Raw genomic sequence first — 576,716 nt, 5'->3', positions numbered from 1 at the left:
AATAATAAAATGTATTTTATTCGAAAAAATATCAACCAAAAACATCAATATAATAAGCTATTGGTACCAGAATGTTGTGCCATTATTGTTTCTTATTCAGGTACAATCAATAAATTTGATTTATGTGTATATCCAAAGTATTCACCAGAAAACGGTCCGTCATACACATATTTAAACAAACTTTCTCATTTTATAGATCCTATGGTATTTTCCCTAATGTTTTCTTTAGAAGACTAAGGCTGAAGTACTAATTATAGAAAAAATTCAAGAAACAAATCTGAAACGCTTTCAATTTAACAATATTATTTGTATAGATTGTCAAATAGACCAGAATAACAAAGCTTCAATCATTTCAATATCGAATTATGTGTCTGAAATTTTCATCGTTAACCAGAAGATTTTTTAATTTTTTGTTGTGATGACTTAATGGAGATAAACTAATTTTTCCGTTCTTACAACAATTTAATTTATTTCGTTCTTTTTTTTATAATACAGCTAAACAATGTGGATACTCTTATTTCATTTCTCCAAATTCAGATGAATCAATTATTGAAGATGATTCGTTAAAATTGTTGTCGAAAACTGGTAGTAATTTTGATTTTTTGCGAGAAATGCCTTTTAAATTATTATCAACAAGTTTTTTTTTTTTAGATCATGCATTGCGACAATACAAATTTTTAACATATTTTCTTATATTATCATTATTAAAATCAAAAAAATTAAACAATCCGTCGTCATAATTTCCTTAAAAAAAAAAGTTGAATATAATGTACTTAAATAAATAGATAACAATGAATAAGAATAATAAGAGATTTCAAACAAGATTTTGATGCGAATATTATAAATTTAAACAAAACTTTGTATTTCTACTCCACTACCTTAAACACCAAATTGACTTATGTACTTTTCGTATTTTTTTTTGGTTTTAATGTCAGAAAAATATGGATGACCAATAATAAAATCTTTATAATATTTCCATCCATCAATAATGTTTTTGACAATCATATGTCAAACTTTAAGGTGAAAAGTATCAGAATAATGTAAGAAAAACGAGAAACATCGAAATAACCCATTGCCATCTCTTGTTATTTTTAATTTTTTTGTTAATCTTTCTTCTGATACAATTTGAGTATTTAAATTTTCGATTTCTATTTGATTTCAGTTTGAATTTGAATCATTGTTTTCATCCTTTTTGATAAAGTAACCGTTATTAACGAATTTATAAATTATGAAATGTCCAGAATCATAATTTCCATTGAAAATCAAAATTAGTCGTAAATCGTTATGAGGGTCTCCTAAAGAATAAGCTCTATCAGAATTACCAATCCTAACTTCAACAAATACCTTAAAATAATCAACAAAACTTAGTATTTCTATGTCACTTCCGTAAACACCTGACTTTGACATATGTTGAGCGTAATTTTCTTTACTTTCAATGTAAGGGTAATAATCATTTCCTTTTATCAAATATTCATAATTATTTCATTTGTCAATTACATTATTTACTATAACATCGCGTAGTTGCATGTAAAAATTTTGTGAACCATGTAAAAAAAAAGAGAAACATTTAAATAAGCAATTTCTATCACCATCTATTTAAATAATTAAATTGAACATTTTTTATTCCATACTTATACTTGCAAATTTAGAGATAAAATTTCTAATCGTGTAAATTCACGTTCTGAAAATGAGTAATTTCATCTTGATGTTTTGGCTTTCATCAGCAGACAATCCCCTTAACGAAAAACCACGACGACTGAGAAAACTCTGCGTACAATCAAAACGTATATTATATAAAATTATAAAAAAAATAAGTTATAAGAGAAAATTATTTAAAATAATAAAAAAATTGTTTTTTTTTTTTCTATTATGTTTTATCAACTTGTATTTTAAAAATGGTAAATAGATATTTTAAAAATCATAAATAACGATAATTTTTAGATAAAGAGCTTGAATCTCTAATATTTTTGCTGAGAGATCACTTAATTTGCTTATTTTGGCTAAAAATAATCTTTACAACATAATAATTTATGGAAACATATTAAAATTGTATTTGTGTATTGCATTTATATGTGTGTTTTAAAATATCAATACTTTAACATATCTTGGAATTTTACCTTGTATACCATCGACGATAGATAAAAAAATGTAGACGCAAGTGCCATACTCGAGTACTTAAAATTGCTTTAACACCTGAATCTCATTCAAAGATCTGAAAAAAAATGTAGGTGACAACCCATGAATAAAAAATATTATATATTCCTCTAATAACTTGAAACTACCTAAAAAAATTCATGAAAAAAAAAAAAATTGAATGAGATCGAGAGTTGTATGTTATTTACACAGGAAATTGATTTTAATGGTCATAGGGTAACCTTAAAAGGCAGTACCAACTGACATGTATGGTTTGTTTACTTTTAAAAAATAGGAAAACTAAAATCTTTTTCATTTATAAAGTGTTAAACTACGATAATTGTCGGCACATATGAAATTTTAATTTGTATTTGGCTGATGTTTGCCGACGTTGTAAACCTGCTCTTGCTTGCGTGAACCATGCCAATCGTCATTAAACAATTTTTTTCACGATATACTGGTTATAGCTGTGTACCTGCAGATAGTAGCCTTTGAAAGCAATTGTGACACAACAGTGCTTGCGATCTTTTTCGGAGAAATTGTCAATAATCATATTCATTTATTAGTTTAGTTTTTTTTATTTTGATTTTTTTTAGTTACAAACAACCGTTCATGTTGAATCAGTAAATTAATCTCAGATTGATATTTAACTTATAGAGGTACAGAATTGTAGCGCATTTCTTTATTAAATATTATTATCATAACTTTGATCCTGAAAATTAAAAAAAAAAAAATTAGTATAGAAAAAAAATTATAGATAACTTAATAAAAGTTTTTTACATGTAATAAAAAAATTTCACAGCTACACAAAGCTTCTTCGATATTTAAAGGACTCTTGTCCAAAACTTTGATTTGATTAACACCTCGTATTTTTAATAAATTACTATTTCCGAAAAATCGTAGGCATTATTTTGATTTTATCTTTACATTTTGTAAATAAAACGTTTACTTACATATAATATAAAAAATATGTAGATTTTCTTACCATTTTCTTGTAAATCGCCTATGATTTCTACTTTCCATCCAAATCCGAAATTAACATTTTCATCAATTGTTATTAATAATTATACTTCTAATTTGTGTTCTGTATCAGTTATCGATCCAAAATATTTGTTGGCGTTAGTTAAGTTGTGTACAATAAATTCGCTGTGTACATATCCCATATTTTCTAAAAGAAAGTTTTCTCTTTGTACATAAATTAAGTAGAAAATAATATTTTAGCAATAATAACTCTTAATAACAACTTACTGATAGGTCCACTCTTATTTGGAATTTCGTTGAAATCAATTTTAGAAATTTTTGTTTTTTTCAAATCAAATTTTCCGAGGCTCATAATTTTAAAATATGCCTGTAAATTAATTTTGAAAGGCATATTACCCTTAGTATATATTTTTGCCTGAACAACTGTTGCATCGTTATTAAGAACTTTCTGTGGAAAAGTAATGATATATTTTATTATTCATTTTAAATTAAAATAAAAATTGTTTTACAACTAGAGATAATTATACTTACTTCATTTAATATTATTGTTTTTGTAAATACTTGAATATTTTCATTATACATGTTGCACGGAATTCTGCATCTTTCGTTATTATTTAAATTTTTTTTTTTTATTTCAAAATCATTATTTTTTTCTCTGTTGACAAATGTTTGAGCCTCAAAGTTGTAAATAAATCAGTAGTAGTAGTAGTAGTAGTAAAAGTAGTAGAAGTAGTAGTAGTAGTAGTAGTAGTAGTAGTAGTAGTAGTAGTAGTAGTAGTAGTAGTAGTAGTAGTAGTAGTAGTAGTATTAGTAGTAGTAGTAGTAGTAGTAGTAGTAGTTGTAACTTAATATTTAAATGAATTAATTAAATAAACTTCTCTTGCACTTGAAATTAAGATTCTGATTTACAGAAATTTTAATTTCTTTTTTAATAAAAATCTTTTGTTTTTGATTTCGTTTTTTTTTTTAATAGTCTTAGATTTTAAATCAAGTGTTCGTAAATTTTTTGTGATTGAATCTACTTCGTCATTTTTTGTCTCGAGACTTATCAAGCACTCTAAAAATCTATCTAAGAATTTAAATAGTAACAGCGCGAGTGGAAACAAGTTTAAATCACCGTCATTTGGTGGAGTTACTAAAATCTTTGAATTTACAAGACTGTTGTAAGTAAAATTTCTTGTTCCATTAAACAAGTAATTAATATATAAGGTTGATGCTAATACGATAGTGATGAAGATAATGATGATGATGATAATGATGATGATTATGATGATGATAAATATGAAAATTAACCTATTACTGAATACATAACATTATATATTTTTTAAGTTCAATCTAAGAAGATAGTTCAAAACCGTTATAAATTAGTCAAAGTTTACGAATGTGCATCATGTGACAAGACTTTTCCTAAAAGAAGTCTTTTAAACAAACATTATTTTGTTCACAATAAAGTGAAAAATTTTAAATTCGAACTTTGTGCCCAAAGATTTAATCAAAGAAAAAACGTGAATGTTTACATAAAGATCCATAAAAATGAGAAAGAATATATTTGCACTGTTTGTCAGCAAGGATCCATTACAAACTATCAACTTCAATTCCTTTTAAAGGTGCAAATAGAGGAGAGACACAATATATGTGGAATATGTGACAGAGTCTTTACTAGAAAAAGTCATGTAGACGATCATGAATTAACTCATTTTGATAAATTCAAACTTGTATGTAATCTATGTCAAAAATCATTCAAAAGGAAAGATTATTTAAAAAATCATTCCTACTTTTATGATCATTTAAAAGTGTACGTATGTTTTACGTGTAATAAGAGTTATTCAAACAAGAGCAATTATAATCGTCATATACATAAATGCAATGCGATTAAAAAACTGTAATAAAATGTAATTTCATTACAAAATAAATATTATTTACTTTCTTAATTGTTTTTTTGATGTTTTTAAGTTTGGATAAAGATATAAATATATTTTATGAACTAATAAAATAAGTAATAAAAAAAATAACATTTATAAAAAAATAATGATGATAAAAGCAGGATAGTAGTAGTAATAATGGTATTAATAGTAGTAATAATAGTAATAATAGTAGAAAGTAGTAGTAGTAGTAATTTGTAATTTTCTTCCACAGATCTATCTCCAACTTTAAATTTAGACTTCAAGATCTCTGTCGATGTAAAAGTAAAAATTTTTTTTTTCGTTGCAATTTGAGAGTCTAATTCGCTGTCAAATTGTTGTTTAGACATTTTTCAACTTTTAAAAACGAATTCACGAAGTAAAAGTAAACGAAAAAAGAAATACCAATGTGCCAAAATATTGGGTGTAAAAATTTACCAATAGGCAAAAATTTTTTGTCGTTTTAAATATATAAAAATTAGGCATAAGTCAGGGAAAATTGAAAGTGATTGTTAAAAATTTATGTAATTAATTATGATTAATATACATTAATTACATATATAAATATTTAGTAACAATTAATATAATTCAGGTTTTCTTCCACACTTCGTAAATCTAATTTGCATTATGGGGGTTGGTGCACAGAGCGCGCAGAGGGCATATATAGTTATAAAAGCTTAGAAATATCTATTGACACATACAGGACAGACAGCCCATTCGAAAAAGGGAGCCACTAGAAGAAATAATAAAGCTCACCAACAAAAAGTCACGGGTACATTTTTTTGTCTATATAAACTTCACCACTTTTTTTTGAAATTAGCAGCTTGTATTTCATAAAAAAAGCAGACCAGTAATTATTCCCCAGAGTAGAAAATTTATTCCCGAGTATTTTCGAAAATGCCATAGTCTTTCAAATTGTGTGAAATATACTTTAACATATTATTTTCATACTAACAATTAATTTCATCATTTCTTAAGGCTTTAAAAAATATTAATACAAACCTTTTTTTTAAAAAATTACACTTATAACACAATAAAAGGGGGGGTTGGCGCGCGAAGCGCGCAGGGGGGCGGAGCCCCACTAGAATTTATATATATATATATATATATATTTGTTTTAACAAACATGTCAGTGCGCATTGATTGTATAACAACGAGCTGCTCGTCAAATATGTCACAACTAGGAAAATTTGTACATGCAATATATGCTTCTGCCTCAAATCTTCTTGCTTACTTGTTGTCAAGCTTAAGGTCAATTCGCTTTCTCTTTTTTTTTATTGCAATCCATGAACAGCATTATTTAATAGTTGGTACAACATCTACTTGAAGTCATTTTCTTGCATTTCAAGGTTTTTGACTGTTTAGTTCCATGCATGTTTTTAACCAGGAACTTTGATTAAACTGTAGGGCTTTATAGAGTTTTGCTTAACAGGGACTATGAATCACAGCTTGCGTAAGCGCTCAATAGTGGGATACTTGTCGTTTTTATCGTACAGAGTAGGCAATTATTTTTTTTGTTTTGATCTTGGAGGTTATAGGTGCTTAGCACAGAATAACAAAATCAAGTGTGCGTTATGTAGAGTTTTGGTATCAGCAAGATCCCCTTTAAGTATATACCCGGTATTAAAAAGATTGATTTGACAACAACAGAGGTCATGTATGATCAAGCTTCTTCATGTCATATGTGTAACCATCTCTTCTGTGTAATGAATAATAAAGTAACAGATCATTGTAACAAATTATTGTCATCTGACTGGAAAGTAAGCATGTTTCTTTTACTGCTATAATTATTGTACCATAAGCCAAACGAAAATAATTTTCTTTTATTACAGGTTTAGAGGTCCCATGCATAGCAAGAGTAATATAAATAATCATGATTCATAAATGATACATATAATTTTTCATAACTTAAGTAGTTATACTTCTTACTTGTTTATGAAAAAACTTGCTATAAACTTCTTGAGAAGAGTTCGACTTTTATCTTATCACAGACAAAAGAAAAGTACACTACCTTTACTAAATATGCTAAAGGAACTGATATTAATCTAGGATTCATATATAGCTTCAAATTTATGCCTTCATCAATCAACAAACCATCGCCGTATTCAGATGAAATGAGAATTATCGAAAGTCCATGCTCAATTAATGAAAACTGTGGTATAAATCAAATAAGCTTATTAAAAAGAAAAGGCATATTTCTGTATGATTGTATACCCAACAAAAGTTATTCACAGTAACAAACAAAACGAAATGCTCATAGTAGCTTATTCAAAGCTCATATTACTGATGAAGAGTATGAGCATGATAAAAGTATCTGGAATACTTTTAACATTTAAAGACTTGGGTAGTATTCAGGTTTATACATAAGGATGGATGCTACTACTTTCCAAAGTTTTTGAAAAATTTTTAAACAATTGTTTAGAAGCATATGAGTTAGACCCAGCTCATTATTATATAATACCTAATTTAACGAAGGTATCTATGTTGAAATATAAAAAGGTTTAAAAACATTTCATCAATAATAATACATTATGGAATAATAATAAGAATAATAATAATAATAATATAAATAATAATAATTTTAATAATAATCATAACACAATAAGAATAATTTATTTAAAGTGGAACTTAAACTGTTAACTAGAGTTGACATGTTTATTTATTAAGATGTATTGAGCGTGGCATATGAAGTGGCATTAGTCAATGTTGTAATTGCTTTGCTAAAGCAAATAATGCTTACGTATAGAAAGGTAAACACTATAATATGGATAAAAGATGTCTTATGTATTATGATGTCAGTGATTTGTATGCTGGGGCCATGACCCAACCACTGCCTTATGCTGGTTCAAAATTGATTGAAAACACTAACCCAACCAGTATACTGAATGTAAAAGATGATACAAAAATCGAGTATATACTTAAAGGGGATCTTGCTCATACCAAAACTCTACATAACGCACACTAGATTTTGCCATTCTGTGCTAAGCACCTATTACCTCCAAGATCAAAACAAAAAAAATAATTGCCTACTCTGTACGATAAAAACGACAAGTATTACACTATCGAGCGCTTACGCAAGCTGTGATTTATGGTATCTGTTAAGCAAAACTCTATAAAGCCGTACAGTTGAATAAAATTTCCTGGTTGAAAACATGCATGGAACTAAACAGTCAAAAACCTTAAAATGCAAGAAAATGACTTTAAGTAGATGTTGCACCAACTATTGAATAATGCTGTATATGGATTAATAAAAAATAAGAGGAAGCGGATTGACCTTAAGCTTAACAACAAGTAAGCAGAAAGATTTGAGGCAGAAGCATATATTGCATGTACAAATTTTCCTAGTTGTCACATATTTAACGAGCAGCTCGTTGTTATACAATTAATGCGCACTGACATGTTTGTTAAAACATATATATATGTATATATGTACTAGTGGGGCTCTGCCCCCTGCGCGCTCCGCGCGCAAACCCCCCTTTTATTGTGTTATAAGTGTAATTTTTCAAAAATAGTGTTTGTATTAATATTTTTTAAAGCCTTAAAAAATAATGGAATTAATTGTTAGTATGAAAATAATACGTTGAAGTATATTTTACACAATTTGGAAGACTATGGCATTTTTCGAAAATACTCGGGAATAAATTTTTTACTCTAGGAAATGATTACTGGTCTGCTTTTTTTATGAAATACAAGCTGCTAATTTCAAATAAAAGTAGTGAAGTTTATATAGACAGAGAGATGCACCCGTGACTTTTTGTTGGTGAGCTTTAGTATTTTTTCTAGTGGCTCCCTTTTTTGAATGGGCTGTCTGTCCTGTATGTGTCAATAGATATTTTTAGGCTTTTATAACTATATATGCCCTCTGAGCGCTCTGTGCACCAACCCCCATAATGCAAATTAGATTTACGAAGTGTGGAAGAAAACCTGAATTATATAAATTGTTACTAAAAATTTATAAATGTAATTAATGTATATCGATCATAATATAATACATAAATATTTAACAATCACTTTCAATTTTTCCTGACTTATGCCTAATTTTAATATATTTAAAACGACAAAAAATTTTTGCCCATTGGTAAATTTTTACACCCAAAATTTTAGCACATTGGTATTTTTTTCTTCGATTACTTTTACTTAGTGAATTCGTTTGAAAAAGCTATAAAATGTCTGAACAACAACTTGACAGCGAATTAGACTCTCAAATTGCAACGAAAAAAAAATTCTTACTTTTACATCGACAGAGATCTTGAAGTCTAAATTTAAAGTTGGAGATAGATCTGTGGAAGAAAATTACAAATTACTACTACTACTACTTTCTACTATTATCACTATTATTACTACTATTAATACCATTACTACTACTACTATCCTGCTTTTATCATTATTATTTTTTTTTAAATGTTATTTTTTTTTTTACTTATTTCATTAGTTCATAAAATATATTTATATCTTTATCTAAACTTAAAAACATCAAAAAAACAATTAAGAAAGTAGATTATTATATTTATTTTGTAATGAAATTACATTTTATCACAGTTTTTTATTCGCATTGCATTTATGTATATGACGATTATAATTGCTCTTGTTTGAAAAACTCTTATTACACGTAAAACATACGTACACTTTTAAATTATCATAAGAGTAGGAATGATTTTTTAAATAATCTTTCCTTTTAAATGATTTTTGACATACATTACATACAAGTTTGAATTTATCAAAATGAGTGAATTTATGATCGTCTAAATGACTTTTTCTAGTGAAGACTATGTCACATATTCCACATATATTGTGCCTCTCCTCTATATGCACCTTTAAATGAAATTCAGGTTGATAGTTTGTAATGAATCCTTGCTGACAAACAGTGCAAATATATTCTTTCTCATTTTTATGGATCTTCATGTGAACATTCACATTACTTCTTTGATTAAATCTTTGGGCACAAAGTTTACATTTAAAATTTTTCACTTTATTGTGAACAAAATAATGTTTGATTAAAAGACTCCTTTTAGGAAAAGTCTTGTCACATGATGCACATTCGTAAACTTTGACTAATTTATCACGGTTTTGATCCATCTTCTTAAAATGAACTGTAAAAAATATATAACATTACGTATTTAGTAATAGGGTAATTTTCATAATTATCATCATCATAATCATCATCATTATCATCATCATCATTATCTTTATCACTATCGTATTAGCATCAACCTTATATATTAATTACTTGTTTAATGGAACAAGGAATTTTACTTACAACAGTCTTGAAAATTCAAAGCTTTAAGTTACTTCGCCAAATGACGGTGATTTAAACTTGTTTCCACTCGCGCTGTTACGATTTTAATTCTTAGATAGATTCTTAGAGTGCTTGATAAGTCTCGAGACAAAAGATGACGAAGTAGATTTAATCACAAAAAATTTACGAACACTTGATTCAAAATCTAAGACTATTTAAAAAAAGAACGAAATCAAAAACAAAAGATTTTTATTAAAAAAATAATTAAAATTTCTGCAAATCAGAATCTAAATTTCATGTGCAAGACAAGTTTATTTAATTGAATCATTTAAATGTTTAGTTACAACTACTACTACTTCTACTACTACTACTACTACTACTACTACTACTACTACTACTACTACTACTACTACTACTACTACTCCTTTTTCTACTACTACTACTACTACTACTGATTTATTTACAACTTTTTATATATTAACAGAATTTTAGTTCTTTTTATAGAAGAAATCTTTGAGGCTCAAACATTTGTCAACAGAGAAAAAAATAATGATTTTAATATTAAAAAAAAAATTTTAAATAATAACGAAAAATGCAGAATTCAGTGCAACATGTTTAATGAAAATATTGAAGTATTTACCAAAACAATAATATTAAATAAAGTAAGTATAATTAATTCTAGTTGTAAAACAATTTTTATTTTAATTTAAAATGAAAATAAAATATATCATTACTTTTCCACAGAAAGTTCTTATTCACGATGCAACAGTTGTTCAGGCCAAAAAAATATACTAAGGGTAATATGCCTTTTGAAATTAATTTACAGGCATATTTAAAAATTATGAGCCTCGGAAAATTTGATTTAAAAAAAACAAAAATCTCTAAAATTGATTTCAACGAAATTTCAAATAAGAGTGGACCTATCAGTAAGTTGTTATTAGGAGTTATTATTGCAAAAATATTATTTTCTACATAATTTATGTACAAAGAAAAAACTTTCTTTCAGAAATTATGGGATATGTACACAGCAAATTTATTGTACGCAACTTGACTAACGCCAACGAATATTTTGGATCGATAACTGATACAGAACACAAATTAGAAGTATAATTATAAATAACAATTAATAAAAATGTTAATTTCGGATTTTGATGGAAAGTAGAAATTATAGGCGATTTACAAGAAAATAGTAAGAAAATCTACATATTTTTATAATTATATGTAGGTAAAGATTTCATGTACAAAATGTTAAGATAAAATCAAAATACTGCCTACGATTTTCCGGAAATAGTTATTTATTAAAAGTACGAGGTGTTAATCAAATCAAAGTTTTGAACAAGAGTCCTTTGAATATCGAAGAAGTTTTGTGTGGCTGTGAAATTTTTTTATTACATGTGAAAAACTTTTATTAAGTTATCTATAATTTTTTTTCTATACTAATTTTTTTTTTTCAATTTTCAGGATCAAAGTTATGATAATAATATTTTATAAAGAAATGCGCTAAAATTCTGTACCTATATAAGTTAAATATTGATCTGAGATTAATTTACTGATTCAACATGAATAGTTGTTCGTAACTGAAAAAAATAAAAATAAAAAAAACTAAACTAATAAATAAATATGATTATTGACAATTTCTCCGAAAAAGATCGCAAGCACTGTTGTGTCACAATTGCTTTCAAAGGCTACTATCTGCAGGTACACATCTATAACCAGTATATCGTGAAAAAAATTGTTTAATGACGATTGGCATGGTTCATGCAAGCAAGAGCAGGTTTACAACGTCGGCAAACATCAGCCTAATACAAATTAAAATTTCATATGTGCCGACAATCATCGTAGTTTAACACTTTACAAATGAAAAAGTTCATAGTTTTTCTATTTTTAAAAAGTAAGCAAACCATACATGCCAGTTGGTACTGCCTTTTAAGGTTACCCTATGACCATGAGAATTAATTTCCTGTGTAAATAACATACAACTCTCGATCTCATTTAATTTTTTTTTTTTTCATGAATTTTGTTAGATAGTTTAAAGTTATTAGACGAATTTATAATATTTTTTTTTCATGGGTTGTCACCCACATTTTTTTTCAGATCTTTAAATGAGATTTAGGTGTTAAAGCAATTTTAAGTACTCGAGTATGGCACTTGCGGCTACATTTTTTTATCTATTGTCTATGGTATACAAGGTAAATTTCCAAGATATGTTAATGTATTGATATTTTAAAACACACATATAAATGCAATACACAAATACAATTTTAATATGTTTCCATAAATTATTATGTTGTAAAGATTATTTTTAGCCAAAATAAGCAAATTAAGTGATCTCTTAGCAAAAATATTTGAGATTCAAGCTCTTTATTTAGAAATTATCGTTACTTATGATTTTTGAAATATCTATTTATAATTTTCAAAATACAAGTTGATAAAACTTAATAGAAAAAAAAGATTAATTCTTTTATTATTTTAAATAATTTTCTTTTATAACTTATTTTTTTCATAATTTTCATATAATATACGTTTTGATTATACGCAGAGTTTTCTCAGTCGTCGTGGTTTTTCGTTAAGGGGATTCTCTGCTGATGAAAACCAAAACATCAAAATGAAATTACTCATTTTCAGAACGTGAATTTACAAGATGAGAAATTTTATCTTCAAATTTGCAAGTATAAGTATGGAATAAAGAATGTTCAATTCAATTATTCAAATAGATGGTAATGGAAATTGCTTATTTAGATGTTTCTCTTTCATTTTACATGGTTCACAAAATTTTAACATGCAACTACGCGATGTTATAGTAAATAATGTAATTGACAAATGGAATAATTATGAATATTTGATAAAGGGAAATGATTATTACCCTTACATTGAAAGTAAAGAAAATTACGCTCAACATATGTCAAAGTCCGGTGTTTACGGAAGTGACATAGAAATACTGAATTTTGTTGATTATTTTAAGGTATTTGTTGAAGTTAAGATTGGAAATTCTGATAGAGCTTATTTTTTTGGAGACCCTCTAAGCGACTTACGACTTATTTTGATTTTCAATGGAAATTATGATTCTGGACATTTCATAATTTATGAATTCGTTAATAACGGTAACTTTAACAAAAAGGATAAAAACAATAATTTAACTTTAAATAAAAATCAAATATAAATTGAAAATTTAAACCCTCAATTTGTATCAGAAAAAAGATTAACAAAAAAATTTAAAATAACAAGAGATGGCAATGGGTTATTTCGATGTTTCTCGTTTTTCTTACATCATTCTGATACTTTTCACCTTAAAGTTTGACATATGATCGTCAAAAACATGATTGATGAAAGGGAATATTATAAAGATTTTATTATTGGTTATCCATATTTTTTTGACATTAAAACCAAAAAAGATTACAAAAAGTACATGAGTCACTTTGGTGTTTAAGGTAGTGAAGTAGAAATACAAAGTTTTGTTTAAATTTATAATATTCGCTTTAAAATTTTGTTTGAAAACTCTTATTATTCTTATTTATTGTCATCTGTTCATTTAAGTACATTATATACAACTTTTTTTTTAAAGGAAATTTAGACGACGGATTGTTTTATTTTTTTGATTTCAATAATAATAATATAAGAAAATATGTTAAAAATTAGTATAGTCGCAATGCATAATCTAAAAAAAAAAAACTTGTTGATAATAATTTAGAAGGCATTTTTTGAAAAAAATCAAAATTACTACCAGTTTTCGACAACAATTTTAACGAATCATCTTCAATAATTGATTCATCTGGATTGGGAGAAATGAAATTTGAGTATCTACATTGTTTAGCTGTATTTTAGAAAGAAGAACGAAAAAAATTAAATTGTTGTAAGAACGGAAAAATTAGTTTATCTCCATTATGTCATAACAACAAAAAATTAAAAAATCTTCTGGTTAACGATGAAAATTTTAGACACTTGATTCGATATTCAAATGATTGAAGCTTTGTTATTTTGGTCTATACGACAATCTATACAAATAATATTGTAAAATTGAAAGCGTTTCAGTTTCGTTTCTTGGATTTTTTCTATAATTAGTACTCCAGCCTAAGTCTCCTAAAGAAAACATTAAGGAAAATACCATAGGATCTATAAAATGAGAAAGTTTGTTTAAATATGTGTATGATGGACCGTTTTCTGGTGAATACTTTGGATATACACATAAATCAAATTTATCGATTGTACCCAAATTAGAAACAATAATGGCACAACATTCAGGTACCAATGGCTCATTATGTTGATGTTTTTGGTTGATATTTTTTCGAATAAAATACATTTTATAATTTGGTAAATTTTGAATGCTTGCAATTTGGTGTAAATGTTTGTAAGTTTTTGAAAAAGGATTTTTATTCATAATATTAGTTATAATTTTTACATGTTCTTTAACTAAATTTGTATTTGTATTTTTTTTTTTTTTGATAGCTGTTAAATCGTCGTAAATATAAAATTAACTACACGATAGATCTTGATTTTCAGCTGAAAATAGAGAATTGGAAAAAATATGACAAACTTGACCCTGGATTTTCAAATAATAAATTGCTTTCTTGTTTTCATGAACAAAGTTTGCGTTAACGGTAGCAAAACAAAACAAATTATTATAATATCGAATCAAGTGTCTGAAATTTTCATCGTTAACCAAAAGATTTTTTAATTTTTTGTCGTAATGACTTAATGGAGATAAACTAATTTTTCTGTTCCTACAACAATTTAATTTTTTTTGTTCTTCTTTTCAAAATACAGCTAAACAATGTGGATACTCAAATTTCATTTCTCCAAATTCAGATGAATCAAGTTTTGAAGATGATTCGTTAAAATTGTTGTCGAAAACTGGTAGTGATTTTGATTTTTTGCTAGAAATGCCTTCTAAATTATTATCAACAAGTTGTCTTTTTTTAGATCATGCATTGCGACAATACAAATTTTTAACGTATTTTCTTATATTATCATTATTAAAATCAAAAAAATCAAACAATCCATCGTCTAAATTTCCTTTAAAAAAAAAGTTGAATATAATGTTCTTAAATAAACAGATTACGATAAATAAGAATAATAAGAGTTTTCAAACAAGATTTTGATGCGAATATTATAAATTTGAACAAAACTTTGTATTTCTACTTCACTACCTTAAACACTCAATTGACTCATGTACTTTTCGTAATCTTTTTTGGTTTTAATGTCAAAAAAATATGGATGACCAATAATAAAATCTTTATAATATTCCTATCCATCAATAATGTTTTTGACAATCATATGTCGAACTTTAAGGTAAAAAGTATCAGAATGATGTAAGAAAAACGAGAAACATCGAAATAACCCATTGCCATCTCTTGTTATTTTAAATTTTTTTGTTAATCTTTCTTCTGATACAATTTGAGTGTTTTAATTTTTGATTCCTATTTGATTTCTGTTTGAAGTTGAATCATTGTTTTCATCCTTTTTGTTAAAGTTTTTGTTTTTAACGAATTCATAAATTATGAAATGTCCAGAATCATAATTTCCATTAAAAATCAAAATTAGTCGTAAGTCTTTTAGAGGGTCTTCAAAAGAATCAGCTCTATCAGAATTTCCAATCTTAACTTTAACAAATACCTTAAAATAATCAACAAAACTCAGTATTTCTATGTAACTTCCGTAAACACCGGACTTTGACATATGTTGAGCGTAATTTTCTTTACTTTCAATGTAAGGGTAATAATCATTTCCCTTTATCAAATATTCATAATTATTTTATTTGTCAATTACATTATTTACTATAACATCGCGTAGTTGCATGTAAAAATTTTGTGAACTATGTAAAAAAAAAGAGAAACATCTAAATAAGCAATTTATATCACCATCTATTTGAATAATTGAATTGAACATTTTTTATTCCACACTTATACTTGCAAATTCAGAGATAAAATTCCTTATTTTGTAAATTCACGTTCTGAAAATGAGTAATTTCATCTTGATGTTTTGGTTTTCATCAGCAGACAATCCCCTTAACGAAAAACCACGACGACTGAGAAAACTCCGCGTATAATCAAAACGTATATTATATGAAAATTATAAAAAAAATAAATTATGAAAGAAAATTATTCGAAATAATAAAATAATTAATCTTTATTTTCTAAGATGTTTTATCTATTTGTATTTTAAAAATCATAAATAGATATTTTAAAAATCATAAGTAACGATCATTTTTAGATAAAGAGCTTGAATTACAAATATTTTTGCGAGAGATCACCTCATTTGCTTAATTTGGCTCAAAATAATATTGACAACATAATAATTTATGGAAACATATTAAAATTGTAGTTGTGTATTTCATTTATACACTTACATCAGCTGTTTCACGAGATCCAGCTGTAACCTCACACATTATTGGCATGCGTGATACGATATTTAGTAATTGTTGTGAAATAAATAGTGGTGTGTGACATACCCGACAATGAGTATGCCGAGGAGCCACAAGGTCCCGATCGAGTCAAGCAGAATTAAGAAACTGTCCACTGACCTCACCTCTCGGATGTCATGGTATGCGGTATGCCCCATCCTCAGGCTACCTTGACGATCGATCGGACATCCCTTGTATGTTTTACCGCTCTCGTTTTGTATCTTGTTTGCACGTGGTTATATTTCACTTGTGATTTTTTTTGCATTTTTTCTTCTCATTTAATGTTTTTTTTTTTTTGTGGAAAAATGAATGGAAAAGCTGGATGCTAATAATCTGTTTGTTGCTTCCTTGATCTGGACTTATGAAGATCAAATAAATTAAAAAAAAGTTTAAACTCAGTTTTAGCGCTTAATCTTCATAGTGATAAAATTATCCGTAGGTACAAGTCAAGTGATATGTAAAGTAACTGCACCTGTATAACATTTCTGCTAGAAATAAAGAATATAAAAAACACATATAAGAGATAATTACCAAGACTTATTTAATTTCAAATTAGCTTTAACAAGGCAGCAAATAATAAGCGTATGTATTCATGAAACATTAAAATAAACGTAATTGTGGTTACAGCAAAACATGTGCCGCACCTGAGCGGCACTTGCTTGGGACTTGAGCGGAACTTGATCGACATTTAGGCTACACGAAGACAGAACTTGAGGAGCACTTGTGCAGTACTTTAGTTGCAGTTTAGCGGCATTGAGTGATACTTAGGAAGAACTTGAGCAGTACTTCCACGTGATGAGCTACAAATTTGTAACGAAAATAATACTTTATTCCGACGAATTTAAAACGAAATTATAACCTTATTAAGACTTTTTGCGACTAAATTGCTACTTTTTTAGACTTTTTTGCGAAAAATTGAGACTTTTTAAGACAAACTTGACACTAAATTGATAATGGTTTGTTAGTATATATCCATGCCCTCCGGTGAATTTGGAAATTCAAAGTGATCAGTGATCCGTTGCGGGCAAAATGTGAAAAAATGAACAAATACAAGTAAAGTGTATTTAAATTTTCTTGCCTTGATTTATTAATGTGCAACTTTTAAGTCAACCAAACTTACGAATTCTCGCGTACCTGCGCCTGATGAGGCTGACACATATTGTCAGCGAAACGTTGCGCATTAATAAATCAACGCAAGAAAATTTAAATACACTTTACTTGTATTTATTTATTTTCTCACATTTGCCCCTAACGGATCACTGATCACTTTGAATTTCCAAATTACTAAATGATACTTTTTTCAGACAAATTTGAGACTAAAATGATACTTTTTAAATACTGTTTTGAGACTGGTTAAAGACTTAATTGATACTTTTTTAAAACGAAATTAATACTTTTTTAAAGGCTTTTTTAAAACTTAATTAATACTTTTTTTTCGACGAATTTGAGACTTTTTTGAGACAACATTGATACTTTTTTGAGATGAATCTGAGACTAAAATAATACTTTTTTGAGACTTTTTTGCGACGAATTTGAGACTTTTTTTGAGACCTTTTTGAGACGAATTTAAGACAAATTTGATACTTTTTTGCGACGGGTATGAGACTAAATTTATACTTTTTTAAGACTAAATTGATACTTTTTTTAGACTTTTTTGAGACGAACTTTTTTGAGAATTTTTTGCGACGAATTAAGGACTACATTGATACTTTTTTGCAACGAGTATAAGACTTTTTTGAAACAAAATTGGTACTTTTTTGAGACAAATTTGAGAGTAAAATGATACTTTTTGCGACGAATTTAAGACTTTTTTGAGACAAAATTGATACTTTTTTGAAGCAAATACAAGACTTGAATGATACTTTTTTGAGACTTTTTTGTGACTAATTTGAGACTTTTTTAAGACTTATTCGAGACATTTTTGAGACTAAATTAATACTTTTTTAAGACTAAATTGATACTTTTTTGAGACTTTTCAGATAAATTTGATTCTTTAAGACAAAATTAAAACTTTTTTGAGACAAATTTGCGACTAAATTGATACTTTTTAAAGACTTTTTTGAGACAAAATTGATATTTTTTTGAGACAAATTTAAGACTATAATGATACTTTTTTAAGATTTTTTCGTTTTTTTTAAGACTTTTGTGACGAATTTAAGACTTTTTTGAGACCTTATTGATACTTTCTTGAGACTGAATTGTTACTACTTTAAGTATTTTTTTAGACTAAATTGATACTTTTTTAAGACTTTTCGAGACTAAATCGATACTTACTTAAGACTTTTTTGAGACTAAATTGATACTTTATGTGGACAATTTTAAGACTAGAATAACTTTGTTGCGACGAATGGAAATTTTGCGATAAAAAAGAAATTACTTTTATTTTAAACAACAAACATTTTTTATTTGAGTTATATGAAAATTTAATTAAAAAAATTATTTTTACTGTAAATTAATAATTTTTACATATATCAAACATAATTATTTATTTTTCAAAGAGTTGTACAGCAGAGTAATAGCTTGTTGGTAATCTTTCTCCAAAACCTGACAACCTTCATCCACTTGTTGGTTAACGAATTCTAAAAAATTTTTATAGATATCATAAAAATTATATATAATAATGTTGTTAAAAATAAACAGAAAATAATTGTTTTATAAATTAATAAATGTTTTTTTTCGCTGCACGTACATGACTTTGAGCATATGAGTTATTTGATAGCAAATGAAGAAGTGATGTTAGTAGTAAGCCTCATACAGGTGGTGAAGGGTGCAGGTGTGCAAAATGAAAAAGGAGTTAGGGGAAATGTAGATAAGTGTAGTTTATTTAATTAGTCATAATGCCGTCAGAATTATAGATCAGCTCTCCGTGTAACAATCAAATCTTGAAATGTATTCTTACTAATTACGAATGCAAGGCGGTATACTTAATTACAATAAATAATAGCAATCTTACCTAGTACATCATCATAGATATCTTTAGGAATTTTGTTTGTTTTCATTTTTCCGGTAGGTGTCATGGTTTTTAGAGTTTCTTTTCCAACAATTTCCACCATAAGACGCCAAGCCATTAACGTCCCTTTATTTTGTTTTTTTGAACAATCGATGTCAACTTAGTCCTTGACACAAGGGATTTGATTCTAGAGTTATTAAATGGTGCTACGAAATGATGGTCTTGATTTGAATTTTGAGCCTGAATATTTGTATGGTCTTCCTGTATGTCGCGATCCTGAGGTAAACTCGATGCCGCATCATCATTTTCATTAGCTATACAATATTTAATTTATTTTATTCTCATATTCTATAGGGTTAACAAAATTTTTTGAGTGCCGAAGCCCATATATTTAGATAATGATACTACCGCAGCCAGTCTTACGTAAAACAACAAAAAAAAAGTTTTTTTCCGCCCTCGGGTAGTTTTGGGAGGCTGGTACTTCCTTGGGCAAAAAAGCAGTTTTCCGGAACTCGTTCGAAAAGTCTCCTTTATAAACCTCGTTACGTCCCTCGCCTTCGGCTTGGGCCACAAACTTCTCGGTTCACAAACAGAGACTTTTCAAACTCGTAGGATAACTACTATTTTCTACCTTTGGCGTTTTTGTCCTTGTGCTGGGCACAGCACACAGTCTACTATTTACCACTTTAGGCGTTATTGACCTTGTACTGTACCCTTGGTAGAAAAAAAAGGATCCATCACATAAGCGCAATGTAACTGGGGCTACCCTATTTCTACCTCTCGGGCGCAAAGTGAGTGCCCAAAGTAATAAAGTAATCGTTATTGTATTAACTAACCTCTTTATCCTTTCTTTTCTTTTTTCTTGAATTTATCACTGAAAGCCAGACGTGGTTTACCACAAGGCTTAAACTAATAAAGTTAATTCTTATTCTAATTATATTTGTGCACTTTGTATTCCTCTCCCCTTCGGGGAACCCGTTAAAATTATTATGTTTGACCCATCACGCTTTCCTTTCAAAATATAGCCGTTTTTTAAATTTTTTTGAGGCTATGTTGTAAAAGAATCTTTTGAAATAATAACTTTGTTCCGCTCTATCTGAACACGGCCTCAGTCACTGCAAACATGCGGATGGTGAATGTTAAACTCACTTTGCACCCTTAGGTGGTAGAAAATAGTAGTTTTCGTTGGGTACGTGCCATCCCACCAGGGCTATTTAGCAGCTGTTTTCCTTTGGGTAGCCCCGCTTGGATCACGCTTATGTGACGGATCCTATTTTTCTTACTGAGGGCACAGCACAAGGACAAAAACGCCCGAGGAAGGAAAAATAATATACGCAACTCAAGCGTAAGCCTTTGCGCCATTGTGCACACTTTCCGCCCTTCGACCACTTTGGGCCCTAGGGCGCAAAATTACACTTTGCGCTCTAGTGGCGTCATTTACTATTACTTAAGAGATAGCGTTAATAGTAGTTTTCGTCGGATGAGTGCCATCCCACCAAGGTTATTTTGCGGCCCAATGGACCTGCGAAGCAGGGGCCGAGGGTCTGTATGGTAGCCGCGGTTGGATCGCACTTATGTGACGAATCCTATTTTTCCTACAGAGGACACAGCACAAGGTCAAAAAGGCCCAAGTAGGAAAAAAAATCTGGACACAAATTACACGTGATAGAATAAATAAACCTCATTTAAGCTTATGAAAAATCGTAAGAGGACGTCGGAGTTACTTGAGACACTAAGCGTGCAGTATTGTCAACCTTAGATTGTGATGAAGTCACTAAAGAACAAAAAGGGTGAACCACTTACAAGAAACAAAAGAATATCTTCTAAACTCTTCTTTATTGCGGTATAATTACTTCAAAACCCTTTAACTGTTACATACAAGATTAAAGAGTAACTTTTTGTATACATTATTTAAACGCAATTAATATAATAATAAGAAAGTTGTTTTTTTTACCATATACTAAATGAGTATGTAATGTTATTTCAGTGTGTTAAAGGGAAAGACATATTTATTGCGTTACTGAATAAATTGATTTTTTTCATGCTCTCGTGAAATTAAAATTGTAAAATTTATAACATTCATAGTCAAGGATGATTTTAGTCCCAAGATTTCACTCTTACTTCAGGCTCAAGTACGGACTAGGTAGTGAAATTTTTTCCTTCCGATAATCAATTATTATCATCAATTGAATCCCAGTTGTTAACTTTGAGATTAAAACCAGCCAATTTGAAGTGATTCATTTGATCTTTATGAGTTCATTTATATGGAACAACAATTTTTTTTTATACAGTCCTCTACGATTGCTCTGGTTGTTATGTATAAATATATTTTACGCGAAAACCTGCTTGGTGCTGATCAAAGAGCTCATTGGTCTCCATAAAGCTTATAAACTGCCGATGCACCAACCGCTCCACTATCTTCGAGACTTCACACAGCTTAGAGATCGGTCTAGTGTCCGAAAGAGACGCCGGGGTCCTAATTTTGGGCAGTGGCGTGATTAACGCACGTTTCCAGAGCGCTGGGTATGTAGCCTCGCTGAGAGATTTATTAAAATTTACTAGCTCAGTTGATATGTCAAAGAATAGCCCAATGCAGTACTCTAGATAGGGAAAAATTAATGCTTTGACAAGAAGCAATCGAGTATCGCACGAGATGGAGTCTCCGCACCTTTGCAGGCTCGACAATGCAGTTTTACACTTGCGAGAGACCGATACACACTGCGCACCCCAAGACAGCGTCCCGTCAAGTTCAACGCTCAGTATCCTCACAGAGCCACAATACATCAGGGGCTGGTCTCCCAAAAAGACGCAAGGGGGGGGGGGGAGGGCTATCACGCAAATGGCTCGTAAAATTACGCACTCCGAACCAGATCGCGTGGGTTTTGTCCACATTAACATACAGGCCGTTTGCTCCCGCCCAAGCGACAAGACGTGCAAGATCTTCGTTTACACGGTCAACAGTAAGGTGGGCACCATCGAAGGGGCTGGAGCAGTACATGGTCAGGTCATCGGCATAAAACACGACCTTACAGTGCCGCAGCACATCTGGCACGTTGTTGATATACAGCAAGAAGAGCAACGGACCGAGGATACTGCCCTGCGGGACACCGGACGCTCTAGGGAGCGAGGATGATCGCTCGCCCATTGGCGTGACGACCGTTTGCGATCTCTCGGACAAAAACGAGCCAATCCAACGGCAGCATGGCTGGGAGAAGCCCATGCGTCCCAGCTTGCGGCAAAGGTAGCCAATATCGATCGTGTCGAATGCTCGCGAGAAGTCGACCGCCACAAGCGTGACGCAGCCCATGTCCGCAGCCTGCCGCACATCCTCCATTATCTTCACGAGAGCAGTGTGTGCACTGTGCCGCTTATGAAAGCCCGACTACAACTCATGCAAAATATGATTCCACTCGACGAACCCGGGAATCTGCTACCATGCCACAGACTCATGCAATTTCGATGCCACGCAGAGTATGATCGACCTGTAGTCGCTGTGGGTGCCAGGGCTCGAGCATTTTGGTATTGGACGGACGATTGCCTGCTTCCATAGCGATAAAAAGACCCTGGACTGCAGGGAACAGTCGAAAATGTTGAGCAAAAATGGCTGGCAGGCAACAGCGAAGAACCGCGAGCGGAATATTATCAACTCCGCGGGCATTAAAATGCGCTGCACAGATCGCGTTAATCAGGTCTGAAAAAACAGTAGTATGTTGGAAAAAGAACCACTCACCGAAGCAAATCCGGACAGTAAGAAGCACGTCAGACAAGGGGAGTGTGGCAGTCATGCCCACGAAAAATTTATTGAGTTCATTAGGGTTGACAGACAGTGGCCCCTCACGACTCGTGACGTCGCGTTTAAACTCCTTACTATTAAAGCTGCGATAAGAGCGAGAAGTTACCGTACCGCTGCCACCGAAAACCGCAAAAGTGAGAGTTGCAAACAAGGCGTCGTACCTAAAGATGCTTGGGTAGTGTACTTGTTCGAAGGATAGCACTTGAGAGGAGTCGCTGACGCATAAGTAGTCGATCGTAGAGCGCAACAACAAGGAACGATGTGTAGGGCCGAAGGGCAGCGGCTCCAGCGAATACTCTGACAAAAAGTTCGTGAGTATAATACGCGGTGTAGACGGCGCAGAGCATGTCCAGTCAATATTTAAATCACGCAGCAGGTAAAGTCGCGCGGTTCATCGCAGCCGCGAAAAACTTCATGGCACCAACGCGCATCGAAACAAAGAGGAACTCGGGTCTCTTACGATAGACGTTCGGCTAAAGCGACCGCGCCACGATTCGGCATTGAATAGACTCGTGCACATACACAGCGACTCCGCCACCCCCCTTACCGATCCGATGAACACGCAGAAAATTATAACCTAGAATTCCAAATCGCTGGGAGCTCCTAGATGGCTTGAGACAAGACTCACTAATACATAGTATGTGCACGCCTTGGTTGATAATCAACGAGCGCAAGTCGCAAAAAAGAGAGAGAGAGAGAGAGAGGCTTACACCACACCCTATTGAGCGGTGTACACATTATGGGCATGCTGCAGCATTATGAGCATGTAAATAAATTTTAATTTTAATTTTAATGAATTTTAATTGGAAGAAACACACGACACTCTTGGCTTTGGGAGAAAAAAAAAAAACCGCGAAGTGACTTTAACCTCTTTAATTTTTTACTGCGAAGTCCTCTTAAACTCTTACATTCATATTATTAAAACATAATTTATTAAATTTATTGTTATTTACCTTTATTAGTTTGAGTATCAATAATACACTGGTCTTTCGTAACTTCCAGGCCATCAAGATACTTTTCATCTTCTGCGATAATATTTTATGTTTAATTTGATTTATAAAGACTATTGATTTATAAAAACTAAGAATCCCTTACTGCTCCGCATCAATATTTTCATCGGAAAATATTTTTCTCCCCATTTTCCAAACCGTTTGTTATTTACAAATTACGCATGATCACTGCGTAAGACGCTATATTCTCCTGATTGCCCGTCCCAAATCACCAAACAAAAATCCATCTTCACAAATATTAATCACGAATAAAATATTGTATTTAAGCTTGTAATGTTGGACTTCAAACTTGTAATGATGGAATGAGTTAAATTTTTTGACAATTTATGACAGTTTAGTGAATGCAGACTAACGTTAGTTTGAATGTACTGAAATTGCAGCGCTCAAATTTGTGTATTATCATGTATAAATAAAGAGCATCATTTAAAAAAAGGAAAAAAAAACAACAGAACATGATACTGCTGAAAATTGTAACTGTTCAACATTCATAAATTTTTCTGAGCATGCAACTAACAAGGGACCAAGTTTCTCTTCAAAGATTCGAAGACAGCAGTAGAAAAACAATTAGTTTTTTGTAAGAACAACGAGGTTAGTGCATGCGGCTGGCTGCATTGCAACAGCCGTCAAGCGCAGCAGACATGCAGACGGTGACAATATTTAAAACACTTAGGTCGCGCCACCACTAAGCCTATACCTATGTAGCAGTTGCCGCCTTGTCGCCACAACAATCAGATTGAGTGTTCTTTATGGGACAAAATAGTCCATTTTCGATCTCGTCCAGTTTTAAAACGAATTGACTTAAGAAGATTCTACGAACGGCATCAAATTTGTAATTTTTTAATCAACAAAACCCTGCCAGCTCCTAAAGTCCTTATGAATGTCCCTGTATATTTTTTAGTCCGTGCGCTGAATGTGCACAATGCGTTTATCGCACCACTCATGGCACTGAATACGGCAATAGAATTTTTCCAGTGATAGCGATAACGAACGAGTCAGACATCTACACGGTAGTGTATACCGTAAACTTAACCAAACGCTGAGATATTACAAAGGTATCAAATGCTCATTACTTTATTTCTAAACGTCTACTCATAATAAAAACTGTTGAATATCAATAGTCGTGTTCAGGGCTTTCATTAAAACTACGGATAACCTCACTATCTCGTAATTCAGAAAATAAAAAATTTATTTTTTCCGTTTACACATTAAATTGAACTTTATTGGTACCAATCGATTTTCAAGGCATAGTTAGCCATAGAAACCTAATTGAGGCTCAATCCAATAACCCTGTCCAGAGATATTACCTTTCAAGGTTGTTTCGCTCCAAACTGGTTGGTTGCTCGGTATATTGTAATACATTTTGACCCACGGATAGCACTTTAGCCACGGTATATAAAAAACGAGGAGTTCTTGATTAACAAATAAATTTTAGAAGTGTCTACAGACATATACAGAATAGACTGCTCATGTCAAGAAGGGGACCTCTGGAAGGAATACTAGAGCTTTGCGGCCGTTTTTCTTGAAATTTCACGCTGATCAAGATAGAACTGAGACTACTATCTTAAGGAGGTTCGGGAGTAATATTTAAATGCAGAGATCACAATGATATAAAGTTTTTTCGATAGTCTAAAATACGTAGAACTTTTTTTTCTAAATATTTGTTATAGGTATTTTTTTAAAGAATTAAACAAAAGAAAATCATGTGATTAACATGGGCTCTTACGGGATCTTACCTCTTTGTTTCGGTGAAATGGACAAAACTTTTAAAAAAATGCAAAGATATTGCGAAAAACCTACCTACGAGTTAATTATTGTTTAATGATTCAGTGAGAAAAATTTCGAGGCATGTTATAGTGCATTTTCAATAATGCCAACGTCAAATGTAAGGAAAATATTGAGTTTGTTGGTTGCAAGAGGAGGTGCGTGGTGAAAGGGGCCAAGCTGCACGGGCAGAGGGGACTTCCCCTTCTTTGCGCCTTTGAATAATACTCCCGAACCTTCGTAAGTATTTTTTTACGCTCTTTCGATTGCTGCGAATCGTTTTTCTATATGTGTTGGCATGTACGACTTTTCAATAGGCAGTATATATAGTGTGTAAGACAGCGCCACAGGCAAGGTGATACTTGCGGGCCCTATAGTCAGTATAGTGTAAGCCACCGTACCTTCTACACCTCTCGTCGGCTCTAGCTTTATTGTCTTTGTTCGTTTTGTCAATAGTAGGTCTGTAAAGTCTGTAAACTGTATCAAGTCAGTTGTGTTTTATGTCGGTCGGCAGTCTAATTAAATAAACTTTTTGTCTTACTTGAAAATACTCGTTTTTATTTCGCGCACCCCCTTTACTCACACCTCTTCAGGTTACGGGCCCCAGACTCGCATCACCACGCGTGATCTCTTCATTTTTTTTTTGTGTGGGTGAGTGTGACAAAAGGGAGGATGGCGGAAAGGGCTGAGACAGCAAAGGATGGACAAGAGAGTCCGATCGAGGAAGCGGCCGAGAGCGTGACCCCTGGTGACCAGGCCGAGTCCGTTGTCGACCAGGCGTTATCGACGCCGGTCGAGGATAGGGGGGCAACTCTGGACGCCAGAACCGAGATCAGCGGTAGGTCAACACTTTGTTTTTTTTTTTTCGAGTGATGCCTGGTTGGACGCTACGATGTCAGGTAAAAAAAAAAAAAAAAAAAAAAAAGGGGGATTTCTTGTGCATTTTGAGAAATGCGCGGGATTCCAAGAAACACGTGGCGTCGGTAGCGCGACACGCACATGTAAGAGCGGGGTGAATCGAGAGGGGGACAACAGATTGCGGCTAAGGAGAGAGTTCGGTCTCTCTCTCTCCCTCTCGTGATGACGCGAAGCTTTTTGACTGAAAATATATTACGAGGCAGTTTATGTTTTGATTTCGTGTTTTCTCGCATCTCTTGTTCTTGTCGCCTCGACTGTTGCGTGCGCGTTGCAATATAAATGTCTGAACTGGGAAAGTTTGAACGTGTGTCGGCAGAAAATTATATATGTCCTTTTCCGGTGCTTTTAATTAATTGAACTCTAGGCAATAAATATTCAAGATGGTTTTCAGATTTAGTCAGAAAAGGCTAATATTTCAAAAGTTTACATTTTTTTTTAGACGAGCAAACTATCGATGCTCTGTCGAGAATATGTCGGGGAATTTCATCCCAAGTGAAGTCAGAGGGGTGACAACAAGCTGCCATTTTGTTGCTTGATAAAAGGGGAATAATGGCATGTGTCGGGCAAAGGAATATTCCCGCAAAAGGTGTGTAGACGAAATTACTTTCCGTGTGACTCGCACAGTCACGTTAGACTTGTGTTCGGTCGCGCGCGGCTCTGTGAGTGCCCAGCGTGCAATCGTGCTTTGTGTTCGAGCACGAGAACACGCTTCGGGCCACTTTGACTAGATTCGGCTTGCGTTCGGTCGATTTCTGGTTGACTCCCTGAAAACAATGTCCTTCTTTTGTTTTAGATTACCTGATCGGTGACAATTACAAATACATCGTTGAATTTCTTTGTAAAAAGGGAGGCAAAGTGACGTTGCCAGAAAATCTATTCAGGGAAGACGAGGAAAGCGAGGAACCTGCTCGTGATAAACCCGGGTTATTTGAAAAGTCGGTCGATGTGTTTAAAATGTCAGATGAGAAAAAGTTCGAAATGTCAGAAGTCTGAAACTTTGATGAGATAAATGTAGACAGTGAAAATCTTTGGCAGAAATTAGGCGGAAATGAGTCTGTACACGAAGCAGCCCCCTCTTCCCCGTCGCGCACACCGGAAAATACCCAACTTAAAGTAAAGAAAGTGCAAACCATTGAAAACAAATATAAATGGATAAACGTTAGCAAAACAAAGTTGCATATGGCAGATAAACAGAAAAATGAAAATTTTTCAGAAAACATCATGCTGGCCAGGTTCAACTCGATGACGGCCGTGATTAGTCAGATGATCGAAAGGCAGGAGAAAGCAAACGAGGAGGCAAGGAAGGCAGAGGAAGAACGGGCAAAGAAGGCAGAGGAAGAAGGGCAGGAGGCTGAGAAAACAAGGGAGGAGATAATTCTGGTCATGCACAATTTTGACCAGAGGTTGTCCCAGTTGGGCGAGCGGGTGAACAGGGTCGAGTCATCCGAGGCCCAATAGTCAACCGAGGCACCCCTGCAGTCATCAACTTCTCGCAACGACAGAACACGGGTGAGTCTGCAATACAAATTGAAAACGTTCTTGAATGACACAAAAAATAAAAATTTGTCTAAAGGCAGCGCAGAACTTCCCGCGACAACCATCAGTCAAATACATAAATTCGGCCGTGATACTCAACACATATACAATTATCATTTGTCTAAAGATATGAAGTTCGAAGTTTTCCTCGATAAATTTAAGTCTGAAGAGGGAGACGCTTCTTACAACGGCCGCGATTCGTAAAAAATTTCATGAAATTAAATTTTACAAAGGGAAAAAAACGGTTGCCAAATTCATAGAAAAATTTGAAGAAATGGTAAAAAATTATGAGACTATAAGTACGTCTGGTCCCTTTTCTGAAGAAGAAAAGCGAGATGCCTTTTATACTGCCGGAATCGGAGCGGTACCTAGCGTGCAGGTGACAGACTTCACGCTTAAAATGCAAAGCAGAGATGGAAAGGGTATGACATATGAAAACCTCATGTCATATATGTTAAAGGTCGAGTCAGAAGGCCTAGCAGAAGCCACTGGAGGTCGCCCCACGAGGGCAGCTTTGACTGCCTCTTGGCCCCAGGACCGCCTCCACTGCTTCAACTGTGATGACTGGGACCATATGGCTGACAAGTGTCTGAAGGCAGGTACCGGACTCAGGAAGTGCTACACGTGTGGCACGTTCGTGCATGACATCCCAGCTCACAAGAGATGCAGCCCAAGATGTGGTGAGCAAAATAAGTCTGATTTATGGGATTTTAAAAGGCAGGGCCATGAAAGTCGAGGGAATCAAGGTGGCCGCGGCGGTGGCCGTGGCAGTGGCCGAGGCCGCTCCAATTCCCGAAACTTTGGGCACAAAAGGGACTCTAGCAACGTCAGGGACGAAAAAGATCCCAAAAGGCAGAAAGTTTCTGATCAGGGCCGGGAGACAAAGGAAAAACGAGATGCTTCAGGGTCAAATAAAGGTGGGTCTCTGACGTTGATCGAGCCCCCCAATACTCTGTTTTTAAACTCTGCGGGTTGGGTAAATAATTCAGAATCGGATGGAGAAAATAAAATTAAATTTGTCGCTGATTCGGGAGCGACTGATCACTTTGCAAAGTCATAAAAATTCTTTACAAATATTGACAGAAACGAAATTTGTAATATAAAATATGCAAACTCAGACTCATCCGCAGACTTGAAAATGGAGGGAGTGGGAAATTTGCTGCTTAAAAATTGCAATAACGACGTTGAGTTGAAGGGAGTGGTGTGTGCTCGCGACTTGATCGGGAATTTATTGTCGCTTTGGAAATTTGCTGATATGGGCTTGTCGATCTATTTAGATGACAAGGAGATTAGTATTTTTGATCCTAATACTGAAAATGTATGGATATCGGGAATATATGAAAAACCCTATTGGATGGTTGAATTTGTTAAGTCGGAAAACAAAAGAATGAAAGTCTTGACAGCTGAGTCAAAAGCACACACTATTTCTGAAAATTCAACTGCAGATAGAGCATTAAATAATAAGTCGGAAAATTCAGAGAGCTCGGTCGGTAAGTAAAATAATGACAGTTTTAAAGATGTATTTTTCATAAATGACAGAAAATTTCATGAAGTCGGAAAAGTCCTGACCAAAGAAATAAAAGACATTCTAAGTCCGTTTAGCAAAAATTATAAAAAATTTAAAGATAATAACGAGGCCATGCTGTGGCATGTTAGACTGGGCCATGCTTCATTGGGGTATCTAAGGGAACTGCAGAAAAACTATCCGGAAGTAAAAAGTCTGAAAGAAGCCGTATTTGATGATGTGATTAAAACTTTTTATGTGTGTTTAAGAACAAAATCCCAAAAACTGCCTTTCCTTTTGGTACGCAAACGAGCATCCCAACCCCTGCAATAATTCATTCAGATACAATGAAAATTATTAGTCCGCCCTCTTACCCAAAAAGATACAGATTTATCTAGGTATTTATTGATGATTATTCCAAGTTTGCGATCGCTTACCCGATGAAAAACAAAAGTGATACAGGTGAATGTTTAGATAATTTTGTAAAAGGCTGTAGAAATCTTCTCGGGTTTGAAGCTAAAGTGTGTTATCTAAGGTCTGATCAGGGTACCAAGTACATGGGAGGCTCCGTGCGAAAAATATTAAATGACTTTGGAGCTCAACTCCAACTGAGTTGTCCAGATACCCCTGAACATAATGGTACGTCAGAAAGGCTGAACAAAACAATTAAAATGAAAGTCCGAGCTCTGATATGTTATTCGGGACTCCCGAAAAACACGTGGGACTTGGCACTTAACGCGTACAATCGTACTCCGCATCGCTCAAATAACATGGAAATCCCTTTAATGAAGCTGGCTCCGAATAAAAGGACAGACCTAAGTCAGATTAAAAGATTCGGCTGCATCGCGTATTTGAGAGTTCAGAGAAACACTGAAACTAAATTCCATGCAAAAAAAAAACGAGTAGTTATGGTAGGATACACGCCGACAGGGTATCGTCTGCTTTGTCCGGACGAAGGAAAGTCTTATGAAAGTCGGGACGTCAGATTTAACGAGCGTTTTGTGTATGGAGACGTTTTTGGTAAAAATTCAATTAAAAACTGGAAAAATGTGACTTTAGATATTAAATTAGACGAGTGGTTTTTAAAATTCGGAAATGAAAGAGAAGAGACAGTGTCATCGGAGGAAGTGCCCCCGGTGATACAACGGAAAAGAGGAAGGCCGAAAAGACTGATAGAAACAACGGAGGCTAACTTGGTCCAAGAAAGTCATGTAAAGGACGTCAGCTTTGCGGGCTTAGCTCTCGGGGAAGAAGTAACAAAAGACCCAATTTTTAAGAACGGTGATACTGAAACGTCAGGAAATAATGCCATTTATGCGAAAGATCTAGTTTACCACTTTTTGCTGGCAGAAATAAATAAAGATCCAGCTTCATATAAAGAAGCAATGAAGGCTGTGGATAAAAAAGGCTGGAATCAAGCCATCCAAGAAGAACTTGACTCAATGGCAAAGAATCAAGTCTGGAAGTTGGTAAACAGACCTGCAGGACTGGTAAATGGTAAACGTCCGAATATCATCGATTCCCGATGGGTTCTTAAGAAAAAGGTTGATGCTCAAGGATGTGAGAAACACAAAGCACGGCTGGTATAACGGGGTTTTAAAGATAAAAATGAGTATGATCTTACGGAGACTTACGCCCTGGTGTCAAGACTGACTTTAATAAGAACTGCTTTGGCTGTAATCAATAAATTAAATTTAGATACATGTCAGCTTGATTTTAAAACGGCATTTTTAAATGGTACTCTTGACGACGAGATATATATATGGAGTTACCAGAAGTTTTGGTCTGTTCCGATCTGGAAAAACAGAGCAAGGTATGCAAGCTTCAGAGAGCCCTCTACGGCCTTAAAGTCAGTCCAAAAAAATTGCATAAAAGATTCTCGGAGGCAGCAACGAAAATAGGTCTAAGATCTCACATCTTGGAACCTTGCCTGTTTACTTGGTATGAGGCAGATAAAATTCTGATATTGGCTCTCTATGTTGATGACATGCTTATAGCAAATAATGATACTGGCAAATTGAAGTCTGTGAAGGAAAGACTGCAAAGTGAGTTTGAAATGACTGACCTAGGAGAAGTTAAATCGTTTTTAGGCATTGAAGTCAGAAAAGACAGAGAAAACCAAGTTCTAACTTTAACTCAGACCAATTACATAAATAAGATACTTAAAAAGTTTGGGTTTGATGATTCTAAGCCAGTGAAAACTCCTATGGTCACAGGTCACGTGTTAAATTAACAAAGAAAACAAAGAGAGAAATCAGAAAGGCAGATGGACTTGAATGAGTCCAGATCGACTGAAAGCATTCCCTACCGGGAGGCTGTTGGGAGCTTATTATATGCTGCCAATACTGTACGTCCGGATATAAGCTATGCAGTGAATGTGCTGAGCAGGCATCAAATAAGTCCGACTAACGAAGACTGGAATATGGTTAAAAGAGTGTTTCGGTATCTGGCAGGGACCAAATCTTATGGTCTAAGATATTGTGGAAGGCAGCTAGGGCTGGAAGCATTCTCCGATGCCAGTTTTGGCGACTGTAAAGGGTCTCCAACCACAAGTGGTTACGTGATTAAAATCTTTGGAGACTCAGTGGCATGGAGAACTTACAAACAAACGTATGTGTCTTTGTCAACATGTCAGGCAGAGTATGTGTCACTGAGTGAAGCATGTAGAGAACTAATGGCAGTTGATAATTCGATTAAAATCATACTGAATAATACTTTGTGTCCAGCAGATCTATGGTGTGACAATAAGGCAGCTGAGCAAAATGCTAAAATTATAGGCAGTGGTAAATTAAGACATATGACAGAAATTTATGAGCATTATATTAAAGAATGTGTAAATTATGGTAGAGTAAACGTCAGATGGCTGAATACTAAAGAACAGATGGCCGATATATTCACAAAACCTCTACCGATCGAGCTTCATGAAAAATTTGCTAGCAGAATTGTGAGCTGCTAGTAAGTCTGTAAAGTCTGTAAAATGTATCAAGTCAGTTGTGTTTAATGCCGGTCGGCAGTCTAATTGAATAAACTTTTTGTCTTACTTGAAAATATTCGTTTTTACTTCACGCACCCCCTTTACTCACACCTCTTTAATATGTATTACCGTTTTTAAGATATCAGCCATTTTTAAGAAAAGCTGCAAAAAAACGTCCTTTTGGCATTGAAGCCAAGCACCCAGACGGTTTTTAATATTTTTTTCGTGATCTGCAAGGTCGATAACATAAAGTATCACATATTCAGCCAAAATGATTTTGGGAGACCTTCGGCCTTTGTTTACGGGTGTAAAGTGGCCTAGCCACCACCAACGGGCTGGCCCCCTTCCTCTACTATTGACGGGCATGGTACGGAAAAATACTTTACTTAACTTTATTGTAACAACAAAATAAAAAAAACCGTAACTCTGTTCCTATTGGTCGTAGGGCACTTTTTGTTTTAAATTTCTGAATAAATTCTAGCAATACAATTCAATTGGAATCACTATTCAGTTTTGAAAAATAAAAAAGTTATTTATGATTTCTTAAGGTTTAGTGCATAAGCACACGATCAGTAAGAGCTAATTTAGGAAAGAGAATAAAAACTCCAAAGTCAGGTGTTAGTTTGAGCAACGTTTCGTTGGTCTTAATGCCAACCTCATCAGGCTCACTTTATTAACAAAAAAAACACATTAAATTTTATAAATTACACTGCAGGGCCAATGTTTACAAATATCTACATTAATGCAAAATTAATTATAAGTAAGTAGTCACGAATAAAATAGTAATATAAATAATTTTAAAATTGAACAATTACTTACGTCTATATCGTTAAGACGATCGTTACAGACTGTTGGGCGCCTCGAACGAGTAACGTGAGTGTCAAACATGTATGTATTTACGCATATACATATAAACAGTAAATGTACGCTTCTTACGAATATGGATAACAGCAGTACATAACTACATTGTATTATTTCAAAAGATTACTTATAAAATATTTATATATGTTATTGAGAAGTGAGGTATCTTCTTTCTTATTAATTGTGTGTTTAGTAAAGTGTATGTATAGCATTTCAGATATTAATATTTTTTGTCTATTAGGTTTACGGTCTAGAATCTTTGTTTGAGAAAAATTAAAATTATGGTTGAATTTTTTCATGTGTGAAGCGACAAAAAGTTCATCTTTCTTGGTACTTTTATGTTCATTCAGGCGTTTTTTCAATGCTCTCTTTGTTTCACCTTTATAAATGATGCTGAGCAAGAATCACATGCAAAATGATACACAACATTGGTTTGATCGAGCTTATCAATCTTGTCTTCCCCAAGAATGATAAAACTGTCCAATTTATTTTGAATAATAAGGTAAATTTGTATACTTGATTTTTTTAAAATTTTTGAACCAAATTTAAAGAATAATGGGTTATATGGAATAGAAATTTTTATTTTATCACGTAGATTGTCATTTAGTAGGTTGTTATTTTCATTATTAGTATTTTTTATTTGGTGAAGTCTTTTCTTGATATATTTTTCTATGAAAAGTTCAGTATAATCATTATCACGTAAAATTTTTTTTGCCATGAGAATATTCTTCCTGTGGTATAATTTATCAGACAAAAGAATAGCTCGATCAACAAACTGTATACTGCATTGACTTTTAAAGATCGGGGGTGGTTAGAATTAAAATTAATTAATCTATTCGATGAAGTTGGCTTGACGTACCAATTTGTGATTATTCTTAAGTTTTTATGTGTAATTGTTATGTCTAAGAGATTTATACAATTATTTTTCTCTACTTTGCAGGTGAATTTTAAGTGATTGTCCTGTTTGTTAAAAATCTGTAGAAATAATTGTGCCTGATCTTTATGTACACATATGAGTGTCGTCGACGTATCTTTTATACATAAAGGGAATGCAATTATGATTTTCTTTTAGACAAATAATAAATAATCTGCATCCTAACAATTTATTAGTACAAAGTTTCATAAGTAGTATATATTTTAACAAGAGACATAAAAGGCAGAAACTCAATCGTACATAAAATAAAAAATTTTCATCTATACAAAAGTCATGTAACCAGAACCCCTACAATAATAACAACAAAAAAGAAAAAATGTTCCGAAATCTAACAGATCTTGATGTACCGGAAAACGTAAAAAATTGCGTAGTTTTAGGACCAAAATTTGCGTGAACAACACAATCTTTGTCAAATAGTGAAATTATTCAAACAATTAAGAATGTAGAATATAGCTTGTGGAAAATCAACGATCTTAATAGTGATTAAAAAAGTAAAATAAGAACAAAAATCACACAAGCCATGAAAATGTGTAATAACAAAAAATTAAAACTTGACAACGTTGAATATGCAAATACTTTTAACTTGAAAAGTACAAAAGCGTTCCTTAAAGAGAACAAAAATATCATGTTTACTCGTTCAGATAAAGGAAATGTGACTGTTTGCCTTGACAGAAACGTATATGTGCAGAACATGGAGTTGATGTTAAATGACAACACTACTTACATAATGATAAATGAGAATCCATTACACAATTTACAATCACATGTCCACAAACCTCCACCTGACTTTGGAGTTTTTTATTCTCACTCCTAAATTAGCTCTTACTGATCGTGTGCTTATGCACTAAACCTTAAGAAATCATGGAAACAATTGGGAGCAGAACTGCACGTTTAACAAACACTGTAATAAAAAAGTTTTTTAATTATTAATTACGCTTGAATCCATATTCATGACAAAATAGCTACTTACTTCTAAAAAATCGTAATTTTTTCATTTCAATATTAAAATATACGATCATCTAAGTGTGTTAAATTAAGAATGGTAATTGGAGATCTTCAATAAATTTTTACAAACAATTGAACTTTTCGACTTTTTTTGATTGTAAATTAAATTGTTCATAACCTATTTGGCCGATAAATTTGATTTTTGTAGTACTATTTCTACATATTTCGAGCAACATGTTTGTAAAGTGTGGTCATCCAAACTTCCGACAATAGTTATTTAATTACAAAGATTTTGCAGATTTGAGTGGTATTTTTCAATTTGCAACTTAATTATTAGTCGCAGCGTTTCCTTTTTTGTAATTGTAGACAGTTAAGTAGGCTACAACTTTTGGAGAAAGCATTTTTCTGTACGACCCATATTTTATCACATATTTGATGAAAACTGAAAAAAACGTCTGATTTCGGGTGCTAAATTGTTTATAACTTGTGAAACTTCCAGCTAATTTTATCTTAAATGATATGTTACTTAAAATAGTATTAAGAAGAGATATAAAAAAAAAATTTTTAGACTTTTTGATCAAAATGAACATCCCAACGTCTAATTCTACTGGTCTAGTTGGCGAGCATAGCAAGCCAAGAAAACGAAGCCCCCTTTTATATATGTATATGTATATATATACATATTTCTATGTAAGTATCTATATATAATAGTATAGCAGTCCTTAGCTGTGAGGCGCACATTCTTACGAGTGTGCACTATAGCAGTTCAGTTTTGTTCGTACCTGCGATGCTTGTAGACGTGTCTTGGTTGTGTATATATGTATATGAAAAAGCCTATTTGTTTTATCTATCAACGCAATAATTCGCATTCGTATTTACATTTAAGTATAAGTAAACTATTAATAATAAACTCATTACATTAAATTATGTCTCTTTATTTCCTTTACAACTTTATCAAAATACCTCTATTTAGAAACATTTTCAAGTTTTAAATCATATGTTTTAGAATAGATTAGAGAACAGTGTTGTGTATATAAATGTGAGTATTTAAAAATATTCTTTGAAATTTATAATGCCATTTTTATTGAAATAGAATATAATCTTTGAAAGTTTAAAATTCTGCTTCAAAAACTAATAATGGAAATAAAACATTTGTATTGTTTGGCAATAACTATCACTCATTGTATGGTATAATTAGCCAAAAATTATATCGATATCCCGAAACTTCTAACTAGCTCGAAAAATAAGAGTAGTAGTTTTAATGAATGGTAACAAATTGACATGAATTTAATAACTAGAAATGTTAGCAGAAGCCCCCCAAAAATGGCAAAAATGGCCAAAACATGTTTTTGGCTTCTAAGAGAAAACTGAAAGATAGCACATAAAAAAAATTACTATAAAAAAGATGCGCGATTTTAATACGAACAAAATGCGCCATGTTCAATTCATATCAGTTCAGCCGCTTTCTCGCGAATCGCAAAAAACTGCCATTTTGAGCCGTTTATTCGAAACTCAATAACTCGCGTTCTATACAATATTAAGGGCTAAAAGTTTAACACAAGGCATATATCATAGCCGTCAACATACACACAAAATGTCAACTTGATCGATTTAAAATTTTTCACAGACCGCAGCAAAAATCGAAAAAAGATCCTCTCCAAAAATGGCCATGAAAAAGTTGTTAGCCAACATAGGTACATTTTTCAAATGTATTTCTCTTTATATAAGTACCGAAAACGCCGTTTGTTTTTATCAATTAGAAGTATCTTAAATATCAATTGCGAAAAATGGCTTTTGGCTCTCCGGTCAGTGGAATCGGTGGCTCAGTGAGCTGCCGCACAGTGTCACATTTCGGTTTTTTTTCCTTTAAAATAAATAACTTTCAAAGGAAATAACATATCGCAATAATTTATTCTTTAATCAAAGATAATTGTACGTACAATAGTAGAAAAATATAGAACATCTGATTAAAAAATTTTTCAGGCAGGAAAATTTGTAGAAACTCGGATTTTTTGAAAATCTAGAGTTTGAGCGGTGCAGTTTTGTAATCTAACAAGATTTTTGTTTGGAAAAAACGTCTACTGCCCATTTACATACACGTTCATCAAAAGCAACATTAAAACCGTCCGTTAGCATTCTAATAAACACGATTATTTTAACATAACCTCAAAAAATATTCCAAAATCAAGTACTTTCTCGAAGCATTTAAGAAATTTAGTTGTTTAAATGACAAAAAAACATTATTTGATACTTTTTTTTTCTTTATACTATATTATATTTGTTCCCAACTATTAACAAAAATGCATTTATAACCTCAGAATCGCTACATTTCAGTGTGCAGTAGACATTTTTTTTCAAACAAAAATCGTGTTAGATTACAAAACTGCACTGCTAAAACTCTAGATTTTTAAAAAATCCAAGATTCTCAAAATTTTGCAGCCTGGAAAATTTTTTAATAAGATTTTCTCTATTTTCTACTACTGTACGTACAATTACTTCTTAACTAAAAAAAGAAAAATGATTGCAATATGTTATTTCCTTCGAAAGTTATTGATTTTTGAAGGAAGAAAACCAGAATGCGACACTGTGCGCCGCTGGGGGCCACGCCCACTTCCCGCACGTATGTTCCGCAAGTTTTGAGCGAGCGCTATTATGCAACACTTTTTATGTGCGATTCTTTGGTATTCTTCTAGCCGCGAAAAACATGATTTGGCCATTTTTGCCATTTTGTTTGGGCTTTTGCTGACACATCTACTAGTTAAATTTTGTGTCAATTAGTTACCATTCAATAAACTACTACCCAATTTTTTTTCGAGCTATTTAGAGCTTACAGGGTCGAAAAACTATTTCTACTGCACTATAAGTTAAAAACGTATTCTGGTTTACATAATATCTGTTTCGGATCAACCAAACATGTGTTTGAGTGTGAAATCTGTGGAAGTTTTCTATCTTGTATATATAGTAAAATAAGAGAAATGTGTTCGAACGTAAAAGACAAGTGTTGTCAAGTTGTAGCAAATTTTGTGGATTTTGGTTACGTAAACGTTCAGTCTGCGATAACCCACTATGACTAAGAGTCATACTTTTTTGTCAATTATAAATTGCATCTTTTAAGTAATAATTGTTGGTGACTTTTTTCTGCACAAAGCTGATTTTGTCAGCTACAATATCATTTCATGGATTACTAATTATCAATTTGTGTAAAGAAAGCACATTACAGAAGTAGGCTTTTTAGAAAAAAATTACGAGTAAATGTACAAGAATTTACGTAAATAAAGAGTTATCTTAGCATTTGATGTAATATGAAATGCATAGCTTATTGAGCTTGCAATTAGTAATATAATATAAGCTTGGGTGCAGAAAGAAGAATTAGTTTTATCAGAATTTATAGAAGTATTATGTGGTTAAAGTGATAAAAATCTAGATATAATATGCATGTAGTTAAGTCGTTTTTGTTGTTAAGTTGAGAACGTTTATCACGCATAGATTTTTCTGATGGATATTGTTGAAAATTTAAACATAAATTTGATTTAACATAAAGAGATCCCACAAAATCTTGGATTATTTTACTATATCGTTTTTTATACATTTAATTTTTTAAAAATCTTTATCAAACATGTCACTTCACAAAAGAACCACGTAAAATTTCATTTGTAAGGAAATTATTAGTATAAATAAATCTCCAATTTTTTTTGCACGATAGAATACTATTAGATAAAGACTATATTGAATTTTAAAAAGGATCTACAAGTTGGTTGTTCAATAAAATTTGAAAAAAGGGGTCTAGTATGCGTAACCACACATGTATAGGTATATGTGTACGTGCAAAATAATTGCCCATTGCGTAACTGCATGTTTGCGCTCTCCTCACCTATCTGAAGTCCCATCTCCTGCTAACAGTGATAAACGTCCTCAAGAGAACGTCAGACAAAGAGGTTATGTTCAAAATGAAACTTTTCTATTGGATATTTTTAGGTTAATCCAAGAGTTGATAGGTCTTCCTCGAATATTAAAAATAGCTGGTGTTAAGATGAGATTAAAATAGTACAAGTTATGTCTAGGCCAGAAAGTAAACTAAGTAACAGATAAAATATTGACACGACATATCAGCTGACATGTCTGTTTTGAAAAAATCATGTCAAAGAACCACATACTATAACCACATAAAAACATATTGTTTACCTTTTCCTTTTTACTTGGTTTTTGTCTCAAATCACACATGGTTTTCCAATAAAACCATATGCTTTATACAAGCTTTTCTTTGAATGAAAAAATAACTATTTCTAGTTAAGTTTAATTATTTTAAAATCTTGTAAATGCATCAACAATGATTATACAAATAAAGCATAAGAAAGAAAAATTGCCTCTAAGGTAGCTTGAACCTTGGCTAACAGATTGCTCTTTAAGTATGTTATCCATTGGGCCAAAGTGGACTTAATTCTGGTTTACATTTTTTCATCCTTATAAAGTACGGAAGGCATAGTATTCTGTTGTTTGTTTTTCTACATTACTGGTTCTTCATATATAAACTACAGTACAATTGTGTGTATTATTAATATTTATGTGCAATTAATTTAGCATTGTTATTAATAATATGTGTTACGATGTTCGTTCCCAAGATAAAGTTCGTACATAAATTGGAACTTGAATTTCATCCGCTGATTGTATGTACTAGAATGACACACATTAGAGTCATATATGATCCAATAATTATATCATTATTTAATGATAAGCTAGTAAAAATTGTTATTACTTTTTGCTATTTATTTGTAAATACAAAAAAATTCACTTAAATATAAATATTCTAATAGATTCTAATAGATATAAATAATACAGACGATTGTATCGTATGGATTATAGATTAAGTATAAAAACAAGTTCTGTACAAATACCTATTAGCTGTGTGCAAGTGTATTGGCGCCATCTGATGACAGAATAGTGCGGACTTGCCGGAAGATTTGGGGCTTAATGCATTCAGCCACAACCCTAGTGATAAATGTCAGCTGATATGTCCTGTGAGATGTCATCTGACATGTCGGCTGATGTGTCATTTAAAAATGTAATGTATTATTTAACTAAAAACATAAAAATTAATAAAAAACTGTTAAATTATTTAATTAACAGCCGTCTAGCGTGCCAGTTTGATTGTACCATCCGCATGATATATCGAAAAAATACCTATTGGAGCTTTAAAGCGTTAATTTTTATTATTTAATGTTCAGAAAAAATTTCAAATGACACAGCACCTGACATATTAGCTGACATATCAGCTAACATATCACCTGACGTGTCATCTGAAATTTTTTTCATAATATTAAATAATAAAAATCAATGCTTCAAAGCTTCAATAGGTATGTTTTTCGATGGTAGAATCAAACTGGCATGCTAAAGAGCTGTAAATTGCATAATTTAACAGTTTTTCATGAATTATTATGTTTTTAAGTTAAGTTATACATGACATTTTTAAATGACATATCAGCTGACATGTCAGATGACATCTCACATGACATATCAGCTGACATTTATCACTAGGGAAATAACCTAAGATTTCTGACTTAATAATGTAATAGGTGTAAAAACTATGAAAATCTCAATAACTAAGGTTAGTCTAGTTACACATAGCGTAAACTGCAGAAGCAAAGAATAATGCCAACATCCATGTTAACGACGTAAAGACGACACCAAATCTGGTAACATATTAAATATAGTCTTCTCTGGCTTTGTTTCATTAACTCTTACTAAAATATACAATTATCAACTTTAATTTTTTTTCCATAAAACAGTGAAGCTTATTACGTTCATGATGATAGTTATCGTTATCACTATGTCTGACAACTCAAAATGGTTGAAAAACTCAATAATGTATGATCAATAGTGCATTGAGTCCGCAAATGTCTGGCAGGTCTGCAACTTTCTCTCACCATGGGCCCTGCTATCGTTCTTTGGAATCCCCTCTAACGACTTGCACACAGCGAATAATATAATAGTATACGCTAGGTGTATGATGGTGTAGGGGAAGGCTGGTGCTACTAGTCACTTCAACATTGGGGCTTATGGGCTTTTAGGGGAACTTTGCCAATGACGGCCACTTGAAATATTTTCTTCCATTAGATTTAACATGGGTTTTATGGCAAAATATGGGCAGCACTGGTCATGCACCTGGCCTATACGTTCTGTAGCTTATAAAAACGAAAAAGTATAAGCCACCATATCAAGTCCCCTCTAGTCATGTTAATGAGATACTTAAGTACAGAACTTGTTTTTTATATGTGATCTACAGTAATATCATGTGTATTATTTATATCTATACAGAGTGGCGTTGGCTCAGTGGTTAGCGTGCTAGTCACTGATACAACGCTGTTCTAGGGGTCATGGGTTCGATTCCCGGTTGGGTCACTTGGATTTTTTCTGATGATCTTTGCCGGGGATTAAATGCATGACAGCGTCTTACATGTAAGTTACCTTTTCCATCCCTTTCTTTTTCCCAATAGCTACAAACAACTTTTTCGAGAATTTTTATTGACAATGTCTATTGTTAGGATATTTACCTTTCAGTAAATGTTGCAAAAATTACGACATGTTATCATTTACTAATATTATTTTTTATGTATTCTCAAATTAATAGAAAAAATACTACCCTCTGGTACCACATCGGAAGTTTTAAGAAGCAGACCCATGCACTTCTTACGCAATTATTACGCAATTACGTGAAAATTGCGTAAGAAGTGCATAGGTCTGCTTCTGAAAACTTACGATGTGCTACTAGATAATTATTGTTTTGATTATTTATTCATTAAATGTGAATTTAATTATTGAATATTGTATATAACTGAAAAGTGTCATATCAGCTGACGCTTATTAAGAGAGTTACTTTATGGCTGAGATACAAACGCTCTTTTTCACATACACATGCTTAACAGTTTGTGTTTTACTGAAGTTAAAAATTGTAAGGTTATGTTATACTATCAGAGAAAACAAAAACTTTTTGTGGGGGTGGACAAAAAAACAATCCAATACAATAATTTTACTCAAATGACAAATACTGATGAACTTCTCGCAAAGTTCTTGGACTGATAGTGATAAGATGGTAGTAAAATGCGTATAATGTTGTTAAAATATTGTAAGGGCTGCTTTTTTCCATAAAAAATTAACAACGATATGACTATTATAATAATTCAAAATCATTCTTACCATCGATAAATTTATTTAATATTCAAGCATTTAGATAAGATATGCACATGCGTATTGTAAATTACTTGTTGTGAATTAGTAATTTTTAGTCATCTTGTGGGTCACTTATTCAATTAAGCAGATAATAAAGAGATAGAAAAATTTGCTTGAAAAATGAATGACATCAATAAAAAAAGTAAATGAAATCAATTTTTATACATGTATAATTTTGAAAATTATATAAAACACAATAATATATGTAATATACCTAATCAATCAAAGTACTGATTTTTAATGATTTCTTGACAACATTGTCTGTAATATAATATAAAATGTTGATAATAACATGTTATTTAACGCATATATTAACTCAAAAATATAAACACACCTGTGCTTGCTTAATTTTCTATTACAATAAAATTTTCGTATCATTTTACATCCTTGAGACATAGCTGCCTCAACATTATAATTTTTTTCATTAGCAGCTTTGTAAATCCATTCCAATCTATCTTTTTTTTTGACATCATTGTAGAACGTTAAGGTAATTTTTCCAATGAATTATGGTCTACTGTATGTGTGTGTCTGTCAATAAGTATTTTTAACAATTGTAAACACACAGGATTTTGTAAGATTATTTTTATAAGTCCTTCAGGATGTATAGTGTGCTCAATTAATAAACAAATATCACTTTATAATTATTGTAACTGACATTATTATTCTAAACATTATGGGACATGGTGTTAATGGAATTCCTGCAGAACATAGCAAAAGCATTGATACGTGTAACGACATATAAAAACTATTGAGCATAAAATATAAACATATGTTAACAGAGACAATTTTTATGTCTAAAAAAGAGAGGAAAACTGTGAATAGTAAACGAGTGTTAAAAAGTAAGGTGGTTCAAATAAACAAATGACGAAAAGTCATCATCGCTAATAAAAATAAACAATATATACAATATGACTATAATTATTTCTTTAGAAAAATAATTGTTGATAGAGTGTTCCTGTGAATAAATTGCATCTCATAAAAGGAATACACTGCACACTGCTTATATGGAATCAATATTATATGACATGAACTTTAGATACTTAATTTATTCAGTTCCTCTGTTAATGGCTAATAAAAAAAAAAAATTTGTTAGTAAAATTTTGTTGATACAAGCTCCAAGTCCAATAGTATCATCCAACGCAGGGCAGTAAGAGAATCTGGGCGAGGACACCACCACCATGCAATGGCGATACGCATTAATCCGGCCGTTTCTGGAGAGCAACTGGATAAGACAGTAATTCACCTCTCCGTGTCCTTTCTCCACCCATGGCTGCAGGTGTGGCATCAACCAGTACGTCCACCTACCCACACCAGACTGACTCCACTTCTGTTGGCATGTCGTCCATGTTTTCTTCTGCCTGTCACTATTGCTTTCGTCGCTAGATCCCAGGAACTTTTTTCGCCACTCCAACGCAAGCAACACAACGGGAATGGTTTGTGCTATCACCATAGTGGCAGTAAAGGATACTGTGTAATAGACGCACGCGATCTTTAGAGACCGGATGAGCAGCACCGAAGAGAGGCACTCCTGGATATCCCTTATTGCGAGCACGTCCGCCCACACCTCCACGCCGTATAGCAGGATCGAGTTTGAAACTGTCGCAAGAAGTTGTCTTTTGGCTTTTCGCGGACCCCCCATGTTCGGCATCAACTGTGAAAGAGCCCCAGAAGCCCTTGCAGCTTTGTCGGCTGCTCACCTGACGTGCTTCCAGAATGTGAGCCGTGAATTGATCTATACTTCTAGGTAGCGTCCCACTGGACTGGCGCAGATTACCTCACCTGCAACGTACTATCGCGACCGCCATATTTTGCACTCGGCCTCCTCTGAAGATCTCAATGTGATGTGCAGTGCCGTAAGCTCGATCCCCGGAGGTATTTCAAGGCGCAAAAGTTCATCATACACCAGATTTCAGACGACGGGTCCCAAGGCAGATCCCTATGCGACCCCCAACGTTAGATGCGTCTCTCTTGGTCCGTCTTTAGTATCATACTGAAGTGCTTAATCCTAAAGATAACTGTCCAGGATCTTTCTCAAATAGTCTGGTACATTCTGGCGCCTCAAAGCCCTTATTGTGTCGGACCATTTGACCGAATGAGAGGCATTCTTCACGTCGAAAGTTCCCAGGACGCAGGTGCTCCTCGTCTTATGAGAGGGTTTCCATGCATCCTTAACTGACTCAATAACCTCAACCACAGCCACAACCGTTGAACGCTCATTTCAAACCCATACTGATTGTCTGAGAGGCTGACTTCTCCTCTTAAGCAAGATCTTCTCAGCCTCGCGAGCATTTTCCCACAATTGTCCAACACACAAAATGGTCGGAATGACGATGGGAACAGGAGAGGGGGGGGGGGTTGTTTGCCCTTGTCCAAAAAAACAAGCTTTTACATCTTCCAACGTTCACTAAACAGTTCAACGCGCGGGAATACATTGAACATGTCCAGCAGAACATATGGCCTCTCCACAGCTATGATCTTAAGGACTTTGGACAGCACCCCGTCTGGTTTCGCCCCGGTGCCTCTAATGCCACTGATCTCAATTCATCAAGGGTAAAGAGAAGCACTTGGTCGGCTCTTATAACCTTTTGTTTATATCGGGATGCTCCGGAGAGAGGCAAGAAATCACTCTCTTCAAGACGGAAGGTTCAATCAGTGGTGCTAGATTCTAGCCACGCACTCTTTTTAACGCGATCTGGTAGCCCAAACCACACATGTCCTTATCCACTTCAGCGATAAGTTCACGCCAGCATCGGTTCTTGCTCATCTTCATCGCCCTGACCAAGGCTTTTTTTGCTTTCCTGTACGTGGCAACAGCTACCTCGGCATCCTCACGAGTTCTGTGTCACTGTACGAGACACCGTAGGTGCAGCGCCCTTTTACGCAGGTCAGCTGTTTCTTCGGTCCACCAGTAGTACGAACGTCAAACTTTCCTAGCAGATCTTTTGGGCATACACGCATCGTACCATTTCTTGACACGTCTTATACTGTCACTCACGAGATCCTTGACCTTCGCTAGATTTGTGATCTTGCTCAAATCAAAAGGAGGGGGCGCACTGACAATGGCTTCCTTCAGCAAATTTTGATCAAGTTCTGCCACATTCCACCCAGTAACAATCCTTCGGATTACTTTACGTGAGCTCTCATAGCAATCCTCGTTAATTACGAAGCTGATGTACTGATGATAACTGGCCGTGTAGTTTTCCAGGACTTGCCAGTTGGACACCTGTGCCGCCATTTGTAACGGCATCAGTGTAGAATCAATGATCGTGCCATGATTTCAAGGCTGCCTAAACGTTGCTGAATCACCAGAGTTCACGACGATGAGATCCAGCCTTGCAGCCATCTCCAACACCACCCACCCTCTAGAGTCAGTTCTCGGCTCCCCCCGAGCGATGGCCTTTGAGTTTAAGTTGCCAGCCAGAACTTTGTTGCTATTTTCCCCACACACGCAAACAGCATCCTTGAGTTTGGCAAGCTGCTCTGTAAAAACAGCCATCCGAATTTTAGGGCAAATAAAGCAACTCACATAGTATACACTTCCACACCTTATTCACATGAAACCATCTCCGCCTCCGGTGTCAGATACAGTGAGCCTGTCACTGCGGATCAAGAGGGTTCAGTTCTGTCATAGTACCAGCTCCTAATAAAGAGGCTAAATAATTAATAAAGAGTCCAGTAAGCACCCAAGGTTGCCTGGTGATTGGTGCTTGTATTTATTCACCAATTGTATTATTCACCAAAGCGGACAGTAAGTGCCCCGAGGTACCTGGTAATCAGTGCATGTGGTATTTAAAAAAAAAATTTATTAACAAAGCTACCAGTAAGCGTTCTAGGTTGCCTTGTAATTGGCGCTTATGTTATTCATTTTATTAACAACCAAAGCGTTCAATAAACGCCATGGTTTTTGTGGTGACAGGTGCTTGTGGTATTTTATTCTTTTCAATTATGAAAAAAGGGGCCAGTAAGCGCACTGAGTTGTCTAGAAAACGATGCTTGTGTTATTTCATATATGTTATTTTGATTAGTGATTGGCGCTTGTGTTATTTAATTTATCGTTAATAGTAATTTTGTGACAGTGTACTTGACTTTCTACATACTAGTAGCAACATTTAACCATACTAGTAAAATTTTACATTCTAATAAAGATAGTTCTTAGCTGTTTCTTATAGTATATAACGACGGTCTGGAAGAAGAAAAGCTTAGCTCAGATTTTGCCGTTGAAAATAACATGAAAAAATCCAAGCTAAGCCTTTCTTCGTCCGGGCTGTCGATAAATAAGTAGTAGCAAAGGTTAAGTTTATTCACAATCTTTTAAAATTCATACAAATAAAAGATTACATAATATGCAATTGCAAGTTATAATGAATAAATTTTACCTGATTCGATAGAAGCACAATTTTTTACTTTTAAGCTTTTTATCTTTCTTTTCATTTACCTGCTTGGTTTACCTTACTAGAGTATTTGACTCTTGAAGTGGCTGTGACAGATGAGCACTCATAAAAATATAATAATATAGTGTGCCATCCTTACATTACCCTGTACCCTTGTACAGTCATAAGTGCAAAAGAGGCCGCTGACGAAAGACCCCAATTAATACATGTTAACTGGGGGGCTCTTGGGCAGTTTTCTCTCTTGCATGTGGCATCGTCGCACAGTACACAGTTAGATGGGGATAACTCACTCTATTGTGGTATCTCTACGCAAACACGACTCGTAATGTTTGATGAGCTTCATCTATAACTGACAAACTTTATAGTGTAGTTTTTAACGTCAGTATCGATATAAAGATCCTCTTGTTGAAAACTCTTTAGCCAACAGACTTATTCTTATCAGCATCCTGTGGCTATGAGTTTGCAGACTTATTTTCATAATCGTTTAGGTCTACATTCTCAGAGTACAAACTGTTAGCTTCTTTAAGTGAATGCCCATAGTATTTTTTATCTATAATCATTTTTGTATAAAATTTCATTAAAGAAGAAAGTGTGAATAAGCACTTTAAAATAGCTTCTAAAGTATATAATGTTGTATTAGGACTTAAAGCTTGAATCAAGCTATTAGTGAGTAACAGTAAGTAGGTGGTGAGTTCCATTGCTATCCCTGAGTTAAAAGTCCATATCAGTACTGATAACTGAACATAAATAAAAAAAATCAAGAAATGATTTCTCAATACTTATAACCTACAGTATAAGTTGCTACTACAATTTTTTAACTAATGGAAAACTAAGTATATGTCTGTTTAGTCTGTTTGCTAACACTATTGAGATTTGAGTAATGATGAAACTATGGAGCCCCCTTTTTAATGTGAACTTTAAGAATGCAACTGACATATAAATGTTAGTGTAAATAGCTCTATAATACTTTGTATTACAAAAACTTGTGTAAAATTTCAGTTCTTATCATATCCATGCCCTGAAAGTCCTAAATACTAAGATAACCTCGTATCTCCTATCCACAAATTCACTTGAAAGTAAGTAGACTTTCCACAAGAGAAATGTACTTACCCCCGACTTTTTACAAGCGCTTCTAAAGATAATTTCTATTTAGAAGCTCAGAATTTGGAAAAAATTTGTCTTCATAAATAGAATGAGAGTATACCTATACACTCAGAGTACGTAGAGCTTATTTAAGGAAAAGTTGGTTTTCGGTTAATTAATAAGTTCTAATTTTGCCAGAGACTTTTTATTCTCTACATGGCTTCAAATATTAATCAAAAAAATCTATACCACGAGAAAGAGCTTATGAAGAGCTCTCGAAAGGCTCTTTGAAAAATTTAGATTTGATGTATGATCACCGAAATTATGTTAGTTTCAACATCGATGAATTCATCCAATCGAAGAGCACTTAGACCTAGAAGGTGGGTACTAAGAATCATAGAGGGGTAAATCCTTAGCAGATTTCTTTTAAGAAGAGGGGTAATAGGTATGTAAGAGTGCAGTGTTGCCAACTGTAAAGATCTTATCAGTTATCATAACAGTGCAGAAATTAGGAAGAGAGGCCAAAGTATTTTAACTCAAGAGCTGTAGATAGAGTCATGAAGGTGAAACCGTTAAAAAAGTTAAAAATACATGTAATGTAACAACATGTAAGTGTAATGTTAGATTTTTTTTAAAGCTATATCACCTATTAAGAAAATGATAATAGTGAAAAAATTCTGCACGTAAAATGCATGTACGTAAGTAACAAATTTTGTTAAAATTATAAAAGAACCTTCAACCAAACAAAAATTTTTTTAAATTCTTTTATTTATTTGAACTATAAGTTGAGTAGGTATATCTACACTTTTTATGTAAGCTCATTGGTTCGCCACAAAATCTTACCAAATTTTGAAAAGTCCGTTTTGCGGATTTTCGTTGCATATCGAACAACTAGTATTTAACAGAACCAACCACTGCTTAAAATATGCATTGAACCTTGTTGTTTTATTATACATTAATAATAACCTGCTGAAAATATCTTATTTTTATCCAGTAAGCCTTAAACGTACGAGGTCTTATATGTAATTAACACGTACATACCCAGGCGCTTCGATTTATTATATATAAAGGTATAGATTATACGTATTGTACGCACACAAGAACTCCAAACGTTCAAAGTTTACTGGTTACAAATGAAATATGTTCAGCAGGTTATATTTTACCTAATGTTAAATAACAAAGTTTGATAATAGGGATTGTACATGAAAAAAAAATTTGGTTTTATTCGGTCCGTCTCGTACAGCTTTGAAAAATAGCAAACACGTACTTTTTTTTTTTCTACAAAATAAAACCTGTAAAAGATACAGTTCCTTGAAGTTATGGTTTTTCAATAGTTACAAAAAATGCCATTTATATACATCGTTGTAAGACATACATTACACATTTGTATTTTACCATTAATTACGAGAAAGATAAGATGCCTAACATCAAATGGTATAAAAACTTTCTAAAATACAGCGATTTAAAAACTTAACGAACGTTTACCGAACTTTACGTAACACCGATACTGTTGAATAAGATTCGTTAAAAATTAAACTATATCAACATAGTATTAAATCTAAGTATTCTTGAAAGATATGATTGAAAAATATAACTATTCTCACTCAAGTTATCTTGTATGAACGAAAAAGCATGCAATTTAGAGTGTAATTGTAATGTCATGTAAATAGAGAGTTTATCCATAGCTAAAAACAATAGAGGAACTTCAAGGTGCTATATTTTTTAAGGTTTTCATTTCTTAGAGAAAAAAGAGTACGTGTCGATTATGTTTTCAAACTCACCAAAACGGACAAAATAGAACTTTTTATGCAAAATGCTAATTATTTTAACATAAGTACCAGTTTACTGTCAAAACGTTAAAGTAACAATTGTCGTGTATGCAGCTAAAATTCTTACTATACAAATTTCTTGTTAACCCGACCTACTGTTTGCGGAAAACCAATAGTTCTTGAAGTTATTAACGCTCTGAACCACTGCTCCTATCTTTTTAGGGTTAACTCCTGCGTTTATCGACTTAAGTACCAGGACTTTCGTCATTATGTCAGGGATGTTTTTTGGGCACTTCTGTGACTAGGAGGGACCTTTTCTCATCGCTAGTTCCCTTCTTTTTGAATGTCACTACTTAAAATGTTTGATGGAATGTACTTAAAAGAATCGACAGAACTACAGATAGTATGTCGAAACAAATTTAAAAGAATCAGATTAAAAGATTACCAGGAGTCATTAGTCCTTATAAGTGAATTTGGAAAAGCAGTAAACAAGTTGAAAGTTATAGGCTCTGCAGTATCAAAAAAAAAAAAATGAATTATTTATTAAGGTCATTACCAAAATTGCACAGTTACATTGGTGATTTATTAGGCACTTTAAAAAAAAAAATTCAGACTGTTAGTTATGTGATCGATAAAATAAAAATGTTAAAGATAAAATACAAAAGTACAAGTGCTAGTACAAGTGTGGAATTAAATACTTTTGTGTTTCGTGAAAACGACGGGCATCAAGAAGCTCCGAGAAGCAGAGGCTTGAGCGGACAACAAGGCAGAGGCCACTTGTCACAACAGGATACTTAGCAACTGTTGTGTAGTTCATTCTTTTACAAAATATGAATCCCGGTGATCGATAAAAGTCGTAAGATTCGTGCGCGCAAATTGACAAAAGAACATAAAGAAAAGACGATCAGAATGTATGAAAAAATCTCCGGCTTTTTGTGCATACAACTTTACTTCTCACGAAAATCTCTTTCTGATTGCACGTCGCTTTAACCTTCGTGTTTAACCCTAAAAAAGAAAATTGAGATCGACAACAAGCTTGCGTCAATTGTGACCAAACATCGTCTCCCAGCGAGGCATTAACGATATTCCGTGGCAACGAAAAAAGCGGTCCTGCTTGGCCAGCAGACCCGAAAAAGCCGAGCTCCTTGCTCGCAATCTTGTTTACGTTAAATGAATCTAAGCGACAGATTCATCGCAACCATAGTTTCTGACAAGGTAAAATTATTATTTCCAACACTACAAACTCACACAAATATTAATTTACTCGAGTATATTTTGTTATTCTCATCCATGATTTACTAATGTACAACTCTTTGACATAATAAATCAGGTTTTTTGCCGAAAGGCTTTTTCCTGCAATAAGCTTTTTTCATTTTATACTACCATGTTTGAAACACTCAAAAATCATCCTTCAATTAAATTTAGAGAGCGACTCTTAACCCCTGGGGTCTTACTCTCTACATGGCATTTCATTTTTAATTTGAAAATAGCTGTGCATTCTTCATTACATGGTGCCTCCTGTGAGGTACGAACCTGTGTCATAAGCTGAGGAAATCGGTACTGCCATCGCACCGTATTATACGTCGCTTCGTTTCAACATCATCACCTGCATATCATACGGACGCAAGATTTTTTACCACCACCGTCCATCACCATCCCTCGCCAGAAATATGCACCACGCCACTCCTTTCCTCCAGCAGTGAATCTCCTCGACCTCCCTTAGCGAAGCCTTCTTAACGGCATTATTGGAATAAGATAAGTTGTTTGAATTTAACCTCTCCTTCCTCCGACCGCCACTATTTTTATTAACACGCACTTTTCATAGCCGTTTGAAAAATTAGTCGTTTGTATAAACTCTTGCTTTAAATCGTTGTTCGTACATAAAGCTCAGCGCGTCATTGAAATTTTTCGCGTTGTTTATAACCCCAAATTAAATATTTTTCTTTATTGTAAAAATGACTCAAGCCAGACGCATCGCCTTTATTGTGCAAAAGGGAACCTCTTTTAATGAGCAATTAATTGAAACTAAAAAAGCTCTCAATGACGATCTCGTTCTCGCGAATGATGCTCCCCTTCGTTTAGAGCTTTTAAAAGACGCTTTGAAAAAATACGAGGAACTTCATGATGAGTTGGCTTCTCTTGAACCAGAGCATAAGCAGCTTAATGAATTAGCTGACTGGCGTAAGAAGTTTTTTCATATCGCTGGTAAGCTTCAAGCGTTACGACCTTTGCCCGCAATCGACACTAATGCTACCGCGTTAGCCAATTCAACCTTTTTAGAAAGGCCAAAGCTTCCGAAGCTTCCGATAACTAAAATTCCTTTATTTAATAGAAATATTGATGCTTGGCTCTCTTTTAAAAATGCTTTCAAATTAATTATACGCTCTCGCTCAGACATTGACGATGTTACTAAACTAACTTATTTAAAAAGTGCAATGCGCGGTGAAGCTTTCACTAAAATCGGACCTATGTCTTTATCCGCTGAAAATTACCCGAAAGCTTGGAAGCTTCTTACCGATTCATACGAGAGAAAACGTATATTGGTTACGAAACATTTGGACGCACTTATTGATCGGTCGAAATTAAATAAGGCCACTTCTTCCGGTTTATCAGCTCTAGCGGATACGGTAGAGCAGCATCTTACCGCATTGGACACATTGAAAATAGATGGCCGTACGCGTCAACTCATTCGCACCATTGAAAGAGCTCTTCCCGCGTCAACGCGGAATAGATGGGAAGAATCGCTAACTCTTGATGAACTCCCTGATTTAAAGAAACTGATTGAGTTCATTCGCGAATCAGCTTTTCGGGTTAGCGTATTAGAATCCTCGTCGAAAAATTTTGATCAAGGACAAAAGCGAACTGCTGACCAAGCGAACTTTCAGCCAAAAAAGTTCCAGCGTAAAGAGTTGGATGCTCGCATCTTAGCTACTGGTATGAAGGGCATTTGCGTTTGTTGCGGTTCCGAACATTTACTCTTTAAATGCCCTTCGTTCAACAAACTGAACGTTAATCAGCAATGGACCCTTGCAAAAGATAAGAGGTTATGCTTTAATTGTTTACGTTCTCATGCAGGTGCCTGCTCCTCTGGCTCATGTAAAAAGTGCAATAAAAAACATCACACTTTGTTGCACAAGGATTTTAAAATTAATGTCGGGTCGAACACGTCTGCTGCTTTAATTACTACCCCAAACGAAAAAATTACCCCAAAACGTGATGATTGACTAGTGGGCAAAGTATTTAGTGTTGAAGCTAATGATGCACGCAATCACCTTATGGCAACTGCCAAGGTTTTCGTTTTAAATGCTCGAAACGAATATACATTTGCTTGCGTTTTACTCGACACTTGTGCAACCGTGAATTTAATAACTATTCGATTGGCCCAATTGTTAAATTTACCCTTTAAAACTTGTTCGATTACAGTGGGAGCAATAAATGAGTTAAATACCGAGTGCCATCAATGCGTAAATATTAAATTTAAATCAATTTACAGTAATTTTTCTAAAAGTCTTACTTGTTTAATTATTCCACAGATATCAGGTTTAACTCCATCGGAAAAATTTCCTCACAATTTTATTGATTTACCAAGTGGTATAAAACTCGTGGACCAACAATTCCATATGCCCTATGGTGTTGATTTATTAATCGGTTCGGGCACTACCTTATCTCTCTTTTCCATCGGATAAATAAAGATTACCTCAGGTCCCTGTGATCTTTATGCGCAAAAAACTTTATTGGATTGGATTGTTGCAGGTGTAATTCATCACAAATATTTTAAGGGAATTGCCACTTGTAATTATACCGTTTTAAAAACTGGTTTTGCGCAGAAAGAACGGATTGAGGAATTATCACGGATAATACATAAATTTTGGGAGGTAGAAGATATCCCAGTAAGAAAAATCAAAGACAAACAGAAGATTCTTCAATTGAAGCCCATTATTTACAAAACACGATTCGAGATGCTAGTGGACGATATGTAGTACGCTTACCTTTTTGCGAGGGGGTGGAAAATCTAGGTGATTCAAAATCCACGGCTTTGAGGCAGTTTTATTCACTCGAGCGGCGACTAAATGCAAATCCCGAACTAAAAATCGAATATTTTAGAGTGATGCAAGATTATATCGATCAGGGTCATATGTCTCTCGTCAAAGACGAAAGCAAGGATGGTTATTTTATGCCACAGCATCCAGTGTTGAAACCATCTAGCACCACCACCAAAGTACGAGCCGTTTTTAATGCATCGAGCAAAACTAACAAAGGCATTTCATTGAATAATATGCTTATGGTGGGTCCCACTATACAAGACAAGCTTTTCCAACATTTACTTAGATTTCGATCCTATGCTTACGTCATGACAGCAGATATAGCGCAAATGTATCGTCAGATATTAGTAGACCCTCGCGATCGAAAATATCAGTATATATTTTGGTACGACAAGGATGGACAAATTAAACCTTTTGAAATGAATACAGTAACTTTTGGTAACTCATCCGCGGCTTTTTTATGTATTCGTACTATTCAAAAATTAGCTGACGATGAAGGCGCGAAATTTCCTTTGGCTCAGTGTGTTTCAAAAAATCATTTTTACGTCGACGATCTGATTAGGGGTGCGAATTCTCTCGAAGAAATGCACACGATACGCGAACAAGTAACTAGTTTACTGGCTCACGCTGGTTTTGATATCAGAAAATGGTTGTCTAATAATATTCATAATTCTTACGACATGGACGAAAAAACTTTTTACACGGATCAAAATCAAAATTCTGTATCAGATTCAAAGACTCTCGGAATCGTATGGAGTTCTAAATATAATGTGTTTGTATTTTCTACCAAACCTTTAAATTCTCATTAAAAAATCACGAAACGGCATATACTTTCAGAAATAGCTAAAATTTTCGATCCATTGAGTTTGCTTGGCCCTGTAGTTTTCGGTGCAAAAGTCATGATGCAAAAGTGTTGGCGTACAGATATTGGATGGTACGAGTCAGTTCCGAATGAAATACATACTTCATGGATTACTTTTATTAATCAAATCGGATTAATAAATAATTTTAGAGTTGAAAGAAAAATAGTAATCGATAAATTCGTTCATGTCGATATCGTTGGTTTCTGTGACGCTAGTAGATAAGGTTATGGTGCATGCCTGTACATAAGATCGGTTGATGCATCGGGTAAAATTCTAGTTCGATTGGCATGCGCCAGATCGCGTGTAGCACCTGTAAAAGGTTTATTTACTATTCCCCGTTTAGAATTATGTGGCGCTTCACATCTTGTAAAGCTTTACAAAGAAAATTTTAAAGCTTTTGAATTTCCTATCCGTAACGTTATTTTTTGGTGCGATTCTACGATCGTGTTACACAAGATTAAAAAATCAATCCGTGATTTAGATACTTTTGACGCAAACAGAGTAGGAGAAATTAAGACTCTTGACGACGTAGTCGAGTGGAAGCACGTAAGATCGGCTGATAACCCTGCAGACGCTTTATCTCGCAGTCAGACACCGTCTGAATTTTTGGTTAATTCATCGTGGTTAACTGGTCCTAAATGGTTATCTCAGCACGAATCACTATGGCCACAAGACATCTTCATCACCGCACCTTCAGTAAAACAAAATAATAATTGTTTAGCGGTTACCGTACACTGTGATTTTTTCTCCAGATTTTTTGATTTCTTACGTTTAATCAAGTTTGTAGCTCGATGCTTGCGTTTTAAAGTTTCAAATCAACTATACCGCGGTAAAGTTATTTGTGTAGAAGAAAAATTAACAGCAGAAAAATTAATCGCCCGAATTTCACAAGCTGAATGTTTCTCAGTAGAAATAAATTTAATAAAACATGGTAAAATAACGCGTTTAAAAGATTTGAATCCATTTATTGATTCAGAAGGTATTTTGCGAGTTGGTGGTCGTTTGCGAAATTCTTCTGTCTCAGATGATTATAAATGCCTAATCCTTTTACCATCAAAACACCCGGTTGTTAATTTAATTATTCGCAGAATACACGCGGTAAATGGACATGCAGGAATTCAATCTACTTTAAGTTTTATTCGGCACGATTATTGGATTGTAGACGGGAAAAATCAGGTACGCAGAGTGGTTCGACGTTGCGTTACATGCCTACGTTATAAACCAATTATTGTTCATGCCAAAATGGGCGATTTACCTGAGTCACGAGTAAATGCAGCGCTGGCATTTAGTAAAGTTGGTATCGATTTTTTGCGTCCGATATTTCTAAAAGAGAAAAAGCTTCGGAACCGGAACAGGGTTAAAGCATACGGCTTTGTATTTATATGTATGAGTTCTAAAGCCGTGCATATCGAAATCATCAGTGATTATACCACTGAAGCTTTCCTTGGTGGTTTTAGACGTTTTATTGCTCGTCGAGGAATACCGCAGCATATTTTTTCAGATAATGAAACAAATTTTGTCGGGGCTAATAATCAACTTAAGGAGCTTTATCAATTTTTAAGATCAAACCAATTTAATCGCGAAATACATGAATATGCTATTCAAAAAAATATCATTTGGCATTTCACCCCCCTCTTTATCCCCACACTTTGGCGGTATTTGGGAATCAACAGTCAAATTATTTAAACACCATTTAAAACGAGTTGTTGGCGCTCAATTGCTTACGTTTGAAGAATATGACACTTTAGCCGTTAAAGTCAAAGGAATTTTTAATTCAAGACCTATATGTACTCTATCTTCGGATCCTAACGATCCGCAAGCTCTCACACCAGCACATTTACTCATAGGAAGACCAATCACTTTATTGCCCACTCATGACTTCCATGGAATTTCAGAAAACAGTTTGCGATCATGGAATCTCATATCAAAGGCGAGAGATGATTTTTGGAGAAGGTGGTACATCGAGTATTTGAACGAGCTTCAAAAAAATCAAAAATGGCAGGAAGGAAAGAGAGAAATTAAGGTAAACTCAGTCGTACTTTTAATGGATAAAAAAATCCCTTGCGCTATTGGGAGGCTAGGAGTGGTCGTTGAGGTTCACCCCGGAGACGATGGAGTGGTGCGAGTGGTGACTGTAAAAACAACTAATAATACTTATAAACGAAATATTACCGATCTATGTCCTTTACCTATAGAAGAAACTAAAATTTAACAAAATTATAATTTTGCGAACATCTTACCTAAAGAAAGATCTGTTTGTTTAAACGTTAGTGATTGTTCATATTTCAGACTTATTTATTATCGAAATGTTTATTAATCTTTTTGAAAAATCAGGTTCTAAGATTGTAATTAGATTTGTACATATCCCATGTTTAATTTAAATACATGTAAATTTAATCATGAGCTCACATTATCAACATATACATTAGTCAAATAATTTTCATTATAAAAATATTTTGCTCATCTTTACGTTTCGCAAACGCGGGGGAGTATGTTGTGTAGTTCATTCTTTTAAAAAATATGAATCCCGGTGTTCGATAAAAGTCGTAAGATTCGTGCGCGCAAATTGACAAAAGAATATGAAGAAAAGACGATCGGAATGTATGAAAAAATCTCCGGATTTTCGCGCATACAACTTCACTTCTCACGAAAATCTCTTTCTGATTGCACGTCGCTTTAACCTTCGTGTTTAACCCTAAAAAAGAAAATTGAAATCGACAACAAGCTTGCGTCAATTGTGACCAAACATCGTCTCCCAGCGAGGCATTAACGATATTTCGTGGCAACGAAAAAAGCGGTCCTGCCTGGCCAGCAAACCCGAAAAAGCCGATCTCCTTGCTCGCAATCTTGTTTACGTTAAATGAATCTAAGCGACAGATTCATCGCAACCATAGTTTCTGACAAGGTAAAATTATTATTTTCAACACCACAAACTTACACAAATATTAATTTACTCGAGTATGTTTTGTTATTCTCATCCATGATTTACTAATGTACAACTCTTTGACATAATAAATCAGGTTTTTTGCCGAAAGGCTTTTTCCTGCAATAAGCTTTTTTCATTTTATACTACCATGTTTTAAATACTCAAAAATCATCCTTTAATTAAATTAAGAGAGCTACTCTTAACCCCTGGGGTCTTACTCTCTACATGGCATTTCATTTTTAATTTGAAAATAGCTGTGCATTCTTTGTTACAGCAACAAGGCAAGGGCTCACTTGAAGCATTTTTAGCAAAGGTAGTCAAGTCTGCTGCAATGCATAGTGAAACGAAAGGAAAACGTGCTTTCAGATAGTGGTTGTATGGATCATGTAGTAAGTTGTGATGATATTTAAATTAAATTTAATAGTTAAAGAAATCAAGTAAATGTAGGTGATAGTAGATGTTTAAAAGTGACAAAAATAGGACAAGTTTCCAGTTATTTTAAAGTTTATAATAGATTTGTTAGAATGGATAAGTCAGATGTATTTTACGTAAAAAGTGTGACAGCAAATTTAATTAGTCTTGCTAAAGTTATGGATGAAAATAGAGTTGCTGCCCAAAATAACACAGTGAAAGTTAAAGATAATAAGGATGCTCTTTTAGATAGAACGTATAAAAAAAAGTCATATAAATGGAAAGAGAAAATCACAATGGCAAAAAAAATACCATTTATTCTATGAGTACCAGAAAAAGTGATAAATTATTTTGAAAAGAAAAATGGCATTGCATTTTGGAACTTGTTAATTAGTTTGTTACATATTTTTTACGAAAATATTAATTTAAAGTATATTAATTCATTGGCTTTCATTACAAAAAAAAAGATAAATAATTTACTCAATAGAATAATTTTTTTCAAATAGTTTTTTTTAGAAAACTTGGAAATTAGTACATTTTAGCAGAGCACTCTTCCAATGTATTAATAAATATCTATTAATGTTTTTCAAATTTTTTACTTTTACAGTCAATAAATAATTGTTTATACAACTTTTTACTTTGCTTCAAAATTTTAAAAAATAAAAAAAAATTTTTCGTACCTTACAAATACAATATTTCATTTCTGTTGTGTTTTATTTTCTCACAATTTTTTCATTCGTAATTGAATATATTTTTTGTTTTAAGGATATTCTCCACATAGTTAGTGGCTGAAAATTTCAGAGAAACAATAGGAATGATAATGTGTCTAGTAAAGCTAGCAATATTTTTTTTCATGTAGATGTTTGGGGAACTTGTGACATTAAGAGCTTACCCCGGGCTCAAGGATAACAGAGGTGCGAAGCAGGTGAACACAATTACGAGACAGTGAATAAAAAAAGACTTTAGATTTATTTGAATACCAATGTTTACTTTTACAAAGAAAAAGAACTTTCGAGAAACGGTCGTGGCTTGGAACGCAGCAGACTGGCGCGTGCCGTGGTCAATGCTGGTCGGGGCGAGATCCGCGAGTGAGGGAAGCGGGCCGCACTCGCCACCTAAAGGTGGGCACTCTATACAGCTTTTCTTCCTGCAGATGGCGCGCTCTACCATTGTGCTCGCGGGATGAGCTGTTGTTTCCTGCGCGTTTTTTGTTTTGCGCTTTGGCTAGCGGAAACCGCCACAGGGGCTCCCCGCTTAGTGCAGTCGGCCGTAGGCAGGCTGAACGATACCCGTTTGTTGGCCTTGGCCGCCTTGGGTGGCTCAGGTGTTGGCTGCGGCATAGACGTGGGGGCTGGTGGTGGCGTTGGCGGGCCTGGATTTGGTCCGGAGGTAGGCGAGGGTGACGCGGTCTCAGCTTGGCCGGAGACTGGCATGTCCAAGCGCTCCAGATATGCTGGCTTCAGGGTGTCTGTAGAGCAGGTGCGGGGGCGTCCGTTGACTTCAATGGTGAAAGTCCGGTTGTCGATTCGTCGGATCACCTTGTGTGGTCCTGTGTAAGGTGGGTCCAACGGCCTTCTAATTGCGTCGACGCGCTTGAAAACGTGCGTGCACGTCTGCAAGTCGCGGAAAATGAAAGGCTTGTGTGGGGAGTCGTGCCTGGAAGCTTGGACTGGTTTGATGGATTGCTGTAGCTGGCGAAGGCCTTGAATAAAAGACGGCGGATCAGCATCCGGGTGGCTGGTGGTTGTGAAAAACTCTCCAGGCACTCGGAGAGTTGTCCCGTAGAGCATCTCGGCTGGGGAGGCTTGTAGGTCCTCTTTAAAAGACGTGCGCAGTCCTAGAAAAACCATTGGCAGGGCGTCAGGCCAGGGAATGTCCTCGTTGCACATTAAACCGGCCTTGAGCGTTCGGTGCACTCGCTCCACCATTCCGTTCAACTGCGGGTGGTACGGTGTGGTTCGGATGCGATTAGTACCGAGCATCTTATTGAGCTCTGTGAAGAGCGCCGATTCAAACTGTGCGCCCTGATCGGAGGTGAGCGTCAGTGGCGTTCCGAAATTCGTGATCCAATTGCCGACTAGGGCCTTTGCGACAGTAGAGGCTTGTTGATCCGGAATCGGAACTGCGACAGGCCATCTGCTGAAGCGATCGATGATCGTTAAACAATATTGTTGTCCCGCTGTCAGTGGCAGCTTGAGGAGATCGACGTGGATGTGGTCAAAACGTCCTTCGGGGGTGTCAAAATCACCGAGGGCCGACCGGTTGTGTCGATGGACCTTGGACTTTTGGCATGGCTCACACTGTTGCGCCTAGCGCATTGCGTCTTTCCGCATCTTGGGCCACATGAATTTTTGCGCCACCAGGCGTGCAGTGGCTCTGATGCTGGGGTGCGCAAGGTTATGGAGTACCTCAAAAGCCGTCCTGCGAAGCGTCTCAGGCAGGTAGGGGCGTACCACTCCCGTGGAGGTGTCGCAGTAGATGAGGTGACCATCGATGGTGAGAGGCTGAAGATCGAGGCGCGGGTCCGAGAGGAGGTGCTCGAGCTCTTGGTCTTCGGCTTGGGCCTTGGAGACGGTCTCTGGGTCGATGACTGAAGGCATAGCTATCGTGTTTACGCGTGAGAGTGCGTCAGCTACCACGTTGTCTTCGCCTTTGACATGGCAGAGGGTAACCTGGTGTTGAAGAATATAGTCGAAATGTCGGACCTGCCTGGGCGAAACCTTGTTTGAGGGCTGTCGGGCGGCGTAGACAAACGGCTTATGGTCTGTGAAAACCGTGAAAGGGCGTCCTTCTAAGATCCGCTCGAAAGCTTTGATGGCTGCATATATCCCCAGGAGCTCCTTGTCGTATGCGGCGTAATTTTGTTCGGCCTTGGTAAGTTTCCTTGAAAAAAAACCAAGTGGCCTCCAGACACCTTTTGGATGCTCCTGCTCTAAGGCTGCGCCGATCGCCGTGTCCGAGGCATCAGTTCTTAGGGCGATGGCAGTGTCCGGTCTGAGGAAAGTCGTCGTGGCTGCCTTGGCCAATGCTTGTTTGCTAAGCCGGAAAGCTGTGTCAGCTTCAGGAGTCCAAGACAGTGGGGCCTTTTTTTTCTTAGGCGGAAGGTCCTTTAGTAGATCGTTGAGAGGTGCCAGTATGTTGGCCGCCCCAGGGATGCATCGCCTATAGAAGTTGAACATTCCCAGGAAACGGCGGAGCTCGGATGAGTCGTTAGGCTTCGGAAAATCCTCTACGGCCTTGACTTTGTGTTCTGGGGGGCGGACGCCGTCTGCTGAGACGACGAATCCCAGATAATCCACTTCGTCTTGACCAAGGACGCTCTTCGATGGGTTGATTCGTAGCCTCCTCTGACGTAGGACGTCGAAGAGTTGGCGCAGGTGCTCCAGGTGTTTCTCATGACTCTCGGAGGAAACCAAAATATCATCCAAGTAACACCAAGCGAACGGAAGTTCGCGCAGGACGTGATCCATGGTGCGCTGCAGAGACTGTGCGGAGTTGCGCAAACCCATAGATGTCCGTGTGAACTCGTACAGGCCAAATGGCGTGGTGATCGCAGTCTTCGGGACGTCTTCCTCGGTGATCTCCACTTGATAGAACGCTTTCCTCAGGTCAATGACAGAAAAAACCTTTCCTGTCACCTCCTGTAGGAGGTCCTCGATGACTGGAAGTGGGTACCGATCCGGTTTGGTACAGGCATTCAGGCGCCTGTAGTCGCCGGTTACTCTCCAGCCTCCTTGGGCCTTCTCGACTAGGTGTAGCGGGCTTGCCCAGGGGCTAGATGATGGTCGCATGACGCCCTGTTCCATCAGACGGCGAACTTCTTCCTTGGCGGGGAGTAGGCGCGGCCCAACCAGACGACGGGGGCGCTCGAAAACGGGAGGGCTCGTCGTGTGGATGGTGTGGAAGGCTGGTAGATCGGGAAGAGCGGCTGTGGTGGACTCCGGTGAGCAGATGTCTGCGAATTCTGCTATTAAGGTTTGGTAGCGCTGACCCATGGTGCCAACCGGCTTGCGTGCCGGAGTAGTGACTACTGACACTGAGTGTATCGCTGCAGGCGTCAGAAGTCCGTGCGTGGAAAAATTCGTGACAGGATCCACGAGTTTCTGTTTCTTGACGTCCACAAGGTAGCCATGGTGGGACAAGAAATCAGCCCCCATGATGGCGACGTCCGTGTCAGCGACGATGAAAGTCCACGTGGCCGGCCGACGGATGCCCAGGTTGAGCGTCAGCGTGTGAGTCCCGTAGGTGGCAATCGGCGAGGCGTTGGCTGCCGTCAAAGTTAGTGGCTGGCGCAGAAACTCTCGGCCTTTTACCAGGGCCTTCGGTAAAAGGGAGACGATGGATCCGGAGTCGATGAGAAAACGTGTGCGGGTCTGGCGGTCGTACACATGCAGGCGGTTTTCCGAGGGACCTAGATTGCCCACCTCCAGCGTTTGAGGCGGAGGGGGCTTTACCGGTTTCCCGACGTCGAAACGAAAGAGCAGGGAGAGCGACATGCTCGTGCGTCGGTCCCGAACCTCTGATGGTACCAGCACCAATCAGGGTGATCTGCTGGCGTCTGAGACCGACTGCGTTGGCCCGTGCCACGAGACCTGGAACGACCTCTCTGCTGTAGTTGGGGTTGCTGCTTGTCGCTCACCAACTGGTTGAGCAGCTTCCTCAACTCGGCCATGTCCTGCGCCAGGCTACTCCCTGCGGCCGACACCGAACTGTGGCCGTAGTCCAAGGGGGACGGGGACGGCGTCGATGGAGGGCGGCTGGTGACCGCGTGCACCTGGGGCAGGTTTTCGGTCAACTCGTCGGCCATGGCGCTCAAGTCATCGAGCGCAGCTGTCTTTATTATCCGGAGCATGCAAATTATCTGTTGGGGCAAAAGATCGAACCACCTAATTTTCAATATTTCTTCGGTAACCTTATTTCCAGCGAGGGTTTTCATTTGGCGCAGCAATTGTGAGGGTTTCAAATCAGCGAGCTGCAGACCCCCGCAAAGTTTACGAAGCTGAGCGTCAGCCGAGTCGGCAAAACGGGTAAGGATGACCGTTTTCAAACCAGTGTACTGGTTTTCTGCCGGCGGATTCGTGAGCACGTCGCTCAGTTCGGACACGGCTGGGCCCTCCAAAGCCGTGACGACTGCGAGGTACTTGGCTCGGTCGGAGGATATGTCGTTGGCCTCAAAAACTGCCTCGATTTGTACAAACCATACGGCCGGCGACTTGGCCCAAAAACGAGGGAGCTGGGGCCTGGGAGTCGTCATGGTGCGTGCTTGTTGTTGACCAGCGACTATCGGTGACGACGTGTCCTGGGTTGACGGCGGCTGCACACTGTTTGCGGGCGTGGGCGCAGTTTGCTGTAGTTGTGCAGCACGTAGGTCTTGCTGAAGCTGCGCCTCCTCCTTCTGTTGGAGTCGGCGCGCGTGACGTTCTTCGCGCGTTGACGACGTTTCCTCGCCGGCGTCGGCTAGGGTGGAAAAAGCCGATCCACCTACTCCAGCAACGTGCGCTTCTACAGAGCGGTGCGGATGCAAATTAGTCGCACTTGTTGGAAAGCGTGGCGAAAATTTGTGTCGCTGCAGCGTGAGGTGTACAGCGTACGCAAACGGGCGAAGAAAAATCTCAAATTCGCGCCCGCGCACATACACAAAGCACTCGCGCTACACTGTCGCACACAGAGAGCATGAGAGAGAGAGAGGAAGAGAGTCGTTAAGATGCACTTGCGAGGTTATGTTGCCAGCCTCGTGGTGCACCGTAGAGTCTGCCGTGGAGACGCTCCACGTCGTGCGACCAGGAATAACCCGCACTCACTCGCGGGAGGGGGGTATGCAGGTGCGGGCACGTCACCTAATGCGATCGAGGCTCTCGAGCAAATCGCCGACCCGGGAGGGCAGCGTGCTCAAGCGCGAACTCGACGGCCGAGGGCAATTTGACCTGGACGGCAGGTCGTGGGTAGCGCGAGAGAATGAAGATTGAACACAAGGAGCCGGCGAGCTAACTCGGTGCCACTTGCCTTTTTTTTTTATGTTTTTATTTTCACTGAACAAAAAGCACTGCACTGTTTACCTCGTGATGAGTATCCTGGCAGGCTCGCCACTTTGGGGAACTTGTGACGTTAAGAGCTTACCCCGGGCTCAAGGATGACAGAGGTGCGAAGCAGGTAAACACAATTACGAGACAGTGAATAAAAAAAGACTTTAGATTTATTTGAATACCAATGTTTACTTTTACAAAGAAAAAGAACTTTCGAGAAACGGTCGTGGCTTGGAACGCAGCAGACTGGCGCGTGCCGTGGTCAATGCTGGTCGGGGCGAGATCCGCGAGTGAGGGAAGCGGGCCGCACTCGCCACCTAAAGGTGGGCGCTCCATAGAGCTTTTCTTCCTGCAGATGGCGCGCTCTACCATTGTGCTCGCGGGATGAGCTGTTGTTTCCTGCGCGTTTTTTGTTTTGCGCTTTGGCTAGCGGAAACCGCCACAGATGTACTCACATACATGCTGTTATACACACTTTATTCCCTTTTTTCAAATTCATTTTAAATCCAACTTGTTTGTATATTTAGAGCTTTGATAGGTTTATCTTCAAGTAATCTTTTGTACCCAAAAAATTGGGAGATCTCTACAAATCATATAGATGTCATTTGAAGTGATTTTTTCTGAATGTTACATGTTAAATATCGATTCATTTTTTTATGTAAAACATTTAAAATAATGCAACAGTCAAACAAGCTATAATTTTTGTAACTATTTTTTTTGCTATTTGAATATACGTTTGATGTTTGATTAATATCTCTTAAAAAACAATATATGAGCGACGAACGTCCTGAAGGGAAATTCACTGACATGTTATACTGCCTTATTAAAGAAAGTGATACAACCGAATGGTTCTGAAATTTTTTATGTATAGTTATATTTTGGGTGTTATATATGGACTAGAAATAAGTGTGGGATTGTATGTGATAGATGAAAGCATGATGTTACAGATGGAATTGGCGTCGGCAGTAGGAAGTTATTCTGAAATCATCAGAAGATTTGATGAAAAAACACACTCTTGTACCGACCAGCCTATATACCATTTTTGTTGTACTGTGCTAAAATGTATTGCTTATAACCGTTAACTCATTCAATATTAATTAAAATCACACTCAATCAATGTAGGTATATTTATTCATATAATGGCTGCACCACCTTCGTACACAATATTGTATCATAGAAGGTATTTTTATACTCAAAGTTATATTGTTTGCCAAATAATTTTATTAAAGTATAACTTTATACTCAGATACCTAAGCACCCACTCTCCACTTTTTTACTATTAGACCTGTAGACTATAAATACGATGAATTGCTTTTCTAGAGCTTAGTCATGACCCAACCTCCGAGAGTGATAATCATACATGATAAGATAAAATGTGGTCTCCTAAATTAGATTATGAAAACTTTACCTTCTGAACTTCAGATACCAGGCTATCAGTACTGCAATCCAGGTACGACACTTGTAAAACGTCTTGCCAGAGGTGATTCAAGTATAAGCTCACCAGACGAAGCATGTAAGGAGCACAATATAGCTTATTCTGAGAGTCAAAAAAACATTGAAGCTAAAAACTCAGCAGATAAAGTCCAAGCCGAGAAAGTTTGGCAGAGAGTGAAAGCGTGAGATTTAAGTATTGGGAAGAAAGCAGCCACCTTAGCTATTTTGAGTGCTATAAGGCCTAACAGTAAACTGAATATTGGTATAAATAATAAGAAGACATGCACTGCCTTGCATACAGTCACTACAGCAGCATCACAGAAAGTTAATACTAAAAGCAAAGATGTACATAAGGTTATCTTTTCCCCTTCAAAGAAGGCTTATGTTGCAGTTAAGAGAGCAAAGGGTAAGAAAAGTGTGAAAATACCACGTATCTTACCTTTCTCTGCTTAACATGGCGGTATAGTATCTATTATACGCTTATTTGCTGGTTTGAGTAGAATCAGTGTACTAGCTAATGGTGTAGCTGAAATATAAATAAGTGTAAGCGCTAGTAAGGCTGCTTTGATACAGCCAAAGAATCAATAAAACTATGGAGGCTGTTGCAATCGAAAAATGTTTCAAACTTCAACAATGTTAAACTGGATGAGGTGTGTACTCGAAGCCATGTGCAAAAAGTGAAAAAAAAAAATTAATAAAATAAATATTTGTGATCGAGCTTTAACCAAAATACTTTGACTTAAATAGGCTTAAAAACCTTAAAATAAAATATTCTAATTAAAAACTTGTATTTATGCAAAACAACTTACCTCAGATGGGCCACGATATGGTGAAACTGCTATAGTAAATCTTGACAATAAGAATGAATTTAGAACTTGTTGGAAAGTGTATCGAACATGTGGTGATAATGTTAATTACTATTACAGCTTTTGTAATCTATGGCCACCTTCAGATCTTATGCTGTACTTGGAAGTTGATAATGTAAAGCATAACCATAAAAAATATCAAGACTTTAATTCCTTTGATAGTAGTTATTGGTGCTTGCTATTCTTATCAAGGAGATTGCAAAAAATATGTAAGGGAGTGTTACAGTTAAAAATTATTCATTTGCTTTTCAGTAGTCATGGAAATAACATTGAGACTTAGTCTTTGTGGTACTTCTTTTGTATAAAAAACTGAGTATTTTTCACCTATCGAATGATCTGTAGAAAGCAGCCTATTAGGGTGGGCGGCTTCTAATAGTAAATAGGAGTTAAGGTGGGTGAGAATCATTTCCAAGGATGTCAAATTAGATATAGAGATCAATCAATGGTAAGAACGTTGGATAGAAGGCTGTATAGACGTAGTGAGGCAGTGTTTCTACTGGATTTTGATGCTACCGCTAAAGCTGGGGCTGCTAGTACGTGGTTAAACTGTAACTAGCAGCAGTCGAAGGAAATTTGTTGCCAGGGTAGTTGTCTGTTTTTCTTGATTGTTAGACAATAATTAAGCAATTACATCAAGGGGTGTAGACAATGGTTGTAAAGAGTAGGAAAAAGAGAGAGTTAATCCACGGAGCTTCTGTGTGGTCTTATACATTAGTATTTATTGCAATTAACTATCACTCTAGTCACTGCCAGTGTGCAGGTTTTGTCAAGCAGGAACCTAACATAGACGTAGATCAGGTGATCTGGGAGGACAATTTCGAGAAGTCAGACAGCCTTTCTTATACAGGCTAACATGCAACGGTGGCATTTTCCGAGAACAGCGTGTAAAGCGATTTTTTCTAAAGCGAACCCCGTTGGAATCATATTTTTAGGGCTATCAGCTTTTAAATGGCAGGCGATTGAAAATACGTTTCAAACTACCCCTATAAAAGATTGGAAAGCTATGGCGCAGCTGTATGAACGCGCAGCGTTGCCACATTGTCATTGTGCTGAGTCGGTAAGCAGTGAGGTACCGTCAGTATAGCTGTATACATGGGTACATCCACGCGTGCGCAAGAGCGTCTGCTATTGTACTGCTGTGTGTTATACAAGAGTTGGATGTTAATGCTGGTAGGTCAATATTGACTGTTTCTTATGCTGCCGTACATCAAAGCCAGCTGATCATCCAACCATCGTATTCCAATATAATTCCATGGATATTATAATTAGCTACCAAATTATGCAACAACAAAAATGTTATTAGAAAAACTTATCACCTATCAAAAAAATTATTATAATAGTAATACTAATTTCTTTAATGTGGTAGGTAATTGCAAAGTAGTATCCCAATTAAGATAAGAATAATTACAAATTATTTATACGTTTTTTTTCTTACATTATCAAGTTTTACGAGCATATCTCATCAAGACTAGCACAAATTTTTCAGATACAAATTAATAATGATACTACTTACATCGATAAGTAAATCTATACCTGTACATAATGCCAGCTGACGATACCGTTAACAGCATACTTCTACTAGCATACACAACTGCTTGTCGACGCGCTCTCTGTCTCACTCATTTACAAGTCTGGCAAAACCTTCTTTATTCAATTTTTATCCAAAAATTTAGTTTTAGTGCAAATAATAGTAGAGTATTAAATCAGGTGGAAATTTTCCGCTCTACACTATGGTATTTTTATTTTCATGCGGGCCTCTTACCGTATACAAGATATTTGCAAAACAAGTCTTATGCGCTACTTTGTCGGTGTTCAAGTTTTCAATTTTTCAACTGCTTTTCTTGCAACCTACGAGTTGGATTATAGGTAGCATCAGAAACAACCATTGGGATATCAGTGTTAAGGTTCAAAGGATCTTTTTATTGATGTAATATCATTAAAATACTAGAGTAAATAAATTTTTAGATAATAGTGAAGTATTAAGTATAAGGACTAATAAAATAAATAGTGTAATTAAAACTTTATTTGTCATTGCTCTAAAGTGATTTTATCTCTACTTTTCTTGGCAAACGATACCTTCAAAGGTTACTATGTAAAGTTAGGCTGAGGACTTATTTTATGTTAGAAACACACTCTGCATGCTAACTAACATAGTATGAAGTAGAGATAGCTCATAAAAAAATGTACACAGGAGCCATTGTTAAATATTAAGTTTTTTAAATTTATTTTAAATTTAATGAAATCTTGGACTTACAGGTTTTAAAAAATATTAATTAAAGTTTAATAGTTAAACTTATACTTTAGAATTTCTATTATTTAAATATTATTATCCATACTAATCCTTATAAAATCTGAAGCTAGGAGATTTTTTAGTTTTAGCGATAGGCTGAAAGAAAGCACGTTTGACGAAGAGCTAAGGCTGTAGTGTGTTTAAAAAAAAACTACTGCTGCAAATCTCACGAAGTTAAAAACCATTGAGATTCCTTAAGATCCACGTGTTTTTTTTTTCTTTTTTCTTTTTTTTCTTTATCACGAGTATTTGGCGGGCACTAGGCAGGCACTTGATGGTCACTTGGCGGATACTTGCTGGGCACTTAGCGGTACTTGGTGGGTACGTGATGGGTGCTTGGGAAGTATTTAACGGGCACTTGGAGGATACTTTCCAGGCACTGAGCGGGTAATTGCTAGGCACTTGGTAAGTACTTGGTGGGCACTTGGCTGGTCCGTGCCTGGCACTTGGCATGTACTTTCCAGGCTCTCGACGGGCACTAGGCGGGTACTCAACGAGCACTTGGTGGGTACTTGCGGGAAACTTGGCGAATACTTGATGGGCACTTGGTGGATACTTGACAGGCACTTGGTAGGTACTTGCCGGGTACTTGGCATCGTATACACTGTAAGATATTTTATTACTGGCGGTGTTTACCAAAAACTTGTAGCTGCTACCTAGTGAGCGATAGGTGGTACTATCAAGCACAAAGATTGAAATTGGAAATGCGTATGAAGTTTTAAAAACCAAATTTATGATGATCAGATTCAGAAGACTTTCACAGAAAAAATCTAGAGACAAATCTTACAATTAAACGAAAAATTGAAGTAGTTCTTTAAAAGCTGTCTCTGTATCGCACAAGCTGACTATAAGCAAATTTTCAGACTTACGTGTAGTATCAAAGACTTTTAAGTAAGGCTGATGCATAACTCTGCTAACATCATTTATCTATCAACGGTGATAGGACGAGGTCAGAGTGCAACTTGGTTGGAAAGTGGACTAAACAGAAGAAGAAAAATAAATTAAAAAATAGTAATGAAAAATAGAGATTCATTCGGGAGAAAAACATCAAGTATCAAAAAAAAAAGAAAAAAGAAAATTAAGAAGGAGTCATCTGATGGTCCTAAGTACTTAAGACTAATGGATTACATAAATAATATGCAAAACGTTTAACAGTCTGTCAATGGTTAAGTTTCCAAGCAGTTAGAAATTTTTTGCACAATACTATACGAACAGTTCTTTTAGAACACCTACACAATGCTAAAAAATTTCATGTATTTGGCTTATTGAAGAACCAATGATTGGAGCAATGAAAATTAATTGTTCATGATATAAGTAATTTAGGCTATCCTTGAACTGATGAAATAAAGCAAGGCACTGCTTGCCTGCGTCACTGTTAGGAGTGTAAGGCTGACTATGCAAATCAAAACGTTAAATTGTACAAAAAACTTTGTTTGACATTCCTGAGTCCATTAAAAAGATATACAGAATATTTATGAAACGAAAACAATTTCTTTTTATTTTTTAAAACATTATGTTCAATCCATAACTTTCAATAAAGATTTAATTTTTTTATAAAATTTTTCCCCAATTATTTATACGAATAAATTAATTTTTTTCCAACCTCGACACCAAGAGCCGCAAGGGCAGCAGCGAATTTGCTGTGCAATAACAGCACCTACATGCTGTTTGCTGCTACTGCGCAGAAAAGATTAGAAGAGATAGTAGGGACTTCCACCGTGCAGTAAGATACGCAGTGAGAAGTGGAAGTAGTAGTAGAGTAATGAAACTCAACGCAGTAGCATTTACGGCCGCCAGGCTGAAAAACCCCTATAAGAATTGTAATCGTGTAATATGTTACACAGTAATGTGCGCAGAAAAAAGTGGAGGTATTAGAGTGCCTTGTTGAGAGGTACTAGTAACCCCCCACTGCGCAGTAGTGTGCGTAGTAAAGAGTGGAAATAGTAGGGTAATGAGACTCAACATAGTAGAATTTGTGTTCTATATATATATATATATATATATATATATATATATATATATATATATATATATATTTACAAGTGCATGTGTGTGTGGGCTAGGCAGTAAATCACGGTGCTTTTCCAGTGATGTGAACCTTAGCTCTTAATTTGCTCTTAATGTGCAATAACAAATTACTCTATGTTTGCTAACTACTTCTTGAAAGCCTGACACTTGAGAATTTAGACTATACAAATTACGAATAATGAACAAAAAAATTTAACTAGGTAATCTTTTTCACGTTCTGTCTCTCTTTTAAAATTAAGCCGTAGGCTACAAAGTAATCTGAAAATCTGTAAGCCACTTTCTTTCTCTCTCTCCTTCTCTCTGGTGATGCGTAGCAGAACATTTACCTATTGGTACTCTTGGTTATTTTCTGTTTTGCGTGATTACTTATACCTAGGTTAAAATTTTGTCTTTTAGACGCACCTATCTCTTGGGGCCCGGGTTGGCTCTCACCAAGCGTGTCGGTGTTCTTAGCCTGCTGGAGTCTCAGGGCAAAGTTGAACGATCCATGGGTTGCTCCTAACCTCAAAGTGCTGCAAAAGTTATACTTATCATTAATTCCACTGTCTTGTCCACAGCCTGCAAACTGTCCTGGCGGTGAATTTTGCTAGTTGGTGTATGGTCAGGTACGCATTTTTATAGTTTGGGAATTCTCCTGTGGTGTGTTGTCCCTGAAAGGTGGCACCTCCCGGCATTAGTGATTGCATAAGTCGTTGTAGACGAGAGCCATCTCGTGATTATCTTCTCGGAGACCATTAGCCAAGTAATAGGCCCAGCTATTACCATCTGTTGGGCACTCCAGCCTAAAAAAGTACTAGTTAAACTTTTACTTGTTTTTCTGCTCCCCAGTGTTTTTATCTTCACCAGCTGTTATATTCACATTTACTTTATATACAGCACTGCGTGGAGATATTATACACACGATATTACTAAGAGACTATTTAACTTTATTTTTTGTATTCTTATATATTAGTTTTATTTATATCGTTTTATTTATTTCAAGAGACGCAACTCTTAATAGGCATTTCACGTCAACTGTCCTAGCGCAATCCGCAAGCATCAAAATATGTACTTTTAAACTCGCGATTGCAGTATTATAAATAACTGAGAAAAAATAATTAAAACATAGGATCGACGTTTTTTTCTCTCAGCTTTTTGGTAATGTAATCGGTTTTTTTAAGAAATGACGATTTAACCTAAAAAAAAGCACAAAATGTGTTATATCTCAAAAACAACATTTTTAAATTTTTTTTTAACCACCGCCAATCGAAAAAGCAGAATTTTTTTCGTCGGTGTAGCAATTTCCACAGGGTACTTTTTTTATTTCAGCGAGATACTAAATGACAAAGTTGGGCACAACGACACAGCAGCAGCGGCTGCTTGACTCGCACGATGGTATGATATATATGTATCTTTCTATATTATGTTGTTAACTCAGTGGAACATTCCACACAAACCCCCCCACAGCCCCCCCCTTTCCCCCCCACCAACCCCCCACAAAATACGGTAAAAATCCGTTATTTTCTTGCTGATTTTGACATATTGTAGTTTTTCTCAAAACTCCCCACAGCCCCCGACCGACCCCCCACAGCCCCCCTGCCTTCCCCCCACAAAATATTATATGAATAGTATAGAAGTATGGTATAAGTCTTTATTCAAGCCAGGCGGTTTAACCACGTATGGCTTCATGGGATAATAACAATGTATGTTTTAATATTTAATCAAATAGTTACAGATTACTGCACAATACTACAATCAGCTAAACTTAAATACAATGAATTGTATCTCGATTTACTGGATCCCTTGGTTTCTTTGTGAGCATAAAGTTTTTGGTGGGCTGACTTTGTTTGTTAGCATTGTGTAACGTTGCATTTTGCCAGCCCTGTCAATGTGTTAAAGTCTATTACCACATTCCTACCAAATTACATAAAAATACTGTATAGTATTTTTTCTCAAAACATCCCACATTCCCCCACCTACCCCCTATGGCCCTCCCACTGACCCCCACGAATTTTTTTATAGCCCCCACCACCTTCCCACACCACTTTTTTTGGAACCTGACCGTGATCATACCGTCTTTACCTATCTTTAGACAAAACTGTCTTATTGCCATGATTTATTTCATCGTTAAAAAGAAATTTAAAGTCATAAACATAAAACATAGAAGGGGGTTGTTGTGCAAAACATCATTATTTATACAACTAAGTACGTTTAAAAACCAATTTATATGGAGTTAACGATATTTTGAAACCAAATAATATATACACATATATTAGTGCGCATGATTATTATATCATCATCACTTATATAGTCCTTTATTACACAATTTTTCTTTTTACGTACATAAACTTGAGTTAAATTTAGAGTATAATTAATATAAACAACGGAAGTTTCACATCACTTTATGATGAGTCATTTTATTAAGCCTGATAAAACCACGAAGACTTACGTCCATTTCTATTTTGTTTTAAATTAATGCTGAAATTGGTACAATAGATGAACACGATAAACATTTATGACATGTATTATTAATAAATAAATTTTACCTATACATAAAAAAATTAATACTAAATTATGTTATGAATATTAGATACATTATTATATTAAAAAATTTCTTCCCAAACTATATTTTAATCTTTAAACTGTTTTTTCTATCGACTTAAACAAAAATTTCATTTTTATTTTTGCATCATGATAAAGCCACGTATAATTGACCATGAGAAAATAAAGGTTTTTTTAAGTATAATTCCACATTATCAAAACTTTGACTTCGAGACTTATTTATAGTCATAGCAAATGCTACAACTCATGGGAATTGTTTTCTATATTAAATAAAAGGTATTAATGAAGAATTTCCAGTATTTAATGTTATTCTTGTAATGAAAACTTTATTACCAATTTTTTCTCCCGTTACTATTTCGCCTTCTACGTTATACTCCAGTAATTTAGTAATTTGTCTGATATACTCAAATTTCCAATTAAAATTACTATTTCACCTATTTTTAATTTAAGTTTATAAGGTGGCAAGCCTTTACGAATGTTGTTTAACATTTCTACGGAAAAATTTATATAAATATTATCATCTGATTTATCAACACCTTTATAAGTTGCAGTACCTATGCTGTAATAAGTTTTAGTTTCTCCATGTAATTTACTTAAAATCTTATTGTTTATAAAAAAAGTATATTCATTATGTGAAGTTAGTATCACGTTATTGTCAAAACAGTTGCTGTAATTACCAAATATTTTGGTACAGACATCATCTGTTATCCAGGATTTAGGAATGTTCAATGTTTTTATGTCCCCTTCTCCAATTTTTAACAACAATTTTGAAAATTCGTTATTACTAAAATAAATCTTATTTTGTAATCTTAAAATTTTAAAGAAGTTCCATAAAAATAATGAATTAATAATTTCTTCTATTATTATAGTTTTATTACCGTTTTTTTTACTGGAAGGATGTGTCGAAAATCTCTTTCTAATACTATCAATTCATCACCAAAGTAAAAGTTTGTATTACACAAGTCTCTCAACGTTCTATCAACGATTACTAGAGCTTTTTTCGGAATCATAAAAGCCTCGTTCCATTTTATTAAATCAACTTCCCTTGATTTTTTTTTTTTCAGTTTCAAATTTTGAAAATAATTTTTCAATATTATGTAAGTCTAGAGGTAAACGAAAAGTTCTATGACTGGTCATACCTTTTGGCAGTAATACAGATGCAATTTCTGTCGAAGCCATTGACAAAATATTTTTACCTCTAGAAATAAAGTAATAGATAAGTGTCTTATATGAGTAGATTTTTCCGGATTCACCAGGACCATCTATGAAATATACTTTTTCATCTTGTTCACAAATAGTTTTAAAAATTTTTCTTTGATCTTCATTTAAATTTGTGTACATTATATCGAACATTTTTTTACTGAAAAATATTTTCTTAATATTGCAAATATGTATATAGTTGCTAATAGTTGGTGTCGGTAAACTAAAAGACTTACATGATTTACCTTCCGATACCAAAATGTGATTAATATGTAAAAGAGCACAATTATTATTATCATAATCGAAGTCTTCCGTAAAATAATTTTATATTCATTCCATATTTTATCTCCTTGAATGTTTTCTGAGATCAAAAACAAGCAAAAAATTGTCTTAACTGGTATGGAAACATAATTGTAATGGTTTTTTTAAAACTATTGTCGATTTCAGAATCATGTTCTATTAAACCCATTTCAATTGCAGTATCCCTGAAATTTTTAAATGTTATTCCATTGTGTCTTTTAACGTCTTCAAATGATGTAACCCTACAAAATTTATTTAAAATAAGTTTAAAAAAAAAGCGTTCATGATTTCTTGGAGATACTATGTTTTATCTACTTATAGCAATATTTTTTAGTGTAACTTTCCTTTTACTCCAAATTTTAAGTTTACTGTCAAAAATGTAATATTGTGGAATGTTAACATATTTTAGTGATTTTGCAAAATCTCCTACTTTTTTTAATTCAAACAAAGCTGTAAGAGGTGTTTGATAATTTTTTATTACATTTTTGATATTCTTTTCTTTACGTATGAGTTTTTGTTTATTTTTAAGATGAACAGCTAGAGTTACAACTGTATGACTTCTACCACAAATTGGATATTCTTGAAGTCTCCAAGCTGCTTCCATTGGACTAACATATCTAGCATCTACGTAACTATTCATTTCATTAAATATTTCTTTATCTTGGTGGACGATAATTGTGAGGCTGCTGACGACAGGCTGATCACTTTGCTGGTGGCACTTAATTTCTCCTAGGCATTTCATCATATTATTTTGGTCTTATGTCTGATAAGCTTTCAAGGATGGGATTTTCTGATTCGTCGTGTGACTGGGTCCAGCCGTATTTGTCCAGTTGGCAACAGGTGGTGGTAAACGACCAGGGAAATAAATCTGTGCCTCTGGACAGAAGATCCGGAGTGCTTTAAGGGAGTATCTTGGGCCCACTTTTGTTCTCGCTTTATGTGAATGACTCGCCGTCAGTCCTTCAGCACTGCAAACACTTTATGTATACCGATTACTTTACTACATGTATATATATATATATATATTAGTAAGGCTCACGCCCCCCTGCGCGCACTGCGCACCAACCACCCAACTTCCGAATATTGTGCATCAATACAAAGCAGTATCAATACAAAGTACAATTAGAAGTTACGTAGATGCTAGATATTCAAGTGCAATATAAGCAGCTTGGAGACTTCAAGAATATCCAATTTGTGGTAGAAGTCATACAGTTGCAAATCTAGCTGTTCATCTTGAAAATGAAGAAAAACTCATATTTGAAGAAAATAATATCAAAAATGACATAAAAAATTATCATAGACCACTTACAGCTTGGTTTGAATTAAATAAAGTAGATGATTTTGCAAAATCACTAAAATATGTTAATATTCCAGAACATTACATTTTTGACAATAAACTTCAAATTTGGAAAGAAAGGAAAGTTACACTAAAAAATATTGCTATAGGTAGATTAAACATAGTATCTCCAAAAGATCATGAACGCTTTTTTTAAAAACTTATTTTAAATAAATAACATGGGGCTAGGTTTCAAGACGTTAAAAAACATAATGGAATAACATATAAGAATTTCAGGGATACTGCAATTGAAATGGGTTTAATAGAACATGATTCTGAAATTGACAATATTTTTAAATAAGCCATAACAATTATGTTTTTATACCAGTTAAGACAGTTTTGTGCTTGATTTTTAATTTTAGAAAACATTTAAGGAGATAAAGTATGGAATGAATATAATAAATATTTTATGGAAGACTTCAATTATGATGATGAAAAGTTTGCTCTTCTACATATTAATCAAATTTTGGTATCGAAAGGTAAATCATGTGAGTCTTTTACTTTACCCACACCAACCATTAGCAACTATATAGATAATTGCAATATTAAGGAAATATCTTTCAGTAAAAAATGTTCGATATAATGTACACAAATTTAAATGAAGATCAAAGAAAAATTTTTAAAACTATTTGTGAGCAAGATAAAAAAGTATATTTCATAGATGGTCCTGGTGGATCCGGAGAAACCTACTTATATAAGACGCTTATTTATTACTTTATTTCTAGAGGTAAAAATATTTTGTCAATGGCTTGGACAGGAATTGCATATGTACAACTACCAAAAGGTATGACCGATCATAGAAGTTTTCGTTTATCTCTAGACTTAGATAATATTGAAGGTATATTTCTAGAATTTGAAGCTAAAAAAAAAATCAAGGAAAAGTGATTTAATAATATGGGACGAGGCTTCTATGATTCCGAAAAAAACTCTAAAAATCATTGATAGAACGTTGAGACACTTGTGTAGTACAAAACTTTGCTTTGGTGATAAATTAATAGTATTAGGAAGAGGTTTTCGACACATTCTTCCAGTTATAAAAAACAGTAATAAAACTATAATAATAGAAGAAATTATTAAATCATTATTTTTATGGAACTTCTTTAAAATTTTAAGGTTACAAAATAAGATTCGTTTTAGTTATAACGAATTTTCAAAATTGTTGTTAAAAATTGAAGAAGGGGACATAGAAACACTTATCATTCCTAAATCCTGGTTAACAGATGATGTCTGTACTAAAATATTTGGTAATTACAGCATTTGTATTGACGATAACGTGATACAAACTTCACTTAATAAATATACTTTTTTTTTAAACAATAAGATTTTAAGTAAATTACATGGAGAAACTAAAACTTATTACAGCATCGATACTGCAACATACAAATGTGTTGATAAATCAGATGATAATATTTATATAAATTTTCCCGTAGAAGTGTTAAACAACATTTGTGAAGGCTTGCCACCTCATAAACTTAAATTAAAAATAGGAACAATAGTAATGTTAATTCAAAATTTGAGTATATCAGACGGATTATGTAACGGTACACGATTGCGAATTACTAAATTACTGAAGTATAACGTAGAAGGCGAAGTAGTAACGGAAGAAAAAATTTGTAATAAAGTTTTCATTCCAAAAATTACATCAAATACTAGAAAAACTCTCTCATTACCTTTCATTTTACATAGAAAACAATTCCCATTTGTTGTAGCATTTGTTATAACTATAAATAAGTCTCCAGGTCAAAGTTTTGATAATATGGGATTATACTTAAAAGAACCTTTATTCTCTCATGATCAATTATACGTGGCTTTATTAAAATGCAAAAATAAAAATAAAATTTTTGTACAAGTCGACAGAGAGAACAGTTTAGAGATTAAAAATATAGTTTGAAAAGAAATTTTTGAATATAATAATGTATCTAATATTCATAACATGATTTAATTATTATTTTTTAATGTATAGGTAAAATTAATAACTTAATAATACATATTATTAATGTACATTGTGTTCATTATTTGTGCCAATTTTAGCAATAAATTAAAACAAAATAGAAATGGGCGTCAGTCTTCGTTGTTTTATCAGACTTAACAAGATGACTCATCATAAAGTGATGCGAAACTTTCATTGTTTATATTAATGATACTCTAAATTTAACTGAAGTTTATGTACGTAAAAAAAAGAATTGTGTAACAAAGGACTGTACGAGTAATTATGATATAATAATTATGCGCGCCAATATATGTGTATGTATTATTTGGTTTCAAAATATTGTTAACTCTATATAAATTGGTGTGTAAACGAACTTGGATGTGTAAATAATAATGTTTTGCGCAACAACCCCCTATAAATCAATTTTTGACTTTTAATTTCTTCTTGACGGTAATTTAAATCATGGCAATAAGACAGTTTTGTCCAAAGATAGGTAAAGACGGTATGATCACGGTCAGGTTCCAAAAAAGTGGTGTGGGGAGGCGGTGGGGGCCATGAAAAAGTTCGTGGGGGTTAGTGGGAGGGCCATAGGGGGTAGGTGGGGGAATGTGGGATGTTTTGAAAAAGAATACTACACAATATTTCCACGTGATTTGGTGGGAATGTGGTAATAGACTTTAACACATTTCACAGGGCTGGCAAAATGCAACGTTACAAAATGCTAACAAAAAAAGTCAGCCCACCAAAAGCTTTATGCTTACAAAGAAACCAAGGGATGCAGTTAATTGAAATACAATTAATTGTATTGAGGTTTAGCTAATAATAGTATTGTGCAGTAGTCTGTAACTATTTCATTAAATATTCAAACATACATTGTTATTATCCCATGAAGCCATACGTGGTTAAACCCCCTGGCTTAAATAAAGACTTATACCATACTTCTATACTATTCATATAATATTTTGTAGGGGGTCGGTGGGGGGGCTGTGGGGGTCAGTGGCGGGCTGTGGGGAGTTTTAAGAAAAACTACAATATGTCAAAATAAGCATAGCTGTGGAAATTGCTACACCGACGAAAAAAATTCTGCTCTTTCGATTGGCGGTGGTTAAAAAAAATATTAAAAATGTTGTTTTTGAGATATAACACATTTTGTGCTTTTTTTAGGTTAAATCGTCATTTCTTAAAAAAAACCGATTACATTACCAAAAATCTGAGAGAAAAAAACGTCGATCCTATGTTTTAATTATTTTTTCTAAGTTATTTATAATACCGCAATCACGAGTTTAAAAGTACATATTTTGATGCTTGTGGATCGCGCTAGGACATTTGACGTGAAATGCCTACTAAGAGTTGCGTCTCTTGAAATAAATAAAACGATATAAATAAAACTAATATAGAAGAATACAAAAAATGAAGTTAAATAGTCTCTCATTAATATCGTATGTATAATATCTCTACGCAGTGCTGTATATGAAGTAAATGTGAATATAACAGCTGGTGAAGATAAAAACACTGGGGAGTAGTAAAACAAGTGAAAGTTTAACTAGTACTTCTTTAGGCTGGAGTGCCCAACAGATGGTAATAGCTGGGCCCATCACTTGGCGAATGGTCTCCGAGAAGACAATCACGAGATGGCTCTCGTCTACAACGACTTATGCAATCACTAATGCCGGGAGGTGCCACCTTCCAGGGACAACACACCACAGGAGAATTTCCAAACTATAAAAATGCGTACCTGACCATACACCAACTAGCAAAATTCACCGTCAGGACAGTTTGCAGTTTGTGGACAAGACAGTGGAACCAATGATAAGTATAACTTTTGCAGCACTTTGAGGTTAGGAGCAACCCATGGATCGTTCAACTTTGCCCTGAGACTCCAGCAGGCCAAAAACACCGACATGTTTGGTGAGAGCCAACCCAGGCCCCAAGAGATAGGTGCGTCTAATATATATATATATTAATTTATATATCACCGAGCAAACATGGTTGCGTTGTTTTAATTCGACTTTTAATACACAGCAAAATAAGTAATAAAATAAATAGTTATGCTATTTTAATGAGTTGCCATTAAAAAAGAATAAACCAAAATCGAATTTAACAAAACAAAAGTATTTATCAATTCAAAACTGAGACAGAGATAAAATAAACTATTTACATCGTTCATAATTACATTGCAATAAATTATTCACACCGTTTGATAACTCTGTAATCATATTACTCACACAATGTTTACAACAGTCACTTAGCTTTTTTCTTCGGTAACATACATTTTTTCTACTAAATAATCGTCGCTTTAAGTTTTTTTTACTTCACTTTAAGAAAATTTTTGTGTTTTGTGGCTAAAGATGTAGTTTTAAGCATAAAATATGTATTATTAACGGGGAAGATTGCGTGATATTTTAATGTCCCTTGGATAACTTTGCATTTTTCAAACCTCCTTTTTAAAAATAATAAAGTTGCTTCATAATCTGATTTAGCACTAAAAAAAATTTCAGTTTTTTTGCAGTGACTTTTTGCCCAATCGTATAAAGCTTCAGCAGAGGTCATGTTCTTTTCCGACGTTAATTGCAAACTTGCTTTTCTTGCGCCTCGTTTTAAGTTTGCTCCAATGCCATTACAAGCACCTTTGCCATGTGCAATGGCAAAGAAATGCCATTCAGCTGCTCTACCACAATCTGTTTTGTGGTATAAAAGATTTTAGAAATTACTTTTGTTTTCAAAATGTTGGCCAGCTCCATCAGTGAAGTAAAAAATTTTTTTTGGATTAAAGTTTTTTTTTAAATAATTGAAAATTATTTTTTGATACTTATACACGGCTATGGTATCATGTGCTAAATTATCGGAAATAATGGCAATACTACTATATTTTACTTCATTTCCTTCTTTGTGATAAATAACTAACGTAAATACAGTTGCCTGATTATTGTCCAATGAAATGATTGGGCCGAGTTTTGCACAACGAACGCGTAGTTCTCCGCGAAATTAAAACACACGTTAAATTGGACATTTTCCAAGTTACTTATGAGATTTTAAAAATGCTGTGATTGTTTTTTTGATAAATGATCATGGGTTTTCAACTTCATTTACTTTTCACAGAGTGAAGCAGTGTATTCGTGAGCATTTAGCGTTTGTGATGCTGTATTACACCGATCTGTTTGAAACCAGTTATCTAATTTTACTTTACGAATATCGTTGTCATTAAATACTTGAATTAAATGATTTTTCAATCGAGCTGTATTCAGGCAATCAAGACAGCCTCCCGTGTAGCATTCATCTGATGGATTATCGCATACTAGGGCTGCTATACAATCATGGTAGTTATTCAATTGTAATTTGCTAAGTTTTGTTAATTCAGATACGTCAGCCCCTTCCGACATCAATTCAACATTTTCGTGGTGTTCGTAAACACAAACCGTATGCGTTTCATTGCTTCCAGCTGAAATGAAGTGGACGGGTCCATGCAAAGTAAGTTTAGTTAAACCAATCTCGATATTTTTGTGTATACAAATGTTTTGTTGATACAAATTCTACATTTCTTTGTATTCAGCGCTGTGTAGTAATATTATACATGTGTTATTACCGAGAGACTGTTTAACTTCATCTTTGGTGTTTGTATATTTTACTCTTATTTTATATCGTTTTTATTTACATTAAGAGACGCAACACCATTAATTTTATATATGCTATTGTTTTAATGTTATATGTGCTTCAGGATAAAAATTAATACTTTGTTACTTTAATTTTGCGACAGTTATTTTGTAATACAGTGAAGGCGAGCTTACATTTATCAAATTTACCAGTTTTATTTTGTATCGTGTGTTATTGTAGTGTTATCGACATTTGGATTATTGTGTCCACATGCATCGTTGCGACAAAAAGAGGGGCGATGAGACCGTTGATCTGATTACTTTGCGAGCCGAGTGGCATGATATAAGTCGTGGCCTCGTCGGCGTTGCTGATTTTGACGTTTTGTCACCTGGCACATCAAGCCTGGAGCGGGCCACCAAATCGTCTACTGAATTTGATCATAGCGTGTCGGTTGCTTTGGCCGACCAGGCGGATTCGATGCTGCTTAGCTGGGAAAGTTTCGATGAGAACCGTCGTTTTTTAAAACTAATGACGTTTGTAAATGGCATAATATGGTGTCGGTCACTTTGACGCTATTGATGAGCGACTGAACTCTGTGACCAGCCGGGTGTCAGAGCATGATGGGCGCATCAAGGAGCTTGTATCCGAGAATACTGCTCTGTGGCCGTAAGTCGGTGAGATTATGACATCTTTGTTGGTTCTTCTTGGTCTACAACACTTAGAGAGTGATATATTAAATATAAATCCCATGCAACCAGAATGTGCTAAGACCTCGGCGGGGGCGGCTGGACCTGTAACGGCTTCTGCGTATAATTCGTTCATTGTATCATTTAAATCGACCGCTACACGTGATTTTGTATTATCTAAGAAAAAGTCTTTCAGTGAAATAAAGTACTCTAGTTTATTTTCAGATTTTAACACTAGTGCTGTTATAAAATTATGTGAGATGCTTTCCCACCCGGCACACAAGCTCTACATGCGGACTAAGGATGTGGCAAAAAGTCGGGGTAATAAGTATATTTGGCCACGTGGGGTCGAGATTTTCGTGCGTAGGGACGATAAGTCGGATATTATTGCTGTTGCCTCGGATTCGGACCAAAAATGGCTAAGTTGACCACATGGCGGACTTTCCTCAGCACCCCGTGTTGCGTGCGCCACTACCTTGCGTATTGCACATGTAAATGTGAACTCCCTGGGGTCACATATGGATGAGATTAGATGGCTGCTTAATAAGTTAGATCTTGATGTATTGGCTACATCTGAGTCGCGGCTTACCCTGGCACGCGACACGTCATTATACTTAATTTCATCGTATCGCCTATTGCGTAATGATCGCTCTCTAAAATCAAATACTGGTAAGAGAGAGTATGTTCAGGGTGGTGGTGTGGCTTGCTATGTCAGAGATACAATTCGTTGCGAAGTATTGGACTTCTCAGTTTTATCATCGGTAAATGAAAATGAATTTATGTTTGTCGAGTCGTCTTCACTATTTTCACCGAAGCTCTTGTTGGCAGTGATATATAGGTGCCCTATAGGGGAAGTACTCACAAAATTTTTTGAAGCTTTCGAAAGACGTTCTACATGTTATGACGGAGTCATTTTTCTCTGACCTATAGCATTAAGCGCCGAAACGCGTCATCAAGGTGAAATCTATTTTAATTTATAAGAAGCTAATAAAAGTCCGGGTCTGTATGTTTCATGTTCTACATGAGAGTAATCGGATACAAGGAGTAGCGCCAAGGAGAGAAGAGAAGATATAGCACCGAAGAAAAGCCCAAGAATGTGTGGTTCAAGCACATAAGGGTCTATCTGTGGGATTGCGTATTATAGAATATTTGTAATTACCGCGCCATTGTACTAATCCAGTACTGTTTTATCGACGAAGATTGTATGTATACCTATGTATCCGTATTAAGAGTATGTACTGTAAATTGCGTCGCATTTGAGTGCGTGTGAATAATGTCCTGGCGGTAAGATTCCAAAGTATGTATGTAGATATAGTGCGGTAATGCGTGAGGCTGCACTAATTGGTGGGCCTAACGCGATACTCTTGTAGTAGCATCCAAGTGAACCAGAGCTTCCAGGTTTTTCGCGTTTTTTGGGAGGAATCGAAAGAATCGAGAGAGAATCGAGAGAGAGAGAGAAAGAGACGAGCGGAATCAGCTTTCCAAGCCAACCGGGAATGACCTTGCGACCGACGACTGGGGAGATGAGAACTACTGCCACCCCCAGCTGGCATCTGCGAGACCAGGTCATCGGTGGGCCCGATAGTTGATTTGACCCGGAACATGGTGAACCCGGAGGTAAGGGTAAAGTAGAGTGTGCGAGCGTGTGTGTATTCACGTGTGTGTCGGGGGATCGGGTAGTGCGGGACGCTCCCAGGAAGCGTGGAGTGCGAGAACGGGAGAGTCCGGGGGAAAGCGTGATTGTCACGGATTATTGCGATAGCGCCGAATTACGCCAAGATTTGGGCCTAAAAGCCCACGTGTAAAAGCTCGCCAAAAATAAAGTGAAGTGTTCTTAAAATCATAACTCGTCTATTGTCATGCGTGTGTTTTTCCTTCCTTCCAAATTTACAGGTTGCGCCTCGTTTCTCCTTGGGAGAGTAGTCTGATCCTGACCGACTACCGCCAGCAGGACCTCCTCAGAGACGAGTCTCCTAGGCCAAGCAGCAGACATTGTGGGCGTGGGGACAGGGGTTGTTTTTCGCGTTTCAGGATACGGCGGACTTTGGCGAGAGGATCTGCGATAGTGTCTTTGGACGTTGTCTCGGGACCGCCCTGGCTGCGACACCCTATAGTGTCTCAAGGCGCGAAAGTGTAACGTCACAATGTTATTCAAATGTGGTCATTACGGGTAATTTGGACACCGATTTGTTGAGTACAGATTTTTATTCGTCTCATCTTCGTGTGCTCCTTACGGATCGTTCATTGGTTTTGGTGGAGTTTGCAGCTACGCATCATCGGAGGGTCGTGAACACTTGGATAGACCATATCGTTGTTGATTACCAGGATAAGATAGTGTCTGTTGGGCAGTCGAAGGCACCGTTTATATATGAGTACGATTTTATCTATGTAGACTACAGAATTGAGGTGGCGCGCGAGATCAGGGCGGTTAAAAGGCTGCGCGATTTCCGAAATTTTTTGCCTGAACGGTTCTCGACTCAGCTCTCCGTGGCTATGGACCGGGCGTCAGACGTTTTGTACAGTGGCTATGTAAACAGCGCTCTTGTAGGATTTCGGAAAATCGCAGTGGGTCTTTTAGACTCTATGGCTCCTCTTCGTGATTGGCATTACTACAGGCCTCCTGCGCTCTGGTTTACGTATGACTTGAGAAATCGTTGTAGGACTCGTGATCGCATGTATAGGAGAGCAAGGTGCACTGGCGATACTAATTTGCTGCGGGAATATAGAGCACTTTGCAGGCTTGCGAAGGCCGAAATTCGGTGCGCTAGAGAGACATATCTTCGCCAAGCACTGTCAGGGGCTGCTTCTCCGCAATCATCGTGGCATATTCTGCGCCGCTTTGGTCTTGTTGCTGGGGAGCCCTCCTCGCAGGCGGGCAATTTTTTGCTCGAGTTATTGACGAGATTTTATTCTTCTGTCACGCGTGCTCATGCCCCATGCTCTATGGAAGATCTCGATTGTATTGTGGATGATGCTTCATGTGATAGTTTCGGGTTTCGCCAATTTACCGAGATTGAGGTCCGGCAGGCGATGTTGCATTATCTCTCAAAGGCAAAGAGTCAGAGTAATGATGGCCTATCGCTGTGTTATTTTAAAGATGTACTTTCCATTATACCACCTTTTCTTGTTTATATATTTAATACCTCATTGATCACCCATACATACCCAGATCTATGGAAGATTTCCAGTATTGTGCCATTATCGAAGGTTAAAAATTCCTCTAGTCCCTCGGAAACTCGCTTGGTGGCCAACCTGCTTCATTTTGGTAGAGTGCTGGACCACTTGATCGCCAAGCAAATTTATAAGTACTTGGAAACTGCTTCACTTCTGTCACCTTTTCAATCGGGTTTTTGGCGTGGGTTCAGCACCCAGACGGCTCTGCTGCGGGTGTCGGATGACATCCATTGGGGTATGGATGGGGAGATGATAACCTTTTCTGTATACTTTGATTTCAGAAAGGCCTTCGATACCTTGGTCCATCGAAGACTCTTATTAGCGCTTAAACAGTTAAATCTTACCACTGACTTAATTTGCTTGGTACATTTTTTTATATCGGGACGTTCTCTATCGGTAATGAGTGGTGGCAGGGGCATGGCTGGGCCCTGTGGCGTTACCTCAGAAATCCCTTAGGGGTCATCGCCTGGTCCAGTACTGTTTCTCGTTTACATTAATTTAATCATTTCGTACCTTAAATACAGTAAAGCAATGTTCTTTGCAGATGACCTGCAGTTATACATTCATTGCCTGCCTGGAGATATCCCAGAAACTATTAGGAAATTGAATTAAGATATTAATGCCGTCGATTGTTGGGCTGTAAATCACGGACTGTCGTTTAATTTTTCTAAGATTAAGGTGCAATTGTTGGCAACGCCTCAGTTGCTGAGGACGATCGATCGCTTAGTTATACCACCAATAGTTGTCCATAATACCGTGGTGCCTTTCGTTAAGTCGGTTAAGAATTTGGGCCTCATTTTTGCAGACGATTTGACTTGAAACGCTCTGGTTTCTTGGGTCCGTTTAGTTGTCCATGGTGCATTGCATTGGCTCCGGCTTAGGGCGGGCTTGTTGTCGTGGTCGATAAAGAAAATACTGGTGGCCGCGCTTGTGTTGCCTCATTTCGATTACGCGTCGTTGGCTTATCTCAATCATTCAAAGTATTTATAACTTAAGTTACACCGACTGTTAAATACAGTGGTAAGATTTATTTTCGGGGTAGGCCACGACGCTGAAATGAGGCCGTTTTATCGGCAGCTAGGTTGGCTGACTGTTGGGGCCCGTGGAAGGTACTTTTTGGGTTGTATGGCTTATCGGTTGCTTACCTCAGGGAAATGAGAATATTTGGCGGACCTTTTTGCGCAGACTGAGGGCTTGAAGTGATCTGCCAGGCGTGACACTGCGGGCCTGTTTATCCCTTTTGCACGGGCGTTCACGTATGAGCGATCTTTTGTCATAAGGGCTTTGAAATTCTGGGAAAAGATTCCTGGGTCTGTGAGACAGAGGGTCACCAACGAATCTTTTAAGGTTGCGCTTTTCGATTATTTGTTTGAGACTGAATACTACTTGAATTGGAGAGTCAATTATGAATGTTGAGATAAGTTTTGAGGCACCTATACATATTTATTAATAGATCCATACACAGGCATACTTAGGAGACACAATAAATTTATATTATATTGATTATAACCGAAATTGCGTCAATTAGATTATTAAAATAGCGGATAAATATTTAAGGAACAGTTATTGTGTATACTCGTGATAGAATTTATATAATATTGATATTTGTAGATTTATGTATTTTTTTTTTTTCATTGCCATACGGTTTATTAAACCTTTAAATTAATAAAATTGTTTTCATTATCATTTCTCTGTCTTTCTCTTTTTCTCTCTCTCTCTTTTTAAATTTCTGCACTTGGACCCACAAATAAAACAATAATACCAATAAATAAAATATAAGTAACAAATATTTGAATGAATATGTGAATTTTATATATATTAAAATTATAATATGTGTAATTTTTAATTTTTTACTTTTTATTTCAAGAAATCTTCAGTTAGGCATAAAAGAATCAGTGAGAAACTACATCAATACTACTTTATTATATAGACATAAAATTAAAATTTTTTACAAAGTTATCCTAATATCATGCATTCTTGCAGATTCCAGTTCGACCACTAGAAAATACAAGTTAACGAGAATCCAAGGCTTTTTATCTAAAAGGCAGACATCATCATGTTTATTAGTAGATTGCTCGAAAAAAGTATAACGGAAATCAGTTTTTAACACGCAAAAAATGTAGAAAAATAGTGGTAAAACGGATAGTAGGTTTATGTCCCATAAAAAAGCATGGTTAGAGGTATCTGTTTTTTCCAGTGATAAAAATAAAGATATTACGAATATTACAATTGAAAAACGTGGCAGACCGCAGTCAGATCCTCACACTTTTTTTAAAAGACGTAAGCGCCAAAAACAGAGCAATTACACGCAGAAGCTTTCACAGATAAACTGCCATGTGCAGCACAGATCAAATTGAGATCTGACGGCAGAATCGATGCAGCAAAAGTTGCTCAAGATGTTGAACTTAGATCTCCAACTAGCTCAGGTCAAAAGATGCTATCAACGGTTCTTCTGCTGAAGAAGTTTCATCTCTTTTTGTTAAATTAGGTTTCTAAAAAACAAGAACCAAAATTTACGTAATGCTTGCATAAAAAAAAATTTAAGACTTTCTTCTTCTTATAAAGAGTAATTAAAGAATAAAGACGATTCTTTTCCATTAATAATGAATATTCCAGATGAAGTACTGAAGTTAAATTGCAGTTTCTACTAAATCAAGTCACGCGAGGAGTTACGAGGCAAGTTTTCACACTATAAATTTAAAGTGTGTCATATCAACAGCTTACTAGTAGATCGGTTAAAAAGTTTAATTTTGATTTGAAAGTGGAGTTGTCACGAAGGTTCTGGTCAAAGCGAGTATAAGCAAATATTTACCGGTAAAGATGTTTCAGACAAGAAAAATTTTTTCACATAGTAAGTGCCAATACGGTTTGTTTACATTGATCCTTTCACGAAAAAAACAACTATTGTTTAAAAAAGTCTAAGACCATTATCAAAGTGACTTTGCCAATAAATCAAAATTGAATTAGCAGCTCAGACTACAGTAAAAACAATAGCCCAAATAGATTGTATCGAAAATTAAAAATAATTGAACTTTTACCTTTCAAACAAATAATCAATGCAAAAATAGTGTATGGGCAATATTAATTAAGTTTACCAATAATTAATGGTAAGATTTGAAATGTTATCACAGAGACTAAATCTGCCATGCGTTATTTTATATGTAAAGCATTTTTATCACAAATAGTAAGATTGTCAATATCTTAAGTCTTTCAGTAAACAAAAAGAATTATTAATTTGATTCATTATGTCAGCATTTTTAGACTCGCTAGATTAACTGTTTCTTGCATATTTTATATAAGTTGCATAATAAAAAATGACAGGCCCGTAAAGAGCAGAATAAAAATTCAGCGACTACTAGAAAAATACTTATTCAGAAAGGTTCAAAAAATAACTTAGGTCTGGTTGTTGATAAGTTAAAACCTAGCTACAGTAGCTCCCATGACAGTAACACCACTCGACGCTTTTTTAAAATATCTAATAAATGTTGTGAATTAACAGAACTTGATAAGAAATTAGCTAATTGTTTTAATATAAGACTGAAAACTATTTTTTGTGGACACAAACTAAGTTATATGTACAGAAGTATGAGTGGTACCATATGCCAACTTGTATTCATAAACTGTTAGTTTATGGGCCATGAATAGTAAAACACGCATTGCGATCTATGCGGCAGATGTCAAAAGAATCCCAAGAGTTGTGCAATAAATGTTTTAGAGTACATTGTTGACTTTTGATTGCATCAGACCCTGTAAAATTAAGCTGTCAAGATCTGCCCGTAAATAGTTAAAATTATTACAGCTAAAATAGCTTATATATTGTTGTCTACATCTATTAAAATTTATAAGAGTATCATTCAAGAAGAAAATGCACAGTCTCCAAGCGATGTCAGTTTAAGTAATTCTTCAGAATGTAATACTATACTTATTAAGACTTATTAGAGATACAAGAACTTTTATTACTACAAATGTTCGAATGAATATTTTTTTATTAAAATAAAGAACATTAACAAAATGACAAGTGTGTCTTATGACAAATCATTTAAACTAACTATTGTCTAAAAATAAGTGTGAATTTTTTTAAAATAAACTGGTTATCTCAACCTACTAAGACCATAAATTATTTAATTTTGTACTTTTCTTATTATTACAGAAGATTTTCTATTAGCAGCCCTGAAACATCGGACATTACATTCGTAATCAGTGATCCTAAAAATCTTGAAAATCATAAGTGACTTAAGTACGACATAAAATATCGGATATTTCTATCCAGGAGGTGGTAAATCGGAAGTAAAGAGGGTGAAATACAGGAAGCTCGCCATACATTCGTTATCAGCAACTTAAAGAACCTCTGACCTATAAATTTCAGATCAATTACTTGATTCTTTTCTACTGTGCGCTGATCCGACCAATGTCAAAGAGCGATGGTCCCATGTAAGCTCATATGTGCTGCACAGAGTAGTGCCACTGAACGTCAACGATAAATACATACAAATTACCGTTTCTCTTTTTCTGTGCAAGTCTCCACTGTTTTATTGCCTTATTTATTCCAAATTTTAATAATTAAGAAGAACGTTGATTTCTTAAATAGGACGGCTAATTTGCTTAAATGAATGAAGTATTTCATAAATTTTAAAAATATGCAATCTACTGCTTTACTCCATGCTTACCAAATTTCACAAGGATTCATTTAACTCATCAGTAAAAACCACGTTTTCTAAACAATTGCATTAAAAACAATATTACTAATAAATTACAAGTCAGTAAAAATTTTAAAAATAGGAGAAGTACGGGTCTTTTATTTTTAAAAAAGTATATAACAAAATGAATTATTGTATATTTTCTGAATTTTGGATTGTTCGATGCTCCACTTGAAGAATTCGGACTCATATTAAATCAGAAATGATATTCAACACAAAGGCGTATAGAGGTAGAATTAAATGTTTTAAAGATGGAATAACAAAAATATGTTTGAACTTTTTATAAAAGTACATGTAAGATCAGTAGAAAAACTTCTTGCGTCTATTGAAACGATTGCCATTTATTGAATCATAGAACAAGATGTAAATGTATACGATTATCTTAATAAGCAAATTTCTTTCTTACTTTTTCTGCAAAAAACGATTTTTACTAAAAATAAATTAATGTAGGGGTAAACGGTACAGTTATTGACACCTTAAGGTAGTGATTGACCCCTGTATAATTTGTATATCTATATATAAAGGCTCCATTTAAGAATGCATATGGCGGTCAATCACTATCGAGGGGTCAACAACTGTACCGTTTACCCCTATTTCTTTAATATTTAAGCAAAATGTTTATCACTTACCATGTCCTTATGTGTTCTTATATGATATATTAGTTGGTTAAGAGAAAATGAAAGGATCAATCAAAAAGCTCATTTTGGTGAAAAAGTTATCATTTTTCGGAACACTAAGACCTCAATTTTATAAATAATGACCTGTTTCACCAATATCTTGAGACTTAGTACTATTTTGACCAGTTTTCTGCTTAAAGCTGTAAATTAGAGAATTGAGAATACATGTAACTCTAATTAATAAACATTTTACAATTATAATGTTATAAATAATTTTAATATAGGGGAAAAAATGAATAAACACGTTGTCTTCTCTTTGTCATTGGCTTAGAAAGTTCCGTTAGTGTCAGTTTTAAGTCCTGCAAGCATTTTCGTGACTTTATAAATTATTACATATGAATTTACAATTCAACTGCATCTTAAGTAACGTATTAGGACTTTTGACTCATTGTTTTACAATTAATAATTTTAATTCTCCAAATCAATGAAAAAAAAACTACTTTAAACTTTTCTGCCAGGGCTAATATTATTTAAGAAAGATTCTTCTACCTCGTTTTACTGTATGCCATCCTTTGGTATAGTCAAAAATACTTACTCTTTTTTGTTAATGCTAAAAACGTATTTTCATCATACTGCGCCGAAAGTAGGAACTTTCATCCCACTTCGCAGAACGAAAATCCCTTTTCTCAGCGCAGGATTAATGAAAAATTGTATACAACCCAGGGGAGGAAACAAAGAATCCCTCAGATCGCATGCTTATCGTGAGTCAATTGCCTGCAATCTGAGACATTCCTTGTTTTTCCTCCCTAGGTGAGTAATATACTATCATACCTTAAAAATTACTGAGAAAAAAAGTTTTTTGTAGTCATCATGCGCTGATCCTTTCACTCTCGCCTAAAATATTTTTAAGTAATTACTAAAATCGTTCTTTTTGCAATGAATTGAGCAAAATAGTAATATTGAAGTTTTGTCTTCAAATTCATTATGTTCTTAAAGAATTTTTCTATTTCATCTCGTTGTGTACCAGTCCTCACTATTGCCTACGATATAATATTAAATATTCATTAAAAAGTGAGCATCTTTTTGAAAGTTGCCATTGTAAGTTTGAAAATAGGGAATTAAAAATCGTATAAAGTAATATAATAATAGATAACCTGCTGAACACGCTGAATTTGAATGTTAAATACTTACTTTTTTTTTTATGTTATGTTTAATAAGAATAACAGAATACTTTTCAAAATAAGAACAAACACATAGTTTTATTATTTATTATGTCTTGCAGTCCGATACTTCCATTTATATGGCCTTAACATTGATGTGATTTAAATTTGTACATTTGTCTGAATTTTTTTTTCTTGTCACCGAATTAATGTGCTTGAAATAAATTCTTAAAAATAAATTCGCATAAAAATACAGACACAAACAAACATATATATATATGTATTTATATACATATATATATATATGTTTATAAGCTTATTTCAATCCTCATAGACATAGAATTTTTGATTTAAGCATTCTGGAATACCTCTAGACCACATTGCGTAACGTGAAAACAATACACTGATTCTTCTGTATTATCTAGTACTTTATTTTGTCATTGCTTCTAAAAACTCTAAAAAAAAAAAAGAAATCTTGTTAGTAAAAAGAAGATTGTAGAAAACAATTAATTATACATATTAAAAACTTTTTTAATATTTTAATTTTTAAAATATAAAAACTTACATTTTTTATATAGTATTGAATTATTGTTAAGTACGCTACCTGAAAAGCATTATCGCACTTTTTAGGCTACATATTCAAAAAAAGTGAAAATTTAACCTTACTACGTAGAAAGCAATTGTTATTTCCAACTGTCTACTGCAAACAAAGAGTTTTGTGATAAACACTGAAAATACGTATAGACAAACATTTTGTTACAAATGCTTGGCTACGTTTTTACTTTTCTTGCTACTCTCTAGCATTTAACATGTATTTGTTACATCTATATTATCATTTATAGAGTGCCTTCATATCTTTTTGCTGTTAGTGTTCCCACAGTATATTGCCCAAAGATAACATAATATATTATTGTTTGAAAAATTTGCATGCATTTTTATATTTTTTTTCTTTTTTTTCTAACTAAAGTTTGTTTCTTAAATTATTTAATTATTTATTAAAATATAGTTTATTTAAGAGACACAATTTTTTTTTTAAATTGTATATACTTTAAACCTACACATCCATATGATTATTACTGTTGTGTTTTGTGACAGGCACACTGGAATCTAGTTTTATATTCTAGTTTTATCTATTAGTAAGTTTATAATTGTGAACTTTGTACGTCTAAGTCTATGTTGTGTGAAAATGTCAGTATCAATATTATTAAAAAATTTATGTTGATATTCTTAATACTTACATTAGGACTCGTTTACCTTGCGTATCATTGCTGCGTTTACGCAGAACTTTCAGTCCTCTATTCGTGTCAAATGTGAAAAGTGCACAAAGGAAATTGTGAACGGTACGTGGAATTGTATAGCATGCAATAATAAATTTTACCTTGGTTGTATTAAAAACTGTATATGATTGAGACCTGAGAGTGACTTTTATGATTGCATTCATCGTCGTAATATAAAGGAGGTGATGAGGTCGTTAAAGCTATTGTCCCATGGACTAAGTAGCATTTGTTAAACCGTAGCCTTGCTAATCTTGTAAATATGAACGTTTTCTCATAAGGCGCATCAAGCTCAGGGTGGCCCACCAACTTTTCAATCAAAAGTAACGACAACATGTTGATTATTACGATGAGTCATGTACCTACGATACTGTTAAGATAGAAAAGTTTCGAAGAAAATCGACGTCAGAGCATGACAAGTGTATTCATAAGCTTGTATCGTAAAGCGGTGTCTTTAGAGCCTAGTTCAGTAATGTTACACTACAGATGAATAAATTAAACATAGATATGTGTGTGCATAAGGTTATAGAGAGGGATAGGCCAACGGTCGATCTAAAGGTCATTGGTGTGTCTTGTGAGTTTCTATGTCGATAACTGAGATTATGAACTCTGTTCTAAATATCCTTGGTCAGCAATATTTACAAAAAAATATCTTAACAATAAAGTCCATACAACTAAAAAGTGCTAAGAACTCAACACAGATGACTGAACCTTTAGTCGTGTTTACGTGTTAATTTTATTATATAGTTAAAGTCAGGTGGTGCACGTGATTTTGTAATGTCAAAGAAAAAATCCTTCGGTGAAGTGAAATGCGTAAGTTTGTTCTCGCAACTTAATGAGGTCTCTACAGTCAGCAAACTCACCATAGATGGTGTACTGCAGCTAAGAGAGAAATGGCGTCACTGACATACTTTTACTGTAAGTGACGACAATGTACGGTAATGTGAACTTTCTTTAGTGAGAATATCTCCATGACGCTGACGTTAGAAAATCGTAAATAGTACATTTCTGTCAATGTGACGCCATTTTTCTCTCAGTTACAGTATGCCATGTCTGCTGAGTTTGCGGACTATACAGATCTCATACTAACGTCATTACTACATTTTACGAGATTGCTCCTCCACCTCCTATATAAGCTTTACATGTGGACCAAGAATATGGTGAGAAAGCGTGGTGATAAATATGATTAGGCACAGAAAGGTGATATTATTGTGCACAGAGATGGTAAGTCAGATATAATTAAAATTGTTGTTACAAATTTATACCTAAAATTCTTGAATTAACTTTTTTGTAGATCTTCATCAGCATCTTTTGGTGCTTGCAGTAGTTATTTGTTTACATACTGCGCATACCAGTGCAAACCGCTTGGGTATATATATGAATATGTATAAAATTAGATGGCAGCTCAAATAAGTGAATCTTCATATGAGATACATCTGAAGCGTGGCCTACTCTGGCACGATACTCGTTATTGTCTTAAATAACATAGTATCGCTTTCTACGTAATGGTAGGTCCTTAAAATCTAGCACCTGTGAGAGAGAAAGTATGTTTAGAGCTATGGTGGGGCCTGGAATGTAAGGGATACAGTTTATTACAAGGTGTAAGACGTTCCTTGATTATACTATTGAATTTATTACTTGTTACACGACACTTTGTCCTGTACAGAACAAGTTTAAGAATCTTGTAAGATTGAATCTGAATAATTATAATACAATATTAAAAAACAAAAAATAGATCTACTCACGTGTCCCGTTCAAGTTTAAAAAATAGAAGAGATTATATGCAAGCGATCACAAATAAAAAAAAGTGTCAATCCAACACTAAGAAGTTTAAGAAAATTTTTGGTAAATGTGATCAAACACATACTGGTGTTAAGAGAGTATGTTTTCAAGAAAAAAGAAGATTTGAAAAATCTAGAAGTTTCAAGAGAGGAAACGACCAATTCAAAAATGGTAGAAATTCTAGTACCTGTGTTTGATGGCCAAGATTATGCACACTGGAAAAAAAGAATAACGGTTTTTTGAAGATTGAAGGAATGTGCAACGGTGATAGAAAGATAAAGAGTATCGACAAACAAAGAAGATTTGAATGGGCCGAGAACGACTTGAAGGCCATGAATTACATTTACAGTGCTATTTTAAATAAGCAGCTGCAATTTGTTGGTGATTTGGACACGGAATTCTAAATTATGAAAAAATTTGCTACTATAAATTTAAAGGAGTCAACGGCTTTGCAGATAATAGATGCCAGAATGAGCTGGAGATAATGTTAAAGGATTTGAAAAAATCATCAGTTTTTATTAGTGAATTTAAAAAATCAGTGAACGAGTTTGAAACAGCTGATGCTATAGTGAATGAAAAAAAAAAGTTAAATTATTTATTGACAAAATTATCAAAATTTTATAGTAATATTGAAGATTTAATAGACACGTTAAAATCAGAAAATCAAACAGATAGGTATGTGATTGATAAAATAAAAATGTTTGAAATTAAAAATTAAAGTAATAGCGCTACTGTACGAGTCAAATCAAATGCATTCGTGTCAAAATCAAAAAATCACGAGAATAAATAAAGAAAATGAGAAAGAGCCTGTTACGGCTGTGGTTAAGTTGAAAATTTTAAGAAAGATTTGCTGGATGCAAGCACTGCTGGCTATAACGGCTGAGCACAGAGGGGTGGACACCAACAATTTCGTGGAAACAACACGCAACAATGAGCATTAAGATGTAGAGGCAGAGGTAGAGGCTCAAGCGGACAACGAGGTAGAGGCTACAAGTCGCAATAAGAAATGTGGCAGTAAGGCAACAGCTCGCTCAGCACCTTTTCTGTGAAAGTCGTCGAGTCTCCTGCGATGCATAGCAAAACGGAAGGTAAACGTATTGACTGGCTTCTAAATAGCGGTTGCGCTGATTATGTGGTAAATCGAGATGACGTTTTTGTAAATTTTATTGAGTTACAAAATCCAGTAAACGTAAATATAGCAGACGGTAGAAGTTTGAAAGTGACTAAAATAGAAAAAATTTCGAGTTGCTTTAAAGTGTACGATAAATCAGTAAGAATTAAAATGTCTAATGTATACTATATTGAAGAAATAAAAAAAAAATTTTAAAGATTATCAAAAACTACAGATAAAAATAAAGTTGTTGCTTAAAATAATACGGAAAAAATTTATTAGTGAGGGTGAGCTTTTAGCTATCGTGTATAAAACAGATTAATTATACAGAATGCAAAGTGAAATTCGAAATAACTATAAAATTACCATCATTACTATGAGTACTAAAAATAATGATAACAGTATTTCAGAGGAAGACTGGCATTGTATTTTGGGACGTGTAAATTGAAAATACTTAAATGTTTCATGTAAAAATGAACTGGCGGAATATCTGCCAAAAGAAATTAAGAGTGACTACCTGAAATGCGCTTTTTGTATGAAAATAGAATGCACAATTTGCCATTCAAAAATAATAGACAAAAGGCCAAGAACATCTTAGAAATAGTACATACTGATCTCAAAGGGCCTTATTATACTATAAAATTAAATGGGAAAAAGTATTCTTTTATTTCTATTGACGACCACAATAGAATAGCTTTAGTTTACCTAATTCAACGAAAAGATCAAGTCTACGATTGTTTCATATCATATGTAAGCGAAGTAAAAAATATTACAGGAAAAAAAATTAAAAAATATAGGTGAGATAACGGAAAGGAATTTATGAATAGAGAAATTTTTGAATCATTAGAAGAAAAAAAGTCATTTTAGATTTATGTCCACTGTATGAACATGAGTTAAGCGGAATAGCTGAGAGATACAATAGAAAATTACAAAAGTTGCTAGATGTTTGCTATCTAAATCTTGAATGAGTAAAAGGTTTTTGCTGAATGTTGTATGCACAGCAGCATATTTAAAGAATAGGACACTTGCGAATACGGCTGATTTCGAAATTCCTTTTGAGTTCTTCTTCGGTAGAAAACCTAATGTTAAACGTATAAAAATGTATGTAAGAGGAGTGTTTGTACGTGTGCCTAAACACAGAAGGCGGTCAAAATAGGATAAAAAAGCAAATTTAGGAATGCTTGTAGGTAATGAAAATGTAGGACATCGAATTCGAATTAATAATAAAGTTATTTTAGCAAGACATGTAGATGTCATTAAAAAAGATGAATATTGTATTGGATTAAGGGATAATGATAATGATAAATTAAAAAGTGAAAATGAAATTGTAGATGACGAATCTGAGTCAAGCGACGGATTTGAAAGTGCGAGGTATGAAAACTACAATGGTTTTACTGAGAGAGAAAATGAATGTGAAAATCATAAAAAAAACAATGTTAATAGTAGACCTAAAAAAAATTTCAAGCTTCCAGAAATATATTTTGATAACTATGTATATATTACGATTTATGTCAATTATTGTAGTGCAGAAAATCTGAAAAGATTTTATGAAGCGATGGAAAATTTTAAATCTGATGATTAAAAAAATGCAATGAAAAAAGAAATTGATTGTTTAAATAAAAATAAGACTTGAATGCATTTTAATAAGGTAAAATATAAGAGAATTCTAAAAGCAAAATGGGGTCATTAAAAAAAAGATGAAAACAAATTCAAAGCTAGGTTCGTAGTAAGAGGGTTTTAACAAAAGGAAATTATTTAAGATATTTATTTTCCTGTCCCTGAGATGCAAGCTATGAAAATTCTTTTATCGTATTGTTGCCAAGAAGAATTAATTATACATCATTATATTAATATATAATTATATACTGTGGACTTTTTTTTGTTCAGGACGTAAGCCGCGTATTGAGTGGTATAATTGACCTTGAATTTTTAAAGTTGGCATAAAGTCTTCTTCTCTGATCTTTTCACCTTAAAATTATATCATTTGTAATAAAGTATTGTAACGTCTGCCATTATCATGAAAATGATTTGATAGGAGGTGTTCATCCATGAATAGACACCTTACCAATTCAGGAGATTTTTTCAATGAATCAAGAAAATCTTACCACTAGAACAACAAAGCCCTGCAGCCTTATGTCTCTATTTTTTAGCGCCACAATGAGTGAAAATACAAGCCATTCCACCAATTTGAATTGCTCGAAAGTTGAAGTAATTTATGTCAGGGTTGTAATAGAAAGTGGATCTGTCCCTAAAATGTTTATTCATTCGTTGATTTCGCCACTGCTGTTGTAATGATAAATGTTCTGCGTCAATTTCTCAAAACCTGAAATTGTAAACGCTTGAAGCATTTGAAGTTCTCCTTCTGACTCCCCCTCTTGTAATCCTAGGCATTGTTAAAAAATTATATCGTTACATGGTTCTTAAAGGGACCGGTCAGCAAGACTCAGTAAGTTGAGCACAGACTAGAGGATCATTAAATCTTGGTTAAATGCTTATAGTCGAGAGGACGATGCAACGTTGTTGGTGGCCAGAATTCCCAGCCTTACAATAAACAGCTCCACTTTCGACGCCTATCAGAGAATGATTGACTCGATTTAGCGTCATCTGGCTTTATATAGCCCTACTATGCCCTACTATTAGCGAACAAATCGTTTTAAGAAATTTATATAAAATAGTTATTTTTTAATGTTGGCAAAGTAGTTAAACGTTAGATGGTACTTAAAAGGACCAGTCAGTAAGACTTAGTATGCTGGGTGCAGACTGGAAGACCAGTAATTCCTGGTTGAATGCTTAAAGTCGAGAAAATGATGCAGGGTTGTCGGTGGCCGGATTTTTCAGCCTCATAACGAACAGCTTCGCTCTCAAAGTTTGTCAGTGAATGACTGCCTTGATTTGATGTCAGCTGACATTATATAGCCCTACTATTAGTGGACAAATCATTATCTTACGTCGCTTCAAGGTTTTCATCTAAAATAGTTCTTAAAAATATTGTTGGCATAGTAGTTAAATGTTAGATTGCTCTAAAATGGACCAATTAGATAAATAATTGTATAGTTAACGTTAATATTACTGATGGCCCTGAAAAAAGCCAGTATTTATGTTTCCAGTTATTTGAAATTCTTAAAAATATTATTGAAAAAGTAGTTAAACGTTGGAATGCCCTAAAAGGACCAATGAAATTGATAACTATGTAGTAAATGTAAATATTACTAATGGCATTAGGAAAATTTAGAGCAAATTGTGCTCTGATTGGACGTCTCCTGGTATTACGCCAGAGAAGTTTCCTTTCAGAACGCCTGTTTTTTCGAAGCACTTGGTGACCTTGCTGGTTTAGGGTGAAGTTAGTCTTAGATCGCTTCCCCATTAGAGGAGAGTTGTCGTTAGTAGTCAGGATACCCAGCTGCACGACTAACAACCGTATTCTTAATTTACTGTCTGCAAAATTTCAGAAAAATCGGTATAGTAGCTTTTGCGGTTAGCGATTACCACGATTTTAGGGACATTGCTTTATATATTAGTAATATTATTATTTAGTTGCGTCTAATAGATTTCGAAATGATTCATTGTGATATTTATCTAAAAATTTGTTATTGCATGCATTTTGTTACTTATACATCATTACATACATCACATACATTACCTGTAAATGTAATGTATTTTCTTTTGTGGCCATTTCGTTCGGTAAACCTTGTCATTAATAAATCTGTTTTCACCTTCATCTTTCTCGTTCTCTATGCTTCTCTTTTATATTTTTACCCACTTTCTCTCCCTAAACTTTTTTTTTGTTTTAAATTGATAGATAACGGTGAAATTCCGAAAAAAACGCGTGTAAAGTAATTTTTTTTTAATTAAACCACTTTGAAAATAAAAATTTTAAGCAAATAGCTTTCAAATGCTAAGGGATTCCAATTACATTCTAAATTTCTCATAAAAATGGTTGTAGTGTACTAAAATAGCTATTGAATTGCACGTCATTATCACCTTATAGTTAAATTGAAGAAATAAGTTACAAGATATCGTGAAATAACGTCTGCTATACTAGGTTACTACCACTGACAAATGCCTTAATATAGAGGTACAAGAAGCTGAACAGGTATGTAACAACTCTTGAAAAAAAGCTATTTTATTGTTAATTTTTACGTTGTTGTGAGATGTTAAAAGGGCTCTGAATGTCTGTAATCATTGAAATATGTTTCTAAGTAGTAAAAGGAAGTGTGTTTTTACAATACAAGTAATATTTAAAGCTTAAATAACATGAAATAAACTGACTTCGTGGAATCAATTTAAGCATGTTAGAGCAAAAGAGAGGTAAGCTATGATTGTCTGTCTCTCTTGCTCTGATGCACTCAAAGAATTATTACAGTTTACACGATAATGACTTTGCAGGAACAACTGTCTTTCTAAAGTACTTTTGTTTTAAATTTGTTGATGTCTGATTCTAATGACACAAACATTTCTACATCTCACAGTTTTTTATAACTACGTAAAACTTTATAACAAAACTGCTTTTTATATTGTTATAACATACCTTCTCAGCTTCTCTCACCTCTCAATTGAAAGATACATCTAGTAGATGGCACAGCCGTTTCGCACCATAAGTAGTTACGAACGTCTAACTGCTGTAAGGTTCAATGATGCAAAGGTTATACAAATTTTATTGTCTGCTTTACATTCTGTCATCCGATAAAAAGCCTTTGTTCATTATTAATTTCAGGTAATGTTAATAAGTTATGATAATTCAAGTTTATCTAAGAATGACATGTAGACTTTAACAAGAAATATCGCAGTCCAGAGTTAACTAACAACTTATAAGTCAATAACGTCTTACTGTAGATTAGCTATAAGTCTTTTAAAAAAACTTGCTTATCGGATTTACTTTTTATAAAGGATTTTCTTCTCGTTCAAGCCACGGCTGGCCTAACGTATTGTTTTTCAGTAACAATTTTCAGAGGCAAAAATTGGAGTATTGAATAATGAGAAAGCTATAACAGGACATATGTCTATGATAAAGGCATTTGGGACGTAGTAAGAATACATTTGAAATTAAGAAGAGAGGCATTAATACTTAAAACAAATTAACATGATCTAAAATTTCTTTTAATAAATATAGGTATGTATATTTTTTTTGTAATAATAAAGTTGTTTGCATTTGTTATAGTATGTTGCTTTAATTAAATTCTGTGAAAGAGAGAAACAATTATTAAGATATTTAAAAAGAAAGACTAAGGACTTGAGCTAAATATGATTGTTAATTTATTCATATACAGATGAAGTAAAAAGAAAAAAAAAACACAAAAATTATCCAGTATTTAAAGCATCATCACTTAAGGTATTGTCGTGTAAGTACTGATAACTTAAATAAGTGTCCTTCATTTCTTTTTGCATGGGATTATGCAAAGAGAATAGTCAGCACGAAAAGATGAAGTTGACGAGAAGGCATCTGTTTTTAAATGTATACAGATTTAAGTATTGCAGCAATCAAATAAAATTATGATCACATAGTAACAAAATATTTAAAACGACTAATTATCAATTAATATAGTTTGAGTAGCTTATTTGTGCTGTAATACTACTTTTAACATGTAAGTTTGACAAAAATTGTGATGTATAAGAACACTACTTGTAAGATGCCTGTGTATATGACAAGAAGTGTGATGCAAGAAACCAAGTAAGGTTGTGTGGCAAGCCCTAGGCTACCGTCATTGTGCAAGACGACGAGAGTATTGATTCTTGTCAGCTTAAGGTAGTTTGCGAGTAAACCTGAGTGTCTCATGAAGAAGATAAAATTTTGAGAATTTATTATAAAAGTTCCAATATACTTACACTCAAAATCTCAGACCTGCTTAGCGTGGAGAATTTGGAGTGAAAGCTCTACGAAAACTGTACTTGCTAGCTGGTTGACATACGAATAGTAATCGATTTTTGCCAAACCAGATAAATAAGACTATAAAATCGCTCATGACAGTAAAATAAACAAGACAGATTCATAGCTAAGGTCATAGCTTTCTCCTCGTACTTAAAAAGTTGGGGTTAGTGTGGCGTTTACTAAGAAAGTTAACAAAGAAGTTGATTATTTGTTAATTTTGTCGTCTTTTTACCTAATTTTGGTTCTATAGCACTTCATACGTTATTAACGTGACATTTCTTGCGCATGCGCACAACGAGAGAGCAAGACCTCGATGTATGAGCATGTATCGAGTGAACAAACATGAACAAACCCACTGGTGAACCACCCAAAGAATAGGGCTTGATTATATAATAAAGTACAAGATAATTTTTATTAAATCTTATTTTTTATCTTTTTAGTATTCAAGATAAAAATTAACTTTTGGTTAGGATTCGGGATAAATCTCGGTCCTAATGTGTTGATACAACTGATAATTATTGATCAAATGTGACTCTGCATGGTACATATGCAATATTAATATACTAAATATCGTATTATTTGGTACTTATATAGATTTTTTTTTTTATTTACTGTTCATTATCGCCCGTAGGCTTGGATATGGCTCTTTTTTATACAAGAATTGTGTATTTCAGCCATCGGTGCACTTAAGTATTGACCAGATGTTCATACGCATATAAGCATCTGGACCAACTTATAGTCATTCCTATAATCACGATCACAAAGCAAAAGAGAAACAGTTAATCGACCTCTGAGAATCAGGAGCACGGGCGAAACGGCGAGACTTGGTAAGGTAGTTTGACGTACGATGTCGTTACAGTTAGTTGTAGTGCTCTTACCTAACGTCTCCTGCTGTAATATTGGTGGAGACGTTGGTGTCTAAAGCCCTTTTTTTGCAGAGCTCAGTTTTTTTGATGGTCTTAGACAAAAAAATTAGTTTGCCTGTTAGATACTGTCTCGTTTAAACAGTTTGTTTTTCTTTTATAGCTGTTAGGCTCGCCCAGCACAGACCTTAAAGAGGATTAGTAATTCCTAGCTGATAGTGAATGACTAACTTGATTTAGTTGTGGCAGGCTTTATGCAGTCTTTTAGTAAGAGAGTCGTTGCCAGAAACAGTTTTGTTAAAATGTCATACAACTGTACAAATATAATCATTTAATAAATTAATAATAAACAAATTATGTAAGATCGTAATATATGTATATATCAAGTAACATATCGTTTTAATAGTTTTTAAGGGCGCTTCTTGTGAATTATATAAACAAATCATGGGAAAATGTTAAATAATATGATTAATTTATTGAATTAATAAATACGGAACAAAGGATAAATATATGTATCAAGTAACACATGATTTTAATGGTTTTTGAGGGTGCTTATTTTAAATTTGATAAGCAAATAATAGCAAAATGTCATTCAATAATTATATAAATGATTTTTTTATCCATACATATATACAGAATTACATATCATTTTAATGGTTTTTGAGAGGGCTTATTTCAAATTCGATAAGCAATTTAAGGTAAAATGCCGATAAATTAATAAATGAAATAAAAAAATTAAATAAAATTTAAGAAGACATTAAAAAATGAAATGAAATCAAAAAAAAAAAAAAAAAAAATTGAAAAGGAAATAAAAGAAGAATAAAGGAAATAAAATATAATAAAAAAGTAAAATAAAATAAAAAAAAAGAAATGAATTAGAAAAAGAACTAAGACAAAAAATAATAAAATGAAAAATGAAGAAAATAAAACGAAACGAAATAAAAAAAGATATGAAAAAGTAAAATAAAATAAAAAAATAAGATAAAAAAGGATTTGAATAAAAATGAACTAAAATAAAGAGGACTACATGAAAAAATGAAAAAAAAATGAAATAAAGGAAGTTTTAAAACAATAAAAAAACTGAAAAAAAGCAAACCAGCCGGTATAAATGAAACATGGGACACACGGTAAGAACTAAGTTTTTTAATCATAAGATAAGTGCTAAAAATCTTTAAACATAAGATAAGTATCGAATAGCATCATTAAATAAGGAAACACAATTTATACCCCCTGGCTTGCTTCTTTTAGTTTTTTACATTTATAAAACTTATTACTTGTAAAGTTCGGTAGATAAATGAAGGTCCCTTCTACTGCCATTATTTTCTCTCTTGCTATAATATTCCGTTTTATTTGTAAACATCATGACCATCCAGTACACTGCAGATTTGCTGCAAAAAGCATTAAGGTAGATTACTGGAACTTACGATGACAACCTACAAAGATTATTGGAGTTGACCATTCAAGCACTGAAAGCGTTAGATATGTACGTTTCGACGTCACTATCCAGAGAAAAAATGCAATCTTACTAACCCATTTGGGCTTGTTTGCTCTGCGTTCAAGATAAATTAAGCAGCTTACTGAGGAAGACCAAAGGAGAATCACAGCGGCACCTCCCATAGTAGTAGGGTAGTGAGTCAAAAACTGTGCAGATCATTCTAGTGAGAAAAACAGTGAGAGTGTATACACTCTGATCAGCAGATGTGAATGATGATTGGTTTGATTTATGCTTGAAACAGCCCATAATATATCAGATGAAAGAGATCAAAGTGAGAGATGCTTGTGGAACACGTTAACAATCAACGAGTTTGGCAGTAAATATAAATAAATCAAATCTAGTGTGTGCAAGCTCATATATTTTATTACCACATAATAAAAGAAAGGAAGAAACTTGTAATAACGGGCAAAATAATAATGATTGTCTTTTTAAGTTAGCAGTTTTATGTACTCTGCACCATATTGACAGAAATGCTCGAAGGGTAAATCATTACAACCTATATCAAAGTTAACTTAGTTTTGATAATACAACATTCCTTATTTCTTTAAAGCAAACAGATAAATTTAAGACACAGAATCATGTTTTTATTGACGTATATATATTCAATAGAATATGGTAAAAAGCATACAGGCGTATCCTGTCATACAACCTTTTTTAAGAAAGGAAGTCACGTTAATTTACTTTTGCTGCAAAATTTTTACTTTGAGGAAGATGACAAAAAATACGTTAAAAATAAAAATGTTGCAGAATTAAAAACCACTGCGTATGGGCTAAAAATTTGTCAATGATGGTGGCAAATTAGATACCTAAGACAAAGTGAAAATGTTAGGTTTTGTGACGGATGGTTACATTTCTTTTTATTGCGAAGATCAGCTTAAGGCGCATGAACTTGATTCTGGTAATGTAAACAAGTATTGGATGAAGTAATAAAGTAAAGAAAATATTATTCTTAAATTTAAAAACTTTTACTCTGCTGAACAAGCCCCTTACATCATTGATGCGGACTTTGAGTGTTTACTTGAGCTTGTAGAAAATTACGTAGGTCTATTCTAAAAGCATCAAGCCTTAAGTATAGGCTATTACATGAAATGCAGCTTTGACAATAGCTAAAAATTCTACAAGAGTTATTTAGGAGAAGATAATTCTATGGAGACTCCAGCAGAGTGGCTTACTTGGTAACTGAAAGCTATCGCAGCATATTTTCATTAGTCATAATTATATCTAAAGCTAATGTATTGAACTAATGCAGAGGAGGATGAATTTAAGAAAGTTCAGACTTGCCACATTTGCAGTGACTTACTAGAAAAAATCAGAAGAAAGTACCAGATCATTATCATCTGACTGAAAAATTTAGAGGTGTTGCTCACAAAAGTTGCAACATCAACTATCAGAATTTAAAATTCATTAAAGTGATATTTTATAATCTAACACACTACGACTTATACTTTAATATTAAAGAGTTTACCACAAGTGAAGCTTTCAAGAAAAAAGTCAGCCTTATAGCTAAAAACAAGGAGACGTATATTTCATTCACGAAGCACATCAAGGGCAGTAACATCAATAGTCGATTTGGTGATTCGTTTTGATTCATGCTCTCCTCCTTGGAAAAATTAGCGTCATACCTGGATGAGAGTGATATTACTAGCAGGTGTGAGCCAGAGTTGCAATTGCTATGCTAAGGTGAACAACGAGTAAATTACGATGTGTGTTCAAAAAGTAACGAGAATTTCTAAATTTCGCGGATTTGGAGAGTCCACCTGTATAAAATTTTTTTTTATTATCTTGGTGTACATGCTTCCGAACTACGATAAAATTTTTAGCAATATTCATTGCTTACTTCTTAAGTAGCAGCCGATAACGTTAGACGTGTTTTCTGAGCTCGGCAATTTTCGTTTGTGAAAAAAAATGGATCAAAGTATTTGTATTTAATTTTGCGTGAAAAATGAAATAAAGTGTATTAAAGTTTGTCAAATGTTAACAAAGGCATATAGTAAGTCTGCTATGAATAAAGCAAGGATTTACGAGTGGTATAAGCGTTTCCAAGATGACCACGAAAACGTTGAAGATGACGAACGACCCGGACGCTCAAGCACATCAACAACCGATGAATACGTGAAAAAAGTGGCATAGTGGATAAATAAGGAGTACTACCTACAAGTTCGATGCCGTTTGCGTGAAACGATTCGAAAAAAACGCCCAGATTTGTGGCAAAACAATTCATGGCTTTTGCACCACGATAATGCACCTGCTCACCCTACATTACTTGTTCATGAATTTCTGGCAAAAAACAAAACTGTAACGATGCCTCAGCCTCCATATTCACCAGACATAGCTCCATGTGATTTTTTTCTATTTTTAAAAATAAAGAGAACATTAAAAGGCCATCATTTTACAAGTATAAATGACATTAAAAGCAAATCGCTGAAAGAGCTAAAAGCTATTACAAAGATCGAGTTTCAAAAGTGTTTCGAAGATTGGAAAAAGCGTTGACACAAGAGTATTATATCAAAGGAGAATTATTTTGAAGGGAGCAAAATAGATATTGATTGATAAATGAATATTTTTTTCGTAAAACGATAATTCTCGTAACTTTTTGAGCACACCTCGTATGGAAGAAGATTATAATTCAGAGATTGAAGGTAAATATCTGATGTACTTTGACGCAAGCAACTTGTATGGATGAGAGATGACACATGCATTACTAAGATGTGACCTTTACTTGGTCGACCACAAGACAGAATTAAACTTCTCTGATGTATCAGATGATGGTTATGTTTCCATTATAGCTACATGTTAAAAATAGATCTAAGGTACCCAGTAGCTATTCATGATAAACAAAAAGATTTGCCTCTCCACCCACGGCATATGTCTCCACCTTGCTCCAAGCAGCAGAGCTCATGACTACTTTGTATGATAAAGAGCACTACGTCCATATTACAAGACATTGAAGCAGGATTGAAAACATGGACAAGTGCTTAAGAAAGTTTATAGAGTCTTACGCTTTAGAGAAAGTTGATGGCTCAAACCATACGTTGATCTTAATACGAAGAAGAGAAAGCAGAGTAAAAATGAGTTTGAAAAGCTTTCCTTACAACTCGTGGTCAACGCCATGTATGGTAACACCATGGAAAATGAGCAAAAGCAAGTAGAGGTTAAACTCGTGAAGTGAAAAGGACGCTACAGCGTGAAAACCCTCACAGCCTTACCAAGCTTTCACAGTTGCTTTATTTTTTCTGAAAATGTTGTGGCTTTTTAGCTTGAATGTACAAAAATCAGCATTAGAAAGCTAATACATGTCGGTTTTAGTATTCTCAACATATTAAAAATTTTTATGTATAATTTCTATTACACGTACATGAAGCACCGTTTCAAAAAAATTAAAGCTTGATATATGAAATTCCTGGTCAAAATAGTTATGAAGTTGTAAATCAAGATGTCGATGGACTTGATGCGTTTTATTATCTATTGAATAATAAATTTGATCTTCTTCTCGTAAATAGAAAAGTCATATAGACTGGTAGCACGGCGCAGATCGCTCCAAACAATTAGTTCACGTCTGGTAAACATGTAGAATTTAGCTTATGTAAATAAAATCTGAAAAATACATTTTTTGGTATAAACACGTTTTTCTTACTCTTTGCAATGTCCCCAGACATCTGCTGATCATCTAACTAAGAGGAAAAATTGTTCCATCATAGGTATACTGCATTTATTTTCAAAAATTTATTGCTTTTGCGTAGTGAGAATACTGTAACTAAGATTTAATAATATAAAACTAAGATTGAAGACCTTAAACACCTAGAATATTGTAAATAAAGAATTACAAGGTGTTGTTATAATACTTAAAAAGTACTATTAGAAAGAATTTTCTTTAATTTGCAATTTAAATGTTTTTTCTGTTTTTAGTTACTCTCGCCAGATAACGGTCATTTTAGAGACTATTGTAACTATTATATATGCTATATAGTTACAATTGCTTTTGGGCCCAGAAGCGGATCGTTGTAGCACTCTCAACTAAGCGGCTACGTTACGGTCCTCGATAACCGATGAAAGGCATTATTACTACGGCACTGATACTTCTCCCTGTTGCTTCCCGTCCGTCACTTGTTTTCCTAGTATACAAATTTAGTTTCTAATTTCGTTATTTTCTCGCTGCTTCTAGTGTATCATGTGTGGCAGTAATAATAGCGAGTAAGTCAGATCCTTCTTTAACGTGTTTTTTGTGTGCTGAAACAGGAAGCGTAAGGAAGTATTCGACAGCAACCTAAAAAAAACATACCGACTTGCTTAAAATCTGCATGGAGCACCATTTAAAGCTTGCCAACGTATATATCTCCACAGAACCAAATAACAGCGTGGGTTACGATTCAAGGCCATGTTATACTTCTCTTACTGCTCTGCGATTAGAAGACAGACGCCAAGAAAGTCCGTAAGTATATACTATTAAACATTTTATCGATACAACATTATTTTTAATTACCTTAGATGATAATTACCAAAGTGGAATTAGTTTTTATTATTTCACAAATAAGTCAATGAACAAGTATTTTACTACTGATAGTTTGATTATAGCATACAATACAATTGTTTATATAAAAAAAATAAAATGTACTTGACGTAAGAGAACGCTTACACTACTATTTCAGTAATTTTAATAAAACAGGAATCGTTCTATAGCTCATAGCTTTTTTTCTAACCAAACCATTCATATACAACTTATAGATCTTATAAAAAAAGACTTATTTGTGCTCGGCATTCATGTCTTCAGTAGCATCATTAACACAAATTACAATAAGAAACGTCTTTAAAGGGTGAAGAAATTAATTTGTAATACGTACTATTATGTTCGCAACAGTGTGCGGAAAATAGGTATTTTCCACACTAATATTAGTGTGGATAATTGATTTTTCTTACTAGTGTCAGTGCGGAAAACACCTATTTTCCGGACACGTGTGATAGACTCGCACTCATGGCTGATGATGGTAACTCGTACCGTGCGATCACACTCGTGCGGAAAATCATCTTTTCCGCACATGTTACGTAAATAACTGCTTATTATTTATCATTTAGTAAGAAAACATGATCTCCAACTTTAACCTTACAGACAAAATGGCTCTTTTTGCTGTAGAAAACTGTAGATTTGTCGTGCTTTAAATGCAAGACCTAAAATTTTCCATAAATTTATCTGATTTTTTCTTTTGTTCTATTCGTTTGGATTTTTATTTAATTTTTTTCCCTTTACAGGTCCAGATGAAGTTCGACCTACAGACTTCCATGATAAAATGCAAAATGTTAAATTTAAGGAAGCACTAGTGGATTTTTTCATTGATTATAGGGGTCAACCAGATGCTGCGATTATTTCAAAGAGCAAGAAGCTGTATATTTCTTTTGATAAGAGCTACAAATATTTGGTCACCAATGATAATGTCAGTATCCAACACATACTCTAGTACAAGTGTGATGGTCACTAAGAAGCTGACTTGAAAGATTTCTTTTTTGTGGCCCAAATCAGTAGTGCCACTAATGTTGTTGTCCGTTGCAATGATGCATATGTCCTCATAACAGACCTAGGAAGCATGCAACATTTTGATAACTCAATTAATGTGTGGCTATAGTTTGGTTCTAGAAACAACGAACGTTATATCAACGTGTCTGCCATTTACGAAAAACTAGGCTCGCATCTGTTCTCGGCTCTCCCAGCATTTTACGCCTTTACTGGCTGTGATTATAATCCGTCTATGTATGAAAAGGCGAAAAATTAGTCTTTTACCATTTAAAAAAGCAGCTCAGAATTCTATCGAGCATTCAGCAATATCAGAGATGAGCGATTATTCACAGCAATCTGCGCCATGGGACTGGTCCAAGAGGGTAATATTAGCGTTGATAAAGAATAAGTATTGTGGCAACATAACGATGGTAGTCATTGGACTACGAAGTGAGATGCATTCTGTTCGTGTACAAAACTAGAAACTGGTGAAAAAAGCTAATGGTGTCAAAACAGTAGTAATAAAGACAAAAATCAGCTATAAAGACTACTGAAACTATCTTTAACAAGTCCACACTTATGTATCAGCAAAATAATAAAGGCTTTGTTCCACACATTGTTCGTACAGAGCCACTAAGAAAAATAGCTCTCAGTCATTAAAATAATAAATGTCAGTTACTCCAAGATAACATAGATATGCTACCACAGGAATATTTTACACTAAATGATGAAGATCTCTAGTTCATAAATATGCTTTTCCTTCTACACGGAGGATTATTGTCCTAAATAATCACTGTTCTCACATGCAAGCACTAAAAACTTGTATGAAAATAAAAGAGCATCGTCAATAAGCATGGATGAACAGTAAAGTATAATGTAGGACACGTTATTTTTAACGTACACTGATGATAAAAAATTAAGGTGTGTGTGCACGGTTACTTTGCGTGAAAATATGTCGTACATCGAAATTCTCGATTCTATTAAAAAGTCAAACCCTTTCTAAAAACTTACCGTGTATTAATAACTTTATGAACACATCATTGTATCATGGTATATGGATATAAAATCTCAACTTGGGTGAGCGCTTCAACGTACACTGGAAATTTCAGTGAATGCAAGAGCGTTTACTGAAAACTTTGGTGTATGTATTGTGACATCGAGATTAGCAATGTATGCACGCAATATAACCGTTTACATACACCTTAATTTTATGATGTCTGCATGCACTTTAAATGTTTGTGCCATGCATCGTACTTTTTGATTACAACACATTAATTAACGAGGGCGCTATTTTAAGAATTGACTTGTATTTAGACAATAATCCTCCGTGTAGATGATGAGGTGGGAGGAGACATGCAAGAAGGAGGAGATAAAAGAGAAGAGAAGGAAAAAGATCGACGAATAGAGCTACATCCTCCAGAAGGATTAATTCTCTTGTATGATGGGCTAGAGACCTTCCACACTTCCTGCGAGTATAAACCTGAAAGCAAGAGAGCAAAAATTTTCTTAGGTAAATTACAATTTATTCAATCTTATACATTGTATACTAATATTTTCTTATTTCTGTTCCAGTAAAATGGGCTTAGCTGCATTGAATTGTATCACCAAAAATAAATACCTCCTTATAAAGGGATTGCCGCAGCTGGAGAAGGAGTGAAAAATTATGGTTACCAAGCTTAAGAATGTCAATATCTACTTTGGGTGCAGGTTATTCATTACCATCAATAATAAATTTTAACTTTCCCTTTTATATCGGGTTTCAAAAGTAAGAGAAAGTTGACCATAACTTATACAATCAGTTGAGAGATAAAAATCTAAGAATTTGCTTTATTCCTTTAATATTTTTATAATAACAAGCTTGAATTTGAAAACTTATGAAAAAGTAAAAGAAATTTTAGAAAAGTTTAAGGTAGATTAAAACTCATAAAAGGTGATTGATCACAAGATGAGGCGCTGGACAGAGCACCCTCCTTTTTACATTTTTTTTCTAAATATCTGACTCGTTAATTCAACGGTTATGTAAATCATCAAATTTCAACTACTTACCATAAATCATATAACCACATTTTTTATAATTTTTTTCACTAGATATATGTCTGGATATTTTTATTTACAAGCTCTTGTTAGTAAAAGCTGCCACAGATCAAATGACACTTATAATCTTTCAAATGATAAGCAACTGCATTGGTGTTCAATACTTTATACATGGTAAATATTTGAGTTGACCAGTTTGGCATGTAGCCTATTTAAAGACTATTTTTACCTTTACTCACACGTATTTTATTTTTAACTTCCAACTCTAGCCTTTTTATAATTTCAGCATTATACGTAATTTTTGTAAAACTTGAGATTGTTGGCCAGCTGTGATATTGGCAGGCTTCATACTAATTACTTAATGCTTGTGAGCATCGTAAGCTGCAAATACACCAGATGAAATATCACCATTTGTAATTTCCACGAAGACTAAACTTTGTCCCCATATTATTCCTCCAAGTAAGATTTAATTAATTACATATCGATGCTGTGAGATTACAATATGTTGATTAGACATTCATGTTATATTGTCACATGAAGACTGAAAAACTTCCGTTATAGAAGGCTTTTCCTCTATCAGTATGCAAATTTCTCTGTACTCGACCATCTCATAATACATACTTCATAGCCGCTGTATCTTCTATAGCTTTTTTCTTTACAGGTATGTCCCATACTTACTTTAAAAATACAATTCTGACAATTGGTGTGTCCGTATAACCTTTGTTTTTACAAGCATAAAGTACTAAAGATCAGCCTGCAATGTCTCATCTGAACTTCGAATATCATACTTTCGACGTGGATTGTTATGACGAGCTGGTTTACCAAGCTCTTATACACACTCACTTCCTTTTTACGATCCATCCTAATTGACAGCTTATAATTAAATGAGACTCTTATTTTTAAATCGTTGGTTTTATATATACAGTAAATTATTTTCTAGAGTCATATGAAAGATCTAAGACAATACTTTTTTTATTGTATTTACTTCCTAATTTAAGTTTGTAATCTTTTTTAGCACACACTTCATTGGAATCGCTTAGCTATATACATTGCTCATCCCTCATCATTTTTATTTATTTTCAAAAAGTATTGAGAATCACCACATTGTTTTAGTCGATAGCTGCTGCAAATATTAAACATTATCTTAAGCATAATATCGTATTATGCATCTAAGTAAGTTTATCATTAACACCTGAAGGACCAGGAGGACCTCAGATGCTTCTTTTACTCTTACAACCAAACACGTTGATGATCATGTAGCTAATAACGTAAATCCTTAATTTAGTTCATATATCCAGCTTTCCCCAACTTTGTAATAATCAATACTATTTGAAGCTATAATTATATTAAACTTATTACTATTGTGTGTCCTCATAGCTCTATTATTATTGAAGTCCCCTCTGTAAAGGAATTTAAAAGTAAGCAGCATTTTTAAAAATCATTTTTAGTCATGCAAGATCTATCAGGACGTTTTTTTATTTTTAACCAGTAACTCCATTAACCTATTCGTTGCAAAGTCCTACTCACCTACCTTACATTTAGTTTTTATGACTATATTTATGTAAGTTTAACTTTTTTTAAAATTTATCAATGGATCGCAAAGCTTGTATGATTCACATTTTCTTCGTTCTCCATAAAGTAAGTCTAATGAATCTCTTCGATCCTTACTAGTCATATAGCGATTCTTATTGGCATAAGGTTCAATGGTTGAGTTTATTTCATCACCATTACTTGAACTAACACCAGACTTAAACATTATACCATGATCACAGTATTTCTCTTTTTCTATTCGTTTGATGGGTAGTGGCTCATGATGAATTATGAAATTATTTTATCACGTCGTCGTTTTAGTAATTACTTTTTGAAGAGGATCAGTAATACATTTAAGAGTCTCATTCAGGACTTTTTACAACCTTGTCTTTTCCAAATTTTAACAATTGATTTTCCTATTTGATGGTTTCTCTAGCTTTCACTAATAAAATAAAAACATCTTTTGAAGCTTCAACGTCTCAGAGTATACGAAACAGTATAATAGTCACAACCTTTATCCATAGCAAAATCCTCAAATCCTTAATAATATAGACAACTGCTCATTTCTTATCCTCATTGATAACAATGGACCTATATTATACATCATAATTCCAACAGATTGTGCAGAGATATCAGAACTAGGTAATGACATGTCAGAGTTCACACGATTATCATACACATTCTTTAAATGCAGCTCATCTTGACGAAACAGAACTAAAAGGTTGACATTGTCTTTTACAAGGTATTATGGTAATTGTGCGTATAACTGCCAAAAATAGAAGCAATCCACATTTTCATGTCTTTTCATACAGCAAAAAGCTTCTACATCGTTCTGCTTTTTGCAAGCTATGGTGGTAAAACTAAACATGATACTGTAATGTAATACAACATGCATTGCAGTGTTGAAGCCTTGAGGTTTTTATTTATTTTTTTTTTATTTTTTTTTTTCTGATTTCTGCGTCTACCAATACAGTTTGTATACATGGCGGTAATAATTATCTGAATGTTTCTTCGTTTACTAGTTTGATAAAGCTTAAAGTTAAAATTATAGAACTAAGTAATGTGTTTCTCGATGTATGAAGGAGATAGTTAAGCGGTGGGGTTCAGTGATATAAATTTCTATAATACATATATTGCGTTTAGTTTCTGCTCCTTTTAAATTTTTCTCGTAAATCGATGATTATGGCGAAGCTTGACATTGTTTTTAAACCTTGTGTGCATCAATGTCTTTTACATGTAATAACATGTCTTTGATATGCCATTAATACAACTTGTTGTTGACATAAAGATGGAGTCAACTTCTTGTTCAACTTGTGTTTTGCACTACTTTTAATTGGTTCCGCATATTTCGTACAGTTCTTGGATTTATCATTCTCCAACGATAAAATAGCGCTTTCAGGATTCATGTATTTTACGTATCCTTACGATAATCTTCTTTGCCAATATCTAACGGCATAACAATATTTCAGAATACCAAATTGAAAGAAATGGTTAAAGAAATCTCTTTCCTTTTTTATTCTTTCTATATTTTACGACAGGAGACACATACGTCTTTTTGGATTAACGTTCGGTGTATCATTGTTAATTTTGAATGTGTTGGTGAAGAAATCTTTTTTGAGTTGTCAAATAATGGATCTTATCTTAGAAGGAGAAGGTGTCTGAATTTTTTTTCCCATATTTAGTGTTTTATCAGTTCTTTCAGTAAATAAATTACTATTGTATTAGGCGGTTATAACTTGGTGCGTATAACTACGTAAATTCAGAAGAATGTGCATTTACTTGATGTTTCCTTTATTTTTGATTGTTTAATAACCTAATGTAAAGGTTTGTTTACGTTGACTCTAGTCTTTATCGTTTTTTGGTTGTCAGAGTTCATCGTGCAGTCAGGAAGAAAAATAGTATTAAATTACTTTTGATTTATGCATCTTTTTCCAACTTTTAGGGTGTATGGCGTGAGCGTATCAAACTTTATGTCCTCATTGTGGGTCTAGTTTTAGATGACTTAGGTATTTTTTTTTTTTTTTTCTTAAATTTCGACATAAAGTTCAGTTGGTTTGTGTTCTTCTGGTTCTTGTTTTATGGTTACTTAGGATATGCATTCAGTAGATTGATGGTGCGTTTTATAAATTTTTTCAAGACACAACGTTTCATAGTCTTCTTAAAACAGCTTCTTGCTTTGCTGATGAGAATTGCTATTATAATGATAAAAATAGTAGCTTCAATGACATTACGAATTTATACAAAAAAAAAAGTTTATTTTCCCTCCAACTTTTGGGAATGTATTTTTTCCATTTGATTTATTACATTTTGTACATTTAATTCTTCATCTGTCTATGCTTGTCCCTTAAAGTTCCATTCTGAAATCAATTTTATAGCGTCATGGAAGTCATCAATGTCTTTTAAGGGTTCATGTTGTACAGTTTAGTTAAGGTTCACTTCTACCGAATAGGTATATTGTATTCAAGTGATAATTTTATGTACACTGGTTCAGATCAATTTGTAAGTTTTTTCCGTACTTGTATTATTAATTCGTAAAAGACCTATCTCTTTACTCTTCCTTATCTATCCATGTTATTGGGACAGACGATGTTTAATTGTTTTTTTTTAATGTGTTGAGAATAACCATAAACTATTAGCTGGTAAATAAATCTATTAAATATGGGTTTTTAGTGTTAATATAATTTCGCAATATTTGAATACTTATGTTATAGGTCGTAATAACATAAGAATTTTAGATTCGTCCATAGAATAGAGTTCCTTCAACGGATCTATAGCTGAGCACATATATTATAACCATGTACCATTTTATCACATTCGTTAAATGTATCTTTGATTAGTCATAAATACAAACTATGGTCTGCTACTACTGCTAAGTAAGGGTACGATAGTTTTATGTAGGCAGATCCATTTTATCCAGATTTGAAGTATCATGACCAGATGTGGTCTGTAAAGATTATAAGGGGTTTGATCTACGAGTAGCAAATAAAATATAATTGTGGTTTTATTTTCTTGATGCACAATTTTTAATTTGCTTAGAGTGCTTATTTCACCTGCATAAAGATTCTTTTCTGGTGCTACAAAGTCCAGATTTCCTGTCAGATTTTTTACGTTCCGGGCTACGGTTCTACATAGATTTGGAGAAAATAGCTTTGGATGTGCTTGATTTCTCTGTAAATTACTCAAGGTGTCAATGAGATCTTCATGGGCAAAAAATAATGTAATCTTAGGTACCCTTAGCTCTTCTGAAATAAACTGATGAATGAATCAGATATTTGTTGAGAGTAAGATCTTGTTCTAAAATTAATACATCAGCAACTTATTTGAGAATATGCTCATAGCGTTTTGTAGTGCTAAAAAGTTCTTTAAATGCAGCTGCAAATATTTGGCTATTCTGTTCATACAATTTAATATATTATTTCTGGTCAGTATGCAAATTATTAATGTAAGTGTTTAAAACGTTCATATTGTCTTTTGTGAGTTAGCTAAAAAGTCCTTTAGCAATGCTTCCAAAAATTCCAAAAGGTATTTTTTTTTGTTCGTATGCTGGATCGTGAAACAATGTTATGTCCCACATGGGTTTACACACTATTTATTGTGTTCAATAGTGTTGCTTCAAGGTTTGTCAATAGCTTTATCTTAAAATTCAAGAAGTTTATTTCCATACAGTGAGGGCAATAAGGATAACCAAACTGTACAATACAATATTAAAAAGTTTTATTTAATCCTTCAGTAGGTGTTTGTTCTAATAAGAACTTACTAACATCCAGCCATATCACAATCTTCCATTCAGCTCTCTTAATTTTTGTAATATTCATTTGTTTGTAGTGAATTTCACGGTTCGTTTTGAGTGGTTCTATGCTATAGTTTTCATGATAAGTATGGTTAAAATCTGCGCAACCCTCAAGCACTATTGTCATTAAGATGGCCAATGCAATCCGCATCGTTGTGTTTATTTTTTTCTCCTTTTTAGAAGAAATGTAGAATTTATTTCTTACAAGGATATTATAATTAAGAAGCTGGTTTTAATTCATCCGTATGTTTCCCACATTATATCCCTCGAAAACTATTTTAACCTTTCGGGGTTCGTTATAAAATCATTCAAATTGATGGGAACGCACTTTTTTTTTCACCGAAACGCAATTTTTGAATTGAACAGTTAGAAGCTACAATTTTTCATCATATCTTGTTTTTAAATATACTTTCAACTTTATTTGTTGACTGCCTGCCAAAGCTTACATTTTTTACAGTTACGTAATAAGATCCTGTAAATACAACGGATAGGTTCGTAACTTTTTATCCTTAGGTATCTTTAAGTGTAATCTCGCTACCCTCCTAAATACTAGCGTATAGGGCGTCAAATTTGTTGCTGCATGTTCGTGTTATACGTGAAAGCTAAAAATTTTGCTAAGTTGTCCCAGTTATTATAAGTTTCAGAGTAAGATCTTATAAAGTCAGCTAGAGCAGCATGACTTCGCTTTAGTGATCCGTTCGTTTGCTGATGATATGCTGATGTAGTTAGATGATTGGTTTTTATGGTTCTCATGAGTTGTTCTAATAAATAAGACATAAATGTAGCCTGTTTGTTTGACAGACTTGCTCTAGGTTCACCATCAACTAATATTAGATTATGTACAAGTGCATCAGCAAGCATTCTTGATCATAGGGCAGATACAGGTACTACTATAATGTACTTAGTCAGATTACACTGTACGGTTAGCAAATGGCAGTTACCATTTGGTGTGATTCTTAATTTACTGACGGTATCAATGAAAACTTTATCAAAAGCTTAAATAAGTGTATCTGTAAGCAACAAGGATTCTTTTGTTTATATTGGTTCAATTTTTTTCTCTTGACATTTGCTGCATTCAAAAAAATAATTAAGAATATTATTTCTCATTTCAGGCCGATACAATCGTTCTCTTATTTTCTGATAAGTTTGTTTTATTCCCTTATGTCCTCTAACAGAGCTGTCATGTAGAATTTGTATCATTCTTTATTGTATTGTTACGTTCTTAAATTTTTGAAAAATTAACCTTTCCGTAACAGACAGTGATTTGTATAGGTATTTTATCAAAAAATTTTAATAAAGTTTCTGTCATTATTCTAGGCTTTAATTTGTCTGTAAGATTCAAAAAGTTTTAAAATTTCGTTTCAACAATATTTTTTTTAATGATTTGAAAGCCTTTCTTAGACTTTCTGAAGTTACCTTATTGGTAGATGTTTCATTAATAACAATTAACAGTATATTATGTCCTCCATAAGGTGTTATTAATATTTGGCCAACTTCTGGTTTCTTCGATTACAACTAAATTAAGTCCAGTGCTCCTCTCAATCTCAACAGTCTTGAGACAGATGTGACTGGTTGACAATCTTTGCTGATAAAATAAGTTATATCATCCCTATTGTACGTAAGACAATATCTAGTGGTGATAACATTGTTTATTAGCTTAGCTCTATTTACGTTCTTATAGTTGTCAGTACTACTGCAACTATTACTAAAACTTACATACACCTTTGCGTACTGTTGTTTGTATTGATTAATCGGTAAGAAAGGGTACAAGTTTGATAGTAGCATGAATTCAGGTACAATTATGCCATTGATTGGTTTGTTTGCATTGCAGTTTATTTGTTTGATGTTTTGACACCAGTTAATCAGTGTTTTTTCTGTTATTGTTTCCAAGCTCGGTGCTTTAGACCGTCTATTTTTTGCAACACTAGAAGTACTCGTGTGCATCAGTGTACTAGAACTTAATGGTGTAATTTCTTGAATATGAGTGGTCATTGATAATTTTTCACTCGTTATATATTTTCTGAAGATTTCATCTTTATTAAATAGGGCTTTAACGTCCGTTGTACGTCTTGATAAATCTGAAATTTTTTCATCCAATACACAATCATACAAATTATTGGGATCATAGGTGTCCATTTCGCATAATATGTCTTGAATTTTAAGATCCGGCTTACCTCTATCAGAAAATCTAGTTACTCATGAAAAATCCGTATTAGCTTGCTCAGGTTTATTATCGTTGTTAGACTTGTCTAAATAGTCTTAAAGACTTTTGTTATATTTTTTTTGTTAGCTTTGTATTTCTCGATAAGTAATCTTCTCAGTAGTACTGGTTGTAATTTGAGGTTGGTCTTCAAAAACGTCATCGTTTTAACCTTCACTTAGTGAAATGGATATTACGAAGATTTTAGTATTTGTTACGTCTATGTCCTAGTCAGTATCTTTATTTGAATCTACTTCTGTTTCAGTCAGCTGTTGTCATAATCCATTTTGTCTTGAATCATATACTGATGGTTGTGTATCTTTTACTAACGATTATTTAGTATCACTTGGGTCATTTCCAGAGAACATATTTATCCTAGACGATGATCCTTGAAGTTAATTATATCTGTGACTGGTCATTGTGGCAAGTGCGCTGGCAAATGAAGATATATTTGTTTCTAACCTGGTCATGCTTCTAGGTTTTATTACTTTTACGGTCTCTTTCAAGGTTGTTGACAATGCTTTAAGTTTGACCGTCGTTAAATTGGAGGTTCTTACTATTCCTTTTTAGTAATTTTGTAATTCTGTTTTCTTCTTTTCCTTTATTTTTTTCGACGCATCATAATTACTCTTAGTAATTGTAATCTATTATTTGTATTGTCTTCCGCATGAAAATGGTCCTACTGGGTTTTTAGATAGAGCCTTAGCGTTGGTTTTAAGTTTTTCTGGCTTGTATTTGAAATTGTATTTATGATCAGTGAACTTAAACATCCAGTGCATTAAACGCTGACCCAGATCTTTGATTGTATGCATTCAATTCAATGGCTTATGATTAACAACGAGAAAGAATTTATTTCCTTATAAATACAAACGAAAATGATGCACTGCATATAGTGCAGCTAAGCATTTCTTTTCAGTCGTAAAATTATTTGATTCAACTTTATTTAGAATTCTTGACAGTTAGGTGACAGGATGGTTAAACCCATCTCTTTCTTGACTTAATATAGCTCCAATAGCGTAGTCAGATGTATTTGTTGTCAACTGAAATGATTTACAAAAGTCAGGAAATTATAACATAGGCTCTTAACATAAATGATCTTTTAATATTTCAAAACACTTTTCTTGCACTTTAGTCCATTCAAACTTTTCTCTCTTTTTTAATAAATCTGATAATGGCTTAGCTATTTTTTTTAAATCCTTAATAAGGCGTCTATAGTATCCTGCTAATCCCAAGAACTGTCATATATATTTCACAGTTTTTGGTTGCAGAAATTCTCTGATAGCATGTATCTTTAAAGGGTCTGATTTAATTTCTTGTTGACTTACTGTATGTCCAAAAAACATTACTTCTTTCTGAAAAAATTTAACTTTATCTGGGTGGAATATTATTTTTAGTGATCGTCATTGGTTAAAAAGAAATCTAACTTTATTATCATGTTCTACTATATCTTTTGCGTGAATAATAATATTATCTAAATACACTAACATTTTAACATTCAACAAACCTCTTAATATAAGATCAATTAGTCGTTGGAACGTGGCAGGTGCATTTTTTAAACCATTGGGAATCTTTCTGTATTGGTAATGTCCACGTGGTATCTTAAATGCTGTGTTGGACTTGTTATGTTCATCCATGGGAGTTTGTTAAAATCTACTTGCTAAATCGAAAACTAAATAATGTACAAATCCCCCCAACAAGTCCATAATATCTACGATATTGAGCAATAGATATTCATCACTAATGATCTTTTTATTAAGTTTTTTGGAGCCAATCACTACCCTTCATCTTGGATTTCCATGGCTATCAGGTTTTTTAGGAACGATCTAGAGGGGTGAATTATACGCTAATGATGAAGGCTCAATTACTTCATCGTTAAGGTTTTTTGCTACGTGTTCTCCTAAAACTTATAACGTATATTTTTCATTCCCCAAGGTGACTTACCATTAGAGATAAAATATCGAAATTATTCTCTCTCGTACGTCTCTGCTCGACAACGCTCTCCCTACTCGCCCCTTCACTGGACCTGTCTCAAAAGGGGATTCGCGTCTGGGCAAATGAACAACAAAAGGCTAGTTGGCTTTATTTTATAGATTTATTGAGATAAACATAACCACTATCTACAATCGCTTCACGTACACTCCTCTCGGTCTCGAGGCTACGGTGCAAGCCCTCGATCGCCACCACAACGCCAGTGGTGCGCTCGGAGAGCCACGTTAGTCCACTCACATGCAAACACACTCGCGCGCCTTTACACCCACTTCCCCTCTCATGCTACTCTCAGTCTGGAACCAGGTCCCCTCGGTGTGGTTGCCTGTCCGTACCTACACACCCCCACACTCACGCTCAGCGCAACCTATTGGTCCTGGGCGTGGATTGCCGTCGTGACCGGAGACGGTCACAAACACGCTTTACAACTTACAGCGTCCCGACGCCGGCTCTTGATCCATCCCGCCCTTACACCCCGGCTATGTGACTACTCACTCGCTCTCGGTCTCACGCGCCCTTTTCTTCCTCTCTCTCTCTCTCTCTCTCTCTCTCTCTTACCCACTGGCACGGCGCGTCCATCTCCGCGTCTCGGTGGAGGCCCGACCGGGGCGCACTTGACGGGCTCCCTATCCCAGTCTCGTGGCTATCGCCCTCGCTATAGGCTCTCGATGTTTTTCCCCCCTGTTGTGTCCCCACTAGTCTATTTACGGTACCTTGGTGATGTTACTCATCCCTCGCAGGCGAGCGAGCCGGCTGTGTCGTCGCGGATGGTGGTCCGGGAAGTTGACGCTCCGGAGTCCCTTGATCCTGCTCCCCGGCTACGTAAGGCCCCCTCCTTCTCGACTTGACTAGGGTTGTCAGAGGAGGACGTCTCGTCGGTGGGGCGACCAGCGCTCAGGGCCAATGGATCAGCCCTATTTCTCCTCTCTTCTCGCTCGCTCTCACGGTACCTCGGGTGCCGTCACTCTCTCTCCTGCACACACTCGTCGCGTTTTCCCGTCGCACAGCTCGACCCCTTTCCCGATCTCCACGTACGCCCTAGGAAAAAGGAATCGCCAACGAGATGCTCGTCTAAAGTACCAGCCACGAAAACGAGACAGCAAAATGGCGCAGACACTTTCTTCGCGCTTGACAGCTCCCTCTCTCGATGGTCGAAACTCTACTGCCTTTTCCCTCCACCCTTTCCGTCTCACGCTCTGCTCCCTGACCCTTGGGTCAGTATCCCCTTGTCCCTCGTCCGACCACCTACTTGTGCGCAAACGGTTTATCTGGCGCCTACCTTACTTTCCGGATCATTCTTACGAGCCGACGCTTCAACACTTACATCATCACATTCACTCGTACGCACGCTACATTTCTGGTCTAGGTGTGTGTCTCCTTCTCGGGCTTACCGTTGGTCGTTTCTAAAACACACGAAGATTTCGATTATGTGAGGATCCCTTTAGGAACACTAATTAGTTTTCGAATAGGGGCGTCGACAGTGACGTGCAAAAATTGTGAAACAAATTTTTCCATGTCACAAACTTTTGTATGTACCGGTAGGTGACGATATTTCTTAGTGTTAATAGGGATTTCTATCGGGATTTAATGTGTTACAATGTTGGTACAGTGTAAAGGGTCTCCCAGCAGCAAAAAAGTTTCTGGAAATTCGGAAAGCAATCAATAATCTTGGTCACATTTTTCCAGGTTTAAGTGACTGGTACGCACAAGTCCTTTTAGGTCTCTTATTCCATCTTGTATATTTTTGATAACGGGTCTCTCGTTATCGCTACAAGTTTTGGGGTCAAATTTAGGTGCAATACATTTAACGGGTATAATTTCTCTTGGATTTATTTTGATCGTAATATCCTTTTCATTAGTGTTCATTGCAATATTACAACATTAGATTGACCGTTCTTATTTTTTACTATTCCTTCACCTAAATATTCGTCATCACGCTCTACGTTGACTCGTTGTAAGTATACTGCCATTAAATTAGGATTAGTTAAATCAATTCTTACTACTTGACGTGTTTGAGCCTTGATTGTATAGTTAGTTGATTTATTAGTATTTTTTAGTTTCTGATTAAGGCAAAGGTGTTCTGTACTAGGAGTATTCTTACTCTGTTCAATGCCATGGAGTTGGAGTGTATCGTGGTTGTTTAGTTTATCATTTATACTGTATATCTTACTTTTATAGGTTTTATTATTAGTGGGCTGTCTAAAATTATCACTCATTCTGATAAAGTCAATTTATGAAATTCATTTAAAAATAAATTGAAAATCAGCATGTTTTATAGTTTTTCTTTTTCAGGTATACGTATTTCTTAGGCTAGCCTACGATGTATTCGTCACACAATTTTTGTTGATAAATTTTATCTCTAAGGCACTCTGTGTTTTCGTTAGTATTAAGGGTTGTATTTAAAATTTTACTTTTCTGTGCTTGTTTCTTGAGTTTAATTGCTTTTTGTTCTCTTCAATTCCTTTGCAATCACTCTATTTCTCCAAGAGTTTAAAAACAAAAAAATGGGATATATTCCGTCATCATCAAATACTATAACATCGTGACAATACAATAATGTGGCTCATTTTTCTTTACAAAGGTTTTTTCGCATCTACCTGCTGGCTTATTATACGTACTAGTCCTTTAATGAACATGTCTACTGCCAGGTTTTTTTATAGGAGTTATTGTTATTATATGCGTGTTGTATGTATTGCCTTTATCCTCCATCAAGGCTTTTTCAGCACCACTCAGCAGTAGGTTTACATAATCATAATATTTACTAACCAATTGACCTTGTCCTTGGCGCACTGTCTGCAGCTGAGTTTCATAATAAGCAACAATTTTTCCTGTTGCATATCTTTTTTTTAAATAGGTTATAAATGCTTCAAGGTTTCTGAAATCTTGGCCACTGACGCTTATGCGTATGGCACCTCGTGGATTCTGCAATACTGCTCTTTTATATAAACCTTTTTGACCATCTCTGACTTAGCTTTCGCCGTTTCTAACATCTTGTTTAAAATTCTTTAGTGGAATATTTTCCCACCAAAAATAGAGATGGATCTAATCGCATGCTTAAATGAGAAATTGGCATTGAGCGACTTCATCAGCGGTTCGGCTACTGTCAAATCGGCATCATGAATATCATGCACCATTTTTTTAAGTTATGTAATTGGCTTCACGTGCGTTTTTTCTTTTTTTAAATGTATTTTCATCCTATATTCTACAAGTATGTGTAATAAGAAAAACAATACTATTATTTTGTTCTGTTCATTTGTTTCTGAAAAAGATTCTATTAAATCCTTGACACTTATCGCAAAAGACATAAGTAATAATAAAATAATTAAACATGTATTTGTTTACGTGTCTGTATGTATATGTCGCTTATATAAGCGCTTATTTAGCACATGCATCTGCAATGAGTTTGCTTTAATTTTTATAGGTATACGTCTGCCAACTAAACGATAAGTGTGCTATGTGTATGCCCAGAAACTAAAGTGAGGGAGTGTAATCAAGCGCGCTTGTATGACATCATCTGCCTTAACCAAGGAAGTATATGGCACAGGGATTTTTTGTTCAGCATGTGCAGCTATATATCGTAATTGCTACGCCACCGTAATGTAGGGCATGATTTGAAATTCTTTTTCTGCGTTGAATAAAAGTGTCCGCCTTGTAGGGCGCTTAACTGTTCTATCACTATATCTACTCTTGGCTACTAACTAGCAGAAGTATTATTAACAGTGTATGGATCTGTGTTTGTAATTGTACGCATTTATGCAAGTATGTAACAATGCAGGCGCTGACGCCTTAATGCCAATTATACTGTATGTGTGTGCTTAAATACCGGGCAGAATACGAATGTTGCGCACTAGAACTATATTTACTGCTACGTGCAGTCTGTCGCATACTACAACTCCAATACTATAGCAAGAGTCTGTTTGACTTACTGTAAGAGTAAGAGTTTTCTTCTCATACAGTGTACTGACGCACGCCTATATTTCTAGGCCTCTGGAAGTAATCCAACGGATCTAAGTTTGGTCTTCCTGAAGTATAGTTGTCCGTACCTAACTTTTTTCTACTTACTATGGTTATACATCCCTAATAATACATGCACTACAACCTAGTACGGTGGATAATATCGATACACCTATACGAGTGTCCTGCATGTGCAACGCGCAATGTATGTATCAATGAATCATGAAGAATGCCAGGGAAGATTATACTTATAAATTTACTAATAATAATTTAATTTAATAATTATGTACTAGGACTTTCTTCTTTCTTATATAATAAGTTTTAAATTATAAGTCAATTAATGAGTGAATTATAAGGAAATTTCCAGATTTTTTGTTTAATTTTTTTTCTTTTACTTTTGAAAGTTCTTCTTCAACGAAGATGACTCGATTGTTGAATTTTTTGTGGATTTCTGTTTCAAAACTACTGATATCACTTTCTGATAGCTCAGTATTTAAATCGTGTAAATTATGGTCATTTTGTATTTAATCATTAAATAATTTTAATCTTTTTTCTAAGACGTATTTTTCTATTTCTGAGACATAATTTCAATTTTTTTTCTCTCATAAGCATCTTCACGAACAATTTATTACCATTTCCCTGACTTTTCTTCATACTCGCAAAATTGTGTGTTGGGTTTCTCATTAAATATTATTTTGTGAACAATTGTGTGTCTATAAGTGAAATTGTTAGATGATATTAAATCCTTACTCCATTTTCATGAATTCTTCTTTTACAACTAACAATATTAAGTGCAAATACGTTGGTGTATATGAATTTCTAATTTTGATAAATCGCTTTTACTAACAGGTCTAAGGTAGAGAGTGTCCACTATTTTAGCAGGACTAACGTAAATGAACCACTCTAGTTAGCAGATTCAGGGTTGAAATAAAAAAACCACTCTGGTTAGCAGATCTTGGGTACAGAATGTCCACTTCTCAAGCAGGACTAAGGAGATGACCTGCTTTGGTTAACAGGTTCAGGATAGGAATAGTGTGTTTGTTTTGTCTCATAAGTATGTTATATAAGAGATCACCTTGTTTTTATTTTTATTCTGTTAATAAAACACAATATTTTATTTTTTATTTTTTATTTTTTAACAGTTAACTTTTTCTGTTTATTTTAATGTTAATTCATTAATGTTTTATAATTATTATTATTATTATTATAACTTTTTTATTAACTTCTGTTTTTTAAATTACAATAAAGTATTGCATATACCAAGCGCTTTGCAAAGGCACAGCATATACGCGTCCGCTCACACTGCACTATATGAGGTATTAGGTATCATTTATACTCATGCTTCTTTAAATGGTGTTTCGTGTTTTTTAAAAATAGCACAAAGAGAGCATGCAGTAAATGAAGTAATAGCTAGAGATCATAAGCCATGCTCTGCTACCAATTTTTAAAAAATGATAACTAATATCATTCAATTTTGCTTTCAGTTTAAAACTGAAGATTGTGGACTACAGTCTCAGGTCCTTCACAGGCTGTGAGACAGCAGATAGTCTAACTATTTGTTCATTTGTTTATTGGAAAAAAAAAAACAAAGAAAAAGTGTTAGACTTTTTGAAATATAATTGTTCTTAAACTTTTTCTTTCTTTTTTATTTAATTTTATATGATTCTTTAGTGCTACTTTTTTTGAAAATGTCAATTTTATTGAATTTTAACACTAAAATATTCTGCTTAATGTTTTTTTTTTGTTTACTTAGTTTTACAATAAATTACAATTATAACTATGAATTTGTCAAGCATTTATAACTATGAACTTATCGAGTAAATATAACAAATTAGATTAAGGTATTGAACTAATAGTTAGGAACCACACTCGATGAGTGGTGTAAGGCTATTAACTAAAACGCCGCGCAAAGAAATGTACCTTGCACAGAGTCTTAGTAAAACTTCTTTGTCTTACTTGCTATGAGGCCAGTACTTACTAACTCCATGTGTTTAAGGTTTGTGACTCACCTTAGTTGTCACTTGACACTCTCGAGAGCCTTGAAGTACACAGTCAGTTTCGTTGGGTGATGTCTTTTCTTAAGTATGACTCTTTTCAAAGACTTAAAATTCTGTCATGGAGGGAATATATATAATATAAAATAGAATAAAAATAGAAAGTTTATTCATTTACGTAAGTCATCACTTAACAGGCTGATTAAGGGACTTCGAGTACAAATAGACAATTCCAAACATTAGTTCATTGGGGTCTTTAATAAGTGCTAGAAGACTGTTTGTTTTCCCACAGTTGGATGGGCCATATTATTTGGCTTCATTACTATCTATAAGTTATTTACTACGTTAATTTGGACGCTTTTTCTGTTTTACAACAGCTTTAAAGTTTGAAACTTGCAAATTTATAGTTTGCTTTTTAAGCTGCAACCAGTAAAAAGTGATAATCAATGATCGCGCTAAAGGACGTGGTTTTTATAATATGGTTATGAATACTTTATCCGTACAATCACACATACCAGGCTATCAGTATGGCAATTCTAGAACTAAACTTGTCAAACGTTTGGCCAGAGGTGATATAAGAATAAATATACTAGATGCAAAGTGCAAGTAACTTAAAATAGCCTGTTCTTAGAGTCCAAAAATCGTCAAGGCAAGAAACGTTACTAACAGATTCTTAGCCAAGACAGCTTGACAAAGAGTCAAAGCCACAGATTGAAGTATTTGAAAAGAAACAGCTGCTCTAGCTATTTGGAGTAGCATAAAGCTTAAAAGTTAATTGGATATTGGTGTGAAAAGTCAGAAAAGACCGAGCACTACTTCAAGTATCGTCATTATAGCTGAATCACGGGAAACAAGTAGTAAATATGCACACAAACTCTTTATTCTGGCTTTGAAGAGGGCATGTTGTGCAGTTAAAAAAGCAGGTAGTAAAACAAGTGTGAAAATACCACGTATCTTAGATCTCCCTGCTCAAACTATTAGTGCTGTACCTTTAATACCCTTATTTTGTATCTTAAGTTCAACCAGTGTTCTAACCAGTTTTTTACTGTAATACCTAGGAAAGTGCCAACCTCATCAAGATCTGACATCTCAAACTCAGACAACAGACCAATCTTAATTTTCTTCAGCTTACTAACACAACCATTGGCTATCATAATATCATCTTCATATATCATCTTTAAGATCAAAACGTTATGTTTTTCTCTTCGTGCAAAAAAGCAAGGCATACTAGTGCGTGACAGTAGTCTTAGTTTTAGTGTAGCCATGCAAAAACACTCGTTACATCTTTTCGAGCTAATCTTGAGTCCATAGAAAAATTTTTCTAAATAACATACTTTTTTTTCTTAAGCTTATCTTCGTCAAGCAGACCTTTAGGAATCTCCATATATATGTCTTCCTTAATTGATCCATTCAAGAAGTTAACATCCAGTTTACCAGTTTCCAAACCAAATTTATTAATTAAAAAACAACGTCCAATGGTGGTACTGTCAAATTTTGAATTTATTAAAAAACAAAACGACGTTTCGGCCGTTTGGACAACGTCCCGGCCCTCATCAGGTACAAAAATCTCTGACTCTTACGAAAGGGATGTAAAATCGTAATGTCGATCACATAGGAAGAATTGCCAGACTAACTGGTCCCATTGTATTGGCGTAAACTGTTTCAAGTAGTTTCGATGCCCTTTTTCTTCTAGTGTTTAAAGGCAATCTTTAAATTTTAGCCATTCGGCCAACCTCGCATGTTGCAATGAAGTTATTGAACACACACTTTTACAAATACTTAGTGTCCAGAAACTTTTTTTACAATACTTCAAGATATTTCGCCGACAAATGCCTGAATCTTGTATGTCAGAGCATGACTCTGTTATTTCTTTTAAATATTTTATACCTTTATATGAAGGTCCTTTGAGCCTCTAAGATCTCACCAATCAATTAATCTTCACTATCAATTATTTTTCTATCTTGAATGGTTTTCTTGAACTCATTTTGCTGAGTAGTATCGAAACAATCGCTTTTAGATCCATTGTTTGGGATTATAGGGCAGCTCTTATGATAATTGGTGCTGACTTGCTGAACCTCTTCGGGCTTTGCTGCAGAGGCACTTTCTGTCACTAAGCAACTTTTAATTTTTTTACATTTTTTGTCGTTGCTTGTGCTCTCACTATTCTGCACAAATTCCACTATCTAATAAAAACTCTATAGGCATCGGGAATTAACGTCTCGTTAGAGCGTAAGTCAAATGTATCTATTTTAATGATGTCTTAATAGACACACATACCTCTATCAGCAAGCCAACGAAATGACAGCAAGTTATTAGCAAGCACCATGGCGCATATCACTCTATGTAAAATCAGTTTGTTTTTGTTTTTACTACCCTAAACTCACCTTTCTCCCCCCACTCTGAAGTCCACAGAGAAATTTTTATTTGTAAATTCAATCAATTTTCTTCTACACATTTTCAGATCTTTGAAGTATAATTTCGATTAAGCAAAATGCTCTATAGCACCTGAGTCTGCTACAAACTCAATTTTATTATTTCTACAATCGGTTTCTACAAAATTTCTAAAAAAATTTTACAAAAAATTAATTAACACTTAGTCAAGATTCAGACGTATCAAGTCAGCATGCAGGTTGGAAGAGAACTCATGCCTAAAGTGTAATGAAGAGTAGCTGCTTTGACGTTTTTATTCTTCTCAGCATAATTTAAGGCTTTGCTTGAGATAATCATAAGGTAGTTGTCAATGTAAAACAAGAACGCATAGTTACACTATTCAGAAATGGTTAAAATGCAATTGTTTAAGGTAATATTACTGCTACGAATGCTAATAAACTACCAACTTGAAAATAGTATTAAAATGGTAATACTAAAGCTCAAATAGATTATGCCCTATGTAGTTATGCCAGATTCTTTTACAACTCGCCTGCTTAATTATTTGCAGAAAGACAAATTGATATCTATTAGTTTCCGTACTTGTCAAATTAGTTAGAAAAGCCTCGTTACGTTATACTGGCTTTCCAAACAAGCCAAAAGAATCAGAGAGCTGCTGCTACTAGTGAGTAAGATCACTGTAATATAAAAGAAGTCAGACTATTAAAATTAACAATACTATCCCCGTGGTTATCTCAACTTCGATATGACAAACAACCAGAATGCACTGTAGCATATATGTATGCTTATTTCTAGAAATTCATATTATAGTGAATACCCCGCCACTTTGTTACACAGATCAAATTCTCTGAACGTCACGCCTTCAATTGTGATTGATTGCTTGAAGCAAAACGAGTTAATTAAAAAATGCTCTAGTAGACATACGTTTAAAATTTAGACCCTATGCTGATTTCTTCGCAAAGACATTAGCCTGTTGTTGAATTCTACACCATCGAATTGTTGAGTACAGTCTAGTAAGTGGGGATGTTAATAAACTTTTGTAAAGATATAGGAGCAATACGCATGGCTCTGCTTACATTATTCACATTCTAACTATTAAGTAAGGTCATAACCACAGTTAGAGTAAAAAAAAGAGCAAACAAGCGAAGACAAGAAGAGTGGGATACAAAATTTGGGAGAAAATCCAAGTGGGTAAAAAAAGCACTCTGAAAAAAGGTCAATTAAAGAAGATTAAAAAGTTGTTGCTTCTTTTAATCATTATGTCGCATGAATCAACTGAAAGAAAATTTATTAATAACGTAAAGTATCCAAAACTATCTACTAAGGACGATAATGATTAGGAAAAATCTTGGCTTCAGAATTTCACAGAAAAGTTTTCAACTAAAGAATCATCGTTTACTCTACGTAAAAGTTATAAGTGATTGTAATAAACAGATAACATAGTTAATACCATGATAGTGGGGTGTAAAGCTATCAAGGCTGATGCTTAACTCTGCTAACATCATTCATCTATTAACAGTCATGGGACATGGTCAGAGTGCAGAGAAAAAAGAGAACGACATAAAGTACTAAGAATGTTAAAATTTTATTAACAGATATATTAAGAGGACTGCACAGAAGAAAAAAAAATCAGAAGAAAATTAATAAATAGAAGTGAATTATTATGGAAGGAGAAAATAAAAAAATATAATTGTGGAATGGTAATAGGAAACTAGTAGCTTAAATTGTTAATATAAAAGGCTTTAACCGATTAAGTTCGTAAGAAATTTGGTATACAACCACTTTATTCTAATAAAAACCTAGTCAGAGAGAAAAACTCATGATTGGAATGCTGTTTTCACGCTTTACCGTGATTTAAAAATTTTTAAAAATTTTTTCATACGATACTTTAAGAACAATTCCTTGAGAACACCTATACATTGCAAAAAAAGTACATGTGGTTGGCTTATTAGGAAATCAATGGTTGGAGTGATTAAAATTTAAAGCTCACAATATTACAGTTGTGGACTATCCTCTAACTAATAAAATAAAACTGGCGACTGTTTGTCTCCATTATAATGGGGCATTGAAAGCTAACAGTGCACATCATAACGATAGACTGTATGAAACGTTTGTTCTAGATTTTCTTGACTTGATGGAATAAATGTCACCATTTTTTTCAGGTTAGAAGCATTCTATTTAGTATTTATAACGTAATTTTTTCAATTTATAAACAATATATAGCAGTTGATAGGCTAACTAAAATGTTTTTATGCTTCGCTTATTTTAGAGAGGTAGATTTCAATGGTTGTACCTCACAGATCAGAGCATTTGGTTAAGACTTTTATCAAGCATGCTGCTAAATAACAGTAAAAAATTTTATGAGATTACGTTACAGGTATAAGCCCTTCCTAGACGTCTTTAAGTTATTTTCTAGTTATTTCTTAGACATCTTTAATTTCAGCTAGTCATTGTGTTTACGGCTGCCCCTACTAATTGACGAGCTACTCCATGGCCCATAATGATAATCGTATACCAACACCGTCGATAATTTGCTCGATGCAGGACTGAAAGACGCAGTTGGACGAGCCATAGATTTTGGTTATCTACTTTTTTGAATTTCTATTTGTTTCAAAAAACTAAAAAAAAAATAATAAAATAAGTCTTGCGTGAGAAAAATTGGCGAGAAAGTATAGTCTTCCTTTTACGCGTGGTTGAGCTAAGTACCATCAAGAGTCCTTCTATTCCCTTATTCCTCACACTTAATGTGTCATGTATGTAGTCGTCGTTAAAGGTTTCCAATGATTCCTATTGTAATTAAATTATGTCATGTATTAACACAACGTAAATAAAGATTTAACCTTATACTACGGGCAATTCCTATACAGCTTTTAATTAGTTCACAGTTTGCTGTTATATTTCCAGTCAAATTTTCGTATTTTTGTTTCTTCTATCCCCTTTTGCTTGTAATGGTTAGAAGCAACCAGACTCTGATGTTTGTTTAACTTGCAGTATTGCGAGATTACATGGTTTTTTTCATCGACGAAGGAGTCACTTCCTCGTAACTGTATAAGTACTCATTTACGCGTGTTCTTGCAAGAGGGTAAAAACATTACTCACACGAGTTGCGTTCGTTGCACCGTAATTTGGAATCGAGCGCTAAATTTTAGCTAAACTTTACTCACTTACATGCACGAGTCTATTGTGCACATAAATTTATAAGTACAGTGGATGTTAATTCGTGATTCCCAGTCAACGATTTACGGCATAATTTATCTATGAATTCTTAAAATACCCCGTTGCATTAACCTTGGGTTTAAGATTAGATAATGTACTATTAATGGATGGTGTGATAAAATAAGACGTAAAATATAAAAAATCTTTTGTACAATTACGTATATAACAGAAGAGCAGCTTGCCACGAAATAAAGATTATTATAACGTAAAAAAATTTCTTTTTTATATCTTATGGGTACAAACAGTGTACAAGTATTATTGAAGTTTTTTTTTTACTTATCTTGAAAAAACGTTTTCACTAACTGCCAATAAGACGTCTTCTTTATATATAAGTACGGGTATATACCAACTCTTCGATAGCACAGTTCGTAGCATAGATTCATAAAAGTTTTTGTATCTCTATGGCCAGTAGCGTACCTTATTGACACCCTGGAGTTTAAGACTTCAAATCCGAATTAAGGCAAGTGCAAATGAATATTATTTTAATGGACTAAAAAATCGTCAAAATGCGTGCTTACTAAAATCTAAAAAATAGAATATTACGTACGAGTTTGCAAAGGCTTTGATTTACAAACCAATAGGATTACGGTACGAGCCGAAGGCGAGGACCGTAACGAGGGTTGTAAAGAAGCCTTTTCAAACGAGTTTCGTACACTATTTTTCACCTGGAAACCCAAAATCAACCAGCAAAGGTGCTATTTCGAGGTAAGAAGGTGACAAAAAACTTACGTTTCAAAAGGCTCCCAAAATTATTTAAATGTGCAACCATCTTGCAGACATATTTGTATTAGTACAGGTATCATCTATATCTCCGATTGGATGGACAGCAGCGTACCTGACTATCATTCTGAATAACATGGTTCAAGTTCGACCAAGGGCAAAAAATTTATATTATAGAACCTATTTGTCTAAATGTCTTAATAAAACAAAAACAATTTTAAACCACCTATTGAAATGTGGGCTTATTTTTATATGATTACAATAAAATGAATTTTAAAAAAATGTATTTTAAAATGCACGCTTACTTAAATCTAAAGAAATTAACTGTTAAAGACGCATTTTAACATGCATGCTTATTCTGTTGATTTTAATTAAGGTTGAAATACTGGACACTAATTTAACAACCATAAGCTCAAAAGGGGGACGAGCACACAGGCAGCCACGGCAACCACGGGTGCTATGGGCGCAGCCTGTATTTATAGCCACGAAGAAGCGAGCATAGGCAAGGGAGGGGGAAGGATTTGCCTAGTACATGTACCGATATGGTCACGGGCGTGAAAAGACGGTTGTGCTACTAAATGTATGGTTTACGTACTCATTTATTTTTAGGACATAATCAAGAAATTGTGAGAATGTAATTATTCAAGTATGTAGAGCAATACGTTTTGTGTTTGTAATAATACTTTTTGTATCATCAACCTGCCTTTAACAACATCGTTGAGAGAAAATTGAAGTTACCTACCTTATTGCTAAAGTTATGTAATTTTTTAGCCTTGTCATAGTAGTGAGAATCTATAAGCCTTTAACATTGCAAACAGTTTGTGGTATTTTCCATTGCTAAAAAATTGGCTCTAAAATGAGGAGAAAAAAAGTACTATTACGTACAAAACTTTTGGCAATAAGATTAGTTGGCAATATGATTTATTATTACCAACATAACTTTTTTCCAAAATTTTTTTCTGATAAGATTATTGATCGTAAAAAATAAAAAAGTTTCTTATGGAAGTTGTTTGGACGGGGATTTTACATATAAATTGAGTGTTCCAAAAATTCAGTAAGCTTTTTATTAACTCTGACAGATAAAAAAGACAAAAAAAGTCTATAAAGTGAAAGTAGTGAAAAACCATTTTTGAAATGCTTAAAATGAAATGCAAGTTATTGATATTTCATCTGAATAAGATAAATAGGTATGGGCAATACTTCTTTCTTTTATAGTTAAAATTTTTAACTTTATAAACAAAAAACTTATTGCAATAAAAAGCGCTGCTTAATTCCGTATTTTCATTAGTTGTGATTATAAAGTTTTGCAACCAGATAAATAAAGGAAAAATAAAAAAATGCACTCTATTCCTCTAATTTCTCTAAAGAATTAAAGAAAAAAGACCTGAAGGATCAATACGAGCAAAAATACGGTATTTTCACCTTTCAAGTCATAGCTATCATCCTACTTATTATTCAGATCTTATGCCCAGCACATTTCCTTCTTAACTGATAACTCCATAAAAAGAAAATTTTTCTCGATTGATTTCATCAATCTCTTTACTAGAAACAAAAGATAAAGTAGATGGAAATACACGCAGAAATTTTCACCACCATCTTCTGCGAGTCAAGTGCAATCATAGTGACCGAGCAGACAAAAAGTGGCGACTCCACGACATCAACGTTGCTGCACGATATTCTTAGTAACGTAAATAATAATCCATTAACAAACCTACCAGAAAATATCTTGAGATATAAATTTTTATGCAGTTTTCCTCAGCTTTATGATGGTGATTTTTATTTCGATCATCATTTTTTCTTAGATGCCCAAAAACTCATTTTGTTAATGTCACTTAACAAAAATAATGCATCTTAAAGCTTTCATCGATACTTGATTTATTTTTTGCTTTGCTGCATTGTTTTTAGCTGTTCTCGTAAGGAACCATTTTTTTTAAAGTCAACTTCTAGCCAATGGTGACGATTGCTTTCATTTTTTGAATTCTTACAATAACGTTGTATATCATTTGATGATAATTTTTATGGCACTGTTTTTAAATCTATATCTCACGCAAAACTTGATATTTTTAATTAAATTTAATAAATCACACAAAATTGATATTTCAAAGTGTCTCATACTATGTATACTGTGAAGCTGAATGCAGTGCCATCTTTAGGGGGGGCTAGGTAGGCTGTAGCCCCAGGCCTCTAAGATGAGTGGGGCCTTATTATTAATAAAACAATTTTCTTTAATAACCAAATACTCTTATGAAGAAAGTGAAAAAAAGAAAAAAAAAAAATAACATGAATAATCATATTGAAACTAAAAAAATCAATTGATAGAGGTAATGCAAGGTCACGAAAACAGCCAATACAGTTTTAAAGTTGCAATTATGATAACATATTTAAGTTTTAGCTCCCTAGAATTACTAGAATATAAGTCACTAATTAAACTAATTTAAAAAAAAAAAGTTTTTTCTTTGAATTTTCTTGTGACCTACTAAACTGTATTTTTTGCTGTTGACCCAAAAACTAATTTTTGTGACTTCAGCTAATAAATATTATCGAGCTTTTAGAAGTTAACATTTTTTCGTGCTAATAGAAATTAAAAAAACCAAAAATCATCATTCAACCCATCTATGAATAACTTTTGCATTACCATATCAATGTGGATAGTCTGATATCTTACAGAGAACAAGGTATTATCGTCATCGTACATCTTTTAGTAGTATGAATGTGTACATATATATGCATGTATTTTTGTATCATACAAGCTCTATTGTTGTTATGTACTTGTGTTATTCCTTTGTTATATTATATTGTCATTTGACTCTTAGTACTAGTCTTATTTATAATTGCTTTATTATTATTATTATTATTATTATTATTATTATTATTAACATTACGATTAGTACTATTATTATTATCATTATTATCATTATTAATATTTTTATCACTATTAGTATTATTATTATTATCATTCTTATTATAATTATTATTAATATCACTATTAATAAGTTTTTTGTCTTTTAATCAGTATTGTTATTTAATCTTTTTATGTAACGCTTGCATCTGACGCCCACATTAACCTTTAAAATCATGGTGCAAGATATCTTGTTTTACTTACACTTTTAAATTATTCATTAATTTATTGAGTATCACCAAGATTTTTTTATTTTTCTCTGGCACCTTATTACTAGCCCTCATTTGCTTGTATGTATGGTAGTGAGCTGTTATTTTCCATCACTCTTTTTCTTACTAAGCTCACTCTGCACCCTTCTATTCAGCGTTGGATGACTTTATTTGACCGTCCTAGGAATAGTTCATTGCTGCTTGTTATTTTCTTGGATATTATTCTGCACCTGAACCTCTTGGTTACAATCTCTCTTCCTCGTTTTATCGTTTTTGCTCCTCTCGTAGTTACGAGAAGTTTCTGCTGCCAAGCTTGAGAATGCTATCTGGTGACGATCTGGTAATAGTGCATTTCTTCATATAAATTTATTTCTGTTTAACATTTGCTTGTTGCTTTGTTAGTCACACTTGGTTTGACTAGTTCGAATATTTGATGTTTCTCTGGCTTTGATATCCCATACGTAGCCATTGGTATGTCACAACTCGCTATTATGATTTTTTTATCACATACTTTTTGTTTGTGTCCTTACTTAACATTTTGTTAGATATCTATGCAACGTATCAAGTTTTCTCTTAGAGTTTTGTGACATGATTGTTATAATGTTTCTTGCTTTATATCTAGCGTTCTTATTATTACCACCTCTTTTTTTCTTCTTTTTTCTTTGTGTATGTATCCTTATCTGTCATTGGTTGGTTCTTGCGCTATGACTTCGTATTTTACTCACCTGCTCTGGATATCTTCTTTAGGTGGTTTCCAATAATATTTCTTTATGATTGACCTCTGTTTTCTGCAATCTTCTATTATTTTGTAGCTGCTAATTTTGGTCACAACTTCTGTTTAAACTCAGAGTCAGTTCCACCATCAGACTGTCCATTCATTCTTATATCCAGCTTTTTGTTATCTTTGATTAAGGATTTTTATTATTATTCTTAGTTTTATTATTAATTGTAAATTATGAAATAAAGATGTACATTAAAGTGGCTTAAATACATTCCACATAGCTGTCAACGTCGTTATAAGCTTCATTTGGATTATATTCTAAAAGTTACATGATTGGCATCTGATAACTGAAGTAAAAAGAAGTAACGTTTTGCCCTTATATAAAATAGCTAATTTTTGTTAGTACCTGTATAGTTTTATAGATTACATGCCAGTAAATGTAACTTGAAAATTACTTTTTCTAAGAATAAATCATTTCTGAAGAAATATGATACAATTAAACCGCAGTAATATTGACAAAGTCTTCTATAAATAAACCAACCATTATACAAGATGAGAACTTTTTAAAATATTCTGAAAAAACTGAATTAATGACTCTTAAGTTAGAAATGCCCAATTCGGAATCATTAAATCATCATTTATTATCAGATAGAATAGTTTAAATTAATAATTCAGTCAGAAACATAATTGACAATCAACTATTTTAACTACTTAGCAGTAAATGAGTAGTAACATGAAAAGTGAGTTACAAACCACAGTACCGTCATAATTCATACATTCACAGAAATGTTAGAATTATTACCATTACACATAAGATTAGTGCTTTTTATTAATTACTCACTGTTTTTTGCTAACTCTGTCCGTTATTATAAAAAAAATACAGATCCAAAAACTTTCGATGTTGTGAAGGACGTTTTATAAGTTAAAACTATTACCAGCCCATATAGCAATACCATATCCATGAACTGGAGGTTTTCAAGTAAAAAACGCCCAGAATAAGCAAATTTCCAATACGGCAACACGCTTATTTATAATAAAGCATTAACTACATTTTTAGTAAAAAAGCAGATTTTCAGCAGTAATGAGCATTCTTTAACAAAAATTTCATATATATGCTTCCATAAAATAACGTGTGAATTGATTAATCTCTGATTCAAAATTCCTCTAAATTTATTTCATGTAGGATTTTAAGGACTCAAATTTTATCTCTTTGAAATACAAGGAATTTTTCTTTTTAATTTTTTTGAACTTTTCAACAAAACAAATTTATAATAATTAATGAATAAACTACTAATAAAAATCCAAACTGGTAATTATTATGATTATTACTATTTTTTTTTTTTTTTTTTTAATGATAACGTACTAACTGCAACCTCACAGTTCTTTGAAAATCGTCAAGTTTAATAAAAAAAGAGATAATTTTAACAGACATAATGTTCAACCACATTATTAAAAAACATGATTTATAACTCGCAACCCAAAGATATACGAATTAATGGTAACCAATGTTAGTCAGCATCTTTGGCTGCTCGTAACAATAGAATTAATATAGGTATGACCACGTTCCTAAGAATTTAAAGATACATTTAAAAATGTGATTACATTTATATTAAATGTAACCACTGGCACAGATAGATATTTTATACACTTTTTTAACGTATGTTAACTTTTACAACCTATAAATAAATTTGTTAAAATCAAGCCAAGGCTAATTTCAAGCTAAAAGGTAGAAATTCTTACTGCTAGGGACCCTGATGAGGCACAAAAGCCGTTTCGTATTTATTTTTATCTCCTAATGAAAAAGACCTAATGATTGTATAAAAGTTTAATTTTTAAAAGTAAATACACTCTCTTACACGTACCACATCATGAATTGTATGAAACAACTATTTCTCAGAAGCAATTATTTTATTTAATGCCCGATATTTAATACACAATAGTAATAATGTTTAAGTTTTTTTTCATAAAGAACATAACTAGCAAGACATAAGGACTATACAATTTTTTTACGAATCCTGCATTAAAACGTTCTTTATTTGTGTCCCTATTTCTAACTGATTCCAAATGGAGCTGTTATACAGTTTTTAGAAAATGTCTTTGTTTTCATTTGATTTTATTGTTGCTTTTTTAAATTTTAGATACCACAAAAAGTACTTCAAGATCTTAGTTTTGTCTAGTATGATGTTAACTCTCAAGACCACAGTTAAATTCAAGAGTACAAAAAAATCAAACAGTGTTTATCTCCAGATAACTTGTGAGGGTCTAATTCATATAGTAAGTAATTATTTGCTTATCACCAATTTGAGTTCAAGATGCTATTCCTAAAACACTCGCTACCCGGTTGGCTAGAATGTAAATACGTAAGATAGATGAGACAAGCGCCTATAACGCGACTATACAAAACACTTATATGTATGCCGAAACAAACAATGATTGTGAATCGCGTCGAAATGTGCAAGTCATTCGAGCCGCCTAATCAAAGCCGCCGACGCCGCTGCGAATCTGGAGGGTATAAAAGGCCCATGCAAGCCCATGTTAATCACTTTTTGCCATCAGCAACGAGTCCGGCGCTTTGACTAGGGAGCTCTGCTCTTCAAAGCACTGTTATAATATTATCGCAATAAACAGCGAATTTATATATATATATATATATATTTGATTATCATTTCTTATATTACAATATTCATTTCAAATAAGGCACTGGCTATAAGGGCGACGAAGAGGCTATTACAGTCTCCTAGTTTTCCCCTTACACCAGTTACTCCTCTTTTGTGTTCCTCGGGTAAGGAGCGGATCTCCGGGGCAATACGAACTGGAGCTATCCTCTAGGTAAAAAAGCTAACGAACTGGCGGACCTTCAGGGCAATACGAACTGAAGCAATCCCGGTTCCTAGGCGACTTACCGCACCCAACAGGAACTCAATAGAGTCCTATAAATTCTTATTAACTAATATATAAGATCCTCGGACGTGTGCACCACGGGTCAGGGGCATTGCGAATCTGACTACGTCCCTGCACGCATCCACTGAAGTATCTCGTGATACAAGTTGGGGGCAATACGAATCCAACATTGTACCCACGAGTACCCATGGTCCTCTATCCTTATTAAAAGCATATCCACTTATACTAACTCACATGAATATATCACGTCACATAAAAAAAAAAACCATCAAATAACACTTAAATTTATACTTAAAATATCTTTATATAATTACGAACATTACAAATGGCGCTCGACGTGGTTAGTACGTAATATATTCATAAAAAAAAAAAAAAAAAAAAAAAAAAAATTTTTTTTTTTGAGAGTTTGAAAAAAAAAAAAAAAAAAAAAAAAAAGTCAAGAAGAGCCACCATTTTTATAACAAAAATGGAGGAGAATAGCCAAGATGAAAATGATGAGAAACAAAAATTAGAATTAGAATGGAAAAAAATAATTGTAGAAGAACTGCAATCGGTAGAAGAAACACAAAATGAAAACATAAGCGAAATGGAAACTCTCAAAAAGGAAAACGAATCTTTACAAGTACAAATGAAAAGAATAAATGAAAATATAAAAAAAATCTTAGAAGAAAACAGAGACATACAAGAGCGTATTACAACCATAGAAAAAGAAAACGACCAATTGATTCATACAACATATAATTTGAAAACAAAATACGATGAAATCATACAAACTATCATTGTTACGGACGATCTTAAAGCTCTAAAAAAAACATGTTTTGATCAAATGAGTGAAAGCCCGAAAAGAATAGATGTTAAAATTAAATCTCTTGAACAAAAAATAAGAAATAAAATAAATATAAATCCATATATTGAATCTATCCCTAAATCATCAAATATTCCATTACCTAAATTTAAAGGTTACGACAGCGAAAGACCAATGAAATTTTTATCAAACTTAGAAAAATACCTTAAATTTCTACAACCGGACGATTATGAAATAAAAAATATTTTTTCGCAATGTTTAGAAGAATCGGCTCAAAATTGGTGGTACCTTCAGGAAGACTCGACGGATAATTTCGAATGTTTCTCAGAAAAATTCAAAAATCGGTACTGGAACAACAACACTCAAAAAAGAATAACTCGGAAAATAGAATCGGGAAAATATAATAATCAAGGAAAATTAAAACGCGTTGATTACGCAACAAACATTCTCGGCTTTGCAAAAGATTTAAAAATAAATTTTGCAAATTCCGATTTTATTAATTTGATAGCTAACCACTTTGACAATAACCTAAAATTAATCATAATAGCTCGAAACTTAAATAACATTGATGATTTGTTGAAAATCATATTAGACTATGACAATGAAGAAAACCAACTATACATTGAAAAAAATCCAACTAATAAAAATCAATACTCTCGCAACACAGCCACAAATAATACCCCTCCTAATACAAATAACCAAAACAGAAACACCACATCCTATAACAATCCTAATAGACCACATCAAAAATACCTTCAAAATAATGCCAATTGTAGAAACATTACAACTCATAATAGTCCAACAAGTGAAGAAAAGAATTCAATTGTCCATGAAAACCAAGAAGAGATTAAACTTAATCCTTTATTAGAATACGAAGAAACTAATTATGATATTAATTCAAAAACAAGATATTTCACAAATTCGGGAAACGAGCGATAGTTGCATTTAAAAATTCGGATTTTCTTAACAGTAAAAAAGATAAAGAAAAATTAAATGCCACTAAAATCAATTCAATATTAGAAGACACTAGAAAAGAACTAATACATGATACAGAAATAAAAGATAATATCCCTCAAATTTTAAAATGTCCAGAAATAACTATCGAATTAAAAGGAATCAAAACTAAAGCATTAATTGATACAGGGAGTGAAATAACTTGTTTATCTGAAGAATTTTATCGAAAACATATAAATACATTAAAATTCGTACCAACATTACCAATCACGGGAAAGTTCGTAAAAGGATTTATGGGAGAACGTTCTACACGACTAAAAACACAAGTTTTAATAAATACTAAAATAGGTAAACTAGAAGTAGAACTGATTTTTATCATAATACCAAAGTTAGTAAAAGATTGCATATTTGGATATGACTCATTAAAACAAATAAACTTAATATTAGATACTACTAAACAAGAAATAAATATAAGGAACAATCATTTATATGATGTAATACAATATGAAGATATAATACTCACAAATGAAGATTATGAGTCCATAAGAATAGAAGAAAAAAACGAACTTTTAAAATCAAAAAATTCTTTTTCTTTAGAAAATATACCTTTATTTACTGAGGATATTGAATATATAAACGATATCTCCAAAGAGGAGGTCGTAAACAAATTAAAAAGTTATAAAAATCTTAATGATCGACAAATGGATCAATTATTTAATTTAATATGGAAATATAAAAATATATTTGAAAAAAAACCAGGATTATTAACAAATTATGAACACAAACTGGTACTAAAAGATGAAAATCCGTTCTACTCAAAACCATATCCAATACCCTTAAAGTACAGAGAACAAGTAAAAAAAGAAATAGATAAGATGTTAAAATTTAACATAATAAGACGATCTACAAGTCCTTATATAAACCCTATTGCTATTACTATTAAAAAAGATGGAACAATAAGAATGTGCTTAGACGCTCGAAAATTAAACGAAAAATTAGTAGACGTTTATGAAGCTCCACCAGGTATTGAAGAATTATTTCCAAGGTGTAAAGATGTAGAAATCATTTCAAATTTAGATTTCACAAGTAGCTATTGGCAAATCCCACTATGTGAAAAAAGTAGAAAATACACAGCTTTTATATGTGACAATAAAGTATATGAATTTAACGTGGTTGCTTTTGGCATTAAAACAAGCAGTGCCACCCTATTAAGAGGCCTTCATCAAGTAATTCATAATTTGGAAGATTTTATTATAGCTTTTGTGGATGACTTGGCAATAATATCGAAAAATTTCATAACCCATTTACAACACTTAGAAACTATTTTCAAAAGATTAGATAAATACAATTTAAAATTAAAATTTGAAAAATCCAACTTTGCTCAACAACAAGTATCTTTTTTAGGACATATATTAAGTAATAAAGGTTTAAAGCCAGACCCAGATAAAATAACTACAATAAAAAATTTCACACCACCAAAAAATATAAAACAATTACAAGCTTTCCTAGGTTTCATTAACTTTTATACTAAATTCGTGAAAAATTACTCCATGCATGCCTTTCCACTAGTAAACTTATTAAAAAAGAAAGTACCCTTTAAATGGGAAGAAAGTCACCAAAAAGCGTTTAATAAAATCAAGGAAATATTTAATACTGAAATAATTCTAAAATTCCCACGAATTCATGAACCCTACATATTAACTACGAACGCAAGTGATTTTGCCATAGCAGCTGTGCTTTCACAATTAAACAATAATAATGAAGAAGAAATCATAACTTGTATTAGTAGAACACTCAAAGGCAGTGAATTAAACTACAGTACAACTGAAAAAGAAATGCTAGCTATAGTTTGGTCCATACAAAGATTAAACATATATCTAAAAGGGGCCTCAAAAATTATTGTGAAAACTGATCATCAAGCACTTTCATTTTTAAAAACATGTAAATTTAAAAACTTTAGGTTACAAAGATGGGTGTTGGCATTGCAAGATTACAACCTACAGCCGGAATACCTTCCGGGTAATCAAAATTCGGTAGCTGACTATTTAAGCAGATATATTCATCCACATGATAAATCACCCACTAAGGTAATTGTTGCTTCACTGCTAGCAGACAAACTTAGTAAAGAATTAATAACATATCTCAAAAATTTAGCTGAACTTCAAAAACAAGACAAATACATTGAAAGTTTGAAAAATCATAAAAAATTTGGGACAGTATTTAAGTTGAATCAAGACAAATTATTATGTAAAATTCATGATGAAAATGAAAAAATAATAATTCCTCAAATCATAGTAGACATGCTATAAAAGAAACACACATAGTATATAGTCATATGGGACCTAAAAAAATTATTTAAATATTAAAAGAAAATTTTTACATACCGAAACTATAAGTACAGGCATACACATTATTACGAAAATGTATAATATGTCAAAAAAGTAAATATATGACTTATAAATTAAAGGAAAAAGCACAAGCAATCTTAGCTAACAAACCAAATGAAATCCTTGCTATTGATTTTTATGGACCATTACCAAGATCTGTAGGTGGAGTTCGTTACTTGCTTACTACTATGGATGTATTTTCGAAATTCGTTATTATGTACCCTGTAAAAAAAGCTAATACGAATATAGTAATAAATAAACTTTTTGATGACTATTTTAAAAAATATGGAAAACCTACAAAAATTATTACGGATCATGGTAGTCAATTTACAAACAAAAAATGGATAAAAAAATTAAAAGATCACAACATAACACCGGTATTTTCTTCAATAAGACACCCACAATCAAATCCAGTAGAAAGAATTCATAGAGAACTAGGTCGATTTTTTAGAACATTATTACAACAATGTAAACACACTAAATGGGCATCTTTCGTAGAAATCGTTCAAAATATTATGAACGAATCATACCATGACACCACCATGTTCACACCAATAGAACTTCACTTAAACAAAAAGCCTACTAGGATGTGGGAAAAATATTTTACAATAAAAAAAAAATAACAATTTCGATATAAACACGAAAATACACTTAGCTAGAAACATTATGCATAAAAAGCTAAGAAAACGCATGAATAACAAAAACATAAACACAAAACATAAAACTTTTAACATAAATGATTTAGTGCTAGTAAAAGCTCTAAACGTATCAAGCAATGAAAACAAACAAATTGCCAAGTTTTTTGAAATATATGAAGGACCTTTTAAAGTAAAAGAAATATTGGGAACAGACACTTACTTATTGTGCAACAAAGACAATAATCGGGAACGAGGAAAATTTCATATATCAAACCTTAAGCCGTTCCACACTTAGAAAACACACATGAAAAAAAAAAAAAAAAAAAAAAAAAAAAATATGTGAATGTAGTCAGAGTTAACAGTTCGTACATTCACATAGAACAATTACATAACAATTTACTAAATATGTAAGAGTGGTCAGAGTTAACAGTTCGCACGTTCACATAAACACAAAAATATAATATCAATAACCATGGCTGTTTTCTGGTTAAATAACGGTAGACAAAACCATTGAAATAAAAACATAATATTTAAAATCCTTATTGTTGTCTGAAATTGCACAAAGAATAAGTAAAAATAGAAAGAAAGAGCACAGCAAGTTCAGTTGCTTCTGTAACGCCAAACCTTTAAGATGTGCGACCAGGGAACACAGTCAGAAAATTACCTGGGTATGTGCCATGCCTCCACGTTGGTAAATGAGGCACTATTAAAGAAATCGACATTAGCGATGCATTGGAGCAAGGTGCGAGGACAATGCCAAAAAATTATAATAGCGCGATCAAGAGACATTAATGGCCAACAGGGCCAGATCTACAAGGAGTATCAAAGAGGAATTACCACGCAGACAGTCCCAAAGAAAACCAAATCGCAAAGGACTCAAACACCGAAAAGCGTACATATAGAGCTCCAAAAGATGAGCAAGAGAGCGCTGGAATTAAAAAAAATGCTAAACGAACCAGCAATAGAATATGATCCTGAGGATCCATCATTTAAAAAACCAACAACAACAGGAAGGATACACATGTTTAAAAATGATGAAGAAGTAGCCAAGATCATTGAAGTGATGCATATAATCAAACCGATGATCATGAAGCCTATCAACTGTGAGGATGAAGATATAATATAAATAGATATCTTTAGTTTATAGTAAAACATATAAATCATTTTTTTTTTATTAACTATATCATAAGAAACTTAAAAGTAATTTTTATACAATATTGTTATTGGCTAAACGTAGCCATACTCTTTATCTTTAAACAAAAATCTACCATGGCTTGTATAAATAGTAGCATGGATGGAATAATGATTTATTATGCTTATATATATTGTTAGGGGTTAAGCGCAACCACTTAGTTTTATAAATTTGTTTTGAGAACGAACCCCACCACATCTTGAATGCAAATTGGCTGGGGGAGATATGTGAGGGTCTAATTCATATAGTAAGTAATTATTTGCTTATCACCAATTTGAGTTCAAGATGCTATTCCTAAGACACTCGCTACCCGGTTGGCTAGAATGTAAATACGTAAGATAGATGAGACAAGCGCCTATAACGCGACTATACAAAACACTTATATGTATGCCGAAACAAACAATGATTGTGAATCGCGTCGAAATGTGCAAGTCATTCGAGCCGCCTAATCAAAGCCGCCGACGCCGCTGCGAATCTGGAGGGTATAAAAGGCCCATGCAAGCCCATGTTAATCACTTTTTGCCATCAGCAACGAGTCCGGCGCTTTGACTAGGGAGCTCTGCTCTTCAAAGCACTGTTATAATATTATCGCAATAAACAGCGAATTTATATATATATATATATATATATATTTGATTATCATTTCTTATATTACAATATTCATTTTAAATAAGGCACTGGCTATAAGGGCGACGAAGAGGCTATTACAGTCTCCTAGTTTTCCCCTTACACCAGTTACTCCTCTTTTGTGTTCCTCGGGTAAGGAGCGGATCTCCGGGGCAATACGAACCGGAGCTATCCTCTAGGTAAAAAAGCTAACGAACTGGCGGACCTTCAGGGCAATACGAACTGAAGCAATCCCGGTTCCTAGGCGACTTACCGCACCCAACAGGAACTCAATAGAGTCCTATAAATTCTTATTAACTAATATATAAGATCCTCGGACGTGTGCACCACGGGTCAGGGGCATTGCGAATCTGACTACGTCCCTGCACGCATCCACTGAAGTATCTCGTGATACAAGTTGGGGGCAATACGAATCCAACATTGTACCCACGAGTACCCATGGTCCTCTATCCTTATTAAAAGCATATCCACTTATACTAACTCACATGAATATATCACGTCACATAAAAAAAAAAACCATCAAGTAACACTTAAATTTATACTTAAAATATCTTTATATAATTACGAACATTACAAATGGCGCTCGACGTGGTTAGTACGTAATATATTCATAAAAAAAAAAAAAAAAAAAAAAAAAAAATTTTTTTTTTGAGAGTTTGAAAAAAAAAAAAAAAAAAAAAAAAAAATGTCAGGAAGAGCCACCATTTTTATAACAAAAATGGAGGAGAATAGCCAAGATGAAAATGATGAGAAACAAAAATTAGAATTAGAATGGAAAAAAATAATTGTAGAAGAACTGCAATCGGTAGAAGAAACACAAAATGAAAACATAAGCGAAATGGAAACTCTCAAAAAGGAAAACGAATCTTTACAAGTACAAATGAAAAGAATAAATGAAAATATAAAAAAAATCTTAGAAGAAAACAGAGACATACAAGAGCGTATTACAACCATAGAAAAAGAAAACGACCAATTGATTCATACAACATATAATTTGAAAACAAAATACGATGAAATCATACAAACTATCATTGTTACGGACGATCTTAAAGCTCTAAAAAAAACATGTTTTGATCAAATGAGTGAAAGCCCGAAAAGAATAGATGTTAAAATTAAATCTCTTGAACAAAAAATAAGAAATAAAATAAATATAAATCCATATATTGAATCTATCCCTAAATCATCAAATATTCCATTACCTAAATTTAAAGGTTACGACAGCGAAAGACCAATGAAATTTTTATCAAACTTAGAAAAATACCTTAAATTTCTACAACCGGACGATTATGAAATAAAAAATATTTTTTCGCAATGTTTAGAAGAATCGGCTCAAAATTGGTGGTACCTTCAGGAAGACTCGACGGATAATTTCGAATGTTTCTCAGAAAAATTCAAAAATCGGTACTGGAACAACAACACTCAAAAAAGAATAACTCGGAAAATAGAATCGGGAAAATATAATAATCAAGGAAAATTAAAACGCGTTGATTACGCAACAAACATTCTCGGCTTTGCAAAAGATTTAAAAATAAATTTTGCAAATTCCGATTTTATTAATTTGATAGCTAACCACTTTGACAATAACCTAAAATTAATCATAATAGCTCGAAACTTAAATAACATTGATGATTTGTTGAAAATCATATTAGACTATGACAATGAAGAAAACCAACTATACATTGAAAAAAATCCAACTAATAAAAATCAATACTCTCGCAACACAGCCACAAATAATACCCCTCCTAATACAAATAACCAAAACAGAAACACCACATCCTATAACAATCCTAATAGACCACATCAAAAATACCTTCAAAATAATGCCAATTGTAGAAACATTACAACTCATAATAGTCCAACAAGTGAAGAAAAGAATTCAATTGTCCATGAAAACCAAGAAGAGATTAAACTTAATCCTTTATTAGAATACGAAGAAACTAATTATGATATCAATTCAAAAACAAGATATTTCACAAATTCGGGAAACGAGCGATAGTTGCATTTAAAAATTCGGATTTTCTTAACAGTAAAAAAGATAAAGAAAAATTAAATGCCACTAAAATCAATTCAATATTAGAAGACACTAGAAAAGAACTAATACATGATACAGAAATAAAAGATAATATCCCTCAAATTTTAAAATGTCCAGAAATAACTATCGAATTAAAAGGAATCAAAACTAAAGCATTAATTGATACAGGGAGTGAAATAACTTGTTTATCTGAAGAATTTTATCGAAAACATATAAATACATTAAAATTCGTACCAACATTACCAATCACGGGAAAGTTCGTAAAAGGATTTATGGGAGAACGTTCTACACGACTAAAAACACAAGTTTTAATAAATACTAAAATAGGTAAACTAGAAGTAGAACTGATTTTTATCATAATACCAAAGTTAGTATAAGATTGCATATTTGGATATGACTCATTAAAACAAATAAACTTAATATTAGATACTACTAAACAAGAAATAAATATAAGGAACAATCATTTATATGATGTAATACAATATGAAGATATAATACTCACAAATGAAGATTATGAGTCCATAAGAATAGAAGAAAAAAACGAACTTTTAAAATCAAAAAATTCTTTTTCTTTAGAAAATATACCTTTATTTACTGAGGATATTGAATATATAAACGATATCTCCAAAGAGGAGGTCGTAAACAAATTAAAAAGTTATAAAAATCTTAATGATCGACAAATGGATCAATTATTTAATTTAATATGGAAATATAAAAATATATTTGAAAAAAAACCAGGATTATTAACAAATTATGAACACAAACTGGTACTAAAAGATGAAAATCCGTTCTACTCAAAACCATATCCAATACCCTTAAAGTACAGAGAACAAGTAAAAAAAGAAATAGATAAGATGTTAAAATTTAACATAATAAGACGATCTACAAGTCCTTATATAAACCCTATTGCTATTACTATTAAAAAAGATGGAACAATAAGAATGTGCTTAGACGCTCGAAAATTAAACGAAAAATTAGTAGACGTTTATGAAGCTCCACCAGGTATTGAAGAATTATTTCCAAGGTGTAAAGATGTAGAAATCATTTCAAATTTAGATTTCACAAGTAGCTATTGGCAAATCCCACTATGTGAAAAAAGTAGAAAATACACAGCTTTTATATGTGACAATAAAGTATATGAATTTAACGTGGTTGCTTTTGGCATTAAAACAAGCAGTGCCACCCTATTAAGAGGCCTTCATCAAGTAATTCATAATTTGGAAGATTTTATTATAGCTTTTGTGGATGACTTGGCAATAATATCGAAAAATTTCATAACCCATTTACAACACTTAGAAACTATTTTCAAAAGATTAGATAAATACAATTTAAAATTAAAATTTGAAAAATCCAACTTTGCTCAACAACAAGTATCTTTTTTAGGACATATATTAGGTAATAAAAGTTTAAAGCCAGACCCAGATAAAATAACTACAATAAAAAATTTCACACCACCAAAAAATATAAAACAATTACAAGCTTTCCTAGGTTTCATTAACTTTTATACTAAATTCGTGAAAAATTACTCCATGCATGCCTTTCCACTAGTAAACATATTAAAAAAGAAAGTACCCTTTAAATGGGAAAAAAGTCACCAAAAAGCGTTTAATAAAATCAAGGAAATATTTAATACTGAAATAATTCTAAAATTCCCACGAATTCATGAACCCTACATATTAACTACGGACGCAAGTGATTTTGCCATAGCAGCTGTGCTTTCACAATTAAACAATAATAATGAAGAAGAAATCATAACTTGTATTAGTAGAACACTCAAAGGCAGTGAATTAAACTACAGTACAACTGAAAAAGAAATGCTAGCTATAGTTTGGTCCATACAAAGATTAAACATATATCTAAAAGGGGCCTCAAAAATTATTGTGAAAACTGATCATCAAGCACTTTTATTTTTAAAAACATGTAAATTTAAAAACTCTAGGTTACAAAGATGGGTGTTGGCATTGCAAGATTACAACCTACAGCCGGAATACCTTCCGGGTAATCGAAATTCGGTAGCTGACTATTTAAGCAGATATATTCATCCACATGATAAATCACCCACTGAGGTAATTGTTGCTTCACTGCTAGCAGACAAACTTAGTTAAGAATTAATAACATATCTCAAAAATTTAGCTGAACTTCAAAAACAAGACAAATACATTGAAAGTTTGAAAAATCATAAAAAATTTGGGACAGTATTTAAGTTGAATCAAGACAAATTATTATGTAGAATTCATGATGAAAATGAAAAAATAATAATTCCTCAAATCATAGTAGACATGCTTATAAAAGAAACACACATAGTATATAGTCATATGGGACCTAAAAAAATTATTAAAATATTAAAAGAAAATTTTTACATACCGAAACTAAAAGTACAGGCATACACATTATTACGAAAATGTATAATATGTCAAAAAAGTAAATATATGACTTATAAATTAAAGGAAAAAGCACAAGCAATCTTAGCTAACAAACCAAATGAAATCCTTGCTATTGATTTTTATGGACCATTACCAAGATCTGTAGGTGGAGTTCGTTACTTGCTTACTACTATGGATGTATTTTCGAAATTCGTTATTATGTACCCTGTAAAAAAAGCTAATACGAATATAGTAATAAATAAACTTTTTGATGACTATTTTAAAAAATATGGAAAACCTACAAAAATTATTACGGATCATGGTAGTCAATTTACAAACAAAAAATGGATAAAAAAATCAAAAGATCACAACATAACACCGGTATTTTCTTCAATAAGACACCCACAATCAAATCCAGTAGAAAGAATTCATAGAGAACTAGGTCGATTTTTTAGAACATTATTACAACAATGTAAACACACTAAATGGGCATCTTTCGTAGAAATCGTTCAAAATATTATGAACGAATCATACCATGACACCACCATGTTCACACCAATAGAACTTTACTTAAACAAAAAGCCTACTAGGATGTGGGAATAATATTTTACAATAAAAAAAAAATAACAATCTCGATATAAACACGAAAATACACTTAGCTAGAAACATTATGCATAAAAAGCTAAGAAAACGCATGAATAACAAAAACATAAACACAAAACATAAAACTTTTAACATAAATGATTTAGTGCTAGTAAAAGCTCTAAACGTATCAAGCAATGAAAACAAACAAATTGCCAAGTTTTTTGAAATATATGAAGGACCTTTTAAAGTAAAAGAAATATTGGGAACAGACACTTACTTATTGTGCAACAAAGACAATAATCGGGAACGAGGAAAATTTCATATATCAAACCTTAAGCCGTTCCACACTTAGAAAACACACATGAAAAAAAAAAAAAAAAAAAAAAAAAAAAATATGTGAATGTAGTCAGAGTTAACAGTTCGTACATTCACATAGAACAATTACATAACAATTTACTAAATATGTAAGAGTGGTCAGAGTTAACAGTTCGCACGTTCACATAAACACAAAAATATAATATCAATAACCATGGCTGTTTTCTGGTTAAATAACGGTAGACAAAACCATTGAAATAAAAACATAATATTTAAAATCCTTATTGTTGTCTGAAATTGCACAAAGAATAAGTAAAAATAGAAAGAAAGAGCACAGCAAGTTCAGTTGCTTCTGTAACGCCAAACCTTTAAGATGTGCGACCAGGGAACACAGTCAGAAAATTACCTGGGTATGTGCCATGCCTCCACGTTGGTAAATGAGGCACTATTAAAGAAATCGACATTAGCGATGCATTGGAGCAAGGTGCGAGGACAATGCCAAAAAATTATAATAGCGCGATCAAGAGACATTAATGGCCAACAGGGCCAGATCTACAAGGAGTATCAAAGAGGAATTACCACGCAGACAGTCCCAAAGAAAACCAAATCGCAAAGGACTCAAACACCGAAAAGCGTACATATAGAGCTCCAAAAGATGAGCAAGAGAGCGCTGGAATTAAAAAAAATGCTAAACGAACCAGCAATAGAATATGATCCTGAGGATCCATCATTTAAAAAACCAACAACAACAGGAAGGATACACATGTTTAAAAATGATGAAGAAGTAGCCAAGATCATTGAAGTGATGCATATAATCAAACCGATGATCATGAAGCCTATCAACTGTGAGGATGAAGATATAATATAAATAGATATCTTTAGTTTATAGTAAAACATATAAATCATTTTTTTTTTATTAACTATATCATAAGAAACTTAAAAGTAATTTTTATACAATATTGTTATTGGCTAAACGTAGCCATACTCTTTATCTTTAAACAAAAATCTACCATGGCTTGTATAAATAGTAGCATGGATGGAATAATGATTTATTATGCTTATATATATTGTTAGGGGTTAAGCGCAACCACTTAGTTTTATAAATTTGTTTTGAGAACGAACCCCACCACATCTTGAATGCAAATTGGCTGGGGGAGATATGTGAGGGTCTAATTCATATAGTAAGTAATTATTTGCTTATCACCAATTTGAGTTCAAGATGCTATTCCTAAAACACTCGCTACCCGGTTGGCTAGAATGTAAATACGTAAGATAGATGAGACAAGCGCCTATAACGCGACTATACAAAACACTTATATGTATGCCGAAACAAACAATGATTGTGAATCGCGTCGAAATGTGCAAGTCATTCGAGCCGCCTAATCAAAGCCGCCGACGCCGCTGCGAATCTGGAGGGTATAAAAGGCCCATGCAAGCCCATGTTAATCACTTTTTGCCATCAGCAACGAGTCCGGCGCTTTGACTAGGGAGCTCTGCTCTTCAAAGCACTGTTATAATATTATCGCAATAAACAGCGAATTTATATATATATATATATATATTTGATTATCATTTCTTATATTACAATATTCATTTTAAATAAGGCACTGGCTATAAGGGCGACGAAGAGGCTATTACAGTCTCCTAGTTTTCCCCTTACACGAGTTACTCCTCTTTTGTGTTCCTCGGGTAAGGAGCGGATCTCCGGGGCAATACGAACCGGAGCTATCCTCTAGGTAAAAAAGCTAACGAACTGGCGGACCTTCAGGGCAATACGAACTGAAGCAATCCCGGTTCCTAGGCGACTTACCGCACCCAACAGGAACTCAATAGAGTCCTATAAATTCTTATTAACTAATATATAAGATCCTCGGACGTGTGCACCACGGGTCAGGGGCATTGCGAATCTGACTACGTCCCTGCACGCATCCACTGAAGTATCTCGTGATACAAGTTGGGGGCAATACGAATCCAACATTGTACCCACGAGTACCCATGGTCCTCTATCCTTATTAAAAGCATATCCACTTATACTAACTCACATGAATATATCACGTCACATAAAAAAAAAAACCATCAAGTAACACTTAAATTTATACTTAAAATATCTTTATATAATTACGAACATTACAAATGGCGCTCGACGTGGTTAGTACGTAATATATTCATAAAAAAAAAAAAAAAAAAAAAAAAAAATTTTTTTTTTTGAGAGTTTGAAAAAAAAAAAAAAAAAAAAAAAAAATGTCAAGAAGAGCCACCATTTTTATAACAAAAATGGAGGAGAATAGCCAAGATGAAAATGATGAGAAACAAAAATTAGAATTAGAATGGAAAAAAATAATTGTAGAAGAACTGCAATCGGTAGAAGAAACACAAAATGAAAACATAAGCGAAATGGAAACTCTCAAAAAGGAAAACGAATCTTTACAAGTACAAATGAAAAGAATAAATGAAAATATAAAAAAAATCTTAGAAGAAAACAGAGACATACAAGAGCGTATTACAACCATAGAAAAAGAAAACGACCAATTGATTCATACAACATATAATTTGAAAACAAAATACGATGAAATCATACAAACTATCATTGTTACGGACGATCTTAAAGCTCTAAAAAAAACATGTTTTGATCAAATGAGTGAAAGCCCGAAAAGAATAGATGTTAAAATTAAATCTCTTGAACAAAAAATAAGAAATAAAATAAATATAAATCCATATATTGAATCTATCCCTAAATCATCAAATATTCCATTACCTAAATTTAAAGGTTACGACAGCGAAAGACCAATGAAATTTTTATCAAACTTAGAAAAATACCTTAAATTTCTACAACCGGACGATTATGAAATAAAAAATATTTTTTCGCAATGTTTAGAAGAATCGGCTCAAAATTGGTGGTACCTTCAGGAAGACTCGACGGATAATTTCGAATGTTTCTCAGAAAAATTCAAAAATCGGTACTGGAACAACAACACTCAAAAAAGAATAACTCGGAAAATAGAATCGGGAAAATATAATAATCAAGGAAAATTAAAACGCGTTGATTACGCAACAAACATTCTCGGCTTTGCAAAAGATTTAAAAATAAATTTTGCAAATTCCGATTTTATTAATTTGATAGCTAACCACTTTGACAATAACCTAAAATTAATCATAATAGCTCGAAACTTAAATAACATTGATGATTTGTTGAAAATCATATTAGACTATGACAATGAAGAAAACCAACTATACATTGAAAAAAATCCAACTAATAAAAATCAATACTCTCGCAACACAGCCACAAATAATACCCCTCCTAATACAAATAACCAAAACAGAAACACCACATCCTATAACAATCCTAATAGACCACATCAAAAATACCTTCAAAATAATGCCAATTGTAGAAACATTACAACTCATAATAGTCCAACAAGTGAAGAAAAGAATTCAATTGTCCATGAAAACCAAGAAGAGATTAAACTTAATCCTTTATTAGAATACGAAGAAACTAATTATGATATTAATTCAAAAACAAGATATTTCACAAATTCGGGAAACGAGCGATAGTTGCATTTAAAAATTCGGATTTTCTTAACAGTAAAAAAGATAAAGAAAAATTAAATGCCACTAAAATCAATTCAATATTAGAAGACACTAGAAAAGAACTAATACATGATACAGAAATAAAAGATAATATCCCTCAAATTTTAAAATGTCCAGAAATAACTATCGAATTAAAAGGAATCAAAACTAAAGCATTAATTGATACAGGGAGTGAAATAACTTGTTTATCTGAAGAATTTTATCGAAAACATATAAATACATTAAAATTCGTACCAACATTACCAATCACGGGAAAGTTCGTAAAAGGATTTATGGGAGAACGTTCTACACGACTAAAAACACAAGTTTTAATAAATACTAAAATAGGTAAACTAGAAGTAGAACTGATTTTTATCATAATACCAAAGTTAGTAAAAGATTGCATATTTGGATATGACTCATTAAAACAAATAAACTTAATATTAGATACTACTAAACAAGAAATAAATATAAGGAACAATCATTTATATGATGTAATACAATATGAAGATATAATACTCACAAATGAAGATTATGAGTCCATAAGAATAGAAGAAAAAAACGAACTTTTAAAATCAAAAAATTCTTTTTCTTTAGAAAATATACCTTTATTTACTGAGGATATTGAATATATAAACGATATCTCCAAAGAGGAGGTCGTAAACAAATTAAAAAGTTATAAAAATCTTAATGATCGACAAATGGATCAATTATTTAATTTAATATGGAAATATAAAAATATATTTGAAAAAAAACCAGGATTATTAACAAATTATGAACACAAACTGGTACTAAAAGATGAAAATCCGTTCTACTCAAAACCATATCCAATACCCTTAAAGTACAGAGAACAAGTAAAAAAAGAAATAGATAAGATGTTAAAATTTAACATAATAAGACGATCTACAAGTCCTTATATAAACCCTATTGCTATTACTATTAAAAAAGATGGAACAATAAGAATGTGCTTAGACGCTCGAAAATTAAACGAAAAATTAGTAGACGTTTATGAAGCTCCACCAGGTATTGAAGAATTATTTCCAAGGTGTAAAGATGTAGAAATCATTTCAAATTTAGATTTCACAAGTAGCTATTGGCAAATCCCACTATGTGAAAAAAGTAGAAAATACACAGCTTTTATATGTGACAATAAAGTATATGAATTTAACGTGGTTGCTTTTGGCATTAAAACAAGCAGTGCCACCCTATTAAGAGGCCTTCATCAAGTAATTCATAATTTGGAAGATTTTATTATAGCTTTTGTGGATGACTTGGCAATAATATCGAAAAATTTCATAACCCATTTACAACACTTAGAAACTATTTTCAAAAGATTAGATAAATACAATTTAAAATTAAAATTTGAAAAATCCAACTTTGCTCAACAACAAGTATCTTTTTTAGGACATATATTAAGTAATAAAGGTTTAAAGCCAGACCCAGATAAAATAACTACAATAAAAAATTTCACACCACCAAAAAATATAAAACAATTACAAGCTTTCCTAGGTTTCATTAACTTTTATACTAAATTCGTGAAAAATTACTCCATGCATGCCTTTCCACTAGTAAACTTATTAAAAAAGAAAGTACCCTTTAAATGGAAAGAAAGTCACCAAAAAGCGTTTAATAAAATCAAGGAAATATTTAATACTGAAATAATTCTAAAATTCCCACGAATTCATGAACCCTACATATTAACTAGAAACGCAAGTGATTTTGCCATAGCAGCTGTGCTTTCACAATTAAACAATAATAATAAAGAAGAAATCATAACTTGTATTAGTAGAACACTCAAAGGCAGTGAATTAAACTACAGTACAACTGAAAAAAAAATGCTAGCTATAGTTTGGTCCATACAAAGATTAAACATATATCTAAAAGGGGCCTCAAAAATTATTGTGAAAACTGATCATCAAGCACTTTCATTTTTAAAAACATGTAAATTTAAAAACTTTAGGTTACAAAGATGGGTGTTGGCATTGCAAGATTACAACCTACAGCCGGAATACCTTCCGGGTAATCAAAATTCGGTAGCTGACTATTTAAGCAGATATATTCATCCACATGATAAATCACCCACTAAGGTAATTGTTGCTTCACTGCTAGCAGACAAACTTAGTAAAGAATTAATAACATATCTCAAAAATTTAGCTGAACTTTAAAAACAAGACAAATACATTGAAAGTTTGAAAAATCATAAAAAATTTGGGACAGTATTTAAGTTGAATCAAGACAAATTATTATGTAAAATTCATGATGAAAATGAAAAAATAATAATTCCTCAAATCATAGTAGACATGCTATAAAAGAAACACACATAGTATATAGTCATATGGGACCTAAAAAAATTATTAAAATATTAAAAGAAAATTTTTACATACCGAAACTATAAGTACAGGCATACACATTATTACGAAAATGTATAATATGTCAAAAAAGTAAATATATGACTTATAAATTAAAGGAAAAAGCACAAGCAATCTTAGCTAACAAACCAAATGAAATCCTTGCTATTGATTTTTATGGACCATTACCAAGATCTGTAGGTGGAGTTCGTTACTTGCTTACTACTATGGATGTATTTTCGAAATTCGTTATTATGTACCCTGTAAAAAAAGCTAATACGAATATAGTAATAAATAAACTTTTTGATGACTATTTTAAAAAATATGGAAAACCTACAAAAATTATTACGGATCATGGTAGTCAATTTACAAACAAAAAATGGATAAAAAAATTAAAAGATCACAACATAACACCGGTATTTTCTTCAATAAGACACCCACAATCAAATCCAGTAGAAAGAATTCATAGAGAACTAGGTCGATTTTTTAGAACATTATTACAACAATGTAAACACACTAAATGGGCATCTTTCGTAGAAATCGTTCAAAATATTATGAACGAATCATACCATGACACCACCATGTTCACACCAATAGAACTTCACTTAAACAAAAAGCCTACTAGGATGTGGGAAAAATATTTTACAATAAAAAAAAAATAACAATTTCGATATAAACACGAAAATACACTTAGCTAGAAACATTATGCATAAAAAGCTAAGAAAACGCATGAATAACAAAAACATAAACACAAAACATAAAACTTTTAACATAAATGATTTAGTGCTAGTAAAAGCTCTAAACGTATCAAGCAATGAAAACAAACAAATTGCCAAGTTTTTTGAAATATATGAAGGACCTTTTAAAGTAAAAGAAATATTGGGAACAGACACTTACTTATTGTGCAACAAAGACAATAATCGGGAACGAGGAAAATTTCATATATCAAACCTTAAGCCGTTCTACACTTAGAAAACACACATGAAAAAAAAAAAAAAAAAAAAAAAAAAAAATATGTGAATGTAGTCAGAGTTAACAGTTCGTACATTCACATAGAACAATTACATAACAATTTACTAAATATGTAAGAGTGGTCAGAGTTAACAGTTCGCACGTTCACATAAACACAAAAATATAATATCAATAACCATGGCTGTTTTCTGGTTAAATAACGGTAGACAAAACCATTGAAATAAAAACATAATATTTAAAATCCTTATTGTTGTCTGAAATTGCACAAAGAATAAGTAAAAATAGAAAGAAAGAGCACAGCAAGTTCAGTTGCTTCTGTAACGCCAAACCTTTAAGATGTGCGACCAGGGAACACAGTCAGAAAATTACCTGGGTATGTGCCATGCCTCCACGTTGGTAAATGAGGCACTATTAAAGAAATCGACATTAGCGATGCATTGGAGCAAGGTGCGAGGACAATGCCAAAAAATTATAATAGCGCGATCAAGAGACATTAATGGCCAACAGGGCCAGATCTACAAGGAGTATCAAAGAGGAATTACCACGCAGACAGTCCCAAAGAAAACCAAATCGCAAAGGACTCAAACATCGAAAAGCGTACATATAGAGCTCCAAAAGATGAGCAAGAGAGCGCTGGAATTAAAAAAAATGCTAAACGAACCAGCAATAGAATATGATCCTGAGGATCCATCATTTAAAAAACCAACAACAACAGGAAGGATACACATGTTTAAAAATGATGAAGAAGTAGCCAAGATCATTGAAGTGATGCATATAATCAAACCGATGATCATGAAGCCTATCAACTGTGAGGATGAAGATATAATATAAATAGATATCTTTAGTTTATAGTAAAACATATAAATCATTTTTTTTTTATTAACTATATCATAAGAAACTTAAAAGTAATTTTTATACAATATTGTTATTGGCTAAACGTAGCCATACTCTTTATCTTTGAACAAAAATCTACCATGGCTTGTATAAATAGTAGCATGGATGGAATAATGATTTATTATGCTTATATATATTGTTAGGGGTTAAGCGCAACCACTTAGTTTTATAAATTTGTTTTGAGAACGAACCCCACCACATCTTGAATGCAAATTGGCTGGGGGAGATATGTGAGGGTCTAATTCATATAGTAAGTAATTATTTGCTTATCACCAATTTGAGTTCAAGATGCTATTCCTAAAACACTCGCTACCCGGTTGGCTAGAATGTAAATACGTAAGATAGATGAGACAAGCGCCTATAACGCGACTATACAAAACACTTATATGTATGCCGAAACAAACAATGATTGTGAATCGCGTCGAAATGTGCAAGTCATTCGAGCCGCCTAATCAAAGCCGCCGACGCCGCTGCGAATCTGGAGGGTATAAAAGGCCCATGCAAGCCCATGTTAATCACTTTTTGCCATCAGCAACGAGTCCGGCGCTTTGACTAGGGAGCTCTGCTCTTCAAAGCACTGTTATAATATTATCGCAATAAACAGCGAATTTATATATATATATATATATATATTTGATTATCATTTCTTATATTACAATATTCATTTTAAATAAGGCACTGGCTATAAGGGCGACGAAGAGGCTATTACAGTCTCCTAGTTTTCCCCTTACACCAGTTACTCCTCTTTTGTGTTCCTCGGGTAAGGAGCGGATCTCCGGGGCAATACGAACCGGAGCTATCCTCTAGGTAAAAAAGCTAACGAACTGGCGGACCTTCAGGGCAATACGAACTGAAGCAATCCCGGTTCCTAGGCGACTTACCGCACCCAACAGGAACTCAATAGAGTCCTATAAATTCTTATTAACTAATATATAAGATCCTCGGACGTGTGCACCACGGGTCAGGGGCATTGCGAATCTGACTACGTCCCTGCACGCATCCACTGAAGTATCTCGTGATACAAGTTGGGGGCAATACGAATCCAACATTGTACCCACGAGTACCCATGGTCCTCTATCCTTATTAAAAGCATATCCACTTATACTAACTCACATGAATATATCACGTCACATAAAAAAAAAAACCATCAAGTAACACTTAAATTTATACTTAAAATATCTTTATATAATTACGAACATTACAAATGGCGCTCGACGTGGTTAGTACGTAATATATTCATAAAAAAAAAAAAAAAAAAAAAAAAAAAATTTTTTTTTTGAGAGTTTGAAAAAAAAAAAAAAAAAAAAAAAAAAATGTCAGGAAGAGCCACCATTTTTATAACAAAAATGGAGGAGAATAGCCAAGATGAAAATGATGAGAAACAAAAATTAGAATTAGAATGGAAAAAAATAATTGTAGAAGAACTGCAATCGGTAGAAGAAACACAAAATGAAAACATAAGCGAAATGGAAACTCTCAAAAAGGAAAACGAATCTTTACAAGTACAAATGAAAAGAATAAATGAAAATATAAAAAAAATCTTAGAAGAAAACAGAGACATACAAGAGCGTATTACAACCATAGAAAAAGAAAACGACCAATTGATTCATACAACATATAATTTGAAAACAAAATACGATGAAATCATACAAACTATCATTGTTACGGACGATCTTAAAGCTCTAAAAAAAACATGTTTTGATCAAATGAGTGAAAGCCCGAAAAGAATAGATGTTAAAATTAAATCTCTTGAACAAAAAATAAGAAATAAAATAAATATAAATCCATATATTGAATCTATCCCTAAATCATCAAATATTCCATTACCTAAATTTAAAGGTTACGACAGCGAAAGACCAATGAAATTTTTATCAAACTTAGAAAAATACCTTAAATTTCTACAACCGGACGATTATGAAATAAAAAATATTTTTTCGCAATGTTTAGAAGAATCGGCTCAAAATTGGTGGTACCTTCAGGAAGACTCGACGGATAATTTCGAATGTTTCTCAGAAAAATTCAAAAATCGGTACTGGAACAACAACACTCAAAAAAGAATAACTCGGAAAATAGAATCGGGAAAATATAATAATCAAGGAAAATTAAAACGCGTTGATTACGCAACAAACATTCTCGGCTTTGCAAAAGATTTAAAAATAAATTTCGCAAATTCCGATTTTATTAATTTGATAGCTAACCACTTTGACAATAACCTAAAATTAATCATAATAGCTCGAAACTTAAATAACATTGATGATTTGTTGAAAATCATATTAGACTATGACAATGAAGAAAACCAACTATACATTGAAAAAAATCCAACTAATAAAAATCAATACTCTCGCAACACAGCCACAAATAATACCCCTCCTAATACAAATAACCAAAACAGAAACACCACATCCTATAACAATCCTAATAGACCACATCAAAAATACCTTCAAAATAATGCCAATTGTAGAAACATTACAACTCATAATAGTCCAACAAGTGAAGAAAAGAATTCAATTGTCCATGAAAACCAAGAAGAGATTAAACTTAATCCTTTATTAGAATACGAAGAAACTAATTATGATATCAATTCAAAAACAAGATATTTCACAAATTCGGGAAACGAGCGATAGTTGCATTTAAAAATTCGGATTTTCTTAACAGTAAAAAAGATAAAGAAAAATTAAATGCCACAAAATCAATTCAATATTAGAAGACACTAGAAAAGAACTAATGCATGATACAGAAATAAAAGATAATATCCCTCAAATTTTAAAATGTCCAGAAATAACTATCGAATTAAAAGGAATCAAAACTAAAGCATTAATTGATACAGGGAGTGAAATAACTTGTTTATCTGAAGAATTTTATCGAAAACATATAAATACATTAAAATTCGTACCAACATTACCAATCACGGGAAAGTTCGTAAAAGGATTTATGGGAGAACGTTCTACACGACTAAAAACACAAGTTTTAATAAATACTAAAATAGGTAAACTAGAAGTAGAACTGATTTTTATCATAATACCAAAGTTAGTAAAAGATTGCATATTTGGATATGACTCATTAAAACAAATAAACTTAATATTAGATACTACTAAACAAGAAATAAATATAAGGAACAATCATTTATATGATGTAATACAATATGAAGATATAATACTCACAAATGAAGATTATGAGTCCATAAGAATAGAAGAAAAAAACGAACTTTTAAAATCAAAAAATTCTTTTTCTTTAGAAAATATACCTTTATTTACTGAGGATATTGAATATATAAACGATATCTCCAAAGAGGAGGTCGTAAACAAATTAAAAAGTTATAAAAATCTTAATGATCGACAAATGGATCAATTATTTAATTTAATATGGAAATATAAAAATATATTTGAAAAAAAACCAGGATTATTAACAAATTATGAACACAAACTGGTACTAAAAGATGAAAATCCGTTCTACTCAAAACCATATCCAATACCCTTAAAGTACAGAGAACAAGTAAAAAAAGAAATAGATAAGATGTTAAAATTTAACATAATAAGACGATCTACAAGTCCTTATATAAACCCTATTGCTATTACTATTAAAAAAGATGGAACAATAAGAATGTGCTTAGACGCTCGAAAATTAAACGAAAAATTAGTAGACGTTTATGAAGCTCCACCAGGTATTGAAGAATTATTTCCAAGGTGTAAAGATGTAGAAATCATTTCAAATTTAGATTTCACAAGTAGCTATTGGCAAATCCCACTATGTGAAAAAAGTAGAAAATACACAGCTTTTATATGTGACAATAAAGTATATGAATTTAACGTGGTTGCTTTTGGCATTAAAACAAGCAGTGCCACCCTATTAAGAGGCCTTCATCAAGTAATTCATAATTTGGAAGATTTTATTATAGCTTTTGTGGATGACTTGGCAATAATATCGAAAAATTTCATAACCCATTTACAACACTTAGAAACTATTTTCAAAAGATTAGATAAATACAATTTAAAATTAAAATTTGAAAAATCCAACTTTGCTCAACAACAAGTATCTTTTTTAGGACATATATTAAGTAATAAAGGTTTAAAGCCAGACCCAGATAAAATAACTACAATAAAAAATTTCACACCACCAAAAAATATAAAACAATTACAAGCTTTCCTAGGTTTCATTAACTTTTATACTAAATTCGTGAAAAATTACTCCATGCATGCCTTTCCACTAGTAAACTTATTAAAAAAGAAAGTACCCTTTAAATGGGAAGAAAGTCACCAAAAAGCGTTTAATAAAATCAAGGAAATATTTAATACTGAAATAATTCTAAAATTCCCACGAATTCATGAACCCTACATATTAACTACGAACGCAAGTGATTTTGCCATAGCAGCTGTGCTTTCACAATTAAACAATAATAATGAAGAAGAAATCATAACTTGTATTAGTAGAACACTCAAAGGCAGTGAATTAAACTACAGTACAACTGAAAAAGAAATGCTAGCTATAGTTTGGTCCATACAAAGATTAAACATATATCTAAAAGGGGCCTCAAAAATTATTGTGAAAACTGATCATCAAGCACTTTCATTTTTAAAAACATGTAAATTTAAAAACTTTAGGTTACAAAGATGGGTGTTGGCATTGCAAGATTACAACCTACAGCCGGAATACCTTCCGGGTAATCAAAATTCGGTAGCTGACTATTTAAGCAGATATATTCATCCACATGATCAATCACCCACTAAGGTAATTGTTGCTTCACTGCTAGCAGACAAACTTAGTAAAGAATTAATAACATATCTCAAAAATTTAGCTGAACTTCAAAAACAAGACAAATACATTGAAAGTTTGAAAAATCATAAAAAATTTGGGACAGTATTTAAGTTGAATCAAGACAAATTATTATGTAAAATTCATGATGAAAATGAAAAAATAATAATTCCTCAAATCATAGTAGACATGCTATAAAAGAAACACACATAGTATATAGTCATATGGGACCTAAAAAAATTATTTAAATATTAAAAGAAAATTTTTACATACCGAAACTATAAGTACAGGCATACACATTATTACGAAAATGTATAATATGTCAAAAAAGTAAATATATGACTTATAAATTAAAGGAAAAAGCACAAGCAATCTTAGCTAACAAACCAAATGAAATCCTTGCTATTGATTTTTATGGACCATTACCAAGATCTGTAGGTGGAGTTCGTTACTTGCTTACTACTATGGATGTATTTTCGAAATTCGTTATTATGTACCCTGTAAAAAAAGCTAATACGAATATAGTAATAAATAAACTTTTTGATGACTATTTTAAAAAATATGGAAAACCTACAAAAATTATTACGGATCATGGTAGTCAATTTACAAACAAAAAATGGATAAAAAAATTAAAAGATCACAACATAACACCGGTATTTTCTTCAATAAGACACCCACAATCAAATCCAGTAGAAAGAATTCATAGAGAACTAGGTCGATTTTTTAGAACATTATTACAACAATGTAAACACACTAAATGGGCATCTTTCGTAGAAATCGTTCAAAATATTATGAACGAATCATACCATGACACCACCATGTTCACACCAATAGAACTTCACTTAAACAAAAAGCCTACTAGGATGTGGGAAAAATATTTTACAATAAAAAAAAAATAACAATTTCGATATAAACACGAAAATACACTTAGCTAGAAACATTATGCATAAAAAGCTAAGAAAACGCATGAATAACAAAAACATAAACACAAAACATAAAACTTTTAACATAAATGATTTAGTGCTAGTAAAAGCTCTAAACGTATCAAGCAATGAAAACAAACAAATTGCCAAGTTTTTTGAAATATATGAAGGACCTTTTAAAGTAAAAGAAATATTGGGAACAGACACTTACTTATTGTGCAACAAAGACAATAATCGGGAACGAGGAAAATTTCATATATCAAACCTTAAGCCGTTCCACACTTAGAAAACACACATGAAAAAAAAAAAAAAAAAAAAAAAAAAAAATATGTGAATGTAGTCAGAGTTAACAGTTCGTACATTCACATAGAACAATTACATAACAATTTACTAAATATGTAAGAGTGGTCAGAGTTAACAGTTCGCACGTTCACATAAACACAAAAATATAATATCAATAACCATGGCTGTTTTCTGGTTAAATAACGGTAGACAAAACCATTGAAATAAATACATAATATTTAAAATCCTTATTGTTGTCTGAAATTGCACAAAGAATAAGTAAAAATAGAAAGAAAGAGCACAGCAAGTTCAGTTGCTTCTGTAACGCCAAACCTTTAAGATGTGCGACCAGGGAACACAGTCAGAAAATTACCTGGGTATGTGCCATGCCTCCACGTTGGTAAATGAGGCACTATTAAAGAAATCGACATTAGCGATGCATTGGAGCAAGGTGCGAGGACAATGCCAAAAAATTATAATAGCGCGATCAAGAGACATTAATGGCCAACAGGGCCAGATCTACAAGGAGTATCAAAGAGGAATTACCACGCAGACAGTCCCAAAGAAAACCAAATCGCAAAGGACTCAAACACCGAAAAGCGTACATATAGAGCTCCAAAAGATGAGCAAGAGAGCGCTGGAATTAAAAAAAATGCTAAACGAACCAGCAATAGAATATGATCCTGAGGATCCATCATTTAAAAAACCAACAACAACAGGAAGGATACACATGTTTAAAAATGATGAAGAAGTAGCCAAGATCATTGAAGTGATGCATATAATCAAACCGATGATCATGAAGCCTATCAACTGTGAGGATGAAGATATAATATAAATAGATATCTTTAGTTTATAGTAAAACATATAAATCATTTTTTTTTTATTAACTATATCATAAGAAACTTAAAAGTAATTTTTATACAATATTGTTATTGGCTAAACGTAGCCATACTCTTTATCTTTAAACAAAAATCTACCATGGCTTGTATAAATAGTAGCATGGATGGAATAATGATTTATTATGCTTATATATATTGTTAGGGGTTAAGCGCAACCACTTAGTTTTATAAATTTGTTTTGAGAACGAACCCCACCACATCTTGAATGCAAATTGGCTGGGGGAGATATGTGAGGGTCTAATTCATATAGTAAGTAATTATTTGCTTATCACCAATTTGAGTTCAAGATGCTATTCCTAAAACACTCGCTACCTGGTTGGCTAGAATGTAAATACGTAAGATAGATGAGACAAGCGCCTATAACGCGACTATACAAAACACTTATATGTATGCCGAAACAAACAATGATTGTGAATCGCGTCGAAATGTGCAAGTCATTCGAGCCGCCTAATCAAAGCCGCCGACGCCGCTGCGAATCTGGAGGGTATAAAAGGCCCATGCAAGCCCATGTTAATCACTTTTTGCCATCAGCAACGAGTCCGGCGCTTTGACTAGGGAGCTCTGCTCTTCAAAGCACTGTTATAATATTATCGCAATAAACAGCGAATTTATATATATATATATATATATATTTGATTATCATTTCTTATATTACAATATTCATTTTAAATAAGGCACTGGCTATAAGGGCGACGAAGAGGCTATTACAGTCTCCTAGTTTTCCCCTTACACCAGTTACTCCTCTTTTGTGTTCCTCGGGTAAGGAGCGGATCTCCGGGGCAATACGAACCGGAGCTATCCTCTAGGTAAAAAAGCTAACGAACTGGCGGACCTTCAGGGCAATACGAACTGAAGCAATCCCGGTTCCTAGGCGACTTACCGCACCCAACAGGAACTCAATAGAGTCCTATAAATTCTTATTAACTAATATATAAGATCCTCGGACGTGTGCACCACGGGTCAGGGGCATTGCGAATCTGACTACGTCCCTGCACGCATCCACTGAAGTATCTCGTGATACAAGTTGGGGGCAATACGAATCCAACATTGTACCCACGAGTACCCATGGTCCTCTATCCTTATTAAAAGCATATCCACTTATACTAACTCACATGAATATATCACGTCACATAAAAAAAAAAACCATCAAGTAACACTTAAATTTATACTTAAAATATCTTTATATAATTACGAACATTACAAATGGCGCTCGACGTGGTTAGTACGTAATATATTCATAAAAAAAAAAAAAAAAAAAAAAAAAAATTTTTTTTTTTGAGAGTTTGAAAAAAAAAAAAAAAAAAAAAAAAAAATGTCAAGAAGAGCCACCATTTTTATAACAAAAATGGAGGAGAATAGCCAAGATGAAAATGATGAGAAACAAAAATTAGAATTAGAATGGAAAAAAATAATTGTAGAAGAACTGCAATCGGTAGAAGAAACACAAAATGAAAACATAAGCGAAATGGAAACTCTCAAAAAGGAAAACGAATCTTTACAAGTACAAATGAAAAGAATAAATGAAAATATAAAAAAAATCTTAGAAGAAAACAGAGACATACAAGAGCGTATTACAACCATAGAAAAAGAAAACGACCAATTGATTCATACAACATATAATTTGAAAACAAAATACGATGAAATCATACAAACTATCATTGTTACGGACGATCTTAAAGCTCTAAAAAAAACATGTTTTGATCAAATGAGTGAAAGCCCGAAAAGAATAGATGTTAAAATTAAATCTCTTGAACAAAAAATAAGAAATAAAATAAATATAAATCCATATATTGAATCTATCCCTAAATCATCAAATATTCCATTACCTAAATTTAAAGGTTACGACAGCGAAAGACCAATGAAATTTTTATCAAACTTAGAAAAATACCTTAAATTTCTACAACCGGACGATTATGAAATAAAAAATATTTTTTCGCAATGTTTAGAAGAATCGGCTCAAAATTGGTGGTACCTTCAGGAAGACTCAACGGATAATTTCGAATGTTTCTCAGAAAAATTCAAAAATCGGTACTGGAACAACAACACTCAAAAAAGAATAACTCGGAAAATAGAATCGGGAAAATATAATAATCAAGGAAAATTAAAACGCGTTGATTACGCAACAAACATTCTCGGCTTTGCAAAAGATTTAAAAATAAATTTCGCAAATTCCGATTTTATTAATTTGATAGCTAACCACTTTGACAATAACCTAAAATTAATCATAATAGCTCGAAACTTAAATAACATTGATGATTTGTTGAAAATCATATTAGACTATGACAATGAAGAAAACCAACTATACATTGAAAAAAATCCAACTAATAAAAATCAATACTCTCGCAACACAGCCACAAATAATACCCCTCCTAATACAAATAACCAAAACAGAAACACCACATCCTATAACAATCCTAATAGACCACATCAAAAATACCTTCAAAATAATGCCAATTGTAGAAACATTACAACTCATAATAGTCCAACAAGTGAAGAAAAGAATTCAATTGTCCATGAAAACCAAGAAGAGATTAAACTTAATCCTTTATTAGAATACGAAAAAACTAATTATGATATCAATTCAAAAACAAGATATTTCACAAATTCGGGAAACGAGCGATAGTTGCATTTAAAAATTCGGATTTTCTTAACAGTAAAAAAGATAAAGAAAAATTAAATGCCACAAAATCAATTCAATATTAGAAGACACTAGAAAAGAACTAATACATGATACAGAAATAAAAGATAATATCCCTCAAATTTTAAAATGTCCAGAAATAACTATCGAATTAAAAGGAATCAAAACTAAAGCATTAATTGATACAGGGAGTGAAATAACTTGTTTATCTGAAGAATTTTATCGAAAACATATAAATACATTAAAATTCGTACCAACATTACCAATCACGGGAAAGTTCGTAAAAGGATTTATGGGAGAACGTTCTACACGACTAAAAACACAAGTTTTAATAAATACTAAAATAGGTAAACTAGAAGTAGAACTGATTTTTATCATAATACCAAAGTTAGTAAAAGATTGCATATTTGGATATGACTCATTAAAACAAATAAACTTAATATTAGATACTACTAAACAAGAAATAAATATAAGGAACAATCATTTATATGATGTAATACAATATGAAGATATAATACTCACAAATGAAGATTATGAGTCCATAAGAATAGAAGAAAAAAACGAACTTTTAAAATCAAAAAATTCTTTTTCTTTAGAAAATATACCTTTATTTACTGAGGATATTGAATATATAAACGATATCTCCAAAGAGGAGGTCGTAAACAAATTAAAAAGTTATAAAAATCTTAATGATCGACAAATGGATCAATTATTTAATTTAATATGGAAATATAAAAATATATTTGAAAAAAAACCAGGATTATTAACAAATTATGAACACAAACTGGTACTAAAAGATGAAAATCCGTTCTACTCAAAACCATATCCAATACCCTTAAAGTACAGAGAACAAGTAAAAAAAGAAATAGATAAGATGTTAAAATTTAACATAATAAGACGATCTACAAGTCCTTATATAAACCCTATTGCTATTACTATTAAAAAAGATGGAACAATAAGAATGTGCTTAGACGCTCGAAAATTAAACGAAAAATTAGTAGACGTTTATGAAGCTCCACCAGGTATTGAAGAATTATTTCCAAGGTGTAAAGATGTAGAAATCATTTCAAATTTAGATTTCACAAGTAGCTATTGGCAAATCCCACTATGTGAAAAAAGTAGAAAATACACAGCTTTTATATGTGACAATAAAGTATATGAATTTAACGTGGTTGCTTTTGGCATTAAAACAAGCAGTGCCACCCTATTAAGAGGCCTTCATCAAGTAATTCATAATTTGGAAGATTTTATTATAGCTTTTGTGGATGACTTGGCAATAATATCGAAAAATTTCATAACCCATTTACAACACTTAGAAACTATTTTCAAAAGATTAGATAAATACAATTTAAAATTAAAATTTGAAAAATCCAACTTTGCTCAACAACAAGTATCTTTTTTAGGACATATATTAAGTAATAAAGGTTTAAAGCCAGACCCAGATAAAATAACTACAATAAAAAATTTCACACCACCAAAAAATATAAAACAATTACAAGCTTTCCTAGGTTTCATTAACTTTTATACTAAATTCGTGAAAAATTACTCCATGCATGCCTTTCCACTAGTAAACTTATTAAAAAAGAAAGTACCCTTTAAATGGGAAGAAAGTCACCAAAAAGCGTTTAATAAAATCAAGGAAATATTTAATACTGAAATAATTCTAAAATTCCCACGAATTCATGAACCCTACATATTAACTACGAACGCAAGTGATTTTGCCATAGCAGCTGTGCTTTCACAATTAAACAATAATAATGAAGAAGAAATCATAACTTGTATTAGTAGAACACTCAAAGGCAGTGAATTAAACTACAGTACAACTGAAAAAGAAATGCTAGCTATAGTTTGGTCCATACAAAGATTAAACATATATCTAAAAGGGGCCTCAAAAATTATTGTGAAAACTGATCATCAAGCACTTTCATTTTTAAAAACATGTAAATTTAAAAACTTTAGGTTACAAAGATGGGTGTTGGCATTGCAAGATTACAACCTACAGCCGGAATACCTTCCGGGTAATCAAAATTCGGTAGCTGACTATTTAAGCAGATATATTCATCCACATGATCAATCACCCACTAAGGTAATTGTTGCTTCACTGCTAGCAGACAAACTTAGTAAAGAATTAATAACATATCTCAAAAATTTAGCTGAACTTCAAAAACAAGACAAATACATTGAAAGTTTGAAAAATCATAAAAAATTTGGGACAGTATTTAAGTTGAATCAAGACAAATTATTATGTAAAATTCATGATGAAAATGAAAAAATAATAATTCCTCAAATCATAGTAGACATGCTATAAAAGAAACACACATAGTATATAGTCATATGGGACCTAAAAAAATTATTTAAATATTAAAAGAAAATTTTTACATACCGAAACTATAAGTACAGGCATACACATTATTACGAAAATGTATAATATGTCAAAAAAGTAAATATATGACTTATAAATTAAAGGAAAAAGCACAAGCAATCTTAGCTAACAAACCAAATGAAATCCTTGCTATTGATTTTTATGGACCATTACCAAGATCTGTAGGTGGAGTTCGTTACTTGCTTACTACTATGGATGTATTTTCGAAATTCGTTATTATGTACCCTGTAAAAAAAGCTAATACGAATATAGTAATAAATAAACTTTTTGATGACTATTTTAAAAAATATGGAAAACCTACAAAAATTATTACGGATCATGGTAGTCAATTTACAAACAAAAAATGGATAAAAAAATTAAAAGATCACAACATAACACCGGTATTTTCTTCAATAAGACACCCACAATCAAATCCAGTAGAAAGAATTCATAGAGAACTAGGTCGATTTTTTAGAACATTATTACAACAATGTAAACACACTAAATGGGCATCTTTCGTAGAAATCGTTCAAAATATTATGAACGAATCATACCATGACACCACCATGTTCACACCAATAGAACTTCACTTAAACAAAAAGCCTACTAGGATGTGGGAAAAATATTTTACAATAAAAAAAAAATAACAATTTCGATATAAACACGAAAATACACTTAGCTAGAAACATTATGCATAAAAAGCTAAGAAAACGCATGAATAACAAAAACATAAACACAAAACATAAAACTTTTAACATAAATGATTTAGTGCTAGTAAAAGCTCTAAACGTATCAAGCAATGAAAACAAACAAATTGCCAAGTTTTTTGAAATATATGAAGGACCTTTTAAAGTAAAAGAAATATTGGGAACAGACACTTACTTATTGTGCAACAAAGACAATAATCGGGAACGAGGAAAATTTCATATATCAAACCTTAAGCCGTTCCACACTTAGAAAACACACATGAAAAAAAAAAAAAAAAAAAAAAAAAAAAATATGTGAATGTAGTCAGAGTTAACAGTTCGTACATTCACATAGAACAATTACATAACAATTTACTAAATATGTAAGAGTGGTCAGAGTTAACAGTTCGCACGTTCACATAAACACAAAAATATAATATCAATAACCATGGCTGTTTTCTGGTTAAATAACGGTAGACAAAACCATTGAAATAAATACATAATATTTAAAATCCTTATTGTTGTCTGAAATTGCACAAAGAATAAGTAAAAATAGAAAGAAAGAGCACAGCAAGTTCAGTTGCTTCTGTAACGCCAAACCTTTAAGATGTGCGACCAGGGAACACAGTCAGAAAATTACCTGGGTATGTGCCATGCCTCCACGTTGGTAAATGAGGCACTATTAAAGAAATCGACATTAGCGATGCATTGGAGCAAGGTGCGAGGACAATGCCAAAAAATTATAATAGCGCGATCAAGAGACATTAATGGCCAACAGGGCCAGATCTACAAGGAGTATCAAAGAGGAATTACCACGCAGACAGTCCCAAAGAAAACCAAATCGCAAAGGACTCAAACACCGAAAAGCGTACATATAGAGCTCCAAAAGATGAGCAAGAGAGCGCTGGAATTAAAAAAAATGCTAAACGAACCAGCAATAGAATATGATCCTGAGGATCCATCATTTAAAAAACCAACAACAACAGGAAGGATACACATGTTTAAAAATGATGAAGAAGTAGCCAAGATCATTGAAGTGATGCATATAATCAAACCGATGATCATGAAGCCTATCAACTGTGAGGATGAAGATATAATATAAATAGATATCTTTAGTTTATAGTAAAACATATAAATCATTTTTTTTTTATTAACTATATCATAAGAAACTTAAAAGTAATTTTTATACAATATTGTTATTGGCTAAACGTAGCCATACTCTTTATCTTTAAACAAAAATCTACCATGGCTTGTATAAATAGTAGCATGGATGGAATAATGATTTATTATGCTTATATATATTGTTAGGGGTTAAGCGCAACCACTTAGTTTTATAAATTTGTTTTGAGAACGAACCCCACCACATCTTGAATGCAAATTGGCTGGGGGAGATATGTGAGGGTCTAATTCATATAGTAAGTAATTATTTGCTTATCACCAATTTGAGTTCAAGATGCTATTCCTAAAACACTCGCTACCCGGTTGGCTAGAATGTAAATACGTAAGATAGATGAGACAAGCGCCTATAACGCGACTATACAAAACACTTATATGTATGCCGAAACAAACAATGATTGTGAATCGCGTCGAAATGTGCAAGTCATTCGAGCCGCCTAATCAAAGCCGCCGACGCCGCTGCGAATCTGGAGGGTATAAAAGGCCCATGCAAGCCCATGTTAATCACTTTTTGCCATCAGCAACGAGTCCGGCGCTTTGACTAGGGAGCTCTGCTCTTCAAAGCACTGTTATAATATTATCGCAATAAACAGCGAATTTATATATATAAATATATATATATTTGATTATCATTTCTTATATTACAATATTCATTTCAAATAAGGCACTGGCTATAAGGGCGACGAAGAGGCTATTACAGTCTCCTAGTTTTCCCCTTACACCAGTTACTCCTCTTTTGTGTTCCTCGGGTAAGGAGCGGATCTCCGGGGCAATACGAACCGGAGCTATCCTCTAGGTAAAAAAGCTAACGAACTGGCGGACCTTCAGGGCAATACGAACTGAAGCAATCCCGGTTCCTAGGCGACTTACCGCACCCAACAGGAACTCAATAGAGTCCTATAAATTCTTATTAACTAATATATAAGATCCTCGGACGTGTGCACCACGGGTCAGGGGCATTGCGAATCTGACTACGTCCCTGCACGCATCCACTGAAGTATCTCGTGATACAAGTTGGGGGCAATACGAATCCAACATTGTACCCACGAGTACCCATGGTCCTCTATCCTTATTAAAAGCATATCCACTTATACTAACTCACATGAATATATCACGTCACATAAAAAAAAAAACCATCAAGTAACACTTAAATTTATACTTAAAATATCTTTATATAATTACGAACATTACAAATGGCGCTCGACGTGGTTAGTACGTAATATATTCATAAAAAAAAAAAAAAAAAAAAAAAAAAAATTTTTTTTTTTGAGAGTTTGAAAAAAAAAAAAAAAAAAAAAAAAATGTCAAGAAGAGCCACCATTTTTATAACAAAAATGGAGGAGAATAGCCAAGATGAAAATGATGAGAAACAAAAATTAGAATTAGAATGGAAAAAAATAATTGTAGAAGAACTGCAATCGGTAGAAGAAACACAAAATGAAAACATAAGCGAAATGGAAACTCTCAAAAAGGAAAACGAATCTTTACAAGTACAAATGAAAAGAATAAATGAAAATATAAAAAAAATCTTAGAAGAAAACAGAGACATACAAGAGCGTATTACAACCATAGAAAAAGAAAACGACCAATTGATTCATACAACATATAATTTGAAAACAAAATACGATGAAATCATACAAACTATCATTGTTACGGACGATCTTAAAGCTCTAAAAAAAACATGTTTTGATCAAATGAGTGAAAGCCCGAAAAGAATAGATGTTAAAATTAAATCTCTTGAACAAAAAATAAGAAATAAAATAAATATAAATCCATATATTGAATCTATCCCTAAATCATCAAATATTCCATTACCTAAATTTAAAGGTTACGACAGCGAAAGACCAATGAAATTTTTATCAAACTTAGAAAAATACCTTAAATTTCTACAACCGGACGATTATGAAATAAAAAATATTTTTTCGCAATGTTTAGAAGAATCGGCTCAAAATTGGTGGTACCTTCAGGAAGACTCGACGGATAATTTCGAATGTTTCTCAGAAAAATTCAAAAATCGGTACTGGAACAACAACACTCAAAAAAGAATAACTCGGAAAATAGAATCGGGAAAATATAATAATCAAGGAAAATTAAAACGCGTTGATTACGCAACAAACATTCTCGGCTTTGCAAAAGATTTAAAAATAAATTTCGCAAATTCCGATTTTATTAATTTGATAGCTAACCACTTTGACAATAACCTAAAATTAATCATAATAGCTCGAAACTTAAATAACATTGATGATTTGTTGAAAATCATATTAGACTATGACAATGAAGAAAACCAACTATACATTGAAAAAAATCCAACTAATAAAAATCAATACTCTCGCAACACAGCCACAAATAATACCCCTCCTAATACAAATAACCAAAACAGAAACACCACATCCTATAATAATCCTAATAGACCACATCAAAAATACCTTCAAAATAATGCCAATTGTAGAAACATTACAACTCATAATAGTCCAACAAGTGAAGAAAAGAATTCAATTGTCCATGAAAACCAAGAAGAGATTAAACTTAATCCTTTATTAGAATACGAAAAAACTAATTATGATATCAATTCAAAAACAAGATATTTCACAAATTCGGGAAACGAGCGATAGTTGCATTTAAAAATTCGGATTTTCTTAACAGTAAAAAAGATAAAGAAAAATTAAATGCCACAAAATCAATTCAATATTAGAAGACACTAGAAAAGAACTAATACATGATACAGAAATAAAAGATAATATCCCTCAAATTTTAAAATGTCCAGAAATAACTATCGAATTAAAAGGAATCAAAACTAAAGCATTAATTGATACAGGGAGTGAAATAACTTGTTTATCTGAAGAATTTTATCGAAAACATATAAATACATTAAAATTCGTACCAACATTACCAATCACGGGAAAGTTCGTAAAAGGATTTATGGGAGAACGTTCTACACGACTAAAAACACAAGTTTTAATAAATACTAAAATAGGTAAACTAGAAGTAGAACTGATTTTTATCATAATACCAAAGTTAGTAAAAGATTGCATATTTGGATATGACTCATTAAAACAAATAAACTTAATATTAGATACTACTAAACAAGAAATAAATATAAGGAACAATCATTTATATGATGTAATACAATATGAAGATATAATACTCACAAATGAAGATTATGAGTCCATAAGAATAGAAGAAAAAAACGAACTTTTAAAATCAAAAAATTCTTTTTCTTTAGAAAATATACCTTTATTTACTGAGGATATTGAATATATAAACGATATCTCCAAAGAGGAGGTCGTAAACAAATTAAAAAGTTATAAAAATCTTAATGATCGACAAATGGATCAATTATTTAATTTAATATGGAAATATAAAAATATATTTGAAAAAAAACCAGGATTATTAACAAATTATGAACACAAACTGGTACTAAAAGATGAAAATCCGTTCTACTCAAAACCATATCCAATACCCTTAAAGTACAGAGAACAAGTAAAAAAAGAAATAGATAAGATGTTAAAATTTAACATAATAAGACGATCTACAAGTCCTTATATAAACCCTATTGCTATTACTATTAAAAAAGATGGAACAATAAGAATGTGCTTAGACGCTCGAAAATTAAACGAAAAATTAGTAGACGTTTATGAAGCTCCACCAGGTATTGAAGAATTATTTCCAAGGTGTAAAGATGTAGAAATCATTTCAAATTTAGATTTCACAAGTAGCTATTGGCAAATCCCACTATGTGAAAAAAGTAGAAAATACACAGCTTTTATATGTGACAATAAAGTATATGAATTTAACGTGGTTGCTTTTGGCATTAAAACAAGCAGTGCCACCCTATTAAGAGGCCTTCATCAAGTAATTCATAATTTGGAAGATTTTATTATAGCTTTTGTGGATGACTTGGCAATAATATCGAAAAATTTCATAACCCATTTACAACACTTAGAAACTATTTTCAAAAGATTAGATAAATACAATTTAAAATTAAAATTTGAAAAATCCAACTTTGCTCAACAACAAGTATCTTTTTTAGGACATATATTAAGTAATAAAGGTTTAAAGCCAGACCCAGATAAAATAACTACAATAAAAAATTTCACACCACCAAAAAATATAAAACAATTACAAGCTTTCCTAGGTTTCATTAACTTTTATACTAAATTCGTGAAAAATTACTCCATGCATGCCTTTCCACTAGTAAACTTATTAAAAAAGAAAGTACCCTTTAAATGGGAAGAAAGTCACCAAAAAGCGTTTAATAAAATCAAGGAAATATTTAATACTGAAATAATTCTAAAATTCCCACGAATTCATGAACCCTACATATTAACTACGAACGCAAGTGATTTTGCCATAGCAGCTGTGCTTTCACAATTAAACAATAATAATGAAGAAGAAATCATAACTTGTATTAGTAGAACACTCAAAGGCAGTGAATTAAACTACAGTACAACTGAAAAAGAAATGCTAGCTATAGTTTGGTCCATACAAAGATTAAACATATATCTAAAAGGGGCCTCAAAAATTATTGTGAAAACTGATCATCAAGCACTTTCATTTTTAAAAACATGTAAATTTAAAAACTTTAGGTTACAAAGATGGGTGTTGGCATTGCAAGATTACAACCTACAGCCGGAATACCTTCCGGGTAATCAAAATTCGGTAGCTGACTATTTAAGCAGATATATTCATCCACATGATAAATCACCCACTAAGGTAATTGTTGCTTCACTGCTAGCAGACAAACTTAGTAAAGAATTAATAACATATCTCAAAAATTTAGCTGAACTTCAAAAACAAGACAAATACATTGAAAGTTTGAAAAATCATAAAAAATTTGGGACAGTATTTAAGTTGAATCAAGACAAATTATTATGTAAAATTCATGATGAAAATGAAAAAATAATAATTCCTCAAATCATAGTAGACATGCTATAAAAGAAACACACATAGTATATAGTCATATGGGACCTAAAAAAATTATTTAAATATTAAAAGAAAATTTTTACATACCGAAACTATAAGTACAGGCATACACATTATTACGAAAATGTATAATATGTCAAAAAAGTAAATATATGACTTATAAATTAAAGGAAAAAGCACAAGCAATCTTAGCTAACAAACCAAATGAAATCCTTGCTATTGATTTTTATGGACCATTACCAAGATCTGTAGGTGGAGTTCGTTACTTGCTTACTACTATGGATGTATTTTCGAAATTCGTTATTATGTACCCTGTAAAAAAAGCTAATACGAATATAGTAATAAATAAACTTTTTGATGACTATTTTAAAAAATATGGAAAACCTACAAAAATTATTACGGATCATGGTAGTCAATTTACAAACAAAAAATGGATAAAAAAATTAAAAGATCACAACATAACACCGGTATTTTCTTCAATAAGACACCCACAATCAAATCCAGTAGAAAGAATTCATAGAGAACTAGGTCGATTTTTTAGAACATTATTACAACAATGTAAACACACTAAATGGGCATCTTTCGTAGAAATCGTTCAAAATATTATGAACGAATCATACCATGACACCACCATGTTCACACCAATAGAACTTCACTTAAACAAAAAGCCTACTAGGATGTGGGAAAAATATTTTACAATAAAAAAAAAATAACAATTTCGATATAAACACGAAAATACACTTAGCTAGAAACATTATGCATAAAAAGCTAAGAAAACGCATGAATAACAAAAACATAAACACAAAACATAAAACTTTTAACATAAATGATTTAGTGCTAGTAAAAGCTCTAAACGTATCAAGCAATGAAAACAAACAAATTGCCAAGTTTTTTGAAATATATGAAGGACCTTTTAAAGTAAAAGAAATATTGGGAACAGACACTTACTTATTGTGCAACAAAGACAATAATCGGGAACGAGGAAAATTTCATATATCAAACCTTAAGCCGTTCCACACTTAGAAAACACACATGAAAAAAAAAAAAAAAAAAAAAAAAAAAAATATGTGAATGTAGTCAGAGTTAACAGTTCGTACATTCACATAGAACAATTACATAACAATTTACTAAATATGTAAGAGTGGTCAGAGTTAACAGTTCGCACGTTCACATAAACACAAAAATATAATATCAATAACCATGGCTGTTTTCTGGTTAAATAACGGTAGACAAAACCATTGAAATAAATACATAATATTTAAAATCCTTATTGTTGTCTGAAATTGCACAAAGAATAAGTAAAAATAGAAAGAAAGAGCACAGCAAGTTCAGTTGCTTCTGTAACGCCAAACCTTTAAGATGTGCGACCAGGGAACACAGTCAGAAAATTACCTGGGTATGTGCCATGCCTCCACGTTGGTAAATGAGGCACTATTAAAGAAATCGACATTAGCGATGCATTGGAGCAAGGTGCGAGGACAATGCCAAAAAATTATAATAGCGCGATCAAGAGACATTAATGGCCAACAGGGCCAGATCTACAAGGAGTATCAAAGAGGAATTACCACGCAGACAGTCCCAAAGAAAACCAAATCGCAAAGGACTCAAACACCGAAAAGCGTACATATAGAGCTCCAAAAGATGAGCAAGAGAGCGCTGGAATTAAAAAAAATGCTAAACGAACCAGCAATAGAATATGATCCTGAGGATCCATCATTTAAAAAACCAACAACAACAGGAAGGATACACATGTTTAAAAATGATGAAGAAGTAGCCAAGATCATTGAAGTGATGCATATAATCAAACCGATGATCATGAAGCCTATCAACTGTGAGGATGAAGATATAATATAAATAGATATCTTTAGTTTATAGTAAAACATATAAATCATTTTTTTTTTATTAACTATATCATAAGAAACTTAAAAGTAATTTTTATACAATATTGTTATTGGCTAAACGTAGCCATACTCTTTATCTTTAAACAAAAATCTACCATGGCTTGTATAAATAGTAGCATGGATGGAATAATGATTTATTATGCTTATATATATTGTTAGGGGTTAAGCGCAACCACTTAGTTTTATAAATTTGTTTTGAGAACGAACCCCACCACATCTTGAATGCAAATTGGCTGGGGGAGATATGTGAGGGTCTAATTCATATAGTAAGTAATTATTTGCTTATCACCAATTTGAGTTCAAGATGCTATTCCTAAAACACTCGCTACCCGGTTGGCTAGAATGTAAATACGTAAGATAGATGAGACAAGCGCCTATAACGCGACTATACAAAACACTTATATGTATGCCGAAACAAACAATGATTGTGAATCGCGTCGAAATGTGCAAGTCATTCGAGCCGCCTAATCAAAGCCGCCGACGCCGCTGCGAATCTGGAGGGTATAAAAGGCCCATGCAAGCCCATGTTAATCACTTTTTGCCATCAGCAACGAGTCCGGCGCTTTGACTAGGGAGCTCTGCTCTTCAAAGCACTGTTATAATATTATCGCAATAAACAGCGAATTTATATATATAAATATATATATATTTGATTATCATTTCTTATATTACAATATTCATTTCAAATAAGGCACTGGCTATAAGGGCGACGAAGAGGCTATTACAGTCTCCTAGTTTTCCCCTTACACCAGTTACTCCTCTTTTGTGTTCCTCGGGTAAGGAGCGGATCTCCGGGGCAATACGAACCGGAGCTATCCTCTAGGTAAAAAAGCTAACGAACTGGCGGACCTTCAGGGCAATACGAACTGAAGCAATCCCGGTTCCTAGGCGACTTACCGCACCCAACAGGAACTCAATAGAGTCCTATAAATTCTTATTAACTAATATATAAGATCCTCGGACGTGTGCACCACGGGTCAGGGGCATTGCGAATCTGACTACGTCCCTGCACGCATCCACTGAAGTATCTCGTGATACAAGTTGGGGGCAATACGAATCCAACATTGTACCCACGAGTACCCATGGTCCTCTATCCTTATTAAAAGCATATCCACTTATACTAACTCACATGAATATATCACGTCACATAAAAAAAAAAACCATCAAGTAACACTTAAATTTATACTTAAAATATCTTTATATAATTACGAACATTACAAATGGCGCTCGACGTGGTTAGTACGTAATATATTCATAAAAAAAAAAAAAAAAAAAAAAAAAAATTTTTTTTTTTGAGAGTTTGAAAAAAAAAAAAAAAAAAAAAAAAAAATGTCAAGAAGAGCCACCATTTTTATAACAAAAATGGAGGAGAATAGCCAAGATGAAAATGATGAGAAACAAAAATTAGAATTAGAATGGAAAAAAATAATTGTAGAAGAACTGCAATCGGTAGAAGAAACACAAAATGAAAACATAAGCGAAATGGAAACTCTCAAAAAGGAAAACGAATCTTTACAAGTACAAATGAAAAGAATAAATGAAAATATAAAAAAAATCTTAGAAGAAAACAGAGACATACAAGAGCGTATTACAACCATAGAAAAAGAAAACGACCAATTGATTCATACAACATATAATTTGAAAACAAAATACGATGAAATCATACAAACTATCATTGTTACGGACGATCTTAAAGCTCTAAAAAAAACATGTTTTGATCAAATGAGTGAAAGCCCGAAAAGAATAGATGTTAAAATTAAATCTCTTGAACAAAAAATAAGAAATAAAATAAATATAAATCCATATATTGAATCTATCCCTAAATCATCAAATATTCCATTACCTAAATTTAAAGGTTACGACAGCGAAAGACCAATGAAATTTTTATCAAACTTAGAAAAATACCTTAAATTTCTACAACCGGACGATTATGAAATAAAAAATATTTTTTCGCAATGTTTAGAAGAATCGGCTCAAAATTGGTGGTACCTTCAGGAAGACTCGACGGATAATTTCGAATGTTTCTCAGAAAAATTCAAAAATCGGTACTGGAACAACAACACTCAAAAAAGAATAACTCGGAAAATAGAATCGGGAAAATATAATAATCAAGGAAAATTAAAACGCGTTGATTACGCAACAAACATTCTCGGCTTTGCAAAAGATTTAAAAATAAATTTTGCAAATTCCGATTTTATTAATTTGATAGCTAACCACTTTGACAATAACCTAAAATTAATCATAATAGCTCGAAACTTAAATAACATTGATGATTTGTTGAAAATCATATTAGACTATGACAATGAAGAAAACCAACTATACATTGAAAAAAATCCAACTAATAAAAATCAATACTCTCGCAACACAGCCACAAATAATACCCCTCCTAATACAAATAACCAAAACAGAAACACCACATCCTATAACAATCCTAATAGACCACATCAAAAATACCTTCAAAATAATGCCAATTGTAGAAACATTACAACTCATAATAGTCCAACAAGTGAAGAAAAGAATTCAATTGTCCATGAAAACCAAGAAGAGATTAAACTTAATCCTTTATTAGAATACGAAGAAACTAATTATGATATTAATTCAAAAACAAGATATTTCACAAATTCGGGAAACAAGCGATAGTTGCATTTAAAAATTCGGATTTTCTTAACAGTAAAAAAGATAAAGAAAAATTAAATGCCACTAAAATCAATTCAATATTAGAAGACACTAGAAAAGAACTAATACATGATACAGAAATAAAAGATAATATCCCTCAAATTTTAAAATGTCCAGAAATAACTATCGAATTAAAAGGAATCAAAACTAAAGCATTAATTGATACAGGGAGTGAAATAACTTGTTTATCTGAAGAATTTTATCGAAAACATATAAATACATTAAAATTCGTACCAACATTACCAATCACGGGAAAGTTCGTAAAAGGATTTATGGGAGAACGTTCTACACGACTAAAAACACAAGTTTTAATAAATACTAAAATAGGTAAACTAGAAGTAGAACTGATTTTTATCATAATACCAAAGTTAGTAAAAGATTGCATATTTGGATATGACTCATTAAAACAAATAAACTTAATATTAGATACTACTAAACAAGAAATAAATATAAGGAACAATCATTTATATGATGTAATACAATATGAAGATATAATACTCACAAATGAAGATTATGAGTCCATAAGAATAGAAGAAAAAAACGAACTTTTAAAATCAAAAAATTCTTTTTCTTTAGAAAATATACCTTTATTTACTGAGGATATTGAATATATAAACGATATCTCCAAAGAGGAGGTCGTAAACAAATTAAAAAGTTATAAAAATCTTAATAATCGACAAATGGATCAATTATTTAATTTAATATGGAAATATAAAAATATATTTGAAAAAAAACCAGGATTATTAACAAATTATGAACACAAACTGGTACTAAAAGATGAAAATCCGTTCTACTCAAAACCATATCCAATACCCTTAAAGTACAGAGAACAAGTAAAAAAAGAAATAGATAAGATGTTAAAATTTAACATAATAAGACGATCTACAAGTCCTTATATAAACCCTATTGCTATTACTATTAAAAAAGATGGAACAATAAGAATGTGCTTAGACGCTCGAAAATTAAACGAAAAATTAGTAGACGTTTATGAAGCTCCACCAGGTATTGAAGAATTATTTCCAAGGTGTAAAGATGTAGAAATCATTTCAAATTTAGATTTCACAAGTAGCTATTGGCAAATCCCACTATGTAAAAAAAGTAGAAAATACACAGCTTTTATATGTGACAATAAAGTATATGAATTTAACGTGGTTGCTTTTGGCATTAAAACAAGCAGTGCCACCCTATTAAGAGGCCTTCATCAAGTAATTCATAATTTGGAAGATTTTATTATAGCTTTTGTGGATGACTTGGCAATAATATCGAAAAATTTCCAAACCCATTTACAACACTTAGAAACTATTTTTAAAAGATTAGATAAATACAATTTAAAATTAAAATTTGAAAAATCCAACTTTGCTCAACAACAAGTATCTTTTTTAGGACATATATTAAGTAATAAAAGTTTAAAGCCAGACCCAGATAAAATAACTACAATAAAAAATTTCACACCACCAAAAAATATAAAACAATTACAAGCTTTCCTAGGTTTCATTAACTTTTATACTAAATTCGTGAAAAATTACTCCATGCATGCCTTTCCACTAGTAAACTTATTAAAAAAGAAAGTACCCTTTAAATGGGAAAAAAGTCACCAAAAAGCGTTTAATAAAATCAAGGAAATATTTAATACTGAAATAATTCTAAAATTCCCACGAATTCATGAACCCTACATATTAACTACGGACGCAAGTGATTTTGCCATAGCAGCTGTGCTTTCACAATTAAACAATAATAATGAAGAAGAAATCATAACTTGTATTAGTAGAACACTCAAAGGCAGTGAATTAAACTACAGTACAACTGAAAAAGAAATGCTAGCTATAGTTTGGTCTATACAAAGATTAAACATATATCTAAAAGGGGCCTCAAAAATTATTGTGAAAACTGATCATCAAGCACTTTTATTTTTAAAAACATGTAAATTTAAAAACTCTAGGTTACAAAGATGGATGTTGGCATTGCAAGATTACAACCTACAGCCGGAATACCTTCCGGGTAATCGAAATTCGGTAGCTGACTATTTAAGCAGATATATTCATCCACATGATAAATCACCCACTGAGGTAATTGTTGCTTCACTGCTAGCAGACAAACTTAGTTAAGAATTAATAACATATCTCAAAAATTTAGCTGAACTTCAAAAACAAGACAAATACATTGAAAGTTCGAAAAATCATAAAAAATTTGGGACAGTATTTAAGTTGAATCAAGACAAATTATTATGTAGAATTCATGATGAAAATGAAAAAATAATAATTCCTCAAATCATAGTAGACATGCTTATAAAAGAAACACACATAGTATATAGTCATATGGGACCTAAAAAAATTATTAAAATATTAAAAGAAAATTTTTACATACCGAAACTAAAAGTACAGGCATACACATTATTACGAAAATGTATAATATGTCAAAAAAGTAAATATATGACTTATAAATTAAAGGAAAAAGCACAAGCAATCTTAGCTAACAAACCAAATGAAATCCTTGCTATTGATTTTTATGGACCATTACCAAGATCTGTAGGTGGAGTTCGTTACTTGCTTACTACTATGGATGTATTTTCGAAATTCGTTATTATGTACCCTGTAAAAAAAGCTAATACGAATATAGTAATAAATTAACTTTTTGATGACTATTTTAAAAAATATGGAAAACCTACAAAAATTATTACGGATCATGGTAGTCAATTTACAAACAAAAAATGGATAAAAAAATTAAAAGATCACAACATAACACCGGTATTTTCTTCAATAAGACACCCACAATCAAATCCAGTAGAAAGAATTCATAGAGAACTAGGTCGATTTTTTAGAACATTATTACAACAATGTAAACACACTAAATGGGCATCTTTCGTAGAAATCGTTCAAAATATTATGAACGAATCATACCATGACACCACCATGTTCACACCAATAGAACTTCACTTAAACAAAAAGCCTACTAGGATGTGGGAAAAATATTTTACAATAAAAAAAAAATAACAATTTCGATATAAACACGAAAATACACTTAGCTAGAAACATTATGCATAAAAAGCTAAGAAAACGCATGAATAACAAAAACATAAACACAAAACATAAAACTTTTAACATAAATGATTTAGTGCTAGTAAAAGCTCTAAACGTATCAAGCAATGAAAACAAACAAATTGCCAAGTTTTTTGAAATATATTAAGGACCTTTTAAAGTAAAAGAAATATTGGGAACAGACACTTACTTATTGTGCAACAAAGACAATAATCAGGAACGAGGAAAATTTCATATATCAAACCTTAAGCCGTTCCACACTTAGAAAACACACATGAAAAAAAAAAAAAAAAAAAAAAAAAAAAAATATGTGAATGTAGTCAGAGTTAACAGTTCGTACATTCACATAGAACAATTACATAACAATTTACTAAATATGTGAGAGTGGTCAGAGTTAACAGTTCGCACGTTCACATAAACACAAAAATATAATATCAATAACCATGGCTGTTTTCTGGTTAAATAACGGTAGACAAAACCATTGAAATAAATACATAATATTTAAAATCCTTATTGTTGTCTGAAATTGCACAAAGAATAAGTAAAAATAGAAAGAAAGAGCACAGCAAGTTCAGTTGCTTCTGTAACGCCAAACCTTTAAGATGTGCGACCAGGGAACACAGTCAGAAAATTACCTGGGTATGTGCCATGCCTCCACGTTGGTAAATGAGGCACTATTAAAGAAATCGACATTAGCGATGCATTGGAGCAAGGTGCGAGGACAATGCCAAAAAATTATAATAGCGCGATCAAGAGACATTAATGGCCAACAGGGCCAGATCTACAAGGAGTATCAAAGAGGAATTACCACGCAGACAGTCCCAAAGAAAACCAAATCGCAAAGGACTCAAACACCGAAAAGCGTACATATAGAGCTCCAAAAGATGAGCAAGAGAGCGCTGGAATTAAAAAAAATGCTAAACGAACCAGCAATAGAATATGATCCTGAGGATCCATCATTTAAAAAACCAACAACAACAGGAAGGATACACATGTTTAAAAATGATGAAGAAGTAGCCAAGATCATTGAAGTGATGCATATAATCAAACCGATGATCATGAAGCCTATCAACTGTGAGGATGAAGATATAATATAAATAGATATCTTTAGTTTATAGTAAAACATATAAATCATTTTTTTTTTATTAACTATATCATAAGAGACTTAAAAGTAATTTTTATACAATATTTTTATTGGCTCAACGTAGCCATACTCTTTATCTTTAAACAAAAATCTACCATGGCTTGTATAAATAGTAGCATGGATGGGATAATGATTTATTATGCTTATATATATTGTTAGGGGTTAAGCGCAACCACTTAGTTTTATAAATTTGTTTTGAGAACGAACTCCACCACATCTTGAATGCAAATTGGCTGGGGGAGATATGTGAGGGTCTAATTCATATAGTAAGTAATTATTTGCTTATCACCAATTTGAGTTCAAGATGCTATTCCTAAAACACTCGCTACCCGGTTGGCTAGAATGTAAATACGTAAGATAGATGAGACAAGCGCCTATAACGCGACTATACAAAACACTTATATGTATGCCGAAACAAACAATGATTGTGAATCGCGTCGAAATGTGCAAGTCATTCGAGCCGCCTAATCAAAGCCGCCGACGCCGCTGCGAATCTGGAGGGTATAAAAGGCCCATGCAAGCCCATGTTAATCACTTTTTGCCATCAGCAACGAGTCCGGCGCTTTGACAAGGGAGCTCTGCTCTTCAAAGCACTGTTATAATATTATCGCAATAAACAGCGAATTTATATATATATATATATATATTTGATTATCATTTCTTATATTACAATATTCATTTTAAATAAGGCACTGGCTATAAGGGCGACGAAGAGGCTATTACAGTCTCCTAGTTTTCCCCTTACACCAGTTACTCCTCTTTTGTGTTCCTCGGGTAAGGAGCGGATCTCCGGGGCAATACGAACCGGAGCTATCCTCTAGGTAAAAAAGCTAACGAACTGGCGGACCTTCAGGGCAATACGAACTGAAGCAATCCCGGTTCCTAGGCGACTTACCGCACCCAACAGGAACTCAATAGAGTCCTATAAATTCTTATTAACTAATATATAAGATCCTCGGACGTGTGCACCACGGGTCAGGGGCATTGCGAATCTGACTACGTCCCTGCACGCATCCACTGAAGTATCTCGTGATACAAGTTGGGGGCAATACGAATCCAACATTGTACCCACGAGTACCCATGGTCCTCTATCCTTATTAAAAGCATATTCACTAATACTAACTCACATGAATATATCACGTCACATAAAAAAAAAAACCATCAAATAACACTTAAATTTATACTTAAAATATCTTTATATAATTACGAACCTTACAAACTAGAATATCGCAGATTAATTTCTAATTTCAATTATTGCTCACAATTAGAAGAAACAAAAATAAAATTTAAAACAATGATTCTAAAAAAGCCATTTAATCTCTTAAAATCTAAAAATATAATTTAGTTATCTTACATATTGAATTACTCATTTAAAGTACGATTGTATATACAGTGTTGCTATGAGTTAATATGAAATCAAATTGTCTTGAATAATAGAGTTAAGTTAAAAATTACTTTAATGTACATGTATTATATGAGAAATATATTGACAATAAGTTTATGTAGGATTGTAAACTAAATATTATTTTAATTTGTTTTGTTTTTAATATACATGATCCGTTTATTACATTAACCGTTACAATACCACAGAAAAAATTACTATTCAAATATGATTACACGCTTCAATAACTAAATAAATAGGAATGAGTTCGTCAAGCCAACACATAGGGAACAACTTATAGTTAGTAGTTCCCACACTAGACAGTCACAGGAAAGTTTACAGATGAATGGCTTAGTTAATAAAACCTCAAGGCATAAGACAAAAACATTTTTAATTAAGATAATTATTCTATTCATAAGCAATCGTTATTTTACGACTTACCAAGTAGTTATATTGATAGTTATAAGTACAGAAAGTTTAAATATCTGAGAAATAGTTATAACGACAGTCATAACTCACATAGGTAAAAAATAAAAGTTTAAACATAAATACATATGTACATACACATATATATATATATTGCCTTATTCTAAAAATTATTATTGTCACATTATAGAGTTAAAAGAAAAGTGTAACGTTAACATGGATTATGAAAATAAATGAAAGTTTTAACTAAGAGTTGATTGGATGAAAATAGAATTAAGTTAAATGATCTTACAACTGTTATGTATAAATTTTACTTGCTCTATTAATATACTTTTTAACTTACTTTGTTCTTATAATTTTTGGTACAAAATTTATTTAAGATCCTTAACACTCGTTCGATAAAGTAAAAACAAAGTCTTTTTCCCCCTAACCTCAAGCAAAGGTTACCCATGGGCCTCAGCAAGCTCCACAAGCGTCTTGCAAAGTATGATTTGTAAAAAGTACTAAAAATTATGAATAAAACTGTCAGACTCTATAGTTTCTTGTCGATAATAAAAAACGAATTTACCAACGCGAAAATCGCAAGAAAATAAAGAAAAAATTTGTCAAATTTTGTCAGTACTATAGCAGTAGACTGTGTGTTGTTGAAAGGGCACATAATAACCTTTATGTCAAAATTTGAAAAACCATACAAGAACCATCTATTGTAGTTATGTTAATAAGCAATAATGATGATAGCACAAACTAACCCTATAACATTAAGATAGTAAGAACCGGATAAAACAGTATCAAGTAGTTGATATAAGAGACCCTCTCAAGCACAGTTTATTATATCACAAGAAATCGTATTCAAGGCTATAAAATTAGAAACGTTACGCATAACTCGTAAGGAATTTCCGAATCTTCCAATAACACACTATGCGTAATCCATGTGATAACTCATCACACAATAACATGCCTTGCATGACCGACAGGATAGGATGACTTATACACGGATGATACATAACAATGCTAACTTCTAGATACGCAAACATGACCAGCTCTCAAGGACACTAGCTACAAGGTCCATAACAAACTCAATGGCTCCTTATAAAAACAAATGCCTGTATAAGAGTATGAGGATCATAGTGAGAAGTTCCGTTTGATTTTGTCTTCAGACTACAACAAAGCTTGAGACGATGAGCTCAGCCCTTTCACACAAAATCATACCCATGTTTACTACAGAAGTATATCTTACTTTACTTTTTTAAGTTATCAGGATAGTCGGTAATCAAGTGATCACGCTTTTAGCTTATTCAAAACCTTATCATGACCTCTATGGGTTTGTAGCATGAGACCAAGGTACTCTTTGAAATACTCTCTGGTGTTTTCTCTCAACAAAAGATTTAAGGCATTTGATTGACCCCCTGAAGCCACGTTATGGAGAATGGACATTCTTCTTAACGGGAGTGAAGCCTATAAACTTTTGACAGTGGTGGTGGTGAGATCTCTTTTTTTCTGTTGAGACGTGTTTGTGGCTATGTGCACCCTATGTAATCATGGAAAAAAGTAAAGTGCGTTATCTCCATGCAATTCTATTTCCTTATTCTGCCAAAAATGCAAAAAAAACCGCTGTTAAAAGGGCCCAATAGACACAAGGTAACCAAGAATATATCTTACAGCTTCATCCCTCACACGTGGCACCGTGCAGACCAATCGACTCTTAATTTGAATTTTATTTTAATTTTAAAAATAAACGTTGATGTCGCGTTTGTTTTCTAATAAAATATTGTTAAGCTAGCAATTTTTAAAGTAAGGTAAGATCTTAGGTCAATATCTTATTGCCAATGTGAGTATGCTAATTATAGTTATACAAGCTCTTTAACTTTTCTGTTTACATAGTACTAATTTGATTTATTTGTTTCTTAATAAGTGACCATTAGTTATAAATAACATGATAAATATTGATTTAGAACGTTTTATCGCATAACGTTACATTTTGATCTACTAAATCATATATTATTAAGACTTTTTGAGGCTTTAAAGTATAAAAACTATTATGTAAAAGTTATTTGCTATGTGTTAGCTTTATAAACTTATACATTTTTATGTACTTATCAAAGTGCATAGTCATGTTTAAATAACTAATTTTTTTTTGTAGTATCTCAACAGCACATAAAATAAGCAGCTTACAATAATTTATAAAGAAATCAAGCAACTGTCTGATTTTTAGAGCTGCATAAAAATATCACTTATGTGTTTTCCATTTAAATAGATACATTGGCATCGTTTTTAACCCAATTGTCTTTTTTAACCATATATCTGTTTGAACAATTCATTACTACAACAAATAACTATCCGTATAAAATCTTATAATAACTAGATAAATTATGCTTGGTAAAAAAGTCTATTGAATACGGACATCTTACTACTATATAAAGCAAAGTTGCTAAAACCGTTGTAATCGCTAACCGCGAAAACTACTGCACCAATTTTGCTAAAATTTTGAATACTAATTCTTCATTATTTTTTTGATAACAGTTTTTTTCTTAAAAAAATTAATAACAATAGCGATAAATAAGCTCAAAGTTATGCTAAAATAAGCTAATATTGCGCCTTAGTTTAGTAGGATCCGCTAGGTAGCGTCAAGATAAAATTGAAGCCACCCGCAACCAAAGATAGTGAAGAGTGGTTGTAACAAGCCCCATCGAATAGACAGTCATCGCAGTCAATCATCGGCACTACTCCAAGAACAGAGGAGTCCATCGTGCAGCTTGGCATCTTGGCTACTGATGAGACTCTTCTTTCATGGGCAAGCGAAATAAATCGGTTTATACCCCGGATCCCCAAAATAAACGAGCGCCACGGAAAAACAGGCATTCGGAACGTCACCGTCTTCGGTGGAATACCAAGAAACATTTCTAGCCAGAACACGACCTGCTCCAGCAATTTAGAGCTTTGTGGCCGTTCAACCATCTGACCTGGTGTCGTCAAACATTTTTCTACCTCAAAAGCCAGGGAAGACAGCCCTGAAGAGTACGGGAAGCCCGTTCTCCTTAGTGGTCGTCCCAACAGCATGTATACAGACAAGGTATTCTCCAGGCCCACTTTCCTGACTACCGATGAATGGTTGGTTATCCAGGGAACGACCTGAAGACGAGATATTCTTTGGTCAGTGGCGTACTTTTTTTCCTGTACAGTCTCCGTACACAGTGACGCAAAGCATAAGAGTCAAGATTCTTGCATCTGGCTTTCTATCATCAAGAATAATAATAAGGAATAGCTACAAGTTTCACCACCGGCCCTTTTCAGTGCCATTATAAGTATTTACGTTCCCTACTTAACCATTAATCTCATCGGTTGTTTTAAGGGCCACCTAAGTTTAAATTACCTTGCCAACTAATACATTTTTACTACGATTTCTGGAGACGATTCGTCAACTCAAAGACTATGTAAAGCCGGCCACTATTAAACCAAGTCAGTTATTTACTGGCAGACGTCACGAGCAGAGTTGTTCGTTGCAAGGCTGAAAATTCCGGTGACTGACGACCTATGATATCTATAAATAATGTGATCAAGTATCGAACAAATTATTAATAAATCGCTAATTCCGGAACATACTTATTTAAAAAACAATACAAATGTATAACATAGTTATTATGCAAGGATTTTAACACAATTTAGCTCTCCAAAACCTAGCTATCAAGTTTGGATACCACATCAATTAGATAGCAGACTTTTTTTTAAGGTTACTCTGGTAATTATTAGTCATCGTCATATTAGTTCTTGCATTTGGTGCGAAGAAATTGTAAAGAAAATTTATATACGTATGCACTATCCTACTTGAAATGATTGTGGACATGTGGACACTTGGTCTAGCCTTACCGACAAATTGGATATTCTCAGTGACAAAAAAAGTGACTGTTTAGCAGTGATTTGTATTAGATACTCAAGAAATAGCAACCTATCTATTATAGTTGACAAGACAACTTTTAATATATACCATTCTAACCCTATACTAAAACGCCCAGTACTTTTTCTGATTATTTTAGATAACTTGTTACAAAAATAAAAAAATTTTAGATGAAGCTTTTCTTGTGATGTTTAAGATTAAACAAAAGAGAATGTTATTAGTTTTGAAAACTTGCGTCAGACTTTGAGCAGTAAGCAATCATTGTCTATGATTTCAAAAACTATTCTTATGGTTTTGTGAAATTTTAATGTCAAAATAAACATTTTATTATATCTTGTACGCATTATAATTAGAGTACCCACACACTTTTTTCATAATATCATAATAGCAATATATTGTTACCGTCAAAGTCAAGGGTCCCTGATCCATCTGCATCAATTTCATCAATCATCATATCAAGTTCTTCTGGCGTCAAGTTGTCATCAAGTTCGTGAAGAATGTCTCTAAAAACTTCAGTTGTTATGTAGCCATTTCCTTCTCTATCGTAAAGTCGGAAGGCTTCTCGTAATTCTGCCTGTATAGCTTCTGTGTCAGCGTCATCTTCTAAGAATCTTGCTGCAAGATTACAGAAAGTATCGAACCGTATTTCCTTTCTACCTGCGAAAAAAAATTTAAATTTAGTATACTTTTATAATTTAATAATATAATTATACTATTTTTGATATCATACTTCAATAAGCGTGCTTCATGCTACAGACTAAATCAAAGATTTCAGATTATTCACGTTGAGTAAATGTGTAATGGATGAAAATTTGTTATTTTATCTTTTCCCTTACCCCGTTACGCTACTCCACACTCACATCATACATTACATTTAACCATTTTTTACTTTTTTTTTATTCTTTACCTAATTCTCCTACGAAAAAAAACTCTTTCTCACCTTCAGAAAGTACGTGACAAGACTTAATTATTCATTTTACTCCCTCGTTGCCCGGCCCCCTTCCTTCACTGTGACGCCCCATGCCAGTCCCCTCCACACCACAACATGTGGCACGACGGCAATGCAGTACAGCATATATATTAAATGTTATACAATTATCTTTTTTTATTCTTAAGCTCATTCAAAACAAAAACAATACTCTTTTCGAGATGTAAGCCGCCAATTTTCTGTATACGAATCGGATACCTGACTTTCTCTGCTACAAACGGTCCCAATATAAAAAAACCCGCTTATTCTTTTGATAGTATGGTTTGTTCGTTTTATTAAAGTATAATATTTATTTTCTTATTATTATTTAATTTTGTTGAGTTATAAACTGTATGAATCAACAAATTATTTATTTGAACTAATTATTTTATGTAAATAAATAGTTTTCTTCAAAACTTAAAATAATATTTCGTAGCAGCAACTGTATATTAATAGTGGCCTTTCAATTTTTATTTATTTTCTTTTAAAATTAATTTTCTGTTTGACATTAATTTTATTTATAAAAATTGGTTATGTATATACTTTTAACGTTTCTGATATATTTAATCAACAATACGTTAATTTTTTATTCTATAAATTTAAAAATAAAATAATCATTTTTTCACAATACTGATTTTTGTATATTTTCTAAGCTTTCTTTTGAACAAATATTATTGGTATCGTAAACACTACTGATTGTAAGAATGACTTCCTCAACATTTGTGGCAAATGCAAGAGCAATACTAGAGATGTAATAAGAGTAGGCAGATGTTTTGGAATAACCAGAAGATACGACAAAAGGGAGTACTCTCGTACTGGATAGCATATCAGCACCCTACACTATGGTATACTTAGTACAGTTTCATACAACTTTAATATTCGGTGTTAAAACATCTACTGTCTGATGGATTTATATCACGGATAGCATTTTTATTTTTTTTTTAACTACCATTCAAACGCATTGAATTAGTAACTTGACTATTGTAACATGGCAATCACAAGCCTTGAACAAATAAAACAGAAAACTTTCACACTAATATTACAGGCAGAAAACTAGAAAATAGAGAATTCTTTATTCTAATTAGGATGTACAGAAAGTATATTTAGCTAAAACTTAAAGACTTATTCTAACAGTAGCAAAATTTTAGCTCACTTACATACCTATTAGCAAGCATTGTAAAATACAATTACAAATTTTACTGAGTTTAAGAAAAAAAGGGAAGAGAAGTAACACATCTTCTGCACTACTACCGTCAACAATTATTTAGATCACAACTATCTTTGGAACTATCTTCTAGATTTTTTGGGAACAGGCCATCTTTTCTGAAGGGGATAAGATATCAGAAACACACCTATTATCTTGTATTTTGTATGATTCCAAAAATAGACTGCGTTAACAGTATCAGTGTAAGCTACATAAGAGCTACACGATTCAAGAGCTACCTAAGACATCTGTAACGGTCACTAGAAAGGACCCTAGAAATATTAATCTCCACCCCTCAGCTCTACACACCCAGGCACTAACTAGATTCTATTAAGTTACTTACGTATAATTAAATTATAAGCATTGATGTATACCACGGATCTAGCCTTACCTTGACTTCACAAGTGGAGTCTTGGCTTTTCCTGTTATACCTCCTTAATGTTGGCTTTGCTTAAAACTTTAGCATTTTATGTAGCATATATCAGAGCTGTATAAAGCGCTTTGTTTACTACAACGCTTGCGTGTAGTGAACATATATTTTCTATGTATATGCTGACTGTCTGGTGGACTCTAAAAAGGATAAAATAGTGAAAACAGCACTTTTCTGGATTTTGTGTTGGAGTAACCTATTAAAAAACACCTTATTAAGAACTTCTCAAGCTAAATATTTAGCCATTTGGGTGCTGATGCAGATCTCTTAGCCAAAAAAATGTGTTTTTTTGAAAAAAAAATCTTTTCTACTCAATCCATCATTTCAAAAAAATTAAAAAAATATTTGAGAACGTGGACATTGTATAATAGAAATACACTGTTTTTTTTAAGACTTTTCCAATTAAAATGGAGTCACGAAGAAATTTTTTAATTTTGCAACGGTTTTTCAGATTATGTAGATACTTTTTGGCTAACATCTCGATAACACTTTTTTATGTTTTTCTCTTTCGTTCTTTTTGATTGCGGTATTTTATGAATTATGTTTGCACTGAAACGTACTCGAAATTCGGAAACACAGTTTTTTCGAGCCCTTTTTTTGTACATCATCAGAAAACTTATGACAAAATAAATATTCATAAACATTTTCCACACTTTTTAAAAATATTGTTAAATCGCACTGCCATAACTACTAATTTTGTGTAAAGTAATGCTCGTTAATCATGGTGAAAATTAAATACAAACATCTTTCTAAAATATTACCTAAAAAATACTTATTCAGCAAAACGTAAAACATTCAAGTTGTTTTACAAATTTATTTTTCTTTTGTTGCCACAAAGGACCAAATACAGTCTTTTTTAAATACAAGAAACTTTATTTAAGGTGCTTTGCTTCTGCTAGCACAGGCGTTCATATTGCACGAGTTGCTTACGTGCTCCGCATTCTGTTTCGCTTCTTGGGTACAATTCTTAGTGTTATAATTACAGCTTATAGTATTAATTTTAAATCAGAGGGGAGAATAGACACCAGTCCTTTAAAAAAAAAGCACTTACTTAGGAGAAACGAATAGTATTGGTTCAAATGAGAGAAGAAAAAAAAAACTAGAAACATAAATAAAAAAAAGAGGAATATACTTAGGGGGCCCCGTAGGTTCCCGTAACCGATGGGCCTCTACACTTTCACCAAGATTTTTCCTATGTATTTTGACCCGGTGATTACGTATTTCAAGGGTGAAGAGTCAAAATCCTCGAGAAAAGTATAAAAAATTATAAACAGTTTTTGTTAACAAATAAAAAGAACTGTATAAATGTGTAGGTGAGCGAATAAAAAATTTTTTAGTTTTTTTTTACTAATTTCGAGCTATAACTTTTTAGTAATTTTTTATACGATACGTAGTTTTTGAGTAAAACGTTTTTAAAGCCTTGAAAACCACGTTTCTTACAATTTTCGTTTGCATTGTACAAATTTATTTCACAACTATTTGGAACTCACAAGGAATTAAACGAATACTTAAACACTGAACTTCAATGTTATTGAACAGTTAATGATTTTAACATTAAAAATTCTCGAGCTCAGTAGTCCAGGTGAAGTTGACAATTAGTATAAGTTCTCATATCCGAATTCTTGCAGTGTTTACGAATGCATTCTCAAGTAACACGGATTACATGATTATACATGCAAAAAGGGAGTAAATTAGTTCATGTCAGGAAATTTAAAAACAGTATCATAATTAATAGTACTCTTTGCTTAAAAAAAAACCAAGTCATTAAATGCATCGTATCGTGATTAACATTTTAATTTTTGTTAAGTTACGTAAGATAGTGAAACACATAATATAAATACGTGAGATAATTGAACTCTATAAGAGGTGTTATCTAAGAATTTCATATGATTTAACTACATAGTTAATAAAAAAAATTGTTTTCTGAGTTAAGTACATAGCTTAAGTACCATCATGCTAGAATGTAAAAGTCAACAGGGGTGTGTGATTCTCGATTGTGATACTGTTTTTAAATTTTCTGACATGAACTAATTTACTCCCTTTTTGCATATATAATCACGTAATCTGTGTTACTTGAGAATGCATTCGTAAGACACTGCAAGAATTCGGATATGAGAACTTATACTAATTGTCAACTTCACCTGGACTACTGAGCTTGAGAATTTTTAACGTTAAAATCATTAACTGTTCAATAACATTGAAGTTCAGTGTTTAAGTATTCGTTTAATTCCTTGTAAGTTCCAAATAGTTGTGAAACAAATTTGTACAATGCAAACGAAAATTGTAAGAAACGTGGTTTTCAAGGCTTTAAAAACGTTTTACTCAAAAACTACGTATCGTACAAAAAATCACTAAAAAGTTATTGCTCGAAATTAGTAAAAAAAAACTAAAAAATTTTTTATTCGCTCACCTACACATTTATACAGTTCTCTTTATTTGTTAACAAAAACTGTTTATAATTACTTTTCTCGAGGATTTTGACTCTTCAAGCTAAGCTATCACGTTAGTTTGGACTATTAGAAAACCATTTAAAAAAAATATATTCCTACATTCATTATGCATTTTAGCTTGATTTACTACTCTCATAAATCACACAAATACTTCTGTCACTTTACAGAATGACAATGGACAACTGCAACGCTGACGCACTCAAAATTTTACTTACTCACTCTAGAAAGATAAGACCTACTTTGAATGAAGCCAGTGGAAAAGTGGGTGCTCGGGTACCCAAGTTGAAAGTTACACTTCTATAAAATTATATGGTTGATAATATAATTTTAAATATAAATATACCTTCCATAAATCGATAATGTGTATTAAGGTAATGCAACTGTCGTTGAAATAAGTGTACCTACGTTAGTTGGGTGTGGTTCGATAAATATTTAAGTATTTTATAATTGATCAATTACAAACAATGTATATAATGGCACAATACAATACAAACAATATGGAGGCTGGTCAGTACAAGACTGTACACTTTCATCGAATCTTCCGATGGTTTCAAAGCAACTTACTACTGCTCACACTAATTACATCTATAATGTCCCACCAACAGTTATCACATACGCTCGTACCCTTATTTCTAGTTCATATTTAATATACAAACTATAATTGAACTGAAAAACTAAGACAAACCATTCTGTAGTACCGCTTTCTCCGATAGCACAGTAGTACATGCCAGTAAATGTCCCTTAAAAATGCTCATAATGCACAGATTTTTTGACAAATATTATTAAAGCATTAAATGTATCCTAAAAATACCATAAGAAATACCTGAAAAAAATTGCAAATCATGTAACTGTGCCCTCATAAAAAAGCAAATCCCTTAAGTAAATCCTTTTCAACACGTTTTATTTTAAAAGTTTGCTTTTTAATATGTAACCTTATGAAAAAATTACTTTGAATTTAGTTTATAAGATCCATCTAAAGCTCTTATGTTTTCATTTGTATGAAAGGTTACTATAAGCCTGTTTTATTTTCAAATAAATTTAAGGGTGAAGTTTATGTACAAGCGTGCACGTAAGTTTATCCATATGTGAAAAATAGTTTCCAGCGTTGCTGCATATATTTGTGCTCCTCGTACCTTTCTAAATTTCGTTCTCGATTACAAAGGAAAAATTGTAAAAGAAGAAAAAGCAATAAGAACTAATTATTGTATTTATACAGTACGAAAATTTTTTTTTTAGTTATGAAAATTCTGAAAAAATGTGAAAATGTATAAACAATAATTTATTTATTTTAAAAGTCACAAATTAATAATAAACAAATACATTTTTATTGATATATATGAGAGCGGCTCTGCTATTATACATACTTATTTATAAATTCTTGAAAAAAACATATACCAAAAAAGATATATTTCATTAAATAAGTTATTTATTCAACGTTAAACAAAACTAAATAAATAAGTACACAATAAATAAAAATTTAAATTGAAAAAAAATTACAAACTGTAAAATAAAATAAAGTAATAAGTTTTCCATTATAGGGCTCGCTTATAACAGAGTTGATTAGCGGCTTATCTAGTGTGCAAAAGGCCGAGGGCTTAAAAATATATCTGGGATCTCTTGCTAAAAAGGAAAAAACAAGTAAATTTGAACATGTGTGGTGTGCTATAGTGTGATGAAGTTAGGTGGTGTAGGGTCACGAGAAGTACGTCAAGAGGGGCAGGGCAAGGGGGGAGAATCAAGCAAAGTTTACTTCTATTACACTTTTTCTCAAGGTCGCCAATCTGAAATTGTTGATTTACTCCGTAGGGCAAAACGCACCTATAGAAGTATAACTTAAAAAAAAAACAACAAAATTTTTAAGAATATATAAATTTCTTTTAAATGGGACGAAAAAACTTACCATAAATCCCATAAACACTTTTAAAATAAAGAGACTTGTTGCATCATTATCTGAAGTTATAAAAACAGATAGCATAAGAAGCGTTAGTGAAGATTAATTGAGAAACTGTTGATTGACATTTTATAAGGTTTACCAACTCCAGAAACTCAGAAAGTAAACAATCACGGCACATAAATCCAAAATTTAAAACTCGGCAATAATTACGTATGTGAAATTATTTGTAAATAGTTTTTAAGATAGACTGTCGTTATTTTTACCGTAGGTGTTTCTGTAATTATCGGGTGGTCTTGCAATTTCTTCTTTCAGAGTCAGAATTTTGTTTGTATAGAAGTAAGTTATTACCAAATTAAAATAAAAAGTAAAATTAGACATGAAACAACCTTAATATGCAATATAGGGCTTTTTTTGTTTTAATGTCACTTAAACTGTTTCTAGATGATTGATATTGACTTTACATAGTATAAAAACCTAATTTTTGTATTTTTAGACGTATTATTAGTACACTTAGCTTATTGTGCAGTTAGATATAGGCTTTCTTTATAAATTTCATCAAGTAAAGTCATTTCACCCATGCAAGGATATTTCTGATCGCTTCCACACAACCTTTAGTATAAAAGTACATTTTTACTGTTTCCTTACATCTCACATTCACTTCTTGTGTTTCTTATACACACTTACACTGTACAGATTAAATTATATACAAATGTACAAACACCAGGCATGACGTGATAAGCACTGTACGCTGTATATGTTGAACGTATACCGTGAATGTTTTAATGTACCTTAAGTAAATCTGCTGATTATTGAAATTCGTAGCTTTATTGTTTTTTTAGTGTATGCATGCCTGATGTCGTATACGCAAAACAGTACGAACAGTCCGTAAAACAGCAACTTTTCAAGTGGGTACGGTTAGAAATCCTGTCAGTATTTATAAGGAAGCGTTTATTGCTCAACAACGTGATGGAGCAAGCAAAGCTCACGATAGAGCCATTTCTGATGGTAATTTTTTTGCGAACGCTCACATTTCTACCCATATACCTTTTCTCATACGCATAATTAAGTGCGTAAACCGACTCAGAGTCTTTCTTACAAATATAATAAATAGTTCTTTTCTGAATATAAACTTAAGAACAGAGAATACTTTGAATAATAATTAAGTATTACTGCAATGAGGACTTATCCAACTGGACTGTCATAATAGCCTAGTTAGGTTGCCACTACTAGAAAGTTAAAAAAAGATTGTTTGGATGAAGGACTTTTAGTACTTATTTTTTTTAGTACTTATTTATATGAAGGTTTTTACTTGTACGTATGGAGTCAATAAACATAATTAGATACTAAAACAAATTATTCAGTTTTAGAAAAAAACGCTTTTAGATCCTGAAGTAAATCCAAAATTTTTACAACTATAACTACAATCATGGCAAATATTTGAAAAATCTTAATTAAATGGCAAAAATATTTATGAACCTCAGAAAATACTTCAGTTAAAGAATACTATCTTAGTCCCTGTTTTTGTTTGTAAAAAAAAATAAAACAAGCAATGAAAAAAAAAAAAATATAAAACAAGAAATAAAGAAAAAAAACGAAAAATGACAAAAACAAAAAAAGGGAATGACAAATATGAGATTAAATAGAAAAATAAAAAAAGAAATAAAATAAAGGGAATGGAAAAGCATGAAAAAAAAAAGTAATGAAATTAAATATAAAAAAACAAGAAATGAGATACGAATAAAAAAAAAAATAAAAAAAAAATAGTTTACTACTCACGATGGTTTAACTTCGTGAGAACGTCGTGCATAAATACAGTACTTACGAAGTTCAACCATCGTGAGTGGTAAACTATTTTTTTTTTTTTTTTTTTTATTCGTTTTTCAAGTGTTTGTTTTAGTAAACAACATGAATGCAGTACTAACGTTTACAGAGCTTCGTTCTTCCTGTGGGTCTGACGACCCCCTTGTTACCGGAGAAATTGTGTCTATACTCATCTCATGTTTAAAAAACTTCGTTCTTACCGTGGGTCCCATGACCCATTTATCCCCCCTGGTTTGTTGTTTTTTTTTTTTTAGTTTTTTTTTTTTTTTTTTTTATTTCTTGTTTTTTTTTTTTTTTTACTTCTTTTTTGTTTTTTTTGATATCTCATTTCTTGTTTTTTCATACTTAATTTCATTACATTTTTTTTTCATTCTTTTCTATTTCTTTTAATTTATTTTTTTTTTATTTTTCTATTTAATCTTATATTTGTCATTCCCTTCTTTTGTTTTTGTCATTTCTCGTTTTTTTTCTTTATTTCTTGTTTTATATTTTTTTTTTTTTCATTGCTTGTTTTATTTTTTTTCATATTACATTTTATTGAATTTTTTTATTTATTTGTATTTCCTTTATTTAATTTCTTTCTTATTTTCATATTTAATCTTTTTTTTTCATTCCCTTTTTTTTTCATATCTCATTTCTATTTTTTTTTATATTTAATTTCATTACTTTTTTTTTCATTCTTTTCTATTTCCTTTATTTCATTTCTTTTTTTATTTTTCTATTTAATCTTATATTTGTCATTCCCTTTTTTTGTTTTTGTCTTTTCTCGTTTTTTTTCATATTTCATTTCATTTAATTATTATTTTTTTTCATTTTTCATTTTATTTCATTTCATTATTTTATAAAATAACATTTTATGAGTTTAAAAAAAATTGTTTTTTATTGCCTTTATGACATTGTTTTTTTGATTATTTAATTTTTTTTTTTTGTATTTCATTTTGTATGTCATTTTTTTTTCATTTCATTGTATTTCTGTTTTAATTTATTTCCGTAAATAAAACTCTTCCAAATTTTTTTTTTTCTTAGTAATTTTGTTGCAATTGTATATCCAATTAATAAAATTTTTGTTTTATTTTAAAACTTATATTTTTATGGAAGGGGGGTAGAAATAAAACATTGAAATTTAATGGAAAATATTTTTATTACTATAATATAAAAATACAAAAACTGCGACTATGTGAATATATATATACTTATTTAATTATATTACAAATAACGAAATATTAAAATTAATCTCATTCTACAATAGCAACTATTGGTTTATGGTAACTAAAATAAGATACGTATGTTTCTAACTGTATTTTATTTAGATATCGAGAAAAAATGGCATCTATCGTGGTCCCATACCTTGTTGTATGTTTTTCAGGATCATTATTAATAGTTAAGCTAAATTTTTGGAAGAGGAAATTGGTCAATGGCTCGAAATTTTTATCAGCAAAGTTAATGTTACAATCACTAGCTAAAATAAGTGGAAGCTTATCAAAATTTTTTCCAAGCAATTGTGCACCTCCTTCAGTATACTCCAGTAGTGTTCTGTGAATTGTATCAATTATATCATCTTTTTTTTGATTAGGTGAAACATATATGGCTACTATTACTATTTTTTGGCCATTTTCCATTGTAGACATGGCTGAATAAATGTCTGCAATATCTGTTGTTCGGACATTAAAATCATGGGTATTTTGTACAGTCATATCCATATTTGGACCAACGATATTTACTGTATCATCAATATTATGATATATTGCAACTCCCGCTGACCGTGCATTGTCACGTTTAAAATGGACGATACAGTTAAATTGTGGTATGTCGATTTGTTGATTATTGTCCATCCATGTTTCAGTCAACATTAAAACATTACATTTTCTAGTGACTGTATCATTTAAATCAAGTAAATGTTTCCGTAGACTTTGAATATTAAAACACAATATAGACATATTTCTTTTACCAGAAATGAAATTGGTAATCATTTGAGCTTTAGTCTCTAGAGAATTTAAAGAGAGCCTTTGAAATTCTTGTACTAAACTTACAGTCGAAGCAGCTTGTCGACGGTTATGATAAAATTTAAATTTAGTCGGATCGTTATCAGGTGTTACAATATACAAGCCTTCAAGACTTGTGACACGAGAAAGGGCAACGTAAACGAGTGATTGCGAATGCAATTTTTCATACTGATAAACAACTTGATTGAACGTTTCACCTTGTGATTTGTGAATTGTCATAGCACAAGCTGCTATCAATGGGAAATGTTTTCGTTTAACAGTAACTTTATTGTCTCTTGTTAAAGAAATATTCGATGTTCGTAGATTGATCGGTACGGCCGATCTATTAACCCCATTTTTTATAGCGAATGAAGCAGCTTTTTTTCTGATTTTTTCACCAATTTTAATGTTACTAGGAAATTGTAACCATACTCGACAAACAATATTATCTTTATCGAAATCTAAATGTACTAACTTACCAACAGCACCGTTGGCTAAGCCATCAGATACATCAATGTTTGAAGTAATGAGATAATACTTATCTTTAACAAAAGTAATAATGTAAGGTAAACCACCTGTATCTATTACTGACATTTTGTGTATTTTTTGTCTAAAAGCACTTTCCTGTTGAGCATCTTTTGATCCAACAATGACATCATTAGCTGTAGAAATAATTTTGTGTGGTGATTGTTGTAAAATTTCATTATTGTAACTATTAACATCTACATTTTTAAGATATAAACGAACTCCATCAGGGCACAATTTTTGAACTTTAGCTTTTGTGAAAAATCTTGATTCAAGAATATCAAGTTCAATATTTGATAATACTTCACCATTGCCAATTTTTGTTAATATAGAAGAAAACGTTTCATAAGCTTACCTCATTACTTGAGTAAGATGGTAAAATTTCAATTTTCGCCATAAATAAGGCCCAACCAGACAAGTCTTAATTGATTTGTAAATAGGCGTTGATCTTACTGGTGGGAGTTGACGTAAATCGCCAATAAAAATAACGTCAATATTTCCAAAATCATCTTTATGATTTCCAGTAATTTGTTTTAGACGCGTGTCAATCTTAACCAAGAGTTCTGCACTGACCATGCTTATTTTATCAATGATAAGTACTTTAACGTATTTAAAAAGACATTTGTATAATTGTAAAAGTTCTGATGATAACGGTAATAGATTTGAAAGAGAAATTTTGAGAGCAGTGTGAACGGTTGTACCGTCAATTGCTACAGCAGCTTTACCAGTAGAAGCACAGGTTATGTAAGCATTGCAATAACCATCGGTATCAGTGAACCTATTGTATAATTCCATAATTAGTTTTATAACAAATGTTTTACCACACCCAGCAGGACCAGTCAAAAATATTTGAAAAGGTGACTCATGTTTATTCTGAAGATGATCAATAATGGTATCTAAAAGTTCTCTTTGCTCTTTGTTTGCAGATCTCATTAAGTCGTAAAACTGTTCAGTATCCATTAAATTTTCTCTTTTTTTTGCTATGACACCAAGTTTATTTAAAGATGCACGTTGCAAATCAGTGTTAACAGCACCTTCAGGATCGCGAAGCAATCTTTCATACGGGTCGGGTTCAAAAATTATGTTAGCTTGATTTTGTAAATCTTCGTCTTGAACAGCGTTTTCATCATTTTCTCTATGCAACTGCTTGAAAATTTCGATAGTTTTCTGTATATCCAAGTAAGATTCAAACTCTTTTCTGCGCTCTAAAATTAAATCGTCATTATCTTGATATATTTGAATGAACTTATTTTCAGCTAACACATCATTTTCTTCGCTTTTAAAAGGAATGTGTAACAGTACCATTTCTCGTGCATAATCATTAAAGTCAGTCATATCGTAGTTGTGGTACCTAATAACTCTAGGCTTTTGTCTTTCAATATATTCTCCTTTATTATTCAAATAATACTTAGCAACAAACTGTGCCAACGTAACGTCTTCTAGACTGTCAGGTCTTTTTTCGTATTTATCAAACACATTTTCTTTCCAAATATCAACACAATCGTCATCCATTTCATTAAGTTCTTTCATAGTTTTTCTTATTCTCATACGTTCTGTAGGGTGAATAGTAGGTATATAAACGACTGCTACAGATGATTTGGCCATTGGTTCGCGCAATAAGTACCAAGCAGCTTCCTGTGCTGACATTTCAACAGAATTAAGAACGTCAACACTCATTTTTCTTGTAATTTCAACTATATCAAACTCAGGATTTTCATCCATAATTTCAATAATTTGTCGTTGTAAATTACTTATACCTTGATTGTGTTTGTTAACGTACTCGACAACGTAAGCCGCACAAAAATACTCATCTTGAATAATTTGAAAATCCATATTAGATTTTAAATGATGCAAAACAAATGGATTCAATGTATTGTGCCATTTTTCCGACGGTGTTCGACGATAAAATAACTTTGGTCGAGTGATGCCAGCACGGATAATGTTATAATAATGTTCGTCAGACATGATGTCGTTGTGAGTATAAAAATTTTCAAAATCTTCATAATCGAAATTTTGTAAATTAGTTCGAATGAGACTGTAATGTTTCTTATAATTATTAAAATTTTCTTCTGAAAAATTGGAATCAGTATCTTTCATTGGTATCAATGTCACAGTTTTTTTAGATGGCATGAAAGGTGCTCCAAATCTACAATTTTATTTTTTATTTGGATCCATTTTTTTATAACAAGTAAAAGTGTGCTTATGAGTTTGAACTTTAATATTTCCTGATGCTTCAGATGCTGTTACTGAAACTAATTCATCAATCATATTGATTACATCATCGTCATTTTTTGATAAATTTGCAGGTGAATTATCTAACCACAAAAGAATATGAGCATGAGGACTACCTCGATGTTGAAATTCTATTCTTTTAAAATAATCTATCACCCGGTATTTTCCAAATGGACTGTTTGTTTTATTTTGCAGAATGTTCATTAAACAATTTACTAATTTATTAAAATAAATTGCACAAGTAATAACATCGTCATCGATTAGTTTGGCTTTTCTGATATAATGTAGCTTTGCCAAAAATTCATCAGAAACTTCTGTTTCATTATGTTTTAATGTATATAATAATTTTAATAAATTGTTCCATCCAACTTCATTTGCACTCATGGTCATAAAAGCTGTTGGTGCACCTAATTGTCTAATAATCGCAAAAAGATCTCTTTTTCGATCAGCCCAATACCAAGCAGAATTAGGTATACATCGAAGAAAAGCGAGGTTACCTACGATACAACTGTTTATATAACTGTCCGATTAAATTTGCTCTTTTGTAATATTACTTTCATGGCCAATATGTTTGAAAGCTACAGTAACAGCATCTCGAACTCGCTGTCTCATAATTTTAACAGCCAAATATAAAAGATGTTGTGGATCTGCACCCCGACGGTCTGTACGTCGAAGTTCACTGGTGGCTTGCATAAATGAAGTAACATTAACTCCTTCCTTGTAATTTCTAAACTGTCCACAATAAATGGTTGGAAATGAAAGCTCTTTAGCGTGTTCATCAAACAAAATACTAATAGGCACATTATTTTCGCCAGGTGCAATGTATAACATTTTGTCTTCATTCCACATTAGAGTTTGTTGTTGAGCTGTCAGATTATCTTCCCTTCGAACATGTTCACTAACTTCATCATGATCAATTTCAGCATCATCTAAATAATTATTTAAGGCTTCCTCTTCGATGGAAATATTATAAAATAAGTACAGTGGTGTCTGCACTAAATATATTAACCAGTCCTTGATATTACTTTTTTTTACAAGACCATGAACGTAACTCGATTTATGTATTAACTGTTTCCTAATGTGTACATAAAAAGCATGGTCATCTTGAATATTTCTTGGAAGTTTATTGACTGTTGTTTTAACATCAATTGGAACATTAATAATTTGTCCATAAATACCGAATTGGCCATGAACATGTCTGAGTCTTCTTATTTGCATAAAAGGGATTCTTGGAGAAATAAGTCGCTGTTCAATAAGATTTAACTCTGGTAAATGTGATGGAATGACTGGATATGAAAATCCGTTGTATGTGGATAATAATGGAATTTTTTGTTTGTCCAAACTTTTTTTACATGTAGAACAAATCGCCACTACAGTAATGCCGCTAACAAAATTCTATTAAAATATAAATAATTATTGAATATAAAAATTTGTTTGAGAGGATCATAAAAAAAAGTGATTATTTACCGGTAAAATTGTTTTTAAAATATTTTTATGTGCTGCGGATGATGATTTCAAATCTTTTTTCCACCAAAGCCTATCGCAAACTGCGCAAGAATGACCAAAAGTATTATTTAAAAAAGTGTTAAAAAAATTGAAATGTGCTTGTGCGTGTTGATCATAGTTCGTATATTTCGCCACAACTGCATTATTATCTATTTCCGAATCAACGTCAATTTCCGAAAAAATATCAGAAGGCTCACGAATGTCTTCAACATCAATTCTGTATTGTAAATTAATGTTTGAAACTGGAATTAATGGTGTGAAATGCAAGTTTGTTAGATGCAAATGGATAAAATTTGGAGAATCGTTCACTTTAAAATGAGCGAAGATTTGTCTTTCCATATTAATATTTACATCAATAAAGTGATAATGTATGCATATATTTGTATCATATAATCTTGCAAATATGTATATGCAGTCCATGTCTCCGTACTCGTGGTCACTAGAGAGTATCTCATTTGCACTTCTGGGATTCGAACATAAACACAAAAAAGGTGATTGTTGTAGTAGCCGTCTCAGTTGTAGAGGTGTAATCGTAAGATTTAAAAGTTTTAAAAAACAATACAACAAACAATTTCCAGCTGGCTCAGATGGAATATCTCTGTAATGATTAAAAATAAGATCCAGTTGAGCACATGTGACACTATACTTATACAGGGTATTATTAAATTCTGTCGGTATACAGACAGAGTCCTGTATCGAGCATGGATCATCATGTAACGAGGCATTCATCCGTAAATTTGTGCATATGTTTTGTCTTGGCTCCTGAGTATTGGTTTGTTTGTCTCTAAAAAAAAATTAAAAAAAAAGTTAATGAAAACTAATAATATAATAAAAGTTTACAAACGAGAATTAATACAAATTTAAATATTGTTACGTTAAAAAATTAATTTCGAATTCGTAGCAAATACAAAAGATGTATTTGTCGTTAACTGTAAGTAAAAAATATAATTACGCGTAATACCTTTGAAGATCATAGTTCTGTGAAGATAATGCAGCGTTAAGTTAAGACATTTGTTTTTGTAATTTAAGTTTTTTTCTATATCTTTGACAATATGTAGCATTCGTAGACGTACTAAAAAAAAAAGTAAATAGTAGATTGTTAAAAAGTACTTTAAAAGTTTATTCACAAAATTAAAACTTACTGGTCAGATGTCTCATCAGAATATCGTTTTCGTAAATTTGACAATTGTAATGTAGGCGTACGTTATTGTGATATCAGTATGTCTGTATGTGTTTTCTCCAATTCATGTAAAGAAGGATATAGACTTTGTTTTTTTGTAAAATATTTGCTTCTTGTTTTATCCTCATTATCACAAGATTCCTGTGACTTTACTTGAAACGTAATACGTTGTTTTTGTTGCTGATTTTGCTGTTGATTTTGTTGTCGATTTTCGTTTTCGTAAAATGTTACTGTATGTCTTTGATGTAGCCTCAACAATTGAGACGAAGAGTCAGAATTTGATTTGTTTTGAACTGATGTTTCGGAATCAAAAAATGGACTCGTGTCTTTCCTTATGCTTGGATTAATTTTAAGAACAGTAAAATTCTGGTTTGGGGTGGCAAAATATGGACTCGTTTGTGATGTGGCATATTTATGTACTTCAAGAGAATTAAAATTTTTTTGTACATTATGAGGAGATTTACTCAAATGTTTTTCAGTCGATTCCTTTGACTTTTTTGTTTTTGTTTTTGATTTTGAAGGACTTGATCCCATTTTAACTGAATTTAAAGAACAAACAGATTCTGAAACTATTGACGTAGTTATTGCTAACACGTGCAAACTAAAGATTAACACGCACTTTATATCTACAGAAAATCACTATCACAAAATATTAACACTGAACTCATTGACACGTTGTAACACGATGACAATTAACCTCAAAATGAAATACACATGCTTTCTATATAGCACTAAAAATCGCTTCTCCTTACAAAGATGACTGTCAGAAAGGGGAGAAATGTCTGTAGAAGCCTGTTGATGCCGTAGTTCATAACTGATGACAGTCGGCGCCACCATGTGAGAGCCAAAAAAAACTTTGAGCAGGCATTTGAAAACTATTTGAAATACATTTTACATAGAATTATATATATAAATTATTCATATAATCATTTACTGACATTTTGTCATTATTTGTTTATGAAATGCCAAATAAGCGCCCTTAACAACCATTAAAATAATATGTAACGCAAAATATACATATCTAATGATCTTACATAATTTATTTATTATTATTGATGTAATAAATTACTATGTTTATATAATTATGTGACATTGTAACATAATTAGTTAGTCGAATTCAAAATCTTAAGAACCGTAGATACGTTGTGCAACTCTATCGTAAATGTTTATTTTAATAATTTATATATAAAATACTTTATTTATAACAGTAATTATTAGCATTACTGTAATGCCAAAAAAAACCTCAGGTTTAATAAAAATCGGTTGGTATTTTATGCATCAAATGCATAAAATACAAATATTTAATGCGTAATAATGCGCCTTTTTATGTTTAATCTACATAACCATATTTATGCTAATTTTTTTTTTTTTTTTTTTTTTTTTTTAATGGAATCTTATAGTTACGAACCACACGATAAGAACAAAAAACTGAGTTCCTCAGTCGGCAGCGCTCGTAGCAGAGTGGGTAAGGTACTCGACTCATGTGCAGGAGGTCGAGGGTTCAAATCTCTTTATTGGAAAATGTTTTTTTTTTTTTTTTTTTTTTTTTTTTTAGAATTGTAGAGGAAAAAAATTCAAAGTCCAAAAAAAAATTATTGTTTGAAAAAAATTGAAATTTTGAGGGGGACGGGCTAAGGGGGGAAACTTGAAAGGCAGAGACTTCGGGTGAAACCACTTTCGTTTCCAAAAAAAAAAAAAATCTGTCGGTTTTAAAATTCCAGCCCCCCGAGTAACGCAACATAAAGAAATTTGTTTTAAAAACAATCGTTACGGTTATAGAACACACCCAAAGAACTTCTTCAGAATAAAAAAAAAGGAAGGATGCAAAAGTCAAGAAAATCCTAATTATTTTCCTAGTACAAAAGAAGGAATAACTTATTTGGCTTTGAGATCTCAAATTTTAAATTCTTTATACAAAAAGACAGTTTTGTTTTAAATTCAGGAAAACAAATTAGGACCAGTGATCGGAATTATGCCTTAAAAAATGCAATATAAAATAAAAAAGAGTTGCAGTGTTGTTTTAACTGACAAGCTGAAATTCAAAGGATTTTGTTTTGAATATCACACTGAAATGCACTGAAAGTAAAGATATCACTTGAAAACTTTTGCAATATTTATTGAAAACCTTAACAACTTACAATATCATTTACGTAAAAAAAAAAATAAAAAAAAAAAAAAACTATTAGGTATAAGAAGGAATAAAGCAAAAAAAGAGTGTATTAAAATATTTGAAATCACTAACAAAATAAGTTCTGGCCATAATTTTTCAATGCTACAGGCTTCAGAAAAAAAATCGTCCCAGTAATTTAGTTAGTATTTGAACTTACACTATTTCCATTATTAAAGAATTATTTGATACATGAATAAAAGAAAAGGTGTAGGTACCAAAAGATGGTTCTTTCAGTGAAAAAAAATAGTTTTTCGGCTATAACTTTATAACGTGATATTTTTGAGGTTTACTATGAAATTCGAAGTTGTAGATATATTTGGGGTACAACTTTTTCGTATTTAAAATTTTTCTCCACGTTGTAACCAAAACGTTCTGTGAGCCATAAAGTGCTCAAAAATCGCAAAAACTTATCTTTTCTCAATGTAACTTATTTTTTTTTGTACTTTAAAATATGATATAAAACGTAAAAGTTGTAGATATTATTGAAACACAACTTTTCTGTGTTAAACATTTTTACCTAGGGTGTAACGCATACGTTTTATGAGCCTAAAAGTACTTGTAAAATGAACAAAAAGTTATTTTCCCCTGTTCACTTTTTTTTTGCACTTGAGATGATAAATTAAACGTAATAGTTCAATGTCTCGTTGAAATACAACTTTTTTGTTTTTTTTTTAACATTTCAGATTAAAAAGTTTATGTAAGACTTATGCATTCTAAAATAATGTAACTTTTTTGTCACTAAATTTTATGTCTGTAGCAAAAAATAAGTACCACTAATTGCAAAAAACTATATAAAACTAGATTGTTCAGAGAACATACGATTGATATTCAACGCAAAGTTAAGGGTGATAATCATTATGTTCTAAGGCTTCCTTTTTTTCATTCCGTGAGAATGTGTACATTTATTTACCAACCATCCACCGAACAGTACCAACTTTTTACAGACTGTGGTAATAACAGTTATATATTTCCTCGTATCAGTCGTGCCTCAAATGCTAAAAAAGGAGTTTTTGAATAAATTTAGTCGTTTGTTTTCATATGATAGTCAAGTATATTAAATATCACTTTACGAAAACAAGTTCTGATCCCTATTTTTTGATCAATATACAAAAAATTTTGCTTGGAAAGCTTAAAAATTTTGAGTATGTCTTGATGCGCACACTGGCTGTTATAAGCAGGACCATCTTTGCCAAAGCAATTATTGCAACACATTACCTTCCGATTAAAATGTTTGTCGAAATAAGACATTATCACTAGAAGACCTGTGATGAACACTCTTGTGTGTTCATGTGGCTATAGTGTGCATAATAAGAAAGCAGAATGGCCTTGATACTTTAATCCATTTACTAATTGATTTTCAGAGCATTTATTATACTCGTATCGTTATGTTTGTTAACTATTCAAATAAAATGCATGAGAAATAAATAGTCCCTAATCCAAACTATAATGTTGAGAATATTACGATTCATTTATCATTAAGAACATACAGCTTGCTCAGATAAAAAAAATTAAGAAAAAAGTACTAAATGTTTCACTGAATCCTTTTTTTGTCAAGGGTAAATAAATACATACCATTATTACACGATGTAGTGGCACTTGATTTTTATGTTATCTGCATATGGACTTAACGAATCTATCGATCGTGACGTGCCCTTTTAACTGTAACTTTTGTATACTTCTACAGACGCGTTCTTCCCTACGGAGTATATCAACGATTTCAGATGAGTGAGCTTGAGAAAAAGTGTAACGCAAGTGGATTTTGCTTAATTCTTTCCCTTCACTCTGCCCCTCTTGACGTACTTCCGGTCCCCAGTTAGTACTACTACACTACACAACGTCATAGTACCACACCATACAACATTATTCTACCAAGCACACCACAAATTTTGAGTTTTACTTATTTTTTCTTTTAACCAATTTCTAAAAAAAAAAAAGAAAAAAAAATTTTTTTTCAAAAAGGTTTGAACCTCCGATCTCTTGCACACTGGGTGATCTGCACCCACTTATACCAATCTTATAAATGTAATTTTATGTGATTTTTTCATAATGTTATATGTTTAATTGCAAAACTTTAAAATTAAACATGTAAAAGAGGGTACAGTTGAATAATTTGCAATTTCTTTGGGTATTTCTTATGAAATTTTTAGTAAACTTTTAATGCTTAAATAACTGTCAAAAAAACTAATGTGAGATAAAATTTCTGAAAGGACATTGTTTGTGTTGTATAGTGCCATAATATTTTTTTTATATTGTTTATATTGTTTAAGCTATTAAATATTAGAATATTTATTGAAACCACATTCAACTATCGTAAGAATACTCATACTTATTCTAACGATAATTGCACTACCTTTGTACATAGTCTCGTTTCGTGGAAAATATATTGATATTCATAACTATACTATCTGCAAAATACCTTAACAAAAGTAAAATTTCTTACTTAAGTACCCAAGCACCCACTGTCCACTGGTCTTTTTTTGCTCTTGCTGTAAAGGTGTTCTTAATGGTATCTGTAAACATCAATCCTTTTTACAACGTACAAGTTAGACAATTTTACTGCTGCAATGGCACAATACCTTAGGATTTTAGTAAAAACGTGTACTTATGACAAAATTTTAATTAGTGAAAAAAAAATTTTTATTGTATATTAGCATTTCACGTTGCAACAAAACTTCTTGGTGATACATTAATTAACATAACTCCCTAAAAAACGACGAGCATAACAAGCTTCTTAAATCCATACAGTTTTGCTTATTAAAGTAAGCTTCTAACATGTGCTCACTTAAGAATGTAAGAAATATCGTTGTGAACTAAAAAAGGTTTTTAAAAAACTAAGAAATTATAACTGCTTTAAATTGACAAGCTTAGTTTGAACTTTCACTTGTTTTAATTATTGTATGAGACCCCACAAATTGTTATAATATCACTCTTAACAATGTTTATTACTGTTTGATACGATTTTGTTCCCTGTCAAGAGCCATGAGTACTTTACCTTGGTCGCTTTGACAAGAGACTTACATCTTTCTGCACTTTTTCGGAAAATCCGTCCTCTAGTTCCAAAGTTATCATTTCAAGTTGCGAATGCTGGTGCTGTTCATAAATGTACAATTTTTTTTTACTGGAGTTAAAAACCCGATGTAAAAGTTGCTTTCTAAAGTCATTTTTAGATGTTTAAATACACAGCTACATCCATAAAAAAATTATTTTATCAAGAGCAAGTTGTCATGTACCTGTCACACTGGCTCCAGTATGGGCAAACAAGTATCTTTTAAATAATCTTTTTCAGATGATACTGGAGACTAAAATAAAAGTATTAAGGGAAATTTTTGAGTGTACTGTACTAGATCTACATCTGTGATCATACAGAAGTCTTCAGAAACTCGATCTAGCTATACCATTATCAAATACTATGATTAAAAAGTTCTTACTACTAAAAACTAAGATAGATTTTTACCAAGAGCTTTTTACCAAGAACTTAAGGGTTAATCTATCCTTTATCTTATTAATGTCAAGAACTTTGATAAAAAGCCTCAATACATAGTAACTATTAACTGAACATCGACAGAAAAGGCACCAGTTCTACAATTCCTTTTCGTAGAAAGTAAAACATAGGCAATCTCAGACTCTTCTAGTTCTAGTGCTTGCATTTACGATTTTTTCGCAAACTGAAAATTTAACTCTAATTTAACTCTTAATTTGAAACTACTCAACAGAAAATACATTTTTAATAAAACTAATTTCAATAGGGGCTCATTTAGAAACTGTTTTTTTCAATTAAATTTCTTGAGCTTTTAAATTATTTAGGTCTATTGTAATAATTGTAATAAGTGTTTTCTATCTCTTTTCACTTTGGTGCCTAGAAATATGCTAACCTCACCAAGGTCTGATATCTCAAACTCAGATTGCAGACCAGTCTTAATTTCATTCGTTTTGCTTACACAATTGCTAGCTATCATCATACCATACACGTATAAGATCAGGACCAGAAAGTTATGTGCTTCTCTCCATAAATAGAGACAAGGCTCGCTCGTATATGACTGCAGTTCCAATTTAAATGCAGTCTCGCGAAACCACTCGTTCCATCTTTTTGGGCTGATCTTGAGTCCAAAAAGGGCTTTCTCCAATTTACAAACCTCAGTTTTCATGAAGTTGTTACCATCAAGCAGGCCTTCAGGAACCTCCATGTATATCTCTTTTTTGATAGAACCATTTAAAAAAATCTCAGTCTTTGCTTTTGGGACATCTTCTACCATTAAACAGTCTATCATTTCCTTACATTTCTCATTGTTACTTGTACTCTGGCCATCTTGCAGTAGTTCTACATTCTACAAAGGACTCTTGTAGACATCAGAAATTACAGTCTCATTAGACCGTGGATCAAATATATCTAGCTTTGTGTTATCTAGGTATATACACATGCCTCTTTCAGCAAACCAGCAAAGCGACAGCAAGTTTCTAGCAAGCGCCATGGCGCGTACAACTCTTTCAAGGACTATCTTGTTTTGGTTATTCTTACCCCAAACCCACCCTTCTCCCTCCACTCTCAAGTCTGCGGAGGAATCTTTGTACGTGCATTTAATTAATCTTTTTTCACGGTCATTAAAATTTTTGAAAAAGAGTTTGAAATCAGCAGAGTGTTCTATAGCACCTGAATTTGCTACGAACTCAATGTTATTGCAATTGTTGTCTCGTATTACCTCCATGCGCGTAGAGAGCAAAGTTTTGGGGTTAACAGCAAACAAACCACTGCATGCATTAGACCCTGATATTTCTACATTATTTTAACCTTCTTCGTCTAGTTTCTTGTAATTGACCTTGGCTTTCTTGTTGTTATGATTCGTATGCTGTTATCATGTTTCCGTTTATTAATATTTTTATTATTACTGTTATTCTTATTGTTACCACTACCAGTGTTGTGTTAAAAATACCAATCGTTACTTTTGTTAGAATTACCTCTGCACCTTGCTATATGCTCTCGCAGGTTCTGCACGAACCGTTGGCCGGTGTAGCACCACCTGAGGCTCCGCGCTTTTTTCGGGCTGTCCCTAAAATAGTTCCCGTTGTCATTGCACTCGTAGCATAGGGTGCTGGCGATGGCCACGTTAGCGGCAGTTACATTGGTAGCTGGTCGAGAGCCTGCCCCACCTCAGCTTGGCTTAGCGCTGGTCTCATCTCGACTTCGTCCAGCGTTCACCCCACCTCAGCTTTCTCCAGCACCCGTTATTAGTCGTGGGAGTGACCCTTTTGCCTCCTGTTTCAGGATATATTGTTTTAGGTACTTAAAAGATAAGCCATCCTCACTTTCAGATAGCCTGTTAAAATCGGCTATTTTTACATCTAGTACTCCATCGATTATCGCATGATAGAAACTATCTCTTTCCTCATCTTCGGAAAAACTGTTTGTTTTACTAACTAGTTAAAAGTCTCTTACCAGTTCATTAAAAAATTCACAAAATTTAGTAGCACTTTGCTTTTTGGGGTCTAATCTAACGGAATGTATTTTGTTACGTATTTGATATGCGCTCATTTTTATGTCACTCCTTTTCATATCTTTAATTTTTTGTATCATTATTGATGGATCAGTAATGTGATATACTTTGTTTCGGTTATCTAGGTACAACCTACCTAGTATTACGTTTAGGGCCTGTTCTTTATCTTCATTCATTTTTTCTTGAGCAATGTTTATAGTGGCTTACAATTTTGAATCAGTCGTGTTAAGCAATTTTTTACTTCTTAATTCTGACCGTTATAATTTTAAGAATAATTCTAGTTTAGTTGCATAAGTAAGAGAATAATTAAATCAATCTAGACTATCTTTATTGACGACTTTTATCTTTAGAATAGCATAAGGCACAACGCGTTCAAACATTAGTGAACTATCAATGGAGTCGGAGTTTAAGTTTATCAATCGTTTACATAATTTATGTCCCAGAGTAAATGTAGTAAATTTATCTACCTCTTGTATTCAACTTCTGGCCAGTACTTACTCAAGAGCTTCCATTTTTCTTTGTTGAGTGGCTAAAAGCTGCTTAAACTCAGTTTGGAGTGTCTCTTGGTCCCTTCTGTTTTTCTCTTTTTCTTTTTTCAAGGCCTCTTTGTGTTGGGAGGCCACAGCTTCAAACCTCATAGACATCCAGGAGCTCTGCTGGTATCTCTCTTGTTCTATCAATTTCTTGATTTTCTTAATATCTTTCTTCGAGGCTTTTGGAATTTCGTTTTGTGAGTTTATAAGGTTTTCTAGATTGAATATTTTGATTGGTTTATTTCATTAGTTCTTTCTTAAATTCATGATTTGCATGCACCATTTCTTTATGTAAACTATCTAGCTCTTTTATGAGGTTATTTTTTTTTGTATTGCAAATTTTTAAATTGGCTATCAAACAAATCTAAATTTTTGCTTTTAAAATCTTTAAACTTGTCGTGAATTAAGGTATTGGTAAAATTTATCTTTTTATACCTCAAATTCTTGTTTTTGTCTCCAAATGTGGTATCAGTCAAATGTATTTTTTTATCTTTAAAATCTTTTTTTCTTGATTTGAGATGAGGTATCAATCAAATTAATTTTTCTATCTCTCAAATCTTTATTTTCATCTTTAGATAAGTTATCAATTAAATTTATTTTTCTATCTCTCAAATCTTTGTTATTGTCTTTGGATGAGGTATCAATTAAATCTATTTTTTCATTTCTTAAATCTTTGTTCTTGTCTTTAGATGAAGTATCAATTAAATTCTTTCTATCTTTAGAACCTTTTCTTTTTTAAGTTGAAATGATGTATTCAACAAATTTCTGTATAGTTTTAACTAGATTTTGAGGCACGCACAGCTGTACTGCTGCAAATTCAAGTTATAAAGAAAAAAATTGCAAAGCTGTAATAGTCATTGTTTAGTTCAACGTGTTCACTTGTTGCTCCAAAAATTTGAGAAATGTTTGAACAATCGAGAATAGCCGAAGTTCAATTATTTTAAAAAGAAAACAAGAATTAATTAATTTATTTCTTTATTTATTTCATACTCTGCCCCTCTCGGGTTTTGAGGGGTTCCGTTACACATGTAACATTCTTTTAACATAATGACATAATAATTTTTAAATTATCTTACATTATCTTTTTTTTTATTTGCACATACTTTAAATTCTACTTCACCCTGATATAATAAAATCATTTGTACAAACAAACAAGATCAATTTATAACTTTTAAAAATTCAAAGAACAAAAATAAAAAAAAATAAAAAAATTCAAAAAAAATCAAAAAAAGAAAAATTCAAAAACTCAAAAATTTAAATAATAATCTTTTTTCTTTAGTTTGTCCTTTTAATTTTTTTCATTTTTCTTTCTTTACTGCACTCTCTTTTTCTTTTCTACTTCCTTGTCCTGCAATTTATCTATTTCTCTTCTTTACTACAAACTTTTCTTATTCTTCTTGTCTTTGATTTATTTTCTGCTTCCTTTTTTTCTTATAACACGTCTTCTGCATCATGGCTTAGTATTTTCTCTACTTCTTACTCATTTACTGTCTCTCTACAATTCTTAAATATGTGTCTATAATCTTCTTTTCCTTCTTTGCATAATCTGCACTTCTTTTCCTCCTCTCCTTTCCAATACTCTCTATCCCTACATTCATTTTCGCACCTTAATCTTGCTACTTGTTTCTTATCCTTTAATGGCATATCCTTTTTCAAATATCCTGGTTCTTCCTCTGTTCTTATTTCTTTATATACCTTCTTGTACTGAGAATTTTTTATCTTCTCTGTTCTCTTCTTTTTTTCTTTTCTTTCTTTGCTCTTTATTTTTTTTTTCTTTTAATTCTTCTTTAAACCTCACCCCTTTCATAAATCTTGTTTCTTTTATATTTTCTTCATGTAACGTTTCCACTCTTTTTTTTGAATCTTTTTCCGTTTTCCATCTTTCTTTGTCCTTATCTTTTTCTCTTATACATTACTAAACTAATTTTGTGTCTGAATTCCTAGTTTTCTCTTAAAATTTTAACGCTCTCCTAAGTGCCTTTGTACTCATCTTTTCTAATCTACACTCCTACACTTTATAATTTGGCATATTGCTATCTAGTCCTAATATCAATTTCATATATCTTCTTTGTACACTTTTCAGCCTTTCTTCTTATTCCCAACCCCATACTTCCGCACCAAACAACGCTATACTTTCCACTAGTGCTGTACATAATTTTCTTCGTCTATTGTAGCTATTCTTAAATATTCTTTCCCCTTCACTCCATGCATTTTTTATGGTGATCACTGCCTTGCTCTTCCTTTCTTCTATATGTCTATCATTCCTTCCATTTTTCTGTAATATATATTCGTAATACCTTATCTCATCTATTTCTTCTAATACCTCACTTCCCCACTTCTATCTTCTTTTTTTCCCTTTCTTCCTTCAAATACTAAAATTTTTGTTTTTTCCTCACTTAAAATCATTTTCTTTTTACAGGTGTACCTCTTAAATCTCTAGCATCTTTTTTTAATTTTTCTTCTCTATCTGCTATGAGTACTACATCATCTGCGTAAGACACACTCCATATTCTTTCATTACCAACTCTGCATCCTCCCACATGCCCTCTCTTTAATTCTTTCTCCAAGTCCGTTAGATATATATTAAACAGCGTTTGGCTCAGAAGTTATCCTTGCCTCACACCTTTCTCTGTTCAGAATTTCTGGGATTCCTCCTCACCTACTTTAACTACATTTCTAGTTTCTTTATAGGTATCCATAATCCTGTTTCTTTACTTTTCGTTCACCTTCATCTTTATTAATTTTCCCTTTAAAATCTGCCTAACCACTCTATCAAATGCTTCCTTTAAGTATATAAAACAGACAAACATTTTTCCTTTTGTTTTGCTTAATTTTTCATCCACAATGTGTTTCAGTGTGTATATAGCTTCTATTGCTTCTCTCTTTTTTCTAAATCCAAACTGACTTTCTGCTAATTTACCTTCAATTTTTTTCTTTAACATCTCTTTCAACAAACTGGCATAAATTTTGTATGCTGTACACGTTAATGGAACTTCCCTATAATTTTCTAACTTATCTTTATTACCTTTTTTGTGAATCAGGCATATCACTCCTCGTTTCCATTGCTCTGAAAATTCTCCTTCTTCCCATACTTTCTTAACCAGTTCCCAAAGAGCTGCGTTTATTTTACTGGTCATGTACTTTCATAATTTGTTTTCTAACTTATCTTCTCCTGGAGCTTTTCCTATTTTTAACCTTGCAATCTGTCTCTCGAATTCTTCCTTTTTATTTTCTTCTTTGTCTACATCATCATTATTCTTCTTGAATCTCTCTTTTCCTCTTCCCATTCTTTATCGTACCACTTTCTATCTCCCAGTTTCCATACTTTAAACTGTTTTTATACCTTAGGTACCGTACTCTCTATTCATTCTTTCAATTTTTTCATTTTTTCTTCCAGCTCTTCTTCTTTCTACTTCCAGTCCTTACATCCTTCTCCATACTAATCGATTAATTCTTAAGTCCAATCCCTCCTCGCTGTCATCCTCTCTTCATTTTTTATAATTCCTACTTCTACTTCCTTTTCTAAAGACATCTCCAACAGCATATAATCTGATTCTGTTCTTTGCCCTATCTTTATATCTTTTACCTGATCTAAGGCTTCTCGATTCCCAATTGCACAATCTATTACAGATCCCCCTCTGCTGCAAATGTATGTAAATTCTTCTTGGCATTCCAATATCCCAGTATTAGTACACTTCCTTTGTCCTTCGTTTTTACATTCTCTTTTATAATTTCCATTGTCCTTTCTACGTTTTAACTGAAAACTCCTATGATTTTCCACTCCTGATTTCCGTATATTATCTTCTGGATTATTATATCATCTTACTAATTATGAAGAAAAATCGCTAAGACCGTTGGAATCACTAACCACGAAAACGACTGAACCAATTTTGCTGAAATTTTGCACACTAATTCATGAAACTTCCTGGATGGTTTGAGTATAGTTTTTATCTTAAAAAATTTTATAATAATAGCAATGAATAAGCTCAAAATTTTGCAAAAAAAAGCCAGCTTTTCACTTTAGTTCAGTAATATCAGCTGGATGGCATCGACATAAAATTAAAGCTACCTGCAACATAATAAAATAAGTGTGGTTATAATAGGCCGGAGCGTCTCGATAGTAATGTAGTCAAGCTTCGGCAGTTCAACGAGCTGTATAGAGAAACACGCTTATCCACATGTTCCCGTATAACAATGAGTGGTTGAATATCCAGGGAACGACCTGAGACAAGATATTCTTTGGTCAGCGGTGTACCTCCCTTCATCACAGTCTCCGTACATCGAGACTCCCAGGGTAAGAATTAAGCAACCCATAGCCAGCTCTTCATCATCAGAAAAAATAATAAAGAATAGCCTGGAAGTCTCACCACTGGCGCTTTTTAGGGCCATTAAAAGTATTTACGTTCCCTACTTAAACATCCATTTCATCGGTTCTTTTTAGGATCCACCTAAGGGTAAGCTACCTTGCCAAAAAATACATTTTTATTAACATTTCCGTAAGCGATTTGTCGACTAAAAGACTACATGAAATAAAGACGGGCACTATTAAACCAAGTCAGCCATTCACTAGCAGACGTCACCTGCGGAGTTGTTCTTCCTAAGGCTGGAAAACCCGGTGATCGACGACCCTATACTACCCTCTCGACTCTAAGCATTCAACCAGGAATCACTGATCCTCTCTAAGGTCTGCGTTGGGCAAACCTATAACAGCTATGAAGGAAAAAAAAATTGAGCCAACGGGACAGCCTCCACTGGACAAGTATCACTAACCAATCTCCCCATCTAAAATCACCAAAACAACTGAATCTGCAAATAAAAAAGGTGCTTTAGACCCCAACGTCTTCAGCGTTATACCGAAAGACGTTGGGAAAGAGCACTACAACTAGCCCCAAAGCTTTGAACTTTGTTATTTTTCTTCTTATCAGTCTGGGTCTTCAACAGCAAGCCAGAAAAGATCACCCTGAGGTATCTAGGCAGTCACAATTGCTGTTAACTGCAGTCAAGAAAGAGTTAACTTGAGAAGCTCACCGTTTACTTTTAGGGCCATCAGACGTTGAACTACCTTGCCAACAAATACATTAGAACTTAACTAAGTTGACAGAAAACAGCTTTTAGGGGTCACAAAAATTTTAAGCATGCCAAAAATCTTAAGAGAGTAAATTAAAAGAAAAACTTTAAGTGTATTTATTAAACACAATTTTACTTAGGCGTCAAGAAACTGACGCAGAAAATTTATCGAGATTGAAACAGCAGCGTCAAAATTGACAACTAAAGAGTCCATTACGTGAGAGATCAGCTTTTCATTGTACTCTCACAGCAATCTCTGAAATTTTTAAAGATCCTACTTCAGATTTTTAACTAGTAGAAAATGTATTTGTATTTTTGTGGCAATAAAAATGTAGGGTTTGAGGTCCAGGACTTTGTTGCTCTGGTAATAAAGTTGTGAGATATTAGAAAAAAATTTTTTTTTTAATACAAATTTTTTGGGGGTTTAAAATTTTAACAGCTTAAAAAAATAGCTGTTTTCGTGAATTACACGGGAGAAACTGTAAAGCAACGGTTTTTTATAGCCACTGATTATTTTATGGCATAAAGAACGCACAGTACTTTTTAGCATAATTATTTTTTTTAATTTTTACACCTTACTTTTTGACTAAATAAATTATATGGATTCAAAAAAAAATATGTTTTTAATAAGAAGATTTTTGTTCTGAGATGCATCAGGAATATGTGTAAAATTTCTAACTGAAAATGTTTCACATTACATGTCAACACACTACGGTGTTTTATTTAGTAAGTCTCGGGTGAAGCCGAGACAGGGGGCTGCTAGTCGCTCTATATGTTGTATTTTCTGTTTTCCATCTTTTAACTTATTCCTAATATTATTTCTCCTTCCGCTCTACCTTTTTTATGCTTTTTTGTCACTGTACACTTTTATTTAAAACTTTTTGACAGCTCACTTTCTACTCTAGTCCACTTGTCCTGCTCTAACTACATTTCTACTAACACTATTATATCAAAATCACGCAAGTACTTTCACACTTCTTTGTCCTTATTCAACACTCCCGCAACGTTCCACGCACAAATACTGACATATCTATTTCTCACTCCCTCCTTCTCTCTATCTTCTTGTTCCTAAACCATTTACCGTTGACCATCATATTTATATACTCAATTTTTGTATGCTTTCTTTTACTTCTCTGTTCTATTTACTTGTTTAAAATAGTTTTTTGAATCTCTATTTCTTTCTTTACAAAATCGCTATCTATGTAGGCTCCTTCTCTTCTGTATCTCTTAATATGTTTTTTTATTTCTCATTACTTGTTCTTTAATTTCTTTGTTTAACAACGTTACTACAACTATCTTCCTCACACTTTGCCTAGCGTTCACACTTACTTTTTTTTCACTTTCACTTTGATCTTTTGTTTAATGAACTCTACCACATTTTTCTCTAGATCTTTTCTTTCAATATTTGCTCCTTTGATCACAACGTTTGGTCTTCTTTTTTCTCTTTCATCTTTTTCTTATTTTCATTCCAACTTGCTTATTCTTTCTTCTAGTGCCTTCTTTACTTTTGTCCACTGTTGTCTCTCTTTTATCTACATCTGCTTTTCGTCTTTCCAATCTTCTTTTCCCCTTTCAAGAATACTAATTATTCAGTCAAACTTATTTTCCAATCTGTTCAACTTATCGTTTCAATCTTTATTCTCTTGACTTTCTTTTGTAAAGTTTAATAAAGACTGCTTCTTTGGTTTCACATTTGCATTACTGTTTTTGTTTTCATTTACACCCGTCACTTTCCTGGTCATTTTTAGATTCGCGTCGATACCACAGTTTTCTTCTAGACCGGCTTTTCCGCGTGGATACACCAGAAATTTTCTTTAACGGCCTTAATCAGTAATGTAGGAATCTTTCTTATTAATCTTTTTATGGATCTATCCTTATATCTAGTGTCAGTCGTCAAGAAATCTTCCTTGTCGACCACTATCTTTGTTAACCTCTTTCCTTCTCTATTTACCGCAATTTTATTGACCAGGGACCTTTTGTATCTATCTCTCAGCTTGCCCCTTTTTATTGACCTCTTTTTCAAGTTGCCGCTTCCTCTTTCCTATACTTTACTAACCTCACTTATCTCTCGCACTTCACTGCTCTTTTTACTGTTTTTCATCTCACCACCATTACTTTAATACTGTCTTTCTGTACTCTTCCCGATAAGAAAAAGTCTACGGTCTGCCGGAGACTACCATACGGGCCGTAGACGGTACGCCGGACATAATACTCCTGGCCCGTGTAACGCGTGTGATCAGGTACGTGTACGGACAGTACATGGCACCCATCACTCATGGCTCCCGTGTACTGCCCGTACCCTGACCGTAAGTGGTCCGTACAGTATATATAGCTATGAAGGTGAACAAAAATAAGCGGTTAAATTTATGCTAAACACTATGTCTTGCAAATAAGGCACGACCAATCTACAAGATACCAGAGCAAAAAATGTTATTTGAATAATAGAATTCAATTTTAATATCTTTCCATTATCATATGTACGTGAGTATTTGTATCAATATGATAACTTTAAATTAAAACTAACAAACGCTTTTTTATCCATTTTAAAACTTTTTTTGATATTAAGTGTCTTCATAACAATACTATAGGTAAAATTAGTCATTAAAAAAAGTGCATTTTTAGAAAATCTACAATGGATGATAGAATAAATAAACGTATGAATAGACATTTATTACACATGAGATGTGTTAGAAAAAGAAATAAAGAAACAGGTAATGATAATGAAAATAGTGAAACGGTTTTAACTAATAAAATTCATGTGATGGAGGATAATATTAAAAGTAATTTAGAAGATGAACAAATTATTGAAAATGAACAAAGTGAATGCATACAAGAAATAGATGGTGATAATGAAAGTGCTAGTGAAGAAGATTATGATCATAAATATAGGTTTGAGACATGTAGCAGTGAAAGTGAATCTGATGTTGAAAGTGGCATTAAAATTGATTTCGAATGCAAGCAATTGATTGCACAGATTTTAAAAGATTATGCGAAAGATTGTAAGCCTCCAAACGGTCATATTGATTATTTATTAAAAAAATTGTAATTAATTGACAATACTTTACCATTATCACACAAAATATTATTCAAAGAAAATCTGATTAAAAAATATTAAGTTAAAAAATTTGATCTAAGTGATGCTAGTGACAATTTAAAGATAGCTTACTTTGGAAGATTACTTTAAATAATTAAAAGAAAAAACAATAATGCATGCAATTAACTCTGTCTGCTAGTCATTTTTAGTACACAACTTCACGGGTAGTACACGGGCAATCCATGGGAGCCATAACATACGGCAGCCGTGTACTGTCCGTACACGTACCTGATCACACGCGGTAAACAGGCCGTACATGGCCCGCTAGTTGGACCGTACACGGGACCTCCGGCACCGTGAGTGGGCCGTACACGCCGCATGGATTTATTTCTAATCGGGCTTGTCACTTGTTTTTCCGCTAACTATCATTTTCTTTTATTATCTACCTTCTTCTCTACTCACTACTCTTTGTCTTTTACGGGTGTCCTTTCCACTGACACATCACTAATCTCACTTAATCCTTTTAATTTCTTATATTTTTTTACTTTACACTTTCTCCTATGCTATTTCACCACTTACTTCACTTACTCTCACTCTTATTTTCTTTTATTTTTGTTTTTATACTTTCTTAATATTCTATTTTCTGGAGCACTCACTCGACACGTCCGCTCTCTCTCGCATCCACAACGGAACTCTCAACAAAAATTTAATCATAGGTGGTACATAGTTTTACTTATTTTTTTTTATACAGTTATACTGAGCTCCCTACTTTATCGATGTAACTATATAACTATATCCTATCGATAAGTCATGAAAACAGTAGTTGCCTGTCATTCTAAAAGGATTTTAGTATTTTAATTTTAATGTTATTCATTCATTATCAGGATGAAAAAACGTGCCATATTAAAAATGGATTACAAAATCATCGTAAAATAGTAATATTTATAATTAAATACAAATAAGACAAAATTACGTAGTTTTGCAAAAAAAGGTTTGATGAGACAATGGAATAAGAAATAAAAATCATGCAGTTCGTACAAAGTAGCTTTTTCATTATTAATATTGAACTTTTCAAATAACAACGAGCTGTTTGCAACACAGATATTTTTATACTAAATGTAGTATTGAAGATACGAAAGCTTTATTTTTGAACAAACTTCATATACTAGCTATAACTTTTAGACTCCAAAGTTTGAAGGCAGAGAAAAAAATCAGTATTTACATACTGAAATAAGACAAGCATTGTATGGTTATGATACTATGAATAAACCGAGAACAGGGTCCTGGTTTCGTCTGCTGAAATAGTGATGTTTCAAAGAGAGATGTACACAGTATATGTTACTAGTTAGACCAAAATGGCCGTTACTGTTGCATCTTTTTCTTGAAGACCTATGTTATTAAGCCTCCTTAAGTGCTCAAAATATTATCTAATAACTTGTAAGATTTGGACTCTGATTATGATAGTAACAAGGAAAAAGCATTAGTAAAAAATTTTGAAGAGTAAAGGCAGCAGACCATCAACACCTTGCTACCTTTAGGCTGCAGTCACATGGAGCGCAATAGAGCGAGCAGGATAGAATTGTCCCCATAAGCGGCTGTGTTAAGTCTATTGATAGAACGCGCAATAGGGCTATCCTGCAGCGCAATAGACGTAACACAGTCACTTATAGAGGAACTCCTACCCTGTTCGCTCTATTACGCTCCATGTGACTGCGGCCTTAAAGTCAAGTGAGAAATATGAGCTTGTGTATAATGTCTTTTATGGATTGGTGCTATAAATAATGTAATAATTCATATACTGAAAAAAAAATATTTCTTGTTTATTTCCATGAATTGTCTAGTAAATTCAAACCATAAACTTTGTGTAGTAGATGATCTATGCTCAAGACAACTCAAGGTAACGAGAGAACACTAATTTAAATGATTTTTCATAACTTGAAATATTTAAGAGAAAACTTTTTAAAAGCATATAGGCCCAAAAACTGAAAAGTTGCTACTTTAGCTCAAGTTATAAAATTTTTAAAAAGCGCTAATATTTAAATCTATCCTGCCATAGGGGTGCTTAAGATGTTTTTTAATTATACATTCTCATTAGGTGTATTCACCTGTTTGACTTAAATGTATAAATATTACTTAATTTAGTTTATACTGATTTTTAGACTCAGTGGTGCTCTTAAATGTAAGGAGTATTGTAAACTTGATTTAGCCAATAATAAAGAAACTCAAAAAATTTTGAATGTGATACTTGAATATTCAAAGACCTGATGCTTGAGATATTTTTGATTAAAATATAATTTTATCAAAGAGTCCATCAATATGCTTAATGGAGACCAATTCATATGTACACATTAGTATTTTTTGTTACTTATCGCAATCGAAAGTGCTTAAATTATAACACTGGCAAAAACAAGATGGGGGGGAGGCCAAAAACTGTAGCATTAAATCTTAATCTGGAAGACCTAGAAAAGTATGCTGGGTATGCATTTTACAGAACAGCTGCAACGTTACTTTAAATTCATGTGCTAATTTGGTTGCAGTCAAGTCACCTGGTAGCTAAAAGTCAGATTCTGTTGCTCAAGGTTACATTAAAAATTCTTTGGCGAATAAAAGAAAAATTTTTGATAACATTTACTGTCGAAGGCTCTAAATATTTTAATACTACTAAAATTAAAAAATTACTTGAGAATATTACTGTTGGTCGATAAATACATCAGAATGCATTTATTAAGTCAAGAATCGAAGTAATCAAAAACTTTTCTTATTTGATCGATAATAAAGAGCTCAAAGACAAGTTAAATCTAAAGACTGCTGAGAATGTTGTATTACTTCATAGTTCCATTTTTAAACATTTCAAAAAAAAAAAGTGACAATCAATCACCAAACAGCATCCAGTAATAAATGGTCTAATTATATGAAGATTGATAAGCTTTATACAGATTTATTCACTGAGTTTCATAATTCTGAGATTCATCTGATATCGATAAATAATGACTTCTCAAATGACTCTTACTATAAGCAAATTTTCCGTAGTAGTCATTGTCTTTTTCTGTTATGTGTACTTGAAAATTTAATAAGTTAACTAGATTGATTGAACTAGCAAGTAATTTAGTAAGAAATCCATTTAAAAAATTAAAAAATGACATAATATTATTTAATATTTATTTGTCTTATAAGCTATACACTTAAATTGCTTTCAGTAAATATTGTAGTGTTATATTGAAATATAGTGAAATTTAGAACTATAATGTTTTTAAAGAAATAAATACAAACTTTTTTAATACCGATTCCCATAACTAACTCCTTTGTTACGAAGAAGTATTGATTATATGTTAAAATATAGATAAGTATTACAGTAACTAAAGAACAAAACCGAGTATACGTAGGTACACATTTTCATATGCTATATATATAGTACTATACTTAGCTAGTATACTACTATATTTAGTCTCCAAAGTTGAACGTATCGAAAAACGTGCGCAATATGGTCTGCGCATCCAAATAATATAGAGATAATAGCTTGCTTTACTCCTAAATACGTCGGAGTACACGCAAATTTTTCGGAAATGGAGCATGAATTTTTTTAAATAAAATGCATAAAAAATCTGAACTCACCATGAGGATCAAACTCAGCAACTACTTCTGATAGCGTACTGCTTCTTATTTCATGTCCTAACATATTTAACATAGTGCCAATCATGTCTGTACTAACAATACCCTTTTTTTGGTGATCGAATGCATCAAAAGCCATTTGTAATTCTGAAAAAAAATTTAAGTTTTATACATGTTAAAGTACGAATGGGTAGATCTTTTTAAGATTGGAGTTCTATACCAAAATTGGATAAAGTAAACATGAAACCTTTTTAACTAATCGTACATGTTTGATAAACTAATGGTCCTAAGATTTGTGATTTTTTACAATTTAATCTTAATTTATTATATATACAACAAAAATGATTCTTAATAAGTATTTATCATGGTTAGTTTTCAATAAAAGTGGAGTAATGTACTTACATATTTAATACTGCTTATCGTTTTTAGTGTTTTTTAAATAGGTTACTTATATGCGATGGTAACAATTTTTTACTTTTTACTTATTTTAAATCTTACATAATCTACGAATAATTACTTTTACGGTCTTTATTTGCTCTTTACTATTGGTTTATTTCTTTAAATATCTTTTTTCATTTTTCTAAATACAATTGCAGAACTACATCTCACAAAATGATTCGCTATAATATCAAATTAAATGTTCGTTAACGAAGGAATTCACAAAATATAACTATATTTTTCTAACTTTTTTCGATCAAGGGTACACTGTAAAAAATTCCTATACTTTTTATCGCAGTACCAGCAGCTCCAATCGACGTAACATATGCTCTGAATAAGTGTACCGATCACAACAGCTAATCAGGTTAGTCAAGGGTGTTTCCAGCCAAGTAGCCGTTACTCTTTTTATTTGGTGTGAATCAAGAACAGGCGAGTTTGTCACGTCAAATTTTTTTTGCCTATTATTTTCGAATGGTAAATTGTGCGTTTTATTTTCCATACAAATAGCATATTTTGCATAATCACTTTCAATTTCTTTTGGCAGACCTTTTACTAATTTTTTTTTTTACATGAAACATTCAAATATTTAAAACTTACATGTTTCAAAATGCGATGCCGATTTTCCTTAAAAGTAATTTTATCATTATTCTCGGTACTTATAGTATTAACAGTAATCTTACGATGATTTCAACTTTTACTTTGCATTCTATACAACTTATCTGTTTGATACGTGATGGCTAAAAGTGCACCTCCACAAAATATAACTATATTTTTCTAACTTTTTTCGATCAAGGGTACACTATAAAAAATTACTATACTTTTTATCGCAGTACCAGCGGCTCCAATCGACGTAATATATGCTCTGAATAAGTGTACCGATCACAACAGCTAATCAGGTTAGTCAAGGATCTTTACAACCAAGTAGCCGTTACTCTTTTTATTTGGCGTGAATCAGGAACAGGCGAGTTTGTCAATTCAGTTCAGTATTAGTCTTATGATAAAATTAGACTATGGAGGCATACAATATGATCTCATATTTTCAAGTGGAATTAAAAAATTTTTCAGTCAGTATGTTTTTCCTAATATATTGTCAACAACGTTTTTTTTTAATTAATGTGCGGAGCAAATTAAATGTATGCATGCTTGAAAGTTATCTAATTATGATAAGTGCAAGAAATATATGGGTTAGGTTTATTAATGTTTCAACTGTATTTTTTCAGACTCAGTCTAAAATACAACTATACAAAGGAATTTACAGATCAGTTAACTGATCTCAAGATTTCTATACATCTGCACATAGTCTTTTGTAAAAAAAAACAAAGCGTGAGGGGTCTTAGAACCGTTAACAGAAGCCAAGCTGTATTATATATTTGGCAATAGAGCACTATCCAACATTAATTGTACTAATAATGCCTGTAGATACACACATACACATACATGCCAAAGCATACACGCATGCCCACACACCACAAACCGACACTCACACACACACACACCCAAGTGCAAACACACACACACATATATTTCTAGGACAAATCTTACTAATATATAAAGCAAAGTCGCTAAGACCGTTGTAATTGCTAACCACGAAAACAACCGGATCGATTTTGCTAAAATTTTGCACACTGATTCATGATACTTCCTAGATGGTTTAAAAGTAGTTTTTATCTTAAAAAATTTAATAAAAATAGCAATAAATGAGCTCAAAGATTTGCAAAAATACGCCAGCTTTTCACTTTAGTTCAGTAATATCAGCTGGATGGCATCGACATAAAATTGAAGCTACCTGCAACATAGTAAAATAAGTGTGGTTATAATAGGCCGAAGCATCTCGATAGTGATGTAGTCGAGCTTCGGCAGTTCAACGAGCTGTATAGAGAATGCGGATAATAGTCTTGCAGCTGGGTATCCCGTCTACGGACGACACCCTTCTCTAAGGAGAAAGGGACCTAGGTGTCCATTCACCCTGAATCTCAACGAGTGCGATAAAAAAAAAAAATTCATTCCAACCGATGACGTCTCTGGCATAATACCAGGAGATATACCTAGCCAGAGCACAATCTGCACTAACTCTTCAGAGTTTTGTGGCAGTCCCACCATCCCGCTTGGTAGAGTTAGAGAATTTGTGGCTACAAATGTAAGCAAGGGAAAACAGCTCTGAGGGGCACGGGCAGCCCCAACGGCTACCTTCTTGGTCATCGCGTCCCCAATGCGCTTACCCACATGTTCCCGTCTAACAATGAGCGGTTGGTTATCCGGAGAACGACCCGAAGACGAAATATTCTTTGGTCAGCGGCGTACCTCCCTCCATCACAGTCTCCGTGCATTAAGACTCCCAGGGTAAGAATCAAGCAACCCGTAGCCAGATCTTCATCATCAGGAATAAGAATAGCCTGGAAGTTTCACTACTGGCGCTTTTTGGCGCCATTATAAGTATTTACGTTCCCTTCTTAACCATCAATTTTATCGGTTCTTTTTAGGATCCACCTAAGTGTAAACTACCTTGCCAACAAATACATTTTTATTACCATTTCCGGAATCGATACATCGACTAAAAGACTATATTAACTAAAGATTTTAAGCATGCCAAAAGTCGCAAGAGAGTGAATTGGAAGAAAAATTTTTAAGTGTATCTAATAAATACAATTTTACTTAGGCATCAATAAACTGACGCAGAAAATTTATCGAGATTGAAACAGCAGCGTCAAAATCGACAACTAAAGGTCCATTACGTGAGAGATCAGCTTTTCATTGTACCCTCACAGCAATCTCTGAAATCTTTAAGGATCCTACTTCAGATTTTTAAATAAGTAGAAAATGTGTTTGTGTTTTTGTGGCAATAAAAATGTAGGGTTTAAGGTCCAGGACTTTGTTGCTCTGGTAATAAAGTTGTGAGATATGAGAAAAAAAACTTTTTTTTAATATAAATCTTGTGGGGATTTAAAATCTTAACAGCCTTAAAAAATAGCCGTTTTCGTGAATTACACGGGAGAAACTGTAAAGCAACGGCTTTTTTTGGCCACCGATTATTTTATGGCATAACGAACGCACGGTACTTTTCAGCATAATTATTTTCTGAATTTTTACACCTTATTATTTGACTAAATAAATTATATGGATTCAATAAAAATAGTTTTTAATAAGAAGATTTTTGTTCTGAGATGCATCAGGAATATATGTAAAATTTCTAACTGAAAATGTTTCACATTACATGTCAACACACTACGGTGTTTTATTTAGTAAGTCTCGGGTGAAGCCGAGACGGGGAGTTGCTAGTATTCAATAATTTGTGATGAAATATGTAACAATACATTGTTTGCAGACAAAATCTAATTAGTAATAGAATTTACAAAAATTTACAGCTGATAAGAAATATACGGAGATAAATTGGTAAAGCATGCGTTTAGTAAAGTAAATATCACTATTTTAACCATAAATTTTATGATACTTGCTTCTTTATTCTTTTTATTTTTAACTGTGAGATTTAACGGTAGAAACCTTAGTTTGGCTATCTATTAGTAAATTACTTTGTGGATAAAAAGATTTTAAGATTAAAATGTACATAGATGTTGTACATTGTACCTATTGTTTCAGAATTATGTTCCTACTTGTAAAACTTTTTTTAAGGAGGTTTGGGAGAAAAGTTTGAAGTAGAGAAAGATGCCAAAAAAACGTACGTCATATTTGAGCATATTAGGAGTGCATATTATTCAAAAATATTATTAATTACAGCCATACAGTTTTAAGTTTGTAGAGTGCAAGAGGTGTTACGCGGTAAAGGGGTCCCAGCTGCGCGGGCAGGGAAGACTCCCCGTTTCTCGCCTCTCTGAATGATACTCCCAAACCTCCTTAATACATAATTTAAGTATAATATTGTTAGACAATCAAACTTTTTTCTTACTCGTATAACACTATTGTTTTTAACAGAAATAATTTGAACGTAAATTTTTTTTATTAGAATTGTATAAATTACTTGTAAAAATTGGGTACCATAACATACAGCTCTAAAGATAAGTTATGTTTGACTATATCCCTTTTTCTGAAATTATTTTTTAAAATGATTATTCATCGTGTAAATGATAAATTTTTTCTTATTTATTTAAAAAGAAAAATTAAATATACAACCACCACACATTTTTTCACTTATATGTTGCATAACAAATACATGATTTTTCATGTTCCATGAATAGGGATATGATCCACACTTTGGAACATTCATCTTATGAGCAGTGAGGAGCCACCGCTGTCTGTTTATATAGTAGTATAGTTGAGCCGAGCTCTATCTGCTCCAACGTGGTCGAGCACACTATGTACGGCAACACATACTATTATTCAGGTACTCTTGTACGGATAAATTAACATGTGATTGTGCTTGTAGGCACACGTTTGACGATGCATCAGGACGTTTTATTTCAGTATTTCTGCTACGGATCTCTCTCCGTGTAGGTGTAGACTTGTTACCAGTAAGAATAAGTTATAGCTGCAGCAGCTGTTACTGCATGCATTTGTATACATGTATGCACGTGCCTGCTACATCATAAATATGAGTGTATCATATATATAGTATACAGGTCACTTCTGCGAGCTGCTTGCCAGCTGGGAGTAGCAGCAGCACTGTATTTCATATGTGTAGGTGCAATTCATAGCCATTGTGGATAAACCAAGTGACTTTATTGCAAAATTATATCAGTTTTTACAAAGTCACTCCTCAAGCTGAGATCCCGAAAGTCTCATAAAAAGCCTTGTTTCAAAAACTCAATTTCAGAAGCACTTCTGTTTCCTAATGGAGAAAAATACGTACATAACAATTCTTTGAATGCAATTCATGTTTGCATACATGGTATCAGGGGCTTAACATCATATTTAGAATTATCAACAAGTGCACGTTTAGAGAATGAGACTCGATGTTTTATGTGCTTTTTTATCATCTAAGTCGTTTAAAGATGATTAAACATTGATCAAGAAAGTAATATTTGTTAGTGTATGAATAGATTTATTCCGTGGATCAGGATATAAGCTAACACACTTTGTAGTAATTAACAAGGTTAAATAGGAGAATAATGTAACTATAACAATACACAGAACAGCCAACGACAAATGGTTGCCTGTATGCATGACCGCATGCATCAACGGACAGACGAGATCTATCTTTTACCCGTGATCAAGCGCCTGACGTTCACAAATATCATATCAGTATACAACTGCTATCTGCTAGAGATGCATGCAACATGCCTCCTTACATTTATACAAATACAACTCATTTGTTCAGGTAAGTTTAACATACTTCTAAGCTTTTCCAATTTTTACCTTCCAAGACATTTCGTAAAAATATCTGCAACACTTGTTTTGGATTCTTCTTTTACTATATTAATAGTTCCTTTAAAGTAACTTTTATAAATGAAATAATAATGTATCTCGATTTGTTTTAAAATTTTTTTTTAATTTCCACATTTAGCAATACTTAAGACTTCGGAATTGTCTTCATAAATTGTTATCGGTTCGATGAATTTTAACTTGAAAACATCCACCAATTAGTTTATCAACTTCAATTCACTGAAAGCCCAATGTGAATCTTCTATCAAAACTGTCACCTGCCCAGCTGAATCATTAAAACAATTTACTATATCTGCATTATCATTTTTTTTGTACAATAGGCTTAAATCTCTTGTTAGGTACACGTACTTTAAAATCCCAATCGCGTACTCAAAAGGTGTTTCATTATAACAGTTTAAAATTGACTTAAATAATTAACACCATAATTTATATCAGGTCTCGTGCCTGAACTAATATACATAAGTTCGCCAAGAAAATTTTGATCCTTTCAATCATTTTTAACGTCTTTTGCTTGTTCTAGCTTTAAATTGATTGCCATTGCTGTATCATGTAATTTTACATTTTTAAGTTTGTACTTATTTGCCAAAGATTCAATATAACTTATCTGACTCGAAAACATTTAATTTTTTTACATTATAATAATTATTTATTCCCAAATTACTCTTTACTTTTCCTAAATCCTTCGTGCAAAATCCTTTTGTTAATTTTTCCTTACTCGTATCAATAGTCTTTTGTTTTTTGCAGCAAACTGTTTACAAAAAAAGTAACTTAACTATTTGAGGATGCAGTTTTAAAATCAGTCTGACCATTACTCAAACTTTCATGATAACAATTAGATAACAAAATTTTTAAAGTTTGCATATTTGCTACAGGTTAATGGATATTGTCAATGATTTCTTTTGGTTAAAAACTTCTTACTACTTCTCTAGCTCTAAATTTTTTTTTGTTCTTCTCTGAAAAAATCCTTTTTTACCAAAAACTTTTATGTTTTTTAGCTTATCTACTAATATTCAAATCTTGTTCTTATTTATACATTCAGTTTTATTTTTCATCGCATTTTTCCAAATATTAGATTTAAAACTTTTACAGCTTTCTCAAAACTTTGAGGATTACCTGCAATATGATAATTTAGATAAATTGTATTGTATACATAGCTTTCATTATATCTTTCTGGACGCTTTACATTTCTTTTCGGATTACTATTAACATTGTTCTCTTTTTGATTTTGACATTTACTTTCTCTCTCATTAATATCACTGTCGTTTCGATACGTTATATCTTCAAATCGGTCGCTTGACTCGGGTCTGTCATCTACAATTTTATTTGAATTTTTCAATTTGTCATCGTCATTATCTTTTAATACAATACATTATTCATCTTTTTCAAGGACATCTACATGTTTTGCTACGATAACTCTATTATTTATCAAAATTAAATATCAAGGATTCCTAAATCTAATTTTTTAAATCATTTTGACGGCATTTTCTGTTTAGGCACTTATATGAATACCCTGCTTTCATACATTTTTAAATGCTTAAGATTAGGTTTTACACCAAAGAACAACTCAACAGGAGTTTTTTAATCAACGGTATTTGCAAGTGTCTTCTTCTGTAAATATGCTGCTGCTCATACAACTTTCGGCCAAAATCTTCTTTTTATTTTAGCTTCCGATAACAAACATCTAGAAATTTTTATAATGCTTCTATTATACCTTTCGACACTACCATTTATTTCGTGCTCGTACAGTGAACGAGCATCAAGACTTATTACTTTTTCTTTTACTAAATCAAAAAAGCCGTCAATAAAAGTTAAAAAATATTTTTCCCTATTTAATCATGAAGTATTATGAGGTCCATCCAAATAAGTATGTATTATTTCTAAAATTTTTTTTGCCTATTATTTTTGAACGGTAAATTGTGCATTTTATTTTCCATACAAGTAGTATATTTTGCATAATCACTTTCAATTTCTTTTGGCATACATTTTACTAATTTTTTTTTTTACATGAAACATTGAAATATTTAAAATTTACATGTCTCAAGATTTTCCTTAAAAGTAATTTTATTATTATTCTCGGTACTTATAGTATTAACAGTAATCTCACGATAATTTCAACTTTTACTTTGCATTCTATACAACTTATCTCTTTGATACGTGATAGCTAAAAGTGCACCTTCACTGTTATAAATTTTTGGCGTATTATTTTTAACAATAACTTTACTTTTATTTGTAACTCTCGATAAATCTAAAAAATTTTTTTTTCTTTCTTTAACATAGTACACATTAGCAAATTTATAACTGCAATCCACCAGAGATGGTGCCCTTAGCTTATCTCATACTTATTTATATATATATACATATATATACATACGTATTGTATATATATATATTTGTTGGTATAAATGTACAACATACTCAACAATATTTAAAAAAAAGCATGGTAGTATGGAGCATGACTATTTATTGACTCTTTATTTGCATGAATCTGGTATTTCGCTGTACTGCTGACTGCATCTTTACTAATTGAAATAATTGAAATCTATAATTATAACAGAAAACAATTTAGTGTGAGTTTCACAGAAGTAAAATAATTAATTTATATATCTATATAAATATTTGCCAATCCAATAACATACTACGAAAATGCTTAGACAACCCGTTACATAATTACTAATGGCGTCCATAATTGTGTTAACACATTGCAACAGCTGAACTTAGCGTAATAAAAAGTTATAATTTTTAAAGTTTCATCACATAATAGTCATAAGAATTTATGACTCAGGCATTTTAACAATATAGAAAAACTTATTCAGCTCCCTAACGTTCAGGCACAAAATGTACAAGACCTGAACAATCTCTTGGATCAGGTCGAGGAAACAGTACGAGCTTTATCAGAAATAGAGGTAGATCAGGCTGATTCTTTCACTGCTCATTGTATTTTTCGAAAGTTAGATTTTATCTTGCAAGAGAACTGGGAAATTTCCCAAGAGGGAAAACAAGGATTCGCTGGATAAAGGGATGTTATCAAATTTCTCGAACGTAGAATTCAAAGTTTGGAGCAGTCGCGGACGACTTCAGAAAATCTGATGCTCATTCAGGTACTCAGTCGGGCAGAAAACAAGAGGCTGTTCATACAGTCCAAACTGTTGATTCTACACCTTACAAATCAAACCCGTCTTGGTTGTTGTGCACTAGTACGCACTGGCTCTTCGGGTGAAAAAAGTTTAAGGACATTTCAATTCAATAAAGGGCTCAGTTTTGCAAAAGGGAGAAGCTCTGTCTAAATTGTCTTTAGGTTTCTTATAATGCCGAAAAATGTCCTTCAGCCAAACGGTGTTTTATATGTCAAGAAAAACATCATACTAGGCTTCACGCAGAAAACTTAGGTGCTAACATCACAAAACCAGGTTATTCTACAAAACCTGCGACAGGTTGCACGTCTCCTTCAGAACACTGCGACTCGACACAGCTAGCTACGACGTCATGTCCTGATACGGACTCACCCATCGTAGCTAACTTCTGTGGAGAGTATGGTTTTACTAGCTACTGCTTAAGTGACGCTAGTCGATTCCCAGTGGAAGTCAGTTTCTGTTCAAGCCTTGATTGATTCTGGCTCACAGCGGTCGTTCGTTTCAAAACAAGTTGTTGAGCAACTTTCTTTAAAACCTATCAGGGTGGCTATTTCAGTTACTGGGCTTGGTGGCGCTGTCACGTCAAAGTAACAAACTAAAGTGCACCTGACTGCCAACCCCAAAGTCGATTTACAGTTCAGCTTAAAGGTCACGGCTCTAGTCTTGGATGAGTTGACAAAACTCATCCCTTTCAGAAGACTTGCGGTTCAACTCTGTCCGTACATCCGTGGACTATCTTTGGCTGAACTTTAGTTTTCTAAGCCAGGCAGGGTTGATTGTGACTTAAGCGCAGACATTTACGCATCAATCAATTACGGAAGGTCTAAAGGTAGGTCCGATTGGTACTCCCGTCGCACAACAATCAGTCTTTGGGTAGCTGCTTACTGGTCAGGCCCATTCAAAGGATTTACTCGTATCTCCAAAACCCAGTTCAATCCAGGTTTACCATACCTTCACAGAGTCGTCGATCTCAAATCTGGGAGATAGAAGAGATTCGGTGCTAAAAGATTCTGTCCCCAGAGGAAGAATCCTGTGAGCGACATTTTGTTGATACGCACTATCATGATGAGTAAGGTAGGATTATAGTCCATCTTCCTTTTTCAAAAATTTCTAGATTCACTGGCTCTCGAGAAATCGCTTATGCTTGTTATCTGCGTTTAGAGAAACGGTTGGCTTATAATGAGAGTCGTACGGATGTCTACAAGGCCTTCATTTTCGACTATTTGGATTCTAAGCACATAGAATTGGTACAACCAAATGCCAGATTCCATGTGGTTTATTTCATGCCTTACCATGCTATCTTCAAGCAAGACGATTTGAAAAAATTCGTGATGTGTTTAACACGTCCCAGACGCATTCAACTGGGCTCTTGTTGAATGATGTTTTATTGCCAGGTCCCAAGTTACAAACTAAAATCTCGGCTGTCTCAACTCAATGGCGTTTTTTTCAGATATGCCTTTACAACGGACGTGGTCCAAATGTTTCGACAGATTAAGGTCCATCCAGACAACAGAAAGTGTCAGTCCATCCTCTGGCAAGTTGAAGATTCACAGCCAGTCCAGGAATTCAGGACGACGACAGTGACGTATGTCAGTTCATCTACTCGCGTCTACGGGTATGAAACTGAGCAAGTGATCTCCATACCACGGTGGACTGGCTCAACTACCTTTGGCGAGTGGCATCTTCACAGGCTCATCAACACGCATCCAAGCAGGCTTATGCAGCTTGCCTTTACATCGTCCTCCCAGGAAATAAGGCAACCCTGCTCATAGCCAAATCGAAGGTAACCCCACTAAGAGTAGTTTCGCTGCCAAGGTTAGAGTTGTCTGGAAGTTCACTTCTCACTAGGCTTGCTGCACAGCTGCTGGCAAGTCTACGCCAACTGCCGGAAACCGTCAATTTTTGGACCGTCACAAATCGTCTTGGAGTGGCTTAAAGGTCAGCCTTCCAAGTGGTCGACTTTCATCGCAAACAGGGCGAGCAAAATCATCTCCTCGTTTCCAGACGCTCTTTGGAGGCACGTAAAATCGGCTCAGAATCCAGCAGACTGCGCAACTCAGGGATCAATGACATCAGTAATCTCAAATTCTGATCTTTGGTGGAGTGGTCCTGCGTGGCTCACAGTATCCGAGTCAGCGTGGATACGCTCTCGAGTGGACGAGCAAGAAGTTTATGCTCTTCTCACTGAGGAACTGGTGGACACTCACGAACCTTGTAAACCACTCAAATCCCCTTGCTTACCCTCACTGAAGCAAACAACTAGTTACACCTTACTAGAAACACCCGATCATACTCCCGGGAGGCTGCCTGCTTATTAAGAGACTCGTTCAGGAAGCTCATCGTTTAACCATCCATGGAGGCCCTCCATTGATGCTCTCGGTTCTCAATTTGACAATCCGAATCATTCAAGGTACGAGAGTTATCACTGCGGTGTTTCACCAGTGTGTCTCTTGTGCACGACACCAAGCCAAGAGCGCAAGCCAACTAATGGGACAACTCCCAGTGTATCGTTCAACTCCAACTCGGCAATTTACAGTTACTTGGCTTGACTACGCGAGCCCCCTGCCAATCCTGTTCTCTAAGGGCAGAGGGGATAAAAGTACTAAAGGTTATGTGGTAATCTTTGTATATATGGTGTCTAAGGCCATACATATTGAAGTGGTATCAGATTTGACCGTTGACGCTTTCTTGGCAGCGTTTAGCCGCTTTTGTGCACGCAGAATTACTTGCTCCACTTCAATTTCAGATGACGCCTCAACATTTAAGAGAGCTGCCTTGGAGCTCAACAAACTTTTCAACGAGTCATCTGCATTTGTCAAGGGTGTTAACAGCCAGCTAGCCGTAAGAGGAATAAAGTGGATGTTCATACCTCCACGAGCGCCACACTTCGGTGGTACGTGAGAGACAGCCGTCAAGTCCTTCAAACACCACTTTGAGAGGGTGGTCGGAAAATCAACCTTCACCTTTGAAGAGTTGGCAACATTATGTGCTAAGATAAAGGCCTGCTTGAACTCACGGCCACTTTGTCCCCTCAGCTCCGACGCTGCTTCAACTGTAGCGCTGACTCCGGCGCATTTTTTGGTAGGCTCTTCGCTACTGGCGTACTCTGAGCCCTACTTTGAGAACCCAACTTCGTCAAGCAGAGTCAGCCGTTGGAGACTGCTGACTAGCCTAAGAGACTCCATTTGGGCCAGGTGGCAAAAGCAGGTGCTGCATTACATGCAGCTTCGCAACAAGTGGATGAAGCCCCAGCCAAACTTACAGGTGGGTGACATCGTTCTCTTGAAGAAAGATAATGTTCTGCCAAGCCATTAGCCATTGGGATGGGTGATGATAACTTACAAAGGGCATGACAGCTTGGTACGTGTGGTTGCGATACAAACAGCCACATCTACCTTCAAATGACCAGTGGTCAAATTAGTGAAACTACTCACTGAGTCAGAGCTTCAACGTTGTTATTAGGACCACTTCAAGCGTCAAACTAGTGACTAAGTGCAGTGACAGTGACAGCAAGAATTGACATGAAAGTTTTGTATTTTCCTTTGTTTTTCACAGTTTCTACTGTTTGCTTCCCCTACTAATTAGTTATTATTTGTATCTCTTATCTTAAATTTAAACGTTAAAACTGACCTATTATTTGTATTCGCGATAACGTATTATTCTTGTAATTTTGCCCACCAAAACACTGTTCGATCGATAAGCTTACTTTTCTTATAATTTTATAATTAATTTAATAATTTTTTTTTTTTTTTCTGTAAGCAAGTTTATTTATGTTCGTAAAGTTTGCTTCTTTTTAATCAATTTCCCTTTTTTTATTTATTTTTTTTTTTTTTCGCCAGCGGCGTCAAGGCAGGTAGCTATGGTTACGTGAGAATATAGTTGTAACACTAAGCCGATGGCGAGCCCAAGTAGCAGCACTAATCAATTTCTCCATCCGTGGAGCAGTGGTGTGGAGCCCTCGTGGGTGTTATAAATGTAGTGTTTTTCTTACTACAGTATTGCAGTTTCGTCGTTCTCTAAGCCCCACGGCCTACATACACATGCAATCACGAGGGTATCCCTGCCCCGGCTCCTCGAGTACTTGGGCTTTTCAACGTGGTGATGTCCCGCGCTCTCTCTCTTTGCCTACAAACCAGTGTGCGAGTAATACCTGCGGGAGAGCCTGTCGGTTGCTGCTGAGCTACGACAGCTACCATTCACACCGTGCTAGTCAAATACGTGCTATCCATCTACTTTTTCTGCTTGGGATGTAATTCTTCTCATTCTTGACTTGGTAAGCCTAGTTTTTTATTAAAAAAGTAATTATTGTTATTAAAACTTGAGAGTTGTACTAGTTGCGTTATTACATTAAAGCCATTTATTGATCTAAAGATAAAACTGCAACTTCTTATTTTATCATTGCTTCCCATTGTATGTTTGTTCGCATCGCTATACTAATTCAATCGTAATCCTGCTATCACTCTCTACTCAAGACTTGATTCAATAAGTCTCGAGTGAGCTAAGTGGTGCAACAAACACCATCTTCTAAGGTTGGAAGTAAGAAACACCAAGGAACACATTTCTGTTCAAACCAAACCAATTCGAGAACCCAGAGATAACACTTGCATCACATTCTTAAAGATTTTGAGTGTGAGCTTCCTGGAAGAATTTTTTTTGTCTATTAAGAAAACTAATCCTTTTCTCCGTGAATTTATTTATAAAAAATGGAGGACAACGATTATCGATCAGAGTTTGATGAGCTGTTATATTATTCTTGGATCCAAACGAAAAATGAGTGAGTTTAAAGGCTTTATGCCAATCAAGTTGATAAATGGGGTAAACAATCGAAAACATACGCAACCTTGCCGAAAAACCCCCCTTAGGTGCCTTAATGACTCTGTAAGCCCTAGACAGTTGGCTTCCAGTGAGTTTCGAAATATCTGGCTCCGGAATCTCTACTGCGTTCAAGATACTCTTGTTATCACATTTTTTAGTAAGATTTTTTATTATAGAAGTCAATAAGAATACGACTTCTTTGCTATCACTACCTTTTAGTGCAATGTGATATGTAACATTAGAATAAGTGCCCCTGATCTTACAAAAATAATCCTCCATATATAAGACAACAGTAGTGCCTCCTTTCTCTAATCTTGTAACTAGTAGTTTGGTATGGTGTTTAGAAAGTTTCTTTTTAATTCCATATTATTCGGAATGGTATTACCAGTATAGGAAGTTCTGTAATTTCTTACTATCTGATTTTTTTTATTATCAAGGTACGGTTTATTTATATTAGTACACAAATCTTTGTGGCATCTGTTAAGAGTCCAAGTGCAGTGCACGAATTTCAAAAATTTTTAAATAATTTAAGAATCTGGAAAAGAATTAAAATGAAGCTGAGCTCCCAGTTTGAAAGAAAAGTAAGAAAAATCAGGAAAACTAATATAAGTGAAATTCTTAATAACAGAACTGCTACTGTCTACTCTCACAAAATTATCAAAGGCTGATATCTTTTCTTTAAAGATGTCTATTGAGATACATCTATTAGTATTCTAAAATCAATACTTTGTCCTGCGTACTTCTGTATTAACAGTGATGATACCATTAAACTTATTTTCTAATCTACGTTTTGAATTATTAATAGAATAATGATGCATATAATTAATGAATTTAGATAATGCAAGATAAAATCCTCTGCTAAATCAGTTATTGTGTCTATAAAAACATTTTTTTGTTCTAAGAGATAACGTGTATGTATCTATAGTAGCCCTTCGACTTAATATTCAATAAAGCAATTTAAAGTTTTTTGAAATAACTGTCATGTTTCTTAAGTGAACTGACATTTTTTAAAAAGGAAGAATAAGGATATTACATACTATTATTAATGTCTTTAGCAAGCACCCTGGACAATCAGTGCTCCGATATCAAACTAAGAACTCGTGCACACTTTCATGCAGGAGGTCTCTTATAACCCAAGCACTTGTGCGTTATTTAAACATCATAAGCTTTAAGACCCAGCATGCAAAGCCCAAAAACATCAAACCAAGAACTTCGAAACCAATGATCTGGCGAGCTCATTACTACAGTGCACGGATTTCTAAATAAAATATTATCTCAAGCAGCCAAACCCAATGATACAGCATGCTAACTGTCAGTGCACGTACTTATTTTAATAAATTAATACCACAAACAGCTGAACCCAATGACTCAGCGCACTTACTGCTGGCGCACTGCTTTATTCAGTAGGTAATTATCTCGAGCAGCTTAACCCAAAGACCTGACGTGTTTACTGTCAGCGTGACAGTTTATTAATATAAATAACTATCTTCAGTGGCTTAACACAAAGACGCGGCAGGTTTACCGCCAGCAGTTAGTTCTATAATAATTTATTATCTTGAGCATCTAAACTCAATAATCTGGTGCACTTACTGCCAGTGCGCTTGTTTTTTTTTTTAAATTATCATCTTAAGCAGCTAAAATCAATGACCCGACGCGCTTACTGCCAGCATCACTGTTTTCATAAATGATTATCATCTCGAGCAGCTTAATCCAATGACCAAGCGCGTTTACTACCTGCACGCTGGTTTTTTAACTTAAATTATTATTTTAAACAGCTAAACTCAACGAACCAGGGCGCTGACTGCCAGCACCCTTGTTTTTATCACAAATTATTATCTCAAGCAGCTTAACTCAATGACCCAGTGCGTGAACTGACTGCACACTGCTTTTTCCGATAAACTATTATCTCAAGCAGGTAACCCCAATGACCCGATAGAATTACTGGTAGCACACTTGTTTTTTTTATTAAATTGTCATCTTAAGTAGCTTAACTCGAGGACCTGGCCCGCATACTGCCAGCGCGCTTGGATTTTTAACGAATTGTGATTTCAAGCAGCTAGCCCCCATGATCCAACTCGCTTACTAACAGAGCATTTGTATTTGAAACAAATTATTTTATAAAGAAGCTTAACCCAATAATCCGGCTAGCTGACTGCCAACGCCCTCTTTTTTTAACAAATTATCATACCAAGCACCTCGACCCTACGACAGTAGTAAGAGAAAGCTTTTTCAAGACAGTTTCATAGATATATGTCATACGGCAGACATAGATATATGTCATACGGCTGGCACCGGGGGCGTGGTTGGGGACCGTTTTTCCCCAGGGTCACGTAACGGGAGAGGCGGGGGAATGGACCAATAACCCAATACGAATTTCACGCGTAAATTAAAAATATAATTACCGAAATGACCCAGTACAAGTTTCGCGCGTAATGTGAATATAATTACCAACATTGGTCGGTAACAATAATTTTTGTACGTCACCCACTAAGCCGAAAAAGGCGCGCGTAGTTTAAATGTTGCTAGGATGGTAACAACAATTTTTTTTTCGCAAAGAAAAGATGTTACCGACATTGCTTGGTCGGTAATTTTTTTTCTTTTTAGTGGAGTAAAAATTAAGGGGGTTCCCCCGATTATCAGCTGTGAAAATCCATGAATTTAAAAGTGCGAAAATACGGCTAACGCTACTACCATTTTTCATGCTAAAAATTTGAAATTATTATGAAGGTTAAGGCAGTGGGTGGTGAGGGAGGTTTCTTGAATAAAAACAATTCAAATTTATTTAATACATATGTTGTATAAAAATACATTTAACTTATAATATTTATAAGTTTAGAAGCGATGTAAGAATTTTGAAAATAGTTTTGTTTTAATATTCTACAACATTATTAATTCTACTTAATTTAAAATGTATGTCGTTTAGAAATGTTTCTAAACAGTACGTTGTTAACTCTAAAAATACCATGTCAAATATAAAATACTTTAATCACTGAATTAAAACATATTAACTTCACCAGCTGCATTAAACTGGCCCTGGCACTCACAACATCTTCTTTCACAGTTTGCCTCCGTACAATTTACTTCGTAAATACAGCCATCCCAAAGTCGAAGGTGACGACTCATTTTCTCCAACATACACTCCCATCGTTGATATCTTGTGTCGATTGTGTTATGTTATATTCGTAAGCATATTGCTTTCTTAGCAACAGCTCAAAAAACGCTATCAACCCCATGTGTTCCTTAGGTACTCCAGCTCTTTCGGCTTTTCCTAAGAGATGGTATGCTGCACATGAAGTCCTTCCTTACTCTGTATGCATTGAACACATACCCATGGAATTATCTATTAAGTTGGTTCAGTGGCGTCCTCTATAATAAGAAAGCACTTTAACCGTTCACATGTATAACTTTCGGAACTGAAGTTTGTTTTCAACAAAGTTATTCCGATTAATTTTCACTTCTAATTCTTCATCTGACATTTTCAGACGTAAACCGTAGTCTTTTGCGTCACTATAAATGATATGTTTTTCCAGATTTTCGTTATAGTAAGTCATCACTTTTATTAAAAATCGTTTAAATTTGTAACGGCACGGGTAGGTGTCGTAACCTAATGTTTCCCAACTGCATCTCACGATCTTTATTAAAAAGCGTTTGCAGTCATGGTTTATAAAATAGGTATCGAAACCTATTGTTTTATAAAACCACAATGCGATAATTTCAAAAAAACTATTTAAGACGTACGATATTTATCCCCATTTTTACCGTTTTAACCGATTGACTGACCACTGGCTAACAGTTTTGAAAATACACTGAAACTAAACGTACAGCTAGCAGGGGTTGGAGAAACCAAAGAGCAATGTAAAAATTATACATTACGAGTAAACATTTCATTACTCATAAGTCTGTAGGGATTAGGAAGAAGTTTCAGCTTAAAGTCGAGCGTCGGTTAAAGTTAAGCACGTGCAGCTTATGCTCATGTTTCTCAGTAACATTTTGCTGAATTTGAAGATGTGTCAGAAATTTTTAAAATTGAAAAAAAAGTTTTTAAGTTATTTTTTTATCAATGTACATCGTAAAAATTTTAAGGATGGGATGGTATGCGAAGTTTCTTGAATAAAAACAATTCAAATTTATTTAATACATATATTGTATGAAAACACACTTAAAGTTTACATATAAGTTGATATGAATTTGAAAAAAATTTGCTATTCTATGATAACTCTTAGGTTTGCTAGTTTAAGTACATATGTTGCTTACAATGCGAATATTTTTAAAATTCTTACGTCTAGTGATACGATTAAAAAAGGTTACAGCTATTTTATCGCTGGTGAGAGTATCTGATGAAAAAAAATGAACAAAACATGCCTAAAGAATAGTTGTTACACATGAAAAATAAAAAATCAATACAGTAATTTCCGCAAACGCTAGAATTAATATTTTATAGCTGTTGTACATTCCAATGATAAGTAACACAATTTCTTTTGAGTCAATCAATATGCTGGGGTACCATGGGAGGCAGACCATAGCTGTCAAAGTACACTCCATGACCTTCAATATCGACATATACAGCTATGCAATGCGTGCCTGGCTTAGAGCTTTCATCGGTGTTAACCATGAGAGCACACAGTCTCGCCCAAACAAAAGGTAACTTATCCGCAGGGAATGCTCCTGTCATCGCTGCATGCATACTGCCAAGAGATCTACGTAGTTGCGACGAGTCCATAATAAACGATGTGTGAAATTTTATGAGTTAAAACCCACAAATACTTGACGATTTGAGTCAATTTCCAATATGTTGTCGAATTTAGCATATAAAACACAATTTATAGTTTTGTGAAAGCTGTCTCGAAGCATACTTCTATTCGTACTGTACCATTCTTTACTAAATTCCAATGACCTGCAAAATGCGCCGAAAGATCGGGTGTGAGATCAAATGCAAACAGACAATACCCGTTGGGGTTGTTTTTCCTGTGAATACTACTTCCCTCATTCATATAATAGATCCCGGTCCCTGAAAATAAAGAATGATATGCTTCCACGTATATAGGTGTGCTTCCTGTAAAAGTTGGTTGTAGCGGCTTACTTAGGAGTTGTACACCATCGACGTACAACGACAAAAAATTTATAGAATAGTTTTAAAAGTTGAAAGGAGTCATTTTTCGATCTCTATTGAAGGCTTTGCTGTCAACAAAACCTTAAATGATTCTTTTCGGAAGTTGTCTGAGGATAACATTATCTAAAGAGTCGCCGTTTATACCGCTATGTAGGGTAAAAGATTTGACTTCGACGCGCGTAATTGGATATTTTGCCGTAGTGTTTGCCAGAGTTTTTGCATGCGCACTTAAAACTGTAGGGCTAACTTTCACTCGCCGAGCAAGAAGTGTAGCCTCGCTAATGCTGACAGAATAATTTTTCGTTGAAGCATCCATAAGACAAAAAGCATCTTTTGCACGCACTAGGCGTAAACGAACTTCGACGCCATTTAATATAATTTATCCTGATTGAATACGTTACAATGTAAATGACTTATTAAGTCTATGGTCTTTCCATCTTTTAAATATTCTTGACGCTTGGTAAGAGCTGAATTTTTTTTCGAACCGGTTAATTCGTCCATTTCACCAGCAATATCTGTTTCCCACAGATTTGTCGACAAATGCGATGATTTTACAGCAGGACCGTAATTTAAAAGAGTTTCAATGTATGCTCTGTATGGGTAAGCATTATTTCGTGGAGTTACGAGTTTTTGATTAAAATAAACGTCAACCTGGTTAAATATCGAGTGTAAAAAATTGTTCACTGGAGCTACAAGCGCCTCCCCATTCTTGTCGTAAGGTGTCAATTTGACATTCACTCTGAGCATCGTATGGGCCAAATTGATATAATCCTCGTTTTGAGAACTGATAACGAATTCTATGGGACTCTCGTCGCTTAACGACGAAACAGGTTTGTAATGCACTCATCGATTAGTTTCTAATGCTGTCTGCGTGAGAGGAACGGAAAATAAATCCAACTCGCTCTTCAGAGAAGGATCCGTATGACTATGTAGGGAAGACATGATTATTAAAAAATATCTACAGGTCTTGATTTATTATTTTTTACCGCCTTTTTCTTTGTTTTACAACCAACTTTATTTACTTTTCTGTTTGGTTTTTTCTTCTTACGATTTTCCTTACGCGCACCTATTTTTTGTTAAGCTACTTTCGATCGACCTTTTCTTTTCTCTTTTTTCGCACTTTTTAATGAGATTTTTACACCATCGCTTCAACGTCTAGACTGTGCTCTTTTTTTATATGGTAAAGCATTATATCCAGATCCTTCCATCAACTTTGCAATTTTTTCTGTAGCTTTACGTTTTAAATTTTTACTGGATTCATTCATCCGATTCTTGAATGCGTTTTTAAAAGGTATATTGCTCTCTCCAACATCGTCTATTATATTCACTCCTGCTCGTAAAGCTTCTTCTCCAACGGCACGAGCACCTCTGACTATGTAGGGCATAGCACTCCGAAATAGTCCAGTGAAAAAAGAGCCTAATCCGTGCCCTCTCTGTATATATGATCCCGCAAACACATGCTTGACTCCTCTTCCGCCCCCGCGCTGTGTATGATACCCCTCGTAAAAAACCATTTTGTAACGATTCACTTGAGGTGGTTCTTCACGATGGTGCCGTATCAAAGCGACACGGGACCCTGTGGTTTCATAATTTTCGATAAGCGTATTATTTGCAACATAAAATAGGTTGTACTGGCACTTGACTATAATATCATTGCATTTACATACCAATAAACAAGCTAATAAAGTTAGAGTAAGAGTTATAAAAAAATTTTTTTTTGACGCAAGGTTCTGAAAATGGCATGTGCGCTCCCACTTGAGCAGACGTTGCTGCCGATTTCTGCATGTACCTATATATACAATCTTCGAGCGTCGTCTGCCACACAAACGTAACCCCTTCACTTTTGTTTTTATATCCGATGTATCTCTTATCAGTCAGTGAAATAGTTGAATAATTGTAATCGTACAAAATAGTGATGCCACCTAAATATCCTGCCCACTGTACGAGAGGGAAAATGAATGGAAAATTTGTTACAAAGAAAGTACAGTTAAGGCGAGATAAAATATTGGCATCGGCGGCTAAAAAACGAGCTCTCCAAGCTGCAGCTTGTGTAAGTATTATTAATTCTACAATTACCACGAATGTAAAGGAAGCTTACTTTTAAAACATTTAAGCTCATTTTAAATACTCGTAGGATGACACAAATGTGTCTCGTATAATCGGAAAGGCAAGGGATGTTGTTGAAATCAAAACGTTGGCCTCTCAGTTGTGGTGTAAAGATTGTTCGATTCCTTTATCATTATTGAATGTGGAGGAAGAGAGAAAAATTGGGTTGGCCAGCCTATTCAGAGTCAGATGTACGAAGTGCAATATTATAAAAACAGTTTACACTAATGAACGTATCAGTGGAAGTTCATCGACGTATGAAGTTAATGTTAAATTAGCCTTTGGTAAGGAATTGTACATAAAACATATGGACAGTTATGTTTAAAATACAAGATCTAAACGAATGTAAAAAATTTGCAGGTATGATCGATGCTGGTGTTGGAGATACGCATGTAAATACAATTTTATCAGCTATAGACGTAACAAGTCCTGCTCCAGCAACCACAAAAAGGTGCGAAAAAATAGTTGGTCGTGCAATAGAAGAAGTGGCAGAAGAGTCGTGCATTGAAGCCATTCGATTAGAAAAACAACTTACTTTAAAGAACGAACCAGAGCAGAATTTGTAAGATTTAACAACTACCTAGCAGTTGTGATTCGAATAACTTGTTTTTTTGTTTACAATTTTTGTTAGTGATTCTGATTAATTTTTTGACAAGATGATTTATGCACTATTTTTATTCAATTTCTTATCTACCAATTTTACATTTTTATTTTTACAACTACAAATAATCAATATACACAATTATATGTAAACAAATAATTTTGTATATTTAAATACAATATTAAAAGGATAATGAACCTCATTTTAATTTTCATGCTCAACTGTTCCAATCTCTTTAATCCTTTATTTTTTGTTATGCAGAGTGAATGGGAAACCTCGAAACGATCACGATCCTTTTCCTCCAGTTTTTTTAAAGGCATCATATGACACCGGGTGGCAAAAACGAGGGACAGGTCGATCTTACAATAGTTTGAGTGGTAAAGGAGTTATAGGAAAATCCAACCTTTTTTGAAATTGATTTCCAACTAGTTTTTAAAAAACAAAAATAATAGTATTCAAGGTCATGGAACAGCCATCGGATTTTTTTCGGGAAAAGTGATTGCTTTTGCAGTAAGGTGAAAGGATTGTCGTCTCTGCAAGATTGGACATCCCAAAGAAGATCATGATTGCAGAAATAATTCAGAAGGGTCTGCTAAATCTATGGAAGCAGACATGGTAGTTCAAATATTAACTGACAATAATTTATTTAAACAAGAGAATGTTGAAGTAAGGACATTAATCGGTGATGATGATAGCTGCACAATAGCATCTGTTAGAAGAAAAACAAATTATGAAGTGGAGAAATGGTCCAATTTTAATCATGTGAAAAAAAATTTCACCAGTCATCTGTATAGTCTAAAATTATCACCAAGCCTCATTAGTTACTTTGGTTAAAGCTTTTCAATAGCCATTAAACAAAATAAGGGGGACGCCAAAAAAATTGCACAGGCTTTGAAAGCAATAGTTCCCCATGCTTATGGTGATCACACTCTCTGTGGAGCTTGGTGCGAGGGTAATATGGATAAACAATATACCCATAAATATCTACCCAAAGAAAAGCCGTTGACAGATGCAGATTTGAAAGTAAAAGTAAGTGAGCTTATAAATCGTTATGCTTCTAACTCACAGAAAATTTCAGAGGGTGGTTCAACTCAGGCTAACGAATCTATTAATCAAATCATCTCAACGAAATGCCCAAAAGCCAGGCATTATGCAGCATCAGAGTCATTGACTTTTCGTGTGAGCGCTGCTATTTGTCAGAAAAATATGGGCTGTCAATATTCCAGTTCAGTATTCCAAAAAATAGGCCTTAGACAGAGCATCGGAAGTTCCTTGTCAAGACAAAAAAAAGATGTGTTGCGACAAATAAAGTCAGTGCGTTCAAAAACCACTACGATAAAACGTAGGAGACAAACTCTCAAAAATCTACGAGCTTCTAAAAATGCATCCTATGACAGAAAAGAGGGCATCACTTATGGAAGTGGTTTTGCATCGACAGATGTTTCAAGTCGTATCCCTACTGACACAGTTTTCACGCAAGAAAAAGCCGATTTAACATCTTGCAAGATAATACTCTACGATTTGGAAACTACTGGCTTATCTCACCTATATGATATTGTCCAAGTAAGTATACTTATGGTAATTATAGTGTATTCCAATGTACTTAAAATGGAAAACTGATTCTTTATTTCAGATTTCAGCTGCTTCGTTTGCAGAGGACAATGATTTTAACTCGTATATTATACCATCCAGGCCATTCACAAAGGCAGCAACACAGATAACAGGACTTCATATTTCGGAAGGTGAATTACACTTATACATGCATCGTGTGACTGCTGTGTCTGCCAAGGTCGCTTGTCAAAGATTCGTAGAATATCTGCAGGGTTTCAAGTGTCCTATTATTTTACTCGCTCACAATGGATTCTCGAACGTTATTTTCAGGCTTATAAATTATTTTTTTTATTTATGTAATTAACTAATAAATTATAATCTTTCACGAGGTTTGATAACCCAAGAATTATCAGATTCATGCACCAATGTTCGCTGTACACAGAATTTAGCAGTTGCGTAAAAGGGTTTGCGGACTCTTTGCAAATTTTTAAATGTACTCTGCAAGACAGAAAAAAGCTGAAAGGTAAGTTCACTCTTGGAGCTTTGTTAGGGGACATTGTACCAGAGTACAAACCACAAGCACTCCACAATGCTCTCGAGGATGTCCAGGCTCTGAAAAAACTTCTTCAAGTTATGTTCAAGACAGAAATTAAAATTAAACATTTTGCAAAAAGCATGTATCAAATTAACGAGGAAAGACAGTTAAAAATAACAATGGATCTCAATAAACCAACTTTATTGAGGTATAAAGATACATTATCATCAAGAATAATAAATAAACTGTCAAAGGTAGGAATCACTCATGAGGTTATGCAACACGCTTTCGACAAAAATAAAAGAGAAGGTTTACGTCTTCTGTTTACTGAAAATGTTGAAGGGAAACTGAGAGTCACAAAAAATTCTGCAGTCATAGAAAAAGTATACAATTTCTTTGAAAATAAATAATACTACAAATGGCCATATTATTGAATTAAACATTATGTTGCATGATATTTCAATTATCTTATTTATATAAGTACTTACTTTTATTATTTACGAGTTATCAATGTATTCAGAACCAAATATTGATATGCTTCTTGTTATGATTACCTTATGTACGTTTTTAACACAAAAATAAACTCTAATTTTCATTTTCAACAAATAGTCAACATAACAGAATTTTACTGATTGTCTTGTTGCCATATTAGTAAGTGAGTCATTTTAAATTTGCAAGTGCGATCCGAACGTCTGCTCGTTTACACGGCAGACATTTTGCTCTCGCTGATCAATAACTGATTACGTTTACGATTAAATATCGTTTACAATTCCCCTGATAAGCCCATACTTTTGTGTTATTATTAGAAAGCTGAAAAGTTCTTCTTTCACTACAAACTTTTTCCATTACGATCTTAAGTCTACTTTACGAGATATTACATGATATCGTCGTATGGAAAAGTAACCTACATAAGAAAACATGTTAAAAGTGCATTTTTTGACTGACTTGTTTTCAAAAATTTGCCTGATAAAGGGACTTGAAATTTAAAAAGAAGATGCCTTATAACTTTAATAACAATCCCTCCAAGTTTCCCTGAAAGTTTAAGTAAATGGGTTAGGTGAAGAACCACCTTAAAAGAAAACTTTCCTAAAATGTAACACCATGGTCAGTGTCCCAAACTCAAATGATATTGGTTTACCAAATTGATCTCTTATATCTATATCAGTTGTATGAAATCTATTATTGAGGAGGGGTGAGTAAGCTGATGGAGTATACCTCTTGACAATTGTGCTCCCGAAATGATTTTCCTGAGCGGCTAAATTTACTATCTTCAGCAAGCCTGCAAACGTATCACCAACAATACACGGTTCACATGTATTAGAATAGATAAAAAGTTGATCAGGTACCGCTCTTGATAAGCTTGCAGGCTGTTTACCATGAAACAATAACCTGTAATCCCCTCTTATTTCGGCACGGTCACGTTCGATCTCAGTCAGCCCTTCCTCGAACCCAACAATACGTTTCACTACAGTGGACAAAACAGAAATTTTTCCATACGTTCTTGTACGTCCAGGTCCTGTTATTGGAAGACCAATAAATACAAATCCACCTCGATGATCATAAATTAGCTGCTGACATTTCTTGTCTTTATAATAATATTCCAACAATTTTCTATTTATTTCCTCGCATAAACTATGTACAGAGTCATAGGTACCATGTTGAATATAACATTTTTTTTCTTCACCTGGCTCGCTTATCATTGCCTCTTCTCGTCAAACATGCAAATTAGTGAATGGTACGTAAATCTCGGAAATTCCTACCTCCCATTTACTGCTTAGCTTGATTTCACGGGGTAGCTGTGTAGAAAAATTTGTTGTTGTGTTGCTCGAAAAATATTTCATACTACTGTTACTAGGTAAAGTAATCGTTAACTCATTATAATGCATTGTTTTTAAAATCCCTCGAATTTACACACGAATTAAGTTTTTCAGGATATCCTACCCAACTAACACAGTGTTGTTTGTTTTTTCCTTTTTCTCTGGTTTTCAAGATCTTGTCAATTTTGTACTCCTGCTCGCTGATACGCTCCTTGTCGCCAGGGTTAAGTTCTTGATAGTAAATAAATCCCTCAATTTTTTCACCATCTAAATCGTTGAGCTCATACACATGTAAATTTTGTCTTTTTGAAATTCGAGTAATTTTAAATATCTCTTCACTCCAAGTTTTTACTGCACCTTTTTCAAACACATTTTTATCACGGCTTATGCGTACATAATCACCTACGTTATGTTTATCTTTACTTTTACTGTGACTGTGATGTTTTGCGCGAGGTTTTCTAGAATTGACTAAATCTTGTCTTGCTACATGTGCATTATATATATATTGTTACGCTGCTAGGTGCTGACTTTGTTGTAGAGTGGGGGGTATTATTGTAACCACTAATTAAATCTTGTAAGACGTCTACATAACAGTATGTATTTTTGTATGTAAAATATCTGTACATACGCTCTTTAAACATTTGAATGACGCGCTCTACTACGGCCGCTTTAACATCAGGGTTTTTGGCAACTCAAAATTGTATAGCATTGTCTTTCAAAAAGCGCTGAAATTCACGGCCTAAAAATTCAGTCCCTCGATCCGTTTGTAACATAAAGGGCGAGCGAGATTGACAATTTTCAAGAATTGTTTTAAAACCTGCTGTTACATTACGGCAACTTTTATCTTTTAAAGGTTGCACCCATACAAATTTGCTTAATACATCAATTACAATTAGAATAAAAGACACTCCGTCGTTGTAGCTTTTTAATGACGTCAGTTGAATTAGATCTGCTTCCCACAATTCATCTCTAGCATTAACATCGTAGAACAACCGTGAAAACTTTCGCCCAATAGATTTTTACAAAGTATAAGCATCATGTTTTTGCAGCCACTCTTTGATTTTCTCAGGGGAGATTTTGTTTTTATTTACTCTTATTAAATTGCGGACCCCAGAAAATGCTGCTTCATGGTTAGGGGTAAGACATTGTTTCTCTAGCACATTCATTATTTATTAATATCGTAACCAGCTTTTAATACCACTTGATTTTGGTGTAGATGAATGTACTACATGCTTATTATCATTAGATTTGTGATCGTGTGCAGTTTTTTCCAAAGGTGATGAAAAAGTCTCGTGTTCAAACGTTTCTTTGTCTTCTCCGAGCAACTTTATATTACTGGTCCCATCCAACAGCAAGCTTGAACTGTCGCGATGTACGATTTTCAAGAGGTCTGTATTTCCAACGAGTTCTTGAGGAGTGTTTATCTCCCGAAGAACTTTATCAAAAATTTTTCTCCCCACCGATTTAACATTTTTCCTTCGCCTTGCAGCATCATTAATTAAATCGACAATATTTGACGCATCAATTTTCTTACCCCTATGAATTACTGTACCTGTACTATCCCACTTAATATTAATTTTTTATCCTTTTAAATGTTTCAAAAGCAGCAAAGATTTTTGCTGGTACACTTCAGGTACAGTACTGACAATCGTTTCTTTGCTCATTTCATATTCATCTGTAGTAGTATTAATATTTTCAACTTCGTTTTCAGCAATCTGCATTGACTCACCTTTTCACAGATAAAACCATCGTAGTTTCTTCTTTTACAGAGTTGGTATGTAATGTATGTGTGAAATATAAAATCAGGGAAAAATAATTGGTTTCAATTTTTTTTAAGTACAACACTATTTATTTAAAAATTTACCTCACAATTAATATACATTATCAAATTTCACAGTATGCATATTTGTTAGGATTTTACATAACTATTACAATATATTTTGTCACCATCTTGTTTTTTTTTTTTTTTTTACAAATGCATACTAACAGACGCACACCACTCATTTCGACAGTCATCATCTAGCACAGCTATTACAAAAACATCTGTTACTAGCAGCCCCCCGTCTCGGCTTCGCCCGAGACTTACTAAATAAAACACCGTAGTGTGTTGACATGTAATATGAAACATTTTCAGTTAGAAATTTAACACATATTCCTGATACATCTCAGAACAAAAATCTTCTTATTAAAAACATATTTTTTCAGAATCCATATAGATTATTTGGTTAAATAATGAGGTGTAAAAATTCAAAAAAATAATTATGCTGAAAATTACCGTGCGTTCTTTGTGCCATAAAATAATCAGTGGCTATAAGAAGCCGTTGATTTACAGTTTCTCCCGTGTAATTCACGAAAACGGCTATTTTTTAAGGCTGTTAAGATTTTAAACCCCCAAAAAATTTATATTAAAAAAAAATTTTTTTTCTCTTATCTCACAAATTTGTTACCAGAGCAACAAAGTCCTGGACCTTAAGCCCAACATTCTTATTGCCACAAAAACATAAAAACATTTTCTACTCATTAAAAAATCTGAAGTAGGATCTTTAAAGATTTCAGAGATTGCTGTGAGGGTACAATGGAAAGCTGATCTCTCACGTAATGGACTCTGTAGCTGTCGATTTTGACGCTGCTGTTTCAATCTTGATAAATTTTCTGCGTCAGTTTCTTGACGCCTAAGTAAAATTGTATTTATTAGATACACTTGAAGTTTTTCTTCTGATTCACCCTCTTGCGACTTTTGGCATGCTTAAAATTTGTGTGACCCCTAAAGTGTGTTTTCTGTCAACTTTGTTAAGTTCTAATATATTTGTTGGCAAGGTAGTTCGACGTCCGATGGCCCTAAAAAATACCGGTGAGCTTATTAAGTTAACTCTTTCTTGACTGCAGTTAACAGCAATTGTGACTGCCTAGATACCTCAGGGTGATCTTCTCTGGCTTGCTGTTGAAGACCCAGACTGATTGGGAGAAAAATAACAAAGTCCGAAGCTTTGGGGCTAGTTGTAGTGCTCTTTCCCAACGTCTCCCGGTATAACGTCGAAGACGTTGGTGTCTAAAGCACCTTTTTTAGATGCAGATTTAGTTGTTTTGGTGATCTTAGATGGGGAGATTGGTTAGTGATACTTGTCCAGTGAAGGCAGTCCCGTTGGCTCAAGTTTTTTTCCTACATAGCTGTTATAGATTTGCCCAACGCAGACATTAGAGAGGATCAGTAATTCCTGGTTGAATGCTTAGAGTCGAGAGGGTAGTATAGGGTCATCGGTCAACGGGTTTTCCAGCCTTGCGAACAACAACTCCGCAGGTGACGTCTGCTAGTGAATGGCTGACTTGGTTTAATAGTGCCCGTCTTTGGTTAATATAGTCTTTTAGTCGACGAAACGCTTCCGAAAATGGCAATGAAAATGTATTTGTTGGCAAGGTAGTTTACACTAAGGTGGATCCTTAAAAGAACCGATATAATTGATGGTTAAGTAGGGAACGTAAATACTTATAATGGCGCCAAAAAGCGCCAGTGGTGAAACTTCCAGGCTATTCTTATTCCTGATGATGAAGATTTGGCTACGGGTTGCTTGATTCTTACCCTGGGAGTCTCGATGAACGGAGACTGTGATGGAGGGAGGTACGCCGCTGATCAAAGAATATTTCGTCTTCGGGTCGTTCTCCGGATAACCAACCGCTCATCGTTAGACGGGAACATGTGGGTAAGCGCATTGGAGACGCGACCCAGAAGGTAGCCGTTGTGGCTGCCCATGGCCCCCAGAGCTCAGAGCTGTTTTCCCTTGCTTACATTTGTAGCCACAAATTCTCTAACTGCACCAGGTGGGATGGTGAGACTCCCTTACAACTCTGATGAGTTGAACCAGATTGTGCTCTGGCTACATATGTCTCCTGGTATTGTGGCAGAGATGGCATCGGTTGAAATTAGTTTTTTTTTTTTTGATCGCACTCATTGAGTTTCAGGGTAAATGGACATCTAGGTCCCTTTCTTCTTAGAGAAGAGTGTCGTCCGTAACCGGGATACCCAGCTGCAAGACTATCATAAGCCTTTTCTATGCAGCTCGTTGAGTTGCCGAAACTCGACTACAACACCTTGGAGACGCTTTATTATAACCACACTTATTCAATTATGTTGCATGTAGCTTCGATTTTATGTCGACGCCACCTAGCGGATTTTACTGAACTAAAGAGAAAAGCTGGCATATTTTTGCAGAACTTTGAGCTCATTTGTTGCTATTGTTATTAAATTTATTAAGATAAAAACTATGCTAAAACCATCTAGGAAGTATCATGAATCAGTGTGCAAAATTTCAACGAAATCGGTTTAGTAGTTTTTGCGGTTAGCGATTACAACGGTCTTAGCGCTTCTGCTTTATATATTAGTGAGATGGTGTTCGTATTTATAATAAATAAAGTTTCAGCAATTGTTAAGCTTTATATTTATTATAATATTCCTTAATAATACGTATATTATATTTACATATTATAATAATAATTGTTTATATTAATAATTAATACGTCTATGTTCAATTACGTCAATCCATCGGTTGTAATATTTTCTTTTTATTAAATGACCGTTGCGGCATTTATAAATTATACCGTCATAACGATGCTTTTTATTCAAGCGTCGAACTTTGTGAAACTGGATTTTTATAATTCGGTTTGGATCGATTGTGTGTAATAGTTCTGCTGTTGAAATATTTGAAAAAACATGCGAGTCTAATAGCTTATTACGTGGTACAGTGTTTAACTCATCCTCGAAGTCCAAATTTTCAACAGGTTTTCGAAATTTCCATATAACATTCAACTCATTAAAACAGCCCAATACTCTTACATATTCAAACGACATTCCAAGCAAACCATACTTAAACAGTGTCTCATACATTTCACGATGGACTCTGAATTCTCCATTAGCTTTAAGTTTAATTATAGTGTGTGAAAGGGAGTGCCATGCTAAACCTCCTATTGAGATTTATGGGGGGGATAGTACTTGCATGTTGGCACTCGACAATAGTACAGATGGCAATCACAATTTCCGTCAGCACAGACTTTTTTGATCGCGCGTACTGAATCTACAACAAAAATAGTTTAATTATTTATGTTTTCTCCTTATAACCGAAAGGATATGAAAAGGTTTCCGAGATAAACCGCCCCTTTTTTAAAACTATAGCGCATAGTTTTTCTTTATTACGCGTTACCACTTCATGTATATCAGACTTTCTAATCATCGAATTTTTAATTTTGATTATGTTATCTGATTCTACATTATTATTTTCATTCCATCGATCGACCATTGTTACCATACAATCGAAATTTATTTTTAAAGAGTTTTCGTAATTTAATTTAATGCCCTTGACTTTGCAAACATCGTGAAAGCCCCCAGTAGCTGTTTGCACACGATACGCATAAAATTTGGAACCTCTTGAAACGAAGCTCTCTATATACGATCCTTCACCATACATTTCTAATTCGTCCGTTAACTGTCCTAATAACGAACCAGTGGGTGGTTGATATTCACTGAGTTTTTCGTCATGACTAGTAAATATCACCGAATCTGTATCATAGTACCAAACTCTTCGATCGAGTTTTTCCAAGTATGAATATAGTTTTAAGCGCGCTTGAGCTGTCGTCTAAGCCGCTATAGCAATGTTTGTACACGGGTAAGAAAGTAACGATTCCTCTTCATATCGCCACATTACGTACATCACACTATTATTCGCCGGTAGACAATTTTCTACATACTTTTCACCATCGCATAACACCTTTACTAACTCTTTATAATCATTAACTACACTAGTTTGAGGTAAATTTCCCCGCTGACCGAATTTTTTCCAAAATGAATTTAAACATAATTTTGCCACAGATCGCAACCTAGGATTTTTCTTAATGTTGTCCATATCTAACTTAACACCTTCCTTATGTTCATAATTATTGATGTATTCTAATTTATCTTTTTCAGTTTTAACTGTACAGGGCCAACCACTTGCTTCTTGCTTAATTTTTAAAAAAGTGTCTATATACTCTGTAAATAAACCACCGCTTTGGGAAACAGAGTCATATTTAGCAACTTCATATTGCCAAATGACATAAATTTTTAATAATTTATATCTTATTTCTAGAGCCTTCTTGATTTCTACGGATTCCCATGTACCGAATAATGCTCTATCCGACTCTAAATCGTGAATACATTCGCCCTGAAAGGTTGTTGCCATACACGTACGACATAATCCGAAAAGTAAACGACTATTCATTTTTGTAGGGAGTATAGGGTAAAATAAATTTCGTGGTGTTAAAATTGCACATTTTACTAAGCCTTCGACATTTTCTTTAAAATTTTTAAAATTTTTTTCTCATAATTTCAAACAGTCGTTCCCTGTATAAATTTTCGGATGGTTACGTGGAAATGTACCTGTTTTACAAATATAAAGGTATAGTGAGCAAACATCTAAATATTTTATCTTTATGCCATCTTTAACGGTATAATGAGTAGCAATATTACCCGTATGATCGCCATAAAAAGAATCTCGAGGGTTTAAACTACAATTTTCAGCAATGGAGTGATTTTTTATATACTCTAAGTACTTGTTATTATTTTTTATAAATTCATCAAAATCATGCTCCCATATCTCAATTAGTTCATAGCCGTATTCTTTTATTTTTAAACTTGTTTTCATAGTATTTTCGGAGCGTTCGGTAACAGTTTCGTTATTATTTAATTCTTGATATCGATCGTTAGGGAAACAACGGATACAACCATGAAAATAACATCCGTGAAACTGAAACACAGTTCCTTTTGAATTATTTCTTTCTACACGAGGTTTTAAGTAACCATCAACGACAGAGCCTTCTATTAATCGATATTCTCGCGATCTACCTGCATGAATGATCTCTACTTTCCTTACTTTTTCTTCCCATAAAAGCCAATGGATGCATTTTTTAGAAAATTCTCCTGCGTGTGTATATCCAGTTGCGGGAATAATACCAATTGTGTCTTTTTTTAAAAAGATTTTTCTATACAGAACGGAACACGCACTCGCTATTGTCACGCTTTCAACAAAAGAGTCTACTTTTCCAACTTGCCTGAAAATTTTTCGGAAAGCCGAACAAGCTTCGCGTAATATTTTGACATCTTGCACACAATATTCAACAAGTTCTTTTTTAAAATTAAACTGCGCGTTGACGTTAGAAGTTACTTTATCGTACCATTCTAAAAAGCCTGCACGATCACGGATGTTCATAGAATCTGGTGCGTAGTAGTCGGAATAAGGGCCTTTATGATTTTTGTCGTTGGTAACGAATAAATGTGGAAAATACCCTTTTTTTATATTTCCTGCAAGACTAAACGTTTTAGGTAAATCAGCCAATTTCATAGGGAAATAATTTAAACTATCTATAAACTTAGTTTTTCCTAATGACATACAAATGATATTACGCCCATTAAGAATAACCTCAGGGGTACTTTTTTATTATCTACTATATATTTTAATATAAATTGACCATCAAAAGGCCTAGAGTTATGTGCTATACAAATAAATAAAGCGATCTTTACTTTTAAATCTTACTGCAAAATCGACAAAATTTTTTAGACACTCTTCCCCCTTGAAAATAAGCTGTTTAACACCACAGAGAGGGCAAATCGCGTGGATATTTTCTTCTTCTACTTCGCCTATACATGCATAGCATTTTACTTGTACCACACAAAGGATTGGTATGTGTATTTACGGGTCGGCAGTATCGTGTAATTTTGTGTCTTGTGTTGTTTCAAAATCGTAAAATATAAAACAATTCTTCTTATTATTTAATTTGTAATTTGATGTAATAGGCTGCATGCTACATAGTGTGTTGAGCGCATGAACACTTTAACACTCTTTACATAATTTTTTTCTGCAATCATGCTTACCTTTCGATAACTTTATAAATCTATCACAGGTATTACATATTTTTATTGTTTCACAAATGGTTTTTTCCGCGTGTTTAGGAGATTTCGTTCTCGAAAGAGAACCTTTAGTTTTATGATTGTCAAAACATTTTCGACCATAAAATTTTCGCCCACAATTTGTGCATAGTATTTTTTCTGAGTTATTTGTGTTACTGCAATTAGGGTTTCCATTGCATGCAGAACAAACAGATACACATTCATGACTTCCTATACAACTGTATGATTTGTTACACGTAAAGCAAAAATAACTCGACCTTACAGCTAACATATTTTGAATTAGATTATAGTGACCAATATTGTCGTAATACATTATATGTATTGATAAAGAACAACTATATACCACATTGTCATCATAACCATCATAAATTAAAGAAGATTCGGCGCCAAAAGTGTCGCAATCAAAAATCCGAACACGTATAAAATGTTGCTTTAAATACTGTTAAAATTTAGAAAACTCTGCAAATCCATACCCTTGCTCATTATTCATATCAATGTCACACTCTCACATTAGTTTAATAGCCTCTGATTTTTGTTTATTTTCAGTTTTTATCTTTTTCTATTGTCAAGCCCACGCGCGTGAGCAATTTTTTGCTGTCAAAGCTTTACCATACACAAGAGCCCCTACTAAACATAGGTTATTCCTATTATTTATCACTAAGACGCATTTTTTACTTTAACTATTTATAACATCTTCCAGTGCACCCCACCCTTGAAGTAATTTAACATAAGTCACCTCAACTACTAACGTTTTCGCGATGTCAATTATTCGCTAACTCTGTTCGATTTTTTCGCAGAGGCCCCAGATATCTTGAAAATTAATTTGATTTATGAATTTAAAATATATACCAGCCGATCCTTCAGTTAAAGCGTCAGAGTGCAAGTCGATACCTACAAGATAATTACTCATCGTGTAATTTTTTTTAATAACACTAAAAAGTTCCTGAAATCCGTTTTTAACCCATTCCAAAGTATTTGCTACATCCGTAGGTTTGGTAATTTTAAATCTTATAGCGCAACACGTTGTTTAAAACGATTTGATGAATTTTTCTCTATCGCTTTCTAGTACGACATATTTCATACCTCTCGTTATGTCCGTTCACCCTCGGTCTGCATGGCGACGCTTGCAACACCTCTTCCATGTTGATGTTCGCGAGGCTGCTGCTCCTGAGGTTGTTCAATAGGAGTACTCTCATTCATATTAACTCCATCTGTAAGATAAGGAAAGGTTGTTAGAATATTATTAAAGACTTTTGAGAAATGTAAATATAAAATTTTATTCTTAAATTTACCAGTGTCAGTGTAGTGTATCGTAGTAATTCCCGACGGACTGGGTGTGGGTTCGGACATCTCTTCCCGCGAGCGGTCACCCTGATTTTCTACACATTATTGTAAAATAAATACAGTTGAAAAGATAAAATAAAATGATGGAAAAATACATGTCCTTAAAGATTTTATCTTCAAAACATATTTTGCCAACCAAAAAAAAGATTCCGTTTAATTTTTATCATCATGCAAAATTTTGTAAGTATAAAAAATTTCTTAAATTGGTATCACTTACCACTTTTATCATACGCCTCGTACATTTTCTTCAACTTCGCGATGTTCCTAGCTTCAGGCAGTAGACATTCTACCACAGGCTGCATAGCTATAGGACTACATACCAGATGAAGTGGATATAACACTACAGTGTGCATATCCTCCAGGTAAACGGTAAAAAGCTCCTGCAATACTCCTCTTAACTCGTTAACGGAGTATAAGGGCAGCTTCTTACTTAACCACTTATCAGGGTACGCTTTACGCGCATCTTCGGACACGATAATCGCGTATCGTACACATGAACGCACTACCTCGAACAACGCTGTGATATTAGATGCTTCCATTTTTCTCCGGTTTTTTATTTTTTTTTATTTTACAGCGTAGTTAGCACAAACTTTTATCACGTTGTAGAGAGACACTAAAATAACTAACTAAAACACTGTAGCTAGCAAAAACTTGCAACACCCCGTAGAGATACACTGTTACAGAATATAAACAAGTTTAAGCAACGGAAAAAATATAATGTATAAAACTTTAAAGTTAATGGAAAACGTAAAAGATTTCGAACAAGATGTAACACGTAAAAGATTTCGAACAAGATGTAACACGTAAAATTATAGTAGCGTATCAGCAAGAAAAATGTGATGCGGCTGAGAGTGCCGGATGAAGACTGATTTTCTTTTACAATTCCGTCTTTTCCCTATCTACTTCTATATATTCTCTTTTCCCTTTTTTGCCAAAAATTCTGGCCAACGTATAATAAATGTAAAAGGTGTACTCACTCACATAGGTACACTTTAGTCATACCCTGGAACATTCTACAGTTACGGTATGATTCACTTCCGCAGTGGTTACTTACCCTTCTTCATATTTTGAAAAAGATTAAAATTATTGCAGCTGAGGGACAATGGCTCACATCCACTGTCGTCACTTACTTTTCTCTACAGCCGTTTGCAGATATTTTCCAGGTGACTAAACAAGAGCGTTTCTCGGGTTTGAGCATGTTTTTCCCACAGCATTTTGTATGATAAAATAAGGGTGTAATGTCTCTGCTTATGAATCACATACTGCCAAAAATTTGAGTGAGAGGGACAATTGCTTACTTTCTCTGTGGTTACCTACCCTTCTTCATATTTTGAAAAAGCATAGAATTATTACTCCTGAGGGACAACTGCACACATCCGCTGTCGTCACTTACTTTTCTCTACAACCGTTTGCAGATATTTTCACGGTGACTAAATAAGAGCATTTTTTGGGCTTGAGCACGTTTTTTCCACAGCATTTTATATGATAAAATAAGGGTATACTATCTCTGCGTATGAATCACATATTGCCAAAATTTGAGTGGGGAGGGTTGCGCCGCATGAAAAAATTTTGAGCGGAGAGTGCAACCGCTATACAAGTTTTTAAGCGCGAGGATTTCACTTTTCTAAAGACCCGTTAGTCTTCCTTGCAGCTCAGATAACGGCTGACATAGATAATTTTCGCAGCCCCTGCAAAATTTTGTCGATAAAAAGATTTTTTTTAATTTAACTGTGTCGTACGAAACTGTAATAAATGGCTCGTGTTGAATCAAGACAAACGCGTTTTTTATCGCGTGAAACCTCTAAACATTTATCAGATTTTATTAATTCTATAGAAAATCAAAAGGACAATGAAAGTGCTATAATATCCACGACAAAGATGTTACAACATTCGTATCCACTCAACAAGACGGGTACGAAAAAAATCGTCGTGGGCCTTCACTATAATGTACATCGCCAGTGTTTCGAACCTTTGTTGCAGCTTTCCAAATGTCAGTTTACAGGAGGTGTAATTATAAATTTACATGTATGGAGTGAGTTGAAAGATTATTTTTCTTCTGTAAATAATTACTTTACTGATAAAAACATCGATCAAATGGAACGCATACAAGTTGGTAATATCGAGTTGATATTTACATCATCTTACGGAATGAAAGCAGTGATCTTTGATAAAAATGAAATCAACGATGGACAAGACGGAAATAAGGAAAAAAAAAAAAAACGTACGGTTCAACCATTATCATGCAACACTGTGTCTTTTTAAGACTCACTCAAGCTGTCATATGTGTGGATGTAAGACTACGTCATATCGAGGGTGCAGCAACGTTAGTTAATAAATGCAAAGAATTTATAGTCAATAAGTTAACTGTTTTACTACAAAGTATTACTCTAGTGAATAAAATCAGTGTATCAAATTTGGAAAAGCTGATTAAAGAGCATTACTCAACTCTACGAAAAAATGTTAAAGGAAATCTTTGTTCTGCAATTGATAATTTCTTTCTAGAACAAAATTTTGACATGGTATTTTTAGAGTTAACTACGTACTGTTTAGAAATATTTCTAAACGACATACATTTTAAATTGAATGGAATTAATAATGCTGTAGAATATTGAAACAAAACTATTTTCAAAATTTTCACATCGCTTCTCAACTTATAAATATTATTAGTCAAGTGTGTCTGTATACAATATATGTATTAAATAAATTTGAATTGTTTTCATTCAGGAAACCTCGCTTACCACTAACAACCTTAACCTTTATAATAATTTTAAAATTTTAGCACGAAAAATGGTAGTAGCATTAGCCATATTCTCGCACTTTTGAATTCATGGATTTTTACAGCTGACAATCGGGGGAACCCCCTTAATTTTCACTCCGCTAAAAAGAAAAAAATTACCGACCAAGCAATGTTGGTAACATCTTTTCTCTGCGAGGAAGAAATTGTTGTTACTATCCTAGCAACATTAAAAGTACGCGCGCCTTTTTCGGCTTATTGGGTCACGTACAAAAATTATTGTTACTGACCAATGTCGGTAATTATATTTAAATTACGCGCGAAACTCGTACTGGGTTATGTTGGTAATTATATTTTTTAATTACGCGCGAAACTTGTATTGGGTTATTGGTCCATTCCCCCGCCTCTCCCGTCACGTGACCCCGGGGAAAAACGGTCCCCGACCACGCCCCTGGCACCAGCCATATGACATATCTCTATGTCTGCCGTATGACATATATCTATAAAACTGTCTGGAAAAAGCTTTCCCATACTACTTACGACCCAGCATGATACTGCCAGTGCCATTAGTTTTTTAAAGAATTATTATCTCGAGCAGCTTACCTTAATGTCCTGGTGCTCTTGCTGCCAGCGCGCTCATTTTTATAACAAAATATAATTCTGAGCAGCTTGATTTTAATGAGCCAGCGCGCTCATTGTCAGCAGAATAGTTTATTTAAATAATTCATGATCTCAAGTAGCTTAACTTAATGAGCCAGTGCGCTAATTGCCAGCAGAATAGTTTATTTAAATAAATTATGATCTCAAGTAGCTTAACCAAATGACTTGTTGCGCTAAGTGACAAAGAGCTAGTTAATTGTAATAAATTATTATCTTGAGCAGCTGCACCCAATAACTCAGCTCATTTACTGCCAGTTCGCTTTCTTTTCTTAACAAACGATAACCCTGAGCACCCTAACCTAAGGATCTGGCATGTTTACTGCCAGCACGCGTGATTTTTTGAATTTATTTATATTTTAAGCAGATAAGCGTAATAAGCTGGTGCGTTTACCACCAGCGCTATAGTTTATTTAAATAAATTACTATCTAAAGCGGCTTAACCCAACGACCTAGCGATCTTACCTGAAGCTTGCTTGGCTCACCAAAAAATTATTTTCCAGAGCGGCTAAACTCAATGACTTGGTGCTCTTACTACCAGTATTGCACTTTCTCACTAAATTAATATCTTGAGCAGCAAGACTTAATAAACTGTCACACTTACTGCCAATGCACTAGTTTATTTAAATAAATTATTATCTTAAGCAGCCTTACTAAATCACCCGTCACACTCACTGCCAGCGCGCTAGTCGATTTAAATGAATTATTACTTACTGCCAGCACGCTGTTTTTTTCTAATAATTTATCATCTTAAGCAGTTAGATCTAATAACTTGGTTCACCTACAGCCAAAGCACTAGTTTATTTGAATTAATAAATATCTCAAGCAGCCTGTTAAAAAACTGCCAGCACGGTTGTTTTTTTAACAAATTATTACCTCCAGCAGCTTAACTTACTGACTCGGTTCACTTACTGTAAGCGCTCTAGTTTATTTGAATAATTTTTTATCTTTAGTAGCTTAAATCGACGACCCATTGCGCTAACTCACTCCAAGCCAGTTAATATAAACAAAATATTATCTTTAGCCAATGACTCAGCATGCTTACTGCCAGCGCACATGATTTTTCAAAAAAATGACTATCTCAAGCAGCAGAGCGTAATGACCTGGCGTGCTTACTGCCTGCGGCATAGTTTATATATATGACTATCTTAAGCTGCCTAATTTAATGACCCAGCACACTTAGTGGAAGCACGCTTAGCTTATTAACAAATCATTTTCCAGAGAAGCTTAACTCAATGACCTGTTGCGCTTACTGCCAGCGTGTTGTATTTTTTTTTAAATTTATATCTGGAGCTGCTAAACGTACTAAACTACCGCGTTTACTGCTAGAGGGCTAGTTAATTTCAATAAATTATAATCTAAAGCAGCTTAATCGAATGACCCGTTGCGCTTACTGCTAGCACGATAGTTAATTTAAATGAATTATTATTTTGAGCCGCTTAAATTAATAACTCGATGCGTTTACTTTTCACACGCTTTTTTTTAAGAATTATTATCTCGATTGGCCTTATTGAATAACCCAGCCAACTTACTCCCAGCCTACTTGTTTTTATTACAATTTATTATCTCGACAAGCTAAACTTAAAAATCAGGAGTGCTTACTGCCAGCCTTTTCTTTTTTCAATAACTTATCATCTCAAGCAGTTAGACCTAAGGACCTGACGCACCTACTGCTAAAACACTAGTTTGTTCAAATGAATAACTTTTTCAAGCAGCCTGCTGAAAAAACCAGCGCACTGGCAGTGAGCGCACTTATTTTTTTTTAACAATTTCTTATCTAGAGCATCTTAACCCTATAACTTAGCGAGCTTACTGCCAACACGCTGGTTTTTTTCAATAAATTATCACCTCGAGTAGCCTAAGCTAATGACTCAGCGCACTTACTGCTAGCACGCTGGTTGTTTTTAATAAACTATTGTCTCAAGCACATAAACTCGATGACCAGGTGCAATCACTGCCAGTGCTTTTTTTTTAAGATTGTCATCTCAAGAACCTTAACTCAATGACCAGGCCCACATACAGCTAGTGCGATCGGATTTATTACAAGTTATTACCTTGACCAGCTCAATTTAAAGACCCGGTGCGATTACTGCCAGTACTCTTTCTTTAAATTAATTATCATCTAAAGCAGCTCAATCCGATGACCCGGCAGTCTTACTGCCAGCACTTGGTTCTTTAACAAATTATTTTTAAAGCAGCTAAACTCAATGACCTGGTGTGCTTACTGCCAGCAGGCTGATTTTTTTCAATACATTATTGTCTCAAGCAGCTAGACTTAATAAACCGACACACTTACTGCCAGTACACTAATTTAATTAAATAAATTATTATCTCGTACAGCTAAACTCAATGGCACGATGCACTTACAGCCAGCGTGCATGTTTTTTTTTTTTAATTTAGTATCTTAATCAGCTAAACTCGATTATCCGATGTGCTTACTGTCAGTGCTCTTGTTTTTATGAAAAATTATCATCCGAAGCAGCTGAATCCAATGACCCAGGGCCTTTACTTCTAGCAAGCTGGTTTTTTTCAATAAATTATCATCTCTAGCAACTAAACTCAATGAACCAGCAAACTCACTGCCATCACTCTTGTTTTTATCACAAATTATTATCTCGAGCAGCCTAACCGAATGATCCAGTATACTTACTGCTAACACGCTGGTTCTTTTAAATGAACTATTATCTCAAGCAGCTAAACTTAATGATCCGTCGCCAACTACTGCCAGCGTGCTTGCTTTTTCTAATAAATTGTCATCTTAAGTAGCATAATTCAATAACCTGGCACGCATACTGCCAGTACGCTTGGATTATTAACAAATTATGATCTTAAGCAGCTTAACCTAATGAGATAGCTTGCTAACTGCTGGTGGATTTGTTTTTTTAACAAACTATTATCAAAAGCAGCTTAATTCAATAACCTGGTGCACTAACTGCCTGCGCGCTAGTTTTTTTTAACAAATTTTTATCTCAAGCAGCTTATTCTAATGACCTGATGCACTAAGTGCCAGCGCGCTTGTTCATTCAAGTAAATCATTTCCTTAAACAGTTTATCTCAATGACCCAGTGCGCTTACTTTTAGCATGCTTAGCTTATTAACAAATGATCATTATTTTCTAGTGCAGCTTAACTTAATGACCCCTTGTGCAAACTTCCAGTGCACTTGTTTTTCAGAAAATTGTTATCTTACGCAGCTGAATACAATGACCCAGCAAGCTTACTGCCAGTGTCCCTGTTCTATAACAAGTTATTATCTCGGCCAGCAAAACCTTATAACTTAGCTCGCTCACTGCCAGTGCACTTGTTTTTTTTTTTTTTTTAATTATCATCATGGGCAGATTAATCCAATGATCCAGCGCGCTTACTGCCAGTAAGCTTTTTTTTCAATTAATTATCATCTCGAGCAGCTAAATGAACCGTTTTGCTTACTGCGAGCACATACGCTTATTTTAATGAGTTAGTATCTTGAACAGCCTAACCCAATAACCCGTTGCACTTACTTCCAGTGCCCTAGTTAATTTAAATTAATTAATATCCCGATAATCTTAACACAACGACTCGGCGCAAGAACTTCCTGCACGATTTTTTCTTAAAAAATTATTACTTTGAGCAGCCTAACCAAATAACCCAGCACTCTTACTGCCAGCGCACTTGTTTCGATAACAAACTATCATTTTAAGCAGCTATACTTACTGACCCAGTGCGTTTACTGCCAGCACCCTATTATTTCTTAATCAATTAGTATCTTAAGCAGCTTAACTCAACGAGATTATTACAAATTAGATTTATTACAAATTATTACCTCGACCAGCTCAACTTAATGACCCGGTGCGCTTACTGCCAGCACGCCGGCTTTTTCCAATAAGTTATCATCTGAAACAGCTTAAACCAATGACCTGGTGCACCTCCTGCCAGCGTGCTAGTTCATTTAAATAAATAATTATCTTAAGCAGGCTGTTAAAAAAACAAGCACGCTGGCAGTAAGGGCGTCTTTTTTTAAACAAATTTTTCTGTCAAGCAGCTCAAATTAATGACAAGGTGCACTTTCTGCCAGCACGCTAGTTTATTTAAATAAATTCTTATCTTAAGCAGTTGAACCCAATGACCTGGCGCGCTTTCTTTTAGCACCCTTGGCTCATTAACAAATTTTTTTTTAGAGCAGCCAAACTCAATGACTCGTTGCGCTTACTGCCAGCGCGTCTGTTTTTTTAAAAAGAACTTATCTGAAGCAGCTGAACACAATGGCCCAGTAAGTATAGTGCCAGCGCTCTTGTTCTTATAACCAATTTTTATTTTGAGGAGCTTATCTCAAAGACTCAGCGCTTCTCTTTTCCGCACACTTTTCTCTTAAAAAATTATTACCTCGAGCATCCTACCCAAATGACCCGATGCGCTTATGGCTAGCGCACTTATTTTTTCAACAAATTATTATCTCGAGCAGCTAGAGTTAATGACCTGATACGCTAACTGCCAGCACGCTGTTTTTTTTTTCAATAAATTTGTATCTTAAGCAGCTAAACCCAATGAATTCGCGCACCTTCTGCCAGCGTGCTCGTTTATTTAAATAAATTTTTTTTTGTAAGGAACGTGGAGAGAAGCGTAGATTTGTTACCAAAACCTCAGCAGATTGTATAAAGGATAGTGGTAATTAATGTAGACAACGTTTATACACAGCAAAATTTAAATTTACTTAACTTCACAACAAATCAAGCACACAGTTGCAATACCACATGTTCGCAACAAGGTAAAGACGCGCTCACGCACGTCTGACTGCCAGAACATCCGAGCAATATCTGCCTCACTTTAGCACAGGTTTACGCACGCACTCCTTTCTCTTCTTTTTGCACGGTGTATACGTATACATACCTTTGTACGTGCAGCACAGTAATGAGTAGCGCTTGCCTTACGCATGCATACAAATACTGTTTGCTGTGTATTAGTAATATACAAGGTTATGGAGAGCACTGAAATCATACGACACACACCTATTAAGACCTTTTCTTTTACAATCTGCCCGCCTTGAAATATAATTTTTAATCGGTAGATACATAAAAGTATTGAGTTTAACACAAGGTATTTATAAAACTTAGCCTATAAGGTATTACTTATTAGAATAAGGGAATAGTCTAGATGTATAGATATGTAGACAGATTAACGCACTGAACCTTACATAGTAATTATTCACAAAACTGTTAGAGTAGCCAATTTAAATTATTTAAGAAATACAATTCAGGTGGCAACTCATGATAGTAAAGGAAAATGATCATGTATTTTTTTTTAATACAGAAAGAACATAAAAAATATAAAGGTAAATAACGTAGAGTCATAAATCTTTATCACTATTTTTCTCCTCAAGATCAATAGGTAAAAGTACCAATTCAGTAATTGGTCGCAAATATTCAGATTTTGCAGTTTTAACTTTGACTGTGCGTACATGACCATCATACCGTGGAAAGCATTCTACTATACGTGCAAGGTTCCACTTTGCAGGAGGACAGTTAGGTTGTTTTGAAAGAACCATGTGACCTATCCTTAATTCCACTTCCAGCGTCCACTATATAGTGCGGTGTTGAAGAGACTGAAGATAGTCATGGGACCATTTTGTCCAAAGCAGTTCCAAATTTTGTTACATCCTAGCCCACAGAATCAAACGATGCGAATTGAGGTCAAGGAGAAAACATTGTTGAATTAAATTAAGTGACCCCCCCCAGTGAGGAAGTGCCCAGGAGTCAGCGGGATCAAGTCGTCAATCAAGTCATTCAAAGTTCTGAGGGGTCCAGAATTTTAAACTTCCTTGATCTAACATAGAAGCGTAGTGAGCTCTTTATGTGTAGGATTTTGATACAGCAATACATGCTGTAAATGTGTCTTAACACTTTTGACTTCTGCTTCCCAAATTCTCCCAAAATGAGGTGCTGCGGGGAAAAAAAATGCTACTGAATATGTTTCTCGGCTGCAAAGGATTGAAATGTTGGACTGGAGATAGTCTTGATATATTTTTCATGGAGCAGTCAATCAGCTCCTTGAAATGTGGTTTCTCAGTCACTGTTTACGTGATAGGGAATCCTGCGTATAGATATAAAACGTCTGAATGCTGCAATAGAGGTTGGAGAGGAATAATCAGCAATTGAATGTTAATAGCATGAGATGTACTACCAGCTAGTATGCCACCTAGTCCTGTTATTGGTGAAGCTATATTGATCAAAAGAGATCTCAGTGCAACCGCTACCTTATGATAAAAGAATGATCAAGTCAACCCTTGATTAAGTAACGTGCGAACTACAACTTTTCGACCATTATGAGATGAAAGCCATACCCTGGTGGTGGCTAACATTACCTTTTAAGATTGAAGGGGTCTTTGAATAGAAATGTGAGTTTGGATGGGATTGTCAGGAATTGCATGCGTTTGACCATTGGCAGGTGGAGTTTGATTACTTGAGTTATTTAGGTTGGATATTTCTTTATGAAACATAGTATAATGCTTTTTTTACATTGACGACAGCTTCCTGAGCTCTGACAGTCTATGGATTTATGAGCTTTACCTAAACAGTTTATACACAAATTTAATAAACGCATTTGTTAAAAGCGGTCAGTCATAGACATGCCGGCAAACTTTGAACAACTATACATTTTATGATCACTGTCACAGACTAGGCATGACCAAGGTTGAGTTACAATATACGAAGTTGCTTCCAAATTTTCAGATTTATTATAACAATTCTATGACTGTCAACTTATTCGTCTTTGAGTTGGATGATCATTTTGTTTCTGAGACTCAGCCTGACCAAGAGATTCTAAAACTTGAATTTGTTCAAGTAAAAATTGATTAAAGGTGTCATATTGAGGCAAGGTAGTAGTAGAAATAACACTAACCTTTCAGTCACGCTGAGTTTAATTATCAAGTTTTTCCGTAAGAATGTGAATAATAATTACCCCATAATGTTGAGTGGGACACCCGAGATTATATAAAGCTGTGAGGTTACGTTGAACAGTATTGCGTAAATTTGACAAGCTGGAAGCCGATTTTTTTTATTAGGTTCTATTTTTTAAATTTCCGAGAAGTGTGCACTTGTGGTGATTCGCTTATTTTCATACCGAGCTTCGAGTAAAGCTTATGCCGTATTGAAATACCCGTAAGCAAATTGCACTTTACGAATTATTTCGCTCGCTTCGCCTTTCACATAATGCAATTTTTCGTAATCACTTAATGACGCGTTAGATCTCACAAGCGCTATGAATGAGTGAATGAGTCAACATTGTTCGAAATGATCTGAGCGACTTTTCAAAATTAGCAAAATTCGATGCTCAGCCTGGAGTATTTTTACGTCGTCAGTTGCACGTTTGAGCGTCTCTATAGCCGTTGCCTGATCAAGGTACAACTAATCAAACATTTCAAAAACCTATGTTTTTCCTTTGTTAGGCATGATGCCACGATGTTTGGCTGTTAACCTTGCGAAATTTCTTGGAAAGACTGCCCTTTTTACCACACACACCCAATGACGCACGTAACACAAAACTCGCAAAACTTAGAACGGCCGTCGTTGATGCACCACGATGATATCAATGGATGCTTGATCATACGCCTCTTGGTACAAAGCATGCTAACTTTATTCGTGGCGTAGTTTTGGTAGTTAATTTTCTCTTGATTGTACGCCTGTTGCTACAAAACACACTTGATTTTTGTTGTGTAAGTTAACTGCTTTTTGCTTAGTAGTATAGAGCATGCAGGTTTCTTCTTTTTCCTCGATAACACTATCCTAGCGTAATCGTAATTTGTTTTGTAAGAAGCACGGAGAAAAGCGTAGGTTAGTCGCCAAAACGTCAGACGTATGACGAATAGTGGTCATAAATGTAGACAACGTTTAGACACAGCACAATCACACTTTATCCAACTTCACAACAAACCAAGCACACAGTTACAATACCACACGTTCACAACAAGGTAAAGACATGCTCACGCACGTCCAACAGCCAGAATATCCGAGCAATATCAGCCTCACACAAGCAGAGGTTTGCGAGTGCACTCCTTTCTCCTCTTTTAACACGGTGTATATGTTACCAGCAAAGTATGAAATTCAGGCATTCTATAAAATGCTGAGCTGTTTTGGGTAAAGTATGAAATACTAGATTCTTTCAACACTTTGCCTAGGCATTCTATGAAACGCTAAGGCATTCTAAAGAATGCCTAAGAGGTATCCGGCAAAGTAAAAATTAAGGATAATCTGTTAATAGTAAATTTATTTGAGGCTCGGAATTTGTATTTGCGCCGTGTCCGATTGACGAATGACTATCATACAGTACGTCAAATAAATCTCCCATGGCACAATAATACTTAATATCAGCATTCGCTTCACTAATTGGCAAAATTAACTTTTCACGTCCTTCAACGTTTAGCACATCGTAGTGTTGCAGCAACCAATAAGGTCGTGAAGATTTACCAGTCTCTTTGCACTTTCCTTCTTTAACTTCTTTTATTAGATCTAAGATTTTCACATTACTTAGTGTAACCGAATTCGATTTGCTGTCTACTGATTTCAGTTTATTCTCAAAACGCTGCCTCATGATTTCTTTCACTTCCTGAGCCATTTCTAAGCCAGTCCTCAAACTACGACCGTGTACGTCAAAAGTAAGCAGCAAACTGAGAAGTAATTCGCTAATCAACGAGTATTTGTTGATGATTTCATACTTTGCCGGGTATCTCTTAGGCATTCTATAGAATGCCTAGGCAAAGTGTGAAATATAGACTTATTCTATATTTTACCTAACTCTGTTAGGCATTCCATAGAATGCCTGGTTATACACTTTGCCAGTAACATATACGCATATATACCTATATATGCGCAGCACAGTAATGGGCAGTGCTTGCCTTACGCATCCATACAAATGATGTCTGCTGTGAATTATAAATATACAAGGTTAGGGAGAGCAGCAATATTATACGACACACACCATGCATACCTTTTCTTTCACAAACTTATTGTCTCGAGCAGCTTAATCTAATGCTTACTGCCGGCGTGCTAGTTGGTTTTAATAAATTATTATCTCAATCAGCTTAACCAAATGACCCAGCGCGTTTACTAATACCGCACTTGTTTTTTCAGTAAATTATAACCTCAAGCAGCCTTACTCAATCTCCTAGTGCGCTAACAGTCAGCGCGTGTGATTTTCTCAATAAATTGATATCCCAAGCAGCCAAGGCTTATGACCCATCGTGCTTACTACTAACACGCTCGTTTTTTAAAATAAATTATTATCTCAAGAAGCTAATCCTAATGACCCGGTGCAATGACTGCCAGCAATTTGAGCTTGTTATAAATTTTTTTTTAAAGCAGCTACACTCAATAATTCAGTACGCTCACTGCAAATGCATTTATATTTTAACCAAATAACTATCTTAAGCAGCTTAACCCAATGACCTGGTGCTATTACTTTCCACACGCTTTTTTCTTAAAAAATTATTACCTCTAGCAGCCTCATTAAATGATTTGGCGCGCTTACTGTCAGTACACTTGTTTTTTTAACAAATTATTATCTTGAGCAGCGAGACTGAATAATTCGGAGCACTTACCACCAGCACGCTGATTTTCTTCGATAAATGATCATCTCAAGCAGCTAAATCTAATGATTAAACGTAAGCGCCGCGCGAGGAGAACTCCAATACGTCGAGCAAAATAGCAAACTTGATTTAAAAGCAAACTTGTATCGTCCATGAATCCATGGAGTAATTAGAAAGTAGGTTGAACATAATGGAATTGGAAAACGATTTAGCAAAAGTGAATGCCCAATATTTCTCCAGCGTCTTCAAAATCAACCACATATGTTGACATTAACCATCCAAGCAGAACAATTTTTGAAGGACGTAAACACAATTGTGGACGCCATTATGTTCGCTTTTAAGGGAGCGGTTCACCCTAGATTCATTGATCCGAAAACTTTCCACTCTATAGCTACAACAATAAAGGAGACTAAATCGGAAATTGTTTTTCCCATTTTATACGCCAATTCCATCATGGAACTCCTTGAAATATCTTAAGTCGACATTTTCTTTGGACATCCTCATTTAATATATCACATTTCAATACCCCTGTTAGACCTTCTCATGTTTGACTTGTATGAAGCTAAACCCCTACCCATTAAGCAGGACCTGGGGAATGCCACCAACAACTTCGCATGTGTATGGCCCAAAAATCTTTACCTGGCTCTCAATAACGCATCACACATCAACATCCTAATATCGGCAGGAGACATTAACAACTGGAAAAAATTCAGTCATATCAAGAATTGTAAAAGCACGGAACCTACAAGGGATATAACCAATAATTTAGCGTGCAAGGTAAGGTTCTCGGCAGGATGGGGGGGACTCATTAGAAGATAGTTGTGAGATAAGGGTCACGCAGCTAAAGGATACCTATTGGCATAAAATGTACGCTCAGAAAACTTGGGCTTACTCCACAACAGAGGAAACACCAATAGAGGTAAAATGCTCTGGCTCTAATGACTACATGACTTCAATTAATGGAGCAGGCACTTTAACACTCCAAGCGGGATACACGGCACGCTTAGGGGGTACAAGATTAGTTGTAACGTCAACTATAGTCTCTGAAGACAACACTACAATGTTTTGGGGTGCGGGGTTGGACTTAAACAAAATTATTGACAAGGCGACCCCTTCCAGCAACTCGTCAAGGTTACAAGAAGCAATTCAGGAGCTGCTACTTAGGGAAAGAGTAACGATGATGAAAAGCCAAGGTGAGGTTCTGGAGCAGGAGTTAAGTCAGGGCTCAACTCTACATGACATTATTTTACAAGCCCAAGAGCTTCAAGAATATAAAAGATTTCAGGTGGATATAATAAGGGTAGAAAACAGCATAGGGAAATATGTCATGTACAGTACGCCTCCATCAGCAACCTTCTTCCATGGCAAGCACACCTCTGTGCTTGTGGGCAGCAACCCAGGAAGAAGAGGCGGATAAACAGAAAATCGATTGTTCAAGGGAATACCAGACTTATCAGTCAAGATACCTACGAAAAGGAACCAGTCATAACAACGGAAAAAAATACATTAAATAGACGATGCACATTTATTTAATGTATTTAAAAAAAAAGAGAATTTATTAAACTTTACTCTTTCTGTACATCAACTAGCTAGTGTGATAGTAGTTAAAAATAAATTTTTTGTTATTTTATCCCGAGCAGCTTCCCACATTAACCACAGGATCACCCTAAAAGTCGATAGCGAGCAAGCGGAGGAAGGGCCTGTCTGACGTGGGAGTGTCATTGAGCACTCTCGCCATGCGTCAAGGACGCGCCAGAATCCATACTGGAATAAAAGCGTAAACAATGAAAAAAAATTTAAAAAAAATTATTTCAAAATAGACAAAAATATAAAAGTGCAGACGCCACTCACGTAATGACAGAAGAGACACAATATCTCGAATATGGCATCCCCGTCTGTGGGCATCAACATGCCAACCCTTAGTGTGTCACCCATTAATATTCCCAAACCCTCGTCAGCATAGGCATAAGTGTGGAAGCTATAAATAATGTACTGAAAAAAAAAAAAAAAAAAAATAAGCAAATTTTTATTGAAGATACTATGAACTTGTAAAACAGAAACGTGGCCACGTAATTGACAAATCGCGACGAGAAGAAGAAACAAAGAAAAAAAAAGGAAGATAATTTCCTTAGAAAGCATGCATCTACACACACTAATAATAACAACGCCCAGAGCTTTCTTGATAGTCTTCCGAGCGGGAGGCAACCAAAACAAAAAGAAGGAAAGGAAGCAAATATTAAAATTTGCTGGATTAAACGACAACACACAAACACTATAACAATACTCGCGCATGCCGGAAAAAATTAAACAATTTACTTACCTTCCTACACCTCCCAAAGGTATACTTCACCTCCTTCACATCGGAGGATTTAAGTGTGAAGGAAAGGTGACTGTCGTCACCAGTGAAGTGGAAGGGCTTGCACCCTCGTGCCCCGAGTTTCTGGCGTAATCGGTGAAACACCAGTCGCTGGGAAAGTCAGCTGGTGAAAAAGCTACAGGTTGGTCAATCTTGAGGTTGTTCTTGTTAAAAGAGGAAAACAACCACTGGCACTAGTTCGCGCGGTCAAAGAGTCGAAGTCAAAGAACTGCCGAACACAACGGATGAAACGATACTGTACGCGTATACCAACTACAATGTACAAAACGATTAGAAGAATAAGAAATGAATCCTTTTTCTAATCAGCGACAATGAAAAGACGAGTGTGAAACAGCTTAGCTGGGATAAGCACGGTCAGTATATCGGATGTCACTTGAAGATACGGCACTCCAGAGAACACTGGCCAGGAACAAAGAAAGTAACGAAAGCTTACAATATACATAATCTTATAAACTTTGATACTTAGAAAATGTTATGATAAAAAAAAATAGTACTACGAACTTACAACTTGGTTTTCTCACACTCGATAGTGAACGCAACAGTAATGATTTCATATAGTTATTGTCACGGGATTGACGAATACGTTATTCATTCTTTGGTATGTTAGTGTGTGCATGTGGGTGTTAATTAAACAAAGTTATAACAACCATGTCATGAAAACCTTAACATTAATATTTCATTACAGATGATCTTGCTGTTTTTGTTCTTTTTTTTCCCTTTTGGAACATATAAATATATATTTATTTAAATAAATTATTATCTCAAGAAGCTTACCACAGTGATCTTGCGCAATTACTGCCAGCATGCTTGGCTCAGTGACAAATTACTTTTTTAAGCAGCTCAACTCAATGACCCAGCGAGCTTACTGCAAGCGCTCTTGTTTTTTTTTTCTCAAATTATCATCTTGGGCAGATAAACTTCATAACCTGGAATGCTAACTTCCATCGTGCTTGATTTCTTAACAAATTTCTATTTCGAGGAGCTAAACTCAATAACCAGCCACACTTACTGCCAGAGCGCTTAGTTTTTTAACAAATTATTATTTCAAGCAGCTAAACTCAATGACCCGGTGCACTTACTACCAGTGCACTTATTTGTTTTAGCAAATTATTATCCTGAACAAATGAACTCGATCAGATAGTGCGCTTACTGTCAGCCTGTAGGTATTTTTTAAATAAATCATAATCCCGTTCAGCTTAACCTAAGACCTGGTGCGTTTATTTAAATAAATTATAAGCTTGAGCAGCTTAACTGAACAACCAGGCGTGTTCACTGCCAGCGTACTAGTTTATTTAAAAGAACAATTAGCTTAAGCAGCCTAATAAAATGGCCCAGCGCGCTTACTGGTAGCACACTAGTTTATTTAAATTAAATTTTATCTCGAGCAGCTAAATTGAACAATTCAGTGTACTTACTGCCAGCCTGCTAGTTTCTTTTCATAAATCATTATTTTAAGCAGCTAAACTTAATGACCTGGCCCGCTCACTGCAAAAAGCCAGTTATGTAATACGAATTATTACTTCAAGCCGATTAAATCAATGATTCGATGCGTTTAGTTTATGCACGCTTTTTTTTTAACAAAATTTTACCATAAGCATATTAACTCGATAAGCTGACGTACTTACTGCCATCGCAATTTATTTTTCTTTAATATTACTATCTTAGGCAGCTAATCCTTATGAATAAATGCGTTTACTGCCAGCAAGCTTGTTTTTATAACAACTTATTACCTCAAGCAAACTATTCCAGTGATATAGCACGCTTACTGCCTGTGCGCGTGGATTTTTCAATTATTTAATATCCGAAGCAGCCGTATCTAACGATTTGGTGCACTTACTGCCAGCGCACTAATTTATTTAAATGAATACTTTAAGCAGCTTAACCAAATGAATAAGCACGTTTACTGCAAGCGCGATTGATTTTTTTTAACAAATTATTATCTTGAGCAAATAAACTTAATAACCAGGCACTCTTACTTCTATCGTGCTTGTTTTTTCAACAAATTATTATTTGGAGTAGATCAACCCAATGATCAGCCATGCTTACTGCCTGCGCCCTTTGTTTTTTAACAAATTATTATCCCAAGCAACTAAACTGAATAACCTGGTGCGCTTTTGCCAGCGCGCATAATTCTTCTAGCAAATTATGATCTCGAGCATCTAAACTCAATGACCTAGTACGCTGACTTCCAGCCTGCAGTTTTTTTAAAATAAACTATTATCTTGGTCAGCTTTACCTAATAATTCTGTCCGTTCACTGGCAGTGCACTAGTTCATTTAGATAAATTATCAGCTTTGACAGCTTAATTCAATGACTCGGCGCCCTTACTCACCCAGCGCACTAGCTTAGTTAAATTAATTTTAATCTTGAGCAGCTCAACTCAATGACCAACTGCGCTCACTACCAGCACGCAGGCTTTTTTTTTTTTTTAATTATTACTATTTCGAGCAGCCAAACTTTATGACCTAGTGCAGTTACAGCCAGTGCGTCTGTTTCTTCAATAAATTTTAACCTTGTGTAGCTAATTTCAATAACCCAGAGCGCTTACTGCCATCGTGCTTGTTTTTTTTTTTTTGTTTGATTTTTATCTTGAGCAGCTTAACTCAATGACCAGGCACGCTTAATGCCAGTATGCTTAGTTTTTCAACAAGTTATTATCTCAAGCAGCTTAACTCAATGACACGGTGCACTTACTGCCAGAGCGCTGATTCCCTTTAGCAAATTATTATTTCGAGCAGCTAAACTTAATGACCTAATGCGCTTACGGCTAGCCCATGGGTTTTTTTCAATAAATCATTGTCTCGATCAGCTTAACCTAATGATCTGGTGCGTTCACTGCCAGCGCACTAGTTTTTTAATATAAATTTTAATCTGAAGCAGCTTAACTCAATGACTTACTTAGCTTACTATTAGCACGCAGGTTTTCTCAAAAAAATTATTACCTCAATTAGACTATTTCAATGACTCAGAGCACTTACTGCCACCGTACGTGAATTTTTTAATAATTAGATATCCTAAGCAGCCAAGTCTAATGAGCGCTTACTGCCAGCTTATTAGTTCATTGAAATAAATAATCATCTTAAGCAGCTTATTCTTATGATATTGCGTGCATACTACTAGCATGCTTGGCTTATTAATCATCATTTTCTAGAGCACCTAAACTTAATGAATTAGTGCGCTTACGGCCAGTATGCGGATTTTTTAGAATAATATATTATTTCATGCACCTAATCATAATAACTGGCACGTTTACTGACAGCATGCTAATTTATTCAAATAAATTATTAGCTCGAGCAGCTTGATTCAATGACCTAAGGCGTTCACTGCCAGTGCACTAGTTTATGTTAATCAATTTTTATCTCAAGCAGCCCAACTAAATGACTCACTGCTCTTACTGCCAGCACGCAGGTTTTTTCATGAAATTATTATTACGAGCAGCTTAACTTAATGACCTGGTGCAATTACTACTAGCACGCTCGTTTTTTTCAGCAAATTATTATCTTGAGCAGCTCAACTCAATGATGTAGTGCACTGAAAAAAAATAGTTTACCTGCTCAACTAGAGGTAGGGCAGTTGTTACCTCGCTCACACTAAAGCAGAAGCGGCCCAAGACTAGTGCTGTTGCTGCGCGAGACTTGGGCAGCAGCTGCACAAGTCGTATGGTGTACGTGTTGAGCAAACTGCATGGTGCAGCAGCAACGCTAGTGAGGTATTTCGAGAAAGCTACATAACAATAAACGCATTAAGAAAAATCGGTATAAATTCATAACACGCTTACGCATAAAAGTATAGTGCGTGGTGTAACGCACAATCTAACAGATAATTGATTGGTCATGTGTTATTTCGACGTCCAGGAAAATCTATTGCCTTTAAATAAAACATACTTGGGACCCTCGAGTCCCGAAATTTTAAAAAAAATTACGGATGAACCAGTTAAAGAAGTTTTAATGAACTGTCAGAAGTTTAACGTATCTGCATTCACAGACATTAGTAAACGTTTACTTCAAATCGATAACTTTTTTATGAATTTAGAATTTCTTGATCCCCGTATAGCTTTAGATGAATTAAGCAGAAAACAATTACCAGATTTAAACACTTTCATAAAAAAATACTTTAAATTTTTTTATTCCAATTTAATAGCTTTTGAGTGGCCTACTTCATGCACACATGTCGACGCAGACGAAAAAAAAAAATTAATTAATTATGATACAGAGCAACTTTGGAGCAAAATAATGGACAGACAAATGAGGCAGGAGAATGTATTTTCCACGCATTAACATCCTTAATTGAGAGAATCTTTTCTGTGCCTCACTCGAATATGAAACCAGAAAGAGTTTGTTCCGTGATAAATAAACTGAAAGATGGAAAGGTTAATAGTACGGGTACTTCGTTATTAAATCCTGGATGTTTTATAAGGTTGTACGGTAAAGTAAACGACATGAATTGTAGCAACATAGATATTACCAAAGAACCTTTAAAAAGCTGAGATAGTAGCATGTACAAAAAATAAATTATTTATTTAATATTAAAGTAGTTATATAATTTTTTACAGCTCTATGTTAGTCAAACTACTGATTGTATTATCATGAAGTGAGTAGGATCGTGCAATAAATTTTTCGTGATTGTTATGGCTTCAAGGCTTTTTGGATTACAAAATTTCTTAAATTTTAAATTTAGATTTATCATTAGTTTTAGCTCTTCATAAAAAAAATTTTATTGTTATTACTGTAAAATAAAAAAAGGTCTCTAAGTTTAAAGAGTTTGAACGACGCGCAAGTGCTCGGCCAATGAAAGACTTTCTGCGCAGAAGTGTGCGTGAGTTCTCAGTTCGATATTGGAGTACTGCGTACGATCTGCATCTAAGTAAAAATGTATTTTTCAATTAAATGTTGATTAATTTACAGAATATATTTATATACTCATTGCAGAGATTAAAAGAAAAAGAACCTGGAATTCTTTGTATTTGACGGAAAAAAGCGGGAATTGAATAAGGGTCACCACACAGTGGCAAAAACGGGTTTTTTCGTTCCAAAATTGTAGAACTCGCGAACGGAAATAGATAGATTGATAATTCTTTTTGGATGTTGTAGTTCACTTAATACAGAATATAAGAAAATTTTAGGGGAGTTCATACATACTTTGTTCTAACCTCAAAAAAAAGTCCGATTCTTGGTTATTTTCCAGAAAAATCAAAAAACAGGCTCAAAAAAAAAGTAACAACTAAAAAACATGTAAAAGTAAATACATTGATGCCATTATACCCAAATATTAATTTTATACTGATTTTATTTCATATACTTCCTCAACATAACCTCAATACACGCATGAAATGAAAATATGCTACTTTGTTTAAAAAATCATTGTAAATTGTCCTAAAAAAATTAACATATGAATTATTTTTCCAGATACAAACATAAATTCCAGAACAAACCACTGAAGAATCGGAATTTATATTATTTTCCTATTTTATAACCACAATAATTATTAAAGAGTGATTATAACATGCTCCATCGAGTTCTCGTTTATCGTTGTCGTTCATCAGCAGTACACCAAGAACAAAGTTGATAGTCGTGCAGTTGGGCATCCCAGCTACTGATGACACTCTTTTTTCATGGGCGAGCCAAATTAATCGATTTTTATCCTGATTGCCAAGATAACAGAGTGCCATGAAAAAAAGGCATTCAGAACATCAACGTCTCCAGGGAAATACCAGGCAACGTATTTAGCCGAAGTACAACGTGCTCCAATACTTTAGTTTTGTGGCTGTTCAACCATCCATCTTAGTGCCATCTGAGAATTTTCTATTTCAAATGCAAACCAAGGAAGACAGCCCTGAAGAGCACAGGCAGCCACAACAGCCTATTTGTTAGTGGTCATCCCAACAGCATACCTACGAAAAAAGTATTCTCCAGGCGCACATTACAGACTAACGATGAGTGGTTGGTTATCCAAGGAACGACCTGAAGACGAGATACTCTCTTGTCAGCGGCGTACCTCCATCCTGTATGGTCTCCATACACAGAGGCCTTACTGATAAGAGTCATCCTTACCTAACCAACAATCTCATAGGTTTTTTTAAAGGTCACCTAATTTTAAACTACCTTGCCAACAAACACATTTTTACTACCATTTTTGGAAATAATTCAACAACTAAAAGACTACGTAAGGCCAGCCAAGTCAGTCGTTCCCTAGCAAGTGTCACGTTTAACGTTATTCGTCGCAATGCTGGGAGCCCCAGTGACCGATGACCCTATATTACCTGCTCGACTCTAAGCATTCAACCAGGAATCATCGACCCCCTTGAAGATCTGCGCTGGGAGAACCTAACAGCTGTATCAAGCAAAATTAAACTTGAGCCAACGGGATAGTTTTCAACGGGCAAGCATCTTGAACTAATCTCTCCACCTTATACTACCAAAATAACTGAGTCTGACAAAAAAGAAGGTGCTTTAGACACCAACGTCTTCGACGTTATACGTCAGGAGATGTCGGAAAAGAGCTCTAAAACTATCTCCGAGGCTTCAAATGCTGTAGTTCTCCTCCTTATCAATGTGGTGCTACGATAACAGGCCAGAAAAGATCACCCTGAGGTAAAGAGGCAAGCACGTTTGCTGGAAACTTCAGTGAAGAACGAGTTTAGTTCAGAAGTTCACTAGTCCATTTCAGGGTCATACGACGTCGAACTACCTTACCAACAAACACATTAGAACCTAATAAAGTTGAAAAAAAAGCTTTCAGGGCTTACAAATATCTTAACTATGCTAAAAGTCGCAAAAAGTCGAATTGGAAGGAAAACTTCAAACGCATCAAATGAATACAATTTTAGACGTCAACAAAAAGACGCTGGACATTTATCTCGATTAAAGCAGCACTAAAGTCGATAAACAAAGAATTTATTAAGTGAGAGATAAGCTCTTCACTATAACCCTTATAGTAATCTCCTGAATCTTCCAGATTTTTAAATAGGTAGAATATGTATTTGTATTTTTGTGGCGATAAAAAATATTGAGATTAAGCTCCAGGACTTTGTTGCTGTGGTAATAAGGTTGTGGATAAAAAAAAAATTTTTTTATAGTTGCATAGTTTTTTTGAAATTTAAATCTTTACAGCTTCAGAAAACAGCCCTGTTGATAGATTATGTGGTAGGAACTACAAATCAACAGCCTTTTAAGGCCACCGATTATTTTATGGCACAAGGAATACATGGTACTTTTTAGCATAATTATATATTTTTTACTTTTTACAGCTTTTTACTTGATCAAGCAAACTGTGTGGATTCCAAACAGTATGTTTTTAATTAGAAGATTTTTGTTCTTAGAAGTGTCAGAAATAGATAAAATTTTTAACTCACAATATTACACCTTACATGTCAACACACTATGGTGTTCTATTTAGTGAGTTTTGGACCAAGCCAAGACAGAGGGTATTCTACTATTAAATAATATTTGACTCATTATTTGTGATAGCTAAGCTTATTACTAGATTTAAAATATTACCAAATAATAACATACTGAATTATTTGTGTATATTAAATTGTTAATCAAGTATTATACATAAAATTTATTACCTTAATCATTATTAAACTATATCTTGACCCTACTGATTGATATTTTGTAATCACATATGTGATTCCATCTGTATTTACACTTTTAAAGTTACTTGGAATTCTACTTGGAATTCCTCATGGGATTTTGAATTGGAAACTCCAAGTGTTATTCCAAGTGACATTCCAAGTGAAATTACAAATGACCACTAAAGGTACATTTTTTCCTTTTTTAAAATAGTTAGAATTGAAATTTCAAGCGGTTTAATGTCCCCCTCAGATGTTATCATCCATATAGTAACACCAAAGCAGAGGGGTTCAAGTCATTTCAAGACAATTTGAACGAAAAATAAAAAAATTTATTTTTTCAAAATCTGAGAACAAATACTTGAACCCCTCTGATTTGGTGTTACTATATGGATGATAACACCTAATAAGGCCATTATACTGCTTGTAATTATAATTATAACTATTTAAAAAAGGAAAAAATGTATCTTCAGTGGTCATTTGTAATTCCACTTGGAATGCCACTTGGAATGACTCTTGGAGTTTCCAATCCAAAATCCCATGTGGAATTTTAAGTGGAATTCCAAGTAGAATTCCAAGTGACTTTACAAGTTTAAATACAGATGAAACTACATATGTGATTACAAAATATCAATCAGTAGGGGAATTCTATTATTGTATGGTATTTTACGATTGCCTCAAAAAATCGTTTAACTCTAATTACTTTTGTAAACGACTTTGTTCACAAAAAATTCTGCAAATCATTGCACGATTAAATTATAGAAATAGTTAAAAGGACTCATAATGCACGCGATGTAGCTTATAAAATTCGAAATTGTTTTGATCAGCACAGTAGAGTTTGAAAAACTTTTCAACTTAAAGCAAGTGTTTTAGCAGGTTAAAGAATTAAGGATATTAATCATTAGGAACCTTTGAAATACCAAAAACATCTGTAGAAGACATTCAAGACAATAAATGACTTTTTGTTTAAAAAATTTTTTCTGGTGTTCGTAAATCCTTGATTAAATCCATGCAACACGTTGTTAATGTCGAGGATTGTTAAGCAAAATCTTAGGAAATTATAAAAAATTATTTGAAAATATCGTGCTAAATATGTTAAATATTGTGCTAGCTGAATGTTGGCATTACAATGTTATATAATATAAATATCTAATATTCCTCATATATATAATAAACAATATCTACAGATTATCTCATTATTAAAATGATGTTTTAAAAAAAATTTGTATTACTATTTTCATATAATTTGATGAAATCAATGTAGGCAAAGCACTAGAAAACTGTAGTGGTAGCAATAAATTAAGAGTTGTATATGCTTTAATTGCTTGTTCATCTGCCAATATTTCTTTTTATTTAGATGGAATCTTTTTATTCACTTTTATCCAATCTAAAGAATTAAAGCGTTGTTTCAACGAAAAATTGTTCAGACAGCTTATTGATAAATTAAATTTTTTATAAATGGCAGGTGCGAGTGTTTTAATTGATAATGTTACCACCACATTGAAATTTCTACATGCCCTTATTTTAGAGGACAACCTAGGTTTGAGCCTAAAATGTGGATTTGTACACTCGTATGACGCGAATTTTTTTTTTAGAATGTGCAAAGTAATTTCTCATAACTGTTTCTAATAATACTTTATAGATAAGCAATTACTTTAAACTACTGAAAATTATTTATGAGATCTACTGTAATCAAATGCAGCCGAAACTGGTCCAAACAAAAATTGTACATTTATTAAATTGAATACTTTTATTATAGTAATCAACAAAACCGTCGATTTTTATGCAAGATGTGCTCTGAAGCATATGTGTATATGGTAATTGGGTTATCCTTTATGAATTAATTTTCAGAAAGAAATTTTTCATTTTAGAATACCGAATTTAAAAATCGAAATATTCTGTTCTCGTACGCAAGATTCAAATAAACCGCTACTCAAAATAATAAATCGTTTGAATGGTCAATTAAATCTAAAATACTCAGCCACTGGTATGCTGTACATAACTTGATACTAAGGAGCGATAGTCGGAGATAAAATTCTCCATAATAACGATCATTGGAAACTGTATGTTTGCCTGCTCAAAAAAGTGGGTATTCTTATGCCTCCACATTTTGTTACTAAGTACTTGCAGGAGATAGAGTTTTGTTAAAGAATTGATTCAGTTTATTAAAAGTTCTATACTGAATTTAAACCAAAAATTTCCTTTTTACGCACTATATCTCAAATCTAGAATCTTTTGGTACTTGTATACATTTTTGAAGTATGCAATTTAAATTGAGACACAGAGAACTAAGAGCTCATTTAATCTCTACTAACTCAGAAAAAGCTGTTACAAACTATTGCATTAAAATAAGTTCTAAGAATGTGCAAAGTATTAAATGTTCTGTAAACTGAGTTATAAATTTAAGTTAATTGCAATCAGACGAAAAATGGTGTTGAATTTTTATAAGCTTATATACGTGAAGCATTGTATAGTGTGCCTGATTTTGTGGGATGTTAAAATAACATCAAACAACAATGTAGTTCCAAAGTAATTTTATATAATTTATTTACAACTTCTAATAATTATTGAGAACACTTCAAGGTGCTTAAAAGATTCGTATTTCTTGAATTATTGTCAGTAACAATCGACACACTGAGACATTATAACAGAACACAATCGTGTTCAAAGACAGAGCATTTGAGCAACAGTGAAAAGCCAGGGCTTTTCTGAATTAGTTGAACTGTCAGAAAAGCTCTAGTCACTATGCAGCTGCAGAGAAGACGTTGCGGGATCTCAGGACCTGCTTCCTTCTGTGCCACGTTGCCAAGTCCTTTTCTCTGCTAGGCAGGGTTGCCTATTGTCTATATGGGCTGCCAACGATGATATCACCCCAATTTCATTTTTTTTAGCTGACACTTATTTATAAGCTAAATCTAAATATTTAAGTATTACGTTTAGCTGTTTGCTGTTAGTATAGTTATTTAATGCACTTGTATAAAATTGTATGTTCATTACAGTTCGTGAGAACACAATTTTAACTCATTTTGTATAATAAAGATAACTATTCTCATGTAAGATATATCGATCTTAATTAGACTCGATGAACTATAAGAGAATAACATCATTCAACTAATTTTGTTGCAGGTAACGAAAGACGTGAGGATAAGTATGTAAATGTTAAAAAAGAGATTGTCTAAATGTATGGAAACGATATCGTGTACAAAAATGCTGTTATTACTGTAGGAATCAGAACATGCTTATTATTTAACTGGAGTCCTAATAAACATAATGATATATAATAAATCAACTGTTGTTAACAATTTATTGAGTAGATCAAGAAGTTTTAACTATAGTCATGACAGAACGTGCTATCTGGATAGCCAGGACAAGACTATGCCCTTTAATTAAATCTTCTAATAATTTTTAAATAACTTTCTACTGCCTATAATGATAACATCTCTGACGTCACTATTACGTCTGTCATTTAGGCTGACACAGTTATTCCTCGTTGCGTGTTTCATACCCACAACAAATAAATATATAAAATATCAAACGTACATTAATTGTAGCATTAAAACTCCTACTGAAGAATTTCTGGATCGCTTAAAAGAACTACTTTTAATATGTTTTACAAACAGAATCCTAACCTTACATAAAATGTATGAATAAATCACGAACAATTGCATTTATATAATTTGTTAGAATGTCACAATTTTTTTCTATAAAAAATTGCCTTAAGATGATTCTATAAAATTTTTAAATGTATTCACGATTTGTTTTTTTTTTTTTTTTTTTTAAACATGAAAAAAGGGCCAAGATTGTTGAGAAATAAGTAGGTAAATATAGCCATACATGAAAATCGTTGCCATTGTTGCTGCATAACATTTCTCCTCACACCTCTCCTGACATTTACCTTATTAACTGCAATAAACATCCTTAAGTCAAGACATTACTTTTGTAACAAATAGAAAATTGTTGAAGAAAACACGCAAATACAAACATACAAAAATCGAATAATGTAATCATAGAAATATGTATGAATGTACTGTTAATTAAAAAAGGTGTTAAAAAATGTAAAATTGCCTGAAAAATGTTTAGAAACGTTAAAAAAAGAGCAAGAAAATGATGTTAGCAAATTTTTATTGTCAAATAAATAAAATTATAATTTCTAAATAACTATTTTTTAGCACATAAAACTCTTATATAAAATATAGAATAAACAAAACGTAAAAAAACTCGTACATTTCATTAATTATATAACATTTAATACAAAAATTTGATGTGGCTCTGATAGATATACGAGCAATATTGGTACATTGCTCCAATGTCATGGTACCAATTAATGCATGTATATAGACAGTAACACTTTTACATAAGCTGAAGCGACCCCACTGCCCATTCAAGAGGAGTGGGGAGAGCAAAGAGCACTCAGAAAAGTGCACAGCTCATAGCAGCATGTCACGCCATCTATCTTAAGGTGATATCACGTCACAGCCACGCAAACTGCTTAGCAGACTCTAGGAGTATGACATGCAATCTTACAGCTAATGAGAAAAAAGCAGCTTTGCGAAGAGTGACGGTCATTGTTACTGTCCATTCTATATGATATAGTCATGCTTCCACGCTTGCTGATTCTATTATTGTACCTGAGTTAAGGTTGTATCGCAGCGTGCTTCTACTTTCTTTTTCTTAAATTACTTAATTGAAAGTATTAACTAAGTATTTAATTACCTTAAACTTATTATCCAACAAATTTCTCTTTAAAATCTTTAAACAATAAATTCACAAAATCAACATTTACTAATGTTAACTCTAAACTTATATTAACCATAAATACATTACTCACCTTCGTAAAATTAAAAAAAATAAATAAATAAAACCAATATATGACTTTGGATAATACGTTTAAAGTAATTTAATATTTAGTCAATACTTTCAATTAAGTAATTTAAGAAAAAGAAAGTAGAAGCACGTTACGACAAAACCTTAACTCAGGCACAATAATAGCATTAGCAAGCGTGGAAGCACGACTATATCATATAGAATGGACAGTAACAATGATCGTCACTCTTCGCAAAGCTGCTTTTTTCTCATTAGCTGTAAGAGTGAATGTTATTCTCCTAGATTCTGCTAAGAAATTTGCGTGGCTATGACGTGATATCACCTTAAGATAGATGGTGTTACATGCTGCTATGAGCTGTGCACTTTTCTAAGTGAGAAGAGACTGTTAAGGAGAGCAGTCGTGCATTAGTCGTCCCACTCGAGCTAAGCCATCAGCCACGCTGTTAAGCACTGTTTATAGACATTTAATCAACACTCTGCTATTATAAAACTTTAATGATTCTCTTTTGTCGTAGCTTACTCTCCACCCTGACTGTACCTACAAAGCACACTCAAAACCATCCATACATGCCCTTTTTTTAAAAAAATTTACTGAACATTCATAATCAATATTCACATATTCTCTTTTCTAAAAACATTTCTTCAGAAATAAAAAAAAAAGGAAAAAAATATTCTCCGTGGGTTCAGATCTAACGGACAACTTCCTGTTTACAAGATACTTTACCACTTAAGCTACCGAGGAACCGTACACTCAGTCGCACCGTAGGTTTAGATAAATGCCCTTCCATATCTGTTTAATACATTTTTGCGTTAAGCTAAAACATGGGGTAAATAATATCTAATATACCCAAATAATGAAAATAAAAGCTCCCCACTTACTTATTTCCTAGGCAATCAATGAACAATTAGATAAAATTGGATAACTTAAGGACTCTACAACAAAATTTTTCTATATCTAAAATGTACGATTCCCCCTTTTAAGCATTAGCAGCTAAAAAATCTAATATAAAAAGGAAGGAACCATAAGAGTGTAATAATTAGAATATATCTATCTTTATCGGGCAGAGCGATGTAGTCTCTAAGTCAAAGTGGCAAGTGGCAAATAATACTCAAGAAAAAACAGTTACTAGAAAAAATAAAAATCCACATGAATGAAGAGGGTTATGTAAACAAACACCATAAATTGCTGGACAGAACAAAAAAAAACATGACTTAAACGTCACTGCACGAAAATGAAGAAAAAATATTGAAAAACTGGTGCATAACAAATTAGCCTATATGTGCAAAAACGGAATTAGAAAATAAGTTAGGAAATAAGAATACTATTTATAGAAGAAGACGCATGACTGAAAGTATAACTGAAAGAAGCAATGAAATAAGTTGCACAGTTCTTCAAAACTTTTCAGCAACACCACAAATAAAAAGTGTGTCAATTGTAATTATTATAGCGAACTGTGACAAACTGGCACTTGCATACGGGAAATGTTAAGCTGCAAAACATTGAGGACTGTAACTTGGTAAGGCTAAGTTAAAGCAGCTAAAAACGAAAAGAAGACCCTTGACTTTAAAGGTTCTATAGAGAAAACAGATGCGGTTGCAGGTATACCGAGTGAGAATAAGAGTGGAACGGAGATGGAGAATCATAGAAAGGCTTAAGTTTACCTGCAAGTCTTCTAAGAGAAATGAAAGCAGCAACAAAAAATATTAAATACGGTGAAATAATGTGACTAAATGGAAAAAATTTGAGTAGTGATTGACGACTCAATTGACAACTTCCAAGCAAAAGTAAAAGTAAATGTCCAGCACCAAGATTTTGAAGGTACTTGACAAGGATGTAAGCTTTGAATCATCTCAAGCTTAACCATGTGGGGACCCTCTCACACACATGTACGTACACTTCGGCTCTCCGTCCTTCTCCAACCATCCGCTAGGCGTCTAACTATGTCACTCGACCTTCTCGCAAGTGCCCGGATTTCATGTTGGTTAATACATAAGGGCGTTTAAGATTGAGCTAGGGTATCCCCACCGATATAGGTGTCTAAGGCAGGGAGCACGTCATCAGCCTTACTGATGAGTCCTGGCGTGCTCCCGGGACGAAACATTAAATAATCTTTTCTCTCTTATCATGGCATAACTTGATAGCCATATTGGTGACCCCGTAAACTTGAACATGCGCAACCTTCTTCTAATTATTCTAATAGCATCTCCGTATTCTCTACGCCTCGGGACAGCAACTAGCTTCCTCCCTCTCTTTCTCCGATTTGACCTCTGGTCTCGGTAGTGGCTAGAGCTTCTGCTCGCCTCTCTCTAGGACTCTACAAGAGCGTGGAGGATTCGGAGATCTACTTTATCAACTATCGACTTCTTTCTCCCCTATCTTGCCTTCTGCTAATACACCACGTCATGCACGTCATATGCGTCACTGCGCACTTCTTACATATCGTCACCACTCCTTCATCCGGCGTTGTAACTGGAGGGGGAGTATGTGGGGACCCTCTCACACACATGTACGTACACTTCGGCTCTCCGTCCTTCTCCAACCATCCGCTAGGCGTCTAACTATGTCACTCGACCTTCTCGCAAGTGCCCGGATTTCATGTTGGTTAATATATAAGGGCGTTTAAGATTGAGCTAGGGTATCCCCACCGATATAGGTGTCTAAGGCAGGGAGCACGTCATCAGCCTTACTAATGAGTCCTGGCGTGCTCCCGGGACGAAACATTAAATAATCTTTTCTCTCTTATCATGGCATCACTTGATAGCCATAACCATCTCCAAGTTGTGCCATCTAGCGGTAAATCAAGATACCGCTCATGCGTCCCATCTGGGTGCAAAGACCACATGCTCTTGAGCACTTCGACGCCAGCAGCAGAACTAGCAGCATCAGGATCATCGTATGCTTTCTGATCATTTAGAACCTCGAAGAACATATTTTGTATGTTCAGAGATACATTCCTTTTTTTAATCTCAGAGTCTTACACATAGTACATAAGTTTACAATATAATAAGTCTAGCAACTTAACAACTTCCCTTTTACATAAAAGTCAATGAATCTTGAGAAGATAAAGAGTTGCGTCATTCAACCTAGAACTTGCAACCGCAGTCATGTCTACCCGATTGACTCTGACAGTGAGCAAAGCATGAGAATAAATGTTTGAAAATTTAATACTGTTACAAATTAATCACTAAGCAATCTATGTAAGAAGGATGGGGAATAAAACCAAAGTGCTTAAGCACTCTTTTAATGAAATAGACTCAGAAGATACAGAAGAGTATACAAACCAAAAAATTAAAATGAAAGAGCCTTAGGTTGAAAATCAGAGTCCAAACGAGAACGCTGAACACAACAATAGAAACTTTATTGAAAAATGCTCTCAAAAGGATAGGAGCATACTTCCAAATTATTTACCACTACAACCATAGTCTAAAAACGCCTCTTAACCACCAAGTTACAACAACTTACGAAGATCAAAATGACTAACATTATTCGCTTCCTACAAAAATAATATGGAATGAACGTGTCAACACTACTTACAGCGTAGGCATCTGATGCAAGTGTTACATAACAGGAAAACACTAAGTATATTGATAATAATAATGACAATATATTTCATAATAATATTAAAGATAAGAAATATAATGACAATAGTATGAATGATAATAAAAGGCAATGATTTGTATGCAACAATAACACTAATGGGTAATTCTTTTACAAATTAAACAGATTTTTACCTTCATCTCTCTCATTTGGATAAAAAATTTTCTTCCAGTTTCTATATTAAAATACAAGAGATACGTATCTGACAAATTTTTTTTGTCGCCTACTTTCGATTTTATAAGTTATGAAAAATTTCATAATAGTGGTTTCAGACTCGTTTTAAACAATGTATAGCTCCAAATTCTTAAGAGCTTAAAAATTTTTACCAATGTTACTTCTGTGGCTAAAGAGTTCAACTTTAAGAAAAAAAATTGAAAAAAAAAATTATCAAGAAATTAATATTGTGATTAACAATTTAGTTGTTTTAATCAATTTTTAACAATTGCCCCCAAGATGAATCGAGTTGAAGTAGGTATACTGTGAGGATTCTGGCTCACCTTCCTTCTAGGGTGGTAGGGGGGAGCTGTAACGCAAGGGTATGGGACTCCCCCCTCCAAGTGGGTGGCTCTGAGCTGTCACTGCTCCGAATAAAGGGGGGCGAGTGGACACTTGTGAGAAGGACCCTGTATGACGTATGTGTACGTGTGATGGTGTGTTGAGTCAGCCATGCTATTGTACGAGCTTATCAATGCCCCCCCTTTGACCACTACACGCATGCATAAGAACGTACACATGCGCATGTAGAAGTACTCACGCGTGCTAATAGTTTCCGAGTCATCATATATGTAGACATCAATGAGATAGAATGAGTAAGCGTTGAGTTAAATTATGCACTTTATTGCAAAGCCCTATAGACGTTATAGTTAAACACTCTGTTATCAAAAATTAGATCCCACAGATGTAAGCAATACTCCTCTTAATAGAACTGTCTCAAAGGACTTTGGCTTGTTTTGTTCTTTGAATTGTATTTATAAATGGTTCAACAGTCTAACAGCTGATAACATCCCAAACATATGACTATGAATGGGAAAAATAAAAAATTCAAATGCGTCTGGGAGAACCTTTTTCAGTTGATGAAATGCTTCCAATCGAATAAGTAAAGGAACCTCAAACTCCAGAAGACTCTCTTGAGCCAGTCATTGAAAGGGCGGTTGTTCCCGCAATTAATGAGGATTTGTTACAAGTTTTAAATTTTTGACGATGGCGAACGTCTTCCTTCGATGAAAGTATATACAACGTGCTAGCTGAGGTATTTGTTTAGCCAAGTCATTATAGATGCTATAGTATCTGTACAAATGACAGTCGTGAGTTAGAATGAGAGCTCCCAAATGTTTTTACTGGCGCTTACAATTGGTGCAGTTATAACACGTACTACTCCGTAAGAGCACCTGTACACATGTTGGTGTATTTTGGAGAGCATGGATATTCTCTTTTGACAGCGATGAATTTACAAGAGTTCCAGCGTATAATGGAGGAGGATCTCATTTATTAAAAACGTGTTATTATCTATAACAGCAGGTAAAGTTTTAAATAAAAATATTACACAAATTTTATTCTGCACAGCTTTTATCTTAATAAATTTTGTTCGTACAGGATTATATATTGAAATGCATCAGCAACACAAAGTTATTGTGTTTTAAGCGATAGAAACTTAAGTTATTAATTATGCATGTATAAAAAATCAACAATTTTTTAAAGTACTAAAAACAGTACAGCGTTATGAAAAGTGTTTTCAATTGTGTTAGTAATTATTCGTTTAGTTGAATATTTTCTGTTAGAATATTTTCTAATTGGGATGATATATTTTTTACTAAGGAATGTAAATATTTTTGATAATAACTTGTTATGGTTTACTTGTTTTAGATGTAGTACCTTACCAATAAATATAGTCATCTAATTATAAATAATAAATTTAAGGTTGTTAGGATACTATGTAAATAAGTATTAAAAATAACAAAAAAGTTAAATTTAAATTTAAAACATATATTTGTAGCTTAAAAAAGTACAAAACAAATTTTATGATCCTGACAAGGACTAATTATTAATTTTTTTAATGTAATATCTCATATTTATCTTTTTTTGAAAGAGAGCTAATATTTTTGGATTGAAAGTTGCTTTTTACTTTTGGTTGAGATGCCTCAACGTGCTTTTCTATAAGAGGTTTTTGGATATTTTTATCATCCTCCTCCTCCTTACTGAGGCTCTCATATTTTAGTTTGCTAAAGATCGAACCCATGTTGTTGATGTTGCCTGATCATACGTAACAGTATAACTAAAGCTGTACGCAATTTTTAATCAGTTCATAAAAAGGCATTAATTGTAAGAAATACTTTATTTTTTGATTTTAAATTTTATGCTTACTTTTTTCTTCTTTGCCTACACACGGACATCGTATTTGACATCAACATTAGTATCAGTTTCAGAGTCACTATCAGTTCAGTATCATCAGTATTAATTCCATTAATAGTATTCAAACTGGGAAGCATCTAAGAAATTTTCTTCTTATAACTATTAAGCTCGTCTAAAAAACATTCTGAGTCTGGTTCAATGCTACTCTCCACCAAAGAGCAAAGCCGCAATTTTATTTGATGAGCTTTACTAAGTGCGCAATATTGCTTTCTACGTAGACTTTTTTGTACATAATGAGTACCACACTTTAACGCCTTTATTAAATATCCCGTATTAAGAATGTGATGCGATGGTACCATTTACTGCTAAATGTTAATTACAGTACACCCTACGGTCGATTCCAAATAAGTTGCTGTATTATCTTCATAAACGTTAATTCGATGTGCAGTTTTTGCTGCAGTGTACAAATGTTTCTGTAACTTTCTAATGGAACAATCACCTTCAAACCAGCGAAGTCCATGCACTTGCTTCGACTGAAAGTCGTTGTTTTGGCGCATATCCATAGGTAAGGTGGAAAAATTAAACGGGGGCCGCACAATCCAATGACTAATTGCTGGTCTCATAAGCGACATCACAGCCACTTCTTTTGGTAAAAACAGTCGAGAAGCGTCGAAAAAACCTCCAATCTCGATAACATAATCCTCGTAAAAATTCATTTTTATTTTGCAGCTCAGAAGCGTCGTACTAACTGCGATATAAACACGTATCCATCGCATTTGATGCTGCGTGATAAACTAAGCAGCACTCTGCACTGAAATTTGTTTCTATACATCCCACACTGTGCAAGTGTGTGTTTATGTTTCGTAAAATTAATCATTGGTTCCTAATATTTTGATCTTACGCTAGTTTTTAGGCAAAGGTTATATAAATAATAACAATTATATAAATTAAGAACATTTATTTATGACAGTAATTTTTTTAAACAAGTACAGTTTTACTAAGTTTTGAATATACATTTTCTTCTAAATCAGAAACATCTTTCCACTCTATGTGAAAGTTGAATTTTTTCATTCGTTTCACATTATGGCTGGCACACATAGACTTAAACGCACCATTATGATGAGGACATGTAGTTGCTTATATTGGGAGTTTAAACTCTGGATAATCAGTCATATTATGATCTTAAAAACTCAACCTTTCGAGCCATCTTTTTTTTCAATTCTCGAATTACAAAAATATTCTTAGCATCTTTAAGATTTGCTCGTAGCACATTTCAACTTCTGTATAGTTAATATTACCAGATTTCTAATTTAATCCATGATAGTAGAGCTCAAGCCATAAATTTTGACGTTTATACTTTTGACTCAACTTACGCCATGGAAACGATGGTTTAAAAAGAAACACTCGTGGTTAAACGCGCTCACTTAACGAAAGAATCGCTCATTCTTTCAACACACAATCATTGCCAGGCTTTTTCAAGCCTTGGAGGTCTAGTAGATACTCCATCATGGCACATACTTACTTACATGACTAATGCTAATTTATTTCTCTATGAGCAAGTTTACATACGTTTTCTTACACCTCCACTCACGGAATTATATTATATTATACGATCATGTAGAATCAGACAGTAAGCAGCTTTTCCTTGCGAAAAATTATCTCTTGATTTGAATTCTCAACGCACATCAACTGGCGCGCTTTTTAAAGCTTCATTTTGATTTGAACAGTCAATAACGATGAGTGGCATGTGTGTAATGAAATTGTTTTTATAAATCATAGGTTCCGTTTCTTTACCATAATAGACATTTTGAAAATTTGTATACATATTGTAGAGTAAAGAAAATTGATTATGATTAATATTGAGATTAAGATTGCCATATAGGCAGTACTGAGAGTTAAGAAGTAATTCAACATTACTTATATCACAATGATCAAAGGGACTAGCATTGACAGCTTTCTAATCTTCACGATTTGTTTGAAAGCCTAAAACAACAAATCATGGCTTTTCCAGTTAATTTGATGTTTTTACGGTCAAAACATGTTTTATAGTTGTTGAAAGAAGGGGATATTCAAACAACTCCCAATTCCGAAAACTCATAGAAATTGGCTTATCTTTTGCAATGACATTAAGCAGACGTATTTAAAGTCTGTCTGATACACTTACATAAGGCATGAGCCATTCTATTTTAGTTAAAATAATTTTAAAGTCTTCGTAAACATCACTAGCAGCTATTTGTATAACTGCATTTTAGTCATCCCTCGATCTCGTGAGAATTAATTCATGCTTTGCATTTACAACAACCTTACGATAGTCCTCAGCAAAGCCAAGTTTCATGCTCAAAGGTATAGAAACATCAATTTTGATTTATTGTTATTTAACCTTTATCATTCACCAATTTAGTTGTTTCAGCAATATCTAGCCATCCTGCGTTTTCTAGCATCAAACTTTAACCTGAATAGTGTGATATCCAACTTTTCATTAAAGTTGTTATACCAACATTTTTGCACTCATCTATTTTAATGGCGTTTAGTTCGTAGCGAATTTCCTTAAACAAATGACAAATAGCATTATTTACTAACTCAGTTTGGGTGACTGCAGTATTATTGTTTTATGTATTACGAATGACAATACGTAGTGAGGGTAAGAGACATAAATCTTGATGTTGAATTAAGATGTGTATCTCATCACTATTGTCGAATGCTGATGAAATGTAAGGCTGATGTGCATGAATTTCATAGTGCGCAATTGATTCATCAAATGTGATACCTACCTGAATGTTTAGAATTTTTTTATCTTTAAAACAACAGGAAAATGTGCAAATAAATTTTAGCCAACGATCACTTTTAAGCCTAGGCTTTTTAAAAACTGTACATTCTGACGTGTTAATGCTTTGGTTGCTCGTTGATAACTGATTTGCCTTTCCCATGTTGGTTTATTTATATATTCTCTTTTGAAGTTTTTTCTTTTCTTCACAACTCATACAATACCCATTTCTTCAATGTAATTGTTTTATGTCTAGCCTTATTGTTCTGACTTCCCCTCGGAAATTTATCAATTTTTCTTCCTGGTCAACAATCTCATCTTGAAGATGATCTATTGTCTTGACTGCAACAGGTAGGTAAGTTATTTGTGTTAGAACTTCAATAAATTTATACCCAGGAGGAACTGCAGGGAAAAATTCATGACTCATATGAGCTCTACATTCATTCATATACTCGTATGCTCCAGTAGTAATGTTACACTCAACTCGAAGTGCATTTACCTTAAGAATTACTACACGTTTATCTGACTCATGAGTTTTATTCGGTGTGAGAATGCGTTTTGTTAAATCCAAAACTGATCCCAACGAGCCTTCTGGTCGAAAATCAATTGGATGGCTACACAGAATTATACTACGAAGCGTGTTATTATTGAGCTTCTCACTTATTGAAATATCTTTAGGTGTTGATATGTTGATGAGAAAATTTTCTATGTCTTAAATTTCATAGCTGTCCGTTGGAAAAGTAACCACCTCTTCACCCACGTAAGATTTATCATTCTTGTCAATATTAGGTATGAAATTAAATGTGAGTAATTCCACTAAACCAAGAACGTAATTTTTTTGCCGTAAGATCTTAATCGGAGGAAAATATTGTCCTTTGAGGACGGATGATGTAATAGACAAACTCAGAGTCAATGCGTCTCCCACAACGGTTCATCAATAAATGATGAATTTTTTTCATATCCCTGCTTGTGTACGCTTATAGTTAATCTTATTATTTAAAAATCTTAGACAGAGATGACCACAGTTATAAGTTTTAAATTCCTTATATCGTTCATAATTATACTTAATAATACCAACACCAAGGTATAACATCAAATCTAGCAGTGGTTGTGGATCACAAAAACTATCTTAATATGTTACGTCGTCACCTTGTTTTTTGTATGCCACCCAATGAGTACCAGAACCATCTTTATTATCTAAATTAACAATAGCTGATTCATTCTGATGTGGACCACTAGATATCATATCATTTCTCATGAATACTCCTCGAAAATGTGGTATCCTTAACGTTTTTGCAAATTTAATAATATCTTTATTTGTGAGAGCTCGACTGGGCAGTTTTACTTTGAACTTTTTTTTTTTTTTTTCAATCCCCTTCCTGATTTTAAGTATGGACCTAAACCTTTTCTGTGCAGTTTACTAATTTGGATTTCACTTTCATTGCACTGCTCACAGTAACAGCGGTATCCTTTTCACCAATACTTGAATCTTTGGCTTTAAAGCGTTGCCAAGCCTTTTCTTAAAGAATCTTAACTGCTTTGTTTCTAGCCGTAATGTCGTCCGGGTTTTGAGACTAAGTTTTATCGTGTTATTTACAAGCTTTATCTAATTGGTTAAGGCCTGGATCTCCAGGGCTAATCTCTTGGCTAGTTAAGTGTCCGGTCCGCAATACTGAAATCCTGGCACGTGCAATTTTGCTGGCAGTTTGTTTATGACTGTATTTATGATACCATGACCTTTTCGTCGATGAATGATCATTACTTTTCAAGTATACAACGTTAAATAAGCTCATAAATATCAATAGCACGCTATTTATAGTTTTATGTTTAAAACAGGTTAGCAAACTGCCAGGCTTAAATGTTTAAAAACATGTTGATCACACTATCACTTTTAGTCTCGGTTGAGTCAGCATTCAGTTAACATGAGCTTCGTGAAACAGAATATTAAACTTTCCGTCGTGAATTTTAATTGTATCGTTGAACAAGATAAGAAAATAAAATGCCATGGTGATTTGCTACCTGGTACTATTAGAGCTCTTTTTTGCTGTCCATCAAACTGTGGAAAAAACAATAGCTTACTATCTCTTACTACTCATATCAATGGATTGAGATTTAAGAATGTTTATTTGTACTCAAAATCGTTGAATCAACTTAAGTTTAAGTTTCTAAAAGAACTATTAGATCCTATAGATGGCATAAAATATTTTTCATTTAGCAATACGAATCAGTCATATCTCTAGGTAAGCCGCTACCCAATTTCATAAAGATATTCGATGACATTGCCTGTGAAAAATAAGATAATGTGAAAACCTTTTTCTGCGTGGGGCACTACAAAAACGTTGACTGTTTTTATCTTTGTCAATCATGTGCTCAAGTTCCAAGGCATTTAGTCAGAGATAATTTGAACCTCTTAGTGATATTTTTACAAGACGATATGAGTCTGAAACACATCTACAATGATTATGTTAATACTGATATGTGGCGTCTCACATCTCTCGTGCTTCAAACTTTACTCACTAGGTGGCCAAAACCTGAATAACTCTCTCCCGTCAAGCAGTGAAAAACCCGCACGATCACTATATAAGTGCGATCGAGTCGGTCTAAGCCCACACCTCTCCTGTGTCTAAGGCAGGGAGCACGTCATCAGCCTTACTGATGAGTCCTGGCGTGCTCTCGGGACGAAACTCCTTTTTTATCTCTCTTAGATGACCTCACGATTCTTACAGATATGACGTATAATGACTTTAAAACGTTATGTGTTAAATGTTGGGGAGTTGAAAAACATGGATTTGTTGTAATAGACAAGGAAAGAGACGTAAATAATGGTAGATATAGAAAAGATTTTGACTCTTTCGCAATAAATATTACTCATTTTTATCAAGTATGCATCAGTCTTTTGTCAACTATCAAGCAGTAAACATGGATGCATTTCATGAGAAAAAACACGTTCTTTAACTAATTGAAAAAGCAAGAGAAACTGTAAAACGCAAGCATCGATTGTTTAAGGTAGGAAAAGAAAATTTTTTAAAACTTATTAGTGAGACTTTTAAGCCTATTACTGATCCGCTTTATAAAATCATCTATAAAATAAATAAGGAAAAAAATGTATGGCATAGCTTCGAATTTTCATCTGAAGAGCCTTTTAAGCCTTTTAAGCCAAAAAATCGTATCGACACATCAATGTTTCAATCAGCTAATAGTAACAGTGATGATAAAGAAAAAGAAGAAGATACTTTTTCATCGAATGTTACTATTAAATACTCTGACACTGTTGTTAAAAAAAGTAATCATGATGACAATTCAGGGCAAATCAATAAATCTTTATCCATGAATTGATATTTACAAATACTTAATGAAAATGATCCAAAATTAGATCAAATTCATGGAATAAAAAAAGAAAAAAATGGACAGTATATACTTGGTGATTTACCCATTTATTTTAAAAATAATCAAATTCAAATAAAGCATCTAAGATATTTAATGACTCATGGGTTGATGGAGTTACACATTGAAAAGTATTCTAATAAAGCATACAGGACACCAGATAATTAAGCTCAATACAAACAAATCCTGGAAACTTCAATTGCACATAAAAGAGAATTTGATAAGAATGAGACTATTCGTCTATATGACAGTAAAAAATTTAATGATGTTATTGCCCCATTATTTGCACTTACACATTTAAAGAAAAGGAAAAGGAATAAATAAAAGAAAATTCAATAGAAAAATAAAATAAAATAAAATGAAGGAAATAGAAAAGATTGAAAAAAAAGAAATGAAATGAGATATAAAATAATAATAAAATGGAATATGAAAAAAAAAAAAAAAAAAATGAAAAAAAAAAAAATATTAAAAGAAACAAACCAGGGGGTATTAATGGGTCATGGGACCCACGGTAAGAACGAAGTTTTTTAAGCATGAGATGAGTATAAAGACACACAATTCGTCAGGTAACAAGGGGGTTGCGAGACCCATAGGAAGAACGAAGCTCTATAAAAATAAGTACAGCATTCATGTAGTTCACTAAAACAAAAACTGGAAAAATGAATTTAAAAAAAAAATAAGAAAACTTGATTCAGTACTAACGATACTTAAATTTTATTTTATGCATTCTCTGTTTTATTTCATTTTTTTTTTTTTCTTTTTTTATTACATTGGGTTTTTTCATGTCTTTTTTAATTTCATTTCATTGTTTTTTTCATACTTCATTTCATTATTATTTTTCCTTTCATATTTTTTTTTAATGCATTTCGTTTTTTTCACTTTTATTAAATAGTATTTTCTGTATTTTTATTTCATTACCTTTTTTATTATTTTTTTCATTTCTTTTTTTTATTTTTTTTTTTTTTGTGATTTCATTTCCTTTTTTTAATTTCAGTTTTTAGTTATTTTTCATATTATTGGCTTAATAAATTACTATATTTATATAATTATATGACATTTTAACATAATTTTTCTGTCAAATTCGAAATAAATGCCCTTAAAAACCATTGGTACGTTCTGCAACTGTATTATATATGTTGATATTAATAACTTAATCATCAAATAATTTATTTATAACAGTAATGATAAGCATTATTTAAATGCCAAAAAAACATCAGGCTTAAAAAAAGTCGGTTGGTGTTTTCTACATCAAATGCATCAAATGCATAAAATACTATTTAATGCGTAATAATGCGCCTTTTTCGATTTAATCTACATAACGATATTTATGCTAATTAAATTTTTTGTTTTTTTTAATTTATTATTTATAAAAAAAAATTTTCCTTAGGAGGAAGAGACTTCTTGTAAGCAACTTTTGTTTTATGGAAATCTGTCATGTTTAAGATTCAAGCACCCTTAAGCATGTGACATAAAGAACTTCATTTAAAAAAATAATTAAATTAATAATTTATCATTAGTTGAATGTACTATCAGTGAATGCATATGAAAATAAAAAATACGTTACGAACCATAGGATAAGTACAAGTAACCGATTTCTTTGAGTTGGCAGCGCTCGTAGCAGAGTGGGTAAGGTACTCGACTCGTATTCAGGTAATCGAGGGTTCAAATCTTCTTATTGGAAAGTGTTTTTTTTTTTTTTTTTTTTTTTACATTGTAGAAAAAAAAAGATTCAAAATGAAAAAATTGTTGTGGGAAAAAAAAGTTAAAATTCGTTCAAAAATTAATGGTTCGGGAGTGTGAAGGGGAATGGTGGGCAAAGGTGAGCAGGAGAGTAGGGCGGCATGGTCAGAAGATAAATATGGTGGGGTGAGGGAAAGTGTGTAGGGGACTGAAGATAAGGGCAACGGGGTAAGGGGGGACACTTAGGAGAAAGAGACTTCTGGTAAGCCACTTTCGTTTCATTAAATCTGTTGGTTTTAAAATTCCAGCCTCCCCCCCCCCCAGTACGTGATATAAAGAACTTCGTTCTAAAAGGTTAGTCCATACCTTCATTCAAAATTGCTAAACTGAACACACAAATGGACCACGTCTACTGGGACAACCCTAACAAACTAGTTAATCGACTAAGATTGTTAGTGGCAGAGAGATCAGCAGGTAATCCCAATCATACTAATAAAATAAATTCAATCGTTAAGGAGCTTCGTGAAGCTTATATCATATATTAAGCTTACTTATTAAATTTAACTTCAGTATTAAAATGAGCATTGATGTATTCGGACGTGAATCAACTGAATCTGAAGGTGGTAGTTGAGGTCCTCCTGGAATCGGATATAAGCTCACCTCAGATGGTCAATTTGACTTAGAAAATAAAAGATTGTGCAATGTTGCATCAGCTATTCAACCTACTGATGCTATTAATCTCACTACTTTACAGAAAGAAAAAAGATAAATTTTGAAAGAGCAAGAGGAAATAAGTCTACTAGTCAACTTTTTGAGTGATGTATTTTCAGAAACAATACGAAATTTACAGCGGGAAATAAATACAATAAGTGAGATTTTTATCAAGATATTTAATATAACTCCAGAAAACATTTAAAAGGGATGGAAAAAGTAGTGGAAGAGCTTTATAAACCTGCGAGACGCAACTACCTCTGCTGAAAGCTTGATGTTCGGGGTTTCGATGAAACATGGCAAGCTGATCTTGTGGAGATGATACCTTATGCTCGTGAAAATAAAGGTTACAAATATTTGCTGACAGTTATGGATGTATTTTCCAAGTATGCATGGGCAGTGCCCGTAAAGAATAAAACTTCTATGGATGTGACTGCTGCTATGAAATCTATATTAACGGAAGGAAGAGTTCCAATGAGTTTGCAAACAGATCGTGGTAAAGAGTTTTACAACGTAAATTTTCATAGTCTCATGCAAAATTACAAAATTTACTTATACTTCAAGTACAGTAATCTTAAGGTGTCTATATGTGAACAATTTAATCGTACACTAAATCATGATATGTGAAAAAAATTCAGTAGGAGGGGTAACAAGCAGCTCAATATTTAACAACAATTGATAACTTCTTACAATTATTGAAAACACTGAGCCATTGGTGCGAAGCTAAAAGATGTTTCAGCAATTAATAAAAAAAATATTTTACAAAAATTTTCATTTTTGAAAAAAGAAACAATACTAAAATTGAAAGTCTGTGATAAAGTACGAGTGAGTAATACTAAGCAAGTCTTTGAAAAAGGTTATATATCTAACTGGTCGACAGAAATTCTTACTGTAACCCGAGTAGCACCAACAAAGCCAGTCACTTACCATGTGGAAGATTATCAGCAGCAGCAAATCTCTGAAGGCTTCTACGAGCAGGAACTGCAGAAAATCAAGTATCCTAATCTTGTTGAGAAAATTCTACGCCGACGAAAAAATCAAATTTCCGTTAAATGGTCAGGTTTTGATGATACCCACAATAGTTAAACTTCAAAATATCAATTGTAATTGTAGAAGAAACGATGTATAAAAAATATGTGGTAAACGCATAGAGACAAAATAAAAAAATGTTTGAACTGCGGAGAAGTTGATTTATTAAGTAAAATTTTTATAAACAAACACAATACATAGTTGTTTTGGTCATTTCCACAAAAATTATTTAACCTATACACTTGAAAATTGAATATGATAACCTTTATGAGTTATAAAGAGCTCCATTTTCTGTATGGATTCTAATAAGTTATTATACATCGCTTCATTATCAATGATATTCTTTGACACTGCACTAGGTAAAAATATTTAAAACTCATCATTGAGTTCCACAACTGCCTTTGTTCTATATTCAGTGTTCACTTTCTTTAATTTCGTGACCATATAACTATATTTTACTATCATCTCGGTGATTATGTTGCATTGAAGGAAGCTTCTAGAAGCGACTTTATTGAAAACTGCCAGATCAGACATCCATAACAAAAAAAACACAATTTTCAATTAGTTATAATATTCATGAAAAACGAATAAATGAGGTAAAAAATGGTTATGAAAGAAACAAATTTACATTCACCTCAAAATTGTGTTTGGCCTTTTTTCTCAATGAAACGTCTCCAAATTTTCTGTCCCCACACTTGTTCTCTTGTGATGTTGTTGTTAGTCTATACCTCTTGCTTCTAATACTAAACGGTTGATGACTTGATGCTGCTGGCTGGTAACTCTAATCAAACTGTCCTGTGATTGTTCCTGTTGTTTCTTACATAGGATCTCTACTACCAAGTGAGATGGCTCTGCTAGAAGCCAGTATACTACTATCATCTCCTCCACTCGTTTTCTTTTGACAACTTACTGCTTGCCCGATCTCGTCACCCTTTTGTTCGTCACTGTTTGGTTTTTCATTTATTACATAATTTTTGCAAGACGATGAGTATGTCATAGGGATAAGATTGCATTGCTCGCTATCATGAAAACTAAAAGCCATTATAGTTCGCTCTTTAATTTTTCTCTTATTACTAGATCCTATATTTCTCTGCTCTGGCTCATTGTTTTGAATTTTATCATATTTACGCTTATCTTGTAGTTGCTGTGGCTATGAGGATTCCTCTATTTCTTTTTATGATGTCACCACGCTGATCCTTTCTCGACTTCTCTCTTCTATACAAGCTGTTTCCTGCCTGTCCTTGTCACTTTTCTTTTCTTCTCTATCTGTTGTAACTCAGTTCTTTATTTATTACTTTATGGTCCCCCAGTGATATATCAGCATGGGTCTCACTTCTTGGGCTTTTTACGTTTTCTCCGTCCTCCTTAGCTTTCTCTTCTTATACCACTCCATCTCGTCATTGTTGATTTACTTTATAATGCCCACAGGGTAATGTGTTGAAAGTATTAGAGAAAATGTATCGCTTATCATCATAAGAGCTAAGAGCAACTTTTTTTTATTTTTCAGTATAAATCTTGTGCACACAAGATCTGATGCTTACTACCTCTCGATCTGTACTTATGTTTTGATTGCGTAGGCAATTAATGTAATCATTTAAATTAATGATGGCTTCAACAACACTGGTTTTGACATTCTTTGCTTTTTTTTATTGTATTTTGATTCTGAACGAGGATGCTATAAATTTTACTTTTAAGACCGACACATCAGGTAATAATATTACCATAACACTTATTCTTTTTGAGTCCCACGATTTTCTTATTTTTAAGCGGCATTTTATACTTATATTCTTCAGGATAACTAGATGTATCAAATTCCTGAATGTTAAGTTTCATCATTTCATAAATATCGTGGTTTTCAATTTTATATATTAAACTGTCTGTATCAGTATATAAAAGTTTGCAATCATTTTTTGTTTAGAAATCATGTTATCATAACGAAAGCGATATACAAGCGTTTTAGATAAGTCTAACACACTTAGCCCAATATATATGGGCTTCCTGATCATAACTTCCAAACGTTGTATTTGAATCACTACAAAATTTTCATCAAAAATATCACAGCTATGAAAGTTGGGCTTAGCAATATATGCACCTGCACCGTAACGCCCATCCCAGTGGTCTATAAGCTTAACAGTGATTTGCTTTCTTTCATTTTCTATTGTCTTTTCAAAAATAGCTTTATTAAATAATTTAAAGAGCATTTTTTCAAACTCATTTTTAGCTTTTGTTTTCTTTTATCACTATTAAGGTCTACATACTTTTTGAGCCATTTACTTTGCTAAAACTTCAAAGCCCGATGAATTCTTGTAACTCTTAATCCATGATTTTCAGCTTGCTGGAGAGGTTCATAATGAAGTACATATTTATGCTTATCATATAACGTAGTTATTAATTTTTTCTGTTTTGAATTTGGAGCTGAAATGTGTTCAGGACAGAATGGTAAGTCTTTATAAGAATCATGGAGCACTTCTGAATATTCCAAATCTAATTCTAAAATATATCATTAACTACTTTCATTACTAATTTTATGAAAATCGTGAGGTTGTTTGTCAACATTCTCGAATCCACCATAAGAAGGTTGTTGAGTCATAGACCAACCATATAAATTGTTTACGTCAAAATAAATAATATATATTTTTAGCATCATTTTTTCTGTAATAATTTATGTAGTCGTTATTTGCTTCGGCATATCTATTGCAGCACTAATGTATTCCTCCTCTTATACCTTTTTCAATAAACATGAACATGTCAATGTCAGTAATAAGTTCTAGTGAAATCTGTGAAACAAAGTTATAAATTTTATTTTTTAATGTTCTAGTGAAATTTTTTATCTAGTCAAACTTACTTTGGTCTTATACAACACAGCATCTCAAGGAAAGCCTGGCGTTGTAAAGTAGTGAGTAGCATCTAATTTGTATACTTCTAGACAATTACTTCTAAAGTTTTCAAAATTGTCTGCTCATAGGAACACATCATTCTTGAGGTTATAAATCTGAATACTGTCCGAAGTTTGCTATATTAAATATTTTCCATATAGTTTGAGCATGTAAGTAATTCTCAGTACTTATGTGTGTCATACAATTTGCTATAAAAATCATTTTTTGATGGAAGCACAAATTCTTGGAGTTTTTCGAATGATGTTAGATAATTATATGGAAACACACCCTTTTCTTTTAGCAATTTGATTTGATCCATGGTGTATATATCGTCTTGACTTGAAGTTTTCTCTAAAATGTCATGTTGTTCCAAATATGATGCCAACTTATCGAGCGATGAAGGTAAAAATCGACAAGAGTCAATAAAGCGTAAGTTGATTCTTGTTCCCTCAACATATTTTGTTAAATAAATATATTTTTTCTTCGTCTGAGGTATTACTTTTTCTCTTCCAGGAAAACAAGTAATAAGTTCTTGTATAAATAAGTGCGCATCATAGTTACTTCGGTTGTGAAAAGCTATGGGTATTGTTCGTGAGTCTTGGTATTTAAGATTACATTCATTATGTACGGGACCTCGGTATCTTAAATAAAAGAATTTATAAATAACTTTAAGGAGAAAATAACATTTCTTAGAGAAGTGTAAGGAGAATTTTTACCTTCCAGTAAAATGACAATGATCGTAAACTTTTTCATCATTTTTAGTATACTCTTCGCATGTATAACATTTATCTGCGTTAAAAAAATTGAAGTCTTCTTTTTCAGTCAGTAATCTTATTGGCACTGGATTGTTATGCATACTTTGTAAATCCACGGCGAGATCTCGCATTTTTTTTACAAACCAGATAGCTGGATTTTCACTGCTTTCTGTCTCTTTTCTATAGGAAATGTATTGTAATTTAGCATCATTAAAACTTCACTTTACGTAATATCCAACACTTAATGCTTCTTGGTGTTGTATTGCTCGCTCACTATCGTGTACAGGTCTTACTAAACACTGAAAGTCTGCGTATACTATAAATGGCACTTGATTTTTATTCTTATTATTTTCAAATTTTTAAATATTATCTCCACATTTTGTCTAGCTCACTTTACATCTATTTACTTTACCGCACTTCACTGTGTGTTTTATAAGTTTTTCATTAGTTATAAAGTAATGCAGACAACGGTCGCAAATGTATTTCTTAACTTTACATTAAGTAAGAGAGCTTCTTCCAAGCCAAGACGAATCTTTAACCCAAACATAATAACAATGGTATTCATCGTCATTCGTATGACTAACCCTGCTCTCTAAGCTTTCTTCTGACTCAACATCTTCTTCACCGTATGCCTCTTCTATAATTCCGTCATTATTACCATGGTTGAGATCATAATTTATCTTTTCACTCTCTTCTAGATTGTAATCTTCTAAATCATCATCATCATCATTATCATTATCATCATCTTCTTTTTCTTCTTTTACCTCTCTCATCATTTCAGAATAATTAAAATCATTATCTTCGTTGTTGAATTTTTTTTGTTGTTACTTGTTTACTTGCTTAGGTTGTACTGGAAATGTTATTCCAGTGAAATTGTAATCATTTTCATACTTTATATAATTTGAGACTTGACTCGCATTTTTAATTGAAGGATGTAGTGCTGAGAAAACGGCCCGTTTGAAACATTGGTGATCTATCTTTTTAACATTAACGCAAGCTTTTTTTTTAATGATAGAACTGGGTAGTTCTATGTAAGAACCACCATTTATAGCCTGATATTTATTTATATTTGATACTTAATTTAAAATAGAGTGCAAAGTCCACCCGGAACCTCGTTCTTGGAATTCATCAATGTCGGTAGCGATGGGTTTCTGAACATTATTTTCAAACCATTGATGTAAGTTAGTTGTATAAAAATACATTCCGGTTAAGTGTTAAAGTACTTAACTTCAGTAGTCTCTGTATCATTTTTCACTAAGACAAACTCTGCTGCTAAAACTGCGTTAACTTTCAAAGCATACTGCTGATGTAGAATTTCTGGCACTTTTGAAACAAACTCGTTTTCCGCAGACTTCAGAAATTTCACCACATCCAAGTGCTTGCTATTCACAATAATGACAGTTGTTATACGATTTTGAAACGTACTATCAAGTTCTGTCCACACTACAGTAGTATCATCATCATGGATTGATGTATCAGCAAGACCATGTCCTTGAATTTCCAATTTTTTAAAAAATGTTTCCAAAAAAGTTGTTATGAGACACTCAATACTTCATAACTTTTGCTTAATGCGTGGTGACAATTTCACAGATTGCAGATAGTTCTTAATGCTTTCAAGCACTATCACACTATTATCAACTAAATCTTGAATATTTGTTGTAGTTTCACCATTCAACAGTCATTGATATTCTTCTCGCACTATTTTAAAAAAAAACAACAAAATTTTCGACACTGTTGGCATGAGCAAAATTATCAAAAAGTTGCTCCATGATGCTGACACCGATTGTTATCGTTCTCAAATGACTGCTACGGTGCTTTGACACACGTCTCATATGATTTATTTACGCGGATAAACGCGCTACCTAGTGAAGGCCTAATATAACAAACTGCAGTACACGTACAGTGTATAAAAACAGGTTGTATGTAAGTATTGATGTCAGTTGACTGTTAATTGAACTAGCTTAAAAATGTCCAAATACTTTATTGATATTCAAGGCTTCAAGACTATATTGAACGAATTCAGTTTTAAGGAGGTAGCAATTATACTTTTAGAGGAAGAAGATTATACACCAAAAGTATTCCTTTTCAAGCCCCCTCGCCCCTGCGATCAGCTAAGATCTGAAAATAAACGTGAAAATCGTTGGTTAGAGTGTTATTACCACGGTCTCCTTTGAGACTCTGAAGAAGTGCCCTATAAAGATTTAATCGTCACTTTTCAGTCTATTGTCAAAAAGGATGACGTTATTTATGATAAAGGACTTGAAAAAACGAAATGGCTTCTTCAAGTGCTTCTCAATAGGTATAAGATTAATAAAATCCAATGCATAGTAAAAAAATATGATAAATAAAAAGTAAAGGACTATTTTTCTATTCTAGGTTCTTTCACAACTTTGAAGAATGTTTGTCATTGAAACAATTTAACATGCCTTTTGTAACATGTACAAATCATGCATTTAAATCAGCTTGTTGTGCTATAAAGAATTCCATAGCTATAAAAAAAGTATATTAAAAAAGAGTAACACCTTACGAATAAACTGTTCTTGACATATAATTTATTCATCGCGATTTGTAGAAATTAAAAATAGAAAAAATCAATAAAAATCATTTTACATCATCTTCACTCTTGTACTTTCAAGTGCTCCATCGTTTTAAACAAGATATATATTTTTACAATAAGAGTACTACTGCAGCAGCATTACCGTAAGCAGAAAACAGTGAAAGCGTCAGAAAAAGAGAAAGTGTAAAGAATATAAGTGGTCTTGTTGAGCTATTGAGACCCTCAGGACTCGTGCGTACCAATATTTATAACCTTACAAAAACATTTCTGTTATGGAGAAACAGTCAACATCTGGTTATGAATGACGCATTGAACTGATATAAATAATCTTATATAGGCATGTACACCTTATTACCACCTCAAAGCTATGGTTGTAAAGGTAAAAGCGTTGTATATAGGACGAAGCATAGTTATCAGTTTTTTTTGGACCAAGAAAATTTTTCGAAGTATCACTAGTTCTCTCCTGACTTTCCTACGGTGCGAATGCACATTTTTCATCGAACACCTCAAAGTATTTCTAAAATAACGTTATATTTCAAAATAAAAATTGGTCAAATGAGTGATGATAAAAAGTTACCCTTTTTACTACCAATAAAAAAAATGAGAGCTTTTGTTACTGATTTTGGGATAAAATATGCACCATAAAAGTTTGCTAAAGTAAAACCAGATGAATACCCACTCATACCTCTCCCATTAAAAAAAAGGAAAACTACAATGAATGGTAATGATTCCGAAAACATTACTGGTAAAATACAGAAAAATAAAATTGAAAGAGTAAAAAGTGATTGTGACTTCAATATTGACAGTGATAGTGACACTATAAGTAGTGAAAATAAAGAAAGAAATGGTGTTTATAATGATGTAGATTGCAATAGTAAGAGAAAAACATCGATTAGTGATAAAGATAGTGATAATGACACTAACATAATAGTTATAGATTCTGATAGGTATAGGAAAACTGTTAGTGATAGAGACAGTGAAACGAGTATAGTAGTTGTAGATTATAGTAGTGACAGAAGCACTTCCGTTAGTGATAGAGATAGTGATAGTGATACTAGTGATAGTAAGAGTGGTAGTCTACTCTCTGTATTGGATGAACAAGAAATTGATGAAACTATATTAGGTGAAAAAAAAGCTGTAATGAGATATAACCTACATGATGAGAATAGCTATATGAAATATGTGAGAAACTGTATTACAGACAGTACAAGAACGCTACGTACAAGTGGCGATTTTATCGTGGGTTGAATGGTGTTCGGTATTGAGTTTAAATATAGGCGCGCTTAATGCTTAGTATTTACAGGTTGAGCTGACATCAATATGCGCCAATGAGAGTCCAACTCATCGTGTCTCTCTGACCAATTAGACTTGCCTGTAAAGAGAGCTGCGGCTCTCTCGTCGAGAGACAACGCGCGCTTGTCAGTCCGCTTCTGACCGTCGAGCCCCCCGCGCACCTCAAGCGAGATCTCTATAGTCAATCTAGTGTCTCGTTTTGTGAATTGTAACTATCTTATTGTATTCCAGCGAGCGTTCTATCGTTTCGTTGGAGTTTTCGTTCTATTACAACAGTCTGATTCTCTCTATAAACTCACTCAGCGTTCAGGCATTAAGTAAATTTATATGGCTTAGTATATCAGTCGTAAGCCTGATAGAATTTAGGATGTTAAAGTGTAAAATAAATAGGAAGTTTTATAATAAATTGATTATTTCCATTAATTCAGCGTTTCCAATTCTTGTGTGTTAACCTTACGACAAAATATTCGAGAATCCCTCAGATTCAAACCTCAACACAAAACATTTGGCGCCCGAATAGGGACCTGACGCGAGTGAGTGTGAAGTGAACGAGAACGCGTATCGCCATTAAGCACGTGGCTATAAGAAATACAGCCATCTTGATTGCCGCGCTCGACTTCTCTCTTCTTTTTTTTCGTAGGTGTTGTTCTCTCACGCACACAAACATTGCGCGCGGCTCGCACAAAGCCTTCGGCCATTTTGCGCCAGCAGTTAAAGTTCAGTGTGCACCGTCTCTTCTCGCTAAAAGAGAAAGACGCCCCCCCCCCCTTTTTTGAGTACTTCGAGCTCGACGGAAGGACGGACGGCAGGGCAACACCGGGCTGGCCTTGTTAAAAAAAAAAAAGTAAGTAGTAAGGGCAAGGCTTATTTCTCTCTGTCTGTGCAGGCGCTTCTTGATCTCAGCGAATTTGTCGTGCTCGCCCCCCTGCCCGCCCTGTCGACGACGTCGCTGCCGCCACGTGCTACGTGACCGCCTGCTTCTGCGGGCCCCTCAACGTCGTCCACACTACTACGTGCTGCGTGCTCGTCCCCCTGCACGCCCTGTCGACGACGTCGCTGCTGCCACGTGCTACGTGACCGCCTGCTTCTGCCGGCCCCTCAACGTCGTCCACGCTACTAGGTGCTGCGTGCTCGTCCCCCTGCACGCCCTGCCGACGACGTCGCTGCCGCCACGTGCTACGTGACCGCCTGCTTCTGCGGGCCCCTCAACGTCGTCCACACTACTACGTGCTGCGTGCTCGTCCCCCTGCACGCCCTGTCGACGACGTCGTTGCCGCCACGTGCTACGTGACCGCCTGCTTCTGCGGGCCCCTCAACGTCGTCCACGCTACTAGGTGCTGCGTGCTCGTCCCCCTGTACGCCCTGCCGACGACGTCGTTGCCGCCACGTGCTACGTGACCGCCTGCTTCTGCCGGCCCCTCAACGTCGTCCACGCTACTAGGTGCTGCGTGCTCGTTCCCCTGCACGCCCTGCCGACGACGTCGCTGCCGCCACGTGCTACGTGACCGCCTGCTTCTGCGGGCCCCTCAACGTCGTCCACGCTACTAGGTGCTGCGTGCTCGTCCCCCTGCACGCCCTGCCGACGACGTCGTTGCCGCCACGTGCTACGTGACCACCTGCTTCTGCCGGCCCCTCAACGTCGTCCACGCTACTAGGTGCTGCGTGCTCGTCCCCCTGCACGCCCTGCCGACGACGTCGCTGCCGCCACGTGCTACGTGACCGCCTGCTTCTGCGGGCCCCTCAACGTCGTCCACACTACTACGTGCTGCGTGCTCGTCCCCCTGCACGCCCTGTCGACGACGTCGTTGCCGCCACGTGCTACGTGACCGCCTGCTTCTGCGGGCCCCTCAACGTCGTCCACACTACTACGTGCTGCGTGTTTATCCCCCTGCACGCCCTGCCGACGACGTCGTTGCCGCCACGTGCTACGTGACCGCCTGCTTCTGCCGGCCCCTCAACGTCGTCCACGCTACTAGGTGCTGCGTGCTCGTCCCCCTGCACGCCCTGCCGACGACGTCGCTGCCGCCACGACGCTGCTGCGTTGCCTGCTGCCTCAGCAGGCCCACAAGGACAACGCCACTGCTACGTTGCCTGCTCGTCTGCAGGCCCGGAAGACGACGCTGCATGTGTCACTGCATTTTGCTGCCGCAGCATAATTGAAATTAGAGACACTAAGTTAATTTTAAATTCCTAGATAAGACGCGTGACAGTTCTAGGTTAAGTTGCTTTCCGTAACAATCGAGTTAAAGTCAAATCTCAAATTATCTACGTAGTTTTGCTGTTTCTCTGGTCATTTAAGTAGGGAAGTAAAGATGGAAGCCTTGTACCAAATTCAAACTAAGATATTTAATAAAATTGGCAGTTATTATGAGAACTTTAAAAAATCCGGTTCCGAAAAAATGACCAGAGGAAGGGCTGAAGCATGCCTTGAAGCACTAGATAAGTGCATAGCGCGTTTTGGCGAAATCCATGATCAGATAATGTCGCTTACTACGTTAGATGAAAATCATTTGTATTTTTCTACTGAGTTACCGGATAAGGCAGATGACTTATATTATTCGGTAAAAGGGGACTTTTTAGAGTTTATTAGGAGAGCTAGTGCTCAAGATCCATTACCGCCAGCCCCATTACCAACACCCGGTGCTCAGCCTACTAGCAACTCTTACTTGACGCGTATAGAGCTACCGAAGTTTACAGGAAAATATTCCGAATGGGAAAATTTCCGTGATACATTTCGCTCTCTTGTGCATAGAAAAATTGATATCGACAACATTATCAAGTACCATCAGCTGCGAGTTCATTTGAGTGGTGACGCTTTCGATATAATTAAATCTGTTCCTTTGGCAGAGGATCAATATCCATTAGCTTGGCAAACTCTACTTGATTATTATGATAGTCAGCGTCGCCTTGTAACTAATTACTTAAATCGTTTGATAACTTGTAAACCCATGAAGTCGGACTCCTGTTTAGAGTTGAAACGCATTAGTAAGGAGATGATTAGCACAATCGATTCATTAAATGCATTAGGCCGTGATTTAGGCACAGGGGATCTCTATATTGCTCTAACAGTTAGTAAGTTTGACATCACAACCAATAAAGATTGGAGTAAATTCCTAGGTAGTAGCACTCAACCACCCACTCTAATCCAACTACGGGAATTTATCTCTTCACAAATCATAACTCTTGAATCGTGTGAAACAGTTAGTTCAAACCTTAAGCCACCACTTTCGAAACCTGTCCCGAAGGCATCTGCTTCTGTCTCTCATCAGTCCAATGTTTCCGATTCAGCTGATAGTCAGGGAGTAGTTAAGAATGTCCTGGTATGTTCAGAGTGTAAAGGTGATCATACTCTTTCTAAGTGTGAACGTTTCAAAAGAATGGAGGTTGATGCTCGAAAGGAGTTAGTAGTCAAAGATAGATTGTGTTTTAATTGTCTAGGTCATCATCAGTTGAAGGATTGCAAGTCCAAGTATAGTTGTCTTAATTGTAAGAGAAGGCATCATACCCTCTTACATATTCCAAAGCCTGTTCAGAGTCAAGAGCCTCATGATACTCACTTAAATTCTAGCAAAGCCAATTACTCTAAAGGTAGGGACTCTGAGCAGACTTCTCATCATACTGATTCGTCTGTTTCTCGTGGTCTTGGTGTATTACTGGCTACTGCTCGAGTTTACGTCACTGGACCTACTGGTGTACGTTTGTTAGTTAGAGCTCTTATAGATCAATGCTCGCAGTGTTCTATCATAACTGATTCGCTCTGTGATATTCTAAGGCTAAAGCGTCAACACTCGAGTATTCCCATCTCGGGAACAGGTGGTGCTTTAGTTGGAGTTGCTAAAGGTATAGTTAGTTTTAATGTTCGACCTAGGTTCCCCTCGAAATTCCAGTTGTTAGTCGAAGCGAAAGTATTGCCACAGGTTTCGTCATATCAGCCTCCTGCTAGTCGATTTAAATCAAATTTACACTATTTAGACGATCTTGAATTAGCCGATCCTCAATATACAAGTTCAGATAAAATTGATATCATTTTTGGAGCTGCAGTTCATGCTAAAATTGTAGAAGAAGGCCTTAGAAAGGGTAATACCAATGAGCCCATAGCGTCGCGTACTCTACTTGGTTGGATTCTGTCTGGCTCTATTGGTTCTGCTAAGCCTTCTTCTAGTTCTCAATTCTCGCTTCACTGTTACGATGAGTCTCAGTTGTTACCGCTGCTTCAGCGCTTTTGGGAAGTAGAAGAGCTCTCTAGCAGTCCTACTCAGAAGCTCACCGCCGATGAGCGAGCTTGCGAAGACTACTTCGCGCACACGCACTACCGAGATGAATCTGGTCGCTATGTGGTCAGATTACCCTTCAGAGTTGATCCTAACAGTTATCAAAAGTCTCGCGAGGATTCTAGGTTTTTATCGTTGTCAATGATGGCTAATTTAGAACGTAGATTTCATCGATATCCCGACTTATCTACTTTGTACATAAATTTTATGCAGAAATATCGAGATCTAGATCACATGTCTACACTGGATGATGCTTTAGTCAAAGAGTGTTGGTTCATGCCGCATCACGGTGTTATTAAGATATCGAGCACCACCACTAAACTTCGAACGGTCTTCAATGGCTCTGCCAAGACTCCTGGAGGTACTTCACTTAACGAATTGCTTCATGCAGGCCCTAATCTGTTACCTTGTCTTCCTGAGCTTATTTCTTCTTGGCGAAATTACGAATTCGCATTTACTTCAGATATTGAGAAAATGTTCCGCCAGATCTGGATAAATGAATCAGATAGGAAATTTCAGTGCATTTGCTGGCGGTTTCAGTCTTCAGAGACTATGCAGATTTACACGTTAAAAACCGTTACTTACGGTTTAGCTTGTTCACCCTTTTTAGCGTCTCGAGTCTTGAAACAGTTAGCTATAGACTATAGTGAGGAATACCCAATGGCTTCTTCGGTGTTAAGTAACGAAATCTACATGGATGACGTCCTCTCGGGAGGTCATACTTTGAAGGAGGCTCTAGACAAAAGAGACCAAGTGATAAAGGTTACTACTCTTGGTGGTTTCTCGCTACATAAGTGGTCTGCTAATAATTTGAAGCTTTTACACGGAGTGTCCACTCTATTGTTAGCTGACTCGCCTTCGGTTTCCTTGAGTGAAGTAGATTCATCGGTTCAGGTGCTAGGTATAGTTTGGTTTCCGTTAGAAGACCTTTTTCGTTACCGTGTACACGATCCTCCTGTTCAAGATAAATGGTCCAAAAGATCTATACTCTCTTACATAGCTCGTTTCTACGACCCCCTTGGTTGGCTCTCTCCAGTAATCGTGTATGCCAAAATTCTTTTACAATTGTTATGGTTAGTCAAAATAGATTGGGACTCTCCAGCTCCAAAGGAAATAACGGATAAATGGTTACCTTGGTTGTCACAAATTCTAGAACTGAATAACATTAGCATACCTAGATGGAATAGTTTCAATCCGCAAGTTAATTCGATTGAGTTACATGGTTATGCTGATGCCTCAAAATCAGCTTACGCTGCCGTCTTGTACACTCGTATGGTTCAAGGAGATCAAGTTAGCGTGTCACTCCAGTTAGCCAAGACGAAAGTAGCTCCACTAAAAGTTCTAAGTATTCCGCGGCTCGAACTCTGCGCTGCTCAACTATTAGCCAAAATTACCCACCTATTTAGTCTTAGTTCAAAACCATGCATCGATTCTATTCATTTATGGTCAGACTCCAAAGATGTTTTGTACTGGTTACACGCTCAACCCTCCAAATGGCCTACTTTCATAGCTAATCGTTGTAGTGACATTCATCAGTTAGTTCCAAATGCTTACTGGCATCACGTATCGGGTAAATTAAATCCAGCAGACATTGCCTCTCGAGGTGTCTTGCCATCTCAGTTGAGCGTAGATTCGGAATGGTTCTGTGGTCCTAGTTTACTACACGAGCTTCATCCCGAGTATCGCGACTTTCAAACTCCGTTGACAGTTTCAACTGATGAATCGGTTCATACCGTTAGTCACCAGCAAACTCAATCAACTTCTACTTGGGATCTCTACTACCAATACTCTAATTTAGATAAACTATTACGTGTGACTGCATATTGTTTAAGATTTTTTTACAAATTACTAGCTCGTGTTGAAAAAAAAACTCAGTTATTGTTTCTTGAGGTAGATGCTATTGTTTCTCGTGCAAATTTATCGCTTACAGTTTCTGAACTCACGAATTCTAAATTGCTAATGGTCTACCTTCATCAAACTACTCATTTTCCTTTAGAGTTAAAGTTGTTATCAGAATCTAGTGAGCAAGTAGTTAGTTTACCATCCAAAAGTTCTTTAATTAAGCTCAAACCATTTCTTAAAGATGGTTTGATTAGGGTTGGGGGTCGTTTGAGCCATTCTTTGTTAGGTTTCAATGTTAAATACCCGTTGATCCTAGCCTCGAGTGACCATCTCACCAAATTGATAATAGAACAAGCTCATAAGATTACTTTACACGGCGGACCTCAACTAACATTAAGTACTTGTCGTCGTGAGTATTGGATTATACGTGGTCGTCAAAGTGTTCGCTCTGTTACTACCAAGTGTTTTACTTGTAAACGATATTCTGCTGTAACTCCAAGTCAGCTTATGGCCGACCTGCCTAGCGCTCGAGTCGTACCTTCCGCAGCTTTTCTTAAGGCAGGTGTAGATTACGCCGGTCCGCTGTCGGTCAGACTTTCTAAAACCAGGGGTAAAGGCACGACTAAAGGCTATGTGGCTGTTTTCGTTTGTATGAACACTCGCGCTGTTCATTTAGAAATAGTTGAAGACTACAGTTCAGAAGGATTTATAGCCGCCTTTCAGCGTTTTATAGCGAGACGAGGTCATTGCTCGGACCTTTTTAGTGATAGGGGAACAAATTTTGTTGGCGCTGATAAGGAACTGAGAAGTAATTGGCTTGAACTTTGCAAATCGGCCGACCTAATTCACAAGTTAGAGATATTAAAAACCAATTGGCATTTCAATGCCCCAGCCGCTCCGCATATGGGGGGTTTATGGGAGGCAGCTGTCAAATCAACTAAGAAACATTTGAAGAGAGTTGTCGGTGAGCAGGTCTTCACATTTATAGAGTATTCAACATTACTTTGTAAAATAGAGGTATGTCTGAATTCGCGCCCTATATCTCCCTTAACGAGTGATCCCCGCGATCTTGATTGCCTAACTCCTGCTCATCTTATCAATTTGCGTCCAGTTACCATATTGCCTGAAGTAAACCTTACAGATGTTAAAATCTCATGTTTACACAGATGGAAGCTTATATCGCAATTAAACCAGAGTTTTTGGCATCGATGGTCAGAAGAGTATTTAACATCACTGCAACAAAGGTCAAAGTGGGTAGTCCCGAAGCGCTCGTTTCAGGTGATCATTCAACATCCAAACAAAGGCCAACATCCGGGGGGATTGTTTTCACTACGAATTAGAACTAAATCATTTTAGTTCTAATTCGTAGTGAAAACAATCCCCCCGGATGTTGGCCTTTAGCTCGCATCATTGAAATATTTCCGGGCTCTGATTCAAAAGTAAGAATTGTAAAATTAAAAACCTCGGCTACTACCCTAATTAGGCCTATTAATAAGTTAGTTTTATTAATTGAAAGCGAAAGGTTAGAATCATAAATAGTTTGTTAGTTCTATTGATTAGTTGCGCTTACAAAAACTAAATTCAGTCTTTTTTGTTACTTTAGTGGAGCCAAATACAATCAGTTTGGCTCTTTAGTTTGCTTGATTTATTGTTTGCTTCTTCCCTGGTCGAAGCAAAGGTGGGGGAAAATGTTCGGTATTGAGTTTAAATATAAGCGCGCTTAATGCTTAGTATTTACAGGTTGAGCTGACATCAATATGCGCCAATGAGAGTCCAACTCATCGTGTCTCTCTGACCAATTAGACTTGCCTGTAAAGAGAGCTGCGGCTCTCTCGTCGAGAGACAACGCGCGCTTGTCAGTCCGCTTCTGACCGTCGAGCCCCCCGCGCACCTCAAGCGAGATCTCTATAGTCAATCTAGTGTCTCGTTTTGTGAATTGTAACTATCTTATTGTATTCCAGCGAGCGTTCTATCGTTTCGTTGGAGTTTTCGTTCTATTACAACAGTCTGATTCTCTCTATAAACTCACTCAGCGTTCAGGCATTAAGTAAATTTATATGGCTTAGTATATCAGTCGTAAGCCTGATAGAATTTAGGATGTTAAAGTGTAAAATAAATAGGAAGTTTTATAATAAATTGATTATTTCCATTAATTCAGCGTTTCCAATTCTTGTGTGTTAACCTTACGACAAAATATTCGAGAATCCCTCAGATTCAAACCTCAACACAAAACAAATGGCTTTATTTGTTATATGTGTGTGTCTGTTGTTTTTGAATAATAACTATAAATGGTTTATGCTAAAACATTAGGAATAACTAATAATTAAAAATAATTCAGCATACATTATAAGATATATTAGTTTTTTATGCATATGTATAGTTATAATGTTAGAAATATCAGATGTAACTAAAGAAATTTTCTGCAAATTCCATACTTAATACATTTGTATATGACTTGACACGAAACATATTTATTAATATTAATTTTTAATCCCAATCCTCTGTAAGCAGCTGTACCCAGCTGCTTCATGGAAGACACTGACGTCTGAGCACGATAAGCCACCTCAAGGAGCGCGTGTGCAGCCATAATATCACGATATGAGCTTAGTGTACATTTTTATGCATGCGTGTAGTAATCAAAGGGGGGGAGGCATCGTTAAGCTAGTGCAATAGCATGGCTGACCCAACACACCATTACACGTACACATCTGTTATACAGGGGCGTTCACACAATTGTCCGCCCACCCCCCTCCACTCAGAGCTGTGACAGCTCAGAGCCACCCACTTGGAGGGAAGGCGCCTAATACCCTCGCGCTACAGCTCCCCCCTGCCACCCTAGGGGGGAAAATGAGCCAGAACCCTCATAGTTTACCTACTAGTTCTTATTATTACTATTTTTGCGGCGAATTTTACATGAAAATCATGTTTTTAAAACATGGAGACTTTTCAATTGTTACTGTTGAAATATTAATTTATGTAGAGCGTAATGGTAAAAAAAAACTGTTTTTTGAGTATAAAATGATATATGTACCTCGTAACAAAAAAAGTTATAAGTAAAAGTTGTAGATGATTAAGAGATCTACATCTTTTGTATTAACCATTTGTCAGTACAACCTCAAAATTTTGTATTATCATGCAAAAAAGGGAGAAATCACCATTTCATCATTTATTGACAGTAATTTTTTACTTCTAAGACGAAGATAAGCAATAATAACTGAAGAAATTATATTTTATTAAATTCATAAAAAAGTGTAATAAGAAACTTAGTGAACGTTTATAATTCTTTAATATTTATTCATAGATGTAAAAAAATTGTTATGTACAAGTAAAATTTTTTTTTCAGTTTGATAACAAAATTATGTTCCTTGAAAATTTTCACAGTAATTGTTTTTTTGTGGAAAGAAAACAGCCTTGCTTCTAATTCTTGACAAGATAGTGGATTCCTGCTATGATATTTTAGAGTTCCCTTAAACGTTGTTTTTCTTAAAAATCTCTCTGACACTAGTTTTCTTTCTACTTCGTCATCGTCATTTGTAGAATAATGACAAGTAATAGTTGGCAGTGATTCTGTGGCTCAATCAAGAAGTTCTCGCGGTGTTTGAATGAGAGTGTTAATTCTCTGAAGACTTTCTCTGGCAGCTAGTCGTTTTACAGCCCTGCCTATTCCGTCGCATGGCCACTTTCTATGTAAAGTGGGAAAAAAATGCCACTCTGCTGCTATTTTTAAGTTTTCAAAGTGATGAGTGAGATTAATGAAGTTCTTTTTATTTTTATACTGTCCATTTGCATCGTCAGACATGTATGTTATTTTATTAACACACGGTAAATTTATTTTAAGAAATTCGATCAACGGATTTTGTTAGAAGTCACAAATTACGATACACTCGTTTTCTCTTAGTTTATTTTCATCCATTCTATTACACGGGTGTAGACTTTTTTGGTCTAATGTTCAAAGAAAAAAAAGGCATCAAAACAAGAGAAAAATTAAAGTATATGGGTGCATTTTTGTACGTATGACAGTAAAAGCAGTCCATATCGAACTGGTGAGTGACCTTAGTACTGACGCGATCTTGGCAGCCTTTGAGCGATTCATCAGCTGCCGTGGTTTGCCGGCCCATGTCTATTCCGATAATGGGACTAATTTCTTCGGAACAAGCAGTAAACTTTGTGAGTTATATGTTCTCTTAGAGCGGGAAGATTTAAGTCTCAAGTATCAGATTTTGCTCTTGCTCAAAAAATCGAATGGCACTTCAACCCACCGCTGACTCCCCATTTCGAGGGTCTATGGGAGACAGCCGTAAAGTCATGTAAACATCATCTAAGACGAGTCGTTGGTGATCGTTTGTACACGTACGAAATTCTCTCGACTTTCACGTACGAAATCACAGCTATTCCTAATTCGCGACCGCTATGCCCGATCTCGATGGACGCAAATGACCCTATACCCTTAATGCCAGCTCATTTTCGAATAGGGCGAGCTTTCACGATGCTGCCGCAGAGTGATGTATTTTCTGTGCCAGATAATCGTTTGTCTTGCTGGAAAATGATAACTAAATCCAAACAAGATTTTTGATGCAGGTGGAAGATCGAATACTTGACCGAATAGCAGAAGCGGCAAAAGTGGTTTAAGCCAGATATGAATATTGAAAAGGAGACGGTAGTCCTTGTAATCAATAAAAACGAGCCTTGTATGCAGTGGCAAATTGGACAAGTGGTAGAAGTTTATCCAGGAGGCGATGGAGTGGTGAGAGTGATCTCAGTAAAGATAGAGAAACGCGTATATTTAAGAAATATAAAGAGACTATGTCCTTTATTTGACACCAAGAAAGACTTTGAAATCTCGAGTCAAAATGATGATTACTATTGAAATTTTCTTTATTGCAATGAGAAACAAATGTAAACAATACGAAAATGATTGGTTGTAATTGGTTGTGTCCTCTCCCAATGGGGAAGAGCATGTACAGCATGTATCTATGGCGAAAAATGAGACACAACGTAGGGGAGAAAGAAGCTATATACATAATGAAGGAAGCCGGCGTACACCTGTGTGTGAGTCAGCTGTATACACGTTTGCCTTCGGGAGCCTTTGGTAGCGCCAAGCTGAGCCTGACCGACTGCGCTCTCTGACTCAGTTCTTGCTACGCAGCGAGAAGGGGCACATGGTGCTCTAAGAAAACCTTTTGCGATTCGTCGTGTTCAGTGCGTTAGCTAACGCCCGTGAGTTCGAAGCGTTCTGTTCGATCGAGTCCACACTAATTACTTACCTAATGACTTACACAGCCATCATGGCGCCCTGGCTGATGAGTATTTGCTTGCAAACGAAATAAGCAGGAGGTTTCTTTTCATATTGGTAACGAACGAACGCTACCTCTTTTATGGGGCCCCATTATTGACTTATTTACCAATTTTTATAAAGAATTAGTAACACACCGTTATTATAAAATACAACAAAGTGTCCATAACCTAAAATCGATAGAACACACGTTTATACTTTTATACTCTTGTAAATCTTAGCTATAAGCTCATTTATGTATCTTTATTGATTTGTATTTCAGAATAAATAATTTATTCTTATAAGCAAAAGGACTTTATCGTATAATTCCATGAGACTGTGAATAGTATTAAAAGAGACATAAATATCAACTGTGGGATGACCTCGGATTGAGGACTTCCCAACCACACACTTACATCTCAACAAAATTTTAAAGTTAATATCTGTCAATCGTACTGACGCTTGAGCCTAAGAGCTAGTCTAAAAATATTGTCTCGCTGGACTAAGTAAATTAACGGCACTATAGAAAGTTGAGCTGCCTATCTATAGTATTTAATTAATCAGTTAATAATGCCCGTATGGCTGAATGTCTGACTTTATGCAGCTAAGAGTGTGGCTTAAAATTCAGTTCAAAATCTAGCTTAATTTCTCGCTCAGTTTGTGGCTGCATATCTAGCTTAAAGTCTATCTCACAGTCAGGCTAAAAGTATGGCTCAGTATTTGTCTGAATGTTTTGCTCAAAGGCTCGCTTCATGTCTGGCTACAAGTATGGCACAAAGTCTGGTTTACAGTCTGGCTCAAAGTATGGCTTAACTTTCAGCTTGAGGTCTGGCTAAAAATGGCTAAGTGACTGGATGAATGTCTGGATGAGTGTCTCGCCTAATATCCAGGTAAACATTTGGCCTAAGCATATAATGTATGTTATAATAACAAAAAAATTATCTACATGCCTAAAACAGTCTCGCTGATACAACGTATACACAATGATCATAAACTTGAAGCTTCTTTGACCTTATTCTTCGAAGCTATTCGTACGCTGAGAGGAGGAGAAAAGGACATCAAAGAAAAACCAGTTAGATATCAGAGATACAGCAGTATCAGCGGAAAAAGATAATAAAATTAACACATGACAACCAGAATAAGCAGTAGCTGCTTGATCGAGAGTGACTACGATGGGAGATATGCAGCAGCAGCAGTGGTGGCCATGGCCTAAGTGGCATATGCTATAACATGTTAAAATTTTAGATTTAACAATTCATTGGGAACCACAATTTTATAGGGTTAGTGCAAGATCCTTTCTAACTGACATATTGTGATTAATTGCTCTAAGAAAAAGAAATCACTAATAAATGATCCAGTAAATGTGCGCTTAGAAATGAAATCTCATAAAAATTTTTCTAACAACACATCATCATTGGTTAGTTGCCTAACTTTACAACATCGAATTATACAAGACTGTCAAATAAGTAAGGATGTAAAAAAACGTAACTGGGGTTTGATGGGACTATAATCTTTAAGATGGTAGCAGTGCAGTTACAGCACTATAAAAGACACAACAGTTTGAGTTTGAGTGCAGTAAATCTCTAGCAATCTCAGGGTTAATATTTATATGGCACACAAGCCTATTAGGTGTAACAAGACTTTGTGTTAACAGAATTAGCCGTAATTCTGTTAACTAGAGACACTAAATCTATTGCGTTTACATCAAAGCAAATATTTTCTTGAAACAGGCTTACTAACAAATAAAGAAAAGGAAACACTTGGCTGCAATGTCATTATCATGAGATACCATCTTATACAGATGAGCTACCACAAAATACTATAGGTAAAATCTTCAGAGAGTATCTCGTTAATGCGCGCAAAATATCTGTAGGTAGCTTTGTGCAGAAAAGTTATTGAGACAAACTCAAATTTTATGTTTTTAATACTATGGAGTTTAGTTATCTAACGATGGACAAAATTAAAATTCTTAGTGTTTATAAAAACCACTATAAGTTATGCAACTTAAACTGTGCTCTACATAAGATTGAGCTTTTAGAACATTATATTATAGCAGTAAAATTTATAGATTAAAAGTAAAAATTCAATAAAGACGCAAAACAAAGTCTGTACCTTACAAGGTATGGCCATTGTCTCTCCTTTCCATTAAATTTTGAAGCCATAAAGTTTCCTACTTCCGTACTCATAAGAGCGTGGTTAGGGCTTTTATCATTATACAGGAGAATAATTTCTACTGTAAGGATAGCAGCAGTGCATTTTTTGAAATTAAAGCAAAGCTATTTTCACCGATGCGTACTGCAAGGTCAGTATAATGCTATAATGCGTAAGTCATACCTCTTTAGAAAAGTAGATCAGTGCTGATACATAACAAGGAATGATCTCATACCTATAGAGATACAAAGCCTGGCCCCATACCCTTATAGCTGGAGTGGCCCCGTACCCTTAACTCTAGGAAGCCAGGCCCCGTATTTCCTTATATTACCTACTGTTGATATGTCTTATTGTAAGTTGCAAGGCCAGTCCGTAAATTCATTATGCTTTACAAATATTTTAAGGGCATTAATATAATTAGCATGTTTTTAAACTTCCAGAAACTCATTAACATTCAATTTACGACTAAAGAAGGTCAGGCATAAAGACTGATGATTAATAATTTAAACTTTTTATAAGTAAATGAACAACTATTACTTCTAAAAGTATAATCGTACTCATGTATTTACTTTTATAAGATTATTGAGTCTGATTCAACTGAATCTCACTTCTGTAATCACAAGTACCTGCTCCGAGCTGATGCAGAGGCTGCATCCTCTGTATAAGATATTTGACGAAAGTTCTTACATGTTAATAAAGGCCTTATACCATGTGGCTGCAAGTAATTGGTAGGTTATAAAGAGAAAGACGATTCTCTCCTGCTGTCTCATTCAGTGAGCCTGCTAATCACAAGCAGCTATTTGTATGTGTGTATGTTCTTAGATATTTGCTTACATGTAAGAACATTTATCAAATAACTGATGCTGAGGGTTATTGGGTTGCAGCTTCTGCATCGGCTTAGAGCAAGTGTGCCACGGGTATAGGCTCTAAAACTGAGACTCTTGGTGTCTGTAAGCATTATCCTTTAACATTTATCATCATTTTTCTCCTTTTATTACTAATAATGGTTTTCTTCCTTTTTCAACAATCAAAAAAAGATAGCTCGCTCATAACTTCAACTGTAACGCTATTACCGTTTATAAAATAAACCTTAAAATATCTGATATATTAACTGCAATGGCTTAGAGTATAACTGGTGATAACGGTAAGTAGATAGAATTATTAGCTGTGTTTCATTTTGTTTCGATTTGTTTCTGGAAAAAAAAAAAAAAAAAAAAAAAAAAAACATAATCGTAAACTGTTTCGTTTTTAGCAACAAAACTTAACTGAGAGTCATTTTGTTTCATTTTTTAGAATTGAAACTAAAATCAATTTTACACACAATTTGTTTTGTTTCATCTCTGTTTCCATAACAGAAACACAGTCACAAGAACTTTGTTTCGTTTCTTGTCCTAGAAATAAAATTAAATAGTATTTATAATTTGTATACAATTTGAGTAAAATTTTTTTTGGCCTGTGTTATGAGAATTCTCGTGACTTCCTTAAACTTTACAAATCTCATAGTTTTTTTAAAGGATTTAACAGACTGAACTACAAATATCTGATAGAGTACTCACGTGTGATTTGTTCCTTTGTCAGATCTTCCTGTAATTATAAAAAAAGTTTAAGTACAGTAACCACACAAATTGTTCTTAAAGTGCAATGAAATAAAAACTAAGAAAACATTTAACAATAGCCTAAGTGTTTTTGCACGTAACTATTTACTTATTACTTGTATGTTAGAATCTATAGTAAGCATCATTTAAATTTTTCAGGAGTGTTATAGTTATTAAAAAATAAAGTTGAAAGTTCATTAAAAAAAAGCTTAAATTCGTAGCACACAGTCTTGTATTATATAATTTTAAGATATGCTTTCATTACGTCAAGGGTATTTAAAGTTTGATAAGATTAATAGTTAATCCAACTTGTACTTATCACTTGGTCTTAATTAGATAACGATGAGTCTGGGTTTTATCATTCAGAAATCCTTGAAAGTAAAAAGTACTTTTTACAAACCTTTGACCTTTAATTGTAGGAGAAAACTGATTCATAGTGCACAATAATTTCACATCAAAAGATATCACAATAAGCTCGTTTTTCTACGTTGTGTCATATTCTCAACTTTTCATATGAGTATCTTGTTTGTCATATTATATAATTAAAATATTTAGAACTATGACCATACTAATTGCTATCAAGTTGAGCAAATAGTGAGATAAACTTATATGAATGTGTAGCAAGTCACACGTATTTCCTGGAGACAAAAAAAGGATGTATTACATGATTGCTCACAATGTAATGGACAGAAAAACCTTAGACTGCGATCAACAATTCAGTAGCAAGGATGGCTTATGAAACTAGAATTTTCTGAAGTATATTTTAAAACAGGAATTAGAAAAGTTGTATTTAAAACGTATAACTCGTGCAATAAAAATCTGTGTACTACACTGCAGCAATCATTGTGGTTTTAAAACTTGAGAATTTTGGTACCGTTCACTGTGAAGCTTATTTTATACTTATTCACTCAAACACACTAAACTGTTTGTGTTTTCAACTTTCGATTAGTTGTAAGGCAACGAAAACAGTGTTTGCTAATATATTTTTATAGTTAATGTATTGTGAACTGCTTACCAACCCAGATAAGTATTCAATTTATACTAAGTGATAATTCATTTTATTATAATTATTGGTACTATTTTAACCCTCTTGGCTTTATTTTCTATTTTTTTTTTCCTTGTCTATCTTCTTCTACGTTATCTGTATCCATTGCTTTATGCTTGTCAATCACCTGAGTAATAAAGAAACTTTTCTTATCTTTTTCTACCTTATTTTAATCAATTGTCTTTACATAGAGTAAATTGTCGTGTTTTTCGTTAATATTTTTATGATTCTTTGATTTTTTCTTACAACGTGTATCAGTATAACAATTATGTATGAAGCAGAAAATAAATATGTTTGTTTTCTGCTGTGAAATAAAAAGGTAAGGTCTTATGTAGTTTCGTTAGAATAGAAAGTTTTTTATAAAGTTTTATGAATTTTTTTCTGCAAAAAAATATATACTAACAGACAAAACATTTTTTTTTTTTTTAATAAAAAATTTACTTAGACAGCACGGAAATAGTGATCCCTTCAAAATTTTAGCTATTTTCGTAATGCGTATAATTTAGTCCACGTTTTACATTTTCACATTTGGGATGTAGTGCTAACAAGTGAGCCCATTTTTTAACGTTGCTGATTTAAATTCTCTACTCTTACACAAACTTTTTTTTTTCTTGGTAATAGAAAAGAGTTCTACGTAAGAACTACCGCTCATTCATAATACTTATTCATATTTACTACCAAATTTGAAATTGAGCGTACAGTCCATCTGGAATCATGCTCCTAAAACTCTTCTATATCTATACAAATATGCTTCTGGACATTCGTTTGAAATTGTTTATGCATATTAGTCGTATAAAAAAAAAAGATTAATGTAAAAGGTCTTGAAACAACTAGATGGTTCTGCCATGTGCTATTTCATAGGTACAATACTCATAGTATTATTTATATGATTCACCAAGTATGAGCATAAAACAATTATTTTTATAGGTACACGTATTATATTAAGCCATGCCTATCTTAAAAAGAAATGTAGAATAATATCAAATGTATAAGCTATACATTTTATTCAGCTCATTGTGCTGTGAAGAATGTTACAGTTTAAAAAAATAGATTTTAAAAGAGCCAGTACGACAAAACAACACTTTCTTCAAAATCTACACTTGATACATAATACTTATGCACTAAGTTAGTTATTTCTCATTATAAGTCTATGTACATATCGCACTCAGCTATAAGTGGTCCCGACATAATAAGTTTGATTACGTTATTTTATCGTTTGGTTTGCAACTTATTTTTAGTACAATTCCTTATTGACTGTTTAATACTTTATTTGGCTTTATTACAAATAACAGTAATATAATTTATCAAACAGATAAGTTTTTTCATTTAAATGTTTTCTTTGAAATCTTTAAAATTATTTTATTCCAGCAGAGCACATTATGTTGTATTAATAAGTATTTTTCTATTAACCGTTGGTTTGTTTGTATTACATTGAATAAATAATCGCCTCTACAATTTTTTTATAACGTTTCAAAATTTGCAAAAATAAAAAAAAATTTCTGTACTGTACAAAGACAATAATTAATTTTTACCGCGTTTCATTCTTTTACAGTTCTTCCGTTCGCAATTGTAGTGTTTTTTTTACTGAAGGATGTTTATCAAAATAAGCGGGGAAAAAGCTCAGAGTTGTGAGAGAAGTGCAAACATGCAGCAACGCTGGAAATTATTTTCTCATATGAATGTACTTACATAGACGCTTTTACGCTCACTTAACCCTATCTTTGTTGCATTATTAAAAAACAAAAGCGTGTATATCTATTAGCAAATAAAATAAGGATATCGTAAAATAATGTTTTATACCCGAAAAATTAGAAGATTTCTATAGATCGTACGAATGCAATTTTACATGATTTTTCCGTAAGGTTACAAGTTCAATTAAGATTTTTTAAATTTATACATCCAAAAACGGTATAGTTGAGGAATCTAAAATTTTTAAAGTACTTCTTTTGCTCATTTGAATATACGCTAAATGTTTAAATAGTATCTGTGAAAAAATCTCGGTGTGATAAACGTCCTGAAAGGACACTCACTGGCGTAAAATACTACCCTATTAAAAGAAGTAGTACTGCAGGATGCTTTGTCTCTACTTTTACGATACAATTATATTTAGTATATCCAAAATGGATTAGGAATAAGTGTTTAAGTGCATGTGACAGATGTGAGCGTGACGTTAGACATGGAATCAGCGTAGGTAGCAGAAAGTTGTTTTAGATTTATCGGAAGACTTGATGAAAGTGCACAGTGTTCTAGTGTTCAGTCTATCTATTGTTTATATTTTAAAACGCCGTAATATTGTGTATACTAATGTATTTTTTAGGCATTAAAGTAATAATTGAGACCACACCTACTATACGGAGGTATACTTAATCTCACAACAATTGCAACACCTTCGTACACAATATTGTTTGATAAAAAGTATTTTTATACTTATAGTAAAATTTTTTGCCATATAATTTGATGAAAGAAGAAGTTTATACTTGGGTACCCAAGTAGCTACTGTTTGTTGGTTTTTTTACCTTATACCTCCTTATTATTACGCCGATTAAGACTTTTGTATCGCATTAACTGACTTCATTCTTTGGCAAGGTTGGTACTACGTTGGAGATGAGTAAACCAAGCAACGTTTAGGTTTGCTTTTCAAAATAAAAGCACCGTATGCCATTCCTGGCATTTAGCATCACTGGATGGACTTTCTTCTCTCAAGAAGAAAAAAGAATGACAACTTACATAACTCAATACACCCTTTCTCTGGGAGATCAAAATTTGACGATAGTACGGTATATGCTTAGATGAGAAGCAAAAAAGAATTGTCCACAACTAACACATCCGAATGAATAAAAAAAAATCTCTCTACTACTTGGCTAAGTACTGCGTCGAGTAGTTTAATTAACAGTCAGTTAAATAGGATACGTGATCCACTTTTTATTATAAAATATTATATATTTTTTCTCCAATCACTCGATACGTTTGTTCTTCAGAAAAAAAATTTACACTTAAATGCCTTGATAATGAGCGCAGAAAAAAGGTTCTACTATAAAGAAGTCCTCCTTTATGTTTCATCATCCTTCTCTTGTTCTATAGTAAGCTTGTTAGTAGCCTATACCTCTTTGGCCTATAAGTCGGTGCTGATGATTTATTATTGGGAAGAAAGGGAGCCATCTCTTTAAACCATCTGATATCACAGCATCCAGAGCACAATGTCCTCTAACTTTCCCACGTGAGCGGTCCATACTACCCAACATAACAGCCTCTCCTACCCCCACACCATCCTCCTCACCACCAAGTATCCTAATAATCTATCAACACTTTTTATCTACCACAGTTTTTACAAACGCAGCATTCCAAAACAAAATATTATGGACAAATATAATCTAATATACATAACATTATACCCTCAAAGACATTGATACCATGTGCTTAAATTCAATGATCTCTAAAACCTCTTTGACTGACAGTATTCTGTAAAAGAAAGCAGATTTTTATTCTGATTAAGAACATTGTAACTTCGTACCTGGCCAACTTCTGACATACATACAACCACCCCCAGTACAACACTACGACCACAACTGTGCATTTATAGCCTCTATAGTACGACCACCATACCTCAGTGCCATAACAAAAAGTACCCTGCATAGCGTGGATATTTCCACTTCTACTGGTAATGGCTCACCTTTAACGAACTATTAAAACGCCCTTAAAGAAGCCTCTACCATGCCCCCAAGAAGCCACTACTCGTGAACTCCAGAACCACTAACTACGGGTCCGCAGCCACTACTAGCTGTGCTCAAAGGGGGTGCGGAGTGCGCCTCGCAACCCAAGGCATCGTTAGCCACGTGTTACATACCCATTAACTCCTGGCACCACGAAGCTACTAACTTGGCATGAGAGGTTCGTAAGTGCGTCACTCTCACTGTTTTACGCATGTTGTAACCTCTACAGCCACTGCATATACAGATAAACCGTACTCACCTGAGCTCACAACTTTTTGGATCCTTGGGACTCACGGTACTAAATGTTAGTTCTGGCCTTAGTATTTTAGCAACTCTGAAAGTGACTGATCACACCCAACCAGCCAAGGAAAAATCCAGTTAAATACTCTAATAATCCTTTTCTTATTCAATACAACCTATAATAAATAGCCAAAGTCGCGAACCACACTTATTATTTTACAACTATGCAGAATTCTTTTTAATCGCATAAGCCAAGGGCAAATTAAAAATTGCACAAAAAGACTTAAGTCTGCTACTGACTAGCCCACTAACTTTTTCTTGCTTGATACTTTAGAGAGTCTTTAACAAAAACCCTAGATTGATCTCCCACTATCGATCAATAAAAGCTGATTGGCTAGTTAACAGCAAATACTCTCTCGTAAATTAAAAAATTTATTAAGCCAGTCTTTAACAGAAATTCAAAAAAAACATTAGTTACTACTGTTTTGCAGATTTAACTAAAAGAAAATCAATAAAAACGACTACTATCACTCCTTTAGACCTCCTAATTTTCTCTCGGTAGAACTATCTTCAACTTTTAAATGCTTGTTAATTTGTTAGAAATTTTAAACGACTAATAGGTATACAAGCAAATATTCATGCATCTTAATCATTGTATTAAGAGGCGCACATGTGTACATGGCGGCACTGTTTATATGAACATTCTATCTCTAAAAAGTGCTGCCATTTATACATATGCACCTCTTAAAACAATAATAAAGATGTATCAATATTTTCTTCTGTACCTATTGGTTGTATTCAATCTTCTTCTTTATTGTAATACTTCGTTTGCTTGTCATGAGCTTCATTCACAAATTCTTACCTCCAGCTTTTAATTATCTGAGATTGCCTACTTAGATTAGGAAAGATTGACAAGAACTTAGTGGATGCCTGCACAGCCATGTTAACAACATGATAGAACTCATGTAGATGCAAGTCTTAAGAACAATGATCAGCCTCTTCAAATATGGCGATGATTGTCCTAAGCGTTTTTTATCCTTTTCACGGGATTCACCAGAGGATAATAGAAAATTGCAATTATGTGAGGTGCTGTATACTTAACTAATACTTTTTGTAGCCACTTATTACAGTGTCCCTTTCCATTGTTGGTCAAGAAATATACTGGCATTTTCCAATAGAATGTTACAAGTTCCTGGAGCGCAGTAAAAATACTCTTCCCGTAAGCCTTACACAGTGACTTTAGTTCTATTCAAAAAGTACTCAGATGCTAAAAATCAACGATGTATTTAGACTTGCTCTTATTGCGAAAAAGCTCTATTATATTAGCAGCCACTACCCTCTAGGTCCATTCTACTATCCTCGAGCCTATCAAGCCCTACAGTCTAGTCTGCAAAATTTTATTCTTTTGACACACCCGACATTGCTAAACGAATGCGTATACGTCGTCCAATAACATAGGCCAGAAATATTCCTTAGCCACTCCATTATACATTCTTTCTAGCCCAAAGTGTCCTGTGCTAGTGAGGTTATGGGCATCGATCAAAATTATTTTTCCCTTCTCTAAGGGAATTACCAGCCTTCAACTGTCATCTGTGTACGGTATGGGATCCAGTAACTGATCGGCTTAGAACTTGTAGAACAAGCCATTTTCAACCTACCTAGTCATGTACTTGTAAGCGTCTGTTTGACCGTTGGGCAACTCTTTATTGTACCAGAAATTTTTGGTTGTCAAATAATCTTAATCTGATGAATTTAAAGTTTGACGCATGAAAATAATAGGGTATTCACTATCCTCATATTTCTAAATGAGAACATAACTCATAGTTAAGCCACTATCATTGCACTGGACCGTAAAAATCTTTGGAAAATCATGTCAAGCAAAAACAGGAGCCTTAATTAACGAATTTTGTAGGTCACCAAATCCCTGCTTCTGCTCCTCTTTCCATTCCCATATTTGTCTTTGATATTATAATCCCAATATCAGAACTTTAACTTCTTTATTATTTGAAATGAATCGTGCATACCTTCTAACTATCCCGAGAAATCGTAGTAACTATTAAGCATTCGTTGGTCGTTTTACTGAAATAGGAGCTTCTTTTTCCAGATGCTTACCGTCACGTCCTACTTCTCGCCAAAGTCAATGTCCAATGCTATTTTGTGCTCTATGCTATCCACCACCTATAGAGGTAAAGTATCTAAATGACCATTTAATTTGATGTGTTAAGCCACTTCCTGTCCTGCCAGCGGGATCTTAGGTTGATCATCGCATCATATTCTTTGCCTCCCAGATAAGAACAAGCATGCGGGCATCTGGGCATGCGATTCGCACTAGCTACTTCTCTACTATCAGTTTTATTAACTACGGCCTTTCCACTTCCCTAAGATGAAAATATGAGATAAACCAATATCTCTTCATCTCCACTATCTACTAACCTCTAAGAAAAATTCGTAAAGCTGGTCAAGCCAGAACCAACTTTGAAATTAACTATATTTTTACAGCCATACTCCTGACCTTTTTCGTTCCCCAGCATATTTTGACCTTATATACAGCTATTTTCCACTGCAGCTGGCTCAACCCAATCCTCATAGTCACTGTTAAAATTTAGCACCACGAGTGATGAGCTTCTTTGTTAGTTAGATGTGAGTGTCAGATTTTTCTGAACTGAACCTATCAACTAAACAGACTGACTTTCCGATTCAGGTCTTTTGACTCCCATGTCTTTTCTTTTCTTCTGGGATCCTTTTAAGTATGGTGAAAAAACAGGGATCTCTATCGTTCTCCCATCCTAGCACTTTCCAACAACTCACACCTCACTGCACAATCAAGACGGTTTACAAATGAAAACTCCCGATGCCCCTTATTACATCTGCCATGATAATTGTAAGAATAATGTGTTAGATGGGCATTTCTTTGCTGTGGATTTTAAAGCCTTTCATCAAAAATAATAATTACTAGGGCACTGTTATCTTTAATAATCTGGTTCCTTGTGCAAATTACACAAGCCATCTTTATAATAGATTTTGAGCCTTTATGCTCTTGTGCCTAAGGTGCTGGATTCTGTGTATCAGAATGTAGTTGATTACCTGAAGGAAACTCTGTCACCTAAATAAATACACTATTCTTAGTTTTCCTTTGTTAGCTTATGTTTTTAGTGCCACTTTTCTCATATTCTTTCTCTACAGTCACTTTCTCCTATTTAATTTGTTGTCTACAATATGCCACAGCCAGAATTCTTGACTTGTCATTTAATGGTGGGGTACCTCACATCTACATCTCACTTTTTTAATGTAATTTTCGGTGTTTTCTTAATATTTTCTAAAGTTTTTAGCCTTATACTTGCCTTACTTTTCCGATAAGGTGGTAAGAGGTGGCATAGAGCCAACTTTTCTTGCGACTCCAAAGGAGGAGAATCCAAAAATTGGCTTATGATTGATATAATATGATATATTGGAAGCGGAATGGATATTTTCATATCTTCTCCTTCTTACCATAAGTGTGTGAACGCAATTTTTTTATTAAGTCTTCTTTATTAAAATCCCTGATGAACTGCGACTCAAATGCCTATTAAAAATCACTAAATGATGTAAAATTATCCCTTCAGGCTTCGTATAAACGACTAGCATTTTTTGTAAAAATTACCCGTAAAGCTGCCAGTAGATCTCTACTTGCCACTTCTATGCAGATTTAAAAGTCTATTAGATAATTTAAGAACTATTTGAGGTCTTCTTTTTTATTACTAGCAATTTTCAAGTTCTAGCCTTGTTGATTTTCAACCATTTTAATTGACTTATTAGGATACTCCCAACGGCTTGCAACACAGTTACCAATTTCCCCTTAGGTATCTTCATTAGAGCTTCTACCAGTACTCTTATCAAAGCTACTATCTACAGGGTCGTAATTAATTGTATCAACATTTTATAAAGGCTTGGTATTCATTATTCCTTAGTTTGTTTTTGATTGACTTTCTTACTTTAACTTTCTGTATTTGATTAATTAAAAGAGCGCAGTCAAGCACAGAAATTACCTGGGACCAACTTTTTTTGAATAAAATGCAAGCTCTCCTTATTGTTTTATATAAATTTGGATCATTCTCAATAACAGTACACTGATTTTTCTTTACACGGATTAAACAGTTATTGGAGCCATTAGCTTGATAAGAATAGATAGTATTTCTAATATTAACACTTATAATAGCGCATGTGCAGAGAAGCAGAGAGGGATACTTAAGCTTGTGGCCTTCTCTCTGACTCAACATGTTTGATATATGTATTGCAACGGTCAACTTCTGTTGAGGGTGGCTCGTGAAATAAAATGTATCACGCGATTAGTTTAAATTATGGTAGACAGAGGAGTTGAGGACAGAGACAACTAAATAAAATTCAGAGTCAATGGAGAATCTAAGTAACTTCTCAATGTTAATTTAAATTTGCCAAAAAACAAAAAAAAAAAATAATAATAATCGTGTTATCACGTCAAATCGTTTTTACTCGATTAATTATTTGAATGACTTAGACTTGTTTCTAACGATTTATGGAAAAATAAAGAAGCTTTATGTGTTCTATTAATTAAAGAAAAATCCGTACAAACAATGATTTTTCGCAATGATGGTAAGCTTATGAAATATAAGTTTACACTCAGAAAAAGGAATAAAGAGTCATAATTCACGAATTATCTCAAATAATCAAATGACTTCGGATTTAAAACAAAAATTGTGTTAAGAAACTAGTGTTCAACGCATGAATGTTTTTGTAGAATCCTCCCTATATACATCGCCAGCCCAACTTGGTGACCTTTACCGGTTAAAGTGTGTTTTTCTTAAGTCTAAAAAAATTTTCAGAAACAATCGAAATTAATAATATACTCCAGATCGTTATAAACTAAAATAAAATAATCATAGGCGAAATCAAAATGCATCGCATCTTAACTTTTCCAGCTTTTTATAAATCAGAATCAAAAATCAAATCATCAAATTAAAAAGATAGAGAAAAACAGATGTATCGTACACATACAGCCCGTGCCACTGTGCAGACTGCAACATGAGAACGTCGTTCACACGATCAAAAATCCCCCAAATAAAAATTACCCCTATCAAAGAGTAACCCCCTAGAAATAACCAAGAAAGCGGTCGGTAGGTCACTTCTTAGTTGACTGAGCAGCCGGAGACTTCTACCTTCCAACTAAATGATCTTACGAATTGAGATCAATGCTTGTCATTCACTTTCAAAAGACACACTCAGCTGCCACCTATGAATTGAATTATAAATACGGGAGAAATGCGACACCAGAAAGAGAAAAATACCAGGATACACCAGAAAATCTTCTCCAAGCAACACCACTCCGCACCGAGAAACTAAGCACACAAAAATAAAGGCCACCTCTGCCACTAGTCGCTGACTTAGGACCATCACTTGGTTAAGCCAACTAAGCAATCAGGAAAAGTTTCTGTCATTTGTCTGAACTCATCAACAAATTTGGATGATACCAGAATGCAAAGGAAACACTTACTTGTTTTTAAAACCGTGCAGCAACGTGCAGTGACGACGTTAGCTTCGTCTGGAGATCCTTGCGGAGGGCAAAAAGCACTGGAGCTGAGCTGATGCTACACGAATTCTTCGTACCGATGCCTTGCGTCGTCCCCTGGAAGGCGACCTTTTTAAACTGTTTTCCCGAGCTTTTTTTTTGAGCTCTCTCCAGCGAGGCGCCAAGCACACACACAGGCACGTAAAGCTCAGGAATTTACCAAAATCAGGCACCTGAACATGTGTAATAAACGCTACGTTTAATTGTGAAGTTACATGCATTTAAAATAATTTAGATGCCTTTTGTTTGTTACAAATATTTAGTAAGTAATGTGAAATTAAAAAAAAAAGATTATTTGTACATTACTGGATTACTAAGAATTACTGTATATGATCTGTACATTGGTTACAGAGTTTTTCTACTATTTTTAGTGTCCTTTTTAGGTTTTTTAAAGTTGTTTATCATTTTATTAAATGCATGTTTTTATGCACACTACTTCTTCCTATCATTGTATTAATATTCTGATTTTTACACCCTACTTATTTTTAAGTTCTTAGATACGCATTTCTAAGAATATTTTTTGATAGGCACGTTATGCGTGACAATAAATCAACAAATTAAGATTGGTGACCTTGACAAAAATTGTAATAGAAGCAGTTTTTACATGTAATTTTCCCTTTACACCGCCTCCTTTACCGTACCACTGCACGCGTTATCCCTTCCACACCATAAAACGCCACACTGCCAAAGCATAGCATAGATTTAACGTCTTATTCAAACATGTCGTATTTTTTTAAAGCACTTAAGAAAAAAAAGAACTGTTCAAACCTCTGATTTATCTAATTGGAACCACCCAGTTAAAATGTTGTTCCAAGATTTTTTAAAGATGCTTACCTTAGTAACGTTTTTTCGACTCATGACAGTAAATACATCTTTCATTTTATATAATATCACAATGATTGTCTCGTCACTGTGTGTAATCCATGTACTAAAATATAGTGAGCACACGTACTCCGTACAAATATTTGTTTTGAAAGTACACATATAGGAGCTGCTTTATGAGTGTATGTGCGCACGAAAGCGTCGGGGGACGAATGAGTGGGAAGTGCGCAAGAATTGAGTTTGATAAGAGACGCGCATCAGTTACAGCGGCATTTGGCGATGGTCCAAGAGTTGGGCCTCGCTGAAGAAAGATCAAAAAAAAAAGCTCGGGAAAACAGTTTAAAAAGGTCGCCTTCCAGGGGACGACGCAAGGCATCGGTACGAAGGATTCGTGTAGCATCAGCTCAGCTCCAGTGCTTTTTGCCCTCCGCAAGGATCTCCAGACGAAGCTAACGTCGTCACTGCACGTTGCTGCACGGTTTTAAAAAAAAGTAAGTGTTTCCTTCGCATTCTGGTATCATCCAAATTTGTTGATGAGTTCAGACAAATGACAGAAACTTTTCCTGATTGCTTAGTTGGCTTAACCAAGTGATGGTCCTAAGTCAGCGACTAGTGGCAGAGGTGGCCTTTATTTTTGTGTGCTTAGTTTCTCGGTGCGGAGTGGTTTTGCTTGGAGAAGATTTTCTGGTGTATCCTGGTATTTTTCTCTTTCTGGTGTCGCATTTCTCCCGTATTTATAATTCAATTCATGGGTGGCAGCTGAGTGTGTCTTTTGAAAGTGAATGACAAGCATTGATCTCAATTCGTAAGATCATTTAGTTGGAAGGTAGAAGTCTCCGGCTGCTCAGTCAACTAAGAAGTGACCTACCGACCGCTTTCTTGGTTATTTCTAGGGGGTTACTCTTTGATAGGGGTAATTTTTATTTGGGGGATTTTTGATCGTGTGAACGACGTTCTCATGTTGCAGTCTGCACAGTGGCACGGGCTGTATGTGTACGATACATCTGTTTTTCTCTATCTTTTTAATTTGATGATTTGATTTTTGATTCTGATTTATAAAAAGCTGGAAAAGTTAAGATGCGATGCATTTTGATTTCGCCTATGATTATTTTATTTTAGTTTAGAACGATCTTGAGTATATTATTAATTTCGATTGTTTCTGAAAATTTTTAGACTTAAGAAAAACACACTTTAACCGGTAAAGGTTACCAAGTTGGGCTGGCGATGTATATAGGGAGGATTCTACAAAAACATTTATGCGTTGAACACTAGTTTCTTAACGCGATTTTTGTTTTAAATCTGAAGTTATTTGATTATTTGAGATAATTTGTGAATTATGACTCTTTCTTCCTTTTTCTGAGCGTAAACTTATATTTCATAAGGTTACCATCATTGCGAAAAATCATTGTTTGTACGAATTTTTCTTTAATTAATAGAACACATAAAGCTTCTTTATTTTTCCATAAATCGTTAGAAACAAGTCTAAGTCATTCAAATAATTTATCGAGTAAAAACGATTTGACGTGATAACACGATTATTATTATTTTTTTTTTTTTGTTTTTTGGCAAATTTAAATTAACATTGAGAAGTTACTTAGATTCTCCATTGATTCTGAATTTTATTTAGTTGTCTCTGTCCTCAACTCCTCTGTCTACCATAATTTAAACTAATCGCGTGATATATTTTATTCCACGAGCCACCCTCAACAGAAGTTGACCGTTGCAATACATATATCAAACATGTTGAGTCAGAGAGAAGGCCACAAGCTTAAGTATCCCTCTCTGCTTCTCTGCACATGCGCTATTATAAGTGTTGATATTAGAAATACTATCTATTCTTATCAAGCTAATGGCTCCAATAACTGTTTTATCCGTGTAAAGAAAAATCAGTGTACTGTTATTGAGAATGATCCAAATTTATGTAAAAAAATAAGGAGAGCTTGCATTTTATTCAAAAAAAGTTTGTCTCAGGTAATTTCTGTACTCGACTGCGCTTGTAACTTTACATCTTCCTTACGACGGTCCTGGCGAGCTTATTTGCGAGCTCATCATTCTTATTTAAATGATATAGTTCTAAACATGGTCCTTCGAGCTAGATCGTAGAGGATGAAGCTCTATCAGAGCCATCTTGGCTCTTGCCTCTGACCACGCAACGATCCAGTAGTCCGATTGGTTTCAATGGTTCACACATGTAAACTTTTTCTTTTGATGACAAGGTAATTCGTGATACTTTTTTTTTCTTTCTTCTCTGTTTTTTTCCAAGCACACAATGTAAATATAGAGCACATTAACGTGTTCTTACTCTCACATGGTGCAGTTACTGTTGTTGTGCTTTTGCACACTCACAAACACTAGCACCTTAAATTTTATTTCAGTATACTTAAATAGCACGTTCTGTAATACGGTCAAATTTTCGTATATTCTCATATAATACGCTCACGTACATGTTTGAGCTAATCAGCTCGTCATCTATTTTCTCTCTCGTTTCTCGTGTGTACGAGAATATTCATCTCTATGATTAACACGTGCAGTGCAGACAAGTGAGCCTAAGGACAGTGTAAAAATTTAAACATATTTTTAAAGACATTTTCGTCTTGCATACTTTGTTTACCACTGCTGCTGCCAAGAGTTACCACCATGGTTGATGCCTGTGTGGCCATCTTGACCACTACGAGTTGATGCAATTCCTACTGACGCTGCTGCTAGACAACACCATTGTTACTGCTGCTACTGTTTGCCACTGCCTTGCTACTGTTGAACGCCATCTTCTCGAGGGCTAAATATCCGAGGCCAGCGCCAAAGGTCTTCTTCTCGGTCGATTGTTGCTGCTGCCACTGCCTTGCTGCTGTTTGTCATCAGAAATAGGTGTTTGTATTCTTTTGAACCTTCGTGAACTTAGCTAATTCAAATAATATATTTCTTTTTGTTTTATTATTCATTTCATAGGTGTATGGTATAAAAAGCAGTGCATTTAATAAATTACATACTGACATGAAATACAATATAAAAACACTTTAGAATCCAGGTAATGATTTAAATTGTAAAATACGTATTCCATTTTATAAAATTGGATATAAACATAGAAAACTGTAAGACTGATGAGAACATCTATAGCTAGTAATAGACTTTCTCTCATAGTTAAGAATATATTCTCCAATCTGTAGTAGTTGAAACTGGAAGTTTGACCTTGGACATTCAACAATACTGTTTTTAAATTCTCAATAAAAGTTCTTGTTTTTTAATCGTACATTAAGTAGTAATACTTGTTAAAAAATGTAAATTATTATAAGACTCAGTTAGACCTGTACAATAAAAAAAAATGCATTCTCTAATTTCAAAAAGATTTGTCAAACATAAATGACTCAATGCCAAGTTATCGCAAGGAAAAAACAACTTGAAGTCTCTTTCCACCAGTTTCAACAAATTTATTTGCGCATCCTTAACCTCACTCTTCTTGATTGAAATTACGTTTATTTTAAAGATGACACCTTTAGCAATGGGAAAGATTCTTATTATTTAAATGATGGTAAATTTATTCATCACCTTAATCACCTTACAGAGTTGGAGGTCCTAACACAGACCACTTCCTCTGGAGCCAGCATCATCCATTGTACAGCGTCAACCATACCGAATATAGTTCTCCTCCACTTCAGCGTTGATCGAGCAGGTTGGCAAAATTTTTAAGATGTTTTACGTGCGTTAGTATACTGTAAAACTGAGATAACTTGAAATACATCGTGACTAAGACACTTGTGATCTTTTTGTAACTAAGTTCAGTTATGTTAATTAGTTTAAAGGAGTTTTAACTCATTCGCTTTAAAGAAAAATTTTTTTCAGTGTTTCGTCATTTTGCACAGATCTTAATATATAATTTTAAATAAAAAACTTTTTTTGCCTTCATTGTTCAGCTCAGTATTATCATCGTGTAACGAACAAGATATTAAGTTTTTAGCATGTTATTGATATCATCTTAGAAAAAATTTTCCAGTCAAAAGAATGTCAAATGGGTGTGAAATATAAAATTTTTAAATATCATTCTCTTCTTAATATGAAAAATAGAATTAAATTAAGTTGCTTAACTACGTTGTAAGCTAAGAATATAAATTTTGAGTTGAAAATTCAAGTACCTCATTGTACTGTTTTCTCATCCCAAAAAATTTTATACTCAACCTGCATCACAAACTAGTGTAGAGTGAAGCAATATTAAAAATTTTACAACACTTTTACTTTTAATTAGATTCCTAGTGTAAAAAGATCATTAAGTAGATTTATCATCTCAAGTGCGTTCTTAAAATTTTTTCTATTTTAGCACTCGCAGGATAAAATTTTTTTGTACTGTACCATCTTCTCATTAATAGAAAAGGATACTACGTTCTTGGTATGCTTGTCCTTGAATAATAATTTGAGAAATCTTCAAAACTTTCAACTTTATGAGAAAAATGCGATTCCTACGTAATATACTTTGCCTTGAGTTGTATAATTATATTTGTATTGATCGTATCTTTTCTAACTGACCGATAAAAATGTTAACGTGAGGTTACTAAAATTTATTCCCAACTAAGGATACTCTTTCCAAAAAAATTTTTTTTTTGTTTGTGTGTATGTTTTGTACTTTTAAAATCGTTTTTTGGTGAAGTCAAAAACTTATTTTATTTTTCTGGCCATGACAAATACCAGTTGAATTTTTTGAAGTATAAGAATTCATGGTTTTTAATTATAACGAAAAATGAATCATTTAAAATATATATTATCAAGCATGCTGAATCGGAGAGAAGCCCCGAGCTCGTTCTTTAGTGCGCTTCTGCCTTTTAGGCTAGTAAAGCGTCCCTTGCTGCTTCTCTGCGCATGTCCTATTATGAATTTTAATATGAAGAAGACCATTTATTCTAATCTATATAATTGCTTTAATAACTGTAAAATTCGTGTATAGAACAAATTGTAAACCATCATTAAAGTTGATAAAAATTGTTTATAAATATTAATTTACTTACAGCCTTTAATGTAACAACATACTTAGCTAAAGTCAAACACTTTGTTACACCATTTTGTTTTCACGTTTTCAAGGAATCACATTACCTAAAAATCTTATTACAATGCTTTATGTGGCTTTCCTATCAAGACTACCACCTGCCCAGCCTGTATCAACGAAACAATCTACTAAATCTGAATAATCAGTTTTCCATTAGATTCAAATTTCTTGTTAGGTACACGTGTTTCAAAACCCTTATCGCATACTTTCAATATATTTCATTATAACAATTTTATTATCAACTTAATGAATTAATGCTATAACTTTTATCAAGTCTCGTGTCTTAGCTAGTATACAAAAGTCCACAAACTAAATTTTGATATTTTAAATCATGTTCCACTTTCTCTGCTTCATTAGATTTTAAATTTACTTTTATCAAAGTATCATATAATTTTGCATTTTTAAGCTTGTACTTATTAGCCAAAGATTCTGTATAATTTTCCTGACATTCAAACATTTTATTATTTCTTTAATCATATTCACTATTCATTCCTAAGTCTAATAAAATATAATTTATCTTTTCTATCATTTATAAAATATAAGCAGTTATTAATTTTACTATTTTCAAACCTTAAACTTATTACAACTTCATTGAAGCATTCGTACCAGACTGTAGGATTTTCTCTTAAACTCGGCAATGCTTTCTCCAACCTCCACACTTTGTTACAATTTTTTTCAAAGCCTTGAAGTTGTTTCACATACACCTCTGATTAAACTTTACCGTTTAGAAATGCAGTTTCAACATCAGTCTAATCAAAAATGAAACTTTCATGATAACAATTAGATGATAAAAATTTTTAAAGTTTGCATGTTAGATACAGGTGAATAGATATTTTCAATGATCTCTTTCGGTTGAAAACCTCTTACTACTTATCTAACTTTGAATTTACTTTTATTTTTCTTTGATAACATCTATTTTACATCTAGAACTTTCTTATCTTTTGGCTTATCTACTAATATCAAAGTCTTTTTTTTATTTAAACATTCAGTGTTCTTTTTTCATTGCACTTTTTTAATTATTAGATCCAAAACTTTTTTCAGCTTTATGAAGACTTTTAGAATTTTCTGAACTATAATAATTGATATAAATCGTATTGAATACATAGTTATTATTGTATCTTTCTGAAGGCCTTACATTTCTTTTTGGTCTACTGTTAAAATCGTTTTCTTTTTGATTTTGACATTCATTTTTTCTCTCGGTAATATCATTGTCGTTTTCATATTTGGCATTTTCAATTTTTTTGCTTAATTCGGATTTGTCATCCATAATTTTATTTTCATTTTTTAATTCGTCATTATCATTATTGTTTAAGCCAAAATAATACTCATCTTTTTGAATTACATCAATATGTCTAGCTGCAATATTCTTATTGATTATTGAAGCTGTACATTCTACGTTCTCATATCCTACAGGGATTGCTAAATCTGCTTCATCCCATTTTGTCCTTCTTTTCTCTTCAAGTATATGTCAAAATACTTTACTTCCATATATTTCTAATGATTCACTTTAGCCTTAACACCAAAGAACAACCCAAAAGGAGTTTTTAAATCAGCAGTACTTGCAAGTCGCCCGCTCTTTAAATATGCTACCGCGTATAAAACTATTGACCAAAACCTTCTACTTATTCAAGCTTTAGATAGCAAACATCTAGTAATTTCCATAATCCTTTTTTTGTATCTCTTAGCTAAACTGTTTAACTCATGTACATACGGTGGACATGCATCTAAAATAACTTTTTTCTCCTAATAATTCTAAAATTTTTCTATTCATATATTTCTTTTCATCATAAGTCCTTAACTTTTTTTATTATTTTCCTTGTAATATTTTTGACTTCGTTTGCATATGATACAAGTCAATCATAGACTTGATCTCTTTATTTAATTAGGCATACTCTGGCTATTCCACTGTAGTTGGATACAATCATTCTTAATGTTATCTTATATAATCATCCTTAATTTTATTTAGCAAACCTTCTGCTGATTCATTTTTACATTAAACAATTTAATATAAAAAATTTACATGCCCCAGAATGCAACGCCATTTTTCCTTTCAAGTAATTTTATCATGATTCTTATTACTTATATGAACGGTAATCTTATGATTATTTCGAACTCTACTTTGCATTCTATACAACTTATTTGTTTTAAATGCGATAGCTAAAAGCGCACCCTCACTGTAAACTATTATGCCGTATTATGTTGAGCAACAACTTTATTTTTATTTGTAACTTTTACTAAGCTTAATAAGTTTTCTTCTATTTCTTTAACATAGTACACATTAGACATTTCAATTCTTACTGATTTATTGTACACTTTCAAGTCATTTGAAATTATTCCTATTTTAGGCGCTTTTAAACTTCTACCGTCTCCTATATTTACGTTTACTGGATTTTTAATTTAATAAAATGTATGAAAACATCATCTTAATTGACGACATGATCTCTGCAACCACTTTCTAAGAACCAGTCAGTACGTTTACCTAGCGTTTCACTATGCATCGCAGTAGACTCAACGATCATCGCAGAAAAGGCGCCAAACAAGCTGTTGCTTTGCTACCACGTTTCTTGTTGTGACGGGTAGTCTCACTTGTCATGTTGTTTGCTCGAGCCTCTGCCTCTGCCTCTCGATGCTCCTTGCTGCATGTTGCTGTCACAAAATTAATGGCGTCTACCCCCTTCTGCTCAGCCATCACAGCCAGCATTGCTTACATTTGGGTAGTCTTTCTTAGAAAGCCCAGTTTCATTGCAGCCATAGTACGTTTCTCCTTATCTTTCATGACCTTCAGATTTTGACAGGACTTTTTCGAATACGTAGCATTAAACTTATTTATAATCACGAATGCCATGTTCAGATCAACGACAAATTATAGCTGCTTATTTAAAATACCACTTTTTTGTAATCTTGAATGCCGTGTTTATACCACCGACAAACTATAGCTGCTTATTTGAAATAGCACTGTAAACATAATTCATGGCCTTCAAGTCATTTTTGGCCTATTCGTCTTCTTTGTTCATCAATCGTTTTTTTCTTTCCATCACGATTGCCTATTTCTTTAACTTTCAAAGCATCGTGATACTTTCTTTTAAGTGTGGCTAATCTTGGCCGTCAAACACAGATGTCGAGATCTCCACTCTTTTAGAAGTGTACATTTCCTCTCTTGAATTTTCTAAATTTCTCAATTATTCTCTCCCTTAAAATATACTATTTTAACACAAGTCGTAGATTACATTCACAAAACCTTTTTTTAAACTTCTTAGTATTGGATTGATACTTTTTGATCTGGAATCGCTTGAGTTTTAAAACTGAAACAGAACACGTTAATAATAATGGTACACTTTCACAAGAAATTTTTCTGAATTTTCCAGTGTTAAATTTACACTTTTATCACAAGTAACTACTGAGCTGCTACCACGTCAATTGAGGTATTCATTGTGTGAATCGAAAAATAAGCATACTATAATTAATAGAAAATATGTATTGAATACGAGAAGTAACTTATACGAAGAATGCCAAGCTGGTCACTCTTACATGCACACAACCAGTTGCTGCGACGGGCAAACGAGATCTCAGTTGCGCCTGCGCTCAATCACCAAGCGTCTGCATTTATGATACAATCATAATTTGCCAGAGATGGTGCCTCTAGTCCATCTCTTATATTTATACTTATATATACATTGGTATAAATGTACAATGTACTAAACAGCATGCTCGGTAAAAAACAATAACGATTATGTATGCTCTTTGCCTTATACTACAATAATGTAAAAAATTCCCGTGAATTAAAAATCAGCTGATTACTACTTTTCAGTGAGTGTAGTTTAACGTATAATACGCTTTATTTGGAATCTTACATTACGTTATTTGACATAGAGTATTATTTTTACAATTTCATCTTCGTTTATTTGGTTATTAATTTAACTACAAAAAAAAAAATGTATACAAATTTCTTATCATCATGTACTAAGGGTAAAAAAAATTTCCTTTCATTTTCGTATATCTTCTGATATAGTTCACTGACTCCTGGCATTTATTCTCATTTTTTAATGAATTTTAATTATGTGTCGTGACCAAAAGCAATTTTATCATGCACCTGGAAGGCTGCTGTCGTCGCTTTGCTCAAGGTTGTATAATCAGCCTGATTTGAACTGCTGCCAATTTCCACATTTCTTCTGATTCCTTTGCTTTCCTATAATTATTCTGTAACATACTAACAGAGGGGGCCCCGGTGAAGATGTACTTATGACCATGGCACTTACTTGTTTGTAAAAAAATAAAAACCATTTTTGCAACTATTGACGCTACTATTTGATATGCAAGCCATTTATAACTTAAAACTTCTTATGGCGTTTGTTAAATTTTGGCGAGCCAGCGGGCCTTTTAAATAATTTCCACTAAGGGTGCCCCATCAGCCAGCGAATTAGTTCTGGAATATCCGTACCTATTAGTTTACATTCTCTGTGCGATAAATACATGTCCTAACTCTACTAATGTTTTATCAAAAGCTATCTATTAAGTAGCTTATATCTTTTCTGTAAATTCTAGCTCTCTTGTTAAGGAGCCTAACTTTCCATCTGATAACTCTTGTAAAATGGACCCTTATTTTCCGGTAAAGGTTGGTATGGTATGCCATTCTAAACTCTTGATCCTGGTCGATTCTGTGAGTTTTCCACGTCTGGCTCCTCTGACTTCAAATCAGCATCCCCCTCTGGGGCTCCAAAATTATACATACTGTCCTGGTTACCTGAGCCCTCACGGGTGATGCCGCTATATTACTTCCGCCTAGTGCTCTGAACGTCAACTTGAAGAAATTCAAGCAAGCGTGGGTAAACAAAGGAAATAACTATTACTCTCTTAAGGGTGTGAAGCCCATCCTCGATTGAAATCCTCCTATTGCTCAGAATAATCAAAAAGAATGACTCAAGAGTCATGTTAATAAGGGTCCTGATTATAAACTGTGATGTATTAGAGGAGGTTCTATAGACTATCTCAATCAAGGTCAAGGAAAGAAGAGCGAAGACAAGAGCTGGAATTGGATAGAAAATGCGAACAGGGCTCATAAATCTCTTCTGTAAAAAAGATATTATGGTAAAATATGTATATTTATACAATTAGTAAAAAAAGTAGCTAAATGCCTTGTCATCTAATAAGTGCTGCGAGTAAACGGATTAATGAAATTTCCTTTATTCCTATTAAAATTAAGGGTCAGGAGAGAAAGAGTCATAGAAGACCAAAATTTTTGCATCATCGACTTCACTGACTGTCTGCGATATTTAGCATTTGGTCGTAGCTTCTTAAGGAAGAGCACGAGCACGGTGGGAGAAAAGTTTATTTAGGTGAAGATTGCTATACTTGGGGGTAGCGGGGTGTCTATGGCCCAATACCCAAATCTTCGCACAACTCTTGATGCCATATGCACAAATGAGTCAAAAGAGCAGTCTTGGTTAGTACTTTGTTTACTAACTGAGTTAATACTGTGAAGAGAGCTTTGGGTAACTGTCTAGCTCTCACATTTACCTTAACAATAGTAGCATTGCTTATCTAAGACTCTTAGTGTGGAAGACTCAACTAACGACAAAAAGGGCCAAGGACCTGTTGTGATCAGAACTGATCTTGACTTGGTCCAAATACTTAGCAAGCGTAGTGTGAAGAGCATGTGAAGCAGGGCATGTGTCACCTTCAGTACACCATTGCCAGATGGTCCGTTTCGTTAACATTGTAAACTTAAATATCAGATAACCAGGAAGGCCTCTCTCAACTCAGTTTGACTGACCTGGTTACACGTCTAGAGTAAGGGAACGAACATGGAAGGAAACTTGTTTGCCAGGCTAAGGGCCAAGTTTGCAAGCTGGTTGTCAATACTGCCATGAAACAATAAAGACAGGCGCTACCTCAGAAACACCAATCTCTGGACGAGGCCTTTTAACTTCCAGAAACCATCTCTGTAAGGAAATGAAAGCAAGGAAATCTCGTCCAACTGGCAGCTGGCCAATTTTCAAAGCTGGCAGGATATAAACTGCTCATAAAAGGCTCGTATCGCCTTAAGTACAACACGGTCATAAGGAGCAGCCCGGCTCGATAATTTATTCAAAAAAACCACACTTACCCATGTAGTTTCAGGTTGAAACTTACAGATGGGCCTCCTCGTCAGTCCCCATGGACACAATCATTGCTGAAGCTGTCTCCAAAAGGTTCGATCTGGAATGACCAATTAAGAATTGAGGTAGCTAATGACCGTGACTAAAGCTTCTGTCCCAGATTGTGGTTTAACCACTTATAGAGGACTATAAAATGTAATTTCTATGGAGGAGCAGCTGGTATGACCAACGGGCACATAAATTAATTCAAATCCAACTTAAGGTGAGTAAAACTTGGTTTCAGTTTGTAGAATTTATCATGTTCCTTTTTGTTACTCAAGAAGTTGCGAAGCCCCACCTGGTGGCAAATAACTGGAAACGAGGAGTAGCGCTAGCCAAATAATTGGAGTACATTGTTGTGCACTCCTTCTATTGCCGTTTACTTCTGTCCTAGTCATCTCTTGATCGTTATTTTTTCTCTCTCAACGTTATCAGATGCTTTTAAGCTTGTACATTCAATTTTTACCTCTTTGAATCTTCATTGTATTTTTTCCTTCTTCGTTGCTAAAAAATTAAGAGAAAATTTGTTACGCTTGGGCAGTGTACAGTTTTTAATTTATAACCTTGAAGTTTTGCTTTCAGTTTATTAAACCGAATGTCTGACTTTTTTGATGTGTAAGAATATTTCAAAGGCTTATGATTAGTGATTACTGTAAACTTGGGTCCAAAGAAATGAGGTATGAACTACTCCACAGCGAATAAAATTCTGAGCAGTACCTTGTCATATGTAGAATGACAAAACTCACTTTCTTTTAAGCAACACGAAGCGTATTTGCACAGCCTGTCCTTTTCTATCTCACTCTGACTGAGGATTGCGCTAAGCACACATGCCGATCATCTGTTGTTACTAAAAGGTTTTATAAATCTAGGGCAATGAGAACAGATCTACTACCAGGTGTATCCACAAAAATTTTTAATACCCCCTCCCCTTGGTCACCCGACTTAAGTGAAATGCCCGTTTCCAAGCGTCTTGACAAAGATTGAGTAATAAGTACATAACTTTTGATAAACCACCTGTAAAAGCCTATGATTTCTAGAAACTGTTTTACTCTCTTAACGTTGGTATCTTAAGAGTAGTTTCTGGTTACTTCAAATTTCTTAGGATAAGTCATTTTCTGTCGACTGCCTACGATAAGATCCAGCACTTTCGCTTCTTTCCATGAAAAATTGACACATTTTGGGTTTAAATTCTGAGAATTTCCAATGCAATACGTTTCAACAGTTCAATAAATTATTTTCTACGTTCTTTAATGTAGGGGGCTAAAGTCATTATGTCGTAAAAATACACTACTGTTTCATTACCTAGAAACTCGGCGATTGGTTGTGTAATTTCCCTTAGAAATATATTTGGCCAGTTCTTGCACTCCATCAGAACCTTTTGTATAAGTATTTTGCGTCTGGTCACAAATTTGCCGTCTCATGCATTATCTTTGTGTATTTCTGCATAGAAAAATCCTGATTTTAGATAAACTACTGTGATATATCGTGCCGATGTTAGGTATTCTAAGATATCGCTCAGAAGTAGTAACAGGTAAAATGTGTGCCTACTCGTGAGGCTGTCAAAAATCTACAAGTACTTTTACCCTTTTTTTAATATTTGGCCCCGGTTGTTTTCTTACTATCCAAGTGTTCAAGCTATATGGGGAGCTATAGGGTTTTATTACTTCTTGTGTAGCACTTTCTTTATTTAAATTTTTATTCAGTCCTTTGCTGTCAGTAAATATCTGTATCTTTTTGCTACAATACGTTTGTCTGATGCCATTGCAGCTCGATATTTCAACAGGTGTCTTGCTTTGAAAGGTTCCCTTACAAGGCCAAATACGTAAGAGTTTGACTCAATTAGTTTTCTCGCATGTTATGTTCCTTCATGATCATATCCGGCTGTATCTACGAACTACATAATCTTTTCCACCTGTTATTGTATTTTTAGCTCCTCTTGATTTTCTATAAAGTTTTTTTTCTGTTATCACTAGTTTTTTCATTAAATCGCCTCTTCACTTCCCCCAAGCTTTCGACATGATCCCCCTTAATATCCTCTGAGTACTTTTGATAAATTACCTCATATTCCAGCAGCTTCATTGCCAGGACAAATACATATTTTTTCTCGTCACTGATAACAATACATCCTGTGTGTCTTTATTCGCACTACAATTCTTTATTCGCGCGTAAGTTATGTGTTTTAACTTTTCAGGTATTCAAAACACTCTAGCCATAACAGTTGTGCCTCTACGTTTACTTACTTAATTGTAGCGTTAACAACGCTTCTCTGGCCCTAGTATTAGTTATAAAGTATTTGACCACCTGATTTCTTACACGTTAATTCGGGAGCCACGGTGGAAAATATATAGTGTGCACTTCCATCCATGCACTTGAGCTTTTACTGTACTTAATGTCTTGCGTGCTCCACGGGTCATGCCAAAAATAGCTACTTGATATTTACTGTCTATCACTTTGTCAGTGCCAGAAAAATTTTTCTTTATAATCAAAATCTCTGCACCTGTGTCTGCATAATAAGTTGCCTTTCTTTTTTTTGAGTGTGGGACCCGTAACTAGATCCATAGTTGCATATGCCCTGTTCTTACAAGGTTAATGTTTATTTTGAGAAGCTATCCTATTTCTTTGTTAGTGTGTAGAAATGTCTTTTTACTTTACTGTAGTTCATTCTATTCTTTACTACACTGTGTAAGTAATCTGGCTGTTTCTACCCCTACTGTCTTCGCCCTTGTAATCATTGATGTTCTTGACAGTCAAAGTATTCTGAACGAGTTGGTTATGCTTTTTCTTCCACTGTTTCTCTTCATCTTTTGTATCTTGCTTGCATGAGTGCCAGTCTCTTGCGTAGTGGCCTAATCTCTGACAATCATTGCAATTTTTCCTCACTTTTTTTTCTGCTATCTGTCGAAGCCTTTCTGACGTTTCTCGTTTTTCTTTTACTACTTCTGCTCCTTGAGCCCCACTAGTAATTTCTGTCATATTTTCTTTTTTTTTTGCCAGTTTTACTAATGATTCTTACTCAGTTCTTGCATTTCTGTACGTAGGCTGTACACTTGTACTTTCTGGTATTGGTAAACTAAGGTTGCTTTCAAATTTCAGTGTTTTTATTAGAGCTTTACAGTTAGTCCTTGGGCTCAATCTTGTAATTTTGCACCTGGATGTTGGCTGCGACCAATAAGTAAATTATTTAACTGCCTCTACTTCCATATTTTCTATTGTAACTTATTTTTGAATTGTCGAAATGCTTATGTCAGGCGTATTGTCAGCCTATTGTGTGAATGTTGCTCTCTTCTGCCATAGTCCTCTTTTGATTTCTAATTTTGTTCTTTCATTATCTCTAGTTGTGCTGTTAAAAAATCTCAATTGTTTATACTGCCATATCTGTTCAAAAGTTCCCAAACAATTTCTTCGTCTATTGCGAATTGGACACTGCTCAGTCACTTTCCTTTCTGGTCTACTTGCGATGGTGCCAAGAGAAGATAATTTGTTCTCTGGGTCCACCATTTGGGCAATAATTCTTTACCCACCTTTCGCATAGTAGCACATAGATTCTCATGTGGCTGAGTGCTACAAGAGTGAAATATTGTGGCCTTTGCGTATAGTCCTCGTCATGCCACGTATAAGCTCTCCCTTATATGTTTGTGGAGTTAAAAATGTATTTTCCCCTCATCGTGCCCTTGTTTTTATAGTTATTGCTTAGTCCAAGTAGATTAGGCCTTATACGTGGGATTAGCTACTATTGCAAAGGCCACCTTTCTTATCCACTTCAATTATTCGCTTATTTTTTATACTTTTCATGTAACGCTGGTGAGGTAGGCAATCCATAATTGTTTGCATCCCTTATAGTCTTTGGGGACCAATTTATTTCACCTAAGACATCAATATTTCTACCACTCCTCAACTTTACTCCAGTTTCTCTGTCTCAAATTACCTTGCTTTTATATGTCTGCCCAGTCTACCCCCTTTCATATCCTTTAGTTTGCCTTCTCTTTATTGGTTTGTTAGTGCTACGGTTTTTTCTATGGTTGTTAATGCTTTGTCTTGTAAATTTTTTTGTTGTTGTGTCTTAATTTTGCCTTTATTGTGGCAAAGAGCCCCATCACTATTTATCTAGTATTCTCATCAAATGAGTCTTAATTTTCACACCCACTTGGTTCTATTTTTTAATTTAGTTTGTGCTATCTTGTATCTTCTCCTTCTGTTAAATACATCGCATATCTTAGCCCTTTCGTCATTTGCTTCTTTCCTGTGATTTACAACGTTACAGTAAGTACTCCCAGGAAGCAGCATGTTTGCTGTGTCTGTCGTTAGGATTTTCCTAAATGTATCCGATTGGTTTAAACGCTACACCTGGCTCCTGTTAAAAAAATTTGGCTTGCCTCAAGTTACTGTAGTATAGAATAGACGCACGGATTATTGGTTCAAAAAAAGTAACGCTTCCTGTCTCTTTAATAAGAGTTTGCTACTCTAAATGTTAGTCCAAGGTCTTCGTATTTGGTCCCTTTCACCTTTTTGTGGACACTAAGATGAAGCAAAGAATACCGGACTTATCTACTTTTGATGTCTTTCCTGATATATCATACTCTATTTATTAAAATATCATTATCATTACCCCCAGATCTCTGAAAATGTATGCTTCTGTTTGACTCGATAAATTCTTGCGTTACTAATCACTTATTGCTCTTTTGGCTTAAGAAGGTTTGGGAAGAAAGTGTAAAATCGTGCCAAAACAATATGTGCTATATTTTAGCATATAAGGACTGTACATAAATTTTTTCAGATTTTTCACCATGGAAGACTTTCAAAGAAATAACTATCAAATATTGACAGATCAACATCGTCTCTTATGAGAGAACAAGATTAAGTGGCCTTTTAATTAAAAACTAGAACATATTATAAATGTGTAAGATTGAGAAAAAAAGGTTCTTATGGATACTTTCGTGTATAAGCAAGATGCTTAACAAAAAAAATCAGGACTCACCAGGCATTTAAAGAAAAATATAATTAATTGCAGTCATACAGTTTGATTTTTGAAGAGTGCAAGAGGAGGTGCGTTGTAAAGGGGACATATCCACGTGGGCAGATGAAACTCCCCGTGTCTCACCACTCTAAATAATACTTCCAAACCTCCTTAAGATGTATTATAATACGTGAATCCTTTCACTTAAACAAAGTTTCCCTTTAACTTATGCATATTTAAATTTTGTTATCTCGTGTGATGTTTATTTTAAATTGGAAAAAAGTACACAAAAAAAAGAAGCTTATTAAATGGAGAATGTATATATATATAATAATTCCTTTAACCTTGTCTACACTGAATAAGTACTTCTTCGTCGATATTGCCTTGGGAGAAAAGAAAAAGAATTATTTTATTAATTAAAGTACTTACGTGCTTGCTAATATGCACACAAGCAGGAATAGAATAATAAAGAAAACTTCTCATCAATATCATTTTGGTTAACTATGACTACGGTCTCAAAAAAAAAAAGCAGTACATGTTGTATTCGAAATGAACAGTCATGTCACTAGACAATAAATGTAGTATCCAGTACAAATCCCTTTTTTGAATCACTTTAGGCAATGGATAATAAACTACTTGATTTGACATTTTATTAGAAATAAAACAAACGTACTGGCAGAAAGCACGTTAGGTTGTAAAGAACGAAATGATTGGAATTAGATATTAATAAATAAATAAACGTACATACAGTAAGCTCGTCATGTTATGGAGGATAAGTTGCTTGAGGTCTTATTTTATTGAATAAATAAAAAAACTGGTATAAAGCGCGTCAGATAGTGGAGGATAAGTGACTCAGTATTTTATTTGAATGATTAAATTAACGTGCTTGCAGTTAGCCAATCAAATTTTAAGAGACTAGTTGCTCATGGTATTATTTTTGTCATTAAATAAACGTGCTAGAAATAACTTCATCAAGTTATAGGGCATGATCTGCTCAGAGTATTATTTTTTTAGTTAAGTACACGCGCTTGCAGTAAGCACGTCGTGCTGTGGGAGAAAAGCTGCTAGGAATTTTATGGAAATAAATAAATTTATGCACTGGCAAAGAGTGCGTCTGGTTTTGAGAGATTAGTTGTTTAGGATTTTGATTAAATGAATGAGTAATCGTGCAGGCAGAAAGCGCGTTGGATAATAGATGACAAGATGCTGAGAATTTGTTTTGAATAAATAATTAAGTTCACTGGCAGTAAGCGTGTCTAGTTGTGGAAAATAAAATTCTTTGGATCTGATTTTTATAATTAAGTAAACTTGTTGGCAATAAGTCAGATAAATTCTGGAGGATTAGCTGCTAGGGACATTATTTTATTAAATAAATAATCAGGCTGGTAGTTAACACTCAGCTTATGAGGCATTAGTTGTTCGGGATGATACTGTATTTAATAAATAATTGCTTTGACAGTCAGCATGTCAAGAAATAGAAGGTCTGTTGATTGAGATCTAATTGTAATAAATAACTAAACAACCTGGGAGAAAGTACGTTGGATTATAAGAACTTAGCTCCTTAGGATTTAATTTTAGTTGTCAAAAAAAGCGCTAGCAGTAAGCGCATTGGTCTATTGGAAATTTGCTGTATGGGATATTATTTCATCAAACAAATAAGTACGCTGGCTGTAAGCGCGGGACAATTTGAAGATTAAGCTACTTAAAATACGAGGTGTGATCAAAAAGTAAGGTGACTTTTTGAATTGCGCGCGCTCTTTACACTCTAAGTTTAAAATTTTTTTTTTATTATGTTGGTACACTAGTCATGATCATATGTTCATAGTTTTGGCTATATAGCATGTGTTGTTTTTATGTGAGAGACTTAAAGGTTAGACTCGTGTTTGCGTACTCAGCGATTTTTTTTTATTGAAAATAATGGAGCAAAGATTTTGTATTAATTTTTGTGTAAAAATTGGTATTAAGCGCTCAAAATTCTTAGATTGTTGACAGTGGCCTATGGTGAGTCAACAATGAGCAAAAAATGTTTATAAGTGGTATAAGTTATTCCAAGAAGGCCGAGAAAATGTTAATGATGAACCTCACTCTGGGTGACCCAGCACGTCAAACACCGACGAAAATATTCAGAAAGTGAAAGAAATGATGCTTAAAGATCATCGAATTACGATTAGAGAAGTAGCTGATGATCTTGACATATCGTTTGGCTCATGCCAATCAATTTTGATGGATGTTTTGGGTATGAGACGTATATCCACGAACACCATGATAATGCACCTGCGCACAAGTCTTTTTAGTTAGTAGTTTTTTGGCTAAAAACAGTACTTTCATCATGCCTCAGCCACCATATTCACCAGACTTGGCCCCCAGCTACTTTTTCCTCTTCCCAAAATCTAAAAAGCCCATGAAAGGACGAAGTTTTGCCACGATTGAGGAGATTAAGGCTACATCGCTGGAGAAGCTCAAAGCAATACCCAATTTAGCATTTCAGAAGTGTTTTAACGACTGGAAAAAGCGTTGGAACAAGTGCATTGTATCTGAGGGGGATTATTTTGAAGGGGATAACATAGTTTTAGATGAATAAATAAATATTTTTTTATAAAAATGAAAGTCACCTTACTTCTTGATCACACCTCGTATTATTTTATAAAATAAATAAGTGCCCTGATGATCAGTGTGTCAGGTTACAGAGAATGAGCCACTCGAGATCTATTATTTATACTCAAATAAATGCACTGGCAAAAAGTTCGTTAAAGATATTTCAAGATCATAAGATCATGCTTGAAATATTTTACTATGACAGAAATAAGTGCAATGGTAATAAGTGCGTCTGCTTGCAAAGAATTAGCTACTAAAGGTATTAGTTCATTTAGAAATGAATGCTTTTGCAGTCAGCTCGCCAACTTATGAGGAATTAGATGCTCAAAATCCTATTCTATGTCATAAAAGAATATGCTAGTACTAAGCGTATTTAGTTGTGAAGTAAAAGCTACTTGGAATTTTATTTAATTAAATAAATAAGTGGTTGACAGTAAGACCGATAGACTGTGAAAAAGTAGCTGCTTGAAATATTCTTTTATTAAATAAATAAACGTGCTGGTAGTAAGCTCGTCGGGTTATGAAGGATTTGCTACATGGAATGTATTTTTAAAATTTGAATAAACATGCTTGCAGTAAGTGCGTTGGGTTATGAAAAATTATTTGCTTAACACTTTAGTTAAATGAATAAATAAATACACTAGAGGAAGCTGGACAAGTCATAATAGATAAGCTGATTAAGATTTTATTGTAATAATTAAATGAACGCACTGGCTGTGAGCACGTCAGGTTGTACGGAACTAGTACCTTTGCACATTGTTTATTTAATAAATCAACACACTGGCAGTTAATACGTCAGGTTTTAGATGATGAGCTACTTGCAATTTTGTTGTATTAAATAACTAAAAGCACTAAGAGTAAGCACGTTGGATTGTGAGGGATAGGCTGCTTGGGGTCTGATTTTAGTTGCCAAAAAAACTCGCTGGCAGAAAGTGCATCGAAAGTGATAGGACTAAATACGGAGGATTCTATTTTATTGAATAAATAAAGGCACTGGCAGTCAACCCGTTGAGTTTCGAGGTATAAGTTGCTTGGGATACTGTACATTAAAAAAATTAGTTCTCTAGCAGTAAGTGCATAGAGTTCTTGGGGATAAGCTGCTAAGGGTCTTATTATATTAAAATAACAAATGCACTGTTAGTATAAGCTCATCAGGTTGTGGAGATGAGATGTTGAAAATTTAATTTTATTAATATATAAATGCACTCGTAGTAAGCAAGAAGAGTTGTGCCGAAGGAGAGGGGTGAAACTGCGTAGAATTCTATTTTATTAAATATATAAACAGTAATTGCATTGGGTTGTGGAAAATAAAATGCTCATTGTATTTATTTCTTTAAAAACAAACGTGCAAACAGTAAGTACGTCAGATTATGTGGGATAAGCTGCTAAGTATATTGAGTTAGCAGTAAGCGTGTCAGGTTTTGGGGGATAAGCTGCTTAAGTTTATATTATAATAATCTAATAAATATGCTGATGAAAATCTTGTCAGGTTATAGGACATTCGCTGATTAAAATTTTATTTAATAAATAAACAAACGTGCTACTAAGCTCATGAGGTCATGAAGGATAAGCCACTTAATATTTGGCGTAAATTAATGAATTGACACACTCGCAGTACGCGCGTTGGATGGTGAGGGGTTGACTGCTCGGGGTTTTAGTTAAATGAGTAAATAACTACGCTGGAAATAAGCATGTTAGGTTATGAGCAATTAGCTAATAAAAATCTTACTTTAATTATTAGATAAATGCACTGGTAGTAAGCGCGTTAGGTGATGGGCAATGAGTCGCTTAAGATTCTGTTCAAGTCATTAAATAAATGGTACTGGTAGTCAATACATTGGGTTACATGCGATAAGCTGCTTTATACACTATTTAATCTTTCTAGTTATCCCACTGACAGTAAGCAGATCAAGTTGAGTGGGGTTAGCTTCCCAAGATATTATTTTCATAAATAAATGAGTGCACTGACAGTAAACGAGTCAGTTAGTGAAGGATCAGCTACCAAATATTTAATTTTAATTAATAAATGTTTGAGCTGGCAGTAAGGGCGTTGAATAACGGGATATTAGCTGCTCAGAATTTGATTTTATACGATAAGTTAACATGCTGACAATAAGCTTGTCGTATTATTGGAAATAAGTTGCTTAGAATCTTATTTTAACACGTAAATAAACACCCTGTCAGCAATCTAGATTATGGAGGATTAGCTGCTCCTAATCTTATATAAATACATTAATAAAAGCGCTGGCCATTAGCAGCTCAGATTGTTGAAGATTATCTGCTTAGGATTTTATTTGATTAAAAAATAAACGTGGTAGCCATAGACATGTGGGGGGGGGGGGTAAGATGCTCGAAAATTAGTTTTATTAATTTATTTCACGTGCTGGCAGTAATTTCAGCATGATGTTGGAAACCAGCCTAGAAAAGCCAATGAGACCTAGGGTTGTGATGACGAAAGGTTCTTCCGAGAGGTCAGAGATGTAGTGCTCCAGATGGTGGCAGTTTTTTTTTTACATGTTATGCCAACATTTTTTGTAAATTAAACATTTTATTTTTATTTTGAAACGGTGTTTGAAAAGTGAGTCCTTTTCCTTAGTTTCAATTGTGGAAATTATTACCTAAGACACGCTAGCATTAGCGATTGTAAGCCTTACTAATCGAAAAAATAATAACTATTAAGATGTTATTTCAAGCGTGGAAGTGTTGGCAATTCGAAACGTATTTTTTTATTGTTAGTTATCAAAAAAGTATTTTCTTTGTTGAGCAAAAATTAGCGATTAGAAGCTTAACTGATTTTAAGTGTTGGTTGTTAATTCATTCTCTTAGGTGGGGAAGAATCAGCAATTGAAAATTCAATTTAGTTATAGGCTTGTTTAAAAATAAAAAGTTTTAGGCAAGCAAGCACAACAGTTATTCACCCAACTGTTCTTAGATTTAATATTAATTTAATGTTTTATAAAGCCAGTAACCATCAGCAATAAGGAACCAAACTGCTTTTTAAGTATTACTTATGAATGAAATATTTTCTTAGGCAGACAAATATTAGTGACAAGCAGTCCTAATGTTATTAGATAAAGTAAATTTACAAAATATGGACTGCTGATCACCAACTTTTTCTTGCCTGTTAAAATACTTCATGATAGTACACACTAAGAAACAGTTGAGTTTCTTATCATCAATGCTAGCTCGCTTAAGTTAGTACTTTCATAATACTTAATATCAGTTAGATTTCTACTTCCCAATGCTTGCTCACCTAAGTAACCAATTTATTAATAAACATTACTAAAGAAAAGTTTGGTCTTTGTTTGCCAATGCTTGCCAATAAGGACCAATTTGGTGCCTACGGGCCACGAAGTACGAGATAAGAAGATGAAACTCTGTACACTAAAGGTAGTCAGATTTTTCTGACGGAGATCATACATATATTTATGAGGGATCTCACCTAACTAGCATCAGAGCCATCTAACGAAAGGAAACAAAGCATGCGCTTGCAAGGTAAGTACCATTGAAAATCACAAGTTACCTTATGCACAGATGCAAATCACAGAAACGACCTATACATAGGGTTGGGCTTGCAATAGGCTTGCATAGTATTATTGTTATTATATTTCCGGTCATGGTGCGCATACAGTTTTACTTGCCGCTACTGCCGGAAAGCGGTTTTTGTAGATCATGCATGCATGCAGGGAAAATAACTATTTAGAATTAATTGAAGCTTATGACTAACACTGCAGCAAATACTTTTCGATTCTTTCTAATAAAGAACCAATTAGTAGTATTTGATGGATAATGTGTAGTCTGCTTATAAACATAGATGTGCACTAGCCTCACGATTCATTCGTTTTGATCGATCACGATGGAATGCTGCTCTTTGCGTTTTGCTTTATGTAAAATGTGTGCACAATAATAGTGTCAGCGAATCCTTAACGTTATTTCAACCAACGAGTGTAACATAAACATTTATTTTCATGTAAAATTAAGTAAGTGTATAAATAATGACCGTCCACGTAACTGGTTTTCATATTTAATAGGATGATGTTCTCGGAAAATAGCACTTTGTAGTGCCCAATGGACAAAAATTAAAAAAATCTCATTTAATATGCGAGTTGCACTTCAATCGTGACGATGTTGTAAAAGAATTTCATCATATTATGCCTGATGGCAGTATATATCGTATAGAAAAACAGAAGCCATCATTAAAAAAGGGTGCCATACCATGTATTTTTCCAGATGTTCCACATCAAACTGAAGCAGGTAACGAAGCCTCTTCAGTGCGTGTAATATCGATGAGGACATCCGTTATTAACAAATTTTAACTTTTTGATCATCTACCTACCCTTTGAAGGTCATCCGTTGCATCCTACAATAAACATACATAGCCTAAAAGCCAAAAAACATTTGATTTAACACGTACCCTCTAAAAAAATTTTATTTCTTTTTTGAACAGTAAAGGATTTTTAAATGTGAACTTTGTTTAGTTTTTGTTTAAGTTGAAATTTAAAAAAATCCTATGTTATTGAAATGGGGAATCAAAATGTGTCTAGGGCATCGTGTTTTCTTTAACTTTTTTTATTTTTCAGGCTATAATTTCTATTGCAGAGTACAACAAATAATTTTCAAATGATTAATGATCATAAAGTTAAATTTAGTACATTAGGATACCCAAAAATTATTATATTTTTTTCTGTAAAAATTCATTTAATAAGTACCTTGTACAAAACGGCTAATAAAAGTTGTTTCATTGTTTTGGACTGTACTACAACTTCCGTGTAATAACAATCATTTTTTTCCGATGGACCCAATAGTTTGTTGGAAGACGTACTACTTGAAATAAACTCTGTAGAAGGTAACAAGTCTCCAAATTCGGTTACCAATAAAGAACGTCAGTTCGTTGGCATTTGTGAAGAGATTCACAAAAACAACGAAATCCTTAAGTTGCCTCTGAACTGGATTCCTCAAGTTATTATGTCGGGCGTCCAATGCATTATGTGGACCCTTTGGAAAGATAAATATTCGGCCATCGAAAAAAGAGTAGTTCTGTTTTCAGATATGATGCTCAATGTACGTGGCGATTACAGTTGTTGGCTGTATTTCTTACAAAATTTCCATGCACGAACAAATCACATGAATAATATTATCAGGCATTACTTTTTGAGTACAGTTAGCATTTAATTAATCATATATTGAGTCTTATAGATATACGTGGAGGAGAAATTAGTCGACATTGGTTTTGAAAAAGTTACCAGTACACATGGAATTAATAAACTCATCGACTACTTGTCTACAAAAGTGATTTTGTGCTCGTCACTGGGCGATTACAGTAACAAGTACGATTTCTGCTACTGCTTTTATAACTTTTCATAATGTTTAATAAAACAAAATTTGATTTTTAACATATTTAGCTACGAGAAATGTGTAGGGTATGTATTAAAAAAGAGTGAAATAACACCTGGTCCCCAGGCACAAAGATGTGCGTTATGTACAGCAGAACTTGCTAAACACAGAAAAAAAAATGATACCAAAAAACACATAGAGAGACTAAATGTTAAATGCAAAAAGTACGTAGCCATCAAACGAAATTATAGTAGACGAAATCTTCGATTGAAAGAAAAGGTAAAATCTTTGTGCTTTTCAAATAGTATTATTCATGTGATCGATCTGACAGTAACACATGGTAAAGTAATGTATATTTCTTATAAAGATTAATAGGCTTCAAAAAAAATTGGACTACTAAAAGCAGAATGCGCGAAAAGTGATGAGGAAAAACTACAGAGACGTTGCCAAAGTTTACCAGAAGCACAAAAATTATCCATAAAAGCATGCTTTGATTCGTCGAAGGTAAAAGATGCGCGTTGAGTTCGATATACTAATCAGTGGATATATGAGTGCATATTTTTGCGAATTAAAAGTAAAAAAACCTACAGTCAATTAAGAACTCACGAGATTCTAGCTTTGCCGTCCATAAAAACTTTAAATTCATACATGAAAGTTATTAAAGGCTCTTATGGTTTTCAGAACAGTACGTTTGAGCTTATTAGGAAGAAAACAAGTACTATGGACGTGTCTGATGTTCGGGGTATGAGCAGAACTTTTTTGAACTGCGAGTTACTGTAGACAATTAACTGTGTTAATACAAAGAGCATGAAAAATTAAAAAACCGAACTTGCAAAGCTTGAGCTGGCTCTATATTTTAATTATTTTCACTTTTTTCGCGTTAGCTTTGGCTCAAATTTATTGGTGTTACATATAAGTCATTAAATTATATATATATAGGTACATTTTTGTCTTAATTTCAGGTATTCTACTTCTTGATGAAATGAAGTTATCTACGACGCTATGTTTTAATAAGCAAAACTTGCGGGTGGAAGGTTTTACTGACCTAGGGAAGTACACTCCGAAGCATCAGAAATGGAAAAAAGGAGATCATGCCCTTGTACTTATGTTTTAACCATTTAAAAGAAAATGGGTTCAGTCATTAGAATGTTTTCTTAGTAAAGGGAGTGCGTCGGGAACCGTGCTACATCAAATAGTTATAGAAGCAATAGTTTTGTGCGAAAGGGCGGGCCTCAAAATTGATGGAATTGCTAATGACGGAGCCTCCTGGAATAAGACGATGTGGGACTTGTTTGGAGTGAACGAAGAAACCGTTAGTGTTCAACATATTGTTGATGAAAACCGTCGTTAGTGGTTTTTTTCTAATTTCCCGCACTTAATTAAGTGTCTGCGAAATTTTTTCACTAAACATAGTAAAGAAGATTTAATCTGGGTAAACGTGACGTTTATTTTTTTACATTTTCCAGTAATCACTATAAGTATGATAAGTAGTGCCGAATCTATTCTTTATTACTCTATAAATGAGTATAACTCATTCATGTACAATAACATGTAGTATTTTTTGTAGACACCAGATGGCTGTGTTTCTTTAAAGCATTGGTATGCACTACTGGATATTGAAAATCCAAAATCTTTTGGATTGAGGGTCAATCATAATTTAAGACTGGATCATATAAAACCAAAGTTTTATCAGAAAATAAATGTTTCTCTAGCATTCCAGGTAAATTGGAAAAAAAAAGTTTTATTGCTGGTTTGAACGAATTTCTACGGTTCAAATTTTTTATTAAAATAACTTGCAAAACGAGTACTATACACGTATAATTCTAGATTTTTCTCTAAATTAGAAAGCGTAATTTGTTGAAGAATAGTAAGAATTGGAGGCACACCTATGGGACATGACCTTTTTTCTTCTATAGGCAGCCAGGATTATAAGAACCATTCGTGAACACGCGAAAATAATTAGGTGATTTATTATTTCAGCTTCCTTTGAAAAATTGAGGAAATAAATGCAAAATCACGCTAAGCTGACTTTTAGTCAAACATTCTTTTCTACAAAAGTTAAAGTAATTCTTTAAAAAAATAAGTGAAAGTACTTTAACCTCATTAGGCTGCGGTTATATGGAACAAAAAAATATCCTAAGCTTGTCAAATTCATGTCTAAACTTGACGTTAGACACGAGTAAGACAAGTTAAGGATATTTGCTTCGTACATGTAACCGCAGCCATAAATCTCTCGAAAAGTTTCAAATGTCAATCCTTTAAAAATATAAGGTTAATTGGAATTTAGGAAAAAAATGCCCAATTAGTGAAATTTAAGTGTTTTTAAAGTAATTTTAAAAAGCTAGTAACTTTTTCGGAAAGTAGCATGATCAATTTTACTCAAGCTTTCATGAAAGCTCTTTTAAAACTCCTTCATTAATCTTCAAGCGAAAAATTTTACTTCTCTCTGAGTCAAATTGTGGTTAAAAACTTTAACAATGTAATGATTACGTCAAAATTATAATAAAGTTAAAACCCTTGTATCTTCTCTTCCATCTGACGTTTTACGCTCAACCAAAGATCAAACGAAAGCTCTTTGTTAGCATCGACTACGTAATAAGTGAATATATCATAGTTCCGAGCTTATATACAATTGAAGAATAGACACTTTAATTTCAAAGTAATTATTAGGCTAGTAAAGGTTTTAACAATAATTTGACTCAGAGAAGAGTAAGAGTGTTCGTTTGAAGATTAATTAAAGAAGCTTGAAAAGAGCTTCCATTGAAACTCGGATAAAATTGATTATGGGACTTTTAGAAAAAGTTATGAGCTTTTCAAAATTTCTTTGAAATAACGTAAATCTCAGGAAATGTGCGTTTTTTACGAAACGTCAATTAGCCATATCTTTCAAAGAAATAGGCATTTGAAATTTTTCTAGAGCTCCTTATTCCTTGAATATAAAAGACAAAGAGTCATGTCTCATAGGTATTTCTCTAATTTTGTTTTTCTTAAAAAAATTGAGCTATCTAATTAAGAAAAAAAAAAAATAATTGCACAAATGTGTATATGAAGTAAATTGTGACACATAACTAATTTTACCAATGATTTAACTTTTGAATGAAAAAAAATGCAATCCTGCAAAAGAAAATATTTTATTTATTTCTATAACTCTCTGATAGTACAAAAAATGCGTTACTCATATTCAGAATTTCCTGTTTGTATTAATGATTTGTAAGTATGCGGATATTTCTCTTTGTTTACAGTTTTTTGGTGTTGCTGATGCTATGGAACTATTTAAAGGAATGCATCATGATCTAACTGACTGCTCTGGATCCATACAATTTTGTCAAAGAGTTAAATCACTCATAAAAGCCATGAATAGCTGAACCCCACTTGACTGCTTAAAACCAGGAAATAATATGTGGCAGGTATTTACAAATTTTGATGCTTTCTCTAATAAAAATTCTAAAAAATAAAAACGAAACATACTACAATGACGATAATAAGAACAGCAATGATAATTATAATAGTAATACATGTACGTAGGCTATACAATCTTTTCTTCAATATTTACGAGACTCGGAAGAAACAGTTAAAAGAAGTAACGAAAAGCCAGAGTTTATAACTCATCAAACGTCGTATGGTTTGAAAGTGTCTCTTCAAGGTGCGCTAGAGATATGTCAATTTTTGGTCGAAAAATGTAATTATAAGTACTTAATGACAGCTAGATTAAACCAGGATAGTTTGGAGGTAAACATTTATTATTGTAATACAATGTATAATTAAACATTTTTTTGGTCAAAATGTACATGAATTAAACTTATCCCTGTAATCAAATTGTACTTTTTTTTAGCGTTTCTTTGGGATGATGCGAAATGCATGCGGTTCAAATGACCATCCCGACTCAGCACTGTTTATACAAATGTATAAATTAATTTCCACGTACTCCTTGGTGAAACCTCCAAAAGATTCTAACGTTTTAAGTGACGATATGATGAAAGTATTATTAAATATTAATGATATACAGGATTCCGTTGAAAGAAAGGAGCAGTTGACGGCGCAGTTGGATACAATTCTTTGATAAGGGCTTGAAGGTTGAAAGCCTCAGCGATGCTGCTAGAATTTTGGAAGAACATGATTACTTTCACAATACAACTTCTGATTACGTTTTAACGTACGTTGCCGGATTTGTTGCTCGCAAAGGAAGTAGATTCGCAAAATTTAAGGATAACAATCAATTCGTAATGTGCGAACTGTGTCGCTCAAGTTTACACCTACCAGATGATGAAAAAGTTACTGAGAACTACCGGTTAATCGAATTAAAATCAAAGGGCTTCCTTCCTAAACCATCCGCGCTACTTTTACAATTGATTACCACCTTGGAAAAAGCTACTTTGAGTGTAATCAATCACAATAATATTCATTATAATACTCTGTTCAACATTACGACTGCAGTAGACAATATTGGATCCTTAACGTTTATCGGATGTAAGAAACATCAATATATATTTACAGAAAGGATCATAGCTTTTTTTTTATCAACACGAATGTTTTTTATAACAAAACGATTGAATAAAAACGAAAACATTGAAAAAGAAAAACTAAAGAGAAGAGGAAACTTTCAAAGTTGGCATCTACGGCTCTCAAGGAAGATGTTGACATGGGTGAAGCAAAAGAAATAAGGAAAAATTTAAATTCAGCATTGTCCAGTAAACAAAATATTTCTACCAAAACCGATTCAAAAAGGAAAAAAAATGATACAAAAGTAGCTTGTCAAAGTCCCCCCAATCGACCCCTCATAGAAAAAACTTATACAAGAAAGAGAAAAAATAAAAACATACCGGGCACCACTCAGAGTAATAAGGAAAAATCTGATTTAGGATCTTAATTTATCTGTAATTATAAAACTGTTTAAAAATTATATTTTTCATGCTGTTACTGACTAACTTATACCTTTATTTGTTTACTTAAAGCCAAAATAAATTATAGTTTTCCAAGTTGGATCAATTTTTTTTATTATTGAAATACAATTAAGTACTGTACTAGTAATTAAAGTTTGAAAAAATTGATTTTTCTTAAGCTCGATAAGTCGTTTATTCACACATGCAATATATACATTAAGAGTCACATGCCACATTAAGTTTCAATATTTATTTGCAGATAATATAGTTGATGATTACGATGATTGCTTCAAGAAGCATGCTTTACAACTCGACATCTTATTATTACAATGTTTGATGTAGGTTCGTCTATTATAATTAGTTAAGAAAAAAGAAGGAAAAAAAATTTCGAATTCTAAGAGATTTGATCAATTGGCACTATGTGCCTGTAGATGCCTTAGACCACTCGGCTATCGTGTTCATCATAAGTCTTTGTATTAAAGTTGTATTTAAGGTTTTTACAGGATAAGTTAGCATGGCTTTAGGTAAGGTAGATTTGGTTAAAAGGTAAGGTAGTTTGCGGTTACCATATGATTCGAGCTTTCATCAATTACGTTAGATGACTCTGATGCTAGTTAGGTGAGATCCCTCTTTTATATATATATATATATATATGTATAATCTCTGTCGGAAAAAGGTGCCCAGATTACACCGGAAGATTACATTGGAGTTTCATCTCCTTATATTTTACTTTGTGCCACGGGCCCAAATTGCACTGTGCGCCCTCTTAGTAAGAAAAAAATTATACGCAACTCGGATACCAACATAAAACAATCGTGCTCTTCCGGCGCTCATGTTTGTACTTTGTGCCCTAGAAACGTAATGTACCGTTTCGTAATCGTACAAGCTTTCTGGTTAACACTTTTGAAAAGAAAAATGTTACGAATGCATCCTCCTACAGTATTGAATCATTTGTATTAACTTCGTGAAAATAGAATTCACCTTTTTGACTTTTATCCACATATATATGCATATCCAGATGTCAAAGGTAATAATAATATAACAGAAAATATGAAATCACAAGAAACGCATTTTTCTAAAATTTAGAAATTTCTCTCTCAAAGACTGTTAGTTTTATGTATCATATATACATCCCACTTTGTTTTTTAATTAAAAATGTGGTATAAAATATTAAAATTTTCTTTTACAATAAAAAAAAAGCTTGTACTAATTTGTTCCAAAAAAATTGTTTGGACAGTGCCTGGTCACATTTTGTTGTGGCAACATGCCTTTTAAGGTACAGTTGCACATTTTTACATGAGATCGCCCCAAAAAATTTTATTCGAATAATTTTTCTTAATGAAAGTCTGATTAGCACCACACAAAAAGTACTGTTTTAAAAGAGCTGCTGTGAAAGTTTCTCAGCCATAGATTACTAATTTAAAACTGTCTGAAAAAGGTTACTGAATTCCTGTAACTCTACTTGTTAACCAATCTTTTTTCTTTAAAAGTATTTTTTATCCAACAAAAACTAGTTTCAACTGTTTGAATTATTTAGGTGATACGTAATTTATGGTATACTTACAATCGAAGAAAAAAATAAAAAAACAACTGTGTTGTCAAGTCATTTTTTTATGTTATACTTACATTCGATCCATAGGATAAGGAAACTAGAGTAATAGGAATGGGGCTCTTTGGCTACAATAAAGGAAAAATGAAAGAACAACCGCTAAATAAAAACAAATAATCCACTACAAAAAGCGGTCAATAACTGCATAATAAGCCATGAGCAACGACAAACAAAAATAAGAAAAACAAACTAAAGAATACGAGAGGTGATGAACTTGCAAAGACAAAGAAACAAGGCAACGTAAGATAGAAAAGTTATATCAAAATTGAAAAGCGTCAGAAATATTCACGACTAAGGTGAAAAAATATTTTATTATAGAAAACTGGGGATGCAGATATTTTAGGTGGCCTAACTCATTGGTCTTTTACAAAGAGTTATAGTGTTTAAGGAAATGGTATAGCAGCAGAAAATGATAGAAGACATCATATGGAGAATTGAATTAAAGAAATAAGTGAAAAACTTCAGTAAATGAAAATAGCGGTACTTACAGCAGTGGCTCCTCCCACGTACAGAGACCAACCTGATAGGACTAACCTGCAACTACACAGCCATATCAGAGAGAAAATGTATTTTTAAACTCTCAGCCGTATGAAGGAAAATCTTATACGTGTTGCTACAAGGGCTGTACGTGAAGGCCGCAACATAACACTTTATCTTCGCTCAGTCACATGATAGATAATATCTCAATTTTGATGGCGACCCAATGAATTCTCCACAACTTAAAAACAATGGTAGGGAGAGTTCGAAACATTCGTAGAATTTCCTTGAGAACTTTGAAACAGATACACCAGTATAGACAACTTAAATACGTTAGTAAAATAACTAAAGAAAATTAAGCAATGAAATTAAAAATCAATAGAAGGCAGCGGTAGAAAGGTAGAACACCTGTACAATAGGTTAAGAATGCTGCACGATTTGAAAATGTAAAAGAATCTCAGAGGTATACTTACTAAAAAGTAGCAGCGCGAAGTCTTGAACTCAAACTCTCCAGATAAAAAGCAAGCACTCTACCACTCTAGCCACTGAGAGCTTCCAACACTGAGTGCTGTGTGCTAAGAACTTCGAAAACACCTGCAGCTGATATCACACATCGTCTGCTCTGTTTAATTTTAAAAACATGCCTAGAATGACCATACACAGAAAAAAATTTGAATTCCAGCAACTTCAACGATAAGGAAACTTTTTAGAAAAGTTGAGCCAGAAATAAATGTGGATTCAGAATTTTGAGAGCCGACCATTAGCACGTGACATTAGAGTAGTCGACCTCAGACGATCAGAAATACGTAAAAATGATGAATATAAGACAGTGTTTTTGGACCCAGAGGGGCAATATCAATACAAAGGAATTCCAATAAAATGGAAAAAAACGCTAAACACATTTTTAAGGGCAATTGTACTAGTGCTTGCAGTGTTTGAAAGTTATAAAATTGAAGTGTATATTGACAGCATCATGGTTTTTACTCTCAACCTTGAGGAACATGAAAACTGCTAAAAATAATTACAAAGCATAGGGTCATTTCATACACAAAAATAGTTGTAATAAAACTTTATCTTAAACATCTATTTCCATTGAATAACAAGTGGCTTAATTTATGCAAGAACTGCATTTTTGCATTAAAGGTACGACTGATACAAGGAAATATATTACTATTATTACTACACTGCGTAAGAAGTTGGTACTGTTCGGTGTAGGGTTGGCAAATAAGTGTATATATTCCCACGGTGTACGAAAAAGAAAGCCTTAGAACACACTGATTATCGCCCTTAACTTTGCATTGAGTATCAATCGTATGTATTCTGAACAAGTTAGTACTATATCGTTTATTGCGATTTGTGGCGTTAATTTTATCTTACAGGCATAAGTTTTAGTTAAAAAAAAGTTATACTTTTTTAAGATCTATACGTCTTACACTAACTTTGTAATCTTAAATATAAATTTAAAAAACAAGTTAGATAGGGAAAAACGATAAGTTTACAATGTTTCGACATTTTTGCGATTTAGAGCCCAAATTTAATATCACTAAATATTTTGAATACAAAAAAAGCGTATTTTTATCATACCCTCAACTATTGTGTTTAAATTATTATCTCCAGTACAAAACAAAAAAATTGGATAGGGGAAAAAAATTTCTTTATTTTACGAGTACTTTTTTAACGTGTGCGTTACATCCTAGGTAAAAATGTTTTAAACAAAAAAGTTGTATTTCAATAAGATTTACAGTTTTACGTTCAATGTCATAGTTTAAAGTACAAAACAAAAAAGGTAGATAAGCTAAAACTACGTTTTTGCGATTTTTGAGCACTTTTTGGCTCACAGAACGGTTGGGTTACATCCTGGACAAAAATTTTGAAAACGAAAAAGTTGTATCCCAAGTATATCTACAGTTTCGTATTTCATAGTAAAACTCAAAAATATTACGTTATAAAGTTATAGCCAAAAAACTATTTTTTTTACTAAAAGTACTATCTTAAAGCGACTGCCATTTTTTTTCTAAAAGAGGAAACCTTACAGTTTTTAAGCCACTACGTAAGACATGAAAGATAAAGCTATTTGTTAAATTTTAGCCCAATCCAACAAAAACTGCATGAGTCATTTAAAAAACTTGATTACGCCCATACATACATAAACGGTTAGTTTTAAAGGTACTTACACTTTATGTCTGGCAAAAATATATGGCACTTCTGAGTATCAGTTGAACTAAAACTAAGAACTTGAAATCTTAACTCAGAAGTGAATAGTGTACGCAGGCCAAGGCACCTTGGCGGACTTTAATAAGTTGGCTGTATGGGGTAATCGTGCCACTTGATTGACAACTAGTGCACTTCTTTCTGTGGATGTTATGTTGTTTTTTTGGTAAGAAATGTATAGCTTTTTTATTCATGTTATTCTTTAACGTTTATAACTTTGACTGTATATATATTTACAAGCCTGAGGAAAGTAAAAACTGAATTATGCATACTCAACGTACTTTTATGATATATACTTGTAACATTAAAAACTTTTTGTTTGTAGAGTATCAGCATAAGTCAAAATACTTATGTTTATAATATAAACACTATTAATATTTCGACTCGTCAATTGATTGAACAAGCAATATTATTAAAATAAGGGGAAGAAAAAAACTAAGGGGGTTCTCTAAAAAATTTAACTTAATGAAAAAATGGACAAACAGAACTAATTTTATCTTATAGAAAGAGAGCTTAGGAACGCTGCCAAGGAACTAGATATGATAAGGATGGCTGAAAGAGATAAAAGGTGGTGGAGGAGTAGTCAAATATTTAAAATTACAAAGATAACAGAAAAATTAAAAGAATGTAACTTCATTTTAAGTTACAGCTAAAGAAGGTGGAAAAGGGTGAAGGGAAAAGCGTGTAGTATGACACTTTACAATCACTACATTTTACTGTTAAGTATATATGTATACATAAATCTTTTTCAAAAAAACTTTTGTTTGTAACTTATGCGATAATTTGCTATATCTGAAACCAGTAGACAGTGGATGCTTGGGTACCCAAGTACGTAGTTATATTTTGACATTCTATATCAGTCAATACTTAAATATAAAAATACCTTCTACGAAAAGATATTGTGTACGAGGGGAGTGCAATTATCGTTGGAATAAGAATATATACGTTAATTGATTGTAGATTTCATAAATTTTTTTGTATGTTATCAAGATACATAAAAAAAAATATCTAATTAGATAAGAAAAGTATAGAGTACAGCCATGACATATCGTGCTGTAAGGCTAGTCAGTATGAAAGGATAATTTTTTCAATTCTTATCTTTTTAAACACGTGAAACACTTTATTTTAATAAATGAATAATACTAGGCTCCAAAAATTTGTATATTTTAACTTAATTTCAGCTAATAAGAAGATATCATGGGTTTTTCGCAGGGGGGGAGCTACCCCTTACTATTGTATATACATACAATGAAACATACGAGAGAGGCTCTACCACCTATGTTCTTTATGTGCAAACTTTTAAGTAGCAATATGAAAATTTCAATATAGTTCTATATGCAAACAAAATTGATTTATATAAAATTGACATTTTCCGCTTATTCATTATTTATTCACTTGTTATGTTCTTTCCTATTGCTTTTCTTACAAACATTTAATAAAAAAATAGTCATAGTCTGTATTAAAAAAAAAATTTATTAGATGTATTATTATGTATCACCAATGGTTGTTTAATTATAAATATTAACTTGTTTATAAATAATCAAACAACTCTGGTTGGAAATATGAAAAAAAACATATAAAGCACTGAAAGACACTGCAATTGCCATGGGCTTAGTTAAGTATGATTCACAGATCGATAGTATTTTTTAAGAAGCTAATACTGTTATGCTTCCATATAAATTAAGGAAATTTCTTGCATGTTCCTTGATATCAGAGAATATACAAGGCGATAAAACTTAGAAAAAATATAAAACTATTTTATTGGAGACTATAGTTATAATGAATCAAATCGTGCCTTTCTGCAAATCAGCATCTCATAATGATAACAGTTATTTTTTTTTAACAGAAAAATTTTAGGAAGCAAGAACATAGAAACAATGAGTTATTGTAGCAAAAACCATGCTGTTTTAAATAATGTTTATAAAACAGTTGATATCATTTGCATACAATTTTTTAGGAATATTAGAGAAGGACTTTTATCATAAGAATAAAACTTAAACATTATTGCTATAGTTATGTTAATAAGAAACATAAGTGTTGTCACTGTCTTTTGTTCTGGTACAAGGGTAAAAATAACAAGATTATTAAAATATAATATAAAATCAGAAATAATTACATGTGAAAAAGAAGGATAAGAAGTTCTTGTACTGAAAATAACATTCAGTTCATGCAGTTCATCTTCACTTTGTTTTATTTTATATAGAAAACGATTTCTCTTTGTATTAGCTTTTTCGATATCTATCAACAAATCTTAACGTCAAAAATTTGATTCTGTAGCATTATATTTAAGGAAACCTTTATTTTCTTATGAATTACTATATGTTGACTTCATAAAATGGAAAAATTAAAGTAATATTTTTATTTAAGTTTTATACAGAAAAGCATTTCCCTTTGTACTATTTTTTTTGATAACTTTTAACAAATCTTAAGACTAAAGTTAAAATTCTGTTAAATAGTATTTCTTTAAATCGTTAAATTTGATAATACACAAAATATGTTTTTATTTACTTTCAAATTATAAGATATTAAAAAAATTAGTCAGAGAAAATAAAACTTTGATTCACTCACAAATGTGATACATTTTATAATATTCTCGGTTGTTAAGGACTAGCTCCTCTCCCCGCCCCACCCGAAATTCACTAAATGGAACACGGTAGTGTGTTGACATGTGATGTAAAACATTTTCAGTTAAAAATTTTGTATTTGTTTCTAATTTTCTCAGAACAAAAATTTTCTTATTAAAAACATTGTTTAACAATCCAGGCAGTATATTTAGTTCAATAATAAGCTGTAAAAAGTGAATATAATATAGTTACGCTACGAAGTACCGTGTATTCCTAATGCCTTGAAATAATCATTGGTCCTTGAGAGCCATTGACTCACAGTTTTTCACGTATAATTTACAAAAAGTGGTAGTTTTTCAAAACTCTAAATATTCAAAGCTCACAAGGAATACATAATTGAAAAAAAATTTTTCTCTTATCTCACAACTTTATCACCAGAGCAACAAAGTTCTGAAGCTGAATCTCTACATTTTTTATCGACACAAAAATCTAAATATATTCTACCTACTTTAAAATCTGAAAGATATAAGAGATTACTGTAAGGATTATAATGTAAAGCTGATCTTTTCCTTAATAAACTCTTTCGTTGTCAATTTTGATATTGCCGCTGCGATATCGATAAATGTTTCAGTTTCTTAACACCTGAGATTTGATATATTAGATACATTTGAAGTTTTCCTTTCAATTTACCCTTTTGCGACTATTGGCATGGTTAAGACTTCTGTAAGCCCTAAAGGCAGTTTTTTGTTAACTTTTTTAAATTCCAAAATATTTGTTGGCTAAGCAGTTCGACATCCAATGGCCCTAAAAAGGACCAGTAAGCTTCTTAAGTAAACTCTTTTTGACTAAAGCTTCCTGCAAACGTAGTTGCCTCTATAACTTAGGGTGATCTTCTCTGGCCTGTTATTGTAGCATCTGACTGATCGGGAGGAACACTATAAAGTTTGAAGCGTTAGAGCTAGTTGTAGAATTTTTTTATAACGTCTCTTGGTATTACACTGTAAACGTTGACGTCTAAAGCACATTTTTCTTGCAGACTCAGTTGTTTTGGTGGTGATCTATGCTGAATAGATTAGTTCGTGATACGTTCTCGTTAGAGACTGTCTCATTTACTCAAGCTTATTTTTTCTCCATAGCTGTTAGGTTCTCCTAACTCAGACCTTGAAGAGGATCAGTGACTCCTGGTTGAATGCTTAGAGTCAAGAGGGTAATATAGGGTCGTTGGTAACCAGGGTTACCATCTTTGTGACGAACAACTCTGCTCGTGACGTCTACCAGTGAACGACTGACTTGGATTAATAGTGGCCGGCTTTATATTTTAGTCAATGAATTGTTTCTGAAAATAATAGTAAAAATGTATTTGTTGGCCAGGTAGTTTGAACTTGTTATTTTAAACTTAGGTGGCCCTTGAAAGAACCTATGACATTGATGTCTAAGTTTAGTAGGGAACGTAAATACATATAACAGCACTGAAGAGTGCCAGTGGTGAGATTTCCAGCTATTCCTTATTATTATTTTTAATGATGGAGAGCTGGCTGCGGGTAGCTTGACTCTTCCCCTCAGAATCTCTGTGTGCAGAGACTGTGATAGAGGGAGATACGCCGCTGCCCAAAGAATATATCGTCTTCAGATCGTTCCCCGAATAACTAACCGCTCATCGTTAAATTGGGGAAGTAGGCTTGGAGAGTACCTCCTCTGTGAGTATGCCACTGGGACGACTACTAAGAAGGAGGCCGTTATGACTGCCCGTACTGCTCAGGGCTGTCTTCCCGGGCTTACATTTGTAAGAAGAAATTCTCTGATGGCATCAGAACGAATGATTGAACGGCCTCAAAACTCTGAGGTGTTGGAGCAGGTCGTGCTCTGGATAGACTTGTCTCTTGGTACTTTTCCAGGGACATTATCATCAAGCAAATTTTTTTATTGGTGGCGCTCGTCAATTATGGTGGGTCGGGGTAGAATGAGACGTAGGTCGCTTGCCTGTTGGAGAAGAGTGTTGTCGGTAGCCAGCATACCTAGCTGCACGACTAACAGCTCTGTTTTTGATGTGCTGCTGGTGGACTACTAAGGAAATTTTGAAGACGCTCGGGCCTATTATAATTACTCTTATTTAATTCTACTGCAGGTAGCTTCGATCTTACGTATACGCCACCTAGCGGGTGCTACTAAGCTAACGTGAAGAGCTAGTATATTTTTGCAAAACTTTGAATTCATTTAGTGCTATTGTTATCAATTTTTCCAGATAAAAACTATACTAAAACCATCTAGGACGTCTTATTAATCAGTATGCAAAATTTTAGCCAGGTCAGTTGAGTGGTTCTCGTGGTTAGCGATTACAACGGTTTTAGCAACGTTGCTTTATATATTAGTAAGATAGAGCTAGCCGTTAGTAGATTTTTTAATCAAAAATAAATTAGTTAAGAGATCCACACATTATAATATATATATATCCATGAAAATTTACCGTAGATGTGAAATGAAAAAAATTTTTAAAAATGTAGAAAAGAATTTTCAAAGGCAGAAAATTCAAAAAAATAAAAATTCACAGTTAGTAATTTTACAATGTTTAATTTTTTCGAAAGATGTTATACTTAATTTTGTCACACAAATAACATTTTTTTTTTATCACTACTGCATATTAGTTAAAAAAATTGTATAACTATACAAGTGTAAGACTTTTTTTAAAAATAGCAAAATCTCTTGTACAACACTTGAACAAATGGCACAATCAAATCTTCAAATTAACTTCCTAGAAAATCTAGACCAGTGAATTGTTAAGTATATGAATGAGTAGAAATTGAGAGGATGGAAGGAGATAGCAGGAGATGCGTAAAGAATTCGTGGAGGGAGCGTGGGGGAAGGACGAGATAGAGAAAAATGTTAGGTCAGAGGCTAAATCCTCTTAGAAAAAGTATATAATGGTGTAGAATATACATTAATATATAAAATATGGTCTTTCTATATGGAGATAGTGACATAACAAGCTTTGCTTATGTGGTGTCAGAGAGCCAAACTCCAGGAAAGAGGATTGTAGAAGATAAATGATACATTCTACATATTTTGAACATGCCGTTTACCTTTTGCACACTGTCTGCTACGTGCCAAGATAACTTCTCTTTAAGAAACATGAAGTTCAACTAAAAAATTCCTCGTAATTGTTCAGTATCGAGATGTTTTTCCAAAAAAAAATAAATGAATTTTTAATTGATCCTGTTATTAAAAAAAAGGAGATTGTGGCGTTGAACAAGAAAAGCTACATTTCGTACTCAGAGGTTTCGAAAATATCGCTATTTTTCCTCATTGGCTGGATTCTTGACTTTTTGCTGTCCTCTTGCGATAAAAAGTCATCAGTTGTCATTCCCATACCTACTGCTGCATAGTGAGAACAGTAACTTTGCTTTAATGAGAGCTAAGCTGGGCTCTTGTTACAGCTAAGGTACTATCAGATGAATAATGCCTCACACAAAATGTCGCTTCTTTTCTTTGAGTTTTTAAGAAAACATAGTAAAAATTGTTTTTGTTCTCTATCCACCTCTAAACTTATATATATAAACATTAATAAACGCTTTATCTCGAAAGAGAAGTATAATTAGTCAAAACAACAATTTTTAAGAGTATCCTGAAAAAAAACTACATTATCAAGACACAAAAATATAAAAGGGTTTAACTATGCAAAAACATAATCTCAAAATTTTTTTTTAATACTTCCAAAGAACCGAGTAAAAAATAATTTTTTTTCTGTATAAATTTTTGTTCAAACATAACGTTTAAAAACTAGACAAAAAGACGTATAGAAACCACGGATGAATTTTTGAAATTAAATTTGAAATAATTACATTACAACCAATGAATCAAAAAGAACGAATTTAAAATGAATTTGAAAACAAAAATTTAATTAGCACGAATATGGTTATGTGGAGTAAATCGAATAAGGCACGTTATTACGCATTAAATATTAGTATTTTATGCATTTGATGCATAAAATACCAACCGATTTTTTTTTAACCTGACATTTTTTTGGCATTAAAATAATGCTAATAATTACTGTTATAAATAAATTATTTAACAAATGAATAAATTATTTAGAAAAAAGAAAATTAAAGAAAAAAAAGTAATGAAATAAAATAGGGGAAAAAATAAAATGAAATCAAAAAAGACATAAAAAAATACAATAGAATAAGAAAAAATGAAAAAAATAATAGAAAAAAAAGATTAAATAGTAAAAGAAAAAAAAAAAGAAAATAAAGTTAATACAAAATAATTTTTTTAAAATTTTTTTTTTTTTTTTGTACTTCGTTTATTCCATATCTTTTTTTTTCTATTGAATCTTTTTTTTTTATTCCTTTTTTTATTTTATTTTTTTTTTATTCCATTGTATTTTTTCATGTCTTTTTTAATTTCATTTCCTTTTTTTTTATGTTTCATTTCATTACTTTTTTTCTTTTTATTTTTTTATTTATTTTTTTTTAATAATTTATTTATTCATAACAGTAGTTATTAGTATTTGGAAATTCAAAGTGATCAGTGATCCGTTGGGGGCGAAAAGTGAGAAAATAAATAAATACAAGTAAAGTGTATTTAAATTTTCTTGCGTTGACTTATCAATGCACAACGTTTCGCTGACAACATGCAGACAGTCGATAGCACGATAGGTGACAAGTAAGTCAACCAAACTTACGAATTCTCGCGTACGTGCGCCTGATGAGGCGGACGCATATTGTCAGCGAAACGTTGTGCATTAATAAATCAACGCAAGAAAATTTAAATACACTTTACTTGTATTTATTTATTTTCTCACTTTTCGCTCCCAACGGATCACTGATCACTCTGAATTTCCAAATTCACTGGAGGGCACTGATATATCCAAACAAAAGTTATTAGTGTTACCGACTAAACCACAGACTGGCTGCCGCTCGGGGAAGGAGCGCTACTAACCCGATGCGGTCTGTTCTCGGCCGATGCAAGTGGGTCGAACGGGCCTGGGGAGTAACGGGGAACGGCTGGTCTACCCCGGATGCTGGTGCATCGGGACTGTAGGGGGCTCCTTGGGTACTTGCATAGTATCACGCATAAGGAGGCGCTAGGGACAGCTGTGGGGGTAGGAGGTGAGTACAGAGCAATATCCGCTCATGCCTTCTACCTGGTCGGTAACAAGGCTCACTTGCACGATTGCGGTGATGATGTCAATGTACGGGTCTGGGGCGGAGTTGGACTGGGCTGCCAAACCAACCCAGTGTGGCGGCTTTTCGGAGTAGGTTTGATTGGGGCTCGTCCTGTGGGGCCACATGGGGCAGGCATTCGGTCGAACTTGCTTCGGGATTGCCGGGGATCCCACACGTATATGCTTAAACATTTGTATTAGATAGTGAGTAAATAGCAATTTTAAATGCGCGCCAAGATTTTTACGGCTTAATGAACACAATATATATAGCGATAAGTGCAACCAACTGAGTGGGACTAGCGGGCGCATTGTGAGCGCTATAGGCGAACAACCTCGGAAATAGGGCAAGCGGAGGCGCTGAAGCGAGCGGGCAGTTGACAATTGACAACCGAGGCGATAGGTAGGTGTGCCACTCAGTCCGGTCCTTTTATCAATCACCTTTCATTAAATAAAGAGATAATACTCGTAGTGATGATTATAATGATGATAATGATTATAATAGTGATAACTACAAAATTCCCGTTTCCTTTGTTTTGCTCTGACCCTGCGTCCCTGTCTGCATCTTAACCTTTACAATTAGTATTATTTAAATGCCAAAAAAATTGGTTGGTATTTTATGCATTTAATGCATTAAATACTAATATTTAATGCGTAATAACGCGCCTCATTCGATTTAGTCTACATAACCATGTTTATGCTGATTAAATTTTTTGTTTTTTTAAATTCATTATTTAGAAAAAAAAATGTTTTTCAGGAGGAAGAGACTTCTAGTAAACAACTTCCGTTTCATGGAAATCAGTCGCTTTTAAAATTCCAGATCCCCAAGCACACGACATGAAGAACTTTGTTTTAATAAACAATCAAATGAACAATTTATCATTACTTGAATGTATTATCAGTGAATGCATATGAAAATAAAAAATAAGTTACGAATCACACGATAAGTACAAGAAACCGATACTCTTCACTTGGCAGCGTTAGTAGCAGAGTGGGTTAGGTACTCGTATGCAAGAGGTCGAGGGTTTCAATCCCTTTCTTGAAAAGTGTTTTAGTTTTTTTTTTTTTTTTTAGAATTGGAGAAAAAAATTTCAATTTAAATAAGAATCATTGTTGGAAAACAAAATTAAAATTCGTTCATAAATTAATTGCTTGGAAGTGGACAGAGGAATGATGGGCAGAGGTGTGCAGGAGACTAGTGCAGCACGGTTAAAAAATATAGGGTGAGGGGAAGTGTGTAGGGGACTGATGGTGAGGGCAACGTGGTAAGGGGGGAAATACAATGAATTAGGAGGAAGAGACTTCCGGTAAGTGACTTCCGTTTCATACAAATCTGTCGTTTTTAAAATTCCAGCCCCCCCCCCTCCCAGTACGCAACATAAAGAACTTCGTTCTAAAAATAGCTATGTTAAGTGTTTTACTTTATCACAATCAGATAAAGTAGATTATTTTACTTTTATGGTAGTGAAATTCAAAGAAATTTTAATTTTTCTGGTAGGAAAATTGTGACAAAATTTAATTGTAAGTTTACTTAATGCCATGTCAAATTCACAAGTAAAACATTACACACATACAAGGAGCAAAAATGAAGTAAGTCTTAGATCTCACGTATATTGTCACCTGTGTCAAAGCCAAAGGTAACACTTAACGTGAGATCCAAAGTTTTCTTACTAAGTTTTATAGGGTAGATACAATTTTTTATTAATTCTGCACTCATACATGATCAATTTTTTTACTATTGGTTTTATTAACCTAAGATGTTATGAATACGTTATCATATTTACATTGCATTTGATTCTTCATTCTAAAAATTTTTTGTTTGTGAAAAAAGGTATTTTTTAGCTACTTATACTAGCACGTCATACTGTCCAAATAATACTCAAGCACTGCAGGATGTTCATTTTTCAATGTAAAGCTTATATTTATGATTTGTTATCCCAACCGAATCGTGTTATTATTAGAACATGATTCAAATAAATCTCATAACGAGGTTAAAAGACATGCAGAACTGACATGAATTATCTTCATGCATTTCCATTTTTTTACTTTCAATCATTTATCACGAATACATAATTATAATATTTGTGAGGTGTTTTGTTGACGTATTTTAAATAATACAAAATTAAATAAATATTCATAAATAAAACTAATTTTCTAATATTTTCTAAGCCTTTTTCTTAACAACTATTAAGGGTGTGGTAAGCGAAACTAACCAAAGATTCGATAAAAGTGTTTATTAAACATACATATTTTAATTAAATCTACACGTAATTAACGTCTATTCACTTATTCCAACGATAATTACACAAGTTTTGTACACAATATCGTTTCATACAAAAATTTTTTTATCGATGTATTGCTTGTCATAAAATGTCATGAAATATAATATCATATTTCGATGCCTAAGCAACCAATGCCCGCTGGTTTTTTCACTGAGGGTACAAGTTTTTATCATTACCCGCATTATTATTTTAGGTCCCATAAATTGTTTGCTTATTGGCTGCCTATAGATAGAAAATTATTTTAAGGGCCCAAAGTGGTATAGTTGCATTTCGTGCCTATGGTAATGAAGTTGATTCTGCACCTTATTCGGATGTACTTTTTCATTTAGTTATTAGTATTTACTGTCAAATTCTATTATTTATACTTTTTTACAAATAAATAGGTATTCAATCACCATGTTTGATTTTTTTAACAAACTATAAAAATAAATGAAATAACTAACCTGTAATCAATAAGATTGCTTTTTTAGAAAAGTTATACAGTTAGTTATCTGAGGTAATAACAAGAAAAGGTTTAACGATACTAAATTATTAAATTTATCTTCTCACGAAGTGCTCAAAGTTTAATAAGCACAGCACTTTTCGTTACGTTATGAAACAAGCGCTGACTTTATTTGTTTTGATTTATCATTCATACGCAGTTTGATTCTATGAAGCGTGGTTACAGCCATACTGAACTTTTTTGCCTCCTTGTCCAGTTAATTTGTTCAATTTTTATAAAGAAAATGGAAAGATTCTTTTAAAATATTTCATACATACATGATGTATTATTATAGATACATTAAATGCTTATTGACGGGTATTAATAATCATGGGTTTCAAGCATTTACTACATCTAATTTATATTGACCATTAATGTCTAGGTGCCCACTGTCACAATTTTAACTTATACGTATCCTCTTAAGAATTTTTCTACGGCTTATGGTGGTTCTCTCATGAAATCATTATAAACAAAATGGTATGAAATCTTGAGGAAATGTTTATTAAGTTACAATACATTACTTCTCAAAATTTCAGAGTAGGCTGTCGAATATAAAGGCAAGAAAATGATAAATAAAATTAAATTGTTAACATGTGCTTTTATGGCAATGAACATTTTTTTACTGAAAATTGTAGCATAGTTATTTATTTATTAAGCATAATTCAGTAAAAAACTGACTCAATAAAGCTAATGAAGATTTCAAACATACTGATATCTCAAAACATGTGTGTTTACGGACTTAATCAAAAAATATTAAAAGAAACACAGGCATACATTTTCGTTTCCACTGTTAAAAGCATAGGCAATCATCCACTGCTGGTATTTTAAGGTTAACCGCAAATTTGAGATAATCATTCTTACAAACTTTCATATTGTATGGTATGATCTAAAATTCTGAAAAAGTACCTAATTTGCCTCGATAAAAAATACTAACAAAAAATCGTTCAAAATTTAAGCAGCAATAATAAATATCAACTCGACAGACGTACTTTTGACTCGGGAGTCATAGCATAGCAAGTCTCCCAGCCCACTCTCTTGGCAAAATCTTAAGCCACGGCTTTCTCCCTCTAATGTACCAGAAAGTAGTGCATTTCACAAACTTTTAAAAATTTCCAAATACTGCAAAACTGTGAAGTGAAATTGCAAGAAAAATTGACGAAACGCAGGAAAAAAAGATGTGTTGGATAAAGATTTTAGATCGTTATCCGTGTCTACCGCCTGAAATGTCTATAGATGACGACTCTAAGGTAATAATTATTAACAATCTGATTTTTTTAATACTGGTTGAAAATATTATTAAAAATTTATTGTTACTTTTGTTCAACAAAGAATATTTGTTTATTTTTTAGTCTGAGGCTATTAATGGAGTGGTTTCATGACGTTACCAAATTTATTAGTATTTGTCCAACAAAAAAAGGAAATTATTGTAAAAACAATGCCAAACATATGGCTGAAATAACGGACAAAAATTTTGTGGCATATTTCTTATCGAATAAAGAACAAGATAAAATTTGTAGAAGTAAAAAATTTATTTTTACTAAATATAAATAAAAATGATTGAAAATAGTTGTACAATAGCCAAAAATTTAATTTAAGCATCTCTTTTTATTTTTTAATTAATATTATTTTATATTTATCACTTGAAATGTCGAGCTCAGATCCACTAAAATATTTATCGTCCTCTTTATCACCATATTGATTGTCACAAATACGATGAGGATCTACAAAGCTTATAGTTGTAAGTAGTAAATATGCTAAATAAATTAAAAAAAATAAGTAGCGAAAATAAATGATTCAATACCTGCTGTATCTTTCGAAATTTCTTTACAAGATGGACTTTGGGGCCCGTCAAGCTAGTAAAAGTTATATCCATTGTATCTATTATATCTATAAATAACACCTGAAATTTCAGACGCAGCGTCTGCGTTTATTGTTTGCTCTAGCGTCATATCTACAGGAATCCGAGAGAATAATTCTTCCTAATTAAAACTTTGCAAATTGCTTACGTCTTCTTGTAAATTTACTTACTCATCATAGTCATTGTATTCTTGTAATATTTGTAGGGCTAGCATTCTTAAAAAGCTATAAATAAAAATGTTCATATGTAAAAAAAGTGAAGAATCATAAATTAAGCTTACTGTTAATATTATATTGAATCTAGCCGATGAACATATGTATTTTATTTCTATAAAAATCGAGTTCTCCATTAAAATAATACTCTTGTTAATATGACCTTAAGAGATGGAAAAAAAAAATTTTCATAATACTCTTTTACTTTTAACTTTTTAAAATTACGCTTGAAAATTCATACGTCAACGTTACTTTAAATTCTTTTTTTTTGTTTAAATGTATCGAACATAAATTTCATTTTATACAAATCTGCGTACTATTCCAGTGTTGATATAACTGATTGTAGAGAACTAAGAAATACTGAAAGATATCAATAATAAATTCGTACTGTTTACCCACTACTTGCAATAATAGTAAACACGAAATATATATATATATACATACGTATGTATGTATATATGTTTATGTATGGGGACTTATGCAGACACTAAAAAAGCATATAATTTTTGGTATACATGGCTTCAGGATGTTTTTCTGATCCTAAAAATATAAATATATATTATTAAAATGTTTGTGATAATGAATAAATGTCCAAATTAAAATTCATAATCGAAGAGTCACTTATGCTTACATGTCTTTATTTAATTGTTAACTGTGTCTTCATAAGTCTACTGGTATTATGCAGACACTAAAGTACTTATGCAGACACTAATGTACTTATGCAGACATCAATAAGTTAATGCTGACAATTGAAAAAGGTTCATCTACAAAGATCTTAACTATTCTATTTTTAACTTTCTGTTAATATCAGAATAGTATGCCTTATGGTGTTGTAAAATTTCTGGTGGCATGACTTAACAATCATATTTTTTGTCAACATACATTTTACTCTGATTTTAAAATTATTTACTACATTTTACAATTATGCAAAACATATGATAGTTTCCGACTACGTTACCAAATTCACAAGTTTGACAGATTATATCATAGCATAAGTAAAGTAGAAGTAGCTTAAAACGTAGGTGGGCTTCACATTTCTGCTCATGCCTTGCATATTTTAATAATATATACTCTAACAAATGTTGCCTGATCTTAACAGCCTTTGATATGCTCATGATAATTTTTAAACAAATTTAATAATAACTACATTACACGAATTTAAAACAGTTTAACCTAACAAGAATACTTCGTACCTAAAAATAGCAATATAATTTAAAATTATGCTTTGTTTAAGACTAACGTAAATTTTAAATTATGATAATTGTTGTATTACGTAATACAAAAATTGAATTAAATGCAAATTTGAATTCTAAAAACTGATGCTAAAGTCTTACTTATGACCATTCTTGAATTTCACAGCGTTATTTAAATAACTACAACCGGAAGGAAACTTATGCGGACAATTCAATTAGTGTAGAGATACATATGCAGACTCACGAATAAATAAAAACATGCTAATATATGCGTATTATTATCCTTAGTTTAACAATGGTTAATAGATATCATAAGCAATAGAAAAGGTTGGAAAAAATTATTTTCATAATAGTTTACAGTTATTCAAAAGTTTAGTCAAAGCTTACAGAGGTTTTAAGTTGTAATGTACATTGAAGAATGTGTTATAGGAATACTTTTAACAGAATGGGTACTTATGCAGACACTTGAATAAATGTTAAGTTACTTATAAAGACACTTGAGAAAGTACAAAGATATTGACGATTTTACTTACTAGACCGAAGAACTTGGTAGGCTAACTATCTAATAAACGTTCTATTGCTACGATTTTTGAGCATCAGTCTATACGTGCAGAAATATACGTGCACAATAACAGACTACTATTATGTAGGCCTTTGTATAAAGCTAGCGGGAAATAGAAACATAAGTTTAAAAAAACTGAAAGTTTTTTTGGAGTTACCAAAACATCAACATCACACTTCTTTACGTGATGTTAACACTTTCATCAAAACGGGAAGTTACGGAGAATTAACTAGGTAAAGTGATGATAATAAACTGTTTCGAAGAAGCAAAAACTTTTTAATATTTACATTAACTTAATCTGAAAACTTGAGGTACGTTCTACACATTAACTTAATTTGAAAATTTTAAGTACGTCCTACTAACATTTTTTTTAAACATTGGTTTATTTATATCATTAGAAATAAAAGTAGTGGAAAAACATGTTTTTTTTTTTAATTTGACTATTATTATTTTGGACATTGTAAAGAGCTAATATAATAGTCAGTTCATGGTAAACATTCTTTTAAGTGATTACATATTAATAAATCACGCTTGAATAAAAGGATAAATTAACTATAAGTCGCACTTATCATTAACCTCATACATAAAACAGCATATTAATTTTTATAACAGAAAGGATACTTATGCAGACATTTTAGTAAATGTAGGAAGACTTATGAAGACTCTTAAGTAAGTTTATAAGCATTAGTATGTTATCATCACAACCAATAAATAGGCTGGAGAAATAGTTGTACTAAAGAAGGCTACAATTATCCAGGACATTGTGTAAGACAAACGGAAATTTCAGATTGTAATACATTTATTGTTTACTACTGACGATATTGTAGGCAAAGATGTAAGAAAAACTCATAAAGTCAAAGTAATGAGTGTAGAGATAGTATTAAACTCTTTAGATTAAATGCAAACTCATTTGAATTCATATCAGCTTGATATAAGAATAATAAGTACGTACCACTACCACTTCTTTTTAGTCAATAATTAATTGCAATTATGAACAATAAAAAAAAAAAAAAATTCTTTATTTTTAAATAGGCTACCCTTATTCAGAAGATTAATAAGATCTAGCAAAGCTCAAAGTTATTCTAAATATTAAAATAAATAAGTGAATAATGATATACAAAGTAAAATAAAAAAAGATAAATTTATTTCAAGTCCCACTAATCACAAACCTTCCTCTCAATAGCATTATTTAAATCCTTAAAACAGAGAAGGTACTTATGCAGACACTTTAATTAGTGGAGGGGTACTTATGAAGACTCTAAAGTCATGTAAAGGTATCGCCATAAGCAACAGTATGGCTCAAAAAAATACTTACTAAACAATAAGCTGAAATAATTCAGAATAGTGTTCAAATTTAATAGAAGTTAAAATTTAGAAAAAATATTTATACAATAGTGACGTATCAGCAAGAGATGCTGTAGTAGGAAGATAAATGTATTTCAAGTCATCCTTATTACGAAATACTCACTTTAATGCACATTAAATACTTACAAAAAAGAAAGTACTTCTGCAGACTTCATAATATACATGGAAATACTAAGACAGACTTTTCAATAAGTTTGAAAGCCCTAACGTCAACATTCTTCAATAATTGTCAATATATTACTGCATTATATAAATACTTACTACAAAAAGAATTCTTATGCATAGACTATAATCGGTGTAGAGAAAATAGTGAAAATTTTAAAATAAGTTCAAATGTCCTCACGTTAATATTGAAACTATTATAAACAATGTAGTTACATAATTTTTGTGTATAAGTTTACCGTTTTTATCAGAAAAATTTATATGAAGTGGTCTTAAGTCTGTTAAGTTAATTCTTTTTCTATTTTCTCAAGCATATAGGATTATAAAAACCGAGCTATAATATATTTTTGTAGTACAAGTATTTTACATCGTTGAAACAAAATAATTAATTATATTGTAAGACAAAAACATAGCAACTATAATAAGAAATTCTGTATTTTAACTTCACATAGAAATGCTCAAAATCTATAAAATTGTGAAAATTTTTCACAAAAGACAAATAAATAACATTTTGTTCTTGGCAAAATAATAATTACTTTATCAATTGATGAAAGGCTTACGTATGTTTTATACAACTAACAATTCTCAAACAATTTTCTAATTTTTTATCCAATTGCCTAAGGAAAAACGTTTTCATTTAAATCAGTCAGAGCAAACGTTTATATGGAGTAAAAAAAGGAATCTTAGTGTCCAATTTCTATAACAATATAGATACATAAATCTTTGACTAACAAACAAACCAAAGACAAACTGCTTTTGCAAAAGACAATTCAAGAAAAATATTTTCAAACAAGGTGTAACATTTATTAGTCCATAACTCGAAACAAGATGTATAAACCATAATAAACGACATATTATAATAATACTGTCAACATTTGGCTAATATACTGAACTTGATTTTCAGATTTCAAACCGCAATCTCGCGACCCTCAAACGGAACGAAAATTAACCTTTGCGGACTAAAAGCAAAAAGTTTCTTGGTTGTGTGATGTGTAAAACATTAATTATACGTTAAAGTCATTGTAATATACATTCATTAAAAAAAAAGAATAATAATCAGACAATATTTTAATTTTTACTATATTGATAACACTATATTCTATTTTGAAATAATTGACCTATTGTAATTTACTCTGTACTTGACAATACATGGTTGTAAAAAATGTCACTGATTCAAAAAATTTATAATCTTAACGCTTTTTATGTAAAAATTATAAAAAGCAATATTTACATTAAAAATCAAGCTACGTATAACTTAAATTTATTTATTACATTTGCCAAAAGTATTTAATTTTAAGCACAAAAGGAAACATCCCTTTTTTATAGCTTTTTGATCCGGAATGAATTATCTTTATTACGTAACATTTAAAACATGGCTCTTAATTAAGTAGCTTCATAAGTGCTACTAAAATTGTGTTACAATCAATCATTATTGCTTATAGTTAAAAGATTTAATATACAAAAACAAAAAACATAAATTGACGAGGGATTTAAAAAAATTATTTTTAAAAATTTTTTTGAACCACGATTTCGTGACCTTTGATATGGTGTCCTTCACAACTACATAGTAAATATTAAAATAAATCAGAAAATCTGTTAAGCTATTACTTGTGGAAAGCAACTACATATATCAATAACCTATGACGGTATCAAGAGATACAAAATAAGATTATAATAATGATTACTTTTACAATACGTTATAATTAATGAAAACCAAAATTATAAAAAAAAACTTGTTAAATTGTTAAAACGTACTAGATTTGTTATAAAGACTTAGAACCTACATTAACTTACATAAATCTCATATATATGTGTCCTCCCGTGAATTAATTTTTTTTTGTTTATCGGATAAAAAAATCGAAAAAAAAATTTTCTAGAATCTCACCATTATCAAACCTTGATATAAGGGCGCGACTTTAGGAACAAAAATAGTGAAAATTGGATTTTAAAAATAATTCAACTCAATTCTGAGTAGTATAAGCTTTATAAGAACATAACTGAATTTATTGTCGTATTAAAATTACTTGCATAACGACAATAAATATGAGTACGATTTAACAACATGTCTTGAAAAATTCGTGAGAAATCCTTGAGTAAAACTTTATTATTTATTTGTTTAAAAACAAATAAAAGAAATAACAAACATCTCCACGTACGCAGAATCTATGATAATTGCAGATTTAAGTTTTATAAGAGCGCAATTCCGTGACTCGTGATTGAGCGCACTATTAATATAAACACCCTGCTTTTATGTTGAATTATGCAATTTTAATCAGTTGGTTTATTATTTTATATAAATAAAACAAAATCAATTTTTTTATTATGTCAGAGGTAAAGGCGTTAATAAAACAACGAATTTTCATAGCTGCTCAACAAAAAATAATAATTTTCTTTTACACAACGATTTAGCAACCCCTTAGCAGTTGTGGTTATTTGACTAACACCATTATTTGTTTGCAGATAATGATTGAAGATTTAATATTGAGAAATATTTTGCCAGAAAAATTTTCAATCTACGTAATAAAAAAATTTTTTTTCTTTTAAAGGATGCTCTACTTTTGAAATCATGAGCCAGTACAATATTTTTTGTCCAAGTCACTGTATTATAGTGAATGAGTCCCTACGTTACTAAAAGGTGCAATGAATTGAAATTTAACAAAAAAGTCCCTAAACGTAGAACGAACTGTTATATTTTTTCTTCTAACAACATATATAATATTTTATAACTTAATAATGCTATAAAAAGTATTTGTTTTAACATACAGAACTTTATTTTCAAATTTTTAACCACAATTTCGTGACCTTAAAATCATACAATCATGAATCTTCGCAGACTTGAAGCGATGGATTTCTTAGATGTGTTGAACATAATTTATACTCTTCAAGTAAATAAAAGGTACACTAATAAGCAAAAAATATAATATTTGGCAAATATAATTTCTCTCACAATATTGAACTTAGTTTATTTTATCTTACAATAATCGACTTTAATGTAATTTACTCTGTAATTAACGATACAATAAAATATGTCAACGATTTGAAAAATGTATAGTCTGTGTGCTGTTTATGTCTACATGAATTAGAGAAATAATAACATTAAGAATTAAGCCCTGTACAACTTAAATTTTCATGAGACATTTGTCAAAAACATTTGATTTCATGCTCAATACAAAACATCCCCTTTTTATAGCATTTTAAACTTGCATTAATTGTGTTCATCACATAACACTTAAAAATTTAATTTTAATAAAGGGGCTATATAACTGTTATTAAAATTGTGTTACAATTCATTAACATTGCAGATAGTTAAAAAACTCACATACAATAACAAAAAATATTAATTTACTAGGGATTTAAAAAAAAATTTTTTTTTTAATTTTTCGAACCGTCATTTTGCAACCTTTGCTAGGAGGACTTTAACTACAATAATAAGAACGTCACTGTAGTTAATAAATCGTAATTAAACATAAAACATATTAAAACAAATCACAAAACCCTCTTAGCTATTAGAACAATTACTTACTATCAATTATCTATTACGATATTAATAGATAGAAGATAAATTTATGTTTATAATTGATTTTTACAATACGTTATAGTTTATAAAACTTAAAATTATAAGAAAAAAATTTTTTTAATTAAAAGTGTATTAGAACTGTTATAAAAACTAAGACAACTTATTAACTTAAAATAGTCTAATATTTAAGTTCTCTCATAAACTAATTTTTATTGTTTATCGAATATGAAAACAAAAAAAAAAGTCTTCTAGAAGCTTACAACTATCAAACCTTGCTATTGTAGCGCAAGTATAGGTATGCAAATACTCAAATCCTGATTTTTTAAGTAATTAATGTTAATTTTAAGGGGTACAAACTTTATATGAACAAAACTAAATATTTCATCTTATTTAAATAAAATTAATAATAACCATATACAAACTGAATACGAACATCTCCACATTTTGAGAATCTTGGATAATTGCAGATTTAAGTTTCATAAAAGCGCAATTAGGTGTCTCGAGATAAAAACCACTATTAGCATAAACACGTTATTTAAACGTTGAGTTATGTAATTTAAAACTGTCACTCAATTATTCTACATAAATAAAACAAATTTATCTAGCATTGTGCATGGCCAACAATATTATACGATTAGTTTACGCTGATACGTATAACTAACTCAATTTTAATCGAGACTCTGAATTCGTAAAAATTCCGGAAATATCTTATTTCACTTTCGAGGAAATGAAAAAAATTATTTATTAATAAATAACTCAAACGTATTTAATCAATTAAACAAATATTAACTGGTTTTAAAATTTGCTAACGCCAGATTCTTAATACGTTTTTTTAACATTTATTTGTTAGAAATAAACAATTTTTTTTATGTCAGAAGTAAGTACGTTAATCAAACAATAAATTTCAATAGTTGCTTAACAGAAAATAATGATTTTTTTATACACAGCGATTTAGCGACCACTATGCAGTGAAAGATGTCCGACTAACACGATTTCTTGTTTGCGGATAATTATTGGAGATTCAAAATAAAAAAAATATTTTTCTAAAGAAGTTTCTAAACTACGTAACAATAATTTTTTTTGTCAAAAAAATGCTTTACTACTGTATTAATTAGCCAGTACAATGTTTTATGTCCGAGTCAACAAATTGAAATATGTAAGTCCCTTAGTTACTTAAGGGTGCAATGAATTTAAATTGAAAAGAAGTCCTTAAAAAGGGGACAAATTGCTCTGTCGTTTCTCTAACAACATATAATACACGACATAATTCAATAATACTATACAAAAAATTTGTTTTAACATTTAGAACTTGATTTTCTCATATTAAATCGCATTTTCGTGACCTTAAAATTATATAATATTAAGCCTTTGCAGACTTAGAAAAATGAATTTTTTAGATGTGTAAAATAATAATAATTAGTAATTAAATTGTTACAACGTTTACAAATCAAATAAAAGGTCGTGACTTAGAACAGAATACATGTCCCAGAAAGCACTAAATTTTGAAATAATACTGTTAGAAATCTTCGGCCCATTATACAGAAGTTTATATTCAGATTCCAAACCGCGATCTCGCGACCTTTAAATTAAACAATAATGAACCATTGCAGACTATAAGCAACACATTTTTTAGTTATGTAGAACATTAATTATACGTTTTAAGTCATTGTAATTTATATTTATCAAAAAATGAAAATAATAGTAATAACGTACAAAATTTGATTTTTAAATTCTAAACCGCAATTTCGCGACCTTAGAACTGAACAACCATGAACCTTCAAACACTCAAAGCGAAGGTCTTCTTGGATGTATAATATATCAATTGTACTTTTTAAGTAAATATAAGGGTTACTTAGTAGCGAAAAAAAAAAAAATCAGCAAAAATAATTCCTCTGACTGTATGGGAGACATTTTTTTTCGAATAATTGACCTCATTAGAATGCATTCTGCAAATATCGATACAATATAACACAATGTGTCAAGGATTTGAAAAATTCATAATCGATTATTTTTTTATGAGTTTATAGATAGTAGAAATAATAATCTTATCTTACTAATATATAAAGCAAAGTCGCTAAAACCGTTGTAATCGCTAACCGTGAAAACTACTGAACCGATTTTGCTGAAATTTTGCACACTGATTTATGATATTTCCTAGATGGTTTTAGTATAGTTTTTATCTTAAAAAATTAAATAACAATAGCAATTAATTAGCTCAAAGTTTTGCAAAAATTTGCCCGCTTTTTACTTTAGTTCAGTAAAATCCGCTAGGTGGCGTCGACATAAAATCGAAGCTACCTGCAACATAATTAAATGAGTGTAGTTATAATAAGCCGGAGCGTCTTGATCGTGATGTAGTCGAGCTTAGGCAGTTCAACGAGCTGTATAGAGAATGCTGAAGATAGTTTTACAGCTGGGTATCCCGGTTACGGACGACACTTTTCTCTAAGCGGGAAGGAACCAAGGTGTCCATTCACCCTGAATCTCAATGAGTGCGATCGAAAAAAAAAAAATTAATTTTAACCGATGCCGTCTCTGCCACAATACCAGGAAACATATCTAGCCAGAGCACAATCTGCACCAACTCTTCAGAGTTGTGTGGCAGTCCCACCTGGTGCAGTTAGAAAATTTGTGGCTACAAATGTAAGCAAGGGAAAACAGCTTTAAGGGGCACAAGCAGCCACAACGGCTACCTTCTTGGTCGTCGCGTCCCCAATGCGCTTACCCACATGTTCCCGTCTAACGATGAGCGGTTGGTTATCCGGGGATCGACCCAAGACGAGATATTCTTTGGTCAGTGGCGTATCTCCCTCGATCACAGTCTCCGTGCATCGAGACTCCCAGGGTAAGAATTAAGCAACCTGTAGCCAGCTCTTCATCATCAGGAATAATAATAAAGAATAGCCTGGAAGTTTCACCACTGGCGCTTTTTAGGGTCATTATAAGTATTTACGTTCCCTACTTAACTATCAATTTCATCGGTTCTTTTGAGGATCCACCTAAGTGTAAACTATCTTGCCAACAAATACATTCTTATTACCATTTCCGAAAGCGATTCGTCGACTAAAAGACTATATTAACTAAAGACGAACACTATTAAACCAAGTCAGCCATTCACTAGCAGACGTCACCTGCGGAGTTGTTCTTCGCAAGGCTGGAAAACCCGGTGACCGACGACCCTATATTACCCTCTCGACTCTAAGCATTCAACCAGGAATCACTGATCTTTTCCCAGGTCTGCGGTGGGCAAACCTATAACAGCTATAAAGAAAAAAAAACTTGAGCCAATGGAACAACCTCCACTGGACAAGTATCACTAACCAATCTCCCCATCTAAGATCACCAAAATGAACTGAATCTGCAAATAAAAAAGGTGCTTTAGACACCAACGTCTTCGACGTTATACCGGGAGACGTTAGGAAAGAGCACTACAAATAGCCCCAAAGCTTCGGACTTTGTAATTTTTTTTCCAATCAGTCTGGGTCTTCGACAGCAAGCCAGAGAAGATCACCCTGAGGTATCCAGGCAGTCACAATTGCTGTTAACTGCAGTCAAGAAAGAGTTAACTTAAGAAGCTCACCGGTGTTTTTTAGGGCCGTCGGACGTTGAACTACCTTGCCAACAAATATATTAGAACTTAACAAAGTTGACAGAAAACAGCTTTTAGGGATCACAAAAATTTTAAGCATGCCAAAAGTCGCAAAAGGGTGAATTGGAAGAAAAACTTTAAGTGTATATAATAAATACAATTTTTCTTAGGCGTCAAGAAACTGACGCAGAAAATTCATCGAGATTGAGACAGCAGCGTCAAAATCGACAACTGAAGAGTCCATTACATGAGAGATCAGCTTTTCATTGTACTCTCACAGCAATCTCTGAAATCTTTAAAGATCCTATTCAGATTTTTTGATGAGGAGAACATATATTTGCGTTTTTGTGCCAATAAAAATGTAGAGATTAAGGTCCAGGACTTTGTTGCTCTGGTAATAAAACTGTGAGATATGAGAAAAAAAATTTTTTTTTAATTCAAATTTTTTGGGGGTTTAAAATCTCAACAGTTAAAAAAAAAAGCCGTTTTTTTGAATTGCACAGAAAGAACTGTAAATCAACGGCTTCTAATGGCCACCGATTATTTTATGGCATAAAGAACGCACGGTACTTTTCAGCATAATTATTTTTTTGAATTTTTATACCTTATTATTTGACCAAATAAACTATATGGATTCCGAAAAAATATGTTTTCAATAGAAAGTTTTTGGTTCTGAGATGCATCAGGAATATGTGTAGAATTTCTTACTGAAAATGTTTCACATTACATGTCAACACACTACGGTGTTTCATTTAGTAAGTCTCGGGCGAAGCTGAGACGGGTGGCTGCTAGTTATTTATATTAAGTCACGTGCAACTATAATTTTTATGATACAATTGTCAAAAAATTATAATTATTAGCCCAATATTAAACAATCACTTTTTCTGGCATTTTCAACTCAAATTAGGTGTTAATTACGTAACCTTTAGGAACAAAATTCCTATCCAGTAATTTTAATACTACCCTTCGAATTGTGTAACAGTTTATTAATATTGCAGAAACTTAAATCCCTGATGGTTCCAATTAGGTTAAATTTGATAAATGTCCTAAGTCAGAGAACGAAAATTTTTTATCCACTTTCTAATGACATATAATACACAACCTAATTTAATAATACTGTAACAAATATTTTGTCTAATATACAAAACCTTATCTTCAATTTGTGAAACTTTAAATCATACAATATTAAACCTTTGTAGACTTAGAGCAATAGATTTCTTAGACGTGTGAATCATGTGTTACACTAATAAAATTATTACAAGGTTTACCAATAAAATAAAAGGCTGTGACTAAGAACAAAACACATGTCTCAGAAAACATGACATTCCATAAAAATACTGTTAGAAATCTTCATGCCATTATACATAAAGTTTATATTCAGATTCCAAACCGCAATCTTGTGACCCTTAAATTAAACAATAATGAACCATTGCAGACAATAAGCCAAATATTTTTGTGTACAAGTCATTAAAATTTATATTTGTTGAAAAATTAAAAAAATAATGATAACATACAATATGTGTTTTCTAATTCTTAACTGCAATTTTGCGACCTTAAAACTGAAAAGCCATAAACCTTTGCACACTCAAAGCAATGGTCTTTTTAGATGTATGAAATATTAATTGTACTTTTTAAGTAAATATAAGAAAAACTTATAAGCAAAAAAAAAAATTAATTGGAAAACATAATTTCATTAACTGTATGGGGGACAATTTTTTTTTGTAATAATTATCGTCATTAAAATTTATTTAGCAAATAACGATACAATATGAAGTAATGTGTCAGGGATGTAAAAAATTTATAAACTTTGTTTTTTTCATGTGTTTATAAATTAAAAAAATTATAATAATAAAAATTAAGCCACGTACAACTTCAATTTTTATAATACAATTGCCAAATAATTATAATTTTTCGCCCAAGAAACATTCTCTTTTTCTGGCATTTTTAAAACTTTTTTTTAACTTTTAAAACCGCCATTTCACAACCTTTGCAACGATATTCTAACTACAATAATAAGAACGAAAGTGTAGTTGATAGTTCGTAATCAAACATAAAACATATCAACACCAATCACAAAATCTCTTTAGCTTTTACTTGAGAGGAAAACATAACTTGTACGAATAATCTTTTACTATTTAAAGGGTTGAGGATAATGTAATGTTAATGATTAATTTTCACAAAAAGTTATAGTTTCTTGAACATAAAGATGTATAATAAATTTTTTTTTAAGATAAGACCGTAAGAAAATCATCATAAGAACTGAAAAATTACACAAACTTACATAAGTAAAAGATTTAAGCTATGTCGTGAGTTACATTTTATTGTTAATCAAATGTAACAAACAAATCAAAACTTTTTAAAATTCTAAAATTGACAAACTTTGGCATTTTGACGTGACTTTCGGTGTAAAAGGGTTAAAATACAAATAAAACAATAAATTAACTGCATTCTAAAAAGTTTATATTCTTATGAGACAAAACTTCATTTTTTGTCGTAATTTAATACATTTCACAGGAACCATAGATATCAGTACGATTCAACAACTTGCTTTAAAAAATTTTTAAAATATCCCCTTTATTGAACTTTATTATTTGTTTGTTTAACAACAAATAAAATAAAAAGCGACTACCTCCACGTACGCAGAATCTATGATAATTGCAGATTAGAGTTTGATAAGAGCGTAATTTGGCGACCCGCAATTAAATGCATTTATAATATATACGCCCACTAATAATATAAAGACGTCATTTTAACGATAAGTGATGCAATTTAAATTTGGAAGTTAATTGTTTTCTGTAAATAAAACAAATTATTCTAGTATTTTGTATGGCCAACAATATTATGCATTTAGTTTACGCTGTTACGTAAAACTGACTAAATTTTGATCGAGATTCTAAACCCGTGAATTTGCCAAATTATTTTATTTCACTTTTAAAAACATTAAGAAAACTATTCGTTTATAAATAACTAAGACGTATTCAATAAAATCAACAAATGTAAAATGATTTAATGATTTGCTTACGCAAAATTTTTGATACGTTTTTTAACATTTATTCGTAAAAATAAAATATTGTTTTCATGTCTAAAAAAAGTCCGTTTAAGAAACCAACAAGCTCCAGGAGTCGCTAATCAAATATAATAACATTTTTTTACACAGTGATTTAGCAACCCCTTTGTAGTTTTAGTTGTTTAATTGACACGATTTTTGTTTTTGAATAATAATTGGAGATTCAAGATAAAAAAATATTTTGCCAGAGAAGTTTCTCAACTACGAAAATAAAAGTTTTTTTGCCTAAAAAATGCTAAACTTTTGTATTCATTAGCTAATTAATTGTTTTATGTCCATGTCAACAAATTAAAATCTTTAAGTCCCTTAGTTACTAAAAGGTGCAATGAAGTTAAATTAAAAAAAAGTCCTTAGACAGAGAACAAAATGCTCATTTCTCTAACATCATATATTACACGACGAAATTCGATTTTTCTTCACAAAAAATTTGTTTTAACATCCAGAACTTGATTTTCTGACATTTAATCGCAATTTCGCGACATAAAAATTATATAATTTTTAGCCTTTGCAGACTTAGAACAATGAATTTCTTAGATGTGTGAAATAATAATATTTAGTATTTAAATTATTACAACGTTTACAAATAAAATAAAAGGCCGTGACTTAAAACAAAACACATGTCTCAAAAAAAAAAAAAATTTTAAATACTACAGATAGAAATCTTCGGCCCATTATACAGAAGTTTATATTCAGATTCCAAACCGCAATCTCGCGACCTTAAAATTGAACAATAATGAACCATTGCAGACTCTAAGAAACACATTTTTTTGTTATGTAGAACTTAATTCATACGTTTCAAGTCATTGTAATTCATATTCATCTTAAAATAGAAAAATAATAATAACGTACAAAATTTGATTTCTAATTTCTAAACCGCAATTTCGCGACCTTAAAACTGAACAACCATGAACCTTCGCACACTCAAAGCAAAGGTCTTCTTGGATGTATGATATATCGATTGTGCTTTTTAAGTAAATATAAGGGTTACTTAGTAGCGAAAAAAAAAAAAATCAGCAAAAATAATTCCTCTAACTGTATGGCAGACATTTTTTTTCGAATAATTGACCTCATTAGAATGCATTTTGCAAATATCAATACAATATAATACAATGTGTCAAGGATTTAGAAAATTTATAATCAATTTTTTTTTTTATGTGTTTTCAATTAAGTTAAATTGAATTAATGTCCTCAGTCAGTGGACAAAAAATTCTTCATCCACTGTTTAATAACATATATCACACAACCTAATTTAATAATACTGTAACAAATATTTTTTGTAATATACAGAACTTTATCTTTAATTTTGTGAACCACAATTGTGCGACTTTAAATCATTCAATATTAAATCTTTGCATACTTAAAGCGATGGAATTTTTAGACGTGTAAATCATGTATTACACTTATAAAATTATCTTGAGGTTTACAAATAAAATAAAAGGCTGTTATTTAGAACAAAATACGTGTCTAAGAAGACATGACATTTCATAAAAGTACTGTTAGAAATTTTTGGCCCATTATACAGAAGTTTATATTCAGATTCCAAACCGTAATCTTGCGACCCTCGAATTAAACAATAATGAACCATTGCCGACAATAAGCAAAACATTTTTGTGTTATGTAGAACATCAATTATACGTTTCTAAGTAAATATAACAATAACTTATCAGCAAAAAAAAAATGAATTGGAAAACATAATTTTATTGACTGTATGAAAGACAATTTTTTTTTGTTATAATTATCCTCGTTAGAAGTTATTCAGCAAATAACGATACAATATAAAGTAATGTGTCAGGTATGTAACAAGTTTACAATATTTGTTTTTTTCGTGTGTTAATAAAAAAAAAAATTATAGTAATAAAAATTAAGCTACGTGAAACTTCAATTTTTATAATACAATTGCCAAAAAATTATAATTTTTCGCCCAAGAAACAATCTCTTTTTCTGGTACTCTTAAAACTTTTTCTTAACTGTTGAAACCATCATTTCCCAACCTTTGCAATGATAGTCTAACTACAATAATAAGAACGTAAGTGTAGTTGATAGTTCGTAATCAAACATGAAACATATCAAAACAAATCACAAAAACTCTTTAGCTTTTACTTGAGAGGAAAACATAACTCATATGAATAATCTTTCACTATATTAAAGGGTTGAAGATAATGTAATTTTAATGATTAATTATCACAAAACGTTATAGTTTCTAAAACATAAAGATGTATAATAAATTTTTTTTAAGGATGAAAACGTAAGAAAATTATTATAAAAACTGAAAAATTGCACAAACTTACATTAGTGTAAGATTTAAGCTATGTCGTGAGTTGAATTTTATTGTTAATCGTATATAACAAACAAAAATTAAACTTTTCGGAATTCTAAAATTAACAAACTTTGGCATTGTAACGTGATTTTCAGTGTGAAAGGGTTAAAATGAAAATAAAACGATAAATCAACTGCATTCTGAAAAGTTTATATATTTAAAAGACAAAACTTAATTTTTTGTCGGAATTAAATACATTGTATAGAAACCATAAATATCAGTACGATTAATTAACTTGCTTTAGAAAATTAAAAAAAATTCCCTTAATAAAACTTAAAAAAATAAAAGTAATGCAATTTTAATTTGTCAGTTGATTGTTTTCTGTAAATAAAACGAATTATTCTAGTATTTTGTATGGCCAACAATATTATACATTTAGTTTACGCTGTTACGTAATACCGACTCAATTTTGATCGAGATTCTGAACCCGTGAATTGGCGAAATTATTTCATTTCACTTTCAAAAAGATTAAGAAAACTATTCGCTTATAAATAACCTAGACGTATTTAATGAAACCAACAAATATTAAATGGTTTATTGATTTACTTTCGCAAAATTTTTGATACGTTTCTTTAGCATTTATTTGTAAAAAATAAAACATTTATTTCATGTCAAAAAAAAGTCCGATTGAAAAACCAATAAGTTTCAAGAGTCACTTAACAAAAAATAATAATTTTATTTTACACAGTAATTGAGCAACCTCCTAACAGTTTCAGTTGTTTAATAAACACGATTTTTGTTTATTAATAATAATTGAAGATTTAAGATAAAAAAATATTTTTCCAAAGAAGTTTCTCAACTACGAAAATAAAAGTTTTTTTGTACAAGAAATGCTAAACTTTTGTATTTATTAGCTAGTTAATTGTTTTATGTCCATGTCAACAAATTAAAATCTTCAAGTTCCTTAGTTACTAAAAGGTGCAATGAAGTTAAATTAAAAAAAAGTCCTTAGACAGAGAAAAAAATGCTTTGTCATTTCTCTAACAACATATATTACACGACAAAATTCAATTATTCTTCACAAGAAATTTGTTTTATTATCCAGAACTTGATTTTCTGACATTAAATCGCAATTTCGTGACATAAAAATCATATAATTTTAAGCCTTTGCAGACTTAGAACAATTAATTTCTTAGATGTGTAAGATAATAATATTTAGTATTTAAATGATAACAACGTTTACAAATAAAATTAAAGTCCGTAATTTAAAACAGAATACATGTCTCAAAAAAAAAGAATTTTAAAATAATACTGTTTTAAATCTTTAGCCCATTATACAGAAGTTTATATTCGGTTTCCAAGCCGCAATCTCGCGACCTTCAAATTAAACAATAATGAACCATTGCAGACCCTAAGCAACAAATTTTTTTGTTATGTAAAACATAATTCATACGATTTGAGTCATTGTAATCTATATACATCAAAAAATAAAATAATAATAATAACGTACAAAATTTGATTTTTAAATTCTAAACCGCAATTTCGCGACCTTAAAACTGAACAACCATAAACCTTCGCACACTTAAAGCAAAGGTCTTCTTGGATGTATAGGATATCAATTGTACTTTTTAGGTAAATATAAGAATGACTTATTAGCAAAAAAAAAAAAAAAATCAGCAAAAATATTTCCTCTGACTGTATGGGAGACATTTTTTTCCAATCATTGACCTCATTAGAATGCATTCTGCAAATATCGATACAATATAATACAATGTGTCAAGGATTTAAAAGATTCATAATCGATTATTTTTTATGTGTTTGTAGATAAAAGAAGACATGATTATTTATATAAAGCATCGTCTAACTTTAATTTTTATGATGCAATTGTCAAAAAATTACAATTTTTAGCCTAATATAAAACAATCTCTTTCTCTGGCATTTTCAACTCAAATTAAGTGTTGATTACGTAACCTTTTGAAACTAAATTCCTATCCAGTAACTTTGATTCTACCCTTCGAATTGTGTTACAGTTTATTAATATTGCAGAAAGTTCAAACCCTGACGTTTCCAATTGAGTTAAATTGAATTAATGTCCTCAGTCAGTGAACAAAAAATTCTTCATCCACTTTTTAATGACGTATATTACACAACCTAATTTAATAGTACTGTAACAAACATTTTTTGTAATATTCAGAACTTTATTTTTGAATTTTGTAAACCACAATTGTGCGACTTTAAATCATACAATATTAAACCTTTGTAGACTAAGAGCGATAGATTTCTTAGACGTGTAAATCATGCGTTAAACTAATGTAATTATTACAAGGTTTACCAATAAAATAAAAGGCTGTGACTAAAAACAAAACACATGTCTCAGAAAACATGACATTTCATAAAAATACTGTTAGAAATCTTCGGGCCATTATACATAAGTTGATATTCAGATTCCAAACCGCAATCTCGCGACCCTCAAATTAAACAATAATGAACCATTGCCGACACTAAGCGAAACATTTTTGTGTTATGTAAAACATCAGTTAAACGTTGACAGTCATTGTAATTTATATTTATTAGGAAAAAAAAAATAAAATGATAACATACAATACTTGATATTCTAATTTTTAACCGCAATTACGCGACCTTAAAACTGAACAATCTAAAAACTTTGCTCACACAAAGCCGAGGTCTTCTTAGATGTATAAATTAATAATTGTACTTTTTAAGTAAATATAAGGGTTACTTATAAGCGAAAAAAGAAAATAATCAGCAAAAACAATTTCTCTGACTGTATGGGAGACACTTTTATTCTAATAATTGACGTCATTAGAATGCATTCTGCAAATATCAAAACAATTTGATACAATGTGTCAAGGATTTAAAAAATTGATAATTAATTATTTTTTTATGTGTTTAAAGATAAAAAAAATGATTATAATCGATATAAGGCCACGTACATTTTTAATTTTCATAAAACAATTGTCGAATAATAATAATTTTTAGCCCAATTTAAAACAATTTTTTTCTCCGGCATTGTCAACTCGAAATAAGTGTTAATGACGTAACCTTTAGAAAATAAATTCTTATCCAGTGGCTTTATTACTTTCATTAGGATTAGGTTGGGGTTTATTAATATTGCATAAACTTTAATCCCTTATGGTTCGAATTGAATTGAATTTAATAAATGTCCTAAGTCAGAGGACAAAATTTTTTCATCCACTTTTTTTGACATATAATACACAACATACATTAATAATACATTCATATATATCAAAAAATAAAAGAAATAATAATACCGTACAAAACTTAATTCTCAAAAATTAAACCGCAATTTTGCGACCTTAGAACTAAACAACCATAAACCTTTGCACACTCACTGCGGAGGTCTCCTTGGATGTATAAATTAATAATTGTACTTTTTTAGTAAATAAAAGGGTAACTTATAAGCAAAAAAAGAAAATAATCAGCAAAAACAATTTCTCTGACTGTATGGAAGACACTTTTATTCCTTTAATTGACCTTATTACAATGTATTCTGCAAATATCGGAGCAATATGATACAATGTGTCAAGGATTAAGAAAATTGACAATTAATTATTTTTTCATGTGTTTATAGATGAAAAAAATAAATATAATCAATATTAAGCCACGTATATTTTTAATTCTTATGATACAATGGTCAAATAATTATAATTTTTAGCCCAATATGAAACAATTTTTTTCTCTGTCATTGTCAACTCGAAATAAGTGTTGATGACGTAACCTTTGAAAAATAAATTCTTGTCCAGTGGCTCTATTACTACCCTTAGAATTATGTTACGGTTTATCAATATTGCATAAATTTAGATCACTTACGGTTTCAATTAAGTTAAATTTGATAAATGTCATAAGTGAGAGGACAAAAATTCTTTCTTCACTTTTAATGACATATAATACACAACATATATCAATAACACTGTAACAAATATTACGTCTAATATACAGAACTCTGTCTTTAACTTTAAAACCATAATTTTGCTTGCTCAAAATTACACAATAATAAACCTTTGTAGACTTAGAGCGATGGATTTATTTCATAGACATGTGAATCATGTATTATACTTATAAAGTTATTACAAGTTTTAAAAATAGAACAAAAAGCTGTGACTCTGAACAAGATACATGTCTCAAAAACCATGATATTTTATAATAATACTGAAAGAAATCTTCGGCCCATTATACAAAAGTTTATTTTTAGATTCCAAACAACAATCTCGCGACCCTTGAATTAAACAAATATTAACCATTGCAGGCTATAAGCAAAACATTTTTTTGATATGTTAAACATCAATGATACGTTTTAAGTCATTGTAATTTATATTTATTAAAGAATAAAAAGAATAGTGATAACATACGATGCTTAATTTTCTAATTCTTAACCGCAATTTTGCAACCTTAAAACTAAAAAACCATGAACCTTCACACACTTAAAGTGAAGGTCTTTTTAGATTAATAAAATATTAATTGTACTTTTTAAGTAAATATAACAATAACTTATAAGCAAAAAAAAAAAATAAATTAGAAAACATAATTTTATTGACTATATGGAAGACAATTTTTTTTTGTAATAATTATCCTCATTAGAATTGATTCAGCAAATAACGATACAATATAAAGTAATGTGTCAGGGATGTGAAAAATTTATAATCTTTGTTTTTTATGTGTTAATAAATTTAAAAAATTATAATAATAAAAATTACGCTACGGACAACTCCAACTTTTATAGTACAATTGCCAATAAATTATAATTTTTTGCCCAAGAAACAATCTTTTCTCCGGCATTTTCAAAACTTTTTTTTAACTTTCGAAAGTGCCATTTTACAACCTTCGCAATGATGTTCCAACTACAATAATAAAAACGTAAGTGTAGTTAATAGTTCGTAAGCAAACATAAAACATATCGAAAGAAATCACAAAATCTCTTTAGCTTTTACTTGAGAGGAAAACATAACTTATATGAATAATCTTTTACTATATTAAAGGGTTAAAGATAATGTAATGTTAATGATTAATTTTCACAAAACGTTATAGTTTCTGGACCATAAAGATGTGCAATTAATTTTTTTTAGGGATAAAAACGTAAGAGAATTATTATAAAAACTAAAAAATTACACAAACTTACATTAGTGTAAGATTTGAGCTATGTCGTGAGTTACGTTTTATTGTTAATTGGATATAACAAACAAAAATTAAACTTTTTAAAATTCAAAAATTGACAAACTTTGGCTTTGTGACGTGACTTTCAGTGTAAAAGGGTTAAAATGAAAATAAAACGATAAATCAACTGCATTCTCAAAAATTTATATTCTTATAAGACAAAACTTAATTTTTTGTCGTAATTAAATAAATTGTATAGGAACCATAAATATCAGTACGATTCAACAATTTGCTTTAAATAATTTTTAAAAAATCTCCTTAATAAAACTTTATTATTTGTTTGTTTAACAACAAATAAATATAAAAGCGATTACCGCCACGTACGCAAAATCTATGATCATTGCCGATTAGAGTTTGATAAGATCGTAGATTGGCGACCCGAAATGAAATGCACTAATAATATAAACAACCACTAATAATCCAAACACGTTATTTTAACGACAAGTTATGCAATTTAAATTTGTCAGTTAAATGTTTTCTAAAAAAAAAACGAAGTAATTTGGTATTTTGTACGGCCAACAATATTATACATTCAGTTTACGCTGTTACGTAAAACTGACTAAATTTTGATCAAGATTCTAAACTCGTGAAATGGGAAAATTATTTTATTTTACTTTTTAAAGCATTAAAAAAACTATTTGTTTATAAATAACTAAGACGTATTTAATGAGCCCAACAAATATAAAATAGTTCAATGATTTGCTCACGCAAAATTTTTGATACAATTTTTTTAACATTTATTCGTAAGAAATAAACAATTTCTTTTATGTCAAAAAAAAGTCCGTTTGAAAAACCAATAAGTTCCGAGAGTCACTTAACAAAAAATAATAATTTTATTTAATACAGTGATTGAGCAACCCCTTTGCAGTTGTAGTTGTTTAATTAACACGATTTTTGGTTTTAAATAATAATTGGAGATTCTAGATAAAAAAATATTTTGCCAGAGAAGCTTCTCAACTACGTTAATAAAAGATATTTTTTCAATAAAAATTCTAAACTTTTATATTTATTAGCTAATTAATTGTTTTATGTCCATGTCAACAAATTAAAATATTCCAGTCCCTGAGTTACTAAAAGGTGCAATGAAGTTAAATTAAAAAACTGTCCTTAGACAGAGAACAAAATGCTCTGTCGTTTCTCTAACAACATATATTACACGACATAATTCAATTGTTTTTTACTAGAAATTTGTTTTAGCATTTAGAACTTGATTTTCTGACATTGAATCACAATTTCGTGACATTAGAATTATGTAGTTTTAAGCCTTTGCAAACTAAGAACAATAAATTTCTTCGATGTGTTAAACATTATTAAATAGTAAATTAATTATTACAAGGCCAACAAAAAAAATTAAAGGCCGTAACTTAAAACAAGATACATTTTTTAGGAAACGGGACATTTTATGATAATCCTCTAAAAAATCTTCAGCCTATTATACAGAATTTGATATATAGATTCAAAACCACAATCTCGCGACCCTCAAACTAAAAAATAATAAATTATTGCAGACTATAAGCAAAACATTTTTTGGTCATGTATTACATTAATAATACGTTATGAGTAATTGTAATTCATATATATCGAAAAATAAAAAAAATAATAATACCGTACAAAACTTAATTCTCAAAAATTAAACCGCAATTTTGCGACCTTAGAACTTAACAACCATAAACCTTCGCACACTTACTGCGGAGATCTACTTGGATGTATAAATTAATAATTGTACTTTTTTTAGTAAATATAAGGGTAACTTATAAGCAAAAAAAGAAAATAATCAGCAAAAACAATTTTTCTGACTGTATGGAAGACACTTTTATTCCTTTAATTGACTTTATTACAATGTATTCTGCAAATATCGGAGCAATATGATACAATGTGTCAAGGATTTAAAAATTGACAATTAATTATTTTTTCATGTGTTTATAGATGAAAAAAATAATTATAATCAATATTGAGCCACGTACATTTTTAATTTTTATAATACAATGGTCAAATAATTATAATTTTTAGCCCAATATGAAACAATTTTTTTCTCTGTCATTGTCAACTTGAAATAAGTGTTGATGACGTAACCTTCGAAAAATATATTCTTGTCCAGTGGCTCTATTACTACCCTTAGAATTATGTTACGGTTTATCAATATTGCATAAATTTAGATCCCTTATGGTTTTAATTGAGTTAAATATAATAAATTTCATAAGTGAGAGGACAAAAATTCTTTCTTTACTTTTAATGACATATAATACACAACATATATCAATAATACTGTAACAAATATTACGTCTTATATACAGAACTCTGTCTTTATTTTAAAACCATAATTTTGCGTGCTCAAAATTATACAATAATAAACCTTTGTAGACTTCGAGCGATGGATTTATTTCATAGACATGTGAATCATGTATTATACTTATTAAGTTATTACAAGTTTTAAAAATAGAACAAAAAGCTGTGAATCTGAACAAGATACATGTCTCAGAAACCATAATATTTTATAATAATACTGGAAGAAATCTTTTGCCCATTATACAAAAGTTTATTTTTAGATTCCAAACAACAATCTCGCGACCCTTAAATTAAACAAATATTAACCATTGCAGGCTATAAGCAAAACATTTTTTTGTTATGTTAAACATCAATTATACGTTTTAAGTCATTGTAATTTATATTTACTAAAGAATAAAAAGGATAGTGATAACATACGATGCTTGATTTTCTAATTCCTAACCGCAATTTTGCAACTTTAAAACTAAAAAAACCATGAACCTTTGCACACTCAAAGTAAAAGTCTTTTTAGATAAATAAAATATTAATTGTACTTTTTAAGTAAATATAAGAATAACTTATAAGCAAAAAAAAAAAATAAATTGGAAAACATAATTTCATTGACTGTATGGGAGACAATTTTTTTTTGTAATAATTATCCTCATTAGAATTAATTCAGAAAATGACGATACAATATAAAGTAATGTGTCAGGGATGTGAAAAATTTATAATCTTTGTTTTTTTCATGTGTTAATAAATTAAAAAAATTATAATAATTAAAATGAAGCCACGTACAACTCCAACTTTTATAGTACAATTGCCAATAAATTATAATTTTTTTCCCAAGAAACAATTTCTTTTTCTGACATTTTTAAAACTTTAAAGCTGACTTTTTAACTTTTGAAACCGCCATTTTACAACCTTCGCAATGATGTTGTAACTACAATAATAAGAACGTTAGTGTAGTTGATAGTTCGTAATTAAACATAAAACATATCAAAACAAATCACAAATTCTCTTTAGCTTTTACTAGAGAGAAAAACATAACTTATATTAATAATCTTTTACTATATTAAAGGGTTAAAGATAATGTTATGTTAATGATTAATTTTCATAAAATGTTATAGTTTCTGGCACATAAAGATGTATAATTAATTTTTTTTAAGGATAAAAACGTAAGAGATATGTTATAAAAACTGAAAAATTACACAAACTTACATTAGTGTAAGATTTGAGCTATGTCGTGAGTTACGTTTTATTGTTAATTGGATATAACAAACAAAAATTGAACTTTTTAAAATTCTAAAATTGACAAACTTTGGCTTTGTGACGTGACTTTCAGTGTAAAAGGGTTAAAATGAAAATAAAACGATAAATCAACTGCATTCTCAAGAATTTATATTCTTATAAGACAAAACTTAATTTTTTGTCGTAATCAAATAAATTGTATAGGAACCATAAATATCAGTACGATTCAACAATTTGCTTTAAATAATTTTTAAAAAATCTCCTTAATAAAACTTTATTATTTGTTTGTTTAACAACAAATTACTATAAAAGCGATTACCGCCACGTACGCAAAATCTATGATAATTGCCGATTAGAGTTTGATAAGATCGTAGATTGGCGACCCGAAATTAAATGCACTAATAATATAAACAACCACTAATAATCCAAACACGTTATTTTAACGACAAGTTATGCAATTTAAATTTGTCAGTTAAATGTTTTCTAAAAAAAAAACGAATTGATTTGGTAATTTGTACGGCCAACAATATTATACATTCAGTTTACGCTGTTACGTAAAACTGACTAAATTTTGATCAAGATTCTAAACTCGTGAAATGGGAAAATTATTTTATTTTACTTTTTGAAGCATTAAGAAAACTATTTGTTTATAAATAACTAAGACGTATTTAATGAGCTTAACAAATATAAAATAGTTCAATGATTTGCTCACGCGAAATTTTTGATACAATTTTTTTAACATTTATTCGTAAGAAATAAACAATTTCTTTTATGTCAAAAAAAAGTCCGTTTGAAAAACCAATAAGTTCCGAGAGTCACTTAACAAAAAATAATAATTTTATTTAATACAGTGATTGAGCAACCCCTTTGCAGTTGTAGTTGTTTAATTAACACGATTTTTGGTTTTAAATAATAATTGGAGATTCTAGATAAAAAAATATTTTGCCAGAGAAGCTTCTCAACTACGTTAATAAAAGATATTTTTTCAATAAAAATTCTAAACTTTTATATTTATTAGCTAATTAATTGTTTAATGTCCATGTCAACAAATTAAAATATTCCAGTCCCTGAGTTACTAAAAGGTGCAATGAAGTTAAATTAAAAAACTGTCCTTAGACAGAGAACAAAATGCTCTGTCGTTTCTCTAACAACATATATTACACGACATAATTCAATTGTTTTTTACTAGAAATTTGTTTAAGCATTTAGAACTTGATTTTCTGACATTGAATCGCAATTTCGTGACATTAAAATTATGTAATTTTAAGCCTTTGCAAACTAAGAACAATAAATTTCTTCGATGTGTAAAACATTATTAAATAGTAAATTAATTATTACAAGGCCAACAAAAAAAATTAAAGGCCGTAACTTAAAACAAGATACATTTTTCAGGAAACGGGACATTTTATGATAATCCTCTAAGAAATCTTCGGCCTATTATACAGAATTTGATGTATAGATTCAAAACCGCAATCTCGCGACCCTCAAACTAAAAAATATCAAATTATTGCAGACTATAAGCAAAACATTTTTTGGTCATGTAGTACATTAATAATACGTTATAAGTAATTGTGATTCATACATATCGAAAAATAAAAAAAATAATAATACCGTACAAAATTTAATTCTCAAAAATTAAACCGCAATTTTGCGACCTTAGAACTAAACAACCATAAACCTTCGCACACTCACTGCGGAGGTCTCCTTGGATGTATAAATTAATAATTGTACTTTTTTAGTAAATATAAGGGTAACTTATAAGCAAAAAAAAAAAATAATCAGCAAAAACAATTTTTCTGACTGTCTGGAAGACACTTTTATTCCTTTAATTGACCTTATTACAATGTATTCTGCAAATATCGGAGCAATATGATACAATGTGTCAAGGATTTAAAAAATTGACAATTAATTATTTTTTCATGTGTTTATAGATAAAAAAAATAATTATAATCAATATTGAGCCACGTACATTTTTAATTCTTGAGATACAATGGTCAAATAATTATAATTTTTAGCCCAATATGAAACAATTTTTTTCTCCGTCATTGTCAATTCGAAATAAGTGTTGATGACGTAACCTTTGGAAAATATATTCTTGTCCAGTGGCTCTATAACTACCCTTAGAATTATGTTACGGTTTATCAATATTGCAGAAATTGAGATCCCTTATGGTTTCTATTGAGTTAAATATAATAAATGTCATAAGTAAGAGGACAAAAATTCTTTCTTCACTTTTAATGACATGTAATACACAACATATATATTAATAATACTGTAACAAATATTACGTCTAATATACAGAACTCTGTCTTTAATTTTAAAACCATAATTTTGCGTGCTCAAGATTATACAATAATAAACCTTTGTAGACTTAGAGCGATGGATTTATTACATAGACATGTGAATCATGTATTATACTTATTAAGTTATTACAAGTTTTAAAAATAGAACAAAAAGCTGTGAATCTGAACAAGATACATGTCTCAGAAACCATAATATTTTATAATAATACTGAAAGAAATCTTCGGCCCATTATACAAAAGTTTATTTTTAGATTCCAAACAACAATCTCGCGACCCTTGAATTGAACAAATATTAACCATTGCAGGCTATAAGCAAAACATTTTTTTGATATGTTAAACATCAATGATACGTTTTAAGTCATTGTAATTTATATTTATTAAAGAATAAAAAGGATAGTGATAACATACGATGCTTAATTTTCTAATTCTTAACCGCAATTTTGCAACCTTAAAACTAAAAAACCATGAACCTTCGCACACTTAAAGTGAAGGTCTTTTTAGATTAATAAAATATTAATTGTACTTTTTAAGTAAATATAACAATAACTTATAAGCAAAAAAAAAAAATAAATTGGAAAACATAATTTTATTGACTATATGGAAGACAATTTTTTTTTGTAATAATTATCCTCATTAGAATTGATTCAGCAAATAACGATACAATATAAAGTAATGTGTCAGGGATGTGAAAAATTTATAATCTTTGTTTTTTTTCATGTGTTAATAAATTTAAAAAATTATAATAATAAAAATTACGCCACGGACAACTCAAACTTTTATAGTACAATTGCCAATAAATTATAATTTTTTGCCCAAGAAACAATCTTTTCTCCGGCATTTTCAAAACTTTTTTTTAACTTTCGAAAGTGCCATTTTACAACCTTCGCAATGATGTTCCAACTCCAATAATAAAAACGTAAGTGTAGTTAATAGTTCGTAAGCAAACATAAAACATATCGAAACAAATCACAAAATCTCTTTAGCTTTTACTTGAGAGGAAAACATAACTTATATGAATAATCTTTTACTATATTAAAGGGTTAAAGATAATGTAATGTTAATGATTAATTTTCACAAAACGTTATAGTTTCTGGACCATAAAGATGTGCAATTAATTTTTTTTAGGGATAAAAACGTAAGAGAATTATTATAAAAACTAAAAAATTACACAAACTTACATTAGTGTAAGATTTGAGCTATGTCGTGAGTTACGTTTTATTGTTAATTGGATATAACAAACAAAAATTGAACTTTTTAAAATTCAAAAATTGACAAACTTTGGCTTTGTGACGTGACTTTCAGTGTAAAAGGGTTGAAATGAAAATAAAACGATAAATCAACTGCATTCTCAAAAATTTATATTCTTATGAGACAAAACTTAATTTTTTGTCGTAATTAAATAAATTGTATAGGAACCATAAATATCAGTACGATTCAACAATTTGCTTTAAATAATTTTTAAAAAATCTCCTTAATAAAACTTTATTATTTGTTTGTTTAACAACAAATTAATATAAAAGCGATTACCGCCACGTACGCAAAATCTATGATAATTGCCGATTAGAGTTTGATAAGATCGTAGATTGGCGACCCGAAATTAAATGCACTAATAATAAAAACAACCACTAATAATCCAAACACGTTATTTTAACGACAAGTTATGCAATTTAAATTTGTCAGTTAAATGTTTTCTAAAAAAAAAACGAATTAATTTGGTATTTTGTACGGCCAACAATATTATACATTCAGTTTACGCTGTTACGTAAAACTGACTAAATTTTGATCAAGATTCTAAACTCGTGAAATAGGAAAAGTATTTTATTTAACTTTTCAAAGCATTTAGAAAACTATTTGTTTATAAATAACTAAGACGTATTTAATGAGCCCAACAAATATAAAATAGTTCAATGATTTGCTCACGCGAAATTTTTGATACAATTTTTTTAACATTTATTCGTAAGAAATAAACAATTTCTTTTATGTCAAAAAAAAGTCCGTTTGAAAAACCAATAAGTTTCGAGAGTCGCTTAACAAAAAATAATAATTTTATTGTATACAGTGATTGAGCAACCCCTTTGCAGTTGTAGTTGTTTATTTAACACGATTTTTGGTTTTAAATAATAATTGGAGATTCTAGATAAAAAAATATTTTGCCAGAGAAGCTTCTCAACTACGTAAATAAAAGATATTTTTTCTAAAAAATGCTAAACTTTTATATTTATTAGCTAATTAATTGTTTTATGTCCATGTCAACAAATTAAAATATTCAAGTCCCTGAGTTACTAAAAAGTGCAATGAAGTTAAATTAAAAAAATGTCCTTAGACAGAGAACAAAATGCTCTGTCGTTTCTCTAACAACATATATTACACGACATAATTCAATTGTTTTTTACTAGAAATTTGTTTTAGCATTTAGAACTTGATTTTCTGACATTGAATCGCAATTTCGTGACATTAAAATTATGTAATTTTAAGCCTTTGCAAACTAAGAACAATAAATTTCTTCGATGTGTAAAACATTATTAAATAGTAAATTAATTATTACAAGGCCAACAAAAAAAATTAAAGGCCGTAACTTAAAACAAGATACATTTTTTAGAAAACGGGACATTTTATGATAATCCTCTAAGAAATCTTCGGCCTATTATACAGAATTTAATGTATAGATTCAAAACCGCAATCTCGCGACCCTCAAACTAAAAAATAATAAATTATTGCAGACTAAAAGCAAAACATTTTTAGTCATGTAGTACATTAATAATACGTTATAAGTAATTGTGATTCATATATATCGAAAAATAAAAAAAATAATAATACCGTACAAAATTTAATTCTCAAAAATTAAACCGCAATTTTGCGACCTTAGAACTAAACAACCATAAACCTTCGCATACTCACTGCGGAGGTCTCCTTGGATGTATAAATTAATAATTGTACTTTTTTAGTAAATATAAGGGTAACTTATAAGCAAAAAAAAAAAATAATCAGCAAAAACAATTTTTCTGACTGTCTGGAAGACACTTTTATTCCTTTAATTGACCTTATTACAATGTATTCTGCAAATATCGGAGCAATATGATACAATGTGTCAAGGATTTAAAAAATTGACAATTAATTATTTTTTCATGTGTTTATAGATAAAAAAAATAATTATAATCAATATTGAGCCACGTACATTTTTAATTCTTGAGATACAATGGTCAAATAATTATAATTTTTAGCCCAATATGAAACAATTTTTTTCTCCGTCATTGTCAATTCGAAATAAGTGTTGATGACGTAACCTTTGGAAAATATATTCTTGTCCAGTGGCTCTATAACTACCCTTAGAATTATGTTACGGTTTATCAATATTGCAGAAATTGAGATCCCTTATGGTTTCTATTGAGTTAAATATAATAAATGTCATAAGTAAGAGGACAAAAATTCTTTCTTCACTTTTAATGACATGTAATACACAACATATATATTAATAATACTGTAACAAATATTACGTCTAATATACAGAACTCTGTCTTTAATTTTAAAACCATAATTTTGCGTGCTCAAGATTATACAATAATAAACCTTTGTAGACTTAGAGCGATGGATTTATTACATAGACATGTGAATCATGTATTATACTTATTAAGTTATTACAAGTTTTAAAAATAGAACAAAAAGCTGTGAATCTGAACAAGATACATGTCTCAGAAACCATAATATTTTATAATAATACTGAAAGAAATCTTCGGCCCATTATACAAAAGTTTATTTTTAGATTCCAAACAACAATCTCGCGACCCTTGAATTGAACAAATATTAACCATTGCAGGCTATAAGCAAAACATTTTTTTGATATGTTAAACATCAATGATACGTTTTAAGTCATTGTAATTTATATTTATTAAAGAATAAAAAGGATAGTGATAACATACGATGCTTAATTTTCTAATTCTTAACCGCAATTTTGTAACCTTAAAACTAAAAAACCATGAACCTTCGCACACTTAAAGTGAAGGTCTTTTTAGATTAATAAAATATTAATTGTACTTTTTAAGTAAATATAACAATAACTTATAAGCAAAAAAAAAAAATAAATTGGAAAACATAATTTTATTGACTATATGGAAGACAATTTTTTTTTGTAATAATTATCCTCATTAGAATTGATTCAGCAAATAACGATACAATATAAAGTAATGTGTCAGGGATGTGAAAAATTTATAATCTTCGTTTTTTTTCATGTGTTAATAAATTTAAAAAATTATAATAATAAAAATTACGCCACGGACAACTCAAACTTTTATAGTACAATTGCCAATAAATTATAATTTTTTGCCCAAGAAACAATCTTTTCTCCGGCATTTTCAAAACTTTTTTTTAACTTTCGAAAGTGCCATTTTACAACCTTCGCAATGATGTTCCAACTCCAATAATAAAAACGTAAGTGTAGTTAATAGTTCGTAAGCAAACATAAAACATATCGAAACAAATCACAAAATCTCTTTAGCTTTTACTTGAGAGGAAAACATAACTTATATGAATAATCTTTTACTATATTAAAGGGTTAAAGATAATGTAATGTTAATGATTAATTTTCACAAAACGTTATAGTTTCTGGACCATAAAGATGTGCAATTAATTTTTTTTAGGGATAAAAACGTAAGAGAATTATTATAAAAACTAAAAAATTACACAAACTTACATTAGTGTAAGATTTGAGCTATGTCGTGAGTTACGTTTTATTGTTAATTGGATATAACAAACAAAAATTGAACTTTTTAAAATTCAAAAATTGACAAACTTTGGCTTTGTGACGTGACTTTCAGTGTAAAAGGGTTGAAATGAAAATAAAACGATAAATCAACTGCATTCTCAAAAATTTATATTCTTATGAGACAAAACTTAATTTTTTGTCGTAATTAAATAAATTGTATAGGAACCATAAATATCAGTACGATTCAACAATTTGCTTTAAATAATTTTTAAAAAATCTCCTTAATAAAACTTTATTATTTGTTTGTTTAACAACAAATTAATATAAAAGCGATTACCGCCACGTACGCAAAATCTATGATAATTGCCGATTAGAGTTTGATAAGATCGTAGATTGGCGACCCGAAATTAAATGCACTAATAATATAAACAACCACTAATAATCCAAACACGTTATTTTAACGACAAGTTATGCAATTTAAATTTGTCAGTTAAATGTTTTCTAAAAAAAAAACGAATTAATTTGGTATTTTGTACGGCCAACAATATTATACATTCAGTTTACGCTGTTACGTAAAACTGACTCAATTTTGATCAAGATTCTAAACTCGTGAAATAGGAAAAGTATTTTATTTAACTTTTCAAAGCATTTAGAAAACTATTTGTTTATAAATAACTAAGACGTATTTAATGAGCCCAACAAATATAAAATAGTTCAATGATTTGCTCACGCGAAATTTTTGATACAATTTTTTTAACATTTATTCGTAAGAAATAAACAATTTCTTTTATGTAAAAAAAAAGTCCGTTTGAAAAACCAATAAGTTTCGAGAGTCGCTTAACAAAAAATAATAATTTTATTTAATACAGTGATTGAGCAACCCCTTTGCAGTTGTAGTTGTTTATTTAACACGATTTTTGGTTTTAAATAATAATTGGAGATTCTAGATAAAAAAATATTTTGCCAGAGAAGCTTCTCAACTACGTAAATAAAAGATATTTTTTCTAAAAAATGCTAAACTTTTATATTTATTAGCTAATTAATTGTTTTATGTCCATGTCAACAAATTAAAATATTCAAGTCCCTGAGTTACTAAAAAGTGCAATGAAGTTAAATTAAAAAAATGTCCTTAGACAGAGAACAAAATGCTCTGTCGTTTCTCTAACAACATATATTACACGACATAATTCAATTGTTTTTTACTAGAAATTTGTTTTAGCATTTAGAACTTGATTTTCTGATATTGAATCGCAATTTCGTGACATTAGAATTATGTAATTTTAAGCCTTTGCAAACTAAGAACAATAAATTTCTTCGATGTATAAACATTATTAAATAGTAAATTAATTATTACAAGGCCAACAAAAAAAATTAAAGGCCGTAACTTAAAACAAGATACATTTTTTAGGAAACGGGACATTTTATGATAATCCTCTAAAAAATCTTCAGCCTATTATACAGAATTTGATATATAGATTCAAAACCGCAATCTCGCGACCCTCAAACTAAAAAATAATAAATTATTGCAGACTATAAGCAAAACATTTTTTGGTCATGTATTACATTAATAATACGTTATAAGTAATTGTAATTCATATATATCAAAAAATAAAAAAAATAAAAATACCGTACAAAACTTAATTCTCAAAAATTAAACCGCAATTTTGCGACCTTAGAACTTAACAACCATAAACCTTCGCACACTTACTGCGGAGGTCTCCTTGGATGTATAAATTAATAATTGAACTTTTTTAGTAAATATAAGGGTAACTTATAAGCAAAAAAAGAAAATAATTAGCAAAAACAATTTTTCTGACTGTATGGAAGACACTTTTATTCCTTTAATTGACTTTATTACAATGTATTCTGCAAATATCGGAGCAATATGATACAATGTGTCAAGGATTTAAAAATTGACAATTAATTATTTTTTCATGTGTTTATAGATAAAAAAAATAATTATAATCAATATTGAGCCACGTACATTTTTAATTTTTATGATACAATGGTTAAATAATTATAATTTTTAGCCCAATATGAAACAATTTTTTTCTCCGTCATTGTCAACTTGAAATAAGTGTTGATGACGTAACCTTCGAAAAATATATTCTTGTCCAGTGGCTCTATTACTACCCTTAGAATTATGTTACGGTTCATCAATATTGCATAAATTTAGATCCCTTATGGTTTTAATTGAGTTAAATATAATAAATTTCATAAGTGAGAGGACAAAAATTCTTTCTTTACTTTTAATGACATATAATACACAACATATATTAATAATACTGTAACAAATATGACGTCTAGTATACAGAACTCTGTCTTTAATTTTAAAACCATAATTTTGCGTGCTCAAAATTATACAATAAAAAACCTTTGTAGACTTCGAGCGATAGATTTATTTCATAGACATGTGAATCATGTATTATACTTATTAAGTTATCACAAGTTTTAAAAATAGAACAAAAAGCTGTGAATCTGAACAAGATACATGTCTCAAAAACCATAATATTTTATAATAATACTGGAAGAAATCTTTTGCCCATTATACAAAAGTTTATTTTTAGATTCCAAACAACAATCTCGCGACCCTTAAATTAAACAAATATTAACCATTGCAGGCTATAAGCAAAACATTTTTTTGTTATGTTAACATCAATTATACGTTTTAAGTCATTGTAATTTATATTTACTAAAGAATAAAAAGGATAGTGATAACATACGATGCTTGATTTTTTGATTCTTAACCGCAATTTTGCAACTTTAAAACTAAAAAAACCATGAACCTTTGCACACTCAAAGTAAAGGTCTTTTTAGATAAATAAAATAATAATTGTACTTTTTAGGTAAATATAAGAATAACTTATAAGCAAAAAAAAAAAATAAATTGGAAAACATAATTTCATTGACTGTATGGGAGACAATTTTTTTTTGTAATAATTATCCTCATTAGAATTAATTTAGAAAATGACGATACAATATAAAGTAATGTGTCAGGGATGTGAAAAATTTATAATCTTTGTTTTTTTCATGTGTTAATAAATTAAAAAAATTATAATAATTAAAATGAAGCCACGTACAACTCCAACTTTTATAGTACAATTGCCAATAAATTATAATTTTTTTCCTAAGAAACAATCTCTTTTTCTGACATTTTTAAAACTTTAAAGATGACTTTTTAACTTTTGAAACCGCCATTATACAACCTTCGCAATGATGTTGTAACTACAATAATAAGAACGTAAGTGTAGTTGATAGTTCGTAATTAAACATAAAACATATCAAAACAAATCACAAATTCTCTTTAGCTTTTACTAGAGAGGAAAACATAACTTATATGAATAATCTTTTACTATATTAAAGGGTTAAAGATAATGTAATGTTAATGATTAATTTTCATAAAACGTTATAGTTTCTGGAACATAAAGATGTGTAATTAATTTTTTTTAAGGATAAAAACGTAAGAGATATGTTATAAAAACTGAAAAATTACACAAACTTACATTAGTGTAAGATTTGAGCTATGTCGTGAGTTACGTTTTATTGTTAATTGGATATAACAAACAAAAATTAAACTTTTTAAAATTCTAAAATTGACAAACTTTGGCTTTGTGACGTGACTTTCAGTGTAAAAGGGTTAAAATAAAAATAAAACAATAAATCAACTGCATTCTAAAAAGTTCATATTCTTATGAGACGAAACCTTATTTTTTGTAGTAATTGAATACATTGTATAGAAACCATAGATATCAGTACGATTCAACAACTTGCTTTAACAAATTTTTTAAAAATCCCCTTAATAAAACTTTTATATTTGTTTGTTAAACAACAAATAAAATTAAAAGCGATTACCTCCACGTACGCTAAATCTATGATAGTTGCAGATTAGAGTTTGATAAGAGCGTTATTTGGCGACCCGAAATTAAATGCACTAATAATATAAACAACCACTAATAATATAAAGACGTAATTTTAACGACAAGTTATGCAATTTAAATTTGTCAGTTTATTGTATTCTGTAAATGAAATGAATCAATTTAGTATTTTGTACGGCCAACAATATTATACATTTAGTTCACGCTGTTACGTAAAACTGACTAAATTTTGATCAAAATTCTAAACTCGTGAAATGGCACAATTATTCTATTTTACTTTTTAAAACATTGAGAACACTATTCGTTTATAAATAACTAAGACGTATTTAATAAGCTTAACAAATTTAAAATGGTTCAATGATTTGCTCACGCAAAATTTTTGATACATTTTTTTAACATTTATTCGTAAGAAATAAACAATTTTTCTTATGTCAAAAAAAAGTCCGTTTGAAAAACCAATAAGTTCCGAGAGTCGCTTAACAAAAAATAATAATTTTATTTAATACAGTGATTGAGCAACCCCTTTGCAGTTGTAGTTGTTTAATTAACACGATTTTTGGTTTTAAATAATAATTGGAGATTCTAGATAAAAAAATATTTTGCCAGAGAAGCTTCTCAACTACGTAAATAAAAGATATTTTTTAAAAAAAAATGCTAAACTTTTATATTTATTAGCTAATTAATTGTTTTATGTCCATGTCAACAAATTAAAATATTCAAGTCCCTGAGTTACTAAAAGGTGCAATGAAGTTAAATTAAAAAAATGTCCTTAGACAGAGAACAAAATGCTCTGTCGTTTCTCTAACAACATATATTACACGACATAATTCAATTGTTTTTTACTAGAAATTTGTTTTAGCATTAAGAACTTGATTTTCTGACATTAAATCGCAATTTCGTGACATTAAAATTATGTAATTTTAAGCCTTTGCAAACTAAGAACAATAAATTTCTTCGATGTGTAAAACATTATTAAATAGTAAATTAATTATTACAAGGCCAACAAAAAAAATTAAAGGCCGTAACTTAAAACAAGATACATTTTTTAGAAAACGGGACATTTTATGATAATCCTCTAAGAAATCTTCGGCCTATTATACAGAATTTAATGTATAGATTCAAAACCGCAATCTCGCGACCCTCAAACTAAAAAATAATAAATTATTGCAGACTAAAAGCAAAACATTTTTAGTCATGTAGTACATTAATAATACGTTATAAGTAATTGTGATTCATATATATCGAAAAATAAAAAAAATAATAATACCGTACAAAACTTAATTCTCAAAAATTAAACCGCAATTTTGCGACCTTAGAACTAAACAACCATAAACCTTCGCACACTCACTGCGGAGGTCTCCTTGGATGTATAAATTAATAATTGTACTTTTTTAGTAAATATAAGGGTAACTTATAAGCAAAAAAAGAAAATAATCAGCAAAAACAATTTTTCTGACTGTATGGAAGACACTTTTATTCCTTTAATTGACCTTATTACAATGTATTCTGCAAATATCGGAGCAATATGATACAATGTGTCAAGGATTTAAAAAATTGACAATTAATTATTTTTTCATGTGTTTATAGATAAAAAAAATAATTATAATCAATATTGAGCAACGTACATTTTTAATTCTTATGATACAATGGTCAAATAATTATAATTTTTAGCCCAATATGAAACAATTTTTTTCTCCGTCATTGTCAACTCGAAATAAGTGTTGATGACGTAACCTTTGAAAAATATATTCTTGTCCAGTGGCTCTATAACTACCCTTAGAATTATGTTACGGTTTATCAATATTGCAGAAATTTAGATCCCTTATGGTTTCTATTGAGTTAAATATAATAAATGTCATAAGTAAGAGGACAAAAATTCTTTCTTTACTTTTAATGACATATAATACACAACATATATCAATAATACTGTAACAAATATTACGTCTAATATACAGAACTCTGTCTTTAATTTTAAAACCATAATTTTGCGTGCTCAAAATTATACAATAATAAACCTTTGTAGACTTAGAGCGATGGATTTATTACATAGACATGTGAATCATGTATTATACTTATTAAATTATTACAAGTTTTAAAAATAGAACAAAAAGCTGTGAATTTGAACAAGATACATGTCTCAGAAACCATAATATGTTATAATAATACTGAAAGAAATCTTCGGCCCATTATACAAAAGTTTATTTTTAGATTCCAAACAACAATCTCGCGACCCTTGAATTAAACAAATATTAACCATTGCAGGCTATAAGCAAAACATTTTTTTGTTATGTTAAACATCAATTATACGTTTTAAGTCATTGTAATTTATGTTTACTAAAGAATAAAAAGGATAGTGATAACATACGATGCTTGATTTTTTAATTTTTAACCGCAATTTTGCAACCTTAAAACTAAAAAAACCATGAACCTTTGCACACTCAAAGTAAAGGTCTTTTTAGATAAACAAAATATTAATTGTACTTTTTAAGTAAATATAAGAATAACTTATAGGCAAAAAAAAAAATTAAATTGGAAAACATAATTTCATTGACTGTATGGGAGACAATTTTTTTTTGTAATAATTATCATCATCAAAATTAATTCAGCAAATAACGATACAATATAAAGTAATGTGTCAGGGATGTGAAAAATTTATAATCTTTGTTTTTTTCATGTGTTAATAAATTAAAAAAATTATAATAATTAAAATGAAGCCACGTACAACTCCAACTTTAATAGTACAATTGCTAATTAATTATAATTTTTTGCCCAAGAAACAATCTCTTTTTCTGACATTTTTAAAACTTTAAAGCTGACTTTTTAACTTTTGAAACCGCCATTTTGCAACCTTCGCAATGATGTTGTAACTACAATAATAAGAACGTAAGTGTAGTTGATAGTTCGTAATTAAACATAAAACATATCAAAACAAATCACAAATTCTCTTCAGCTTTTACTTGAGAGGAAAACATAACTTATATGAATAATCTTTTACTATATTAAAGGGTTAAAGATAATGTAATGTTAATGATTAATTTTCATAAAACGTTATAGTTTCTGGAACATAAAGATGTGTAATTAATTTTTTTTAAGGATAAAAACGTAAGAGATATGTTATAAAAACTGAAAAATTACACAAACTTACATTAGTGTAAGATTTGAGCTATGTCGTGAGTTACGTTTTATTGTTAATTGGATATAACAAACAAAAATTAAACTTTTTAAAATTTTAAAATTGACAAACTTTGGCTTTGTGACGTGACTTTCAGTGTAAAAGGGTTAAAATAAAAATAAAACAATAAATCAACTGCATTCTAAAAAGTTCATATTCTTATGAGACAAAACCTTATTTTTTGTAGTAATTGAATACATTGTATAGAAACCATAGATATCAGTACGATTCAACAACTTGCTTTAACAAATTTTTTAAAAATCCCCTTAATAAAACTTTTATATTTGTTTGTTAAACAACAAATAAAATTAAAAGCGATTACCTCCACGTACGCTAAATCTATGATAATTGCAGATTAGAGTTTGATAAGAGCGTTATTTGGCGACCCGAAATTAAATGCACTAATAATATAAACAACCACTAATAATATAAAGACGTAATTTCAACGACAAGTTATGCAATTTAAATTTGTCAGTTTATTGTATTCTGTAAATGAAATGAATCAATTTAGTATTTTGTACGGCCAACAATATTATACATTTAGTTCACGCTGTTACGTAAAACTGACTAAATTTTGATCAAAATTCTAAACTCGTGAAATGGCACAATTATTCTATTTTACTTTTTAAAACATTGAGAACACTATTCGTTTATAAATAACTAAGACGTATTTAATAAGCTTAACAAATTTAAAATGGTTCAATGATTTGCTCACGCAAAATTTTTGATACATTTTTTTAACATTTATTCGTAAGAAATAAACAATTTTTCTTATGTCAAAAAAAAGTCCGTTTGAAAAACCAATAAGTTCCGAGAGTCGCTTAACAAAAAATAATAATTTTATTTAATACAGTGATTGAGCAACCCCTTTGCAGTTGTAGTTGTTTAATTAACACGATTTTTGGTTTTAAATAATAATTGGAGATTCTAGATAAAAAAATATTTTGCCAGAGAAGCTTCTCAACTACGTAAATAAAAGATATTTTTTAAAAAAAAATGCTAAACTTTTATATTTATTAGCTAATTAATTGTTTTATGTCCATGTCAACAAATTAAAATATTCAAGTCCCTGAGTTACTAAAAGGTGCAATGAAGTTAAATTAAAAAAATGTCCTTAGACAGAGAACAAAATGCTCTGTCGTTTCTCTAACAACATATATTACACGACATAATTCAATTGTTTTTTACTAGAAATTTGTTTTAGCATTAAGAACTTGATTTTCTGACATTAAATCGCAATTTCGTGACATTAAAATTATGTAATTTTAAGCCTTTGCAAACTAAGAACAATAAATTTCTTCGATGTGTAAAACATTATTAAATAGTAAATTAATTATTACAAGGCCAACAAAAAAAATTAAAGGCCGTAACTTAAAACAAGATACATTTTTTAGAAAACGGGACATTTTATGATAATCCTCTAAGAAATCTTCGGCCTATTATACAGAATTTAATGTATAGATTCAAAACCGCAATCTCGCGACCCTCAAACTAAAAAATAATAAATTATTGCAGACTAAAAGCAAAACATTTTTAGTCATGTAGTACATTAATAATACGTTATAAGTAATTGTGATTCATATATATCGAAAAATAAAAAAAATAATAATACCGTACAAAACTTAATTCTCAAAAATTAAACCGCAATTTTGCGACCTTAGAACTAAACAACCATAAACCTTCGCACACTCACTGCGGAGGTCTCCTTGGATGTATAAATTAATAATTGTACTTTTTTAGTAAATATAAGGGTAACTTATAAGCAAAAAAAGAAAATAATCAGCAAAAACAATTTTTCTGACTGTATGGAAGACACTTTTATTCCTTTAATTGACCTTATTACAATGTATTCTGCAAATATCGGAGCAATATGATACAATGTGTCAAGGATTTAAAAAATTGACAATTAATTATTTTTTCATGTGTTTATAGATAAAAAAAATAATTATAATCAATATTGAGCAACGTACATTTTTAATTCTTATGATACAATGGTCAAATAATTATAATTTTTAGCCCAATATGAAACAATTTTTTTCTCCGTCATTGTCAACTCGAAATAAGTGTTGATGACGTAACCTTTGAAAAATATATTCTTGTCCAGTGGCTCTATAACTACCCTTAGAATTATGTTACGGTTTATCAATATTGCAGAAATTTAGATCCCTTATGGTTTCTATTGAGTTAAATATAATAAATGTCATAAGTAAGAGGACAAAAATTCTTTCTTTACTTTTAATGACATATAATACACAACATATATCAATAATACTGTAACAAATATTACGTCTAATATACAGAACTCTGTCTTTAATTTTAAAACCATAATTTTGCGTGCTCAAAATTATACAATAATAAACCTTTGTAGACTTAGAGCGATGGATTTATTACATAGACATGTGAATCATGTATTATACTTATTAAATTATTACAAGTTTTAAAAATAGAACAAAAAGCTGTGAATTTGAACAAGATACATGTCTCAGAAACCATAATATGTTATAATAATACTGAAAGAAATCTTCGGCCCATTATACAAAAGTTTATTTTTAGATTCCAAACAACAATCTCGCGACCCTTGAATTAAACAAATATTAACCATTGCAGGCTATAAGCAAAACATTTTTTTGTTATGTTAAACATCAATTATACGTTTTAAGTCATTGTAATTTATGTTTACTAAAGAATAAAAAGGATAGTGATAACATACGATGCTTGATTTTTTAATTTTTAACCGCAATTTTGCAACCTTAAAACTAAAAAAACCATGAACCTTTGCACACTCAAAGTAAAGGTCTTTTTAGATAAACAAAATATTAATTGTACTTTTTAAGTAAATATAAGAATAACTTATAGGCAAAAAAAAAAATTAAATTGGAAAACATAATTTCATTGACTGTATGGGAGACAATTTTTTTTTGTAATAATTATCATCATCAAAATTAATTCAGCAAATAACGATACAATATAAAGTAATGTGTCAGGGATGTGAAAAATTTATAATCTTTGTTTTTTTCATGTGTTAATAAATTAAAAAAATTATAATAATTAAAATGAAGCCACGTACAACTCCAACTTTAATAGTACAATTGCTAATTAATTATAATTTTTTGCCCAAGAAACAATCTCTTTTTCTGACATTTTTAAAACTTTAAAGCTGACTTTTTAACTTTTGAAACCGCCATTTTGCAACCTTCGCAATGATGTTGTAACTACAATAATAAGAACGTAAGTGTAGTTGATAGTTCGTAATTAAACATAAAACATATCAAAACAAATCACAAATTCTCTTCAGCTTTTACTTGAGAGGAAAACATAACTTATATGAATAATCTTTTACTATATTAAAGGGTTAAAGATAATGTAATGTTAATGATTAATTTTCATAAAACATTATAGTTTCTGGAACATAAAGATGTGTAATTAATTTTTTTTAAGGATAAAAACGTAAGAGATATGTTATAAAAACTGAAAAATTACACAAACTTACATTAGTGTAAGATTTGAGCTATGTCGTGAGTTACGTTTTATTGTTAATTGGATATAACAAACAAAAATTAAACTTTTTAAAATTTTAAAATTGACAAACTTTGGCTTTGTGACGTGACTTTCAGTGTAAAAGGGTTAAAATAAAAATAAAACAATAAATCAACTGCATTCTAAAAAGTTCATATTCTTATGAGACAAAACCTTATTTTTTGTAGTAATTGAATACATTGTATAGAAACCATAGATATCAGTACGATTCAACAACTTGCTTTAACAAATTTTTTAAAAATCCCCTTAATAAAACTTTTATATTTGTTTGTTAAACAACAAATAAAATTAAAAGCGATTACCTCCACGTACGCTAAATCTATGATAATTGCAGATTAGAGTTTGATAAGAGCGTTATTTGGCGACCCGAAATTAAATGCACTAATAATATAAACAACCACTAATAATATAAAGACGTAATTTCAACGACAAGTTATGCAATTTAAATTTGTCAGTTTATTGTATTCTGTAAATGAAATGAATCAATTTAGTATTTTGTACGGCCAACAATATTATACATTTAGTTCACGCTGTTACGTAAAACTGACTAAATTTTGATCAAAATTCTAAACTCGTGAAATGGCACAATTATTCTATTTTACTTTTTAAAACATTGAGAACACTATTCGTTTATAAATAACTAAGACGTATTTAATAAGCTTAACAAATTTAAAATGGTTCAATGATTTGCTCACGCAAAATTTTTGATACATTTTTTTAACATTTATTCGTAAGAAATAAACAATTTTTCTTATGTCAAAAAAAAGTCCGTTTGAAAAACCAATAAGTTCCGAGAGTCGCTTAACAAAAAATAATAATTTTATTTAATACAGTGATTGAGCAACCCCTTTGCAGTTGTAGTTGTTCAATTAACACGATTTTTGGTTTTAAATAATAATTGGAGATTCTAGATAAAAAAATATTTTGCCAGAGAAGCTTCTCAACTACGTAAATAAAAGATATTTTTTAAAAAAAAATGCTAAACTTTTATATTTATTAGCTAATTAATTGTTTTATGTCCATGTCAACAAATTAAAATATTCAAGTCCCTGAGTTACTAAAAGGTGCAATGAAGTTAAATTAAAAAAATGTCCTTAGACAGAGAACAAAATGCTCTGTCGTTTCTCTAACAACATATATTACACGACATAATTCAATTGTTTTTCACTAGAAATTTGTTTTAGCATTTAAAACTTGATTTTCTGACATTGAATCGCAATTTCGTGACATTAATATTATGTAATTTTAAGCCTTTGCAAACTAAGAACAATAAATTTCTTCGATGTGTAAAACATTATTAAATAGTAAATTAATTATTACAAGGCCAACAAAAAAAATTAAAGGCCGTAACTTAAGACAAGATACATTTTTTAGAAAACGGGACATTTTATGATAATCCTCTAAGAAATCTTCGGCCTATTATACAGAATTTGATGTATAGATTTAAAACCGCAATCTCGCGACCCTAAAACTAAAAAATAATAAATTATTGCAGACTATAAGCAAAACATTTTTTGGTCATGTAGTACATTAATAATACGTTATAAGTAATTGTGATTCATATATATCGAAAAATAAAAAAAATAATAATACCGTACAAAACTTAATTCTCAAAAATTAAACCGCAATTTTGCGACCTTAGAACTAAACAACCATAAACCTTCGCACACTCACTGCGGAGGTCTCCTTGGATGTATAAATTAATAATTGTACTTTTTTAGTAAATATAAGGGTAACTTATAAGCAAAAAAAGAAAATAATCAGCAAAAACAATTTTTCTGACTGTATGGAAGACACTTTTATTCCCTTAATTGACCTTATTACAATGTATTCTGCAAATATCGGAGCAATATGATACAATGTGTCAAGGATTTAAAAAATTGACAATTAATTATTTTTTCATGTGTTTATAGATAAAAAAAATAATTATAATCAATATTGAGCCACGTACATTTTTAATTCTTATGATACAATGGTCAAATAATTATAATTTTTAGCCCAATATGAAACAATTTTTTTCTCCGTCATTGTCAACTCGAAATAAGTGTTGATGACGTAACCTTTGAAAAATATATTCTTGTCCAGTGGCTCTATAACTACCCTTAGAATTATGTTACGGTTTATCAATATTGCAGAAATTTAGATCCCTTATGGTTTCTATTGAGTTAAATATAATAAATGTCATAAGTAAGAGGACAAAAATTCTTTCTTCACTTTTAATGACATATAATACACAACATATATCAATAATACTGTAACAAATATTACGTCTAATATACAGAACTCTGTCTTTAATTTTAAAACCATAATTTTGCGTGCTCAAAATTATACAATAATAAACCTTTGTAGACTTAGAGTGATGGATTTATTTCATAGACATGTGAATCATGTTTTATACTTATTAAGTTATTACAAGTTTTAAAAATAGAACAAAAAGCTGTGAATCTGAACAAGATACATGTCTCAGAAACCATAATATTTTATAATAATACTGAAAGAAATCTTCGGCCTATTATACAAAAGTTTATTTTTAGATTCCAAACAACAATCTCGCGACCCTTGAATTAAACAAATATTAACCATTGCAGGCTATAAGCAAAACATTTTTTTGTTATGTTAAACATCAATTATACGTTTTAAGTCATTGTAATTTATGTTTACTAAAGAATAAAAAGGATAGTGATAACATACGATGCTTGATTTTTTAATTTTTAACCGCAATTTTGCAACCTTAAAACTAAAAAAACCATGAACCTTTGCACACTCAAAGTAAAGGTCTTTTTAGATTTATAAAATATTAATTGTACTTTTTAAGTAAATATAAGAATAACTTATAGGCAAAAAAAAAAATTAAATTGGAAAACATAATTTCATTGACTGTATGGGAGACAATTTTTTTTTGTAATAATTATCCTCATTAAAATTAATTCAGCAAATAACGATACAATATAAAGTAATGTGTCAGGGATGTGAAAAATTTATAATCTTTGTTTTTTTCACGTGTTAATAAATTAAAAAAATTATAATAATTAAAATGAAGCCACGTACAACTCCAACTTTAATAGTACAATTGCTAATTAATTATAATTTTTTGCCCAAGAAACAATCTCTTTTTCTGACATTTTTAAAACTTTAAAGCTGACTTTTTAACTTTTGAAACCGCCATTTTGCAACCTTCGCAATGATGTTGTAACTACAATAATAAGAACGTAAGTGTAGTTGATAGTTCGTAATTAAACATAAAACATATCAAAACAAATCACAAATTCTCTTCAGCTTTTACTTGAGAGGAAAACATAACTTATATGAATAATCTTTTACTATATTAAAGGGTTAAAGATAATGTAATGTTAATGATTAATTTTCATAAAACGTTATAGTTTCTGGAACATAAAGATGTGTAATTAATTTTTTTTAAGGATAAAAACGTAAGAGATATGTTATAAAGACTGAAAAATTACACAAACTTACATTAGTGTAAGATTTGAGCTATGTCGTGAGTTACGTTTTATTGTTAATTGGATATAACAAACAAAAATTAAACTTTTTAAAATTCTAAAATTGACAAACTTTGGCTTTGTGACGTGACTTTCAGTGTAAAAGGGTTAAAATAAAAATAAAACAATAAATCAACTGCATTCTAAAAAGTTTATATTCTTATGAGACAAAACCTTTTTTTTTTGTAGTAATTGAATACATTGTATAGAAACCATAGATATCAGTACGATTCAACAACTTGCTTTAACAAATTTTTTAAAATCCCCTTAATAAAACTTTTATGTTTGTTTGTTAAACAACAAATAAAATTAAAAGTGATTACCTCCACGTACGCTGAATCTATGATAATTGCAGATTAGAGTTTGATAAGAGCGTTATTTGGCGACCCGAAATTAAATGCACTAATAATATAAACAACCACTAATAATATAAAGACGTAATTTTAACGACAAGTTATGCAATTTAAATTTGTCAGTTTATTGTATTCTGTAAATGAAACGAATCAATTTAGTATTTTGTACGGCCAACAATATTATACATTTAGTTCACGCTGTTACGTAAAACTGACTAAATTTTGATCAAAATTCTAAACTCGTGAAATGGCAAAATTATTCTATTTTACTTTTTAAAACATTGAGAACACTATTCGTTTATAAATAACTAAGACGTATTTAATAAGCTTAACAAATTTAAAATGGTTCAATGATTTGCTCACGCAAAATTTTTGATACATTTTTTTAACATTTATTCGTAAGAAATAAACAATTTTTCTTATGTCAAAAAAAAGTCCGTTTGAAAAACCAATAAGTTTCAAGAGTCGCTTTACAAAGAATAATAATTTTATTTTACACAGTGATTGAGCAACCCCTTTGCAGTTTTAGTTGTTTAATTAACACGATTTTTGTTTATTAATAATAATTGAAGATTCAAGATAAAAAAATATTTTCCCAAAAAAGTTTCTCAACTACAAAAACAAAAGTTTTTTTTCTGAAAAATACTAAATTTTGGTATATATTAGCTAGATAATTGTTTAATGTCCATGTTTATAGATTGAAATATTTAAGTCCCTTAGTTACTGAAAGGTGCAATGAAGTTAAATTAAAAAAATGTCCTTAGACAGAGAACAAAATGCTCTGTCGTTTCTCTAACAACATATATTACACGACATAATTAAATTGTTTTTTACTAGAAATTTTTCTTAGCATTTAGAACTTGATTTTCTGACATTAAATCGCAATTTTGTGACATTAAAATTATGTAATTTCAAGCCTTTGCAAACTTAGAACAATAAATTTCTTAGATGTGCAAAATATTAATAAATAGTAATTTAATTATTACAAGGCCACCAAAAAAAATTGAAGGCCGTGACTTCAAACAAGATACATTTTTAAGGAAACGTGACATTTTATGATAATCCTGTAAGAAATCTTCGGCCTATTATACAGAATTTGATATATAGATTTAAAACCGCAATCTTGCTACCCTCAAACTAAAAAATAATAAATTATTGCAGACTATAAGCAAAACATTTTTTGGTCATGTAGTACATTAATTATACGTTATCAGTAATTATAATTCATATTTATCGAAAAATATTCTCAAAAATTAAACCGCAATTTTGCGACCTTAGAACTAAACAACCATAAACCTTCACACACTCACTGCGGAGGTCTCCTTGGATGTATAAATTAATAATTGTACTTTTTTAGTAAATATAAGGGTAACTTATAAGCAAAAAAAGAAAATAATCAGCAAAAACAATTTTTCTGACTGTATGGAAGACACTTTTATTTCTTTAATTGACCTCATTAGAATGCATTCTGCAAATATCGGAGCAATATGATACAATGTGTCGGGGATTTAAAAAATTTATAATGTATTTTTTTTTATGTGTGAATAAATGAAAAAAATAATAATAATAAAAATTAAGCCACGTGCAAATCTAATTTTTATAGTACAATTATTGTCAAAAGATTATAATTTTTTTCCCTATTATGAAGCAATCTCTTTTTCTGGCATTTTCAACTCAAATTAAGTGTTAATGACGTATTCTATGAAAATTAAATTCTTATTCAGTGGCTCCATTACTACCCTTAGGATTATGTTACGGTTTATTAATATTGCAGAATCTTGAAATCCTTATGGTTCTAATTAAGTTTAATTAAATAAATATCCTAAGTCAGAGGACAAAAATTCTTTATCCACTTTCTAATGACATATAATACACAACATGTTTTAATAATACTGTAACAAATATTACGTCCAATATACAGAATTTTATTTTTAATTCCTAAACCACAATTTTGCGAGCTTAAAATTATACAATAATAAGCCCTTGTAGACTTAGAGCAATGGATTTCATAGACGTGTGAATCATGTATTATACTTATAAAGTTATTACAAGGTTGATGAATAAAATAAAAGGCTGTGACTCTTAACAAGATGCATGTCTCAGGAAACTCGATATTTTATAATAATAGTGTAAGAAATCTTCGGCCCATTTCACAAAACTTGATGTTTAGATTCCAAACCACAATCTCGCAACCCTTAAATTAAATAATAATAAACCATTGCAGACTATAAGCAAAACATTTTTTTGTTACGTAAAACATAAATTATACGTTTTAAGTTATTGTGATTTATATTTCTCGAAAAATAAAAAAATAAGATAACGTACAAAACTTGATTTTCAAATTCTAAACCGCAATTTCGCGACCCTAAGACTGAACAACTATGAACTTTCACACACTCAAAGCGAATGTCTTCTTAGATGTATAAAATATTAATTGTATTTTTTAAGTGAATATAAGAATTACTTATAAGCAAAAAAAAGTAATCGGCAAAAACAATTTTTCTGACTGTATGGAAGACACTTTTTTGTAATAATTGACCTTATTAAAATGCATTCTGCAAAAATCGATACAATGTAATACAATGTGTCAGGGATTTGAAAAACTTAATACCGATTATTTTTTCATGTGTTTATATGTAAAATAAATGATAATAACTATAATTAAGCTACGTACAACTTTAGTTTTTATGATACAGTTGTCAAAAAATTATAATTTTCTGCCCAATATGAAACAATCACTTTTTCTAGCATTTTTAACTTGAATTAAGTGTTAATTACGTAAACTTTGAAAACTAAGTATTTATCTAGTAACTTCACTACTACCCTTAGAATTGTGTTACAGTTTATTAATATTGCAGATAGTTAAAAGACCTACGTACTTAAACAAAAACATTAATTTACAAGAAATTGAAGAGAATAGTTTTTTTTTAACTTTTGAAACCGGTACTTCACAACCTTCGCTATGATGTTCTAACTACAAGAATAAGAACGTTACTGTAGTTGATAATTCTTAATTGAACATAAAACATATTCAAACAAATTACAAAATCCGTTTAGCTATTACTTGTGGAAAACAATTACTCTATATTAATTATTTATCATGGTATTAAGGGGTAGAAGCGTAATGTATATTAATAATTGATTTTTACAATGTGTTATAGCTTATTAAACCTGAAATTATGAAAAAAATCTTTTTTAAATTGATTAAGCGATTTAAAATTCCTACAAAAACTCAAATAGTAGATTAACTTACAACTGCCTTATATTTGTGTTCTCTTAAAAATTAATTTTTGTTGTTTATGGAATATAAAAACAGGAAAAATAAATTATCTAGAAGCTTACAACTTTGAAATCTTGCTATTGTAGCTCTAGTATAGGTATGTAAATACTTAATTTCTAATTTTTTAAGTAATTTAAGTTAATTCTAAGAAGCACAAATTCTATTAGAAAAAAACTAAATTTTTCGTCTTATTTAAATCAACTGTATGATGACCATAAATATGAGTACGATTTAACATCTTGTCTTAAAAAATTTATAAAAAATTTCCTTCATAAAACCTTTTCATTCGCTGGTTAAAAAACAATTTTAATTAAATATAAACATCTTATTTGTAGAATTTTTGATAATCGCAGATTTAAGTTTGATAAGAGCCCAATTTGGTGACGCGAGATAAAAAGCACTATTAATATAAACACGTTATTTTGACGTTGAGTTACGTAATTTGAATCTATCACTCAATTATTTTACATAAATAAAACAAATCTATCTAGCATTGTGTATGGCCAACAATATTATACTGTTTGTTCACGCAGTTACGTTGAACTGACTTAATTTTTATCGAGATTCTGAATTCATAAAAATGGCGGAATCATTTCATTTTATGTTTGAGGTCATTTAGAAAACTATTTGTTAATGAACAACTAAGACGTATATAATGACCTTAACAAATATTAAATGGCTTTATAATTGACTTACGCACGATTCTTGATATGTTTTTTTAAGATTTATTGTAAGAGATGAGAAATTTTTCTCATGTCCAAGGTAAGTTCATTGGTAAAACAATGAATTATAATAGTTGCTTCACAAAAAATAATAATTTTTCTTCACACAGCGATTAAGCAACTCTTTTGCAGTTGTAGTTGTTCGACTAACACGATTTTTTGTTTGCGGATAATGATTGGAGATTTAATATAAAAAAATTTTTCGCCAGAAAAGTTCCTAGACTATGTAACAATAAATAATTTTTTTGTCTAAAGGATATTTTCTTTGTTATCATAAGCCAGTACAATATTTTATGTCTTCGTCAGCAGAGTATTATATTTTAATCCCTACGTTACTTGAGAGTGCAATAATTTAAACTTAAATAATGTTCTAAGACACAGGACAAGAATCATTTATCCTTTGCCTAACGACATATTACTATATGTCGTACACGACTTGATTTAATTATACTGTGAGAGATATTTAGCCCAATATATAGAACTTGTTTTTCAAATAAAAGTATTGAAGTCATTATAAAAGATATATAACCCTTCTCTGACTTAAAGCAATGGATCTCTCAAATTTGTAAAATATCAGTTATACTCTTTGAGTAAAAATAAGGTATACTTATAAAAAATAGAAAAAAAATGATTACCGCATACAGTTTTTTATGGTACGTTTAAGATACATTATTTTATTTTCAAATGATCAACCTTATTGTAAGTTACTCTGTAGTATAACATAGAGCAGTATCAGCATTAGTTTTTATAAAAAGTATGTTTTTTTACAATGTATAATGAAAATACTACTCTGAATACTGTATAGAAATGGACAAAAATTTCAAGATGATTTCAAACAGACACGTAATAATACGTTAAAAAACGCACTAACGTCTTGATACATGGCTCTTTATTATTAATAAGATTAATGTTAATAAGTGAAATCTTTTAAAAAACTTACCACAAATTTAATGATATTTACTGTGAAGTCATAAGGCTCCTAACACAGACTGAACAATGATACCATTCGGATTAACTTTCATTGGTTAGCACAGCTTATGTAAATAGTGCTATATTAAAATGGTATGAAAAAAAAAAAATTCGTTTGTTTCAAATAATATAAAAGAATTTCTCTAATAAGCATAAGTAGCTAATCAGATTTATGATTTATAATTGTATGTATAAATACATTCGTCAATGTATTTATTTCATGCATCACCACTTACGCAGACGAGTCCTCACAACTCCCTTTCCATTGTAATCGTGACTTAAGACGACTGTCATCATAACTACCTTTCCGATTAAAATTTAACAAATTTCTTATGCAGACGTCAGCATAAGTCCCTCATTGTCTGCACAAGTACCGATTCGTTTCTAAAACTGTCAGCATAACTCACTTTCCATACACATATATACACATATGTGTATATATATACACATTTATATTTATACTTATAGACAATTTTACGTTTTTTCGTTGAACAAATATAAGAATAGCACAAGAAAAATTCACATGCTTAACTGCATACCCAGTATTCATAGTCTTCGAACTTCGGAGAGTGAGCAGATAATACAAGTACCACACTTACACATATGTATGTGCTAGCCTATAAGAAGAAGCGCAAAATTGAATATACAATTTGAATCTTCAAAAAAAATAAAAGAATTGTAATGACGTCTAGTTGATGAAAAGTAAAAAAAATTTTTTTTACAACGATTAATAATAAGCTTTTCTGCATAATAATCTCTCAATTATGATAAACATTAATTCGCAAAACTATTTATAAAGAACTAAATTTTTTTAACTACGTCTACGAAATTTACTAGTTTAAAAAAATATTTTACTACACTGTAATTTACAGATAAACACATTGTGCGTACTGTAATCTAGTAGATTTTGATGATTACATTTATACCATGGTCACATGGTAACGATTACTTGTTGGCCAACATATACGTTGTACTGTTTGCTTTATTCTACAGTAGAAAAATTTAAAAAAATTTGTTATTAATAAGTTTGGTGACGTGATGAGACCGGTATTAAATAGGCTCGGACTAAAAAGTAAACATATATTGTTTGTCAGACAAAATCGACAATAAATATTAAATAATGTTTTTAAGCAGTAGTGAAATATCAGCTTGTTATTAATTAATATTTTTGAGTCGTCATCTACAGACGTTTTAGGCAGTAGACACGGATAACGATCAAAAAATTTGTATCTGGCAAATGTTTTTTCCTGCGTTTCATCAACTCTTCTTGCAATTTCACTTCACGGTTTTGCAGTATTTATAAACTTCTGGAAGTTTATGAAATGCACGACTTTCCAGTGCATTAGAGGGAGAAAGCCGTAGCTAAAGACTTTGCCAAGAGAGTGGGCTGGTAGACTCGGTATACTTAAGCCGTACAAAAGTTTTAAAGAGGATATGTAGTAATTGAAATTTTGACGGCGGGTACCTAGATTATTATGCTTTATCTATACATGAAATTTAATAAATTTAAAATTAATTACGAATACTATTGTTGTATCCATAAATTTACTTTAATAAATATTTTAAAACGACACCTACTGAGAAGCAATAAAAAAATAAAAATTACCGCAGATGTTATTTGAAGGTACTACCAGTACGTCAACTAGCCTATTCGAATACTATGCGCTGCGGCAAAGAAGGTATAGATATTATATGTAAGCTGTAAAGCGATCATGCACGGAGAGGGAATTTACGGGTTTATCGCATGGAGGGTATCTGGCTGTTAGCGCATGCAGCCTCCCCATGCGTCTAAAACGCGAAGCTGATGCGCTGGATGCCAGCCAGTGCTTGTGTTAAGGCCCGTAGAGTGTTACATGCTATCAACACATGTGAGTACACGGCTGCGAACCAAGAAAAGCCGTAGCCGAAACTCATCGACTATGTCCGAGCTGAAAACGCAAGGAGCATGATGGGTTTAACGCATGGTGGCTCTTGCGTTTTGGGTATCAGCTGATGGTTGGCGCAAGAGTCTGCTATATACGTATATGTATACACGTTATGCATATATGATTCTCATAGCCTTTCGATTCTTTCCAATGTACTAAGTGCAGCAATTTTGAGATGTGCATTGTGTACGAGTGACAAACGGTGTAACAGCTTATGCATCTCATCGCAAATCATTTAATTTGGTACGTAAGTATATAAAGATGATGCATTCGCACAAAATTTTCAATGTTGTGGTATTTCTAACCAAAACATCAGAAATAAGTTTACACACATATGTGTATATATGTAAATATACATATATGTACGTTAGAATAGGCAGTAATAATTTATTTGTCAAATATTTATCAAAAAATATCTTATTGCAACAATACTTATCTTGTATCAGAAACGCAAACGTAAATTTTGAGTACGTCAACAGCTCTTTAGAAATAATCTGTTGGTGTATCGGTTTGACACTTACAATTATGTTATGTTTGATTGATATAGGACCCTGTGCACATGATTTCTAATTTACTGAATTGTCTCCGTTCATAAGCACTCAAGATATTTAATTCACTACAAAGTCTTAAAGTCTTGCATGTTAGACTTTGGTTATGGATAATTTTCAACAACAAGCAGGAGACTTTTCAGAATCACTTGTACAACCTTCGTTATCTTCCAATGGTTTGCTTCTTATTGTATTATCATCATTACCTTGCATGTTTTACATAAAGTATAAACAATGTTAAATGTATACATATTTACATGTATATATACATACATAGCATATATATAGGCGCTCGCGCCTCTTGCCAACGCCGCCAACTATCAGCTGATACCCAAAACGCAAGAGCCACCATGCGTTAAACCCATCATGCTCCTTGCGTTTTCAGCTCGGACATAGTCGATGAGTTTCGGCTACGGCTTTTCTTGGTTCGCAGCCGTGTACTCACATGTGTTGATAGCATGTAACACTCTACTGGCCTTAACACAAGCACTGGCTGGCATCCAGTGCATCAGCTTCGCGTTTTAGACGCATGGGGAGGCTGCATGCGCTAACAGCCAGATACCCTCCATGCGATAAACCCGTAAATTCCCTCTCCGTGTGGGTAAACCATACGTATATTACATGAAAAGGGAGAGTTAGAGTAGGGAAACTAAGATAGAGACTCTTTCTATCTGTTCTTTAGTTGCGCTAGTCTGTACCGTCTTTTGTACTGAATTCTGCTTTGAAGGAAATGCCGTTTCATCTGACATCAATGGCTGATGTGGGTGGTTTTGTGAAATGCTCCTCACATAAAACTTTTTTGCATATTTAGTAAGCTTGTGACCGTGCGTATTTGATATGCATATAAAAAGACTGGATATTATTACCCCAGTTTACACAGTTGCAACACTCCGTACGAGAAAATGTCCACCAGTTGCTATGTTTCTAAGAGTATAGCCCAGAAATGTTAAAAAATAATAAGGTAACGTTTTATAAATTAGGTACTAGTAGCAAAGAAATTCAGTCATTGCATGTCTGGCTTATAGTTATGATATTAGGAATAGAAAAAATACCTTTGAAAATATATTTATTAATAAAAAATGTGTATTAAAAAATTCAAGAATACATTAGGTTGTAAAAATGAGTATGTTTATTCAACGGTAGGGAATAATAACGTGCATAAAAACATGCATTTATTGATGTAATGAATGATTTCTGAAAATTTGAAAAGTTAAGTAAGATTGTAGAAAAACTATGTTATTAATGTACAGGTCATCAGAAGTATTATTACTGAGATCATTATGCTCGCAAGAATAACTGCATAATTAACATCTGCCATTAAACACTTGCATTAATTCATCTTCTACCTACAATGATTGTAATAAACATATTTGTCTGTAAGCATCCTTTGGTATCTGAAAAAACTTAATATCTTGCATGAATTTGATACATTTTTGCAGATTAGGTATGTGCAAGGAGAACCTTTTTTTACTTTGCCTATTTCACTTTATTTCATAAGTATTTACAATAAATAAGGGCAATTTTAATTATTTGTAATGCACGCAAATGTATGTATGTGTGGTATTGAACCACAAGAAAAATCTATTTTCTTCTACAGAATATTGTAAATAGTTAAAAAGATCATAGAGATCATTGGATTTACGCCCGTGGTGGCCATGTTTTTAAAAATATTATATTACACATGTATTTACTGTCAGAGTAAAGACAGTTAGTGCTCTAGTTGGCGATTTTTTTCAACGCTTCTTCGAGATGCCAAATCTAGAAAGAACATTTGTTACAATTTATATGATTTATGCCATACAAAAAGTTAAACAAACTAACTTTTTTGTGTTGTTTAAACTGCCAGATACATGAAATTTGACGTCTTCTCTTCTGGTAGCAGCATCGAGGCTATTTCGCTCGACTTTTTTATGGTCGTATGAGATATTTACTCCTCGCCGATACAGAGACTGTGCCCTGTGTATTAGTTATTTAACAAAAGTTCTGTAGTGTAAACAAAGGCCTTATATCATGTGGCTACTTGTGATTGGCAGAGAGAAAGCAACTATTACCTCTAGCAGTCTCTTTCAGTGAGCCCGCCAATCACAAACAGACATATGCATATGTGTATGCTCTAAGCCGTTTGTTAAGACTGTGAACTTTTGTCAAATATCTGATACAGAAGGCACTACCTCTGCATCGGCTCGGAGCAAATACATCTACTTAAATAACATCACACATTCTTTGTAGTTAGGAAAATTACTTACATTACCTTCTTGTAACACTTGCTTAACTATACAGAAGTTATACAAATTGTCAAATGTATTTTTTATTAATTTGGCATCATTGAAGTAGTCCGCTATTTAGCCAGCGTTGCAAAAAATCGCTGACTAGAGTGCTGGCTAAAAGATTATTCGCTATGAAGGTCGAATTTAGGAGTCTAATATAAAGAGTCTACTTTAGGACATTATTTTGCAATAGAGTGCCACAACTGGGTAAACTGTGATATAACTTGATTTTAGTCCAATAAGCATTTGCCAAGAGCTTTTTGCATACTGGATAAATTGATGCACATGTCTACTATTTCGTCAACGAGTCGTCATTTGGGCCTAACCTAAATACATTTGCAAATACCCCATATCTTGAGAAGAAAGACGGACAAGGAAAAAAATTTTATTTCATAAAACCTTTTTAAAGTGAAAAAAGCATCACAATGTACAAACAAAAAAGTATTAGTGAATAATCCAACGGAAGCTTTTTTTTAGTAATTTCCGTGTATTATCAAGGAATCACATTTTGGGAGAAATAACATTTTCAATGAATTCTTATAAATGTGAAATAACTGTTACACCGAAATAAAAAAATAGTAGTTAATAAAAAAAACTTTTACCATGGATAATCAAGCTGTAAAATTATCTCATACAGACAATTTTTATTATTTCGTTCACCACTAAAATAGTTAGGCTGCTGACAGTCATCTTCTTTATATTAAGAAATCAAAAAGTTGTAAGTCTTAAATTTTTTTAAAATAGTTCATACAAATTTTTTCTAACTTCTGTATTGTGATTTTTATGGTAACAAAACAAAAAAATACTTCTATATACTTTGTGATTTATCTTAATACATTTGAAAACGCGTAAACATTTGAAACAAATTTTATAACACTAATAATGGTGGTTAGCAAATCCATCACGGAGAATCGGAAACACTATTGTATGCAATTCAAAATCTTTAATAACTCCTTCTTAGAGACATAACTTTTAACTGTTATTGACTTTCCAAAACAGACGCAATCAAGTCGTAGTCATAAGTTTCAAGTTATTAAAAGATCAAAACTTTAAATATCTACGTATATTTGCATTGTATGATTGTTTCAGGACGAGTTAAGAATTTTAGTCGTTATTGTATTTTCTAAGGTTTAAGGAATTGGAAAAAACTTTTTAAACATTTAAATGCAATCGTAGTATTTAACGGAAACAAATAGGAAGCGCGAGATCATGGAAATATTTTAATCTGTGAATGAAGAAAAGGTTTATTGAGAAGTACTTTTTTTGTAATCAACTACAATGCATTAGTGATTTTTGGTTCAGGGCCCATGTTATACGTTACATAGTCATAAAAATATTAGAATTTGCTTGTATATAGTTTTATAGGCTCATCAAAAATAATGCTACATATCAGTTCTAGACCTCATACGTTTGAATATAATCAATGTACTTTGATTTCAATGCGTCATTATTTATGACATCCGTGTTTCAGGAGATGTTTCAAGCTAAAGATAAATTTTTTGTACCAAAAGTTACCTTATGTCTTATTGTTTTGGGTTATGTTTATACTAATGAAGTAACATCTTTTAAATCTTTCGTTTAGCTTCTATAAAAAAAATATTTTTTACAATAAGATTGCAACAGTTTCTAATTTTTCTAAGGAAATTAAGGTATTTCTTTGGCACATGAATAAGTATTAAAAGCGATATAAGGAGACAACATCAGTAACAATGTTACTTTATAACCTATAAATAAATTATAATCAGCAGCTTTTAAAAAGAAGACTGAAATCATTAAGAAAAGTATATTAGTTAATAGTAGAAGGTCTTACCATTAGATTGATTAATGATAAAATTAATTAACTAAGATGATTATTCGATATTATTTACTTCAAACTTTTTTTTCTTACAAATTTAAACACTGAATTAAATTAGAGAATACTTTTTACTCAACGTTCACCCCTAAAAATTAACTTACAGTTGACTAGACTTTAACTTTTGTAGAGTTAACAAACAACGCATCACACAGAAGTCAAGACATAAAGAAAAATACTACATATTCTTAAAGTGTTTGAAAAAAATATAAATGACTCGTAGAAAGTTGCATTGATTACTTATTTTTAGTCAATTATTTTTGAAATAAAGTCTATTCTTGGTTTCTTATTGTTTTAGAACAATGCAATGGACTACAATGATACATTCAGAATCTTTAAATAACGATAAGGGTAGATTGAGAGCTATAATCTTACACTGTACTCCAACTATATGACAACTATTTCTCTGCACAATCTAATTATAAGGGATACAGCTCTGATATGGCTGAGTTCACTTTTGCTTAGTATATAACAATAGAGCTTTTAAAATCAGGCTGGTTACGTACCCATGAGTTTAGTGCGTACTAAAAATTTAGGATTTTTAGTGCCATTAAAAAAACCTTTTTCTTTTTAGTTACCTTATTTACAGGGCTTAATTATATTTTTTAAATGCAATCCCACTTTTTTCCATCAAAACTTGTTTTTAAAATTTTGATTATCTACATTATATAAAAATTGACTTATTCTACCTCATGCCTTTCGAAAAATAAGTAAAGATGCAAACAAGTAAAGTAGAATGGAGAGTCTGTTTCTAAAAACATGCCAAGAGCTTCTAATACTTTACACAACTTATTAATCGAGCAATAACATTCTTCATTTCAAACTTAAGCTGAAGGTTAGACAGATATGTAAGATATGGAAAGAAAATACTTATAAACTTTATATAAAAATTTTTCTTTGTAATTATAAGTTATTGTAAAATATAATGTTGGACATTATACCAATACATCTCTAAACTTAAGAAATGAAAAATTTTCAACATGGCTTTAAATTTTTTACGGTCTTGTTACTTACATAAGCATTAGACATCAAATCATTTGTACTCTAATTTTTTATGCTCTGATCGCACCTAAATTTTATGTAAAACTCCTCATTAGCACAATAATTGAAAAAAGTCTTATGTGTGGCCAAAAAAATTACTTTTTATTCCAAAGATAATAAACGAAGATATTTTGGGAAAACAGAGATTTTTGGTTTTATATTAGGCTTGCAATCCCAGACTAATTTAATGTTCTCTCTTCATCGTACTGATTGCTAGTCAGCTAATTATTAAATTCTACTTAAAACTCTTATGTAAATATAATATAATCTCATGTCGAACAATACTATTACTTAAATATAAATAAAATTGTTATTCTTAACAATTTTCTGAACTCATATTGAAAAATAAGAAAACTCACTTCCATATCCGCTCGGTAACTATGGTGTGAAACGCCCGTGCCATCTCATGGATGCATTTTTCAATAGAGAGGTAGAGAAGCTGAATAGGTATGAGATAACCATGTCAATAGAGCAATTTTTTAAATGAGTTTTACGTAACTATAGAACATTACAAGTTGTAAAAATATTTGTGAGAGTGAAATAAGTTACTAAGAAATTCAAAACGAGAGCATTTTAAAAACACAGTTTTTTAACGGAAGCAGAATTATATGAGCCGTAAGGATGTATTTGATTACGTAAGAGTAAAAGAGAGAGACGAGCAGACCGGACCTTTCTTTTTTTTTTATATGCTTCAATTGATTGAGTACAGTCAGTTTATTTTATAAGATTTCAGCTTTGTAGATTATTTGATTGTGAAAACACACTTGTTTTTACTACTTGGATGCCAAATTCAACCATCACAAACATTCATACCCCTTTCAGCATCCCATAATCCCTTAAAATTTGAAAACAAAGTAACTCTTTGTACATGATTATCACATACCTGTTTAGTTTTTCTCACCCCTATTAAGGCGTTTTGACAACTGATGTTGCGGTCAGTGGTAGTTACCTAGCGTAAAAAGTTAAAAATTAGGCAAGTTTGTCGTATTTTAGATATTCATCTAAAAAAGGACCGTGAAATCAATACCAACATCTTAATATAGTGGTACGTACTACAGTAGCAGAGATTAGTAGAGAGATTGCTGACTGCAATGCTACGGCACGAGTTCACTTTTGGCTACTGTTTCGAGCGCCCCGTCACGGTCAAGCGGTCGAACCAGGCACACATATTTTTTTTTTATTTGAGAAGCGTTGAGGGGATATACCGAGTGTGTGCCTACGGATTCGCGTGGGAATGGGCATGTAGGCACATACTTTGGAGACGCGTGGAAGGGGTATACTGAATATGTGCCTACGGAGAGAACAGTGGTGCATGGATATGCCAACTACAGCTATATAACTATATACCCGCGTATATCATAGCGAAAGAAAGCGACGAGTCTTTCTCGCTTCTTATATACTAACTTCTTAAATAAGGTCTTAGAAATTAAGGGGAAATAGAGAAAAAAAAGATTTCACATCTTATATTTATAAAAAAAAAAAACCTATTCTTTTATTTAACAATTCTCTATAACATATGAGAGCTTAAAAGAGGCTAGCAATATTATTTTTCGAAAATTAAATCATACAAATAAATGCTTACGCAATTGGAAGCTCAGACTTTCAAGGCATTCATTTTTTAGTTCTTCTTATACTTTAGATTTTTTTTTCGTACTGCGTATCAAAGTACGTGGAAAAAGTATTTAGGTCGAAATATTTTTTGAGATTGATAGTTCGGCTATAAGCACCTTAAATATAAATTATTATTTTTACTTATCATAATCACTATGAACTGTAGGCCAAGCTCTGGAGAGTATCAATGAACATATTTGATTTTAGGTTATATGAGGTCCGAAGTTTGAATAGCTGAGATGGTTAGGGCTTATGCCTTCGACGGCATATTTTGGCGATTTGAGGTTCAATTCTGAATGCCATTAGATTTTTTTTTTTAATATAATTTAGTATTCTATTTCAATTACTTATTGCAACTTTCATTTTAATTTATGAATATTGTCAACACTTTTTTTTTCGGGCACGTTAAAAAAATTTTGTTTTTAACACTGTGTCGTGTACATAGAATCCTACGCAACAATTAAATATTAAATAATTTATTACGTTAATAGTTATAGCTGGCAAGGCTAATTCATAATTTTAAAGGTAATAATTTGAATGATGGTAACATTGATCACTAACTAAATACTTGGTAGATCATATAAATCTTTACGTGCGTATCCGTATGCTTGCATGTGTGTGATCTCAGACTTTTTGACCGATGTCAATGATTCAGGACTCAGAAGGATTACTTTTTCATATTGTTACGATGGCTTGGGAAAAACAATCATCATAGCTTTTTAAGATTGTCATACCTCTTGACGATTTCTTGAGTTTTTAAAGCAGATTGTTGTATTATTCAGGTGAAAAAAATATTCTTACACATATTTTAGTTTTACTTAGGGAAAATTCAAACAATTACATTTTTTTAAATCTCTCCATACGTTATACAGTTTCATTTTGAACAGTATAACAATTTTATTTTCTTTTGATTCATGCATTCAAGATTAGTATTTCAATAAGATTGATAGAACAATTCCCTAATTTGTAATTTTAATTATTAAATTCTTAACAAGATCTTATTCCATACAGTACGAAAAAGCCACATTTTCTATTTTCGCAAACTCCATAAGAGTTTTTTTTATAGGATAATTTTACTCTAATGTTATGAATATTATGATTTCATTGACAGATTTTACACATCTGAGCTTGTAATGTATATATGTACATGTTATTACTTACTGTAGCTAAAAAAAATAAGTGTAGTTTGATTTGTTCTTAAACATCTTATACGATTGTTTCATTGCAAAAACTTTAAATTGCAATAAATGACTAGAACTTTGAATTTCTACGCAATTGGAAGCTCAGACTTTCAAGGCATTCATTTTTTAGTTCTTCTTATACTTTAGATTTTTTTTTCGTACTGCGTATCAAAGTACGTGGAAAAAGTATTTAGGTCGAAATATTTTTTGAGATTGATAGTTCGGCTATAAGCACCTTAAATATAAATTATTATTTTTACTTATCATAATCACTATGAACTGTAGGCCAAGCTCTGGAGAGTATCAATGAACATATTTGATTTTAGGTTATATGAGGTCCGAAGTTTGAATAGCTGAGATGGTTAGGGCTTATGCCTTCGACGGCATATTTTGGCGATTTGAGGTTCAATTCTGAATGCCATTAGATTTTTTTTTTTAATATAATTTAGTATTCTATTTCAATTACTTATTGCAACTTTCATTTTAATTTATGAATATTGTCAACACTTTTTTTTTCGGGCACGTTAAAAAAATTTTGTTTTTAACACTGTGTCGTGTACATAGAATCCTACGCAACAATTAAATATTAAATAATTTATTACGTTAATAGTTATAGCTGGCAAGGCTAATTCATAATTTTAAAGGTAATAATTTGAATGATGGTAACATTGATCACTAACTAAATACTTGGTAGATCATATAAATCTTTACGTGCGTATCCGTATGCTTGCATGTGTGTGATCTCAGACTTTTTGACCGATGTCAATGATTCAGGACTCAGAAGGATTACTTTTTCATATTGTTACGATGGCTTGGGAAAAACAATCATCATAGCTTTTTAAGATTGTCATACCTCTTGACGATTTCTTGAGTTTTTAAAGCAGATTGTTGTATTATTCAGGTGAAAAAAATATTCTTACACATATTTTAGTTTTACTTAGGGAAAATTCAAACAACTACATTTTTTTAAATCTCTCCATACGTTATACAGTTTCATTTTGAACAGTATAACAATTTTATTTTCTTTTGATTCATGCATTCAAGATTAGTATTTCAATAAGATTGATAGAACAATTCCCTAATTTGTAATTTTAATTATTAAATTCTTAACAAGATCTTATTCCATACAGTACGAAAAAGCCACATTTTCTATTTTCGCAAACTCCATAAGAGTTTTTTTTATAGGATAATTTTACTCTAATGTTATGAATATTATGATTTCATTGACAGATTTTACACATCTGAGCTTGTAATGTATATATGTACATGTTATTACTTACTGTAGCTAAAAAAAATAAGTGTAGTTTGATTTGTTCTTAAACATCTTATACGATTGTTTCATTGCAAAAACTTTAAATTGCAATAAATGACTAGAACTTTGAATTTGCTACTCAACATAATCTAATAATAATTAAATAATGTACACCATACGGAGTATGTACGATCTACTATATTAATACAAATTATTGCTTCATTTATGTGATTATACGCCAGAAAGCACTCCGCTTTTACTCTGTATCTCTCAATAGCTTACAATGACTTGTTAATCGAAATTTTGAATTTTCATGTACAAATTTCTATATTAAAAAAAAGAATCTATCAGATTTTTATTCAGATTCATCAAAAATCCACTCAGTTTTCTGACACTCTTTAAAATCTATCGTTAAATGTTTCAGTATTTTATCTGCAGGTAGACATTTATTTAACAGTATTAAATTTTGTTGAATAGCAAATTAAAAGTTTTAGTCATTTATTGCAATCTAAAGTTTTTGCAATAAAACAATAGTATAGGATATTTAAGAAAAAACCAAGCTACACTTATTTTTTTTAGCTACAGTAAGTATTAACATGTACATATATACATTACAAGCTCAGATGTGTAAAACCTGTCAATGAAATCATAATATTTATCACATGAAAGTAAAATTATCCAATAAAAAAAACTCTTATGGAGGGTGCGAAAATAGAAAATGTGGCTTTTTCGTACTGTATGAAATAAGATCTTGTTAAGAATTTAATAATTAAAATTACAAATTAGGGAATTGTTCTATTAATCTTATTGAAATACTAATCTTAAATGCATGAATCAAAAGAAAAAAAAATTGTTATACTGTTCAAAATGAAACTGTATAACGTTTGAAGAGATTTAAAAAAATGTAATTGTTTGAATTTTCCCTAAGTAAAACTAAAATATGTGTAAGAATATTTTTTCACCTGAATAATACAGCGATCTGCTTTAAAGAATCAAGAAATCGTCAAGAGGTATGACAATCTTAAAAAGCTATGACGATTGTTTTTCCCAAGCCATCGTCACAATATGAAAAAGTAATCCTTCTGAGTCCTGAATCATTGACATAAGTCAAAAAGTCTGAGATCACACACATGCAAGCATACGAATTCGCACATAAAGATTTATATGATCTACCAAGTATTTAATTAGCGATCAATGTTACTATCATTCAAATTATTACCTTTAAAATTATAAATTAGCCTTGCCAGCTACAACCGTTAACGTAATAAATTATTTAATAGTCAGTTGTTGCGTAGGATTCTATGTACGTGACACAGTATTAAAAATAAAATTTTTTTAACGTGCCCGAAAAAAAAGTGTTGACAACATTCATAAATTAAAATGAAAGTTGCATTAAGAAATTGAAATAGAATACTGAATTATATTTAAAAAAAAAAAATCTTATGGCATTCAGAATTGAACCCCAAATCGCCAAAATATGCCGTCGAAGGCATAAGCCCTAACCATCTCCGCTATTCCAACTTCGGACCTAATATAACCTAAAGTCAGATATGTTCATTGATACCCTCCAGAGCTTGGCCTACAGTTTATAACGATTATGATAAGTAAAAATAATAATTTATATTTAAGGTGCTTATAGCCATACTATCAACCTCAAAAAATTTTTCTAGCTAAATATTTTTTCCACGTACTTTGATACGCAGAACTAAACGAAAATCCAAAGTATAAGAAGAACTAAAAAATGAATGCCTTGAAAGTCTGAGCTTCCAATCGCGTAAGCATTTATTTGTATGATTTAATTTTCGAAAAATAATATCGCTAGCCTCTTTTAAGCTCTCATATGTTATAGAGAATTGTTAAATGAAAGAATACGTTTTTTATTTTATAAATATAAGATGTGAAATCTTTTTTTTCTCTATTTCCCCTTAATTTCTAAGACCTCATTTAAGAAGTTAGTAAATAAGTAGCGAGAAAGACTCGCCGCTTTCTTTCGCTATGATATACGCGGGTGTTTAGTTATATAGCTGTAGTCGGCATATCCATGCACCACTCCTTTCTCCGTAGGCACATATTCAGTATACCCCTTCCACGCGTCTCCAAAGTATGTGCCTACATGCCCATTTCCACGCGAATCCGTAGGCACACACTCGGTATATCCCCTCAACGCTTCTCAAATAAAAAAAAAAATATGTGTGCCTGGTTCGACCGCTTGGCCGCAATGGGGCGCTCTAAACAGTGGCCAAAAGTGAACTCGCGCCGTAGCATTGCAGTCAGCAATCTCTCTTCTAATCTCTGACAGTAGTTATTTGAATTGCGACAAATAAACAGGCTTTATTATGTGACCCATCGTTTTTTTTAAGATAGGAAAAGAAATTATGTGGTTTAGTATTTTGAATCTTTAGTATATTGGATATTGAGAAAGAGGCAAGTATGGTGAATACAGAGTGCCTGTATAAAAAGTGCCACAATGCATATATAAGCACCACTTGATACCATGATTGAGATGTATCAGCATTCGCTGGTATACCTATTAGTCATATAAAATTTCTAGTTCACCGACAAGCATTAAACCCATACATCCATTAATTATTACAAAATGGTGACTATGTCTAACGTTTCCTGAAAAATATAGAAATTGTTTTAAAATAACTTTTCTCAGTATACTTAACAAGTAAAGCAAACATATTTTCTACTGTTTTATAAGTGAATTGTTTAATACAATCAGTTACTATTTACTTATTTAAAGAGTAATTTTTTTGTACTGTTTGATCAGTGCATATTTACTGGTTGACGGTGCACGAGATCTTACTATTACCCAGCAGTAAAAATACGCATTTTATTACATGTGGACATCAGTTCACGTACAATTAATGTATGGTCATCAATTCATAGATCACTTTACACTGCCAACTAGTTATTTTTCAGAAGAAGCTTTGGAATTGAACCACAAAATGGCGAAATGATGTCGTGAGAATTTCACATGAAAATTTTTATTACACATACATTTAAATAGTTGTTTTATTGCTTTGTTTTTATATCTTCATCCAGAAGTTAAAGTAGAAATTGGCTGAAAAAAGAATGAAAACCTTTGACAAAGGGCATAAAAAAATTAATCAAGGCCAAAATTAATAAAAAAAAATGAATTCTGATGAAAAATCGGTAGAGTATAGTAATGTTCAGCTTAGTCCAGGCGAAACTAATTCTTCTGATGGATTAGACGATTAATATCTTACAGTAGATTCTTTATCTGAGAATGATAAAATATAATAAGGATGTTTGCTGGTTCTTTCATCTTAATGTCGAATTGTTATTATAATTAGGAAAAAAAATTTATGTATTAACGCTTATTTATGAATGAACTTTATAAAAAAGCATGGAAATAGAGGAAGTTTTTGAGTTAATGAAAGATTTGAGTCGTGTTGCTAAGATGTTACCAACTGTAACAGTCCCTTTTGTGCATAATAATTGTACTATTTTCCGATAATCAGCCTAAATAAAAATAGAGAGCGTGAATTAAACAGATTTTATAATACTGAACCTAATAATTATTGATATAAATTGCTTTAACAATCGTTTGTTTGCATGGATAATTTTAAGTTCGTGATAAGCCGTATAAGTAACTGTTAAAAAAAATGTGTAATTTGTTTTGAAATATCTTTACCCACTGATTGCTTAAACAATTTGATTTAACAATTTTTTTTGCATGTCTAGGGTCAAATTCGTGTTAAACAGTCTTAAAAAGTACAGAAAACATGTGTCACTTGTTTTTAAAAAAATTTTACCCAATTTTTGTTTCATCAATAGGTTAAAACAATTTTAAATGCATTTTCAAGGCCGAATTTTCGATAACCAGTGTTTTAAACCATAAAAAATATGGGTCGCTTGTTTTTATAAAATTTCAACACAATGGTTGCTTGAAAAATTTGTTTAAACAATTTTTTTTTTCCATAAAAAACGGCAGGTTTATGCTAAGCGTCCTAAAGAACAATAAAAATCACTGGTTCTAGACTTTTTCTAACGCAAAAACTCATTTAAATTATACATGAAAACGCAGGTTTGGCCAATGTGACGACTTAAGCGCCACCTACCAATACAGTTAGAATTGTATACTTAAAAGAGACTCAAATTTTAAAAGTAAAGATAAAACCAATTAAAACCGTACTTACAAATAATTTTTTAGAACAAAATTAAGTTAAAGGCGAGGTTTTAATCGTTTTTTTAATGATCTGGCCCACCATGACGGTAATTAAGGTTATTTTCATGGCAAAGTCATAACTATAAGATTGCATATAAAACCCTTTCTACAGTGTAAGTAATTTATAATTAAACAATTCGAAGAGGCAGCTTAATATGCAATCAAGTACTTAGTCAACAACGAGCTCTTAAACCGTTAAGGCGTCAGTAAAAATAGTCCATTAGAGCATTGAGACATCAAAGAAAACAGCTAACACGTCAAAAACTAACTCATCAAAACTTACAGTTTATGAAAAAGTCGGCTTACAAACAAGAAACCCTAGTGGAAAATAAGTTGGATACTCTTTTTTGGTATACAAAATGGACGAGATTCTGAGAATTCAGTCTCCAGTTGCATTTGATAAATCTATTGCACACTATAAGATTCATGCTCATAAGCCGTATGCATCGTCAACATTTGGTAACAGCGATGAAATTCGTATTTTAATTCATCATCAAGACTTGTGTCTTTTTAGGTCCAGAAGTTCTTTACATGTTTATGGAAGATTGGTCGAAGCAAATGAAAATACAGCAGTAACGAATACTGCTGTGGGGACCCTCACTACCGCATGTTCACTACTGTTCTCCGTCTTTCTCCAACCATCCGCTAGGTGTCTAACCATTGAAGTTGACTTACCCGCAAGTGCCCGGATTTCATGTTGGTTAATATATAATGGCGTTTAAGATTGAGTTAGGGTATCCCCACCGATATAGGTGTCTAAGGCATGGAGCATGTCATCAGCCTTACTGATAAGTCCTGGCATGCTCCTGGGACGAAACATCAAATAATATTTTCTTTCTTAAGTAGATGACCACATTTTCCTACACTGGTGACCCCAAAAAATTTGAACATGCAACCTTCTTCTCAAAAAGCATCTCCGCTTCTCTCTTTTCATGGCATCACTCAATAGCTATAGCGGTGGTGATCCCGTAAATTTGAACTTGCGCAACCTTCTTCTAATAGCAGTGCTTTATTCGAGGTTGTCCGTTCGTGTGTGCGATACGCGACCATCGTATCGGAAGATGCGCGTAAGGTGTACACCGACAAGTGGTTTAGTAACGTGCTACCTACATACTTCGTTAACGAATTAATAGGAGTATTACAGGAGCTTTTTACCATTTACCTGGCGGGGGTGCACGCGGTTGCGTTGTACCCTCTGTATCTAATTCGCAGTCCCATAGCCATCCAAGCGGTGGTAGAGTGTCTACCGTCTAACGCTAGGAACAGCGGGATGTTGAAGGAAATGTATAAGGCGTACGATAAACTTGGTAAGTAATGTATTGTATTGTATTTTTTCAAAGTTTTTTATACTTACAAATTTTGCATGATCAGTAAAATTAAACGAAATCCTGTTTTAGTTGCCAACATATGATTTGAAGATTCCGAAAATCTTTCAAACGTTGGTGGTGCACTTAAGAGAAAGCAGGAGGACCCTTTGGATGATGGTATGCCTGGACCGTCAGGGGCGGGCCTCTCTTACAAGAAGATAAAAATATCTTCAGGTAAATTAAAATCTTTATGTACACGTCTTTTTTCTATCATCCATTTTAACTTTCAAAATTATATTCATTTCAAAATATTACGTAGAGAGCGAAACTGACCGCCAACAGGAGGAGGTATCCGAACCGATGCCCGGTCCGTCGGGGTTAACTATGATGCGTTACACCCCTGCAGGTAACTAATAAATTTAATATTCGAGTTTCTCAAACACAATGTATAACATTTTAATTATAATTGTAACATATTTTTATTTGACAGATAGAGTTGATGGGATTGATAGTGCTTATATCGAACAACAGCAGGAGCAACCCCCTTATCATCAACAAGGAAGAGGTGTTGCAAGCGTCGCCGTGCAAACAGAGGATGAACCGGACACGTCAATACACTGAAACCAAATCGGGGGCGCTACTGTCCCTCAACATGCTACCACTGTATCAAGTGAGCACGCAGCCCATCTCTCGGGCTCCGGCTCAGTAGCTGAGCCGGAGGGAGCTGTATGAGTCTCGTTTGAGAGCAAATGCAGCACCGCCTCTTGAGCGTGTACGTAGGTCCTGTGGCCAGCATAAGCTTTGTTCCGAGAGTCGGGGTCGTAGCAGTGTGATGCAGAACGCCCGATATAGATATATATTCCTTATATAGGTATACGTCAACACTATACTTATAGCCAACGTGAAAGCCACTGGATGGTTTTAGTGAGAAGTGCACCTTTCTATTTTCTGATAGGTATTTAATTAATACTCAATTTATGATTCACGGCTTGGTATGGAGGGCTTCTTCAATAAATACACTTACCCCGAAGAGGTGTCACAAAAAATTTCTAGTAAGTTTATACATATTTATAAGACATAAATAACAAATGTGTTTATATAACCTCACTTGTCAGTCATGTGTTATGTGATCCTTATTTCGATTTATAATAGGCAAGTTCATAACAAAATTCTTAAGACTGTGCGTCAAATACCTGTAAAAAATATACTGAGATTTTAATTTATGGACAAAATGTGGATAACCTACATTGCAAATAATACATGTATATAGTGTTATTGGTCTTTAACTGATTAGAGTCTTGTTATAAGTAGTAGTAGTACAGAAAGTTGATTTAGTAACTCTACAATATACAGTTAACTTATATTTTAATAGAGTATATATATTATATACAGAAGACAATGGGTCTTATTATTTACAGATAAAAAGTACCATGTAACTGAAATACTATTTCACTAGCTTTTTAGCAGAGAACCTTTGTTAGTGATTTTTACCTGTGATTAAATACCTAATTCTGTGATAGCTGGGAAGCTGAAATTTTATAAATATTTATAATTATGCTAAACAAAACTAAGTACCAAATTTGAGCTCTGTAACTGTCACAGAATTTGAGGAAAGTATTAATTTTAAATTCCAGAAGCAGCATTATATTTAATTAACTGGTAATTGATTTTTTTCATGTGTGTTACAATGTTTAATTGTGTTTACTTATTTTGCTTGTAAAGTAGATAAGATCTACTGTTTATTTCAAAGCTCACCAAAACTAGGCCTATTCTGTACTTTTTAGCCATATTTTACATCTTTTATTTTGTGAGAGTTGGAGAGCTTGAATTTGGTAATTATAGTTGTTTTATTAAAAAATAAACTTGCATGGGATTCTGGCTTTTCAGTTGTCACTGAATTAAATATCCGTATATGGAAGGGACATTTTCGATGGAGCTTCTTTTCAGAAAATAAAATGTAAATTTTGAATAATATCCTCTTTATAAGTGAAGGAGTTGTAATTTGGTCTTGTCAAAAATACTGTTGTTGCTCTGATTGTACAAGTCACAGATGTGTCTTCATAAATAACAATATAAACTTTCCTATTAACATAACTACTTTTTATACATCTCTTTTTTTCAAATGATGTAATGTACATATTTTTTAACACTTTTTTTGACTGACTCGAATACATTACATCTTTTCGTATAGATTTCTTACAAACAGAAGATTTTTTTTCACTAACTGACAGTGACTTGATTCAATTACTGAGTGACGATATTCCTACCTTGGCAAGATTCAGTACAGATTTGACAAAAGAAAAAATCTTGAGAAATAGCTTTCTTAATGACGGTCCAACCAATCATGCAACAAGACTCTGCAACATTCAGCAAGTTGAAGAAAGTGGAACTAATCCATCATCAACATCGTTTGAGTTTGAAAGTATCACCTCAAACGTGCCAGAGACCACGGGAAATGAAGATGATGTTATCGAGGAGGAGAAATTATTTGAGATAGAAGAAATTGACTTAAAGGAATTAGACGATAATGAATCAGAAACATTTCACAATGAACTTCCAGGTTATACACAAAACTAATCTCGATAGAAATGTGTGCTTTTATGTGTTTGATGGTGTACTTTGATGGTTCTTTCTTACAAAAATATGAAAACGTTTCTATGCTTGCACTTTCAATTGTATAGAAGTTTTTAACCGATAAATCGATGGCTACGGAAAAACTCGGCAAACTCAAAAAATAATTTAAAATACGCTAAATCGCAGAAATCCTTAAAAAGTGCCAACTGAGAAATTTATTTTAAAAAGCTCTAACTGATAAGATTGAAAGCACTTTTTTTCGTCCTTTTTGTACTGGCGTTAATAACACATTTTTTAAAGAAATTAATTTTAAGAGAAAATAGTTTTATTACCTAACGAACTGCTTTCAAGATTGACATATCATTGTTTCACTAACTACGCCAAAAATATATTCATTAAATTTTTTTATTTAAAGTCAAAATAAGAATAAAGTTTTTCTCATTTTTCAATTACTTATTACCGCGGTATCTGTAGTTTTATGTTATAATGAGGGTTACTCTACCATCAGGTGGCGATAGTGTGCCCATATAAGATTTTCACAGAACTATATCTGTATATTGAATGAATATAGCTATAGTTCTGTGAAAATCTTACATGGGTACACTACCGCCACCTGACGGTAGAATAACCGTCATTAGCAGGGGTATTATTTTCATCAAAGTAGCAGTGCAAACACTACAAAACAAAAGGAAAAAAAAAATTGCTCTACTTTGGCGCTTGTTCTAAAAATTTTTTGAGTTCAGTATTGCTTTTTTTACCGAACCGTCGAAATTGGTATCATGACAGGGACCTTACTTAATGTTTTTTTTTTTTTTTTGTTAATAATTTTTCAGATAGCTTTGATTATGTAAAAAATTCCTTGTTTTACGCTATAAATGAAGACTTGAATGGTCAAATAGCTTTAGGTGTGTACAAAAATGAGAAATGTTTGAATGAACGAGCCTTGAGAGATGTTATTCTTAAGATACTTCTAAGTGAAGATCCTATTACTTACAGGTGAGTCTGCAGACAATACATTCATAAGAAAAATACCCCATGGCTTTTGTTTGCCAACCTAGAAGTTTGCAACAGTCAATAAATTATAGAGTACAGTTGACTATTGAACAGAAATGTTGCTTTACGTATTATTTTGTATGTGCTGTCATTTTATTACAATGTGAATATGAGTTGTATTGACACCGTTTAACTATCTTTCAACAAAATATTAAAATACCTGCTTAGTTATGAACAGCGTATTTATTATGACAGTTTACATCAGTTAGTCAGTAAGAGAAATTAGTCGACAATGAGGTTACTATAAACTTTTCATATACTATTCGTTTTAAATTTATAATATTGTTCAGCATTACGACGCAACGATTTCTTGAAGTAAGTGTCCAGTTAAAAGAATTGTTTCCCACAATTAATATCAAGAACTGGTACGAACGACATCACAAAGATGCTTTGGGAAACGAAGTTAGAGCTTCTGGCAATCTTTACTATGGGTACAAACGGAAGAGGGCTGAATTAGGTAGAGCTGGAATGTTACCAAAAGTACCGAGAGTATCTAATTCAGCGAGGATTATTTGTGAAAACAATGGTATGTTAAAGACCCGATTCCCGTAAAATAATTAAAGGAAAAAAAAATGCACTTAGCATAAAATTTTATATTTATGTATTTTTAACGCATTTATTTCTTGCCTATTAATGCTTAACAACATTAAACACAAACTACGTGATGCAGTAAATGATTTGTATTAATTAAAAAACAGGCGTGTTTCAGTACTTTATAACCGTTAAAAATCTTAAAGTTTCCGTATTCATTGTAGAGTTACAACCACCAAATGTTAACTAAAAAAATTTCATTATTTAGATTCGTCTCTAGAATGCTTAACCAGTTGTGATCGAACGAAGTACGATTTAGTAGAAGTATCGTCACGTTGGAAGTCTTCTTTGCAGGAAAGGCTTCATATTCTAATACAAAACAAGAATAAAAAAAAAATCATAAAGTACGAAGCGTATCTAAATACTTTCAACTGTTTGAAACATCCCTTAGCCTTGGACCTGGTAATTTATTTTTATTTTTATTAATGTGATAGTAATTAGTAATTGTCTTACAAATTCTTGGCTTACACATGCTTAAAAAATTTTTAAATTAAAAAAAAAACCATATAATGGGAGTTACTTCACACAATCGTTATATTATTATTATTATTATTATTATTTTCATTATTATTATTATTTTTATTATTTAAAAATATGACACTGTGAGAGATATTTAAATTGTTTATAAAAACATGATAAAACAAAGAATTCGTGAGCATTTGAAAAATTATTTGTATAAGTGTTTCATTTTTAATTTTAATTTTTTTACAGCTGAAAATCGACTTTAGACTTATTGTCACTGGTTTATTTGATGATGGAAAAATTTCAAAATCTACTCTAGAAAATATTGATTCATTATTTATAAGCAATTGGCCTGCTGTAGCAAAAAAAATTGTGACTTGTTCTAAAAGAGTAAGAGTGACGGAAGTCAAGCAATGTAGGGAAAAGTACGCCAGCTTGATTACTAGTGGTACGTTGAAAAGATCCTTAGTTAAAAGATTTACGTCTAACTGACATCAGTGCCCATAAACATAAAAAATTTTATTTAGGTACGTACGACTTGCTTGCACTTTTTTTACTACCGCTTTCTATATCTGTGACGAAAGTCGTGAAGTCAAAATTACTTGGAAACGTTACTATAAAGAAAAGTGAAATTGCATCGCATTTTATAATTCATTTAGAGGTAAATACTTAATTTTTTTTTCTTATTTCGTGTGAACAGTATTTTTACTCGTTTTCTTGTTTACATATAATCAATTATTTATATTAGTAAATTCGTTAAAAGCTGTCCAGTAAAAAAATTTTTCGTTATTCAAACAAAATAATCCGACAAAATTACTAATTTTTTTTTTTTTTTTTTAGAATGCATCTGAAATTGAAGCCTGCAAAACTACGTTTTCCAAGAGATTACATGAATTAGATTTGGACGTACATCCGTATGTTGTATTTTGTGGACCTTTGGAAAATCTGACCAAAACTTATCTCATTATTAGGAATGAGAATTATGAGTATAAAAATCCCTTAGATGCTGTCCAAGACTGCTTCAAAGTTTGCACTGCTCTGCATACTTGGTCATCCATCAGCGATTACGTTTGGTCTTTCATCCAACAGACAGTTTATGCTCTCAACCCAAACGTATCTCCCGCATTTGTTACCAAAGATTATACACATGTACGCAAATTCATTGAGACTATAGAAGAAAAAGAAGAAAAAAACAAAAAGAAATAAACTGTCTTAGTTATTTAAATTTCATGCTTTTGTAAACTATTAGTATATATAAACATTTTTGTAGCTTAAGAAATAATTAAATAAGATTTATTAAAAAAAAAAAATCATTTCAAGCACTTACACTGTTAATACATAATGGACTTACAGGGACTTTTAAGCAGGCTTTTAAGTTTTATTTTGTTGCTTTACGCAGAACCATCATTACCACGAAATATCGTAGATTTAGTGCTTAATTTTTTGAAAGATTTTTTAATTAATACATATCTTCCATCTTTGCAAAAAGACATAGTAAAAATCGTAGAAGCGGGGGGAGAAAGAGAAAAAATTTTAATTCTAATAGATGATTGTTTTAAAAGTCATGGTAGAATTTTTAACAAAGTTTCAAGCGAAAGTGATAGATTAAATTTGCTCAAAAGTAAAGGTTTCATACACCCGCAAAAATTTGAAATCAGAAAATCATTTGAAGAACAACAGTTTGGGAATTCCTCTAGGTTTGTAGAAATAAGCGTCAATGGGTTTTTTATCCCGCTAAGGCATTCGTTACAGTTATTTCTACAAGTGCCTGGTATGCTTGACAAAATAAAAAATTTTATTAAATCTTTAAATTTAGAAAAAAAAATCGTATCTAACATTATACAAGCCGAGTTTTGGTTAAAAAATTTTAATTGTATAAACGGAAAGAATTTATTATTACCATTGTACATATATTACGACGAGATAGAAGTGGGAAATCCATTGGGATCACACGCGGGAGTAAATAAATTTGGTGTTATTTATGCCATTATTGGTTGTCTACCACCAACTCTTGCTTCACGTTTGAGCAGTATTCTTTTTTCAACTATTATTAGGAGTGATGATATCAAGAAAAGCTCTAATTCTGCGATCTTTAAACATCTTCTTAACGAACTACATTTTTTACGAGAAATTGGAATAAATGTATCAACAAAAAATGAAAAGATTAACGTAAAATTTCAATTGATTCTATTACTTGGTGACAACCTTGGCTTAAATAGCATTTGTGGCTTTGTCGAGTCTTTCAAAGCCAATGTGTACTGTCGTATTTGTTATGCAAGTTCAGCTGAATGCTCTGTCATGTGCTCTGAAAACAAATCAAAATTAAGAACCAAAATAAATTACGAAAAGGACCTTGATAAATGTAATGCACAAGAAACTGGTTTGAAAGAAATGTGTATTTTTAACCAAGTACAAAATTTTCACATTTGTGTTAATAAAAGCGTCGATGTGATGCATGATCTGATGGAGGGCAGCTGTGTCTATGTCACCCGTGCTGTTCTATATAACTTTATATACGTAAAAAAATATTTTACGTTAGAGCATTTAAATTTGCTGATTAAAAAATTTCCTTACAGTGCTGCAGACACAAACGTACCTCCACCTATTTCAAAAAATCGATTAAAAGAAAAATTAAATATTAAGTTTTCCGCGTCTGAAATGTATTGCCTTATTAGATATCTTCCGATAATTATAGAGCACATGATCCCTAAAAATGATGAATTTTGGCTTTTACTGTTAACTTTAAGACGTATCGTTGACGTACTGATGTCTCCGCGTCTCACACTATCAAATATACGTTATGTTAAAGCGCTAATAACAAAAATGAATGAGATGTATGTTAAACTAATTGGGAGTTTAAAACCAAAACCACATTTTTTAAATCATTATCCAGATGTGTTAATACAATTTGGCCCATGTGTACATTATTCTACAATAAGGCCTGAATCACGTCACAGACAAATTAAACAAAATGCCCTAGCGACCAGTTCGCAAAAAAATCTTCTGCTAACCATAGCCACAAAGCAAATTTTACAATTTTGTCATACGATTGACACATTAGAAAAGGAGACGGATATAACATTCGGAGAAATTATTAACACAAACCATACTAAAAGTGTAGCGTATAAATTCGTTATAGTAAATGGAATTCATTATAAACTTGGTTCTTATTTTGTAACAAGTTTAGCTGAGAGCGAAGTACAGTTTGGGCAGATTTGCGAAATACAAAAAGTATTGGAACCAGAAGAGAGTATCGTAGGAAGTAAAAGAAAAATGCAAGACGAAATTATTTTTAAAATGAATATTTTTGAAGAAAATTATTTTGATAATCGTACAAATGCATTTATAGTTTCACGCAACTGTGAGAAAGATAGACAAATGCGTTTGCAAGATTTACCTTCATTACCTCCAGTCACGTCTGTAAAGAAAAATGGAGTTCACTATCTAATAACAAGGTATCTGGTATGAGTTGAAAATATATTATAAATTTATTTTATATCGATTATTGTCTAACTTGCGAAGTAAAATTGTATGTAATCTTTGTATATTTGATAATAACTGCTGCTATTACGTTCAGCTGGTAGAGTGATGTATTTTTAATTTTGTCTTGTTGAATGTACAATCCTAATGGAAAGTCGAATAAAATACTTTGTGAACTATTACTCTAAGGCTCGTACTTATCCCATGTAACATAATACTTTTATTTGTGTTCCCAATATTTTTTTAAGATTATTTTTATCAATTCAAAAAGTTATCATTTAGAGTGTTTTGATAACGTTGAATAAAACACGCATTATTAAAAAATATGTTTTACTTTTTGTAAGTTCTACAAGTATTACAATACAATATTTCTGTGTGTGTGTATGTGTGTGTGTGTGTGCGTGCGCGCGCGTGTATGCCTATACACGTCTACACATTACATAAAGGACATTTATATAATAAAACAATGTTAGCGCACGATATTACTATATATGACCATTGCCCATTCTGTTGCCCTTGTGAACACAGTCCTTGGGTCGCGTTGTCGCGTAAGTACGCAACTCAGCAGCTGCTCCTTCCGTTCAGTGCAGTGACTGTACCATACTGACGTCTCTCGTGCGAACCACGAAACCGGCTCAGCCAGCGCTCCAGTTAGGCTTATTAGTAGTTCCGAAACGAGTGGTGCTACTCACGCGCCATCTACGGAACTGTAGTATTTCCGATTTAGTTTCAGTGTAGGTACAAAATATATTACTTTGGAAAGCGATAAAAAAAAATTTGTAAAATCTTTTAAAACCACTTGTCGCGCGATAAAATTTAAAATTACCAACCCTTCCGATGCAGCGAATACTTTAGATTGGATCAAGAACGCTTTTCAAGAACTTATAACTGTTATTAAAAAAAATTACTCTAGTAATTATCTTGTAGGGATAGATTTGCACTCAGACGCGTTGACGGAGGGATCGGCGGGTATCTATTACAAACTTATTGATCAAATAAATTTTCAAGACATCTGGGGTCTATGCGAAAAAATTGAACAAAGCAAACGAATAATCGACATCGCGAAGACCTTAGAAGTTGAGGTTACATACGTCAAACTCCCTCAAGGGTGGGGTGCACAGGAAGATATTATAAATAGTTTGAGTAAAAAAGGCGTCTTAGTGATAAATAATAGAGATCATCTATGTTTAGCTAGGGCTCTTGTATGTGGTAAAGTTTTGACTGCGAAAAATTGTTCGTCAGATTGGTCCCAACAATGGAAAAAAATTAAAACCGAAAATGAACAAAAGTCGGAAGCTATTAAATTAATGCAAGAGTGTGACATTGAAATAAATAACGAACAAGAGTATGGATATGTAGACTTTTCGAAATTTCAGCGATATTTTGAACAACATAATATATGTATTCGGATATTTGAATATGAGTCTTTTGGTGATGACACAGCTCTTATATACGATGGTGCTAATGACGGAGCAGTATATTGCACATCATTTATAAACATCATGTATTATGAGGACATAGGACATTATAATTTAATTAAAAATTTATTAACCGTAAGATCAATGTATTTTTGTGCAACATGCAATAAAAATTACAAGCGTGTGGGTGAGCATGTTTGTAAATCGGTTTGCCCTGCATGCAATGGGTCGCCAAATTGTAATAACACCTACGATACGTTAAAAAAATCTTGCACTGATTGTAGGAGGGAATTTTACGGAGATCAATGTTATAATAATCATAAGATAAAAGGGTCATTTGCGCGTACAAAAAATCACAAAAGAGCGACAAGAAGCATATGCGATGTAGTTAAAATTTGTAATTCATGTGACAAGCTCATAAACTTAGCTAAAGGTAAGCATGAATGCGGAAAAAAATATTGCAAAGAGTGTAAAAGCGTTCATAAGTTTAACACGCTTTGTAGTATGCAACCTATTACGTTAAAGAATAATTTGAATGCTAAAAAAAATTGTTTCATTTTTTACGACTTTGAAACGCGACAAGATAAAGAATTACATGATACAGCCAACACGTGTGTACACATACCGATCCTTTGCGTGCTGCAAGTACGATGCGATGCGTGTATAGACGAGATAGAAGAAAATCCCCACGCGATTTGTCCCTTCTGCGGTATTAAACAGATTATTTTCGAGGGTGAAGAGTGTCTAAAAAATTTTGTTGATTTTGCAGTAAGATTTGAAAGTAAAACTTTCGCTTCATTTATCTGTATAGCTCATGACTCTAAGGCTTTTGATGGTCAATTTATATTAAAATATATTGTAGATAATAAAAAAGGTACTCCCAAGATTATTCTTAATGGGCGTAATATTATTCTTATGTCGTTAGGAAAAACTAAGTTTATAGATATTTCAAATTACTTACCCATGAAATTGGCTGATTTACCCAAAACGTTTAGTCTTGCAGGAAATATAAAAAAAGGGTATTTTCCACATTTATTCGTTACGAGCGATAAAAATTATAAAGGTCCTTATCCAGATTCTCGCTCCTACGCGCCAGATTCTATGAACACCCGCGATCGCGCAAAGTTTTTAGAATGGTACCATAAAGTAACTTCAGACGTAAACGCGCAGTTTAACTTTAAAAAAGAACTCGTTGAGTATTGTGTGCAAGATGTTAAAATATTACGTGAAGCTTGCACGGCTTTTCGAAAAAATTTTATACAAGTCGGAAAAGTAGACCCCTTTGTTGAAAGCGTGACAATAGCAAGTGCGTGTTCCGTACTTTACAGAAAAAACTTTTTAAAAAAAGATACAATTGGGAATATTCCAGCAACTGGGTATACACATGCAGGGCAGTTTTCTAAAAAATGCATCCACTGGCTTTTGTGGGAAGAAAAAGTAAGGAATGTAGAGATCATCCATGCAGGTAGATCGCGAGAAAATCGTTTAATAGAAGGTCTTCTCGTTGATGGTTATTTAAAACCTCAAGTAGAAACAATGAATCCGAAAGGAACCGTGTTTCAGTTTCATGGGTGTTATTTTCATGGTTGTATTCGCTGTTTTCCTAACAATCGATATCAAAAATTGAACAATAATTAAACTTTCACCGAACAATATGAAAATACTATGAAAACAAGTTTTAAAATAAAAGAATACGGTTACGAAGTGATTGAGATGTGGGAGCATGATTTTGACAAATTTATAAAAAATAATAACGAGTATTTAGACTATATAAAAAATCACCCAATTGCGGAAATCTGCACTATAAACCCTCGAGATGCTTTTTACGGTGGTCGTACAAGGAATATTGTCACACATTATACGATTAAAAATAATGAAAGGATAAAATATTTGGACGTTTGCTAACTATACCCTTACATTTGTAAGACAGGCACGTTTCCACTTAAACATCCGAAAATTTATACCGGGAATGACTGTTTAGAATTATCAGGAAAAAACTTTGAAAATTTTAAGAAAAAGTCGAAGGTTTAGTAAAATGCACAATTTTACCGCCACGAAATTTATTTCACCCTATACTTCCAACAAAAATAAATAGTCGTTTACTTTTTGGATTGTGTCGCACGTGTATGGTAACATCCTCTCAGGAAGAATGTAAACACGATTCAGTGTCAGATAGGGCTTTATCCGGTACATGGGTATCCGTCGAAATAAAGAAAGCTCTAGAACTAGGGTATAAATTATTAAAAATTAATATCATTTGGCAATATGAAGTTGCTAAATACGATCAGACTTCTCAAAGTGGTGGTTTATTTACAGAGTATATAGACACTTTTTTAAAAATTAAGCAAGAAGCAAGTGGGTGGCCCAGTACGGTTAAGACGGAAGAAGATAAATTAGAATATATCGATAATTATGAACATAAAGAAGGTCTTAAATTAGACATCTGTAACATTAAAAAAAATTCGGGTCTGCGTTCTGTAGCAAAATTATGTTTAAATTCGTTTTAGGGGAAATTCGGTCAAAGGGGAAATTTACCTCAAACTAGTATAGTTAATGATTATAAAGAGTTACTACAGATATTATGCGATAGTGAGAAGTATGTACAAATGGTTGATCGATGGAATGAAAATAATGTCGAATCAGATAACACAATAAAAATTAAAAATACGATGATTAGAAAGTCCGAGATACATGAAGTGGTAACGCGTAGTGAAGAAAAAACATGCGCGATAGTTTTAAAAAAGCGGCGGTTTATTTCGGAAACCTTATCGTATCATTTTGGTTATCAGAAAAAATAAAATAAATTAAATAAATTATTTTTGTTATAGATACAGTACGCGCAATCAAAAAAGTCTGTGCTGACGGAAATTGTGATTGCCATCGGTACTGTTGTCGTGTGCCAACGTGCAAGTATTATCCACCCTATAAATCCTCTTTAAAAGGATTAGCATGGCACTCCCTTTTACATACGCTTGTTAAACTCAAAGCAGATGGAGAAGTTAAAGCGTATCACGCAATGTACGAAAATCTATTAAAGCTTGATTTTATTGAGATGACCTTTGAATATGGAAGAGTTTTGGGGTATTTTAACGAGTCAAGCGTCATATGGAGGCTTCAAAAACCCGTTGAAAATTTGGAACCCAACGATCAGTTAAATACTGTACCTTACAATAGACTATTAGATGCGCATATTTTTTTAAATATTAGAACAGCAGAACTCTTACATCTAATCGATACAAATGGAATTATAAGAATTCATTTTCATAAGGTTAGACGTTTGGATGAAGAGCAACGTGATGACGGTGTGATTTATAAATGTTGCAACGGTCATTTGATAAAAAGAACATATTATAACCGATGGATTGACGTAGTTAAACATAGACGTAGACTAAGATTATTGGAAAATGAATTCTAAAAAATTGTTTCTATGTATACGAAAATTACTTGATTAAACTAATTTGATGCTTTGATTTGTTTGTTATAGATCTCATGCGTACTATTCAAACATACTGCTCTTCATCGAAAATTTCATGTTTTGAAAATGTTTGCAAATTTCCTGAATGTATTCGTTTTCCAACTTTTCGCCAGACGTTGCAAGGCTTATCAAGGCACTCATTATTCCATACGTTGATAGAATTAAAAAATAAAAAGCAGATATCCGCTTATAAACAATTGTATTAAAAAATGTACATCATGAAAACAGTTTCGGATATCATTTTTCATGTAAAATTTATAGGTTATTTTCAAACATCGAGTATTATAAATTATCATGGCTCTACAGAATATAACGACAATATTCAAGAATTTGAGAACATTAAAATTGCTGAAATTTTATTTATAATAAATACAAATAAAATAACAGATATTTATGTAATAGCAATACAAGATGACAATTGTCAAAATGAATGGTGTGCGTCTGTTGGTATGCACTTGTAAAACACAAATACAAAATATATTGTAATAATGATTTTTTTTAAATTTTTAATAAATAGAGTTCTTCCCAACATGAATGTGAAACTTTTTTTATTTTTCCCTAATCATATATTTTCTTATAAAATTTTGATATTCAATATATATTATATACTAACGCTGTGGAAGAAAAATGATGATGGTTATAGTTGCGAAAGGTGAGTCACTTGCTTCTTTCATCTCTTTTACTCATCTCTTTTACTCATAGCATGATCATTTTTATGATATTTTTCAAAGGGGCTTGTTAAGATAAAGGAGAGAGAGCGAGATAGAGAAAAAAAAAGATGTCGCTACATTCTGTAAAAAATATATTATAAGAGCATGTTATAATATGTTTTTTACTCAGTATTTCATGATGTCTGCAAGTAGTAAGAAGGAAAAGGGTACTATAGAAGAGAAGACCCCTCTACTTACCAGAAAGAACGAAAAGAAAAAAAAGAAATCGTTATTTTCGTCGGTTAAAAAATTCACGACCGATCGATTCTCCAGCAACCAAAAATCTTGTCCAGAGAATAAATATTATAAGAAAGTGTAGTAGTTCACCATCATGGATTTGGTTGTAGATATACAAGGTTTTTATGACTCTGACAGGCGTTTTATACCAAAAGAAGTTGCCGTGGTATCGATACAAGCAAATGTCATCGGTCATTGGTTAATTAAACCACCCCGCCCATTCAACGATTTACCTTACGATGTAAAAAAGTATAATAATCACCGCCTGCTAGAAGTTCACGGTATAGAGTGGTTTGACGGAGATACCACAATAAATTATTTAAAATATAGTCTTATTACTCTTACTAAAAATTTCAAGAGAATTTACATGTATGGTAACGATAGAGCTGAGTTTATAAGTTCAATACTAGCACGTGAGGTTCGCGACTTATCGCAAATTCATACCTCATTCAAAATGTATGAAAATAAAAAAATTGGTTTACCAATTTGTCTAACGCATGCACAAAAACATTTCGAAGACAAGCAGTCATTTTGCGCATTGTATAAAGCGTGCATGTTAAAAGAATGGATCATCAAGACTGAATCTCTAAAAAAAGCATCAGCGTTGGATAGTGATGCATATTATAACGCCTACCAGAAGCTTAAACGTCAAAGATCGCTACGACCATCCCCTGGATGTCCTGACGTCGTGGATTGCGTCGGTGATAATGAAAAATGAAACAATTATTTGTTACTGTACGTTTTTGAAAAAAGTTATTGCAAAATAAAATCGTCAAACTAATATTTTGGCTTTTTTTGGAGTGGTACCCCATCCGAAATTTTATTTTAAAAAATCACATACTTATAAATATTAGGTGTAATAAAATATATAAATAAAAAAAATAAAAAAATAATATGCAAGCCCTGAAGAGATCAAATTTAATCAACGGTTTCATGTCGATGAAACCATTAACCAACTGAGCTATTCAGGACTTGCATCTTCCAAAATCAGAATAAGGTACTACAACTACTTTTGTAAGTAATAAAAGTATACGAGTCGTTCATTTGCGTAGTTAGATACCAATGCAGGTAATATTTTTCCTATGCATGCTCCTTCCATCTACCCAAGGGAGTAGTTGAGAGAAGAAGAGAGTAGCGTCTGATGTGTACGTAGAGACAAATCAGCTGACGCTCACACATCGAACCAACCCATGCGTAAGATGCATATATATGTATATGTATATATATATATATGAATATATTTATACGCTTAAGTATTAGCTACAAAATCGTACTGTTGCACCCACCACCACAAAGTAGGTATGCTTTTCGGTAAAGTATTTAACGTACTAGCTTTTCAAAATATAATTAGTATAAAAAATATTGTCATAATGGATACCCGTTGGCAACATCCGTGGACAAGCATGATTTGCGGTCCAACTGGTTGTGGAAAAACAGTTTTTGTTAAAAGATTTCTAAATAATATAGAACAAATGGCAAGCGTTACATTTGACCGTATTTCATTTTTTTATGCAGAGTGTCAGGATGGCTATAAAAGTAAGAATTTTTTGAAAAACGGACGACAAATTGAATTTCACGAGGGGTTTCCAAAACCTTCTGATTATTCAAACGATCCTCATCTTAGAAAACTTTTAATCATCGACGATCTGATGCGCGAATCGTCGAATCATGTTGTGGTAGATCTTTTTACAAAAGGGAGTCACCATAAAAATATTAGTGTGATGTTTATAACGCAAAATATTTTTCACAAGTCAACTCATTCGCGAGACATAAGTCTGAACGCATCGTATATTGTCGTATTTAAAAATCCTCGCGATCGCGCGCAGATACAACATTTAGCGAGACAGATATATCCTGAAGATCCGAAATTTGTGCAAGAGGCCTATCAAGATGCAACGGTTAAAGGTCATGGTTACCTTATGATTGATTGCAAACAGGACACTTTTGATGAGTTAAGATTTCGTGCGTGTATATTCCCCGACGACGAGTATCAATATGTTTACCTGCCAAAATATGCAACGAGTGCTTTCGCGCATTTGGGTTAAATTAACAGATAAAATAGTTTGTAGTAACGCATAGCTCTCAGTTTTCTTTTGACAATGAAGCCATCAACACCGAAAAACGGACGTTTCAAACAACCCCCTCGTCGTGTAGACGAGGCTCGTGAAGCTCCTTTTGAAAGAAAGTACATTGCAATATTAGAAGCTCTCGCTCATCTCAATAGAGAACAGAGAGTTGCATTATTAAAAAAAGGAGACAAAAAATTAATCGACTGCTTGTGCGAGTGTGTTTTAAACATTCTCAAAGGTGTCATTTCTCTGAAAAACAGTCAAAAAAAAAATTTTTTTAATTTTATAAGTGTTTTAAGACAATCGATTGCGAAAATTCAAGGTAAAAATTCGTGGGAAAAAAAGAGGAAAATTATAGTTCAAAAAGGTTATCGGTTTTTTACCGTTAATATTACAACCTATTCTAAGTGGAATATTATCAAGAATATTGTAGAAATAATAAAATGGAAAGAGGGAAAAAAATGATTTTACTGTCTAAAGACCAACTCGAAAGAATAAAAAGAGAAAGCACTACCGTAGGAGGAAGCCCCGGTCCTTCTACTCCTACACCCGCAAATAATTTTTTCACACATTCTATTTTACAAACCACACAGACAGCCGGAGATAACTTGAGTCGATTAGACGACTCGATGAAAAAAATTCTAGATTCAAATTCGTATAGCAATGAATACGATAAATTGAAGGAATACTTGAGAGTTTTACACAGGTATTTATACTTTATCGATGAAAAGCGTGAGCCAATGCAGATTGCTGAAAACGAAGTTAAGAATATCACTACTAATACAGATGATTATGGAATGAGCGAAGAAAAGATTGTCAGTACTGTACCTAAAGTGTATCAACAAAAATCTATGCTGCTTTTAAAACATTTAAAAGGATACAAAAACAATATTAGGTGGGATAGTACAAATACAGTAATTTATAAAGGTAAAAAAATTGATGGGTCAAATATTATCGATTTAGCTAATGATGCTGCAAGGTGAAGAAAAAATGTTCAATCGGTGGGGAGAAACATTTTTGCTAAAGTACTTCGGGAGATAAACACTCCTCAAGAACTCGTGGGAAATACAGACCTCTTGAAAATCGTAGATCGCGACAGTTCAAGCTTGCTGTTGGATGGGACCAGTAATATAAAGTCGCTCGGAGAAGACGAAGAAACGTTTGAACACGAGACTTTTTCATCACCTTTGGAAAAAACTGTACACGATTCATCTACACTTAAATCAAGTGGTGTTAAAAGCTGGTTACGATATTAATAAATAATAAATGTGCTAGAGAAACAATATTTTACCCCTAACCATGCAGCATTTTCTGGGGTCCGCAATTTAATAAGAGTAAATAAAAACAAAATCTCCCTCGAGTAAATCAAAGAGTGGCTGCAAAAACATGATGCTTATACTTTACATAAATCTATTTGGCGAAAGTTTCCACGGTTGTTTTACGATGTTAATGCTAGAGATGAATTGTGGGAAGCAGATCTCATTCAACTGACGTCATTAAAAAACTACAACGACGGAGTGTCTTTTATTTTAATTGTAATTGATGTATTAAGCAAATTTGTATGGGTGCAACCTTTGAAAGATAAAAGTTGCCGTAATGTAACAGCAGGTTTTAAAAAAATTCTTGAAAATAGTCAATCTCGCTCGCCGTTTATGTTACAAACGGATCGCGGGACTGAATTTTTAGGCAGTGAATTTCAACGCTTTTTGAAAGACAATGCTATAAAATTTCGAGTTGCCAAAAACCCTGATGTTAAAGCGGCCGTAGTAGAGCGCGTCATTCGAACGTTTAAAGAGCGTATGTACAGATATTTTACATACAAAAATACATACCGTTACGTAGACGTTTTACAAGATTTAATTAGTGGTTACAATAATACCCCCCACTCTACAACAAAGTTAGCGCCAAGCAGTGTAACAATATATAACGCACAAATAGCACGACAAAATTTAGTCAATTCGAGACAACCTCGAACAAAACAACGGCACAGTCAAAGTAAATATAATTATAAAGTAGGTGATTATGTACGCATAAGCCGTGATAAAAATGTGTTTGAGAAAGGTGCAGTAAAAACATGGAGTGAAGAGATATTTAAAATTACTCGAATTTTGAAAAGACAAAATTTACATTGCTCAGTGATTTAGATGATGAAAAAATTAAAGGATTTTTTGACTCTCAAGAACTTAACCCTGTTCGCAAAGAGCGTGTCTCGGAGCAAGACCTTGAAAACATTGAAAACAAGACCTTGAAGACCTTGAAATTGACAAGATCTTGAAAACAAGAGGAAAAGGGAAAAACAAACAACACTTTGTTAGTTGGGCAGGATACCCTGAAAAATTTAACTCGTGGATAAATTCAAGCGATTTAAAAAACAATGCATCATAACGAGTTTACTGTAACTCTACCTAGCAATAGTAGTATGATATATTTTCCGAACAATACTACAACAAATTTTTCCACTCAGTTACCGAAAGAGATCGAGCTTAGTGGTAAATGGGAGGTAGGAATTTCCGCGATTCACGTACCGCACACTATTTTGCATGTACGACGAGAAAAGGCAGTAATAAGCGATCCTGGTAAAGAAAAAAAGTGTTTTATTCAGCACGGCACCTACGACTCTGTACATAGTTTATGTGAGGAAATAAATAGAAAATGGTTGGAATACTATCATAAAGATAAGAAATGTCAGCAGCTAATTTATGATCATCGAGGCGAATTTGTATTTATTGGATTTCCAATAATTGGACCAGGACGTACAAGAACATGCGGAAAAACTCCGGCTGTATCAGCTGTAGTAAAACGCGTTATTGGGTTTGAGGAAGGACTAACCGAGATTGAGCGTGACCGTGCCGAAATAAGAGGGGATTACAGGCTATTGTTTCACGGTAAACAACCAGCAAGCTTATCAAGAACGGTACCCGATCAACTTTTTATCTATTCTAATATATGTGAATCAAGTATAGTTGGTGATACATTTGCACCCCTGCTGAAAATAGTAAATTTAGCCGCTCAAGAAATTAATTTCGGAAGCACAATTGTCAAGAGATATACTCCACCAGCCTACGTACCCCTCCTCAATAATAGATTTCATACAATTGATATAGATATAAGAGATCAATTTGGTAAACCAATATCATTTGAGTTTGGGACACTGACCGTGGTGTTACATTTTAGGAAAGTTTTCTTTTAAGTGAATCGTTACAAAATGGTTTTTTACGAGGGGTATCACACACAGCACGGGGGTGGAAGAAGAGTCAAGCATGTGTTTGCGGGGTCATATAGACAGAGAGGACATGGATTAGGCTCTTTTTTCACTGGACTATTTCGGAGTGCTATGACCTACATAGTAAGAGGTGCTCGTGCCGTTGGAAAAGAAGCTTTACGAGCGGGAGTGAATATAATTGACGATATAGGGGAAAGCAATATTCCATTTAAACACGCATTCAAGAATCGGATAAACGAATCTGGTAAAAATTTAAAACGTAAAGCTACAGAAAAAATTGTGAAGCTGATGGAAGGATCGGGATATAATGCTTTACCATATAAGAAAAGAGCACAGTCTCAGCGTAGAAGCGGTGGTGTAAACAACTCGTTAAACACTGCAGAAAAAAAGAAAAAAAGTCGTTCGAGAAAAGTCAAGCGAAAAATAGGTACGCGTAAGAAAAATAAAAAAAATAGTAAGAAAAAAAAATCAGACAGAAAGGTAAAAAAAAGAGATGTTTGCAAAACTAAGAGAAAGGCAGTAAAAAATAAAAAATCAAAGCCAGTAGATATTTTTGGATAATCATGTCTTTCCTGCATAGTCACACAGACCCTTGCTTGAAGAGCGAATTGGATTTATTTTCCGTTCCTCTCACGCAGACGGCATTAGAAGCTAACCGATGGGTGCATTACAAACCTGTTTCGTCGTTAAGCGACGAGAGTCCAATAGAGTTCGTTATCAGTTCTCAAAACGAGGATTACATCGACTTGGCCCATACGATGCTCAGAGTGAATGTCAAATTGACAATTTACGACAAGGATGGGGATGCGCTTGTAGCTCCAGTACACAATTTTTTACACTCAATATTCAACCAAGTTGACGTATATTTTAATCAAAAACTCGTGACTCCCCCAAATAATGCTTACCCTTACAGAGCATACATTGAAACGCTTTTAAATTACGGCCCTGCAGCAAAATCATCGCATTTGTCAACAAATCTTTGGGAAACAGATGTCGCTGGTGAAATGGACGAATTACCCGGCTCGACAAAAAATTCAGCTCTTACTAAACGTCAAGAATATTTAAAAGACGGAAAGACCATAGACTTAATGGGTCATTTACACTGCGACGTATTCAATCAGGATAAATTATTATTAAACGGCGTCGAAGTTCGTTTACGTCTAATACGCTCAAAAGATGCTTTTTGTCTCATGGATGCTTCAACGAAAAATTATTGTATCTGCATTACCGAGGCTACGCTTCTCGTTCGGCGAGTAAAAGTTAGCCCTACAGTTTTGATCGCACACGCAAAAACTTTGGCTAACACTACGGCAAAGTATCCAATTACGCGCGTCGAAGTCAAATCTTTTACCTTACATATCGGTATAAGCGGTGACTGTTTGGATAACGTTATCCTTGGACAACTTCCGAAAAGAATTATTTTAGGTTTTGTTGACAACAAAACCTTCAACGGGGATCGAAAGATGAATCCATTCAACTTTTAAAATTATTCTATAAACTTTTTGTCGTTATACGTTGATGGTGTACAAGTCCCTAGTAAACCGCTGCAACCGACTTTTACAGGTAACACACCTATGTACGTGGAAGCATACCATACTTTATTTTCGGGTACCAGGATTTACTACATGAACGAGGGAAACAGTATTCACAGAAAAAACTATCCCCATGGGTATTGCCTGTTTGCATTCGATCTTACACCTGATCTCTCATCACATTTTGCAGGTCATTGGAATTTAGTAAAAAATGGTACAGTACGAATAGAGGTGCGTTTCGAGATAGCTCTCACGAAAACTATAAATTGCATTTTGTATGCTGAATTTGACAACATATTTGAAATAGATTCAAATTGTCAAGTAGTTGTAGATTTCAACTCATAATAATTCATACATCTGTTATTATGGACTCGTTGCAACTGCGTAGAGCTCTTTGCAATATACCTGCAGCGACGGTCGGCGTATTCCCCGCTGACAGTTACCTTTTGTTTGGACGAGAACGTGCGCTCTCATAGTTAATACCGACGAAAGTTCCAAACCTGGCTCGCATTGGGTAGCTATATACGTTGATATTAAAGGTGATGGAGTGTACTTTGACAGCTATGGTCTTCCACCCTCGATCTCTCATCATATTGATAGACTCAAAAGAAACTGCATTACTTACCATTGGAATGTACAACAGCTTCAAAATATTAATTCCACCGTTTGCGGAAATTACTGTATCGATTTTCTATTTTTCATGTGTAACAAGTATTCTTTAGGCATGTTTTGTTCATTTTTTTCAATAAATACTCTTATAAATGATAAAATAGCTGTAACTTTTTTTAATCGTATAACTAGACGTAGAAATTATGGAAATAATCGTATTGTAAGCAATACATGTACTCAAACTAGTAAATCTAAGTGCAACCATAGAAAAGTACATTATTAAAATTTATATGTAAGCTTAATTCGATAATGTGAGTTTCTTAAAAAATACATGTATATGATACATTTTAAGATGGTTTTTTTTTTAAAACCCGCCTAACCACCCACTCCTTATAATTGTTTTACGATGTACTTTGATGAAAATAAATAACTTAGAATTATATTTTTAATTTTTAAAATTTTCACACAAAATGTTATTGAGAAACGTAAGCATCAAGTAGACTTCCTTGACTTTAACCGATGTTCGACTTTAAGCCGATGCATTTTTCCAATCCCTGTAGACTCATGAGTAATAAATATTTGCTCGAAATGTATAAGTATTCCATAGCTCTTAGATTTCTCTGACCCTACTTACTCTACACTATAGGTTTTAGTCTACTTTCAAAACTATCAGCCAGTGGTCGAATAATCGGTCAAAATGTTTTTCGATTTGGTGTTACTTTACTTTACGTTTGGTGCAAAAATCGTGTTCTATTGTCATGAGACAATAGATTATGCTATATATTCAATACACCATGATTTTAATTGGATGTTGATTAATATAGCTAAATATTTCGAAGAAAAATTAATGGAATATTTAGAGTTTAAAAACGTTCAAGATTATGGTCGCCGCCTGGAAATGTCGGATGAAGAGATCGAAAGGAAAAGAAAGTGGAACAATTTTGTTTCCAAGTGGCTCCAGTTCAAGAAGATAAAGAGGTGTGATGTGAGCGTAAATTTTCCTTATGAAGATCGATATGGTAATTATCGATTTTGTAATAACTTAAGTTATGGATCGGAAGCAATATGCTCGAAACATAAGAACATAAGAAGATCACTATGTGCAGCATATCACCTCACAACAAAAGCTGTAGAAGCCAACGTACCTGCGGATCATATGGGTATGGTGGCATTTTTTAAGCTGTTGCTACGTAAGCAATACGCTTATAAATTTAACTTAAAATCGGACGTAGGTCATCAAACATGGGAACTCGAATTGAAGAAACGGAGTCGCCACTTCCGTCTTCATGACGGATTTATTCAAGAAATTAATTGCGACGACAAGAAATGTGAAGAAAGGTGTAGTGAGATACAGGGACGATTTACCAAACCTCGTAAGCTCGTCATATATCGTAGAAATCGTCTTTTTTAAATGACATAAATATTAAATTGAATAGGATTGATAATATTGTAAAACATTTAAACATTCTGTTTGTTTTTATATAATATATGTATGAAATATATTTTTTAATTTATTTGAAAAACCCCACCCACCACCCGCTCCTTATACTAACCCTTACGAAGAGCGGTCAATAATTAGAACAAACTTTTGAATTTTGCAATTTTCAAATTCTGTCACGCTTACCAATCGGCACAGTTGGAACTTGGACGCCTTAAATTTTCCTCCTCCAAAAAAAAAAAAATAAATAAATAAATAAAAAAAAAAAAATTAAAAAAAAAAGTAAAAGAAAAAAATAAAAAAATAAAAAATATAAAAAAAAAAAAAAAAAGCTACCGACCAGGCAGCGTCGGTAATAATATTCAAATTACGCAAGGCCACCGCGCGCCCTCTTCCGCGCATACTGGCTACCCACGCAGGATCACGTGGCCTGCCAAAATAGGACCCCGGCCACGCCCCCGCTCTCGCCGCCAGCCGTATGACATGTATCTATGAGAGTGTCTGGAAAAATAGTACCCTTACTACTTACGATTGTGGAACAGAGGTGAGTAAAGCATTAAGTATGGATGCGTATACAATTATTCATACTTACTAGGCTTACGACCCACCGAGTGTACTGAGTTGTACGTCTATCAGGTATGGGCTATGGGTTTGCATGTTTGCGGAGGGTGACTTGTCGGATGGTGTTGTTAGCAGAGGTTGGTAAGGTATCTGCTGGTTGGTATTGGGTTTTTCTCGCTATCGTCACCAGCAAGTAATTTAAGGTTGCGCTTTAAGTTACCAACAGGTCAGTAAGACAACTACCTTGAATTGAACTGGCGCTCTGTTCTGTAATCTGGCCAGTAAACAGCAGACAACAATCAACAGCGATAAAATCTTAACTATTTTCTCGACTTTCACGTCGTCTGCTGTTTTAGCCAGCCAAATTACGAAATAGAGCGCCAGTTTAATTAAAGGTAGTTCACTTACCAACCTGATGGTAAAGTAAAGTGCCACCTTAAATTACTTAAGCTGGTGACGATTGCGGAAAACACCAAGTTAGCGGGGGTTTGTAGCAGAGGTTGGTAAGGCAGTTTTTCGGTTGGTAAGACGTCAAGTGAATGTAATTTGTTAGTCGGTATTGTTAGTGGGGGTTGATTAGATATTGTGTGTAGTTAACTTGTTGGTCGATATTATTAGCGAGGGTTGATAAAGTATTGTGCAAAGGTAATTTGTTGGTTGGTATTGGTAGGTTAAGTCGATAGGCCATCGTAGTAAAAGAATATCTTGTCTTATTACTACGGTTAAGTGCTTTATATTCTAAGTTCGCTTACTTCTTAGTTTATTACTGGTCGTTCTTAATACGCTAGTTTTTCACTTATTCAAGTGATGGAACTGATGATTGTCCTGCTGGTGTGCTCTTGGTCCGGTGACTTGGGCCTTGACGTAACAGTAGTAATCGAAGGATGATGATCATGATGTGGATGATTATGATGATGAATTTGATAATAAAAATAATGAGGATAATAATGATAATGACGAAATTAATGATGATGATGATAATGATGATCATTGTTATGATGATAATGACATTAATAATAACGATGATAAAAATGAAAAATATCAAGATAATTGTGATTAATGATAATATTGATGAAAATTTTACCGATTGTGTAGATTCCAAATAATGTTAGTAATATTGCTACTGAGTGAAGAAATGGTAAGAATAATGATGTTATTTAAAACAATTATGGTAATGATGATGGAAATTTCGTTGTTTAAAGATGAAAAAGTTACGGTCAGTAGTATTTGTTATAATAGTGAAGATGATGATTAAAGTGATGATAATAAATGATTATCATCATTAATGATTATAATATTATGCCCGCTTTGATTTTTGTCAGTAAAGATCTTACTGATAGTTGTAGTTGTTATAAAGATAATGATAATAATGATGATGATGATGATAATAATGTTGGTGATGATGATAATGATAAAGATAGTGATGGTAATAATATGCTCGTGATTCTGATAGTGGTTATGGAGATGATGATTATGTATTTTCATAATACTATCTATCTTCATAATTATCATCTCATAACGGTCATGTTGACAATGATTTAAATGATGTTGATGATAATGAATAGGATGACGATGATAATGATGTTTGTGACGATAATGACGATGATTTTAACCATTATAATAATGATTAATTATAATAAAATGATGATGGTGGTTATGATTATGATATTAATGATTAATCATGATAATTAAAAGATGATAATGATGATTATGATGATTTCGATGTGTGGTGGTGATAATGTTACTAATAGTAGTAATTGTTTCCAAGATTATGATGACGATAATTATAATGACGATGATGAAGATGATAATGATCACGATGATGATGATGATGATAAAAATGGTGATGATACTGATAATTTTAATTTCCCGCGGAGTTGACGTTACTCATGATAGTAGTTGTTATAATAATGATGATGTTCGATGACGCTATAAAAACCGTGGAAGAGTTAGCGCAGCTAAAAACGGATTTTTCAAATAAACTTCGCCACGAGAAACAGAGAGGTGATAAAATCACTTTAGGCTGAAAAACAAGCACGGGAGTAAACTTCGAAACGCCGGACCTTCCAGAAGCAAACACAACCCCAAGCTTACCGACGACAGACGTAAAACGGCTAGAAGATAGTATTTTGTCCTAAATTTGTTTATTGTCATTGTCATCCTTATCATAATCATCAGTTTTAAAAATATAATTATTAATACTATTACCACTTTCATAATCTTTATCTTTATCAACGCCCTCAGATAAGTCATTATATTATTAATATAATTTTTTTTTTTTTCTTATCTTTATCATTATAAACATCATTATTATCGGCATCTTCATTATTTTGATTATTATTATTATTACTATTGTTATAATTATTATTACTATTATTGTTATCAACATCATTGTTATCATTTTTATCAACAACAAATATCATCATTATTACCATTACCTTCATTATCATTATCATCATCATCATCATCATCATCATCATCATCATCATCATCATTATTGTTATAGCAACTAACACTACTAGTAACAACAATACCAAATAAAACTAGAATTATCGGCATCATCATAATAATTATCAATGATATAATCTATAATATCAGGTATAAAATACTATTATTATCATCAGTATTTTCACCATCAGAATCACCAGGATCATTACTATCACTATTTTTATCATAATCATCATTATTATCTTCATTATTGTTATCGTAATTAACGTTATAATAATCAGCATAATATCACTGTCGCCACTATTATTATTATTATTATTAATAACCATCATGATCGTCATCATCGTTATTATCTTTATAACAACTACCACCATAAATAATATTAACACTAAACAGAATTTAAATAATCATTAACGTCGTTATCATTATTACAATTAATATAGTTATATTAACTACTGACTTCTGTAAAATTATATCTGACAAACATTGAAATCAGGATCATCATCATTAATATAATTACGAACACCATCATTTTTTTTGATATCATCATCATCATTGTCATTATCTTTATCATCATGATTATCATCATCATAAGAATAATCAATACCGTCCTTAACAAAACTTAGAATAATAGAATTAGTTTTTTTGTCACATCATGATCATTAACGTCATCACCACCATCATCTTTATTATAATCATAATTATCAATATCATCACTACCATCATATTAATCGTCCTCTTCATCATCCTCATCATCATCATTTTTCTTATTACCATCAGAATCAACAGCATATCATTACCATCACTGTCTTCATCATCATTATCTTCATTGTTATCATCATCATTTAACAATTACAACTATCACAAACACAATCTTCGATGAATATTGAAATCATCATTTTTATTATCTTCATGATTATCAACATTATTATCAATAATTGCATCATTAACATCAGTATTATAAACAATATCACTATAACAATCATCAACATTATTATAACTACTACTATAAGTGACTTATTTACTGACAAACATGGAAATTGACATTATCATCTTTTTCCATCGTCACCGTAATCATTATTATCATTATTGTAACAACTACTACCTTGAGTAACTTTTTATTGTCAAACATTAACATGATCATTATTACCATTATCATTATAAGATTAATTATTATTGTAACCATATTTTTATTCAATACCATAACAAACAACATAATTCGGAATCTTTACAATCTGAAACATCATTCAAGATATTATTTGATTCCAAGAACAGCTAATAATACAATAAATAATGACAAGTACTAAGGGCTATGCTGTTCAAATTGACTTTATTTAAAAAACGACGTTTCGACTACTCCAAGGTAGTCCTTATCAAGTTACTAAAAATTAATATACAGCAATGGTAATATAAATATGAATATAAAGATGTACACAACAGAAAACGCACTAACAATGTATATAAGTTTTATCTTTACTTACAATATTAAACAATAATCGCAGAGTGTCGTCAATGTAAGATGTTTATTCTACTCAACTGCGATATAGTACTATATATAGAAATTGTTTTTAAAGCTAAGTAAGAACATGTGTGTGTAATACTACAACAGTGGTGAACCTGGTGTAGTGCAAAATCAGCGGTTATTTATGAAACTGAGTTTATTTTTACTTTTAAGAATCAAACTCAATGTCAAGGAAAATGGCCACTAACAGAAAAATAGAGATTAATGGATAGAAATTATTATGAAGTATCAAAATGAAAATTGTTATAAGTATTTGTTTATATAAAATTCAAAAACTGAGCTTAAACTTTGTGTATCAGTAACTTTGTTAACTGTATTATATTTTTTTATAAAAATTATTTCTGATATTAAACGCTTATAAAAATTTGTTTCAGTGTCTATAACTTTAAAATTATCAAAATCAAATGAGTGGCCACTGTCCTGTACATGATTGAAAATAGCTGATTCGTTCTTTTTACTTTTCACATCTCTCTTATGTTCATTTATTCTTTTTGATACGACTCGACTAGATTGACCAACATAACATTTATCACAATTTTTACATTTAATACAATAGACTGAACAAACTTTATCCTTATTTTTAATTGAGTCTTTTCCCAATTGGTTTCAGAATTTTTGTTTATTTACAGATTTAAAAATGGTTTTATAACTTACTTTATTTAATAAGCTTTTGAAGTTACTATCACAATTTTTTATATACAGTAAAACAATATAGTTTTTGTTATCATCGTTTAATTTTTTATTCGAATTATTATTATTATCATTTTTATTATTATGATATATAATTTTTTTTCTTCTCTCTGCGTGTTTTTTTATAAAATCGGGTGGGTAAGGTTTTCTTTCAAAATTTCATATACCTTTTTTAGGTTGTTATTGTGATAACAAGTGTCTGACAATTTAATTGCACGATCGACCAAAGAGTAAATAACTCCAATTTTTTGTGACAATGGAGAGTGTGACCAATAATTCAAATATAGGTTTGCATGTGTTGGTTTCTGAAACCAATTGGTTTTAATGCGTCCATTATTGTCCCATGTTAAAGTCATATCTAAATAATTTATGCTATTGTTATTAGGTGTCTCCATAGTAAACTGTATATGCTTGTCAGTTAAATTCACAAAGGGAAACAGCCAAGAGATCAGTTGATCCAGATTCTAACAACACATCTCTTCGTTAACGTAACGACAGTATTACACTTAGCAAGTAAGGTTTTCAATGACAAGATTAGAATTGATCTTTTTGATTATTACGATTTATATAAAGAATTAGGAAAAGCTAGTAGTAGATGTACTTTTTTATTACTTTGTAAGTATTTTAATTTATTTCCAAATCATATAAATAATGTTACCAAAAATATAGATAGATTATGCTTTTACAGTTTTTCAAAGAGAGAAAAGAATGACAATTTTTGTTTAAATATAAAAGAAAAAATTTTAAAAATGGGAATTTCAGACATTAATATATATAAAAATTATTTACAAAAAGAATTAGATAAAATTGAAAAGTCTCTTATATTTACATTAGGTATTAGATTTTTTGAACTTTTTGAAAGATTTCTTCATTACAAATCTAGAATTGTTATAAGAACCTTCGACGATATTCTTACTAACAAATTCAAAATACTATATTTAAGAAAATACAAACATACTTATAAAAAGAAAACAAACATCAACAATAACAGTATAATAGTCTCTAAAGCGAATAGTAACATCAAATCCAAATGGTTGCACAATCTTACTATTAACTTACCAGAAGAGGTACAATTTTGTATAAATCTAGGAAGAAATTTCAATTTCTTCGATTTTGAAAATCAAAATGAAACAAAAAGAGTCCATCTAGAACTTTTTAAGAGTCTAAATAAACCATTACATAAAAATCAAAGCATTAGTAACAATATGAAGTTTAAGATTCTAGATTTAGTAAAAACACATGTAAAAAAAAAAAAAAATAACAATAAAAGTAGCTTGGACATATTAATATTAAACATGTTAAATAATTGTAATAAGTTTTTAAAAAATAACAAAAACATAATGATTACGGAAAGTGACAAGGGTGGAGCTTTTGTCATTATAGATAAGCAAGACTATATCGATAAAGTCGAAGAAAGTCTGAATGACAAAAAATTGTATGAGGTGGTAGAGCACGATCCCCTACCTTCTTTAATCAATAAAACAAGTAACCTATTGAATGAATTGAATGGGTCAGACCTTTTTGGTGATAATGGTAATAAAAAAGTTTTTAACACAATAAGGGACAAATGTATTTTGGCTAAGTGTTATGGCTTAGTTAAGGTACATAAACCAAATCAACCCATGAGGCTTATAATCTCGAATATAGGATCTCCCACATATTTTTTATCAAAGTGGGTTTCAGAATTTATGAAAAATAATTTTCCTCCTTCACCTCATAACGTAAAAAATAGTTTTGAACTTAAGAATGATATTAAGAATTTCCTTATACCTGACGGTTTTTGGATTGTAAATTTTGATGTCGTTGCTTTATTTAATAACATTCATTTTGAATCAGTAACAGTAGCTTTAGAATCAGTTTGGCACATTTTAAATTTAAAAATTAACTGAGAATTCTTTTCATTTTTAAATATCATTAGGTTCATTATGGAGAATAATTATTTTAGCTTCAATAATAAAAATTACAGACAAAAGTTTGGATCTGCCATTGGAAGTCCATGCAGCCCATCACTTGCAGATATAGTTATGCGTCACATTATAAAAATGCTATTATTTCTCGGTCCCTTTGAAATTAAATTAATAAAAGTTTACGTAGATGATTTGTTGGCTTGCATTAAGATTTCAGAATCCGACAAGGTTTTAAATTATTTGAATTCAATTGACAAGCATATACAGTTTACTATGGAGACACCTAATAACAATAGCATAAATTATTTAGGTATGACTTTAACATGGGACAATAATGGACGCATTAAAACCAATTGGTTTCAGAAACCAACACATGCAAACCTATATTTGAATTATTGGTCACACTCTCCATTGTCACAAAAAATTGGAGTTATTTACTCTTTGGTCGATCGTGCAATTAAATTGTCAGACACTTGTTATCACAATAACAACCTAAAAAAGGTATATGCAATTTTGAAAGAAAACAATTACCCACCCGATTTCATGAAAAAACACGCAGAGAGAAGAAAAAAAATTATATATTAAAATAATAAAAATGATAATAATAATAATTCAAATAAAAAATCAAATGATGAAAACAAAAACTATATTGTTTTACCGTATATAAAAAAATGTTAAAGTTACTTCAAAAGTTTATTAAATAAAGTAAGTTAAAGAACCATTTTTAAATCTGTAAATAAACAAAAATTCTTAAACCAATTGGGAAAAGACTCAATTAAAAATAAGGATAAGGTTTGTTCAGTCTATTGTATTAAATGTAAAAATTGTGATAAATATTATGTTGGTCAATCTAGTCAAGTCGTATCAAAAAGAATAAATGAACATAAGAGAGATGTAAAAAGTAAAAAGAACGAATCAGCTATTTTCAATCATGTACAGGAGAGTGGCCACTCATTTGATTTTGATAATTTTAAAGTCATAGACACTGAACCAAATTTTTATAAGCATTTAATATCAGAAATAATTTTTATAAAAAAATATAATACAGTTAACAAAGTTACAGATACACAAAGTTTAAGCTCAGTTTTTAAATTTTATATAAACAAATACTTACAACAGTTTTCATGTTGATACTTCATAATAATTTCTATCCATCAATCTCTATTTTTCTGTTAGTGGCCATTTTCCTTGATATTGAGTTTGGTTCTTAAAAGTTAAAATAAAACCAGTTTTATAAATTACCGCTGATTTTGTACTACACCAGGTTCACCACTGTTAAATTATTGTTATTATCATTATCATCATAATAATCTTCATCATCATCGTCGATCGATATTATAATATTCAACATCTTCATCATTATCGTTATTATCGTCCTTTGTTCATCATCATCCTTACCGATATCATTGACACTATCAGCATTAATATTATCACCATTGGCTAACATTATTTTTATCATATATATAATTATTTTTATCACAAATATTATAAACTCTATTTTGACCACTGGTAGAATCATCATCACCTACATACATCGAAATAAGCATTGTCGGTCCAATCGGTATCATTATAATAATCATCGTTTTTATGTTCACCAATATTACCTTTCACTTCATCATTATTACAACAACTACCACCATAAACATTAACTCCGAATAAAATCAGAATTATTAGAACCATTTCAACATCATCTTCATTGTCCTTCTTATTATTATCATTATGATAATCAGAATTAATATCATAATTATTATTTATTATACCACTATCGTAATCTTCATATTCATAAACGACTTCAGGATAACCATCATATCATTAATACACATTTTTTATTATCTTCTTGATCATCATTAGGATCATCATCATCATCATCATCAACATCAACATCATCACCCTCATCATCATCATCATTATCATCCTCATCATTATCATCATCATAGTCATTATTATCGTTATCATCAACATCTTAGTCATCTTTATTATCATCATCATAAACTCTATCTTTAACACTAACATCATTATTTTTAGTATTAATATTAGTATCATTAATATCATCATCATCACTATCGTCATCATCATTATAATCAGCGTGATTTTTATCTTCATCATCAATAACGTAATCATCTTCTCAAAAAATACGACTATCAAAGTCATTTTACCGACAAACACTAATAAGGGCATTATCATTATCATCATCTTTAATCATTATTAATATAATTATCATTATCTTTGTAACAATTACTACTTTTAGAAACTTCCTGATTTTTCAACATCATCTTCATTATCATCTTCATGAATTTTATCATCACTATCTTAATTGTGATTAACAACATCATTTTTATTAATATTATTATCAAAATATTTACTACCAAGAGTAACACTAAATAAAATTAAAATTATGACTATCTTCGTAATCATCATTATATTTATTATTATTATATCAACTCAATACTATCGATAAAATTATATCCCACGAACATTGGAATCAGGATTATTATCATTACCATTAATACCAACATTATTATTATTTACTTTATTATTACCATCATTATTATCATCTTTATTATCATCATCATAGTAAGCAACATCATTACCATCATCATATTGATAGAACGACTACAACTTATAAGTAACTCATTTACTAACATCCAAATAATCTTTGTTATCATTATTATTATTATTAACATCATTAATATTATTATTATCAGTATCTTTACCAACAACATCAGCATCGTCATAATTATTATTATTGTCAACATCAGCATCGTCATCATACTTAACATTGTCATCATTATCACTCTAAGAATAACCAATTCCGTAACATTAACTTCGAATAAAATTAAAACTTATAGTAACGTCATAATCATCACCATCACCATAATCGTCTTCATCACCATTCTTATCATTACCATTTTTATTATCACCAGCCCTGTGACAGTATCATTATCATCCTTTTCATTATCATCAACATCATTGTTATTATTATTAGCATCACCATTACTTTTATTATAATCATTATCACCACAATCACCATCAGGATCACTAGCATAATATTACGATATTCATTTCCAAATGAACTACCATTATTATCATTATCATTCTCTTCGTGATTATCATCATCATTATCAACATCATTATTATTAATAACAACTTAAACATTATTTTTATAACCATCATTACTATCATCATCATTATCAATATCGAATCTTTTTTTATTATTATTAACTTATTTGCCAAAAAACATCGTAATTATCATTATTATTATTATTTTTTCTGCTATCACTAATATTTTCATCCTTATCATTATTACCAACATCATCATTATCATAATTATCATCATCATCATCATCATCATCATTATATTTATCGCAATCAACTATCACTATCGTGATGAGTATCATCATCTCCATTATCACCAACATTATTATCATTTTTATCTTTATCATTGTCACGATTTTTTTATTATTTATATTTTCATTACCATCATTATAGTCATCATCTTTATAATCAATACCAGGATCACCTGCATAGCATTTTTATCACTATCCTAATTATCATCATCATTATTACAATAATAATCATTATCGTCATCAGTATAATCAGCGTTATGATCATTATTATCTACATCATTATCATTTTTATTACCATCGTCGCTTTTACTCTTACTACTAGTAGAATTATTACCACGCACATAAATCTAAATCATCATTGTCTTTACTATCGGTATAGTTATTATGATCATCGTTATCATTACCATTATCATCACCAAATACATCACCTTTTTTTTCATCATCATCATCATTATCTGAATAATAATCATCATCTACATTACAATAATAAAAACTAGCAGTAACTTTAGTACCCACATAAATTAAAATTATTATCATCCTCTTTATCATCATTATTTATTCTTATTATGACCATTATTATTATCATCATTATAATTATCATCATATTTAAGACAACTACTTCTATCATTAACAGTAACACTAAAAAAACCTTAATTTTAAATATCGTTATTATCAGCGTTATTTCAATAACAAACATCGACAATATTATTATTATATACGCTATTATCGTTATCATTATCATTATTTTCATCATATTTAAAATAACTACAACTATTATCTAACTATCTACTATGAGTCATATCTTTACCAACAAAATTTAAAGTGGGAATTATTATTATCATTCTCTATCATAATTATCATTATCATCATTATTGTAACAACTACTACTATCAGTAACTTTTTAAGTGTACAAATTTGGAATTATCGTTATTATCACTATTGTCACTATTAATTTTAACATTATTGTAACCTTTACTACATTAAATAGCACTATCACTAACATAATTTGGAATCTTTATAATCGGAAACATTGTCATCATTATAATCATTAATTATAATTATCTAAAATACTTTTATTATTATTTTCGACATTATTAACATTATTTTTATCATCAACATTACCATTACCATAATTATCATTATCATCTTCATAATGCCAATCAGGATCACTGGCATATTATTGCTGGCACCAACTCTATCTTTGTCGTCATTATTAACATCATTATTAGTAATATAATCATTATCAACATTATAATCATAAACATTTTTATCTATATTATCCTTACTGTATTTATTTTTGGATTCATTCTTATAATCATCAACATCATTATTATCATGACTATTATTATGATAATTACTACTATTAGTTACATTATCACCGACAAAAATCGAAATCATTATTATTAACTACATCATCATCATCATCACAATCTGACACAATGATTCATCATTATCATCATGATTATGAAATCTATCATCATCATTATCAGTTTATTATTTTTACAATCGCCATCATTATTATGATAACAATTACTACTATAAGTAATATTAACATCCCCAAACATAAAAATCATCATCATTATCACCAGTACCCTTATAATTATCGTAAATAATCAAGGTGAGAATAACGGTGATTGCGATAATTATAGTCGATGGTGTCTTCGACAGTAGTAGTCTTTATGAGGATGATGTTGATGCTTATGATAACAATGCTTATGTTGACAATGATAATGATGATGGTGATGTCAATGACGGTCATATTAATGATAACGACTATGCCAATAATTAAAATGATCTGAATAGTAATAATTAATGATAGTAATGATGGTGATGAAGATGATAGTGATGCTAATGATGATGATGATAATTATAATTATGAAAAAGATGATGTTTAAAATAATAATGGAAATGATAAGCTAGTGATACTGGTAGTGATTATAAAGATGTTGATTATTATGCTGGTAAAGGTGATGATGACGATTATGATGTTTTTTATTATAATGATTATGATGAAGATAATTATGATAATGATGACGATAATTATGATGAGGATGATAATGTAGATAATGATAATGCCAATGTTCTTTGGTGATGATGTTACTTATATACTATCGTAGTAAAGAAATAATTTTTTGAAGAAAGGGCACGTGAAACGAGTAGTTAAATAATTTATTTCTCGATGTGTTGAGGTAAACTCGTGCGACGTTTCAAAGTGGTTGGTGGTGCTGTTTTGTTCCTGGTGTTGTTGTCCCTATTAGCTAAAGGTCTTTGGGTGACCTAGTAGTTAATCCGTAAGGTATTTGTCAAACAAAAGTTACTCGTTTGTAGATTGTGGCAAAGTACAAAATGGCGCTATAAAAAGTATAATCGTCTTTGATTTTACTTCCTGGAATCTCACTTTATTAAAAAGGTACTTATAAATCTAATACAGAGACACACGTGGCATAAGCAAACGTTTGTTACTCCACGCTCAAATACGAAATTATGACTGCGGAAAAACGAGGGCGAGTTGCCTTCTGATCGCTTTTTTAAAGAGAGACGAGGACCTCAAAGAGAAGTCAAGAAAAACAGAAGCACAGACCTCGGAAAGAGTTTTCGAAGCCACTGGGAAACAAGGCATTCGTGTCCTTAATTTTGTCTTTGTCAACGGGCTTGTTTTTCCGTTAAACTATGTGACAAACAAGTCCATTAGCTGTTGTTGCGTAGTTTGCCTCGTTGTGTAACAAACAAGTCTATTAGCTCTTCTCACGCAGTTGGCCTTGGTGTGTAACAAACAAGCCTGTTAGCTGTATTCGTTTTAGTTGTCTTGGTGGGTTTTACGTATCAGCTCGAGTAAATTTACAATTTCCCTCATTGTCTAAACTTATAGCCTATTGCGTGTGTTGATGTTTACGATTGTGTAACAAAAGTGAATAAAGCATTGAGTATGAATGCGTTTACAATTTTTATTACTTACTAGGCTTACATACCACCGAGTGTACTAAGTTGTACGTCTATCAGGTATAGGCTATGGGTTTGCATGTTTGCGGAGGGTGACTTGTCGGATGGTGTTATTAGCAGAGGTTAGTGAGGTATCTGCTGGTTGGTATTGGGTTTTTCTCGCTATCGTCACCAGCAAGTAATTTAAGGTTGCGCTTTAAGTTACCAACAGGTCAGTAAGACAACTACCTTAAATTAAACTGGCGCTCTGTTCTGTAATCTGGCCAGTAAACAGCAGACAACAATCAACAGCGATGAAATCTTAACTATTTTCTCGACTTTCACGTCGTCTGCTGTTTTAGCCAGCCAAATTACGAAATAGAGCGCCAGTTTAATTAAAGGTAGTTCACTTACCAACCTGATGGTAACGTAAAGTGCCACCTTAAATTACTTAAGCTGGTGACGATTGCGGAAAACACCAAGTTAGCGGGGGTTTGTAGCAGAGGTTGGTAAGGTAGTTTTTTATTTGGTGAGACGTCAAGTAAATATAATTTGTTAATCAGTATTGATAGCGGGGGTTGATTAGATATTGTGTGAAGTTAACTAGTTGGTCGATATTATTAGCGAGGGTAGGTGAAGTATTGTGCAAAGGTAATTTGTTGGTTGGTATTGGTGGGTTAAGTCGGTAGGCCATCGTAGTAAAAGAATTTCTTGTCTTATAACTACGGTTAAATGCTTTATATTCTAAGTTCACTTACTTCTTAGTTTATTACTGGTCGTTGTTAATACGCTAGTTTTTTACTTATTCTAGTGATGGAACTGATGATTGTCCTGCTGGTGTTTTCTTGGTCCGGTGACTTGGGCCTCGACGTTACAGTAGTAATCGTTATAATGGGAATAATCATGATCATGATGTGGATGGTTATAATGATGAATTTGATAATATAAAAAATGAGGATGATAATGATGATGACGAAAGTGATGATAATGATGATGATGATGATGATCATTGTTATGATATGATAATATTAATAATAACGATCATATAAATGATAATTATCAAGATAATTGTGATTAATGATAATATTGATGACAACATTTCCAATTGAGTAGATTCCAAATAATGTTAGTGATATTTCTATTAAATATAGAAATGTTTAGAATATTGATGTTATTTGAAACAATTATGGTGATGATGATGAAAATTTTAATGTTTAGAGATGAAAAAGCTACTGTAGGTAGTATTTGTTATAATCATGAAGATGATGATTATGGTGATGATAATAAATGATAATAATTATTATGCCCGCTTTGATTTTTGTCAGTGAAGATCTTACTGATAGTTGTAGTTGTTATAAAAGTAATGATGATGATGATGATGACGATGATTATAATGATAATTTTGATGATTATGACTATGATAATCATAATAATGATCATTATCGTAGTGATTTCTGATACTAATGATTGACGCAGTGATAGTGATGCTGATAATGATGACAATAACAATGTTGATGATTATGATGATACTAATAAAGATAATAATGAATATAGTAATGGTAATGATATGCTGGTGATTCTAATAGTGGTTCTGGATATGATGATTATGAATTTTCACAATACTATCCATCTTCATAATTATCATCTCTTAACGGTCGTGTAGACAATGATTCAAATGATGTTGATGTTAATGATTAGGATAACGATAATAATGATGTTTGTGACGATAATGACGATGATATTAACCATGATAACAATGATTAATTATAATGAAATGATGATGGTGATTATGATTATGATATCAATGATTAATCATGATAATTAAATGTTAATGGTGATGATGATGATGATTTCTATGTGTGGTGGTGATAATGTTTCTAATAGTAGTAATTGTTTTCAAGATGATGATGACGATAATTATAATGATGATAATGAAGATGATGATGATATAATGGTGATGATGATGATGATGATGATGATGATGATGATGATGATACTGATAATTTTAATTTCCAGCAGAGTTGACATTACTCATTGTAGTAGTTATCATAATGATGGTGATGTTCGATGACGCTATAGAAACCGTGGAAGAGTTAGCGCAGCTAAAAACGGATTTTCTAGATAAACTTCGCCACGAGAAACAGAGAGGTGATGAAATCACTCCAGGCTGAAAAACGAGCACGAGAGTAACCTTTGAAACCCCAGATTCTCCAAAAGCAAACACAACCCCAAGCCTACCGACGACAGACTAGAACCAGCTGAAAGATAGTATTTTGTCCTAAATTCGTTTATTGTCATTGTTATCCTTATCATAATCATCAGTTTCGAAATAACAATTATTATTACTATTACCACCTTCATAATCTTCATCTTCATAAACGCCCTCAGGAAAATTATCATATTATTAATATTTTTTTTTTCTTATCTTTATCATTATAAACATCATCATTATCGTCATCTCCATTATTTTAATTATTATTATGATTATTATTATTATTATTATTATTAATATTTCTATTATTATTATTATTTTTAATATCAATGTTATCATTCTTATCTACAACAAATATCATCATTATTACCATTACAATTATTATCATCATCATCATCCTCTTCATCATCATCATCATCATTATCATCATTATAGTTATCATAATTATCGTCATAATTATCAACATTACGATCACTGTCGCCACTATCATTACTATTATTATTTACAACCATCATTATAACCATCATGAATATAATTACGAACATGATCATTTTTTTTGTAATCATCACTATCATTGTCATTATCTTTATCATCATTATTATCATCATCATAAGAATAACCAATACTGTCTTTAACAAAACTTCGAATAGAATTAGATTTTTTGTCACATCATAATCATTACCGTCATAATTATCATCATAATCATTGGGATCACGATTATCTATATCATTATTAACATCATATTAATCGTTCTCTTCATCATCCTTATAATCATCATTTTCCTTATTACCATCAGAAACAACAGCATATTATTACAATTAATGTCTCCATCATCATTATCTTCGTCATAATCACCATCATTACAACAATAAGAACTATCAAAAACACTATCTTCGATGAATATTGAAATCATCATTTTTATTATCTTCATGATTATCAACATCATTATCAATAATTGCATCATTAACATCAGTATTATAAACAATATCACTATAACAATCATCAACATTATTATTACAACTACTACTATAAGTGACTTATTTACCGACGAACATGGAAATTGACATTATCGTCTTTTTCCATCGTCACCGTAGTCATTATCATCATTAATGTAACAACTACTACCTCGAGTAACTTTTTGTAGTTAAACATTAACGTAATCATCATCACTATCATCATTATAAGATTAATTATTATTGTTACCATATTGTTATTTGATACCATAACAATCAACTTAATTCGGCATCTTTACAATCTGAAACATCATTATTATTATTATCTCACAATATCATTAACTTATTATTATATTTCTTCTGTCGTTATTCTTCACAAAATCATCATCATGATTATTCTTTTTAATAAACATTGTATCCAGCATTAATTTAAGTATCGTCACTATAACATGTTAATCATTGTTGTAATCAACATTATCATCTTTGTATCACATACTAGTAAAAGTTTCATTATTGCTACTAAACATCGGAATTATTATATTTATCAGTATCATTTTTTTAATCATCATAATCAATTATGATATTGAACTTAATAACATTGTTAACAGCATCACTAACATCTTTATTATCATCATCTACATTATTATCATCATCATCATTATTTTAATCATTATCATAATTATCATTATTATTATTATATTAATAATCATTATTATTTGCTTATTTTAATCATAATCGCCATCATTATTATGATAACAATTTCTTCTTTAAAGTAATATTAGTACAACTAGACATCGAATTCATCATCATCATCATTGTCAACACCATTATTATAGAATTTATCTAAAGCTATTATTTTAAAATAACCATCATTTATTGAATAATAAAAGTTTTCAGTGAAGATTGAGAATTTAATTTTAAAACTTTTTACCTGTAAAATATTAAATTAACTTCTTCGCAAGACTTCAAAAAATGATGACTCTAAAAACGATGACTACTAAAAAAATATAACGTTAATAAAACTCGTCGAAGGCAAGGGGGGGTATAAGACCTGTGTGACAAAGCAAGACAAGAGGGCTAGAAAGTCCAAAAAGTGACAAAAATAGCGTTACGTAATATATGAACGGCCCTCAGTAGCTTTACTTTATTTTTTATTCTATTGTCATTATCATTATTATTGTTATTATTATCATTAACATCATCATTATCATTAACATCATAGCTAAAATTATTATCGTCGTCATCATTAATACTATCGTCAACTTTATCATTATATTTATCATAATTAAATTATTATTATTATTATCATCATAATAATCATCATCATCATCATCGTCAATCGCTATTATAATACTTATCATTTTCATCATTATCGTTATTATCGTCCTTACATTCATCATCATCCTTACCATTATTATTGACACCATCAGCATCAATATTATCGTCATTGGCTAACATTATTTTTCTCATATTTATAATTATTTTTACAATCACAAATATTATAAACACTATTTTGACCACCGGTAGTATCATTATCACCTACATACATCGAAATAAGCATTGTCGGTCCAATCGGTATCGTTATAATAATCATCGTTTTTTTCTTTACCAATATTACCTTCCACTTCATCATTATTACAACAACTACCACCATAAACATAAACTCCAAAGAAAATCAGAATTATTAGAACTATTTTTAAATCATTATCATTGTCCTTCTTCTAATATCATTATGATGATCAGAACCAATATCATAATTATTATTTCTATTACCACTATCGTAATATTCATATTCATAAACGACTTCAGGATAACCGTCATATTATTGACACACCTTTTTTCACTATCACCTTTATCATCATCAGGATTATCATCATCATCATCATCATCATCATCCTCATCATCATCATCATCACCCTCATCATCATCTTCATTATTATTATCATCAACAAACATTACCAACATTATCACTATTACTCTAACTACTAGTAGTAACATCAACACACATATTAATCAAAATCATCATTATCATTTCAATCGGTATTATTATGATGATCATTGTTTTTATCATCAACAATATGACCATGCTCATTACTATTGCCATCATCATTATTATTACTATTATTGCCATCATTAAAATCATCATCATCGCCATCATTATAATTATCATTTTATTATCACCATCCCTGTGACAGTATCATTATCATCCTTATTATTATCATCAACATCATTGTTATCATTGTTAGCATTACCATTACTTTTATCGTAATCATTATCGCCAAAATCACCATCAGGATCACTAGCATATTATCACGATATCCATTCCAATATAACTATCATTATTATCATTATCATTCTCTTCGTGATCATCGTCATTATTATCAGCATTACTATCATCGTCGACACTATCATTACTATTATCAAGCAGAACTATCATGATCATTATTATTGTTATGATCCTAATAATTATCATCTTTCTCATCATTCTCATCATCATTATAGTAATTACTCTTATCAAAAACACCATCTCTGACGAATATTTATGTGATCATCTATATTATCATAATCATTATCAACATCATTATTATCAATAACAACTTAAAAATTCTTTCTATAACCATCATTATTATTACCATCATTGTCAATATCAAAACTTTTTTTATTATCAGTAACTTATTCGCCGACAAACTTTAAAATTATCATTATCATAATTATTATTTCTGTTAACATTATTATTTTTATCCTTATCATTATTACCATTATCATCATCATCATTATCATCATCATCCACATCATCATCAATATATTTATCGCAATCAATATCAATATCCTGATTAGTATCATCATTTCCATCATCACCAACATTATTATCATTTTCATCTTTATCATTGTCATTAACATGATTTTTTTACTATTTATAATTTTAATACCATCATCATAATCATCATCTTTATAATTAGTACCAGGATCACCTGCATATCCTTTTTATCACTATTTTTATTATCATTATCATTATTACAATAATAATCATTATCGTCATCAGTATAATCAACGTTATCATTATTATTATCTACATCATTATCATTTTTATTACCATTATCACTTTTACTTTTACTACTAGCAGTATTATTACCACGCACATAAATCTAAATCATTATTGTCGTTACTATCGGTATAATTATTATGATCATCGTTATTATCACCATTACCATCACCAAATACATCACATTTATTTTCATCATCATCATCATGATCTGAATTATGATCATCATCTACATACAATTATAACTAGCAGTCACTTCATTACCCACATAAATTAAAATCTTTTCTCATCATTAATTATCCTTATTGTGACTATTATTATTATCATCATCATAATTATCATCATAATTATGACAAATACTTTTATTATTAACATCAACACTAAAAAAACCTAAATCATAAGTAGTATTATTATCAGCGTTATCCCTACAACTAACATCAAAAATATCATTAATATATACGCCATTATCATCATCATTATCACCATTTTCATCATCATATTTATAATGACTACAACCATTATCTAACTTAACTATCTACGAAGAGTCATATCCTTACTGACAAAATTTAAAGTAGGATTTATTATTATAATTTTCTATCACAATTAACATTATCATCATTGTTGTAACAACTACTACTATCATTATTTTTTTTAAGTGTACAAATTTGAAGTTATCGTTATCATCACTATTGTCATCATGCATGTCAATATTATTGTAACAATACTACATTAAATAGCACTATCACGAACATAGTTTGGAATCTTTATAATCGGAAACATTGTCATCATTAAAATCATTAATCATTATTATCTTGATTACTATCATTATTATTATCGTCATTATTAACATCATTTTCATCGTAAATGTGATCATTAACATCATGATGATAATAATGATGACAATGACGATGATTATAATGATGGCAATAATAGTAATAATAATGATGAGGGCAATAGTAATGAACATGGTCATATTGTTGATGATAAGAACAATAATCATCATAATAATAACGATTGAAACGATAATGATGATTTTGATTAATATGTGTGATGATGTTACTACTAGTATATAGAGTAATAAAGATGTTGTTAGTGATATTTTTTGATGATAATAATAATGATGATGATGATGAGGGTGATGATGATGATCATGATAATGATGATGATGATGATCCTTATGATGATAAAGGTGTTTAAAAAAAAGGTATATTATTGATATGATGGTTATCCTAAAGTCGTTTATCAATATGAAGATAACGATTGTGGTAATACAAATAATAATTATGATAATTATTCTGATCATCATAAGGACAATGATAATGATGATGTTAAAATGGTTCTAATAATTTTGATTGTATTCGGAGTTAATGTTTATGGTGGTAGTTGTTGTAATAATAATGAAGTGGAAGGTAATATTGGTACAGATAAAGAAAAAGATGGTACAGAAAAAGATGATTATTAAAATGATACCGATTATTATTGTAATTATAATGATTATAATAAAGATAGTGATAAAAATGTTATGCAGGTGATCCTGGTATTGATTATAAAAATGATGACTATGATGATGGTAATAAAAATATTAATAATGAAAAAAATCGTGTTAATAACAATGATAAAGATGGAAATGATAATTATGTTGGTGATAATAAAGATGATGATACTAGTCATGATAGTGATAGTTTATTGCAATAAATATAATGATAATGATGATGATGATGTTTATAATAATGATGATGTTGGTGATAATGATGAGGATGAAAATATCAATGATAGCAGAAATAATAATGATTATAATAATAATTATGATGTTTGTCGGCCAATAAGTTAATGATAATAAAAAAAGTTTCGATATTAATAATGATAGTTATAGTAATGATAGTTATTAAACTAATGTACAAGTTGTTATTGATAATTATGATGTTGATAATGATGATGATAAAATGGATGATTACATAGATATTCGTCGGAGATGGTGTTTTTGATAAAAGTAATTACTATAATGATAATTATAAGAGTTATAATGATGATGACAATGATGATGATAATGATAATAATAATGCTGATAATAATGACGATGATCACGAAGAGAATGATAATGATAATAATTGTAGTTTTTTTGTGGAAACAAATATCGTAATAATATGCTAGAGATCCTGATAGTAATTATGGTGAAAATGATTTAAATAAAAGTAATGGTGATGCTAATAATGATAACAATGATGTTGATCATAATAATAAGGATGATAATGATCTTGTTACAGGGATGGTTATAATAAAAATGTTAATAATAAGTATAGTGATGAAGATGATTATGGTAATAGTGATGATTATGACGTTACTATAAGTTTGAATTTTATTGGAGGTTAATGTTACGGAATTGGTTATTCTTATAATAATAATGATGACAGTGTTAATTATGATGACGATGCTGATGTTGACAATAATAATAATCATGACAATGCTGATGATGTTGCTGAAGATACTGATAATAATATATAATGATAATAAAGATAATTTAGATGTTAATCGGTAAATAAGTTACAAATAAGTTGTAGTCGTTATATCAATATGATAATGCTCATGATGTTTCTGACTATGATGATGATAATAAAGATGACTAAGATGTTGATGATAACAATTATAATGACTGTGTTAATGATAATGATAAGGATGATAATGATGATGATGAGGGTGATGATGATGTTGATGATGATGACAATGATGAACCTGATGATGATGGAGGAGATAATAAAAAATGTGTATTCATGATATGTTGGTTATTCTGAAGTCGTTTATAAATATGAAGATTACGATAGTGGTATTAAAAATAATAATTATTATATTGATTTTGATCATCATAATGATAATAATAAGATAGGCAATAAAGATGATGTTGAAATGGTTTTAATAATTCTGATTCTATGCGGAGTTAATGTTTATGGTCGTAGATGTTGTGATAATGATGAAGTGGAAGGTAATATTGGTAAGATAAAAACGATGATTATTGTAATGATACCGATTGGACCGACAATGCTTATTTCGATGTATGTAGGTGATGATGATACTACCAGTGGTCTAAATAGTGTATATAATATTTGTGATGATAAAAATAATTGAAAATACGATAAAAATAATGTAAGCCAATGACGATAATATTGATGCTGATGGTGTCAATGATATCGATAAGGATGATGATGAATGTAAGGACAATAATATCGATAATAAGATGATGATTATTATAATAGCGATTAACGATGATAATGATTATTATTATGAAAATGATAATAACAATAATTTGATTATGATTAATATAATCATAAAGTTGACGATAGTTATAATGATGACGACGATGATAATATAAGCAATGATGATAATGATAATGATGAAGTTAATGTAAATAATAATGTAATGATGATAATGACAATATAATAAAACAAATGGTAAAGCTACAGAGGGCCGTTCATATATTTCGTAACGCTTTTTGTCACTTATTGGACATTTACCCCCTCTTGTCTTGCTTTGTCACACAGGTATAATACCCCTTCTCGCCCTTCGACGCGTATCATTAACGTTATACTTTTTTAGTAGTTGTCACTTTTCGAGTCATCATTTTTTGAGTCATCTTGCGGAAAAGTTGATTTGATGTTTTACAGGTAAAAAGTGTCAAATTTGAATTCTCAATCTCAACAGAAAACTTTTATTATTTAATAAATAAAAGTAATTTAAAAATAACAGCTCTAGATAAATTCTATAATGATAGTGTTGACAATGATGATAAATCCGATGTCTATTTGTATTAATATTTCTTTAAAGAAGAAATTGTTATTACAATAATGATGGCAATTATGATTATAATAAGTAAATAATAATGATAAATAGAATAAAAACAATAATGATAAAAATGATAATAATTAAAATTATGATAATGATGATAATAATAATGATGATAATAATAATATAGATGATGATAATGAAGCTGCTAGTGATGCTGATAACAATGTTATTAAGTGTAATATCATGATTAATTATAATAATTAGAAAAATAATAATGATAAAGATAATAATTTGGATGTTTGGTGGCAATAATGTCACTTTTACTAGTATGTGATACAAAGATAATAATGTTTATTAGAATAATGATTAACATGTAATGGTGACGATACTTAAATTAATGCTGGATACAATATTAATTAATAAGAAAAAATATGACGATGATTTTGTGAAAAACGACGACAATAGCAATATAATAATAAGTTAATGATATTGTAAGATAATAATAATAATGAAGTTCTAGATTGTAAAGATTTCGAATTATGTTGATTGTTATGGTATTGAATAAAAACATGGTTACAATAATAATTATTCTTATAATGATGATGGTGATAATGATCATGTTAAAGTTTACCAATAAAAAGTTACTTAAGGTTAGTAGTTGTTACAATAATGATGATAATGATTGCGGTGACGATGGAAAAAGATGATAATGTCAATTTCCATGTTTGTCGGTAAATAAGTCACTTGTAGTAGTAGTTGGTATAATAATGTTGATGATTGTTATAGTGATATTGTTTGTAATACTGATGTTAATGATGTAATTAATGATAATATTGTTGATAATCATGAAGATAATGAAAATGATTATTTCAATATTCATCGAAGATTGTGTTTTTGATATTTGTAATTGTTATAATGATGATGATAATGATGAAGATAATGATGATGAAGACAGTAATGGTAATGATATGCTGTTAATTCTGATGGTAATAAGAAAAATGATGATTATGAGGATGATGATGAGGAGCATTAATATGATTGTGGTGATAATATTGATAATCATGATCATAATGAAGATGATGGTGGTGATGACGGTAATGATCATGATGTGACAAAAAATTTAATTCTATTAAAAGTTTTGTTAAGGACGGTATTGAATATTCTTATGATGATGAAAATGATGATAATACAGATAATAACAATGATGATGATGATAACAAAAAAAATGATGATGTTCGTAATTATATTAATAATGATGATCCTGATTTGAATGTATGTCAAATATAATTTTACTGAAGTTAGTAGTTAATATAATTATATTAATTTTTAAAATGATAACGACGTTAATGATTATTTTAATTTTGTTTAGTGTTAATATTATTCATGGTAGTAGTTGTTATAAAGATAATAATGATGATAATGATCATGATGGTTATAAATGATAATAGTAATGATAGTAGCGACAGTGATAGTAATGCTGATTATTATAACGTTAATCACGATAACAATAACAAAGATAATAATGATGATTATGATAAAAATAGTGATGGTAATGATCCTGGTGATTCTGATGGTGAAAATACTTATGATGATAATAGTATGTTATTCCTGATATTATAGATTATATCATTGATAATTATTATGATGATGCCGATAATTCTAGTTTTTTTTTTGTATTGTTGTTACTAGTAGTGTAATTTGCTATAATGTTAATGATGATAATGATGATGATAATGATAATAAAGGTCATGGTAATAATGATGATATTTGTTGTTGATAGAAATGATATCAACGATGCTGATAATAATAATTATTATACTAAATAATTATATTAATAGTAATAATCATAATAATAATAATTAAAATAATAAAGATGACAATAATGTTGTGTATAATAATAAAGATAAGAAAAAAAAAAATTATATTAATAATATGATGACTTTTCTGAGGCCGTTTATAAAGATAAAGACTATGAATGTGGTAATATGAATAATAATTATAATTTTGAAACTGATGATTTTGATAAGGATGACAATGACAACAAACGAATTTAGGACAAAATACTATCTTTCAGCCGGTTCTAGACTGTCGTCGGTAGGCTTGGGGTTGTGTATGCTTTTGGAGAGTCCGGCGTTTCAAAGGTTACTTTCGTGCTCGTTTTTCAGCCTAAAGTGATTTGATCACCTCTTTGTTTCTCGTGGCGAAGTTTATCTAGAAAATCTGTTTTTAGCTGCGCTAAATCTTCCATGGTTTTCACAGCGTCATCGAACATCATCATCATTATAACAACTACTACCATGAGTGACGTCAACTCCGCGGGAAATTAAAATTATCAGTATCATCATCATCATCATCATCATCATTATCTTCATCATCTTCATCATCATTATTATAATTATCGTCATCATAATCTTAAAAACAATTACTACTATTAGTAACATATCACCACCACACATTGAAATCATTATCATCATCACCCTCATCATTTAATTATGATGATTAATCATTAATATCATAATCATAATCACCATCATCATTTTATTATAATAAATCACTATTATCATGGTTAATATCATCGTCATTATCGTCACAAACAGCATTATCATCGTCATCCTAATCATTATCATCAACATCATCTAAATCATTGTCAACATGACCGTTATGAGATTATAATTATGAAGATGGATAGTTTTATAAAAATTCATAATTATCGTCTTCATAACCACCATCAGAATCACCAGCATTTTATTACCATCACTATCTTTATCATCATCATTATCATTATCATCATCATTATTATCATTATATTTATAACTACACCTATCAGTAAGATCTTCACTGACAAAAATCATAGCGGGCATTATATCATTATTATTATTTATTATTATTACTATAATTATCATCTTCATCATTTTCTACTGACAGTAACTTTTCAATCTTTAAACAACAAAATTTCCATCATCTTCACTATAATTGTTTTAAATAACATCATTATTCTTACCATTTTTTCATTCAATAGCAATATCACTAACATTATTTGGAATCTACACATTCGGAAATATTTTCATTAATATTATCGTTAATCACAATTATCTTGATGATTATCATTTATATCATCGAGATTATTAATGTCATTATCATCATAACAATGATCATGATCATTATCTTTATCAATTCCGTCATCATCATTATCATCCTTATTATTTTTATTATCAAATTCATCATCATAATCATCCACATCATGATCATTATTATTTCTTTTATAACGATTACTATTGTAACGTCGAGGCCAAAGTCACCGGACCAAAAGCACACCAGCAGGACAATTATCAGTTCCATCACTAGAATAAGTAAAAAACTAGCGTATTAACAACGACCAGTAATCAAATAAGAAGTAAGCAAACTTAGAATATAAAGCATTTAACCGTAGTTATAAGATAAGAAATTCTTTTACTACGATGGCCTACCGACTTAACCAACCAATACCAACCAACAAATAACCTTTGTACAATACTTTACCAACCCTCGCTAATAATATAGACCATTAGGTTAACTTCACACAATATCAAATCAACCCCTCATAACAACACCGACCAACAAATTACATTCATTTGACGTCTTACCGACCGAAAAACTTCCTTACCAACCTCTGCTACAAACCCCCGCTAACTGGGTGTTTTCTGCAATTGTCACCAGCTTAAGTAATATGAGGTTGCATTTTACGTTACCGTCAGGTCGGTAAGTGAACAACCTTGAATTAAACTGGCGCTCTATTTCGTAATCTGGCTGGTTAAAACAGCAGTTGACGTAAAAGTCGAGAAAAAAGTTAAGATTTCAACGCTGTTGATTATCGTCTGCTGTTTACAGGCCAGATTACAGAACAGAGCGCCAGTTTAATTCAAGGTAGTTGTCTTAATGACCTGACAGTAACGTAGAGCGCAACCTTAAATAACTTGCTGGTGAAGATAGCGAAAAAAATCCAATACCAACCAGCAGATACCTTACCAACCTCTGCTCACAACAGCATTCGACAAGAAACCTTTCGCAAACATGAAATCCCATAGCCCATACCTGATAGACGTACAACTCGGTACACTCGGTGGGTCGTAAGCCTCGTAAGTATGAATAATTGTATACGCATCCATACTTAATGCTTTACTCACTTTTGTTTCACAATTGTAAACATCAACACACGCAATAGGCTATAAGTTTTGACAATTAGAGAAATTGTAAATCCCCTAGAGCTGATACATTAAACCCACCGAGACAACTGAAGCGAATACAGCTAACAGGGCGTCTATTAAAGCAGGAGGGAACGAACGAACGCACGAGCGCACGAGTGCACCGAGTGCACGAGCTTTTGTTTTGAGTTAGCGCGCATGCGTTTGGCTGCAGCAGACCATGGGTCATAGTTCCGGCAAAATTTGGGAATTCTCTAGGACCCAACCTCTCTGACGTGGGAAATCACTAGATCAAAAAAAAAATAGTACCGAAGGTGTCGCGCTTACTGGCCTCTCTGTTAAATAAATAATTATTAATAACACAAGCACCTATTACCTAATGACCCGAGGCACTAACTGGCCACTCTGTTAAATAAATAATTATTAATAACACAAGCGCCTATCACGCAATAACCCGGGGCGCTTACTGGCCACTCTGTTAAAAGAAGAATTATTAATAAATAACACAAGTGCCTATCACGCAATAACCCGGGCCGCTAACTGGCCACTCTGTTTAATAAATAATTATTCATAAGTAACACAAGCGCCTATAACTCAGGGACTTGGGGCGCTGACTGGCCACTCTGTTAAATAAATTATTATTAATAACACAAGCGCCTATCACCAAATGATCCGGGGCGCTAACTGGCCACTCTGTTAAATAAATAATTAATGATAACCCAAGCACCTATCACTTAATGACCCGGGGCGCTTACTCGCCTCTCTTTTAAATAAATAATTGTTAATAAATAACACAAGCGCCTATCACATTATGACCCGGGGCCCTTTCTGGCTACTATTGAATAATAAAGAATTAAGTAATTACAAGAGGACTAATTCAGAAGATGATGATTAGATAGATTAGATTAGATGATGACTAGATTAGATGATTAAGATGATGTATTAGTACGATTGCTATGAATGTGGCTTCCTTTATTCTTCCGAGTTCCTCGCTCATATTCTTTATTCTGTCCCATAACTGTTGATTGTATAAAGTCTCTTGTCGTGGCGTTACTTATAATCGTAACCGGATGCAACCGTAGCTGGTCGCTCTGATTTCTCTGGTATGCCCCCCTGTGTTGATAGGATTCCGATTTTGTTAGTTCGTTTGTCAACGTATTTCTTTGGCTCTTCTCGTATTTCGCTCGCTGACTAATCCATTTGAAAAAAGACCCGCTTCTTTGTTCATATATCCTGCGTTTATGTCTATGTCACAAGATATATTTCTGTAATCCTCATGTGTCCGTGACGAATTTTGGATGGTTTCTGTGACCACCTTGTGCGAGACTTCCACCTCCTCTGCTTTTTTTAGCTTCGCTCTGATTCTTTAAAATAACTCCATTACTATAGCCTCGTTCTTTTTGTCTGGGGCATCAAGTTTTTCACACCCTTCTGGTTCGAGCGCCCGTTCTAGCATTTGTTCCTTCATATTTCCTTTTTGCTGTCTACTAATGGGCCCTGGCCTGCCCATGTTGGCTATAGTATTGTTACTTGGGCTTTCGTTATCGCTTTCCAGCTCGTTAATAAAGTCACTGATCTAAGTCATTTTTCTTTCTACTTTACATATATTTATATATACTACTTTATATATGTGTCGTTCGTCGTATTTCTTTTCTTAATTGTAATAAGTCTTGTTCACTTTTCTAGCTGCAGGGCTGTATTTCACTATTGACGTGGCTGCTCAATAATAATTCGACGAATAGAGACGTAAGTGGCGAGATGAGAAGGTAATAGAGCGGCGTTCGTCTTTCTCTTGACTTTTCCTTTTTATCGCTGTATTTTTGTTTAGTGGTAATTGGGAGGGGGGGGTCTATTCTTTTGGGGCTGTCTGTTGTTTATTTTCATTAAAAAAGATGATAATGATAAAGATAGTTATAAATTTCTTAGCCTATAAGGGTGTAAGAAATTAATTACGGATGTTTGCTGTGTCTCTACCAGGCGTACTAAATAGATCTCTTTGTTTCCCGTTTGTTATTCAAAAATTTGTCTAGTCAACTGTATTTTTAAGTTTACTATCCCGCGTGATTTTTGTTTCGAGCTCGAGAGGAAAACCACTAAAAAAAGGTAGCCAGGGAAATAATAAATATAAATTTAAAGTAAAAATCATACCCAACCCTATCCTTTCCTAATAAGTGCTTCGGGAGAAAGGGAAAAAAATTTCTACTACAAATTTACGTACGTGCACGTTGCTATGCACACCAATAGAAATAAGGTTTTGCAGACCATTTCCCTCGTCTTTTGTCTGCTTAATCCCGTGATTATCAGCAATTAGGACCCTAGTCCTACAGGCTTTCGGGCTGCTGTCAACGCTGCTCATAAATCAGTCCTGTCGCTTCAGGGCGTCTATCAAAGGGAGGGAACGAACAAAGGCACGAGCGCACAAGTGCACCGAGTGCACGAGCGTTCGTTTTGATTTAGCGTGCATGCGTTGGGCTACAGCAGACTATGGGATATAGTTCCGGCCAGATTTGGGAATTCTCTAGGACCCAACCTCTCTGACGTGGGAAATCACTAGATCAAAAAAAAAAAGTACCGAAGGTGACGTGCTTTCTGGGCTCTCTGTTAAATAAATGATTATTAATAACACAATCGCCTATCACCTAATGACCCGGGGCGCTAACTGGACACTCTTTTAAATAAAGAATTATTAATAACACAAGCGCTTATCACGCAATAACCCCGGTCGCTAACTGGCCACTCTGTTAAATTAATAATTATTTATAACACAAGCGCCTATCACCTAATGACCCGGGGTCATTAAGTAAAGCGCCCCGGGTCATAAGGTAATAGGCGCTTGTGTTATTAATAATTATTTATTTAACAGAGAGGCCAGTAAACGTGTCACCTTCAGTACTATTTTTTTTTTGTTCTAGTGATTTCCCACGTCAGAGAGTTCGGGTCCTAGAGAAATCCCAAATCTGGCCGGAACTATATCCCATAGTCTGCTGCAGCCAAACGCATGCGCGCTAACTCAAAACGAACGCTCTCGCACTAGGTGCACTCGTGCGCTTGTGCGTTCGTTCGTTTCCTACCGCTTTCATAGATGCTCAGGCTTGTTTGTTAAACACCAAGGCCAACTGCGCGAGAAGAGCTCATAGACTTGTTTGTTACACAACGAGGCAAACTGAACAACAACAGCTATTGGACTTGTTTGTTACACACCGAGGCCAACTACGCGATAACAGCTGAAAGACTTGTTTGTCTTATAGTGTACCGGAAAAACAAGCCCGTCGACAAAGACAAAATTTAAAACACGAATGCCTTGTTTCCCAGTGGCTTCGAAAACTCCCCCCGAGGTCTATGCTTCTGTTTTTCGTGACTTCTCTTTGAGGTCCTCTTCTCTCTTTAAAAAAGCGATCAGAAGGCAAATCGCCCTCGTTCTTCCGCAGTCATAATCTTGTACTCGTGCGTGGAGTAACGTACGTTTGCTTTTGCCACGTGTGTCTTTGTTTTAGATTGATAAGTACCATTTTTAATAAAGTAAGATTTCGTGAAGTAAAATTAATGACGATTATACTTCTTTTAACGCTATTTTGTACTTTGCCACAAACTACACACGAGATGTCGTACGAGTTTACCTCAACACATTGAGTAATAAATCATTTAACAACTCGTTCCACGCGCCCTTTCTTCAAAGAATTGTTTCTTCACTACAATAGTATATAAGTAACATCATCACCAAAGAACATTGGAATTATTATCATCAACTACATCATCATCCTTATCATAATCATCGTCATCATTATCATAATTATCATCACAATTATTATAATAATAAACATCATTATCGTCATCATCACCATTACCAGCATAATAATCAACATCTCCATAATCACCACCAGGATCACTAGCTTATCATTTCCATAACTATTTTTATCATCATCATCATCATTAGCATTACCATCATCGTCATCACCATCATTACTATCATCAATTATTACTATTCTGATTATTTTAATTATTGGCATAGTCGTTATCATTAATATGACCGTCATTGACATCACCATCATTATTATTATCGTCAACATAAGCATCGTTATCATAAGCATCAGCATAATTGATCATAACGACTATTACTATCGAAGACACATCGACGACAATCATCGCAATCACCGTCATTCTCACCTTGGTTAATTATGATCATTATAATGGTACTGGTGATGATGATGATGATTTTTCTATTTGGCGATGTTAATATTACTTATAGTAGTAATTGTTATCATAATGATGATGGCGATTGTAAAAATGATAAACAGATAATGATGACGATAGATATCATAATCATGATGATAATGATGTATTATTGTGTCAGTTTGTGATGATGACGATGGTTTAGTTAATAATAATAATTTCGAAGTTTGTCTGTGACAATGTGACTGATAATAGTAATTATCATAATAATAATCATGATATTTATGATGTTGATGATTATAAGAATGAATCTAAAAATAAAAACTGTAGGACGATTTTAATAAAAATGTTTATGTTTATGATATTGATAATGATTATATTACTAGCAATGATGTTAGTAATGACGATTGAGATCGAGTTAATGACAGCAATAATATGCTAGTGATCCTGATTATCATTATGAAGATGATAATGATAATTATGGTAATGGTAATGTTGATGATGAAAATGATGTTAATAATGACGATGATAATAAAAATAGTAATCAAGATGATGATCAATGATTATAATAAAGACAATGTTTCCGATTATAAAGATTCCAAATTATGCTGGTGATAGTGCTATTGAATGTAGAAATGCTTACAATAATGTTGACATTCATATAGACAATAGTGATAATAACGATAATTTTAAATTTGTACACTTAAAAAGTTTCTGATTGTTGTAGATGTTACAATAATGATGAGAATTATAATTGTAATAGAGAATGATAATAAGAATTCCCACATTAAATTTTGTCGGTAAAGATATGACTCTCAGTAGATAGTTCGATAGTAGTTGTAGTCATTATAAATATGATGATAATAATGATGATAATGATAAAGATGATGATAATGATAAAGGTAATATAATAATAGCGTATATAATAATGATATTGTCGATGTTTGTTATGGGAATAACGCTGATAATAATAATACCTACGATTTAGGTTTCTTCAGTGTTAATGTAAATGATAAAAGTAGTTGTCATAATTATGATAATAATTATGATGATGATATTATTAATGGTCATAAAAAAAATAATTTATGATGATAAAGAGGATGATAATGATTCTAATTTATGTGGGTAATGAAGTTACTGCTAGTTGTTATAATTGTAATGTAGATGAGGATTGTGATTCAGATCATGATGATGATGATGGAAATAAAGTTTATGTATTTGGTGATGATAATAGTAATAACAACGATGAACATGATAATTATACCGATGGTAAAGACAATGATGATTTAGGTTTATGTGCGTGGTAATGACACTACTAGTAGTAAGAGTAAAAGTGATAATGATAACAAAAATGATAATGATGTAGATAATAATGTTCATAACGTTGGTTATAATAATGATAATGATAATAGAGATAGTGATAAAAATGGTATGCAGGTGATTCTGGGATTGATTATAAAGATGATGACTATGATGATGGTAATGAAAATGTTAATCATAAAAAAAATCTTGTTAATAACAATGATAAAGATAAAGATAAAAGATATGATGATGATGATGATGATGACGATGATGATAATAATGATGATGATGATGGTGATAATGATGATTTCGATGTTTGGTGGCGATAATGTTTCTAATAGTGGTAATTGTTTTCAAGATTATGATGATGATAATTTTAATGATGATGATGAAGATGATGAAGATCATGATGATGATGATGATGATCATAACGATGGTGATGAAACTGATAATTTTAATTTTCCGCGGAGTTGACGTTACTTATCGTAGTAGTTGTTATAATGATGATGATGTTCGATGACGCTATAAAAACCGTGGAAGAGTTAGCGCAGCTAAAAACAGATTTTCTAGATAAACTTCGCCACGAGAAACAGAGAGGTGATGAAATTACCTTAGGCTGAAAAACGAGCACGAGAGTCACCTTCGAAACGCTGGACCCTCCAAAAGCAAACACAACCCCAAGCCTACCGACGACAGACGCGAGCCGGCTGAAAGATAGTATTTTGTCCCAAATTTGTTTAGAACTTAATTCTTTCTATCGAGTGACTCGTACCGGGATCTCTGATTTAAACAACAGACAAGCTCAAACCTGCGTACAAGATGCTTTAATTGCCGTCTCGCGTTTTGATGGGAGCAATATGAACGTCTTTATAAGCGATTGTAGAACCGCTTACGCGTTGCTACCACCGGGCATCGGGAGCGTTTTTCTCAGGCAAGCTCATGGCAAAATCACTGACCGTGCGGATGTAGTTATTGGAGAACAAGTTTTTTCTGATTTCAGCGAATTTTCAACCCGCCTAAAGGTAATTTCCACTCCATACGACACGCAGAACCAAATAATAGGAAAACTGGCTGTGCTACGCAAAAACGAGCGTGAAAAAATGTTAGATTACATCAACCGGACGCGCGACATTCATGACTTATTAGCAGACAGGCAAGCTCTATTTTTGTTTGACGACTACCTTGCAGGGTAACTACTGGGCCACCCGAGGACCTCAAGCTCTAAGGGACACCGCCACCAGGAATAAAACAGCACCACCGCCCACTTTGAGACGTTGCCCAAATTTACTTTACCACATCAAGTTATAAATCATATAAAAACGCGTTCCACGCGCTTTTTCTTCAAGGAATTATTTCTTCACTACTATCAGAAATATCATCACCACCAAACATTGAAATTATTATTATCAACTACATCATCATCATTATCATAATCATTGTCATCATTATCATAATAATCATCATCATAATCATTATTATAATAAACATCATTATCATCATTATTAACAATACTGATACCATCATCAAAATCATCATCTCCATAATCACCATCAGGACCACCAGCATATCATTACCATTACTCTTTTTATCATCATCTTTATCATAATCATCATCATCATCGGCATCATTGTCATCTTTATCAGCATCACTATTATCGTCATCACCATCATGACTATCATTAATCATTACTATTATGACCATTATAGTTATAAACGTAGTCATAATCATTAATATCATCATCATTATCATCATCATTATCATTATCATTATCATCGTAAGCATCATTATCATGAGCATCATTATCATCAGTGTTATTATCAGTCATCATAATCATAACGATTACTACTATCAAAGACATCATCACTGACAATCATTGAAATAACTATTTATATCACCATTGTCTTTATCGTTATCATTATCACCAATGTTATTATAAATATCATAATCATTATTATCATCATTATCATTATTAATGTTATCATCATCATCATTATCATCATTATTATCATTATCATAAGCATTACAATCATAAGCATCAGCATCATCAAAACAATTACTACTATTAAAGACATCATCACCGACAATCATTAAAATAACTATTTATATCACCATTGTCTTTATCGTTATCATTATCACCAATGTTATTATAAATATCATAATCATTATTATCATCATTATCATTATTAGTGTTATCATCATCATCATTATCATCATTATTATCATTATCATAAGCATTACTATCATAAGCATCAGCATCATCATAACAATTACTACTATTAAAGACATCATCACCGACAATCATTAAAATTACCATTATTATCACCATCGTCATTATCATCATTATTATCATACTTGTATAACCTACTAGCATCAGAAATTTCATCACCAAAAAAAATAAAAATCATCATGATCATCACTTTCATCGCCATTAACATTATCGCCATTGTTATAATCTTTAAAGCCTACTATAACGATCAACATTATTATCATCAAAGTAGACATCATGATTATTATTCTCATCATTAACATCGTCATCATCTTTATCATCAACATTACATTTATCATTATAAACATTGCCATCATTTTTATTATCATTATCACTATTTCTCTGACTACTAGCAGTAGAATCAATAACCACATAAAAAGGAATCATCGTTACCTTTACCATTATAAATATTTTAGGATAATTATGATTATCATCACGATTATTAGCATTACCATCATCGCTCTATTGTTACTATCAATATTACCATCAATATCATTATTATTATCATCATCATCATAATCATCATCATCAGCATCATCATCAACATTTTTATTATCATAAATATTATAAGCATCAATATATAAACTCTTACCACTAGTAGTAACATCATCACCCAAATAACTTTGAATCATCATCAGTGTGACCATCAATTTAATAATGAACATCATTATAATAAGCATTACTATCATTGTCGTCTTCATCATTATTTTCATTACCATCATTATCAACATCATCATTATTATCATCATGATCATGATTATCATCATAATCATCATCATCATTATCATCATCATTATTATCATTAATATTATTAATTATAATATAGAAGCGTACATCTTTATAATTATTTTTATCATAATCATCATCATTATCATTAACATCATCACCACTAACATCATCATCATTGTCATCATTATTATTATTGTCAACATCATCAGTATCATCCTTATCATCATCATTACTACCAACGTCATAATCGTCATCATAATCATTAATATCATTAACATCATCATCATCTTTCTCTACATTATTACGAATTTTTATTATCATCATCACTATAACTCTTGCTACTAGAAGTAATATCATCAACCACATAAATCTGAATCATCATTATCATTAGCATCGGTATAATTTTGTGATGATTGTTATTATCATCATTATTATCACCATCCACATTACTTTTGTCATAATCATCATCATCAGCATCGTAGTCATTATCGTCTACATTACAACTGGAACTTCTAGCAGTAATTTCATCGCCCACATAAATTGAAATCATTATTATTGTTACCATCATCATCATCTTCATCAACATTTATCATTACTATTATGATCATTATGATTATTATCATCATTATACTTGCCATTATCATCAAAATAACAATTACTACTATTAGAAACATTATAACTACTTATCATCAAAATCATCATCATCATAACTAACATAATTATAATTATAACAATTAATTATAAATATTATGATTATTATTATTATCCTCATCTCCAATATCATTATTATCTTAATTATCTTTGTCATTATCATCATAAATATTCTCAATAACAACATAAACATCATTATCATTAACATTATTACCATAATCATAATCATTATTTTTATATTAACTACTTTTATTAGTTATTTATTTACCTACAAACATTAAAATTAACATATTCATTGCTATCACTATCAATCTTATCATCTTTATAACAACTGCAACTATCAGTAACATCATTAATGACTACATGATTATCATTTCATTATCATTATCATTATCGACATCATCATTACCATTCTTATAAGTAATATCGTCATCATTATCTCTATAAATAACATTATATTTATTATTATCAACATCGTTATTATTTTGATTATCTTCATAATCATTACCATCATTTTTATTATCATAATCATTATCATTATTTTAATTATCTATCGTTATTACTATTATGTCATTACTATTGCCATCATCATCGTTATTATCGTTATTCCCATATCATCATTATCATTATCATTATTATAAAAACCATTACTGCTATCAATTACAATATAGCTGACGTAAATCGAAATTAGTTCTATCGACATTATCATAATCTTTATTGCCGTTATTTATTATTAATGTCAAAATGATTATTATTATCATTATTGTTATCCTTATCATTATTTTTAATACCATTATTATGATTATTATCATGTTAATCATTATTTTTATCATTTTTATAACTATCAATATCATTATCATTATCATTATCATCGTCTTCATCATCATTATTATCGTCAACATTATCATTGTCATATTTATTATCTTTATTATTATTATCATCATTAAAAATATTATAAGCATCTTATAATAACTCTTACCACTAGTAGTAACATTATTACCTACATAAATTGAAATCATCATCAGTGTTACCATCAATATTATGATTAGGATCATTATCATGAGCATCAACATTATTGTCGTCTTCATCATTATTTTTATTACCATAGTCATCATTAATATCATTAATAATATTATTAACTTTTATAGTAGCGTACGTTTTTGTAGTTATTATTATCATAATCATTATTATCATCATTATTATAAGCTCCACCAACATTATTATCATCGTTATTACTATTAATACCATCAACATTATCATTAACATCATCATGATCATCATTATCATGATTATCATCATCAACATCATCATCATTATTATCTACATCATTATCATTTTTTATTATTATCATTACTATTACTCTTTCTTCTAGAAGTAACATTATCTTTCACATGAATCGAAATCATCATAGTCGTTTTTATCAGTATAATATGATTATTGTTAATATCGTCATTTTTATCACCATCCACATCACAATTGTCGTCATTATCATTATAATCATCAGCATCATACTTATCATTATCAACACTTTTATTTAACTATAACTACTAGCAGTAATTTCATCGCCCAATTAAGTCAAAATTATTATTGTGTTACCATTTTCATTATCTTGAGCATTACTATTTTGATTATTATAATTATTATTATTAATATTATTATTATTATTATTATTATTCTTATCATTATTATTATACTCTTAATTATCGCCATTTTATCAAGTACTACTATTAGAAACATTATCATGCCAAACATCGAAATTATCATCGTCATCACTGTCATTATCCATATTATCATTATCATAACAACCACAATTATAAGTAACATTATCGCCGACAAACATTAAAATCAAGATCATAGACCACCATTTGATCATCATATTTATAATCATCGTTACCATCATCATTATCATAAAAACAACTACTACCATCAGTTACATCAACACTACAAAAATCTAAACATCATGAATATTATCATTATCACATTATTATCGCTATCAACATTATCTCATCATCATCATCATAATTATTATCATTATCATCATGATTATTATCATCATGATTATTATAATTGTCGTCATCAATATCTGTTTATCATCATTATAACTATCTTTATTATAGTTATAACTATTACTACCATCAGTTACTTTAACGCAGAAGAAACTTGAAGTTATAAGTATTATCATCATTATTATCATCATTATCATAATCATCATCATCACCATTATCACTATTATCATCATGATCAACATCAGCGTCATAATCGTCATCACTATATTTTTTACTACTACTAGCACTTACTTTATCTCTCACTTAAATCGTCATCCTCATTAATATGAATATTAATTATATAAATCATCATAGTAGTGTACATCTATATTCGTCTTTATATCATCATGATCATTAATATTATTATCATTTTATTTATCATCACCATCATCATCTCAATCACCATAAGCATTATCATAATTATTATCATTTCGACGCTTACTACTAACAGTAATATTATAACCGATAAAAATCACTACCATCTTTAATATCTTCATTATCAATAATCATAATTATCAAAATTACTATTAATATTATCATTATCAGCATCATCATCATCATCATCATTATCATCACCATTAACATCATCATTATCGTTATAATTATCATTATCATTATTATAAAAATAACTACCAATAGTCACATCATCACCTACAAACATTATTATTATTGTCATCATTATTATAATCATCAATAACGTTATAATCATAATTATTCTAACCATTATTACAATCAATAATCATATCGTCGACATAAACCAGAACATTATTATCGTCACGATCATTAACATTTTTGTCATCATTTATCATTTTTTTTTTTTTTTTTTTTTTTTTATATTATAGTGCTCTACGTCCGGCTCCTTTTAATAAGGGCACTACTATGGGCACTTAGCACTTGGGAGAAGGAAGGGAAGAGGGATGGGAGGCCTCCCATCACTGGGAGGGGGGTAGGGGGAATTAGGCAATTTTTGCTGCGAGAAGGTCGCCTAAACCCTCCTCGAGGAGCATTGCGTGGTGAAAAAGCACATGTGAAAAATCACAGAGGTACTTGCCCGAAAAAGTCGCACTATGGCCGGGAATCGAACCACGGGCTCCCCCGCGTCCCAATCCACAACCTAGCCGACCGAGCCACCGCGCGCTCGATCATTTATCATCATTATTACTATCATTATCTTCATTATTATTTTTATAATTATCATCGTTGTTATTATTATCATTATTGTCTTTATTATTATCATTATAACCATTGTCATCACTAACAACATTACAGACATAAACAAGAATTACTATCAACGTCCCTATCATCATCATTTTCATGATCATTATAACAAATCATTTTGATCATCATCATCTTAAGCATCATTAATTTTTATTTTCATAACCACTATCATTATTATCCTTATTATGATCATTATCATCATATTTATTATCGTCATAATAATGATTATCATCATTTTCATTATGACAACTACTACCTCCAGTATTATTAACACCAAAAAAATCGAGATCATTATTATAATCGTCTTCATCAGCATCAGACCTATAATTGTTTTCATAATCATTGTTATCTCTCTCACAGTCGTCATCATTATCATCATTATTATCGTTATTATCATAATCATTTTTACCATTTCTACAATCAATAACAATATCGTCAACATGAACTAAAACGATGTTGTTGTCATGATCATTAACATTTTTGTCATCATTTATCATTATTATTATTTTCATTATCTTAATTGTTATTATTTTTTTAACTATCATCGTTGACATTATTTTCATTATTCTCTTTATCATCATTACAATAACCATTTCAATTTGTAACAATATTACCGAATTAATTTGGAATTTAAATAAACGTAACCATCATCATTATCAATATCATTATCAAACAATACTGTCATAAACATTATTATTACTATCCTTATCATCATTATAACAATTATCTTTATAATTAATATCATCATCATCATCATAATGATCATTATCATCATTTTTATCATTATTATTAATCCCCCCATCATAATCATCATCTTTATTATTATCATTCATATCTTTAAGTATCATTGTACCGTACAAATTTATTACTATCATTATAACCACGTTGTCATTATCACCATCTTTAAAATCATCATTATCAGTGTTTTAACAATTACTTCCATTAGTAGCATTATCTACAAACTTTGAGATCACCATTACTACCATGATTTACAATATCATTATCATTATCATCGTAGTTTAATTATTAATACTATCATTATTATAATTACTATCATGATTATTATCGTTGTTATAATTATGACAACTACTACCCTCAGTAACATCAACATTTCAAAAAATCTAAAACATCAGTAGTATCATCACTGTCATCGTTACCCCCATCACCATTATTATAATTGCTATTATTATCCTCATAATAACAATTACTACAGTCAATAACAATACCGCTGACTTACATCGGAAAGATTATCATCATTACATTCATTAACATTCTTATCATCATTTTTTATTAACCTTGTAATCATTTCTATTATCATTATCGTTATCATTATTATTATTTCTATTCTTATTATCATCGCTATTATTATAATTATCATCAATATCATTATAATCACCATTACCATCATCACAATTTTCATCACAATTATCATTATCATCATTATTATGATCAACACCGTCCACATTAAGGCCACTATTAATAGTAATGTGACCATCAGTATGACCATCACTATTACCATCATTATCATCATTATCATCGTCAGCATCGTTATTATCATCATAACACTCACTATCGTTATAATCTTTACTTTAATCAGTAACTATATCATTGACATGAATCAGAATCATTATTAACGTCACTATCATCATCATCTTCATAATCTTTAATTAGTATCATTTTGATCATCATCATTATTATTATCATTATCACCATCATCATCTCTATCATTATAAATATCATCGTTATCCCCATCACCATCATAACTATTATCGACATAATCATTGTTATCATTCTCATCATTATAACCATAACTATAATTAATAACAATTTTGGCGACATACATCGAAAACATTATCATCATAACTATTATCATCATTATCATTATCATTTGCTATTAATGTCCTTATGGTATTTATGATAATTATCGTTATCATTATCATCCATTTTACGATGATTATGATCATCATTATTATAATATCGTCTTCATTGACATAATCACCATTAACGTCATCATAACTTTTATCATCATCATCATTATCATCATAAGTATTATCATCGCCATCAGGATTATGTTTACTCTCATTACGATCACTGATATCATCATAATCATCATGATCATCTTTATTATTATTGTTATTATAATCATTTTAATCACTATTATTATAATTCTTACTGCAATAAGTAACAATACTTTCGACATAAATCAGAATCATTTTTAACGTTAGTATCATTATTATCTATATAATATTTAATCAGTATTATTTTGATCGTCATTATTATTATCATTATCCTTATCAATGTCATCTTCATCATAATTATCGTCAACTTTATTATTATTATAATTATTACCACAATGAATGACAATATTGCCGACATAAATCGAAAACGTTACCATCGTCACCATCACTATTTTTATTATTATCATTTATCATTTATATCATGGTTATTATTATTATTATTATTATTATTATTATTATTATTAATATTATTATTGTTATTATTATTATTATTATTATTATGGTTATCATCATTTTAATTTTTTTATCATTTAAATGAGCATTATCATAATGATCATTGTCATTATCATCATAATTATTATAACAGTTAATACTATTAGTAACATCATAACCAACAAACGTACCAATCATTATTGCTATCATCATTATCATGGTCATCATCATCATCATCATCATCATTATCGTCATCATCATAATTATCATCATTATTATATGCATCATCATCATTATAACAATTACTACTATTATTGACATTATTACTAATAAAAATCGATATCATCATCATCATTACTATCATCACCATTAACATCATCATTATCGTTATCAGCTTTTAATATTATTACCGTGAACATTATAAGTATCATAATCACCATAATTATTATTATCGTCATCATGGAAACAATTACTACTTGGAGTAACATTATAAACGACAAGTAATGCAGTTATTACTATCACCATGAGCTTTGTTATATGATACATATCTGATGGAAACAGCTCACAGATTTTTTGGGACACAAGTTCTGTGACGTGTTATACGCTGAACATATGTACAAGCATAATCCAATAAATAATACGATAAATAATGATAGTAAAAGTAAAATGAATATATTCTTACGCATGATAAATATTGGAAATGTCACTAGTAGGTAAAATATGATCAGGTTGTCTTAGAAGTTCGATTAAGATATAAAATCACTGATAACGTAAGAACTAGGTTAAGTACTATAGGTGCAAGATTAGTTACATAAGTATATAAGCTCACGAAAAGTATATAAGAACAAATTTGTGAGATTAGTTACTAATCGTTCAAACGGTGATTTGGTTCTTTGATAACTTTAAAACGTCAGTTATTAGCTTAAGTGAGTAGTGAGCTGCGTAGACCAGGAGGCAGGTCATTTCACTCTCTAGTAGCTCCACAAATAATACCTGATTGAAATAAAGTGTCAAATTTGGTTACAAGAACAAAGAGAATCGTTTGAAAGCAGGTTATATCAAACTTTAGATTCAGATCATCCGATCTATTTGAGTTCGAATATGCAGAACTGAAAGCTTTTGCTACTTCAATGGGCTCAACGTGTCTAAAATAAAAGCGATCGTCCGGAGAGATCTTTGGTAATTAAGGCAGGGTGTAGGCTCTGGCTCTTCAAGTTTTTTCATTACAATGCCTCTTTTCTTCTCTGCTAAACATACACAGAAAAAGAAAAAGAGGACTTAAAGTAATGCTTCAATCAGTTGGAGTCTCAAAATAATATACTGTCATCGTATTTATAAGCAAGCAGCATAATTATTTTCCATGTCCTTCATAAGCATCGGCTACAGCCGATGTACACGTGTGATACACACGATGTACAGTTATTCTATCACTGCTAGTTAAAAGCCGTGGTGTGATTTTTTCCCATGCCAAGCATAGCTTGAAGAAAATAGATCTTATGATAAATTTGTCGACTGCTATAGTACCTATATATATAATATGTACTTATGAATATACCTGGGTGCTTGACAGTACAGTGCACACTGCACGCTGTTAATAGTGTCCTTCCCACTGAAGTGTGCTTCTTTTTATAAAAATTATTTTTGTAACTAGTGAATCGGTTATTACACTTGTTTTATTATAAACAATCTCTCATAGTGCTGTATCGTTCTGTATCACATAATCTTTACTTTCTCTTCTTGCATAGTGATGCAAAAATATGGTTTTATAATTTTTCTGCTTTCATGGCCTCATACGTTTTTACTTGTTATTAATTTAAAAAAAAATTATGTTACAGAGATTCATAACCTCACTGTTAACACGGCAACAGAGTCTTGATGATCTCTTTTAAGTGTATATTTAACAACTTTTTGAATAAATTGCATGACACAAATGTAATAAACAAAAGACCTAACTTTCCATGTATATTTTAAAGTATGTTTTTCTTGTACATGTGTGTACATACGCTTCAACAGCACATAGTTAGATAAACGAGTTAAAAAAAATACTAACACACACACGCGTGTATAAATTTATTTGTTTATTTATTTGCTGAGATTCAACACAGTTGTAGATTTTATATAATCGTTTATCCATTTGCTGTTGCAAGAAATGTGTGTGTATATATATATATATATATACTGTGCATTCATAAGCATCTAGCCACGCCATCTAACTAAACTCGTTTGTAGCATAGACCTTTCACGAGTTGGAACGGGAAAAAACCACACCAAGCATGGGTGCATCAAGGGTGCATCAGCATCTAGTGTAGGAAGGTAAAATTCTAACACTAGCATTGGTTAAACTTGATAGGTGTCATTTTTTTCTCAATAAAGTGTAATATAGAACCATGCTTTGCTTAGCACGTTTATTACTGCTGTCTTCCTTTTTCCATGTATACTCTTATTGTGACATCGATTTGCACTACCACAGCTTGAATTGGAACTAATTCATAACAAACATAAATAGCAGTTGTAAATATGTTGACAATATCAAAATTGTGCTGAAAGTTAGCATAATGTTTTTATGTTTTAGGTATACATCCTTGAGGATTTAAATGTCTGCATAAGTCTTATTCTCCATATGTACATAGTTTTATACTAGTGGACCTTGCCCCCTGTGCACTTTGTGTGACAAACCTTCAGAAGACTTGGATTTAATTTGGAAATCACACTAAATAAATAAATTTCATCAATCACGGCTATTAAAAGATTAAATATTATTTTTTCAAAAAATAACTAACTTTTGTATTTTAAATTAATATTTTACAACGTCCCATAGAAGCCAGACTATTAAAAGATTTCAGATACAATGAAACTATTAATAAAGCAATAAATGATGCTGCTATAGCGATAAAATAAATGAAATATTACACACCAGTTGATGCTATATTCAAGGAAGCTCCTACTCTCATGTTGCCTTATTAATTCAGACAATGTTTCAGAGGTTCTTACTTTAGAAAATATTTTTCGAGAAAATATTTAGGATAAATATAAAATTTTTTTGACAGAGGACTTTATTTCTAATGAAAAAATCTTACTTTTTTGCATGTACATTAAATTTTTGCTATGAAAAAAAGTTTTCTGAATTGTTCTATTTACCTACACTTAAAAGTATTGATTGTGTTCAATGAATAGATCACTATGAAGAAGCTGCTTTTTTAAAAAAATTTTTGAATCACTCAAGATAATTGTAGAGACAGAATAAGGGGGGGGGATTCAAGCGTAAAAAAATTAAGGGATGGTGAAGTGTAACGAGAGGATGAGGAATCAAAAGTCTTATTAAGCTCGTTTTACATTGAAAAAAAAAATTTACTATGCCTTGTCAAAGTTTATACAGTTGCACTCAGACCTAGAGAGCGTCTATAAATTTTTGTATGCCACCATGTTCTTGATTGTGTCACAATCGTTTTTTTGAATTTCAAAGTTTCAGCAATATAAGAATATTTCAGTAATGAATTTAAAATACTATAGATTAGTTACACAAAAGATATTGTATTTATCAAATAACTTTTTTCATAAAGTTTTTTAATGAATTGTGGAATAATTATAAAAAATATGATTGTAAAGATTTTTTTTTTTTAATTTTCTATCAAATTTATTTTCGACGTAATTCATGTATAGAGCGTAGGTAAGGTTTAAAAATACACAAATATTTGCAGAACCTAAGTTATTTCCTAATAAGGACTATATTTGAAAATTGCAGAAGTGTACTATTGAGTTTATAATCCACTGCGCGAGGCCTTCAGGATTCGGGAAAAAAGCCAGGAAGGATAACAAGAAGGGAAAAGCACTAAACACTTTGTAGAGAAATCAGAATTATTATTATTTAGAATAAACTGTCGTTATACCGTCTTTACAAGCTGTTGTTACAATTAAGTCTTTACTGGCTAGAGACTAGCGATCAACTGAACTGGCCTGATGCGCAGCATGAGCTGCTCGCGTATGCACAGTACATATATAATAGCAGAGATGGCGCTTTATACAAACTCTTATTCTAACACTCCCTTCAGTTTAATGGAGCGCCTATCTCTGAACGGTTATAAGAAATAAGTAATATAAAAGTAATAAATAAAATGTATTAGTGGGTCAGCCTTAATCTCGCTGTTTTTCGGGTCTTTGAAGTCTGCTCACTGATTGTTGTTACCTAAAACAGAATTCAAACCATAAGGATTAGATTCTTTTGATTAAACGAGATTCACTGTCATGTAGTTCTAACAGTCATTTAGTAATTTTGCAGTCATTTTCTCATGAAATTCAATCGGTAAAGCTTTAGTAAAAATGTCGGCAATCTGTTCTTTAGAGGCAATCCACTTGATTTCTATGAACCCATATTTAGCACATTCTTTCACATAATGTTCTCGCACTGATGACATGTGTCTGAGTTTAGTTCCTCCATAAGACTTGGCGCTGGCTTCGGCTGCTTTATTGTCACACCACACAGTCATAGGATTGAGTGAGATATTTAGCACTGCTGTTAAGGTGTTTCTTAGAGCCATGAGTTCTTGACATGCCTCACTCATAGCTATATATTCAGCTTGGCAGGTTGACAACGAGACGTAAGTTTGTTTATGCGTTCTCCAAGATACAGAGTCGCCAAATAGTTGTATGACGTATACACTCGTCGTATGCGAATCTTTGCAGTCTGCGAAACTTGCGTCCGAATAAGCCGTCATGATTTCTGTGCTTCCTTTAAAAGTCAGTCCTTTCTTTCTAGTTCCATTGAGGTAACGGAAAACTCTCTTGACCATTTGTCTATCTTTTTCTGTGGGATTGATCTGATGTCTACTTAATACGTTCACTGCATAAGATATATCAGGTCGAACAGTGTTTGCTAAGTACAGCAAACTGCCGACTGCTTCTCGATATGGGAAATCTTCTGGCCTATTCACACTTTGCTCTTCTTCGTTTCCAGATTCTTCTCTGTCTCTTCGTTGCTGATTTATGACTTGTCTCGTCACCATAGGTGTCCTGCACTGTCGTGCATTGTTGAAACCAAACCTCTGCAGTATTTTGTTCGTATATTTGTCCTGTGTTAAACGAATGATTTGATTTCTTCTGTCTCTGTCGATTTGTATTCCCAGGAAATTATTTGCTTCCCCTAGATCTGTCATTTCGAATTCGGCTTTAAGCTTATCACTCACTTCTGTAAGTTTATCGACATCGTTGCTTGCCATCAGCATATCATCCACATACAAAATCAAAAATAGAAATTTGCTTTCACATCTCCATATGAAAAGACAGGGCTCACTTGGGTGTTCCTGGAGTCCTATTTTTGTAGCAGTCTCTGAAAACCTCTCATACCAGCGTTTGGGACTAATTTTAAGACCGTACAGGGATCTTTCCAACTTGCACACTTTGGTTTTTCTCAACTCTTGGGCACACGGAACACCATCAGGTATTTCCATGTATATATCATCATTCAATGTACCATTCAAGAAGGCAGTCTTTACATCAAGCTGTCGTGTTTCCAAGTTATATTTGTTTATGACTGCCAGTAAGACTCGAATCACTGCTAGTCTTGAGACTGGAGCATAAGTTTCCATCAGATCATATTGGTTTCTGTTTTTAAATCCACGGATCACTAACCTGGCTCTATATTTTGTGTTTCCAGAGTTGTCTTCTTTCCTTTTCAGGACCCACCGGGAGTCAATTATATTTGGTTTTCTGCCTTTGCTATCACTCATTGGTTTATTTACAATTTTCCAAACAAAGTTGTCATTCATCGACTTCAGTTCCTCTTCTATTGCTTTCCGCCATTCTGTGCTGTTTTTGCTCTTCAGAGCATCTTGGTAGTTGGTTGGATCTTTGTAAATTTCTGCTAACAATGCATGATATACTTTATCCTGATTTTGATCCACAGAGCAGTCTTCTTCGTTAAAATTTTCCTGTCCAAATCTGATTTGATTATTTGAATCATGGGGCACCTGCAGTCCTGTGAAACTAGTGTCATATATTAGCTTCTGTCGTTTCGCTGGTAAGAGCTCTTCCATATTTTCTGAACCAGATGATTTCGGCGGTCGTCCTCTCTTTCGTTTGACGATTTCTCCCTTCGTTTTTGTGCTTTCTTCCGTCTTTTCGTCGAACTTCAGGAGCCAGCAGTCGTTATCAACTGTCGTTGTAACTAATTCCCAATTCACTATATCGTTTTTCAGGTATCTGTCTTTGTATACCAGTCGTTCATTGAATCTCACATCTTTGCTTTCATAAAATTTTCCGTCTTCAGGTTTCATCAGGATAAATCCTGTGATTGTGTATCCCACTAGAACAATTCGTTGAGCTAACGGACTGAACTTCGGGCCGGAATTTCTTTGAATCTTCATGTATCCCAAGCACCCAAACCGTTTCAGTTGTTCGATATTGAGATTCTTATGCGGCGCAAATTTTACCAACGGAATTTCCATTCCATTCGACCTGTGAGGTGTTCGGTTGTAAGCATAAACTGCTGCACTCAGAGCCAAGTCCCACATGTTCTCTGGGAGACCGGAGTCGAACATGTAGACTCTTGTCTTCTTTGCGATTGTTTGGTTAAATCGTTCTGCCGTCCCGTTGTGCTCCGGTGTATCCGGACTGGATAGCTGCAGTTCGGCTCCCAGTTCCTTTAAGACCTCTCGGGTATGGCCACCAGTGAATTCCGTACCTTGGTCAGACCTAAGATAGCAGAACTTGGCGTCATACCCCAAGATGTTTCTGGCGCTCCGAACAAAATTTTCCAGGCAAATCCCTGTTTCACTTTTAGCTTTCATTGGATATGCCATGGCCATTCTTGAGTAATCATCCACAAACACTGACACAAACTTGTAGCGTTTGGGGTATGAAGTTGGACTTATGGGACCCATGGTATCCGAATGAATAATTTGGAGGGGAGCGGTGGATCTCACTCTAACTGTCTTAGCCGGAAGTTTGTTGAATTTTGCCTTGGAGCATACATCACAATTAGCTATACTGTCATCAAATATAACTTTCTTCAGATCTTTGCAATTTGGAAATTTCTTCTGAAATGCCTTTAGATAAGCGAGGGAAGCATGCCCTAATCTCACGTGCCATAGGATGGCCTCGTTGATGGGGCTTGTTTTTTCAAGAGTTCTATAGCTGTCATTAATGCTTGTATTGTACACGCTTATTTTATTAGGATTCAGAAGCTTACGGTCATTGACTGAGTTATCAAAGCAAGATCCTATGGGATGTAGTGCCAACGGATTTCCAATAGCTTCCTCTTGCTCGACATTTTTACTTAAGTCTCTGTCTTGTTCACTGTCTTTTGTTATAGCTTTGCTTCGTGTATTATACCGAGATTCACCCGAGCCATTCGTCACTAGATATGCATATTTCCTGTCAAATTTGTTATTATCGAGATATATGGCCAGGCCTGAATCCACAAATTTTCTCAAAGAAAGTAAGTTTTCCGACAAGGATTCAGAGCAGATCACATTATTTAGTGTCAGATCATGGTTATTATTTTTACCGACGATGGTGCCTTCTCCCTCCGTTTTCAAGTCTGCCAGAGGATTACTATTCGCGCACTTAATTTTGCTTGTTTTATTACAATTTAAGCTCTTAAATACTAGCCGAGAGTTTACCAAGTGGTCGGTCGCTCCTGAGTCAGCGATGAATTTAACTAGATTGTAGTTTTCGGTCTTTAATTTATTTGCAGAACTTGAAAACAGCGAAGAGGCAATGTCGCTTTGCTTAAAAACAGTCTTACCTTTCTTGTCTTTTGTGTTTCCACTCTGTCTTTTTGTTTTACTTTCATTTTTATTTAGCAGTTGTTTGGGATCGGAATAATGAGCAGTCTTTAGATGGTAAAAGTCATCAATGTGATTGATTATAACATGTCGTACTTTCTTTGTGATCATCTAATTCTTTGGCAGACAGAAATGTGGGAAGCTCAACGGTATCATCCAAGACGTACAGTAGTTTTTTAATTTTTAATTCTGAAAATAATTTATCGAGAAACAATTCTATCTTTGTTTTAGGGGTTAATTTATAATCATAACGGGACGGTGAGTCCTTGTTTAACAGTTCGAGTTGGAACCTTTCACTCCGATCAAGATCAGTCGTTCTGTCATGCAGTACTCGATTTAGGGTTCTTTCCGAGAGTAAATCAATTTTGTGTTTACGATTTACGTGCTCGGACAATAACTTATTGAGATTTTGATTTGGTGAAGGTATTGCAGTAGAGTTTAGCGCGTCTACTGCAAAATTTGATTGACCTACCTCTTGAGCTGTCATAAATTGTTCCAGTCGTTCGGACAACCTGGACATTGTCGCCACTGCCTCTTCTAAGGCCCTTATACGGGCAACGGCCTCAGTCGTGGTCTGTACAGCACTCTGGTGCTCCGCCCTCTGCCGTTCTTCAAGCCAGCCAATCCGACGTCTCAGGCTGTCCCTTTCTTCCGCGGCCGCACTCCTTCTAACTAAAAGTTCATTTTTATCAAGTGCCTGTCTTGAGTAGTTATTGATAACTTGTCTTTGAGTGACCAGTTTATCTTTTTCTCTGTCGTATTTAAAATTAACGTTTTCATTCTTTATTATTTTCGGCTTTCCCGAGATAGTTGAACTCGTTGATTTCTCTTTTGGAACTCTGTCACGATAATTTCCGAAATGCATTTCGTCAAAACTCTCATCGTCCGTCCTTTTATCAGTCAGAAGTTCAGTCTTTTGCAGTTCCGTCGTTTTAAACAGTGCTTTGTTTGAATACCCGGGCGAGAAATCAAGCGCGTCCAAAAATTTTGGGACTTGCGAATTTTCAGTCCTTTTTGCAGACAGGGATACAACGCCGCCAGAGTTTCTAATTGTTCGCGATATTTTGTCAAACTCTGAGGGCTTAAAGTTACCCTTTGAGATGGCTGCGATCGATTCTTTCTTATTTGCGAATAGAATTAATCCGTCTTCTAATCTCACAGATAAATCTCGAACGAGATCTTCTCCGCAAATATTCACACCGAGTTGGAAAAGTCGCATATACGCGTCGATCACATCTTCATCTAAAATAAAGTCGTCATTACGTAAGTTTACCTGTTTATTTCCAAGAAGGGATACAACTGGAAATGTACAAGCGTGCGTAAACAACGAGACACAGTTGTTCATGCACACTGCACACGTTACCACTTTGCGCGCGAAGAGCAGGCAGGTTGGGCCGCCCCTTCCCCACGCACACGTAAACCGTAGAACACATACAGTCCGGCACGCCGGGATGTAATTAAAGGAAGAAAAGATGGCGCATGAGCTGCTCGTACATGCACACACATATGTGAACACAACACATGCGCGCGCACTACGGGACTACAGAGAGGAAAGAAACGAGCCGACCGCCATGATTGCGCCGCGGTGACGGCGTTCTGGCACACAGGTGTGACCAGGCGTCCCCAGCCCCAACCCGGCGCCTCGGCCGCCCGCGACAGCAACCATGGACAGCGCCGCCAATCCGTCCGTGCGCCCGCTCACCTCCTCTTCCAGGGCTAGGCCCAGCCAATAGGCAACGAATTTTAAGCACGAAAAATGACTGCCCCCTTAACACAATTACAATACAGGACTCACTAATACCTTGGCAAGCTGCGTCCTTCATGATCCTTCCTCTTCCCTCCTGTCCTTGTATCCTCGTCTCCGGTGACACAGCTCGTGCCTCCTCCACGCCTTCCGCCGCACCTTCTAACCCAGGTGGGGCCACCTCGCTGTCGTTGGCCGACGTCTCGCCGTCGTTCACTCGCACCTCTACCTCGACCCCGATCTCATTTACTGGCACTTCTGCTTCGAGCCCAATCTCATTTACTGGCACTTCTGCCTCGAACCCAATCTCATTTACTGGCACGTTGCTTTCTTCACTTTCACTCATATTAGTAGTTGCTAGATGGAAAAGAGAAAAACGCGTCAATCCCGGCGCAAGTCCCTTATCACAAAGAAAAGCCCCGCGCAGTGGAAGCGTGCTGGGCCCATAACCTATTGAGTTTATAATCCACTGCGCGAGGCCTTCAGGATTCGGGAAATAAGCTAGGAAGGATAACAAGAAGGGAAAAGCACTAAACACTTTGTAGAGAAATCAGAATTATTATTATTTAGAATAAACTGTCGTTATACCGTCTTTACAAGCTGTTGTTACAATTAAGTCTTTACTGGCTAGAGACTAGCGATCAACTGAACTGGCCTGATGCGCAGCATGAGCTGCTCGCGTATGCACAGTACATATATAATAGCAGAGATGGCGCTTTATACAAACTCTTATTCTAACATGTACAAATCAGGCACTATGATTCTACGCATATACATTTCTGTTATACTCTAATTCCATGGATTTTTTAAATATTTCTGAAACAAAGAAAATAAACAAAAATTCCATGAACCACAAATTTACATTCTAGCGTATGAACTAATGTATTGGTAAATAAAAGCCATTGTTAGTAATTTAAGCAAATTAATGTTTATTCGGCTTTTATTTTTTCTTTTTCAAACAAAGAAATAATTGAAAATAATGATATGATGGCTAGCTACAAAAAAATTCTATTTTACAAAATCTTTATAATTAGAAACGCTGATATTTTCATAGGACACTAATTGAATATCCAAGGAACTAGTAATAATTTAGTATAGTGTATTCGGCATGATCTTCTTAAGTTTGAAAATGACGATTTATAAATTTAATCGTAAAAAATAGCCTGACTCTCTAGCAAATAATGTTACTAAATATTTATAGGGAAAACTATTGCATGGATAAAAAAATGGAACATTATAAATTTGATCAACGTAAGACGGGATAACTTTTAGTTTTTAAACGAAATTATGAAACATTTCAAAAAATTTGTTCTCCATTTTTCTTATGTACACAATAAAAAAATCTGATGGCATGCATAAGTTGCCAAAAATATTTTTTTTCAAACCATCATACTCTCTGTAACAACAAAAAATAGTATTTTAGTTTAGATTACAACTTTCTTTGGCATTGGCCTCATACTTATCACAGCAATGTTGCTTCAAGCATTTTTTTAGAGATACCCGCAAAAAAATGTAAAAACATTTTCTTCAGTAACTTTTTTAGCATAAGTTTCCTCTCTATTATCAAACGCAACATTTATAAAACCATCATAATGATAAAAATTTTCATCATGCGATTGGAAAAAAGGTGAATTCAAGTTATCAACATCTAAAAATTTACTTAAAACATCGTCATAACCAATCATGCAGCTTTCACCTTCTTCCATAGTTTAGTAGTTCATAAAAAATTAATTTCTTGAATGCATTTATAAACTGCTGAAGAGTCGGATTCAATGCGTAACCGTTTTAAACCCTGACAACTCCGACAAAAGATTCTAAAGCATCTTGATTTCAACGTGGTGTAAAAAGACCGGAGAAACAACTATTTTTCAATTTTTTCCATAAACCTTTGATCGAACGAATAGTGACTATCTAGCTATCTAAGTAGTTAAAGCTTTTTGTTACATATTTAACGATCCATGGTTTTGCTTGAATACTTTAAAATAAAAAATGAAATTTATCATGTTATTTAGAAATTTGATTTGAAATTTTGCTCCCGTATAGGCTTCTTTGTGTTTTTTGCTACTCATAACTGATAAAGAATTACACAGAACAACAACTTATCAAAATCGTAAATGAAGTTCAACTGAATTAAAGTATCCTCTTCAAAAAATTTCAATGCAACAAGCAACTCTACGGAAGACGCCACAGTCTTACTTATAGTTTGAGTATTTCACTTTAATTTTTGTAAAATTGGTTGGATACGTATGTTTCATAGTAAGCTTGGGTGCTAGTGGATTCCTCATATTTGTTCCCAATTCGTAAAGCTGTTTAATATATTCCCATGATGTATATTTATTGCCAACAAGAAAAGAATTACTCATTAAATAGTTTCTTATAGCTTTCAGTAGATAAGGCACATCAAAAATATAGAAGTATCGTTCTCCATCGTGGGGTCTTCTCTAGTAACGCCAAGATTTTTACTCATTTGGATAACATTTGAGCCCATATCGCTTACTACTGCTACAAGTTTTAAACCTATGTCTTTGGTTTTTCAAATACACTAAATAATAATACTTTGAAAATTTTGGAAAGTGCATTGCGTATATACAAAGTTATAAACAATTTACTGCTTCCACGAACTATCAATACTGCGCCACGTACCTACAATCGTGCTACAAGCCGGCTTGACTCTTTTCTTGCCACCTATATTTTCTAAACCTCATCATGCTTATTATCATAACTTAAATTAGCCTTTATAGACATTTCACCAATGTAGAGACTGCAGTATTTGTCACAATTGTTAAAGTTTTCAGCTTTAAGCTTTAATATATCAAATACATAATTATTTGTGGCATAGACGAATGAAATATTTCTTGCCAGTCTTTGTAACAATCTAACACATAGCAGGTTCAATTTTTTTCTTATTTTTCTAGGTCTTTGGATCTGAATGATATAAGCTTAATCATAACTGCTTAATTTCTTTAGTTTACCTGTAAGCTTAAGGCTTTTTGTTGGAGTTATTGATTTTCGCTTTAACAAAATTGGTAGCCTCTGAGAGAAATATTGTTTTATCAATCAAGCGATTGGTTTGCTCCTGATCAAGTAAAACATCGTCTAAAGATATAATTTTTGATTTTGACTTCTGCTTCGTAGAAATTTTTTTTTGTGAACGTAGAATCTTCTTTCGTAAGGCATCTAACTGGGTTCGTAATTTTCTTTTTCTTGGAGTACTATTCGACAACTTTTAATTCGTTTGTGTTCCTATTGAGAGCTATGAAGTTTCAAGATTTTCTGTAATGAAACGCACACATGATTCTAAAACATAACAATATAAATATAGAAAGTAGTTTTTGTCAAATAACTGCCGTCATCGACGTAAGGTACCAGCGGAGCAATGGCACTTATGTGGAAAATCCTATTTTTCCTACCGAGGGCACACCCGATCCTCAAAAACGACCGAGGTCGAAAATGGTACATTACGTTACTAGGGCACAAAATACACACATGAGCGCTTGAAGGGCGCGATTGTTGTATGTTGGTGACCGAGTCGCGTATAATGTTTTTTTACCGAGGGCACAAAGCTAAATTTTGTGTCCGTGGGCACACTTTGCGCCCGGTATAACACTTTGGGCCCGGAGGGCACAAAAAACTTTTTTGCCCGTGGGCCCAAAGTGATTTCAAGTGCGCAAAGTATGTCCCGAGGGCTCAAAGCGGCAGTTGCACTTTGGACCTATGATAAGAAAAAGTCATTTATTTCACCTGTAGGGTACATCAGCAGCCAGAACTATCTTTTATTTGTGACCAAAAAATCTCAGTCATACGCTCTTTCGCTTGCAGTGCAACCAATACTTATTACTAAGAGAGGGCTTATCTGAATAGATATGAACACGAATGGGACAAGGATGAAATTTTTAAATTATAAGGTAATAAGTTTTGTTAAAAACAAATTTTATTTAATTTTTTTACCATTTATTTTTCAAGTAATAAAAATATTTGTTTTACAACATTTTAATGAAATTTAATTTGTATATAATACATTGACATACTTTTTGTTATATACTACTTCGACATACTTTTTTTTCCTCTTCCCTCCATCGATGCTACTCTTGCTCTTTTTTTTGTTGTTGACGGTTGTCGAGTTTTTAAGTTCAACTGGTGGTAATGGTGGTAGTGGCATGTTATCCTGTTGATTGAGGTTTTAAGTTGATAAATCCAGAGGCTGCAATACATCACTATTCGGGCCATCTATTGGCAACACTGCCTCGGACATCACCAATTGTTTAACCAGTGATCATGAAAGATCAATTATTGGTGGTGATGCGGGTGGCGGTGACGGTGATTTTGCTCGATGACTAGTATGCTTCTTTTCAAACTCCTCCGTAAATGAAGGAGTGGGGCTTGATGTTGATGTCAACGGCAAAAGTGTATTTAGTATTACTGGTGGTATAGGGTCAACATTCGACAACGTTGCCTTTGATACCGCTGATTTTTTTACCGGTTACCACGTGAGGTCAATTATGGGCGGCAGTTCAGGAGGTGGCGGTGATGTCTGACGTCTAGCAATCTCATGCTGCTCATCGAACTCCTTCGTAAATAAAGAAGTAGGACTTACAGGTGTTATTGGTGGAAAGGGTCCATCGAGTAATAACGGTGATATTAAGTAAGCGGCCAATCTCTGCCAAAAAAAATCATCGTCGTTACGGTCATCACTTTGCAAATATTCAACTAATTCATCCAGCTCTTCTTCAACTGGCAGCGATGGAAAAAGGCGATCAGCGATGAGGGGCCCTGCATCCTGAGAGTTATGTGGTTGCAGCAGCAATAGATGGTCAGCGACGACTTGTCCTGCATCCTGAGAGTTGGTGATTGGTAAAGACTCAAAAAACTGCTTGCAGACTTTTATTTCCAAACGCTCTGTCGGTGTAAAAGATACTTGGCGAGAATCCATGTCGATGAATGAATGAATTTCTGAGGGACTAACACCTCGTCTAAATAGGCAGTCAAACAGCTACGCCGCAAAATTGTAGTATTAAAAAAAGATACAAGTATGTCTAGTACCATCTCTCTCCTTGAAATGCAAATAGCATTATACGTATAAAAATTCGTGAGAAGGAAAAAACTGCGTCTTTCATCTATTGGACCATTAGTGAGCAGAAATTCATAAGTAAGGGAAAATTGTATTAGAAAAGGATACAATTATGACTGTATCTATCACTCTTCTTTAAATGTAAACAGCATTATACATGGAAAAATTCATGAGTAGAGGAAAACTGTGTTTTGTAGCCATTGGACCATCATTGTGCGAAAATTAACGAGTAGGGGAAATGGCACATCTAAAGTACACCCTCCTCCCCCACCTTATACATACATGTGTATGTACGTAAGTTAGTCATGCACTTGATTTTCTTTGAGTGGCAAACTAAATTTGCCCACTTCTACAACAGCATTCAAGGAAGCAACAAGTCTTAAAGAGGAAAACAGCAAGCAAGGAGCTCAATTCCAGAAAAAAAGGAAAAGGCTTTTTTTCCCTTACATAGTTGCCTAAATCTGTATTTCTAAAGTTGTTTCTACTTTTTCCCAAACTTGCTCGACTAAAACTATTTTTCTGAAAAACTTTTCGTAAAGAAAATATTTTTCATAATTTTTGTCTGACACATTTTACTTTAAAATTGAGCTACTAAAAAATTTTTTTTTTAAACTAAAAATATTTTTTTCTCGCAGTTTATTATATCCATCTACATACGTTTAATACAAGCTGCCTTTGATAAATTATTTTTACTTTTCTTGTACGCGATTTAACGCAACAAAGGTGAGAGTGCTTCGATTTTAAAATCCTTAAATATTTTGTTCTTACAAAGTTAACTAAATCTGTACTTCTAAAATTATTTCCACTTTTTTTTCATACTCGCTTGACTCAAACTTTTCGTAGTGAAAATGTTTTTTCCTGACACATTTTACTGTAGCTACTAAAATTATCTTTTTTTAAAAGTAAAAATATTTTTTTCTCACAGTTTATTATATCCATCTACACATGTTTAATACAAACTGCCTTTCATAAATTCTTTTTACTTTTCTTATACGCGATTTGTCGCAGCAAAGGTGAGACTGCTTCGATATTAATATCCTAATATATTTTTCTCTTACAAAGTTAACCAAACCTGTACTTCTAAAATTATTTCACACTCACTTGACTAAAACTTTTCGTAGTGAAAATATTTTTTCCCGACACATTTTACTGTAGCTACTAAAATTTTTTTAAACAAAAATATTTTTTGTCATCGTTTATTATATTAATCTACATAGGTTTGATACGAACTGCTTTTCATAAATTATTTTCTACTTTTTCTTATACGTGCTCAACTGAAACTATATTTCTAAGAAAAAATTTTTCGAGTGAAAATATTTTTCCTGACACATTCACCGTTTACTTATTTTTATTGTCAAAGTGAAAATTACCTTTCCTTTCACACAATTTATTACATCTATTACATATGTTTCATTCACACTGCCTTTGAAATTTTTTTTATTTTGCAAACTTAAATTATTTTTGCTCGTTTTAGCTCCACTCAATATTTGTACCTACACCAGCATTAGGAAGAAAATAGCTAAGACGATAAGCAGTAGCAAGCAGTGTGCCATAAGGTTACAAGGACTGAAGTACCCCACGAGACCCATCCAGCAGCAGCAAAGGTAAGTTATCTGTATTACAATGATTGCTTTTATTTTCTTTTTCTACGACGTATTGTAAAAAAATGTTCTCACTTTCTACTATGGTCGTGATCTTCCTATTATAAATTTCAACTATTTCTCAGATAGAAAAAAAAAGTATTTTTGTTTTTGAAATAATACATAATGCAGTATTCATTCACGTATTCCTTTTTTTTTACAGCATTACGATGGTCAAGACAACATCGACTTATCATTCAGGAAAAAATTCAGCATCACGGTCTAAAGATCGATCAGTAGAAGAAAAAGGAACAAAAAAGATAGAAAAAGGTATCTTTTGATATTTTTTAGTTTTTCCAATTTTACTTGCTTATAATGTAACATCACTTTTAAACTCAAAACTTTTATTACAGAGCAGATGCCAGTATTATTTGACGATGTCTTCGACCAAGTGTGCAAAAATTTCATCCCGCTACCACCACCAGTTTCGCCAATTCAATCAGATGGTCCTTTATGGTGGCTCTTTGATGAAGAGGACGTCGACGACGATGACGAATTACCTCATCAAAATCAAATACAACCAAAAGAAAAATTAGAAGTGCCAGCAATATAAGAAGAAGATGTCCCTTTAATGTCACCTACAATAGAAGTAAAGGATATACCGCTACCATCTCCTATATCATGGAGCAAGTGGATGGAGCTGTACAAGCAATCACCACCATCTCCTCCATCATCAACACTACCATTACCACCAGCTCCGACACTACCATCACTATTTAAAGAATCACCACCACTACCACCAACACTACCACCAACATCATCGCATCAGCAGCAGTAGCAGCAGCAGCAGCAGTCACCATTGTCAATTCAACCGCTGCCAGAGAATATTGAGGAATGGACAGAAGAGGATAAAAAAGAACTGGATATGAGAGTGCAAATCTTGCTAAAGCAGCAGGAGTTAAAAAGAAGGGCAGGTGAAATCATAAAAATGATGAAGGTTTGGTTAAAAATAATCGAAAATAATTGGAAAAAATTAGAAGAAAAAGAGAAGCGTCAAGCTGCCCAGCTGAAAAAAAGCCATTGAATTAAAAGAAAAGAAAAGAAAAAGAGAAAATTAAAAAAATATTAATGTAAAAAAAAGTTACAGTTGAATAATGAACATTATATTTGTAATTTTTAAAGAATATAACTGTATTATTAAATGTAATAAATATTATTTAATTTTTTTTAATATTCAGTCTTTTATTGCAACATAATGTTAAACTTCTCTTTAGATAAAAAAAAGCTGCTAAAATTAAAGTTTTACCGCAATTATTAATTAATTTTTTGTTTGATGTTAATACCTTTCTAATAACTATAATATTATCATACCTGTAATACTGACTTCTTGTAAGGTATTTACCACCGCTCCAAGTCATCTCTTTCTCTCATTCACACACATGTATACGCACATACATACACACATGCTTCCCACCCTTATTTACATATGTTTTTTGTTAAACTCTGAAGGTATTTAAAGGAGTCTACGTTGACAGAGCAGTTCATTTTAACCCAGTGACTCGATTACTACGCTTCTTACTGCAAGAAGTCATGGCTACTGTACAGCATTTCAAGGATTCGGTTACCTGCTTGTGGCAATCATACCAACAAGTTGTTGAAAGTAAAGTAAACGCTGATCAAATTCAAAGACGGTTAGATTTTAGTCTTGTAACATTGAAGGATGCTGATAATTTTAGTAAGAGTTGCAAGTTAACAACCCCTGGAAAACAAAAATTGCAGGCAGCTGTGGCTTTACTCAAAAATACCGTACAATTTCTTTATGACCATTTGGAAATAGTAGAGGTGGAGAGAATATTTATAGATGAACCTCAGTTTTTGTGGCAGACAGTGAGCAAAAAGTGACAGCAGCAGTCAAGGCATTCGAAAATAAACCTGCAATTTTTATACCAGAAAGTACGCAAAAAGCAGGCCTTGCAATAAGCGTCCAAGGTAAAGGTGTGACAGAAATGGGCCCTACAACAATCATTCAAGATGAAGATATGTTAGAAGCGACAGCAGCTCCCGTTCTTCAGGATGATGGATCAGTAAATTTAAATGACGTTAATAGTGCATTTGAAAAACGCATTACGACAGCTTTCATCGTAAATTTAAAATACCTAGATCTGAAAAAGTTTTTAAAAGACGCTAAACATCAGTTTATAAAAGGGATCCATCGATTTCTTATTGAATATGAAGCGTTAAAAGTAAATACAGTGTTGGCAGCTGAATATATAATAGTTAAAGATAATTTTGAAAACGTAGATTTAAAACACTTTAACACAAAATCAGAAGCTATATGCTGGAAAACAGACTTGAATGAGTGGTTTGATGTGAATGTACAACAGCCAATAGAAAAAAATATGGATGATTTTAGTGACAAAGAATCAGGCTGGTCTTTGCTCTCAATTTTGAATTTAGTTGTGAGTATTAATAAACTGAATCCTATACGAGGTACTTCTTTTATAGATTTGCCAGGTTACATAAGAAACAAAAATGCTTGTGTAAATGTAGAGAACAGAGACGTTCAGTGTTTTCAATGGGCTATTCTGTCAGCAATACATCCAACAAAAAGAAATCCAAATCGGGTCTCAAACTATGTTCAGTACGAAAACGAGTTTAACTTTGATGGAATTGATTTTCCTGTTAACCCAAAGCAAATTAGAAAATTCGAAAACCAAAACAAAGTATCGGTGAATTTATATTTTTTTAAAAAGAGTAATGATGTATATGTTTGTTTTTCCCAGTTACTTAACAATAAATAAAAAAGAAGTCCATGTGAATCTTTTACTTCTTGAAAGCTTCTATGTAGATCATGAAGAAGATGATAGTGTGAATGAAAGTAATAATCATTTAAACGAAGAATACAAATATCACTACGTTTGGATAAAAAATTTATCCCACTTGGTATATAAACAATTATCTAAACATGGCCATTAAGTACAAATATGTGATCGTTGCTTTCACTATTTTTCGTCAAAGCAAAAGTTAGAAAAGTATGAAGTCGATTGCAAAATTTTAAGTAAGTGCAAAATTATACTGCCCAATAGAAATCAGAAAGATGATATACTACAGTTCAAAAATTTTACGTATAAAAACAAAGTACCTTTCGTTGTATATGCAGACTTTGAGTGTTTGCTAGAACCTACGAAAAGCAGTCGTGCTTATCAAAGTCATAGTGCATCCAGTATTGGTTATTTTGTTAAGTGCTCTTACGACGGTAGCAAAGCAGAATATAAGAGTTATAGAAAAAGTGACGAAAACAATGATGAAACACCTGCTAAGTGGTTTATTCGTTCTCTGTATCTTCTTGCTCTAAAACTAGAAGAATTACACAAAAATCCTATAAAAATGACAAATTTGACACTTGAAGAACAGTTAAGATATAATGAAGCTTCTTTCTGTCACATATGCAACCAACCATTCAGCTTGGATGATATAAGAGTTAGAGATCACTGTCATCTCACTGCAAAGTAAGTGTACTTTTTTTAACATATTATATCATGAAGCGTACAATATTTTTTTTATTTCAGATGCCATGGTCCCACTCATAATAAATGCAATCTCAATTATCAAGACTCAAGAATGATACCCATAATTTTTCACAACTTGAGCGGATATGATTCGCATTTGTTTGTAAAAGAACTTGCTACATGATTCTCGGGAAGAATCCAGCTTCTACCACAAACAAAAGAAAAATACATTTCATTTACAAAATATGTGAAAGGAACTGATGTCAGTCTTCGATTTATTGATTCCTTTAAGTTTATGACTTTATCTCTTGATAAATTGTCATTTTATTTAAAGGAATTAAAAATATTGGAAACAGTATTTTCAAGTGATGATCATTACACTACAGATCAAATAAATTTATTTTAAAAAAGGTGTGTACCCTTACGATTATACATCTTCTTTTCAAAAACTTAAGGAGCGTAGGCTGCCATCAAAAGAAAGTTTCTACAGCAGCTTACTCGAAGCCCATATCAGTGATGAAGAATATGAACATGCTATAAATATTTGGAATACTTTGAACATACAAACACTTGGGCAGTATTCCGACTTATATTTAAAGACAGATGTATTGTTACTAGTTGAAATATTTGAAAACCTTAGAAATAATTGTCTTGAGGCATATCATTTAGATCCAGCTTATTATTACACAACGCCTGGCCTTACATGGGACGCGATGTTGAAATTTACGAATGTGAGTAATATGTGAAAAGTATTAAGATCGTTACACATATATAATTTATATAAAAAAATTATAATTACAGGTTGCATTGGAACTGTTGACTGACGTAGATATGGTTATATTCAAGGAGTGTGGAATTCATGGTGGTATAAGCCAATGTTGCAATCGGTATGACAAGGCCAATAATCCGTACATGAAAGAAGGCTATGAAGCTAATATTAAAGTGATAAATATTTGATGTATTATGATGTTGATAATTTGAAAGGATGGGCTATGACCAAACCATTGCCTCATGGAGGCTTGAAATGGATTAAAAATGTTAGTCCAGTTGGTATTTTGAACGTGGCAGATAATGGAGAAATAGGTTACATACTTAAAGTGGACCTTGAATATCCTCAGACTCTTCACGATGCCCATAAGGATCTACCTTTCTGTGCTGAGCACATCGCACCTTTAGCGTCCAAGCAAAAAAAATTGATGACTACACTATACGATAAACAACGATATGTGATCCACTATCGTGCGCTTAAACAAGCCGTTAGCCATGGTCTTCGCATAAAAAAAGTTCATAGAGTTTTACAGTTCGATCAAAGTCCGTGGTTAAAGAAATATATAGACTTTAACAGTAAAAAGCGTAAGAATGCAACGAATGACTTTGAGAAAATGTTATATAAATTATTTAATAATGCTGTGTATGGAAAAATGATGGAGAATGAGCACAAACGTATTGATGTCAAGCTTATCAATAAATGGGAAGGACGTTACGGTGCTGAGAGTTATATCGCTTGACCAAATTTCCACAGCTGTGACATATTTGATGAGCAGTTAGTGGCTATACAATTATTACGCACTAAAATCAACATCAAGAAGCCAATATATGTTGGATTGAGTGTCTTGGACCTATTTAAGAAACTTGTAAATCAATTTCAGTATGACTTTATGAAAAGTCAAATGGCAGATCAATGCAAACTTTTATACACAGACACCAACAGTCTTCTGTATGAAATATCAAGTAACAATATCTACAATATCATGCGTGAAAATATCATAGAATTCGACACGTGGGACTATCCTATCAATAATAATTTTAACATGCCTCGTAGTTATAAAAAAATTGTTGGCCTTATAAAGGATGAGTACAATGGGAAAGTCATGTTGGAATTCGTAGGATTAAGAAGCAAAATGTGTAGTGTAAGGATTCAAGACCAAAAGTCATTGAAGAAAGCCAAGGGTGTCAAGAGCTTAGTAGTAAATGCTATGGTAGACTTTGATGATTACATCAAGTGCTTATGCGAAAATTCTAGTATGACTCGAGAGCAAAAAAGTGTCAGGTCACGACATCATTAGATCTTTACTGAAAAACAAACAAAAATTGCGCTCAGTAAGCATGATGACTAACGCTAGTTTCAATCTGGTTCTACTGACACCCTACCATGGAGTCATGACAGCATAGTGGAGAGGGGATTAGTAAACCAAGATAAAGTGCTAGAAGGGGAAAAGAGAGCTAATCTGATCGAAAATGAAGAAGTAGGGATCGAAACAGCAAATCAGAATAAAGAAACAGGAAGAGAGAGGACTGCTCATCTAAAGCCATCCAAAATAGAGGGGAACTTGGAGTGGAGAGGCAAGCCACAGTCGAGGGGCTAGCTCCATATAAGGAAGTGTCACAGTCAGCAGAGCTCATTATACTACAAGCCAGAGGTTCAAATAGGACTGGACTGAAAAGACAACAAGAGCCCCTATCGCCATCAGTAGTCGTTTCTGACAAAGTTATACCGAGTAAAAAGCCTAGACTTCACACAGGTTAGTATGATTTTTTTTCAATTTTTTTCTTCAAAAAGAAAAAAAAAAAAAAAGAAAATCATGAAAAAAATGTTACAGATGGATCTTGCACAACTCAATAACATCGCTAACAAAGGTTTTCTGCCAAAGAAAAAAATTTCCGACATGATTCCACACAAGAAATATATGGTGACCAAACTCAGAAAGGTCATTACTAGATTTGGGCCAACAGTAGTAGCTGAGTTGGCTAACGATTTTGAAATATTTTTACCGTTTAATCATATGCATAGCTCTGTATGATAATAATGACTTTTATAACGAACTGCTGGATGCTGTTAATAAGTTCAGATTATATTTAATGTACAATGGAAAACATATTGTATTTTTTTATGATTAAGAATAAGTAAATAAAATGACAATTTCTCTCAAATTTGAAGTATTTATTTCTCGAATACACTTCCTGTTGCAGTTAGAACGATTTTTTTCTTAATATAATATTAAATTCAATACATCATATTAAAATTTTAAACAAAATTTCTTTAACACATTTTTTTTTAATTTGAAAAAGTTTTATTTTATTAATTTATTTGATCAATTATATAAAAAATATTTTGCCGCCCTCGGGTGATTTTGGGAGGCTGGTACTTCCTCGGGCAAAAAAACAGTTTTCCGATACTCGTTCGAAAAGTCTCCTTTATGAACCTCATTACGGACCTCGCCTTCGGCTCGGGCCGCAAACCTCTCGGTTCACAAACAAAAACTTTTCAAACTCGTAAGAAAACTACTATTTTTACTTATTATGGAAAAAAGATTTTTTTATAATTCACGCTTATCAATCCAACTATTGTAAGTGTTGTTGAAACCCAACCACTTTATGTGAGCTTCCTCACATTTTTCAAACACATTGTTTGAGCAACGCTCGAATATTCTTTTTAGCTCTCGTTAGACACTTTTTATTACTCCCTTGATAGTTATATTATATGTATGGTTTGTTAACACATAAGAATGTGTTACATAGCACATGTAAGATGCCTTTTATGGTGGTGCTATGTTACGCCTGTTTTTTTGGCTTAAATTCTGAATCAGTTTATTAATTGTATCACTCTGTACCAACATAACAATTGCTCCAATTATGGAATTCAGCTTATGTTGAGATAAGCTTTGACAAGTATTATTTAAAAATTCAACTAGAAAATGTATATACATATCACTATCACATTTATCAACTCTTTTGTAAGTAGCATGATGTATGTTGTCATGTATTTCTATCTTGCTTTTTACATAATTTCGAATTTTATTATTAAAAAAGAAAGTATGTTAGTATAAAAAAGTAACCGTTACGTTATTTATAGAAAATCTGATACCTTTACCGAACGTATTAGAACAAACATCAGTCATTTTTCATTTATTGGACACTTGCAACGATTCAACATTTTCTATAATACCGTTTCTTTACCGCAGCAAATAAAGAAAGGCGCCGACGTAGCGTTAACAAATCTAAATCATGTATGTCACCTTTGTTCATCTTACACTTTGTATTTCTTCTTCTTAAAAAGGGGGATACGCGCTGGAGTCCTCCCATTCTACGGGGAGAACTATTAAATTACCACAAACAAGTACCTTCAACAATTTCTTTATAAAATCACTTACACTAATACAGTCAGAGTATTGCGCAATCATACAAACAGTGGGTAATAATTGTTGAATTGCATACGTAGCAGCAATCAAGTATGACGTATGTACAAAAATGTGAGCCACTCTATTAGTCATGTTATTTTTAATCTAATTGTTGAGCTAACATCAATTTAAATATATCAAGTTTGAGCGTGTGGTGGCTTGGTAGGCTGGTTTGTGGGACGGCACGCAGGAGACTGTGTGCTCGATTCCCGACCAGTGTGACTCTTTAGAGCAAGTACCTCTGCGTTTTTCATACGCACTTTTTTACCACGCAATACTCTTCGTAATGAGATGGGGCAACCTTCTCGCAGAAAAGTTGCTCATCATCTAGATTCTTCGCTAAAGTGATTTTTGTGGACATCATCACTGAATCAAGAAATTAAGTACACCGTATCCAATAATGTAACATATGTGTAACAAATATAATATTAACGTAGAAATAATAATGTAATAATATGTATTATTATTGTAACAAGGCCATTGGTTTACAATAAAAGCCTCAAAAATAAGTACATTACGTGAGGAGGTATTTATAAAAAAAAAAAAATAATAATAAAAAAGATATACCAACGGATATTAACATAGATAGTACAAAAAAAAAAGAATTGACAGAGAGAAAAAATTTACAACACCTTTTTGAGTTTGAACTTCTAAGCTTAGACAGTTGCAGTTATAATTGCTATTTGCAAATAACACTTACCGATGAGGTGTCTGTATTTGTTACACCTGACGCTACATATGATGATTATTATAGTTGCACGATTGGTATTGAGGATACAATTTTATTCTTTAATGAAGATTTTCTATCTGTATCAAGTAAAGTTTTGGTAAAATGTTGATAAAATTTTGTGATAAGTATTTTCTCGTTTCACGTACAGACACATGCCCTCAACTCAAAATTATTTTTTTATGAAAAACATGTGTATGAAAAAAGTTTTTGCATTTGTAGTTACTATTTTTAATAATTATGGAGACTAAATTTCATAGAGTATTAAGAACTTTTTTTTAGATACTTTGTATCAAGGTCCAGCCAAATAGCTTGAGAGTACACATATAGGGGTGCCTTATGTGTGTGTGCACGAGAGCGTTTGGGGGACAATCTAGCATGGGGAATGCGCGAGAATTAAGTTGGTTAGGAACGCGCATCATCACGGCGGCGTTGGGTAGCGGTCCGGGAGTGGGGCCTTGCTGGAGAGGAGCTCGCTCAAGAGAGCTCGGGTAGGCAGTTGGAGTCGGTAAGCCCAAGGGGACGACACAGCCATCAACCAGGGGCCCGTGTGGGACAGCCAGCACTTCTCGTTTGCCGCCGGAACTCTCCAAAAAGAAGCTTACAGCATCACTACACACTGCTGCACGGTCGAAAAATAGTAAGTGTGCCCTTTATTTGCTGGGATCGTCTTTTCATCAAGTTTTGTTGATGAGTTCAGACTCGGGACAGAAAATCTCCCTAGTTGCTTAATTCATTCAACCAAGTAGTGGTCCTGAGTCGGCGACCGGTAACAAAGGAGGGCTATTTTCTGTGTGTGTTAAGTTTCTCGGTGCACAGTGGTTTGGCTTTGAGGAAGATCCCCGGTGTTTCCTTGTGTTTTTTCTTCATCGGGTGTCGCGTTTCTTTGGGAATTATTATTCGAGTCGTTGGTAGGAGCAAAGTACTTTTTCTATTTTTTGAATAATGAATGATAAGCGTTGATCTCACTTACTGAGACCATTTAGTTGGCAGGTTGAAATCCTCGGCTGTTTAGTCAACCGAGAGGTGACCTTCCGACCGCTTTCTTATCATTTTTGGGGAACTTTCGTTTGTTAAGAGTCAATTTTATTTTTTCTTGATGAGTTTTTGATTGGGTAAACGACGCTCTTGTGTTGTGGTCTGCACACTGGCACGGGCTGTATGTGTAGGCTGCCTCTGGATTTTTTTTTCTTTTGATTTGAATGTACAGTTTCCATACATCAAAACTGTAGAGTATGAGCCACGGTGCATTTCGATGATGTTACTTTAATCTATAATAATTTCAGACGTATAATTACCTTACCCTTTATTATTTTTTTGTTTTTGTATAAATAGAGTTGTGTTTTGAGTTCACGTTCATGAATAGTTTGGTGGTGGTGCGATTCTTTGTTAAACTTTTTTTAATTGTAAATTTTGATTCCTTGATCAGATCATGCGATGACCTTTCATAAGTTTATTTGGTGAATTCACAAAGTTTTTTTTTTATGTGAATAACTTTTTCCTTAATTCTTGAAACACATAAAGTTTATTTTTTTTTGTATAACTTTTTTTTAATTCTTGAAACTCACGAAGTTTATTTTATATGGCATCAATTATTGTTCTACTAACCATCGAAAATAAGTTTTAATTAATAAAATAAATGATCGAGCATTCAAGCTGAAAAAACGATGTATATTTTGTTTTTTGTTTGTCGTTTCAGTTTGACTAAATATTGCGAAGTTAATCAAAATTCCCATTGAGTTTTGACATTATTCAGTTGCCTATACCCTAAACTCCCCTGTCCACCATTCTTTAGCCTTGAATCACCCTCAATAAAAGTGGACCGTTGCAAGCTTTTGAATTGATATAAAAATAAAAAAGACCGTAATTAATACTCAAACTTTTCCCACATTATTTTTCCGAATAAAAAATTGTCTTTTGTAAGGTCTAAGAGTAAGTATAAAAATCAAAGTTGATAGTTTTCTTCAAAATGTTTTGAAAAAGAATTAAAAAATCATGAAAGATGCAAAATAAACTGGCTAATATTTTTGGAACCGTTTGGAAATATTTTTTGCTACGCTTGCAAATACTTTTCGAGTATTTAAGATAAAGTTTTTGTAAGTAGTAGATTTTGTAATTACAAGAAGTATGAGAAATTAGTAACTATCCGAGAAATCAGTAAAGAACTTAGTAATTGTATGTTTAAAAGCTTAGATTTTATGCAGCAGACCAGGAGAATTGGTAAAATCACTTTAAAAAATTTACATTCGAATCTAAAATACAAATGTATTGAAAAAAGTTGTTACCGTTATCAAATTTATATCTGAGGAAAGACTTGCCTTTCGGGGTGCACATGAAAAGTTTGGATCGAAAACGAATGGTAATTATTGAGTTATTTAAGAACTGACTGTCAAGTTTTATCTGTTTCTAAGAAGATATATAGACACATATGGAAATAAAGCACGAAAAAACGTGTCTTATTGATCAAAACCAATTTGTGAAAAATTCATTCGAACATTGGCTTGATAAACTTTATTGCTAATTAAAGATGAAATGAGAAAATCTACATACATTTGGTGACTCAATGCCAGATATTTCGCATGTGAACTAATTATCTGTAATATTTTGTTACTTTCTCAACAGGTACATACGAAAACGCTTTTTTGTTTTTTGCCTATTAAAAGCCATAAAAGTAAACCTCTTAGCTCTCACCTTATATATTTACTGATTGAGCATGATACAGATATTTCCTACTGCCGTACCTAAACGTATGTGAATGCCTATTTGTTTACAATAAAAGCCTAAAAAATAAGTACACTACGTAAGAAGGTATTTGTTAAAAAAAAAGAAAAAGAAATAATAAAGATATACCAACGGATATTAACATAGATAGTAAAAAAAACAAAGGACTGACAGAGAAAAAAAAATTACAACACCTTTTTGAGTTTGAACTTCTAAGCTTTGACAGCTGCAGTTGTCATTGCTATTTGCAAGTAGCACTTATCGATGAGGTGTCTGTATTTGTTACACCTGATGGTATGTATGATAATTTTTTTAGTCACACGATTGGTATTCAGCATACAATTTTCTTCTTTAATAAAGATTTAATATCTGTATCAAATAAAATTTTGATGAAATGTTGAAAAAATTTTTCGATAAGTATCTTCTCATTTCACGTACAAACGCATGCCCTCAACTAAAAATTAAAATTTTTTATGAAAAACATGCGTATAAAAAGAGTTCTTTAACATACATTTCTAAAAAAAACTAAAATTGCGATGCTTACATTTCTGTTGTTTTAACTTATTTGTTGACTAAATGTTGCTATTACTGCAAGATAAGAGTTTTATAATATTTAAAAAATAAATTACATAACCATGCCTGCTATTCAATATGTTGTTTTATCGCGAACGCACTTGAAATACTGTATTAATAATCAATAAAACTTTAATAAAACTGTTTAGAGGCTTGCATGATTAGTCACCACTAAATGTTGATTGTTGCTATACATAAATGCGTCCACATCTAAGATATGTGTTGCGTACGCACTATGCATACTACCCACAACAATGTTGTGATCCATTACAGGGGGAGGGGGGTCAAATTTTAGGGTGTAAATAAGTTCTTATAACGCTGCAATTAGCACTTGTTTGTAGCCACTTACCATTTTCTATTAAGTAGATAAAGTTGCAGCTGGTATGAAGTGTAAATACATGACATTTTTTAAATACCAACAAAAATTCTTCCCAGAGTTAAAAATGATAAAAATATTTCATTGCTCCACAAACTATAAGGTTTCTCAGTTTCTGTAAGTGCTGCAACTAATATCAATTTTGGACTCTCCTTGATCCTCAACTTTCTGTTTAGAAAAGAGAAAAAGACCTAGGCAGTTATAATTCCTAAAATTTTTGTACTTTAAAATAATGCGTTTGAGGAAAGAAAAAATTCTCCTGTTATTACAATATGAAACTTTTTTTTAAATAAGTTTTACTTTTATTATTGTGTGTTAAACAACAATCTTATAACTTTTTCGTAGGGACTTGAAATCATGCACGGATCTGTACGTTAAATGGTGGATTGCACTTTTTTTTTTGGTAACAGTAATATTTGCATTTTAAACACAATTTGTTTACTTTGGAGAAAAAGTACTTTTATTAGGAACTTTCAAATTGTAGATAAAAGATTTGTTAGTAACTACAAGTAAAAACCTATGAAAGTGTAAAGATGTTCAATAATGAAATTGTTTGATTATATGTTATCTTCAATTATTTTTAGTCAAAAACCTGGTACGGACTAATCATTTTTTTTTTTTTTTTCACTATAATTACAAAAAGTCCTGGCAAGAAACATAAAATGAGATTTTTTTAATTTAAATAAATTTTGTATGGAGTCTGTACTGTCCAATAAATTCGTTTGAAATTTTTTTTGTATGGTCTCAGTCTGTTTTTGCACTAAAATTTCAAATAAAATATGACATCAAAACAATCAAAATGTAACACTAGAAAAAGTTTGCTATACCAAATAAATCTCATAAATTTATCCATAGCACTGCCTTATAAAATATCTTAAAATTTTCTTATGATCTGAACTAACAGTTACTTATAATTTTTTTATAACAACAACCAAACCAAAAAGTACTTCGTCAGAACATTGTAAATGCAACATAATAATACATGAGCAATGTATAGTATTTTTCAAGTTTATTAATTAAATGAATAAGCGGCCAGCAAGCGCTCTGGGTTGTGTGGGGATTGGCGCTTCTGTTATTTTATTTATTTAATTAATAAACAAAGCGGCCAGTAAGCGCTTCGGTTTGTGTGGGGATTGGCGCTTCTGTTAGTTTATTTATTATATTAATTAACAAAGCAGCCAGTAAGCGCTCTGGGTTGTGTGGGGATTGGCGCTTCTGTTATTTTAATTATTATATTAATTAACAAAGCAACCAAAAAGTGCCCCGGGTTGTGTGGTGATTGGCACTTGTGTTTTTTTATTTATTTAATTATTAAGCAAAGCCGCCAGTAAGCGCCCCGGGTTGTGTGGAAATTGGTGCTTGCGTTAGTGTTTAATGTATTTTATTAATCATTAAAGCTTGTAATACTGCTTTAAGGTGCATTGGGTTATTAGGTTAAATAGCTTAGCATTAATTTATCAAGTTATGGTGTATAAAATGTTGTCGAGTTATCTGGGGTTTTGCGTCTTGCTCCATATAGCCAATTTAAATTTCCCGCAAGTTTGGCAGTCACTTTTGAGAGCGCTGCGCCGGGGGCGTGGCCGGGGACCGTTTTTTCCCAGGGTCACGTGATGGGAGAGGCGGGGGAATGGACCAATAACCCAGTACGAGTTTCGCCCGTAATTTAAATATAATTACCGACATTGGTCGGTAACAACAATTTTTGCACGTGACCCAGTACGAGTTTCGCGCTTAATTTGAAAATATAATTACCAACATAACCCAGTGCCGTTTTCGCGCGTACTTTAAATATAATTACCGACATTGGTTGGTAACAATAATCTTTGCACGTGACCCAATAAGCCGAAAAAGGCGCGCGTAGTTCAAATGTTGCTAGGATGGTAACAACAATTTTTCCGCGCAGAGAAAAGATGTTACCGACATCGCTTGGTCGGTAATTTTTATCTTTTTAGCAGAGTAAAAATTAAGGGGGTTCCCCCGGTTATCAGCTGTGAAAATCCATGAATTCAAAAGTGCGAAAATACGGGTAACGCTACTACTAGTTTTCTTGCTAAAAATTTGAAATTATTATGAAGGTTAAGGGAGTGGGTGGTTAGCGATGTTTCTTGAATAAAAACAATTTAAATTTATTTAATACATATATTGTACACACTTAACTAATAATATTTATAAGTTTAGAAGCGATGTAAAAATTTTGAAAACGGTTTTGTTTTAACATTCTACAACATTATTGATTCTATTTCATTCAAAACGTATGTCGTTTAGAAATATTTCTAAACAGTACGTAGTTAACTCTAAAAATACCATGTCAAAATTTTGTACTAAAAAAAAATTATCAATTGCAGAATAAAGATTTCCTTTAACACTTTTTCGTAAAGTTGAGTAATGTTCACTAATCAGTTTTTCCAAATTTGATACAATGATTTTATTCACTAGAGTAACACTTTGTAGTAAAACAGTTAACTTATTCACTATAAATTCTTTGCACTTATTAACTAACGTTGCTGCACCCTCGATATGACGTAGTCTTTCCTCCACACATATGACAGCTTGAGTGAGTCCTAAAAAGGTACAGTGTTGCATAATAATGGTTGAACCGTAGGTTTTCTTTTCTATCTTATTTCCGTCTTGTCCATCGTTAATTTCATTTTCATCAAAGATCACTGCTTTCATTCCGTAAGATGATGTGAATATCAACTCGATATTACAAACTTGTATGCGTTCCATTTGATCGATGTTTTTATCAGTAAAGTAATTATGTATAGAAGCAAAATAATCTTTTAACTCACTCCATACATGTGAATTTATAATTACACCTCCTGTAAACTGACATTTGGAAGGCTGTAACAAAGGCTCGAAACACTGGTGATGTACATTATAGTGAAGGTCCACGACGATTTTTTTCGTACCCGTCTTGTTGAGTAGATACAAATGTTGCAACACCTTTGCCGTGCATATTATAGCACTTTCATTGTCCTTTTGATTTTCTATAGAATCTGATAAATGTTTAGAGGTATCACGCGATGAAAAACGCGTTTGTCTTGATTCATCACGAGCCATTTTTTACAGTTTCGTACGACATAGTTAAATTAAAAAAAATCTTTTTATTGACAAAACTTTGCAGGGGCAGCGAAAATTATCTATGTCAGCCGTTATCTAAGCTGCAAGGAAGACTAACGGGTCTATAGAAGAGTGAGACCCTCACGCTTGAAAACTTGTATTGCGGTTGCACTCTCCGCTTTCAAAATTTTTTCATGCGGCGCAACCCTCCCCACTCAAATTTTGGCAATATGTGATTCATAAGCAGAGATAGTATACCCTAATTTCATCATAAAAAATGCTGTGGGAAAAACATGCTCAAGCCCGAAAAACGCTCTTGTTTAGTCACCGGGAAAATATCTGCAAACGTTGTAGAAAAAAGTAAGTGACGATAGTGGATGTGTGCAGTTGTCCCTTAGCTGCAATAATTTTAATCTTTCTCAAAATATGAAGAAGGGTAAGTAATCGCTGCGGAAGTGAATCATACCGTAACTGTAGAATTTTCCAGGGTATGACTAAAGAGTACCTATGTGAGTGAGTACACCTTTTACATTTATTATACGTTGGCCAACATTTTTGGCAAAAAAGGGGGGGAGAGAAAATATAGAAGTAGATAGGGAAAAGAAGAAATTGTAAAAGGAAATCAGTCTTTATCCGACACTCTCAGCCGCATTACATTTTTCTTGCTGATACGCTACTATAATTTTACGTATTACATTTTGTTCGAAATCTTTTACGTTTTCTATTAACTTTAAAGTTTTATACAGTACATTTTTTCCGTTGCTTAAACTTGTTTATATTCTGTATCAGTGTATCTCTACGGGGTGTTGCAAGTTTTTGCTAGCTACAGTGTTTTAGTTTGTTATTTCAGTGTCTCTCTACAACGTGATAAAAGTTTTTGCTAGCTACACCGTTAAATAAATGAAAAAAAAACCGGAAAAAAATGGAAGCGTCTAATATCACAGCATTGTTCGAGGTAGTGCGTTCATGTGTACGATACGCGAGTATCGTGTCGGAAGATGCGCGTAAAACGTACTCTGACCAGTGGTTTAGTGAGAAGCTGCCTTTATACTCCATAAACGAGTTAAGAGGAGTATTGCATGAGCTTTTCACCGTTTACCTGGAGGATGTGCACGCTGTCGTGTTATACCCCCTTCATCTGGTACGTAGTCCTATAGCTATGCATACTGTGGTAGAATGTCTACCGTCTAAAGCTAGGAACATCGTGAAGTTGAAGAAAATGTACGAGGCGTACGATAGAAGTGGTAAGTGATGCCAATTTAAGAAATTTTTTATACTTATAAAATTTTGCATGATGATAAAAATTAAACGGAATCTTTCTTTTAGTTGGCAAGATATGTTTTGAAGATGGTGAAAATCTTCCAAACGTCAACGGCACCCTAAAGAGAAAGCTGGAGGACTCCTTGGACAATAGTATGCCTGAACCGTCGGGGGAGGAGGGTCTTTCTTACAAGAAGAAAAAAATATCTCTAGGTAAATTAAAATCTTTATGGACATGTCTTTTTCCATCATTTCATTTTATCTTTTCAATTACATTTATTTTACAATAATGTGTAGGAAATCCGGGCGACCGCTCGCAGGAAGAGATGTCCGAACCCACACCCGGTCCGTCGGGGATAACTACGATACACTACACCAACACAGGTAAATTTAAAAATAAAATTTTTTATTTATATTTCTCAAAAGTCTTAAGTAACATTCTAATTACCTTTTCTTATTTTACAGATGGAGTCGATAGGAATGAGAATACTCCTATTGAACAACCTCAGGAGCAGCAGCCTCGCGAACATCAAGATGGAAGAAGTGTTGCAAGCGTCGCCATGCAGACTGAGGGTGAACTGGACATAACGAGAGGTATGAATTATATCATACTAGAAAGCAATAGAGAAAAATTCATCAAATTGTTTAATACTACGTGTCGTGCTATAAGATTTAAAATTACCAAACCTACGGATGTAGCAAATACTTTGGAATGGGTTAAAAACGGATTTTAGGAACTTATTAGTGTTATTAAAAAAAATTACACTACGAGTAATTATCTCGTAGGTATCAACTTATACTCTGACTCGTCAACTGAAGGATCGGCTGGTATATATTTCAAATTAATAAATCAAATTGATTTTCAAGATATCTGGGGCCTCTGCGAAAAAATCGAACAGAGTAAGCGAATAATTGACATCGCGAGAACGTTAGTAGGTGACTTATGTTAAATTACCTGAAGGGTGGGGTGTGCCGGAAGATGTTGTAAATAGTTTAAGTAAAAAAGGCGTCTTAGTAATAAATAATAGAGATAACCTACGTTTAGCTAGGGCTCTTGTGTGTGGTAAAGTTTTGACAGCAAAAAATTGCTCGCTCGCGTGGACCTGACAATGGGAAAAGATAAAAACAGAAAATGAACAAAAATCAGAGGCTATTAAACTTATGCGAGAGTGTGACATTAATATAAATTATAAGAAAGGGTATGGATATGCAGAGTTTTCTAAATTTCAACAGTATTTGAAACAACATAATATACGTATTCGGATATTTGATTACGACACTTTTGGCGATGAATCTTCTTTAATTTATGAGGGTAATGATGACGATGTGGTGGATGGTTGTTCTTTATCAATAAACATAATGTATTGCGACAACATTGGTCACTATAATCTAATTAGAAATATGATAGCTGTAAAGTCGAGTTACTTTTGCATTACGTGTAACAAATCATACAGTTGTATAGAAAGTCATGAATGTGTATCTGTCGGTTCTGCATGCAATGGAAACTCTAATTGCAGTAACATAAATAACTTAGAAAAAATACTATGCACGGATTGTGGGCGAAAATTTTATGGTCGAAAATGTTTTGACAATCATAAAGCTAAAAGTTCTCTTTCGAGAATAAAATCTCCTAAACACGCGAAAAAAACCATTTGCGAAACAATAAAAATATGTAATACCTGTGATAGATTTATAAATTTATCGAAAGGTAAGCATGATTGCGGAAAAAAATGTTGCAAAGAGTGTAAAAGTGTTCATGCGCTTAACACGCTATGTAGCATGTAGCCTATTACATCATATCATAAATTAAATAATAAGAATATTTTATATTTTACGATTTTGAAACGACACAAGACGGAAAATTACATGATACCGTCGACACGCGAGAACACATACCAATCCTTTGTGTGGTACGAGTACGATGCTATGTATGTATAGGCGAAGTAGAAGAAGAAAATGTCCAGGAGATTTGCCCTCTCTGTGGTGTTAAACAGCTTATTTTCGAGGGGGAAGAGTGTCTAAAAAATTTTGTCGATTTTGCAGTAAGATTTGAAAGTAAAACTTTCGCTTTATTTATTTGTATAGCACATAACTCTAAGGCTTTTGATGGTCAATATTTATTAAATTATATAGTAGATAATAAAAAAGGTACCCCCGAGGTTATTCTTAATGGGCGTAATATCATTTGTATGTCATTAGGAAAAACTAAGTTTATAGATAGTTTAAATTATTCCCTATGAAATTGGCTGATTTACTTAAAACGTTTAGTCTTGCTGGAAATATAAAAAAAAGGGTATTTTCCACATTTATTTGTTACCAACGACAAAAATTATAAAGGCCCTTATCCCGACTACTACGCACCAGATTCTATGAACATCCGTGATCGTGCAGGGTTCTTAGAATGGTACGATAAAGTAACTTCGAACGTAAACGCGCAGTTTGATTTTAAAAAAGAACTTGTTGAATATTGTGTGCAAGATGTTAAAATATTACGCGAAGCTTGCACGGCTTTCCGAAAAATTTTCATGCAAGTTGGAAAAGTAGACCCTTTTGTTGAAAGCGTGACAATAGCGAGTGCGTGTCCCGTTTTATGTAGAAAAAACCTTTTAAAAAAAAGATACAATCGGTATTATTCCCGCAACTGGACTTACACACGCAGGACAATTTTCTAAAAAATGCATCCATTGGCTTTTATGGGAAGAAAAAGCAAGGAAAGTAGAGATCATTCATGCAGGTAGATCGCAAAAATACCGATTAATAGAAGGCACTGTCGTTGATGGCTACTTAAAACCTCGTGTAGAAAAAAATAATTCAAAAGGAACTGTGTTTCAGTTTCACGGATGTTATTTTCACGGTTGTATCCGTTGTTTCCTTAACGATCGATATCAAAAATTAAAAAATAACGAAACTTTTACCGAACGCTACAAAAATACTACGAAAACAATTTTAAAAATAAAAGAATACGGCTATGAACTAATTGAGATATGGGAGCACGATTTTGATGAATTTATAAAAAATAATAACGAGTATTTAGAGTATATAAAAAATCACCCAATTGCTGAAATTTGTACTTTAAACCCTCGAGATGCTTTTTACGGCGGTCGTATGGATAATATTGTTACTCATTATACGGTTAAAGATAGCGAAAGGACAAAATATTAAGATGTTTGCTCATTATATCCTTATATTTGTAAAACAGGGACATTTCCACTTAACCTTTCGAAAATTTATACAGGGAATGACTGTTTGAAATTATCAGGAAAAATTTTGAAAATTTTAAAGAAAATGTCGAAGGCTTAGTAAAATGTTCAATTTTACTACCACGAAATTTGTTTCACCCCATACCCCCTACAAAAACGAATAGTCGTTTACTTTTTGGATTATGTCGCACGTGTATGGCAACAACCTTTCAGGGCGAATGTATTCACGATTTAGGGTTGGATAGGGCATTGTCCGGTACATGGGTATCCGTAGAAATCAAGAAAGCTCTAGAATTAGGATATAAATGATTAAAAATTAATGTTATTTGGCAATATGAAGTTGCTAAATATGACCCCGTTTCCCAAAGCGGTCGTTTATTTACAGAGTGTATAGACACTTTTTAAAAAATTATGCAAGAAGCAAGAGGTTGGCCCTGTACAGTTAGAACTGATAAAGAAAAATTAGAATACATCAATAATTATGAACATAAGGAAGGTGTTACGTTAGATATTGACAACATTAAAAAAATCCTGGGTTGCGATCTGTGGCAAAATAATGTTTAAATTCATTTTGGGGAAAATTCGGTCAGCGGGGCAATTTACCTCAAACTAGTGTAGTTAATGATTATAAAGAGTTAGTAAAGGTGTTATGCGATGGTGAAAAGTATGTAGAAAATTGTCTACCGACGAATGATAGTGTTATGTACGTAACGTGGCGATATAAAGAGGAAGCATCCCTTTCTTACCCGTGTACAATCGTTGCTATAGCGGCTTAGACGACAGCTCAAGCGCGCTTAAAACTATATTCATACTTGGAAAAACTCGATCGAAGAGTTTGGTACTATGATACAGATTCGGTGATATTTACTAGTCATGACGAAAAACTCAGTGAATATCAACCACCCACTGGTTCGTTATTAGGACAGTTAACGGACGAATTAGAAATGTATGGTGAAGGATCGTATATAGAGAGCTTCGTTTCAAGAGGTTCCAAATTTTATGCGTATCGTGTGCAAACAGCTACTGGGGGCTTTCACGATGTTTGCAAAGTCAAGGGCATTAAATTAAATTACGAAAACTTGTTAAAAATAAATTTCGATTCTATAGTAACAATGGTCGATCGATAAAATGAAAATAATAATGTAGAATTAGATAACATAATCAAAATTAAAAATTCAATGATTAGAAAGTCTGATATACATGAAGTGGTAACGTGTAATGAAGAAAAAATACACGCGATAGTTTTAAAAAAGCGGTGGTTCATCTCGGAAACCTTACCATATCCTTTCGGTTATAAGAAGAAAAAATAAATAATTAAATTATTTTTGTCATAGATACAGTACGCGCGATCAAAAAAGTCTGTGCTGACGGAAATTGTGATAGCCATCTGTACTATTGTCGAGTGCCAACATGCAAGGACTATCCTCCTCATAAATCTTCATTAGCAGGTTTAGCATGGCACTCCCTTTTACATACTATAATTAAACTTAAAGCTGATGGAGAAATCGGAGTCTTTCGTGAAATGTATGAGACACTGTTTAAGTATGATTTGCTTGGAATGTCGTTTGAATATGTAAGAGTATGGGGCTATTTTAATAAGTCGAGTGTTGTATGGAAATTTCAAAAACCTGTTGAAAATTTGGACTTTGACGATGAGTTAAACACTGTACCTTATAATAAGCTATTAGACGCGCATTTTTTTTCAAATATTTCAACAGCAGAACGATGACACACAATCGATACGAACCGAATTATGAAAATTCAGTTTCACAAAGTTCGACGCTTGAATGAAGAGCATCGTGATAACAGTGTAATTTATAAATGCCGCAACGGTTATTTATATTACAACCGATGGATTGACGTAATTAAACATAGACGTCGACTAAGATTAGAAAATGAATTCTAAGAATTTTTGTTTTCATTTATATTATTTAAGTAAACTAATTTAATACTTTAGTTTGTTTGTTGTAGATCTCTCGCGTACTATTCAAAAATACTGCTCATCATAAAAAAAAATGTTCATGTTTTGGAAGCGTTTGTAAATTTTCTGAGTGTGTACGCTTTCCAACTTTTCGCCAGACATTGCAAGGTTTATCGTGGCACTCATTATTTCACACACTGTTAGAATTATAAAATAAAATGGAGATACTCGCCTAGACAATTATATAAAAAAATGTACAGTATGCAAACAGGTTCAAATATGTTATTCCACATAAAATTTATTGGTCAATTCATAACTTCAACTGTAATAAATTATCATGGTTCTGAGGAAAATCACGATAATATTCAGGAATTTGAAAGTATAACGATTGCTGAAACTTTATTTACTATAAATACGAACACCATAACAGATATTTTTGTAATAGCTGTGCTAGATGATGACTGTCGAAATGAGTGGTGAGCGTCTGTTAGTATGCATTTGTTAAAAAAAAAAAAAAAAAAATGGTGACAAAATATATTGTAATAATTATGTAAAAATGTAACAAAAATGCATATTGTGAAATTTGATAATCTAAAGAAATTGTGGGGTAAATTTTCAAATAAATAGTGTTGTACTTGAAAAAAATTGAAACCATTTATTTTTCCTTAATTTTATATTTTACACACACATTAGATACCAACTCTGTAAAAAAAGAAACTAGGATGGTTATATCTGTGAAAAGATGAGTTACTTGTTTCATTCATCTCTTTTACTCATTGCATGATTATTTTAATGATATTTTTGAAAGGCTTTCTCAAGATAAAGAGAGAGAGAGAGCGAGAGAGAGAGAAAGAGAGAAAGAGAGAGAGAGAGGGGAGTGGTTTTAATACAGTTAAACATATATCCGCATTGATGATGATTTTCTCAAACGTGTTCGGTTAAAAAAGATATTATAAATGCATGCTGCAACCTGTTTTTACTTAGTATTTAACGATGTCAGCAAGTAGCAAGAAGGAAAAGGGTACTATAAAAGGAAAGACCCTCTCCTGAAAAGATAGGAGGACGAGGAGAAAAAAAAGTCGCTATTTTTATCGGTGAAAAAATTCACAACCTATCGATTCTCCAGTAACCAAAAATTTGGTCCAGAGAATAAACATTACAAGGGAGTGTAGTGGTTCACCATCATGGATTTCGTCGTGGATATCCAAGGCTTTTACGACTTTGACAGACATTTTATACCTAAAGAAGTTGCAGTGGTATCGATACAAGCAAATGTCAAAACGTCCAAGTCTGCTACCATCGTTCCCCGGATGTCCAGACGTTGTAGCTAGTGTCAGTGATAATAAAAAAAATCAAATAAATATTTTTTATTGTACGTTTTCAAAAAAGTTATTTCAAAATGAAACCGTATAACTAATATTTTTTGCTTTTTTAGAGTACTACCCCAGCAGAAATTTATTAAAAAAAAAAAAAAATCCTGTACGTACAAATATTAGGGAAATAGTAACATTTATGAAAGAATCAAAAGTAAAATTAAAAAAAAAATAATAATATGCAAGTCCTTAAGAGTTTGAATTGAATCAACGTTCCATACGAATAAAATCGTGAACCAACTGAGCCATTCAGGACTTGCATCTTCCAAGATTCGAATAAGGTACTACAACTATCTTGTAAGTAAGAAAAATATGCTAGTGAATCATTTGCATAGATAGATACCAAGACAGGTAATATTTTTCCGCTGTATGCTCGTTCCATTTTCTCAAGGGAATAGTTGAGACAAGGAGAGAGTGACGTTTGACGTGTATGTAGAGACAAACCAGCTGACGCTCTCACATAGAGGCAATCCATGCGTATATTTATACATATATAGGAGTATATATATACATATATATATAAGCTTAAGTGTTAGCTACAACATCGTAGCGTTGCGGTCTCCACCACATATTATGTAGGTATGCTTTTCGAAAAAGTATTTAACTAACAAACTTTTTAAACTATAATTAGTATAAAAAATATTGTCATAATCAATACCCGATGGCAACACCCCTGGACAAGCATGATTTGCGGTCCAACTGGCTGCGGAAAAACAGTTTTCGTTAAAAGATTTTTAAATAATTTAGAACAAATATATAGCGTAACGTTTGATCGTATTTTATTTTACCATGCATGGTGGCAGAATAGTTATAAAAGTGAAAATTTTTTGAAAAATGGACAGCAAATTGAATTTTGCGAGGGACTGCCAAAACCTTCAGATTATTCAAACGATCTCCATCTTAAAAAGCTTTTAATTATCGACAATCTGATGCGCGAGTCGTCGAATCATGTTGTGATAGATCTTTTTACAAAAGGGAGTCATCATAAAAATATTAGTATAATGTTTATAACGCAAAATATTTTTCGCAAGTCAACTCATTTGCGAGACATAAGTCTGAATGCGTCGTATATCATAGTGTTTAAAAACCCTCGCAATCGTGCGCAAATACAACATTTGGCGAGGCAGATATATCCAGAAGATCCAAAATTTGTACAAGAGGCTATCAAGACGCAACAGCTAAAGGTCATGGTTATCTTATGATTGATTGCAAGCAAGACACTTTGCATTAATTAGGATTCCGTGCAAATATATTTCCTGACGACGAGTATCAATATGTTTACCTGCCAAAATATGTCACGAGTGCATTTGCGTATCTGGGTTGAATTAACAGATAAAATAGTTAGTAATAACCCTCAGCTCTCAGTTTTCTTTTGACTATGAAGCCATCAACATCGAAAAACGGGCATTTTAAACAACTCCCTCGTCGTGCAGACGAGTCTCGCGAAACTCCGTTCGAGAGACGGTACATTGCGATTTTAGAAGCTCTCACTCATCTGAACAGAGAACAGAGAGCTGCATTGTTAAAAAAAGGAGACAAAAAATTAATCAACTGCTTGTGCGAGTGTGTTTTAAACGTTCTCAAAAGTGTTGTTTCTCTGGAAAACAGTAAAAAAAAAGTTTAAAAAAGTTTAAAAGCATTTTACGACAATTGATCGCTAAGAGTAGAGGTAAACATTCGTGGAAAAAAAGAGGAAAATTGTAGTTCAAAAAGGTAACGGTTTTTCACCGTTATCATTACAACCTATTCTAAGTGAAATATTATCAAGAATATTGTAAAAATAATAAAAATGGAAAAGGAAAAAAATGATTTTACTGTCTAAAGACCAATTCAAAAGAATAATAAGAGAAAACCCTACCGTAGGGGGAAACCCTGGTCTTTCTACTCCTACAGCCGCAAATAATTTTTTCACACATTCTATTTTACAAACCACACAGACAGCCGGAGATAACTTAAGTCGATTAACGACTCGATGAAAAAAATTCTAGATTCAAATTCGTATAGCAATGAATACGATAAATTGAAGGAATACTTGAGAGTTTTACACAGGTATTTATACTTTATCGATGAAAAGCGTGAGCCAATGCAGATTGCTAAAAATAAAGTTACAAATATCACTACTACTACAGATGATTATGGAATGAGCGAAGAAACGATTGTCAGTACTGTACCTAAAGCGTACCAACAAAAATCTATGCTGCTTTTAAAACATTTAAAAAGATACAAAAACAATTTTAAGTGGGATAGTACAGGTACAGTAATTTATTAAGGTAAAAAAACTGATTGGTCAAATATTTTCGATTTAATTAATGATGCTGCAAGGCGAAGGAAAAATGTTAAATCGGTGGGGAGAAAAATTTTTTGCTAAAGTACTTCGGGAGATAAACACTCCTTAAGAACTCGTAGGAAATACAGACCTCTTGAAAATCGTAGATCACGACAGTTCAAGCTTGCTGTTGGATGGGACCAGTAATATAAAGTCGCTCAGAGAAGACGAAGAAACGTTTGAACACGAGACTTTTTCATCACCTATGGAAAAAACTGTACACGATTCATCTACACCAAAATCAAGCGGTGTTAAAAGCTGGTTACAATATAAATAAATAATGAATGTGCTGGAGAAACAATATTTTTCCCCTAACCATGAAGCAGCATTTTCTGGGGTCCGCAATTTAATAAGAGTAAATAAAAACAAAATCTTCCCCGAGAAAATCAAAGAGTGGCTGCAAAAACATGATGCTTATACTTTACATAAATCTATTCGGCGAAAGTTTCCACGGTTGTTTTACGATGTTAATGCTAGAGATGAATTGTGGGAAGCAGATCTCATTCAACTGACGTCATTAAAGAACTACAACGACGGAGTGTCTTTTATTTTACTTGTAATTGATGTATTAAGCAAATTTGTATGGGTGCAACCTTTGAAAGATAAAAGTTGCCGTAATGTAACAGCAGGTTTTAAAAAAATTCTTGAAAATAGTCAATTTCGCTCTCCCTTTATGTTACAAACGGATCGAGGGACTGAATTTTTAGGCAGTGAATTTTAGCGCTTTTTGAAAGACAATGCTATAAAATTTCGAGTTGCCAAAAACCCTGATGTTAAAGCGGCCGTAGTAGTGCGCGTCATTCGAACGTTTAAAGAGCGTATGTACAGATATTTTACATACAAAAATACATACCGTTATCTAGACGTTTTACAAGATTTAATTAGTGGTTACAATAATACCCTTCACTCTACAACAGAGTTAACACCTAGCAGCGTAACAATATATAATGCACATATAGCAAGACAAAATTAAGTCAATTCGAGAAAACCTCACGCAAAACATAGTCACAGTAAAAGTAAAGATAAACATAAAGTAGGTGATTATGTACGCATAAGCCGTGATAAAAATGTGTTTGAAAAAAGTGCAGTAAAAACTTGGAGTGAAGAGATATTTAAAATTACTCGAATTTCGAAAAGATATAATTTACATGTGTATGAGCTCAACGATTTAGATGGTAAAAAAATTTAGGGGTTTTTTTACTCTCAATAACTCAACGCTGTTCACAAGGAGCGTGTTAGCGAGCAGCAGTACCAAATTGACAAGATCTTGAAAACCAGAGAAAAAGGGAAAAACAAACAACACTTTGTTAGTTGGGTAGGATATCCTGAAAAATTTAATTCGTGGGTAAATTCAAGGGATTTCAAAAACATTGCATCATAACGAGTTTACGATTACTTTACCTAGTAACAGTAGTATGAAATATTTTCCGAGCAACACAACAACAAATTTTTCTACACAGTTACCCCGTGAAATCGAGCTAAGCGGTAAATAGGAGGTAGGAATTTCCGAGATTCACGTACCATTCACTATTTTGCATGTTCGACGAGAAGAGGCAATGATAAGCGAGCCAGGTGAAGAAAAAAAATGTTGTTTTTAACATGGTACCTATGACTCTGTACATAGTTTATGCGAGGAAATAAATAGAAAATGGTTGGAATATTATCATAAAGATAAGAAATGTCAGCAGCTAATTTATGATCATCGAGGTGGGTTTGTATTTATTGGTTTTCCAATAACAGGACCTGGACGTACAAGAACGTGTGGAAAAACCCCTGTTTTGTCCACTATAGTGAAACGTATTATTGGGTTCGAGGAAGGGCTGACCGAGATCGAGCGTGACCGTGCCGAAATAAGAGGGGATTACAGGTTATTGTTTCATGGTAAACAGCCTGTAAAATTATCAAGAGTGGTACCTGATCAACTTTTTATCTATTCTAATATATGTGAATCAAGTATAGTTGGTGATACATTTGCATTCCTGCTGAAAATAGTAAATTTAGCCGCTCAAAAAATTAATTTCGGAAGCACAATTGTCAAGAGATATACTCCACCAGTCTACGTACCCCTCCTCAATAATAGATTTCATACAATTGATATAGATATAAGAAATTAATTTGGTAAACCAATATCATTTGAGTTTGGGACACTGACCGTGGTGTTACATTTTAGGAAAGTTTTCTTTTAAGTGAATCGTTACAAAATGGTTTTTTACGAGGGGTATCACACACAGCACGGGGGTGGAAGAAGAGTCAAGCATGTGTTTGCGGGGTCATATAGACAGAGAGGACATGGATTAGGTTTTTTTTTCACTGGACAATTTCGGAGCGCTATGCCCTACATAGTCAGAGGTGCTTGTGCCGTTGGAAAAGAAGCTTTACGAGCAGGAGTGAATATAATTGACGATATAGGGGAAAGCAATATTTCATTTATACACGCATTCAAGAATTGGATAAACGAATCTGGTAAAAATTTAAAACGCAAAGCTACAGAAAAAATTGTGAAGCTGATGGAAGGATCGGGATATAATGCTCTACCATATAAGAAAAGAGCACAGTCTCGGCGTAGAAGCGGCGGTGTAAACAACTCGTTAAACGCTGCAGAAAAAAAGAAAAAAAGTCGTTCGAGAAAAGTCAAGAGAAAAATAGGTACGCGTAAGAAAAATAAAAAAAATAGTAAAAAAAAAAATCAAACAGAAATTTAAAAAAAAAAGTTGTTTGCAAAACTAAGAGAAAGGCAGTAAAAAATAAAAAATCAAAATCAATAGATATTTTTGGATAATCATGTCTTTTTTACATAGTCACACAGACCCTTGCTTGAAGAGCGAATTGGATTTATTTTCCGTTCCTCTCACGCATACGGCATTAGAAGCTAACTGATGGGTGCATTACAAACGTGTTACGTCGTTAAGCGACGAGAGTCCAACAGAATTCGTTATCAGTTCTTAAAACGAGGATTATATCGACTTGGCCCAAACGATGCTCAGAGTGAATAACAAATTGACACCTCACAACAAGGATGGGGATGCGCTTGTAGCTCCAGTGAACAATTTTTTACACTTGATATTTAACCAGGTTGTTGTTTATTTTAATCAAAAACTAGTAACTCCTCCAAATAATGCTTACCCATACAGAGCATACATTGAAACTCTTCAAAATTACGGTCCTGCTGCAAAATCATCGCATTTGTCGACAAATCTGTGGGAAACAGATATTGCTGGTAAAATGGACGAATTTCCCGGTTCAAACGAAAATTCAGCTTTTACTAAGCGTCAAGAATATTTAAAAGATGGAAAGACCGCAGACTTAATGGGTCATTTACATTGTGACGTATTCAATCAGGATAAATGATTATTAAATGGCGTCGAAGTTCGTTTACGTCTAGTGCGTGCAAAAGATGCTTTTTGTCTCAATGGATGCTTCAACGAAAAATTACTCTGTCAGCATTAGCGAGGCTACACTTCTCGTTCGGCGAGTGAAAGTTAGCCCTACAGTTTTGATTGCGCACGCAAAAACTCTGACAAACACTACGGCAAACTATCCAATTATGCGCGTCGAAGTCAAATCTTTTTCCCTACATAGCGGTATAAACGGCGACTCTTTAGATAATGTTATCCTTGGACAACTTCTGAAAAGAATCATTTTAGGTTTTGTTGACAACAAAGCCTTCAATAGGGATCGAAAGATGAATCCTTCCAACTTTTAAAATTATTCTATAAATTCTTTGTCGTTGTACGTCAATGGTGTACAACTCCCAAGTAAGCCACTACAACCGACTTTTACAGGAAACACACTTATGTACGTGGAAGCATATCATATTTTTTATTTCGGGGACCGGGATCTATTACATGAATGAGGGAAACAGTATTCACAGGAAAAACTATCCCAACGGGTATTGTCTGTTTGCATTTGATCTTACACCCGATCTTTCGGCGCATTTTGCAGGTCATTGGAATTTAGTAAAGAATGGTACAGTACGAATAGAAGGACGCTTCAAAACAGCTCTCACGAAAACTATGAATTGTGTTTTTTATATGCTGAATTTGACAACATATTGGAAATTGACTCAAATCGTTAAGAAGTTGTAGATTTCAACTCATAAAAATTCACACATCGTTTATTATGGACTCGTCGCAACTACGTAGATCTCTTTGCAGTATGCATGCAGCGATGACAGGAGTATTTCCTGTGGATCAGTTACCTTTTGTTTGGGCGAGACCGTGTGCACTCATAGTTAACACCGATGAAAGTTCTAAGCCGGGCACGCATTGGGTAGCTATATATGTCGATATTGAAGGTCATGGAGTGTACTTTGACAGCTATGGTCTGCCTCCCATGGTACCCCAGCATATTGATAGACTCAAAAGAAATTGTGTTACTTATTATTGGAATGGACAACAGCTTCAAAATATTAATTCTAGCGTTTGCGGAAATTACTGTATTAATTTTTTATTTTTTATGTGTAACAACTATTCTTTAGGCATGTTTTGTTCATTTTTTTCATCAGATACTCTCACCAACGATAAAATAGCTGTAACCTTTTTTAATCGTATCATTACTAGACGTAAGAATTTTAAAAATAATCGCATTGTAAGCAACATATGTACTCAAACTAGCAAACTTAAGAGTAATCATAGAATAGCACATTTTTTTTAAATTTATATCAACTTATATGTAAACTTCAAGTATGTTTTTCTACAATATATGCATTAAATAAATTTAAATTGTTTTTATTCAAGAAACCTCGCATACCATCCATTCCTTATAACTTTTACGATGTATATTGATGAAAAAATAACTTAAAAACTATTTTTTTTTTAGTTTTAAAAATTTCTTACATCACTTCGAATTCAGCAAAATGTTATTGAGAAACATAAGCATTAGCTGCACGTACTTAACTTTAACCGACGCTCGACTTTAAGCTGAAACATCTTCCCAATCCCTACAGACTTATGAGTAATAAAATGTTTACTCGTAATGTATAATTTCTACATTGCTCTTTGGTTTCTCCAACCCTGCTAGCTGTACATTAAGTTTCAGTGTATTTTCCAAACTGTTAGCCAGTGGTCAGTCGATCGGTTAAAACGGTTAAAATGTGGATAAATATCGTACGTGTTTACTTAAATAGTTTTTTTGAAATTATCACAATGTGGTGTTATAAACAATAGGTTTCAATATCTTTTTTATAAACCATGACCGGAAACGCTTTTTAATAAACATCGTAAGATGCAGTTGGAAAACATTAGGTTACGACACCTACCCGTACCGTTACAAATTGAAACGATTTTTAATAAAAGTGATGACTTACTATAAGAAAAAGCTGAAAAAACATCTAATTATAGTAACGTAAAAGACTACGGCTTACGTCTGAAAATGTCAGACGAAGAATTAGAAGTGAAAATGAGTCGGAATAATTTTGTTGAAAACAAACTTCAGTTCCGAAAGTTATACATGTGTGCGGTTAAAGTGCCTTCTCATCATAAAGGACGCCACTGCACCAACTTAATAGATAGTTCCATGGATATGTGTTCAATGCATACAGAGTTGAAAAGGACTTCATGTGCAGCATACCATCTCTTAGGAATAGCCGAAAGAGCTGGAGTACCTGAGGAACACATGGGGATGATAGCGTTTTCTGAGCTGTTGCTAAGAAAGTAATATGCTTACGAATATAATTCAACACAATCCGACACAAGACATTAACGATGGGAGCGTATGTTGGAGAAAACGCGTCGTCACCTTCGACTTTGGAATGGCTGTATTAACGAAGTGAATTGTACGGAGGCAAACTGTGAAAGAATATGTTGTGAGTGCCAGGGCCAGTTTAATGCAGCTGGAGAACTTGTTATGTTTTAATTCAGTGATTGAAGTATTTTACATTTATTATGGTATTTTTAGAGTTAACTGCGTACTGTTTAGTAATATTTCTAAACGACATACATTTTAAATTAAATAGAATTAATAATGTTGTAGAATATTAAAACAAAACTATTTTCAAAATTTTCACATCGCTTCTCAACTTATGAATATTATTAGTTAAGTGTGTCTTTATACAATATATGTATTAAATAAATTTGAATTGTTTTTATTCAAGAAACCTCGCTCACCACCTATTCCCTTAACCTTCATAATAATTTCAAATTTTTAGCATGAAAAATGGTAGTAGCGTTAGCCGTATTTTCGCACTTTTAAATTCATGGATTTTCAAAGCTGATAATCGGGGGGGACCCCCTTAATTTTCACTCCACTAAAAAGAAAAAAATTACTGACCAAGCAATGTCAGTAACATCTTTTCTCTGCGAGGAAAAATTGTTGTTACCATCCTAGCAACATTTAAACTACGCGCGCCTTTTTCGGCTTATTGGGTCACGTGCAAAAATTATTGTTACCAACCAATGTCGGTAATTATATTTAAATTACGTGCGAAAACGGTACTGGGTTATGTCGGAAATTATATTTTTTAATTACGTGCGAAGCTCGTATTGGGTTATTGGTCCATTTTCCCGCCTCTCCCGTCACGTGACCCCGGGGAAAAACGGTCCACGGCCACGCCTCTGGCGCCAGTTGTATGACATATATCTAAGTCTGCCGTATGACATGTATCCATAAAACTGTCTGGAAAAAGTTTTTCCTTACTACTCTGGTAGAGTCTCTTTATTGTTATTTTTATTATTTGTAAGAGAAAATTCTATTTTTTTTAAGTTTTGGTTTTTCTCATTTTAGTAGCTGTATTAAAATGAAAGCACTGTTCATAACAAGGTTGCATTAAAGATCTTCAAGGCATAGATCTGACAAACAGAATCAAGGCCCCTTGATATAAAAGTCTTAAGAGTTTATGAGTACAGAGTAATTGGATTTAGTGCCTGTAACGGGATATAAGGTTATTGAAATTATGAGCTTGTCATAAGAGTTATTTTAGTATATTTAAACTTGCCTCCACATATGTCTTCCATCTAGAGCGGGTGTTAGTTTTAGTGACAGTACTTGGACGGCCAATAGCTTAGAATCCTGGCGTAGTTGACAGCATGGTCTTTGTATCGTCTGCACTGCAAGCCTGCATAAACACAAATCTGACTTCTGACCTGGTGATCTAATCCTTGTCACATCGTGACATTGTTCTTTTCCGTGAATAAACAAGAGAAGTATGTGGTTGTAATATCAATTCAACTTAATCAGGGAATGTGAGGGATGGACTCATCCATTTATAGTTATTTATAGTTATTATTTTACACATCCTTTTTCTTCAAAGATTATTAAAATAAAAAGATTTTAGAGTAGAGCCGGAAAAAAAAATTTGAAACGTCATAGAGAGAATTTTGAAAATGAGCCTCTTAAACTAAACCTTTTTTCATATCAAGTAAGCCAAGCACAAAATAAAATTAAATGAGCTCAAAAGAAATTTATTTGTTAAAGCGACAAATCAAACGGAGAATGAGCGAAATATAGATAAATTTGCGTCTGATGAGAACATTAATGTTGGGGGTAAACAAGAGCTGAAGAGTTAAAATACTGACAGCTTTCCCCTGAAAACATTGAATCCGTTATGTTTATAGTTAAACAACGAAAATGTTTGTGTCCAACTAAGATAAGATTTATATTTATTTTTTCAACTCTTCCAATCATACCTCAATGATCTGTCTACACCATGGCACTTACTTTTTTTGTATTTTTAATTACTATGCTTAATAATTATGAAGACTAAATTTCATAGAGTATTAAAAATTTTTTTTTTAGATGCTTTGTATCAAGATCCAGCCAAGTAGCTTTCGAATTGATATGAAAATGAAAAGAAACGTAATAAGTACTCATTTATCACACTGTTTTTCCAAATTAAAATTTGTCTTTTGTAAGGTCCAAGAGTAAGTATAACAATCAAATTTGATATTTTTTTTCAAAATGTTTTTAAAAAGAATTAAAAAATTATGAGAGATGCAAAATAAACTGGCTAATGTTTTTGGTATCTGCTGGAAATATTTTTTGCTACGCTTGCAAATACTTTTCGAGTATTTAAGATAAAGTTTTTGAAAGTAGTAGATTTTGTAATAACAAGAAGTGTGAGGAATTAGTAACTAAAATTAAAAATTAAGATTCGAATCTAAAATACTAGACAAATGTATTAAAAAAAGTTGCTACCGTTATTAAATTTATATCTGAGAAATGACTTTCCTTTCATGAAAAGTTTGGATTTAAAACGAATGATAATTATAGAGTTATTTGAGAACTGACTGTCAAGTTTTGTCTGTTTCTAAGAAAATATATAGACGCATACGGAAACAAAGCAAGAAAAAACGTGTCTCATTGATGAAAAACAATTTGTGAAAAATTCATTCGAATATTGGCTCGATAAACTTTGTTGCTAATTAAAAATGAAATAAAAAAATCTAAATACATTTGGTGACTCAATGCCAGATGTTTCGCATGTGAACTAATTATCTGTAATATTTTTTTCCTTTCTAAACAGGTACATACGAAAGCACTTTTTTGTTTTTTGCCTATTAAAAGCCATAAAAGTAAACCTCTTAGCTCTCACCTTATATATTTACTTATTGAACATGATAAAAATATTTCTGACTGCCGTACCTAAACTTATGTGAATGCTAGCAATATGTCTGAAGAATATGCTGGCTTACAACGGTTTGAAAGGAATCACAATCGATCAGCATTTTATAAACGGTGCGCAGGCCATTCTCTCCATTTAGTCGAAGTAAATTCTGGGGATAAATGTTTCCAAACAACGATTTTTTTATTTTATTTTCAGCAATTATGAACGCTTTAGCGACTGTACCTACACATAGATAACATAATTACGTAATTTTCATAATTTCTAAGAAATTCTTATTTTATTCAATAGGTTTCATTAACTCTACATAAATTAATAAAACTGTATAATTTTCTCACAGTAGAAATTAATAACACCGATCATTATTGGTAATTATAAAAAATTATCATACTATAAAAAAAATAATGATCCTCCGAACAAACACTATTCTTGGTCCCAACGCTGTGAGCTATTCGTCGTCCAACTTTGTGAGCGAAACTTTTTCTATCTGAACGTAGTGAATACATACAGTTCTCATCTGAAGATTAAGAGATAAGCTTTTTTTTGCTTAGCTTTGTCAACTAGACTTTTTTCTTGCAGACTAAGTTCTACTACAAACCATATTTGTTGAATTTTACTTATTTTAAATAATTATAAAAAACGTAACACTATACTTAAAAAATTAGCCTTTGAAAAAAATTAAGTGCCAGGGAAAAATCATGTATTTAATATGTGCTTTTTTAAAAGTTTCTAAGCTTAAAGCTCTTATACTGTAGAAAAAAATGAGAATTTCTTCTTTTTCATGAATTGTCAGTCTTGATAGTCTGAAATTAAAATCTAGAAATAGTTAAGCTATCTCTAACATTTTGGCGTACTGTACTTTTTATACGACTCTCGTGGTTGTACATTATATTGCACTCGTAAATAAAAGAAATTAGACTTTGTAATATTGACTTTGACTGATACTAACGCAAACATGAAAAGAATGAGATTAATGCACAAGTGTTTTAACAAGCTTGCAACATGACAAGGCAGTAATTTAATTGATGTTAGGTTTGCTTTTATGACCATGCAAAAGTGAATATTACTTTGTTTAGTTTTTTTGATGGCAAAGTTTAAAAGAATATAATGTAATAATACTACGAGTGTCATATAAAAAGTATACTGGACGAAAAACGTAGCAAATGAAGACTCTACTGTTATAAGATTTAGTTTCTAGAACTGTTTTTTGCTTGGAGAGTGCGATCTATAGCGTCTGATTGGAGTCTTAAAAAATAGTTTAAAATATATTGGTCCAGGACATTAAACTTGCTTGATTTTCCATTTTTGGTAAAATCTTATTCGAGAAACTGGAAAAATATTTTCTTACTAATTCTAATTATTTATATTAATTATAAGAGTAATTCATACAGAAATAAAAATACGTAAAAAAATCTTTTAGTTTTGCTTTTCATTCATGATCACTAAAAAATAAAAATAATTTCTTGTTCATGAGAAGAGTTAAAAAATAAAAATCTTATCAGTTTTGTTGGAATAATGGTTTTAATTATTCTTAAAATTTTTAAAAACACGGTTTATTCATATTTATCAAAGCTCCATATCTTTTCCAGATATTGCTCACTTATTTTAGAGAGGTTTGAGAAAAAAGTTTAAAATGTAGAGCCATCTGAAAAAAATATTTTACATTCAAGGCAATCAGGGATGTTAATAAACGTTTGAGATTTCTTACCAGGGAGATTTTTAAGAAAAAAATTAAAAAATATTGACAGTTTAACATTGTCTTTTATAAAATAAAATAAAAAAAATATTAAATAAAACAAAAAAGCCATTTTTATATACCTTAGTACAAAAGGAAGATGCTTGACAAGAAAATCAAGCCTTGCCAGATATTTTCCGAAAGTACAATCAATTATAGTCGTACAGTTTCAAGCTTGTTAAGTGCAAAATAAGGTCTGTAGTAAAAGGGTACATCTGCGCAGGTCAGGAAACTTCCTCACTCCCTGTTTCATGCCTATCTGGGTAATACTTTCGATTCTTTTCAAAAGGACCCCTACTAATACTCACTCTTCTTTCAATTAAGCTCTTACAGCATGACTTCTTATGATTGAACTTCAGCCCATAAAAAGAAGAAAAACACTTTTAATGCAAACAAATAACTAATATCTGACACACTATAGAAATATTATTTATACAAAATAAACATAAGTTTGCAGTAAGTAAGTTCCAAGACTTTTTTTTGCTGTTTTCAAATAATTAAATATTTCTGAAAGGAAATACAGAAGAATTTTTAAACAGCTTTGTTTGCTTCTATATATTTATCAATTACAAGCAGATTAACCTTTTCCCAATGTTTTTCGTACATGCAGTGCATAGTCAAGTCATTAAAAAGCTCGAGCTTAGCCATTAAAAAATGTATGGTTTTATTGCAGACCAGCTTTTATCATGAGGAGAATGTATACATTAGAAACTTTAACAGGTTTTAATTTTTTACACAAGTATAAGTGTGGTAAAATACCATTATTGGTTACAAAATAAATAAAAGTCCACATTTTTCTTTGTAACATATTAAAACTTGTTTAACATTATTAGCTTACTACAGATGCAAGCCCGTAGCTGTTATTGATTTTGTTTTGTCTTATACTTGTGTAAGAAACTATTAAGTATGTGTCATAAGTACATGACATACTGCTAGTACTTTTACAATTTATATATAAAACAAATCTAATAAATTCTTTGGAAGTTAATGTTTTTAATAATTTTAGAATAATAAAATTCTTATAAGATTTCTGTTACTATCAATAATGTTAGTTTTTGCTAGTATACGTGTCTCTCTAAGCGTCATTATTTATTATTCTAATGTACAAAAGAAAAAATAAATAATACTTAAATACTTGGTTTGTCTAAACACTTAATTGCTTTTTCTGAGAAGAACTTGTCTAACGATAAACTCCTAAATTCTTTTGCTTAGGAAAAGTTTGTGTAGTACTTGGTGCAATTTTGGTTTCTATTGAAAAAATTAAAGATATAAAGAAAATATAAAAAAAGATCAAGTCACTAGAATCTATATTTATTTTAACTGATCATAATAAAATAAAGCAATGCCATTATATGAATATATTAAAATAATTAGTAAACAGTGAGGGCCAAATTGCTTCCTGAAAAATAATATTGTACATTTCTATGGTTAAGTAAAGTTCCTTAAATTTTATCTCATAATAAAATAACGTTAGTCATTAGGTCTAATGATAACAAATTTTCTGTCCCTCTCATTCCAAGGATTAAACTGGTACTATCAGTATTAAACTCTTTAAACACATAAAAATATTATTTCTTGAAAAAAACTTACGGACCTAAAGGTAATGTAACAATCACTATATTAGAAAGAAATTTTTGAAAATATTTAAGCAATATATTTTAAAACAAATAAACTGTAAGTGACACATCCTGTTTTTTGTGTTGCAAAAGACAACAAATCTATTATTCATCATAGTTTAAAAGGCTTACATTAAGCGTCAGTCTCGCTCGAGCCCTCGTACCGAACGCACGCTTTTTGCGCTTGCCCGTTACGCATTGCTCTTACTCAGACTTGAGTTCTCTCTACACGGTCCTTTTCAGGGCTACCTCTATTCCTCTTTCCGTAACGGCGACTTAGTCGCGCCACGTGACTGTGTTTCTGCTAAACTCTACACCCGCGTACACACCACCGTCAGGGGTGGTCCAATTGGCTCGCCCTTCACTGGGGCGCAGCCAAACAATTAACACTGTGGATAATCCACAATTCAATGTCATTATGACAAATTCTTTCGACGCGCTGTTTGAAGAAACAGACTCCTCATCTTTCGAGATGTTCGCGCTCAATAGTGCAAGTGATAGTGCTCGTGCACAATAGTGCACAGTTCCCCGCAATGTCTAACATGACAGACAGTCGGCCAATGAACCAGCAATCCCTTCAGCTAAAAAGCCGAGATCCCCGCGTCAATCGACGCAACTCTCAGCAGGAACGCAGCCCGCTCTCCCAGGACACATCTGTGCCCCCTGTAATCGCTAAAAAACTCGACAATCAAAAAAGACGGATCGAGTACCTGGAGAAAATAGTGAGTGAGTACTCTGTTCAGCTGGAAATTTTCATCTAGCAACTTAACGCACTAAAGCGCTCCAACGCGGAGAAAGATGCGACCATTGCAGCACTCTCTGCAAAGTCCTCACTCACAGCGAAAATTCTGCTGCTAAAAGGTCCGGGCCTTCTTAATCCATCACCAGGAAATTGTGACCCCCTAAACCTCAAAAATTCTTTCACTGTTGAAGATGAGCCATTCCCCTCGCTACCAAAAACGGCAAACACCCCTGTGAATCCCCCAATTGTAAAGCCGTCCCAGAAAAACCGGCGCATGCGTGATCTCGACACAGAAAATTCTACAGCCAACTTCTCCGACATGGAGATTGAAAAATCTCCAATCCAAGTGTCACCACTCAGTTCTCCCCAGACAGGGAAAAACGTTTTCGACGGTCATCTTAAGGAGCAAGCTCAACATGATACGAAGGAAGCTAGCACCGCGCCCAAAAAGAAGGCACCCCCAGCGATCAAAATCTTGGACCAGAAATTAGGGCTCAAGATAAATGAAGCCCTCCTTGCGGAGAATATTCTTGTCTACCGCGTTATCATGACCTCCGAAGGTATACGCGTATACCCTGACAACGTCAACGGCTTTTGACAAATCGTCTACGACCTTGACGAGAAAAAGGTCAAGTTCACTACCTATGAGCTTTACGATGACCGTAAAATGATAGTCATTATCCGTGTAGTTAATATACTATACGGAAGCTGAAATCCTAGACATAATCCAGAAAAAAGTATCCTCTGTCCGTCGTGTTTATCGTATGACTAAAGGTGACTGAACCTGGTCAATGGTCATGGTATACTTGGATGTGTCAGATATCAAATCCCACGACATCTACAACATCAGGTATCTCGGGGGCACTTCTGCCAGAGTGGAACAGAATTGTAAATCGAACGACATTCCCCAGTGCCCTCGCTGCCAAAAGTTTAACGACACGGCAGCCTACTGTCGTGCTGCCTTTGTTCGTTGTTTCTGTAGCTCAAACCACGCCACCGCAATCTGTCCACAAAAGGACAAGGACCAAGCCATCCCTCGCTGTGCAAACTGCAATGGCGAGCACTGCGCCTTCTACTGGGGTTGTCCAAAAATCCCCCAAAAAGGAGTTCACGCTTCCAAGAAAAGTACTGCCCCTCCTACCCCTCTTGGGAAAGCCACCCCTTAGACAACAGCCCACGGCTCGAACACCATTCGCCCGGGGATGTCATACGCAAATGTGACATCCTCTCAACAACACTGAATAGGAGCTCAATCCCTGACTCCTTTGCTCAACACACCCCCTACCATCGAGACAATCCTCCACTCAATAATGACCCTGCTGACTTGCCTCGACCAAAGAGTGTCCGGTCTCTAGGGCAACAGAACAGCAGCACGCTAGACAGAGACTTCACGCTACTCAGCTGGAAAGCGAACAGCATGACACAAAACGACTGAACTTACACATATACTCCAAATAAAAGACGTCGACATTGCATTCATTACAGAAACAAACCTAGACAACACAAAAAAACTGTACATATTAAATTACACGGTCCACAGACGTGACAGACGTCAACATCAACATTGAGGTTCCAAGTGAACCTACTCACTATCTTAGCTCACCAGACCAAGGCCCAGACATCTTAGACATATTCCTAATGAAAAACTTGACCATCCTTATGGAACCACGAACATCCCCAGACCTCCCTTTTAACCATAACCCAGTCTACCTCAAGATCCCTAGATCTCTTCTCACCATACCCGTTACCACCAGCCACATAGACTGGGTCTACCTTGCGTATAACCTCGAATCCTCCCCATTTAATGTCGCCCCATCAGGTCTTAAATGGAACTCGACATAGCAGTTGACAAATTCACAGACGAACACAACAGGTGCACACAAGACACCACTACAACAACCACAGCTCCTCAACACACACTTAAACTCGCCCGAAACTTCCTGCGTCTTATCAAGGAGAAAAAAAGAGTCC

The 576,716-nt window shown here is 32.7% G+C and overlaps 2 protein-coding genes across 5 annotated transcripts; both read right to left on the bottom strand.

Annotated features, from left to right (window-relative positions):
* Nucleotides 1-44,103: 44,103 nt before the first annotated feature.
* LOC149374093 (uncharacterized) lies at nucleotides 44,104-44,697 on the bottom strand. The gene has a single exon (XM_089594373.1). The coding sequence runs from the start codon at nucleotides 44,695-44,697 to the stop codon at nucleotides 44,104-44,106; it is 594 nt and encodes a 197-aa protein (XP_089450499.1).
* A 48,008-nt stretch (nucleotides 44,698-92,705) lies between these two features.
* On the bottom strand, nucleotides 92,706-444,889 carry LOC106639940 (troponin C, isoallergen Bla g 6.0101-like). 4 transcript variants are annotated; one of them, XM_089594188.1, is made up of 5 exons: nucleotides 444,808-444,889; nucleotides 330,218-330,245; nucleotides 229,704-229,847; nucleotides 194,010-194,264; nucleotides 92,706-92,872 (listed from the first exon to the last, which is right to left on the bottom strand). In XM_089594188.1, the coding sequence occupies exons 1-5, from the start codon at nucleotides 444,808-444,810 to the stop codon at nucleotides 92,847-92,849; spliced, it is 456 nt and encodes a 151-aa protein (XP_089450314.1). In that variant the 5' UTR covers nucleotides 444,811-444,889; the 3' UTR covers nucleotides 92,706-92,846. The 4 variants fall into 4 exon arrangements, with proteins under 4 accessions (XP_089450314.1, XP_089450316.1, XP_089450315.1 ...); XM_089594190.1 differs by having other exon boundaries at nucleotides 444,814-444,889; XM_089594189.1 differs by lacking the exon at nucleotides 444,808-444,889 and adding an exon at nucleotides 331,272-331,423.
* Between the last annotated feature and the right edge of the window lie 131,827 nt (nucleotides 444,890-576,716).

This window comes from Copidosoma floridanum, unplaced genomic scaffold, assembly GCF_036245765.1.
Source record: "Copidosoma floridanum isolate Cflo_tuat_1 unplaced genomic scaffold, Cflo_Japanese_pri ptg000021l, whole genome shotgun sequence".
Taxonomy (NCBI): Eukaryota; Metazoa; Arthropoda; class Insecta; order Hymenoptera; family Encyrtidae; genus Copidosoma; species Copidosoma floridanum.
The sequence above is the reverse complement of the archived record's forward strand: the minus strand, read 5'-3'. Positions and strand labels throughout refer to the sequence as shown.

Excerpts from the sequence above, each read along its gene's own strand:
- LOC149374093 (XM_089594373.1), bottom strand. The coding sequence starts at position 44,697 with ATGGGGGGTCCGCGAAAAGCCAAAAGACAACTTCTTGCGACAGTTTCA.
- LOC106639940 (XM_089594188.1), bottom strand. Across the intron at positions 229,848-330,217 it reads GACAAAGGAACAAATCACAC|AATTACAAATGGCTTTTGAT; the intron begins GTGAGTACTCTA and ends ATTTTTTTTCAG. Across the intron at positions 92,873-194,009 it reads AGGGACCCTTGACTTTGACG|AGTTTTTAGAAGCAATGACA; the intron begins GTAACAATATAT and ends TTTTTTTTTTAG.